Genomic DNA, 551,955 nt, shown 5'->3' on the forward strand with positions numbered 1-551,955 from the left:
TCCATTTAAAGTTAAAGCTAAAGTTAAATTTGATTATGATCAAGTAGCCAATTCTATATACTCTATATTTTCCATGTTGTTACATTTTAACCAACTTTAATATAAGTATTCTCTAATTAAAAGACTTTTTCACAGCTTTGCATAGATATACCAATTGTAAAACTTATAATAAGAAAAATGGTTGCCTACATTTCAGGGCTTTGGTTATATGCACCATTAAGATAGAGGTAGAAAAATATATTGCCTACATTTAAAGATTGCATGCTTTATGGTGGAAGAGATAAGGTATTTATCGAATTGAATTGAAAAATATTAAAAAAACTTATTTCTAATAAATTTAAAAATAGCAGAGAAACAGTTTAAAAAATTGTATTTGAAAGTGTCGAAAGAGTTAAGAAAACAAATGGATAAAGCTTACTACAGAAACCATTGCCTACATTTTGGGGCCCTGATCATATGTACCTTTAATTGTTTTAGTATTTTATGAAATACTCTATGAAGATTGAGAGGTATTTCTCTTGTTGATCATAGAAAACGATGCGCTTGTTGAACTCATCTCGAGCGAGTTGTCCGGTATAACTCATTAAGAACGCTTGTCGCAGGTGCTAATTCGTTAAAATGGAAATCAGAATTTTCCAATTAAACTGGGGATAATAAATTGGCCCAAAAGAACTCAAACCTCCCGCACACACACACACTTGCACACAAACATAATATACAGAGTTCAGGTTTTAGGGCGAACTTTTTCTTTTTTTGGGGTGGATGGTGTGGGGTGTAGAAGTAGAGAAGGTGGCGTTGCTCGATTGCTGGGCAGCTGGTTGAGGGCCAGAAAAGGAAATAAATTATAAATACGCCGGAAGTTCCAAGTCAGCATGAAAGGGCGCAAAATGTACCAAAAAAAACCCCTCACTCTAGCTCTTGCCCTTTTTCTTTCTCTCTCTGTTTATCTCATTCACGCCGCTGTCTCATTTCGTTTCATTTGCTGTCGATCTCTTTCTATGACTTGCTCGCTCCATCATTCCCCTCATCATCTTGTTGGGTGTGTGTGTGTGTGTGTGTGTGTGCATCCTCCCCATCCCTTCATTGCCCCCCTTTGCATTTTCCTTTAGCTAGCTAATTTGTAAAAAGCTGTTGACCAACACAGCTGAGACTCACAACAAGAAGATAAACTATTTCTATATAAGCAGATACTTTATCTAATGCCAGAGACGATGTGTGGAAATTTAGACAACATGTGTGTATGTACGACGACGACGACGACTTTGTGCGGGCGTCTCTGTGTGTGTTTGAACTTGTGAAGAAGAGGAAGCCAGCAGTCGAGGGTTAGCGGGAGGCGATAACTGAGAGAGCAATTAGATAAAACAAACGCAACGCTGACAAAGGCAATGCAATTTTGCTTGGCAGCATTGCCAACCACAGCAAAAGTTGCGCGTCAGTCCAAAAAATAGTACGAACTATACGTATCTATGGAGCACAAGAAGAAGAGCTAGCAGAAGAAGCGCAAGAAAAAAAAACACACACACACACAAAGTAGAAAATGGAGATGGAAGTTGCAGCCGTAGAGGTGGGATAGACAAATAAGAAGTTAAAATTTGATACTAGCGATGAGCGTGTCATTAAACGATCACGGAACCATTATCTATATTGAGGACAATAAACTGTCAATTAAGATATATATCCTGAAATTGCCCCTTGTATCAATTAATCGGTTTCAGATAAAGGCAGCTGAAGTTGAAGTTAGATAGAAGAATGCCAACTTGAAGAGTTGGGACTTAGATTTTAATATATAACAAATTGCCAAATCTTAAAGGGCGAGTAAGATCTCAAAGAAGTAATCTCCAAGTTTAGATAAGTTAATGCAAGAAAAAACATTTAAAAAGCTAAGGTAAAAGGCATATTTCTTTTGTTTTTTAAAAACTTTTAAGTACATAATTGAAGGTAACATTCTAAAGATTAATTTTTAGAGCAAACATCTATTGAATTACTCATGAAATGACAGCCCCAATTTGTAACTTTAACTTTCCTCCTTACATTTGCAGTTTTTGAGCAAATTACCATATTGAATCCGAAACTGTTTTCACATTAATAAGATCACAATTTGTGTCTAAAGCAACGCTCTCATCTCTAAAGCATCCTCGTTGCTGTCATCTACTTGGCCTTCGTCCTCATGCACTGGCGAAGAAATAGAAGTTGAAGCCTCAGCCGCAACTTCAAGTATGCGTGGTTAGGTTAGGGTTTTTGGGTATGGGTATGGGTATGGGTATGAGTATGAGTGAAAAGCAAAGGCGATAGCTATGAGATGTGAGAGAGAAGAAGGAGAAATAGGAGGGGGAGTATGGGGGTTTGTGTGTGGCAGCAGCTGCTTCTCGCAGCTCAACAATTCAATTTAAGATTCGTGCGCAATTTGCGCAATGCAATGCAAGGCAACGATGCGAAGCGTAGCGATGGGCGTGGCATGGCATGGCGTGTGTGCGTTTGACTGTGTGTTAATTCATATAACAGACAGCTTGCTCATGCCTTTAAAGCATTACGCAGCTAAAACCATCTCACTCTTCACTTATACGTCCCAAACTCCCCTCCTCACCCCACTCAACATTACCATTACCACTGTTGTTTCGCTCACATCGCATCGCCAGCAAGCCCGTCACTTCAACTTTCCCCGATTTTATGTAGCATATCTTTTTGGGGTGAAGCAAAACTAGAGAGATAGGGAGAGAGAGAGAGAGAGAGTGGGGAAAGGCGACAGCGATGCATTTGGGCATATGTGCCAAAGCTTGTTGCTCTCTATATCATTCCCCGCCACTTGAAACTGAAAAATGGAAAGCGAAACCAACCAAACAACCAACCAACCAACCAACCAACGAACCAGGCGGCGAAGTGTTGACTGTTTTCTCAACTGTGAAGTATTCATTCCTCCTTTCCTTTCCTAGCTTTGACTTTGCCTTCATTTTTTTCTCTTTTCTTTTTTTTTTTTGTATTGTTCAAACAGTTGGAATAATTTAAGACATATTCAATTTAATAGTAGCAAAGATACCGATCCAATGCTGCACTTCAAACTTACTTAAAAAGTATATTGAAAGGAATGAAGATCATCTATGAAATTTGTAAAGCATTTTAGTCAACCTTTGCCTTTTAATTTAAAACAAGCTCGAAGTTAAACAATGTGTACTTACCTGTGTTAGAGTTACTTCTATTCGCCAAACCTAAAAAAATAAACGCAAAATTTTAGTTAAATCAGTATCAAAATTCAATTCAAATTGGTTTAAGATCAAACAGTCAAAATAAATTATTTATTAACTAAACTAACTTCATTGTTATATGTATATATTAGAGAGCTGCATGAATGATAGAGAAATCAATTCGAGTTAACAACATTCAAAACCAAATGAATGAATTGAATGACTTTGAAAATCAACTTCAAGTAAATGATTTGCGGCGTAAAAATCAGTCGCACAACATTCAAACATTTGATCAAAAAAATGTCTCAACGATTGAGAATTTTTAGGGTGAATATAGTATAGCTTTAAAATATTATTGCAGCAGCCGGGCTCGATGTCATGTCAATTATCAACACTGGTCTGGTTTTCAACCTTTTTTTCACTTACGTAAGTTGTCCAACATTTATTTTGGAGCAGTAATAGTTAACATTTAGAAAGTAATCGTTTTCAACCTTAATTTATCGATAAATCAATGTGATTGACATCAAAGTAAGCCATGTCACATACATAATAGTCAACGCGCTAACAAATTGTGTGAGGCTGCTTCAGTTGTTTGTTAGCTCCCGAGATGAGAACAACAGCAGCTCAACTTTTTTTTCCTTACCCAAAGCATTGTTTCCCCGATATATCTGTTTAATAAGATGGCAAAAGCAATTAAAGCGAGTTTTATGCGTTTAAAGGTTTTTAATCCGTTTGGAAAACCACAAAACCATTTCTACATTTTCCTTATTCATATACATAACCTTTTTAGTAATTCTATAAAATTAAAAGACAGTCAGTATTTTGACTTCGTTGAAAATTCCTACTCCGAAAAACACCGGGTCAATTTTTTTGTTTTCATTGCACTCAATTATCACACTCGGATACTTTCGGCTAAGCCAGCGAAAAAATGCTGGTACTCCCATTGTCCTTTTGAGTTCAGTACTTCACGGCAATATTTTTTTTTCCTATCACCTCGTTTTTGTTATACTACAAACGCTTACTTATAGCGTTATGAATCAGCAGCGAACTTATCTACTACGATACACTCATTCACACAATTTCAAAACTCATTTCTTGAAGCTATCAACGACAGAAAACTGACAGAAAAACAGAAATGTAGAGATTCTTGACTCCTTTGCATCGAGTGCAGAAAGACAATTTTGAAGACCACAAAAGCACACACACACACACACACACACACGCACACATACAGTGAGATAGATATATAATGAAAGGAATGACGACCCTTGGGTGCAAGCTGACAGTATTTCTTTTGTGTTTTTGAAACTCTCATTCTCTTATCATTATCACAGTGGAGCAGCAAAAGTCATAAAACAACAACTAAAACAGTTTGGAAATTATACTTTATATACGATTATATGTTGCATTTGCTGTGTGTGTGTGTGTGTGTGCGTGTGTTAATCTCTGACCGCACACTCATTGAGTGTGTGTGTGTAGCGGTTGTGGTTCTGAATGAGAATGGCAATGGGGGTAGACCAAAGGCAAGGCAAAAAAAAAAACATCTATCTTAAGAACGCATTATCTTTGGCAACTTTTTAAGTAACTTTTCTTTCTTCATTGTTCTTATGTTTGTTGTTGTTATTGTTGTTGTTGTTGGTGTGTTTAACCCTCATGTATTTATTTCAAATAAACTCTCTTTAATGCTTTTGTTTTGGCTGTTTTTTTTTTTTTTTTTTTTTTTGTTTTTCTTCTCTAGCGGGGTTAGAGCCAAGCAATTAAAGGACTTGAAGTGGCCCACACATTGTATGGTATCGTACCTTGTCGTCTTTCCCGTCGCACCCTTAAATAGTTGTCGTAAAAATAATTGCCCACTACTTAGAAAGGAAGAAAGGAGCAGGGCCAACCAACCAAGCAACCCTTGGGTTATCTCACTTAGACTTGATTCGAGCAATGAGTTCACATCTGCAGCTTAAAGCTAGTGAAAATAACAACAAATAAGTGGAAATAAAATGGACATTAAGAAAACGGAAAGGAAAAACGAAGAGGTACAAAGGTGTTCGTTTGTGTGTGTGTGTCAATGTCTGTGTGCACGCAGAAAAACGCAATTTAATTCATTGTACGGAAAATTCAACGAAAGAAAAGCCAACGAACCATTGTAATACAATTTTCTTTCTCCTCACTTTTCTCTATGCATAAGTATATATATCTATTATTTAATATTAACCTGGAAGCAAACTTGTTTTATGCAATTCAGTGTTAGTCTGTATATATATTGTTATGTTTCAATTTTCATTTGAATTTGCTTCGTTTCCATAATTTTTGCCATTCTTAAACTAAAAATTTTTACATATTACATTACATATTTGCCTTTTCAAATATATATATTATATTTATATCTGTTTGTTTTTAATATTAAGTACAATAATTTATGAAAATATGTATTAACATTAGAATAAAAGCCTTGACTTTATTATAAACTTTCATAGTATAGAATAATGCTTCTCTAGGCTCTCAATATTTACTTAAAATCATTTAAACTCAGCTTACTGCTAAATTTTAACAATTTTATAACGTTCTTTAAAATAGAATACACATCTAAAGTCTGGTAGTCCTTTTAATATCAAATAAGGACGATAATGACATATAGAAACGCCTAAAAGTGAGTACGACAATTAACTTCATCACAGACGGAACAATATTCCATTAAAAGAAATGTCATAGAAAGGACATCAACATATGGGCAATAAAACTTGATACCTTCTTATTGTTAGACATATCGCAGGCAATAGATAATAATGCGAAGCAATTTTGATGATAGACAATGTAAGACTATCTCTATCAATGTCTCAAACAGTTTTGAGATTTGAGGCATCAATTGATCACATTGGATATATAAGCCACTTTACATTATCTATCTTTTGTATATAGAAAACTTGTCATTCCAGCGTAAAATGAGAAGCTGAGAACCTGGACAAAAAAATCTTCACTGGACCCATCTTACAGCTAAGATTTGTGCGGGGGCGATAAGCGTGGGCAGAGATGAGGGCCAGCCAGTCAGCCAGTTGGGTCGCCAGTTCATTTCGCTTTTCTCTCTGTCTTTGCCTTTCCGCTTAGCTAGTAAATTCAAACACTTTGTGCCCGAAGACAATGGTTCAACAAAATTGTTAGTAAAAGTCGTCGTCGTCGCATGTAATAAAAGTGCTGGCTGGATAGGACTGCAACCGAATTGTATCTGTAAGATACAAACACTTATACACACACACACACACACAGAGCCAGAGAGAAAGAGTGAGAAACAGAAATGGAAACAACCAGAGAAGAGCTACCAGCATTTATATTGTATTTACCTACTTGTTTTTTATTATCTACAAATGCTCTTCTATGCAGTCCCAATAGCAGAAGGAGCAGGTTCAGCAGCAGCAGCAGCAGCAGCAGGAGAAGGAGCTGGAAGCTGAAGGAACTGTTGCCCACCTCCAAAAAGCTTCATCTTCCTATTCTTCTTCCTATCTGGCTCTATACGCTCAACGAAGCTGAAAAAACAAGTCGAGCGTCGCTTGCACTGCGCTAAGGGTATAAATATTTATCTTTTTCCTTCGTTCATTTTTTTTTTTTTTCATTTTTCTATTTCTATATCATTTTTTTTTTTGTTTTTGTTGTGTGTATGTATTTGTTGTTGTTTCTTAAGTTCTTATTTTGTTGGTGCGCTTTGTTTTAGAGGCAAGAGAAGAACAAACGGCAATCGGAATCGAAATCGCAGAGGCGAATCGAAGAAGACAAAAAAAAAAAAAGGGCACGAAAAAATATTGTCTATTGATTGATTGTTTGTTCTATTGCACGGTGTGCGCATTATTAGATACAATTTATTGTGCAGCAATGTGGAATGGAGGATGGCGCTGGCAGGCAGAGGCAGAGGCAAGGCATAGCCAGGCATGGCTAAGGATTATTGTTTATTTTATGACACGTGGCAGGGGAGGTTGCAGGCCACGCGCTTCAGGGCGATCCTTTTGCTCTATAAGCCTTTGTTAATAATGCCAATAACATGGTCCACTCTTTGGTCAGAAATTGCTCATCAATATTGGAAAACAAACTAACAACAAATATTGAAAAGATGATGATGTCTTTCGAATTTTAAGCACTCTACAAATCAAAACCAAACACTTTCATAGGCATATGACAATTTTCATTTACAAAACTAAATAGAAATTCACTTTTTTAACTATTTAATATGAAGCAAGTAGCTGTAAAGTTAAGTTCTTTCTATAAGAACATAATATTGTAAAAAAAAATATTCAAAATGATTACACGATTACAATCTCTAAACTTCCCCTTTCAGAAACGGTCTGAGAAAAAACATCAAATTCAACATTGGGGTATAAATTTTTAATTTAAAAGCAAAATAAAAAGTATACACAAAAATAGACTTTTGCTTTTTGTAATAAAAATAAAATAAATCTAAAAATGTATTATTAAATAAAATATTTAATCAATTTTTAAAAATATCGAGAGGTGTAACATATTGTATATGCTCGTACCATATCAAACTGGCACCTTGAGGGTATAAAAAGAATATGTAGCCATCAAGAAAATTAACAATATTTTTCTTAGAACAAAATACTCAATGCAAGTGAATCAAAAAACCTAAAAAACAAAGAAAAGATAGATATGTATACCAGATGAAGATAGAAAAAGGGAGAAAAACAAAAAAAAAAAAAAAGAAATAAGAGGAAAAACTCAATAAAAACCCGAATCAACTTCTCTTTCTGCTATGCAAATAAAGCAAAAACGCAGTGGACAAGGCTATTGTAATTGTTGTTCTTGTTGTTGTTTTTAGCATGACAAAGACCAAAAGTTCCCTACAACGACAGTTGGCATATATGTATGTGTTGGTGTTTGTGTGTGTGTGTGTGTGTTGGTAAGTGAGTGTATGGCATGTGGGAAGCCAACACAAGAAGGACTCGACTCGACTCCACTCCTTTTTCACTCTTGCCAACGTCAGTTAGTTTAGTTACTTAATTGAATAGTTTGTTTTTGACATAATCTTTATGGGTCTTTTGTTTTTGGGATACCACGCACACACACACACACACACACATATATATAAAGATTTTCTCTCCTGAGAGAAATAGATGAACAAAGACGTCACACGGAACCCTAGACACATCGTTAGGCATAAAGGGCGGGGGCAGTTGATTAGAATCGCAAAGGATTCCTATACATGGGTGGCATAAAAAGTGTTGAAGTATTTGATAAATGACCAATGGAAAATACATATGTATAAAAAAATTAGTTTAGATTCATGGCAATGGGAAAAGAAATGATATCTTTAAAATTGTCAAAAAGAATAACGAAAAGAATCGTAGACGTAAAATACATTTGAGACTGTTTTTGAAAACTTTCTTCAACTAAATTTTTTGGCAAACTGCCTTTTTCTGAGATCTTTGTATCTAATAATATGCAAATATTGATTCGAAAAGTAAAATAAACTTAAATTTAGTAACTTTTAGTCTTATTCACTCTCTTCACTTCTGAAGCTAACTAAATCTTTTGAAGCTAACTTTATTTTTATATAGAATAAATTCTTTGTTTAAGTATAGGTCTTGAGTTAATCTATGATCTTAGGAGCTTAAGAAATCAATGAGGAACTTCTTAACTCAATATTTTGCTGTGTAATGTATTTTATCGTAATTTTTGAATGACATACACTTGCTTTTAGTAAATGATGAATTTTATCATATTTGATCTTATCGAAGAACTTATCAAGCCACCCATTTGCTAGACTCACCTTAGCCCACAAAAGTGATGCCTGGTCCCAGCAGCAGCAGCAGTAGGTAAGCATTCAGGATGATGATGATGATGACCAGCAGAAAAATCTTAACCACACGGACGAATGCTTCTATATAAAAGGCATTTTAGGGGACAGGCAGCAGGCAGCGGCTGGCACAAAACCCCGGGTGGATGGAGACGCCTTCACATTGTTAGCAATAAGGAGGTCACTGAGAGAGAACAAAAGAGAACCAACTACGAGCGACCCATTGCGTCTTTTAACTAAACTCTGTGCTGGACAACGCACAGTTTGAGCTTCATCAGCAGCAGCAGCAGCATCGTCATTATTATCATCATCATCATCATCGTCATTATCCTTATGCTTCTCCATCTTATGTGTGTGTATGTGTGGGTGTATGTGTTAGTGTGTGTGTGTGTGGGTGTATTTGGCACTTTAGGCGCCATCGGTGGCAGCTTATTGAGTGGCTTGTAATGTGTTGATGACGTCGACGTCGACATCAGAGAACGCAAGTCCATGTCCATGTCCTGTCCAGTTCAGTTCAGCTCAGCTCAGACCAGTGCAAGGCGGCTGATGGTCGGTGGTCTGTTATTGTTTTATTGTTCAGCTTGGCATCTGCTATTGAAACTATGCCCAGTGTGTTGTAGTGCTGGTTAATTAATTTCTGGGAGCAGGATCAACAATAGGACCTACATACATACATACACCATACACCATACACCCATACCGATGACTCCAAGTGGCGCTTTTAAGTGCTTACATCTGGCTAAGCTTTAGCTTCCCTTTTGTTTGTCTAACTGGTTACAAATTAGCTTGGGCTCTTACCAACTACTCGACTCTCGTCTCAAACCCAACTCAATTCAACTCAACTGTAGTCGGTTACGAACTTTGGGCTAATTTGTGGTTCCATTCACAATCCGATTGAAAAGCATCAATATACATACGTTACATATACAATACAAAATATACTCTTTACTATTTTCTATCACAAAAGTGTGGGTGGACTGACTCTTGTATGGTGCAATCGATTTGCTTCATATTTAATCAACTTGGTTTCTAGAAATTAGTATGACTTCTTTTCGTTTCGTTTCGTTTCGTTTCGTTTCATTCGTTCGTTCGTTTGCTCGTTTATTCCTTTTACGCTTATTGAGTTGCTTTGGCCAGCGGCTATGGTTTTTTATAGGACTCTATTGCGTTACCTTTAGCTCTTCCAAGCTATCCCTCCTTAGCCCTTTGTGTTGCTCCATCTATTGGTCTATCTCCCTGTTTGTATGTGTGCGTTTTACTTGCCTTGAACAAAGCAAACAGCAAGGACTACAAAAGCGCATAAAGTCCAATAAAAAGTGTATGCCGGCAAACAAAACTATCTTTCTATAGGAGTAAAGAGAAAGAGTAGAATCGAGCTGAGCTCTGAACTCGAACTCTCGTTATCTGTTTTGGGCCTTTTTTTTTACTCCCTCTTTCTTTCGTTCTGTCTTCTATTCGTTCGTTCGTTCGTTTGTTCGCTCTTTCTTTCTTTTTTTTCCCCCCCATGTTATTGTTGTTGTTGTTGTTTTCCTTTTTGCACTACTAATCCCCAGCATCATCCACTGACAGATACGAGGGGAAAAGGCAAAAAGAGAGAGGAAAGGGATTGCTATGCTTGTTTGCTTTTGGCTTGTTACATTTTGATTAAAAAACGCCCCCGCGCGTGTAAGAGAAGTTACAAGAGGAGGCAGCAACAACCAAATATGTAGCTCCGAACCAGAGTCAAATACATAGGGCCAAAAATGTCGCAAAAGGTTTACCATAAAGAAAAAAAAAAACAAAAATACAAACACTAACACACACATACACACGTATAGGTTGCATCAAAATTGCAACTCTACTCTAAACTGGGCGTTACCTAAATGCTCTACTCTCAGTGCTAGTTAAAAGTGTTCAAGGACACAATTGCTTAACATACAAAGTTGCCGAGCTAAATTAATCGTGTAATCTGTTGAAACAAGAGCTAACATTCCAAGAGAGAAGGATATGTGAAAGGCGGAAAAGAAGTAGATTCTTTAACTGAAATAGGATATGCATAGATGTCATAGATATGTAAATAATAAGAATATATAAGAAAAGCAGAAATGGAGAAACCTTAAGAACTAATAATTGATAACAAGACATATATTAGAAGATATAAAAAACAATATGGAACACAGAAGTTATTTCATATACATACGTATAAATATTATATAGATTTCTATAAAGATTTGTAGGGATAGGGATACAGAACAGGAAAATATATAGAAGAAGATTTAAAAGACAATTAGGAAAAAAAAGATGTGAAAGATGATACCAAAGAAGAAGATATCGTAGTAGGTAAAGTGTTGAGTACATAAGTAAAGTGGTGATAAGTAACATCCAATATCACCAATAAGCTAGTATTAAGAAGGATAGCAAAGAGGGCCACACTCTGGATAGAGTGAAGAGAATAGAGAGCAGTTTGAAAGTGACACTACTAAACTATGGAAGATAGAAGATATAAAGTAAGAAGATATAGATAGAAATATAAAAGATGACATATATTGAAGAAGATATTAAAGAAGGCGATTTAAAATAAGAGGATATAAAAGAAGACCTTAAAAAAGAAGACATAGGGGAAAATATAAAAGAAAAACGATAGTGAAAAATATGATATAAAAGAGGATTTTCGATTATAATTCGATTGATCATTTTGACAAATTCGCTAAAGAATAACATATCGGGCGGGATTTTATAGAAGAAAATTAATCAGAAGATATTAAAAGACTGAACAAAACTTAAAAATAAAAGCTACTTGGCTTAGAAAATATCTATAGTTTTAAGCTTTAACTAAATAAATAATAAATGAAATAAAATGCCTTGACTTAAATGAACTTTGATGAGTTATTAAATATTTTATAAAACCTTGACTAAATGAATTCGAATTATTAAATATAGTCCTTATTGACCAGGGCATTCAAATCAAATTTCCTATATTTAGAAACTACTTTTTCATTCATGCCACAGTGAGCCATTGAATCACCGTATCGATATAACCCTTATAAACTAGGATAAAAGGCACAAAAGAAACAAACAAGAGATTTGTTTTTGCAAACCAAAAAAGTCAAAAGATTCATTAAAGTTTTTCATTATAATTCGTTCGTTTCGTACAATTTTCTACTTGACTTTTTTTGCTGCTGTTGGTTGTTGGTGCTGGTTTTTTTTTTTTTCATTTCTTTTTAAGGCCGACTAACACAAATTTTTCATTGCTTATTTGTCCAGAAAGTCAGGCAGAGAGCCAGCGAGCACGAGTCACCCACAAAAAATGCTCCAATAACTGTGATTGTGTTAATTTAAATGTCAGTCAAGTAATATTTTTACACACACAGGGAGAGAGGGAGAGAGCGGGAGGATGTCAGAGAGGGGACATTGGGACCAGGGATCAGGAATCTCCTAGTAGAGAGACCCCCCTCTTATCACTCCCCACCCACCCACACACCAAGTTGCCATCTATTCTGGATTTTGTACGTGCTTTTTATGCATTGTGCGGCATTGAGGCATGTTGTATGTCTGTGGTAGGCGTGGCCAGTTGCCTGGCTGGCTGGCTGGCTGGCGGCTGACTAAAAGCGGGAATAATCTACACACAGAAACACCAAAAACGAAAAAAAAAAAAAAAAAAAAATGAGAAAAAAAAAACATTTTAAAATTCCTTACAGGTTCAAAGGAAGTGAAAATGTGTTACTTGTTTATGAAGCGGGCTAAGGGCAACGGACCAAAGTGGGAGATGGCAGGCAATTCTAGGTGGCAGGGCAAACGCATGTGCAAACGCATGAAATTTCATTGCTTGATTGTCCCACAAACATACAACTCCATGTTGTATATCTGTGTATATGTGTGAGTGTGAGTGTGAGTGTATATGTGTGGTTACATAATTTTGCGCTTGAATTCATCTGTGAGCCGTGCCACGCTTAGTAGCAGAGAGCAAAAGCAGGCAACCTCTCTCGGGACCCCAAAAAAGGAACCCAGAAGACCCCCAGAAGACCAACGAGCGTTGAGCCGCCTGCATTCGTTAGTGAAAGCAAATATAGGCCTAGGCTTGAGGTACCAGTCGTCATCACAGTCCCCCAACCGGCCCCTGGCTGCTTGCCCCTTATCCACTTAACCAAGAAAAACCTACCCTCCAGCCATTCAACATTCACCAGTCACCTTGGGGGCCCTCCATTTACCATATTATTATAGACTAACTAAAGATGCTAGGTAGCTCGATTAGTTCATTCAAATTGACATACGAAAAACCAATATACAATTTCTTCAGTTACTTTTCATCTAAAATATTTGAATTAAAGGTTAAAGGTTTTTACTTCGACTAATCTAACTACATACATATTTTGACATAAAGAAATACATATTTATGTAGATGACTTCTAAAAACCGCATAAATTTATATTATTTTTCAGAAGATGCAATGTCTAGAAATCCACTGTTGACTTTTCTAGAAATGTCCACTGTGAACTTCTTTTAAAAATGTCCAATGGACATCCTCTGGACTTTTTGGAAAATGTCCAATGGATCCTTTCTTAAAAACTCTCATTTTTTAACACACATTTTTTTCAGCTTGAGAACATTTTGCCGTATTATTTTACAACAAATTGAACTTTAACACAATAAAAAAGGTTTTTTTTTAACAGATTTTAATAGAAAAACTTTTCATTTCGTAAAAATAAACTGCAATGGCCTTCTTTTGATTGCCTTTACTGGGTCTAACTTTTTAGATTTTGTCATTTCTAAGGAGTTTATGGTCTCAAAAGAAGTGTATACAATTGCCGCCATTTGCCAATGCCAAGATGGAGGGGAAAAAGAATGAAAAATGTATGTTACTCCTCCCTTATCACACTTCATTATTGTTGAGGGCAATTGTAGGACAACAGACAGCACATTAAAGACTGTAAAATGGATCCTTACATAGCGTTAGCCTATGCCAAAACTCAGACTTTCTCTCTTTCTATCTCTGTGTGCCTCCCACACACACACACACACAGATCCCAGAGGATTTATGTCGGCTGTGTGTGTGTAGGAGTGTGGACTTCCCCAGGCGTGACGTATGCGTGATTTTTTCAGCGCTCGCCATGCTAATTCAATTGTGTTTGCCTTGTCTACACGCCATGTAATGAGTAGAGCAAACAATGCCGAGCAGCAGCAGCAGCAGATGAAGAGCCCAAGACCATAATGATGCTGACGATGACGATGAGAAGATGCGTTTCACAGTTTTTCACAGTCACACGACCTCCCCCACCCACATCCCCACCCCCAACGACCATCAATGTATCTAACCACCTCCCAATGGGCTAGGGCCACTACTGCCACGTGGCTTGCCCATCACGTGCGTTGTTCTCATTCTTTAGTGCTTTTTTGTTTTACGTTTGCCTGCTCACATCATCATTTTTCCTTTTTTTTTTTACACACAAATGCATATTTATTTTTAATTAAAAACTTATTAAAAACTAGTTAAGCATCAACTGCAGCATTTTTAATTACTTTCGACAAAACCTCTCGCTCATTTTTGTCCGCTTCTCTTCGTTATTCTTTTTTTTTATTCTTATTTTTTTTTTCGCAATTTCATCAATGCAAAAGACGTTTGCATAAAGCTTTTCAAAATGAAGCGCCCTCGGTGTAGTAGATAGATAGATAGAGAGAGACAGAGAGAGAGAGAGAGAGCGCCCAGAGCTCAATCTCTGATCAGTGGGAAAGTACAGTGGTTAAAAGATAGTTATAATCTAAGGATATACACAGATTAGTAAGCCAAAAATAGTGTAATCATTCAGAGAGGAATGCAAATATATTATTATTTATTGCATTCTAATCTTGTAATAAATAATATACCCTAATTGTACTTAAAAGCATTTCATAGCAAAACATTCGTTGAATTGAAATCCTTTTGAATTCTATGTATAATATTTTATCCTTATCGCATTCGATAAGATTTCCTAGAAACTTTTCTTTGAACTACAAAGACAAAATATTTTAAAGAAAGATAGAAAATAAATTTCAATTTAGAACAAAAACCTGATGATCTTAAGATAATGATCTAGTTTTAAAAGAAAATAAAGTCTTGTTTACATTTTTAACATAATTAAAAATATTTGATGAAAAGGAAAAACCTTTTTTTTTAGTAAACAATTTGTTAAAAATATTAAAATTATCGTAAACAATTTGTTAAAAATATTAAAATTATCGGGATTTAATAACCAAACATAAAAAATTCTGGAATTTTATATATTATAGAATAGATCGTTGAAAAAGTGTCCTACCAAATCTTAAGCAATTTACGTTTTGACTTGACTTGGGTTAAAATTTTGTTTAAATCGAAGACTGAAGAGTAGAATCTAAAAGAGATTCTCACTGTAATAATTTTCTCACTTGTCCACTTGATTCTTTCAAATTTTCGATATTGATGTCAATTTGTAATTGATTTTGTTGTTGTTGTAGTTGGGTATATATTGAAACGTGTAGTGTAATTTTGAGCGAATGATTGAAATGAAGTTTCATGGGTTCTTTCTTTTTTTTATTTCGTCTAATGAACTTTTATCCACTGTGACCCAAGACCCGAGGGCAAAACTGACCCTATTGACTCATCGTTGATGGCTCTCTGGATGCTGGTGCATAGATTTCAATGGTTTTCCATTCGCCTTCAGGGGGAGTTGCGTCATCAGGGCACCACCCTGGCCCCCCTGGTCCCCAATGTCCCCACAGTTTCACCATTCAGTTGGTTGTTCCTTGCGTTCCCCCCCCCCCCCGCCTCCTTGTTTGCTGTGCTAGTCGAAACGCTCTTGAAAATTTGCATTGCTGATATTGGAAGTTTTTTGTTGTGAGCTCTTTTTTTTTTGTCTATGATTTATGTTCGTTGGTTGGCTCGCTCGTTCGTGTGGGCGTGGCACGTCTGTGCATGTTTTGCGGTTGAGGCTCTGACGAGCGAGCGAAACGCTTTCGCCTCTCATCCACCTCCTCGTCCAACTCAGCCTCCTTTCGGTCCCAGCCCACCGCTTTGCAATTGGAATTCAAAGTCCTTTTTGGTTTGGCAATTTTGTAAGCGAAATTGCCGCTGTCTCGTTTTGTGCGTTTTTTTGCGCAGTTATTAGAAGAAATGCTTTCCCAATTTCGTGCTTTTTTTTGGCCGATGACGTGGGGTGGGGCGTGAGGGGGGACTGGGGTCACAGTTGGGCCAGGCGTTTTGTGTGATGAGGGTTTTTCTTCAGTTTTGGTTCCCTCCGTTCTCATTCTCGTCATCTAGTTTTTTGTACTTTCAATTTTATGGTTCGTTCTTTTTTTTTTTTTTTGTGCTGTTCGGTTACCAGGGTTGACATCTTGTGCTGGGAATTCCGGTTTCCGTTGCAGTTTTCTTTTGAGAAAGACTTGGGAAAATGGAATACACTTCATTCACGTTTTCCTTTTTGCTTCTGGCGACCCTTTGTTGGCCAAGCCAATAGATATTTTTAGCCTCACTTTTGTTGGCATATTGCATTTTGCGTATTTCACTCATCTACTCTCGCTCTCTCTCTCTCTCTAATAACCAAAAACTTAGAAGACATCTTTTTGTGCAAATTCTTGTTGAAAACTTTTTGAGAGGTGTCAAGAAGGAAGAAGCCCGCCGTGGGTATTGCCCATTTAAGCCCTTTTGATGTGGGTTATTCCAAATCAATGTCCAAGGAAGATAATTGATAGGAGGGAGAGACGGAAGAAGCAAGAGAGAGAGAGAGATAAAGAGAATTTGGCATTTCCTTTTGTTCTTACTATATGGGAGGGATTTTTAATTTACGGAAAATTGCTTCTATAAAAGTTTTTTAACTTATGATTTAGTCATATATTTGGAATCTATGAAATTTCCTTTACACTTTGCTCAAAAATTTAAAGTTAATTCAAATGAAAAATATTTTTTTTTAGTAGGTGGGTGGAAAAGGGCTCGCAAATTTATTATCAAATGTATTTCAAAGTTGATTTCAAAATTAATTTGGTTCTATTTCCAATTTCCTTTTAGTCTTGACTTAAAAACCACTAAAAAATAAATAAAATCTTAATGATTTTTCGTTGTAGTTTTGAAATGTAAGTTATAAAAATAAACAAAATTTAAATCGGTAGTGTATTTTTATATCCTAAACACTCCTAATGGCAAATGCTATGCAATCTCAGTGTTCTTTTTTGTTTGAACTTTAAAAGCAACCCAAATGCCTTTTTTTCTATTAAAAGCAATTCATCTTTCTGTTGGCTCTCAACGTAAAACCAAACAAGAACAGCGACACCAAAGAAAAAAAAAACGTGAAAATTTGAAATCCCCAAGAGCAGAAATTTCCCTAATTTCCCGCTAACAGCAGCAGCAGCAGTTGCCGTTGCCGTTGTCGTTTTACCATTTCCTTGACTGCGGACAGCCCCCGCAATCGAGTCCCACTTCTACACCATGCTAAACATCTTGTTGTAATAAGCCATCGGTCGCCCTCATAAAGCATCTTGACATCTCCGTTGCCCGCAAAGCACAAAATGCCTAATTCCATTTGTCAGCTCGGGCAATATTTATGTATAAAGCAATTCAAATATCCATAAATCAAGTACTTAAAGCAAAATGCCAACCGCAAACTAAATTGTGTCCACACACCAACACACACACACACACACACATACAGAGCAAGCCCCAAACTTCTCTGCTCTCGATTCAAACAAACTATTTTATTTCAACTGTATATATATAAATATTGTATGTATATCTATTCTATATGGTTGGCCCCAATTTTACAGAAATATTATTTCTATAATATTATAACTATGGTCCTTGGCATATTTTGTAAGCAATTTTCGGGTGCATAAACTTTTTGACCATTCATAAATGTTCGGAGAAATGGAAGTTTTTCTACTTTATTATTATATACATATACAATATGTATGTATGTATATGTATCCTGATTTGACAGTTGAAGTACTGCCGGGACTACTGGAAATTAAATGGCAGAAAGCTAACGTTTTCTTTCATTTGGTTTTTTTATCCCCATTTTGTTTTTTTTTTCTTTCGAAGTGTGGTAGGGGGGGGAAGGGTTTTTTGTACTTGGTTTTTTGGCTTGCCAAAAAATAACGCACATATTTTGCCAGCTACATCTGCTTTTGCCTCGTCTCTCGACTTTTGTGCCGCTTGTTCTTGTTCTCCTTTTTTTTCTACTCTCTCCTTTTTCTAGTTATTTGGGCCAAAAAGAGGCAGCAAAAAAAAAAAAAAAACAGCTGACTCTTACTCTTTACCATTTCCCCTCACATTTGCCATTCAAGTTTTTGGTCCAGTTTTTCGTAACGTTTGTTACGTTGTTATTTTTTATGTGAAAAAACGAAAAAGCGAAAGCTCACACATAACTCTTGTCCTTTTCACTCCTTCCGCTGCCTTTTCCTCCTGCTGTTCTAGTGTTATGTGTGTGTGTGTGTGTGTGCATAGTGTGTGTGTTTGTCAGTGTTATAAAAAGGTTTGTGCTACATTTACATTATGGCGAGCTGACGACAATAACAAAAACAAACGGCATAATCTAGGTGGAAATTATTAAATTTACACATACGAATTATAAATACGCTTACCTTCAACTCTGCTGAGCAGACATTTAAAAGGACTTTCTATAAATAAAAATGCATTCCGTTTTAGTGTGGTTTAACCAATTCAATTCTTCCCTTAACGAATTGGGAATTATAAGGCCAAAACAAGGGCAAACGAAAGGAAAGTTACAGAAAGTGTTAGAATAAGCTAAGCAAATATTATAAATTAGAAAATTAAATGCCTTGCAGATTAAAAAAAATGTTCTAAAATGTGTATATCAACTGAAATCTCAGAGAAAATATAAAACAGGAGTTCAAAATGAAAGTAAAGACTACTTAAGAGAAGGAAAAAGAAACATTTAGATAACATCAATCAAGGTATAATGAATATTTTACATATTTTTAATAGAAGATGCCTAAAATGAATAGAAAACCATAAGTTAAAACTATCAATTTAGTTAATCGAGATGTTAAAGCTGCTAAAGAAAAACCATGCTTACATATTTTGAATATAGTGAAGGGTGCATTTTATATACCCAAAGTGTAAGTTTCCATAAAACACCAACAAATAGTCGCCTTTTGCTTTGGCAGTCATATCTTTACTACCCTTCACACCTTTTAATGCCCTTCTCTATCTCTATTTCTATCTCGCTCTCTCTGTCACTGTCTTCATTTCTGTCTCGTTCTCGCTCTTTTTTCCCTACTTTTGGCGGGCATTACAAAACTTTTGCCATGTTTTTGTTAAGTGTGTGTGTGTGTGTGTGTGTGTGTTTGTGGCAGGCTTGCCCAGGGAACCCAAAAGCCCAGACATACATAATTGAATGCTTGAAAAAGGCAGGCCGACAACAGCAACAACAACAACTACAACAACAGGAGTCGCTTGCCATCTAACATCCTGGGCCATGCCATGTGCTTTTTTTTTTCTTTTTTGTTGTTGTTGCTTAGTCCTCACGTTGCTGTTGTTGTTGTTGTTGTTCTGCTTTCGCCTTGGTTGGTGCATTGCTTTAGGCCAAGCAAGGAATGTTACAATTATGTTCTCTTCACACTTTTCAGCAATTTATGGTTGGTATGTGAATGTGTCGTTTCTCTCTCTCTCTCTCTCTATGTCTCTGTTTCTCTACCCCTCACTCCAGTATCTTTCACTCTGTTGTTGCCATCTCTATTCAGCATTTTAGCCACAGCTTGACACTTGAAAATGGGCCCACAATAATAACAAGAAGTTTGAGAGTCGAGAGTCAAAGTAAAAGTGGAGTTTTGTTGTCCCTCGTCCTATGGCTATTTACAATTATATTTTTCTCTCTCGTTAGTTATTATATTTATGTTTCGCTAAAATAACACAACACACACTTACACACATACACACCTCCTCTCACACACACACACAATACAAAACAAAAATGAAGAAACTTTTATACAAATGATTTATGTTTTAGAATTGTTCACTTGTTTTACCTTTTCATTTTGCTTCATTTTTTTTTTCTTCTGCTCTTTCTTCTGCTTCTTATACCAAGCTAGCGTCAACAATAATTCAAAATGGAAAAAAGAGAAACGTCAAGGATATGGGGGTGAAAGGAGTGGGGGGGGGAGGGCAACCAACAAATGGCAACAGTTTGTCAGACTTTAAGACTCCACTGGATGGCGTTCCTTTAAGTGAAACGAATTGTTACCCACGCAAATCGCAGTTAAAAATGTCTAGCACAAAAATTGACATGGCATGAGTTGAGAATTTTCAGACTTTGGTTTCTTTTTTTTTTTTTTTTTGCTCTTCACTCTTCCTCCTCCACTCACATGGTGGTAGGGAAAATATGCAGTAAAAGGATTCGTTAAAGGATCACAAGGTTTTTACGAACGCCTCTGGCCCGCCGTTGGCCTGGTCACATGTGTGCAGGCATTTTTAGGGTGCTCTGTCGAGGAAGAAGAACGGGAAGAGCTGGAGCTGGAGCTGAAGCAACCAACCGGGCAAAAACGAAAACGAGCTGCATCTTTATCATGGCTCTGGCATCGTTACGTTACGTTACAGCAGCGCTTTTTGGCTTACGTTACGCATACGTATCGGTTGTCCTCGTTTTTTGATGATGGCGGCGGGTAGCTATGACCCTAGATCCTACCACTCACCCACCACACCACACCACTCATGCCTGATGCCCGCCTGACTGCGCCGAAACACACAATGGAGTTATTCCAACGGAAAAACACATGCACTTCCGTCGATGTTGACAACGGTAGCAGTGGCAGCAGCAGCAGCAGCAGCGACGGCAGCGGCAACGGCGACTGTGATGCCAACGGCATTTACCCCCTCAGAGAAATTGTAAGGGTAGTGCCACCACCACCACCCAGCGATGCAAAAAGGAGCTCGAGCACCTTACAGCTAAACAATAATTGAGGCATGCGGAATGAGATGAAAGGCTTGCAGATTTTCAATGCCTCATCGAATATCATAAAAAATTTTAAGTAAAATTTTAATCCATTTACAGGCCGAGAAAATTTATTAAATTTCTTTGCTTTAAATTTTCATCAACTAAAACAAGTCTATATAATGCAAATCATCTAACAAGAAGTAAGTAATAATTGCATTTTGGTAGTCCTTATTAATCAATCACCAAAAATTAAAACTGGTAGGAATCCTTAATGTTATAAAGCTCAGCCAATCATCTAAACCCTCTACGATTTTCTTTTATTACATGCTATATTTCCTTGGTTATTATAAAGCTAGCTGTATTTTCTATTCTTTATTTTCGTTTGTGTTGTGTCAGCCTAATTCTATATCTAGGTATATACATTTCAGAGTTTTGACTTATTATTTGTTTTTGGCAAAGGAAAATTGATTAGAAAATCCTTTATTAGCGACTTAATATGTACTAACTTAACACCAAAGGAGCAATCACTTAATCGAAAACTATAAGTATGATTATGGTATAGTACGAGAAGTACCCATCAGTTCGTATCTTGAGTTATAAGATGGAGATCATCTATCAGTTTTAAGGTTTGCTAATTTATGCATAAGATTTATTTTTGTGAAAGGATACCCAAACCAAATTTGTAATATCAACCTTACAAAAACACAAACGTTTTCAAAATGAAAATTAAATAAATTTTGCTGAAAAGTCGCCTAAAAAGGTAACGATTTACCAGTTAATTAAGAGGAGAAATTTAATCAAACGCGAATCGAAAACGTACTTGGCTTGAGGAATATAGAATAAGTTATTTTCAGAATAAATAGTTCCTTAAACTGGCAGCCTTTAACTAATGCAATTTTTACTTTAAATAGTCAATAATTTTATTCACAAAAATCGATTCGAAATTTTTAAAATAGTTTTAGTTTTTTTAAAAATGTGTGAAGGTACAAACGTCTTTTTTTACAAGAGCTGCCTTGTTAGGATGAAAAAATTGTGAGAAAAACCAGAATAGGATTAAATTTACAACAAAACAGATTTATATTGAAAAATTCAGTTCAATCTGCTTCAGTCTACATTCCAAATTAATTTGAAATAATTTATTAAATTTAATTTAAGAGCGAGTTGCAAGAATGATCCCTTTTAATTACACTCGTATCTTGTTGAACGATTAGATCAAGGAGAATTTGTGACCCAGTTAATACATATGTATGTATGTATGTGTTTGGCAGCAATTGGACACATACGTGAAAACATGCATATGTATGTATGTAGTAGTTAGCTCATTTAAGTGTCGCCTCGAACCAAAAATCACCACCTAACACACTTTCGTCACATTGATATACCCACATTTAGACCGCCCCAACTCTCCGTCAACTATCCTAGTAACCATCTATCCAAGCGTGGCAACCTTCCAACCTACCGAAAGGCAACGGCAACCTCGTAAAATGCAAATAATGCAACCAACCCAACGACAACTACGTCGACGTCGACGTCGACGTTTACGTCGTCGATGGAGACGACGATGTTGCCCAGACTATTCCAAACGATGCTAACTGGCGATGGCGATGGCAACTGGCACTGACTGCCAGTGCTTTTCTAGTTTACTATTCTTCTCCCTGTTTTTTCCTCCTCGTTCCCTTTTATTTTTTTTTTTTTTTGCTATTTTTTAGTATTTCTAGTATAACTAGAAGATTTTTCATATTTTCTGGCTGCTGGTGCTGCTGATGTTGATGCTACTAGCTTCCAAAAATGAAACCGAGCATGCAAAACGAGGCGACAAAGATGCAGTCACAGGAGTTGGAGTTGAAGTAGGAGATGGAGATGGAGATGGAGTTCGAGGCTTGGAGCTGAAGCTGGAGTGCTGCTGCTGGGAGTGCAGATTAATGGATGTTGATTTTACAAATTCAAATGGCAAAAATATGCAAGCAAGTGTAAGAGATGCTTCAACACTGAGCAAAATAAAAAATAATTATAAACACTTAGTAATGTGGCAAAGAAGAACTACTCGAAAGAATACAACAATTATTTGAAAATAAAGTCTCAATTAAAATTTGTAAGCTTGATTGTGAATAGTTTTAAGTCTTTGCAACAATAAGAACAGAAATTCTATGAAAATATTTACAACCAATTTCTGTTTTTGGATTGTTTTGTTTCTTTAAGTGTAAGTAGAGATGCCTGGGAAAATGAATGTGACTATATGTATGTATGTATATAGACCTCGAACTCCGATTCTGAATTCAACTGCATCGCCAGATCTCTTTTTCCTCGCTGGCATTGTTGTCGCAAATGCGATAACTTAGCTACCAATATGCGTTGACTGCCAACTGGTCTAAGGAGTGGGGAAAGAGCGGAAGGGTGGCGGTGTAGCTAAAAGAGGATATAACTCAATGTGGGTGGAGGATGGCATGATTTCTCTTCTTACTGCATATGTGTGTGTGTGTGTGTGTGTGGGCGTCCATGTAGAGGAACGGATGGAGGAAGGAGCAGCAACAGCAGCAGTAGCAGTAGTAGCATATGCACGGCTGCATTTGTCAGCGAAGCACAAAAATGAGACAAAGTGACGCAGAGGCTACAGCGGACCTTTCTTTCACCAACAAGCTATCTCTCCCCTCCACCCCTTCTTCGAACACTCCCGCACACACACACACACACACACTCAACACTTTTGCGTGTATGTAACTTGAGCATAGAAAATAAATGCGCATTTATGGCTGGCAATTCAAAAGTCTTTAAGATTTTCACATTCCATGCATTGTGATTGTGTGTGAGTGTGGGTGTGTGTCTCTGTATGTGTGTGTGTGTGTAGCGGTCTTTGTGTCTGTCTATCGCCAAAACGGACAGAGAACCAAAGTCATTTTTTTATTTGTGCTACCCCGTTTTTTCCATTTCTTTGGAAAAACAGGCTTAAAGAAAATTCATGCTAGACACTTACTCCAAGTTGACCCAATCATTTTAAACTGCTCAATTTTTACGAATTCTAAACAGGTTTTAATCAGCAATTATCAATAAATGAGATAGTAATTATAATCGATAGAAAAATCCCATCGATCTATTAAGATATCGCAATAATATGTATCGATAGGCACTCGATTAATGCCAATTTTTTAAAAATTAAGCTATAAAGATGGATCATCACACAAATTATTTCAGCACAATGGCGTAACCATGGAAAGACAAACGAGGGAAATTTAGCTCCTCAAGAAAAACAGCTCTTAAAACATACAAAATTTCGATTAGGTACACCGATTTCTCCCCTCAAAAATGAACGATTACACCATTCAAAATTTGTACACTGATTCAGAAAATTGATCATCCTTTGCCTTTTTCTACTTGAGACTAAATAAAGACGACTACTTGCTTATATTCGATGTCTTTTGTCGATAGGTCGCGATAAATTGAAAGTACTCGATAACCAAGGCTTTTCGTTTTTTACCTACAAATACGTATATTAAAAGGTCTAATCAGCCGTAACTATATTCAAATGGAAGTTACCTTGCATCGTGACAATGTCAAATGCATTTGAAATATCATTTCAACATTTTATCGACTGTAAGTAGTACTAATCTGAATGAAGTTCAGACAAATGACTTCAGTTTACATCGCCATAAACCTGAACTGAACACCTACTACTATTCCTGCTATGAAAACCATAAAAATTGACTAGAAAAATCAAAGGAAACGAATCAAAAGCGTCATTGCAAAGTGCAAGGTATGAAGGCAGTCGTTAACTCTTTTTCGAAACAGCATTCTTTTTACGCTTTTTTTTCTGCAGGAGCAGCAGCTACTGGCTGCGTGCAGTGCACATAAATCGAAATCCGCACCTTCTTTGGCATTGTCAGGATACGGAGAAGGATGCCTTGACTTGGCTTGCCTTTTGCTTTTGCCTTTCCCTACTTTGCCTTGGCTTTAGCTTTTGAGGTTGCCTTGGAGTTTGGTGGCTTGCCTCGGTTAGATAGCAAGTGCCATGACTATGACTATGAGCGACATTGTGCGATATGATAGCAGGACGCGCATTTTTATTGTCGTTGTAAATCGTTGCCGTACGTTTCGACATTAATAAAAGTTAGCAAATAACTTGACAGAGCGAAAGAGAGAGAAAAGAAGAGCTTCCCTGCCTGCCTGACTGAGTGAGTGGGTGAGAGGGTGAGTGTGGGGAGATAGCCTCAAGTGCGTCGAAGACGACGGTTTCGGTTTTCATTTTTATTGTGCTCGTCATCAAGTTGATTGTTGATGACTGCCTCCAGCAGCAGGCAGCACCAGGCAGCATCATCGGTCTGTACCGTCCATTGGGAATGGGTATGGAAGCGAACGGTACTACTATAGAATGAAATGGGATATGCAAGGCACAATGAAATTGAGTAATTTGTTGGGTCAGGCGGTCAGCGCTGTGGTTTGCATAGCCAAACAGGCGTATATCCCTTGCTCTCTCTTTCCCTTTACTGATTGATGTCTATGCGTGTGTAACCTGGCCGAGATGGAGGGGAAAATCCTTGCCGACAGAGATAAAACAGAAGAAAAACACAAAAACAGAAAACAGGCAAAACCGACAGGAAAAATAAATGCATTCGAATTGCAGTCAAAGAAATTTTTTTTATTGTGATGAAAGCGTGAGTTAAAGGTATTTAATTTTCTTGTATTAAACCCCATAAGCTAAGGGCCAACTAAGACTGAATCAGACTTGATTGTAGCTGGTGAAGGAAATGTATTACAAAATGTATTTTAGTTTTGCCAATTGCTGCATTCACGTTGCCATCACTAAATCGAATTGAAAGACTGTGAACTGGGACTTTAGATAAGCCAGCACGCACAGACGCGTTCGCTCTCTGGCTGTCAGCATCCTAAGGATTCTAAATTACACCCACCAACACACACACAGACACACACACACTCTAGAGGACAGAAGGGGAAAAAGTTGCTAAACCAAATAGAAAAAAGAAACAAGAGAAAAGTCTCCTGAGAGCGAATCAGGAGTCCAGGTGAATTCAACAGCAGCAGAAGCAGCAAATAGATTAGGCAATGAATTGATGCATACCTGCCACAAGGCAATGAGGCTCCGGCTGAGAGTTGAAACTTGCGATAACCAAAAACCACAAGAAGAACCAGCAAGAGCAAAAGAAGAAAATAGAAGACGGTTCGGTTCGAAAGGACGACGAAAGGATGCAGAAGAGGCAGGCAGCCGCAAAAGAAGTTGCCTCAAGGAGCAAAAGTCACAGGCAAGAGTTGCATATTGAGGCAGAGCTTGACTTGATAAAAGGCTTAAGCTCTTTGGTGGAGGATATTGAGGAGGAATGGAGATTTGGAGTTAGAGTTTCAGCAAATATGTAAGAGAAAACAAGTTTTCTTAGCAGAGTAACGATGTGACAAAACTATTAGATATGCAAATAAGTTGTTTGCATAAGGTAAAGATTAATGTTCAATGGGGGGGAGAGGAAGTGGAAGGAAGCTAAATCTACATCAACCAATGATGTCGTATGTAAATTTATCAAAGACAAAAAAAAAACCGCCCCCACACACACACACACACACACTTGTAAGGGATTTTCCAACAATGTCAACTTAAGTGAGCATTGAACCTTACAGAAATATCGGTTTATTTTAGAAAAATAAATAGAATTTCAATTGGCTAGAAAACTTTAAAATAATTTAGAAAACAACTGCTGCTAAAATAGACCAAGAAAAATGTTAAAAGACCAAGTAGAAAAAAAAAAAGAAAGAAAAAGTCAAAAGTTTTTATAAATGACATAAGTAAGAGGGATAAGAGAAATGGATTTGCCCTTTTCCCCCCAACTTCTTTGTCGTTTTTTGTTGTACAAGTGGACATACAAAACAACAATTCATTTCCATTCGCATTTATTATATGTATATATTATACATTTCTATGCACATAAATATATATATATATATATGTATATAGCATAATACATACATATATTTTCAATGGTTGTTCAAGTTGCCACTTTCAGAATACTATCACACAGTGCGTTTTTATTCGCAGCTTAGAACTGCGTTCGCTGAGCTATTCAAAATGGCATCTCGTTAGCGTTCAAGTGATTCAACAGAATGCTTAACATGCCTAATGTCATTTGACACAGCGTTCAAATTAATAGCCAGCCACTTTTCACCTGACCAGCCAACCAACCAACCAAGCCAAACCAAGCCAAACCAACCAACCAACCAACCACCCAACCACCCAACCACTTCATACCACTTCACTTTCACACCAAACACTTTAGCGATTTTTCTACGCATTTTCTACTACTCTATGGCAATGGAATTGTTACATTGGAATGATGTTCTGTTCTTCTGGCTAATCCCAGCCAGAAGCTGAACACAAAATCAGTACATTGAGCTAAATTTCATCATGTCCTCTGCCTGAATACCCTTACAAAATATTTCCCACTTTGGTGAATAATTACTGTGACGACTCCTGATTAATTTTTAAGCTAAAATGAAAAAAAACATATTTAGGCATTTTGTTAATGAGTTCTAATCAGCATTATTTTAGTTTTGTCACCAATTTTTTTAATTCTCAATGAAATTAAACAAATTAACACTTATGTATGAATTTGTCTTATCCAAGAAATGTAAGAATAAATTTTCCAAATTTCTAATTCAATTGAAAAATAAATATTTATGACAGAAAGTGTTGACAAAATTTAAATTTGAAAAATTATTAACAAAAAATTGAGAAAACTAAATACTTAAAGTTCGTTTAAAGTTCACATAATTGATAAAAATCAGCGATTCTCAAAAAGATTTAAGTGAATCCTTAGTTTTTTTGTAAGTGAGAACATCTAACACAGTTAAAATTTACACCTTTTCGGTTTATCTTACAAATCAACTTAAAGAAAATTTTAAAAACTTGCCATTAAATGATTTGGTTTTTCTTAAAAATGTGAATTTTTCGAAGGCTACAACTTAGAAAGTTACAAAAAATGAAGATATGACTATTTAACATTCTTAAAAATCTTTCGAATTAGCATGAATTAAATCAGCAACATAACAACATAAGCATTATAATAGCGTTTCACTAATACAACACTAGAACTAGTTGGGAATCACAATTAGATGAAGCGAAAAAGGAAATCATAGCTTTTAATTCTAAAGCTTTTGGTTTGATATATATACAGACATATGTACATTCAAGTTTCTCGAAAGTCATAACTGAATTAGGAGGATTTTGTGAATTTTTTTATTTCCATTGCATGTCATGAGAGTTAATCAACTGATACATATAAATATAAGATAAACAATTCTTGTAGATTAATGTATAAGCTGTTGATGCTTTACTTTTTTCATCATAAATGTAGATACCCTCCTTGGCAAGGGTATCAAAAGAAATGTACATTTAACTCAAGTGCTGTGAATAGCGTTTATAACACAAGCCTCACCAGAATTCACATCATAATAAATGGGGGCCAGTCAGGTTTTCTGCGACGTTTTGCGCTGGCTCGTTCGTTTTTTTGTTCTCATTCTCTTTCTCTCTCTGTGTCTCTGTCTCTTTCTTTGATTTTTATGCGTTTTTCTGGAGTTCTCTGAGCTACTATATATGGCATTGTGTGTATAAGTACTTGGCAATAAAAATGCGAAATGTAAGCAAGTTGTTTTTCGGATAGAAGCAGCAGCAGCAGAAGCAGAAGCAGAAGCAAAAGCAGCGGCAGGCAGCAACAAAAAGCTTTGGCCATTATGACTAATGGTTGACATTTAACTTAATCTGCTTAAGATGATTATTGAAAATGAGTGCCCACTTATGCCAAATGTTGCGTCATAAATATTCATGCACACTCACAGCAGCAGCAGCAGTAACAACAACAACAACAACAACAACAAAAAGGAGTCCAAGTAAGAAGAAAAAAAAAGGAACCTTCTTGCGATCTTTATATGAGCCGCCTCTGCTAATAGAAAGTCTTTTTCCCCAGCCAAAAAGAAAAAGGCATAAAAACTTGCCAACATGATTTATACATAAATGTACATACATACATATATATACATACATATATGTACATGTATATGGATTTTATGTTTCACACACATACACACACACGCACACATAATGCATATACTCATTTTGAGTGTTCGGATTTTGGTTGATATATGTATATATATATATAAATATATGTATGTGTTGTACGTGATTTGATTTATTGGAATTTGGCGTATATTTTACAATTTAGCGGCTATAATTCATTTTGTCGGTTTTGGCCGATGCGCTTCATTTTGAATTGGAGTATTAAGATATGCGTATGCAGTTTGTCATACGATGACATTCGGTAGGATTATGCGATATCTTTTACTTTAGAGAAGAACCAAAAAAACTTACATATGCCCCAGACATTTTGAGGGGAAACGCAAGAAGAGATCAAAATATCACAAAAGTCTTTTGACTTTTCGTTTTTGTTTTTTTTTTTTTGTAAAACTAAATTGAAACAAAATTGAAATGAAATTGTAATGAAATTAAATTTTAATTATATTTAACTCGAAACTTGAGATTAAAAGTGCAATTGAAATGAAATTAAAATTAAAAATGAATGAAAAGCAATTTCAAACTGATTTTGCAATTTCTGTAAAGAAATAATATCCATTTTAAATTAATTAAAATTTAATGTAAATTGAATATCAATTGAAGCCAAAAACAACACAACAACAATGCGTAATATGGTCAACAAATTAGATCGATTTGATTGCATGGTTTATATTAATTGAATCATAAATTGTAATATTCTCAAATTGATTCAAAATATTGAAATGAAATTAATATTAAAATTACCACGAAAACATAGCCGAAATTGGGAAAAACTGTTGCACATGGAAAAAAAACAAGGTGAAATAAAAAATACGAAAAATTAAAATAATATATATCGGCTACATTTTGGCAAAAACCGAACCTTGGCACCCTTCCATGTGATGTGCCTGTCTGTGTGTGTGTGTGTGTGTGCGCTCCGTGCTCCTGGCTGGCTATCCTGCCAGCAGCTGTTTTCTGGTTGCTGGCCATGCCCCGGGTCTTTTCCCTAGGTCACACACAAACCCACACACAGATATATGGGGGATATTACATATATTGTATATGTATGTATGTATGTGTATTGTGCAATTGCCCTGGGCCGCCAGAAGCGGGGCTATAGTTCTGGCTTGTGGGCGTAAATTCTGGGCATGGCCTGCGGTTATGTTAATGAGCTTGCACACAATTAGCAGCTGCTGCCGTCACTAGCAGGCGAAATGGAGATGGAACTCCAAAACCATACGAAACCAAACCATTTCCCTGGCATGTAGCGGCATTTGCGCTTGTCACTTCAATTATGGTAAATATATAATGCAAAATCGTAGAACGGCCTCAGTCCCATAAACACTAAAGAGTGTGTGTTAGAGAGAGAGAGAGAGAGAGAGAGAGAGCAAAACAGGAAGAATCTAAGGTGGGAAATGTACATATGACATGTTGGGCTTATACGGCTGTGTAGTATGTAGTATTTTGTAGTGGGCGTGACCATATTATAATAATCAACGCAAAATCAGTTGGCGCAATTCTAATAAATAAATAAATAATCCTGGGCCACTTGCTTTAATTACAGAAACACAAAATTAAATTCAAAATAAAATGCCACAGAATCAACGATGTGGATACATATATGCACATACATACATATACATACATCTATAATATAGATTCTATATCCAATACAAAAAGGGTATTGGCTTTTAGAAATAATTAGGAAAAGAGATCATTACTTTTCTATCTATTCTATCATTAATTATTTTAATTACTTTTATCCTTACTTTTAATAAAGCTAAAAGATCTGGCCTATTTAACTTTTCTATGTAATAGTCCTGTGATACAGTCAGTTAAATCTAAGTAGATTTTAAATCTTAAACTTAGTTTGCATATTGCAACATAAAAGTCATTTAACCCTAAGTGAGGGTAAAGGAAACCAACGATAAAAAAAAAGAAAATCATTTAAAATTTCATCAAGTTAGTGGTAATGAAGAATTTTACACCATGTTTCCACATTTTCTCTCTCTCTCTCTTCCAATCTTCCCCTCTTTTTATTTTTTATTCACTTCTCAATTTGTTTGCTGTTGTTGTTGTTTTTTTTTTTTATTTTGTTGCGTTGCTTTTACAAATTCGATAAATTGCATTTGCAATTTGCATTTGAAACACGAAATCTAAACCCGATTCAGTCATCCATGCTTTGGCATCATTTGAGTTATCGAACTGAAAAATTTCCTTTTAAATTACAAAAATTGCAAATTAAATGGCTGCCAATATGTATGTTTTGTTGGAGTAGAAGGAGTTGATAGAGTATTGGCTAGAATTGCAGTAGAGAGGAGTAAAATAAAAAAAAGGACTCTCAGAGAAGGAACCTCATCTGTGCCCTGTGTCCTCTTCTGTTTCATTCTTCTTACTTGGGCACATAATTCAATTCCACAAACGAAATGTATGCAATTTTCTCTTCAAAAGTAAGACAGAGAAGGCAAGCAGTGTGTGTGTGTGTATGTGTGTGTGTGAGGGAGCGGACAAATACATAAGTAAAACATAATTGAATTCAAATTTGTGCAATCGTAAGTAACTAAGATACAATTATGTACGTGGCTGGTCTCCTTCTAGCTCTAGCTCCATCTCTCTGTCTCTATTTCGATTTCCATCTCTTTTCGTCAAGTTACTTCAATTCTATACTCTCCTCGTGACTGTCAAGTCTCGTCACGACTACATTTTGACACACAATTGAAAGGCGCACACACACACACACACACACACAGACACACAAACAGTATTACATCCCTCTCCAAACTCCCCACCACCCCCGCAAACCAAACCAGAACTCAGACTGGGGCAGACAATGAAACGTAATCACACTAATGGCTTCGAGAGCAATGAAGCACACGTAATTGGTAAAGAGCTCGATAGTGTATAGAGTGTAGATGTGCTACATGTATGTATATACGTATGTATGTTTATGTGTATGTATGTGCAGTGTTGTATAGTGCGTTTTGTGGTTGCAGTGTTGCTAACAATAACTGTGAATATATCACGATGTTGTGATCACACAAGAACTAAACCCATTTCTATCCATCTTTATGTCCATCTAGTATTTCGAGTATTTTTCTTTTTTTGTAGTTTATTGAAATATAGTCAAATTGAACTATGAGTAGTTCGCTGATGCATTCGATGACCCATTCTCCAGCCCTCCATTTCATCACTAACACAATCACTCATTCACTCACAACACTCACTCACTGCCTTTGTATTGTGCTACTATATTGGTTGGCTTTGGTGGTTTGGAGCTTTGCCATGTCCTCTCCTAGGACCCCTAACCCCTTTTCTCACTCTCTTTCTATCTCTGTCTATCGTATTTTGAGTTGCTTTTTCTCCGTCGCTCTCTCTTTCTCTTTATGTTGCATTGCAATGCATTTTGGTATAGCATAGTTTTTTGGGGCGTAAGCAAAAGTCGTTGACGCTCGTTACCGTGTTACTACCACTACTACCTAACGTAGGTAGAGTCCTTGTTGTCCTCGCCCTCGCCCTTATCCTCGTCGTCGCTGTCGTTGCCGTTGGTATGATGACATGTGATGTGAAGAAAACCAGCGCTCCAAAGAAATGCAATTACATGTTACCGTTGTCGCTGCGTTTTCATATGAGTGTGTATGCCTGTGTGTTTATGTGTGTGTGTTAATGCTTATGGTTCTGTATTGGTATGTGTTTTATTAATGAGTTCCTCACTGAGAGTTCGAGGTTTGAGTTTCTGAATTCTCTGAAGTTGTGTGTGTGTGTGTTTCGAGTAACTTTTGCAACGGCATATTGAAAAATGACGTAAGTTTTTCTTTTTTTGTTTTCTTTTTTTTTTGCAAGTTTTAATGCGAAAATGAGCGACTGTCAGTTGGATAGAGATATATGTATGTATGTATATACAGCTCATATGAGGGAGAGAGAGAGAGAGGTAGCAACAGAGTAGGTTTGGAGAAAAAGTCTTGCATTTTGATATGGTTGCAAAACTGATGAGAGTAATGAAAAGTTGCCCCTTTTCATATTCAAGTATCTCGAGAAATGTCGTGTGTGGCAAATTAAAAATCAATAACTCATTTGGCAAAAGCTGTCAAGCACAAGTAATACAAAAGTTGTCATAACCAATCATCATAATCATCATTATCACAAGAAGGACGACTTCAACGACTACGAGGTGTCGCGTAGTTGCAAGAGTTGATGTCGATGATGATAATAATGACCATATAAGGATTAAGGTGGTTGTAGACTTTTGTAATTTACCCAAGTGAAGAGAACAAAAAAAGAAGCAAAACAACAAAAAGAATATATATGTATATATATATATGTAGGTATGTATGTAGGTAGGTATGAAGAAAAGAAAAAAGACAAGCAGAGAGTTTTATGGCCGAGTTATTAACAAGGGAAAGGTGCGTGAAAATATCGTGTAATGAGAATTAAGGAAAGTTTAAGAGGGGTTGAGCTGATATTTATTTCCACGTAAGTTTCTTAATGGATTCGCGGCTTAACGCCCCAATGTAAGCGAGTGACCAAGAAGAAGAGTGAACAAAAAAAAAAAAGGGGGGATAGAGTAAAAAGAGTTCATTTAAGGATTATATAGCAAAATGATGATGACGATGATGATGATGGGGAAAAGGAAAAGCCTCCACCGACAGCTTTATACAAACTGATATAAGGTATAATCAATTCACAAATCGCACAAGCCAGTTTAATGTAAAATTCCTTTAGAAAGATCTTCAATCTAAGGTCCTTAACTTAACAAAGACCTTTTTCAAACAGTCACGAACTTATTAGCCCAACCCCTGAATGAGAAGTTTATTACCAACTATAAGACAAAATAAATAAACTTTATTCAATTGGATTTATCAAATCATTTCAAATCGATTATAATTACTGCAGTTGGCACTTAACCTACTTATCCTAACCACAGGAACAAAAAAAAAAAAAAAAAAACTCCAAACGAAACGAAACGATAATAATAAAATGCCCCAATAGACACACACACACACATACATGCACACTCCAATTTCCTGAGCAAAGTTTCATTTTCAACTCTAACTAACCCATTTTATCTGGTCTCTTTCCTCTAACTGGGTTCACCATATCACCTCAACTCAAACACACTCCGCACACGGATCAAACAGAGATCCCATCGGCTCCACTCACTTAACTCAGTTTAGCTCCCAAAAAACCACAGAACTGACAAATAATGCTAATGAGCGTACAAAAACTGCCATTTGCTAACCAATGAACTTCCGTCAATTGCAGCCAAAGTGAGAGAGAGAGAGAGAGAGAGAGAGGGAGCAGCAGCAACAAATGGACGATGAAGGGGATATGCGGGTGTTGGCATAGCGTAGGGAGACGTAGACGGAATGATGGGGCCGAAATGGGAAAGGGGGTGGAGGGGAAAATGGTTGCAAAAATGGCGGCGTTTTGCCAAGTGCCCTGTAATACGTAAACGCGCAGGCAGTCACACAGAGAGAGAGAGACAGAGAGAAAAGGGGGGAGAGGATAAAAGGCAGGCAACCCGAAAAATTTTTCAACTACTATAATAATAGTTAGTAGGGCAACCGCAGGGCATAGACAAAACCCGTCGAGAAAGGAGCAAGTGAATCCATAGCTGCAAGTAGCTGGGCGTTGATTGGACTCTCTTTTCTCTATGCTCTTGTGTGCCACTGCCGCCAACGGGCATTTATGTCAGTTTGTCACGATAGGCGATGGAAGCACAGAGATTACCTTGGTTAAACTTAACAATGGCCTCATGCCATGACAGACACAGGCACACAAACACACACACACACAAACACACATATACATAGAGACAGTGTGTACCGAGGACCTCGCTGTCAGAGTAGGTGGTGGTAGCCCAAGTATCAAGCCCAACCACATCATCAAAATGCAGCGACGGGCCGTGCTTGTGTGCCATCTATTGGTTTGAGTTTTCGGGTGTAGCCTGTGACTGTGAGAACTGTGCCCAAAGGCTAAACCAGAAAATTGTTGGCAATCTGCACAGTGCTCTCAGTTTGTTGGAATCTAAGTCACACCTCATATTATTATATATCACAAGCATTACGAAAGTAAAATCTCATATTTAAAATTTCACAAAACGAACTGGAAGTTTTTGGAAAACTAAAGATAATGTTTCGAATATCTACTATAAACCCAAAACTTAACTTTCAATTTACAATTAACTACAATTGCAATTTAACTATTGATATAACATATATGCATATATTTTACCATATACTCAGTCCAATTATCGGTTTGTCAATTGTTTTCAAATATAAACTGACAAGAATTTAAAATGGAAAGTGAAATATCATCTGTGAACTAATTAAAAATTCGAAATCCAAAAAGAGAATAAACATCTATGGTCAGTTGCTTAGTTCTTTTTCTAAAGGAAACTGGAAGCGATTCTGAAACTAACAAGGATAATGTCCATTGTGTTAAGCTCCTAGCGCAAAATTAGACACGGGATATATGCAAGATGCACCCGATGGCGGTCTCCGGAGGATCCATTCACTCGAACTATTTGACAGGAGGTGTGATATACCCTTCAAGAGCTTGCGATTGCTCCAAGCTCTACACTTATATAGCACAAGCAAATGGATTTTGGCTTGCTGAATGAATTTGATTTGTTTTTTGACAAGATTTACAATGGTTTTGGAACCACTATGCAATAGAATGGACTTTTTAGCTAGCCCAAAAACTAGCAAAACGTTTTTCGGGGTCTCTTTTTCACTCTTCTGGCATCGCGTGCAGAGCTGTTGAATCGCATTAAAATCAGTTTGCTGCATCTTCACTGACTGCAATTTTCGGGCAAGGACAACACGGCGAGAGACCCACTCAATATCCCCCGTCTCTGCCTCTCTCTTTCTCTCTCTGTGTTTGTGTGTGTGTGTGTATATCCTGTGCGTCCGTCGTCCTGCTGCTCGCTCGATTGGCTGCTGTCAGCAGCATTTTATGTTAATTTTCATTAGCGCTGTGCCAACAACAAAACGCCAAAAACGAGAACGAGTAGAACTTGAACGGTCGAAGCTCTGCTTGGCTTTTTAGGCAATTTGTATGGAAAGTGAATTTGAACACCGACACCCAGAGCGACAGAGCGCCAGAAAGAACAAAAAAACCCCCCTCCGCACAAAAAAAAAAAGATCCAGAGGAGAAGAAAGGAAAACGAGCAAAACTGTGCCAATGACCAACTCAATTCTGTGGGTGCCAATTTTTAGTAGGCGGCAATAAAATTGGACAACAAAGTATTTTTCAATTAGCCATGGCAGTAGTACTACTATTACCGAGAGCAACGGGAAGCTCGTAAAAACAATAACTGTGAACGTGTCTCCTCTATATATCTTTCACCCCCTCCAAAATATCCCTCTCCCTTTCTATATTTATGTCGGTGGTTGTGTGTATGTGTGTGTATTGAGGGGGGAAATTGGTGGGTTCAGAGTATTGGCTAGTGAGTTTTGCGGCAATTGCGGCACAGCGAGAAAAGAACCAAAGAAAAAAAACAAAAAAAACATAAATTGTTTAATGGTTTTTGTGGGCTTTTTTTTTGTTTCGGTTTTGTTATTGTTGTTGTTGCTGCTGCTGCTGTTGTTGTGAGACAGTTGCAATTTTAATATTTGTTTTTATGACTGGCCATCGAAACGAGCGAAAATGGAAGACAGGTGTGCAAGGTGTAAGCTGTAATTAGATGCAAAGGGCATACATACACACATACATACATACATAGGCCATTGAGTTTAAGAGACTACTTAAAGTCATTCGAAAAAGTTCAGCAATTTCATAGACAAAGAAATAAGGACAAGATGTCCTTTAAACATAATAAAGTTAAGTTAAATTCTTCACTCTTAAAAATTTGAGTGCTTAAACTTTTAAGTTTATGTACTTGAATTTCTTTGCGACAAATATGAAGCGATTGGTATTCAATTTTGTTAAATAATTGACTAAATGATTTAATGAATAAATTAATAAATGAAGCTAAATCTTCTCGCCTTATTATGCTTATCGGGAATATATATATATATATATATGTAAATACATGTTAATTTATACTACAGCTTCTTTGGGAGGGAAAGCTCTCCCTCGCTTTCTTTTGTTTGTATGTCTCTCTCTCTTTCTCGATGGATATTCCTTTTAAAGTTACTTTTGTATTTTATAAAGTTATTTATTTCTTAAAATGATTAATAAATAATATTTTCGAATAAAAAAGACAGTAATAATAAAAATAGTTTTAGGTTCTTCTTCTAAATTTTGTTTAGGGATTCCTACTGAACATTTTGTAAAGTTCTTTGAGGAATCCCTAGCGGCTTTACAATTTTATGGAATTCTTAAGCAAATTCTTAAGAATTCTTAATTCTTTAAATCTATAAGTTCTACCCTTTATCAAAATAATATATTGTTATGGCATATGTTTGTAATGTTATGTATTTCTGATAAGTATGAATTTTCTCTTTTTGTTTTTTTGTTTTTTCTTTTAATTTTTATTATTGCATTGGTGCAGCCTTCACCCACATATTGTTATATTGAAATATGTCTCACTTGATTGAACATTTCATCGATATACATATATGTTTGTGTGTATGCTTGATATGCATATATTTTGTATTATTCCCCATCTGAAGCACTCATCATATTAATGAATTTCCATAAATTTGTGCGGTAATAATTAAACGATAACATTTCTTCCCCCAATCGGGCCCCCTTACACCATTCTGCCATCTACCACCTACCATTACCATGTCAACCTTCATTAAATATATATGTACGTATGTATGTATATGGATGTGTATGCATGTATGTGGCTCCGTCCAGTAGGCCACACCACCCCCACCACATTGTGCGCCCTCTTTTTATACTTATTTATGGTTTGCCTAATTATGGCAACTTTCAGCAATCAGAGAAACGAAATGAAATGGAAATGATTAAGGTTTTATTTTTTCCCACAGCTTCTCCGTCAATTCTCAACAATTGCACACACTAACACACACACACACACACACACAGACACACATCAATTGGGGTCTATAAAAAAAATTGTTGAAGAAATAATTTCCACTTAATACTAATTAGAGGCTCTCACTCCATGACGATGACGATGACGATGCCAATGTTGATGCCAACGATGGCGATGATGATGATTACGACGATAATGGACGCACATTGCCAATGCACTGCAGAATATGTAGAATCGGTAGCTGTAATGGGTTAATGGGCTGGGGGGGGTGGTGTTTGGTGGATTTGATGGGTGGTTCGGTGGGCAACTAAATCATATAAGTCAATGCAGTTAGTTAGTGGGTTTTATAGGCCTTTGCCGCCTCTTTGCTTGCTTCATTAAACTGCATTTCCAGGCCAGTCAGCAACAGCCCAGCCCAGCCCAGCCCAGCCCAGCAAAGAGTCAACGACAATATCAAGTGAAATGAGTGAATCAAGAACATTTACAATTTCTCGTCTCATTTCGTACAGTTGATATTCGACAATATGAGAATATTTATGGGAATATGAGAATATTTTTACAATAGGCTCCTAAGAACAATAATGAGAAAAATTTAATCCGTTTTATTTTCAAAACTAAATTGCAATCCAGTCTACTAGATATCTTAAGTTCTAATAAATGAAGTAAATTGAAATTTTAACCAAATTTCTTTTAGAATTGATTTTTTTGTCTGACGAAGCATTTATTATAAGCAATATTTAAATATAACAAATAGAATTTGATTTCAAAAATTAACAATTTTGAATATTTTTACTTGAAACATTCTACTTACAGATATATACTTAAATATTATCATTAAGAAATCAATTTAATTTTAACCAGTGTATATGTATTATTATTTTAAAAAAATAAAGAGAATTTAACCTGTTTATGCCCTTATCAATGTAGAGTTGAGAGATAATCAATTTATTGTATATATTTTGATAAACAAATTTATTCTCTCTCTCACACTGTTTAAGAAGTTCAAAAACAATTATCAAACATTTACTTTTAATTTTTCTAAATACTCATGAAATCTTGTTTCTATTTTGAACGTTGAACTATTTTCAAAACATTTTGAAAACAGTTAGACATCATTTAAATTATTTAAGCAAAAGAAAGTGTGAACTCAAAAACTAGTATTTTGTTGAAGTTTATCTTATACAAAAATATATTAACAAAATTCTCGCTATACTCCGCTTATCTTTTGACTTTTTTTGTTTATTTAAATACTTATTGAAATTCATTTCAAAATTGAAACAGAAAAACTCTCTTCAATCAATTGTTTAGAAACTACAAGGAAAAAATAATCATAAAATACAACGAGCACTTGAATTTTGCGATATACACGTACTTGATATACATTCATATATCATATGCATTTCAGATTGTTTATGACAGTTTCATTTCGATATGATGATATGATTTGTTGTTCGAGTGTTCACTGTATTATGTATGCCCATTGTATGCTAATATATCTGTGTGGAGTTGGCACTTGACTTGACCGACATAAACATGAAAATGATGATGTCACATTTGCACAATTGTGCGTACAACAGTAGTAGCAACAACAATAACAACAACAACAACAACAACAACAACAACAACAATAGCAAGTAATTGTTATTGCTGTTGGATGCTACGGAAAATGCATTTTCCCTTCATGTCCATCAACATCAACCCAAGCCTACCAACCACCTGCCACCCATTCAAGCCCTTTTCCCCTCAACCATTTGTTCTACTTAATGTGCGTAGTAGATCGTGCAAGCGTGAAACTGTTGATATGGCGATTAAAAATGGTCCTACCAAAAAAAAAAAAAAAAAGAGAGCAAAAAATAATATATATATACAAACATACACACATACATACACACATATAAACAAAAGCGAAATCAAAAAATCCAAAAACGCAGAGAGCAAAAATAAAATACTATATTACAATGGGAGGATTTTCGTACATATATTTGTATGTTTGAGTGTGTGTGTGTGTGTGTGTGTGTGTATGTGTGTGTGTGTGTGCATTGACGCATTTTTCTGTTTTTGGCATACGACAGGCAACAGCAGCATGTCCTGATAAAAACAAAAGCCGATTTTCAGTTGAAAAGTTTAATTGAACAATGATAATGTTGGCCAAGCGCTACAACAAAATACCAGAACATAAAAAGGAAATACATATACCTACATACATATTGATAAAAACGAGACTACAGGAATAAATAAAAATAAAAAAAAAAATCATCAGCCTACTCCATCATGGGTCATGCTGACAATTCTATGCTCTTTAGAATAGGTTTCACCCGTTTTTGAAAATGAATCAATAGATATTTTAAAATATCCTTAAAATCATGAGATTAGCAAAACAAGAAGATATATCATTTCTATGCTTTTTTGAGAATAAAATCTTTAAAAATTGCTGCAATTTTATCCTTTGTCGATTAAAAATAGAAAAATAAGCACAAAAATTGAAATCATTCAAATTGTTCAATTGCATTACTTTTAATTTATATAAGTTAAATTGTAGTTTTGTGATAATAATAAAACTTAAAAAAAACCTAAAATTTTGATGCTCTTTCTTATTCAGAAAATTGTTATTTAACATTTTTGATTAAACTTTGACACAATTCCATAAAAAAGAAACTTGAGCTCCTAAAAGTATGCAATCGCTATAAACAAACGCTTCAAAGGGCAACGTACTCTATATACCTTTATGAATAGAGTATATTAAAGATAAATGTATATGTAAAAGAAAAATCCATTTGTGAGCCATTTTGCTATCATAACAAAGCAACATTGCTGAAAAGTTGAGTAAATATTGGGGTTAAATGGTTTAAGCAGAAAATAGGCAAAAAAAATAAACGTATTAAGAAATCGGGATTGGGGGTTAAAAGTCTCTTTATAAAAGGTGTGTGAAGTTAATCAGAGATTCCTTTTCAAGTCAATTAATTGAGCGGTTTTAATATTAATTTCTTAAGCCTTTTATAATATAAATACACATTGAAAATATTATACAACTTAATTACAGTAATTACGTTTATATTGAGCATTCATTCATTCGTTATTGGCAAAAAAAAATAAATAATTGAATTTCATTTTGCATTTATTTTGCTTTTGCAGAATCTTTGAGAATATCAATTTGACCAAGCGGCAATTCATTTCCACCCCAAAACAAAATCAACTCCTTCCTCCCTATCAGTTAGCCTCAATAGTCTCAAAATGGCCTGGTCTCTTAACATTCTGTCACCATTTTGCATTGTTTAGCCTTCTGGGCATTAACTCCATTTAAACTAAAAGCTAAACTTTTGCCTTGAACAAAACAAACGAAAAAAAATGTTACAAAAAGGAAATATAAATCTCACCAATCAGTATTTCCAGTTGCATTTTCATTAAAAGATGTCAACCGAGAGGCTGAGAAGAGTGGCAATGCCTGTGCCAGAGTCAGGTCCCCTTATGGCATTATTTCCCAAACAATATTGAACCGAAATATTCAAAGTGCAATGCAACACTTTTGTTTTGTAGACCAACAACAACGACGACGACGACGACGACCCTTGCGGGCATTTCAGATTTCAACTGTCGAAAGTTTCTCTTTATTTTTTTTTTTGTTTTTTTGCAAAATCCCTTGATGGTTGCCTTGAGGCATTCCTGCTCGGAAAATGAGAGGCTGTAGCAGACTCCCCGCGGTTTGTCCAACAAAACTTCCACTTCATTTGTGTTTGCCTTTGTGTTGATTTTGCTGCTGTTGATGCTGCTGCTGCTGCTCGGCGACAGTTTCGTGTCAGAGAAAGTTTGTTCAGTCTCAAGACGCACTAATTAAATAAAATCTATTCTGTTTTCATATATATTTATACATTAATTAAGACTTTAGAGTGTAGATGACATACAACTATGCACAATGCTTAACAGAGATGATAACGTGAGTTGGTAGGTGTTTTTTAAGGACTTCTTAGTATTAGGTTAGCAAAGATCGCAATTTAAGAGTTGATAATTATAATTCGATATTAAAGAGTTCCAGATTGATCTAATGTAAGTAATTTAATTAATTTATTGATGTATTACCAATCTAATAACAGTTTAGCTTGATTCTATAACTGATCGACGTACAATATTCAGATCTAAAGGATCTTTTCGGATGTTATCTATGATAAATCTAGCCATACATCATCACCAAAATTTAAGTTGAAATCGCTACACATTGCGTTTGTAATGTTAATTCAATTTAAGCATCACTTTTAATCAATTGTCCTGACTTAACCAACAAACTTTGGGTCATTACTTCAATATGACAAAGAAACTCTTAAGCTTTTCAGGACGAATCTTAATGGGTCCAAAGGGAATCTTTACAAAATGTTGCCTATAAGCAGCTCTGGTCCTAATGTTTAATATCCTTAATCTTTGAAAGTATGGAAATTTTGGCATTAAGGGAGCCATTCGCACCTCAAGATCACACAACGGTAAAAATAGAAGAATGCGTTTGAAGAATAGTGCTCCTTCGGACTATTGAAAAAAGTTTTCAGTTTGTGGAAAACCATGGTTCCATTAGTTTTGTCACCCTGTGGTTACGGATTTTGTGTGCAGATCATGCTCTTGAACTGTAAACACTGTATGGCAGCTGTCTGCGACTAGGTCATTTACTATATTTATCTGACTCTGATGAGTGTTCATCAATTGGCAACGACCTGGCTTATTGTTCCTTACAGGACTTGGTTCATATTTCTCCCGGCTTAATGCATTTCAGGTGAAACACATAATCATTGAACTATCTAACAAATTGTAAACATATCACGATCACATCTCTAACAATCACACACCAAGAGAGCGAAAAGGAGCATACACACACACACACACACACAAACACACGCATGCAGAGGCATACACATATACACAAAGCAAATATGACAAAACAATAATGAAAGCTTTGACACGACTAATTGCCTGCGGCGTTTGCTGTCTGCTTGAATTCGCTTCTCGCTTCTACTTCAATGTCTTTCACTCTCTCTCTTTTTCCATACACACACATTCATACATGCCTACACAACTACATATTCTCTTCGGTCTTCGGTCTTGGTCTCTGTGTTTCTCTGTTTTCTTGGTTGTGTCTCAAGCCTAACGAATTTGTAATTGAAATAATGCAATTTCCGTTACTCGTTTAAAATACATTTTAGAGGAAATCGCAAAGGGCTCGCCGTGTTTTCTTCATACCCCCGTTTCCTGTGATTGCCACCCACTCCCCCCCCCGCAAAACCCCGTTGTCTTGCCATGACCCGCGCCCGTTGTGAAAACTTAAACCAAAATTCATTAAAACTTTGCATTGTTTCGCCATCCTGTTTTTGCTCTTCTGCCCTCCTCGTTTGCCTCGACTCCCTCCATTAGCGAAACCCCTTACCCCCCTCACCCAATCTCTGACGAATACTGACTGACTGACTCCACTTCCATTTTCTCTATCTATATCTATGTCTCTGCTCTACTCTACTCTTTTCTTCTCTGCTGTGCTGCCTCCTTATTTGAATAGGTATCCATTTTATTGTTTATTCTAGACTTTTGGTATAAGCATGTCGCGACTAATTCCAATTAATTCAGCAGACAAATATCCTCGAACGACGGAAGCGAACTGACGGATGGGGTGGACGGGGGTTGTGGCGAGGGGTGAGGGTGACGCCCGAAAAACTCTTTCCAAATGTGCTGAGCATGCACAAGAGCACAGATAGTCGAGTAGAGTGGAGTACTGGATAAATGTAGGAGAAGCAGTAGTAGTCACAGCGAATCCTGAGCTTTTGGCTTTGGCTAGTTGTTTGCCATTGATTGTTATTTTTGCTGTTGTTGTTCTTGTTTTTGTTTTTGTTTTTGTTGGCAAGGTCGTTTTCGGTTGCAAGAACGGAACAAACATGGTTTGCCTGTGCATAGTTCTACCCCTTCCACCCCACCGCCTTATTTGCCTCTCTCCTCACTCAAAGCAATAGCAAAAAAAAGCAAAAGAAAACCGTGGATCCACATCGCTTGCGAATAAGGGAATTCGACAATTCGTTCTACGAGTTTCAGTCACTGGCAACTTACACTCATTCAATGGATTTTGGTCAAGTTATCATTCTTATCATTGCTATACACTTCAACAAGTTTACTTTTCAAAGAGATCCCAAATATTATTTGCTGCTGACAGCTGTAATATGTAAAAAATTTTTAAAAAAGGCAAATGGTTATGTTACAGCTAAAGTGTTTTTACTGTGGTATCCATTTATAAAGTAACGTAAATGATTCTAAACCTTTTTCTATCTTTATAGTTCGTTTCATTTGTGACAATCTTTCCCTAAAAGACACTTTTCTTGTTCGAGCTACTCATTGTATTCATTGTAAATGCATCGTTAGGCTTCACGAGGAAAAACCACCTTTTTCCTAAGAAAAAGGCTAGCTTGAAAGTTTACCGAATTCTTACGCTCTGCGGCCAAAATAATAACGACAAGAACAGTGACAACTCTGGCTCGATCTGTGGTTAGCTTTGTATTCTGCATTAAAATGGCGGACCATGATAGAAGAACGTGCAATCGATTGTCACCAGTCCCGCACGGGGTGAATGAATAACAGCCACAAGGTTTTTCATTTGAATTTTGTCAATACTAATTCAATCCTCAGTGGTGATCTTTTGGTGGTGAATTTTTGTTTGAAACGATTTTTAACCAATCTAGTTTCAAATTCGTTTGAGTTTTGGTGATGAGATAAGTCAATCAACTAGCCATAAAAAATAAATGACTAGCTATTTCCTAAAAATCAAAGTTTGATCCTTTCAAATAAAGAAAACAAAGAAAAGGATTCATCAATTTTTGAGCTTTTGAGAAACAATTTTAGATTTCTTAAAGTTAAATGTAAAAACGAACACGTGAAGTTTTGTAAAGTTTCTTGTATGTTTAATTTATTTAAAAAGATTTCAAGAAAAAGATTGGGGAAAACTCGTTCGTTCTAGAGCTGCATGGTTTCTATTATTCATACTTTCGATTGCAGTCTTGCAAATTTTATAATGTTTTACAACACTATTTTATTGTTAATCCCCTGTCCCTTCTATCGCAAGAGCAATTGAAATTTCCGTTTTGTTTGTAACTTTTACGAATATTTGAGAAATCGAATGTCCTTACGAATAATAATCAAATTAAGGTTTCAATAGGATAAAGAGATATGGTAGTATGTAAATTCCATCAAATATGTGTCAATGAAAGGACATGGCTTTGTGAATTCAATTTCTAATCAATTTAGTGCCACTGTGCCTCCTATAATCAAATTGCCGAAAATGCGAGAGTGAACACACACAGACACACACAAAGTCGAAAGAGGGCAGGGAGCACAAATCGGAAACATTCTGGGAATCAGAATTAGAGTCAGAGTTTGAGAGTCTCTGGCCCCGGCATGTGTGTGCATGTGTAAAAGCAGCTTATAGCTGAAATCCCAGACTTGCATCTTGAAAATATATATATACATATACATATGTGTGTGTAACCGTATCTTTACATTTGTCCAAGTGTGTCTGTATGTATGTGTGTGTGGCGCATTCAGTTTATTTAAGCAAGTCGAAAGTTTTAGCTTGCAAAAGATTTACCTCTGGCAGAGAGCGCGTGAACCAACCATCCAACCAACCAGCCAAAAGACAGCTGAAAACTTCTTTTGCAGCGCCATTGACTTTTGTATTTGTTACAAGTTCTCTTCTCTGCTTTTCTCTACTCTTCGTTTCTATGCTTCCCTTTTCTTTTTTTTTCGTTTTTTGGGTGGGTGGGCATTGGATCTGAGTTTGGTGGGAGGGAGGTGGGAAGGTTAGTAATTCAGATTTTCTGCAACCTGCCAAAGAGATTTCCATTTTCAAATCCTCCAAAGACTTCGTCTTCCATTTATTCTTCTTGTTTTTGCTGAGCTTGTAATTTTGTGTGTGTGTTGGTGTGTATTGGTGTGTGTTGGAAAAGCGGAAAAAACTAAGAATTATGAAACTGAAACGCACACAGATTTCTTAATGGTTGAAAGTTTTGAGTAAATGAACAAACAACCCAAAATAGAAGAAGCCAATTTATAACTAACAGGAAAGAGAAAGAAATTAAAAAAAAAAACGAATGGAAGGTGTATAAACATAAATTTTTGCTAAACAGGAAAATTAATCTATTTGTAAGTAAATACACAAATTATCACCTAAACGCAGTAACCAAAAAAATACAATTTTTTGATATCTGCATTTAATTTCCTTTAGAATTCGATTACAACACAGAAAAGTGAAAAATTTCAATTGATTTTGTCAAAAAAAAGATCAATGATTAAGGCTTATTAAAAACTCACTTGGCTGAAACGTATTTTGTCCACTTGTTTGGCCAAAATAGATGCGAATTGTCACTAAAAATATTATTAACTATTGGTAAATAAAAAAAATAATATTGGTGTATTATAATACGATTGATAAAGATCAAAGATCTAGAAAAAAATCAAAAAATTTAAAAGTTGACTTACCTTAAAGTATACTATGATTTTTATATAACATTATTATTTAGTGTGAAGCTGATGTATGAATTTTTTCGAATTGATTTTAGATTAGACAAATATGTGAATAAATCGATTAAGATAAAGAGAAACTTTTTGGTAAATACTTTTCAACTAAAACAGAATGAGAAGCAAGTAAAACTTATGATATTTATATGTGTACATATGTACATATGTTCAAAAAGAGTTAATTGGTCTGAAATTAAGCCCCAAAAACTGTTTACAAAAAGATAGAGAGAGCGAGACACAGAGAGAGAGAAAGAGAGAGGGAGAGAGAGAAGGAAGGCAACAATTCTCCCTTATATGATGTTAATCATGTTATTACTTGGCAAAGGCAATTAATTAATTTGAGCTATTTATATATTATGCATGCGTTGTGGGATACAAATGTATCTAAAAGCTGGCTATCAGACAGAGATGAAACTGATTCAGGACACAGACACACAGACACACACACACAGAAAGACACTCAGACACATACAGAGACAAAATGTGCTGAGCAAAGCTGTCAGAGACTTTGGTCATATTTGTTTTTATTATTATATGCATATGTTGACATTTACAGGGAGCAAGGGGATGGGACTAGGTTGATGGAGGGGTGGAGGGGGTAAATCGGGGGTTCTCGGAGGTTGCTTTTAGTTGGTTTAGCTTGTGCAAATAACTTTTGTATCTATGAGCCATCAAACCAAATGCATAACTGCTAGGACAACTTTTCATTTAGGATGAAAACAAGATTTTTCCGACAAGTTAAGAACTCGACCCCAAACTTCAACACCCAACTCCAACTCCTACACACACACACACACACACACACAAAGACACAACCATAAACCAAACACAGTAAAGACATTTAAACAAATCAAGCAATGAAGCTAAAAGTCTCTCAACCGTATCACACATGAGACCCCTTTTTTTGGGGGCTGCTTTTTTGTGCTTCATTTAGTTCAGAGAATTTTTGGTAGAAATGCAAACGCATTCAAAGAGAGTGATGGGAGTAAAATAGAAAAGGGTGGTCTGGGTGGGTGGATTGGTAGGGGGCGGTGGTGGTTGATTCTGTCTAAAGTGATGAATATCAGCACAGGATATTCTTCTACATATGTATATATATATATATAAGTATCTGTTTGTCTCTCGTTTTCTATGTTTTTCCTTGTTACTTTATAACATTGATGAGCAAAAGGTTTTTGATGCGGTATAATCGATGGTTACGTTGATTTAATTGGTCCGTTGGGAATTAAAGGGGAGTGAATCATGTAGAAACAACAACATTTAGTAGTCTTTCCTCACTAACAAGAATCACTTATATTTATATTCTTTAATAGGACAAAAATAATGTGATTTTCCTAAGGCTTGGCATTATTAAAAATATTTTCTAACAAATATTTCCAGGATAAAGCTAATGAATCTCAAGGAAAAGTAAAACTAATCATTAACAATCAATAATTTGTTTTTCGATCGTGTCTTTATAGTCTATTGGAACTGTGGGGGAGTGTGAAATTGCTCCTTTTTAGGTGAGAAATCAATATCGTATATTAAAATTTAAATTTAAGACGAACATTTCTCCTATTGGTTCTCTCAGATTTAGATAGTCTATAGAATTCTATTAGCGATTATTTATTTAGTTTAATTTAAATTCCTTTTGACCAATTAATTTGTATTTTACCCTTCTTTTTCGTTTAGTTATAGTATAGGTGCTTCAAGTATGTCCTTGTGGCCTAATGTTACGCATTATTTGTAAACTTTGTGCCATTTGATAGTATGTATGTTAGTGGTTAGAGCAAGGATTATGGCTAAGATATACATTCCACCCCTCCATTCTTATTTCGTTTTCCCAGCCACGTTTGGTAAATTTTTGTCTGTTTGTCTTTGTCTTATTTGCAACAAGAAAATTAAATTTTACACATTAATTTGTGTAAGTGGAAACATTTTACATGACATTTAAACTTAGCAAACGCTCTTTTGACGCTCTGTGTGTCCCTGTATGAGGTTGGGTGGGGAATGGGTGGATGGAGTATGAGGTTAGTGTTTCTCAAGAGATGGGTGGGGGTAGCAACCACCAAAAAGACGCAACGCTTTTGCACTTTGAATGTCTGGTGAGGCGGAGCAGCGCGTGCAAATTTCACTTTGCTTTGCGGGAGTGTTTATGTATGTATGTGTATGTGTGTGTGTAGATGTGGGTGAGACAGAAACTTTAGCCAAAAACTGCAATGGTGTAAGCGGTCTCTAGGGGCGTGGTGAGGCGATGCGGTCGTGTAGTCAACTTCAACTTCACTTAAAATCCTTTTTGCCGTTACATTTCGATGCATATGAGGTTTGTTGTCATGCCTCCAGTACCTCCTATGCTCTTGCCGCTCCTCCTCCTCCTCCCCCTTCTCCTACTACTCCTGCTGCTGTTGCTGTTGCAAGCTTATTTATAATTTAAAATTTGGCAAAAAGTTTTCGCCCAGGTTTCGAGTGGATGAACTTTACTTTTATGCAAATGACAGTGCAAACATATCGCATAGCACACTTACGCCTTTCTCACTCTACCTTAGTTAGTCTCTCTCTTTCTCTCACTCTCTATTGGTCGCTCTCCATGTCTCTCTCTCGATGTCATTCATAAAGTTTATGAGCTATATGCTCTAAGGCCTTCTGCCTTTTGCCTTCTATTGGAGAGAGGAAGTGGAAAATAGGAGTCATTATGGCTTATGATTATGGGCTATTAGTTCAAGTTAAGTTAAGGCTTAGAGCTTAGAGAGTTTCGGTTTCCCAGAGATTCCTGTGTCTGTGGTCAACTTGAGCAGAAGCCAGTGAGTGAGCTCGGGTTGTTACCTTTAATTTCAACTATTTTGGATCAAGTTTAGTTTACTCACTTGCAATTAACACTTGTAATTCGCAAAGATACTCAATACCTCAAGTAGAGACTATTAACTAACTAAAGCTTACCCTAAAATTTCATTCAATGGGCCCATCATAAATTAGAAGTTACTAAAAAGAAAAAAAAAACAAAACGATTTCAATAAGCATTAAATACTTTGTAAATTATAAATTAATTAACTAAGCAATTATCTTTAGATTAAATTTGACTAATCTAAAGTAACTTTACCATTCTTATTCTTACCAATTAAATTCATTTTATTTTTGAGTTGAAATCTCTTTGCCTTATAGTCCTTTAAGTCCAGTAAAACGGATAGCCACCAAAGAAAGTCGTCCGCCTCCAACAGAGACTCAAGAAATGAGAAATTGTCTGAACAACAGGACTGTCCTCTTTATAGAGGCGCCACTGTGCCACGGCCTCACCATATGTCGATAAGTTTTCAATAACAAAAATAAATCACTTCTTAACTTAACTGTTTTTATTTTTTTTCTTACTAGTTTTGCAGCTGTTTTTTTATCTTTGCACATTCACTTAAAAAAACAACAACAATTAAAAAACACATTTTCAGACAACTTGGGAGTCTTAGGTTGAGACTTCTGTGGGCAATGTAACACATGCATTCACCCACACACACACACAAAAACGCACGCACCTTGGCAATTTTCTTTGATTTCTTGCACAACCAAAACAAACGCGACTAATTTACAAATATAATTAAACAACGCAGTTAATTGCACTAATCTTTTAACTTATGCAATATACATGTGCAAATATTACGCAAAAACATTACCGCACACAAAACAAATTAAGGACAAACGATCGCAGATGCTTTGACTAGTTAAAAATGGCAGTGCTGCCAGACAAATGATTCTAGCTAAGATTGCCATAAAATTCGGCTAGATTTAGCTAGCCGCTAACTTTTCGCATTTCTGATAGTGAAAGAGAATGGGAGTGAGCTTTTTCCTAACGGAAATTTGAAATTTTAATAAAACAAATGTTATGCATCTCAGCATTCTTTTTACTGTCAATAAACAAAGATATGTTTGCTAAAACATATTTTAAAATGGAATCAAAAACTTGGAAAAGTAAAAAAAATAATTTTGGCCCGATTTTTGTAAAAAAAATTCTTAATTTTTGGACAAAATATAAATATTTTAGATTTTAATGCAAACCTAAACCTTTCCTATAAGAAAAATGATATATGAAGTTTTAAAATCGGTCGAAAACTGTCAGAATAACAGACTTGCAATGTTGGGGTTATTTAAGAACATTTAAGAATTTGCTAACATAATTTTTGATGGTTTCTCATATTTTTCTCAGACTGTATTTCGACCAATTATTAATAACAAAATATCAATGAATCGTTAGGAAATCATTAATGAATTTTTAGCAAATCATACAGCAATAAAAATAGAAGGATCTTCAATTTAAGCTCATGTTTTTCTTCATTATTCGCTTTTAGATGTTATAAGATCTTTGAAGAACTTTTTTAATCTGATTGGTGAATGAATTTCTGTAAATTAATAAGAATATATGAGATTATGGGATATAGTTAATGTCTTGTTCTAAAATATCATATATTGAAAGAATTTATATAAGTATTAATCTAGAAATTAGTTTAAAGATTACTGACTTGAGTGTTTTCAATTGGAGTAAGGGATAACTTGAAGTGCATCCTGTTTGTCATTGTTATGATAATATGTCGTCTCATTGATCTCGTAAGACCATCTTACGAAATGTTTCCCGCAATCTAAGCACATGGCACATTGTTTGGTTTAGTAGGCACGTGATATACTTTATACAATATATTTTACAACAATTGCTTTTAGATTTTTACGACCGAAAATTGCCATGCCACAGGAAAAAGGGGTGTACATACGATGATGAGACGATGGGTGTGTAGAGTGTGTTTAGTGGGTGGGTGGTTGGTTGGTTGGTTGGTTGGTTGGTTGGATGGATGGATAGATGGGTGGTTTGAGTGGGTGGCTGGCTGTTGCGTGTGCCTGTGATTTATGTAGGGCCGGGTCTCTGCTGCTTCCTTGTTTCTGTTTTGGCAACTCAAAACATATGCATAGATAAATTATAAGCGGTAAGCCTTCCCGAAAAATGTTGACAAGAGCGCATGGCAAAACAACAACAACAACAAACAGAAAAAGACAAAACAAAAAAGAGATGGAGCAAACATTTTGATGTGACGAGACCAAATTGAGCATGTTGTGTGTTTGTGTGTGTGTGTGTGTCTGGGTGTGAGTTGAGGAAAGGTATCCTATCTATCGTCTCAATGTTTAACCATTTTGCAAAAATATATTGCACGTCAGACAGACAGTTTGAATAATCTATATAGATAGATTTTAAATTTACGTTTTCAAAACTAACGAAAATGTTTTTGCAAACAATTGCAGAAACAATTATTTTCTTATAGTACTTCAAGAGACTGAAAATGTTGGCCAAAATTAATTTTTAGCAAAGGAATTTTGTAAGCTGCTTTTAAAATATCTCGGCTAATGCCATTAAAATCGCAACGCTTTAATTAGAGAGAGAAAAAAAGCCAAAAAAAACAGGAAATTTTTTAAGGACCCTTTTTTTTTTTTGCTCTTTGGTTTTTTTCCTTTTTGGCGGGCAACGTGAGGGAATGATGGGTACCTAGATGGGTGATGGGTAAACGGCGAAAGGGAAAGGCGAAGAGCGGGGAACTTGGGGAGGGGCAAACAATAAACGACACAACAGTTACGAGGCTGCCGATGATTGCAAGGCAAACGAGCAATTAAAAAGTCGTGTGCCAGCAACACATGGGATGGGTGGAGGGGAAGGGGGGGTCGAGCAGGAGCAGGAGCAGGAGCAGCAGCTTGCCAAGGTTGTGCCAAGGTAACCCACACGTACATAACCTCACTCTCTCTATCTCTGTCTCTGTCCCTGTCGTGTTCTTCTATTTGCCCTATGCGACGGCAAACAAGTAGAGAGATCCTTCGAGGCATTTTTACGCTGAGCGAGAATTTTACGTTGGGGGTATTTGAAATATGCACGTAATATTGCAAAATTTTAAGCGTATATCTTTGCATAATTAACTGAGAAAATACTTAGCACACACACACCGAAAAAGAGTGCTATGGGGGGTGGGGAAGGGGGCGGCATGTTAGGTAGACAGAACGAATGGGTCTTGGTTGTCCTTGCCTTGCAGGCATTTTACCGCAGCTTTGCAAATCGTTGGCAAAGTAAGTGAGACAGAAGAGGGAATGAGGGGGACGAAAGGAAAACTGAAAGAGAATGAAAACTTTTTGCAGTGATACTTCTTCTCCTTCTGGTCTGACCTATACCCCACACCGCCCATTCAATGCCCCTCCTCATTCTTCGTCTCTTTTTCGAATTTTCACAGGTTGTGTGGAATTTTTAATCTGCTACAGCCAACCACCAAAACCTTTGCCACCAACCCACCAAACCAACCACCCAACACCCTTCCGTTCTGTGGAACCCATGTATCTTTCTTTACTGCAAGCGGTGGCTTTGCATCTTTACGCTTTTGCTTAAATATTTTAATTTTTATTGGTTCAAGTTTTCCAACCTTCTCTCTGACTGTCTCTCTGTCTCTCTGTCTTTTCTGTCGTTTGGTTTATTTCAGTCAGAGGCTTTGCAGCTTTTTTCTGCTGCTGCCCTCTCTGTCTCTCTCTCTCTCTTTCGCTCCTTTTTGGATAAAGCTGTTAAAAATGTATTTATTTATTTTTAGATGGTGCTTAGGAGTTTTCTGTAAGGATATTAAGCTTACAGTTGGCCAAAATCTGACGGCAAACTGATAAGCTCGCTTAATAGATGGCATAAAAAGTTACATTTTTATGGGTTATACATATATATTCTCTTATGGTTGTTTATATATATTATTGTTTTAGTTTTAAGGTAAAATAATTGACGGCAACAAAAAATTGATTCGAAAAGTCATTCTGAAGTGCTAAGCGATGGTTAAGTTGCAGTTCCCTGTCTCTATATAGAGAGAAATTATCATAGAAAAAAAAGAGAGTGAGAGTTTGCTCCTTCATCCTTTTTTAGAATTGATTTTGGGTGTCTCAATATTTGCAATATTTGCCCCCTTAAGTGTGCAACACTTTTGTATGTACTGTAGAAAAAATGTGAACTTCATTGCAAATGTTGGTCATCGATATTTAAGCCACAGGATATAGTCATAGATTATAGTCTGAAATATCAAACAATTGCAAACATTAAGGAGTAGATTTTTTGAATTTTACATTCCCAGATCAGCTTTTGTTGTATTAAGCTCATCTAAAAGACTGGCTGGTAGGATTTTTAATTTTTTTAAAGTTGTTATATGGAATTTGGATTAATGCACCCCTTAAAGGATCTACAGAAACCAATGAGACTTATGTTGGATCTACAAAATTTTGATCTATGCCTTATAAACTAGCTAAATCATTGTCAAATTGATTGAAAATCTAAAGACCTTTACCTAATTTCTTACTTTAATGTTGTAGCTTTAAAAGATTGACCTAAATTTCTGGACAAAAGCATCATAAAATAGATAGAAAGTGAAAGAGGTAAAACAGATTTGGCATCGAAGGGAAATTTGTGGCATTTGTGTTGCAACCCAATCATAGAATCATTTAAATCGTTAAGTCCATTGCCACTAGAAAAATAGAAACTAAACACCCCTTTTTACCAAAAAGAAAAAGCGAAACCAAACCCTGGCCCGAATCTTTTAGCCAAACAAATCACAGCTGAGCACAAATACACACACACACACACAGTTGGAGGCAAAACAGGGAAATGATAGAATGGTATAGGATAGCATAAAAGCCGAAAGAGACAGAGCAGGGAACAGAGAACACAGAACGGAGGACAGGGATCAGGGGATTGGAAACTGGACTGGCATATGCATAACAGGCAGCAGCAGCAGCATCATCGGTATCGTTATATCGATGGCATTCACATGTTTAGCACACAAAAACGGAAAATGCCAAAGCACAAAAATATGCATACAAATCTATTCTATTTCTATGCCAAAAATCGAGTTGAGTTTCCCAGTTCCCAGTTTCCGAGTTCAAGTCCAAAACTTTGAATCTGAATTTGCTCTAAATTTTGTTGTGCATGGCAAACAATGTGGTGTATCAGTGTGTGTGTGTGTGTGTATTTGGTATCATATATATATATATATGTATGTGTATATATACATATATACATATGTATAGAGAGTGTATGTCCTGTTATACTCTCTGTCTCTTCTGTCCCAATCAATTGTCCAAATGTCCAAAACTTCATTTGTTATGCGCATCACAAAAATTGAAGCAAATCATTTCGCCCAATCGCATTTTGATTTCAAATGTCAGTTGCTGATTGAGCTGGACGACTACAAGTGGAATGGGATCGAGCTACAGGGAGGATGACGAGGAGGAGGAAGAAGGAGAAGGAGGATGACTAGTTGGAGAGGTGGTAGGGCGGTGAGGGGGTGGTAAACACTCCCCACAGAAAACGGTTTGGTTTTTATTTGACTCTGTTCGAGTTTATGTTAATTTTCTTCTCCTTCCTTTTGGTTTATTTGTCTGCCAGCGGCGCCTGAAATTATGCAATGCCTTTATTAATTTATCAACCAAACCAAAACCAAACCAAAGCAAAGCAAATCAAAATGGGGTTCAAATCGAAGTTAGAGATGTTCAATGAAATTGATGGAATGGCAACTTAAACACGAAAAATAAAATCCTGTAGCCAAATGTAAGTTATAAGCCAAACTTGGCTTCAAGTGTGATCTCTGTGAATTCTCCAAAGTCCAGTTAGAGCAGCTCCAATTCAATTTGAGGTCCTTTTAAGAGAAACCTTTTCCCTCCTTTTAGTTATTTTTCTAAATTGTTTTTATATTCTTAATTAAATTATATACATAATTTGTAGAATTTTAACTTTTATCAGATTATTCATTAGTCTCTATCTTTTTTATAGATCTCATGTCTCTATTAGATAAATGGATTTCAATGCTTTTTGAAAACTTTAAATGGTCTTTTGTTATATTTGCTGATAAATTTAAAAAATAGTCTAAAATTTTCTGTTTTTTTTTTTGTTTTTTCAAGCAAACAAAAAATATTTTTTATATCTATAATAATTAAGGCTTAAAATAAAATTTAATTGTTAATTGATTTCAGTTACAAATAAAAACAAATATATAGAATTAAATTTTATTTAGTTGCAGGTTCAGGTAAAAGTCATAAATTTAAGAAAGAAATTCTTTATTGGCAATTTGAACTGTCTGTAACTATCGCTTCACGTGATAGAAAACGTTAAAATTGTTGGCCAATAGGTATGCAATATTGGCCGCTTAAGCCTAAACCAATTTTCCACATTTTTCCATTTTGGCGTTAGTATTTAACTTGGCCCAAGGCCTTGTTGGGTTTTGGTTGTCGTTGTTGTTGTTGATATTCTCTCTTCTTTTTTTTGGATGGGCAACAAACTGGAGGCGCATTTGACTTGTTGTTGGTTGGCTGACTGGCTGGCTGGCTGGCTGGTTTAGTGTTAAAGAGGCGTGGCATTTTCATTTTCACGCGCCACTCGCGTAACTCATTTTCACAGACGGCCAAGAAGAGTAGATGAAGATGAAGAAGCAGAGGGCAAGGCAAGAAATAAGGGAAATAAAGTTTCTTTTGGTGCCACTTGGCACATTCTTAATTTCTTGCGTATTTTGTCAAGACAAATTGAATTTTTATGAGCGTCGTCCTCGTCCTCTTCCTCGTCGTTGTCCTTGTTGCTTCTGCAAAGAAAAAGCAAAAGAAATCGCAAGACGTCGTCGTCGTCGTCGTCATCGTCATCGCCTTCTACAACAGGGCCAAAACTTTAAACTTTTCTCATCTTGTGAAAATTCATTTTATCACAAGTAATTACTTTGTAAATATATGGGGTGGCAGACAATGCAACAGACTTTAGTCGGTGGCATCCGCGGCAAGGGAAGAGGGGTGTGCTGTTGCCCAAAGGACTGACTGCATTCAGCCATACCACTTGCCATTTTGCTACTACTACAACTACCACTTCTGCCTTTTGGCCATTTGAAAAAGGGCAATAAAACGCCCGGCAAGGCAAGGCATTTAAACAAAATAAATAAAAAATTTAAAGAAAAAAAACCCAGACTCGAAAAGTAAAACCCTGCCACGTTCTATACCCTCTGGCATGTGTAGGCGTCATCAACTAAATTCTAAAGTTTCCATAACATAAAATTTTCTGTTTCCAGAGACTCTATACAGATCTTATTTTGAGTCATCAATAAGAGAAACTAACATGAGAGAAGAAAATATGATAAGATAATTAATATATCCGTCACTTTCTTTTTCACGTTGCTATCTCACAGTTAATTAATGCCAGCTGCATGGGATTTACGATATTATTCAAAGAAATTGTTTATAGATCCTATTAAAGTTACTTAATCCATTGGAAAAGTTCTCAGACATTAGGACTATCAGAATAGACATACGATTGCATAATTGTCTAATGAATCAAATGACAGACAACATTCTATCACAAGAGGATATGGTAAAATCGTTCAGGTTGGGTCGAAAACCCTAAGAACATATACAAAATTACGAAATATTACATGTTATCATTGATATTGTGAAGTCTATATAGAAATTGGATATTTACAAAAGCCAATACATAAATTGACTGGATCTTAACTTAAAAAAGAGACATACACGTTTGATATTTTTTTTTTTTACTTTTGTTCAGTTATTTTTATTGTTCGTTAATGCAACTTGCCATTGGGATTGTCAAACCGCGACAATAATTTGCATTCGAACCAAATGAACTTTCATGAAAACTGCTAGAAGCAGCTGTTTAATCAAAAAGACCAAAGCCCATGTCATCATCCTCCTCTTCGGATTCGGACTCGACCTTCTTGGCTTCCTCCTTCTTGTCGCCAGCACCGCCAGCAGCTGGGGCAGCGGTTGTCGATGCGGCAGCTGCAAACTTGCTGGGATCCTTGATGTACTCCTTGATGGTGGTTGCCTCCTTGAACTCCACCTCGGTGGTGGCAGCAATGGCCAACAGGTTCTTGAAACCGTTGGCAATGCTGTGTGGAGCCGATGCGATGGTTGGATAACCCACCGACAAACAAACGGCAGCCAAATTGGCAACACCTTGCTGGAACTTGGCACGCAAATCCTCGGGCTTGATGTCCAAAATCTCGGGTGAGAAAATGGAACCAGAATCGTAGACCTGGTTAACAATCAAACCGTACGAGAAGGGCGAGATGTTCAACATGTTCAGCAGAGTGGCCTCAGAGGCACCCACTTTGTCGCCAGGCTTCAGAATTGGCACGTCGTTGATGATTTCAATAGTACCCTTGGAAATCTTAGTGGGGATGGACAGAGCCTGGAAGAAACTGGTCTTCTCGGGTCCCAGACCGGTGTTCTGGGCCGGAATGATGACATTCAATGGAGCAATGGCACCGGGACGAGCTGGAGCACGAACTTTGGATTCCAACAGCTTGTCACGAACCTCGGCCAAATCGCCCTTGGTGAAAACGAAGCCAACATTGCCCTTAATATAGGGCAACAATTTCTCCAATTGTGGATTGTTCTCCAAATGACCACGAATAGCCTTCCTCATCATGGTGTTCTTTCCCATCAACACCACAGCCAATCCTCTCAAGCTGGTACGGATGTTCTGCATCTGCTTGGAGCCCACATTGTCGGCGCCCACAATGAAACACTTTGGAAACTCGTCAAAGAGTTCCTACGAATAGATGTAAAACACATTCCAGGTAAGATTCGTCATAAAGAAGCCTTTTTCATTCGCATACTTACCACAACCTTGATGAAGTATTGAGCCTTCCATGCTGCCTTGTTCTCCCTAACCATTTTGAAGTTGTATTAGGGACTCGTTTACGGAATTTAAGAACTGTAGAAATATCATAATAACTGATTAGTACTAAGAAAATGCGGTCACTTTATACTATAATTTAATAAAATTTCACAAGGATTGCATTTATTTTCACTGATTTTATTTTTATACATACCAAAACAAGAACTTTACACTGAGGTGACTTTGACCAAAATGGCCGAGTGTTGGGCAGAAGTTGAAAAAGTCGTATCGATATTCCTAAGTGTCATCGATATTCTGAACAACACTATATATCGGTTTTGCTCCGATAATGTCGACTAACCGATAGGCTTGCTCCGATAATAAATCGACGGGTCTTACTCACTTTTGCGTGAGCGATACCCAGAAACATTCGGAACGCATTATTGCAGCTCGCGAGTCACTCATTCTATTTGCTGAATATCTGGTCACTCCAATAACAATAACAACAACAAAGTCAACTAAACACGTACTTAACAAGTAAATAAAAATAAACACTCAACAAAATAACAAAATAAATTGTTCGAGCAATATATATATAAAAAAATATTTAAAATTCGTAGAAACATATAAAGAAGGAACAACATTATGGGCAGAGATTATTACCAATTACTTGGTATCAACAGAAATGCCACATCTGATGAAATTCGAAAAGGCTATAGGAAAATGGCACTCAAATATCATCCTGATAAAAACACACATCCAGAGGCGGAGGAGTATTTCAAGGAAATTGGGGCAGCCTTCGAAGTGCTATCTGACAAAGATAAACGTGCAATCTATGACCGATTTGGAGAGGAAGGACTAAAGGTTAATTCTGAAACATATGCACCCCCACCCCCATCCGATTTGTTGCCCCTCATATGTGCAATAGGTGGGACTGTGCTATTTGCTTTCGTTGGAATCAAAACATTCGAATATTTCACCAAGAAAAAGGACAAAAAAGACTGTACCGACAACTCGTCCTAGGAATGAAGGCGTCAATTGCTGCTGTTAACGAATGTTATTAGTGAATTGTTATATATGTACATACATTAAACTTCTTTAAATTGCTTATCTCAAATAAATACCGATATAAAATATCGATTATTATATTAGCTATCGATACTTTAATTTTAACCAGAGATGCTTTTTTTTTCATTCGTGTAAAATTCGAAAAAGTCTGTGGTTAGTTTACCATATATTACTATATATTAAGTATATGCATATTGTTTTTATTGAGTAATTGAGTACAATCTGTGCCAATTCCTGCAAACTGAATAAAATTTGTTTTGAGATAACATTACGATTAATTAACCATATCGTCGTAGCGGTCACTTTCCTTCACTGATACTTCTGAAAATTCGCCACTTGGAAGTGAAATTTGCGGGATTTACAACAAGTAAGACTTTGGCATTTTGTTTTATTTTTAATTTTAAGTCAAATATTATTACAGCAATATGCTAAGGACTACTATAAAATTCTGGGCGTGGATAAGAATGCTAGCCTCGCGGAAATTAAGAAAGCCTACTACAAACTTGCCCTAAGACATCATCCAGATAAGACTGGAAAATCTGCGGAAAAATTTCATTTAATTTGTGAAGCGTATAACGCATTGTACACGCTACATAAAGCGAATCTAGGAAATTGTGGAGCCAGGCAGTCGTACTCTGCAAAATCATCAGAATCCAATTCGTCAAAACCATCACATACGAAGACATCGGGATCACAATCCCCAAAAGCTTCAACAAATATCTTTCAATGCTTAAAGATTTCACCCGAAATTTTCATCGAAATTGTTGTTAAGGTGTTTGGAATATATATAATATTTGTCGTAATGCCTATATTTGAAGACTGTGCTAAGACAGCATTGCAAATAATTGTTTACATTTTGGTTAGTGCAGTTGAATTTGCAACATTGGCAATTTCAATATGTCTAAAAATTACTGAAATTATACTATGGATACTACGTATGAAATTAAACAATACGTAAATTATTCTAAAAATCAAACGAATCCAATAGCCAAAGGCTGATCTTGTTACTAAATAAAATAGTCTAGAAACCAAGTCCGTGTATAAAGCTTTAACTATTGCACTACAATGAGCTAGTGTCTATTATGTATTCATTATTTCAAGTCATCTAGGTGTAAGTTTATCTACATGATGACATTACCTCATTAAAAGCTTCATTTCAGAATTTTCATTCAGGAATCCTATATTCTATAAATCGCCTGGTTATAAGCCCCAGCCCCATTATTAATCGTTATTTTGACATTCATGGTTTAAAAGTAAGTTTGTAAAAGCCAAAATATTTTATGTTTTTGAGCTATTTATTGTTCTTTTTGTTTTAGCATTTTTCAAAATCTTTACATACTATATTACAAAAAAAAAAAAAGTTTACTAGTATTTTTTTTCTTTTTTTTTTGTTTGCAAAAATGTACACAATTATTATTTTATACTTAACAACTATGGCTATTTGTGTGCTCATTGCGGTTTGCATTCAAATATGTATTGAGTGAGTTTTCATTGTATTTTGTTTTCCATATCATGTTTGCATATTCTTCACATTTTCAATATGTACGTGGTTTGTTTGTTTCTTTTGTCAGTCCAGTTACTAAAAACGAAATACATATAATTTGTTGTTGTTGTTGTTGGTGTGTGGTTTTTTGTTTTTAAATGCAACAATTAAGTAACATTAATTTTAAATGCTTTTTGTCTACACATGAATTTTGCTTTATATGGAAAAGGCACATTATTTATCCCCCTAGGAAACACAAAAAACAGAAATAGAAAAGAAATAGAAAGGAACAAAATCAAAATAAACTAAAGAATGAAAGGAAAAGGAGTAGAAGATAGCAAGGATAGAAAGAAAAGAACCATTTCTTGTGAGTTGACTTAGAAGACTATACAAAAAAAAAAAAAAGGATGAAGAAACTAAAAGATTTAAACTAATGCGTTTTATTGGCAGCTGCTGCGGCCGCCAGACGTGCCCACTCGGGGAACGTGTTGATATTTGGATAGACAACCAGACCCCATGTCTGACAGAATATGAATAGGATGATAATTGTGATAATGGTGGGACCAATGCCAGCAATTGCCATATCCTTTGTTCTAATATTGGCATAGCCAGCAACCAAAGCATTGGGCGGTGTGCTCACAGGCAGATGGAAGGCCATACTGCAGGCCAGGCCAGCGGGTAATATCAAATACAACGGATGAATCTCGATGGCCAGTGACTGCAAGAAACACAAAATATATATTTAATTGAGATGTCTTCTTTCTTTTTTGGGTTTCTATTACCATTTCCGCCAGTACTGGTATAATAATATTGGCAATGGCCACATTTGAACTGAATGCAGTTAGAAATACAGCCACCAGAATAACCACCAGCAGGAGCACAGAATGTGGCAACACTTTGAGACCAATCAGAGCATTACCAATCAATTTGGCCATGCCACTAACTTTGCTGCCTTCGGCCAAAGCGAAACCACCGCCGAGTAGAAACACCAGACCCCATGGCACTTTGCTCTGAATGAATTTCCAGGTAATTAGAGAAGGTGTCGGTCCCGTTGGCACCGCTTGACCGCCACGACGAGAGCAATAACGCAAAAAGGCATAATTGGCTGGCAAAATGAAACACATAATCACCACAAATATGGTGGGCATTGAGTTACGAATATCCCTGAAAGTAAACGAAATGTGTTAATAAGAAAATGCCATAAAAATGTCATCGAAAATTCACTCACTTTGTGTTCAACCAATCGGCCCAACCCAGAAAGATGCCCGGTTTACGTGTAAAGTACATAATAACCATGAATATGAACAATATCATCACTTGAATCTCATGCACTGACATTGGTCCCAGTTCCTTGTAACGTTGATCGATCACTTTCTTTGCCACATCGGCACCATCTTTGCTGGCTTGCACCTCTTGGGCTTCTTTACTCTTGGGACGGAATAGGCCCATGAAATGCCATTGCAGGAAGAGGAATGTAAGGAATGTATAGATCAACATTGATGGCACCGAATAGAACATAAATGTTGGGAAATCCATTTGTTCCGTCGAATTGGGGAATCGTGACTCATAGATGCCCTTAAAGGTTAAATTCGTGGCAGTACCGATAATTGTGCCACAACCACCCAATGATGAGGCATAGGCAATACCCAAATAATAGCATGTCGTGATCTTTGTGGGATATGGTGGGTCATCCTCATTATTTTTCTTATTGCCACCAACAATTTGATATTGCGGCTCATGATTAATTTTACAGACACCCTGAGCCTGGAGCTCCTCCAATACCGCCTGAATAATGGGACACATCATAGCCGTGCATGCAGCATTCGATATCCACATGGACAGGAACATAGTTACAGCAATCATGCCAAAATGTAATCTTCTGGGACTGCAGCCCACCACTTGAATGACTCGCAAAGCGAGACGTTTGTGTAAATTACTATACTCGACAGCCAATGCAACCATAATGCCACCCATGAACATGACTAGCGTGTCCTTAAAGTACAAACGACACGTCTGATCGGAGCTCTACAAAAGAAAAGCAAGGATTATTAACTATTATTTTTAATTTATCTAGCTTTTACTTACCATTATGCCCATTATGGGAAACGCTACAATTGGCATCATTGAGGTAACATAGAGTGGCAATGCTTCTGTCACCCAGAATATGGCCATTACAACCAAAAGATACATGCAACGATATTCCTAGAGGAGAATATAGAAAAGTTAACATATAATTCTCCACTTTTGACATGGTCACTTGATTTAAACTTACAGGTGTATTATTTAACAGCATGATGGGCAGGCATAGCAAAGGCACAAGAAAGACCACGAGGCCCTTCCAATGGTTTGAAAAGAAGTTCGAGCATTTTACAGGCGGTTGGGCCGGTTCGCCGATTTCACTAGAAACACAAAATATTTCAACTTATTAATTAATTGAAAAAATTTTTGATTTTTTTTTTTAAACTTTAAAGTTTAAACTATTTTGTTTGAGAACAATAGATGAGTTCTTTAGAAACGGAACGATGCCTAGACGCGTAATTTAGGTTCATATGAAGCATTAGTTTTATTTGTAAATACTATTTTGCTTTTAGAAATGCATGTTAGATAAGTAAATTCTGAGAATTGAATCAATGACGGATTTTGGGCTGTTAAATTAACTTTGCCCTTTAAAGTAGGCAGTGACATATCAAGCAATTTTGGAATTTTTCATTTGAATACACCATAATTGAAGGATATTAAACATTTTGTTGCCTATTGCATACTTTAAGGGGAAAACTTACTCCCATTTTATACGCCTCTTACAATACACAGACTTTATGAAACATTAGAAAGTAAAATATGTTTTTTCCAATAAGAAGTTCCTCGAAAATTGAAATTTCTTATAAATATCATTAGTATTCCGAAAAATATTTCATATAGACCTAATCAATGTTCATTGCATGGTATCATTCATATTTTGAAAATCTATAGACATATATTTGACTTTTATTTTAACTATTGGTCTTGACCCTTTGTAATAAAATTGAATTAGATCTCATCATACATTAACATTATCTGTCCCGTCTCATACTTACACTTCCATTTTGATATCGGCTGGTTGATAAATCTAAAAGTAAACAAAAAGAAGGCAAATCAATAAATAAATATACAAAACCAAAAAGAACACACACACACAAAATTTTTTTAAACAAGAAACGAGCCCCCTCTATAAAGGAATGGAAACCGAACACTTGTTGCCATGTAATCCTCTCCCACCCCCGCTCTTTAATATGTATAACTTTTCCCACTCCCCTGACACCATCAGTCCAATCGATTGTCATCGTTCACGCTTCATTAAAATGCCATTCATCAATATAAAACAAAAAAGAAAAAAAAACAAAAAAATGTTGTTTAGGCAAAACCGCACACAAACGAAGCAAAACAAAATCCTCAATTGAAAATCATTAACATAGAAAGCTAGAGAATGTAGAACACAGAGGCGCGTGATATAATTTCCAACAAAATTTCAAATGACATAAGAATTGGCAAAAAATTTAAGTACAAAAATCGAGAGATAGATATAATAATTAGTACTAACAATAAGATTAATTGACCACAAATTACTTAATCTTTCAATTGCTTCTAAAGACTCGAAAAGATCATAATCTGATAACCATCTGATTCAAAGTCTTTTATTTAAAACAAGATCTAATGGTGGATAGCTAAATTATTCTAGACTAGATGGATGGACTTGTGTGTGTGTTGTGCTAGAAAACTGTCAACTGCCTCTTGGTGTCACATAGTGTCCAAGTGGAATATTCATGACGTTTCGCTTCCATAATATTCGCTTAGAGGCCCCCAGTGTGATGGTTAGGTAATCACTGCGTAAGTTTTCCAAATAGAAGCAACTATATATAGCAAACAAAAAATATCTATATAAAATATACTGCACTATTTTTTGTGTTTTTTTTTTTATTTTTTGCCTGCCTGTAATTCCATTTGTGTGTTTTGTTATTTTTATTTTTCATAGAGAGGCACGACCTAACATTGGTTGGCCTTATCGGCCAATCAATCAGACCATTAAACCCAGACAAAATAGAGCTTTTTGTTCTTCTACCTGGTATATATATAAGCACGTGTTGTTGACTTTTACATATATCTTTTAGATACCTATGTATATCCAAAAAGCCCTTCCTAATTATAGCTAGCGCCCTCCCCCGCGCGCCAATGTCAATGTCAATGATATAAGCATAAATATGTAAAAGAAAATAAGAAAACCCAACAAAATGGATCTATGGCGTGTCACATGCAATGGATGAGGATGGTTCATTGACTGACTCATAAATGAAAATAATTCTGTTTAAAAATTAAAACTGATAAACCCCGGGGGGTGGCGAGGGGTATAGCCTAACCTAGTAATGGTGATAGTGATAGTAAAGAGTAAACTCCTTCAATGGTATTTGCATATCAGTATTACACTTGTTCAAGATAATATATGTACATATATATATGTATTTTGTAATATATAATTCCTTCTTTTATTAAATCGAGTACATGGTGAAACATTTTTGATTGATTTTCAGGGCACATTTTGACGTAGATAGGCTCAATTGTCAATTGATAGCGCCACTGTCAGAGATTGGGGTCTATGTATAACGAGATATAGTATTCAATATATATGTTTACTTATGAATATATATAGCTAAATATTATACGCCATCCATGTTCCACTTTATCAATTGATGTCGGTCTCTCTCTCTCTGTCTCTCTCTACTGTTTCTTCTCTCTTTCTATTTTGTTGCTATCAGCAGGTTTTTTTTTGTTTTGTAACTAATCAAATAGAAAGGAGTATGAGGGGAGGGGGGAATACCAGAATATTATGACATTGTATATACATTTAGTTTGTGTTTTTTTTTTTTTGCTTTTAGGGGCGGGGTTTTTATAAATAGTTTTCGCTTTTTTTTAATAAGAAATTTGCAAGGAACTTTGCTTAATATTATTTTAGTTCCTCACAAAAAAAGGGGTAAAAGGATCATCCAACAGGTTTTGTTTTACATATTTTTTAAGGATTGTTTAAATTATCCAAGTAAATGGAAAATTTCTTAATATTTGCCTTAAAAGTATTTATTTATTTAGAATAAATTTGATACTCAATTGCAAATTCTGTTCAATTTGGAGATTCATATCAACTTTCAGCTGAATATCAAGCGACCATATAGAAATGATCGGTCCAAATGTTTATATATATATGTATATAGTATATATATGCTTAGAAACAACCGCACAACCGCAAGAGCGCGTGTTGAAAAAGAAAAAAAAAAATAAACACTTTATTTTTTTTTTAATTACCCGTGGAAATATTTTCAATTAATGACTGACTTTTGACTCTGTCTCTGTCTGAGTTCGAGTTTTAATTTTTAAAATAGAATTTACAACAAGCTTTGGGAATCTCAAATCGAATGGCTTAACATTTTTTTTTTTTGAATGGGGAAAGAAGGGAAGCGGCTTTCCCTCCCCCCCTCATCACTACCATAAACAATTGAGGGCGCTAGACTAAACAGACAATATGATCAGCAATTGATATAAGCGGGGCGGGTGGAGAATCTCGTGTGAAAACCACAACAACAACAACAACAAACACCTCAATTTACATTACAAAGAGAAAATTATATATACAAATGTAGTTAGGTTTATAATAATATAATTAAAACCAAAAAAAAAAAAAACAGATAAAGATAAGCACTTTGCTAAAAGGCGGCAAGTTGTTAAGAAATAAAAACAAATCATAATTAAACCGAAAAACAAACAAAAAAAACATTTGTTTACTGCAAATCTGTCTTGCCAATTTGAGACCAATTGGTTTTTGAGAAACATTTGAGATAAGTCTAATTGAAAATGTTTAAAATTGATGCAGGGATAAGAGAAATAAAAAAAAAAATGGTATATAGTAAATCTGGAAATTTTCAAAGTCAATACTAAAAACCCATGTAATTAAAAAAATTCAATTTCGTGATGATTGTATAAATACTTTATGGTTGACTTCCTCAGGCAAAAAAACTAGATATCACATGATCTCTATGATACATTAATAACAATATCTGATGATATTACAACACAAATTATCATTGAATTGACGATAATGTTCTTTCTTTCAAAAATATGGCGAGTACCCCTCTGCCCACACCCCCTTCACTAAGCCCCATTCACTACTGTTAATTGAAGTGCCACAACAAGATGAAGGGGGAGCGGGTACTAGTAGAGAGAGGAGAACCTACGAAAGTCATAGTCAATAAATTAATTGCCCGTTTACAAACAATTTTCGAAATGGCCTTTTGTCATTTGTTTTTTTGTTCTTCTGTTTGCCTAGTTAGTAAGAGAGAGCTACTTAGAAGCGACATCTCTCCTTCTCTATCGCTCGATAAGTAAAGTGTTTACAAGCTAATTGACATAATAGCTGGCTAGAAAAAAAAACAACAGAAAAGAAAAGAAAGGTCTCCTTCTACTCTAATCATGCGGACTGACAGAAATAATGTGTCAGCACACACAAAGCAACTGAATTCGTTTCGAAAACCTTCATTACTCACGTAAAATACTTGGAAACTGTTGTTGTTTTTTTTCTTTATATATATTACATGATCAAAATTAGCATTTCATACGGAAGTCAAAACTAAAAAAAAAAAAACCAACGAAACGTTGTTCGCAAACCTGGATCAATACAGGTGAAAACGGGTTGCAAACATTTATAATAACTGAAAGCCAATCAGAGTTACAAGTTTTCGCAGAAAACAGCTGAGAGCAAGGGAAAAGAAAGGCTGTCAAAAGAAAGCTTTTTCTTAAACAAACCTCGTTGTGTTAGTTAGTATGTTTTAATTACCTGGAAAACGCAATGGAAACCCTTTTTTATACATATTTTTGTAATTTCAAACAAAATCGACGATTTCTATTTATCGAGGGAAGAGAAATTCTTTATTGATAACGATAAGAATAAAAAATTTATTCGAAAAAAAAATTGAAATTCAAAAATTAAGTCTTTTTGAACCTAGTTTTGAGTTAAAGACAAGAAAACAAATCATTTTTTTTTAAATGTTTCAATGATTTTTACATCAATCTTTTTCCCACATTTAAGAAATGAAAAAAACTGAAACCAAAAGAAAATACAAGAGAAAAAAACAAATACAAGAGAAAAATTCCCAAAAATTGCAGACATTTATTTTAAATAAAAACTAAACTAAAACAGCAAAAAAATTTGAAAAACCACAAAGCTAAGAGAAGGCAGCTAAAGAGCTATTTAGCTAGTTGGTTGTTTTTACGTTTTTGTTCATTACAATCTCAAGTGTTTCGTTATGCACTTTAGACTCTGCCATATTAAACTTAATCTGGAAGCTGGTGTCTTGGTAGTAGGTGAACCGATTAAACAAATTCTAAAGTCTAACAATTTAACAAACTAAAATTAAACTTCTTGTCGCAAGACTGTTAACAACAACAACAACAACAACAAAACAAAAGCCAACTGTACATAAGTACATATGTGTTTTTTTTTTGTGGTTTTTGTTTTTTGCTTTTAACTCATTACGTATAGACAAGCCTCACCTTAGGCGACATTCGCATAAATTCTATATGATAATTAGGACTTATTTTGTTTTTCCTTTTGATTTAGTTCATTCACATGCAACGATATTGGCAAAAGGCGCTTGACAACAATTTGTGCATGTATGTATGTATATGGAACAGCATTAACTAAAACTTTAATTTTTCAATATATTATGTAAATAGTAAAATAACAAGAGCTATGAGTTATGAGCAAACAAAACACAAAAAAACAAACGCGCAAAAATGTATTTTATTTTGTTTCGCCTTTGAAAATAAACTACATATACATACATACATCATGCCTGAATCATCTATACATCGATCGTACCATAGCAACGGAAATTCACTGAGCGGAATACGAGATTAATACAATTTGAATTGAAAATAAATTGAGTACGTATATATATATATATATATTTATTTATTTTTTTTTTGTTTGGTGTGATTTATAGAGAAAAGTTATGCAAATTTTTTAGATTTTTATTGAGGTTATTGTACTACAATCGTATATTTCCCCAGTTTTCACCTTCATGGAACACTTCCTCGTCGCATTATGATCAATAATTACATCATAGCTTAACCCTGTAGTAAAGAATTTTTTTTTTTCTAGTGTGTGTATGTGTAATTCATTGTAATATCTAAATATGGAGAGCTATTGAATTAAAAATTATTAGCGGGGCAATTAATATGTCACTTATGTATCTCTGTAGCTAGCGGTCTATTTGAATGAACTTGACATTGGCATTGTGTATCTACATATGAATAAAAATGTGTATTAATTTGAAACCTAAGGCAAATAATTAGCTAAACACAAAAGTAGTGGGAAGTACATTTTAATGGGGGTTTCAATAACTATGTCAGGCATCGGGGTCACCACAATGTACATGTTTCCATTGAAACGTAAAATAATTAACAAAGAAGTCACCAAAAAAAAAAGGGAAAGGAAATTATACAAAGGATCTATTAAAATTAAAACGAAATGAAACTTGACAACTATAAAACGTCGGGGTCACCAACTTTAAATGACATTTTGCAAGCAATTATTTCAAAAAGAAATGACAATTTTTAAAGAAAGTGGTGGAATGTGGCATGGGTAAAGAAAAAATTCATAATTTTCATTTAAAACCTTGTCTATCCAATTGAAAAATTACCCTTCTAAAGCTAAGCTCATGCCTAAATAACCCCAAAAAAAAAACAGATGTGATATGCAAATATGTATAAAAGTGACAATTTTTGTTGATATTTTTCATTATTTGGTTGGATTAAACTCAACTCAAATTTTTGGGCAAAAAAACGTAATTCTAACATGGATAAATTATTGCTACATCATGGCAATAACCACTTAATGGGTATCATCATTGCTGTGGCCGTTCAATGACCACAAATCGAGTAACAAAATATCTGATATCGTTATATGATATGGTATATATGTATGTATGTTTGTATGCATAAAGTAACTACTTGTGCTTCGTTGAATGATTAAATTTGATTACGTTCTATGACGTTTAGTAGGTGTCAATTAAATCAAAATAAAAAAAAAAAAAAAGAGAGTGTGAATTATTTTGATAAATATTTGTAGCCTAACTAAATCAATATTGGACTCGATTTGATGAATATTTGTCATTTTGTCATTTGATATGCAAAATAGAAGTGGAAGACTAGTGGAAAGAGGTTTGGGTCTTAATTTGTTAATTCTTTTAGCGTCGTCTTCAATCAATTGCCAATTAAACCTCCAAATCAACTGATTTCAAGCAAATATTCAAACTGACAGTGATCATGCCATTGCATAATGATCATTAAATATTGCCACACACAAATGATTCTAATCAATGTGTGTCGTATAGCAAAAATCACGACAATATTTTTGTCTGCTTATAAAATTGAAATACCAATCAATATGCATACATATACATATGTACATATTTTAAGTGAAGTAACACTTATACATATATCATCATTTTGACCGCAACAATCGAACAAATTGCATGTCATTGAACTTTATCATATTTCTCATGTTTTTTGTTTTAAGAAATTCTTAAATCAGCTGGTCGGTCTGGCTGGTTGGCTGGAGGGGTATCAGGTTGATGAAACTTCAATGAACTTGCCACACATTTTTTGCTGTCATGAATAGCAGTAAATTTATATTCATTTTTTCAGCTGTTTTTTATTATGTAAGAGTATTTAATTAAAATTGTATTATAAGTGGGCATTATGTTTTTTCTTGACTATGTTTAGGTGTCTTCTTATCAGTTCTTGTTGATTTCAAGGTTTTTTTTTTTTAAATTGACTACTGATAAGACAAATACTTCATTTTTCTATTCGAAAAAATATTCTCAATTAATCAATCAGTCGACTAAACTATTTTAGTATGTGGTAACAATCATTTTAATTGGAAATTTGGTCAATGTTAGCTAACAATAACTGTTTTTCATATGTATGTATGTGTGTGTGTGTGCTAGACACATATTTAGTTAGTTTTTCACAGTAAGCCAAAGCAATTCCTAAGACCAAATCTGGAGCAACAAGTTCCATATATATTTTCCGCATTCTACACATTGAATGAGTTGTTTAGCCAGATGTAATGTTATTCTAACTGACATAGATTCTTTTTTCACCCCAATATCCTGCCCCCCTTTCCCTCTCCTGAGAACTCATGATATGTAGGTAAACGAGTTCTATTTGCAAATATAAACAACAACAACAAAAAAATGGGTAAACAATATTACGCGGAGGGAAAAAAACAACAAAATGTTAATTGCAATTCACATTTAGTATGAGCGAGAGAGACCGAAAGTAAGTGAATTGTGAATGCAGCTGCATCTACGAGAGAGGGAGAGAGACTTCCTTTTCATAGTAGTATTGGATCGGCATCCAAGGTGTCAGGTGCAAGCAAAGCAATAGGGGGAGGGAGAAAGAATCTTATAGTCGACCGGTTGAACAAAGAAAGCACCGTTGGCATAGCCAAGATGTATGTACATGCACACACACATACAGTGAATTAATATGTACTTATGTATGTACATATGTATGTACATATGTATGTACATTTGGACACGATAAGAAATGCAATCTTATGGGATAAAGAAAATATCCAGTCTGAGTTAAGTTGATCGCCTATTTCAAGGATACTTAAAAACGATCCTCACTTAAAAGTTAGTTAGAACTTAAGGCTGTTTAAGTAAACGGTAAAGTAAATATACATGTACATATGTAGATACATTGGTATGTACATATGTATGTATGTATGTATGTAGTTGTAGTTGTATAAATATTTTTGCGGCGTGGTTCTTTTACCTCCTTTGTCTGCGATCTAGGAGAGCACGGCAGAGAGAAACAAAGAAAGGGAGCAAGAGAGAGACCTTTACACTTACTTGGCTCGAAAGAAGAAAAAAAAAACAAAAAAGCAAACGTCACAAGTTCACTTCCCCTAACCCAAAAACAAAACAAAAATGCCCACAAACATTCACACACACATAGCATTCACACACACACACAGTCATATGCATATGCACATTAACAGAAAACGAATTTTAAGAATAAAACGCGGTATTTTTATCGCCTTTAAGAAGAAGAAGCAGCAGCAGCGGCAGCAGCAACGCACATGGAGGAGAATTTTTGTATTAGATTTGACAATTGTACATAAATATTTATTTTTATTGCTTTTCGATTATCTCTCACATTCTCTACTTATTTATACATTAATGTATTTCTGTCTATATATGGATATGTATATTGGTTAATGTATTTACTTCTTTCAGTTGGATTTCCACTTTTGTAATTTTTGGTAAACACTTGGAGACGTTAAAACAAAAACCCACAAACAAACCGAAGGAGTTTACACTACGTCCGTTTTCGTGACCGTTACAATTTGAAATCGAAAAGAGACTGAATCGGACTGAGTCTCGGACCTTAATGCGAGCCAAAACAGCGGGTGCTTATATACAGTCAATGGCGAAAGTATACTGACAGCAGATGCAACAACATAGCAACAGGCACGAAGTGCGATACTGTTTCATTCTTTACACTGAAACAAAGGAAGTGAGGTTGTTTATAGCCAATTGAGGTTTAATACCGAACCGACAGAGCTTAACTCTAGTAAATAATAATATTACGGTTGAATTATTTTAGCATTACCCTTCAGTACCAAAAGTCGCCGGGGACAAAATCGCCGCAAATTCCGAGCCACTGACGTCGGCAGAAAAAAATTCTGCTAGCGTATTTCATGCTGAGTTTAGCCGACGGCACCCGAACGATCAAATGTCGTCATCAAAACCCGATCGAAAAGCAACAAAGTTTGTTATTTGTCATTAAAAAAAAAAAATTGGACAAGAAGTAAAATAAGTAAAGTAGCAAAGAATACTTTATGTTCTTCACTTCGTACTTCTGTGCATTGTTGCTATTGTTTTCTCCCACTTCTACACGCGGCGCTTTGTATTCTTCGTTTCTTTGTGCATTCTCGATTGATTTTCGTAAGGGCAGCAGCTAGCTAAAATTTTTACATACAATTTTGAGTGATTTTTTTCTAATTCAGTGAATACAACAATTAAGGTAAGTGTTATTAAAATATTATGCACTTTTCATTCCCTAATAGATTTTGTTCTTTTCAGAATCCACCAAAAATTCGATTTCGGATGACCAGGCGGAGAATGTGACATAAGACATTGTTTGACTTGAGCTAAAAATAATAATACAACAAACAAAACAATAAAAAAAGTGAGAAAAATGTAAACATTGACATGTCGCCGCAAATTCGATTGTAAATCCGAGCTATTTTGCTGGGACATTCCGGCGAAATGTCGCCGCAAGTTCCGTTGAACATACGAGCAACTTGGTTCTTCGTCTTCAGCGGATCGAGAGAATGTCTGAGGCGCTAGGACACACAATGCTAAATGTCGCCGCAAATTTGTATGGCATGTCCCCTGAAATTCCGAGGCGACATCTGACAAATTGCCTGTTGCTATAGCAACAGGCACGAAGTGTGATACTGTTTCATTCTTTACCCTGAAACAAAGGAAGTGAGGTTGTTTATAGCCAACTAAGGTTTTATACTGAACCGACAGAGCTTAATAAATAACCTTAGTAAATAATGATATTATGGTTTAATTATTTTAGCATTAATATCCATCTATGTATGTATAAGGCCTATTCGTATCCAGAATTTTTTTTTCATTATAATTTTTTGGATTTTAAAAGCATGTTGTTTTCTTTTTTAATTCAGATGATCCTGTAATCTAAGATTAAGTTTTATAATATTATATATTATTATATCGACCCCCTCCTTTGATCTTTCCCTCTCCAACAACAATATTTAACAACAAACAATTTGTCTTTAATCTATAAAGATTTTCACATGGATTAGTCTAGGATCTTTGTATGCAAAGGATTATGTATCGTTTGGCCAAGTACTTTTATAGCTAACTGTGTGTATATGTGAGCAGGCGGCGCAGCCCGACAGAATGAGAAAGAGAGTCGCTAACACATGGTGAGATAATGTGAGATATGTATTTCAATTAGTGATGAGATCGTGAGTGATGAATTACATTACAAATGATAAACATCTGTTCCTGCATCCACCTTCAGGATACATTTATGTATATAAGTACTATGTATCTATGATTATATTTATTCACAGGAGTAACATAGCTTACGCTTTTAATCACAAGTAATTTCCTGATCAAACATTTCTTCTGATTTCCTTAACAGGCAACTCACGGCGTCATCTCTAACTCGATAACAACTCAAAACACAACTTCCAGAAGCAACAGGAGTATAAAACCAAAAAAAAAGCATGCCAAGAGAGCATTTTGGAAATGGAGAATTAAAAGGAAAAGGAGAGAAAGAGAAAGAGAGAGATCTGTAGCAACAACGTGAGAGCACTCACATCAACATTTCTACACAGACACACACAAACACGCATGCCTAAGAAAGGTTGCTAAGAAAAGTCGAGAGAAACAGGCAAAAGTAGCAAAAATGTTGACAAACTGCATTGCAACTATGTTGACTGGATTTAAAAATAGTGGACACTTGTTGCACCGGGCCAGGAAATGCAACGAAAATTCAAATTACAGATGAAAACTTCAAAATATATTTAGATTAAGGGTAAGACATAAGACTTATGTAAAAATGTTAGCATTGAGCAATACAGGGAAATTATCAATTGGCAACCAAGTGAAAGTATAAAAGGATTAATTCCGCCAAATTTCGAGGAAAAGAAATTTTAACCAATATTTTTGGTTTTTGTACCACACGCGAGCATTGAGTGAACCATTTCCTGGGGTGGACTTTCCCTATAATTAACTGATAATAAACTGGCTAACATGCCTCTAGTTAGTGCAAAACTTTAAATCACACCCATAAAGTGTGATATCTATTGATGTGTGTATCTCTCTATACCACAATAAGTTACTAAGCTCAAGTGTGATTACAATTTTCAAATAAAAATCTAAAAATCTGATTAAATTTTCATGAATATTTGAAGTAGGCACACTACACACATAAATCATACTCAAAACTTTAGTCATAAGATCCAATTGGAAATTGTATATTGTACTGTGGATACCTAGCAACAAGATAATGAAACTAACTTAACACATGCCAAAGATCAAGGATGATAATACATATATGTATGTATATGTAACTAACCTCCAGTTCGAATTGTATATGTAGAGTTTTTAAAAAACCATGCAAAATACATATAAATGTACAATATAATTGATTTTAGACGCTGATATGTATACTTAACTATACAGTCAATATTCCATGTTGTGAACTTCATAAATATTTATACATATGTACATATAATAAAGTTCTTCGTATAGTAAATTGGTTTTAAAGGAAAACTGTTTTTCAATTTATTCTGATCTTTCTATAACAAATTTTCTTATAGTCAATATTTCTTTAAAATGAATTAAGTATAAACATCATATTTTGTCTTACTACAATGTAACAACTAATAAAACTGGCTATGAATACGTATGACATTAAGAAATATCATACATATGAGATGAGAATTTCTACATCTTAATTGTATGTACATATGTGTGTGCGTTCATACATACATATGTATCTATTTAGGGGAATCCCCGATTAAGATGTACAAATTCTCATTACTTGCTTTCCAGACAAATTATACATAAAATTGTGGATCCCTTGTGGATCCAAAACCTTTATGAAATGTACCCATCATGAAGTTTCCACATGAAATCAGATTTTGATGCAAGTTTCACTGTATTTGATGTCCTTTTAAAAAACCTTGTAAGTGGAAATGCAAGTTTTCACTACTTAAAAATTAACCTCCATCCTCTCAAACCATTTATAAGAAAAAGAAAATCAATAGGCAGACACACGCACACACACACACATGTCTCGTGCATAGTTTTTCAAAGTCGTTCCCACTTTAACATACAAATATACGTTTTAGAAATTTTCATCAATATTTAAGTTGATCAATTAGGAACAAGGACAATTTTGTGTGCACGCAATCGGTAAAAAAAAATATATATACATATGTACATATGTATATTCACTGCATGCCCCGCCATTGCCGCCTCCTCCGTTTATCGTTCTGTTTGGGGGCAAAGCCCAATGTCTCTGTGTGTCGCTCTCTTCAAAAAAAAAAAAAAAGAAAACGAATTCTTCCATATACACCCGTAAAGTACTAATTGCATCAAAAGCCAGCGCAAATTGAAATTCCACTAAATACTCGAAATACAGCAAAATAACACCTAATTGAATCAAGAGCACAAGGGTGTCGTTAAATTGTGGGAAAGAGAGAGAGAGAGAAGATTCTCTCAATGCATCAACATGCATCCATTTTCCAAAAGGTTTTAAGTCAATTGACTAAAGTAATTTACAAGTAATTCTACAAGTAAATTAGTTTCAAATCAGTTCCTATTTACAGCTAACAGAGGAGAAAACTGATTACAAACTACTTTCTACACGGATGAACAGGTGCATTTTAGTATACAAATATGAAAGTAAATCATTTTAAAAGCATTTAACTAAAAATAAATTATAAACGCATTATCTTCTTCTTGATAATAAAAAGCATTTACAATTTTTATCATATATTTCACTAAGTTTTGAATTCTTTAAAATGCATTCTTTTTGCATATGTTGTTTACTTTTTTTATATTCCCTCACTAAAAGGGTATATTAGTTTTGGTTAAGAGCAAGTATTCAGCAAATTAAACCACTATATCATATAGCTCTGATAGAAACGATCGAATGAAAGTTTAAATGTTTCTTAGCTCAAGCAAGATCAAGAACCGACGACTAAATAGCTCACATAGACAAGATTCACTTTTGAACCAATAACATCCAATAACTGTTTTTTTAAATTTAATATTTATAAGTATAATAAAATATCTTATGACTGTGCCAAATTTCATAAAAATAGGCCAACAATTTCACATATCTTGTATAGGAAGAATAACCCAAAAAAATAGTTTTATTTAGAAAAACTTTGTTGTTTCTCATGGGCAGCTTATTCCTCTCTTATATACAAAAAATTCCTGTGTCTAGGTTTGTAGGAAATCCATTTGTGAAGCCTTTAGGTAGGAAAAGAGTAACAGAAAGGGTATAAAAACTTCGAAACAATTGAACTTATTCCGACCCTCTGCTTAGTTAATTGATATTGCGGCAGAGAAACTTTAGTTTGTGCCTCTTTTTTGAAAACTTCTCGTCTTTTGACTTGGTTTTTTTTTCTCATTTTGCACAAAAAGTCGAAAAGAAAACCAGTTCAACTTTCAGTTGCGACTTGCTTATCAGTTTTTTGTTTTTTATGTTTTTCTGTTGTTTTGTGTCTTATTTGCAACTTGTTTTCGCCTTAAATAACCAAATCAACCGTTTTGACCCACATTTTAGACACTTCTTCATTTTAAAATGATTATGACTGCGGTTTTTGGTCGATGACAGAATTGATGGCAATGTCTTCTTTTTTGTTTTTGCACACAGATTATTAGATAATATCACAAGAAGGTTTTAAAAAACAAGAAAAAAAAAAAAAACTGTTGCGTATTTTTATTATATTTTGGTTTTGCGTCTTTCCATCTTCAATTGTTTTGCTATGTGCGTCATTTCACGTGTCACGTGTGGAGGCGGGGACACAGTCAGCCAGCCAGTCAGCCACCCACCCAACTACCCACCACCCCCTTTTTCGAAAAGAAAAACAAGCAAATTTTTTCAAGGCAACTTGGAGATTATAAGACAGAATATAATGTTTAAACAAATGGATATGGGCAAAGTTCTTAGAGAAGATGTTCTAAAAATATTCACACAAGCAAATGAATATATCTACATATCTATATATACACATATATATATATTGATCAGGTGCAATTGAAAATACAAACACACATAAGTATATCATTTGCCTTTACGCCTCGATGGTATTTGTTATTTTTTATCAGTTTCAGTTAATATCAATTACCAAAGAATAATTCAATTCACTTTCCTGCATATCATATCATTATATGATGATAAGAGAGAAAGAAGGAGGGCGGCGACACACAACCTCATGGCATTGATAGATAAAACAAAAAATGGGAATGGTTTGGCATGACATGTGTGTGGCCATAAAATTTGTTTTAGTCAATTGTAATTAAGGTCTGATATATAGAACATTTTTTATTTATGATAGCTAAACTACCGCAAAATTAGTTAACTGATAATATAAGTTGCTAGACAATGCAAAATTTATTTTTTTTTGTCTTACATAACAACATTTAGTTCAGTCATATTGAAAAGTTGTTTAATGAACATTTGTTTGATTTATCATCTACTAGATTTTAAAAACCAATTTGTAGTCTCTAGAATAATAATAATTTACAAAAGATGCCCAAATCATTAAGTAGAGAATGTTTATTGAAAATGTTTAGGAATAATAAGCAAGTTGATAGAGATATAAATTCGACTGGAAATCATTTTCTATGAGAAATACTTGAAATTGCAATCTTAGTACTTAAGCACTTTCTGGAATAGGTTCTAAATATTTCGAAAGATATTTTCTATATCTTTTAGCGATACTTGGAATGCAATCTAAGTACTTCAATATTTTCTGGAATAGACCAACTTATTATATATTTCTAAAGAAATTAAAATCCCTAGCCATCATGATAAAGATTACTTTATCTAAGAGAGATCCCTAGAATTCAATCTCATTGTCAGTATTAAGATATTTTCTCATAACTATAATAACAAGAAAGATAAAGAATTCTCTTACTTGGAATTTCATAAACAAAGGACAAAGATTTTTCACAAGAATTTCAAATTAATTATCACCCCCTCGAAAAGACTTGATCCATTTTTAGACAAAGTTTATCTAGATCTTTTGGCACTTTTAAACAAATCCCAGACATAACGTTATTTGCACGTGCTTCAATTTGCATGCAAAAAAAATAAAATTTGCAAACAAAATAAAAATTAATAACAATTATAAGCCCTTTAAGCCCAACCAACCTCGCCCCAAAGAGCCTTGACTTGTTAATTATATAAATATGAATTTTCACTTGGTTATCTCTCGGTGTCGTCATGTTTCGACTTTGTATCATTATTCTTGATCAGGAGGTTTTTGTTTTTTTTTTTTTCTGGTAGACAGCAATGCCAACTCAGGCAAAGATTTGCTCTTCCAGATAAGAGATACTAAGAGATGGCGTCACTAAATAGATGAGGAATTTCACAAATTTTTTCGTTGCTCCTATTAAATAATTGACACACAGTCATGGGGTCTAAATATATATACTTGTAGATACATACATATATATTATGTGATATAAACATATATAGTCAAGGGGTTTTCTAAAGTGCGCGTAACTCGGGATTTTAAAGTGGGAGAAGATAAGGTTTGGTATAAGGTAAATAATGACGCTTGTTTACAAGTAGATGATAGGGTTTTTTGCAAAAAGATACACAAGTGTGACTATTTTCTAAAGATAAAGAATATTTTTGTGTAACTTTTTGTAAGGTAAATGTGTTTAAAATTTGGGTTATTGAACCATTATTTACAGCTGTGTTTCTGTGTGTGTGTGTGTGGAAGACTTTTCAAATAGATAGTTAAAAACAGGTTTTCTTTTTTGACTTTAACCCACTTTTCAAGACAGCCACATAAAATATTTTCAAATGCATTCCATATGTGTAAATGTGTGTTGGTTGAAACAATTTCAAGTAAAATTTATTAAGAAGATCTTTAAGTTTTTTGAACCTTCCTCAATTTCTTATCTAGTTATGTCACTCGTTTATATAATCGACAGTAAAAGCAAAATGCAATTAAATACGATTTTTATAGACAAAAAACACGACCCTAAAAATAATTGGAGGCTTGCCCCCTATATATTTTTTCAAGGTCGTGCTGTTACCCATCATCATCATCATGCCACGTTCCCGTCTATAGAAAGCAACAGGAAATGCTAATCACCTTTCTAATCGCACAACTTTTAACATTAATGCATAGACCAAGAAAACGAAGAAGAAGAAGACGAAGAAGAAGAAAAAATCACTTACCATTTTTGTGGTTTCCGTAGCCATAGTTAAAATTTCGTTTGGTTATTTTTTTTTTTGGGATTTCACTTGATATGATTTTCAATTTATTTCAATATTTTTTTTCGCACTCACAAAAATAATTTCATAATTTTCGTTTTTGTCTTTAAAGACAAGTTTTCTCTATGATGGGGTGGAAATATATTATATATACATATGTATTATACCTATACAGGTACATATATATGTATATAGATATTTGGTAGGTACGATATGAGGTTGAGTATATGAGAGACTCCTCAACGTTCGACGACTAATTGGCGAATGCTACCAAAAAGCGATTTTCTTTCATGTTTAGCTAGAGCTATAGCTCGTGTATAAAGCCCTCTGGACAAAAGAAAAATATCTGATAAATGTGTTTGCAGAGCACGAAATGCGATGAGAAAGAGGAGAAAGATAGAGCGACCCAGAGAGAAAGAGAGACAGACAGACGAAGAGGGACAGTTAGACAAGGTCTCTCATAGGAGAGTGACAGGGAGAGAGCTAGTTTAAGGCTGAGTGTTAAACGTGTGCGTTAGACGGAGAGTGAGAGAGAGCGAGTAATAGTATTTTTTTAAGAGCGAAGTGCAAGGGATTTGAGAGTTGTGTGTGTTTTTTTTTTTCCATTTCATATTTGATTCCAACATTTACACACGCTTACTCATCATTATAGTATCGTAGGGATGGGGGGAAGAAAGGTAGGAAAAACTCATTGCCACCATTTTCATTTCCATTTTCATCATTCTTTTTTTTAATAACCCAACTAACATTGACCTTTTGACAAGCTTCTCGGCTCCTTTCCAGTAAATAACTCGCCAATATGTTGTTAGAGAGTTTGGTTTTCTTTTTCGTGTCATGATGAAAACTCATTCATAAAAACGAAATGTGACGTCAGTCATGTGGTTGGTGGGTGGCAATTTTCAGCGTCATCTGGGGGGCTCGTGGGCTCGTAAAGATTAAAAGTGTATGGATAATAAAGCAGAGGAGAAAAACTGCAGACATTGTTGTTAGATGATGAAAGTTTATTTGTGCTTTAATCGTAATCGTTTTTAATGACTATACTCAACTGATTTAAGTCACCAAAATAGCTATGGTCATACAATTCATCAATTACTTTCGAGAACAATATAAGAAAATAATCAAAAAAGTCATGCGTTAGTTATTCAATAATAATCATTAAAAAAAGAAAAGCATAGTTTCAATTTACAATATTTTTTTAAATAAAAACATATAAATCAAATAACAAAGTTTTACATAAATAAAATCTCAAATTATGTTTCACAAAGAACTTGTTTATTCATTTAATTGTTATTGTTAATTTCATTTCATGTCTTCATTTTCAAATTCCAACAGGTTGCCATTTGTAACGTTTCCACTATAACGGCTTAATATTCAAACAATTTTAGTGTGCCTGTTTTATGCCCCTATTTTTTTGGCGCCACTATTCGACAGTCTGGTAGGCTTACACAGTTGCCGCAACTTAACAACAGATGGCGCTGGCGTTACCAACGGCTGTTTATATTTGAATTAGAGTTCAGTTAAATAAAATGCGCAAGTCTTATAAGAATGTAATGCAACTAGATTTCTGATTTTGATATATCATAAAAATTGATTTTGTTTTGCTTAAAAAGTGATTATAAAATATAATATAAAACAAAAAGAGTAATTAAATAAACTTTATGATGGACAATTTTATATATATTTGTTTACTTCTCATTAAAAATATTACAACATATTTTTATATTTTCTTAAAGGGACCTTTTTGAATAACACATAAATCAATAAGTCTTTTCACATTTATTTAGCTGCTTTTAAAAATTTATATAAAATATAGTTTTCAAACATCAATATGCTAGGCAAGAGTAAACCATCTTAAAAATAAAATGAGCCAATTATTAAACAGTTTAAGAACTTTAGAAACCTTTCAAGTTCATAGGAAAAATTAAAGACATTCTCAAAGGAAATTATTAGAACAACTGGGAATCGAATCGATTAAGTCAACTTCAAGTTTAGTTCCGTTTTCATTAGAATACTTCAAAGTAGATATACAAATTTTCATCAGGAATGAAAACTAAGCGGAAGCGCATTTCATTATTTTGATTCTCAACGAGATCAGCATTAACATTATGTACTTGCAAAGTCATCATTATCATCAACAATAAGCCGAGGGACAAACGGACTGACTGGCTGGCTGGTTGTCTGGAGGAGCAGAAGCAGCAGCCGTTAACACCCATTTTTTGTTGTCGAGAGCAACAGCAACAACAACAACAACAACAAAACAATGCACACACCAGAGGAAGAAGGAGAAGGAAGAAGGAAGTAAATCCCAACCCTATAACTAGTCTAGAGAGTGGCATAAAAAACCGCTGCAGTTGCGCTGTCAGATGAGAATGACGATAATGATGATGCCCATGATGATGATGAGGATGATGATGATGCAGACTGAACTAAGCTGAGCGCGCGTTTTGCCTCATTGTTCGGCAGCGCGACGACGACGATTTTGGGCAAGGATAACGAACTCAGGACCTTTGCCATTGCGCCATCCATCCATCCCATCCCATCCCATCCCATCACATCCCATCCATTCATGCAATCAGTCGAGGTCTCTTCTCGCTCAGTCTACCCTTTTCACGGCATTGAATTTCCCCCTTTTTTTTTTATATTTCTCTTTGTTTTCGAGATTCCCATTTTTTGCAGCGGGATGCATTTTCTGTATGTATAGCGTTTTTTCCTATTTTTTTTGCGCAGCTGCCAGAGGTTTTACGGTTGAAACTGATTTCGTTGTGTTTTGTAAATTGATCGCCCACTTGATGGGATTCTCAAAGACTTTTTGGCGTAGGTGTTTGATTAGTTTTTGCTTTTGCTCTTGCTCTCTGCGGGCCAAGTCAAGTTTTTTAGAGACTTTGCTGACAGAATTGCCTATCTAGAGTTTCAGGGAGGCAGCCAACTTGGTTGAGATCCTTTCTCGAAAAGGGGTGTCCCTCCCCTTTTACTTTTTTTAACCATCCATCCACAATTTTTGCGCCCTGTGTTTGTTAGGGAAGTGCTCACAAAACCGTAAGTAATTGCTGGGATATGCGTGCAAATATTTTCTATTTTTGCCCAAAAAAAGAAGGAAGAAAACAAAAAAAAACCCTATAAAAAATAAACTATAAACTAACCCTCCCTCTTCACCCCCCTCACTAACTCTCTCTCTCTCTCTCGCTCACTCTGTCTTGTTTTGCAATTAAAAATCCTAAATTTTTGGGTTCAATGTGCAGAAATTAAAGGCTAGATGAGGAGCGTGATAGACTTTTTTTTTTTGCTGTTGTTTTTTATAGATTGATTGAGTGAAGAAATGAACCGAAATGAACTATACCTATATTGGGCATACATATATAGAATCTTCTAGGATCTATTGCTAAGGGTTGCTTCTACCTCCCTTTTGTATTACCCTCCCCGTTCATTTATTCTCATGTCTTAAATTAGTTGCGCCTTTTTCAATCTTCTTCTTGTCTTTTTGGTTGACAAAGGACACAACAAACAGCAACAAGAAGAACAACAACAACGAAGAAAAAAGTAGAAAATCTTGCTATTCAGTCTTCGTTTTTTACCTGGGCCCCTAAATGTCTCTGGTGGCTGCATTTCCCATCTTTCTTATAGTTCATTCACCTCATCTGATGATGATCACCTTTTCGTTCGTAATAGGGATCAAAGTTGCAGCCTCACCGAGAACATTGCAAAATTAGATAATACAAAAAAATCTTCTTTATTTTCTTCAAAAATCTTCAATAGACCCTCAATGGGCTTATCCCATATATGGACATCGTCTTTAACTATGGATTTTGAAACTTAAAAAACCAAAAACTAGATTACAAAAATGATTCTAAAAAACTAAAATCCAGTAAATAAATAGTTTTTTTTTTTAAAGCCTGACAATCTGATAAATCTTAAGATTTAAGATTTTATCTTAATTTTCCTTTCAAACAAATCTACTAAACACATTTCAATATCATTAAAAAACTAATATACTTATCAGCTAAGTAACACTGACTAGTTTTGCAAATCCAACAAAACTGACTTAAACTAAAGCTCAACAAAGTCAAGATTGTTGATCCTCTCTTTTCCTTTAAAAAATCAATCTGCTTTCATTGAAATTCTTTCAAAATTGTTGTTTAGAAAAAGGATATATTCAAAAGGCTTAAACATTTGCTAAAAGGCTTTATATATATATATGACTTTCGTTTCTATTGTAAGACACGGTCAAAATTGGTAGTTAAATACATAAATCGACAGTGATAGACAGATTTGGCTTTATTTTGTGATTATCGAATTGATCTATAAAATAAAATTTATTGAATAGAAAAACTTTTCTATAAGAATGAATCAGATAAGTTCTATGTGAAAAGTTAAGGTTAACTGTTCGATCACATTATATATCAAAGAATTCCATTTTGCAATTTATAATAAACGTTTCCCAAAAACACCAAAAAAAAAAGCAATATTCACTGATCGTTTTCAAATAGCTTGCAAAAGGACCAAACAAAAATGTCTTGTCAAAAAAAATGAGGAAAAAACCGGAAAGCAAATGCCAAAAGCGCGCCAAACAAAGATTTCAGAGGATAAAAAAAGCAGCAGGCCAACAAAGGATGTGTCTTTCTCTTTCTCTGTCTCTCTCTCTCTCTCTTTCTATCTCTTGAATTCTCTGTCTCGCTTATTGTTTTTTGTTTGTTTGTCGAGTTCAACTGAAATGTAGAATATAGACTGAGCAAAGTACAAATCATTTCTATACCCTATGAATGATGGGTATATTAAAGTAACTGAAATTATTCGAAAAACTTTTAAGAAGGACCTATGTCCTATAACTTTCTATAATTTTCTTTTTAAATAAGAAAATATAAGAAAATCTGGACCTTTAAAAAGTTTAACCTAGTCCTTCTTGTAACTTGTTTTAAGAGCTTTAGAAACTTTGACATAGTTTTTTTGTAATTTGATTTAAAGTCTTTGGTGATCTTCTCTGTAACTACTTGTCCTTAGAGGCAATAACAAATAGCTTCTAATTAAAGCAGGACAATAGAAAAACATGGAAGGTAATCTTGAAGAAAGAGAAAGAAAGTATTATATATCATAATATTCGAAATTTCGAGTACAAAAAAAGGGGGTAAAAAGTCAACAATGGTGTTTAAAAGTCTGTAGAAAGGCATCTCTCTCTGTAGTTAGAGTATATAAAAATCGGTGATATGGTTTTAAATGTACAGAGTTTTTGATTTTAATGCCTTGAATAAATGGTGTGCGACAGAAATTCATCTAAGGACAACATGATGATGACGTAACCAAAGATCATGACGATCAGGATCAGGACGTTGAGGATGATGATGATGATGATGATGAGATTTGCCGGCACACACACACACACACACACACACACACATACAGAGAACGCACAATAGGGAGAAGAGAGAAAACCCTAAAAAACGGGTTGCCTACTCAAACTAAAAGGGGGATGATATTTTGCCTGCCCTTTTTCCGTTTATTTTATTTCAATTTTTTTTTGCCGCGCAAAACAAATTACGTTTCACCCCTTTGCAGGATGAACAACACACAACACAACAAAAAAACTAAGAAGTAAAAAAAAAAAGAGGCAAGAGCGATCGGTATAAAATTTTTGTGTTTGATTTCGCAGCAGCCGCTGTCAGTTTTTTAAAATGTGAATTTAGTTGTGAAAAGTGCGTGGCAGGGCAAGCAACACGGTCCGATAAAAAGCGAACCAAAAGAACTTTTAAAATTTATTTTTATTTTTTTTTTCCAAGTTTTTTTCCAAATGGACAAAATGTTAGTTAAATGTCTGGTAAAGTTGTTATTTTTTTTAATATTTTTTTTGAAAAGTGCGCGGTAAATATTTAAACAAAAAGCCATTTCAATGATGAATTCAAAAAGTCAGAAGGCTGCACGTGGTTTTTTAGAGCTGCCCTCACACTTTTTGGTTGGATTTTGCGCAATTGAAACTTTAAAATGTAAACTGGCCTTAAAAAAGAGCAAAGAGAGAGAAGCGAGAGACCGAGAAACTAGCCCAGAGAGAGCCAAGCCACAAAAAAGTGAAAAATACAAAAAAATTACAAAAAAACAACACAACGCCGACAAAACATTATAACAAAAAGCCAAAAAAGACCTACACGAGATAAAACAGTTATTCAAAAGCTAAAATTTGCATTTTTTTTCATATAAATTTTTGTCAAAAACTAAAAATTTCGATTGGAAAATATTAAAAAAAAAAAGTTGACCAAAAATGAAGAAAAAAAAAGCACAAACAAAACAACGAGAAAAAAAAGACAAAAAACCCAAACACACACACACACATACACACACACTTGAAATTCTCTTTTCATTTCGACAATTGGCGGACAGTTTTTGTTGTTGTTTTGGTAAGCTTTTGAGCCTTTTTTTGGCCTAAATTGTTATAAACAAAAGATTGGAAAAATTTATCAAGTGAAATTGGCAATGTTGTTGCTTCTTTGCTCTTTGTATCTGTGTGTGTGTGTCTGTGCGTGTATGTGTGTGTGTGTGCGCCCATGCGAGTCTCTCCTGTATGTGTGTGTATGTGTGTTTTTTCAAAGATGGCCGCTGTGTGCGAGTTTGCTTAGAGTTTAGCATACATTTAGGCGTAGGGCATGGCCAATTTTTTTTAACCAAAATGTAGTCTATTCCTTTTATTATAAACAACAAATAATAATTGTTTATAAATTTAAAGGAAATTGCTCAATTTGTTGATAAGCATAAATCATAAAAATTGCAAATTCTAAGCAAAATATTTGTTTAAAAACAAACAAAGAAAAAAAAGAAAAAATTTCATTGAATTAGTTGCTTGTTTTTGCGTTAGCTTAAGCAATATTTTATTTATCAACAGGCAAGGATGTGTTTGTATGGCCTTATGTACCATGTGTACGATTTATCGATAAGAATTTTCATTGCATACCCTTCCATAAGGGTTAGAAAATCTTTATGTGCATTATATATGTACATAGGTACATACTCTTTGAATATATTCTTAAGCATATGAATAAAGAAATGTATATGTTCTTAACTTCTTAAGAAAGTGTGTGCCTAAGAGTTCATCAAATATTTAGTATATATATTCTTGATCGTAATAATATTGACTTGTTTAAATTCTATATGTGTGGATATACAGTAGAATCCGGTTATAACGACTCCGTTCGATGTTCGATGAATGATTGGTTGGTCCCAATACAAATTTATATGAAAGGGCCTCCGGTTAGTATGTCTTCGGATTATACTGTATCTAACTTTGTCTATCGGAAAGTACAATATAAATGAAGATTTAGATTTAGTTGCAAAAAAACATAAAAATCTCCCATAAGCCATTTTAGGCTTATAGTGCCGTCTTTCAAAACTGAAACTAGTTACGAATTACAAACAAATGAATTTATTTAGAACATTTTGCAACTTTTATGCTTGATTTTGTCCTTTTATCGATATAAAATTCATACTTAATCCCAAGGGCGTAGCCAGAATTCATGTGGGAAGAGGGCATGGCCAATGTTGTCTATTCCTTTTAGCATTCATCTCTTAACTTTTCTAAATACATTTTCTTTTGAATTCCAAAATAAAAAAGTGAAACAGAACTTTAGCTTCAAATGAATTGAACTAAATGAATTGTTTAAAACAAAAATTTAATGGAATTTCTTGCAGCTAACATCCCCTGCCCGTACCGCGGCTACGCCCTTATTCAATCCAATTAAATATATATACATATTTATATATTTTAGCTCCTAAGGAGCACAAGCTTTTTAAGAGAAAATAAGAAATAACTATCATTTTTTGAGTAAAGGATTTTTAGAGGGGAAAGGTCTTATCCTTCTATATTTAATATGATTTCAAGTTTAATATAAAAAAACTTTACACTAAATATGGCAATATTTTATATAATATCTAAAATGGAATATACAATCCTAAACAATAATCCTTGTTTTTTTTCCAATAATTTGTTTTTTAATTATGATAAACCAAACCCGACCTCACATATTTTTCAACGCTTTAGAAACTCTTGAATCATCTTTTAACAATTTATAATTAGGAATTTCTGGTTGACTAAAAAATTACTACAAACATTTAATGAATACATACATATATACTCAATATCTGTATATAATTCTTTAGATTCTTTATGGTATGATTAGTCAAAATTGGCTTAATATGTTTAGGCTTTACGAACGCCATTTTTAGATGGACTAGCAAATGCCTAAACAACCCCTCGCAAAGGGCAAGTCGATCGCAGAGTCAGCCAGAGAGGCTAACATGCTGACTTGACCAACATCATCATCATCATCATCATCGTCATCGTCGTCGTCATTATCATTATCATCATGTAGCAACCCCTAACTAACACCACCATGACCACCACCATTGGCAACAACATCGCCAGTAGCAGCACCACCAACACCACCAACACCACCACCACCACACACACAAATGTCGAATATTCATCGTATGGAATGGTCAAGCGAAATGAGTTTTATGAAAATAACAATAACAAGTTTTTCCAGAGGGTAGTGTCGAGTTGGTGTGTGTGTGTGTGTGTGTGTGTGTGTGTGACATGCCTTGTGCTGGTCAGTAAAGTGACCAATGACCGCCGCTTAATATGCGGGGTAAAGGGCAAAAGAAAAGGAGAGAGAGGGAGAGCGATAGAGAGAGAGAGAGATAAATGCAAAATGGCAAAGTTAAGCAATGGACTCACAAAATATATATTTCTATCTCTAAGTGCAAAATAATGCTAGCTAGCATTCAAAACTATAAATGGAAATCAATTAAAAACACAAAAAAAACTATGTAAAACTTATGCCAACCAATACTTCCATAAAATGGCCTTTGACAAGTTGACTTTGCATTTAGTAGCCATTATTAACTCTTTGTCCCCCTCGCTCTATCTCTCATGGGAATAAGTCCTTTTCGCAAATTTATTTTTAACCTTTCATTTGCACAAAAAGTACAGAACAAACTAAATATTTGAAGCAAAAAATATATAGATAATCCTTTCTTGTTTATACTTTTCATATGGGCTTTAGTCCTTCTTTTTTATATTAATATATATCTCTTGATGATCCGATTCTAAACATCAGCTTTGAGGGGTATAATTAGGAGATATTGTTTAAGCCTTGTCAATTAATCTGAGCATTTTCTTCCTACGCTGTGATAAATCACTTCTTTAGATCTATTTCTATTGGTTTTAACTATAATCTTTATATTATCTGCTTAGATGACGACCTATTTGAAATTTAAATCAAACCTTGCAATTTGGCCGGCTCGAGGTCAATAATCTTTATGTGGAAATTAATATTTAACTTAATTTAATAGTATTCTAGCAGACTTCTGTTAAAATATTTTCCTTACTTACTTTGCTTCTATTTGTGGTGAATTACCTTTTGGGTTCTTGGATTTACATATATTTCAACACTTATTCTATAACTTTTCTATTCAACATACTTTCAGCTGATATATCTAACTAAAATTTCGTAACAAAGACCTTGTACTGAAGAACTCAAACTCTTTTGTTTAGGCCTAAATAGATTTGCCTATCTCTGGTTATTCACTTTGGTTTATCTATCTTTACTACGTGGACATTCAAGATTTCCCCTTAACCCAGAGATATCTTATTCTTTAAAGTTGAAACCCTATTCTTTTCCATTTAACTCATAGGTTTTTGAGGTTCAAGACTCTAGATTTGAAAATCTGTTTTATATATATGTTTGGTTAAAATTATTCCTGATGAATTCGACTTAAGGACTCAGTTTGAGCTTTGTGTTGGTGTCGTATGATAATTTGAATGTACTAAGCCTATTGCTAAGAATGTCTTCTAGGATCTTACGTATGGGTTTACATATTTATCCATTTTGGATATAAAAGTACTGGAAATCTTTGTGGAATTTTACTTTAGATGTCCATTAATGCTTAAAAAATTATACCCACTACAAATACATCTTAATTTAAGTTTAATAATTCCAGCTTGAGTTATTTGTAGTTTTTCTCGATTTCACAAAAGTTATGTTTGTAGAGATATGAGATTTTCTTCTCAGCTAGAAGAAAAGTTACCGAAGAAGACGCGAGATAAAGCGAATATACTCTTTATGAGGTAATAATTGATGATTTAATCTTTTAAGAACCTTTTTCTTGTAGTCGAACTGATCCCACATCACTTGCAGACAGAGTGAGTTAAATGATGTAGTACCTGCTGCTGCTGCTGCTGCTGCTGCTTTCAATCTCATTATATTAATGAATTATCAATATTCCATATAAATTTTACCACCATTTGGAAAAGGCATAAACTGGGCATAAGGGCAACGGTGAGCCACTTTCCAATGCCTGCCTGCTTCCTCCAGCCTTCAGGTTAATGGACACAAATGGAAATTCTATTAAGTCAATTCCTTGACTTCTTTCCACCACAATGGTTGACACATTCGTAGAAAGCACTCGTCAATTAAACAGCAAACAGAAAACAAGAAGCAGCAAAAATATCCATCCAAAAAATTTTTGTTTTTTTTTTGGGTAAAATGCCTACAGATACAGATACACTTGCCTCTTGTCAGTGACTTTCAACCTTTTTCGATAAAGGTTGCAGGGATGTGTAGAGTGTGTGTTGGTGTGTGTGTGTGTGTGTGGCAAATCAGGTGTCATTTTGCGAGAAGGTTGGCTTAAATGGCGGTAGGCGGGGCATTTATTTGGTTGGTTTTTTGGAGAGAACTGCCAGTAAAAACTGTCAAGCGATATAATGTCTCTGTTGATATATGTATACACACATACATACATATACATATCAACATATACTGGATATTCACACTTGCCACAGCAATTTGGTCAACGTTTTATGCTTTATACCTGGCCTAGGCCATGTTGTGGGGATATTTTTGCGTTCTTTTTGCCTACTTTTCTGCATATTTAATACGCAATTAAGCAATTTGAATAGCAGCTAACATGGAAAATGCATTTTCATGACTTTTCCACCCCTCTCTCTCTCTCTATCCCTCTCTCTCTCTCTCTTCAAGGGGAGAGTAAGGACAGAGAGAGGGGTGTGGGTTAATTCACTTCATCAACCCGAAAATAAGAATCTCAAGCATATGCTATCAAGTTGGAGAATTGTTTAATAAGTTGATTAACAAAACTTTGTTTTGACTTTAAAAGAAAGTTTTGACAACCCCTTGAAATGAACAATATAATACTAGAATATATCCGTATAAAAAATAATCAATAATTGAAAGGGAATTTAGGCTACAAAACGTGAGTAAGTCAGTGATTTTAGATTGGTACACTTTTTTTTTGTGAAATTAATTTAACATTTAAGTCTTAGAAATATAATAAAATAAACACAATTTAAAGCAAGATCGAAACTTACAAAAGTACTAATCAAAAATATTCAGATCAGAAGCTTAAAATAATATGCAACATTTCTAAGGATATCGAAATTTTGAAATTGAAACAAAAAACCTTTTAAAACTAACGCGAAGTTGCTTCAGAATTATTTAATTTTGAGCATTTGTTACAGATTTCAAAGTTCTACCACAGGTTGAGTCATAAATTCTATAATTAGATATTTTAAGTTAATCTTTCTATACTTTTGCATTCAATTTCTTTTTTATACCTTCATGAATCGTTTATTATTTACTATTAAATCACTTTATGGCCCATTTATACCTACCTTAAGTGATATATAGCTTATTTAGATAATGTTTTGAGTATTGAGTAGAAGTCAATATAAAATCACAATTTATCAGTTTAAGGGCCAAATCCAAGGAAAGGCAAGTGAGAGGGGTTCAAACCAAGTATTCAGAATGGAAAATGCTTCTAAACGTATTTAAAAAACGGGTTGGAATATTTTCGTAAGGTTTTTTGCACTCTGGCCTTTTATTCTTCTAATCAGATCTGCCTTTATTTTTGATATATTAGAATCAAAATGAATACCTGATCTCTGCAATTTCCACTTGATTTACTTTAAAGATCATCAACTTGAGAATACTTCACTTGTTAGTTTTAAAACAGTTTGAAAATAAAAATATTTATAGACTTCTTTATATTCTTCTTTATACCAACTTGACTCTCTCTATCTCCTGCTATTGGAGGTTATTTTTATATGATTTTTACATACTTGAAATGTCTTCTAATTGGTACATTTCTAAAACTACTTTTTAAGAAAAACTTTAAAGACACAAACTTAACTAAATCCTTAATACTCGATTAATTATTTATTATGTTCCAAAACAAACTCAGGTAAGCTTCCATCTAGGTCCATGACTCCGAATTTCGTTACTCATTTGATGTTCCTTTTGGTCACCTGTCCAACTATCGATACTCTACTCGCACTTAGTCCGTTGAGTTGAACTAACTTAAATCTTACTGACACAACCTAATTAACGTATACCATTCGCGGCAAGTCTACAAAAGTTTCAAGTCCAAAACAACAAACAAATAGAAAGGAAAATAAAAAAAAGTTTTATTTGTGTATTTTTGTTGGTTTTGTTTTGCTTCTTCCTAGTAGCAAATCAATTAGAAAATTTTATAGCAAAAAAAAAACAACGTTATTCAGCCATTAAATGTTGAAATCCAAAACATTGGCAACATCGTCCTTTACCTTTGCCTTTCCCTTGGTCTCTGCCCTTTCGTCGTCGTCGTCGTCGTCCGTTTGAAGTGCCTGCATTTCCTTCTGCACTGGCATTACTAATGGTTGAGTCTTGGCTGGCTGTCAGTTGTGTGATTCTGTTGCCTGCTTTGCTATTTCCTATTGCCATATTGCTCTGACTTTTTAACCTAATGAATAATAAATTGGGCCAATTGTCACGCAGAAAACAATGCCGCGAATCGAGATGGATAAGGGTTTTCCTCATTCTAGCTTCTCTTTTGGCCTACCCAGAGACGATGTCAGGGCACAAAACATTTCCAAATTGTAGACACATTTTAGGTAAGAAACTTTCTATTTTGTTTATACTGAGGGATAGGGATACAAAATGTATATACATATGTACATATGTATGTATGTTTCTTGATTTCTTTACTTCTTCTTCTTCTGCTTCCTCCTGTTATTTCTGGCAAAATGTCCTTTTCAATAGATTTTGGCATTTGTTAAACCGTGAGCCCAGAGAGTCAGAGAGTTGAGAGCGTATTATAATCACTAGGGAAATTGCAACGATGCTTAAAATACTTTACATCAAGGCTCAACTCAAGGTGGTAGGTAGATAGAAGCGGTAGGGTGCATATCCAAAAGTCAAAAAGTAATTAACATATTGAAATGTAGCGGATTCGCAACATGCACAAACATATCTCAACTATATTACCTGTTTTCTTGTTTTTCAATCTTATCAATAATTCACCAGGACAATGATGATGACGCTGATGTTGATGATGATGATGATGGTGATGATGATAATGATGATTAGCATTGTGGATGCACTTCTTTACAAATACAATGTACAATTGCATATTTAATTGAACTAAACTAAGCGTAAAAGTTTCTTTAAGCCGCGATGGGGTTAAACATGGTCGAACTTAAAAGCGTGTCAACATCTTGTCAATCACAATTTACCAAATAAAATGTAAATGTCATTCAAGTGAGATTGCCTTAGAGATTTAGTTTCCATACCAAACGAACATAGTATAAGTGTTTTTGTGGTTCACCATTCCAAAAATGTAAATAGGTAGAAGTTGTTGCTTATTTAAAATTCCAATAATTTCAATAGCTATTTTCAGATCATCCTTGTTGAGGTTAAAGACAGCAATCGGAATAAGATTTTGGATAGATCCTAGAGCAACAAACCTCTTTTGAAATACCAATATTTAGGCCCAAAATTAAAAGAGATAGAATTAAAAACATCTGTGAGTCTAATTTAAAGAGCAAATAACTGTTGAAATCGTTGGAATAACATTTCGGATAGCATTTCAGAGCAGAATTTGAAAGATAGTTTTATCGAAAATCATCTTCATGAGTCTTTATGTTGAAAAAAAGGACACGAAAATGCTTAAAATCTGATTTATGTAAAGTACCATAACAAAAAGTAAGACTATCGCCATGTGTGATTGAAAAAATGACTCTAAAACAAGTTAAAACTAAAGAGAAACCAACTCATCAAGGGGATTTGTGCTTAGAAGCCATTTTCTCCATCCAAAAAAGTTATTTTTGATCAGAAAATGAGCTCATTTATCACTGATTTAATTAAAAAGACATTTAAAAATGATTTGTAAATGATTGGAAATATTATGAAATTGGGGTGGTTATAGAAAAACGATTGTCAGGACCTTTTGAAGAGTTTTTAAAAACCAAACCATATTTTTAGTTCATATTTGAAGGCTATGAAAAATTATTTGTAGAAATTGTTGAAATAAGATTTCTGTTGACCATCAGAGCAATCAGAGCGATTTTTAGGGCACATTTTTTAAGCTGTTTAATGTCGTAAAAACTATACAAAATGTTTTATTTAATTGTGGCAACCGCAATATTTAAAACAGAGTTGTAAAAGAGCTGACTTATGCTGTTTTATTGACCATTTATGTATTCAAAATGCTATAAAGAAACAATTGATGATTCTGAGCATTACTTTTAATACTTTTTGAAATAAAGAGAAACTTATCTCATCCTTTTATAAAATTTTCTAAGAATGACCTCAAGCCAAGAATTCATAATACTCAAAAAATTTGAAATCTAAACAAAAGCAATAATTAACAAAAGTTTTTTCCTGAAGAAAATGTGCTCTAAGTTATAATCCTTTAATTTCACCAAGTAAACCTTGATAAAGAATAATTATTTCTTGTAAATTCTTATAAATTTCGTTATAAAATATATTATGAATATATATTTTGCACAATTATTGTGATATTTAACATTTTATTGGCTAATACTTACATACGAAATTTCCGGAAATAATTTCACAATCAGAAAACAACTTTATTCTTTAGAAATTCGAATGAAACATTCATGGAAGATTCGGTAAGGTTCATTATAAATCAGTTCATTCTAGGGAAGTTTGACTGTTCAAACTATATTTGCTATTGTTGAGCAAATATCATTGCTTCAGTCACAATCCTTTTTATTATCTCCGATGGACGCACCTCTCAGCATTGCTTCATTGGGGGGAAAATGTCACCTAAATCTAAAGGGGTTAATTTGTCACTTATGAAAAACTAAAAGTTCCATTTATACATATATCCCATATTCTGTTTCTGATCAGCCAATATCTTTTCAAGCATCTCACAAATACATCTTAGGACCTAATTATAAGGGGGTCTAAGAATTATCTCGGCAAAAAACTAGTCAGATTATTTGAATTGCTCGAAGACAAAGTGAAAAGCTTTTAAACATCCAGCTAGCAGCTGTATATTATTCAGTTTAGTATATACAAAACCTTCCAGATAGATAGATCGAGTATTATAAAACTATAATTAAAGGTCTTTAGTTAGGCTAATTCCACCCTCATTTTTGATGTGCACAGTGTATGAATAGTGTATTTAAAAATTGAAATATATCAACTATATCTCACTTTTAGGGGCGTTAACAGTTTGACTCTGCAATAAAAAAAACACAAAAACAAAAATATGAAAATAATTGTTAACAAATTTTACATAATTTACGCCTGCGCAATTGTTAAAACTATTAAGTGGCGGCAACAAATAAGCTGAACTTTCATCTGATTGGCTAACTGAAGTCGTGAGCCGGGCCAAAAACTCCACCGACACCACCGATGTCCTTTTGATGTCGTTTTTGCATAACAAGCATTCGCCGTGTAGGCCGAAGGACAGCAACCCTCCTCCTTACATGCGACTGAAAGCGGCCACGACTAAACGACACGAAACGAAACGTGAACTTCGTGTTACACAAGCCACTTGAATCGTTGGAAAAAGGATCACAAAAAGGATACATCGTCACAGGATTTACAACAGAAGTGCAGTTCCTGTCCGGCTCTCATACCGTTCAGACATGGCTATCTGAGCCAAATTAATAACCCAACAATCTAACAATTGTTTGGGTCTTTTGTTTGCTTATTTTTTTTATTTTTTTGGCAAGTGAAACTAAATGTTAAGTGTAAAGTGTTAATGGTCCTTTAGCATCATCATTTGGTAAACTGAATGTTTGTGAATTGGTTTGCTTATTTGCCCATCTGGACACTTATATAATTTTGATTGTTGCTCAGAAAGCCCTCATTACTTTATCAGTTGGCTTTCGAGCAATAATTGAAACCAAATAAGTGAGCCTGTCAACAGTTTTCAACCATAGAAATCCAACTATTTTGAAACGAAACTTAGATGCCAAAAAGTTCAAGTAAGTAATATTTACCTACATATAAATATATTTCTTAGAATATTGTACTAAACTTTTGAATATATTCATTTATAGATCTATTTATGAATTTAACTAATCATTACTAATTTATTTTTTATATTCCTAACATAACGATTCGATCCATTTAACAATCAACTCATGTGTTTTGTATCATTAAGTAAGAATATCAGTTATAATGATACGATAGAATGCTGGCCCCATAAGTATCATTATAATTGACATTAACTTTAGATCCTTTTTCTCATTTATAAGAAATCCAACATTTTTTATTTCTGTCATCTTTTATTTTGTAGTTCGTTCTATTTTCTCCTCTTTCGTAGGCTTAATTAAGCTTAATTTTTAATAATTACGTATATGATCGATCTAATTTTAGTTGTAATGTATATGATTAACAAGTTGTCTATTATTACCAATTAATTTTCTATTCACCCACAAAGAATTTAATTGAATTCCGCCAAATTTGTTTAAACAAAAAAATATAATATAACGTTGAGTTCTTTGGGAGAACATTATAACCTGTAAATATTTAGCAAAAATTTGTACAAAAACTAAACTTATGAACCTATATTCAAAAAGAAGTCAGTTTTCTTTCAATACTGTAGTCTTAGATTGAGTCGTTAAAGATATTAGAAACAAGTAAAAGTTCTGAAACTACAGATGAAAATTATTAAGGGCTTTGGCTAGTAGACTATTTAGATAGTTAGGAGAAAAGCCCCAAGAAAACTCAAGCAACTATAGAGGTTTAGATTTTGGCGAATCAGAAAGTAAGAGAGATTCGTAAGTGTTCTCCAACAGTAGTAGATACCTCCTATAACTTTAAGATATCCTCTAAAATTGGAGAATTTTCAAGAGACACTCAATTTCTACCTATTGATAGGATTTTTTTACTGTCTACTGTTTTCAAACGATAAAGTTATCTATTTTCCATTTTCTCGTCTTGAGAGTAGAAAATTTATTTTTGAGAATAGAAAAACACACCAGACCAGATATTTTGAATACTATCATGTTGAGATAGTACAAGTTTTTTAACCAAAAATAGACTACCAACATAAATGCTATATCAGGCCATAATTTGCTTTTTGAATTGAGATGCTATATCTCATGGCAACGCGACTGGTCATTTAGCCTCAATCTACCCTTTCGAACATAAAGGATTTTAGAGGAAAACTAATAGAGGTCATGCCCTTCTAGTATAAGCCATTTAAAAACCGTTAACTGCTTCAGCATATATATTTGGACTCGACTTCTCATGCTAGTCAGAAATATACATATATACTTTATGGGATTAGAATCGTCTGCTTCTCATAACGCTGACTAGTTTCAAAATATCCTCTTCAAGGATGTAAAAAATAAGGGAAGTCATATTCTAAGCCATGTTTTATAATAAATATTTTTACTTTACCACTAAACGAAAACTTTTTTAAAACAGTCACTAATAATATTTTTAAGCTTTTTGTCCAAAAGAATATTCATAGCTAAATATCAAATCATTTGACAGATTAGAACTTGAGCTTGACCAAAACTCTCGAGATTGTTTTCCAAGATTTCTACAATTGACTTGAAGTATTTTTCGCTTTGCTTGCAATGGGTTCAATCACTTTTAGCCAACTTAATAACGTACATGGTAGGTGTTCACCCGCATAACCAAAATTCAACGACTTCCCTCTTAACTGTAATTAGTCACCAACAAAATTTATAAACAAATACGTTGACAAACAAAACAAAACAAAAAAAAGTGAAAAATAGAACGTCGTTGAACTCAGGAAAGAAAAAAAATTGAAAAGGAAAAGCAAATATACCCCAAACTGTCCGACCTTCACATTGAATGCGTCTAAAGTTGTCTAAATCTAGTGTCAATGCACACTTGAAACTCGTTTTGTTTTTTGGCGTTGACGGAGGAACTATGTTTGTTATGTTGTATGTATATCTCACTCACTACTATTATTTCCTTTTTGTTGTTATTGTTTATTATTATTTATTTATTTTGGTCTCATAGCGCCAAGTTTAATGGCCAATTTGTGGTGTCGTATTAGCATTATTTTTCGAGTGTGTGTGAACTGCCGCGATCAATGAACTTTTAGGATGCGTGTGTTTTTGTTATTATATTCAATTTCTGGTTAAAAAATATACATATAATTCTCAATTAATATTCAATAGGTTTTTATTATTTATTTTTTTTTTTGTGTTTTGTATTTTCTACTCCACTGAACTGATTTCTGTTGATTGCAATTTTCAAAATTCATATGCTAGTTCAGAATGTTAATCAGAATGCATTTCCACGTGGAAAGATTTCTGATTTAACTGCGAGCTTTTTTTTTGTTTCCACTCTCTGCCCACTTCTCCGTTTTGTTAAGGGCAATGTTAATGTCAAATTACATTGATATCAACATTGAATTTCAATTAATATTACTACTCGTTTTGTTTGGCCCATCATCATTGTTATGCATTTGCATCTGAGTAATTCAATGTGATTTGCATATTGTGTGAATGATTAATTAGATTCTTCAAGTGCAACTTCATGATGGAAATATGACATTAAAGGCTGTTTACGAATTCGAGCAGGAAAATTATGCAAAATAAGTTAGTAAAAACTGAATTCAATGCCAATGCAATGCAATGTAGGTGAAGTTCTCAAAACCAAAAACAAATTATATATAGCAGAGGGCCAAACAAACATTGGTAGAATTGTTATGTGTCCATGAATATGTCCATCATTTCCGATCTAGAGAAATTAGAGAGTTGAGAGTTTCGAGGAACATAAAGAGAATGCTTTAATTGAGATGAGAATATGTCCATCATTTCCGATCTAGAGAATTGAGAGTTTCGAGGAGGATAAAAAGAATGCTTTAGATGAGATAGGAGAATTGTAAGGACTTGTAAATAGATTAGAGAATAGAGAAATTGTTGAAATAGAGCAATAGAGAATTTATAAATAAGAATGAGTTGACTCGAAAATATTTAAGCAGACACTCTTTCTCATTGTCATTCGTTGCTCATTTAACCATCAAGCTCAATCTGCTTTTCCTGTAAAAACATTAATGAGTGATTCTAACCATTATAGAGTATAAATTCTTTGATTAAATATTGTTAAGTGAAGGATTTTATATTCATATTTACAATATTTGTGTATTTATTATACTAATTTCAGACTTAATCACATGAATACAATCTATTACCAATTTTTCTCGATATTTAATCGATTTGAAATGTGGAAATTGATTCTTTGAATGAAAAACTCTTACGGATTTTAAACTTTAGCCAAATGATTAGGGCCTAATGCGTTTTTGTAGTCTATACTTACTTTAATGATATATTAGATTGGATATAGTTTGATATAAGATCTAAAGTTTATATAATTGTGAATAAGAAAAGAACAATAATGTGAATAAGAATAAAAACAAAAACTTTAGTGTTGAAAGTTGTGTCACTCTTTGTTCGCTTTAATTTATTTATAATTCTCAACCAGTTTTTAGCTTTAAGAATTTGGTAAGGCCAAAATATAAAAGTACTGAAGGTTAATAACAGGACTTGTTAACTTGACTTTGATTGATAAAAACCTTAGCAAAGTTGAAAAATACTTAACAAGATAAAAAACGTAGAGAGTGAGATATAAATAAAATAAAGAAAACATTGACATAAATAAACTGCAGGAAATGGTTCAACAAGACTAAAAACTAAATCAACAAATAAAAGAAGCTTTGATATTTTAAGGGATTCTTGATTTTTATGAAGAATTTTTTGAGTTTTCATAAGTTAAAAGATATTCTTAACTATATAAACAAAGTATTGGTTAAAAGATTAATGCATTCCATTTAAAAATTTGTAGTTGAGAAATTTTCAAAAATTTGGTTTAAGTTCAAGGGCAAGTTGTTGTAGTGACACATAAATTAAACAGAAATTATAAAATATTTATAGATTTTACACCAAAAGTAATAAACCATTACATGAATAATATATATTTATTTTATTATTAATGATTATGTGAGACAACTTCAATAACACAATTTGTTGTGTAAATAAGTACGTGTTATAATTACAATATTTAAATGTGCGCTTAAGGATAATGAGCCAATAAACTCCAAAAATATAGAGAGATATATGTATATCGATTCCAGCATATATATTGTCACACCTAAAGTGTGTATTGTTGGGTCTACACCCACATTCAATGTCATGAACTTCATTGGGTCATAAAACGCAAAACATGTCTGCTGTGTGTGTGCGTGTGTGTGTATTTCTTTTGTGCTCCTCCATTTAAAATGCCAAAACGTGATGGGTGCTAGCCGGCTGCAATCGAGTCCCCGTAACAAAAGCTTCACCTAGAGGCAACAGGTGTCTCTGTCTCTGTCTGTGTGTGTGTGTTGACTTCCGTTCGTTATCAGAAATTGAGCTTTTTCGACTTAATCCGCATAGAACACAGTAACCAGAAATTCGAAAATAAGTCAGTGGAACATACACAACAACGAGGCTTAGACACCTCTCTCACCTATACACACACACACACGCACAGATAGACTGAGAAACATTTGGTCTACCTATATATAAATTAATTGGCACACAGAATATTTGTGACAGTTTGTTGAGAAGTTTCCGTTTCAACAGTTCGCTTTCGTTTAGAATTTTTAATTATTTAAGTAAAATGTTTAATTATTTAATATTATTTGTTTGCATAATTGTTGTTACATTTGCAAATGGCCAAATTGCTTGTAAGTGTTAATTAAGTGAATCCCCAAAATTTGAAACAAAAAAAGGAAACGAGGAAGAAGAAAAGGAAAAATAGTTCAAAAAAACTAATTTTTCATATTTTTTTTGTAAAGTGATAAAGCAGGAGAAAATTGTGCAGTAGATAAAATTATTTTTGAAAGTTAAAATAATGAAAACGATAAATAAAATACTCATGTTTCCATAAACTTTTGTTAAAAGTAAAATATTAAACGTTCTTGATGACAATTCTTGGTAAAATTTAAAACGCGAAAAAATTGTATAAAACCATTCGAAACTTCAACTTTAAAAATATACAAAATCTTTAAAAGTCTATATTGAATGTAAATAGTTTGAAATATTTATGAAAGACTTTGTGAATATAGCAATTCCTATTTTGAATTCTTGAAAATAATTATCTAGTTTATTTAAATTTTTAAAATAATTTGTTTAAATGATTGAAACGATTTAAATGATTTGTTAATTACCAATTTGCGCTTTATTGCGCTTAAAACAAAGTCTTAAAGTAAATTCTAGATATATTTAAAATTGAAACAACATTTTGGACATTAATTATGATTATTCCCATATCCGATAGTTACCAGTTTGCCGTGTACAGTTAGAAATCCAAAAATCGTTGGTGGCAGTGAAGCGGAACGGAATGAAATGCCCTTTATGGTCAGCTTAATGCGACGTGGTGGACACTTTTGTGGTGGCACAATTATACATGAACGTTGGATCCTGACGGCAGGACATTGCATTTGCAATGGCCTGCAAAAGTTTATGAAACCAGCCCAGATACAGGGTGTAGTCGGACTGCATAGTATTAGGGAGTATCTAAATGGTATAGGCAATGGACCGGATGCTTTGAGAGTGGACTTTAAGCAAATAGTGCCACATCCGCAATATGATTGTAATAGTGTTAAACATGATATAGGTATGATGAAGCCTGACATTCGAGCATTTCAATTTCTCAAATGATCAAGTTTTGGTATTTTTTTAAAGCTCTGCTGGAGTTGATTCAACCAATTAGCTTCACATCACACATTCAGCCCAGTTGTGTGAGCTCTGATAAGGGTCCACGTAGTTTGGAACAGGAATATGGCACAGTTTCCGGTTGGGGCTGGACCCATGAGAATCAAGCCGAAGGCGATCGTGCTGATGTCCTGCGCAAGGCCACTGTCAAAATATGGAATAATGAAGCTTGTGAGCAATCCTATCGTGCTTTGGGCAAAAGCAATAGCATTGGTGAGACACAATTGTGTGCCGGCTATGAGAATGGACAAATTGATTCGTGTTGGGTAAGTATAACATTTGCTGAGGGAACTAGTTATAAAACAGACAAAACACATCCACATTAAAACAGGCTGATTCCGGTGGTCCATTGATGTCCAAAGAGCACCATTTGGTGGGTGTAGTATCCACTGGAATTGGCTGTGCCCGTCCTGGCTTACCTGGCATATATACCAGGGTTAGCAAATACGTTCCTTGGCTTCAGAATGTGATTTCAGGCAGAGGCTGAAAAGTATAAACAAGATCAAATTATTGTGATTTCACTGTGATATTAATTGTATATTTAGTACATAAAGCAAATAAAATATTTTCATTTAAAATAGTTTTCTACAAAATGAAGCTGCAAATTAATTGCAATTTTTTATTTCTGAAATAGTTTGTTTGACTCTATATAGTGTTCTTAATGGAAAAACATTTTAACTCTTTGGATTAAAATTTTACCCGCCAATGCCGCTGATTAAAATTTGATATGCCAAGTGTGACCAGTTACTGTCTAAAAAACTCAAAATGAGTCTAATGCCAGCAAAATGAAGTCGCCTTTTAAAATAAAGGTGGCAACGCTGCAAACAGCTGTGAGTGATAAACAACAATGGAGGATTCTTTGACGAGGTAAAAATAACATAAATAAATAAAAAAAAAAGCAAAGAAATAACTTGAATTCTTGTCGTATTTGACAGTCAGGCCATTGCCGAGCTTATGCGCGAAATCGAAAATCAGAATAACACATCTGTCGTGCAGCAAGAGAGAAAAGTGAATCCTCTAGGCGGTAAACCAAACAAAAACTTCCTAGGACGAACCATTAATTCTGCATTAATCCATAATAGGCGCGAAACCGAAAGAACTTATGCAAATTGTCAGCAAAAGCTCCAGGAAATGGATGACAGATATGAGCGACGAAAGTACAATTCATTTTACAATAGAAGCAGAAGCAAAAGTCGCAGCAGGCGGCGAAGACAGAGCAGTAGCTTCAGCTCGGACAGAAATCGGAGTCGCAGTCGAAGTCGAAGCCGACGCAGCAAAAAGAAACATAAGAAAAAGCATACCAAAAGCAGCAAAAAACATAAGAAATCCAAGCAAAGGCGCCGGAGCACCAGCAGAAGCAGCAGCTGTAGTTTCCGTAAAGATAAAGAGAGGGATAAAACCCCGATGTCCAATGATCATGGGGCAGATCAGCCAATACCGCCATCAGAGCTATTTCTGCAGCATTCCAAGAACATGGCCTTGGCTGTGGCTATGGCTTATGGACAGAGTATGTTTGCTCAATCGTCGGAAGAATTGACAAAAGAAACCGTCCCCGCCGATTCATCAATGAGTGATATATTTAAAGAGCTAATGTCTGATGATGAAGATGATGATAAGGATAAGAACAGGGAACATATTTCAAAGCAACCACTTGAATCCCTTTCCCTTTCCTCATCAAGTGACAGTAACCACGAAGTGTTGACCATCAATGTAGACACCGATGAGGATCATGATGATGAATCCTCTAAAGGAAGCTTTCACCATAGTAAGAGCCGTTCAGGTAGCTGCATAACTCTGGAAGATAGTACAGATGTTTCTGAAGGAGAATCTCTAAAGAAGGACAATACTAGTGACCTAGAAATAATTGAACCCAAGCCGGAGCAACAGGCGACCATAACACCTGTTGTGGAGCAAAAGTCAGATTTAGAGACTGACACAGTGGATTTGACTGATGATTAGTAGAATTGAAAGTTAGCCAAAGACATCTACATCACAGAAATTGATTGATTATTGAAATTATATATATGAAATGGTTAAGTCTGTTTACTAAGAAGTTTTTACAAATAAATATGAATTCATTTTTGTAAATATGTCACTCTTAAATACTCTTTCTTGCACGCACAAATGGTTGGGAGGAGATTACATAAAAATAGAATATATTTAAATTTTAAATACAAAATTTGAAGAGTTGCCAAATAAGATTTTTTTTTTTTAACTTCATTAAGTTAAACCGAATTTTGATTAGACCCTAACAAAGAAAGAGTACTTTAGCTGGCTCTCTCTGTCCCTCTATCTCTCTATCTCTCTCTCTCTCTCTTGCTCTCTTTCCTTCTGTGTGACTTTCTCAGCTGATTTTCTATGCCAATTAATAACATTAGTTCAATTCGTTTGTTCGTTCCGAAATTTCTGTGAATAATTGTGGAATAAGTGGTTATTATCCATGCTTGCATAATGTTTGGCAATCTCAAAAAGAAACTAAGCAATGTTATCCAAGAGGGAATTGTAATATCGGAGAGTTTGCAGCAACAATATCGGCAACGTGTCAGCAGCAGTTCCGGAGCAAGTGGCGCAGGAACACCAACATCCCCAACAACACCCACCACCACACCCTTGGGCTACAATGACAGTCTATCCGCGTCCAGTCGAAGGAGTAGTTCTTTATCCCTGAGTGGGCAATTTCAATTAGCTGATGGAGTGCCCACAAACCTGAATGTGGCTGCGGGATGCAATCTTCTGGCCAAATATGAAGACGATTGGCAGCAAATACATGTGGCCAATGAGGAGAATGCTGGGCGTGCTGCTCAAGTGGCCAAACAAATATCCGCTGTTCAAGATCGTGCCAGCGGGCAGAGGAAAGTAATCAATGAACTTAACCATTGCCTATCGGGAATACCCTCGCTGATAGTCAAACTTCAGGCCAGCGCAAAGACATTAGAATCACTGGAACAAATGGGCGAACTGCTGGAATTGGAACTTGAAAAGCTGGAGGATCTCTGCGAGGAGTGTGAACTGCAGGAGCTGATGCTGGAAAAACAGTTTGAGCTCTCTCGACATAAACAAAAGAAACTCAACGAATTGGAGCAATATAGACAACAGATAGCAGCTCAACATCAGGCCAAGATTCAGGATCATGAACAAAGATTAAGGCAATTGCAGAAAGAACGACAGGCTGTCTTTGATGATGCCTTTCGTTGTGATATGGAGGAGTTCAAGCAGAAGGGACAATTGACCAGTAAATATAATAAAACAAAAAAAACCTTACGCATTGTAACCCAACATTTTCAATTTTACAGAACTTCAACCTGCGCCAAAAGACATCAATAAATTGGCTTTGGAGGAAGTGATCCTTGAGCCCAACGAAGTGGAGGCTAAGGATGCATTGGAACAGTTTCTAAATGGCTGATATTTTTTATATTTATATATTTATTCGAAATGGAACCGTTATGTGCCTTTAAGTGCAATTATGTGAACAATTTATGTATATATGTAGATAATTTGTGCATAAATGAATTTATCCTTTTGCATATCAACTTTTTGAACAATTAACGACAATAATTATAATTTTTTATTTAAACAATGGTAAATATAAATTACTAACTGATCCCCCACGACATTCCTTCTATGAAATGTAATATAAACAATGCGAGTCAATTTTTTTTTTCTTTAGTATTAAAAGCTATGAGCGAATGTCAAAATTTGACAGCTTGAGAAAATTTGTTTAAAAAATATTGTTTTCTTGTATTTCCACAATAAAACTTAAGCAAATTGATTGAAACAAATTAAATAAATATGTTTGCACTAACATTGAAATATGGAGGGTACGTTAGCGGGTCAAAGTGTCATCGATCTGGCAACGCTATGCAAATTTCATCGCATTCATAACCTTTCTCCCCCATGCTCGTTCACAAGTGTTTGTTATCAGCGTATAAACAAATCGACATTGCCTACCATCTACGCCACATCCACAGCGTCGACGAAGTTTCCATTCCCTTTTTTGGATTTTGATCTTATGGGTGCAGTTGGTTCGCGTCCAGCCGTAAATATGTCCAGCGCACAAGCCAAATTCGTCAAAGACACCATCGCCAACAATAAGGTGGCTATATTCAGCAAAACCTATTGTCCCTATTGCACCATGGCCAAAGAGGTAAGAGTTGTAAAATGAAAAGCAAATAGGATTTCAATAATGTTTATCCAAACGGAATATTCGTCCAGCAATTTCGCAAAATAGATGTCGAACCCACGGTGGTAGAGTTAGATGGAAATCCCGAAGCAAATGCAATCCAAGCCATTTTGGGAGAGATTACGGGAGCCACAACGGTAAGTTCAACGATTTATGTCCGTGAATATGTATTAAATGCATTACTCATTTTTATTTTTGTTGTTTTTTTCCCTTAAAGGTGCCCCGAGTGTTTATCGATGGCAAATTTGTGGGCGGTGGTACGGACATTAAGCGAATGTATGACCAGGGAACATTGCAAAAACACTTTCAGTGATCTGTTTTTTGTTTAGAGAATTTATGAGAATTTCCTAATTATCTGAAAAGTTTGTGCAAAAATAAATAAAGAAAATAATAATTAATGGAAAATAGCCTGGTGACAAATGCCTATGTCATTGATCCGGCATCTCTTTTATTGTTAATGTTTGTTTGCTTGTTTATTAATATGGTATTTTCCCACAATACGGCCACACTACGCCGACAGTTTGTTTATTCCGAATTTAGCGGGAATTTAATTTCGCGAAATATTTAACAAATTAGCCCCAATGAAATGCACATTAGAAGGCAACAATGCCAAAGGTAGGCAATAAACAGTAAATATTCAATTTGAGAAACTTTTTTAATTCTTACCAACGTTTCTTCCATGAAGTCATTGCCAAGGCAATTCAGTCGCTGTCCAAGGTGGGCAAAGAACTGTATATTGAGGCGGATCAGCAGGGATTGCAACTGAGAGCCATCAATGCCACCCACTCTGCGGTTGGCAGTATATCCTTTCAACGCTGTATGTTTGAGACATATAATTTACCATCCAGTCAATATTGTTATTGTAAAATATCGATGAAAGTTTGCCTGGCCACATTTCGCAACATGAAGCAGGTGATGACGTTTATATTGAGAAGGATTGAATGTCTTAAAATGGAAACATTTATGATTATTTATTTCAGGTGGAGCACTGTGAAATGAGCATTGTGGAGAATCATACGAAGTTGCAGGTAAAGCTACGATGTAAATTAGAGACTATGAAACAGGCTCTTATAGCCATAATTGACGATCAGAATATTAATGCTGCGGTATCCAAGGAAGCGAGTCCAAATGTGTAAGTGAATATTACTTTAGTCTTAAGACCTTGGGATCTAGAGTTTCTTATAAAGGGTCCAATTGTATTTAGCATTCGCGGTGATTTCAAATTATTTATGGAAATCTCCAATAATTTCAATACAAACGAAGAGGAACTAACTCTCGAGGTCGATTCAAATAGTTTGGCAGCCAAAAACTATATAGAAGGCGCCCGGGTTAGTGATCGTTTTATGCGTTCGCAATTAAAACTAAAATCAAGTGAATTTGATCAGTATCTGGTAACCAAAAATACAGTAATCACCTTTTGTATACGAGAGTTTCGGGCATTTCTACTATTTGCCGAAACTCTGAATGCACCATTAAATCTAGAGTTCAATGAAGCTGGTGATCCTTTTCTCTTGAAAATTAACAAACACCAAGAAATTGAATGCATCTTAATAATGTCGACCCTCTCACCGGACGATGTGAGCTTCTCCGAAGATAATTGCCAACGGGAATTGACTGTGGATGAAACTCCCGACTCACAGCAGGTTGTGTCCAAAAAAAGAAAAAATAGTCAACCGATTGAGGCAAATGCGCCCGAAAAAAGACGTGTAGAGCCAGATGATTCATTAATGGAGTCCAATTCATCGCTGTCGAATTCGCTTTTTCAATTTCGTCCCTCGGAGCCGCCATCAGTAGAAGCAGTTCGTCAACTGGCTGATGTGGATACTCTCATGGTTATACCCGATGAGGCAGATGAAGAGGCTCTTATGCTAGCCGCCGCTGATGCAGCCATGGCCACACAGATGCCAAAGACTAATCCAAATCCAAGTGTTCCAAGTAGCACAGAGGTTTGCTTTTACAATACAGAAGATACGACTATAGTGGACCAACAGCAGCATCTGGAGGAAGAAGAGGATGATGAAGAGGAAAGCATACCCCAATCGCCTGAACGTGAACAAAGAAAAATTCGTACAATATTCTCGCGATGCTTTCAAAGCACTTATGTGCCGCGCGAGCCATCGCCAAATAGCCAAGTCTATGTCCCCAATTCCGACACAGAGGATTAGAATTAGAGTTCTAGATTTGTTATAATTGTAAAATAAAGCAAAAATTAATAACTAAAACTAAGATATCTTGATATTTATGTGGGGTAAAAAACTGCTTCCCGCCAGCACAGCCGATGTCTTGGTCTGCAGCTCATCCATGTGTTGCTGGGCATGCTGCAGGGCAGTGTGAGCCGACTGCAATGACACTTGCGATTTAATAAGCATTTGATCCGTGTTTAAAAGTTGCTTCGAAGCATTCACAACAAAACTACGTGTCAATCCAGTTAAGGAACGCCAAACGGCAATGTTGTTTTCAACTAAAAGGAATCAAAATGTATGAATTTACAAGAATATTGCACGTATTATCGTTTGCTCGTGTTTACTTAGTTTACGCTGGAGAAGATTATTCCGATAGATGGATGCTGTACTGGTAGCCATTGCCACCGCTTGGCTGGCCCCTCCACGCTGCTCATAAATGTCTTCGTCTTCATCGTCATCCTCCTCGGAAGCCTCGCCAGCGACTTCAGCCGCAAAGATCTGCAGAGATGTGATTTTAGGAATTTGAGTGAGAACACTCAGCTAAATTGGCTCACCTTTTGTATATCATGCACTTCTTCATCGGATTCGGAGGCTTCACCTCTTACCAAGTCTGCCATTGCCAGAGAAATTATGTATAAAAACAAAAACAGGAAACAAATAGAAATTGTTTACTATTTGTGTTTGTTCATAAAACTAACACAGAGGCGGCGCAACTTTGAGGGGTGTCAACAAAAACATGAGAATATTTGTTAAATCGTTTTTGCTATTCGAACTTTGTCTCTTTTTTCAATTACCTTTTAAATTGATGAAATTGTATGGCGACTTTTTTTTAAATCTTTTTGAAAACGAAACGGACATTCTTCTATCTCTTACGCCCATGCTTACCAATTTTAGATGGTAGCTTTGATTTTTTGCATTTTCTTTTTGGTATTCTACTTATAAGACGGTCACACTGGCGTTCTATGCAGGCCGGCTGAAACGCCACATCAGTGTTAAAATTAAATTAACGAATCAAAAGTTGGCTAGAAACTATTTAAAACCAATCCATTCGAAATCCTTTGTTTAATTTAACTTTGGCGCTTGGCCATTATGTGCATGAGGCCATTCACATTCAACTAGAAACCGTGAGATCAAAGCATTTAAAAATGTTACGTCTTGTGTGTGTGTTTGTGCTGCTGGCGGCTTTGTTAGCACCAGCTCCAGTTGCCCCTACGCAGCAGTCGCAATCGCAGTCTACCCAGAGTTATCCCATTACCACGCTGATAAATGCCAAATGGACACAGACGCCATTGTATTTGGAAATTGCTGAATATTTGGCCGACGAGCAGTCTGGCCTCTTCTGGGACTATGTTGATGGAGTGACCAAACTGGAGACGGCTCTAAAAGATTATGGTAGGATTCAATTGGTTCAATACAAGCAATAGTGAAACTATAATCCACGGTTAATTTCTAGATACGGAGTCGCAACAGTATAATGCCGCCCTGCAATTGGTGAAATCTCATGTGAGCCCGCCGCAATTGCCTCTGCTTAAGCTGGTGGTGTCCATGCACAGTTTAACGCCCAGAATACAGACACATTTTCAGCTAGCCGATGAGTTGCGCAGCTCTGGTGCCTGTGAGGGATCGACATTTGCTCAAGTGGGCACTGAATTGGCCTGCAGTTTTGCCGATCTGCAAAAGAAATTGGGTTTGCCCAAGGCCAAGGATAGCTTGGATAGTTTGGTGGATACCTATAGTTTTGATCACATCTATCCGGGTAGTGAGAATAATACAAGAACTGTTATTCTATACAGCGATTTGGGTAGCTCACAGTTCCGTTCATATCATAAACTGCTCGAAAAGGAGGCCAACCTTGGAGGAATACGTTATATTTTGCGTCATCAGTTGGCCAAGAAGGATAAGCGTCCGGTACGTCTATCCGGCTATGGCGTTGAATTGCATTTGAAAAATACAGAATACAAGAGTCAAGATGATGCACCCAAACCAGAAGCGGGTGGCAATTCGGATGAAAACGATGCCACCAATGAATCAGATGTACTTGGATTTGATTTCAAAGTATTGAAACAAAAGCATCCCAATCTAAAGCGTAATCTAGATCAATTGCGTCAACGATTGCTACAAGGCAACGATGAGATAGCCCAACTGAAGGCATGGGAATTTCAGGATTTGGGCTTACAAGCTGCAGCAGCCATAGCCGAGATACAAGGTGATGAAGCCTTGCAAATACTTCAATATACAGCACATAATTTCCCAATGCTGGCGAGAACTTTGCTTGCCCACAAGGTAACCGATTCCCTGCGAACGGAAGTCAAATATAATACCGAAGCATTTGGTCGTAGCCTAAATGTGGCGCCTCCAGATGGAGCACTGTTTATTAATGGCCTATTCTTTGATGCCGATACCATGGATTTGTATACGCTTATTGATACATTACGCTCTGAGATGCGAGTCCTTGAGAGTTTGCATAGCAATAATGTGAGAGGAAATCTGGCTAGTTCATTGTTGGCCTTAGATTTGACCACCTCAAGTAAAAAGGAGTTTGCCATTGACATCAGAGATACGGCCGTGCAATGGATCAATGATATTGAAACCGATGCCCAATACAGACGTTGGCCCGCCTCAGTAATGGACTTGCTGCGTCCAACTTTCCCGGGCATGTTACGGAATATTAGGAAAAATGTATTCAATTTAGTTTTAGTTATCGATGCCCTACAACCCACGGCACGTAGTCTGATCAAATTGTCGGAATCATTTGTCATCCATCAGGCACCCATACGTCTGGGCTTGGTCTTTGATGCACGCGATGCCAAAGAGGAGACCAAAGATGATTATATTGCCATAGCGTGTGCCTTCAATTATGTGAGTCAAAAGAAAGATGCACGAGCTGCCTTGAGTTTCCTAACTGATATCTATGCAGCTGTTGGTGAAACAAAAATTGTTACCAAATCGGACATTGTGAAACAATTGACCAAAGAGTTTACCACATTGAATGCAAATAAGGCTAAAGAATTCCTTGAAGAGGACTCCGACTATGATTATGGTCGGCAATTGTCCGAAGAGTTTGTCCAGCGTTTGGGTTTCGCCGATAAGGGACAACCCCAAGCTCTGCTCAATGGCGTACCCATGCCCAGTAGCATTGTCACGGCTGATAGCGATTTTGAAGAAGCCATATTTACGGAAGTTATGACTCAAACGGCCAATCTACAGAAGGCCGTCTATCGCGGAGAAATGACAGACAGCGATGTGGCCATCGATTATCTAATGAATCAGCCTCATGTTATGCCGCGCCTTAATCAACGTATACTCAGTCAAGAGGATGTCAAATATCTGGATATAAATGGCGTACCATCAAAGCAATTGAGCAATGTTGGTGCTCTCAATAAGCTCTCCAATCGTGATATGACTGCCACTCTAATGGACAATCTGCGTTATTTTGGTGGTAAAAAATCATCGGAAGAAATTGGTCGTGCCAATTTACAATTCTTAACCTTGTGGGTGTTTGCCGATTTGGATACAGAAGAGGGTCGCACCCTGCTCACACATGCTTTGGAATATGTGCAAAGTGGACAGAGTGTACGTCTTGCCTTCATACCGAATACAGAGAGTGCCAGTGTCAAGGATTCACGTAACCTGAATCGTTTAGCCTGGGCAGCAGTTCAAAGTCTCAGTCCCAAAGAGGCCACAGATCAAGTGTTGAAATGGCTAAAGAAACCTAAAGAAAAAATTGAAATACAGAAGAAACTCCAGGACATTCTAGGCTCCACGGAACTGCATTTGAAGATGCTGCGTGTGTATGCCCAACGGGTTTTGGGTTTAAACAAATCCCAGCGGTTAGTTATAGGCAATGGTCGACTCTATGGTCCGTTGACAATACAAGAGACCTTTGACAGTGCTGATTTTGCCCTTTTGGCACGGTACAGTTCTCTTCAATATGGTGATAAGGTGCGTCAAGTGTTGAGAGAATCGGCCCAAGATGTATCTAGTGATTTTACCAGCGATACGCTCTTGAAACTCTATGCCAGCCTTTTGCCACGACAGACCAAGACACGTTTTAAGCTCCCGGCGGATCTTAAGACCGATCATTCAGTTGTCAAATTGCCACCCAAAGAGGAGAATCTACCGCATTTTGATGTGGCTGCCATTTTGGATCCAGCATCGCGTGGTGCACAGAAGCTATCGCCCATCTTGATACTTATCCGTCAGATTTTAAATTGTCAATTGAATCTCTATTTGACGCCAGTGCCGCAGCATAGTGACATGCCGGTTAAGAATTTCTATCGTTATGTTGTCGAGCCAGAGGTGCAATTTGAGACCCACGGTGAACGCTCCGAAGGACCATTGGCCAAATTTAGCGGCTTGCCAGCGAATCCTCTATTGACGCAGCAATTACAAGTGCCCGAAAATTGGCTAGTGGAGGCTGTAAGAGCTGTCTATGATTTGGATAACATTAAGCTACGCGACATTGGTGGCCCAGTGCATAGTGAATTCGATTTGGAATATTTACTACTCGAAGGACATTGCTTTGATGCTGGCAGTGGAGCACCGCCGAGGGGTCTACAACTGGTGCTGGGCACAAAGACACAACCAACTCTAGTGGACACCATAGTGATGGCAAATTTGGGCTACTTCCAGTTGAAATCGAATCCAGGAGCCTGGAATTTGCGTTTACGCGATGGCAAATCCACAGATATTTATGCCATAAGTCATGCCGAGGGCACAAATACCAATCATCCGGTTGGGGCAACTGATGTCCAGGTGTTGATCACCACACTGCGATCGCAGGTTATTAAATTAAGAGTTTCCAAGAAGCCGGGAATGCAACAGGCCGAGCTTCTCTCCGATGATAATGAGCAGGCTGCCCAATCAGGCATATGGAATAGCATTGCCAGCAGTTTTGGTGGCAGTAATGGCAATCAGGCTGCCGCCGATGAGGATACCGAGACTATAAATATTTTCTCTGTTGCCTCAGGACATCTGTATGAACGTCTATTGAGAATTATGATGATATCCTTGCTAAAGAATACCAAATCACCGGTGAAATTTTGGTTCCTTAAGAATTATCTATCGCCACAATTCACCGATTTCCTGCCACATATGGCAAGAGAATATAATTTCCAATATGAATTGGTTCAATACAAATGGCCACGTTGGCTGCATCAGCAAACAGAGAAACAGCGAACCATTTGGGGTTATAAGATTCTCTTCTTGGATGTCCTCTTCCCCCTAAATGTGAGAAAGATAATTTTCGTGGATGCCGATGCCATTGTGAGGGCAAACATTAAGGAATTGTATGATCTGGATTTGGGCGGAGCACCATATGCCTATACACCGTTCTGTGATTCACGCAAGGAAATGGAGGGATTCCGTTTCTGGAAGCAGGGATATTGGCGTAGTCATCTAATGGGCCGACGCTATCATATTTCTGCCCTCTATGTTGTCGATTTGAGACGTTTCCGTAAAATAGCAGCCGGCGATCGTTTGCGTGGCCAATATCAGGCACTCAGTCAGGATCCAAATAGTTTATCCAATTTGGATCAGGACTTACCCAACAATATGATACATCAGGTGGCAATTAAATCACTGCCCGATGATTGGTTATGGTGTCAGACCTGGTGCAGTGATAGCTCATTCAAATCGGCCAAGGTGATTGATCTGTGCAATAACCCACAAACAAAGGAAGCCAAACTAACGGCTGCTCAACGTATTGTGCCCGAATGGAAAGATTATGATGCAGAACTGAAGACCCTAATGGCACGCATTGAAGATCATGAGAATGCCCATGGCTCCAGGGATGCCTATGATGATGATGATGATGAAGATGACTATGAGGGACAATTAACTGGCACCACATTGCCTCCTCCTCATGAACCCAAACACGGCGAACTGTGATCCTTTTTGTAGATGAATTTCCTCACATCAACGTCTTTAGTAAATATTAAATCCAATGTCTTAAAAAACTCAGAAAAACGAAAAACAAGAGAAACAAAACAATAATAATAATAGTAATGATAATTTTTTTTGTACACAAATAATAGAAATTATTAACTCTAAAAGAAGTCTGAAATGATCTTATTATTCTCTTTTTGTTTTCGTGCATTCCAAGAGCTAAAGCCACAAATTGTAGACACACACACACAGACAGAGAAAGAAAAAATGAAAAGCTTTTACAACTTTTTTTTCTTTTAGTTTTTTGTTTAAAATTTTTCCCTTATTTTTTTTTGCGAATTGTATTAAACGAATGTTGTAAGAGATAAAAACAAAACAAAAAAAAACTACCAAGTTTGACCATTGAAAATTACAGTTACAATTTACTTATTACCCCGAATAAATAAGTTTATGTCATAAAAATAAAACTAATTTTGTTTGTTTTTCTTTCGTTTAAGTTAATTATAATTTTTGTTATTTATTGTCAATCTTTGGATAAAAGAGAAAGTAAATTTGCATAAAGATTCGCTTGTCCTCTATGATCCTTCAGATCGTAAAACTCTTCTGTGGATCAAGTCCATTACTTAAATCAAAACCCAAGACTTTTAGTCATCCTATTGACAATTTTGTCATGATTAAAGTGTAAATAATTAGATCTTTGTTGTATTAGTTATTTTAAATTCTTTATTTATATAATATTATTATCATTGAAGGTTATTTTTAAAGAGAGTTTTCTTTTGGTTTGCTTCTATTTCATTTTGTTTTTTTGGTTTTAATAAGGCAGACAGTGCAGTCCAAAGAAGTCGATTAGATTATTTGATTATTTATTTATTTTTTTGTAATTTGCATTTTCTCCTCTCTTTTTTTTAAATTGCTGTCGCTTTTTTATTTTTATTTTCTTTCTATGCATCTCATTATTATTATAATTCTTTCAGCATTTTTAGCATAGTACGTATTACTTATAATATAGTTTAAAAATTTTGGTATACGATAGTTTAATTAAAGCTTTCAATTTGTTTTTCTCGTTTTTTTTTTTTTTGTTTTGTTTTGTTTATCAATTGTTTCTGTTGCTCTCAATATGTTAGTCGATTTTCTTTTCTACGCCATTCTAAGGTAAAAGTGAGTGAGTGAAAGAGGGATAGAGGTATAAAGGATAGATAGAGATAGAAAGTGTGGTATATAGTTAACATTTTTCATTTTTAATTAATTAATATGTATATGTATTTATATGTATGTATGTATATAAAAAAAAACAAAAAAAAAAATGCTGCTGCCAAAAAAACAAAAAAAAAGGTTTCTGGTTTTCTTTGTTTATTATTAATAAAATTATTATTATTATTTTTTTTTTTTGAATCTTTGTTCTTTTGAAACTTTGCTTCTGCTTAATTGCTAGGAATTGACGAAACTACAAAAATTCCTTCTCGGGAATCACAAATGTTGGTTTTTAGCCCCCTGCTTCTTATTCATCGTTATTTGTTTTTTTTTTTTTTTTTGATATTCAAAATATTGTATTTCTGTAGTCTTAGTTATCATCAGTTTATTTATATATACATATATGTATATGTATACATATATATATACATAGGTATATTTGTTTATCCGTTTTGTTTGAATGCTAATTAGTTTTGTTGTTCGTTGTGTGTATGTGTGTGTGTTATTTTTATATATATATTTCAATATATATATATTTTTCTTCATTTTTGGTTAGCTTCAATCCAAATGTTTATACATATCCTCCAATTGTGGCTTGAAATAGCTCTTCAATTGCGGTCTCTTGGCCTTGAATGTGGGCGTTAGCAATCCATTTTGTACCGAGAAAGGATCTGGATGCAGATAGACATCCTTGACCTATAAAAATAATATAACAAATTGAATTATTATTAATGGCAATTGTCTTATATATTCTTCGAGGATCTGTCTAAGTAAGTTTTTTCCTATCTAAAAATTTTTACTCTTCTCTTTTTTTTTCTACTTTTCAAGACAAATAACATGTCCTTCTTTAAAACATGTCCTAGAATTATCCTAGATTAAATAGTCTTCTATTGCTTTAAGAGAAGTTCTTTTTCTTGGTTGTTATTCTCACCTGTTCGAATGACTTCAGTCCACTTTGTTTGCCCCAATTGAGCATATCATTCATAATTAGTTCCTTGACATTCTTATTATTGCATAGGACGGACAGTGTGCCGCGTACATTGTTCTCTGTGGCCCATAATTTTAGTACATCGACATCAGGTACAACAACAGCAATAATGCAGCTCTAAAAACAAAAAAACAAAACATGAAACTAAATACATATATTTGGTAAATATATGTATCATAATTTGGACATACCTTTAAGCTTTCACCATAAACATAGACTTGATTCACATATTGACTCAATGTGTAGATATTCTCAATTTTCTCGGGTACAATGTATTCACCCTGACTGAGCTTAAAGATATGCTTGCGACGATCAATAATACGTAGAGTGCCATTTGGTAGCCACATTCCCACATCGCCTGTATGATGCCAACCCTCGGAATCAATAGCCTCGGCTGTCTTCTCAGGATCTTTGTAGTAACTGTGAGGGAAAAGCTCAATTTATAATTATCCAAGTGACATATAGTTCAAGTTGCGGACTTACCCATGGAACACATTTGAGCCTCGGACACAGACTTCTCCTGTATTTTGATTGGCGAAATATTCCATTTCGGGTACATCGACTAATTTGACAGCATTACAAGATACCGGAGGACCCACATGATTGGGCACATGATCACCCTGAACTGTTAGGGTGATGGCACCAGTGCATTCCGTTTGGCCATAGCCCTCCAGGACCAAACAGCCCAAGGCACAGCGCATAAAGGTCAGGACATTGCCAGCCAATGGTGCCGAGCCGACAACCATTAGACGTAAATTGCCACCAAATGCCTGATGGACCTTCTTGAAGACAAGCTTATCCCAACAGCCATTGCGTCGCATAATACCGCGGGCGATCTCCTTCTCCTTGGCCTTCATGGCCATATTGAAGAGACCACGTTTCAGGCCCGATGCGGCAATATCGTTTTGTATCTTATCATAGACACGATTGAGGAGACGCGGCACAGCGGGCATTACCGTCGGTTTCAGCATTTTCAGATCATTGGTCAGCTCCTTAATATCACCAGAATAGAAGCCCACACAGCCGCCTACATAGTACATGCCATTCTCACAGCATCGCTCGAACATGTGGGCCAATGGCAAGAAGGAAACCATGACATCACCGGCCCTAATGCGATGATCACCCATCTGCAGGATGACGGCACAGACACCGGCCACCACATTGCCGTGGGTGAGCATTACGCCCTTTGGATTGCCCGTTGTGCCCGATGTGTAGCACACTGTGCACAAATCTTCCGCTGTGGGTGGCACCTCCGGATGATTGCCCTTGGCGCCAAGTTTCTCCACATCGATGAACGAGAAGATCTGTATGCCCCGGCTACGGGCCCGTTCCAGTGTCGTCTGACGTATGGGTTTGATCGATACAATTATCTTTAGGCTACGCGGTGCCTTCTCCAGCAGCATGGATGCTTTGCCATCATCCTCCACTATCACAATGGACATTTCCGTTTGTCGTATGATAAAAGCACAGGCATCTGGACCCAAAGTATCGTATAATGGCACCACAACCAATGAAAATGAATAGCAACCCTGCTCATATAATATCCATTCGGGTCGATTTTGCGAATAGATGCCAATTAGCTGTTTGGGTCGAGCACCCAATGCCAACATGCCAGAGCCAAAGTTTTTGGCTCTAAGCAAGGCCTCATCGTAGTTGATCCACTAAAACGTACAAACAATTAATTAATTAATTAATGAGCTCACATGAGTGAATAGTCGAAGAACTCACCTGGTAGGGCGATGTTAGGGTCTCACGCCATCCCAAACATGGTCCATTATTTGAGGCATAGGCTCCTTCGCGAAATGTCTGATATAGGGTGCGTACATTCTCTGTGATGTAGGAGACAAATTTACCATTTTTCGATTCCTTGTAGAATTTTGAAACGTGTATTTGTTCTGGACCCTAGAAATAGTTTTGTTTTTTTTTTTCCCAGAGAGAGAGACGAAGAGGGAGAAACGGAAAAAAAAGAAAATTGTGTTCATGCAATGAGTGAAAGAGAAGACGTTTGTTTGATTTTTCGAGAAACTCTATATGTGTGCCAGGTTAAGACTATTATGATGATGATAATTATGTATCCTTATCAGCCTTAATATTGGTTTCTGACTATTTATGAAACGCTTTCCAAAACCCAAATTTTAGTAAAGTTTTTATAGAAGAATTCTTTAACCTAATTTCAATTCTCATCATAAAATCAATCAATTTGATCGAATAAAAACTAAAAAATATATATGTAGGTATATTTTTCTAGTTATGCATTCAAAGTGATTGCTATAAATCAATAACAATTTAAATTTATGTACGATTTCAATCGTTGTGATATATAGTTTATTTTGCTCTCCCCACAAAAAAGACATAAACCTATCACTCAACACTTTGGCCAAAAACCGAAAATACCAAAGAAACAACAACAACAAAAAATATCTCACAATCTATAAAATGCAAAGTGAAATCGATTCAAAATACTAAAACCCATTATAGCGCACTTCCTTTATGGTATACAGAAAACCCGAAAAGTGTTGATATATACATATGAAGGAAGGGGGGATCGTACATACAAATCGACTTCTATGGTGAGTGTGTAGAAGGGAGGGGGGATGGGGGAGGGGGAGGTATCGCAGAATGTTTTTAATGAGCAAAAACACAAACAGAAACTGAAATTATAATAATACAAAATGCTAACTAACAAAACAGCAAAACAAAAATAAATGTATTTCAAAAATTGAATTTCGAATTGCGATATTGTTTAGATTTTGTATTGATGACGCATTGAAAAATGATGCGATTGGTTGCTGCGGGGGTTTTGTCGGTAAGGGATTGCAGGAGTAATATGTTTTTCTTTCGTGTTCTTTTCAAAGCATACCCCAAGGGGCTTGGTTGGCCTACCCTGTGATGAATATCTTGCCGATGATCGTATTTGATCTAGCATAGCACACACAAAAAAAATAATAATAATATAAAACATCGAAAAAAAAAGAAAAGGAGAAAGCATAAAAGAAGAAAGCATAGAAAAAAAAATAATTAAAAGTAAATAAAAGTTTATTAGTTAGGCTTAAGCTGGATTAGATTACGGACCCGGTAACCTTAAGAGAGAAATACTTAGACGTGGCATTAGCAAGGGGCATTGGCGGGATGGGGGATGCCAAAAAAAGGATCAAAAGGGAGGCACACCCCGCCTTCTGCCGCTTTCCGCTTCCCTGCTCCCGCTGCCGCAATGCCATCACACGGTCCTCCATTCAAATTCAAATTTTGGTCAAGTTTACCTTGAGCACATCGCTCTGATTGCTCAGTTCGATGGGAACTCGTATGCTGGTGATTTGGCCGCAACAAGACATGGTGTTGGTCTCTTTTTTTTTTTGGTTTTTAATGGCTGGTTGATTTTGTTGTTGTTGTTAATTAACAAATATTTCACTTTCTTGTAATTGATTTGGTCTGATATTTATTATTATTTTAATTTCCTTCTCTTTACTATTTTTTTTATGTGTCCGCCGTTGCTGTTGTTGTTGTGCACATTTTCTGCAAATGTCTGCAAAAATCTATTGAAATTTCTTGTTTTTTTGGTTTTTTGTTTTTGCACTTTTCATTAACGACATTTTTGTTTGCCGCATCCACGTCCCGCGATTTGAGTTTTTACAATTCGATTCGATACGTTTCGTTTCTTATTTTCTAATTTGTATATATGTAAGTACATATATTGAAATATTTTGTAATTTTGTGCCAATTTAAATCTAATTAATTCAGGTGAAACAGTTTTCTCCTTTGCATTTTCATTTGATCTAAAATTGGCAGTTCTAAATGTGAAAAAAGGGCAATGTAGAAATATATATTTAAAGAGCCTATAGACTATATATGTATAATAAAAAAAAACATACATGTCTGGCACTTGGAATACCCTTATCTAAAAGTACTGAAAGTTTATCAATTCTGGATGGAATATGTAATATTCAAGACTTAATATTCATATTCAACTCAGGGAAAATGTGTATATACATAGATAAGTTTGTAAGAGATATGTATGTATGGTTCTATAAATTACATTTTAATGGATCTTGAAACTCATATTTATAGTTATATATAGAGTACTATGGTAAATAATGGCAAATATTGACTTTCAGGGCTAGCAATATTGTTTTATCTCTTTTTTTTTTAATTTCTAAATTAAATTTTTTCTAAAATAAAAAAAACGAATTCGGGGCTTCCCCGTTTCATACGGCAATCAATGAGAAACACGCGTGTATGTAGATATTACATATTTTTATGTCCAGTGTGCGTGATTTAAAGATATGTATGTGTGTACTTATAAAATTTCAAGTACGAAATACGTGGAAATTTTGCTCTCGATTTACCGGGTTTTTCGATTTCCCGTGATGGCTTTGGTCGCGACCGTCCCGGATAATCGGGGTCCATCTGTATATCGTTATTGCATGAATTGTGAAATTAAATATTTAAGCAACATTTTTGACTTTAAGTTACTTTCTCGTAACTAATGGAAGGATTGCTTGGCTTCAGGGTTAACACCACAACGATTTTAGATATATCTAAATATATGTCGCCATTAAACAAACATATTTTTGTCAATATTTATTGAATCATCGATTTATCGATTTGAAAGAACAGCCATTTATGGTTATTTAGAACATATTTTTATATACAAAAGGGAACGTGACTCATCGTTTCTTTGGAGATACATGAAATACGAGTATATAGGACTTATTAAAGCAACAAATAAAAGGGTAATTCAACTATTATTCCACAAAATTAGATATATCCGATTCACGTAGCAGACTTAGGAGACTTGACATTTTGGGCAGTGAAATTGGTTATTATAAAGAAGAAGAAGCCTTATATATTCAAATTTAAAAAGATACAGTTTCCGCCTAAAATAATTCGCTCTTCTAACAATATATTTTCTAATATGTATACGAATTATGTATAGACTCTTAGAACTCCACTTTAAGGTTGATAAATATCAACAGTCTAAAGTTAAATAATACAATTTCAAAGAAATGGGATATTTCAGAACTTGTTACAGTGTATTAACTAGTCACTATTTGATTTAATTTGTAGAGAACCGTTTAAAAAGAAAAATTTGTTAAAAGCCTACATTACCAAGACTCAAAAGATATATGTACATATATATGTATGTATATGAATTTTCTAAATTGTACGTTGAAATGTGTTTTTTAAAAACATTCAGTTGCAGTTTTTAACAACAAATGGGGTCATGGCAGTCTATGTGTGTGTGTGTGTGTGTGTACGTATGTCGATTTTAGTTTGCATTCAAGTTTTTTCGAACAACAAGCAAATTACATACACTCGTAGGATGTGTCGTCTTTGATTCATTAAAACATATTCACTAATTTGACCACCCGATACCCATCAAAGTGGCAGCATAATTATGACGCCTCCATCTCAGTTCGCTTACATTTTCTGGGGGTTTGGGCTCTTTTTGGCAAGTGTAGCTAGCCAATTCAATTTTGTTTATAATTTTTCAATATTGTCAGCTGCCGTTGCAGTTGAAAATTGAACAGGCAGACCGACAGATAGACGGACGGACAAATGGATGGACAGAAAGACCGCATCCCCAAACCCCGCCAACATATCGACAAGGCGTCGCCCCAAATGTTTATAAATAGTTTTTTGGGGGTAATACACAACAAAAAACCAAAAAAAAAAAAAAAACACAAAAAAAACTAGAAAAAAAATTAAAATAAAATGCTTGCTCCTCTGTTGTTATCTTCGCATGAGCGTGGTCGCCAAATACACTAACACACATCCATCTCTATACGTATATACACATATATATATATTTAGTCTAGGCATAGATATTTTGCAAATTTTAATATAGCTTGAGTCATGGGGAACGCGTTTTTTTTTTTTTTTTTTTGTTCTTGTTGTTATTCGTTCATCCCCAGCTCGATGGGATGCCTTTTGGGTAAATGGTAGAGTGAGAATTTTCAATGAGCAATTGATGTTTGAGTTATGGTAATTGTAGATACCATAAAAATGCTATAAACCCGCAAGAGAATAGAGAAGGAGAAGTGGTGGCCAATGGCCAATGGAGGGGGGACTGAACGATGGCTAGAGCCTATGCCAAAAGACATGAATGAAGTGAGAGAATTTTGTTTTAAACAATATCAATGGGTGGGCATGGCGAAAATAACGTATGTTTGTAGATGCAAATCAACAATACAAACAATACACTAAACAAAACAAGTTTCAGTTTGATTAAACACTTGAAATCTAGAATATTGCAGGTTGGAAAAATAATGCAGTGAACTAGAATAAGTAGGGAAATAAGTAAAAGTTCTTAAAAATGAGAAGAAATCTTTAAGACTAAAAACAAACAACAAAAAAGAAAACTATTTGAAGATTCCAATAGAATTATTTATAGAATATATTGAAACACTATAGACAGTAGAAATTGTTTATTAATTAAAAGGAAAATACTTGAAAGAACCTTCTCTAAAAAGGGATAATCGATTTGCTAAGAATTGCTGCAACCCCAAAAAACCGTATATATAGAAACAGCAAACTTTGGTGGTAAAAATTTGACATTTTGGAGAGAAAATTGTTTTCAGATATCAATATTTAACCAGTTTCAGAAGTGAAATTTCGTTTTTAAGACGAGAATTTCTTAATTTTCTGCCACTGCGAATAGAAAGTTTATAGCAATAGTTTTTCCATATCTAATCACATGATTTGGGACTTTTTCTCACTTTTTCTCATATCTCAATCATAAATCAATCAATATTCACACGTGAATGACTTTTTTTCCCTCAGTGTGCCAAATAATAAACACACGAATATAGGCAAAACAATCACAAACGATGAAAGGTTTATGGCGTTATTGATGAATAAATTCAAATGAAAGTATTTAACTTTTGTGTAAGAAGCAAAAGATTTTAATTGTCTTGCTTGTCGGAAGTAAAAACCTGGAGAACACAGAAAAATCCATCAAAATTTGAACAAGTCTAATATGAAATTGGTTTCTGATGTATCCCACTTGATACCAGTTCGAATTTTTTGGGGGCATTTAATGAAAGCTTCAAGAATATTAACATTTTCTTCCATTATCCTGGAGCTTAAGGTTTTATGTCATTTCTAATTGAACACAAAATACATTTAAATGCTTACTTTAATTGACTAATTTGTTAGGGAAAGTTTATTTTGAGAGATTTTTGTGAGAAATTGATGTTTATTTACGATTCACCATGACAAATTGTGATTGATTAAGATTGAGTGGAAGAAACAGATGCCACTGAAAGATGAAAACTATTTATTTAAAATTCATACACACCCATAATGTAAATTACAAAAAAAAAAATGTAATTAATTAGACTAACAAGAGTAATGGATTCTGAACACAAATACTAAACGCACATGGCTTTAAAATTAAATACATTTTATTGCCATGTCAGGCCCCCCTTTTAGAGAATTCATTTATATCCGAGCGTCAACAACTATAATAACTATATATGTATAAACATTTTTATTTTTTTTTTTTATGATGAAAATCATTTCATTTTCATTTTTGGATTGTTATTAAATTGTATCATAGGAGAACTTTTTTTTATTGGGTTCACTTGAGCAGAGGCGGGGCGGGTGAGGGGCGGTTGGAGGCCTTGAATGAACTTGAACTTGGGCAAAACGACGGGCAATGGCACTAACAACATTGACAAGGCAACCAAGGCACTTTGACACTTTGGCAAATCGACCATTATATATTATCCTATATATGTATGTATGTATATACATAAACTAAATATATAATTGTGTATATAAAAAAAAAAAATTTTAGTCCCATGTTTTACGTAATGATTAAACGCTTGTATTTTTTTGGTGACAATTTGTTGCAAATTGTGTGCGTATTTTTTTTTTTCTCTTTCGTTTTTTTTTTTGTTCATTTTCTTTGGTTTCTTTTTTGTTCTGTCTTATTATTTAGTATAGACGAGCTATTATTTATAAAAAAAAAAGAAGAAAAAAAAACAAAAAAAAAAAAATAATACTGAATACGTGTTTCATATATACACGATGTCTCGTTTCTTTTCGTATCGTATCGTTTTGGGTATTTGTTTCCTTCTGCTAAATCTTTTTGAAAATATGTAGTAATTTTTATCTTAGCCACGCACTGCCCACGAAGTGTGATCTTTACGACACGACGTTTAATTTCGAACTGTATGGCAAAAAACGAAATTCTTTTTGGTGGCTAAAAATGAATCTTCCCACAGAGAGTGATCTCTAATATATACCGTGTGTAGTCGAAAGGGGTGAAAGGGTATATACAAGCTAGCCAAATGTGTGCAACAGGTTGATGTGGGTAAAAATATTGAATGCAAATCATTGCAAGTTCACTCAATCAATCAATCGAATGATTAGTTGTTAAATTGTTCACGGTTCACTCAGTTGTTCAGTTCTTTACTCCGTTTAGATCGGTTTCACTCAGTTGTTCAGTTCTTTACTCAGTTTGGGTTGGTTTTACTCAGTTGTTCAGTTCATTACTCCGCTCAGATCAGTTTCTACATATTTTATATGGTGACAGATAAATAATATTCTGGGCAAACACTTTGCCATTATAGCGACAATATTCAGATCCATGATGTATTACTAGAAAATGCAGACTATAGTCTGAGATCACTTTGTAGAAGGTAATGCGGAAAACAATTCAACACGTGAGTCAGTGAACCTTTGAATAAACGAGTAAATGAGTGCAAATAGAACAGATATGGTAAACCTTTTCGCTCGTATTTACTCAAGATCAACTCAATACTAATAGAGTATAGAATTCTCAAGAATGCGTTGAACTAGTTCACTTCACTGACAACATATTTGCTGAGCTAACACCTGTATACTGAGTAACTAAACTGATCTAATTGATTGTTAAATTAAATTCATATTTCGAGATTGATTAAGGTTCGAAACCTGCTTACGAATCCTGAAAATCAACTCAAAAAGGCGTAAATGACTTGAATTTGAGTGATATTGACTTTCAGGACTTGTTAAAGGGTATAATCAAGTCGTTATATTGAACTCTACCTAAACGATTTGTTGTTATTCCTGCTACTTCTGCTGTTGCTGCTGCTGCTGCTGCTGTTGCTGTTTTGGCTAAAACGGGTGAGAGCAAGAGATTGTCTAAGAAGAATGCAACGTCTTTGCCTAGGAATTTAATTTCTTTCGTTTTGTATATACGTTCATTATTAAATAGTTTTCATTTTTCGTGTTTTCCTTAATTTTCTCTCTCACTCTCTGTCTCTTTCTCTTGATCAAGTTGTCTGTTTTCTGTTAATGTGCACGCGATCAAATTAGGGAATGTGACGTCGTTGTTCTATCTAGAGGCACTGAATTAACTGTATGATATAGATAGTGGTGGGCTTGAGGGGATTTGGGGGAAGGAGACTAGCTGTAAGATGGTGAGGTGGTAAGGTGTGAAGCGGCATAACAAGAATAGACCTTGGGTTTTCCTGGTTCTTTTGGTTATGATAGTGCAAAGCATGTCAGCACATTTTCGCTTTGATGTTGTTAACAATATGATTTATTGTTTATAACAAAAAACAAAACACAAAAAAAAATTCGAAAAACGAGCAAATATCCAATCGCTATATCTTTCTTTATCCATAAATGTTTGTTTACTTTTAATTTTTGGCCACAAAATGTTTATAATAGGTAATCAAAGAATTTGTTTTTTTTTTTTGTTTAGTTTTATTTCAATTCTATTTTATAGTTTTCGTTTTTTTGCATTAAGCTCTGAGTTTGTTTTCTAATTTAATTGAAATTACTTCAAAAGGCTTGCCCAATTTTATAGAAATTTGATTCCATTAATAAAATCAATTTTTTACTTTAATTATTTTTGATTATTTTTTGTTTAAATTTAAATATATGCTGTGTAAACTCTTAGAGAAATAAAGATAAGAAATTGTCCACTTAGTATAAACGGCTTTTGTTAAGAAACTTTTTCTAAATTATCCATTGGATTTTATGAAATATTTAATGTGTGGCTACTTAAACTATAGGTCTTAAATTTAGTATACTAATATCTGAAATTAATATCTATCGTTATGCCAAATTTCATAAAAATCAATTGCAAAATAGCCAAGTTATCATTACCTAAAAAGCGTAGTTGACCGCACAAGTGTGAGAATAAGAAGAAACATATATTTTTCAATCACAGATCTAAATTGATTTGGTTTTAAACTGGTTTGCCAGCAATATATTCAATTGTATATAAATCAAAATAATGGCAATATGACAATAAAAATATTATAATAACAGCAAAAACAACAAGACAAACGAACAAAACAACAACAACAACAATAAGGAAATGTCAAACAATTTGACAAGACAGGGACAACCTGTCTATGCGAATCGCTGCAACGTTGCAGCCGGGTAAATATTTAAAACATTTATTTGGCACACAGTCGAGCAAGAAAAAAAAAATAGACAAACCGAACCAGCAACAACTTTTGCTAATGAAAGCAAATTGAGGTGTAAATGAAATGCAACAACTATTTTACGAGTAATGAGTAAATGTTGTAAAGCTGTTTATTTATTTAAAACAAACTAAAAATCTATATAAACTAGAAAGCAATCTTTGGAAGTGCCAAACTTCATATAAGTGTATAGAATACACTGCAAGGAGATGGCAAAAGCTCAGCAAAGAAAAAACCCTTGTTGCAAGGATTCTTCGTGATATCCGAACATTGCCAATAAATACATATATTAAATAGCAGACTTTTTGTAGAAACGCCTAAACAAAAGAATGTTATCAACAGCTTTGCTTAAAAAAAAGGTGTTTCTTTGTTTTATTTTCTTAATGCATTTAAAACATTTCTGTTTTCTCAGCTGTAACAAGTTGAGGTAGCTCCATCTGTATTACTTATCAGTTAGTAGTTTGTTGGCCTAATACCCCACCTAAAGCAAATATTATTTTGAAAAACTTTTAATATACAAACTTTTAGTAAGCATTTTTATATATCAAAGAATTCGATTAAGTAATGTTTGTTTATATGATTCTTATTAACAATTGCTTTTTGAGAAATTGCATCTGCTTGAATTCTCATTCACAATATTATTCAAAAAATTAATACATTCGAATTGAATTAATGTCTAGAGTTAGTTTCTAGATTATTTACCCCTTTTTTTTTAAAGTGCATTACAAAATATCTAAAGCCAAATGGAATGCCTTTAGTGAGTGTATTAACATTGATTCGCTATGCAAATTATGAATAAATAAAATGGAATATTATAGTAACTAATCAAATGAGTTGAAATTAGAATTGAGTTTATTTCAATTAAATGATTTGAGAGTTACAAAATGTAGTTTTTCGTTACAGTTTTCATTGGTTTTTTTTGAGGGGGATGGGGGGCAAACAAAATGCATGTGTTTATTTACAATTGAATTTTGTAACAAATGTCGAAACGAAAAGAAAATGTCGGCCAAGAGTCAATAAATAAATATGCCAAAAACTTGTTTCTTTTGTTTACGACAATCGTAATACAATAATAATAATTTTATGCACAAAAATTGCTCCAAATGGCAAAATTTCCAACTGCAAATTGCATATTGGAAAATATCTAATTGAATTGGCTTATAAAGCCAATTGAGTTTTGATCCAATGCTAATTTAAAGCAAAGCCAAATGGAAAGACCCGAAATAAAACCCTGACCAACAGAGAGAGATCGACCAATTGAGCCATGAGAAGATTTATGGTCAAACCGCCCGGCGACATTTGATAAATTATCATCAAGTGAGTGAGAATGTTTTTAGTTGTTGCACATTTTTGGCACATATTCGCAATGGTTGGCGGCAATTAGAGCATAGGATTTTATTCTATTGCTTCTTATTTTGTGGAGAGTTTGAAACGTTTTGGCACCACTGTATCAATGCGGTCGGTCACGTCATTGAGAAATGAAACAGAAACACAAAGCAACAAAAATTAAGGTGAAAATCTCCCAAAAGTGTGAGAAGAAAATAAAAATCATGTGACGACAAAGAGAAACAAGTACCTACGCCTTTTTTCTATCACAATGTACGAATATACATCTATATATCTACATATTCAAATATCTACATATCTATAGTGAACGTGGACGTGGACATGTGCACATGCTGGCACATCAAAGGGGATTTCACGATGATGCCTGTGCCTGTGCCGCCTCCTGGTTTACCTCAACAAGCCAACCAGAACCAACCAACCAACCAATCGATGATGTAATGAATGGTTCCTCCTTGATAGACATAAGTAGTGGTGTGCTATATATATTTACCTATAAATGTATATGTACGATATGCCAGACACCGGTGGATAATATCAAAGCGTGTGTTTACTTTGATATATATAGATTTAGCTTACCTCCAATAATGGTGATTGATTTTCCAGAGGCACTAACGGTTTTTCAGGTTGTGGTCGCGTTGCAAAATAATAGGCAATACTTGCCGCCACACTGGTCAAGGTCAAGGTGCCCAAAGTGCCACCGAAATAATTAAGATAGCCATCAATTTCATCCCCTGCAACAATATGCAATTAAAATCACATCAAATTTAACATGAAATATGTGTTTAGAGGATTCAATCAAGCAGAAATTGTAAATTTGTTTGCTTTGTTTTGGATTTGCAATAGATTTAAAACCGAAATGCCAAAAATTCTAAGAGCTCAGTAGAAGTTTGTATACTCTTGCTTAGTTTTGGGGTTATTCTATCCTACCTCTCAAAGAACAGCCAGAACAAGGTTTCTATTGGAAGTATATAATATAACTTTAACACGCAACTAAGAAATGATAAATTTCATAACAATTGCTTGAAAAGTTATTATTTCAAAACTTTATTTTCCACCGATCGTTCCTAAGGAAGCTATCATATAGCAATATACAGAATCTGAAATGTACAGTGCTTGCTATATATGTACAATGATCTAGCAGCATAAATTCACCATCAAATGTTGAGGAGGAGTTTGCATTGATCTAAACGATCACGACTATATAAATCTACTTCATTTACTCGTTATTTTTTAAAGCGAGTCTTATAAAATTTTGTATATGTCAGTTCAATAAACTTATTAAAGTTTTGTGTCAGATTTCACAAAGATTGAATATGATATAAAAACTATATATGTACATAGCTCCCATAGGATCAATTGGACCGAAAAAGTTGTTTAGTTTGTTGTTGTTCTTTGACAACTGTCACCAAACTGAAGATCATGCGCTGTAATTTGATCAAAATCAAATGATATAAACAAACAATAAAATGAGATTTCATTTCAACGCATTCGTCTGGTTTAAGTTAGGTTGAAAATTGTTGTTTGTTTGTAGATAATAAAAGAGAAACACAAAAGCTTAAAAGGGTATACAAACTTCGATATGGCTAGAGTTTTCTGGCTTTTAAATTTTTGTATCCTTATTTTATCGCAAAAATTTAAGTTGCTGTGAGAGTCAATTTCATACAAAAAATTTTTGCAAATTTGACACCAATTAAAAATAAATGTTCATTAATAAATAAATATATATATAGGACTTGTGAGAAGAATATATATAATGAGTTCCCATATTTTGTTGCTTAGTGTTGACTGCATTAATGGAATTCATTTGATTCCTGTGTGTGTGTTTGTTTGTTTTTTATATACTTACAGAAATATGAAAAATTGCTGACTATCAAATGATTGACATAGGCTAAAACCGATTTCTCTGGCGTCATTATATGTTGTTTATTTCTTCTTCTTTTTTGTTATGTTGTTTTTGTAGTTGTAGTTGTTATTAGGGTTATTCTTTTGCTACCTGAGTGAATAAGAATTACGTGTTTAGCTTAATGATTGCCCACAAACAGTTTGCCTGCAATGGTACAAAAAAACAAAACAAAAACAAAACAGACACAGTTTAAAATCAATGAAATGTGCATACGTCAGTTAAATATCTATTATATGTATATATATATTTATAACTTAATAGGCATAATGATATATTCAATGAGAAACTTTACATTCAAGTCTTTGGTGGGGGCGGCGGGGTTAACCGCTGGCAATGAAGTGAAACCACAAACAAAAAATAGAAAAATCAACCACCAAAACCACACAACAATTTTACGGATAATTAAAGAGTTTATCAATAAATATAGATCGATAATTGCCACATTGGGTCAAGTGATAACAATTAAAATGCGCTCAGTTCGAGATGATTAGGCAAATTGAGTTTCTAATTTGAAATATCAAAGTTCACATTGTGTTTTTTTGTTTCAAATGGAAGAGATGAAAGCAAATCTCCTTCTCACATACGAAATGTTTATATTCAACCATAATCGACAACAAACTGAAGCAACTTTTGACTTTATCTCCGTATGCTTGTTTTTTTTTTTTTTAGCCCCGACTAAATGTGAAATATGTACCGTCTTATCAGGCAAAATGTAGACTGAAATGCAACTGATATAATCATATATATATATATATATATATATATATATAGACACTCATATGGCACTTAGTACTTTGCTTTATAAATGGGTCATGATGAAGGTTAGATGCTCTACATAAAAAAAAAACACTTGCAATTCCATTAACATAAACGAAAGTCATATTTTATTTCCTTTATACTAAATCTCACTGCTTGTCAAGTTTTAACTGCATTCTTTAGCGAAACGTGTTTACATTTTCTACATTAATTGCATTTGGCAAGTTTTAATGGGTTTTCCGGCAAACCAGGAATCGTAGAAACAAACTTGTTTCAATCAATTTATGCAAAGATTTTCCCAACAATTACACTATCCATTTATGGTACAGAGAAGCATTCTGATCAATCTGATTTATTGTAAATACGTTGTTTATATACAAGTGCTTAGTTGAGAACTTCTCAGACTGTGTACGACTTGTTTGAATAATGTGTTAAGCATACTAAAGACAGTTTACACAATTCTCAATACCCTGTAGTTATTCGGAGGTGGAAGTGCACATTAAAATTGACCTACTGTTTGTAAAAGACAAGAAGAATGAGAAACTTGAGAGACCTAATTAAAATAATTATAACATCACTTATATTTTGAGTCTAAAAAATATTTAATAATCGTTTTTAAGCCCCTTGAAATATGCAATGGGTATTCAAAGAACTCATTTTTAGTAAGTAGAATGAAGAATTTAAAGGCCCCAATTTGAATAATAATGAAATATCTATCTAAAATATCTTTTTCTCTATCTAGAAAGTATAAAACCAAATTTACCCATTGAAGTATGCAAAGGCAATCGAAGAATTAAATTTTAAGTAAATATCCTTTATCTAAATAATTATTTATGAACAATTTTTGCATTTTGTATATTTGTGAAAGTTTTTTATAGGTTCAATTGAGGGATTTCTTTGACTGCACATTGCATACTTTAGGGGGCAGTCCTGTATTTATCATTGAATTGGAATGAATCTATCTAAGCTTGTTTTTTTCTTTTCAGATTTCAAAGTTTGATTTGATCGATCTTCAGATCAAGATGAGATTTAATGTCAATCAGGTAAGTCTTATGCAAAAATTTTATCCATAATTATCCTATACATATGTATATCAGTGAAGCATTCACTCCACAAACTATACATACATATATCACCTTGCAAATTGGTCAATTTCAAAACTAACCGATTTCGAACTATATTTTAAATATAATCTACGATTATTACACCAAAATATATGAATACAAAATACACAACAGGCAAAAGCATCACGAAATTACAGGAAATCCTTCAAATTATTTTGTTATTTAGGGTAACATGGAATTCGATAATCGAAAATCAATCACAAACTGGTTCTTAACTCTCCTCTGTTGTAGGGGAAACGTTTTTTTCTTTCTTTATTCTTTCTTTGTCGTAATACCAGTTTTCACTTTCACAAATAAGAAAAAAAAAAAGAAAAAAAACAAAAGGGAATCAAAAAACTCTCTTGTACAGAATGTTGTAATTCTTAACGACTTTTGTAAGGGATGGGGATTCTTATTGCCAACTATCTGTTTGGCCCTCGCCAGCTTCATAACTTCTGTCCAAGAATCCGACCCACTTTTTTCTTATGCATAAGAAGTTTAGTAAAAGCGCATTTTGTTGCTTTTTATTCTGTTCACTGATAAGTAGGCGGCAAAAAAACCATAATAACAAAAAACAGAACAGAACAGCAAATCTTTTACTTTATCAGTGCGGGTAGGAATTAAGACTTTGCACCCCAGACGGACCGATGGAGAGACGGTCAAAGAGACAGATGGCCGGACGGGGTCTTCTTGCCAATCATAAGATGATTATAAGTACTTTCATACCATGCCGGGATCTGACCGCAAAAAAAAACACAAAAAACAAAAGACAAAAAAGAAACAAAATGTTTTTTTTTTAACTCAAACCCAATTTCGGCTTGACTGCATTATATAACTAAGATATATAGGTAACCATTGATTTTTTAAGTACCGGGTCAGAGAGGTGACTTTTTTTTTTGTTTTTTGTTCTTTTTATTATATTTTCTTGCATTTATGTTTTGTTAGTTTTTAAGTCTTTTGTTTGTAGTTCGGGTCAAGGCGCTTGTTAGCCAATTTATGGCAAATATTGTTTGCTTTATCATTGATTTTTTTTGTTTTTTGTCTTTACTCACGTGTATGTCAGTGGGAGGAAGAGAGAAAGAGAGACAGAGAGTTAAGTGAACTTACCCCAGACGTTGTTGTTTCAAGTATTTTTTGTATTTATTTTTTAATTTGGCTAGTTGTTGAAACGAATGAAACGCTTAGGATATCGTTTTGTTTTTTTTTTTTTAGTAGGTTTTGTCTGATTTTTTTTTTGTTTATTTTTTGTTTGTTTGTTGGAAAAAATAAACTTTCGTTATTGAAAGGGGGGAAAATCAATGAAATTATTTTCAACCATGCGGCATTTACAAAGATTCCTTGTTTGTGTAACCGCTTTGAAGGAAGGAAACAAAACCAAATAACCGAAAAAGGTTTGCTAAACGCATCGAGCGACAGAACAGAACTGAGACTTAAACTCAAACTGAAACAGAAACTGACTTTTCAGTTAAGGCCAGTTTTTAAGGTCTATCAAGCCGGGCATGCGTCGTGTACATTTATAACAGCCGATTCTTACTCTCCGATTGCATGAATGAATGCGACTGAAAGAGATGGAAATGCACAAACATTGAGCGAGTGAAAGAGGGAGTATGAACAAAAGAGAGAATGGGAGAAAGAGAGAATATTTACTGAGAGTTTATTCCAGTCAAAACAAAAAACGTGGTTCAAAGCGGCTAAAAATGGCAAACAATAACCACGTGCGTTGGCTAAAACCAGAAGAGAAAGAACAACCATAAAGAGGGACAGAACGAGAGACCGAAAGAGAGATAGAGAGAGCTAGAGTGACTGAGTGTGGGGGAAGCCTTGTAGGCGTCTGGTCGGTGGCCTGAGGATAGAGTGTATATAGGGCCTCTGACTAACCTGCAACTGTTCTCGTGTCTGGTACTTGGTTTCTTTACCTTTGTGTATCGCAATTGGGTGGGGATGGTGCAGTAGTGGTTAAAACCTCCTCGTTGTGACGCATTTGGGTCCTGGGTGGTTTAAAAAGTTTTGAAACGAAAGTGGAAATAAGAATACTTTTTAAATAAAAGCCCCCAAAAGTATGCTATAATCCAAAATTGTGCAATCTATTTTCGATTGATTTGAGTATCAACAACTACAAATAATATATAACTTTCTTCTGAATTTCGAATTTATATACATATCTTAAAAGATATAAATTTTCGATTAACATTTCTCTTTAGATTAACAGAAAATTTCCTCAAAAATGACGTGTAATACATATCTTTGTATCTTTTGAATGTGAAAACTTCTTGGGCAACCCTCTTATATATCAAACTCAATGCTGTCAAACAAACAAACAATTTTCAGATACATGTGTTGTGTCCTTTTTGACATCTGTTTGGTTGAGTTAAAAAAAAATATACCTACCAAAGGGGGAAAAAACCCCCCTCCAATAACATGACAAAGAATATTGAAACAGTTTGTGGGTGTGGAATACAACCACAAATTTTGCTGCGCTAAGGAATCAATATGTAAGGTCTTCCCAAAAGGTTGCCCCCATGATCTGCTCATTAATAATTTAAGATTGTGGCTATAATTATAGCCTAATTGAGGTTAAATTTAAAGCAAAAGAACTTAAAAATTGAAACTGCTGCATGTGCGTAACATGATGTAGTGCTTCTAAAATCTTATATGTATAAGAGGGGAGTTTTGTGTTATATATGCATAAGTATATTGTGTTTCGCAATTCCACCATGGAACAAAAAGTGTAAGATTTCGGCAAAATATCAAACTTTGGTTGTTTTTATTTGCAAATTTTGCTAAAGAAAGTAAGAAAAAATCAAACCTGATTATGTGTTTCATCAGTTAAAACCCTAACAAAAACAAGGTAAGTTTAATAAATAATTTTTAAATTCTGTAAAATAAACTAAAAATTATTCAATATTGTGTTCTGTGGATCGTTACTTTCGAGGAGTGTTAAAGTGATAGATCTTAACATTTGATATCGAATCCAGAACGGAATTTAGTTTATTCTAAAGTAAAAAATGTGTTGCTTACTTTTAGGCTTTGAATTTTTGGTTGCCTTTGCAAAGAAAACTCAAGCCATTAGTTTCCAGCAAAGATTTCAACCATTACTAAATAAAAGTGATTAATTGAGTGAAATTTTGAACAAGTGAGCATGTTATTCAACAAAATTGGAATGAAAGTGAACAAGTGAGCAAAATAAACCGTTTGACCCAACTGTAATGCAAACTCAAGGCACAAATTCAATTTTTCTTTATGTGAGTTTGCCCTTTTTTTTGTTTTTTTTTTTGAGGGATGGTGACCCAAATTTGTGTGTACAAATTTTATGAAGGGGTCAGTGTCATCTGACATGTATGTACGTACATAAAAATATATATTTAGTATATGAATACAATTTATACCTTATCAACTTACCGCAAAAAGTCCAAAACCGCACAAGTTTTGAATGTTTACAGAATGTATGTATGTAAAAGCTTTAATATTATTTTTGCATTGTCTAAGCACCAAGTGACAAGTGAAAAATAAACAGAATTCAAATATTATTTACAATGGCCAGCAACAAGGTGTTTGTATCCACCCAGGATGAGGAAATATTCGAAGATGTTTATATTACCGCCACACCAGGAGACCTTCGTTCTCTTGCTCCGATAGATAAAAGAAATGAAAAGGAGCCTGCCGAAAACAATGTCATGGTAATGGAAGAGAAAATGACTAACCAACTGAAATTCAACTCCAACAAAAACGATGACAAGGATGTGTTTGTATCCATTCAGGATGAGGAAGAACCCGAAGATATTTGCATAAAGGCTCTTTCAGTAAAATGTTGCAACGTTACAGCCATGGATAAACGAAATGATAAAAAGCCTACAATGGATGTGATTGTAGTCGAACATCAAATGACGAATCAATCGAAAGTCAATCAAACTGAGTCCATCAATCAAAGTGATAGCGATCTAACCGATGACCAAAATTATGCGGCAAATAAAAATACAGCCGAAGGTGAGAGTGTATATGATTGTGGAGTCCTGTTTGCTCTATAAATGGACAACTGGACAAACGATTAGTGACAAAATTCATATTATTGCAAGAAAGAATATAATGTGACATATTTATTCAATTATTTAGGCCTGATGGATATAGCTCTGCTCTCAGCTAATGCCAATCAATTGCGTTTTCTGATTACCTACACTCATGACGCAAGCACTTTCTATTTTAGTTTAACTCTGGTGGTAATGTCCTTGGTACTACAATTAATTGTTGGCACAATGCTCATCTTTAAGGTAAATGCAACATATTAAAGTCCCTAACTAACTAATCTAATTGATCTAACGATCTGAACAGAGACGCCAGCTGCGTAATCGAAGTCGACATTGTGCCAGGACCAATGAGTTTTTGGTAATGGGCATTTTTATGATAACCGTTATCAATGTTCTATTGGCTGCCTTCACTGCCGCTGCGAATCCTTGAATAAATGAATACAATTCAAGTTTTTGTTGTGGAATATAAAGTAAATTGTTTTTTCTCTTTGTATTTGATACAATATATATATTTATATAACAGAAAGAATTGCTTTATAGTAAAATGGCTATACAGATAACATTGGAAAGAATCGATTGATCGATGATCAAATTCGATTCCAACACTTAAATGCACTTGACGTATCTGATGTACGATATCTCAGCTTGCAGTAAAATTCTTAAACAAAAATCTTAAACTCTCCTTCAGTTGATAACGAATGCTGATCGTTTGATCAAATCGATTTCTAACCAGAGTATTCTTTCTTAATGCACTTGGCAATGGTGCTCAATTGCATGTTGGTTGTACCCTCATAGATGGCTCCAATTTTGGCATCACGATAGTACTTCTCCTGTGGGAAATCACGAGTGAAGCCGACACCGCCCATCCAATCGATGCATTTGATGGCCGCACGCTGGGCCACCTCACTGGCATAGAATTTGGCCATGGCCGCCTCCTTAAGGAATGGTGCGCCCTGCTCCTGCAGACGAGCCGCATTGTAGGTCAACAAACGGGCAGCCTCAATCTCTGTGGCAATGGTGGCAATTTGATGTTGCATCGATTGGAAATTGTAGATGGCTTCGCCGAACTGCTTGCGCTCCAACAAATAAGGGATAGTCGCATCGAAGGTACCCTGGGCCAGACCAACCATCTGAGCGCCAATGCCGATGCGTCCCTCATTGAGGAAACCAGCTGCATATTTGTAACCATGACCGAAGGTACCCAGAATATTCTCCTCGGGCACACGGACATTGTCAAAGGTAAGCATGCAGGTACCAGAGGCACGAATGCCCAACTTATCCTCTGGTTTGTTCACAATCAATCCAGGTGTCTCGCGATCCACAATGAATGTGGTAATACCGCGATAGCCCTAGATAGATAGAGAGAGAGAGAGAGAGACAACATTAATTAAAATAAATTATTCTTATCATCGAATCAAATCAAATCGAATCGTCCAATTATAATTGATAAGCTAACCAATTTGATTGTGTCGTCTTGATTGTACTTACATCCTCTGGCTTGGCATTGGCAAAGACCAAGAATACACCAGCCACATCTGAATTGGAAATCCACATTTTTGTACCATTAATCACATAATGAGAGCCATCTTTTTTGGCAACAGTCTTCAGGGAGAAGGCATCAGAGCCTGCTCCGGGTTCAGTGAGGGCAAAGCTACCGGCATACTCTTGGGCCAGTTTGGGCAAATATTTTGCCTTCTGTTCGGCATTACCGAATTTGATCATCAACGAATTGACCAGTGTATTATGGATATCGACAAAGGCAGCAACGGCGGGATCAATTTTCGATAGCTCTTCGACGACAATGATGTTGGTCATGAAATTGCAACCGCTGCCGCCAAGCTCTGTATCGATTTCGATGCCCATCAGGCCATTCTCGAAAACGGCCTTCACCACCGATGGATCGAATTTGTGCTCAAAGTCCATTTTCTTGACCAAAGGCTGGATTTGATCCTGAGCCAATTTGGCAACTGGAAAAATAAAATACAAGAATATAATACATAAAAGAGGATAGTTAAGCAGTAAATAGTGACAGCCGTTGCAAAAGATATATTTTAAAAATGAAGATGTCAAAATTACATGCCTAAAAAAAGCTTCATTTCATCTAAAAGGATCTATGAGCAAACGAAATAAACCTAAAGGATTTATGGGTGAACAAAAAATACCAAGTCAAGATACTTTAGAAAAACACTTCGGTTTAGGACAGATGGAAAGTTAAGGCATAAAAAGATCTTTAGAAACAGACCAAAAAGAAAAAACTTAATTTTGAAACTTAATTTTGAAAAAGATTCATTTAAAATGTGTTCCTTGTTAAGAAAAAAAACTTCTGATTAAGTAAAGAACCAAGAAAAGAAACTTTCTTAAGAAAAGGAGACCTAGGAGAAATATAAAATGATGCATGCATAAAGGATCCACACACACAAAGGATGCATACGAAAAGCATAGCATACGAAAAGGATGCATAAGAAAAAAAAAAAGCCTACGAAAAGGAAAATGACGCAGAAGATACAAATGAATAAGATACATTTGAAATGCAAATGAAGAAAAAAGTGATATGGATCATTAGACAAAGCTTTATAATGTGGAACGAAAGCTTTCTCCAGATACGATCGGACTTCATGGAGCTTTTGAGGGCATGGTTTCTTGAAAAACGTCGTTAATCAAACTGGTTCCCCTTCGGCAAGTTCTTGTAGGGGTTCTTTGGGGGGCCTGCTGTGTTTGCCGGGCATTTATTTCTATAAGTTGAGGTATATACCTATACATAAATTCGATATATATGTATATTTTTGTGTAAGTGTCTGTGTGTGTGTGTGTGTGTGTGTGTGTGTATTTGCGCGTGTGTGTCCACTTTATCAGCAGAAAAACGTTTGTTCTCGCGATCGCGTGTTGCTCTCCCTTCCAATCTCTCCACTCACTACTACCATGTGAAGCTCTCTGCCCCCTCTCAGATATACAATATACATATATATGTACATATATACATACATATATACAGGCATATATATAGTTATATATGTATTTATTATTGATCTTTTTTTAAGCATTTTTTTTTTTTATTTTCCTTCTTGTTGTGCTCGGAAAGCCAACAACTGGCACACACCCACAAAATTGCCCACCCTTTGGCCTTGCCTCACCTCGTCTCCAACTGTCTCTAGCCATCTCAACGTTTTGCGAATGTTTTGTTTTCTACTATTGTAGCATATTATGGGAAAAATTTGAATAATTGATAAAGTGTGTATATTTAATTAATAATTTACTTTTGCCATATGCCAAAGTTAGACCAGTTTAGTAGCAATTAAAACAGCTGTGCTGGAGGTCCTGGCAGGACCTTTTTTTTATTTACTATCCTGTCAAGCTAATAAATTTACTAGTTTGCCTTATTTAAATGAAATTTTGTTAATAGCCACTAAGAATTCTAGACGCAACTGTACTTTGTATTTGCTGTTAGTTTAGTTATTTCTTGAGCACATTTAATTTTTCTGTTTTCTGACTATTAATTCACAAGGCAACTGTACTTATTACTTGAGGTGTAAGTTTTAGGGCCTCATTGCCCCTAAAGGTATGCTGTCAGTTTTATGATGAACTTTGCATTCGAATGCCGATCAAGTAAGACAGAAAACCCGTTTTTAACTCATGCACTTAGCCACTTTGCATGCAGCTCAGATTACGTAACAGCAATCGGACCATAAACAATGTATATATACATTTTATGAATGTTTATATAAGCTTATGCATATATGATCAAGAATATTAAGATTGATAAGCCCCAATATGGAATTCAATTAAGCGGGGGCATAAAAAACAAATGAGAAAAATTAGGTGGAATAAAAGATAATGTCAACTTCCCAACTAAGAATCAGTTGTATATAATAAGTATATTATTCAACTAATTCAACTCTCTAGGGAAGTACACAACCAAGAACCACACACACCCATTGCCCGGTCGCACACACTAGAACAGTGTGCACATTTAGGCGGGGGCGTGGCACAGTTGCCTATTTTAAATTTGCTCTATCACAAGTGTAACGCTGTGGAATTCACAATATTAAATTTAAATTCACAGCTGACTTGACTTGTGAACACAATACAACACAACTCAAGAAGACACACCACACTCTCTTACACACACACACACACCACCACACTCTCCTCGTTTCCAAGAGTAATATTTCTTATATCAAGCATCTCCTCCATACACTCACCCGCGCTCTTGCCACCCCCACACCGACAGCGGGAAGGCAAAACACGGCAGAGGCAGACACCACGCTTCGAACTCGCTGTGTTTCACATTTGAAATGAAAATGGTCGGTCTCTTAGCGATCAAGACCAACGAAGATGAGGCAAAGGCGTAGGCAAAAGCTGAAGCTAAAGCTAAAAGCTACCACACGAGTGTGGTTCGAGGAACTTCCCCCCACCGCAAAAACCCAGCCCACCCCACCCCACCACCAACCACTATCGCTCTCTTGCCTAATTCTAACCAAGTGGCGAGCTTACCTGAATACTCTATAAAGGAAAATATTTTGTGATAAGCTCACAGACCTTGAACTTGAACCTACCCAAATAAGCAAACTGTTTTAGTCCAAAAAAGAAAGCATACAGAGATCCTTCTATCCTTTAGCCTTATATACGATTCAAATGAATATGGAAACTTTAGTTTTCAGCCTGTTTAGGCTTATGACGTGTTAATTTTTTTTTTTTTATCTACAACTTTCTATAATTTTATCATTTGTGTAAATTAATAGAAATATGTAACAAAGAACATTTGTATATAATATTGAATAAGCTTCTGTGCATATAGATTAGATATACAAATAGAAATGAAAAGGGATTAAAGGACTAAAAGCTACATATGTATATACTTTATATTATATATGTATAAATATCTAAGCGTGTTTAATGTAGGAATTTGGGGAATTTCCTTCATATATTTCAAGTCTAACATTTCTATAAATCTAGTAAAATTTTCTTTGTCTCCTTTACACACTTCTGTATTAAATGGATATTGTTATAGGAGAAAGTCTATATGTATGTACTTATGTACTATATAATCAGTATATATAATCTAGGCAATCTATTAATCTGCTGCTTGGAGTCAAAGGCTAACATCCTTATTTTAGAAATGAAAATAGATTAACTAAGTATGTAGTTATTAATATTACATAAACCTTAATCCTTTAGAAATATGCAAACGATAACATTTTGATGACTCCATTTAAGGATTCAATTTTTTTCCATTTTGATTTCCTTTTCATGATGAATTATATAATTTTTGTTCATTAACTAAATTGATTCAATTGCCGTTTCTCTAAGCAGCACAAATATGCAAAGCTGGCAAAAATACAGAGAGGAAAAATAAAAAGAAAGATGGAAAGAAAACATACACACACACATACATACATATATATACATGTATAGCATATAGTATATGTATTGGAAAATTTTAAGGAAATGCTTAATAGAATAATAAATCCTTTTTATTTGATTTGACCTGACAACTAGTCAGGCAGGTATATTACATATTTTGTGTTCACTATCTAAACACATAAAAAAAAAAAGAAAAAACAGAAAAGAAAAAAAAACTAGTGTGCTTATCTATATAAAAACAGCCGCTCCCCTTCCCCTTCCAACCGACCAACTTAGTCTTCACCACTTCAAGTTCCCACACAAAAAACTGATTTATCAGCAAAATAGCCAAGAAAATGTCAAAAGAAGTGAAAAATAATCATTAAAGGAAAAAGTTAATTGCATTTACGTACAAAAACAAAAATAAAAGAAGGCACAACACTGAAATAAAAACCTCAACTATTGAACTCGCAATTATTACCAATAATAAAATGCTAAAAAAGAAAAAAACAATCATTGCGTAACATCAACTAGAAGAAACTGAGAAATATCTGCGACAACAAAAATAATATTCAAAATCTAATAAGCCTTATCAAAAATTACAATTACAAATGCTAAGTCCAACTGTATTTAGAGCAACTGCAATAAACAGGAACAACAACAACAACTATGATTACAACTCACCCGTCTCCTTCATCATCTTCTCATCGTCGGTGAGATATGTCAACGGTGGTGGCAAACCTGTTGCCGAGGACATAGCCGCACTTTGCTGACGTGCAGCATTGGCCACCTAGCCAAAAAAAAAACACACAAAAAATTGTTAAACAAATTAATATAAATCAAACTATAACTTATAATGCACTTTCTAAGAGAAAGAGATTTTAAAAATCCCTCGACAGTTACTTACCATACGCATGGGCAATTTTTTCAGGCTGTTCATCATGTTGAATATGGCAAATTCAATTAAAGCAAATTAGAAAAACTGGACAAAACTAACGCAACAGTTGGCTGCAAAAACGCGACTGAAATTTCCAATTAGACTCCAGTCAGACATCTGGTAGAGATCAGTTTGGAAGAAGAGGAGTACGTAAATGATTTGAAAAGCTTTACACCACCCAAACCCGCAAACTCACCAGCATTTGGAAAGCTTTACACCAACTGGTCCGGCGAACTCAACAGACTTGAAATCTGAATTAACCGCGCAGTTTCAACAATTTAATCAGTGTGGAAAATTACAATTATAAAATATCGATTACCAGTACCATCAGTTCGATAATGGTGCGGCTAGAGATGAGACTCCATTGATCAACTCAATAAGAGCGATACAGAATGTTGATCTATCGATTGTGTCATCGGTGTATCAATGGTGTCATCGATGAGTTTCACAGCACTGTTTCTGGTTTGGAAGTTTTTGAAAACAAAACTGCCCAAAAAATCCATAGAAACAACTTTCTACATCAACTTTAATAGTCGTGCATCAAATGAATCTTTCCAGCCCTGAAATAGATAATCGAATTTTGACGTTTCTTTGCCTAGTGGTGGTAAAATATAAATCGGTAGCAACAGGCTCTAATTTTTCATATATCGTAAATTTTAAATTGTGTTTTTAGTAAATTTCGAGCTTTTAGGACATGCTGTCATTAAACTAGATAATTATAATTAATATTCGCGTCACGGGAAGCCATCATCCTTATGAGTTTAAGTTATTAAACATGTAATAAGTTCGAACCGTAATTTTGAATCGATGTCATCACTAAGAAATATCGATAGTTCTACTCAATTTCACATCCCTAGCCGACATTCGTTGCTGTCAAATTTCTTTCTTTTCGTTGTGTTTACGACGGTAGGTGCGTTTCCGAAATAAAATTCGTTATTTAGTTTGCCATCCGTTCATATTATTTAAGATAAACAATGGAAACTAAAAAAGAATTCTATATTCTACTTGATTGTGATATTATGCAGAGTTATTGTGAACAAATTACTAAAGATTTACGTATTTTTCCTATCTTTGTTTACAACCACATAGCAGCCAGCCCTCCAGCAAAATGAAATTGAATCAGTTTGTTTCATCGTCGCGCAGGAAGAACCGCAAGCGTCACTTCCAGGCTCCATCGCACATCCGCCGTCGCCTGATGTCCGCACCCCTCTCCAAGGAGCTGCGTCAAAAGTACAATGTGCGCTCGATGCCAATCCGTCGTGACGACGAGGTCCAGGTGATCCGTGGCCACTTCAAGGGCAACCAGGTGGGCAAAGTTGTCCAAGCCTACCGCAAGAAGTTTGTTGTCTACGTTGAAAAGATCCAGCGCGAAAACGCCAACGGCACCAATGTCTATGTGGGCATTCATCCCAGCAAAGTTTTGATTGTTAAACTGAAACTGGACAAGGATCGCAAGGCCATTCTGGAGCGTCGCGGCAAGGGACGTTTGGCAGCATTGGGCAAGGACAAGGGCAAGTACACCGAGGAGACGGCTGCTCAACCTATGGAGACGGCGTAAACACCAAACACTAGCCCCAAAACCGATATGACGTTTTTACCGTAACGTTTAAAGTGTGTAAAAAAACAACAACAAACTTAAATACAAGAAAATGTGCGAATGGAGTGAAAAAGAAACGCATTTCTTTACAAATAAAGAACAGTTGATTTTTCAATATGAACAATTGTTAATTATTTTTTTTATTTTTGTTTTAGTTTTGCATTGCAAAACAGAGTTCAAGTGTGTGCCCTCAGTTTGTCTTCCATTTGATCAGTGAAAAGCTAATGGTCTTTCTCATCTGATATCTATAAAATAGTACAAGTTTTCTACATAAATAATGGATATATATGGTCCATGTGATGGAATGTCTATCTCACGTGGTGCAAAAGTTGTTACGAATCACAATAGTGGGATCATATTCAATAAAAGCGAACACAGCTGCCTGCCTATACTTTGGATACAATTGTTGAATGTACATATAGATATATATACAGAAATTATTCTCATCTTGTTGTTACTAGAGCCTTCGCAAAATGTATATTATGAAAATTTATAATATTTATTCACTTCCTGTTTGATCCTACTATGACCAAATTGGGATAGAAATTGTATTCCCTTCCCTTATAGATTTATTATCTAATTTTGAAGCTGATTGATTATTGGTCACGTCAAGTAGACGTAAGGCCAACATGAAGCATTTCTTCGTCGATTAATCCGCGGAGTATGCTTATTTTATTCTTTTGGAAGCTTTTAATTATTACATTATAAAGAGTTAACTGTTTATATATGGACCAATTTCATAATAGAAGTGCAGGAGCGTTGCTATATCTTTACAGAAACAAAAACAGAATAACTTGTACCCGTAGGATTTATATTTATTATTTGCAAACTTCTGAAGACAACGGAATTTGGATCCCCCAAAAAAAATATCAAGATCAGTGTTGCCATACATTGTTTTTTAACGGTCTTTTGATTTGTGTGACCATTGTTCGTTCTCCTTTACTGCAAGATTTAGCTAACTGTGCTTTTTTGCTCTTGTTCCTCGAAATTTTCTCGATCATCAGCATTTTTCATTTGATCGCCGCCGCAATTGGACAAAAAATATGTCTTTCAATGATTTTGTTACTTGTCCTCTAAATAAAAGCCATCGACTCCTGCGTGGACGCCTGGACACACATCTAGTACGTTGTTGCCGAGCGCTTGACACTCAACAAAAGAAAAAGATTGTTATATGTCCATTTAATGAAACACATAGCGTGTCTGCTGCGAAATTACTGGTAAAAAAAAAGGACTATTACACATGTGCAATCTGCTGTTACTATTTATAGTCTTTTTCTCTAAAGGATCATATCAAGAACAAGTGTACAAGCAATGTTTCTAATTTCGTGAATGACATGAAAGAGTTGGAAGAACCAAAGCCATCCTTAAAAGGAGTGGATAATGTACCTCCAAAAACAGCTGAATGCGAGGATGACTGGGATCTGGAGCCCGATGTAGGAACCTATAAACCGTTACACAATTGTGATGACAAATTGGTTGTTCGTTCCATGAAGGGACAATCGCGTGCTGTACGCCAAGACTTCATTTATAACGAGCGTTGTCGATTTGCCGAATTGAAGGACAAATAGACGAGGGAAATATATGTATCGCTCAGCTGAGCGTTCATTCGAGCTAGAAATGATGTATAATGAATTCGTTATGGTTATTTTAATTGCCCGCGAGCGCAAAAGTATAGGCCATCTCGCTCTTTTTCACAATCTTTTTGTACTAAAGTAAAAAGACATTTTGATAAATTTTAATTAATAACTATATTTGAAATCCTACGGATAACTAAATCCCAAAACCCCGACCGATACAGTTATCGACCGTGGACCGAGCACTATTATTCTTCTCAAGGTAAGCAAATTAGAATATCCCTCTAACCTTAGCACACAACTCTTGTTCAGCCAGCGCTTTTGGAATACTTCTTCCAATAGCGTTTAACGTCATCATGTCCATTCTTCTGGACCACCATAGTACGTGTTTTCTCATTTTGCCAAACCAATACTTGAATGGATTGAGCATAATCCCGTAGAGTGACGAAATCAGTTGTCGATAGAAATTGATTATAGACTACACCCTCGGTATAGGTGAAACGATTACGTTCCATTTCCCACAACTTGATTTGATCTACAACTGTGGGTGGTAGGCAGGATTTTGAGTTGATGGCTGATTCTACAAGTTTCATATTCGGATGAGCATATTGCTCGAGATAGGAGATAATTTGTTCAGCCGTAATGCCTCCTCTTAAAGCCTGACGCACGGAATCTCGGGTGAGAACGCCAACAACCAAATTGGGAAACCGATATAACAGCTCGGTGAAGAGTCCAAGAACAGCCACTTGCAGTGGTGAGTCCGTATAGGCATAGACACGATAATTTGTCTCTACCACTATATAGCCACGATCCTGCATACGTTCCTCTTCCTCCGATGCTGACATAGTAACAATGGCTGTGGTAGCATCCGCTGACTCTTTGCTGGTAACATTCAAAGCCAAACGTGTGGGATAGAAGCGTCCTTCTTTGCGTTTTCTTTGAAAAACCAATCCGAATTCCCGTAAATGTTGTAGAAATGCCAACATTTGATGGCTCATTCCTTCCGAGCTGTAATCCCTGCCCAGTGTAGAGAAACTCAATTGGAATAACATCGAGAGGCATTCGGGTAGGGATATGCCACGTTCCTCACACGTATCCAGGTATTGCATCATGAAATGCCAAACTTGTGCCCTCGTGTCCAGTAATAGAAACTGGAATCCTTGCCGTGTTATCGTTATGCCATCGCGTTCATCTCGCTTCATCAGATTGGCATGCAGAAGAATTCGCACAGCATCTGGACTAATGGCTTCCGCATCTGTGCCATTGCGATTGCCCGTGCCTACCATGTAATGAAGTACACAACGCCATCGTGACATCGCATATGAGTCCAGGAAGGCGATGTCACGCGGTTTTGAGTCTTTTTCCAGTGTATTTGTCATTGGCCAGGGCTTGCCGCCGCCTAAAAGTATTTGCCTAACGCTCTTCTTGAACGTAGGTGACAATTCCCAAGCAGCCAATCCACCAGGTATGGCCGTTACTCGCCATACATTTAGAGATGTTAAACAACTGGTGGCTTCCTGCTGTTCTCTGCAATATAAATCATAAGTAGACTCTCGCTCTGTCTCTCTCTCTCTCTCACGGATGGAATTATGTCCACTTACTTGGCACATCTTTGCGCTCCCCAAGAGCTGACTACCGCCTGCGGTACAGGTTGATCTACAAACAGAATGCGTATAATGAACTGACGGGCTATTTCCGGTAAATCTCGATACACAGCCAGGCATATAGGCGGATAATTGTAGAGTTTCTCCAGCGTTTCCGGCGTCTGTCGTGTCCGCAGATATTCCTGAAAGTCCTTGCATTCCAAATTAGCCGGTCCCTGGACCAATTGTGAGATATTGGGGGGAGTACTGCTACTGCTGCCACTAGGGCCACTAGTTGCATTGGAATTGGCATAGCGACCGGATTTAGTATCGGCCATATTATTATGCCAATTCTTTTAATATTATTTAACAAAAATAAAAGAAAACAACGCCGGACATGAAACAAACAAAACGGCAGTAGTGGATAGTGTTATGAAATTTGGTGGGAGAGGATTATCAGTGTTCTGAAGAACGCGAAAATATTCGATTATTTCCATAAGAATCTATCGATTTTCTTCTTAAGCTGCACTTGTCAGCTGTTGGGTACACCGCGTGGTTTAACTGAGTAAAATTTGTTAAATTTTGAACTGCAATAACATGAGTGACGATGAAGAGCACTACAATCCGCAGTCACACAAGAAGCTACTGCAGGCTATCAGTAGTCGCGGCAACGTCCAGCATATACAGCGTTCCACACGTGATGAACGCCAACCAGTACAGGATGAGTTCCAGTTGGTCAAGTCATCGAATGCGTCGTCGTCGGCAAATGTTGATGAGCCACGAGCTGTGGGCCTTAACGACCTAGTCCAGATTCTTCGAACCTCATCCAAGCATTTGGATACAGGGAAAAAGCTAAAGAATGTCCAAAGCACTAAGAAAGTGCTGCAGAAACCATTGGAGAAGCCAGCAGCGGATCGCATAAAGCGAACAATTGGTTATGAAGGAGTCAGCAAGAAACTTGGTCGTTGGGATGCTGTCGTATCCAAACAGCGTTCAGCAGAAACACAGGTAAACACTTGTTTAATACTCCATCAATTTTTATTGACAACCAATTTCTTTCAGATATTTCCCATACCCTCGGAGACCATCTACGTAAACACCTCTGCCCATGCCAAGCCTCTTAAGACCAGCATTAAATCGGATCTGGCCAAGGAGCTCGAAGAAAGTAATCAGAGACTTCGTGAATTAAGAAAGAAACAAATTGGTGATATGACTGATGATAAGTTACTGGCCCAGCAGGAGAGGGCCTTGTTAGAGAAGAAGTTGACAAGAGATGAGTTATTTGCACGCCGCAAGGAGTTGGCCTATCTGAAGATGCGTGAATCCCAAAAATCTGCCAAGGCTAGAATGCAGAAAAAGATCAAATCCAAAAAGTATCATAAACTGCAAAAACGTCAGAAAATGCTGGAACAGATTAAAGAATTTGAATTGCTGCAAAAGACCAATCCAGAAGCGGCTCTCGAGAAACTCGAGGCTTTGGAAAAAAGCCGAGTGAAGGAAAGAGCTAGCCTGCGACATAAAAACACTGGAACTTGGGCCAAGAATTTGCAAGTGCGGGCCAAATATGACAGAGAGGTGCGTAAGGATTTAGCCGAACAGTTGGCAGTAAGTCGCCAATTAACGCAAAAACAACACGATTCCGAAAGTGAAGAGGATCAGGAATCAAACACATTGAAACTGGACGAGCAAGACAAGCTTTTGGATAATGATCCATTTAATCCCTGGACCAAAGTCAAGTCAAAAGGCAAAACCAACACAAATGAAGAAGAAACCGATGATCCAAATTGGCGTAAATACTGGACTGAACGAAATGAAACCAATAAATTACTAGCACAGCATCGTGAAGATATTCAGGAACTAAAAGAAACTAAGAAAGAAACCAAAACTGCCAAAACTACTCCCAAAGCAAAGAAAAGTTCTCTAAAGATCAAAAAAGCAAAAGTAACTGTACAAAATGGATGGAAGGTAGAGAAGTTAAGTAAAGATGCCACCTTGGAGGAAATTTTCGAACAGCATGGAGATATATTGAAAGAAAAAGTAGGCAAAAAATTAGAAAAACTAAGAAAGCAAGCAGACAAACTCAAGGAAACGCCAGCAAAGGGCAAGCAATTGAAGAAAAAGAAGGATGCATTAAAAAATCTTAAGGATTTGACATTCAAAAACACTAAACAACGCATCGAAATTGATGAACCTCTCAATAGTGAAGATATAGAAACAAAAACTGGTGAAATAAATCCAAAATCCAATGTATCAGAAGAGGCTGAAATAGTAGAGAAATCCTCCGCCGTCATTGAATCAATAGATCCCACGAAAGTGACAACTTTGAATTGGACACAAGCATCGCGAGGCCGACTAAATGATGCTCTGGGAGATGGAGAACTAGAAGCCGATTTCGACGAAGAAGATTATACTAATGCAGATCGTCAACTTACTCTAACTGAGGCCTTCGAAGACGATGATATTATAGCAGATTTTAATAAGGACAAGGAAAAAGATTCGGAACTGAAGAACACAGAGCTCCAATTGGCCATGCCGGGCTGGGGCTCATGGGCTGGCGCAGGCATATCCGCCGAGGTAATGGAGCGCCGCAATAAACGCCTCCTGCTGAAACTTGCTGTACCCGAGAAGCGACGTGACGAGAACAAGGATAATTTATACATCAATGAGACAAGTAGTAAAGATACCCGTTCACATTTGGTCTCTTCGGTGCCATTCCCGTTCAGATCCCTGGCTGATTATGAGGCTAGCATACGAGCTCCAATTGGTCGGAACTTTGTACCGGAAACGGCTTTCAGAATGTTAACGCGTCCCGCTGTAATTACACGCAAGGGCCAGGTCATTGAGCCGATGGATGAGAGTGAACTCATAAAACCGGATCGTCGTCTCAGACATATTGTGGATAGGAGAATAAAACATCTGCCCAAACATAAGCCGCTACCACCTAAAGCTAAAATAGCTTAAGAAAGTACTCAAATAATCAAACAATTAATAATGTAGGTACAAAGATCTACCGTAGTTTTTGTTTTGGTTATTTTGTATAATACTTTGACCCTATTATTAAGAATAAAATGAAAAATATTTAAAAAAAAAAATTTGCAAATTTTTTTTGTTTCGCTTTTCAAATTGCGATACCTTTAAAAAAAAAAAAAGCGGGACTATAACATAATATCGATAGTTATGTAAAATTATCGACAGTTATCTACGTGCCAGTTAAAATTTAATTTTATTAATTAACTATTAAAACCCTCTAGGAAACTCGCCTTGGATATGTTTCATATTTCATTTTTATTCATTTCGAAAACAAAACATAAAATGTAACAACAAAGAGTCCTTAAAATTCATCAACCACCCGGCAAAAAATTGGTTTCGATGGAATTCAGAACACAAACACATGTGCTTTGGTTGTTTATGGCCACACTATTTAGTTATTCCCACGGATATATATACATATATATTTTGTTAGCGAAATGTACGAGCTGAAAACTTTACTTCCTCAATTCGAAATAAAATTGCCAACCTGTATGTATGATCTGAAGAATGTGAGCCTGACGGGCAGCCCCAGCACCGGTGCCGGCATCAGCAGCAGCTCCAGTGTAAGAATCAATCAATTCAATTATATACATATGCGTATATATATATATATAGTATAATTAAGTTTGTATAGTTAATTAAGAAGATCCAGTCACTCCCACAGCAGCAGAACGCCAGCGGCAAGAGCTACAGCAGCAGCAGCGCCACATGTGCACTTGACTTGGACATTTTAGGCCGACAAATTCAACAATTGTTAAAGGTTAAATCAAGAAAAACAACAACAACAACAACTAAACCAAATTCTATTTATAAACAATTATACGACTAACAAAAAACAACAACAATAGAAAACATGAAATATGATGATGAAATATTGTGTGTGTTTGCTTGCTGTCCTCTTGTGTGTGTGTCCTTGGGGTCGCCGTCCAATGGGATATCCATTGCTGGACGCCGCCAAGTTGTCTTGAATAATCGTTTGCTTTTTCCTCTTGCTTTTCTTGCAGGCCAACAATGGCAAGGATACATCAGCAGTGGTGGCCCGTCAGGATAAGGTGTTGCTCCAACTGGAGGATCTCAAGGCCCAATTGGGCAAAATAAGAGCCGGTCTGGGTTTATGTGGCAAGACAATCCAGCATACGACAGGCTATCAGAATGGTGGCTTAAAGGAGGTAAGGCTATCAAATGAGTGAAATTAATGAAATTAAAGCTTGTACTTGTACTTGTACTTGTATTTCCAGGTGCCACTCGAGGATATTGTCATCAATGGTCATCCGAATTTCATACCCTACGCTCTGTTGGCTCTAAAGAATGCCTGGCGAGACCTCTATACAATCGACATAAAAACCTTTACACACTCCACAATGGCAGACATTGGACCAGCGGCACGAGAATTTGAACAAAATCTAGCCAAGGTTCCAATCAATGAATCATTGCCCAAGATCAATGTTACCTTAATATGGAAAAACTGTAAGTGAATTGATGATAAAAATCCATTTGATTGATATTAATCAATGTTATCGTAATCGTTGACAGGCGAGCACACTGAAATGATCAGCTCACCGACCATGTACGTTCCCATTTATGGAGAAGTTAACATAATTCGTTACTTGGGTCGTGTAGGTCCAGCAGAATATCGCTATGAAGGCTCACCTGTTTGCAATGAGATTGATCTAGTGCTGGACATATGCTATCAACTGTTGCGTTGCACTACCCACAAATCTCAGGTGGCCATGGTCAGGCTGCTCGAGAAGCGTCTGCAAAAGCAGCAATATTTCGGTGGCTCACAAATGTCCGTAGCTGATATTGGTGTCTATAGTTCGCTGATACGAATGCCTGCCATTACGGATAAGGATCTGACGCCGGCTTTGGTGGCATGGAGGAAACGTGCCAAGCTGGTGACAAAAATCTAAAAAAAATTGAACAAAATAATAAACAACTAAAGAAATCTACATGATCCACAATGGGATATAAGTCTATCAAATTCATCATAGTTCAGTTACCGAACGTTTGTGTTTTCTGTGAGATGATGATCTTATACGAAAACAGAAACTGAGCATGCCTTCTCACTCCTTTTCAGTTGAAATATCTTCTTTGCTTCCCTATACAGAATCAAAATGCATGTACATATATTGCCGCTTAATTGAAATTTTTGTCTTTGGATATGCCTCAAAAAGAAACAATGCTAAAGAAGAATATACATTTGAGGGACTTTTCCCTGCCTTTGCATTCCAACAGTCCAAATTTACAGGTTAGTGACCAATGTCAATATTTATCTTTACCTTTGGTCAATTGGCAGCATGAAGTGTCAAAGATAAGATCTCGTTGTGCCTGCCTTTATCTAATGCATTGCATTATTTGCAAAAGAAATTGGAATACATATGTACATATATGGTTTTTAAGATATAGGTACGCCTCAAAAGTCATAGCCCTCTGGTTTATGAGCGGCTTCTCATTGTTCAATTTATGGATGTGTTTAACCATTCTTTTCTATATCGAAAGTTGAATCAACTTTAAATGTTTTTTTTTTGGAAAACTATATGGAACTTTTACCTTTTTTTGTCATTTTATTTGGCTTATTTATCTTTGTTGCAATTTTATTTGTTGTTTATACAATACGGTTTCTCGTTTCTTATATTGCAATTGTTGCTTTCCATTCCAGTGATCATTTTAAAAATTTGCTTAACTCTAGATTCTCTTTTTGTTTTTAATATATATATATATTATTTGAAATCCGTTGATTGTTGTTGTTAGCTTTTAACTTTGTTTCTTTTCGGTTTTCTTAGGATGTTTTTGTTTGTTTTGTTGTTTTTATCTCGCTGGGAGAGATTTGTTGTTGCTTCGGTTGTATCGGGTTTTGAATGCTTTTAATCATTAAAATGTTGTTTGCCCAAAATTTCTTGCACATAAATAATAGTTTTTAAATCTAATACATATATTTTATATATATCATTTTATGTGTGTATATAATGATAATCAGTTGGTTTTTTGTTTCTTTTTGCTTGAGTTTGATTTCTCTGTTTTTTTTTCTTTAGTTGTTTGTTTTGTGTTATAATTAAGTTTGCCCCTTTCTGTTGCTCTTGTTGTTGTTGTTTGAAGGAATTGGAAAAGTCCCTGATTTCTATATAATTGCTTTTCTACTCAACTTAACTTAAAGGTTTTTACATGGCTGATTTTGTTTAATTACATAAAAAAAAGAAGAAAGATAAATGTAACGGTCAATTTTTTTTTTAAATCGAAAATGAGAAATAATTTTTAGATTTGAATTTTCTTTTTTAACTAAATATTAACAAAAAATAAAGTCAGCAACTCTCTTAAAATGATAAATTTTTTGCCTTTTAAATTTAGCTAAATTCAAGTAGATAAGTCAATTTGAATAATAAAAAAAAGTATATATATATATATTTGTTAAAAATGCTCGAAACTAAAGCTTGGGTAAACGAAAATGCAATCTATAAACAATTGCTAGAGACTAAACATAAAAAAAAATTTAACAAAATCTTCATGAGATGAAAATTTTGCACAAAAAATAATTTAATAATAAGCCTATTTTATTGGGAGTCTAGATGATTTTAAGTGATTAAAATTAAATTAAACCACAAGCATAAAGAAAAATTATTGGGCAAATGAAAACTTTAAATTTATGTGTTAATGGTAAAATGTTTTGCTCGTTATGTTACAAAAAAAATTAAAAATATATATGCTTGAATATTTATCTTCTGAAGATGATGTATAATTTCGATAATTTGACTTAATTTTGAAATTTACTCGCCAATTTGAATTTAGCTTGCACTTTTGTTGATGTTATAAAAGTCGAACTAATTAAACTAAAGTCTAATTGAGTTGCATCTGATCCTTTTTTCGTCTTAATCCTGCTTTATAATTAGGCATTAATCATATTAATAATAGCATTTTTTTTGTTGCTTTTTGTTTGTTTTTTTTTTTTTAAGAAGAAATGAAAAGTGTTGGCCTACGTGTGGCCTAGGAGAGCAAGAGAAGTTAGGTGAGTTGATGAAGATGAAAAAGGATCGGCTGGTTGGTTAGTTGGTTGGTGGTGGTTGTGGTGGTGCTGGTGTGGTTTGGGCCCTAATTATGTGGTTTCCCCTTTACCGCTATCATCGGCCGATTCGGCATCGCCATCGGCTTCGGCAGCCGCTGCTCTTGCCACTCCCAGTCCATTATTGTTGCACTTATTTTTGCAAATGTCGGCACTAAGCTCCTTTTGCTGTTCATCATCATCTTCATCATCATCGTCCTCATCCTCGTCATCGTCATCGAAATCATCGTCTGTCGGCAAATCATCTTCGGTCTCTAGATCAAAATCATCATCATAAAAATTGGGATCTAAGCCAGATTCTGTATTGACTTTTCGTGTGGGCTTAAGGCAGTAATCCTCCAGAGTCATGGGTACAACAATGCCCTCCCGCTTAGCCTCGGCATTCGCGGCTAGAGCCTGCTTTCTGATAATATTGGGATACTCTGTATCCTTACCCTAGGAAAGAGAGGGAGAGAGAGAAAATTAAGATAAAGATTAGTTGATGCAGATTGAAGAAAAAAGTAAACCATGCTTACCTGTGAATCTCGCCATCTTCGATACATCACTGATGCATCTACATTTGCCGGCGAATATGTATTCGGTTCATTGAGCAAGGATATAACTGACAATAGAATCGTTCGCACATTCTGTGTGGGATTCCAACGTTCGCATGGTAATTCACCGCTTTGGGGATCATCGACAGGTGGATGCAATATCGATATGCATAGATCACCGTTCTCATAGACATTCGGATGCCATACTTTGGTCAGGAAGCGTATGGATGGCGGTGAATAGGGATAATCATGGGGGAATTTCATATGGGCCTTGAAATAACCACCCTGATATAGTGTATCCGGTGGCCCAAATATGGCCACCTCCCATTCAAAGAGATTATCATCGTTAATCAATTTCACACGAAATCCCTCGACAGGTTCTTCCTGCAATGATTTATATTCCATGGCCAGGGCGCGAACAGCTGAGCTACTGGGTGTCGATGTGGTGGTATTGGAACCAGATCCTCCCGTGCCTGTTGCCGAACTCGAGCCAGCGCTGGCCGCCATCAGTGTGGACGAAGCATGTTGCGATGTGGAGGCGGTGGTCATTTGTTCACCTAGCAATTGTCGGCGTGTTCTATGAATTGAACAAAAGAAAATGTTTGTCATATAGGTAACCACGTATGTATATTCAAATACATATTTGTATATTATATATGTATAAATTGTGCAAATGTATATAAAAATGTATATACATATACATATGTATATGCTTTTGCAGGGTCAATATCTTGACGATGACGACGGATTTCAAGGTGAGCAAGTTAGTTGCTCGTGTTGTTGTTGTTGTTATAGCTTATCTTTCGTTTTGTTGAACTTGAAAGTTTTTGATTTCTTTTACCAAGCTAATTCTGTATTTTCATATTTATTTGTCCATTTAAATATCGTTAGCCGTTGTTGTTTTTGTAATCGGGCGATTTTTTTCCGTTTTTAGTGGTAGTGTTGTGCGGTGGCGGAGGGGATCAGTGGGGGTGGGGGTGGTTAAAATACTTGTAAAATTTTAGCTGGGTATGACCTCCGCCTTGTTACTCGGCCGTTGCGTGGCTTACCTATTTAGTTGTTCTTTTCTGCAAGTAGTGCTGGAGCGGGTGTGTGTGTGTGGGTGTATATTTAAAATGCAGTTGCAGTAATATGTAGAGCTGGGAAACCCATCGATGGCACCATCGATATTATCGATGGAACCGATGGAGTGCGATAAATCGATGGAAATTTTTCGATGTCGATATATCGAATTTCTTTTTGGGTCCAACATGGGTGTAAGTAAATTGCAATATATTGTTTTTTCTGCCTTTCTTTACATACAGGTCTACTTACTTTTATTCTATTAGAGTACCTTTTTAACCCTGGCAGTTCCTCTTGTAAAATGGACAAGTTTTTGTAAGGTTTTTTTTTTTTTTTTTTTTTTTTAAATAAGAACTTTTTATTAGCAGTAAGTTTGGAAATCGCCCATTGTTTTGTTGTGCTTAAAGAGTTTTTTGTTTTCGTTTTTTGGACTTAGGACGTCACTCTTTTGTTTTTATCTTGAAACTATACATTTTGTTTTTTTATTTAAGAACATTTCAGAAATTACAAGCTTAAGTCTTTTTAATATATTTTCGGTTGAATTAATTTATAAAGGGCTAACTTATAGTAGTTAAATTATACGCTAGATAATTCGTATCGATGATTTTAGACATATGAATATTTGAAACTGTGTAATATTGAAAAACGCAACCAAAATATATATGTTGAATAACTCGTTTAAATATTCGATGGTGCCATCGATAGTATCGATGGTTTTTTCCATCGATGGAAAAAATATCGAGTGCAGCTACCATCGATAGATTCCCAGCTCTAGTAATATGCTTTGTTTTTGTTGCAACAAATTTGTAATTAACTTAGATTTTCTAGGGCTGCCTAACGGGGCTGGAGAAACACTAATGGTTATATCGATGTTATCGATGTTTTTGTAAAAATGTAAGAAACGTAGAATGAATAACTCGATTCGCCGTCCCTGACAGAAAAGAGACAAAAACAAATGTGCATAAGTGCAAATTCGTCAAACTTTTCAATAAATTGTCTTCTGAAATGCGTATCTTTTTTAAAGCAAATAGACACAATGTTTAAAACAGTAAAAATGCAATTTGCTCAGTGGCGCCAAAACGGCTATAATAAAGGGGTCATACCAAAACTGGCGGGAAAATGGCCAAGTCATTAATAGTGCTGCCACATCGACATCGTTGCCAGACATCCAAAAATGCAAAATACCGATACAATTCGGTCACGATGTCATCTCTCATTTTTTGTTGTTGAGTCGCGTCGACGTAAATTAAAGCAGATTGAAAACAGATTGAAAATAAAAAATAAAAAAAAAAACAGAAATAATAGTTTATAGTTATTGTTCACTAAAATTAATGAAAAAAAACTATAAGTTTAGAAGTGCGAGTAATAAAGCGAAAAAGAAACGTAGACAAACGACAAATAAATAGGAAAAAGCAAGAGGCGTTGGCCTGAAAACGATAGAAAGAAGCAGCTGAAAAAAGTGCATACAGCAGGAGGCGAAAAGCAAGAGCAACACACTAAAAAGCGAACAAACGGATAAAAAGATAAAATGAAAATCGAAACGCAGAGTTGGGGAATTTAAAATTTGAATTAAAAAATTGGAATTTAACAACAATTCCTTTCGATATCCAACTGAAAGGAGGAAAGAAGCAACAACACAGCAAAAAAGGAAAAAAAAAAAACAACGAAGCCAAGTCCCGTTTGTTGATTGAGAGTGTGTGAGCGAAAGAGAGAAAGAGAGAAAAAAAAAGATAAAGATACCGATTGTACGAGAGAGTGGGAGAGAGAGAGATAGACGATAAACATGAATGTAAAAAACCATAAAAATCTCTCAGGCACATTTTTCGCGTGAAGGCAAGGCAAGCAAGCAGCAAAGCAGAAGGAAAAGCCCACACCCTCCAAACACATCGCATCACATCTCAGCAGCAGTAACAACAACAACATAAACCTTCCATCAATCTCACCAATCACCCACCCATCCTTCTCCTCCTCCTCCTCCTCCTCCTCGTCTCTCACTCCCACTCCCGCTTTCATCATATATATCTATAATCATGTCCAGCTGGGCTGAACGAGTTCATCGTCGTGCCGCCGATCTTGGCAATGTGGTTACTTCTTGCGGCCATCCAGCCACCTCCCCATCATATCCATATCGCTTGGAAAAGGTAAAATTCGGTGTTCCCTTGGAGGAGGTCTGCAAACACAACAACAACATTCCAGGACCTTTACTTGTCTTGATACTCAAACTAAATAAGGAATCACCAAATCGTCGCGATGTATTCCGTGCTCCTGGCCATCAGGGTGCCATGAAGAAGCTGATACATTTCCTTCAAGCCGGCCGTTTGGTCAACGTTGATAATTATTCTGTATTCACCATAGCCAGTGTTCTCAAAAAGTTCTTAAGGAAGATCCCCAATGGCATCTTTGGTCGTCAGGGTGAGATGGAGTTGTTTTCCATCAACGAGTTGCAGAATGAAGCGGAGCAAACGGAGCGTTTACACAGGTGAGTGTCAAATACACACAAATATACATACATACATACATACATACATACATATACTTAAACACACACACACACAAGCATATCATACTCGTACATACTCGAAACTAGCTTGCGGTAAACTTGCTGAACCGGATCTAGATTTTTGTTGTTGTTTTTTTCGTCTTGTTGTTGCTGTTGTTGTTTTTCGGTTGCAGCTCTCTGCTAAGAATCTTCAAGAAAAAGGAGTGGTGGGAGGGTGAGGTGGGCGGTGGGGGGAAGTGAAGAGCCCCCAGAGGAAGCGGGGGCGATGAAGTGGAAGTGGAAGTTAATTCAGTGGAAAGCTTCTTTTTTCACTCCGTATGCGTGAGTGTGTGTGCTTATGTGTGTGTGTGTGTGTGTGTGTGTGTGTTCGCCTGGCACTTGTTGACACATTTGTGTGTGCGCGCGGATTTTCACCAATTTTCACTTAAACATGCCAAAACGACGACCGCGACAACTAACTAAATAGTAAGCCCCAAAGAGTGATATTTTTCGACTCAATTAACCCTTGAGTGTGAATAGAGAAAGATGTGGCTAAGTCAAACATTAATCCTTTTTTTTCATATGCCGATCTTAACACAAATCGGAAAGGGACCTAGAGGTCATTATTATTGCAGTAATCAGTTTCAGTTTCATTTACAATACTTTATAACAAATGAATCATTGCGATTGAAATTTGCAGACCCATGGATATTTTATGACATATCAGGAAAACGGGGCTAATCTCTCAAACTTTGGCCTTTTGATTATTTAAATTCTCTATACAAATACATGACTAGGTTTTATTTAATTGTTACAAAAACTGACAACAATATCGTATTCATTTTTGTGGATCATCAAAGTAATCGATGGATTTTGTGCCCCATTCACCCCGCCCCCCCATAGCCATCTGCTGCTCCAAATTCGAATGCAACTGTTAAAAGCCAGTGAAGGGTTAAAGGCTCTTTAAGCTTAAATGTTGCTTTGCTTTTGCTTTTTTTCTTGTTGTTTTTGTTGTTGCTGCTGCTGCTGCAATCGATTTCTAACCAAAAACTGAACTAGAGCATGAAAGCGTGGGCAAACACAGACACACACAACACACACAGACGCATACTTAATTAACGAAAGAAATGTATTTTGTTGTTGTATGATTGCTGCAATTTGCAATTGTTGCAAGTGAGCGGGGTCGTCTCTGCCGCTTATAGCAATCGATATTATCTCATGCGTTTGACTGACAATCTTTAATTTTGTTTCCTCCTCCTACTCCTCTGACTTTTTCTTTTTTGCCTTATGTTTTTTTTTTTTTCATTCCACTTGTCTGTCCCCTCCCCTCCTCTCTGGCACCCTCGCAGTGTGTTAATTTGTTTAACATTTGTATGTGATCAATGGCTACTACGTCAGTGCCAGAGCCAGAGCCAGTGCCGCCGACAGTCAGTAGTCCATTGGTTACATTAAAAGAAAAGAAAAAAAGAGTGAATAAATAAAAAATGTGCTAAATGTGCGTGTGTAAACACCCACACTAAGGTGGCCCCAAAGAGATCCAACAATTTCTACGCTTCTCATTTCCTTACAATATTATTATTTACCTAAAATAAGTCTAAAATTATATTTTAAGAATGATTTTTAGCACTAACTAGTCAAAATCTCCTTACTTCATTAAATTAATTAATTACTAGAGATTCATGTTGATAAAAATTTAAAGTTGTAACTTTTATATTCTCATATTCTTTGCAAATTTGCAAGACAATGTCAATTTTTACTCCCAATAAATCTTAATTTTATAAATTTCATTCTTCAAATTAAATTCTTTGAATCCCCTTTCAATTGAAAATAATTATGGGATAAAAATCTTGAAAATTGAAAACATTTTATATAATTTTAAAAGATGTAGATTTGATTTCGTTAAAATTAAAAAATTGCTCTTTGAAATCGCTCAGAAATAGGGAAAAATATACTTGAAAGAATTGGCAAAAAATTTAATTGGAGAATTTTTAGAAAATTTGTTTTTTGTGTTGCCTTTGTAATTTATTTCCTTTTCGATTTTTTGATGAATAAGTTTTTGAACCACTTTAAAATCACACACACACACACACACACACTCGAATGTTTTAATAAAACATAAATTTTTCACAAAAATCAATGCGTAACATTCGACCGCCAAATTAAGAGAAAAGAGCGCGCGCAAACAAATTTTATTGTTGTAAATTTGTTTATTGTTTATTTACTTTTTAGGGCAGCCCAATAGCAGCAGCAACAACAACAAATTGCAATAACAACAACAACAACAAATACATTAAGCAATAGCGCAAAAATTGTGTGTGTGTGTGTGTATTCACCTTCTTGGTTAAAATGGGGTAAAAATAGACACGCGTTTGAAACATTGTATCAATTAGACAAACATAACAGCAACAACAGGTCCTCCTTTTGGCCTGGCCAACTGTCTGGCCGTCTGGCTGTCAGTCGTATCGTGTCGACGTCATTGTTGCACGTTTTTGCAATAGAAATAGAAAGAATAGAAACAAATTCAAGTATAGATAGACCAAAGATTGGCCAAAAATAAAATTTATAAATGTTTGGCTTGACTGTGTGTGTGTGTGTATATTTATTTATTTATTTTTGTTATTTTTGCGTGTGAAATTTACAACTAGCCATGGCTACAATAACAAATAATCACAACTGAACATGTTGCTGACGTTTGTGGCAAGTCTTTGTGTGTGTGTGTGTGTGAGAGACAGAGAAAGAGAGAGTGAAAGCTTGCTTCTGTTGAACAGGAGTGTGTCCTGTTGCTACTTCAACTTGTTGCCTCTGACCCTTGAAATATATGTAAAGCTTTTCATATTCGTCTTGTTGTAAAGCTTCTTTGCCTTTGCCAACCGCAGACAGCAGACGCCTGTTGCTCATTTCGGCCACGTTCTTTGGCCAATTGCTAGTCATTTTCGGGTTAGTAGTTCCTCCCGGAAATGTTTCTTGATGCGATTAAAAACGATTAAAACGGCCAGCTGCCATTTCTCCCTCCCTACACTCTTTCTTTTGACTTTAGTTTTATTTATTGTTGTTGTTGCTGCCTGTCATAGCTAATAGGTCTCTTGCTCTGGCTATTTATACAATTGCCCATGCCCATGCCCTGGACAATAGTTAAACGACCCAAAACTCTGCGCTGCGAATACCGATAAGTGCAAAATGAAAAGAGAGAATAACCATTTTGTGTTTTCGCTTTTGTGTTGGTCTAGACAAACAAATGGCAAAAAAGAAATGCAGCAACTGCAGCAGCAGCAGCAGAAGCAGAGGGCAACACGTCCGGAATGACGACAAAGCCGCATTGTCCATAATGGTTACCCCCTCCTCCTTCTTCTCATTTTCCCTCCAGACAACAGACACATCGATGTCGTCTTGTGTCTGAGCTTCTTTTGCTGCTTCCTGATTGATTATTATTATTATTATGAAAGAATTGTTTAAAAACAAGCGTACAATGTGTTCTCTGTGTGTTTGTGTGTGTGTGTGTTTGTGTGGGACCACTGTAAATCAATTTAGGTTCTTTTTCGTCTTAAACCAGATAAAATGTTTTTTAAATAATGTAAAGACAAGATCACAAAAATATATATACATACATATGTATATGTACATATATGCATCTATGTGTGTTTGTGTGCGTCAGTTGAGCCTCTCGCCGCCGCCTCATGGCTTGCTCTCTTATATGACTCTTCTTCTCTCTCCGTGAACTCGACGACGAGGCAACCTCCAGATATATATATATGTATATATATATGAAACCACCATATGGCTGGCAATGGATAGACACTAAACAGCAAAACCAACAAAAATGTTACTAAAAATTAAGCCAATATATTTTAAATTTGTCGCCCCATTCATGTATCAAATTCTGTAAAGTTTTTAAAAGAATATAAAAACTTTTATCCCAGAATTTCAATCGCTACTTTCAGAAGACTCTTCCTGAGATTAAATTAATTTAATGCTAACAGGCAGGGTAGTGAGTCCTGCCTGTACAGATCTTTGATGCATCAGTCCTTGTAGCAGTATTATGATGTCTTCTTGTTGATTTAGTCATAGACCCGCCTTGTTTTACACTTTAAAAAGGGATGAGCAGAAAAAACAGAACCTGATTCTTCTAAATAAAGAAACTCTTTTGGTTTTTTATGCTAATTTTTTTATTACTTAATTAAAAGTCCAACATAAAGAAGAAGGGGTTAAAGAAATGATATCCAACATTATTATTGACATTGTTGCAGAATGTTTTGCATACTATTTTGCTTTCGTTGACTAGTGTATAAATTGTCAGCAGTTTGCATTGGTCGTTGGCCTGACTGCTTGACTTGACTTGGACTTGGATGGGTTGGGTTGGCCTGGCATGGCATGGCTTGGCTTGGCTTGGGTTGGGTTTGGTGGGTCACATAGTCGTCGTTGTCAGAGTCATAAGTATGCATTATCCACACATATCATCATCGTTTGTGATGTTTGCACACTTAGTATGTTTATTTTTATATGTTGAAACTGCTTTTTATTATCGGTAGATACATATACATATGTAGATACAATTTGTGTATGCGTTTTCATTGCGATTTGCCTTTGGCTAGTAGTTGTTGTTCTTGTTGCTTTTATTTTTTGCTGGTGTTATTCATTATTATGACGTATTGTCTTTTGTTGTGGGCCGATAAAAAAAAAAACTTGCTTCTGCTGCGGTTATGTTTCGCATCTGCTAAAATACATATATCTTTCTGTATACAATCCGCACACCACACAAAGAACAACTGAGGGGGGAGAAGGGGAAGGGAACACGACAACGACAACAACTGATGCATATTGATGCTGATTTTGCAGTCTCCAAAAGATGTTAAAGCCGAGATATGGTCAGCTTCACGATTCGATTTGACCAAGCACAATCCCCACAATCTGATATGTGTTGTTGTTGTTGTGTGCGTAGCAAGCAAAATAAATATATATAATAGAAACACACATCTCATCCACACCCTTTTATTTATATATAGGATGTCCAATCATAGGCATAGTCATTGCCTGAGCCTTCAGTAGGATGCCTCATATCGGTTTTGTGCGTAACATGTACATGTCGATGAATCAATGCTCGATGATGATTGATCAGTTGTTTCTAATAATTATTATTATTATTAAAAAGTTAATTATTCTTAACCCTTTTTCATGAACTTAAAATTAAACCAATTTCTATTCATTTAATATATCTTTGAGTTGAATTCATTGGAAGATCAATTTTTAATGTTGTTTAGCTTGTTTGTTTTTATTTTTCGTTGCGGTTTCTTTCTTGTGAAATGCAGAGTTAACAAATTATTGATGAATTTTTGTTTTGTTTTTATTTTTGTTGGCTTTTTTGCTTATGTTTGTTATTGGTTGTGTTCATTCATTAAGTTTTTTGAACATACATTTTTGAATAACAAATTTCAAATTTCTTGTGAATTTTTGTTGAAATTTTTCATATGAAAATCCATTATATCAGTTATCAAACGCGCATAGTTCAGGGTTTTCTTATATAACGAGGTTATTTTTCCATTGCCTTTCCTATAGTCATTCAGTCAATGTCCGATTCGAGCCAAGCCTATTTTCTTTATATATGTATTTATTTAAAGAACTATCTCAAAGTGAAAATTTTGTTGATCGCTGTTCTTTAATCTTATCAGTTATCATTGGTATATTTTTTTGTTGTTCAAAGCATAATGAACTCTATAGAGGCCAAAACAAAAAAGACAATTTTTGGTAGCTTTTATTGATAGATGTTTACTTTAAAAACGATACCCTGCAGAAACAAGTAAATTAAAGCAATTTGGAATAAACATTTTGGGAATCTTTTTAATGAAATTGTAGATTATCAAAATCTAATGACAATTTTATTTTATTAAATATAACTGGCTAATGGGAAACTTCAGGGTATTTAACCGAATATGCCTTTCCTAGTGGGTATAGGGTATCAAATATCAAAGTCATTGAAAAACCTTCGGTAGACATTAACGCAAATGCCAAGATAAGGATTATCAATTTATATTTATTTGCATTTTTTTCTGTTGTTATTATTATGGTTGTTGCTTATTGTTTAATGGGAATGTGCGTACAAATTGTTTATTAATTGCATTTAATTACATGGAATGCCGTTAAGAAGGCACAAACAAAAAATAAATGTTTATGTCTACCCCGGATTGATATGACAAGCAAAAGAGAAAGAGATAAGAGGAGGGTAAAACAATCAAAATGGTTTTTTATTACTATTTTTTTTTCCTTTTTGTATATGGTTATCTAAAAAACCACAAAAAAAAAATATATATATATACAATTTGTTTAGAAATCAATGAGTAATTGTGATTGATGAGGTTACATTGAATGGCCATTAGTAGTAAGAGTAGAGTAGTAGACCGTCTTGAGATTTCATTTAACTGGGCGATGGGAGATGGCTTATACAATCTGATCAAGAGTTACGTAGACGCCTATATGTATGTATGTATATATATATAGATATATTGAATCTGATTGTCATTCCTATTAACATAAAAATAAAACCGGCTTTTCTTCTATGAATTAATGCTAAATAGTTTTTTTTTTGTTGTTTCGTTTGTTGTTTATTTAGTATTCTTCATGCGTAGCTTCTGCGTATTTGAATGAATCACATTTCATTTATTTCATTCATAAAAAAATAAAGAAACAAAAAATGTAACTAAAAATGTCGGATAAGGTTTTCTTTCAGTTCAGATCGTTTCGTTTCATTTGACTTCTTTTTTTAAAATATTTTTTTTGTTGCCTTTTCAAGTGCCGCCGACATTTGATTTGCTTTTTTGTGTAACTGTATTTAATATTTCACTATAACTTTTTGTTGTTGCTTTCTTCATACATATATGTACATACATATATTATTGTTGTTGTTGTTGTCTTTTTTTTTTTTATATGGCACATATATTGTGTTACGTATACGGAGATGCGGAGACGATGATGATGATGATGAGATGCTGCCCTACAGAGGAACCAGTTTGATTTTGTTTTGTTTTCTGCTTTGAATTATGTGTCAAGTGATAAAGTCAAGAGGAGACGCCGATTGGGTAGTAGGAGGAGGAGGAGGAGGAGGAGGACTGTGTTGGGGGTGGTAGTTGTTGGTAGTTGGGTAATGGAGAAGAGTAGGAAGTGATAAAATGAAACATCATCGTTCCCTTTTGACAGATAAAAACAATTGAAAAGTATTTACTTGACAAGTGGATTTACGAGATTTTTTTTTGTTCATTTTTCCTCTGTTTAAATGTTTTCACAGGAACTGTAAAGACACAATCATGAAATCAGTAAAGACATCATCATCCAAGTGTCTGACCTTTGTCTATAGAAAGTCTTGCATCACATCGATATCGATAATGATTATTATTCGTCTTTTGATAAATAGATGAAACAAAATGAATTGGTTGTGAGTTAAGTTAAATTAATGAATTAATGTTTAACTTAGGCAAATGACTTACTTAAACACAAGAGAACCTAGAACCTGGATGTAGGGTCATTTTAGGGCCAAAATTTACTTAAAACATTTTCCTTTATATAAAGTAACTAAATTACATTTACGATCTTATCTTTTTGTATAAAAAAAAGCAGTTCAAGAGAGTATAAACTGGTTTAGTCTACACATAAGAGATTTAGCTTCTGATTAAGAATATAAATATATGAATCTATATACTTTGTATAAGTAGATATTAAACCATATGACTAAAAGGGACAAAGAGACATACAAAGGTACAGAAAGAGATACACAGAGAGAGAAGGAAAGAATGCTTACCGATAAAAACAATAAAGGTAGTTCTTAAAATTAAATTTTTTTTTTGTTTTTCTTTGTCATAGGTTTATATATTTATTTGTTTCAAGTAAAAGATCTCTTATCTATATAGGGCTATAGCTCTGCTTGGTTGGTTGGTTGAGTTGGTCGTCAACAGTTGGCCTTACGTTTGGCTTACCATTAGTCATGTTATTTTTCATTACAAGTGCACTGACTCATATTCCTAGCCTACAACAACAACTACAACTACTGACTTACCCATCATCATAATAATAATAATAATCAAAGAAAGTCTGCTGCTTCCATCCTATGTATGTGCGATATATGTCTGGGTCTCTGTCTCTCTCCCTCTGCCTCTCTCTCTCTCTCTTTCTCTACACGTCGGTCTCCTCTCTAACATTGTTCACACTTTCATTTTGGCGTGCCTAATGATTTTTCGAAACAACAAAAAATGGTGGCTTTTTAGTGTGTGTTTAGAGAAGAAGAAAAACTGGTCGGTTGGTCGGTCGGTTGGTCTCCACCTAAGCGTCGTCCGTCCATCCCCACATTACACAACCCAACCAACCAACCAACCAACCATCCATCCATCCAGCTAGCAGCAGCAGCTAGCAACTTAGCCTAGGCGAAGCTAAAGCCCCCAACTCAACTCAATCAATTAATGCTTCAACTCTTCTGCTTCTTCTCGCCCAACTCGCTCTCAACTATCATGGAGCGAAACAAATGTTTCGTTTTTTTTTTTGTGGCGCTAAAAAGTGAAAACTTGAATATCCAACACAATAAATTGGTAAAGAGACGACAGAAACGGGCTGGAGGGGGCTTGAGGGGAAGGGGTTGACGGCAATCGCTTGACAATGCATTGAAAATGCCATGAACAAGGTGGTAGAAGAAAGGCGGCAAGAAAGATAGAAATAAAAGCAAAGAAAGAAAGAAAGAAAACAAATAAACTAAAAGAAAAGAAAAGAAAAAAGGCCACAAGACATGACGACGAGACGATTTAGTTGTTTGATAATGATAAGAGGGCGCAAAAAGGGAAAGATATTATTAACACAAAAGACCCCCAGACCAGACCAGACGGCAGAGACCCGAAACTCAGTCGTGGTCCCCCCTTCAACCCCCGACCCCCTCTTGTCGTGGCCACAACTTAAATCTCATAGAGTGTTAAATGCCTTTTGATAGGGCTTAACTCGTAGCGTAATTTGGACATCATTTCAAATGGGGCAAAATCGTGTTAAGCCATCTTCAACACAAAGTCACATAACGGTAAAAACGCGACCATATTTTCAATTCCAAAGAAATGACAACAAATTGTGTATGATAATTAGTTTGTTATACTAACTATTATATAATGCTTCTTTTATTTCCCATGACATTTGTTTTTAACTCTTTTTCCTCTTTTTTGTATTTACAGACTTTTTGGTTCTTTACCAAAATATACGCAACATCTTTTAGTTTTACTCTTTGGCACATTCCGTGTAATAGCCAGCAATGCCGCCCACGCCTCCACGGGTATGACCAGCGAGGCATTGGGTGTCTCTGTGGCCCCCAGTTTCTTTCAATCCTGCGTTAGCGATGGCAAAACCGCACGCATGGAGGATGTGCTCAAGTTTAAGGTAAGAAGTACACACCATTTAAAATTCGTTAACAACTCTAAATGAATGAATGCTTCATTTTAGGTGGCCACAAAGATAATGCAACATATAATCGATAAGTTTGCCACACATGATATTTTTGGACGTGAGAATTATGAATATTATGCACGTGTCACGGGACGTATTCTAAAGGTGCAAGATGAATGGATATGCAGTTTTCAATATCCACCACCGCCGCGTGGAAAACTGGCACAACAGAAATATGCATGTAAGTGGGCAAGAGAAGGAACTTTTTTCAATTGCTTTTAATCTAAGATTAAGGATACGTATCTCCTGATATATGTAGAAGATGTATTTGCCTTCCTAAGCTCTAGGTATAAAAACACAAGGCGTTTCTTTTGATATTTCCAAATTAAGTCGGTTTATTCTTATACATAAAAGGATTAACATTTTTTTTACACACATTTTGTATATTCCTTATTCCATTAAATTCCATATATAACCCTTAAATGCAAGATATTTTATATTTGTTTGACTTTCTTTGTTACCACAGAAAAACAAAATATCTCGAAATTGTCCTTTATTTTCTAAAATGAAACATCCTTCAAGATAATCCTTCCCCCATTCCTATAATCTATATCCAATAGCTCTTAATTTAGATTAGATTACCTATAAGACGAGTGATTAAATTAAGTAAAACATGCAATAGATAAGTTGCCAATTGGCAAGTCAATTGACTTAAACTTAAAATATTCACATATATACTCGTATGAATATCACAAAATCATTGTAAAAACTTTGAATAAATCTGCGAGTCAAGTAAAATCACAGGAAATGACTCGTCTGTTGGTTATATTTAATGAAGACTTTTTTTTTTCATACATATGTAAGTGATTAAGGTTATTTGTTTGTGATTGTTTTTTTTTTTGATTCATCAGAGAAAGATTTAAAATATTTGTCGAGGGTTGTTATTGCTATAATGACTATAACCCATTTAGATCTAACAATAAGTTATAATGTATGCATTTCCGTTTAGTAATTGTTTCTTATCTTTGTCTCACTCTATTAGTGCAACATTCTTTGGAAGCCGAGAAGACTTGGCTGCAATGCCAATGCGAACGTTGGGGCTTACGTGAGTACCATAAGTATATATATATATATATAAATAGAATCGTATATATAGAGATATAAAGACACTAGAATGTTTTTTTTTTTTGGTTTTGTTGTTATCCCTTAGAAGAGACATTTACATTATCCACATGAAAATATCTATTCTCTGTCTATCCATCTATCTATCCTATCCATCTATTTGGTCTATAAGCTAACTTTTGTGTATATAGTTTTGGTTTCTGAAAAGTATTATGTTTTTGGGTGGTTTCTTATCATCTGGTGTCCCTTTCCCACTGCCCACTTCATTTCTCTCTATAGCCCAACTACTCACATATTTGCTTCTGGCTTTGCCTCTATGTATTTTGTAGCTCTGCACGCTTTTGTTTCTTCTTACTCATCTCGAAAAACAAATCATAAAACGATATCCTTCCCACATTCCTATAATCTATATCCAAAACTATAGTGGCTCAAGAGGAATCCCGTTCGACGCCCGCCTTGTTGACCAGTTCCAGTTCGGCTTTGGAGAATAGTGTCCTCTCGCTGGGCGTCTCGCCCGAGCACTCGTTCATCGAGAGTTGTGCTCGCTTATCGGTGTCGCTGGAGGGTCCGGGCATCTTTGCCATGACCTCATCCCCGCTGCCAGCCAAGAGACAACAACATCAGCAGCAGCAGCAGCAACAACAACAGCAACATTATCAGCAGCAACAGCAACAACAACAGGGCAATGGCAATGGCACCGATTACGACTACGACTACGATGACTATGAGGATGAGGACAATGACGAACTGGATGGCAGTCTGGGACTTGGGCTTGGACATGGTCATGGTCAACATGCACATGGACACGATTTTGCAGCCGAATTGGAATTGAGTCACATTGCACCGCCGCCGCCGCTGCCAACGCGCGGAACAATCGGAGGAGGATTCCTACGTCACAAACAGCGTCACGACGATGACGACGACGACGATGACGATGAGGATGAGGAGGAGGTGGTGATGAAGCGTCGCTATCGTCAGAACAAGAAGAAGAATTTAACCACCACCTCGAGCAGCCATCATCAGAGACGTCTACGCGCCGGCACCAAGAGTCTTGATGGTCAAGCTGGCGGTGCAGGCGGCGGCGGCGGCGCCTCGGCAGCTGCGGCATCTGTTGGAGTCGGTGGTGCTGCGTCCACTGTGCCACAGGCAACGCCACCCAAACTGAAGCCGCGTACATGCAGCCGCTGCAATCGGGGCATACGTCATTCCAGTTCGTGCAGCTCGAATTCTGGTGGCGCCGCAACAGGATCATCTGGCGGCAATGGTGGCAACAACGGCGGCATGACCATGGAGGAGCTTCGAGCCGTCAATCGTTATGCGGAGAGCACCAAAAGTCTCTCGTATTTGCCACAGGTGAGGGATGACTTCTATCCAGGCTCTAGAATATCCGTTTAGAATCCCCCCCATAGCACCCGCCCCCGCTACACACCCCCTCAAGAATATTTCTGACGTGACTTGCAAAGACTAGCAAAAAAAAAAAACCCAACAAAAAAACAACTCTTAGAATTTAGTATGCTCGAATTTCACATTCTTTTGACATTTCTTTCAAGTTTTCAATTCTATTTTGCAGGAAGAAAACAAGAAAATGAAATATGCAAATCCTAATCATAGTTATTAAGTTGATTTTTGATTTTTTTCTTTCTTTATTTTTGATTTGATTTTACCCTCAACACACACACACTTTCTATCGCTCTCTCACTCTTTAAACATTTCTCTTTGTTTAATTTGTTTTGTAATATGATAAAAAACAACAACACGAATACACACACACACACACACACACAAACACACATTCTAAATAGATAATCTATATCATATTATAAAAATATTTCTTGATATATATATATTGAAAAACAAAACTTTTTTATTTTTTGATTTAATTTGAATTTATTTAATTATTATTTTTAATTTTTTTGTTGTTACTTATGCTATCTCACTCTAACTTTCTCTATCTCTCTCTCTTTTTGTCACAAAAAGTGTCTTATATATATTTTTTTTCTTATATATATATTAAACAAAAACAAATGCTAAGAGCCTGCCTTTTTACAACAAACAGCAACAACAACAATTACAACAACAACCAACACACTCTATATATAAGTGTTTAACCCTTAAGTATAAAAATCGAGAAGCATTTGCTTTCCCTTCCCCCAGTACCCCCTTAGAAAACCCTTCACTCTCTATCTCTCTTACACACATACACACACACACACACACACACACACAATCCCTTTAAAGAACAAGGTACAAAAAAAATGAAACTATATCTCCTTAAAACCTTCAACCGATCACTGAAAACTGTACAAAGAAAAAAAGCTAAGAACAAAACAAAAAACACACACAATTCACTTTTATACTATTATTAAAATTAATAATTTGTACACATTAATTAAACATAATGTTAATTCTCTCATTCCACACAACATTTTTTCAACAAAATTAAATCTATTTACACACACACACACACACCTAAAACAACTCACACACTCACAACACCCCAAAAAACAAAAAAAGATCTATAAAATATTTCTCTAAATAAAAAAAACTATTTGATATAAGTGAAGAAAAAAAAAACTAAAAAAAAAAAACATAAACAAAAATTGCGTATATATTTTTTAAAAAAACGAAAATAGTTTTAGTCCCATATATGAAATTTCTAACTAATTTAGCTTAAATTAGAAATAGATTAAAAGAGTTTAGAATGGAGCTAGAAAATGAAAATATATATTCTCTCTTTTTAATATTTGATTATTGAAAACTGTGATAAACAAAATTGAGGTTAAATCGATATATATTATCAAGCTATATAGTGCACACTTTAGAACGATACGACATTAAAGTTGTTAGTCTCCAAATTAGATGAGTTCCATGAAGTTTTTAGAGATACTCAAAATTCTGAGTAATTGAAATTCAATTGAGATTGCTGCGATCCTCTTGAATTTGATCAACTCTTTTTGTTTTTGATTAGTTCTGCCTTTAGTCTTTGAGTTTAGGTTAACAATGAGTTTAACACTTTCTAGCTGACTTCGTGGGATGATGCAGATTAAGAAAACGAAACAAAAACGATTAATTTTGAGATCTTTTAGATATTAAGACAACAAAAGTGAAGAAACTTTTAAAACGCTAAACCAACCACCAACACACACTGTGTAAAAACATATTTACATATATTTATATATATATTTATAGTTATATCTAAGTTTGTACAATTTTTTTTTGTTTTGTTTCATTTTGTCTTACCTTTTTGTTTCTTTTGTTTTTGTTGTCAATTTTGCTTTTGTATTAGTGTAAACATTACACCATGTATTATAAGTGCGCCTTTTGCAAATGTATTGTTTAGTGTGTTTATTTTTTTTTCTTTTGTCTTTTGTGTTGTTATCATTAATTAATGTATTTGTATTTGTTGTTAGCGATTTAAGTTTAATGATAAATATGTATTTGTATATTTTTCGCACTTGTATTTGTATTTGATTTCGATGTATGTACTTGCCTAGTAGTAGTTACTAGTTACTATTGTCTTGTCTTGCCTTGTTTTGCTGCTTGTTTTCTTATGTTAACCAATTATCTTTTGTTGTATGTGGTAACATTTTGTATTTCCTCCCTAATGCTTTTTGTTTCTCCTTCATTTCTGTATTGTTTTTTGTTTGATTGTTTGTTTTTATTGCACTTATAATCTGTTTGTATTTTGTTGTTGCTTGTCCCTTACACACACAGACACACACACACACACACACACATACGCACACCCACGCGGATTCATTGAATCATTAAATACAGAATTTGACAATTTCTACTATTACAAAACACAAACAGAAAAACAAAAACCAAAAAAATTGCATCATTTGTCGAATGAAATTGTTAACAAAAGAAAAAAAAACATTTGTATTAAGATGACGCTAAGCTTGTTTTCGCGGTGTCCTTGTTCTGCTGCAGCTGCTTCTTCTTATTGTTCATCAAGACCTACTATAAAAAAACAAAAAAAAAATAAACACTGAAATTAATAACAAACAAAAAACAAACCATTAGCCGATGTATTCAATTTCGGTAATCCGTAATTTCTATATCCTTGCATGTCCATGAAATCTAAATCAAGTCTGTCTGCTTTTGCAGTCGAAAATCGTTTGCTAATCTTAATTTAAAAATGTTTTTAAATCCATTAATCAATTTAGTTTCATCATTCTTCTGTTGAAATAAGTTCTTCTGAAACAAACTCAATCGATTTGCATTAAAAGAAAAAGTTTAATGTCCGATTAGAAGAGATGAGCAAGTCTCTCTATCTCTCCCTCTCTCTCTCTCTCTCTTTGCTTGCAAGGATATTCCTAAGTTATATCTCAAGAGAATGTTATATGCCTCCTACACGTTAATTAACTTTTTGTGTTTAACCAGTTTAACATTAAGGGTATTCTCGTTCTTCATAGCTCTTTGTACTCTATTTATTTTATTTATTTTTTTAATTTTTGTCAAACTCAAGTTACGTTTTGCACTTAAATGACAAATACCCTAAAAAAAAATTATATATATACATACATACATTTTTGCTTTAAAAATCAGATATGTGCACTTTATTTTCCTACTTTCCAACTAAAAAACAAAAAAAAAACAAATAATGAAATTTTATTTTTTTAATAGTTTTCCTTTTTTTCAAATGATTTTTGTTTTTCTTATTATTATTTAACTAATTTTTAATTTTCATAAAAAAAGCAATGAATCCAATTTATTTATTGATTTTTTTTAATGCTATTATTAAGAGAAAGAAAATTGAACATTGAAACAAAAACCAAAACAAATAAATCTCTAATGCGAAAATTTTGAATCCCCCCTCGTTCCACCCCCCCGAAATACAACAACAAAACAAAAACACCACCACCACCAACAACAACAACAACAACCACACAATCAACTTCAACTCCAACTCCAAACTGGCAACTGGAACCACATGAAATGAACAATAAAATGGGGTTAGGTCCATGAACGACAAACCGCACGCATGCGCACCCGTTCCGAATGGTTCTTGGGTCCGAGAGATGCTGCCGTCGTATCACTGCAATTGCCCCTGGATACGTGTAGCAATTGTTGCCTGGCTGCTGCTGCAGCGGCAGCTGGTTACTTGGGCGGCGGCAGTACACGGGATATGCGGCAGGGGGCAGTGACAGCAGCTGCTCGTGGAGGAATCGGAGGAGGAGGTGTAGGAGCTGGAGGAGCAGGCCTGGTGGGAATCGGAGGTGGCTCAGCTCAACTTTATCATTTCTATCGCAAGCAACAACACTTGGATGACATGATGGACACCGAGGATAGCTACAGTCAGCAACAGCAGCAGCAACTAATACAACAAGAACAATTACATTCCAAAAGTGGCGGCCTCTTGAGGCCACCGCCAACACTATTAACAGCGGGTGGTTCTGCTGGACAGCAAACAAATCGACGTCTACTCCTGGATGCCAATTCTGGTAAAAATCAAGGACTAACTAGTACTACTACTACTACTACTACTACTACTACTACCACTACAACGATCACCAACACTAACAACTACTACAACAACAAAAACACCAACAACAACAACAAGCAAAATAAAGCAACGGATACAATACCAATGCAGCAGTCAATCTTCCATTATCCACTCAATACATCATATTATTATTCCACACAATGCTTAAGCTCCAATCTGATGGCTCCAGCTGCTGCTGGTGCTGGACCAGGTGCTTCTGGTGGTGCTGCTTCTCGTTCCGGCTCTGTTGTTGTCATTACGAAAAAGCCAAATAATAATTACATGCATAATGCGATTAACGTTGAGACCAACGATGATAGCGATTGTGATTCCTTGGATGGCATAATGATGATGCAACCACATACATTGCAATCTCATGAATTTCAACAGCACTCGCATCCACATCAAACACATTCATCACACTCACATGTCCATCATTCACATGGCCGAGATGATGGCCTATACATAAGACATTCGACTCCTTTGTCCAATGCTCCTGGTGGGCTCGGAGGTGGAGGTGGAGGTTCATCGTCACTTCATTATCATCGGCAACGTTTGGCCAGCAATGCTTCGTCTTTGTATCAATCCTTTGAGGCATCTTCTGCCCATCAAAGGAGTCACATTCGCAGCAACAACAACAACAACAACAGTAGCCTTAGCAACACCAGCAGAAGCCAGAATAACAACAATTTCATCACTGTCATTTTTAATGTCTTAGATTTTTTGTTCTAAACTAAGAAAAATATCTCGAAAACCATATTCAAATGAGAATGTCTTGTGTTTTGTAGAAATCAAGAAATCAAAAAAGAAAAATCCATATCAAATCATTTCATTGCATCCATTTCTAATTAAATCATAATTACTATATATATATATATATGTTATATATGTATTCATATATTTTATATTCATGCTTTGCCAAAACTAAAACATATTTAAATTATTTTACATATAATATTATTATTATTTTTTTTTTGTAAACAAGATTTAATGTATTTGTTTATTAATCGTGTGTCTATATAATATATATATATATATATATATATATGTGTATATACATATTTTATATTTATTATGCATAATTGCCTTCAATTTTGATAATTCAGATAATCTGATCTTTAATCGGGTGCCTACATATATCTACATGTATCAGAATTCATATAATTGCTAAAAGGATTAAAAGTTAACAAAGAAAGCTATATACATTTGTATGTATGTACATATATATATATATACATATATATCCATTTGTAGGCATTAAAAAATATAAATGTTTAATAATATATATGTATATGTATATTTCATTTTATATTGTTTGTTTTTAAAGTATTAACTATTATTTAAATTAAATGTTTTTAATTAATTTATCAAATTAATATTATAAATTTCATTGTGTGTGTGTGTGTGTGTGTGTAAGTGTTTATGGTGTGTATGTGTGTGTATGATAGAATTATTAAGTATTATTTCATGACTATTATTATTTTCAATCATATGATGTATTAAAACCAACAAAAAAAGAGACAAAAAATATTATGTGTGTGTTTTTTCGTTTTGTTGTCCTTTGATTATATATTTATCTTTATGGATAATGTCCTACATGTTGTAATTGTTGTTGTTACATTTTTTTTTCGTTTTGTTTATTATCTGTTTTGTTTTTACTAATATTATTTATGTTCTTATCACAGTCACGCCCACCATATATAGCCCATACATATAAAAGAAAAGCCAAGATAAAAAAGCAACAAACATAATCAATAATTTGATACTGAAACTGAATGAAAATGTATATATTTTCTCTTTTCTCTTCCTTTCTTTATTTTGTTTTTGGTTTCATTTCTTCTCGTTCCTTTTGCCCGCCCCCCCTGCCGTATGTTGTGTCTGTCTCTCTCACTCTCTCTCTTGCTGTCTCACTCACTATTGCGATCATTTCGCGTGGCGAACAGTTGGCAACATCCGTTTGAGTAACAGCGCCGAGTCCATACAATATGCTGCACGGCGTCCACATGCCAACAACATTGCAATCGGAATCGGGGGAGGAATCGGAATCGGAGGAGCAGGAGGAGGAGGAGTAGGAGTAGGAGGAATGGGCGGCAATAATAACAACAACAATAACAACAACAACAACTCAACAAACCTGCAACACCAATTGAATACACAATTTGGCCAAAATCTATCAACAACAACAACAACAAGCAGCAGCTCACAACAACGACGTCTTCTTATCAATGTGCCACGTCAATATCGCTCCTCATTACGTCGCAACAAGGAGAAGCAAATCGGTGGCGGCAGTGGCGGTGCCAATACCCAAAGTAATAGCAGCAATAGCCTCGGCAGCGATCCAATTGGCACCAATCTGCCGCCGCCACTTAATAAGCCATTGCTAATGGTTGGCCTGCTGCCCGGGGCTGAGCAACCGCCCTCGGTGCGCAATTCCATTGCCGAGTGCGGTGGCGGTGGCCTGGGCATTGGTCTGGTAGATGGTGATCATCAAATGGACACATTGGACCCACATCCACACACACAATTGGCCACCAGCAGCAGTACGACCACGTTAAGCTTCAAACCGCCGCGTCTGTAACAGAAAGATTGAAAGCCAACCAGCAGAGACTTGGAGAGCATGAGCATCAATGATCATTCACAACCGGCGACAACAACAACAACAAAAACATTTCAACCAGCTTAGAATCTATATATTTAGAAATTTACAATTTAAACAACAACAACAAAAAAAAAACCAAAGTGGGGAAACATCTTTTAATTTCCCCCTCCCTCTCTCTCAACTGACAGACATAGCCGAGGATTGTTGTAAGCATAATGATTTATCAGTTATAAGAAAATTATATATAGTTTTACTTAAAAATTGTAAATGTTTTCAAAGCTTTCGATTAACTATAGTTTTGTCTATCGATTCGATCAATTGAAACACTTTTTGTATTCTGAAATTGATTTTCAAAAGAAAAACCAAACATCATGTGACATTCTCTTTAAAACTTTTTCAAATTCGAATTCAATGCTATTTCTAATGAATTTTATTTATTGTTTTATGCATTTTCAAAACGATTTAAACGATAAACTCGAATTCAATAAGCAACATTTGACTTGTACAAATTTTTTATGTTTTTTTTTGTTTTTAAATTGGATTATAAAAATATTCACAAATAATTGATAAATTGTTATTAGATCAACAATCCAACATAACAAGAAACATTCAACAAAACAACACAAAACAAAAAAACCATCTTATATGTATACATATATATATATAGAGATTTATAATGTATTTATGTGTATAGCAAGAAAAGGCTGATTTTCTTTAGTTAAACAAAACAAAACCAATATGGAAAATGTACTAAGAACTAACATTTAACGAGATATTGCAACAAATTGCCAAATTTTATTTAAAAAAAAAAAAGCAAAACAAAACAAACAAAAAGAAAAACAAAAACATGAAAATCTATATATCGAAATGAAGCGAGATTTCAATTTTTAAATTTTGTTTGCCTTAGCCAAGATGAATCTCTCTCTCAACTATCGTGCACTTGAATTTGAAACATTTTAAATATTACACAAGAACATAAAATACATTCGAAGAAACAAACCAACAAACAAAAAATGAACAACGACACAATAAAACAAATGAAAGATGAGTATTTTAAGCAACTCAACTCAATATTATATAAATATACAAATTTTTTTTTTTATATATGGAGCTGTGCCTCTCTCTTTCCAAAAAAAAAAAAGAAAAGAAAAAAACCAGACGAAGATGAAGAAGGCTTTCTGTCTCTTGTTTTGGTTTTTAATTGTAACTAAAGACTCACTCGCTTGCAATCAAAAATAATCAAGAGTTAGCAAACCATTCTCTTATACGTACAAGTACAAAACATAATAAAATACTAACAAAATCAAAGCGAAAAAACATAAAAACAATGAAACAAAAACACATTTCAAATCGAGAACATTTTCCTAGTATATAAGAAACTCAACAAGAAGCAAAAATCATGCAGGAATTGCAATACGAATTGTAATTTCACAAAAAGTTACCAACATTTGTATATAAGCATATAGTTTGTATATATATGTATGTATGTATCTTCTATATATATATATATGTATATATATATATATATATATATATTGCTGTGTACCAAGATATATGTATGTTATAAGGTAATCGGCCTAGCCAGGAAAGAACCACCTTATTCTCAATGTTATCTCATTATAGAGCAATATAAGCTAATCCATAGTTCGGCCGATGATTGTTTCGATCACAGTTTATATGCCAAAATCCAAGTTGTTGAAATGAACAGTCCGTTGACAAGTCTATAAATATTTGTCAGGTATTATCTAGTAATTGCGATCGAACTATAAAAGTTCTTTTGTTTTCGGTGCAAAATCAATGATTACTTCTTGTAAAATCGCCATGTGGTTCTTAGCTAGAATGATTACAATGATTCGGCCCAATCTCATACATATACATATAACTGTCTTTGTATATACATATGTATGTGTGTATATACCTAATAAACCGATTAATATGCTCTAGCCACAGATTGAGTAATAAATCACAAATTTTTATATGATTGAGACCCCAAGAGATGACTTCAGAAATTCCATTATTCTTTTTTTATTTATATATATGTATATATATTGTATTGTGTATATATATATATACATATACTTATTGCATACATTAATATAAAGTACAGTGAAACCTCGATATAACGAACTTCGTTATAACGAAAAACCCAATATAACGAATTTTTTGTTAAGTCCCTTGAAAGGACTAAGGTTTTACATTTCAGTACCTATAGCGAATCAATAGATATAACGAATAATTTTGCGATCCCCCTCAGATTCGTTATATCGAGGTTTCACTGTATAATAGTTATTAGATAGCCTTGGAAACCTCCCAAAAAAAATGTGAAGTAATATAAATCTTTCAAATGATTTTCTTATTATTTCTCATAGATATTCACATGCAAACACACACACTTATATATACACACATATATATATATATATATATATATATATATATATATATATATGAATCATAATCACTGCCCCGCCTACAAATCTACACAGTAGATTAAACGAACAAATTGTTCTGTTTTCTCCCCTACTAAAATAACTTTCCGATTTTTTTCACAAGCAACAAAAATCCTGCTAAAGTTATAAGCCCTATGTGTGCAACAACAACAAAAAAGGAGATATAGATGTATATATATATACATATATACACCTATATGTAAATGTGTGTTTATGCAATATCAAAACATAAAAAAAAATACAATCTTTGGTAAAACGCTCTAAGATGAATATATAAAACAGGAACACCAATTTGTTGACAAAGCAAAAAAATCATTTCATCGTGTATAACTTCTTTTTTTTCATTATTATTATCATATGTTAGGCTATAAGCTAAATAAAGTTTATGTATAAATCTTTGAGTGAAGTATATTCATTAGCCACTAAAATATGATATATACTTACATATATATATATATATATAGCATTAATAATAATTACTATTAATTACATTAGTGTGTACAGGGTATGTTCCATTTCAATTTTAGATCATAAATGCTTCACTGGCATTTCGAATATAATTATACACATATATATATGTATATATATATATACTTTTTTTTATTTTTTTTTTCTTTAGCTCTCATTTTTCCATTCTAAAATAAAAAAAAATCGTGTATACAAAAAAAAAGTAAAGAAATAAATCATACATATAATGTAAACTTAATTATTGAATGGGGAAAAAAAAAACAAAAATATATCAAACAAAACGAAAAAAACAGAAAACAACAAAAGAAACAAATAATAAATACTGCAAATTTCAAATTTGATTCATGGCTTGATTGATTCTTATAAAACTAATTGCTTCAAGGGCTTTGATGCTGAAAAATATCCCATGGAAATGGTTTCAAAACTGATTGTGTAAGTATTTTCAGCGATCGTGGAAACTCCTCTAACCATCAAGATATGTGCTGATCCTTGCCAGTTTTTAGCACGAAAATCGTCCTGACGACAATCCCCGATAATAGTTCTTAATTATCACGCGCTTCGAGCCCGGTAAGTTTTTTGGGAAAATAACTTTCCAATTAAATTAAATACCCGGCAAACAAAAATATATACATACTTGGCGGTTTGTTTTTGAATTTAGAAGAACGCATAGTATTTGGGGTGGGCGGTTTTTGAATTCAACAAACTGAGATTTTTTATTGGAGCTTATTGATATTTTCATCCAAATTTAAATTTTTAAATAAAAATTCTAGTTTTTTTTTTTTAACACCAAACTGTTGTTTGGTTTAAACTTGAAAAACTTAAACTTAAAAAAATGGTATGTATAAAACAAAACCGACGCGGCAATTTTCGGGTCCATTTGGATGTCCTTTTACGCTTTGGGAAAGGACACAGGCACCATTTGGTCCTGAAAAACCTTGCCTCATGTTGCAGGACTGAAGAACATGCCGTTAGCATATAAGAATGAATAATATGCAGTATGAATTTAATATGACTAGCACTTTTCAGTTTTTTTGACTTGTAATTGTTGGCAAGTCCCAAATTGAAGCAAGTGGCGAAAAATATGGAAAAAATCATATTCATATGTAGCACTGGAGAAAATATAAAAAATCAGGCCAACATAATTACTTAGTAGGTGGCTGGTTTAAAGTTTTTTTTTAATGTGTAGCATGCTTTTGGGCATTTGCATATATAAATTTCTCCAAAGCAAATGCCCAAGAGTATGCTACACAATAAAAAAATTTTAAACCAGCCGCCTACTAACAAATTCTGTTGGCCTGGTATTTCATATTTTCTCCAGTACGAATTTTGTCGTTAAAACTTCAAATTTCGTTGCCCGCGGAATTCAAAAAATCCAACTGGCAGTTGAATTCAAAAATTCAAATGTCCAAAAGTCCGTTACACATTTAAAAATAATTTTAAACCAGCCGCCTACTAACAAATTCTGTTGGCCTGGTATTTCATATTTTCTCCAGTACGAATTTTGTCGTTAAAACTTCAAATTTCGTTGCCCGCGGAATTCAAAAAAATCCAACTGGCAGTTGAATTCAAAAATTCAAATGTCCAAAAGTCCGTTACACATTTAAAAATAATTTTAAACCAGCCGCCTACTAACTAATTCTGTTGGCCTGGTATTTCATATTTTCTCCAGTAAGAATTTTGTCGTTAAAACTTCAAATTTCGTTGCCCGCGGAATTCAAAAAATCCAACTGGCAGTTGAATTCAAAAATTCAAATGTCCAAAAGTTCGTTACACATTAAAAAATAATTTTAAACCAGCCGCCTACTAACTAATTCTGTTGGCCTGGTATTTCATATTTTCTCCAGTACGAATTTTGTCGTTAAAACTTCAAATTTCGTTGCCCGCGGAATTCAAAAAATCCAACTGGCAGTTGAATTCAAAAATTCAAATGTCCAAAAGTCCGTTACACATTTAAAAATAATCTTAAACCAGCCGCCTACTAACTATTTCTGTTGGCCTGGTATTTCATATTTTCTCCAGTACGAATTTTGTCGTTAAAACTTCAAATTTCGTTGCCCGCGGAATTCAAAAAATCCAACTGGCAGTTGAATTCAAAAATTCAAATGTCCAAAAGTCCGTTACACATTTAAAAATAATCTTAAACCAGCCGCCTACTAACTATTTCTGTTGGCCTGGTATTTCATATTTTCTCCAGTACGAATTTTGTCGTTAAAACTTCAAATTTCGTTGCCCGCGGAATTCAAAAAATCCAACTGGCAGTTGAATTCAAAAATTCAAATGTCCAAAAGTCCGTTACACATTTAAAAATAATCTTAAACCAGCCGCCTACTAACTATTTCTGTTGGCCTGGTATTTCATATTTTCTCCAGTACGAATTTTGTCGTTAAAACTTCAAATTTCGTTGCCCGCTAAATTCAAATTATCCAACTGGCCGTTGAATTCAAAAATTCAAATGTCCAAAAGTCCGTTACACATTTAAAAATAATTTTAAACCAGCCGCCTACTAACTAATTCTGTTGGCCTGGTATTTCATATTTTCTCCAGTACGAATTTTGTCGTTAAAACTTCAAATTTCGTTGCCCGCGGAATTCAAAAAATCCAACTGGCAGTTGAATTCAAAAATTCAAATGTCCAAAAGTCCGTTACACATTTAAAAATAATTTTAAACCAGCCGCCTACTAACTAATTCTGTTGGCCTGGTATTTCATATTTTCTCCAGTACGAATTTTGTCGTTAAAACTTCAAATTTCGTTGCCCGCTAAATTCAAATTATCCAACTGGCCGTTGAATTCAAAAATTCAAATGCCGAAAAGTCCGTTACGCATTTAAAAATAATTTTAAACCAGCCACCTACTAAGTAATTCTGTTGGCCTGGTATTTCACATTTTCTCCTTTCTTGCCCAAATAAGTATGCAACACTTTTTCAACAAATTTATTTTATTCACCCTAAAAGAATGCTACATAAATTTTCTAAAATTTATTTTTTAAAAGTACAAAAACCAGAAATGTGCTAATAACTCAGTCATTTGAAGGCTGATTTGGTTATCTTGTGGCATGATGGGAGTCCTTGTCAAAGTGAATCTATTGACAACGCCATGTCCTGTAATGTCCTTCGGGTAGCTCAGGAAGAAGGACCTTCTCAGGAAATTTCATGTCCTGTATCCATAGATGACCCTTTTTTTTGATGCCAATCTGTGTAGAGCATCTTGATGATCCTAGGACATCCTAGGAAATCAAATGCGTTCGTCCTGCGGCAGGATTTTCGTATTTCACAGCTAAAAATCGAAAAAAGGATTTTATTCTTGAGACCATATCTCCGCAGGACATTGACCGATTTCGAATGGACGTACGTTTTTTGATCCTCCAGGATCAGAACTATTAATCTGCGTTCAAGGATTTTCAATATCCTTTCAAAAATATTGCTCGAATATTTCTAAGGGGATCAGTCAGAAAAATGGCCGAAAAGTCACAAAAAACTCATAAATGTCCTTTAAACTCGTCCATTTCAAGGACAATCGTGATGTCCGTATGTTAGGTTGTAGTCCTTGCTGACATCGACTGGCACCAACAGATCCTTGAAGGTCCTTCGGGTAGAAGTGATAAAAGAACATTTTAGTTTTAGAAAAAATTGGAAATATCTCGCGAGTCCTTTGAAGAATCAGGACGAAAGTGGTGTCATACAGCTTCAATTACCAAGTACTACCTTTGGTGCAAACGACATCCCGATAGTCCTGCGGAGAGGTGGGATATTAAGGATTTTGTAGTTTTCTCCAGATTATTTGAGATTTTGGTTCAAGTTGGAACTTGGAAAAAATTACAAGTCAAAAAATCAGAAAAGTGTTAAGAACTTGGTATTTTTAAGAATAAGTAAGTCCTTTGGCCATATGGAAGTCCTTGTTCAAGCGCGTCGACTGACATAATCACGTCCTGGAATGTCCTTCGAATAGCAGGAAAAAATGGGATTTTCAGAAAATTGCATGTCTATCAATCTGCATTCAACGATTTTCAATATCCTTCCAAAAAAAAAGTTGCAAACAACAACAAATGTCGTTATAAATCAGCCATTTCAAAAACGATTAGGATGACCTTTTGTCAGATTGTAGTCCTTACCACCGACATACATAATTTCATGCCCTGCTTCCTTAGATTACTAAAAAACGAACGAGGCTGTCTCCACTTTTATGATAAACTTTAGCTGATTAAGTCCACAGACATGTTAATCATTTTATAAAAAATCGCATCTTTAATTGGGACACAAAAAGTCCAAGTATTATCAAACCAAATTTTGTTTATCACTTTGTCGTGCCAGTCTCGACGGTGAACCATTAGCATCATTTAATAATACGAGAAGAAAACACAATTGCACTTGACATTTTTGTTGTTGGTTTCATTGATTGTTTTTGTTGTTTTTTTTTTTTTTTTTTTTTTCTCAAAAAGTATACAAATGTTTTCCATATTGCTTATAATTTCCTTTTTAGTTTGCTTGCTTGTGTAAAGTTAATTAGTTGATTCTCCTCGAATGTGTTTATAAATTACATTATATTGCTAATTATTGATATATGCATTGTAGTTGTTTGCGTACAATTAAATCTAATATTAGATTATGGCTATCATAAATTACTAAACCTAAGTAAAAAAAAAAAAAGAAATAGATGGGGAAAAGAGAACAACAAAGAAGAAAGAAAACGTGGCCAGCCAGCCAATACCCAACCCACCCGGTTTGTGGCCAAGCCACAAAAAACCTCTTACACACTTTGCTTGGTGATATCAGCGGGTATCAGATGGTGGTGGTGGTGGGCAGTGGTTGGGTATGAGTGGTGGAAAGACGCGAGTCTTTCGAGTGGCGCTGCTAAGCCCCAAAAAAAACTATAACTAAATCAAATAATTTACAATACTTCTTCATATGATTGCGATTAGATGATAAATCCTAATGGATGTGCGTCTAATTTATGATTAGAGATTTGATGAGTCTAAGTATTTGAATGATTGGATTGGATTGGTTTTGGTGTACCACTAATATAGGCTAAAATTTATATACATAGATATATATATGTACAATATATATATATAAATTATCACAAATTCAGTGAAATATGCAAATTCGCTGGAGTATTAGTTTCTCTTTTTTCTTCTTGCTTTCTTTCATCGCGTTTAGACTGATGATGATGATAATAAATGAAATATGAAAAATATTGGCAATGGTCGTCGATCCTAATTGGTTATAGATTAATTGATTGATTGATTGTGTTGTTGTCCTGTTCTCTGGTTCATGGTTCTTGGTCCCTGTTCCTATCCCTGTCCTTATTTACTATCCCTGTCCTCTGTGTTTAGCATCAAAGGATTTGTCATCTAAAACTTATGCCACATTTGCGACTTATTTTTGGTGTATGTATAAAGGCAATGGATAACAGCAGGGGCACATCATTTTCAGAGAGCTGCAGCGATTTGGTTATATCACTCAAGCGGCAATGATCGGTTTCCAATAGAAAGGCAGCCAAAGTTTCCGAGTGCAAATAAATCTCCTGTAACTTTGATTCCAAATAGGAGAGACACTATTTTAAAAAAGGAGAAAGAAGTTGAAGAAGATTAATAGGATTTAACATAATAAGTTACATTTTTTGGGGGGATTTATTTACCTCATAGGGCGGTATACCGCCGGCATGCATAGCCTGTACAGTTTCCAACATGCTGGATACCAGCTGTGACATGCCCACCGGTTCACTTTGGCCTCCAGCATAAGGGAATTGCTGTGCCTGAGAGGAGATCAAACGTACATCGCATTTGTCCATATCGGCCACAATGGCTATATTCTCAGCTGGCTGCGATATAAGCGATGCTGAACGCGCGGCCAGCGCAAGATCATCACGTAAATTGGTTTCCCATTTATTGGGTGGAGCGCATGTGCCCTGTAATAACAAAAGGAGATACATTATTAACTAATCCCAGAAAGAGTGATAATCCGAAAACTTACTTGCAAAACCATATCGGAGACATAGTGATCGCTAACGCTCAACATTAGCGAGGGAATGAAACCAGCTCTCACTTGATCTCCAGGTGGCTCGTCTTCTTGCGGCAACTCTTTGATCCCTGGCACTGGCAATTTAAGCAATTGTTGGGCTTCATTGACTGCCGCACATTTGGCAGCCACCGAAGACACAGAACTGCGTCCCGAAGGCACACGCTTTGGCTGCTGTTTCCTCAAATAGTTCGGTTGCACGTTACTATTCAAGATGTTTGTAGAAATAGTAGTAGTAGTAGTAGAAGTGTTTGCCCCCTGTGGCTCCGGTGCCGATTTTAAGGTGTCTATGGAGGCAGCCGAATTGACGGGCTGAAGCATTTTTGAGCCGCTGCTGTTGCTGCTGCTCTGCGGATTATGGCAATGCATGTCATCGGTTTCGAATTCCAATTCAGTGGCATTCGATGGTGTCTGATAAGTGCCACCGGAGCTTAGACCACCGCTCGAGCAGACTACACACCGCTCACTGGTCGTCACTGCCGCTGCTGGAGTTCCGGCCAAAGTTGGCATGGAACTGCTGCTACTGGTGGCCAATTCCGGTTGCTGAAGGGTAACGGCGCTATCGCTTGTTTTCAGAGCCGCTGCTTCGCTGGCCTCCAATTTGGTTGCCTTATCCATTAGCAGATCATAGTTAGACATGTGTAAATTCTTGCTCTTCATATAATTGGTGGCTATTTGAGGATATTGCTCGAAATTGAATTTCATGCCCGAATGTTTCTTCGCATTGTCATGGGTACGCTGGTGAAGGGCGCATAGCATGGGCATAGACGGGGGATGCTTCACTTCATGCTCGGAGAGATCCTCATTGCTCTTCTTAATGTTAATCAGTGGCTCATTCTCTCCGAGCACAAATACAACCCCGTTGCCATTGTCTGTCGATGATGTTTGCCGGCAAATGCCATGCTCTCGTTCGATAAGCTTATGGCAGAGATCAAAATGAATTTGCTCCTCCAGACTGACATTCTCCTTGATGGGTTCAATGCCCCAGGTCATGCGACCCGATTTACCCATACTATTCTGTGTAATAAGATCGGATAGAGACAAATGCGAGGCACGTCTTTCCGAGGTAAGAGCCTCAAATTCGCCAATCCCTACAATCCCGCCCTTGTTGTCGCCTAGTTTATGGGGCGATGGTGGATTCCCATCGACGGAGAAACTGCTGCATCGCCGATCCATTTTGCGATTGATTATCTTTACGCCCTGTTGCAATTTCATTAAATCGCTGAGACTCAATCCCTCCTTTACACCAGCTCCCATATTCCAAAAGAAGCTCTTTTTCCCTGTAGTCGGCGGCGGTTCGGCGACATCATCGAATTCCAATGCCTCGATGGCATTGTCATCGATGCTGCCACCAGTACCCACTGATCCAGTGCCATTCGATTCATCCTCCATGCACATCTCGACATTATCTGGCGACGTAACTGTCAACCGTATGCGGCCATCCTTCCCCGTGCGAAAGTATTGCTGAGCCTGACGTGCCAGCAGAGTTTTCTTTTCAATGCCCGTGTCCATGAGATAGTTGCCAATACGCAATTCCTGCTGCACAAAATGCGAATCACGAAAGGCCAGCACAGTGGGAATTTCGTTCTTCTTCAAGGTCTGCATGCCATCGCTGTCCACCGTGTCATCCAGACTGTTCTGCCTCTGCAAAAGCTCATCATCATCAACCTCGTCCTCAGGGCCACAACAGCTACGTAGCTCATCATCATCGCCATCATCCACAATGGCGTTAAGATTCTGTTTACAGGTGGCCGTGCGACTCAATCCGCCACCTGTCCGTCGTAGTTGCGCTGGGGAGGATTTGTGGTGTTGCCTTTCCTGATTTTGACTCTGATTGACCAACTCATTGATGATTTCCTTGTTGAAATCCTCTCTTTTGGCTGCTCGTCTCACTTCGCTGCAGCGTATGAAATAGGTCAGGACATTCAATAGCTTTTCCACCCACAATTTCTCAGTTCCATAGATAATAGTCCTAGCCAGCTTGGTGGGCATGCCAATGGCGCCATACAGATCCCCCAATTGGGCCCACAAGGCATTATACGGATGCTTCTGGGATACCTGCAGCAACTTGGCACGCCTCTCAATTGCCGCCGAACTGGCCGCTGATCTTCTTGAACTGGAACTATTGAAAGCAGACACTGTAGCCACCCAGCCGAGATGATATGTTAATATGCCTGTCAACATGGTGCTGATGAAACTGCAAATGAATTGAGACCATTAATTTCCATTGATTAAGAGCATTTTATTTCTTTTAACTTACAAATTAGAGTCCTTGGTGTCGGCAAAGGCTAGCAGATCGCATAGCTCCTTGATAAAACGCTCGGCCACTGTTTTTGAGTATTTGCTGCCACTGGTGGTGATGCTTAGCCAAACGGGTGTCTTGATCCGTGGAGCTGTGAAGAGATCGTTAAACCATTGTTGTGTATCCTGCCAAGCCTGAAACATTATCTGCAAGAAAGTGAAGAGATTACATAGAGTTCAATCTCCCTCGAGCCATTCATCGTTGTGGCTTACCTGTAAAAAGTTTTTATGATTGATATAGGCATGCTCTGTGCTAGCTCTCAGACGGCTCAACATGGATTCTAATAGAGCAATGTGTTCGCTACAAAAGAGTTCCATTTCCTCTTCAAAAGATTCGCTCATCGTAATGCAAACGGCCAGTCCCAATTTGGCGCGTCGCCTTAGATTGGCCTGACGACGACCAATTTCGGGATTGCTACGCGATTCATTCGCCGAATAGCTGGCACGTCTATATTGAGGTGGAGCCATGCCGCTTCCTTCACTGCCACCGCCAACGCCGCCGTTGCCACCGCCCCCGACACCACTCGGACCATAATTATCACTGAGAAAGCCGATGAAATCATTCTTGGAATGCTCATTTTCAAAGGAAGTGCGCAAATTGCGCGAGATTCGACGCTGCAGGCAACCATCACTGGCAAATTCATCCAAATGGGGTGAGCCTGTGGCATAGTAGATAGCCGAATCCATGCTAAGCTTCCGCATGGCATCCGCTGCCGACTGAGATTGATCCGAAGACGAGAGTACACTGCCCAGGCTGCTGCGTGTAGATGAATACTGATATGACCACTGATCCCCGCTAGCATTGGCCGAATAACCCGAATCGGTGGCATTGCTATAGGTCGATGAGTAACGTGGTCCACTGCTGCTATCCTGTGACGATGAGTTAATCGAAAGCGACTGCTGATCCAAAGACGGCACATCCAAGGGTGGTGTTAGACTCATCTGTCGCCCCACACTGACACTGAACGGCATGGAGAAGGAGTTCATTGATAGGCCATCCATGGAACCCAATTCACTGCAAATGGAACTGCGGGGCGTTGCCAAACTATTCATTGAAAGCGTAGAATATGGCGAGTGTCCAGCACTGGCTCCCCCCACCCCAGCTCCGCCTACTCCATTACTGGCGGTTGGTGTTAGAAACACCTGAGAGCAAAGGATTCTTGATGGTTTGGCCAGCCAATGAACCTTCAAAGCGGTTCCACAGAATGACATGGGCAATGATCCAAATACCATCTCACCCAAGGGTGTAATATCCGTACCATTGGGTCGATTGTGCTGCAGGAACAGAACAGATGATGATAAAGAGATTCCACACACCCCACGGGAGTTGTTGTGTCTTACCTTGTAGCCGTATTCGGGGCACACCTCAATGTAGTTGTTGCTATTGTTCTGATTGGAATGTGCTGCTGCTGCTGCTGCCGCTTTAGCCTGGATCTTGCCATTCTGCTGCGACGATGTTGTGGATGAATATTTATCATTCTTGAGGAACTTGCTTGATGATGTTGATGACGAAGATGAATCCTTGTGTATCACCTTTTGCAGGGCATGCGAATCGAATAACAATCGACGACTCTCACCATCCTTATAAAGCAATATTCGCACCTGGCTGCCCTCAAAGGGGAAGTGGCTGTAAAGGAAGGAAGAAAGAAAACACATTAAAACCATGAGACAATTTGATGATGATGGTGAAAAATTGTATTTTTTTTTTTTGTTTTTAAATGACGCAAAAACATTTTTGGCACACTTCCGCACCCACACACGTATTCTCTCTCTTTCACTCTCTCTCTCTCTCTCTCTCTCTCTCTATCCGTCTGTCTGTCTTTCTCTTGTGTCTTTTTACATACCATTTTGTATGTAAGCAAAGCAAAGTGTAGGTTCATCCACAAATAGCATGACAATCAACTGGTTAAATAAAGATCATTTATTTGGCAATATTACCAAAAGATTTAGATGCGTCACTCTATTCTATTCACATAGAAAAGTAATTTCAAATCACCTTGAATTACGTATGAAAAAACAACCAAATGCATAACAAAGAGATTGATGACATCAATAAAAGGTTAATACATATTTACATACATACATATACATATTCATTCATACTTCATTTACATAAATTGAATATTTGGAAAGTATGAATAATATTTTTATTATTCTCAAAAGAATATTCTTCTCGTTAAAATTCTTCCCTTTGAAATTGAGAGTAAATAAGGTTTTTAGAAATAAATTTTAAAAACTGAGCAAATTTTCACTTGGCTGATTTCTGGCCAATTTCAAGGAGATTTCTTTTTTGGCATTGCAATTTTCCAAAAATAAACCATTTCTATACTCAAGCGGCACGTGATTATTGCCACAAATATCATTGAATCTCTTTTGAGATATTTTCTCATTAAATTCATTGACCAAGTGACAATTGCTTATGATGAAGATGATGATGATCATCAACATCATCATAGACACATACCGACTAGGTCTACATAGAGGACTTGATCTCTTTTTATATCCATTGTTATCCGCCAATTGGCTGAGATAGTGCGAGAAACAGGGAGGGGGAGGCCAAGAGAATGCAAGCAACACTTGGCACGTGACAATTGATTAGTCACTCAATCAGTCACTCAGTTAGTCACTCAGTCAATTTACTTAGCCATGTCCCACAACAGCAATGAGTGAGTGAGCAAGAGACTTTGAAATGTTTTACAGCCCTCCAAAAAAAAATGTATATATAAAAAGAAAAAAGGGGCGATAAGGTCGATGGTCTTGGTGTTATAATTCAATCAATCGAAATTTGGAACAAATCAAACTAGGCCAGGTCAAGGAATATTTGACAAGTGTGTGACACTTCACAACCCGCATCTCCCCTTCCAACAGAGTTGCTTCTGCTCTTTTTTACTATTTTCTTGATTGATCTCTGCCCGTAGACTCCTTTTATCACCACCCCGCCACCCAGTCAAGCACAGTTAAATCCCCCCTTTTCCTTCACCTTTTCGTACTGTTCGCGTCTTATCAAACTTTTCTTTGATACTTCTTCCCACACTTGAGATTTTTAGCTGCTTTTAGCTCTCTAACAGAGATTTCGAGCTAATTGATTTTTAATAGGTTTATAAATTGATCGATGGTGAAAAAGGGATGGTGCGAGAGGCGGCTAAAGAGGGGGAGGGGGAGTGGATGGTTGATGTGCTTATCCACAAGTAGTGCTAAAATATTGAATGTTAGGCTATAATTAAACAGTTCTTGTGTTATTTTTGGGAGCTAATTGACTTTCAATTGAGTAGCTCCTCCACTCGGTAGTGCAGATGGTGGAGCTATTATTGGTGGGTGGTGGTGGTGGTGGTGGTGCTAGTGCTTCTGCTGCTGCTGCTGCTGATGATGAAGTTGTTTTTAGAGCTTTATAAATGTTTTATGGTCAATATGCCGATAAGGCCAGGTGGTAAAGGGGGAACTTTTTTTTTTTAGTCTATGGTGGTTTTGTAATGAAGAAAGAGAGAGAGAGAGACGACACAGACACAACGCCATACACACACGCACAAGAAACGGTAAAGATTAGACGACACAGAAGAGGAAGAAGAAGACGGAGTCGAGAGACGGGAGACGACGTTGATCACGAGTGTGTTGTCCGGTTGAATTTATTTGGCTTGTAATTCCTCCAAGACTTGGACTTGGCGTCGCGCGGTAATTCTGTTTGTAGTTGGCATTAAAAGAGTGCGACAGAGAGAGGGGTGGGGTGGGGAGGGGAGTAATTGGGCCAGGCAGGCTTGGCCAACATGAGCCTATGTGGCTTAGTGTCTAGCTATTGGCTTACTTGTATTTAAACGGCAACGTAGGCATGCGACAAACAACTAATTTTGGAATTTTTCAAGTTTGCAGTTAACTGTTACAGTTACAGTTACAGTTCTGCTGCTGGTTCTGCCTTTAATTTTTTGGTTTTGTTTTAATTTAACTTTGTGTAATTTCATTTACAGTTAGTTAGACGCGACGAAGACGACAACGACAACGAGTACAACGACAATGCGTCCGATATATCTTTATGGCTACGATGCTAGACGCCAAATGAAGTTCAAGGCAGGCACAAAATGACGAGCGGCGACTACTCTGCCTCTCCTCGGTTTCGGTATCGGTTTTGGTATCGGTTTCGCGCGCGCGGGTCCCCAAATAACCGATCCGGTCTGGTCCCGTGCCTAGCTGCTGCTAGTCGGCAAGTGGAACGGACTGGCTGGCTTGACTCTCGACTCGCCTCGCCTCGACTCGACTCGACTCTCTCGCCCCATATGCATTATAATAATAATAATAACTTGGCAATCGATATATACATACAACCAACAACAGAAACAACAACAACAACGACAACAAACGACGACGACGACACTCAGTTATGTAGAATGTATTTATGTAGATAATACAACCGACTGAGACTGACTGAATGACGATCCCCATTATGGGATATGGGAGACATGGGCACGGAACGTCGCACATATATCCAATATGTGGAGAACTCACATGATTGTCGTCGTCCAGCTGGCTAGCTAGCTGGCTGGCTGGCTGGCTGGTTGGCTCGCTCGCGAGCATCATGTGGCCTAAAAGACTTGTCAAAGACTGATGTGCTAATATTTTGTTTAACAGAAATGACAAAAAAAAAAAAAACGTATATATCACAAATTCCCCTCAACAATTAATGTTTTTTTGATGGATTAGTTAGTTGAATTGTTGACACAAAACCAAAAAACGAAAAAAGAAAGAAAAATACCATAACGGAATAGATACATAGATAAATTAAATGCAAAAAAAAAAAACCAAACAAATAAAGAGTTTGTTTATTAAACGAAAAAAGGAAAAGGGTCAGGGTCCAATTAGAGTTATAAAATGTGAACAATGACTTCGATTGATGAAAAAGCTTATCGATTAGGGAACAGATATATATATATACATAACTCTAGATGTAAGCAAAATTCTTTTAAAGTTACCCAAGTTTTTGAAATACTCAGAGATACTCACTGTAAATACTCAAAGTGCTCAAAGTTTATTCATTTCATTTCGTGCTTTTTTCTTTAATATTCTAAAAGTTTATTGAAATGTATTTGAAATTAAATGTATTCATATAGCATTCAAATACCTGAATTTGTACTTATGTATGTATTCATAACTTAAACTAAGTTTGAATGTATTTATACCTACAAATATATCTGTATATAGACTATGTGCATAAATAAATTGGTGTCACAGTTGTCAAAAAATCAATTGAATTCAGTTTGCACATCCCGAGGAGGAGCTCTTCATATGAAAGTCCATTAAAATAATTTGTTTAACAATGATTTTTGCAGCAATTGATTGAGAACTTAATGTACGAATGTATATAATTTATTTAGTTTACTTTATTCATATTTGTTTGTTTGCTCTTTCATGCTTAATTGTTGGATTCTTTATCATACTTATGGGTAAAGTGTTACTTGTTGCCCTTATCTCTAACTTTCCCTTTCTCACGTCCTCACCACAAAACAAAAACAAAAAAACCTGAAAGAGACTATAAAAATATGGCAATGGACTTTGATAGCAAAATATCTGCTGACTTGGTTGGTTGGTTGGTTGGATTTGGGGGAAACGTCGAGGAGGTTAGAGGAAAATCGGGGGGATCGGGCAAATGGTGGCGGCTATTAGCTGCTGACCTGGTCAAGAGATCAATACCGAGACTCGTTCGAGAGCAACAAATAATTATCGAACGAATGCTAAGTTGACGACTTATCGCGGCGGCAGCAGCAGCAGCAGGCGCTTATTTTCAGGCATTTTGTATATTTATTCTATTATTTTGTTGCTGTTGCTGTTATTATTCTTTTTTTTTTTTGTTTCTTTGGATCACATGCTTTTTTTCAGGCAGCTACGCAAGCAAAACAAAAACAGCAAACCACAAACATATATTAAGCAAATACACATAAATATATGCAGACGAGTACACACACACACACTCACACACACATACATCCATAGACATGTGAGTGTTATGCCTGGGGAGTAGACGAGGCGGGGTGGAGGTGGGTGGAGAGGGGATATGCTGTATGCTGTGTGTGGGCACTTGAAGATTGCGCATTGGCATTGGCTATCTTGCTTCCACTTTCTACACACATATGTGTATGTATGTATGTACATACAGTGGGCAACATCTCAATAAAAAGTACTCAAAAGAAAAATCAAGGCAAAGAGCCATAATATGCATAATAACTACATATATATATGTATACGGAAATACAAGTGAGCAAGCATCGGAGGCGCCAGAAAATAATGTAGAAAATAAAAGTTGTATCAAGGCTAATCAAGAAACCGGAAAAACGATTGTGAATTTAAAATGTACTATATATACACGAATTTTATGTTTCTAGAATTTTGTTTTTTTTCTTTTCCCTCTTTCTTTCCATTCCACTCTACCACCCACTAGCATTACCGTTACCATTATTCTTACTCTCACTCTATGAAGCGTTAAGCTGTCTCGCTTCCTCTTGTGGTGAAGTTAATTTTGATTGATTTGGTTGAGGTTGGTTTTTTTTTTGTTGTTGTTTTTTTTTTGTAGTTTTGTTTTTGTTCTTGTTACCTTTTAAGTGGCTAATCAAGTGGTTGGCTGGCAGTTAACAAAACTGTTATCATGGAGGGGGATTATGTTTTGATTAGCTTGCGGGATTTAAATTATTTGCCCTGATTGATATGTATGGGAGGTGAGAGAGGGAGAGATACAGAGAGAGGGAGAGGGAGATAGAGGTGGTCGATTGATTGTCATAAAATTAAATCAGAATAGCGAAATAAAAACGGAAACAGCTGTTAATGGTTTTACAGAAACAAAACAACAAAAATCCATCCATCTCATAGGCCCTGCCCTCCATATACACTATCCCCACAACCCCCACCCCCACCCCCACGTTTCGCCAAGTCACACAGAGTCCGTGTCTGTCCATGTGTGTGTGTGTATTTCTGCTTCTTTGTCTCTGTGTTTGTATATGAATGAAAGAAAGAGAGCGTGGCAAATAAAAACAGATTTCCAACAAAGCAAATTAACAGCAACAACAACAACCAGTTGCTCCATACAACAAGTCACATGACCCAAACCAACTGACGATGGCGACGCTACGCGACGTCTACGTCGACGTCGACGTTGACTTTGCCAGCGCAGCAACGACGCCAACGACGACAATGGAAAATGGCAGACGCATCAGCAGCAGCAGCAGCTGCCCCTTCAGCAAATTGACTATCATTATCAACAGTTATACACATATATATAGTATATATATATATATATAGGTACATATATTTGTTCAGATATATATATAAATCTGTTTGTATAATCAGATAATCGTTTTTGGGCCACCTTGACCTTCACCTTTTTTTTCGAGTGCGCAAAAATCAAATGTCAAGTTCAAAGCGAGTTCGCCAATCTCTTTTTGCTGGTTGGGGAAAGGGGGTAGGAAAGATAGATAGTGTGAGTGAGTGAGCGGTGAGTGGTGAGCCAGGTAATGGCCATAATAACATAAAAAACACCAACAAATTATCAGGCAAATATCACACACAAACGACTACAAAAAAAAAACTCTGAAGAGTCGTCGGCCCCCATAATAATGAGCAAAAAGCAATGTGAAGCGAAATAAAAGGGAAAAAAAGTGACGACAAACAAAACTAAAGCAACTACATCAAGTGATTGTCATTGTCACTTGAGACCCAATGCAAACAGTCGACGATTGATCCCCCCGTCCTACTCTCCAACACCCACCCATCACTGCTACCTTCTCTTTTTCCTTGCCCCGCACACCTTTACCATCATCAACATCAACGTCGTCGTTGTCGTCGTTTTCGTTTTTGTCGACGTCTTCTGCTGCTCATGAAGAGAAACACAATCGATCAATGAATATACACACACAACTCACACACACACACATATTTCAGGCAGGTGGCAAACCACACGACGGACACTTGCCACTCTTTTCATTGTGTGGCGCCACCAAAACAACCTTACAGAGCTTGAGGCTTAGATCGGATCAAATGACATCGATCGATTGGCAGTAGGTCATCACGGACGGACTCAGGAGGGAGGGAAAGGGAAAACCCGGCTGAAAATATCGTGATATTTCGATGAAGCACTCTCCTCGTCAATATATTCTGGCTATGTCATATTTTAAGTGAGATCATTTTTCTTCTTTGGGGTGACCGAATCAACATCATTTCCGCTTTAAAATTTGCATTTAACAAATGTCTGAGCAAACTTTGTATTGAAACTAATGAGCATTTTGCAATGTAAAGAGTATTTCTCTTTTAAGTAGACGTAAATGACACATAAATAATAAATTAATCTGTTGTAACGTGACGAAATGTTTAACATTCAAATATATACACAAATACATATTTATTTCCTTACCTCGCTGTGTGTGTCGCATTGTAAAATATTTAGCACAAGTCATTAGCTTTTTAGTTAAATACTATATTTGGTTAGCAGCAATCATCATTCATTGATAATCAAACATTAAGAGGAACGAACATGATTCAATTTTAAATTTCATTTTAAATGAAGTCTTAGTTTGGTAAGTTTATTAATCTTGTCGAATTGTGTCCTTTAACAAATTTGTTTCCTCTAATGAGAAGAAATTATCTGATTCTGATCTAACCCTTGAAAGGGAATTCTCCGTTTTTTTCTTTTGATTTGTTCATTAATTGATTTATGCGGAAAGAAAGGCCGATCTTAAACTAAGTATATATAAGCCTATATGTATATATTCAGCAAATTCAGTTATTGTATATGATTCTATTTTATTAATAACTTTAAGCAGTAAACACACACTTGTTCACATGTCAGGCAAATTGAGCTTTATGTATTCATAGAGCTTTACGAGACCTTAAATTATAAAACTCATGGGGGGTGGAGGGGAGGGTTTAAATCTAAGAATCACCATAAGTTTACTCAGGTCTTAAAGGGGGGGCGCATTATTCGTAATATTATTTGTTTTTCCATTAAAAACAAAAGCAAAAGTCAAAAACAAACAACAAAAATAAAGGCAATTTTGTTAACTGCTGACTGATAATGAGTGACAGACAAAATTACTGACTGACTGACTGACTATAACAACAACTACATACATCAAAACTAACTGCGACAACTCACTCATATGACTTGGTGGGGCCAGGCCAGGGCAGACCACGCGACTCTGACTCGGACTCGGTTTCAATGTGTGTGTATGTGTGTGTGTCTTCTTCACACATAGAAGATAAACGGCGTCGTCACCATGGGCCAACTAGACGACAAAATGTGATAACAAAATCTTTGACAAGTTACTAACGAAAGTATATTGAATTATATTGACAGATTCTCGACATCTCGAATTGTTCTACCCCACACCATCCCCCGCCCACCATGCCCCTCGAAAGTTAAGACCTAGATCAGGGACTGCTCAGGACAATAAAATTGTCCTGTAAGCCTGTATCCTGCATCAGCCGTACCCCAAAGCAAGGACTATGCGAAGAGTTTCGTCCTCTTCTTTGATATTTCGTTTCCAATTTTTTTTGGTGTTTTAGGCCCATTGTACGACGTCGATGACTTTTGGTGGGGTGCGGCGTCGTTATTGAAATTTGAAATGTGCTGATTTCTGTTGACTCGTTTGCACGAAAGTGAGTGTGACTTCAACTTAATATACTCCCCCTCCCCCACTCCCACCAACACCCCCACCCACTATACACATACTTTAAAGCCCTTTTGACATGTGCGTGTGTGTATGTTGTGTGTGGGCCGTAGACATGTTGGCGCGGCAATTGAACATTTTGTATCGTAATAATATTCCATGTAAAAAATCACACCTATTCACCTGGTGGTCAGCCAGTCGACGTCGTTCGGCTTCGCTGATTGCCCCTTTGATTGATGTCTGGGGACGACAAGTGTTTGCTTGAACAATTTACAGTTCCAGTTATCACAACATTTTATTAATGAATTTCTAATTTACAATAAAATTTTTGGAAATGAAATCATTCATTATATTATGCCAGGTGAAGATTGATTTGTGGTTGATGGCCTGGCTTGGGGGTTTATCGATTTGATTTGATTAGCAATCAAACAGATCTATCTATCCCCCCCCCCCCCAGTCCCCCACACTCCCATACTCCCTTGAACTATTCTTATTGTGTTTCACACGTGCCTAAAATTGACTAAAGAGAAGCTTTTCCACAATCGAGTGCTAATTCAAAATCACACACCGTCTGTCTCTCTGTGTGTGTGTGTGTGTGTTTACACTTTGTTGACGTATATTTGGCGATATTTTTCTTTTTCTGGTATTTTCATCATGTGAAAGTTGCCAGTTGAAATCATAGTAAAAAATTCGCTAGATAGATAGAAATTGGGAATGAGGAGCTAATGGGGCGGAGGAGCAGAGGGTTTAGTGTGTGTGTGTTGATATTACTGATATTGATATTGCATTGGTCTCAAAATCCCCGAACTTATCGGGAATTAATACCAGTGTGCTAATAACACGCAAATATATATTTGTGTGTATAGATATCAGTCGAATGCGAATGACTTGCCAATTTGGGTTAAGGAACGCCACATGATGCCGTTTACCATTTGCCATTTGCCGTTGCCACTCCTCCCCTTATTGTTGCCTTTTGGCGTCTTACGGGGTCTCATGGGGTCTGTGGTTTCATATTTTGGTTTTATATCGAAATTCCATAACTAATAAATAATAATATAACAAAAATTTGCTTGGTTTAAGGTGTTGTTTATGCCATCATGTGACCAACTGGCTAGCAAATGTCTAAATATGGTCACGACATGACCATGATTCATTGGAGCAGCAGCAGCAGCAGGTTTAGAATTAGACTGATTCACCCAATCAACATATACTTATCTACATATTAGTCAATAACTAAGTAAACTAAGCCACTGTACAAAGGTCAGCAGAGCAGAAGAAGCTAAAAGAAGGAATTTGAAGGCCTAAACCATCGATGGATTTATTATTGGCACTAAAAACGTTTTGATGAGCTGATATTACCTCGTTTGGGACTTTAAAAAATCAGTAAAACTTTTGACATATCAATCAAGGAGTTTTGTTCTACTGAATCAATGTTTATTTTTGCAAAATTAAATTCTACTTTTAGACCAAAAAAGAAAAAAAAAAAAACTAAAACAACTAAGAAAAGACAAATCAAACAGAATGAAATGAACGATAAGTGAGGTTCAGACAAAACACATAAACAAAGAATGGAACAACAATATATTCACATATATACATATGTACATATATGTATTTTTAGAAGTAGTATCTCATCGTTCAGTTTAAGCGAATTTCTTGTCGTGGAAATTTACCCACAGTTTGTGCGACTAAATTTAAGGTAAGGTACTACATATATACATACATACATATATATATATTGATATGTTTATCGTATAAATCAAAATTTATTGCAAATTTTTGAATCTACATAAAATAGAATTATATATGTATATATTCCTCATTTGTTTCACACACACACACACACACACACACACACACATTAAATGTTGTAGTTTTGTTTTTTATGATTGAGCGATTTTACAGCAAAAAAAAACCAGCCGAAAACCTGACCTAGTCTAAAGTTAAAACGATGAGAGGGCGGCAAAGTGGGCGTTTTGGGCTGGTAATGACAGGGATGGAGGGGGGCAGGCGCCCATAGTTAGACAATAAACACCTGTCAACGCCTTAATGGTTAATAGTTTCAGGTGAACAAAGTACAAATACCCCAAAAACAAAATAATATATGCTCTGCTTTGAATGCTGCTGCTGCTGAGTTCGCCTCTTACTTAATTTTCTCTATCACGTGATGGTGTTGGTAGGGGCAACGACAGGCAAAACCATAAAAATGTATACACCCTTCCGTTTATTTCGTATATATATTGGCCAATTGAACACTCGAAACTGACAATTTCACCATTATGCTATATTTATTATTACCTTTTCATTATTGTTGTCGTTGCTATTTGTTGGCTTTTTTCTTGTTTTTTTTTTTTTGTGGACTCTTTGCCCCTTATCGGTCAGGTCTTATTGACAGCTAACGAGGCGAGGCGCTAATCAAGTTAACACAGACCCAGCAACAAAAAGACGAAAACGTTAAATGAAAGATTACGGGGAGCAACAGCAACAAAGAAAATGTATTTATTACTCGAAAAATATGTATGCAAATTAAAAGAAAACAAAAATTAATTTTGTAAATGAATTTTTTTTTTTAGTTTCTAGAAAGGATTCAAATTCCAACTAACTGTAACTGAAATCTGACTTGCTACTAATATTTAGTTTATATTATATTACACATCAAAATTTGTATACCCTTTTCGAAGATTCTAGATAAATTTTTGTATGACTGTATCAAGCATATCATATAGACATAAAGACACATGTATGTATGTATGTGTGTATATAATGTATGTTTGTGGGTCCATGAAAACCTACTTAAACTATAATACTTTTGTTCTAGTCTTGTGTATAATGGAAAGGATATGGAAGGATATGTACGTATGTATGTACATAGTGATAACACTTAAAGATCTAACTATGTATATTACCCTGATTTTGATAGAGTATATAATTATTAGTTATTTGCTCAATTATTAAACACATTCAGTGCTTGAATCACAAGCAGGGAGCAGCCGAGCCGCATACGATATGTAATTTAAATAGTGTAATAAATAATAATTAAATGAATTAACAGAAACAATAACAAAAACAATGGTGCTACAGCAGCAGCAGAAGCAACAACAACAAGAGCAAGAGTAAGCAGGCAGCGGCACAGGCACAGGCAACAACAATTTGTATGACATAATAATCACGAGAGCAGGCCGCAAATGCCGATTAGCAAGTCATGTGATTCGCTTTTATTTACATTTGCGCCTGACGTGCCCGCGCATGCCCCACCACACACCTTCCCGCTTTGCTACCCCTTCCCCGTTTCACCCCTACACACACACTATCATAAACGCCCACAGACCACAGGCCGATTGAACCAAACGATGGCCCCACGAACCAAAAAAAAACGAAGGCAATCCGAAACAGTGCCAGTTATTTGCGCGCGCAGCTTGATTGTAGGTACAGAGGAAGAGAGAGACAGAGAGATCGACATAAAGGGTAAGGGGGCGTTATCGTTTGGTTGTTTGTTGTCTTATTCTGATTGTTGGTCTACCCAATGCACTATGGGGGGGTGGCATACGGGTGGAGGGAGGCATTGCAAAAAGAAAGAAGAAATTTCTCACCCTTCTCACTCTCACATGACAATATTGGTTCGAATATATTAATTTACATATATTTGCAAGCGAATTTCTTACAATCAGTAAATAATGTCTAAATAATTTTTGGGTCTAAAATACACTAACTACATACTGTATACTTAGTCTTTGTGTATATGTACTCTATTTAAATGACGGCGTACGTGACCTGGCTAATCCAAATATATAAATGTTTGCTGGGTTACGGCCAATTTGCGTATGGTGCAAAGAAGAGGAAGCAACAGCTCATATTAAGGTGTAAAACTCATCATACATTTACCTTCCTCTTTTTTTGACATTTACCTCAACTCCCCACTCCACACACACACACGCACACAGACACTGCTCGACAACAACAGAAATGCAGTTTGCAGCTGTTGCCTTTACCACACCTTTGCTTTTGTTTTGCTATATTGACACACACACTGACACTCACACACACACACATGTAACATGTATACATAAACACAAACAAAGGCACGCACGCATAGTCATATGTACGTATGTATGTACATACGTGAATGCAAATAAACAGTTTTCTTTTTTTAGGCACTTACCTTAGATAATTTCGCGAAGTTTGTTGTGTTGCTGCCGATGCTTTTACGCCGGCTGTTGTTGTAGTTGTTTGGCTACCAATTAGCGTAGCTGCTGTTGCTGTTTGTGTTGTTGCCGAGTTTACTGTTTGTTGCTGGTGGTGCTGGTTTGCAGAGGTCAGCGTCGCTCCCGCTGCTTGCGTAGATGCCGACGACAACGCCGACGCTACAACGGATGGTGGTGGTGCTGTTGATGTTGCTGCTGATGCCGACGGAAAGAACAGTTTATTCAATAGGGCCATAATAATAAACACGGGGAGCAATCATTTAACAAACGCATCTGGCCAAAATCCCAAACAAAATAAATTATATATATTGAGAAAGTTGTTGTTGGAATTAAACTTTCGCTTTACTTTGCACTTTTCTTCGCATTTCTTTTGCCTTCTGCACATATAAGAGTATATATGTATATTTCTGCTGATGCTGCTGCTTCTGCCATTTATTTTACTTATTTCTTTTGCTTTTTTCCTTCTGTCAAATGATCACAAACACACACACACCACACACATACAAAAAAAAGAATTGCTTGTATTATTTTTCCTGTTGTTTTGTTGCTCTTTTTTGGATTTCATTTGTTGTTGTTTGTTTCTGTGGCGGAAGTCGCTGATACACACACACTCACACACGGACATACACCTCGACAGGTGGATGTGGAGCAAGTTCTTTTTCACTAAATACCGCACACATACAATTAAGCTTTTCGCGTTGGCAAATACTTTTCAAAACTTTAACAATTTCTGGCCGAGATCGAATTTATAAATTGATAGATCGCCCGACCGCACTACCACGCACATCGCAAAAAAAAACAACACTGAAAACAAGAGGCCATTACCCAACAAACATTTTCCGTCGTCAACTAAGATGGCGCTTTTTTGACATAACCCAGTAAACATAAAACTTATCACATGAAAGAACCAAACAAGGCAAACCGATAACCCAGAGAACGTTCTTTATAAGCTAAGAATAATAATCCAACAAACATCATACAATGGTAATTTTCAAAAATTTGGCGCGCCTTCACGAAAAAATCGTAAGCAAAAATTCTCTTTTAAGGAAAAAAAATAACAAATTTTTTTATGTATTGTATTTAATTGTTGAACTTTATTTTTTGTTGTCTTACATTATATATACTTCAAAAAAAATGTGTTTTTTATGCCCACCGAAAAACGAAGCGAGGATAATGTGGGAAAAGTTGCTTTTTCACTGTTTTGATTTTTCATGAATAATATTCATAAATGTTTTTTTTTTTTTATATAAATTCATATGGTTTTGCGCTGAGGCAAAAGTAAATTATAAAAAAAAAAATGAAGGAAAAGAGGAAACGGTAAATTCTTAAACATTAGCACTTTGTTTTTTGTTGGTTTAAATATTCGTTCGCCTAGGATAGCTCCGATATACACACATATACATATATATACACATATGTATATAAAGAAATATGAATATAGATATTATATTGAAATTGGTTTTTGTTTTTAGAGATTTTCATCAAATATATATAGAACATGCATTATACACATTAACCATAATATATATATATATATATGTATGTATACGTATACATAAATACATATACATACCAATTTCTGAAGCGACTTTGAGTCGTCTGCCAGAAGAAGAAAAGGCTTATATTATGTTTGTTTTACTTTTTTTTAACTGGTTTCGCGTGTGTGTATGTGTATGAGTGGAAGTGTGTGTGTGTGGGTAAGAGTGTGTGTGTGTGGGTAAGAGTGTGTGTGTGTGTGTGGGTGTGAGTATGTGGGTGTGAAAAATCATGATATATATATATATATGCATATATTAAACTGACTGCTTCTCCACAATAAACTCCTAATCCTCATGTTGTTGTATTTATGCTTTTCCGCCTTTAAATTCTGAAGCGATTTTAATTCTAATCCTTGCAAGAGGATGTATCCATGGGACTGGCTGGCTGGATGAAAGCCGTAGCAGCTGCTGTGGGCTGATTGGTGGGCGTGAAGGCCGATAAGGAGGAATTGCTGCTGCTATTGACCAAATTGCCGCTGGACGTATTGTTCAAGCTAATGTTCATCAAATTGGACGATGACGATGAGGCACTCGATGTGCCGCCGGTAAGCTGGTTAAGATGATGCTGCTGCTGCTGTTGGTTGTTCATGGAGAGCATACCACCAGCCAAAAAAGTGGCACTGCCACCACTGCCGCCGGCTGTTGCTCCACCCATGCCAACTGAACCCAAGCTCAGACGTTCGCTATTCAAACTGGCTAAGAAACCTGCTGATGGTGTCGCTCCCGTATTAGAGCCATAGATGCTATTGGCTCCACTGGCCAGCAATGGATTGGTTGAGGTTAGCACATTTGGTGCGGAAGTGTTCAGACCCAACATTATTGGTGTTGGCAGTGCTGGCTTTATAAAGCGTTCGCTGGCACGACGATTCTGCAATGGCGATACGAATATGGAATTAATATACAATTTATATGCTCTTCTCTTCAATATAGCAACTACTCACCACAAATTGCCCGCAGGCATGGCAACGATTTTGACCAGCTGTGCCTGGACTCAAGGGTCGGCTGCTCGATGGACTATGCGAGACGGGACTGCTTATGGTGCGTTGCCGCTGGGCATTAACTGATCCACCAGGACCACTTAATAGATTCTCATTGTAGAAACGTTCTTCATCCATTTCGAGGGACGATTCCGATTCGGAGAGATGGCGGCACAAGGCCTCGCGACGCTCTACCTCCTGTTTGAGTTTGCGCTGTAAACGAGCATTTTCCTCGCGAATGGACTTCTCCTCTTGGGCAAATTGTTGCATTTTAATGGTGGTCTCCTTTTGGGCGGCAGCAAGATTGGAACGCAAGCGCAACACTTCAGAGCGCAGCGTTTGGATGTGCGAAGTCAAATGGGTGGCAGTATCGCCACCATTGGCATTGATGGTTATATCACGTGGTGTTGTCGGATCAGAAACAGGCTGGTCGAGTTTGATTTGAAGTGAACGCTTCTCGGTTTCCAATTTATCCATGCGCTTCCATAGCTTATTGACCAAAGCCTCCTGTTCCTGTTCTAGCGTATTCTCCAGCTCAACCATTTCGCGACGCAGCTGCTCTAAATTTGTTTGCTTGTTATCCGTTTCAGCCTGTAGTTTCTCTATCTTGCGCATTAGCTTGTTGACAAGACATTCCTGCTCCTGTTCCAGTGTCTGTTCCAGTTTACATTTCTCCTGGCGCAGTTGATCCAGCTTACGGGACAAATCATTGGTTAGACACTCCTCTTCGCGTTCATAATGATGGGCTAGTGTTTCTTTTTCCTTCTTCAAGGCTTGAATTTTCTTGAGCAATGTATTTGATATATATTCTTCCTCCTGCTCGGCCTTCGCTTGCTACAAAGAACAAACAGAACAGTCATAAACACAATTTCTTAAAGGTTTGCAAAAAATCTAAGTAGATCGATCTGGGAAGAAATCATCTGCTTTTAAAAAAATATGTTCAAATAATGATCCTCATAAGGACCACTTGTTAATATTTGAACTTATGAATAAATTGTACTAACAATTATAACAGAAGCCTGTTTTAGGCAACGATTCTCCTCCTGGACCACTTTGCATTTGGTTTTAAATGTGTCCAATTCAGCTTTGAGTACTCTGCAAAAGACCAAATTATGTGTGTTAATGGAAAGTAATTTCTATCTCCAAATCCAAAGGGACTTACTTGTTTTGTTGTGTCAGCGATTCGATGCGCTTTTGAAGCTGCTCCCGGGACACTGGGCTGGGTGGCAGCATTGAACCGCCATCCAATGAACTTTCCGACTCACAAGGGCTCTCCATAATAATGATGGCGATGAAGACGACGACGACGACAACAACAAACGACAGCGACGACGCTGTTTATGATGACGACGACTGAAATGGTATTAAAGACAGACCAGGTGGATTAATTGTTGTTGTCCCTCCGAGTTCTTTTTTTCTCTTTTTTTGTTTTGTTTCAGTTTTATATTCGTGCATATGCAATTACATGAAATTAATGTATGCGAATCTCAATCGGAACGTTCAGAAAGTCTTATATATATTTTTTTTTTGTTTTTTGTGTTCTTTATTGTCGTCGTAGTGTCGTTGTTGTTGTCATTAAAACAAAGAAAATCGGACAGTCCGTGGTTGGGTCTGGCTGGCTGCTGGCCGACTGAGGTGTCTGTTGTTGTCCCTGATAGAAAAGTTTAACCTTCAGCTGTGTGATTTGCATCCGTTTGAGATTTTCGTTGGCCTTAACATTTCACTTTACAACTTTTTTTGTTGTTGTTCTTCAGAAATCAATAGAAGGGCAAGGTCGGGCCCTAGAGTTTTGGCATTGAATTTGGTTGGTTTGATGAAGGGGGGCGGGCGCAGGCAGCAGGCTCGGCCCACCTCCCCCATAGCTCGCCATCACACACCCCACCATATTTGGCATTGGAATCCTGTCTTGTTGTTTATCCTTACCTTTACTCTCTTTTGTTAGACCTCTCTACTTCTTTTTCTCCTATTGCTGCTGCTGCTGCTGCCGCTTTGCCTCCCTTCTCGTCTTTTCTTCACCGTCACCCTTACCCGAGTTGGCTTTGGTTGTGTGTTTTTCCTTGACTGCACGTTTATTCTTGTTCCTGTCGCTCCACAAATGCTTGTAATTATGTCTGCAACCTTAACGCACAGAACTACACCATTTTGACATTTGAAACAAATATTTAAAAAAAAAATGTTGAAATGAATCAAATTCGCAAAAAAGTGACCGTTCGCCTTTAGGAATACCAAAACGCTATAACATTTCATTTGCCGGAGAGCTGTCAACTTTTCTTTTGGAGTAAACTGTTAAATTCAACAGAACTATCGCTGGGGTGGCCATCTCTAACAGACCACCGACCTGACCACTTGCCAAACATTAGAATCAACACGTGCAGCGCCAATTTGGTTTTTAATTTTTATTTTGATTTAATTTCTATATATCCACTGCACCATGGCCGATGATGCTGGCCAGGACAAGAGGAAACAACATCGTGCACGCCAATCTGGTGTTAAGGCTGTTAAGAAGAAGGATAAGGCCAAAAAAGACTCTAATCAAAAGGAGCCCGAGCTGACGGCGCGGCAAAGGAATCCCAAGGCATTTGCCATTAATTCCGCGCAGCGAGCAGAAAGAAATTTCCGCCGTAAAGAGGATTTGACGGCCAAGAAGCAGCATATACCTGTAGTAGATCAGACACCAGATGAACCGCCGCCGGTGCTGATTGCCATAGTGGGACCACCGAAAGTGGGTAAAACAACACTGATTAAGGATCTGATCAAAAGTTTTACACGAACCAATGTCACGGACATCAAGGGTCCCATTACCATAGTCACCTCTAAGAAGCGTCGCATCACATTGGTAGAGTGCAATAATGATGTTAACTCGATGATTGATATAGCGAAATGTGCGGATCTGGTTTTGCTGCTTTGCGATGCGAGTTATGGATTCGAAATGGAAATCTTTGAGTTCCTCAACATATGCCAAGTACATGGCATGCCAAAGATTATGGGCGTCCTCACGCATTTGGATATGATCAAGAATCCCAAACAATTGAGGAAGCGCAAAAAGGAACTGAAACATCGATTCTGGACGGAGGTATATGATGGAGCCAAGTTATTTTATCTTTCTGGATTACTGCATGGAGAATATTTGAGAAACGAAGTGAAGAACTTGGGCCGCTTTATCTCAGTGATGAAGTTTCGTCCTTTATCCTGGCGTGGAGCTCATAGTTATCTGCTGGTGGATCGTATGGAGGATGTGACAAACACGGATCAAGTCCGTCGTAATCCCAAATGTGACCGTGAAGTCATTCTTTATGGTTATGTGCGTGGTGTTCCTCTTAAGCAAGAGCATATGGTTCATATAGCTGGTCTGGGCGATGCTCGCATTGATGAGCTGAGTGTTATTCCCGATCCCTGCCCGTTACCCGGTACTGAAAAGAAGCGAAGTCTGCTAGAAAAGGAACGCTTGCTTTATGCTCCCATGTCGGGTGTGGGAGGCATAGTCTATGACAAGGATGCAGTTTACATTGAGCTGCAGGGCTCGCATTCCCACAAGGAAAAGACAGCTGAGGCCACCGAACAGGAGGAGCTTGTTACCAAGTTGATTGACAAAAAGGCCACCATTGATCAGCAAATGGAGCAACAAGAATTTCGTCTTTTCTCTGATGGTATGGCCATTAAGTCCAAAGATTTTCAAAGTGATAATGAGGCTGAAAATAGTGACGATGAAGACGCTGATGATTCTGGCTTAGAAGCAGCTGATTCCAGTGACGATGATGAGGAAAAAACTGAAGAATTCATTGCCGATGATTGGCGGGGTGAAAATAGTGAAGAAGACGAAGAGGAAAACAGCGATGGAAATGCCTCCTCCGATGATGAAGAGTATCAAAACCTAACGGGGAAAAGTAGTGGTGCTGCTCTTGATGACGATGATGAAGAAGATGAAGATGATGAGGAGGAAGCCCGAATCATAGCCAATAACATGAGCTGGAAATCCAATTTGGCAGAAAAGGCTAGAGATGCATTTCTGCAGCGGCACTCCGAGTCCAAGAATCTGATGCGTTTGGTATATGGTATCTATAACCAAAGCGATAAGAGGCGTCAGCAAGAAGCGGATGAGGATGCTGCGGATACGGATGAGGAAGAGGAACTGGGTGGTCTTTTTCGTCTGGCCTCCAAGAAACAAACCGATTTGCAACATGATAAGGACATACGGGACAAAGATGAGAGCTGCCTATTCCAATATCAAAGTGGTAAGCATTGAAATGCATAGCTTCCTTAAAATTTTTCTTATTACCCTCTTTTTCTTTTGGTTAGATGCCACACGCAATTGGCTAGCGGAAGAGAACAAGGATCTCATTAAAAACTGTTTTGTCACCGGCAAATGGAAAGCCTCTGAAGATGCTGAAACTTTGCTTCGCTTGGACGATATGAGCGATGCTGAGAGTGAGGTATATGGAGATTTCGAGGATTTGGAAACTGGTGAACAGCATAAAGGAAAGCCCAAAGACGACGGGGAGGAGGGGCAGACAGAGGAGCCAGCTACTGCTGCAGTCAAACGAAAATTGACTCGCGTTGAGGAAGAGAATCTAACCAAATCAGAATTAATGGCCAAAAAGTTAAAGCTGAAAGCCAAATTCGATGCGGAATATGATAAAGGTGGAGAGAAAGGCGACGAAGAAGATTTGGGTCGTATTACTGGCGATCATTCCTTTTACGAGGACCTGAAGGCTGAGGCCCAGCGCCAAAGTGAACTTAACAAATCAGAATTTGCCAACTTGGACAATGAGCTAAGAATACAAATCGAAGGCTATCGTGCTGGCCTATATGTTCGTTTGGGTTTCAGGCAATTGCCAGCTGAATTTGTTGAACATTTCGATCCCAGCTATCCCGTGCTGGTGGGAGCTCTCAATATGACCGAGGAGAACGTGGGTTATGTCAATTGTAAAGTTAAGAAACATCGTTGGTACAAGAAAATCCTTAAAACGGGAGATCCTTTGATTATATCCATGGGATGGCGACGCTTCCAAACCGTTTCGATCTTTGCCAAAGTGGAGGATAATTTCAGGCATCGTTATCTGAAGTACACGCCCAATCATGTAACCTGCAGCATGACCTTTTGGGGTCCTATTACACCGCAGAATACTGGTTTCTTGGCTCTGCAGACAGTGCGACAAGATCAGGAGGAAATGAAGCGTCTAGGCTTTCGTATAGCAGCCACTGGATGTGTCACCGAATTGGACAAATCCTCGCAGATAATGAAGAAGCTGAAGCTAGTAGGTCATCCATTTAAGATTTATAAGAAAACCGCATACATTAAGGACATGTTCAACTCCTCGCTAGAGGTGGCCAAATTCGAGGGTGCCAAAATTAAAACAGTCTCCGGCATACGTGGTCAGATTAAGAAATCCCATCACACGCCCGAGGGTTCCTACCGAGCCACCTTTGAGGATAAAATTCTTTTAAGTGACATTGTATTCTGTCGCACTTGGTTCAATGTGGAAGTGCCACGTTTCTATGCCCCGATCACAACGCTGCTGATGCCTGCCGAACAGAAGAGCCAATGGCAGGGCATGAAAACTTTGGGACAACTGAAACGCGAACGTGCCCTACAAAATCAGGCTCAACCCGATAGCTTGTACACAGAGATTGTACGCAAACCGAAAATCTTTCGTCCTCTGGTCATACCGAAAGCCCTGCAACGAGCCCTTCCATATAAGGATAAGCCCAAAATGGGTCCAGAAAATCCTAAAGAGGCTTTGGAACGTGTGGCTGTTGTTAACTCACCGTACGAGCAAAAGGTCAGCAAAATGATGAAAATGATCGAGACCAACTATAAGGATAAAAAGTCACGCGATCGCCTAGAAACAAAGAAACGTCTAAGCACCTTCCGTGCCAAAAAGCGGGCCGAAGAGGCTTCCAAAATGAAGCGCCAAAAGGAACTGCGGAAGAAGGTCTCTCGGGCCGTTAGTAAAATGAGAGGCAAGCAGACAAGTTAAGATGAGACGTCAGCCATCTTGATTTAGTTTATACTTTTAAATTCTAACTTAAATAAAGTCCGTTATTAATTTAAAAACAACTTATATCATGCTTGTGTCTCTCGGGGATCAAACAGGGAGGGGATAAACAAACACAGCTGAACTGCAGAAACGGTAAAATTTTAGCGCTCACACAGGTAAAACTCGTTCGAACCGGAGCAACAATAGCAGGAGAAACTTGGGCTCCAGAGATGCCTCTTGTAAACCATCAAGTTCTCCTTCTACTACTGCTCCTCGTTTTAACGAGAATCGCCCCCAGTGTAATGGCTTTACTTGCGTTCGACAAAATATACATGATCATAACTTAACACAGCTTAGGGCACTAGATTGAAATTGACAAAATCCAAGTTTTTTTTTTGTAGTGTAGTCAAAGTAAAACTTACGGAGTTGTTTGTGCATTACGTGTTGAATGTGTGTGCTCGTGTCTGTTTGTCACTGTGAGTGTGTGTGTCTGTATGTAAGGCTAATCCTGGCCCTTATTGTCATCGATAACCTTAAGGGCAGCTAGCAAAGAATGCTTACGACTGCCGGTCAAAGTGTTACCAACACCAACTCCAGGAGCCACCACGCCAGTACGTTTCTTGGCATCTTCACGAACATTGCTACTAGACGATTGACGGCAATAGGCATTAAGGAAGCTCTCACGCTCTTTGTGATCATTGGAAATCTGTTTGCGAATGCTGGACATGTTCTCTTTCATACGGGGACCACGAGGATTTGGCTTGGACACCTAAAAGATAAGAAAACAGTTCATGTAATGTGAAAGTTAAAATTTATATGGAATTGCCTTTTACCTCGTCCTCGTCACGCTGTGAATCTTGAGATTCGGTTTGCTCTTCCTCATCTTCGTCCTCGTCCTCTTCCAGCATGGCATCTATTTCACCATTGCTGCTGTTTTTGTTATCCATATAGTTGCCATAATTGACCAAGCTCATCTCATTGGCGTTTACTTCATCGGATCCATTGTCATGAGTTCCAGCAACATCATCACACCATTTGTCTATTAGACCAAAGCTGTCGTCAGCATCGTCATGATCCTCAAAGTCCTCATCATAATCCAATTCAAATGACTTCAGAGAGGGCTTAATGCTTTTCGATTCAGTCGAAGAAAGTCGGGCATCTGTATCTCGGCGTTTATTAGCCGAACCACCGATATTACCTTTAATGTTGGCACCTCCATTGCCAATACTTCCAGCGCCACTGCGCAGTCTTGAGTTGCCTGCTTTACCAGAGCCTGACATTTTGCTTTGGGCGCTCACTAAATGACTAAGACTAGAACGGGTAGTTCCCCCAGTTCCCATCTGTTTGGCCTGACCAGGAGTTGGCAACTTGGTGACACGTGATGGTATCTTGGAGTCTCCAAGCGTTGGTGACACTAAATCATTTTTATCATCCACATCGACGACCTTATCGAAATCAAACATTGAATCCGTTTCCAAAACATCTGCCAAAGCATTAAATTCACTTTGATTATTCTTCTCAATGGCCTTGTCGAGCAGTTCAAGGGATTTCTCTAGCTTATCAATTTTGTCTGGCTCATCCATAGAAACGCCACCCAATTTTGGACGTCGTCCCGATGCCAAGGGATTGCCCTTATCATTTACGCCTAGCTGTTAAGATAAACAGAATTCAATGAGCTTTCAATTAACCAACTTGAATCCATCCACTCAAACTCACCGTATACTCTTCCAGTTTGCGATAGCCACTTAATTCGAGACGGGCTTTTTCCAGTTTAAGCATTACCTCTTTACCCTTCTTCTGCTCGTTGAGCAACTGCTGACGGAAGTTCTTTGTCTCCAATTGTACCTTACGAGCCATTAGCTTCATGTCATTGTCCTTATCTTGTAGACGCTGCTCCAGTGAGCGCAACTTTTCCTGTAATTTTTGGCGTTCATCGAGATTCCTATAACAAGCAAATGCAATTTCATTTGATATAGAAATATTGGAACTAATAATTACTAGAACTAACAAAAGTCATTGAGGACTTTTAAAGAATCAAAAATTCTCGAAATCTATTTTAATTTCATAAAATCTCCTCAATAAAACTTACTTATCCTTATTTAGCTGACTATAGTGCTTATTCTGATCACTAAGTGACAATATTAGTGCCTCCTTTTGCTTCAGTTTCATTTCCAAATCCTTGTTGATGGCCTGTAAATTGCGATGTTTTGTCTGCCACACACGCAACTCCTCGGAATGGGAATGCAACAATTGCGGCAACTCAGCATTGGTGGACTCGTATTTGTTTAAAGCTGAGGACTGACGCTTGTGGAGAGTGCGCAGCATGCGATTCTCGTGGGCCAAATTGGCAATCTCTGCCTGGGCATCGGCCAATTGATTTTGAAACGTTTTCATACGTAAATTGCGAGCGGACATGACTCGCTGATGGATCTCACTGGTGTTTTGGGGTACCATTGATGGCTGACGAATTCCACTGCTGCCATGGCTGGAAGATTTCATGCCCACACGATGCGGCATTTGTTTGCGTTGATAGATCAGACTAGCCGACTCCCGGGAACTGGCCGAGAAGAGGCTCTCGCAACTCTTTGCCGTAGTTCTACATTACAGATAAAGGATAATAATCGGATTGGGGTAACCATTCGATGGCTGGTTAAATGTTTAATTTAGTTTTAATTACTTACGCCATCACTTTGTTCGAGGATGTTGTTGCCGACTTTCGCGGCGATACCATTTAAGAATTGGCGAACCGGCGCAATTGAATATCGATCAGTCACTGGTCTTACCCCAGAGGCTTTGGTTTGGTTGGTTTTTTCTTATTTTATTTTTTTGTAGTTTCCAAAAATCATTTAAATTTTCTGTGTAGAAAACGTATCCGGCGCGTGCTGATGTTGAAATGTAACTGAAAATTAACTATTGCCTGCTGCTGTGGTTACGAATCTGATGTTTGTTTTTTGTTGATACCGACTCACATTTTCACATGGCTTGCTATGTTTGTGTGTTGTTTGGACCAGGCTAGGACGGGGACATACATATTTTGGGCAGGTTCGTAGTTTAACATTTTTTTCGGGGGTGACTTTGCCCCGGCATAACAAAAATTATAATTTCTTCATTTAAAAAACACAAGCTAGAATTTTCAATTGGTAGGGTTGCCAGTGCTTTTTAAAATTTATAAGCTTAGAAATCATGGGCGTAGCCATATTTTTAGTTCGAATTCAAAACTTTTAAATTACTATGAATAAAATCAAAATCTTCCACAAATTCTAATGTTGCCAAATCCAATCATTTTTAGGACAAGTTTTATATACTGTTGCCAGTTTAGCCCATTCAAGGATTTTGAGTGAGATAGCGGTATTACCCATTTCAGCTTTATTTATGCCAGATCATGATAAATACACATACATATACATATGTGTAAATGCATATCGTATAAGCAATTTTAGTTGTGTTCATCGTGTGGCAACTCTGGCTACAAGAACGGCAACCATTGACTGGCGCGCAGCTTAGCAACGGTACTTTTGTAGCACAAACAACAAAAACAACGCGAAATGAATTTTAAGAATTGAAAACATTGCAATCTGTCTCTTTGCCTGCATGTGATAATTAAAGTCAAACGTCTTCGTATTATTGTGTCTTAAATCAATTAATTGTCTTTAACAATGACGCGTTCAGCTTATGAGGTGCAACGGGACTTTGCCTTGAGCAGCGGTCTGCGCTCAGAAATTATATGGGACTCGTAGGTGTTATGCAAGTGGAGAGAAAACCGAGAGAATAATCCATCCAAATTGTGTGAATTATCTAATTATAGGCTATCGCCGGATCAGGCAGATGTTTTGAGGCAAAAAATTGCAAATTTAATTTGCGAAAATGAAGCTAAAAATACAAAAATGGTCACCAAGCAGCGAAACGAATTGTTTCAAAACATTTGGCAGCAACGGAAATATACAAATCGGATTTTACTTTCGGCCATTGTCTATGTGCTGGTCACTGTCGAAACGGATCCCGAATTGGCTCTGCAGTCCACTCAATATAGTTGCCATCCTGTCTTCCGCACCCGCAAATGCATGAGAGGTGACACCAACAGCGATTCCACTAGTGAGGGCTGCTGCATGGTTTTCATTGATGAGCACGGACGCGTCTATCCCAATTGGCAGAGATATGTCTACGGCAATACGTTGCCCAAAGGTTGCATGATAGCACCCAATAATGGCATTTATACGTTCTCCAATGATGAGGATCTTGGTGTGGAATTAATGATTCAACCGACACCAGCATCCAATATTAAATATCGCATACTCAATGTCGGTGACAAATTGGCCACTGTTGGGGGCCTGGTGGCAACTGTTCCAGTAGCTGCTGCCTTAGCTATTCCTGTTGCAGGTCCTGTGGTGATTGCTGCAACGGCTGTGGGCGTGGCTACCACTGCATATAGTACTCTGCGTTCTCTAAAGCGTCTGGTAGATCGACGTTGCCACAGCCAGACCATCTCACTAACCGATCGAGAGGCACGCGGCAATTGGCTAGGCGTGGCTGGTGGCGTTGTGGGACTCGGAGCGACGGGAGCCACAAAAGCATTGACTACTATAGCATCATCGGGCAGAGAAGTGCACACCGCTGCTCAATTGGCCGTGAAGGGCATTAATGTGTCGTCTATTGTCATTTCTGGCACGGGTGTGGTCCATGGCGTATATGATTTGTATTTGGTAAGCAAATAGAAATTCATTTCTAATCAGAACCTAAAATTTTGTGTTGATTTTCTAGAAAATCAGCGACGAAGAGCTTCTGAGTGGCTTTGATGTGTTACAGATAGCCTCCAGCTTGGTGATTTTCACCCATTCCATTAACAATTTACGTATTGCTTCCAAGGCCACCAATGGCTCCTCATTGAGACGAGCACTACAAAATCAAACCAGGTAAATATCCATACATTTGTCTGTTTAACAGCTTCTGGTAATTCTTGTCTCATCTCAACTGCAGGAAAGTCATCAATAAAATTACCCAAGAGTCGGTCAAGCTGCATGGCGGTGACTCCTCGAGTTCAGCCAAGAAATTTGACATTATACGCACTCTGAATGATATACCCTACAAGGAGGCATTACTCAGTTTGCATGAAATTAATTCCCATCTAACACAAGGTGCTTCGATAGTTGGAGCTATTGGATCCACCATCCTACCCAGTTTGGTTACTGTGGGTGGCGGTGGCAAAACCATTTTGAATCTTGAATCTTTGGCCCTTCAATTTGGTGGCAAATTTGTGCAGCATATCAGCAATTTGGGTAGTTTTATGGATGTCTTTGATGCCCTGGCCAAGTATTTCAGTGACCAAGTGGTCCAGTTGATGATGCAAATGACTCGCAGCTTTGTGGAGCAGAATGTCGACACCATTGATCGCACATTGAATACCTTTGTGTCCACCGAAACTGTTCTCTATCGCATGCTAATGCATTGCGTGAATACATATGATGATTTTGGTTTTGAATTCCTTGAGAGACGCCGTGATGAAATTCTTCAAAAGATTGGCAAATATTTTAAATCCTTGGAAGCGGTCAATGTCCCAGATTGTCGTAAATATCAGTGTAAAGTGTGTAAAGGTGCCTATTATATAACAAAATTATAATCAGATTTGTGATCAAATATCAATATCTAAGTGATTCTGAGATTATCTTCCATTTTAAATGTGATTAAATGTAAACTTGTGACATTAATCGTTCTGTTTAGATTAGTTAATTGGAAATCGATGGGATGATTTTATCAAAATAACGCATCCAATATCTAGAAATTTTTATATCGCAACAAATAAAATTTGGCAATTAAATGTTTTTTGGTTTTTTTTTTTTTTTTTTCTTTAGCGATATGCAATAGCACGATTGCATTTCATGATTTTTGTTCACATACTTCGCATAGAATGTCGATAGTTCTTATCTGAATTCAAAGAGTAGTAAATTATTTCTTTCTTTTTTTTTTTTTTTGGTAATCTATAGTCTAATAATTGAGGGAAATTTCACATTTTTTGTGGAATTTATGATTTAGTTAATATATACATTGTATTTATGCTTAAAAATTCACACTTAAATATTTTCTATTAGAATTGTAATACTGTACTGAAATTTTCTGTTACCATATAAATGTTATATGGTTAATAATTATTGGCAACAGAATTAGGTACCCAAAGCTCTATAAGAGCCAAGCGCGCTTGGTTAGTGCTTAAAAACTAAGGACGGATTCAGTTATGTTGTTGTTGTGATGAGACTGGATGTGTGTAATGAGTGGGAATGTTGAGGAAGCGGGGAGGTGAGCTCGGGCTAGGTGTCACCTAGCAGAAGAACTCCTCGTCACATTGATTGAAGCAACAGTAGGGGATATTATTGTAAGAGCTGGCCGAATGATCTCGCTTGTAACGCTCACGCTCCTTCTTCTCATGATGGAACTTCCTTGGCTTGTAACGTGGAATAATGTCCAATTCGCTTAATATGTGATAATGCTCCCGATTCACTTTCAGATAGCCACCATTTGGAAAGTTGCCGCGACTGATGTAATGATGTTTGTCGTGCAGTTTGCCAACTGTGGAAAAGCACAAAAACAACAATTACAATTACAATTCGAACTTGAACTGGAGCCTTGAAAACGGTTAAGTTGAATGCGAAAAACGGAACTGTTTTATGTAAATGTGATTTTGTGATTTTTTTTTTTCTTTTCGTTTTTGTTTTGTTATTATCAATTTATTAATTATTTACTTAACGCAGTTCCGCACGAGTTGAGTGACTTGGTGACCTTATTACTATGAATTTATGTACTTACATCCCAAACGATTCAGATGATGCGGCTTGTAGTCAACGGATCTTTTGCCCCTGCTTGCCTCGTCCTGTTGAAAGAGATGCTCACAGGCTTCCATGGCAAATTTTTTCATCTTCTCCAATGAGCAATATGAATGAGCCTCCTGCAGCAGGCAAGCGGCAATGAGGGCCAGTAAAACGGAACGGCACATATTTAGCTGTAAGACAAAGGTGAGAGCAAAATTCAGTTAAATTTAAATTGTAAATTTATCTTTATAAAAAGAACATTTATTCCCAAAACAGCAATCAACATGGAACAACTCAGAGTAAACCTTTCAGAAATTGAGATGGAATTGGCATGGTTTAAGACTTGTAAAACAATCCTTTCATAGAAAAGGATATTAAGTTTAAATTTGAAACTAAAAAAGAGAGCAGCTTACAAGAAACTCCCTTCTACATTAATCATTCTGGATGATGCGCCTTTGTATGTCACATAAGTATTGAAAGTTCCTTGATCTTGTCTTGGCACTTTTGTCACACCTTTTCGCTCAAACCCTTTAAGTGGGTCAAAAAAAAATACAATTTTTTTTTAAAAATGTAAAAAAAAAAACACACACAGTTCATCAAAAACGCATCATAAACTGGAGCGCATTTCCAAGTCGTTGCAAACCCAATTGATAATAAATATTTTAATGATCGAAACTTCCCCGATTACAAAAACAAACAGAAATTAAATGGAAATTATGTAATGTGCCCTGTCTGCTCTCCGAGTTGAACAAGTGAGGGAACTGAGGAATGGCACTGACTGGCCGCCTGGCTGGCCTGGCCTGGCCCGGTCTCTTCCGCATTTTCGGTCACAAGTTTTGGTTTTAGCTTTAGGAGAACAAAAGCTTAATTTTTGTATTTTTCTTTTTTAATGATATTTTTAGCAGGAATCACACCCTTTTTTTTTAGCATGATGATATGTATTTTCAATCATCGTAATGTTTTTTGTAGCACGTAACAGGAATTTCCAATAATTTTCAACTGATAGTTGCTACCACCATACTATATCGATCATTACTATTATCAGAATACGCACTTGATCGGGCATTTTCACACCAACACACACACACACATACTCACACATTTAAAAAATAAAAGATAAAAACAAAAAAAAAAAATTAAACTTACCTTTATGTTCATATTGAGGTAAGTATTTGTTTTGATTTTGTGTTTTTTTTTATTTTAAATTAAAATATTTTTTATGTATTCTCCTAGATTTTGTCACTTTTCAAAGAGGGTCAACACTGCGTATGGTCTTTATATTAATATTGTAGTTGTAGTTGTAGTTGTAGTTGCTCTGGTGCCGTGAATATATTCGCATTGAACTCGTTTCGGTGATCGTAACCGAACGTCTGATGATATGAGTATGAGCGCTCTCCACAGGTTTCACGTATTTATATTTTATATGGCGGCATGTAAATCGGGACCCGAGCCTCTTCGGGTTCTCCTTTTAGTCTTGTGTTTTTTGTGCGGTTTTCTTTATCTGCGAAGGGTGGCGCAACCGATGCGAGAGCGATAGGGATGGGAGAGCGTGAGCAAAAGGGATGGCCAGATGTTGGGAGAGTTGTGGGTTGCGCAGGCGCCGCAAAACTTTTACATACGTCAGTCACAAAAAAGGCTTGTTCATTTACGCTTGAAATTTAATGAATGAAATTCATATACAAATGCCTCACAAGTATTTATACTTGACCAATAATTTTATAAATTATATAAATTTCTAAAAATATGCAAGAGAACAAATTAGAAAAAAACCACTCAAAGAGACTGTGAGAGTTCAGAAACTTGACTTTCATTATGTATTAACTTAACATCCTTGTGGAAGGACAACAAAATCTACCCATCAGCTAACAGGTATTTATATACTTATAGTATTTCACAAGCTTTGTTAATCATTTCTCAGCAAAGCCCAACGGGGGGTCTGCGTCTTTGTCGAGAGTCTTCGAGTGGCAATGAAAGAAGTGTGGACTACAATTTTTTTCTTTTCTTTTTTGTTTTGTATTTCAACATAATCATAGTCAACAAGTGAATCATTCATTATTTGGCAGTAGTGGAAAAAATTTCAAGCATTCATAATAATTTGCCATACCATCATCATCAACATCATCATCATTAACATCATCATCATCATCATCATCGTCATCATCTATGAGTTAGATTAGATTAATTACAACAGAAATGCTAATCTTGCACCTTGAGACGACTATTATTTCACAGTAGTAATAGGGAAGCGGCATTTTGAGGGACATCTGGCACCTAGCGCCGCCCACCTGTGTTTCGGAGAAAGTCCAAGCGTGTCGCTCACAACCATTCGAAGCACATGGCTCATTTTACCTTGTTGCTAGGGGAATTCCAGCGGCACGCTTCATGTTGTCTAGCAAGCGATCGTTTGGAATTTGCGATTTGGTTTGGTGCTGTTGTGGTTAAATGACTGATAAGTTGCCTAATAAATTCATTCATTGAGATTTAGCCCATCATCATAACGACGTGCGTGCCCATCGTCACGTGTCGCCATTTATCTTTGCTTAGATAGTGAATCTAATTAACCACACTGGGCTTTAGGCCAAGACGTAAAAATGATTTTGCGAAAATTTGTTTTCAAAAAGTTTAATCTTTATGACCGACCAAGAGATTACAGAATCATTGTAAAGTTCTTATAATTATTGAGAAAACTGCAAGTACATTAATTTTGAATGTATATGAATCTTACATCATTACAAAACTGTAATGATGATTCTCAATACTTCCAAGTCTGTTTTGAAAAACAACTAAAGTTCTTCTTTTTTTTTTAACACATTTAAACTGTTAATTACCCTAATATAACTAAGTCATAAATCGTCGAGTCAAAGGTCAAACAGTACTATGATTTTAAATATATACTAATCAATTGGAAAATTATACAAAATTCCTTTATTGTGGATGCTTTTCATATCTTTTATATAATATCTAACATATATCATATCTTTTTTCTAATAAGATTAGTAATAAAGACTTTTAAATTGCTCATTATTATAATTTCAGAATAAATCACGAAAAGAAGCAACAAGAAGTAGAAAAAAATCTACTTTAAGATTCAGAAAAGATTCTTTAAAATGTTCCACTTATTAGTGAATATTTATGTATTACCGGTTATGAATAGAATATTTAACTATTACTTAATACTTACAGTAAATTCTGACCCTCTTGTCATCTCGTCCTCTCAATCACTCTCTCTCTATCTGCCTCTCGGTGTAGCTGTCTCCCTCTCTCATACACAGGTGCAGCATTGCATTGACGTCGCTATACCGTTATACCGATTCCCAAAGCGAACGTCATCGTCCGCCGCAGCATCGGCTGTTCTTATTATAAGTTTGATTCTTTTTTTTTTGCATTCAAATTAAGTTTGGGGCGTTTGGTATATTTAGATTATATGGTGGTGGCCGCCTTCGTCGTCGTCGTTGTCGTCTCTCGGTCAGCAGAGTTTTTTTTTATTATTATTTTTTATATTTTTTTTCATTATTGATCGCCGTCGTCGTTGGCGCATTCTCTCATGCGGAAGAAGCGCATTTTGTGTGCTTGATGCGCCCCGTTTCAGTCGGAGTTAAGCCAAGTTCATATCAGTCGCTGCATATGGGGCGTATGTGCAATTCTTGAAACGCAATTGCAATTCTTGGCCGTTGCTCACGTAGGCGGGCTAGAAGCATGTGTCCTTTGGCATTTCGCGAATACCTGCTCGATTTGTTCATTCAAATTTTTGGTTTTTTTTTCATTCTTTTATTGAAATTTAAATGATAACGGCACGTTCCGGTAGTGGCATGGAATTTCGCACAAAAACAAAATAAAGAAAACAAATCCCATTTGGCATTTACTAAGTTATGTAGATCGCCGGATCCAAGAGACAGCGCCATTCATAAATTCATAAATATATATATATATATATATATATATATATATATATAAACAACCTGAATCGACACCCGCCACATGCTTCATGTCAACGATCTCTAGCGAGCGATGTCTACTTTAAAGGTAAATCTTTTACCTGAATAAAGTTGTTGTTGTTGTTGTTTTGGCCAAAATAACACACAACTGATGAAATAAGAAAGGAAAAAAACTCAAAAGAAACGAAAAAGAATAAACTGGTTCTAGATTAGAAAGAGAGAAGATAGCATCTCTGGAGGATTCGTTTTTTAAGTCTAGACGAGAGCATTTGATCCTGCAGCAGCAGCAGCATGGCAACAAGAAAGGGAAAGGGAAAGCAAAGCACAGCAAACCAAATCAAGGGAATGTCGTTGTCTGTTCTGGGAAGGTGGGAGATGGCAATGGAGTGGCGTGTTTTTATTATTTCTTTTCTTTTTTTCTTTTTTTTTTTGGTGGTGGTGGTGTTGTTGTTGTTGTTGATGATGGCTTGAGAGCGAAAGTTATGCCGGCCGGCGTCAGAGCCTTCGACTTCTTTAGTTGCACAAAGAATGTTCACCTTTGTTTTTTTTTAGTTTTTTATTTTTTTTTTTCAATCTATACGTATGTGTATAAATTTTGTGTAGTTTTGATTGTGCCGCAAAAAGGGTCTCCTCTTTCAAGAGTTCAAGAAACTTTTGCGATCCCCTGAGAATTTCAAATTAGAAAAAAATGTTGCTCGTTGATGATGAAAAACCAAAAACTCCGACTGAATTATGCTCTTATTCAACGTAAATTCGGAGAATTATATTTCAAAATTTACACATGCATGGACTGATTCATGGAAAAGCTATTTAGTTGTGACTAATAGCCATTAAATTGGCATTGGTAAGATAAATCACGGCATTTTTTGGTAAACAACAACATATTTTTCTGTCTGACCAGTAAGTCACATAACGGAAATACTTGAGCAAAGTGATTGTTTTTGAATTAAACTTTAAACTTTTAACTTGGCGTATGACTAGTTTTTTTTCTGCTTGGTTTCAAATGAATTTCTAAAATTTGAATTTCAATTCAAATCTGAAACCGTTACATTTGTCAGTGTAATAGTTTAAATGTTTTGCGTTAGAGGGCGCACATGAGCATTGTTAACAAAAATGACTGGCAGCTCCGTTTTGTGCGAGTGTGTGTGTGTTTTTATTTCAAACGTGATCAGCTGTGCCGCCATTGTCGCCGCCTCCGTAATGAACTTGCGCAATTTATTAAATTTAAGGAAGTCTCATTTCATTGGCAACTCAAGCTGGTCCCGATGGAGCAGCGATGCAGCCAAAACATCCACCACGGAACCCCCAGCAACAATAGATTCCCTAGATGCTGCCAAACGGAAGCAACTACTTAAGGATTTAGCCGAACCGGTAGAAACGACCCGCCAGAGACCAACTATTAATCCCAAAGAGACGAGCGTCATGCTCTTTCCTGGCCAAGGTACTCAGTATGTGGGTATGGCCAAGGACCTGCTTCAATTTCCAGGGGCACGTCGCATTTTTCAGCTGGCAAACGAAGTTCTCAAATACGATCTATTGAAAATCTGCCTGGAAGGACCACGTGATAAACTGAACAGAACGGAGTATGCGCAACTGGCTGTGATGGTATCCTCGTTGGCTGCACTGGAGAAACTACGCGAAGAGCGACCCAGGGCCATAGAAAACTGTGTGGCTGCTGCTGGCTTCAGCCTGGGCGAGATTACAGCTCTCGTGTATGCGGGAGCCATGGAATTCGACAAAGCCTTAAAATTGGTTCAAGTCCGGGCTCTTGCCATGCAAACAGCCTGCGATAAGGCGGCTGGAACCATGGCCATGACTATTTATGGGCCGGATACGAATCTTGGAGAGGCCTGCGCGAAGGCCAAGCAATGGTGCCTTGATCTCGGTGTCGAGTCTCCCTACTGTGGCATAGCAAACTATATGTATCCCCATTGTAAAGTCATAGCCGGCAATGTGGAGGCTTTGGAGTTCCTCGAAAAGAATTCAAAAGTCCTGAAAATACGACGAATGAAACGCTTGGCCGTAAGTGGAGCATTTCACACACCGCTTATGGACTCGGCGGTCGAGCCCTTTGTTAAAGCTCTAAAGACCATCAAACTACAGGACCCCATAATACGTGTGTACTCCAATGTAGATGGTAAACCGTATCGGAACGCTCGCCATGTGTTAACCCAGCTTCCCAAGCAAATTGTCCGACCAGTAAAATGGGAACAAACCCTCCATGAAATGTACGAGAGACAACAGGGTGTTGAATTTCCACGCACTTTCGAATGCGGACCCGGCAAGGGTCTTATCCAGGTTCTGGAAAAGGTTAATGCCAAGGCAGCTCAATCGGGCCAGAACATTTTAGCATAAGGAGAATCTTTGTAGTCGTGTTTTTTTGCTTTTTATAAAAATCTATTTTCTGGAAACAGGAAAAATAACTAATATTTTGTTGTTTGTTGTTGTGGTTTTTGGGAGATGGAGGTGGTGTTTAGTTGGGTTGGGTTAAGTTCCATTAACTTTTGTCATCTCTGGTGCGCATACGATGAGCAAAGGCAGCGCCCTTATTCTTGCGGAAGCTCTCAAACGGATCATTCAAATTGTTGCCCACGCCCTTAAAAGCAAAATATATGATAATTAGAGTTCAGATCGGTTTATGTAGATGTAGCTCCTTATGCTTCTTACCTTGTACATATCTCTACGATCTCTCACTTCACCGCCCGAGATGGGTGTATCGATACCTTGATTTTTGGAACCCAAACCCGTACCCGTACCAGCCCATCCCATTTTCATTAGCATTTGATGCCCCTTGTTTGTTGCCTCAATGAATTCCTGCGGTTTGGCAAAATTGCTGCCACTGTGGAATTGAATAGAATGAAATGGTTTAACAGTGTAAAGGGTGAATTAGCTTTTTAGGAACCTACAAAAAACTTGGCGGTGTGGGCGATCTGTCACGCTCTACGCGCCTTGAGTTGTTGCCATTGTTGCTATTATTGCTACGATTCTCTCGGCTGCTGCTGCTGCTGTTGTTGCTATTGTCCCGCTCATGACGTGGTGAACGTTGACTGCGACTTTTACGATTGCTGCTGCCACCGCCACCGCTGCCGCCGGCACCACCACTGCCACCAACTCCTGGACCAGCACCTCGACTACGTTGCATGGGCGGCGGAGTTACAACTCTTTCCACTGAACGAGATTTGGATCTTGAACGTGACCGATCCCTTTTCACGGGGGAATGCGAACGAGATCGGCTGCGACTCTTGGAGCTGCAAAAAACACAAAAGATAAAAATAAATTCATTTAAGTTTCCGTGTGTATAAATTGCGGTCATTTGCATTTCTCACCGATAACTCCTTTTATTGCCCTTCTTGGGCTTGGGCTTCTCCAGGATGATGGGGCTAGGTGAACGTGATTTTTCCCTCGTCCCGTTTTTAATCTCCTCCTCTTTTTGCTTGCGGGCAGCATTCTTCACTTTGTAGTACTCATAGAGACCCAGTTTCTCCCAGCCCTCACTGCAAATGATAATCAGATTATTAATACCCTTTGTAGGCTCGAGGGAAATGCTGCACTTCTTCATTCAATGAATGTGAGTGAGACAGCATAAACTTGAAACCTAATCCCCGCATTTTCTATATTGACTTAATTTAATCTTCACTCACTTATCACGAGGTCGATCATGCGATGGTGCCGCATAGAAGGCATTCAAGGCATTTGTTAGGCGTTCACTTTGTGGGGCCGGTGCTGGGACACGTATATCGGCCGAGTCCAGAGATTTGTAATTGTAATCCTCTAATCGTATAAGTGGTACCATTAGACCAGCTGGCAAATCATAGTAGGGTCCTGTGGGCAATTGTGGTTCGGCTTGTGGTTGCAAGGCATCACCAGATTCTCCCTCGACACCACCAGCACCGCCACCAAGCTGAAAGTCGTCATCGGTCTGATGCTCCGCCGGATGGCCATGTCCGTCTTCGGGTCGGGGGTGCTGTAATACGGCATTTATGGCGGCATTGAGAATGGCAAAATCTACAGCGGGTTCAAGGTTGCCGCCGCTACCCACCGGAAGTTGACCTGGCCGTAAATTATGGGCACCAGCTGCAAAGGCGGCTGCTTGTTGCTGTTGCTGCTGAAGTTGTTGCTGCTGCTGCTGGATTTTCTGCTGTAGTTGTTGCTGCTGTTGCTGCAATTGTTGTTGCTGCTGCTGCTGGAGTTGTTGTTGAGCTTGTGACTGTTTATCGTCGGGATGTCGTTGTTGCTGCTGTTGTTGTTGTTGGTTTTTCAATTGCATTACAGCTTGAATGGCTGCATTTAGTACACCAAGATCAACAGGTGCCTCTCCGCCTGGTCCTACAGGTCCTTGTTGTCCAGGAAGTTGTTGATACTGAGGTGGCGGCGGCGGTGGCTGTTGATGCATGGGCCCACCAGCGAAACCAGGCGGTGGTTTAGACATGTCCGGAATGAAAAAGTTCGTTTCACGCTGATCAACAAGATGGTTCGGTGGTGGCTGTTGTTGTTGCTGCTGTTGTTGTTGTTGCTGCTGATGAAAATTTGGCCCTGCATACAGATTGTTACCAGCCTGTGGATGTTGTGACGGTAGTTGAAGATGTTCATGCCCTTGTTGTTGTTGTTGCTGCTGCTGTTGTTGTTGTTGCTTTGCTTGATCCGTTCCCGGCATAGCAATGCGCTGTGACATCAAAGAGGGTATTGACTTCTGTTGACCACCTGGGGCAGACGACTGCGGCAGAGCAGCATGCAATTGCTTCTGGGCCAATAAAATTTGTTGCTCCAGCTGTTGTTTTTGTTGTTCCAGTTGTGTAATTTGTTGGGTGGCATGTTGCATAAATATTTGATGCTGCTTTTGATAACTACAACGAGAAATGTGAAGCAATTAAATATCACATTCAGTTGAATGTTTGTGTTTCCACACTTACTTATCCAAAGTGGCCTTCGTATTTTGCGAAAATTTCGCAACAATATCATGATGGGTATTCTGTAGATTGGTTTTATATTCCTGCATTGACGATTCCGGTGATTGCAATTTCGAAATGACGCAGGCATCGAAGAACTTTGCTTTCGATTCCCATAGTGATAGCAATTTGGCCAATTTCTGCCTCTGATCCGCACTGGCAACTGCGCAAAGGCGAAATATTACAATATGTTAACTATAAGTGGCGAGTTTCAATTATTTTTTATATGATACATACTCAAATCTGCGCTGCAGAACATCGGTATGACGACATTCTCTAGGCTATTCTTCAAATCGCTGATGTTTTTACGCATGCTGAAAATAGATTTGTTTTTGGTTTTTTGGTTGGGTCTTACAAGTAAACTAAATATCTTTACGCTCTCTTAATCCTTATAACTAACTAATTTAATTATAGATAAACTGAATAACTTTCCCCTATATACTTATTAGCTTAGTACAAATGAAAAATTGGTATATGCCTTTTGGAATTTGGCTTAGATTTGCCTATTGAACAGAGCATAACACCAATTTTCCATTTGAACGTCAAATTAAAAGCATAATTTTATATACTTTATGTTTCGTAGATACTTAAGACTAATGGTTAAATTAATGGGGCAGACTTACCAATGATGGAGTATATCATTAACTAAATATATAAGATGCAATTTTTGCTGAAACGTTGAACCCTGGAGCAAAGCCCTAAAAATAAATTAACAAACGGAAAAAACATATTTTTTTCGTCTAGTTTTTCTTCGGAAAATCTCAACACAACTAACAGACACGGCCAAAAAAATATGATGATGATTCCTGCTTTTGTTTTCGCTTTTTTTTTTGGTTTTTTTGATTCTTTGGACTTTGGATATGTATGCTTATGTGTATGTTAGTTGGATATTCTCTTTTCTTCAATTCGTTGTTGTTGTTGTATAAAATAAAATAACTATCTAATAAACTACATAAGTAAATAATTTTGGAAATATGATATATAGTATCTACAAATATATATATACATATATATATATAGATATATACATATATATATATATATATTGTATTGTATGCTTCTTTTTTTTGGTATTTATTTTTTAGTTTTGTTTTTTTGTTCTGTTCGAAAACGATCATCAGGCGGGCGGGCTTCACTCGCTTGCGTTTCTCTTAAGACTCGTTATTCGTTACATTGTTACACTCTCGTTACTCGTTACACTCTTTGGTTTTGTGTTTTTCTCATTCGTTGAAAGAAAGAATTTGATATATAAAGGTGATTAATAAATGTTTGAGATTCATTAATTATATATAGGAAACTGAGGCATACTTTTTTAAAAGATATTGTAAAACGACATTGATTTTTGCGCTGTCGGTTGAATGCTGTAAAATCCAGTTCTTGCCTAAAATTGCGAATATCAAACAGGTTACTCATATTGTCAAATGAATTTCGATGTAATTGAAAATTAAAAAAAAAATATAACACAAATAAACAAAAATTGTATATAACAAAAAAAAAAAAAAAATTATAAGATATAAAAGTTTTTTTTTTTTTTTTTGTAATTGATGATTTTTAGTATATGAGATAAAAAAGTGTAAAATTTGTATATTTATATATATATATATATATACATACATATATGTATATATTTTTCATATACATATATTTACATATATTTTTTTTTTTCTTTTTGTATTATTTAAGCTCTAAAGGATCAAGCAATAAACTAATGCAATTTGATTTTTTTTGTTTTTGTTTTTTTTTTTTTTTTGGAAAAGAATATATCTTAAGCGAGACGACTCGTTTGTTTTTCTCACCTGCCGAGATGCTGTCCTTGGTACATGACTCAATGATCGGTTGCAGCACATTATCAAATTCTCGAAGGACTATATTCTGTTCGTTGGCCAATTGTTCCAGTTGTATTGTCTGCGCCGTTGCCATCGCCTCGTCAATTTGTTTTGATTTTTGCGTCATCAGCGCCTAAAGTTGATGGGGTGCACACAGGTTTTTGGGGTTGTTCGAGCGTTTTTAGTTCAGGTTTTCATTTGTTGGCGCACAAAATTCGTTTTGTATTTGATTTTTCATTTTCATTTTTTGGTTTTTCAATTTTGTATGTTTTTTTTTTACGTTAAAAAACGAAATACAATTTTTTGTTTTGATTTTGTATGAAGAGTGGTTTCGATTTTTTAATTGGTTTGGTTTTTTTTTGTTTTTTTTTGGAAATATTTGTTCGGTATTTTTTGGTTTTATGTTTCAAAAAATATACAATAAAGCAAAAATTTAATGTAGCATTGTAAAATCGTCAAGTTCAATAGGTTTAGTAAAAACAAAATTATAATAATGAAACTATATATATATAATAGGATAGAATTTAATCTTCTTTTTTATGATAACTTTTGGATAAGAGCTGAAAAACATTTCTTTTTTTTTCGTCTTTTTTGGTATGTACATATACACATAGAAAGAAGAGAAAACACACGCACACAGCACACAAAAGGAGTACCCCGTAGAAACAAGTAGTAAAGGAGGAAGAAGTTGTGTTTGCAAGCCCAATTAATAGGAGACAGAAAAATATATAGACTATATATCAAACATATGTATCTAGTACAGACAATGAATTGTACCGAAGAGCCCAGACTAGATTTTTTGCATTGTTAAAAACAACGCCCACATTTTATATGGAAAGAACGCAAGAAAATGTTGAATTGGTCAAAGATAATCTGTGGGGGATCGTATTTGATACTTTAAAAGGGGAAGCTGCATTTTAAACAGCAAAATAGAGTATTGAAAATACAAATTGAGTTTCAATATAAAGTTCTTTCTGCAAAAGAGGAAAAATCTTGGCCCATTGATGATGAATAAAAATCTTTTAAGAAAATGCCTCTGGAAGAATGAAATATCGTTGACAGTTAAGCTGCTTTCTGCTCTTCCGACCACCCCAAAATCTCCTTCTAATCTTTCAAAAAAATTCTTGCAGGAAAATATTTATATATATATATATATATATAAAGAAACCTGTAAGGTGAATCTCTTATATATATTAACAATTTTCTATTTACCGTATGCTGTGCCGTTAGATTGGCATCCGATTGCTTGACTTGTTCCCTTAGTGTATACTGCTGAATGAGGATGGCATCTAATTGACTTGTTAAACTCAATGTCAGTGCTGTCGCCGCCGAGCCATTAGCTGGCTGAGCTGTTGGTGGTGGTCCTCCACCAGCTGCCGTTGGTCCTCCCGCCGCATTTGGTGGGAATAAATGTTGAGATTGTTGTGACATATTGTCTTGTGCGTCGTTAGCTGTTACCCCAAGCGGTTGCTGCTGCTGTTGCATTGCTTGATTTGGAGGTGGCTGCTGCATATAAAGAGCTGAAGCTGTTGTTGGTGGCAGTTGCGATGGAATGACTTGACCTTGTGCTGTTTGCTTTAACACTGAATAAAAATAGAAGATCAAATTATACATTTAAATTTTTGACTTTTAAGCATCGGCCTACTAAATACTTACTGGCCTGCTCAGCAGCCACCCGTAACTGATAATAGTTGGCAAACTCTCCGCCATAGAGAAACTCAAATTTTGGATTATTCTGTTGTTTTTGTTTGGTAATTGCTTCAAATTCGGGTCCATTTCGTGCCACAAATTCCGCTAGTTTATCTATTATATTGCGTAAACTGGCATCTGCAAAAGCAAAAAAAAAAAATAGTATATAAAAATGTGATCAAATATTGGCCAAGGGGAAAAGGAAGCGGGGTAAAGATACAAAAAAGAAACAGGAAATCCCTGTTTAGGCAACACTTAACGAAATAACTTACCCCGTGGCGGTTGTACATCCATTTTGTTAATAAATTTATAAACTAAATTACTATACAATTTGACTTAAAACATTACTTAAAAAATATAATTCAGTTTTTCTGCGGCACTTTTTCTGCTCTTCTTCTTATGTTCTTGGCTGTTATCGAAAGGACGCCATATTTATTGGAGATGAGCGAACGGCGACTGTGACAATTGCAAGATGAATTCAAATAGGTGACTCTCCTTTGAAAATAAAAAATTCAAATTCAAAAAAAAAATAAATTGTAAGATGGGATACAATGTGTTTTCTGATTAATTTTTACGTATTCAATAAAGCAATATAATTATTTCTGAATCCGGTCTCCTGGTTGTTCATATTCCTCAACACTGAAAGTCACAACTGTGACTTTGAATAATCGTGAACAAACGAAGGCCATCTCCGATTGCCAGTGTAGGGCAATGACCAATTCGGCAAAATACAAACACACAAATGCCGAAAAAAGAACAATTTGAATAACAATTGAACAAATTTCCAATTGGAAAAATAAATAAATTACTCGTAATCAACCATATAACTAAAAAACAATGAGATACCAACGATAAACTAAGAGGCATGCTGAAAGAATCTAGGAAATAAGAACATTCTGTATTGCGTGGCAGTGATTTTTTAAATCACAGGCACACCACTCATCCATTTGCACCGACACAGAGCTACACTAGAGCCCGGACAATGGGTATCGGCATGGGTGATAATCAGGCAGGAAACGGAAGCGGATCTGTTATCAACATTAATGGGTCTTCTGCAGCAGCAACAACCACAAAATCGCCTAATCTACAGCGACGATCCTCCAATGGTGATGTCTCCCCGCCAGAGTTGCGCATTTTGTGCTTTGACCTCACTTACTATAACCGAACTACACAATTCCTTCTAAGCTGTGCCGGAGTCTTTGTCCTTTACATACTCTATGGATATCTGCAGGAATTAATATTTACAGTAGAGGGTTTTAAGCCATACGGTTGGTTTCTCACTCTGGTCCAGTTTGGTTATTATATTGGGTTTGGACTAGTTGAACGGCGGTTGGAAAGTTATAGGGCTAGTGGTGTCCCATTTTGGCAAGTGAAACCTGCTCCCCGATGTATACCGATTCGCACATATTTAGTTCTGGCTGCTCTCACCCTGGGCACCATGGGCTTATCAAACTCGAGTTTGGGCTACTTAAATTATCCCACTCAGGTGATTTTCAAATGCTGCAAACTTATACCCGTGCTGGTGGGAAGCATTCTGATCCAGGGTAAGCGTTACGGTCCCTTGGATTTTGGTGCCGCTTTCTGCATGTGCATTGGATTGGCCTGGTTCACTTTGGCCGATTCCCAGATGATGCCAAACTTTAATCTTTGGGGTGTGGGCATGATATCGGGAGCCCTGCTGTGTGATGCTGCCATTGGCAATGTTCAGGAGAAGGCCATGCGAGATTATAAGGCTCCAAGTAGTGAAGTAGTTTTCTACTCCTATGGCTTGGGATTTGTCTATCTCCTTGTTGTTATGCTGATCACAGGAAACTTCTTTAGTGGATTGGCCTTTTGTCTGGAGGTAAAACTTGTAAATCTATTTTGCCAAGTCGCATCTAATTAGTTTTACTTTCAGCATCCTAGGGAAACGTTTGGCTATGGGTTCCTCTTCAGTTTGTCTGGCTATTTGGGCATACAATTTGTTCTGGCTTTGGTAAGGAGCAGTGGAGCTCCTATAGCCGCCACAGTGACCACAGCACGGAAGGCAGTGACTATAGCCTTTTCATTTGTGCTGTTCAGCAAACCTTTTACATTACAGTAAGTTTTTTCTAAGTTTTTCCTTTTTTTGTGATCCTATTTACAAGTTGTTTTCTTTTCAAGGTACCTTTGGTCTGGATTGATTGTTGTATTGGGCATCTATTTGAATGTGATCAGCAAGAGGCATAAGTTAACATTTGCCGATCTACGGCATCGATTAAAGCAATTCAGTTCTCGTATGGCTAAATCGCCAAATCGTAAATTTCTCATTGAAGTTTAAACCTATTTTTGATACCAAATTTAGTAAAAAATTTGTTTAGTTTCTTTTGTAAATAAGTGTACTCTTAATAATATGACAATTTATGTATATAGCAATATATCTATCTATCGATCCATATCAAAATCCATTACGCTTTTTAACAGATCTTGCCGCTCTTTAGCTGACTCCAATTGGCCCATCATTTTATCCAAAAATTCTTTCTGATGTTTTATTATAAATTTGTTGCACTGAATTATAGTGGCTCCCACATAGAGGGTACGGAATTTAGCACGCACGTCACCGATCTAAACAAACCAATCCAATGAATTATTAAACCACGAAAATGCAATAAATCCACTTACCAGCGTTATCAGTGGCAATATACTGGATACATACTGTTGTCCACGATGCAGACAACGTATAATTGCTATTTTGGTACGCTCATTGCAGTATTTCACACGGAACCCCTGCTCCAAGAGACCCAGTCCATAGACCCCGTAGTGTTTCCCCACATTTTCGAGGAGACATTTGGTCAGTGTGTTGTCATTAAGGCGCAGTGTTCGTGTGGCGGTTTGTGGCACTATTTGCACTGCTATATATCTAAGGTGTGGCAGGAATCATGTTTGGGTGGTTGTTTGTGTCTTTAAAACAGCAAAAACAATTGTTTGTTTATTACTTTACCTATTCTTAATGCGCACCATGCTGTTGCCGGTTTCAGCTGTTTGTCGAGAGAAAAGTTGCCACACTGTTGAAATATGGAAACACCTTAACCCTTATGTGTCTCATACAAGTCGCTAATAAGATATTTAAAAAAAAAACGTATATATTAGCCCTCTGAAGAATATATATTTTTAAAAAATATATTAAAAATTTGTTTTGTTTTAAAAACAACTACACCAGTCGATTAGATATACGAATTTCAGATCCTAAACCATTACAAATACTGTGTTCTCGCATAAGGGTTAAATTGCGTTTTTGTATGACAACAGAGAGGGAGAGCGCAACGTTCTGTTAAATTTGAATATTTGAAATCCAGAGATTGAAAAGTTACTTTGCGTACATTCCATTTGTTTGTCTTTTTCCAAATTAATCAGGTGTGCTTATACAAATAGAATTGTAGATTTATAAATATAGAAAATGTTTAAGAACAAATTAAGATGCTTGATGGTATTAATTCATAATAATTTATCCCAGAATCCAAATAATATTGTGGTAAAGCTCATTGAGTTGAATATTTAGGATTTGACATCCACACCCACACTTAAATACAGTTAGTTACCCTATATACTATTGAAATCAACCCGCTTCCGTGAGAGATCTTGACAAACCCGTCTCAACCTTAGCATACACACTCGCCAACGCACACGACAAATTTATAGACAAACATACATACATACTTACATATGTATCTTCATACATACATACATATATACAGATGTGTGTATGTAGAATTATTCAGAGGGCAGGCAGAGCTAATGCCGCCACCTATATCAGGTTGCTGCGGCTGAGCTTATCAGTCCGTGTTCGGAGCTCGTCGAGTTTGGTTTTGTGCAGCATTCCTCTTCTAACCATTCCCCGCCCCCTCCTACATATACATACCTCCTCCATTCGTTCCCATATATACTTTAAATAACATTTATTTGACCGCCAAGGCAATCAATAGGAGCAACAGTAGTAGCAGCGTCATGTCGTCTCCAACGGCAGCTTATTTTGTGGGCGTGGATGTGGGTACAGGTAGTGCCCGTGCAGCTTTGGTCTCGGCCGACGGTTGTGTGATAGAACAGTCTGTGCAGGAGATTAAAACCTGGACACCAGAACCGGATTACTACGAACAGTCTTCGGAAAATATATGGCAAGCGATCTGTCAGGTTGTTAAGGTCGGTCAAATGAGACATTTCTTTAGATTTAGATTAGATTAACCACCGACTGTCGATATGTTTTCTATATATGTATATGTGTTTACAGCATGTCATTGCCGGCGTCACAAATAAGTCACAAGTGAAGGGCATTGGCTTTGATGCCACTTGCTCCCTGGTGGTTTTGGGCCAAAAGGGTCAACCGCTGACTGTTAGCAAAACCGGGGAGCCTGAACGTAATATAATACTTTGGATGGATCATCGTGCCGAGGAGGAAACCGCTAAGATTAATGCCTCTAAACATGAACTCCTTAAATATGTTGGTGGTCAGGTCTCCCTCGAAATGGAAATACCAAAACTGCTTTGGCTAAAGCGTAATTTAAGCCAAACTTTTAATCAGATCTGGCGAGTTTTTGATCTTCCTGATTTTCTTACGTGGCGAGCTACGGAAGTGGATACCCGTTCCCTTTGCTCAGTTGTATGCAAATGGAATTATGATGCTGCCAATAACACTTGGAATAAAGATTTCCTTAAAGCTGCCGGTCTAGAGGAATTGTCCAGCAATAACTTTGAGAAATTAGGTAGCGATGTTCAACCTCCAGGTAGAAAAATCGCCAAGGGTTTATCCCAAAGAGCAGCCCAAGAACTTGGTCTGGTTGCGGGCACGGTAGTTAGCACTTCATTAATTGATGCCCATGCGGGAGCCTTGGGAATGTTTGGTTGCCGTTCCGGTGAGTCATCCGCCACTGATGATATTCAAGGTAAAATGGCTTTAATAGCCGGTACTTCTACCTGTCACATGAGCATCACGCGACAAGCTTGTTTTGCTCAGGGTGTTTGGGGTCCTTATCAAGATGCCATTATACCTGGATACTTTTTAAATGAGGGTGGACAGAGCATAGCTGGTCACTTGCTCGATCATGTCCTTAAAACTCATGAATCCTACAAAGAACTTAAAGAAAAATTGGGTGCCGATAAGTGAGTATGAAGTCAGATGGAATATATGCCTTGCCATTTCATAGATGTAATGTATAATTATTTCAGATTTATATACCAGTATCTCAATGGCTTGCTACCCCAATTGGCATTATCCCGTGGTCACAGCGAAATAAGTTACCTCACCCAAGATGTTCATGTCTGGCCCGATTTGCATGGCAATCGTTCGCCCATTGCCGATCCCACACTCCGTGGCATTGTATGAAACTCATAACAAATACTGATCATTTAATATAAATACCATTTTCTTTAAACAGATCACTGGTTTGGATATGACACGCGGCATTGAATCTCTAGCAATTAAATATTTAGCCTTTACTCAAGCGTTGGCCGTAAGTATTCCAAAGAATATTTTTTACTTTGTAGAATATGAACAGAATATATATGGCAATACATATGTACAGATGTATATGGTATGAGTGTATAAGTTTATGTTATACTCAAACTTAAGATAGTCGATATCTGATATTGGCATATCAAATTGATAGGACCATAATTCTGATAATTTATTATAGGCATTTTAAAAGTAGATAACACTAATTTTTTCACTTTAAGTATATTCTTTTCAAATCCAAATTGGATTGAAAGAATGAAATGAAATAGAAAAAACATAACAAATTTCCAACTACTAGATCATTATCTTATTAAAATTATTTAAATTTTTCTTCCTTTTGCAGTATGGAACACGACATATTATCGAAAATCTTTACCAGTACCAGCGAGCTCCCTTTCATACTCTTCTCTTTTGTGGTGGCTTAGCCAAAAATCCACTCTATGTACAATGTCACGCGGATATATGCAATTTACCCGCCCTAATACCCAATGAACAGGAAATGGTTCTAGTTGGAGCTGCTGCACTAGGAGCAGCTGCCTCTGGTCACTTTGATAGTCTGGAGGTAAGTTCCCTTCATCATAATCAATTTTGGAATTAGATACAGAAAATATTAAATACTTTCAGAGCGCATCTAAAGCCATGGGTGGTACAGGACAATTGCTTAAACCAAATGCCCGGACAATAGAGTTCCATAACTCCAAATACAAGGTGTACCTTAAGCTATTGGAAAATCAGCGCGAATATAGAAGAATTATGCAGCAAAAACTTTAATTTAGTACAACAAAGCCAATGCCAAAAAACAGTTAAAACATTTTTGTATAAAATAAATATGTACATATACAAAACACTCTTTACAAATTTTGAGTCATGAGTGCTTTAGAGGTCGGGTAAGGTAGGTGGCACCGCAACATGATAATGATATTATATATACATATTGAGTATACACAGAAGACAACCTGAAGCAATAATTTGCTCCTTTCCGGATTTAAACAATCAAATCAAAATAAACCAAAAGCTGAGATACAGGTACTTCATGGACAATCTCATTCGAAACATAGAATTATGCAATAAATGCAGCTGCCTTGGTGTCAATATTGCCACGACAAACTGGGCAGCTAATCGAGATTTTTTGTGAGCAATCCTCGCACATGCAGACATGGCCACAGGGCAGTAAGATTATCTGGGATAAATAAATATAACAGAGAGAGTGAATGTCAAAAGATATGGAACTGGGTTAGGTATAGGGTTAACATGTAAGGACCAACCTCCTTTGGATTTGTTGAGCAGACTACACACAGCTGATCCTGGCTAAGTGTATGTGGACGCGAGCGTGCACGTCTTTCCCGACGCTCCAGATCCAGACGATTGCGTATTTTAGCCTCTTCACGTTCCTGTTTCTTTTTGCGATACAATTTTCGGACAATAATTCCCACCAAGACGACGGATATGGAGCTGCACAATATAATTTTAAAGCTGCAAAAGAAAGTACGTTTTTGATTAATTTTCTCAAGGTGAAAGGTTCTGGCATAATGCACTCACAGCATTGAAGATTTGGCATCTTCGAAACGTTTTATTAAAGTCGATTTTGTGGCTGTGGTCAGAAATAGAGGTCCCTGTTTGGAGGGTTGCATGCGCAGTGTTTGTCCATCTAATTCCAATTCCCCAATGGCTGTGAGAAAACTTCCCTCGCGCAGCACTTCCTCGGTGGTCTGTAGGCCTCGTTGCCTTACTCCCGAAAAGAAACCAAATACATGATCGAATATCGTTATTTTTGATGGTTCATAATTGTCATAGACCATATCCACATCCAAGACGGCAGCACTCAATGCATCGACAATCTCTACGCCATACGACTGATTGCGCAATTCGAAGGGCATCTCATTGGTCGATTGATGCAACAGTTTGTGATGTTCCGTCCAGAAGCCGGCGAATCCCCTTGTCACTCTATGTTCATGAAGCTTCACAATTTGCAGTACACCACTAACACTGGGCACCAAAGTGCTGCGCAAGGGCACTCCAATTGGTGTCACAGTTCCACGGATTACCGCATAGGGCACCTTTTTATCATGCTGCTTCTCCACAATCCCTTTCAAATCGCCATCAATGTTATATTGTGATGCCGACTAGAAATGTATCAACCATAATCGTTAGTTGGAATTTCTAAATTGTGAAAGAAAATCCAAGCGGAACTAACCTTTAGCACCTTGGCGGTTCTTTTACAATGTACATATTCCCGCACACATAATCCCAAAATCAGTAAATCCACACCGAGTGCCAAGGATTCGTGTAAAAAGTCCATAATTTGCAATTTCTAACAACTATTTACAAATTTATTGCATATGTAGTGTGTAGTGTGACCAGTTTTCGTTTTGGCGTTTGACACTGACACTGACTCCAGGCCACCTGCACACTGGGCCAGATTGTATTTGTTTTGGCATAAATGACAACCAGATGAAAGGGTATACCAAAGGTTGTATACATATACCGATTGGAAGTTTAGTTCAATGTTCCAATCATTTTGATCCTATTTAGAGCATGACTATTTCAGTGACAGAAATATATATAAAGATAGAGACCGTTATTTATTTGAATTGTGACATATAGAATGTTTGTTTTGTATATGTAAATTGAGGCAGAGTCAGTTGAAAAGATTTTTGGGTTTGTTGTAAATGCATCTTGAGCTTCTATAGATGTATCAAAATGTCGTCGTACTGCTGAATTTTTAATAGAAATACTCGTATTTCTGGGCATGTTGCAGCATCACTTCCATGGATTTCTTACCCTGCAACACACCATTGCGTTCCATATAGTTCCAGATGGAAGCCATAAAAATGCAGAATAAAATTACACCAAATACTATGAATTTGAGGAGTAAAAATATGGTACGCATGCCAATGGGGGCGGTAAACTCCACCAGAAGGATGAGCAGGACAAAGAGGAAAGTAGCGGCACTATAGTAGAGTATGCGATCGGTATTCAATTGAAGCAGGGAAGCATCACACAGGGCCAAAGCCTCATGGAGGGCAGCGGTTCTCGCTGCCGGCTGAGACATTGCAGCCGAACAGCTGGCATTTTCATCAACGGCTGGTCCATTGATACTGCCATTAGAAGGATTGGCTTCTAAATTACATGGAGCATCGCCACTGCCTCCCTGCTGTTGAGTTATAGATGGTAACTCCTCATCAACAGTTGTACTAGCTTCGTCACTTGAAGCTCGGGTTAGCTTTATCTTGGCAAGTACTGCTTCATGATCGGAAAAGCTGAATTTTTGACCTGGGACACGTTCTGGGAACGGCAGCGAATACTCCAAAATCTCTGCATTGATATGATCTGCTCCTCGTACGAATATATGATCGATTCGTATGCCTCGTGGATTTTTAGATAAGGATTTAGCTGATGTATATGAATTTCTCTCACATTCATTTGTCCGGAAGACGTCCGAATCACAACTGTCTAGCATTTTGGATGTATATAATAGAACCTTATATGATATGTCCTGTGGTTGGGTATTCAAATCCCCTGCCAATATTTGAAGAACTGAATTTCCACGGGTCGCTTCAATAAATTGGGCCGTATCGAAGGCTTGAATGACCCGATGTGTTTTATACTCATCATTATCATTATCGTATTCTGCATGAAGATGAGCATTGTAGAGATGGACCATCTGATCGCCAATCAGAATGCGGCACAGTCCCACTCCTTTGCCGCCAAACCAATCGGCATGCTGAATTCTATGGAAGTAGCCATTGACCGACCAAGCGTGAAACAATGTACCCAATATGGGATATTTGGATAACACCAGGAGGCCTGCTCCCATCACCCCACTATGGAAATGATGGGCGTACGGCAGTGTACTCGCTGTTCCCTTTTGCAACTGCTCGCTGTCCAGCTGGGACCAGACTTCCTGCAACGAAACGATATCATATTTGCCTCTGCTTAACTCCTTGCAAATGGCCTCTATCCGGAGTCCACGATCACTTGACACATAAGGAATGCCCCTGAATTACAAAACAATAACAAATGAGTTATTGTACAAAAACTATCGACCTTGCTCCTTACCAAATGTTCAAGGTTAGTATGTTTAGCTCCAGTAGCAGCATTTTATCTGGTGTTCCCGCCGTGCAGCCTGCTGCCACATTTGCTTGTTCGTGTAATAACGATAAGATTAAATAAGTTGTTGCTAATTTATAAACAGCAACAACACAACAACAACAACTGAATTCGCCCTAAAGAAAAAATTTAAAACAATTCTGAATTCGCTTAGCCAAATATAACATTTTCGCTCAATTAGTCAGCTGACACAAGCTGGCCATTTTAAGGCTAGATAATTTTAGTGACGCTAACGCTATAGTTCACGTAAGAGGTCGCCAGTGGGTAAGATAATTAACATACATTAATCCTAGAGATAACATTAATACGATCCAGCAGACTTCGTGTCACGACAATCGTATATAAATTGGTAGAAATTACATCATGAATGACACGTCAAATACAATTAAATTTGAAAAGTACGTGTCACGAGAACATCACGTGTGATTTTGATTCAAAATTTTGTTTCTATTAACTGTATATCGACATACTCGAGATGTTGAGGCTTTAATTTTAATTTTTAATAAAGCAAAATAATTTATACAATGCTAATTTATAAAATTAGAAATATCGTTTAAACTTAATAGAAAAGACCAAATATCTGTTTATATAAATAATGTTCGTCAAACATCGTACGTGTTCTTACTCGGCTAAATGTACCGCCACTACCAACGACGGCCGCCATTTCCGTGTGAGCGAGATGCCTAGACTAACACATCTGTCATTTTCCAGGGCAGCAGACATGCTTGAGAGCGAGACGACTAGTGCGATTGTAACGTGCGGGCAGGCAAGCAGCAGGCGGACTGATTAACCCTAAAGAAAAAACTACAGCTAGCGAGACTTTAGTACAGTCGAAGTGACGCTGCCGCATCTAAGGAACGAGAATTAAATACAAAACACCACCGAAAGCAAAACAAACTAATAAAAATAATAATTTGTTGTTTACGAAAATCAAATTAATCTAAATACACACAACAAATTTCGTGGCAGAAGACTTAAGCTCAGGCATCGGCAACTGCTCACGACTTATCGAGAAAAAAAAAACCCAGAAAACGAAGAGAGAAAAAAAAAGCGGCTGCTTGCATTGCGCGTGTTGCGCTTGAAATAGTTAACAAAATTGAAATTTATATAAATTTAAAACAATATGAACAATCAACTCACACCGGCCACTTTTCGCAAATTCAATAATTTGCTAAATAGTGGAGCTGTAACTGTCACCGGTCCCAGCCAGCCCCGCATATTGAAGACGCGTCTTGTGGTCCAGAGTGGCGGTGGTGGTGGTGGTGGAGGGGGTTCGGTCAGTTCAGGAGCTGGCGGCGGCGTTAGTTCCAATGTGCAACAAAATGTCAGTGATTTGGATACAACTGGCGGACAGGGCACCCGGTGCTACATCTGCGATGAACGCTGCGAGCCCTCGACAGCCCTAACTGAAATGTGTACCACGCACACATCCACAAAATTCCCGAATAAATTGGCCCAACTGGTGGGTGAGGGCTTTCTGGTCATCGTTTGTGGCGAGGATTATGTTTGCTCGCGGTGCACCAACTTGGTGAACTACTATGACCGCTTGGAGAACGATGTGGAGCGTGTGAAAACGAATTTGATCAGTTTGTTGAATAAGAAATATGCCATCAATGAGGATGTTGGCCTAGAGGCCGGCCCACCCATGAAAATGCAAAAACTAACGGCAGGAGCTGGAAATCGTTCCATTGAGGATAGTCCTGGCGGGGATTTGTTACGCACACGCAAAGTAGCACAAACTACATCGGGTAAGCTTTCTGGCGATTGAATCCGAAAAGTGATTCTAATCAACATTTTAATTTGCAGGTCAGTTAAAAACTTCGAGTCAACCAGCAACTACCCAGGCTGGCTCCCAGCAAGTTCAACGTAAAGCCACCAAGATCTACAAGTGCACTTCGTGCGATTACAAGACCTCGGACATGCGTCTCTTCAATACCCATTACGAGTCGTGCAAACAGCAGACCTTCCAATGTAAAACTTGCCGCAGGATTTTCCCCCACTTCGGAGCAATGAAGCAGCACATGGTGCGTGACCATAACACGGCCATGGACAACACTTGCGCCATGTGCCACATCAATTTCGTAAACGACACCAGCTTGCGCAAGCATATGGAAACTAATCATGCTACCAATGTATTGGTCACCAGCACTACAACCATACCAGCTGCTGCGGCCCCAGTTCAGGCAGCTGCCAATGCTGCTGCCGCTGCAGCTGCATCCAATGAGTCGTCATCCTTGGGAGGCGGCTCGGCCTTGTACACTTGCAATCATTGCCAGTTCAAGTCAACGGATAAGGGCATATTCGATGAGCATATGCGTAAGCATATGACGGGTGCCAAACCGAAACCCTTCAAATGTCGCCTCTGCTCGCAACGTTTCGAGACACGCGATGCTGCCACCATTCACGCCAAGCAGCATCAGACGAATTACTTTAAATGTGGAACTTGCGCGATGACATTCCCCAAACGGGACCTGCTGGTTAAGCACTTTGAAGTGCATCAGAACTCGGGAAGCACTGCAGCTGTCTCACCAAAGCCAAATCTAAATACGCAAAAATTGCTCCAGGAGACCATTGATGAGGCCCTGAGTGACACAGTCCCAGCAAGTGGAGGAGGAGGTGCTGCCGCCGCTGCTGCCGCTGTTGTGGCCTCTGCAGAGGCAGAGAACAATATTCGATTCTTCTCCTGTAGCATTTGCTCGTTGACTTTCATACAGGAAACCTATTACAATCAGCATATGGAAACCCATAGGCGTGACAACAAGAAGGCGGGATCAACAGCCGGTGGAAATACAGCACTCAATTCAGCTGCCACTGCTCTGCTGAGCGATGAGCCGAGTGAGGCAACGGGCAAAGCAGCCGGCGAGGAGGCCGGTGTAGAGCACTCCGAGGCTGACATTGAGAGTCTCTTTGAGAAATTACATTCGGAAAAGGCGGACAGTGGTGAGGCGGCAGCCAGTAAGACCAGCAAGAGCGGTGAAATGGTCATCACATCCCAGGCAGGCAGCGGTGGCATTACATTCAATATAACCATACCACAACCCACAGATGGCGAACAAAATCAAAAGGATTCGCCAGATGCCCCTGTCTCGGTTAGCATTGACATGCCCGTTTTGGATCAGGCCGAGGAGGAATCATCCCAGCAGAGTGCCAAAATTGCTGAGGTTGAATCCGAGGTTGCCAATAATGAGGGTAAATCTCAAAATGCTGCAGCTGCTCCCGTATCTATGCCCAGTTTAGATGATGACAATGAGGCATCGGCGGCAGCAGTTACTGACTCCGAATCTGCCAAGGCTGGAGCCGGCGGCGGATCGAAGGCCTCAAATGAGAAATCCGCTGCACCCAAATCGGTCGATGTCAAGGTGGAATCAGAATCCACTGCTAAGGAGACGGTGACACAATCTGCCGCCGATGAAGGTATAAAAGTGGAGGCTACCGCAGATTCAGCTGTTGCTGGCGATGTTGCCGAATCGGCTGAGACAAGCCAAGGCGAGGAGGTGGGTGGAGCAGCCGTTGAGGGTGAAGCCGCCGCTGCTGGCGGGGAACAACAAGTGGCCATGGAACTGGATGAAGCTATGCAGGCTCAAGTGGATGGTGGCCAGATCAAGTTTATTGTGAACGAAAACGGGCATTTGCTGCAATTGGATAACCACATTCTGACCGATGCCGAAGGCAATCAGATTATTGTCCAGGATCCCGAGCAAATCCAACAGTTGCTGCAAAGTGTTGGTGTCCTGCAGTCCGGAGAGGGTCTAGAGGGTGAGACCCTCCAAATGATGACCGATGGCAGCGGACAAATGGTCCTGGTTCATGGCGATAACAATGAACAGCAACTGATTGACGCCTCTCTGCTCAATGCTGAGGGTCAGCTAATTATCCAACAGGGACAGGATGGCGAGGAGGGTCCCCATGTCATTAGTGAGGATGGCACACGTATTCCCGTCTCCGTGTCCTACACCGAGGATGGTCAGCCCATTGTACAAGTCCAGCAGCAGGTTCTGGAGGCGGCACAAGCGGCTCAGGCTGAGGAGAAAGAAGCTGCTGCCGCAGCCGCTGCGGGCGAACCAACCGGCCAAGAGGAAGCCCAAGTTTCGGAGGCATCGGGCGCTGGTACGGCGGCGACAACAACAACAGCTGCTGCCACATCAGCGGGTGGTGCAGTGACTACTACAACAGTGGCTGCCACCAGCAGCAGCAGTGGTCGCGCCTCTGGTGGCAGTTTCTTTGCCCTCGAGGAATTTACGGAGTCCAAAACCGACTAGGATTGGCTGTAGGGGCAGAGCCGTGAACACTTTACAATTATGGCATGCGATGAGGAATGGTAAGTAGATGATGACAGATGAACACCGATATACACTTGCTCTCTCGCTCACTTTCGTATACGGTCATTCAGTCTTTCTTATTTGCTATCTCGTTTATGTTTTATCAATTTGATTGTAATCTCGATTTTCTTTATGCTTCTCTTTGCAGGTTTTAGCAGATTCACAGGCGCTAGGCGCAAAGCTTCTAAAAATGTTTTATTACACAAGCGGCTCAAGGTCTTCGATGGACTTTTGCACATACACCGATACACACAATTACACTCACATAAAGACACACAGCCCCATATTCACACTCCCACACACACACACACACATGCAGACATGAATACATACAAATCGTACAGTTATTTGCATAATTTATACATTTTAGCTTATGTATTTCTTTTTCTACACTCCAGTAATGTAAACTAAAACAAACAAACAAAACAAAACAAAAAAACAAACAAAATCAAATCGAAAAGAAATAATTTTCAATTAAAACCTTTTGCTCCTTTCCCGTTTTCCTTATCACCATCTTCAACCTAAACCCGTTCGATATCCTACTCCTTAATATATGACATATATATATATATATATTTGAAACCAATTTTGCCGGGATCTCTCTTTTTTCACATATATATTCACTATGTCTCGGAATGACGTTTTTTTTTCTAGGCTTAGATTTTAGTATAGACAAAAACAAAAGTGAAAAAAACAACCGATAAAGAAACAAAAAAGGAAACCTACAAGAAACCTTCACACTAAAATAAAAAAACAAAAATCAATGTATAAACCTAGATGATAATATGAGAATTATTTGAATATTTTTTTATATGTATATCTATATATATATATATATATTCGTATATGCACATATGTGTACTTATATATATGTATATATATATCTATATACATATAGATAAATATATATATATATATATATATATATATATATAGACCTAACTACGATAACATTAAATAAAAATTGGAAAACACAACAAAACAAAAAAACTTTCTTTGCTGCTTCCTACTCTGCCATTGGACATATAATAAATGAAAATCGATGTAAAAGCCAAATTGACACACTCCAACAGGAAAAAAAAACAGCTAACAAGACATGTATATATATATATATGTCAAACAATTTGAAATATATTATTGTAAACGATGTGCAAAAACCAACAAAAAATTGAAAAAAAATCAATGTGAAAAGCAAACACAAACAAAATATATAATCTCGTTTGGTATTTTGGTTTTTTGGTATGCATGTAAATTTGCCTTAGATAAGACATCTCGAAACATGATTGTCGATGATGTTGTTAACTTAATGATGAGTTTGTTGCCAGGTTTATCATATGTATATAGTCCCCCAGGTCTGGAGAGAAATCAAAACAAAAAGAAACCGCAAATATGAACTTGAACTCAAACAGAAATTTTTTTTTTTTTTTTGATGGGGCCATTTAGATAGAGTTTTTTTTTGTTGGTGTCTCTAAGGGCGAATGCCCCCTTTATGTGGAGCAGGAACCTGATTTCCATGACAGGTTGAAGAAGAATTCTATGACAAGGTAACGAATTTCATTTCTTCTTCCGCCACAAAGTTTTAAAATAGATGAGCTGCATGCACTTTGAGGAGGCAGGGTATCAAAGGATTACAAAAAGGAAAACAACAAAAGTGACAAAAGACTTTAATTATCATGATTTAATTAACGGAATTGTGATATCCCATAAACAAGACAATTAACTAACCAAAATGATAGCTTTATAAATTCTATTACCTACACTTAACTATTTATGTTCATATTTGTCATCAACTTAATGTGTGTGCGTATGCATGTTTGTGTGTGTGTGTGTGTGTGAGTGTTTTGTTTAATAACATTTAACAGCTCCACAGACATCAAAAACGGCTGTTAGAACATCAATTAAAAGACAATGGTATGGCAATAACTCCAGTGTTTGACATTTAAATCGGGATGTGTGAGACGCAAAAGCTATAGACACCATCATCAGGCATCATCAGCCATCAACCATTGCCAGCTACTGGTTGGATATATATACATATATATGTATTTAATATCTTAACCTGTTTGGCACGTGGATGACTCAAAGAAGAAACCCGAAACTAATGTTTAACGCAATAGTTTAATGCGAAGGCACAATAAGTTGGCTAACAAATTGGCCACTCTATGCTCTTATACATTTAGCGAAATAGTTAGTAACTTAGTTAGTCCATGTCCTGTTAAATATGCAAATATCTTGAGTTAAGTGTCGTTTAAACCTTGATTTATTTTGTTGTTCTACAAATGACAGGTTTAGTTTAGTAAACAAATCGAGTTTGTCTAGATAAAATCAATGATATTTCGAAAAACCAAAAAACGTACTCAAATCTGTGTCTTATACTTAATTAGAAAAGTCTCGTTTCGAGAATTCCAAAAAAAAAGTTCTTGACTATTTCTCTCAGTACACAAGAAATCGTAACTAAAGGGGGACATGAGTTATGATCTAAAGCCGGTTCCAGCATGAATTGGTTGCTCAAATCGTTGGAATATGTAGAATAAAGAATATTTATCTAGAGAGTTAATTTAATGTTTTCGCTGAAAGAGGATCGCACGAGAATAGAAAACATCAATATTATGAATAATTCAAATCAAGAAGAAAAATATGTGAAGAAGAAACCAAGCAAAAAAAAAAAAATACATTTCATATTCATATTTGTTTTGTTTTTGTTCTTTGTCTTTTTATCAAAAAGTGATAATTGTCAAGCAATTCCATAGATTCTTATTTGCTTAGTGGTTTAACTTTTACCCTTACTCTTCAAGGACAGTTGAAGAGATATCTAAAATTGGAATTAGATTTTTTTTTTTTTTAAATTGAAATTTGGGGAATTCGTAACAGGTGCATCAATCAGCATAAAACAAAATACCAGCAACTTGTTTGATGGTCATGGTTTAAAAAAAAAAATAAATAAAGAAGAAATAAACAACAAACACAAATCGTGTCGATTCGAGTTGAGTCGGTGACATTAAAAGCATCAAGTTTTAATTAAATTTTTGTTTTATTAGTTTGCTCTAAACGGTTACATTTTAAATCACCAATCTTGGTCAAGATTATGCAACTGACCTTAATTAACACCAATAGCACTATATAGTGCTATATATTAAAGGCGCCTACATGGAAATCAAAAGTGCCATCAATTTACAGACAAAAAACGAAAGTCTTCAGCATTATCTATCCAGGTTGTTGTCGTTCTAAAAGGTCGTCGCATCGATTTTCGAAGGTTGGCCAACATTTGAAGATGTAAATTATATATACATATGTATTATATATGTACATATGTATGTTCCATAACTGCTTTTTGGGTGTTAAGTGATCGATTTTTGCACACGCATAACAAATAGATAGACAAAAAATGTATATCATTTCATTTTTTTTGAATTAGCATATGCCAAAAATGTATCTAGGAGTCAGAGCCAATGTTTTCCGCATTGCAAAATAAACAAAAATTGCAAAAATATATATATATATTATATAGGTGTAGATATTTTTGGCAAATATATTATACAAACTGTTGCTGACTTAAAACAGGAATCAAAATGAAAATGAAAGTAAACAAAAATTTGATTGACAAGTTAATATTATATAAGAATTCTTTTGAAATGATTATATATATATATAGAAAGACCTGATTTAAATTGGAGGTAATTAAGTTGATATTCTATAGATCTACATTATAGAGAGTAAGAAAGACATTTAACTAGATTTAGATCGTATGTTGATTAACAATATCTTCAAAATGTCTACTTTTGGATTTCCGAATAAAGATCTTTATTCCCAAGGACCAAATTCCTTAAGGAATGCTCATGAAATATGCAAGATGCAAGAGTTAAGGTTCTTTTGGATCTCTTAGCTACCTTCTGAGGCGACTCTAGGGTCAAAACTTTGCATACTCCCTCAAAGTATGCAACATGCTGGAAAAGTATGACTACTTTATACTCAACTCCTTGTAATTTGTAAAATTTGTCTATAAACAATATTTGCTTCAAGCATTCGTTGTTATCTTGTTTTTGGACTGATTGCTGCATACTTAAGGGGGCAATGCAATACAATTAAACACTACTGGGTATTAAACAAAGTAAGTAGATGATCTTATGATATAAAATATTTTCCTGAGTTAAAAGTTCTTAGCCTAAAATCTATGTCACTTTTATAAGAAAAGAATATTACAATTTGTTATTTAATTGTGCTTAATTGTTTATAATATTTATTTTTGCTATAATTTGGTACGTTTCATGTACTTTGGTTTTATTGTTTTTTTTACTCCGATTGCGTACTGTTAATAATATTATTTGTTTTCTGTTGTTTTTGTTGGTATTGTGTTTTGTCTTAGGGAGATTTGCATATGAAAACAATAAACATAAATACAAGTTTAAATATATAAAATTCCAAACACACACACACACAAGCACACGCACATGTAGTATGATAGATATGTATGTGTAACGGCGTATACAATTCATTATTCCAGACAGTCATTTAAAATGCAATTTATAATTTTATGCTAATAATGCACAGTTATCCATTGAACCAATTGGAAGACGAAGAGAGAGTGAGAGAGAGAGAGACAAATATCACATCACCAACGTCTCGATTTACGCTCATCGACTTGAGGATGCGTTCGTATGTATTCCAATTGCTTAAGGACATGTGGAGGAATCGCTGGCAAATGATCACCTGTCGGCTGATAACCATTCGCATCCGCCACATAGGAGAAGGTAATGGGTATACCCTCTCGGGAGACATATTGAACCACACCAACCGCACCGTGTTCATTGCCAGCTCCCTTTGTGGTTATGCCATTGGTGGTTTGAAACTCAAACGAATACAAACCGGCCGCATTTGGTGGCACATTGTTATAGTAAATTGTTCGTTCAACATCCGCCACGACACTCGTTAGAAGGACAATCAGCGATAGTAGTTGTAGTTGTAGCTAATCGGAAATACATATAGTTTTCTTGATCAATTCTTGTATTTTGTTTATAATAGAAAATCGCATCACAAACCTTGCCAAACGACATTATCGAGACGTTAAACAATAACAACAAAATAAAACAAAAACAAAAAAAACCAATCCCAGAACCGTTTAAATCCGCCAAGTGCAATTTTTTTTTTTTTGCTTATTTTTTTGAATCGCTGAACAGCTGAGCTTGACTGTTAATTTGACACTGATGCCCGATTTCAAAAATTAACAGTCAACATTTTTTTTGTTTCTTTTTTTTTTTTTGCAAACCAAAACAAGGAAGCTTTTCGGCTCTCTCCCACTCTCGTTTCGCTTGGTACATATGTATGTGTGTGTGCGTGTTTTTTTTTTTTTTTTTTTGGAAGGAAAGTTCTATTTTAAATTTTGGCGCTTTGCATTGTCTCTTCCTATCTCTCTCTTTGTGTCTCTTTGACTGTTAGTCCATATAATTATGTATGTATGTATGTATATCTCTTTGTGCCATATTCATTTCAAAGTCAATCTCAATCTCAATTTAATGCAGGTATGCAAGAGCACAGCAATAGAAATAACAGAGACTGAGATGGCAACTAGTTTCCATATGCTTGAGCTTGATTTATGTGAAATTTAGGCTAATAGCTGTGACTTGTCTCTATTAAGAGACAACAAGTCAGAGAAGATTAGATTTTTTTCATCAGTTTTTTTTTTGTTTGGCTATTAGACACAAACAATGAACATTTTTTCGATTAATTTTGGGTAGGTGTGTCCCTGCATTTTGGATCAAATCAGCAGTCATTATCAATCACAGTGAGGCAATTTTGATGAGAATTTAGAGCAAAAATTTTCAAGCATTACAATAAGTTAATCACTACTTTTTGAAGTCTTGTTTTTAGTTTGGCATATTTTAAGTATTGAATTTCTTATAGAGAAAGGTCATGGTAAAGGCAAATTAATTAAAAATATATAATATGTTAATTATATGCTATTTTTTTGGTTGTTTTTCTCTTCTTTTGGCATAATTGGCTTGAAATTTGATCAACGAATAACTTTTTTATTTTAAGCGTATATATAATTATCAAAGCCAAGAAGAAACTGGAAATGTTAAAGGTTTATTGATTTGTCACAAACAATTTATCATCGTTTCAAATCGTGTTTGTAGTCTCTGTATATAGTATAAAAATTAAAAAAAAAAAGCAGAAAAAAACAGTATCCACTGATTGAACATGTATTATTCGGTCAACGAGCGAGTAACTTCTGTGCGATAAGATTATTGCCAAAACAAACTGGTTCTAGTCATAAATCGCAAAGTAAAACCGAAAATAAACCAAAAAAATTGTATGCAACACTTGCACCACTGTGCGCCAATGCACAAGACAAAGACCTTGCACGACTCTCAGTTATCACATTAGCATAACTCAATCATATTTTGATTTGATCGGCTTACAAGTTGCCGACGCCGGTGCTCAAGGTGTCAAAAACTGTTAAATCAATCAGCCAATCAATCAATATTCTATATCCATATGCATGGACAATGCAATTTACATACAAACCACATAGCCAAATCAAGTTGTAGTAAATCTCTCAAGTCCAACAAGTCATCATCAACTTAATTAAATAATGCCAAATAGTTTAGCCTTTAAGAATATCAGTTGCAGAAAAAATTAACAATACTAATAATAAACTCGAAATACTAGATTATGAAAAATGTATGGTAAAAGCGGTTTTTTTTTTTTTTTGGAGTTCCAACAAACAAACCAAACCAAAATCAAAATCAAAACCAACTTGACCAGTTCTTGTGTGAGATGCGTGTGTGAACTATTAGTTGGATGACCCCCATATGTGTGTGTTTATCACTCCCGTAAACCGCCTACCCATCCCTCCTCCCCCTTCCCCCAACCTACCATTCAGCCATCACTCTTCACTTCACTTGAATACCCTCAATCTTGTGGTAATCACATTGATTATATTAAACCATGTTTGTATCGAAAATATAGATATGTAAATCGTTTTTTGAAATCCGAAAAAACGAAGAACGAGAAGATTAACATAAATGCTTCTGACAATCGACACACAAAAGACTTGATTTGCCCGATTGATGCTGAAAGATGCTTACTAGAATCTTTTCAGTCTTCTTTTGGCTTCCAGCTGCTTTAGAACTATTACGATTTGCCCTCCCCCTCTCTCGATACGATACGGAACTAACCGTTAATTATTTTGTCAAAAATTCATAAGAAAAAAATATAAATATAAAAAAAAAGAAGAAGAAGCAAAAACGGTCGTAAAGATCGTCCAAAATTCTTGGATCATCATCGTCAACAACAATCCAAGCCAATCTAATCCACTCAGGTTTCTTGTTTACGATTTGATGGCCTATTTTCTGTGATTTTTATAGTTTTTTGATTTTAATATTATTTTAATATTATCAAATTTATGTGAATTTTTTTTTTAGAGCATCAAGACAGGCAAAAGCTTCCGTATTAGAATATAATATTATATAATTTGTGATGAAATGTGGCCCATTTTTCGGACATCCCGTAACAAATTGAAACTTCCTTACTTACTGTTTTTTTTTTTTTCATTTTCATTCGTCTTTTGTCTTTATAAATTCTAAGATTAAATTTAATTTAAAGAACTTTTGTTGACGTAACGGTAACATTCAAAATAAGAGATAAATATTAATAAAGAAATATTAGCACAAAAAAACTTGTTAGACGGAAATGAATGAATTGTTGTTGTTGTTGCTTTTTTCCATTTCGATGAGTTAACAACAAAAGATGAAGCCCAAAACCAATTGGCATATCATATTATGGTTATGTTTTTTTTTTGTTTTTTCATCTTTGTTTCTTTCTTATGGTTTATTGATTTTCGTTTTGTTTTTTTTTTTTTTTTTTTGGTTTGAATTTTTCGTTTCTATGCTTTGCTTTGCACGTTTGTTTTTCCTCATATAAAGTTAATAAGCAAATCTCGCCAGCTGGCAGTTGGTTAACCAACTTTGAACCTAACAGACGTCCAGTGTGCCCGTCCAACGTGACCGTTAGTCAGTCCGTGTGTGTTGTGTGTGATAAGAAAGAGATTCAAATAAAATACACAAACAATTATTTGATATCGCAACTTAGAAGCTGTGCATAATGCGACAATTTGTAAGTCAAGTGCTCAAGTGCTCAATTAAATGAATATAAACAAACAATGGACTACAAAAACAACAAGGCAAAAATGGATTTAATCAAACATTCTTGGGTTCAATATCAAGTTTAATTAATAAAAAAAAAGAATCCTCGAAAAATGCTTTGGATTATATACTTCTAGAGAAATCTTTTAGCTAATACAAACAAAATTTCTTATATATTTTTTTTTGTTAAATTTTTTAAAAGTTTTTTGTAAACTTTTTGTGAAAGTTTTAATAAGTGAACTCTCAAATATGAGTCGTTACAGGACTATTATATTTGCATCCCTTTAAAGAACCCGTTATGCTTAGAGTTATTCTAAGGAAGAGAATAACGTTTTTTCAATTTTAGCCCCAAAGTATGCAATGCATTTTTGTATTCACTGGATTAACAGATCACTGTTAACTCCAAAGTTGGATTAAAAGACTCAAACAGAGATTAATTGTAACAAAGAAACTTCAACTAAATCTCATTGAGTAATTTTCGAAAAACTATTTTAAGCAATTAAATAATAAATTACAACCGTCTTTCCCGTATTTACAGTTGATATTGATACTAACGATGGCTCTACTTTGGAGCGTATTGGATGCGGCTAGATTAGTACGTATACGCCGCATACGCCGCTTGGTGGGTGCCAGCGATCGTGATGCCCAAATAACAGACTATCGCGTCTCACCGCTGGACGATGAGGGTGTCTTTAAGTTTGCCTTTAAAACAAGCAATGGCATCGATGTACAAGCAGCTGGCAATGCATTGGAAACAATTGGCATATTTAGTTATGAATCACCCGAAGGAATACCCATCGAGACACGCTACATAGCCGATGAATTGGGCTTCCATGTGGTGGGCAGACATTTGCCACAGCCGCCACCGACACCAGATTATATATTACGATCATTGGAATATATACGCACACATACCCAGGATGGCAAACTGAAGCCAAATGTGTTTTAATATTTCATTAAAGAATAACAAACAATAACATAACCAGAAGAAGGCTGATCTAAACATAAATTGTAGATTTATATTCGTAGTTTCCTATTCTCTAGCTAAGTTTTTTTGTTGCCAGTTGTTGTAAGTTGTCACTTCTATGCCCAAAAACCCAATCCATACCCAATCCAAACCCAAACCTAAATCCGATTACCAATCCAAACCCAACCTATCTACCTACCTACCTACCTACTTACACATTTACATACATAAGGCAAATGTTTTCATTCTTCACAATATACAACATAAATATCTATGTATATATATATATAAATCATTCATTGTATTCTTCCGCAATTAATTATACATAATTTATTAGACTTACACTATCTACACTATCTATATATAACCATAGCCATCTTCAATCTTCAATGATACCATCCTACGTATCATCAACATCAACATCGTTGTCGTCGTCATCATCATCATCATATTATTTCTGACTTCTTTTTGTTGCGTTCTCTTCTATTGTCTGTCTGATTAATTTATACATTTATAACTATATTTATATTCTAAGATATTGAAAACTCATAAAACTGGATGCGTACGTGTGTCTCTCTCGCTTTTCTTTCCGGGTAGCTGACCGCAAACACATTCTTCCAACTTGTTATCAAAAGAATGAAACCATTTGCCAAAATGCCTAGAAACAAGTTCGGCTATAGACGAACTTATTTATAAATCCAATCGTTTTATCGATCGATTAAATCATAAATTTACATGCATACATAAAAAAAAAATACATATATGCAAATTGTTCTCTTTATTTGATTTGAAAACCGTAAGTAAAATTCATATAGGCAAAGAATAGTTTGTTTAGAAGTGGGAGTAAAAAACTTTTCTGCAAGTGTCACAAACAGAGAGAAGGTCATTACTTTCTTTATTGCCATTGGAAAAAGTAATGCTAATTGTTAAATACAAATGCAAAATTAATGCTAATCAATAATAGGCTCTACCATTTTTAATGGCCATAATATGAATTCAATTAGTGAATTCTAAAAAAGACTATAAATGATATGCTTAGTTTATCCAATCCAGGGACGGATCAAGGGGTTTTGGAAATTAGGAATTAATTCTTATGCTTATTAATACAGAATGCTAAAAAAGAGACACTTCAAAGTTTTTTGATAAAATTTCTTTCCAATAAATGGAAAACAATTCACACGATTAAATGTCTTTAAAAAATATCAAAGACAAGAAAATTGAAAGTCAAAATTCCAATTTTCTTAGGCTAATATCAGAAGCAATATAGGAACCTTGTTCAACCTCTTAGAAAAAGAATTTTTGACCTTAAAAGACTTTTTATTGGAATTTCGAGAGACTAATTGAAATGGATCTAATTACATTCGTTCATATTCGATTTCATTGACGCATTGAAAACGCTTGCATCAGATTTTGGCCATTAAGTGCAGGCCAAGAAAGTTGATAGACTGGAATATTAACATACATACTTATTAAGTATTTAATTATAATTTGGACTACTTATCACATTATGCAACCACTATTCACTTCGTTAGCATAACAACTTTCTTCTCGATTCTAGCCAGATGTATATACTAGATGGCGAAACAAGTTCTTGGTTTTCATTTATTTTGTTTCGTACAAGATTCACTCCTACTCCATTTATCATATTTTATTCCAAAATATTTCTTTGTTTTTGGCGCTTTGCGCGTCATTATTTTTGAATTTGATTATAATCAAATTACCATGTTATGTGGGGCACTGCAAAGGGGCGAAATTTCATGGGAAATCGGGTTGAAGAGGAAGTCGTTTCGATTTTTTGTTTTCTGCAATTTATTAACGATAACTACGTATGACTACAACGATGTGAGTATGTCTCCTTCAATACAAACTAATTAAAAAAAAAGAAAAAAAAAACGAAGAAATATAATGACTTGGGGTGCTGAAGGGAGGGGAGGGGCGATTGGTGGCCAATTGGAGATGCACTTTTGATCCTATTACTGATCCTTCTGGGCCGGTGCTGATGGATGTGAACGAATGTATTCCAAAGCACGCAACACATAAGCGGGAACTGGTGGTGGTGTTGGCAAATGATCACCAACTGGATGATAGCCCTCCTCATCGGCCGTATAGCTCAATGAGATTTGCTCACCCTCCGGCGAGACATAGGCCAAGGCGCCGCGTACTCCATTGGGATTGCCAGCCTCCTGATACTGTATGCCATTGCTGGTCTCATAGGCAAACTGATAGTTACCCTCAGCATCGGATGCCTCATTCTGGAAGCTACGGATCTGGGCATCCTTGTTGATATTATCGGCACAGGCGAAGCCAATCAGAGCCAGACAAAATAGCTGCAATATAGCAAGTTCAAGTGGTCAAATCGAAGCAGAGTAGGACACTAGGAGGGATCGATTCTCTTATCCCTGGCACTTACATATTTGTACATGTTGGATATGTTGGATGGGAAGCTAATGAAACAAGATTTTGTAAGAAGTCAGTGAAGATCACTTGGCAACTGTTTACTCTGGTTAGCTGAAGAGTGGCTTTTATATGAAGTTCGATTGGAGTATGTAACCCAAGCGGCAAACAGGTTCCAATTGCTAAAGGGAGCAACACAAATAATTGCCAAAAAAAAAAAAGATACAGAAAAAAAAATGGAAACAACAACTAAAATTCATTTCGTATTATCATATTTTCATAATGAAACAATGATCAACTCTACTTATAAAAACAAAAAGAAAATACACAAAAAAAAACATGAGTCATTTGCCAACAATTTAAGTTTTGTGTCGGTAATTCGGTTTCGGTTTCATTTAACTAAATGTTATAAACAAATATAGAAAAAAAAACCCCCAAAAAATGTTTCGGTTTATTTTGATTTCTGTTACAACTTTCAATGGTGGCGCCCAAGGGGCCCACTTTTAATTTAGTTTTGATTCAAATTTGAGTGGCAGGTGCTCTGGGGAATCAACCTTTTGGAAAGCTTTTCGAAGATTCACAAGGTCAACCGCATCTGCATCTGCATCTATGTACCGCCTTCCCCTACCGCCCCCTTTCATTGGAGCTCTAATAAAGTTCATTTTCAAGTTGATAATCGTTCGAAAATGAGAGGTGAAGATCAGCTTCAATTTTGTTTCGGTTCTCAGTATTGATTGATGATTGAAAGATGCTTTTCGCAAGAAATTAGCAAAAATAGTAGAAATATGTATGTATGTGTGTATGTATTTCTAGTTCCCATTGCTAATATCATTTGTCAATACGGAAAACAAATCAATTAAGAAAGGTGCTCGAAAAGACAATAATAAGTCAAAACCTTTAAAATTACTTCCTCTTGAGGAGAGAGAGAGAGACAATGACAATGCCAATGGAAGTCACACATTTGTTTATTTTCCATTCAATTCAAAATCTGTTAACTATGGCCATTTACATAATTTGATATCGTATGATAAGACTATGAATTTTCATACATTTCAATATGCCTCCATCATATCTTATGGAAAGATGTACATTTGTTTGTTTTATTCAAAAATAGAACCATTGAATTATTTTCTTAATTAAGATCGTCTAATCTATATACTCTTGCTGAGATTATATAGATAAATAAGCTTGTTAATGGCAAGTTTAAGATAATATTAAGCCAAAGCGTTTGGAATATTTACTAAAGCAAACCAACTAGATTATTAAACATATAGAAATCGGATATAGAATTGATAGAAATGTGTTTACTATAAGAAAAAAGTGAAAGTTAGAAGAATATTTAATAATAATTTCGAAATTAGAAAACAAAAATTATAAAATTCCACAAAGTTACTTGAAAGCTTAAGAAGATTAAATATTAAAATCAAAAATTTTGTAGATTTTTTTGTTTTCTAAAAAACTTAAGAAAAGTAAACAAACTAAACACATAATCAAATCTTCAATGTCATTACAAGCAAAAAAAAAGAAATCATATTCTATGTAAAATCTTTCATTTCAAATTGGATTTGTAAAATTCTTTATTAAAGTATTATATTCTTTTTCAACATATGTATCATAAAATGGTATAAATATTGGTATATCATTTAAATACGCAAGATCTTTAATTAATATATATATATTGCATCTAATATAGATTAGCTGCATTCTAGTTATTATCATGATGGTTCAGATAATGGGTTTCCCTTTACCCATAACAAGGATTGAGAGCAAATGCATACGGAGTTCGCCACTCGAAATGGATGAATGTATAACAACAAGAGCAACAACAACAACAACAGTGCCGACGATAACAACAACAAAAAGTCCTCTTTACTTTATACATCTCCTACCAGATGGTAGAGAATTAAAAATTATCTATCATGTGAGCCAATTTGGATTCTATCCTGAAGCCGTTGATTGAATTCAAATGAAATTGAAAGTCATTTATTTTGCATAAAATTTAATATTAATGGAAAGCATTGGATACACATCATTTCGTTGGCCGCATCTTCCTATCGTACTCTCGTAATTTAAATACTTGTTGTATTTAGAATAAAAATGAGAGGGGAAAAAAAACCAACAAAATAATCGAATAGTTAAACTTGTTTGCGTTTTATTTTTGAATCTTGAAATTCCATTCCATTTCCATTTCATTTCGATGTATGATGTTCAAATTTTGTGAATGTCTCAAGAGATTCTGTATTAAGTTTTTGTGTTTTTGGTTTTTATTTTTTGGCACATGTTTAGAGGGCCGAAAGTGTTTTTTTTAGATTTGGAGGATTGATGGACACCATTTCATTAGCGTTGTCGCTTGGTTGGTCAGTTGGGTGTTAGGCCTCTTTTTTGTATTGCTATTTAGATGACTTTTAATTTATGTTTCAGCTACAAATTTGTATGCTAATAAGCCTCATGTGAACTTGTTGTTGCTTCTCTTAATTAAATAATTCAACTGGTTCTCCCCCTCAACTAAAATTGAAATCGAAAACTGATGATAAATCTACACAAAATTCAATTTGGAATTTTGTAGTTTTTTTGTTGTTCCATTTGGGCTTTCAGATTTATGAGGGGAGAGACACACTCACACACACACACAGTCAAAGCTTGGCTTGACAGGGGCGTCTTTTAATCTTGAAGAAGAAAAAACACACACACGCACACACACAAACTAATGGTGACATGCGTCATTAAATCGTAAAAAACTATTAACTATTAAGTGCAGATTTGTGGAACTTAACAGCAGCCACTTTTAATGGGTTCAAATGGTATTTTCGGTTTAGTTTTTTGGTTATTAGTTTCCATTAGCTGTTTTTGGAATACCCTTTACTTAAATATACAAAAACTATGTTTTTGTTGTTGCTTATGGCTTTAAATATGTTAAGTCCTTGACAATATTTTGTATAATTCAAATAGTTAAAGGACCATTTTTATTCTACAACTTTTCTATATTCATTCTTCCTATTCAGTTTTTGTTGAGTTCTTGAGAATTAAAAGTAATTATCTTTAACAATTATTTTTTTTCAACCTATGGACTTTAAAGATCATGGGTTTTATGAGATTCTAGACTTATATATGGAAAAAATAGTTTTTTGATAAATCTTAACCAACTTCGATTATATCATACATCAATAAATTAGACCACAAAAGTCTCAAATTTCAGTAAAAACCCATTAATTTTATAATACAAAAACATTTTACATTTTATAGCTATAAATAATATGAAATTATGCATTTTCAGTGAGTGTATCAGAACTTCGTTGTGTGACAATCATCTGCCATTATTATTTTGCTAGCGTTTTTGAGCTAAATATTTTTAATTTTTATTCACCATTCGCTTTTTTTATCCATGTATTTCTTTATTTTTTTTTTTTTTGGCTGCTCAAACTACATATTAAGTTTGATATTTAGTCTAAAACGGCGCTGCTCAGAGCCAGATTAGAGACGTCGACTTCGGAGATACCACAAAAAAAAAAAAAAACGTCTGCCTCTGCCTCTATATAAGAGCCTCAGACACCGAAGATCAGCTAAACAGTGTTCATTAGAGAATAGTACAAGCAACATGATGTTCAAACTGGTGAGGAGTGAACAGACACACACACACACACACAGAGGACAAATTCATTAACAATATATAATCTTAATCTCTACAGTCGCTCATTGCTCTGCTCGTTGGTGTCGTGGCTCTAGTCCATGCGGATAATATTAACCGCGATGCATCGATTCTTTCCTTGAAAAATACTGAGCCCGATGCCGAGGGTAACTATCAGTTTGCCTATGAGACCAGCAATGGCATACAGACCCAGGAGGCTGGCAACGCCAATGGAGTTACCGGTGCCTTTACTTTCATCTCCCCAGAGGGTGAGCCAATCTCCTTGAGCTATGTTGCCGATGAAAATGGATTCCAGCCATCTGGTGCTCATTTGCCAACACCTCCACCCATTCCTGAGGCTATCCTGAGGGCATTGGAATATATTGCTGCCCATCCACAACAGCTGGAGTAAGTCGAGTGCTATTGCCCTTTCATAATAGCGCCTAGTCAACACCAAGAAATCTTTTGGGCTAAATTTCCAGGATTTTAGCCAGCTCATAATAAACAAACAAAAAATATATTCAACTTGTAAATAAATGCACAAAAAATAAAAATATAACAAAACACCAAAAGCTTTGTATCCATTTAAACTCATTTAAAGAATACTTTTTGTTTCATAGACATCGTTATTTCGTTATTTTTTTGTTAACGTAAATAAAAATTCATTCATAATTCTCACCTGCTCATCTCATAAATTCTCTTATCAAAAGTTCAATCATAAAATTTAAAATTCAACTCGAGTTCATTCATAAATATCCACTTGTCCTCAATTTCAAACATATTGAAATTCTTTAAAACAATAGAAGATCATTTAAAGATGATTACTTTGATTTAGATCTAAATTTAAACAAGCCGCTTAACCTCATTTTACATTGATGAATGAACTCTAAGCCAATTTTCAATATTGAAAAAATTTTACGCTAAATTAAATGGCCATTTTACGTGATCATTTATCATACAGAAATTAGTCGCATTCGGAGCATTAAGAGAGGAGCATTATCTATATACATACAAATCATCAGAAATGCTAAATTTATGCATAACATACTTATGTGGAAGCTTGCAGGGCCAACAAGTCACTTTGGAATCTTTCTTTTGAAATTTTTCCTTTTTTTCTTGTTGGTTTTTTTTGCTTGTCTCATTTTTGGTATGAAAAATGTATTTAAAAAGTCATTTCCATGTAAATCGGACAGCTGACCGCCAAAGTCAAAGCCGAAACCGAAGCGAACTGAACACGAAATGATGTTGCCAAGAAAGAGTCTAGAAATATGATGCAACAATTTGCTGGAATTGGCTTAAAGCACAAGAAGGGGCAGACAAGGAGAAGAAGATGATGCTGCTGCCGCTGAAATTGAAACAGGTTTTCGGGTTATTAACACTTTCGCTGTCATTGAAGAGAGTAAAACTGAGAAGCTGGAAACTCGGGAGTTCATGTGGCTAAAATGAGCGGGGGAATTCTTCTTAATAACAAATGTAGGTCAACTGTTGGCTTTTTATGGGCTCCCTGCAGTCAAACCACGTAAGAGTCGGCGGCTATCGGTAGTCGGATGACCGCCGGGCCAAACGGGCATCTTCTTTTTATTGCTTGAAATACTTTTTAACCCATTCAAGGTTTATGTATTTTTAAAATGGTATAAAATAAACTCAAAAGAGGAATCATTTTTTTTTTTTTTTTACATTGATTCATAGAGAGATTTCATTTTAGATATGCATTCACTGCCACCTCACTCAAAAAATTTATAGTTCAAGCAAATTATAAAAATTCGGAAGCTCCACCATAAACTGTTTAGTAATATTATTAATTTAAATAAAACTAGGAGACTAAGACTAACAATAACTACTACGAAATCTATGTATTTGCCTGAATCTAAACCCTAATATAGCCTTTTAGGGCTAAGGCAAGCCTTGAAATACTTTATACTATAAATAGTATTTTAGTTTAAGATTTCACCCTAAAAATGGAATATAAATTGCTCAACATATATGTATATATAGTCGGTCAATAACCAGCTTGGAATCCCTATTAATAAATTATTGGCAAATTATTGAGTTCTCATTGAAAAAAGAAGACCTTCAAAGGGTTAAGCTTTATATTACCAACTGGCCTAACCAGTTCCCTCTCTCGTTGGTTCAGTATCCTTCACAATGTGAGTCTGATAACATTTTTGGTTGCGTCGCGGACATAAGTACATATATATACTTGGAAGGTATATTTATAGCATCTCTCACACAATCTACATACACTTGCATAAATATACATATATATAAAATCAACAATCATTAAGTAGATATATGTACATACATACAAGTAAGAAAAAAATGTATTTAAAAAAAAAAAACGACAAAAGCAATCCTGTGCACAGCTAGTAAATCAGGCTCGATTTGTTGACCTCAACCACTAGAGCTTGCTCTCCTTTGCGGCCTCCTTGGCCTTTTGTCGTGCCGCTGCCGCAGCTGCTGGACCAAATTTTTGTATAAAGTTGTTAACCGGTCCAATGATATCCTCCGGATTATTCATATGCATATGATGTGAGCCATTTGCCTCTAAATACTCAAAATTGGACTTTTTAATCAGTATCTCTAGGACCTCATCATAATATTTCTTATCCTCAAAATATGACGATTGAGTGCCCTTAATAAAGAGATACGGACAGGTGATACGATGTGCCATTTCAACGCATAGTTCCTGCGAGCCAATGGCATAATTGTAGAACTTCAATCGGCGATCACGACAGAAGAAATACTTATCTGGATATTTGCCCGATTTCTGTATATTACGAGCCATTATATGCTTGCAGTGCTCCTTATTGACCGAATGAAAGGTACCAATATACACACGTTCGATCAGTTCGTCATATGTGTAGCTTGGTGGCTCATTTTTGCTGCGATTCCGTTCATCTTCACGCAAAAACTCATCCAAACGGGTCTCCATAGTGCGTATGACCGATGGGTATGGTCGCTGATGTGGCTTTAAGGCATCAATGCCAATTATCATGTCCACTTTGTCGGGAAAGACAGCGGCAAAGACGAAACATATAATCGAGGACATGGAATGACCCACTAGGGAGACTTTTTCCCATTTGTACTGCTTCATAATGAGACGTATCACATAAAGATTATCCACAGAATTGTAATAGCAACCATCCGGCAGACGAGACGATAGACCATGACCAGGCAAATCTATGGCCAAAAAAGCCACATCGGGTGCTAGTAAAGGCACTAGAAGATCAAATGTTCCTGCATTATCCTGCCAGCCATGTAGACCCAAAATCGGTTGAACATTCTGTGGGCCATACCATTTTCCAGAGATATGACCCCAGGGCACTGTAATGCTAATCTCAGCAAACTGCAAACCGACAATTAAACGAAAAACCCGTTTTAGTTCGCGGCAATTACCTTGAGGGCTCAAAGTCTATTTATTTACCTGGCGGGTTGCTGATTCGCCGGTTAAGTCTCCAGCATGACGAAAACGGTGAATCAAATCGCCGGTTGAGCCACTGCTGCCGCCGCCGTTTGAGACCTCATCCAAATCCATTTTAAAACTGCCAGCCTCTGGAATAGCCAATCGAGGAATGCAAGCAAAAATATGAATATGAATTATTTCTCTTTTTAACCCAGTTCCAAAGTTTAGCTATGGGTCCAAATGGAAGCTCTCTAGCTTCTTATCATTATCAGGCTTTTGTGTGCGATTAGCGGGCGAGGGCGATTAGTTAACGTTGGCGCGAAAGGTAATGGAAAAGCAAAGTAAACAATCAAAAAAGAGAATCAATATCGCGACAGCGGCGTCGGCAGCGAACAATTTGTTATATTTCCATGCAAAATGCAAATTTCCCCTCGTTGCCCCATTGGCGTCTCAATCCCAACGAATCAAAAAGCTAAAGGTCAAGGTTTCCGCCTTCGCCTCCTTGTCAGTCAGTCTGTATGGATCGATCTATTACTTACTGTGGCTCAATCTGGACATAATTCTGCTGGATATGCTCTATGCAAATTATTTTGATTAATTATCGCGGAAAAATGATGCAAAATAATAGCCAAAAACAGAACCAAATAGAAACAAAGTAATCAGCTGTTGAGCTTGAACAAAAGTGTGCGGCAGGCAGACAGCGAGAGAGAGAATATTGTTTATGCGTGACACGAATTTGATAGTTTCTTATGATATCGACAATCTGTAATCTCAAATTGTAATTTAATAACTTAAACTAAACTCTTTATTATGATGGATTTATATATGTATATACCAACGATAAGTATTTGAATACTTGCACAAAACGTTTTTTGTATATTTTAAACAAATTTGTTTTGTTTTGATGTAAATTCACAATCTTTTACGCATAAACGAACAGTGTTGCAAAACATCATAAATAAGCTCTCAACATATTTAATACAACTCAAAACAACCTTATTAGAGAATCTTAAACAGCATAAAAAACATTTACTATTACGCCAAACGGAGATCAAAGTTCATTATCTAAATAGCCGCGTCACGGCAAGAGAGCTGCCGTCTTATCATCGTCATCAATGACTGATGAAATCACAGACATAACGATATCGTAAGGCAAAGTGAACGAATTAGTTTTGCCTGGTTATTTAACTCACCAACAGCAAGGCGACAAATCCAAATAACCACAAAAATGAAAGTCCAAAGAAGTCTCCTTAAACTGGGCCAACAGATGACGACGGTCGTGCGTCACTCCAGCACTAATGGTAATGGTCAATGTAATCCACTCAAAGTGCTAACCAAACATGTGAGTATTTTGCCCATATCCGTTTTCTAGAACTTGCCACTGACTTTTTCTTCGTTTTTAGTATGAAGAAATCTCGATTCCTGTACCCTGGGGTCACATATCGGGCAAATGGTATGGTCCCAAGCATGTGCGTCCCATAGTGGGCATGCATGGCTGGCAGGATAATGCAGGAACCTTTGATACTTTGGCTCCGCTGCTGCCATCCCATTTATCCTTTTTAAGTATAGATGCTCCGGGACATGGTCTGTCTTCGTGGTTGCCGCCAGGAATATCCTATCACTCAATTGATTACGTTCTACTCATACGACGACTTATGGATGAATATAACTGGGATAAAATCACAATGATGGGACATTCCATGAGCTCAATTAATGGTTTTGTCTTCAGCGCCCTGTTTCCCGACAAAGTGGATATGTTTATTGGCTTAGATGTCCTTAAGCCACCCATACGCAGTGCCAGGCATATTGTGGATGCTCTTAGTGAACGCTTGGAAGGCACTCTGAAGCTGGAGAAACGCTTGCAAAGTAACAAAGAGCCACCCGCCTATGATTGGGATCAATGTGTGACACGTTTGCATGAGGGATCCAACAAATCCGTGTCCCTGGATGCATGCAAATATCTGCTGCAACGAAACTTGAAGCCATCTACTCACGAGCCACATAAGTATTACTTTTCAAGGGACAACCGACTGAAGAATTCCCTCTTCTACACTCTGCACTTGGATGTACCCCTGGTGATGGCTGGACGCATCAAGTGTCCACATTTATTCATTAAGGCCCTGCAGGCTCCTTACTATGAGAAAAAGGAATACTACGATGCTACATTAGTCGAACTTAAAAAGAATCCTCTATTTGAATACTACGAAGTGGATGGCACACACCATGTCCATCTGAATGAACCAGAGAAAGTGGCACCGATAATAAATTCGTTTATCAATAAGTATCGACCCTTATGAGATAGGGTTCCATTGGACCTAGATATATAAAATTAGTTGAAATGCCATTAAATTGATATTTTGTAACTAAATACTTCTAAAATTGAAATGTACCAATCTGTTTGTCTAATGTAGAACATTACTTAACAAATCTAGACCCAATTTACAGACATTCGTTCGACTTATATTAGGTAAAAGTAAATTTTAACCAGTGTTTGATCGACATAAAAATGATCGTGTTTTATATAAGAATGCCCATGATATGCTAATTATCGTAATGCTTATATATTCCTAACGTAAAATCCAATAAAGTTATTTATTTTCTATCCTATCTCTATCATAATTGACTTTTCATTTGATGTTTTCAAATTTTTACTTTTCGTGATTTTGTTTTTAGTTTTGCTTCTCTATTTAATTTTATTTTATATGTACATTTCCGATACTGGCAATAACATTACAATTAATAATAGTTTAAATGACAAACTTCACACAAAAAGTTCACATATCATTGAGTATATGTATATAGCATTAGTTTAAGATGGAATTTGAGCAGTAAGCTTAATTAAAAACTAAACAGTGAAATACACAAGCAGAACACAGAAGAATTAATTACAAAATTTCATTCAATTTCATTATTTCTTGTCTTGTCCGAATATAAAAATCTAATTTTCTGTTCATTTTTGTTTGGTATGTATCCTATGCATTAAATAAAATATTAATATATAATATATATATATGTATATATAACTCAACATGCACTGCACGGACAGAAAAAATATTAAATATATAGAATAGAATCGATTTTCAAGCTAATGAGACAAACTTTTCCTTAAAATAATATTTATAAATAGAAACAATTACAAAAAAAAAAAATAAATATATATGTCTGTGTATGCGTATATTAATTTAAGTAGAGATTATAATTAGCTAAAATCTAAAATATATATTTCTTTTCTTTTTTTTTTTGGGAGGTTTATCAATTGTAAAATCAGTCGGCACCAGATTATATATGTATATATAGACAAAAAATAAAAGAAAAAAAAAGAATTATATTAAATAGAAAACAAAATTGAATTCAATTTTGAAACAGAAAACTATTACGAAACAGGAGAGCAAAATATGAGGATATACTGCTTATTGCAGTTCGATTCAATTTGTGTCTTTGTTTTAATTATCATGAATTAGTTATGTTTCGAATCTGTGGATATACAAGGTTCAACCAATCAAAAATCAAATCGTATAATTCCCAGCAAGGATTAATGTAAGGCTGCGTCGAGTTTTGATATTATTAGCATGAAAGGGATAACTTGTATAGAGTCAAACGCTAATATTAACAATTGCTTTAGTTACATATCATTTGAGGTTTTAGAAAAATATATATCTCTATATGTATATATATATATATATCTATTTTTGCTGAATCTATCTTAGATTGAGAAATCGCTACATAAAGCAGTATTTGCATTTGTCTGCTGCACAAGGCAATTAAAAAAAAAAAAAAAAAACAACAAAACACTAATTTCTATATTTAAAAAATAAATAAAATAAATAATTTTGATCTTAACTATTTATAAGTTGTAATTTTGTTTTGTCTCCTTTTTTTTTGTTTTTGTTGCGTTTCGTTTGCTTTTCATTTATTTACAGTTGAGTTTTGTGAGGTTTTCATATAATTTTAGAATTTTTTTGTTTTTGTTTTATGATCAAGCAACTGGTGATGAGTCGCCCTTCATTTCACGCTCCCGAAAGAAGCCTCTTTCCGTTTTACACTCCCGTATGGTAACCGTTTCAAGATTGACTGTCACATCGGTTATGACCACACGATTTGATATATTGCATTTGGCCGGCAACCAGAAACGTGGCGGCAATGCTCTTGGTGACAATGGTGTTAGTATTTGAGGTTGCTTTTGGCTTAGTTTTGATACATTATTGTTTTCCATCATTTGTGGAGTAGAAGGAGGATGAGAATGAATAGCTGATTGATTGTGTGATGAGGATTCGTCGTCATCTTCATCGTTTAATGGTGACTCATTTGATAATGATGATGCTGGCTCAGAGCTTATCAATGGAATTTGCTCTGCTTTGGTTAAATTAGAGGTGGCATCAGTTGCCTCCATATGCAATTGAGGTTGTTGTTGTTGCTGTTGCTGCTGCTGATGTTGTTGTTGTGCCAGAGTTTTGACCGTTGCTACAGCAGAGGCACTTGGCCCATCCGGTGATGTCTTAATAGTCACACCGATTTTGCCAGATTCCTTTAAGACCTCCGCTTTACGTTTAGTACCTATCAAGGGCTGATCTTCGGAGCTAGATGAATTGGTATCTGCTTCGGGCATAAATGTTGAGGAATTGCTGTGATCTAGACGTACTCTTTTCGCATCTGGTTGCTGCTGTTGCTGTTGTTGCTGATGGTGGTGATGATGATGATGCTGATGACTGGTCAGCGGCGATTCGGAACGACGATTACTCTGACGTTCGGACTTGATGTGCTGATGATGGTGATGATGATGATGATGGTGTAGTTTCTTTTCCTTTTTGTCCATATCATTATTTGTAGAGGATGTGGGTGTGGATACCGAGCCGCCATCGTTAACATCATCTCCCGTAAATGTATATTCATCTTCTTCAGATTCTGGCTCTGGATCGGGTTCCTTTTCCTTTTTCTTAAGACCCCGCTTCGAGGGTGTGCCCGAGGATTTGTTGCTCTGCTCATAGATATCAATCAGGCGACGATCCAGGATATTTACCTCTGGCTCCCAGGTGTTGTAGCGTTGATTCCAGCCTTTCCATTTCACACGATACTCCACAGTGCCCTTTAAAATGAAATATTTGGGAGAAATGGGGAGAGTAGCTTTTTTGTAATTTGGTATTTTCCTAATGGATTTTTCATTATCGACAGACCAACCATATTCTGACAACAACACCAACACACACACACACACTCACACACCTCTACCTACGCACACACATACACATGTGCATTTCATTAAGGCGAGCAAATGGTGGTTGCTGCTGCAGCTGCCAGCAGATATCCTCTGCTGCCTTACAACAAAAAAAAAATCTCCAAGGACATGTGACCTTGTTGTCAATATTATTTACTGCGCATTTTGCATATCGGCAATTTCATTCATTCGCTTCTTTCTATATCAACATATTCTTTATTTATTTACCTTTCTAACGCGTTTTTGTATAATTTTCTCGGCCGCGTAAACCAAAAAGTCGTCCATATCGTTATCCTGGTTATTATCGCGCACTACTTTTCCTTTGCCTGTTTTTCCGCGTCCCGTCATCTTTTGTGCTTCGTTAGTGCAATTGTTTAAGCTGAACTTGTTTATTGTAGTTTATTAAAATATTAAAGAAATGTTTTAATTTTTGCGTTTTTCGCTTTTTTTCACCAGTGTTAATAACATTGACATTACCATCGCTACTAGTGTTGTGAAGCGTTAAGCAGCTTCTAGAATGTTGTCAGTGCTGGCAATTCTTTAAATAGTGGGTTAATCGATAAATAGTGTTTAGACCGTGTTGGCGCCACAGTTCAAAAACTAGTATCGTTAGTCTGAAAACACTAGCGATTTGATTTATATTCGCTATAGTTTGCAATGCACAGTCAATTTTTAACAAAACTCATAGATTATATTAAGAATTACATATTTGCAATCGTCTCATACTGAAAGGACATTGAAAAATATGCAGTTGAGAATAACAATCGAACGACAAGTTGGCAGTCCTCGAAAATGTCAAACTGTCATTCTCTTCTTCTTCTCCTGCTTCTTCCTTCTACCTCCCGTTCTTATCCTTTAGTCGGGTTCTTAGTAATGAATTGAAAGGAATTGACAGAACTGATATAAATAAAACACATTTTATTTTATTTATTATAACTAATAGTGTGTGCGTGCGTGTGTGTGAGTGCGTGAGTGTAAGCGTGAACACGCGTGGCGGGGGCGGGCATGGGCTAATGACAATTCTATTTTTTATTTATGCTGTGATAGTGAAATACCAAAATAACAACAACAACAACTACAACTACAACATCAACAATATAACAACCAAAAAGGCCACAAAATCAAATTGCAATATTTTCACTAAAAGGACAAAAACCAACAACAACAACAAATAAAAGAGAAATCCAAGAACGAAAAAAGCTTTAACCCAAAAAGGAAAAAAAACACCAAGTAAAAATATAAACGTAAAATTAAAGTGAAAAAAAAGGAAACCAACAACAACAACAAGAAACAACAGCACCAATTAGATTCTAATTCTTATAAAATATTAGTAATTACGTTTAGCTAGTTACAATTTATACATACATATTTATATGTACATATATACATATATATAAATATAGCATATAGTATATAGTATTTAGTGGCTTTAAAACAAAACACCAACAACAACTAAAACAACAAAAAAGGATAACGAAAGAAAGAATGAAAGAATAACCCCATACAAAGTTCAATTTTGCGCTAACGAATATACATTTAGGGAATTTAAACCACACATATTGTTACAAAAAAAAAAAAAAAAGAAGTAGCTTATAGAATAAACTATTAGAGGAAAAAGTCAAAAAAGAGAGAAGAAAAAACCCCCCGCCCCAGGATATAGGAAAGCCCCAAAAAGGAAGAGGAAAAAAAATCAAATTCATTCAGAAAACGTGCCACAGAGACGTAAATGTCAACATCTAGGAAAGCTTGAAAAGCTCCAGCTTAGCTTTCACAGGAAGCGAACGGGCGAGACAGAGAGAGGGAGAGGGAAAGGGAGAGAGAAGTGAAAGAGAGCTTTGGTCCAGGACACCATCCCATACAGCAGGAGTCCAAAAAATTGCGGTTATGGCTACAACGGGAACAACAGCCCATCCCGATGATGCCAGCAGCATGAGCGACGATGTCTTCGAGGATGCCGAAACGACACAGGCCCGCATCGAGGAGTTACGTCGTCGCCCCTTTGGCGATGGCTGTTACAATCCCACCCCGCCACCCGCTGCCGCCGCCACCACCACCTATGCCTATGCCTCCTCCGCCACAATTACAGCCTCCAGCACTAGCACTAACACAAACACAACAACAACAACGATGTCGACGACGACGACGACGACGACGTCGACGACACCTTTCACACAAAAGCATCATCATCCTCATCATCAGCATCAGACTAGCCAATTGAGCCTGACCTCAAGTCATCACTATCATGATGATTCCCTTATGGCGCCTGTTCAAAAATCTGCAGTCTCCGGTTATCCTGGCTATCGACCCTCACGCGAGGCATTGCAAATGTATGCCTACGGCTCGGAGGAATATGACTATGAGGATGATTATGATGATGGTTGGCGTTCGTATCGTTACGATGAGGTCGATATGCATCAGCCGCCCCCATTCGATGATACTGTCAATCATAAGACAATATTGCTCGGCGATTCGGGTGTGGGCAAAACATCATTTCTGGTCAAATACAATACGGGCGAGTTTCGTTTGGGATCCTTTTCGGCGACTGTGGGCATTGCTCTAACGGTGAGTGACAACACATCTTGGCCATTTCTTTTTTGTTTTTGTTGCTTTTTGTTTCTCGTGCGGCACAATCTTTTATGATAATGAAAACGTTAGAGGAATGTTGATGATGAAGGAGATGATAGAGATGACGTTGATGATGATGAAGATGTTGATGATGATGATAACGATGATGAAGAAGATGTAGTAGTAAATTAGGTGGCAACTCTGTAGCTCAACGCTTGCTGCATGAAAATACGCCTATCCATAGAAAATACCACCCATCCAACCACCCACCCAACCAGCCACCCACCTATTGCCTTCCTTCAATATGACGCACAATTCCAATGGATTCCTCTTTGTTAGGCTGTGTTGGTGTGTCTGTTCGTTTGCTTGCTCTGTGTGTGTGTCTCTCACTCTGTGTGCGTGTGTGTGTGTGTGTGTGTGTGTCTCTGTGTGTGTTGTGTAATTGGGCAACAGCTGTCAAGTACCGTTACTCTCGCCCGGAGATAATAAAAAGAAAGCCCCCCATCTCCGCCCACATCCATCCAGATGATACCCCCCAGGGGCTTCAATGCAACAAAACAACTCAATTTTAAAGCTAACGAGCTGGTTTTTTTTTTTTGCTTAGGTTCATTTCCTTTTTTACTTCACGCTCTGATACAAAAACTTTTCCAATACATTGTCGTTTGACGATTTGTCGCCAACTCTGCTCTTTAAAAGTTTTCAAAAAAAAAAAACACAAATTATTGTCCATATGTAATTTTTTGTCTTAAAGCTTTAACAACCCACAAAGCGGAAAACATGTGAATTTTTATTAATGGCTTTAAGTAGCAGGTACTTCTCTTAAACAGAGAATAGCAGTAGTCAGGATTTAGATTTATTCTATTTCCCTTTGTCCCATTGAGCAACGCAATGAAGCAATGCATTTGGATTCCCCCGGGATCTGAAATGGGGGCGATTAGAACCTTCAGTTCTCTGTGGTATCGAATTGGCGTATAATATTAAGTTGACTGTATAAATTTATATTGTATTGACCCCCCCCCCCCCCCTTTTACCTCTGTTATCCACCTCACCTCCATCATGCTTACAATTGCTATACCTTGCCCTTGTTACCCTCAAACTTATTGCGTGCTGTGACCGTCTAAATGGGCAACATATTGTTTGGTAATCGCTAGAGGATTTTCTATTTTTGGCTGGCATACTTAAATCGCCGTCATACTCAACCTATGTATGTACATATGTGTGTATGTGTGTGTGTGTGTGTGTATTAAACGGCTATAAAAACAAATGTGCTGAGTGTATATTGTTATACCCTGTAAGGAAATACTTGAACCCTTTAAGAAGATATTCCGAAATTAATGTTAAACATTTACTAGTGTCCTGCTGTGACATCCTGCAGATCGTTTTAGCTAGCTGCTTGACCTGGCCCACTTCCTTTAATTCAAAATTCAAGAAATATCTCACATTCATGCTGAGATCTAACTTGTACTATATTTTCTTCAGCAAAAAACTATTTTTAGCAAATTATATTATAAACCCTCGTGCCATGACAAGTTTCCCCAATTTAAAGGGTAACCCAAGGCATTTAAATGGCTTTGTTGACAAGAAGAAGAATAGAAAAAAATCGCTGTATTGCCTTTTTTGTTTGTTTTAAGTATGCAATGAAAAGTTAAAAACGCGCATTTGACTCTTACACACAGACAGACAGACAGACAGATAGACAGACACACACACACAACCTGTTGCCTGTGCCTTTCACTTTCACTCAGCAGGCACACGCTCACACACACACTCACACTTACTATACATATACATATATAGCCGAACAGACATCTCGCAGCAGCAGCAAGCAGCAGCAATGGCCGCCAATGAAGTTCAAGTGCAGCAACAGTTTTATTTGCCTTTGGGGGGGAGCTTAAACAATTCTTCACCCTGCACCCCACCCCCCCGGCCAACGAGAATTGTTCTCTCCTGAATCGGCCACCCACAGTTATGCTGCCCCGCATTGTCCCGCTCTTTCCTTTGACAAGTCGGCGCGTGCTCGTTGTTATACACCTGCCTGCCTCTCGCATGCCGTCTCTATGCTTGCTCCCTCCCCTGGTACACCTTAGTCATTCCATCCCCCTTGTATCACGTTTCTAGGCCAGGGCTATGGCTGCTGTTGCTGCTGCTGCTCTGCTGCTATTTCAAAGCCAAAAAATAACCGAAGCCACACGAACTCAACTCGGCGAAGGACACTGAAAACTCTGTGCGGCTGCTGCCTGATGATGACTGCTTGCTGCTCTTGGCTGGCTCTTCCTTTTGGTAGCGCGATTCAGTTTAGTTTTGTGTTTTGCTGCTGCAGCTTCGACCAGGCAGCGCCAAGATAATATATATTTTCCAAAGTGAATTTTTTTGTGCGCCAAAAAAGCAGATCACTTTTTTTGCATATTTTTTTTGTTTTGGTCGTCGAAGGAATCAACAAAACTTGTTTTGAAACAATCGTAAAGTGCATTGAATTTTTTGAAAAATATTTCAATATTTTTTTGGACAAACTTGAAATATAATTTCTTTGATTTTCAGCTATTTTTAATACTCGCATACCTATGTGTGTGTGTTTGTGTGTGTGTGTGGGTTTGGTGTCTGGGTAAATTGACAAGGTCCTGCGCGAGTTTAAAAATAAATAAATACAATTTATGATGAGAGCAAATCACTCGCATCTTTGAACATAGAATGGAGTGGGAGGTGGTTAATAAATATCTTAAAATAACAAAAAATTGATTTTCATTATTTCAAAAACCATTTTCAAACACAAAAGCTCTTGAAAAATTCTCAAAAATTAAGTGCATTACGTAGGAAAACTTTCAACCCAAAGTGTTTTCAAACTGCATTAACTACGAAGTTGGCAGGAAAAGCTCTTTTCGAGAACTCTTCAAAGTTTCTAATTATTTCTAATAAGCTACACTCAAGAAGAATTTTTGAACGACACGAAAACCCTTTTAAGAAGTGAAGCTATTTAAAGTGTTTACAAATTTTTATCATTTGATCATAATTTAAATAATTGGCAATAATTTACAAAAAAAAAAACTCTTTATTAGTTAGAGAATTTTACAATGTCTCTGATACTTCTTTATTTAATAAAATTTGTATTTAGGTTTAGGTTAAAGATATTTCAAATCTACAAAATTAATTATGTATGTACATTTAAAATAAAATAAAATATAGAGTGTTTAAATTTTATTAATTTTTAGTTTTCAAATTATTTTTTTTTTTATTTGAATAATATTTAATTCAATTTTGTTACAATTAAAATAAAAATTTAACAAAAAAAAAACGAACTTTGTAAAATTTGCAAGTTCAAAATAAAAGAAAATTGAAGTTTTTGTCAGTTTGCCTTTTGGCAAATTGTTGAAAAAAGGATTAAAGGATTGTAAAGAAAAAGGCATTACGAAAAGATTTCTAAATCAAAGAACAATCTTCTAGAGTGTTTTTGTAATTCCTTCTTCTCCTACTCCTGCTCCACCTCCTTGAAGTTGGATGATGCTCTTGATCAAAACTCAAGTTCTTTGAACAGTTTAAATGCGCATTAGTGAATGTTTTGTCGAATGTCGTTGTGGTCGAATGTCGAATGAAGACGAACAATATGCGCATCAATTAAAGCCATTCAAATGATGAAGGTCAAAACAAGTAGCAGCTTCTCTTGCCCCCGGCCCCAACTTGTTCACTTTGTTGTGTCTATCATGTCTACCACGTTACTAAATATATATGTATATATATATGGGTATATATTGTCCATTATGCTACATTAAGCTGCAATTTCAAAAACTTTTTTTAAGCTGCTTGTCCGTTTCCCTATTCAAGGCCAAGAGCATACGAATGCCCGCATAGATAGAGATAGAGAGTGAGAGAGTGGGAGAATAAGAGACAGAGAGAGAGACTAACAAAAGACAGTCTTAGAGTTCAATCAGCGAAAGAATGCAACAGTTTTTTTTTTCCAATTAAAAACATTTCACCTCTCTTTCCTTTCTGCCAAAGATCAAAGTGTAGGGAAATGGCAAAAATGGAGTCTTTGCCTGCCACAGGTGTCCAATTGCATGAGGTTTACTTTTATGTTGAAAATTTAAGCCGATTAGTAGCACAAAATTTATCTAGTCGCCACTCCACTCCACTCCCAGTGGGGGCTCCTGCCCTTTGTTTCGTAGGGAGTTTTGGGTTGGTATTTGTTCCTAATTAGATAGTTGCTGTTCTGGATTTTTTTCTCCCCTCCCCCAGCCCGAGTATGGCACCTGTTTGTACATCAGGTAGATACATCATATATTGACTGAATGCCTTCAAAAAGTTTTGTGTTTATTTCCGCAGAAATATCATAGAATCTTTTACGCGATGTCTGTCGATTGGCTTTGTTATACAGCTGATAGATATTTCCGCGTTGAATTCATATCAAAAAGGCAGTCGATTATTGTGGGTGTGCGTGTGTGTGTGCGGGGTGTGTATGGGCGAACGGCGTTTCCTTAAAGCTGTCCATTGCAATCAGGAAACTATTGTCTGGCTCGGGTTTTGGTTTCTGTTTCTGGTTCAATTCTAGTTGCCTGATTGAATGCATGATTGAATGTTTGTATGTGTGTGGGTATGTGTGCGTGTGTGTATTGGTGTGTGGGCATGTAACATACATTTCATGTCCTGCGTGGGCGCTGCTGGGCAATGGGCTGTAATGTGGTCCCGGTCTCTGTGTCCTTCGCCCTCCCATAAAAAATACAACCAAATTCGTGCTTAACTTTTAACTTTGAACCAAAAAAATTCCCTTTTTTTCCTAACTCTCTCTCTCTCTCTCTCTCTCTCTGTCTCTGTTGGCCCTTTTTCCAGTCTTTTATTATTATTCGTTGGACCAAGGAGGATTGGGGGGGGGGGGGGGGGTATGCTGCAAAGGGGGCGTTTTGCTTTGTCGCCAACAGCAGCAGCGACAACCCAATTAAAAACTTTTTGTTATCATCATTCCGTTTTAAGTTGATTAAAGTAAATTGGTAGAGTGTTTTATATTTCCCCAAAAAAAAGAAGAAAAAAAAACCATCCAACAAAAAAAAAAAAAATGAAACTGGAATTGAAATTAAAATTAAAACCAAAGGGCCAAAACAAATTTTGACCATAACGAAATTTGAATACCCTAGAAAATTCTCTTTTATGATCAATCGATTAAGATTAAATTCCCATATAAGAAAGTAGAGATATGACTTTGTTAAAAAATTACCTGCAAAAATCTATCAAACAAGTCCATGACCAAGTTGACTGAGATTTATATACCCCTACTATATATATATATAGGTTGCATGTTGGCAAACTTTTAAAGAAAATTATATATTTCCTGCTCTTTGGCAAGGGTATAATTAAGTTACACCTCTCACTCCTCTGCCTCCCCCACGCAACTTTGTCATTTTAAAGAATTTCTGGTATATAAAGTTTCAGCATATCATTTGCTATTTATTTGCATAAGGAATAAAAGACTAAACAAATCGAAAATGAGACAGTCAGATAGACAGAGAAAGAGCGTTTGTGTGTGACAGAGAGAGAGAGAGAGATACTGTAAGATAATTCTTTAGAAATTTTTGGAAAATTCAAGTTCAAACAAAGGGCACAGCAGATATGTAATTAAAGTGACAAAATTAAAGGTCAACGCATACACGAATCGAAGACAAAATGTTTTTGCTGTCGATGTTAATGAAAAGTTTGTCCAATGACTGCAAACCAACAAATGATTAGGCCAGTGCCGGATTAAGTCAGCACCAAAAAAAAAAAACAAATATTAGCTTTCTGACTCATTATGCAAATTAGATGATCAATGTGAAAGTTAGAACATAAACATAAATCATCGGTCAATCAGTCAAAATCAATTTGCAAAGGAAATGCGTTTTGTTTTTTTTTTTATTTTATATTTGCCTATTTTTAATTTCTCACTGGTTTGAAAACTGGTCACTGGTTTCAATCAAATCGCAATTTATCATATTTTAAAACGGCACCAAACACTTGGATATTTGGAAAAATTCATTTCAATCCGATTTTTTGAAAAATTTGTTCACTTTTTTTGTTGCGAAAGTTGACCAAAGTTTTAATTTTGCAGATTACTTGTTAATAAGAAAATTGCTATATAAATTTTAAAAATCGTTTGAAAATTGACCGAATTACAGATTCTCAGAGTTTGCATTTTTTGAGAACCTTTTGCGAAAATTGGCAAACAATTTTGTTTTAGAGATTTTAATCCAGATTGCTCGACATTATAACAACTTAAAAATAAACACATGAATTTTTCAAGCACACAAAAAATTGACTAAATTAGAGCTTCATGAAATTAAGGTTTATTGTAATATTTTCCTCTTCATTGGCATTTTTTGTTTCGCTTGAAGAGATATCCCGATAAATAACGTAAATTACAAATTAAATTCAAAATGCATTAAATTGAGATGTCACTTTTGAAAATTGGTTGAAATTCGGCGAAATCACAGATTCGTATAGTTCAAAGTTTCTGTGAATTTTGAAGGTCCTTCAAGCCAAAGGAAACATAATCCGGCACTGCGTTGTGTTGTCGGCCATTTTGGCATTGAAAGAGATCAAATTTCCAATGTCAGTGTCGTACAGTCCAGTTCGACTGCAATGTTGGCGAAAATTGCCAAACCAAATTAAAGGCAAATTGCTTGCATTTTGCAGTTGCAAATGAATAAAATTGCATTGCATCGCATTCCATTTGGTTAAGCGAATGCAACAGATGAAATGCCATGAAATGGAATTTCCATTAAATTTTTTAATCAAATTCATTTATGTTCTTTTTATCGTCATGTATGTATATTCGCTAACAAATTGATGTCCAATCCAAGAAGTCTTTAAGGCAATCAGACAAAAATTCGGGATAGCAGACGACTGATTCTGTGACACAGAGCCAAAAAAATCACTCACACAGGTGAAAATGAAAATCTCTGCCCCTACAAGAGAAGAAAGAAACGGAAAAGGAGAAAGTTTCATTCGTTTTGCTAAAGGTAAATCGACAGGATGCAGACAGCCGTGTATAATGGTCCAGCAATTTTTTTTGCCATAAAATGTGTGCGGGTGGAACTTTTGAAGAAGGACAAGGAAGAGGGAGGGGGGCCAAAAGAAGTGGCAAGTTGTGTCTGCTGACAACTGAATCATCTCCTCTTCTATGCTTGCGTGTGTGTGTGTGTGTGTGTGTGTGTGTGTGTAGGCCATAAAAGGATTTTGGCCTTGCAAAATTGAAAATTTGTTTGTATACATGCTAGCATATTGATAGATACTGACGTTTTTTTTTTCCTTTTTTTTTTGCAATTTGTTTACAAAGCAAATTAAATTAATGTTCAAACAAGTTTCACTTTGCGTTACATCTCTTATCAAACGCCCCCTCCCCCTCCCGCTCCCCCTCTCTCTCTACTCCTTCAAACGCTCTAAATCTGATTTACACAAAAGTTAACGTTATTTGCTTTTAGGCAAACGAAAAGTATGAAAAAGTATTCTCTGCCACAATTTCAAAATCAAATACAAAATCAATGGAAAATTCTTCAATTTTAACTAGAACAAAAATTATCAAATTCATTTTCTATTTAATTGAAATTATTAACCAACTGAAAATAGAATCAAAGATTATCTTTTTCTCTTAGTATATGAAAATAGTTGTCTAAAGAGAGCTGGGAATCTGATCTAAACTAGTTTCTATATATAAAAGTTATTGGTTATTATCGAGACAAGTCTTCACAGAGAGTAAATTATTATAAATGTAAATCGAAAACCAACCATTTGCAATTCGTTTTTTCCATTGAGATTTGTAAACAAAATTTCCGTCTTTCAAAATCAATTTGTGTAACTGTTAAGCCCCTAAACTGGTTAGGCATTTGGCAGAACCGCAGAGCAAAACAGTTTCCTCTATGCTATTTTTGTCTCACCTTCGATTTAAAAATAGTTTCCAATCACTTATTACCGGAAATTATGTCAGCCTTGGCAATGACTTTCGTCATACGTTCGTTGCCTCTCAACACACATTTCGAGGACCAGAAATCGTTTCTATTTACAGTTTGCGGTTGCTCATTAGCTAGACAGTTTTGCGTTATCCTTCCTTCATGCCGCCTACCTGACTGGCCCCCTTGTCACCAAGTCTATCTGTGGCCTTTTCATTGGCTTCCTTCCTACTCTCTCTCTCTCTCTGTCTCTCTGTCAAGGTTCTGACTTGGTGGCATAATTGGGACTCGGTACATTTTGTTAGCTGTTTATATTTGCATGTGGTAAAAGGCAGCGGGGTAAGGGAAGGAAAGGGAAACGCGTGCTACGGTTTTAGGCCAACTGTTGATTTAGTGACCACCAGCCCCCGCTTTCATTGTGGTGGAAAGGGAGTGGGGCAAGTGGCTGCGACTGGTTGCCATTGTCAGCAACAGTTTTTGTGGCCCCCAAAGCATGTTCTTCTCGTTGTGGTTTTTCCGGACAATTTTCACTTTATTTTGTTTTTCTATACCCTACATTGGGGCGGATGCGGGGTATATACAGCAAGCAAAAGTAATTTGTATACATTTAATTGTGTAGAGTATTTGGCAGGTCGCCTTAAGTGTTGTTGTTTTTTGTGTGTGCCCCAAAGCAAATTACAAACAATTTGCACCTGGCCGAGAGTGAAATTTCAATTTAAATTTATATATTTTATTTTTTGTTGGATAATGATTCCCAATGAGTTTCAGTTAAACAAAGATGGATGAGTGTATGTGTGTGTGTGTGTGGGTGTGTGGGTGTGCAAGCGAGTGTTAAAAATAGCAGAAAATCAACTCAATTGATGGATGTCTTATTGCAGAAGAAGTAACTTAAGCGGTTTCAAAATAAAGTATCCTAAAAACAAAAACCAAAAATTTATAAAACCAAGAAGGGACAAATCAAAACTCTGAAGGATGCGTCGTCAACAAACTCGTTATCGCAGCGATTCCATTGCCAGTCCTTTGACTGGCGCCCGCAAGCCATCGTTAACAGCTTCCCCATCGCTGTCCGCCTCCGCTGCCATGGGCTCCGGTTCCCCATCCTCGCGCCGCGAGTCACTGGTTAAGCCCACCTGGCAGCATATTACACCCGGACAATTGCCACCAAAAACTTTGGATAAAATCAATGGCATCACTTCCGATGACTCCGATGATGATGACATGTATCCCAAGCGTCGTCCCAGTGTGATTGTTCATCAGCGTCAGCAATCGATATCACAGCAGCCGTTGCTCTTGGAATACATGACAACAGCATATTATCGCGGAGGAGTGGGAGGAGGAGTTGGAGGAGCTACAGGAGGTGTAGTTCCTGGCGGCGGAGATCACTACAATCAACAGCAGCCATCCTCATCGTCAGCACCGGCTTTTGGTAACAATAGTTTCCTAGCCCGTCTCAGTGGCGTTCGTTTGACTGGCAATGGTCATGCCACTTCAACGGCAATTGGCGGATCTGGTGGTGCTGAGCAACCGCTCTTGGATACTGCTAGCGGTTCTTATGGTGGTGGAGGCGGCGGCTGTGGCCAAGCTGGAGGCGGCGGCGGCGGTGCTGGCGCTGGAGCAAATGCAGTTCGCTCCGTGGTGGCTCCTGGTCCTGGATCGGAGGGCGCTGGCGCTACACTCTGCAAATCAGCTGGCAGAGCCCTTATACGCATGATATCATCGAATAATAATCAAGAGGACGATGAGGACTTTGATATTATGGGCAAGGTGAATTTTTGGTTTTGAATTTTTAGCATTTATTTACACAAATATAAACATTAAATTGGGTACAAATCAGATTTGGAGTTCCTTTTAGACAAGCTAAAAAATCTAGAAACAAAAGCTAAAGCACTAACTCATTACGCGATGCACATTTGTATTTTATTCATTTAATACAGATCACTCAATCAATCACATAAACATCTAACTAAAGTCTTTTTTATATCAATTGTTTCAAATCTACACCAAAAATCAGTTCAAAATCAAATCTCTTTAACTTATTAGCTAAGGACTTTTCTTTGGGGGTACTTATAAAGAAAAGAATTCCAAGCAAAGCTTATTATCTCAGACACTTTAGGGTTCCCTTTCCCCCTCTCATTAGCCCCAATACCTATAAAACAATGTGAATTACTTAAAAATTTCAAATGTTCTCTTTGGTATTATTGGTTGTATGGCAATTTCAACTGTCGGCCCTGGCTTAACTTATATTGTAAGGAAAATTTTAAGTTCTTTGTCACTTTAAATGTGGGCGGCTTCAAGTGCAAAACAAAAAATGGCAATTTGCATTTGCCAAAAAGAAGAAGAGAAAAAAAAAAAACGAAAACGAAAAGCCGACAACAAAAGCTAAGACAGCAGAGTTGTTCGAGCCAGTTCAAGCTGAACTGCCACAAAAAGCTGATGAACCTGAGAGCCGCAATTTGATTTATGTATTGTATTATATCTTCTTTTCTTTTTTATAACCTGCCGCCCTACTACCCCGTAATCGTAGGTCTAATCGTTGCTTCGGGTATATTGAAAGCGCTGAAATGTATGCTACGAAAAAATCAAAATTCACTTTAAATATTTCAAATAACTTATTTTCAACTGTTTCGAGTTGAAAAATTAACACCAAATGAGTGAAACCTATTAAAATATACTCTATATATATATATTTATTGCAAATTATGATCGAAATGATGATTCATTCAATTCGTAGGATATATGACAGTCGGTATTGAAATTTGACAGCTTTTGTGCTTTTCTTTTCGGAGAATTTATCTGACTGGAGTCCCTTTTTTTTACGATGCCAACTGCTGATTTACAATGTGATTTGCATAAGCAGCCGAAACGTAAATTTACAATACAAAATAAAGTCATAAAATTCAATAAATACGACAAAGTGACAAAGGAAATTAAATGCGACCGAAAGTAAGAATTGACTTTGATACGAGAGGAAAACAAAAGAAAACGACAAAATCTGAAAATGCGAAAAAGTAAAATGGAAAGAAAAGTCAATGGAAAAGTCGTTGTACTTATTAACAAGTTTCTTACGAAATGAAAGAAGAAATTCAGAGAAATATATGTAGATACATACATAACTGACTGACTAACTGACTAACTGACTTCCTGTTGTGTCAGCTGCATTATATGAAATTTTTAAGTTTATTGTTATTTTTGTCTTTCGTTATCATTTGCGCTCACTCGCTCTCTCTCTCTCCCTCTCTCTTTCTGTCTTTTTTTGTCCTTTTTTGGCTTAATGTAAATTTCTCTACGCTTCTTTATTTTCTACCTTTTTTTTCCTTTTCTTTTTACTGTTTTCTCTTTCATTTTTCGGTGAAAATTGTGCAAATTAGTTGGTTTATTTATTTAAGTATGAAAAAAATCCTGGTTGGTTTTCATTTGATTTAATTTCCTATATTTTACGTGTACGTGAGCGCAAAACGTATTTGCATATTTATAGTTGTGAGAGTGAACTACAGTGGAAACCCACTTAAGCGGATTAGGCAAAGTTTCTGTATATTCATTGCTTTATGTGCATTCTTTGGTCAATTAACCAGACCAGAAAGAGAGATGAAATTTTTCGTTTTAATACACATAAAACTTGTGTGTGTGTGTATGCGCGTGTGTGTGTGTGTGTGTGTGTATGTATGTGATTCTTCGCCAGACACGTGTGTCTGTAATTTTAGATGAAAGTACGTATTTCGTGGTAGTTTACGCCCCTGCAAGCTTTTGCAGATAACATTTCCACCAATTAAATTGAATTGAAATCATGCTTGTTGGCAGCTACTAGAACAACAACAGCAACAACAACTCTTATTCAGTTAACAGATGAGCAAAAAAAAAAAAAGGAAAGGAAAACGAGTCGACTATAGAGAGTTAACAGGAGTTGTTGGTTACCATAACCACTGCTTAGTCTGATGGGCTAAGCGAAAATTGCCAACTTTCACCACTCTAAATCAACATATGTAAAATTCATAAGGTTTGCATTAAATATTTAGCATTTAACATTATGCTTGAGCATAAATTATTCTGCTCGCTTTGCATATATCAAATATTCAAAACAGACAACCATTAAATTATACAGTAACCATTCGATAAGTGCGTATACCAAATAGATAAACATTCAAACTAATAACCTCAAAATATGTGAAAGAAAAAACTCCATTATAACCTCAAAATTAGCTGTGAGTTGAAAGCATAGACTTGAGAATTATAACCTCAAAATTAGCTGTGAGTTGAATGATGATTGAGAATTATAAACTCAAAACAAATTTAGATGAAGGTGTTAAACAAAGTGAAATTTTACTTATATTCATCTAAAGAGATTAAAGTATTAGACAATTTTTACGACAGGAAAACTTTTGTAACATTTTACCTATAACTCAATATCCAATTGGGAGTTGACAGATTGCTGTAATAAGAAGGCTTCTTGTGCATTAAAAATATATGAGTTTAAAGGCTTTTAGGAACTTTTAGTTAATATATACAATATAATGTTAAATGCTGTACTTTTGCTTTTGCCTTAAACAAACATATCCTTTTATCTGCTCTTTATATATGTATGTATGTATGTAGTATATATAAATATTTTCTTGGATTTATTAATTATGTATATGGTTTTGGTTTGGCTAGGTCATTATGCTGGGCGATTCGGGAGTGGGTAAGACCTCGTTGTTAATACGATTCCGCGATGGTCGTTATGTGCCAAGCTATTTTTTGAGCACTGTTGGCATTGATTTTAGGGTAAGAAATGAATGAAAAGTGCCGCCGGAGTGGGGCCGAAAAAGTATAAACTTAATTCGACTTTAATCCAACTACTTCTACGACTGTTGTTCAAATTACTTTTGGTGTTTTGGTGTTGTTCATCTCTAATCTAAATGTTGTCTCTTTCTCTGTCTCTGTGTCTGTCTCTCTCTCTTTCTATGTCTTCTTATCTGAACCACCTTACATGTACTCATATCGTATCAATTTGTATGTGTGTGTGTGTGTGTTTGTCTCCTGTCAACAGTTGTCAAGGTTATGAATGCGATTTTCACCTACTTACTTGCTTGTTGTTGTTTTTCTTTACCAACATTCTACCTTTATTTACCTTCTTTTTTTGTTGTCCTCCTCCTGCTCAATCTCTTTTCTTTCAGTCTACCTTAGTTTTCTTTACTTGTCACTGCGGTTGCCTGCGGTTGTCCCTCCTCTCTTTCACTTTCACTTGAAATGTCTTTTCAGTTTAGCTCTTGTACTTTGTCATCACAATCTCCTTCTGTTCCTCCTTCTCTGTAAGCAACTTCTTCTACTTCTTCTTCACTTTACTTTAGTCTCTTGCTCGCTCTTTCCTTCTCTGTCTCACACTCCCCAATCCCACTCTATCTTTCTCTCTCTCTCCCCCAGTCTCTGTCTTGTTCTCTTTCGCAAAAGCTCCTTGGGGGACTATTTATTAAAAAGCATGTGAACTTGAAAAGGACTTGTTGATGTTCTGTGTTTGTCCTCCTCCTACTAAATCTCTTTCTCGCTTTCTCTCTCTTTGTGTTTGTGTGTGTGTGTGTGTGCCGTTTCACTTATTCTTATTCACTTTGTTGTTGTTCTTGTATTTAACATTTGTTGTTATTGCTTTTATTATGCTTATTATTATGTGTTTTGTCGTTGTCGTTGTTCTTATTCTTATTCTTGTTGTTTTTGTTGTTGTTGCTGTTGGCCCTACATTTACAGGTTTCTCATAAATTCCAGCCAAAAGCAAACTACAACTGGGCATTATCCTGTTAGCCATACACCCAACCACCCATTCCTCATGCTGCTGCTCTGTTGCCTTGACTTTAACTCCATTAAATTTCATCCATTTCCCATTTCTCTCTCCCTTGACTCCCCGCCTTTCTTTATTATTTAAAAGCATATAAATTCTTTTTTTTTTCTTTTTTGCTTTACATTTTGTTTAAATAAATTTTCTGTCGAAAAGTAAAATTGTTGATTTTCATTTCATATTTTTAATTGAAAGTCCAATATTAAATGCAATTAGTCTAGCAATTTTGTTACTCTTTTTTTATTTAACATTAGAGAGAAAAGCTTACATTAAGGATCTATAAATTGCTTTACATTTCAAAGAGAACTTTAATCAATTGTCATATATATGTATAATATCGTTTCCCCATAACAAATCATTTTAGAAATACTTTTAGCTAAATTAAAGTTGGTCACGCTTGGTTTGTGTGGACAATTTCCTTCTACTCTAACTAACTTTAATAGATGTATATTTTTATGTATTTTGGGTTTCCTATTGCTCTAATTTTCTCTCAGTGTATGGGTGAAAAAGTCAAATTCAATTTCCAGTGTCATTGACTTTATCTTGTTTGTTGATGTTGACTAAAAAAAGCTGCGTTATTCATGTGATTTTTCGTTATACACTCTTCCTCCACCTCCTGGCCTTTTCTTTCTCTCTTTTACTCACACTCTCTTTTCTGTGGGTTTATTTGTCGTATATTTAATATATGAACTTGAAGTAAAATCAAGTGAAACACACCAAACACAAACATTAGACAGGGCCGGATTTTGTAGCCTACTTTATGGGGCCATCAAGTGCTACAACTTGCACTGAATATAAATCATGTTGAAAGTAATTTAAATTGTAGATCTTCCATTCTAATTGTAAGCGAAAACTATTAAGGCAATTACTTAAGTCATCCAAATCCGGCCCCGTATATCAAGAAATATATATTTTTTTGATGTTGATTTATTGTAATTTTCTTAGACATTTTATACAAGTAGATGGTACCTATATACATATATTGACTGACTGTCTGAGTGGCTGGACCAAAGGCATCTATCTGATTGCTATATGGACTTGACAAATTATATACATATACATATGTATGTATATATGTAGAAGATATCGGTCTCTAACTCGCTCACTCGCTCGCTCGCTCTCTTTTTCTCTACCTCTAACCCAGTGAATATTCTTTGAAACATTTATGTGTATTTATGTATGTATGTAGGAGAAGTAAAATTGCGTATTTTTGTATGAGTGTGTGTGTGTGCGTGTGAGTGTGAGTATGTGTGCATGTTTGATTAAACGTTTTGGCCTCAGGACTTTGTCCTCTTTGTACCCCTTTATGCTACCCATTTTCAGTGTGTCTCCCCTCAAACAGCCAAACTCCCCACTCCGCCACCATTCCCTCAACCAACTAAATCAAGTCCTTTTGCATGCATATTTCGTGGAAAATTAATTGCATTTTCATGGAAAAATACTCAACTTTTTAAACTCTATATAGAGATCTCTATGTGTATGTTTTAAATGTACCTACCTACATATGTATCTGTGTGTGTGTATTTATTTATACCTATAGTACCTATAATTAAATTCCCTTTCACAATGTGCAGAATAAAGTGGTCGTGGTGGATGGGACTCGGGTGAAGCTACAGATTTGGGATACAGCCGGACAAGAGCGTTTTCGTAGCGTAACCCATGCATACTATCGCGATGCCCATGGTAAATATGTTGGGATATTAGATTTACTTTTGTTTTTAACTCAATTATTTATCTTTGATATACACGCAGCACTGCTTTTGCTCTATGATGTGACCAATAAGACCACCTATGACAACATACGGGCATGGTTGGGCGAAATAAGGGAATATGCACAGGAGGATGTGGTCATCGTTTTAATTGGTGAGTGTATCAGAGAGCAACAGAGAGATTGAGTTACAAAACTCAATTTTTTTATTGAATTATGACTTGAAAATATATGCATTTGTGTCTCTTTCTGTCTCTCATATTCTGTGTGCGTGTGTGTTTGTGTTTGTGTGTGTGTCAGGCAACAAGGCCGATTGCAGCAGCAGTGAGCGACAGGTGAAACGGGAGGATGGCGAACGTCTGGGACGTGAGCATAATGTGCCATTTATGGAGACATCTGCCAAGACAGGACTAAATGTGGAATTGGCTTTTACTGCGGTCGCTAGGTGAGCTTTCCTTGATTGGCCTGACTCTGGCCAATCAAACTTTTACTTTACTTTAAATTGCATTTTTCTCCTTTGGGGTCATCACTTTTGATTTTTTAACCTCAGACCTTAACACGATCTAAACAGAAATAATATAATTTTTCCCTCAGAGTTTATTTAATTAACCAACCCTTTTGTTAAGCACTAGGGAAACGAGGAAACGTTGCTCCTTAAAGTATGCAATAGACTGGTTTTTCACAAATGTATAACTTTAGTGCGCCAATCTAACTATAAACAATGTTTACATCGATGTTTAGTTCTTATCCACAGGACATTGCAAAATTTCCTTAAATGTTAAAAAAACACATTTTTTTGACTTTTTGTTGCATATTTTAAGGAGTATGTAAATCAAATAGGGATTCCTTAAGGACGCAATAACTTTTGTTTGCTTTAAAAACCATTCCCGAAATAAGACAATTCTCATGAATCTTTTTTTCCTTATTCTTTTTTTTTGGTTTTATGTCAAAAAAAGTTCGTGCTCTTTGTTCTCGTCGCTCGTTTTCATCTTAATCTTAAGTAGTCTTGTTATTAAATTGATTTAGCTTACTAATCGGTTTCGTCTATATCCATCTGAATTCTATTCCACAGGCAACTGAAGAGTCGCGGCTACGAGCACGGCGATGATGGAAAATTCAATGTGCATGATTTTGTACGTGACAATACAAACACAAAGGCGCGTTGCTCACAATGCATGTAAAATGTAATAATAATAATTTTTTTGTTCTTGCTTTTTTATTTATTTTTTATTGTGACCCGCCCACCACCGCCACATCCACCGGCCCCCCCACAATCTCCATCTACTATCAATTTCCCAAATGGGAAACATCCATACGAAAAGAAAAAAAACTGCAAAATAAACAAAATGAGAAATTTGTGAAAAGGAAAAATACACTACGCATAGGTGAGAGATGAGGTAAATGAATTGGGGAGGGGAGTAGAGATGTGGTGGTTTTGGGGGTGGGAAAAAAAATAACTGGAGGAGCATTTAAAAATGAAAGAAACTTACACACATACACACAAACAAACAAAAAAATGTTGGCACCAATTTTTTTAAGGACCCTAGAGAGTAGTGACAAAAAAGGGGGACACATAACTAGAATAGGCGAGGGAGGTAAAGAGAAATACGCAAAAGCATTTTGTATGTAAATTGGTTTGGTTTTGTATGGGGGGAAATGTATAAAATGTATAATTTGTTGGAATGTACGTCCGTTTTTTGTTTCAGGGGCTTTTTTTTTTGGTTTGTGTTGATTTTTTTTTTTTTTCTTGGTGAACAAGTAAAGAGAAAAGAATACAGAATAATATATATACAAAATACATATATATCTATATACAAAGCATAAATGTACTTTATTTAGAGAAAAGACAAACAAACGTTGCTCCATTAAAACATGCAGCAAAATCATGCAACATTGAGATTTGTCCAGCACGTCGTTGACAGTGGCCCGACGGTGCTCCATATATATACTTACATATATATATATATATATACACCTATACTTGATGTATGAAACTAATATTATATACACTTATACTTATATTGAAGAAAAACAAAAAAACAAAAGAAAAAAATGAAAAAATGAACCCCCAATTAATGAAAATACAATCACTCAATTTACCTATTAAAACAAAAACAAAATGGGAAAGAAACCCCCCCATTACATTTTTCTGTTTTCCTATTGCTAAGTGTTATCAAGCCTAACCGTTAAGTTTTAACAACCATTAAATTACACCAAAAAAAAAATGAAATTGAGACAAATGAAATTATAATTATTTACACAAAGAAAAAAAAACAACTAAACGAAAAACCCTAAAAAAAAACAAATTTAGTTTAATTACAAAACTGATTTAGGACGCAAAAAGTTATGACATAATCAAAACGAAAGAAAAAGGCAGTTATAACTATTATTAAAAGAAACCTAAACTTACTACTACTACTACTACTAACTACTTACTAACTAAAAAAAAAAACAAAACAAAAAACCAAAAAAAAAAACACCTACTTACAGCAGCAAAAAAGATAAAAACAACAAAAAAAAATCCAAAATGAAAATCCAACGCATATATCATATGGAAACTAGTAAATAAAACTACGTTATATATTCTCAAGCAGGCAATATGTCTCTAACCATAAACAAAACCAAAACAAACACAAAGAAAAAACACACACACACAAGAACAACCAAAATACATATTTACATTGAATGTGGTTTAAAAGAAAAGAAACAAAATCAAACAAACTGTGTTTTATTTTCCATGTCAAGTTCAAATCTTTAAAGCTTATATAGTTAGGTGGATCAGATGGCAACGAGAGCTCTGGGGAGTTTGGATTCAGATGGCAACGCTAATCCCAAGTGGTAACAGTTCATTGATCTACGGAGCTATCAAAGCTTCCTAAGCATACCTAAAAGCCCTCTACCCATTTAGCCCAACCAGGATAACCCCGGATAAGTTTCGAATAATTTATGTCCTGTTGTCCTTTTAATTGGAAATGTCCCTAACGCATTATGAGAACGAACGATGCGATTGGTCACGAAAGTATCGAATATATGTACATATGTACATACATACATACATAGATGTAGATTTAATTAGTCAATAAATTTGTCTAAAATAATTCACAGTTTTTTCGTTTGCATGTTTGATTATTTCAGAATTCAGAATTCAAAACAATAATTTGTGTAATACCAATAAAAGTTGTATAGTAATAATTCTTTTTGGGTGACTTACCTGTGTCCTTCAAGATTTACGAATTGATATCTTTTATACATATGTATGTATATGTATGTACATATGTACATGTTTGTTATTTTTTCTCCACTAACTTCACTAGTCACTAATATCACTCACATTCTGTATATAATGTTTGATCACTTAATCTTTTCTTCATTTCTTGTTTTTTCTTATTTTCCAATATTTATGTTTTTTCGCGTCTATCGATATCTTTCCCGATACTGTTCGATAAGCTTGACTCAAAAATAGCGATAGCTAATTAGGATAGCTTGAGATAAGACTGAGGCGAACCCTGCTGATCTAAACTCATTAATGTACTTTAACTTTCCAACAAAAGATCTTGTTGATATCCGATACTGTAACAGGTTTCAAGAAGATTCCGTTTAAGTTAAATTCAATTCTTTGGTGAAAACTTTTTGTTCTTCTTTTAGCACGACTGACCATTTTTGGCGCTGGGGATAACAGAATGTTAAGAAAATGTTAAGTTAACATAAAACGTTAAGTTAACATTAATGTTATTGGAATTTGTAGATTAACAGGAATGTTAAGTTAACGTAAAATGTGAAGTTAACATTAATGTTATTAGAATTTATAGCTTAACAGGAATGTAAAATTAACATTAACTTAACATTAATGTTAATTAAACATTCCACTTAACCTTACATTCCTGGTAAAAATTAACAACATTGTTAACAAAAATGTAAATTGGAGGAAATGTAAGATTACAATTCTCTTGGCATTTATAACATTTCTATTAACATTAATGGCCCGTTTTAAACAAAAACCTAATTTTAGCATCGGTCTATTGATCTCTTTAACATTTCATTGCTAAAATAGTTAATTTCTAATTGCCTCCATTATTCAGTTTTTTCTGGTCCCCTTGTATAATTCTATTTTAGTTTAGTTTCCAAATCAAATGCAACAGAAACAAAGTCTTTGGATTTTACATATATATATAGATAGGAATAATTGGAATTATATTCACAAAAACAATTGTCTTATCTAATTACATAGACATATACAATAAAACATGGATACGATTTAATAAAAAAAAAGAAAAATTTTTATATGTATATATGAAATCGCATTGCCCAAGGAGAGGAGCTGGGTTAGTTTGGAGATTAGAACTAATACCGATAGTGGGAGATATTTGAGTGCTTAATAATTGGTGGAGAGGCATTTGCGTCGCTTCTTTTGCAGTTGCTCGATTTGCTCCACAATTTGTATGGGCACTTGGAAACCTTTTTGTATGGCATTCACAGTCAGAACAGTCTCAATAAACTGATTGATTGATATATGCCAAGATTCGTATATATTGGTGGTAGTAGAACTGTTACTTCTGGTGCTTGCACCGCCCGCTTGACGCAGTTCCTCCTCAAGGGCTACAAACAGGCGAGTTGTGTTTGAAGATTCGGCAGCCGGTGTAGTCGGATTACCATTGCTATCGGGTTGCTGTGTGATTGGGGAAACATACAAAATTAGTTGCTCTCATTTGACCATTATTCAAGTTCAAGTCCTTACCTCATCGCCACTACCGCCCATATTTAGTTGGGTGAAACTTTCCAAACTTGGTTCCTTTTTAATATTACTATTGCCCATTTCCAAAAGATTTTCATCTAAAAGCAGATGGAAGAGTTTTATACAATTTTCCATATGGACTTGTATCAGTTTCAGTAATCACTTACGTGCCCGTCGCATTTCCTCATCTTGTACACATCCCAATATCTCGATAATGCTACGCCATAACAAATGGAAATTCTCTTTACGCATATGGGGAATGTGCTGTTGCAGGCTACCGCCGGTGGCCTCATCGGGCTGATCCAGCAGATAACCCAAACTGCCCAAGCTACGTGAATCGGTGGCATTGGAATCGGCCCTCTCTAATCGGGTGGCAGCCACTAGATCACTGATCTGAGAGAAATTCGATATTGTCTCAACATTCAATAGTAAAGGATCTGCTCCAGCTGCAGCACCAGCACCACCAGAAGCAGCGGCAGCGGCAGTAGCTGCCACATTGTCCATTGTTGGTGGCGTTAAACGGTTAGCTCCCAAATCTGAAATATCCGAAAATGTGTCAATCGATTCGTAACGTCCTTGCTGGCCTAGCCCCAATAGATCTGTTGCTGATGTTCTATTTGCACCTGGCAGATCCACATAAAAGGTTGAGTTGCTACCGCCACCGCCACCGCCACCACCACCACCACCACCACCACAAATACCATTTGAATTCAGTGAGAGATTTGGTGTGTTGCGTGACAAATCCATAAACGTATTGCCCGAAATGCCAGCTAGATTATGTAAATGTTGTGTGGCACTTATCAAGGCATAATCATCGCCATCAAAATTGTGATCCGAGGGAGAAGGCAAAGCCTCTATTGATTCGGAGGCATCGTCCCTAAAGAAACGGGAGAAGATAAAAAAGGGTCTTAACATACATTTTTATTAAAGATAGATATTTGTAAATTTAAACTCACTCAAAGAAATCCTCAGCCTCAATGGCTTCTTCGGCATCATCTTTGGTTCTAGGACGTGGACGACGTAATCTTTCGATTTCCGCTTTGCTTAGCAATGGCGGCAAATGCAATATAAATAATAATTTTAATTTCTCCATGGATCTTTGAGAGCAAACTAAACCCAGGGCATTGATTAATTGTCCAAAATCCAAGCTACCAGTTCCTTTTTTGTCAGTCAACTAAATGTGGAGAAGGAGATGAGAATGGATTAGTTTTTTTCGGATGAAATACACATAATGCTTGCTTACCCGAAATAGTTTTTCGCCTATATCCACACTGACGCATTTACGCCAGGGTGTTAGCTCTGTGAAGAGCGTGTGGAATATTTCAAAATTAACCGCATAGGCCTCTTGTCTACTTATCGGCTCATTTGGCAATCTTGTGGGTGATTGATGTTGCAGTTGTGGCGTCTCGCCCAATTGGTTGCCACCCTGTTGCTTGTGTTGCTGTTGCAGCGACTTCAATACCATTTTCTCCTCCCTTATGATCGAGAGCAGCATATGTAGTTCCTTTCGATCGAAATATGGATTCTGTAGATGACCCTTCACAATGGTCTTCTCGTTATCCAAGTCAAATTGTCGCACGGTTAGACGGCGATGCTTGTTGCGCAACTCTTCGATACGCTGTTGGGTCAGTTCTTCACCAAATTTGGTGTACGCCTCATGGATTAGCGTTTGCACAGTCTGGGTTTGTGGACGCTCCATGCGTCGCTTGTCTGATGAGGGTGGCACTTGATATTCTGGATTGTAGATACCCTCCAAATAGGTTTGCAGCACTAACATAGCCTCACCATCGTCATGACATTTGAGAAGCTTCTCGCGATTCCATTCAATGATTTGCAGGGCAATCATAAATATGATTTTGGCTCCCTCATAGAAAAAGCAATCTAAAATATGCAGGGAACTCTCATAGCTAATGACACTGATGAATATGGTAAGGAACCAGGAGATGGATATCATTTTGATGACACCCAATTGCTCTAAATGTTCATGCAGATCGGGCAAATGTGTTTCGACCAACTCATTGAGCACACCCTGATCGATTTGGGCACCCACCACCTTATCCTTGTAGTAATCGGGCAATAGGTTCTCACACAAACTGGCCAACATCCAGAATGCATTCTCCTCATCACAGAACAATAGAAATACCGATGAAACAATATTCATGGCCTGACAGTAACCAACTTGTGGATTTCGCAATGCATACGCTTGAAGGACTCGCCGTAATGCTCCAATGCCATCGGGACTCTGAAATGCTGGATGTTCGGGCAATGAGCGTGGCAAATCTCGATCGATGTCATCGTGAGCGAAACAAGATTTAATACAGGCAGCCTTCTCAACCAAATCCTCATATAGGCCCGGATTCATCTCCTTGTCGTGAATGGCCCCAGAGAATATTAACCATATCTCTTGTCGCAGCTTATCGGGGATGCCCTCAACAATTAGGTTGATCACATCTGTTGTACGAAACATGCCAATGCCACGACCAAAATCACGAAAATGTGAATCCCAACGGGCTAATTTCTCTTCCTGCTTTTTTAGCATTTCCTCACTGAATTTCGTGCGGAAGGTGTTCATTAAAGCGGTTTGTTTGCTCCACGAAATGTCATATTTGGCACGTTCACGACTCACAGGGCTGCAAATAAATTAAACTAGACGTGAGTGAATGTCTCTGCTAGTTTTTCTAAATAACTTACACATGTATACGGGATAACAAATCGGTAATCTTTGATATCAATATCTCGCGATCAATGATCTGGGCAAATACAAAAGGCACATTCTCCGATGTGATAATTACAATTTGATTGTCAAAACGCTGTTGGCCATCATCCTTTTTCTCCACACTCTGCAAAAGAGACCATTTGAATCAGATAAATAATCTGGTTTGTCTCTCTCTCTTTCTGTCTCACCTTGATGGTTTTCATGGGTATAACTACACTAACCAAATCCTTGACATCACTGCGAAAGCATAAGAAATTTGGTGATAGATATATATACCCGGCATTGAAACGCTTTGAATATGGTGTCCATATATTGGCCTTGATTTTCCCATCAATAATCTCTGTCTGGGGCAAACGAAAGTGTACACGAAATTCCTCCGACTTTTGTCGGGCCGTCAAATCACGCAACAAAACTGGTTTCTTCGATGTGGACGCCGAATTTGCCTTGCCACCAAGCCGAGCAAAATTTGATGGATCATGATCAACGACAGGACTTTCAGGATCATGTATCAATTGTTGTATTGCCATTTTATTTAACTGCTCAATCAGCACATGTGCCTCACTGGCATTGAAGAGCAATGTAAAATTATAAGTCATATTATTGGTAGTCTTCAGATAAATGATATTTGCATTTCGACTAATATCCTCCAATTCGGCAAATCGTATAATACGCTTGATCTCCTGACCCAGCATATATGAGTAGAAACATACATGATTCATTGATATATAAAGTTGACCCTGTCGTGGTATTTTGTTCTTTACATAACTAATGGGAGGGAAAAAACAGAGCACATTTAATCAGCTATGAAAAGATATTAAATGAATTGTAGAGCACTTACGTGGCTGAATATGAGTTGACCAGACGCTCCTCTTCGGGCATTTTGAAGATTTGTCGAAATTGTGAGGTCATCACCTTAAAATCAGCCGATTCACCTGTATCATCTTGATTGTTTTGTGCATAAAGTGATTGAATTTTGCATATAGTAAAATTTGTGACATCATCTTCATTTTCCATTTCGTTGAGTGCATTAAAGAGATTGGCTTGCAGCCATTCCCAGTCCTTAACAATCTCATCCTGTGTAATGCCAATGGCAATTTCTAAAATCATTAAAAGAAAATCTTAATGAAACTTGGAAAGACTAAAATAAAATTTATCAAGAATCAGAAGAACTTTTGTTTTCATTCACAAAAAAATAAAGAAAAATAAAGAATGCAGAATCAAAACTAGATTTCAGCTCATTAATTCTTATCGTCAAATTGCGCAATTAATATATATATGTCTATATAATATATACTTATTTCTGTTATCGAATCACGCCTACGAGAAAGCCCAATTCAATTCTATGACTCAGACCAGACTGACACATGCCGGTTATTGGTCCGGTCAACATTGACTGTTTGTATATTGATATGAATAAAGGGATCAGGATATATACATATGATGTATGTTTACAGACAAATATGGATGTATGTATGTATGTGTAATGCACAATGAATGCACTTGAACCTACCGTAAGAAACTTCCGAGGACGGTGTCTGATGTAGAATACGATATGGAGCTGGCTTGGTATTCATAACACTATCGAATGTGCCCACAAGCATGGAGCCAAAACCTCGAGATTCACCATGACCGCGACGTTTTTGTAGGACAAAATATTTGGAGTACATTTCGGCAATCCTATGAAAATGAGAGAGACAACAAAAACATAGTCAGTGTGTGCGAGAGTAAATGAGTAAAGAAGAAAACAGAGAGACAAGTGCATAAATTGAGCTAGGCGCAATGCAATGTACATATGTGTGCATGTGTGTGTGTGTGTGTATGTTTGTTTGGGGGTGTGTGTTTTTGGGGGGTTTTTTCTTCTACGCAGCGAGAAACAGTTGGCAATCAATTTCATAAGCCTTTGTTGTTGTAGGTGTTTTTGTTGTTGTTGTTGTTGTGTTGTTGCTGTCACAGCTGTTTTTTCAGTGTTTTTTCAGGAAATTGCGCTGCAAAATGTGAGGCATATAGAGAAAGAGAGGAATGATGTAAAGCAAAACAGCAAAGCCTCCTTGGCGTTTTGAACTCTGCTCAATCTCAATTAGTTATCAACAATACACAACAATGAACCACTACATATATGTATATATGCATATACATATAGAAGTTAACACTGATTCTGGGTACACACATGTGTAATACAATTATAACACAAACACAAAAACATTCACACGTTTTAATTACCGCATTATCGTCGCATCATAATTCATAAGTTCTCGAATAAACATTTTTCAATTTGTTTACATTCCTTTTACCGTTATCCATACTAGATTATCATGATATTTGATCAGCATAAACGCATTCTTATATACGTATGCATGTACCTACCGACACATATACATACATATATATAGATGAAGTTGGTGTTTAAATTAGACACAACAACAACAACAACAACATGGTCCACCCTCCTTCACATATCCACCATCATCCACTCAACACACACTCCTACATTGCCTCCACCATCCGCCCCCCTTGACCAATTGAAATGGGGTATTTTTTTTTTTTTGTATAGAGCCACTTACCAAAATGCCGAAGGCAACAGCAACTCCTTGGGTTGGATCCACATTTTTGCAGATTCTTTCTCTATATAACCTGGTTGTGTTTGAGGCTGCTCCTTACCGGAAAATAAGAAAAACAAATTCTCTTTGTTTGATATTGCTCCTACATTTGTAGTTGTAGGTTGTAGTTATTCTCCGCAATAGAGATGAAAGTTTCGTCGATAGCCGGGTATCAATCGATAACAAAAAATAAAAGTCTGGCAGCACTGTTTTAGATTGGGAGCTGTGCTCCGCGCCTAGTCGATATAATTATCGATTGTCGACAATTTAAAAAAAACGCGCGAACATGTTTCCGCCATAAGCAAGTTTTCTCTTGAGAGACATTGACTATTTGGTCTCTTCCCGCATTTAATTTAGCATTTACCTTTAAATAAAAGAGTTTTCGATTTTTTGTTTGCTAAATTTCGTTGCTGCAAAGTAAACAGTGAGTTTTAAATAACAACTTTCATGATTTTGTTTGGAATAATTTCGAGTCATTCCTGTGATTAAAACTCAACGAATAGGAGTATCGTGCCGTTCTACAAAATTATTTGTGTATTTATTTTTCTTTCTATATTTACTTTTCACATATTCTAAAATGCTTAAAAAATTTGTTGAAGTAAATGCCGAAGAAAGTCCTTCGGCCAATCCTTACGAAGTGCGCACCTATTTGGGTGATGTTGCTCAAACACCCGAATGGAAAAATGAAACCTGTCCACCACGTGAAAGGGTGTGCAAGAAGCCTCCAAATTCAACGATTTCCCATGTGCTGACCATTGAGGATGAAATCCGCAAGCTGCATCAAAAGGCGGAAGAATCACGATTCATTCGTCCGTTCAAGAAACGCTGTGAACTTTATGATGAGTTTACCATGTGCGTGGTTCCTCAGCGTACGCCGGAGGAGTTAAAAGTGCACGCCGAGATGCGGGAGCGCTTGTTGCTGGCACGCAAGGATTTTGGTCTGGTTGAGCACGATGCGCGCCACAAGCGGACCTGTCCCAAAGATTTGGTTGTCCTTAATAGCCCGATGAATGTTCATGAGGAGGAGGAAGGAGAGCCTGAGGAAGAGGGTGGAGAAGAGGAGGAGACAGACGTCAAGCCCCAACTGGCTTCTCCCGAATGTAGTTCCGACATTATCATTATACCCGATAAACGAATGGTGAGTTTACATATTTATTATCTCAATTAAGGTGACTCTTGACTTAGGATTAAACTTAACATAAGGGTCTGATTCAAAAAATGTATAAATTAGTGTACATAAATATAGGAGTGTCAATACTCCTCTACTCGATCAATTCTATATCATCTATATCGGCGTATATACTACCAGGTGGCAGTTCAAAAGGCTGTTCCACAGCATCTCTGGCTTCACTTGTGTCGCCTGTGGCCAGGGATAAGGTGTGATACGCACCGGATGTGGCCTGCTGTTGCATATGCACACCCAATTGTGAGATCAACTCTAGAGCTTGTATGTCAGAGTTCATCAAGGCAAACTGATGGATAATCGCCAAATGGGGGAATACTCCATTTAGTAAAGTGCTGGTGCCGGCGTTCATTTGTAGGCTATTCATATCCTGATCCTGTGGATCTGTTACTTCTTGCACTGCATCTGGCGTTGTAGCTGGCGAGGGTAGAACACTAGGCTCACAGGTCACAACCTCCACTACTTCATCGTCATCATCGCGATCACGTCGGTCACCATCACCATCATCGTCATCATCGTCCTCATCAAAAAGTCCTCCGTCGGACATTAAACTATTCTCACTTGACAAGTTAACCAATTTTTGTTTTACATCCTGTAAGGATAAACTTCCCGTATCCATATCGGCCAATTCTTTTTGCATAAAATTTGGCAAAGCCTGCTTAAATTCTACTATAATCTCCTCAACGGGCAACTCCTTCGTTATGGCATTATCACCCAGATAACCCAAATCATCTTCTTCATACTTATATTTACCACGAAAGCGATTCAACCAACGATACGATGGTCGAAACGTAGGCAGATTTAGAACAGCTGCCATCCTTAGGGCCGTCTCTTTAAGTTTCTGATTGCGTATACTGCCTTCTAGGTGCAACTGGCGGCAACGCTCTACCCATTCATGTAGAAGGAAACTAATGGCGCTCATTTCAAATTTGCGACGTTTTCGTGTCATTTCCTCAATGATTATGGATGCATCTGCTTCACTCAATGTAGCCAATTGCTGAAGTAGTTCGCGTTTCTTTTCCAATATGCGGCGAATTTGTGTGGCACAGCAATGAAACATCTTGGCCAGGCTATTACGAGAGATATTCGTCTCATCGTAGTAGCGTATAACAGCGATTTTTTCATAGAATGTTAAAATATTACGTTCATTTCGACGTGATTTTGCCTGTTGGAGTTAAGAAACAAATTTATATAAAGCATGTCTTTGTTTCGCTTGATATTATTCTAATTGAATGCTAAGTTAACTCTCTACTTGGCTCACTGAAGTGTCCTTTTTGCAGTTTAAGTTAATTCTAATGTTCTCGGTGTTTGTTTCCCTACTTGATCCGTCCAAGCTGTTCATCATACTGATCCCAGATGCTGTAATCCTAGGAAAAGCTATGTTTTTCTATATCTCAGATTTATTAAAAACCCCTCGAAATTTGTATATCAGGACATTTTTTCATGTTTGGAATTGTGTTATAGTCAGATAGTCTTGAGAGTTAAAAATATATGTGAAATTACAGAAACTTTTTATTTTGCCCGAACAGCCTCTTCCAGGAACCTATCCTTTTGTTTTCAGGAAGTAACTTCTTTTTTTTTTTTTTTCTCTGAGTGCATACATATTTAAATGTCAGGGTGTCGTGTATATGTGTAAGCTACGTGGTCTTTGCTTGTGTGTTTGTATTTGTCTTGTGGCGTCGTTGACTGAAAAGGTGAGGAACGGCGGCGGGGGTATGGGGGAATGCGTGTGTCATAAGCAAACGCATAACAAATCAACCCTTCAGCCGGGACAACGACAACAGCTTAAAGGCCAAGTTAACAGACAAAAAGACACACTCATACATACATATGTACATACAACTACCTATGAGACTTACCCCTTTGTTGGTGTTATTGTTGCGTCGACTGCCGGTTTTTGTTGTTGCAGTTGCTGGCGGTGTTGTTGTTTGTATTGCTGCCATGGCTGCCATTTTCGTAAGGAATACCAATTGAAGGAAATTGCAACAATTTGTAAATTATTTAACTTTTGTTTGGTTTTTCTTTCGTTTTCCTTTTTTTTTTTCTCTGTTCTTAACAATTACATATAAATAATGCCTGCAGTCGTTTGCGCAGCAGCGTCCTCAAGGCCCAACGGACGAAAAGTCAATTGCGCTGGGTGCCTGCCTCACTCTCTCAGTACGGTGAGCAGAAGAGCGCGAGAGTGCGTAAAAGTTTGAGAGAATGTGGGGAACCTCTGTGTGTAAGTGTGCTGCGAGTGTTTGTGTGATTGACCGTTTGATTCAATGCAAGTGTTTCCGAAATCCTTTTTGTTTTAGGGCTGCAAGAAATTGGCAAGAAATTTGAAATTACAAACACAAATTGATTAATTAAACGCAATGAATTGTGCATACATAATGAACGTCTTTTTTGTATGCATTGCATTTTGGCATGTTTAGCGTTTACCGTTAACTTTTATTTGGAATTGCTATTGTTATTATTGTTGCTGCTGCTGCTGCTCTGACATTTTAACCGTAACTGAGCAATGACTCGCGTTTACTTGCTGTTGCTCTCGAGCTGTCGCTCTGGTTCTCTCTCTCTCGCTTTTCTCTTTCTCTCTGTCTTGTATGTTCCGTTCAGTTCAGCTCAGAGTTGTGTTGTTGGGTTGTTGTAGTTGCCAATGCTTTTGCCCCATATGAAATAAAAACGGTTCACTATGCACAACGGCAACAGCAGCAGCAACAGCAACAGCAGCACCAACAACAGCAATAGCAAAAGCAATAGCAGCAACAGCAGCCACAGGCTGTCCCTGTCGTTGTTATTATTGTTGTTGTTGTAGCAACAGAAATACGATAAAGGTAAAGGCGTTGGCAGCGGCGTCGACATCGCTTTACACCATACATAAACAGGGTTGGGGTGTCGGAGCGGTAGGAGGAGAGGTCGTCGTCGGGTTGGTACTAGACACTTGCAGCTGTTTTTGTTGCTGTTTAATTTTCAATTCATTTTGACTTTGGTTGGTTACAATTTTTGTTCTTATTTTTTACCCACCACGCCCACCAGTATGCAGAAAAAGAACAAAAATAAAAAACGAACCAAGAAATAACCACAAAAATTATTCACATAAAACCAATTTTAAAACTCATTGAACAACTTTTTGCCATTTGCCAAATTGGCATTTATTTGCTTGTGTTTGTCCGCCAGATAAGAAAACCCGGGCAATACTCTACTCCACCAAACACCACGTAGAGTTAAAAAGAGGGCCGGACTCCATATCGACAGTCGTATACTCTTGTTATCCCTCGTGTGTGTGTTCTCTCAAGTGGTAGGAGCAATTTTTAACAACATTTGGCCAACTTCTAATCAAAATGAATATGGCCTTCTTTGTTGGCAAGCGAGAGAGCGAGAGAGAGAGGGAGAAGGGGCGTCTATAAAGTATTTGATTCGATTAATATTGATAAACTTACTTTTAGTGTTTATGGGCCGTTTAATAATTGCCATTGACGTTTTATCAATGCAGCTGTTTACAAAAATATTACCAATGAGTCAGTGTTAATAATTTTGATACTGAAAATCTTTAAGGAATACAAAAAGGAATTCAATTTTCAATAACAATATTTAATACTATTTTTCTTCATGAAAAGATTATCTTGAGCAATTACATTTTTAGTATTATTCTAGTCTAAAAATGTACTAAAATATTTTAATTTAATGTTTACAATTTTGGCTTTGATATTGAATTCAGGATAAAGTCACGTTTACAAAGAAATTTGTTTTTGAGCATATCCTCTTGATTTAACTGAGTTTTATTTTGAAGCATGTTAGCGCTTAGTATATCCTTTTAATTTCAAACATGAACATTTATATGTTCATAAACAGAGAGATATGGAAAAATATAATAAAATGTTTGACTATAAATGGCGCAGCAGCAGCTAATCATAGGATAATATAATCATTTAAAAAGATCATCGACCATAAGATTTGGTTAGACCATTTCAAGTGCTCTAGCTAAGATTGCGCGTTTAGTTGGCGCGTTTAATTATTATGGTAATGTTGATGATTCTGGGAATGCAGTAAAGTTTTTAGTTGGATTGATTTTAGTCAGCTTAAGAATAAGCCAGCAGGTTAAATGGAATTTTTATCAAATTTTACAATTAGTTTCGCCACTTACATAAGAATGACTAAAAGTTATAGATTTGCTTTAAATGACCTTGATGTCAACCCTTTTTTGTTGTAATATCCTACGCCCCTGTAGCTGCCATTGCATTTTTTCATAGGTCATACTCTCTGTATCTCCCCCTGTCTGTCACCCTCGCGCGCTCTCTCTCTCTCTCTCTTTCTCTCTCTATCTTTGTCTGCCTTTAATGCGCTTTACTTAATATGCACTTGAGCACAGTGGCGCCGCCGCCATCGGCTTGCATATGAGAGTGCATATTGCATACAGGTCTCTCTGTCTGCCATGTGTGTGTGTGTCTGTGTGTGTGTGTGTGCTTGTGGTGTGTTGTGTTATTATGGCCACCTCTCATTCACTTCAAAAGCAAAAGTCAAGTCTAAAGTCTCACATAATGTCAATTTGTGTATTCACAAATTCTGCCAACTCAGCAGCATCTTGTTTTCCACATTTATTCCCTATCCTCTCTCGTCTTAAAACACCTTGAATTCTATTTCACCCCGCAAACCGCTGAACTCATCTCATAATCATCGGTCATGCATGTATTTTCCTTCCTTATGTTATAAGCACACATCTATTCCTTTCAAGTCTTTTTCCTCATTTTCTGCATGTGTGTGTGTGTGTCCATTTTTATTGATTGTTGAAAATCGAATTCATTGACTTCTATTAGGCGCAGTAAGAAATTAAAACACCTGCTTTTCAAGCAGCTCCTCCTACCTACCAACCATACTACCTAACAACCGAGCTGCCTTGCCTTGCCTTGCCTTACGTTGGCCTGCCTTTCTTACCTATGTAGGTATATATCATACGTACCTGGTTTGACATTTTGCCAACACGTTGTCGTTGCCGTTGTCTTATTTGTCGTTAGCTCTAGCTGCTTTTGGAGTGCTGTTTTGTTTTTTTTTTTTCTCTGTTTTTAGAGAGGGTTGCGTAGTATACTGCGCCGCTTGCTGATGGGTTAGGCTACTCTAGCTGGGCCGGCGGACTGACGAACGGACTGGCTGGGCTCTGGCTGTTTGTTGGTGTTGGTGCGTTTGTTGGCTGGCATTTGTATTGACGTAAGTCTGTCTAGTCTCTGTGTATGCTATAACTGCGCTGCGATACTATACTATTGCGTTCCGTTGCGTTGCGTTGTGGCCTCACTTGGCTTGGTATGATGATGTTGACTTGTTGTTTGTTCTGCAGCCGAAGCAAAATGAATGTATGTGGTGCTTCGTGAACTTCGGTCGGCTTTTTGGTCGTTTCGGTTAGAGAGGTTTGCTGTTTTCTGTATTTTTTTTTTGGTTTTGCGTTTCGTTTTGGTGGGTTTTAGGTGTGCGCCGCGCTCTACTGCGATAAGATTCCGTGATGTGGCACTAAGCGCTGTTCGTTGTTTACTGGTGCTGCTCTGGTGTGCTCCGAACATGCTGATGTTTTTTAGTGGCCGTCAGCAGCAAACGGTTGTGGCCAGCCAGCCATAGACACACACACACACACACACACACACGCACACACACACCCACACAAATACATTGACATACTAGCATTAGGTTCAGTCTCTAGTAGTTGGCATTTCGTGCTTACTTTATGCCGCTTACTAACTTCTGACTGACTCAAAAACAGAGGGAACAAATAACACAACACACACACCCACAGACACTTATACACACACACAAACACATATATATATATATCACTAAATATGTATAGTAGGGGGGTATATATAGAGCGCAATTATACTAGGCATTGTGTCGTGTTGGCATCGGTGGCGTATGCGTGCTATTTTCAGCGCTTTCTCCCCTTATTTGAAATGTCGCATTAAAAGCTTATGACCATGGGACAACGGCTAGAGACAGGGACAGGGAAAGCACAATTCGGCGGCAGCAGCAGCAGCAACATGGGGAATGGTATACTCAAGGCCCAACTATTAAGTGGACATGCAAATACATTTCAAGCCGTGTACTTGATTTCCAAGAAACGAAATTGTCCACATCCTTTTCTCAACAAACAAACTGACAACCGATCGAAAGACTTTAATTTAACCCCATCCCTTGTATAATCTTCTTCCTTCAGCTGGAATTAAAACGTCCCAAGAGTCGTATTTATTTGAATGAAACACAAGTTGGTCCTTTGGAGGAATTACCATTTCCCTCATATAATCCTCGTGTCATCCAAGAGGGCTTGGAGGGTGAAAATTTGAAATCTTTCGATATCATTGAGGGTTGTAATCAGCAAGATCTATGGACCTGGAATGTTGGCTATCAGAAGCGTGAAGAGCAATTGGATGAGGATTTCATAGCGGCATCTTTGCCCAAATATGGTGGGTACAACATGTTGGACAACATGATTCCACAAAATTTAGATTCCTCTTCTTCTACTATAAAATCCAAAAAAAATATTAATAGAAAACGACGGCGAGCTAACCGTATATAATATACCCAAAGAATTGGATAAGACATTTACGGCGGAAATTGTATTTGGTAGTCGAAATATCTATCCCGATGACAAGAAAGAGGACAATCGCGTAAGGTAGGCAGCAGGCAATAAAGTCCTTTTTAAACATAACGTCCATCTAAATCTAAATATACACCCCTCCCTTATATCTTATGTAGCTATTATTTCCGACCGAGTGAAGTGGCCTGCATTATTATAGCCTATGTGGAGAGTTTTCGTTTGAATCCAGATTTCTGGACAGCCGGCACCATGGATAGCATATTGAAGCGTGGAGTTAAGCTAACGAAAAAAAGTATTGCCTACAATTATAAATCGGAAACCAATGATTTCGATATAATACCACAAGTGGATGATCGTCAAGCTTCGGTGGACATAAAGATACATTTCTCGGGGCTATTGAAAAACGAACCGAATATGTTCAAGGCCCTCTCGCTGTTCTTTTCGAAATATAACTCTTGTATATTCGTATCAAGAGATCTCTTTCTGCTGATATGGAAACGTTGCCTAAACTCTTACTATATCTTTGATCCCAATGGTCGAAATGATTTGTGTCAACGCGATTTTGTAGATGGGAAATGTTCTCTAATGGCAACACGATTCACCGAACATTTGGTTCATTTGATTAACAAATTTAGTGACCTGACGCCCGATGATGAGTTTAGCATCTATGAAATATCATTAGCCCAATATGGCAAGCTGAAAGAGCCAAAAGTGAGGAAAGACACAAATATGGTATATCATAAGCTCTGGGCGGTGGTTAATGAGCATTTTGCTGTAAAACCAGCTGGTAATAATGGCCTGCAGCAACCGATATCGGGTAATGAGAAAAATGCCTCATTGGTTGTCTCACTAATAGCTCTAATATATTCCGAATTCGAGTTGGCCAAACTCTGGAGGCCCATGACCATAGATGATATCATACGCTATGGTGTGGCCTATTACAAGACATTGCGTAAGAAATTTCGCCTGGATGGCAAACGTTGGAAGAACAAGAAGCCCGAATTAAATGTGGTCGATTTACCTGAAATGTTTCTAATGGGTGCATTCAAGGCCACCGTGCGTAAGAATCCCTTCATGATCAATGGCCATGTGGCCGATTGTAAAAGCTATCTGGAATCACAATTGACAATGGCATTGCAACAATTGTTCAGTACACCACAATGGCCAGCGGCTTTGCTGCAAATTGATAATTCTGTTCTATCCATTTGGCGAGATCGTGAATTTTTCTATGTCTTTGATCCATTTCGTAGAAATCGAACCGGTTTGGTGATCGATCCGGATGATTATCGCATCAAAGGTTTGGCCGTATTGCAAATGCATTCGACATTCGATTCATTTTGTCGTGTTCTCTATCTGAATGCATTGAAAATGCGACGTGGTGGCAAATTCTTTATCCATGGCATACGTACAGGATGCATTAGACCGCTCCAAGTGATGACACAGAAAACGAATAAATTCCCAGCCTTACAGATGGGTTTGCCCACCTTTACGGATGAGCCAGAGCCAGCGGAATTGAAGCAAAAGAAGAGTATCGAAAGTATACCCGAAGCGGAACGTATGCCCATCACAGATGAGAAGGAAATGGCCGAAGATCTGATCAATCAGATAATCAATGAGATTATAAAAGAATTGCCAGAGCCACAATTGGAACGTCCGCGTGTGTATAGGCAGGCCCAGAAGGTTCTACTGCGTACGGATAAGGAAAATCTGAGAGCATTGCGCCTTAAGATTAAGCGAGGATATGAATTGGCCGGCGAAGAGGAGGAAGACGAAGACTTGCAGCGACTTCTTACCCTTGAAGAGGAATTGGCTCTCAAGAGCAATTTCCTTACACTGCCCGATGGTGCTTGGATTATTAAGGGCACCACTCAGTTGCCGCAATTGGATGAGGAAATGGCCAAATTGAGCGGCCTATTGGCTGGCCTTGTGGCCGTTGCCGTTTCAGCCAAATATAAGATATCCACATGGAATGCCGATCTCATTGAATTCTCGCTAGAGTCGCCCAATCAATTTGGCGATGATTATCAGAATTATGAATACATTTTGGCCTGCCTGTTGGCCAAAAAGTTACCCGACATTGCAATCGGTGAGAGTAACTTTAGCATGGAGGTGACCAAAGTGGTCAAGTCATCGATTATGGTGCCACTGCGTGAGGTTCTGCTCGAATTGCTAATAGCCAATACTCGCCTTCTGCTGGTCTGTCAGCGTTTCTCCTGCCTGATTGTAAAGCGTTATAATTTCCTCTACATGTTCATTGGCTTCCCTTGCAATCCTCTCGGTTTTCGTAAAGGTGGTTCGGGTCCGGCTTGTCTATTGCGCTTCGTCGAATTGGATGCCCTGCTGCGGCGCATTGAGTTTGGTTGCAATCCTCAAGGTTGTACGGTCATGAATTTCATTGTGGCTGCCATTAAGGTGGTGGATAATAACACCCAAGGACGTTTCCGTCACTGGGGTAAGGCCCTGGAGGATGCCGAATATGATCAGGAGGCTTCACGTAAGAAACGTTTGAAGGAACAGCGTCTGGAGAAGATGCGTTATATTGATGAGGAATTGAAAAAGGAGAATCGACGTATTCAAATGTTCTTGGAGGCCAAACAAGCACGCGAAGATCGCAAAAAGGGCAAAAAGGATAAATGTAAGTGCTCTCTCTATCATTCTCTCTATCTCTGAGTTTCTTGTCAATGTAATTTTGTTTTTCAGCCAAACCTGAATACAAGGACACCGGTTTAGATGAGGCACATGGCGAGGAGAACGAATATGACGAACTAGGCATGGAGGAGGAAGAGGAAGCTGAGGGCGAGGAAGAGATTGAGTTGAAACATCAACCAGGCAAACGTCTACCCAAAGAGATACGACGACCATATAAGCCACGGCCCATACTCTATGGCTATCGGATGCGCGAAAAGGATTGCAATTTCAAGATACAGGGCAGCATGGCTATGGAGGGACGTGATGAGGGCTCATTCTCATTGATTAAACCCTGCTATTTTGCCTCCGCTTTGGCCATCATCAGTTGTTCGTTGCGTCCATTGAATCATTGGAATTCTTATCGCATCGATCGAGTGATAACCAATGCCAAGGCCATTGCTTCGCGAGTTTGCGAAATGGAATCGGTCTTTGAGCGTGTCGTGCGTCATGTCACGGTCGATGATTACGAATTCGATATTTGGATACGCAGTTTCGAACCCGCTGGCATGTGGACACCAGCTGCTGGATCCAAGAAGAAAATCTCTGGCGCTGCTGCAATGGCTATGTTTAAAAAGAAACTGGACAAATCCTTGGCCACCAGAAGCTATTTGCTTCTATTCACCGCAAACGGCAGCTATGCCATGTACCATGATGAGTTCTATCATCTCTTTGATCCCTATGGCAGCATGGAGAAACCAGGTGGGGGTGAAGAGGAAGACGATGGCGCCGAAGGTGGTGGTGATGAGAAGAAAAAGAAGAAGTGCCCAAAGGGTCCCAAGCGATATCCTGAGAGGAATACAGCCTCATGGATTCTCTTTGCCGATGTCGATGGCCTCATTAACTATATCGATGAACGTAATGCCCAACCGGAATGGAAAGAGAAGTGTCAATATAAATTCTATGTGGTCGATATTCTATCGTACAAGAAGGCTGCACCCAATGCTCGTATCCTGCAGCTACTAACCGATCTTTCCATACCAATGACATGCTCGAATAAACACTACGGACGTCCGGAATACGAAATTTGCGCCACAAACGAATCACTGGGTTGGCTGGAGCTGGAGAATTGTCTGCCTGTATGGAGTCGATTGAATCGCCGCAATACTGCTGGCAAATATCGCAATTTGCCAGTCAGCAAATTGAAGAAATTCGATGTCGAGATCGAAGGACGCCTCTGGTCACTGTGGGGTAATCTCCATCCTGAGGCACCTGTCTTCGAAGACGAATTGCGTGGCCGTCAATATTTGGCCTGCTATGTGATGGCTTGCTGTGCGGCAAGTGTCTATCGTCTGATGGATTGGAGTGCCCATCTCCTGGACACGATTGTTGTATGCGGTGACAAGTACTTTAAGGAGAGCATCGATCAAATTTCCAAAGAGGATTATGAATTCTCGCTGGAGAATCTAAACATCGATTGCTCCCTGGAGGCCATCAATTTTGTGGTACACATCGAACATGTGTGCTATGGCAAATTGTATCGTGTACCCACATCGAATCGTATGAATCTATCCGAGGCATTGATCTATTTCTTCAGTCACTATCAATATGGCATTGTGATGGTGAGGAAGAGGGCCTTGGCCATTGGTTTCTCGCCGGGACACGATGGTGGCTATTTCATGTACGATTGCCAGGAAAAGGATCATCCTCTGTTCCCCAAGGCACAGGGTGCTTCATATTTGCTGCGTACACGACACTTACAAGTTCTTCTCTACTGCATTGTGGTGACCCTCAATGTGCCCTTCTATAATATCGATTTCAGTATACACAAGGTGGAAATGTTGCGCGAAGGTGCCACTGTCGAGAACGAGGGCGAAGAGGAAGAGGGTGGCGGAGCCGAAGGAGGCGAAGATGATGAACAGTAGTAGTAGTAGGTAGTAGTAGTAGATACTACTTGAATGTGTCTCAATGTGTAGTAGCAAATTATTTAATTCATTTTCCTTTTTATTTTACCCAAAAACGGCAGAATAAAAAACCTAATAAAAACCCACAAAGAAAATTCTGAGTTTAAATTCTTCTTTGTTACAGAAAAGTTTGGCAAGGGATTTGAAATACGTTTTCCTGATTGGGAATTTGTGTTTTTAAGTTCTCCCTTGAAAAATGTAGTTTAGTTATGTGCCTTTTTCTTTTTTTGTTAATTAGACTATGTATCTTTAAGAGTGACTAGTCGGATTGGGATAATTTTTCCTGTAGGAAACTCTATTCTTGTCAAAAGTGAATGCCAAAATAGAACGAAAATGCATTAGGATTGTTTTTCTAACTAAAGAGGGGATGGTAAGTGAAAATTTTTAAAGCGGACAACAGATATAAATTATAAAAAGAATTATATCTTGTAATTTCAGAAACCTCTTTGAATAATAAGAGTTTTTCTATAACAATAGCTTGAAAAGTTTTTAATAAGATCGGGAAATTTATGGATTGAATCATTTAAAAATCTATTGTCAACAGTTGCCGCATAACTTGTCACGTTTTACACCGGTGACAAATAAAATAGTCATCAACTTTTTGCTCTAACTCTGACATAAATGACAAATTAAATGTTTTTACAAACTTAAAGGTTGTAAAATAAACTATAAACAAATGACTCCGATTACACGACTACTTTTCTAGGATATTTCTTAACCAATTCATCAAGTAAAGTTTAGACAAAAAAAATATATATATATTTAATGAAACTTAAGAACTAAGTTTAACAAATAACCAACAAATTGATGACAAATCGTACACAGACATTGCGTCTCATTTTCATTTGTTTCATTCGTGCTGATTATGATGATGATGATGTCATCATCATCGAGCAGTGAGTCAGCTAATGATTGACTTGACTTAGTGCCTCAGACGCTGTTCCTCTTCAGCCGTCTGTGATTTGTAGTGATAGCCATCGTTACGCAATTCATGAGCTGGCTGTGGTTCCTCATAGGCCAAAGTCTCAGCATCGGAAGGAGCCATGGGCTGTTGGACTACATCGAGAATGTATGGCATTTGGTATTCTTGCGGTTGCTGTTCCTGCTGCTGCTGCTGCTGTTGCTGTTGGAGTTGCTCTTGATACTGCTGATAGGTCAATTGCTGTTGACCAGCTGACCCATCGACAGGAGCAGGAGGTAAATATTGCATATAATCCATTGGCATTTGCTGCTGTTCAGCTTCTGGCTGCATGAGAGGCTCCGGTTCAGTGGGTGTTGCTGCCTGAGAGAATGATTCTTCCTCTTGTCCTGGGGCTTGATTCATTTGCTGAGCTGGGGGCAAATAACGGGTGGGCAATGAGTGGCTATCAGCCTCCGACTCAACTGGTGCTGGTGGTGTCAGTAGGCTACTGGGCATAGGCATGGTCATGCCTCCCATCATATTTGTATCCATATCCATTTGGCTATTGTCCATCTCTCCATCTCTCATATATTCCACTTGTTCGGGTAGCTCACGTAATTCCTGCTGTTCAATGCTCATGGAGACGGCATGTTCGGGTTTTGGTGGTGGTAAATAGCTGCTTGGCAAATGGGATACATCCGCAGCAACCATACAGAAACCAATGGCTAAAGTCACAAAGAAGGCTTTCTGCAAAAAGGATAGTCACAAGAAAAAAAAAACAAAATAGCACCAAAAAAAAAAAACCAAAAAAAAAAAACACAATATCTTGCGCACTTTTCAGTGATCGCTTACCATGTTGTTTGTTTGTGTGTGTTAAACGTTGTCTGATAGTTGATTCAATAATTTCCTCTATATTTATATAAAATCAAAATCACATATTTCAGACCTTCAATTGGATAAACGTTTAAATATTTGGCGTACATATATACATATATGTACATACATACATATATGTATATTGTATGTTCCGTTATTTGTTTTGCACATCTTATCAAGCAACCGAAACAAAATATTTCGGCTGAATCATCGCAACTGACCACAAAAACCGAAGCTAAAAACCCGTAACCGATCACCAACTTCAATTGTAAGGCAGTGTTTAAGCCGCACTTGACGGGGCATTTGACAATTTGAATGGCTCTTGGATGGAGATCTTCAGCTGGCCCAACTGGTAAACTGGCAAACTGGCAAACTGGAGCATGGCTAGTTTTTTCTTCATCTTTCTTCAGTTTAGTTACTATGGCAGCTATGGCTGTGGGGTGTAGATTCCTCAAGGTTAACTTGGAGTTGGAGATGCTTTTTTTTTTTTTTTTTTTTGGTTTTTTGCCCAATTTGACTTTGCTTTCAGCTACAGAAGTGTGGGGATTTCACGGTCAGTTGGTCAGTTGGCCAGTTGGTGGCTGATCAAGTGTCTGCGAAGAAGGCTCAGACAGCATCATGTGATATCACTTACAGATGGTCAAAACCAAATCAAACTAACGGAAATCGTTGTGCCACGTTTTGAAAGAAGGTGTGTCGTAGTCATCCTCTTCCTCCTCTTTTTCACTCAGGTGACACCCTGATACTCAGTGTATTTTATAGATGAATTCAACGTAAACGTTTTTATACTCTATATACAAAGTTTCAGATTGGTTAACTCCTTTAAGCCTCTCACGCGAATAAGTCAGCTAAGGAGCTCCAATATCGTCTTGTTTCATCTGTCTCTTTTATAATGTAACCGACTTAAACAATAACATTGAATATCTTTTCCTTAACTTTGATACATTACTAATTAAGTAGGCGATGAGTTGTCTAAGTGGCCCAGTCATTTAGGCATGCTCAAGGACCAGGAAAACACCAGGAAAAGTAAGCGAAATTATGGAATATTTAAATTTAGCTTCGAATTAAATAAGCATATATTTATATATTTGCTTTTATATTTGGTTCAAGTTAATTTAAACATTAAATCGGCTTAAAAATTTAAGAGTTTTACATTAGAAAGCGCTTTGAAACTAAGAAGTCAGACTTAATTATAGATTAAAACTAACTAAATCCATATATATTATTCTAAATAAATCAAAATGTTAAAGACAAAAGGGTTCAGAATTTATAGCTGTCCCATTTGCTTTCGTTATTTGTATCTATAATAATAAAATTAATACTTAATAATGAGAATCTGATCGATAGAAATACATAAATGTATGTACCTAAATGTAAACAAACTAATTCAAGAATCAAGCCGCTTATTAATTATATTTAAAATTATTTCTTCTCTCATGGGATGTTTTTCATTAAAAATCTAATGATATATAATTTATTTATATCAGCGAGTTGATGATTTCAGGGATTCCTGAATCGTTGTTTCCCATATTGGCTTCCATTTTTGTCACTAGGTTTGTGCAGCGTGTCTTCAGACGTGCATTCAGGTTGAATTCCAGAAGGAAAAGAGACTGAATTCTCTCAACCGCACACGGAGCCACACTATACTGTTATCGCACATATCTAGTGTTAAACAGTTATACATCAGTCATGTTATTGATTACTCAACACTGATCAATTCGCCTTAAAAGTAGGCATACAATTCAAATTATTAGAAATGCCTAATTGAATCTCCGACATACATATATATGAAAATATTTTTGTAAAAAAATTATCAAGTAACCTTAGACTTTTTCCTGTCAATGAAAAAAGTTAAGGTACTGAATTTCCCAACCACATACTGTACAGTTTTCTAGTGAATTTCGTTCAGTAAACACACACTTTTAAATGTCTCTCAAAATTTAAACTAATTTTTATCATTTTTGAGAGTAAAGTTTTGTAAATTTCAAGGACTTTTTTTTTTGTTTTTGAGAAACGGTTTTTAGACATACCTACCCTAGATTGCAGCAGAGAGTGGCGGAGATCAAGAGGGCGATGGCGATGGCGAAAAAAGGATATGTCTGCACTACTTGCGGCAGTAAGAAACAAAAGCTGACGCCGGCATTGGAGTTTGGATTCTATAAACGACGACAACAATATGAGGAACATCGTTGCATTGAAGGTGTCTCGGACATATGCAAAAAATGTGATGCTTTTACATTTTTTCTCAATCTAGATGACAATTCAAGTGAGTCCCCGGATGTTGTACTAACGTCAGGATCACTTAAATACAAGAGGTTCGGCAGACAGGACAAGAGTGTGAGCAGCCAGGGTGAGAAATTTAGTCCATGGACACCAATTTCAATCGGATCTAAATATTCGAGTCGATCAAGAAGCTGTGCCCCAATGGTGTTATCCGATCGAAGCAGCCGACGTACTCAATCTACAGGTAGAAGGGACTTTAATTGGCCTGAAGTCCAGCAGAGGCCCATTTATGGAGAGATTTCACCATCGAGTGATAGTGATTGTGGACGTCATGACGAGCCGAACATAACGAATAGTCTTGAGGAATATAGTGTATATGAATATAGCGATTATGATTCAAGCTTTTATGATGAGAATGAAACTGCTGGTTTTCCCATTGATATTGCTATTGATGATGATGCTAAGGATTATGAGACTGACGATGAAGACATACAACAGTTTAGACGCACAGAGACGAGATCGTCACAAACGCTCGAGTCCAGGATAGATAGTCCGCCTTCAAACAGAAGGGAGAAACCGATGAGCAGCCATAATGATTATCCCAAATTGAAGACATCTTCCAAAAAAAAGGACAAGAAACCAAAAAACGACTTGCCAAAAAAAGTAAAACAGAAAAAAGAATTGCTTAGCAAATTGAATGGAATGAGGGAACGTCTAAATACTGAATATGAGAGAGCCCAATCTGAGCTGAAGCAACTCCAATATGACAATATAGTCAAGAAACAAGAATTGAAGCAAATCAAACGCGAACGTGGAGGAGCGCACTACATTTTGCCCGAAATATCCGATGGCTATACCAAAAGGGAGGAGCAAGTAAAGTCGGAAAACGTAACCCGTGAAAGTCAAATGAGGCGATCCATGAAGGAGGAGAAGCTGCCGAAATCAACTCCATATATGGAATCAGATCTAACACCCTTTTGTAGCTCTTTAAATGGTGGAGGGTCAACTGTCACTGAGGGTCCTACAAGTTCAAGGCAATGCCTAACGCCATTGACTACGCAATCTCTAGCAATGCCGAGGGCTTCAAGGGGAGGATTGAAAAGCTTAAACAAATTTCCACGAATTTGTTATGCCTTGTCGAGTGTTCAGAGAGCTATATACCAGGGATTTGTCACCGATCCAAGGTCAAAGATTGGTCGAACCAAACAATTGGCGCTCAGGAAGGGCAAAAAACCTGAGTATGTCGACGAACTGCCTTACTCTCAGTTTACCACACTTCCATGCAATCGAAAGGAGATTCTTTATTTACTGGATATCAAGCCAGAAGCCAGTAACAATGCAAATGTTGCCCAAGAACTATTTATATCACGAGCACCCGTCTTTTGTCCCGATGATGATTGCAAGCGTATCACTTTTATTGCGGATTTCAATCGTCATCTTTTGTATGATCATCGCGCCCTGACCATGGAGCGCATCAATGTGAGGCAGTCGAAAACCTTCTACCTGGATTCAAATGTTGTTCTGCTCAATAAGCCCAAATGCCATATACTGTATTTGATCCGAGAAAAGGTTATCGATACACATAGCAAGAAATTGCGCGAACTATTGCCTGTTCTTGTGATGACGTCACGTGTACGCCTTTCCGAGATGTTTGGCCCCTCAAGTGCTGTGGAACTACACGGCGTCTCGCACCAGGCTCTCAATGCTGAAATGTTTGTCATCTGGCTGACAAGCTTCATTCCCAGGGATCACAATGTCATAGGCACAATTTGTGTGTGGTCTACAGACAAAACCCAATTGGTCAATTCGTTGTATGTCCATACCAGCGATGTTTACGATATCAGGGACCCGCAGGATCTGTGCTCCATATGTTCCAGCACCAGCTCTTTGGTTATACCCGGTCACGTTGTTAATCGTATGACCAATCATGGCGGAAACTTTTTGGCCGTCCAGATTCAACTGTATTAGAAGACTGTATTAGACGTATTAGAGAGCGAGAGGATATTCTTATTACTAATACTTATACTTCTTATACTCGCTTTCGAAATCGAGATTTTGTTCGTTTAAATTTTTTGGTGTATTACAAATAGTATTAATTGTTAAAACATTGTTCAAAAAGTTACAAATACAAGAAAATTGTAAAATTATGTAAAGGATTGTTTTTGCTTGCTTTGCGGATCGGGAATTCTGTCAGTTTTTTTTTACAGATTTTTAAGATTCATGTTATTTAAAAAATGCTCTATTAAATTTGCATTTGCCAATTGTCGCAAAATTTCTAATTAAAGCGATGAATTTTATTTTAAAATCGAGTCGAAAGTAATTTTTTTACATATCCAAGTTTTTGATGCTGTTTTAAAATATGATAAATTCTGGTTTAATTTAATTTTTTAAAATCGGTTAGAAATATGCCAAAATATAGGCAGAAAAAATAGTCAGATAAAGCAAAAATTTATGTTAAAAAATTCGAAAAAAGACCTTTATCATTGTGAATCTTTTTCGAATGCCTTTTACACACGAAAGGACCTGCTTATTGATGTTAAAACCCCGTAAACTTCTGGTTTGGTCTTGATTGCTACGGCAGGGCACCTAGCTGGCTTGATCCGGCACTGATTCTTAATGCAAATTAATGTATTTAATTGTTTTGCTTTATTTGGCGTTTTGTGATTGAAGAACAAAAATTTTGCTGCATACTTTTAGGCATTCTTAATTTCTTAATTCCCTTGAAGAAGTTAACCATTCATTTATTTGTGTTACTTTCCCAATCATTTTCAATTCTTTGTCATAAGAGATTAAAGTATATATATATTTTGCAATCAAGTCAAGCACTTTGCCTTGAAGTAAGTTTGTTCTATAAATGGCAATATTAATTGTGCATTTTTTCGGCAAGTTATTTCTAGTTGGCCTTGTCAATTTTCTGTTTGAATTTTTATTCACAGCCAACTATGAGGATAAGAGTTTTGACGTTCAGCTCTCCATCATTATTTTTTTTTGAGCAATCGAGTTTGCTTTTGTTTTAGTATCATACTGCTTCTAGCCTAGCACAGCGGAGCTACTTCAGTCAGTTTTCATTCGTTTCAGTTTATTTGTTTTAATCACTACACTCGGATGCTGAACAACAACTGAAAATTTTGTTGATTATTTAAAAATTCTCCTTACGAACGATAGAAAAAAAAAAATATTTGGATAAATTTTATTTTTATTATACATTTTTTTTTTCTCGCGCTTTTGAAAAACATTATAAATTTGTTTCTCTCTTCGATCATGTCATCGCAAATGGATCAGAATTGCAAGAAGAGCGAGGATGCAAAGGCCATGGACTGCACTGAGAATGATTTTGCTTTGGAACTGAAGCCGGCACCCAAGCAATTGTGCATTCCATTGCATCAACGTAGACGCATGGTAGTCTCGGATACCAGGTGAGACCCAAGGCTACAATGAAGGTAGCTCACATACATTCATTTCGGTTATCCTTTTGTATAGTATGGGACATCGCCCAATGGAATTCGAAATTCCGGACAAGTCGTGGTCGGTGCTATATTTTGGCGCCGATAGGAATAAACACCTGAAGTAGACGGTATCAGCCTAATCATCAGACAGCAACATCAACCCGGACATGGACATTATCGCAATCTCTGTTTTGACCCTCCACATGACAAGGAAGAATATATTTTGTCTACCAGCTCGAAACCATCACTCTCCTCCCCACTCCCAGCCCTGGACAAGACACAAGCCACCACCCAATCACACAGTCTCTTCACCACGCCAACTAGCCAAATGATATGTTATTTGAATGCCAAAAAGATTTAAATTCTAGTGTGCGCCAATGCATAAGTTAACTATTCCATTCTTCAACAAGTTTGCGTTTTTTATGGGGTCTCTGACAGATGGGCAGACGAACGGGCGGACGGACGGACATACGCACGGACGAGAAAGCCAAAGAAAAAGTCGTCGTTGGTGATAGTGCAAGCGATCCGAGAAGATTGTGATTAATGGATGGCATCGTCATTGAACGCCATCATCATCATCATCATTATCATCATCATCATCATCATCATCATCATCATATAGACTATGAAATATGCATAACGAATGAACGTACAAACGTATACGAAATGATTCTGATCTTCATTTGATGATGTCATGAGCATGATGATGATGATGGCCACATTGAGTGACACTTGATAATAGACTAGCAAATTTCTCGTGAATTCTTTTTTGAACCTCTTTCAAGAGCCCTCCTCGCCATCCATCCACCCGACTCACAAGCTAACTGGAGCTGGAGAGGGAGCTGGCAATAACAATGCCAGGCCACAGGGGCCAGATGACAGATGACAGATCCGTAACTATCTGCAATAAGCGGAAATAATGGCTTAATGATATAAATGACATGAATGTTGTCTCTCACTTTGTCACATTTTGGACATGTTCCGCCAGATACGTGACAACCCAGATTATATATGGGTGAGATGGGGGGGTGTATTTAGAAAGTGATATCATCAAAGTCATCATCATCATCTTCTATACAACTAATTCGTCCAAATTATATTAGTCTGGTTAAATTGTCAGAAATAGTTTTGCAATTAAAAATAGCTTAAATAATTGCAAACGCTGCCGGTGCCAACGCATAACAAGTTGAAAAATAGAAAACATTTACTTTAAAATGCAAAAGAGAGGGAGAGATTTCATGAAAATTAATTAGCTAAAGGCATTGCCAGACGACAGAAAGTCTTGGCCCATAGACTAGGAAAACCATTTTCCCCCTCTCTCTCTCTCTTGCCAACATATTGAAAGCGGTTGAGGGCGGGTTTAAATGCTTAGACGATGATATATGTTGGCCAACACACAAAAGGGGGCTGTTTTAAAGGTTTTTCGTATTAGAAATAATACAAATTTAATTTTGGTTTTTCTTACTAGTTGAAATATTCATGACAATCTGTGCTTGGTTTACTTAGTTCAGCTTGTACTTAATCTCTAGCTAGCCATAAGAGGAGTTACTAACAAAAATGTTTGTATTTGAATCAAGCAGTTGAAATCGTTTAGCAAGTTTTTCCAAAAAAACTTCCTCGTTGTTGCTACTTCTGGGGTTTTTCCTTCACCTTAATGGTTGCGTCTAGCTCCTAAAAGTAGGCTGCAAAATTTGCGAAATGTACTAAAAACTGAATTGTAAGTACAAACTGTATGTGTGTGACTCGTTAGCCAAGTCATGTGAATTGGCCATTGTTGGCTTTAAATGGAATGCAGTTAGCTTAATCACTGTGAGGACAATCAACAAAGCTACAAACTAAACTAAAGCAAAGTATTATAGATATATAGGTATATATAGACTTATCTAGATAAACTTTGTTATTTGCCATAATTTGTGAAATAGTTTTCTGTTTTCGTTCTGTTTTTTAGTAGTTGATGATTCACTATTAAAAGTGTAATCAAATTGAAATGAACACGCTGTTTCTTTAGTGTTTATTATTCAGACTAGCTAAAAAAAAAAACGCAGAAAAAAAGCTGGCAATGAAAATTTTAAGTGCCAGATGGTATTGAACTTAAATTAAAGAAAACATAAAAAAAAAACTTAATCATTTTCAAATGCCCATCACACACTTTGCAATAAGAACTTTTGCATTAACCCATTTGGCTAGCAATTTTCATATCCGTTTTGTCTACTTCCTGATTAACACACAGACTAATAGATATATATATCTATATATATATGTGTGTTTATTGGTAGTGGCCAATGACATCAGTTGGCAAAGATAGAGATTCACAATTCAATTAAGTGAAATGCAGTCAGACACACACACGCACACATACACACACACACACATTTGACCGATTGCTGCACATCAAGTGAAATAAGAAATGAGAAAAATGTGCAAACATTTTTATTTTTGAATATCAGCAACTAGTATGAGATCATCATCAAGAACTAATTATGGCAAATAGTTTGTTTTAAGTATTTATTTAGTGAAATTCATGGGAAAAGAAAAGAAAAAAAAACAATGTTGGAACCCGATGAAAGTGTGTTCACACCAGGCTATTTGTTTTCATTTCCCCCCATCCTCCACCACCCACCCACCTAGCTTAACTCATTGGCTATAGATTCGCATATATGTTTGCATGTATGTATATACCATCCAATATATCATTGGCACAATTTCTAGATCGCTTCTTTGGATACTATTTGTTGTGTTTTTGTTCGGTTCGTTCATGGTTCTAATTGAAATTGACCATAAAATTTCTTTTGCTCTTTGTCATTTTTCAAAAAGCGGAGAACTCTCGAGAGCCGCAAAACTTCAAAAAGTTCTTCTCCTTATGGTCTGTCTGTTTTGTCTGTCTGTCTGTCCGACTGTCTGGTTTGTCTGTTTGATTGATGAGTTATGATTGATGGTTTTAATAGAGCACAAGCAAAGGAGGAATTGTAGGACCTTTTTGGATTTTTAATTTTTATGGATTTCAATATTCGCAGAGACCAAGTGGAGACATGGTCCACATAGTTTGCAACAATATTTTGTTTTGGTGGCGTCTCGCCTTTGTCGTTGTCGTCGTCGTCGTCATTTCAAATTGATACAATTGAACTTTGTTATTAATTCGACAGAATTTCATATTCCCCTCATCATCATTTTTGCTTCATTTGCATAAAAGCAATTCCAAAGTCCAAGAATGACTGTCCAAAAACATTTTGCCCAATCCCACACAGGAGCGGCAATATTTAAGCTGGAGTTACGAATATAATAGTAAATCGTAAAATGTTTCCAATTATTTCAAACCAAAACTATTCAAATTATTTGCATTTCTATCTTAAATATCCTTTTAAATCAAGTTTAGTATCTTTATTATTAGTTTTTTGTTGGATATAATATCAAGGATACATTTTCTATATTCAAGTGATAAACCTTTGGGATCCCGCTTTGATAAAGACATTTGCTTTAGGTACATCTACAACCGGTCCTGTTTTTCTCTTTCGATGAAAACGTTTAATATGAAAATTTTCAATTACATGTTTTCAGATTTTGTTCATTTCATTTTTCGTTTTTTATTCTTCATTTTTTTTTTTTTTCTTTTTTTGGCTGAGTATCTCACATTACCATAAAGCAAACATGAGAGCATAAGCATAAAATTAAATATGCATAAGAATCGAGGCAAAACTCTAGAATGCATTTTCTATGCAACATAACGCTTTCGCTTCTTTTTTTTTTGCCTTTTGGATGGGGGAAGGGATAAGAGTGAGGGAAATGGAAGCCAATTTGGTTGGAGTTAGAGTTTTGTTGTTAGTTGGTTTGGCTTTTCTCTGCAAAATTTCGCTTGTTCCACTTGTTTGAGGTTTTGCCGGTTGGCTATGGGAATGAGTTGGTCTCTCTCTCTCTTTGGCTCTCTCTTTTTGTGGCCACAATGTGTCATTGACATGGTTCGTTGTGGTCGAAGTCGGTCGTTTTGTCGCTTGGTTTGTTTGTTTCTGTTTTTATCTTTAAAATTTGTGTATGTGTCTGCAACTTTAATGCGTTTTGCATAATTCGCTAAACAACAAAATGCAATTATTTCATCCATCTCCTTGTCGTGTGTGTGAGAGAGCCTAACTCATTTTCACTAGATTTTCTTTTTTTCTTATTTGCATTTTTCTAGCATTTAATATTTTCTAGTGGTATGACGAATTGAATTTCACTCTTCAGTGCACACACACACATACACACAGCAATGTGAAAATGAAAATGTCGTTTGATGGGGCGTATGCGTGATATTTGCCCATTACTTAACTATTGAATTTGCATTGCATACAAAATGCTAATTAAGCTACAATAATTGATTAATTATCACAAAATAATAATTGTGCTAAGCGTAAGAGTGGAAAATCACTTTCTCTATCCATCCTGCCCTCCCTCTATTCATTCCTTGCCGCCCCCTTTTAGCAATTATGATGATGAGCAAAGAATGTTTATAAATTGGTTAATAACTATTTCCCTTGTGTATACAAATTTGCAAAATTTATGGTCTTATAGACAACACAAAAATATGAGAAAATTGTTTCAATTTTTTTTTCTTTTTTATGCAAATTTTTAAAGATCTGTCAAGTGAATCATCTCCTGATGTTTATTAAATTAATCCTTTTCAATTAAGTGAAACATTTGAAAGGTAATTTATTTCAAAAATCTCTCAACAACTTTGAAAAAAACTATCAAAAACTAAAATTGAAGGAGTAGATGTCTTAGGTTCTTAGGAAATTTCTAAATTTCTCGCTTAAAGTTTTTACAACAAATCTAATATTAAAATTTACTTAAATGTGTGGAAACTAAAAATTTTCAATAGTTTTGTTTGGCTTTATAATCTATTCTAATTAGCTGAAAACATAAGTAAGACGTACTTAATTGCTTTGTACTTGATTCAAGTATTTTGACTTACATATCCTCATGTGGATGAGCTCTTCATTTGGGTGCCGTCTAACCTTGACATTTTCTAATCTTTTTTTTCTTTTTGCCTTGAAAGACACAACGCTGGCTAATTGAACTTGAACTGAAAGTTAAGTGACAGCAATTGGGCAGCAAAAACAAAAAAAAAAAAAAAAAAAAAAACAAATGTCTTCATTTCAATATAATAGTGGAAACAGAGTCCAAGTACATTCAAGTATTTAGGTCAATTTAACAATTAGTAAAATTAAATGAAATATATTTCAATTCTATTGTATGTGAAATCTTTGAACTAACATTTTGACCACCCAAAACATTTAACCATTAATCATGCCAGCCAAATTGCGTAATTTCGACCAAAAGAAACAAAAGTTTTATATGTAAATGATATTGAAAATCAATTAATGTAAACTGCCCAAGAAAACTGAACTGAACAAAATGCTAGTGACATTGCCTACAAGTAAACGCATAATTCTTGACAAAGTTGGTTAATTTGGAATGAAATAATGCCATTGACGGTGGCAGTTTGCCGGTTGCCAGTTGCCAGTTGCCGGTTGTCGGTTGCAATGTTGCTCCTCAGTGACCACCATGAGACAGCAACCACTCAGCATTCAACACTCTACGCAAGTTTGTCTTCAATTAGCGCCAATCCGAGCAGCAGACAACAACGAAAAGCAATTAAGTGACGTTTTTTTTTTGGTTTTTTTTTTGTGCTATACCCTAACTAAATGATGGGTATAAACAAATCATATATAACGCCTTATAAATTACAACAAGTGATGGCAACGAGGCTAAAATGTAAACTAGTCCCACAAACTTAAGAAGGAGCCAGAAAAGAGTCCAAGAGGATGAAAAAAAAAAAATGTTTAAAAACTTGTTATGTTTCTATGGGGCCTAAAAAGAGGTCAAGAGAATGAAGCAGAACCATTTATTCGAATCTCAGACTGATGTCCTAGCCCTAACGAAAGCGTAACAGAATGTCGACTTTATGAAATGCATTTTAGTTTTCTTGTTTTGCCGATTTCCTTTTTTTTTGTGTGTGTAAAGACAACTTGGGGGGCCATTTTTAGATAAACAATCTATTTCTTATCAAATACTATTGATTTGTTTTTCTTATTATTTTTAATTAAAATTTATGTAAAAAAAAAATAACACAAACTATGCCAAAAATGGATGAAATACTACTAAAGAGAAGAAGTTGGAAGAGGTGGTGAGGTGGGGAGTGGAATGGGGGGTTTGCTGTGGTATTAAATCAGTTGCTACTTGCCATATGCAAAAATAATGGAAAATGTTATTGAGAATTTTTGCATAATTGGCAAACACGTTAGAGAGCAAGTTGGCCAAGTTAGTCAGTCGGCACACACGGCACAAACACAGAGAGAAACTGCTGCACTATAATGGCTATGATTTTACCTGGCCTGAGTATCTATCCATCTATCTATCTATCTATCTATGTGTATGCATCCATTCACTGGGTGTATTAATCATGAAGCATTCGCTCAATTTGCATAGCCAATGAATTGGTATTACTCACCCATCATCATCTGAGGCGATGACAATATTTTCCGAGCCAATGAATCAGCCGTGGCTAAACCACACACAATGCAAACAGAAAAATTGGCAAACTGACGAAAAGATATAACCAAACAAATTGGATAAATAAATAAATTTTGAGTGACCTTCATTTTGGTACGTTTTTGTTAGAGTATATTCAATTTTAGTTTTAGTTTTTATGCATTGTTTTTTGTTTCTTTTGTTGGTTAATATTCGCACGCAATTTTAATTTGAATTTGGCATGTCCAGACATGGACAATTTGAGAGAGGAGACGACAGGGATGGCAGGACAGATGGGGGGAGAGGAGGAAGGTGTGGGGGCTTGGGCACGACATCATCAACAATTTGTTCATTCATTTGGTCGGACATGGTCCGCATAAGTTTCGCATTTGTGGGTGCAATTTTTTTGCTTTTTTTGTGTTTTTTTTTTGGTGTTTTTGGGGGTTTTTGGGAACAAGTGCAAGTTCCCATTTCGATTTCATAATATATGTGTTTCGCATATACACAACTTGTTTATTTATAAGGCGAGGCATTAAATTTTATGATGGTTTCGTTTCTTAATTCACACACACTACCCACTACTCCCCTCTTCATCCTCCTATCTCTCTCTCTCTCTCTCTCTCTTTCTATTACTTTCCTTATTCTTTTTGCGCTCATTTTGACCCAATTTGTGTCTGTGTGTGTTTTTTTTGGAGGGGCATTTGGTGTGTGTATATATACATATATGTATTTCCTTAGTAGAGCATAGCCAGACGCAACGCATCCACACATATTTAACTGACCTCCTCCTCCTCCCGCACCGAGCAACTTCATCCCATAGTATGTATGTGGCATGTGGCGCTGCTCTGGGTGCTGCTCTATGGTGTGTGCCTGGAATGTGCGAAAAATTGAAAACGTTTGCCACTCAAGTTCTACCCCTCCTCCCCATCCACCAGTCCCATTTATTTATTTTTTTTTTTGGATCAGTGTAGCAAAGGTCTTGAGGCATATAAATTTTGCTGGTAATTCGATATATGGCTAATTAAATGCACGATCGATTCAAAGTAATGTTAAGCACCCTATATCAATGTCATGCCATGTACTAACAACGTTTTGTCGGGCATATTGCAGCTGTCAAGTGTCAACAAGACTCTTTGAGTGCATATTTTGATTTCCTAGAGTCTTCAACACAAGACAATTGAAAAATAAAATAAAAGGAACGTTGCCCCCTAAAGTATGCAATAAGGTAGTCCGAAGATTTGCCCACAATATCAACAAGTTTTCGAACGTCCTGTAGATAAAAAATGATTGCTTATCGACAATTTTTCAAATTTACAAGGCATATCAAAAACAATTTACTTTTTCAGCCTTTTGCATACTTTAATGGGTAAAGTTCACCCATTTTGCCTGTAACTGAACACAAACACAGAATGTGTTTGAAATACTTTAGGTTAAAATTTTTCTAGAATATTTTCTAAAGTTCAAAGGTCATGAATGTCACTTTAATTACACTATAAAATTTATGCAGAAAGATTATATATGTAACTATATATTATGTATGTATGTATGTATGTATACTACTCCCAAAAGTCAAGTGCAAAAGACTGGGGCAACTTTTTTGTTTTTGGGTTTTTTGATTCAAGAAAAACTGCGTATCTAAATCATTTTTGATGCGTGGAAAATTAATTAGCTTGCCCACGCCCTACGATTTGATGGTCTGTCCCCATACTCTTTTCCCCTCCCACATCTCCAGCTATTTCCTATTCTTTATACAATTCTGTAATATACATTTTTTGTTTAGTCGACTTGGAAATGCCCTATTTATGACTAATCTCTCTATCTTTGAGGTATTCGTTATGGTCAGCCCATCAAGAAGCCAATGGAGAGGGTATCAAATTAAAGAATTGCCACACCAATTACTGAACGCTATGTAAATGCTTCTCTACTTGACCTTGAGAGGCCCGACCCAGCCAACTTGATGGCAACTTTGTATCAAAATCATGTAAATTATACAAAACTAAAACTGATGCTGGCTACTGACTGCTGGCTGGCTGGCTTTTGTTGTTTTATGGTGATCTTTCCGCTATTTCTGGAATAGGAGGATAGCCAAGGCGTTGGGGACGGGGTGTTAATGGCGGGTTAAACATTTGTGTCTGAGTTTTCTTCTTTGCATTGTATGTAATATCAAATGTTTATGCAAAATTTGGCGCCACATGTTTGGTTTAATGTGCGTGTGTGTGTGTGTGTGTTTGAGGCGGTCGGTTATGGGCGCCATCCACTCCCACTCAATGCCAACGCCCCTTTTGGAACCCCAGATGGACGACCACTCGGTCAAATCATTTCTTTTCACTTGTATACATACATTTTCATTTTGTTGTCATCTTTATTTTTAGTCTCACTATAAAAAAGAAATCTATTTTCATTTCGGATTATTTTGCATTACTTGTTCGCATACTGATTCTGATTCTGATCTGTTTCAATCTAATTTCATAGCATTTATCTTTCCTGATCATAGTAATAACGATAATTCTTATACCCTTTCCATAAAAGAGTCCATCTCCTAATGTTTGTCTCTAAAAAGACAAAAGTCAAAGGTAAAAACAACATTGGCTAAAATAAACAAAGAACATGTTTCATTTCATTGAAATTTTAAGTCAAGGAAATGTCACAAGGGGAGAGATGAAAGAGTATAAAAAACTACTAAACAATTGGAGCTCTTATGTTATTTTTGCTTTTAGTTTGTTTTTTGTATTATTTTGACTTTTGTTTACTTTAAATGTGTTTTGTGGTTTCTGGTTGTAGTTTTTTTTTTACTTTTTTTCTTCTTCTTCTTTTTCTGTGGTTGTGGAATGTTTCATAAATTGCTAAGCAACTTTGTTGAATTCATAAAGTAAACATTTCGTTTCAGTTATTGCTTATCATTGTTTCATCGTTCCTTCTTACTCTCACCCTCTCTGTGTCTCTGTCTCCCTCTCTCTCTGCATATTTCGTCTCTTATGATTTTCGATATATACTCTACAATAAGTGCAACAGATTAAATAATAAATTGTCCTCCATAACCATTCAAGCACTTCAATGTCTCTGTCAATAAACAGTAAATGGGTCAGGCAACTTGTTTTTGTTGTTGTTGCTGTTGCTGTTGCTGTTGTGGTTACTTTTTCCTTTTTGCTTCTTGCTGCGACTATGCAACAAGTTGCCAAAGTTCTGAAAGCTTTTTTTTTTGTTGTCGTTTCGTTTTCTTGTTTGTTTACTATATCGAAAGTTTGTTTGAGTGGCATAAGCGAGACACAGAAAATCAGATATCGGTCTCTGGTAATTTACCTTTTAAGTTACAGACTATAATTTAAACTCAATTAAACGTATTAAAAACCAACTGATAGTATTTAAAATTATGATCTTTAGTTGTTATTTTAAAAGCTATGGAATCGTTTGGTTATTGTTTTAAAGAACAGATCTAATCTTATAGATATAGGTTATTAAAATACATATAAAATACGTTTTCAACTCGAAACAGCTGTCGTAACAATTATTTGATATAATTTTTATACGAGCAATTTGAAATTTAAATACTTTTTTTTACAAACTGTACAGTCAGACCCACATACAGAGAGTGTGAGAGAGAGAGGGAGAGTCAACGAGCTAGATCATGAGAGGAGAAAGGAATAATTGTTGATATTTTCTGTTAATATAAATCATGCGACTTAGCCCAACAAAAGTTTTATTGAACTTGTCTACGTCAATGTTTATAAATAAAACACACGCCCACAATAATTGCATCATTTGTTTAGATTGCAACAATTTTCATTTTGGCCCCGCTGACTAAGATATTTTACCTCTGCCAACCGGCGGCACCTGCCCACCTGCCACCTGCCATTTCTTGGCAACATTTTTGGTGTATCAGCAACATTTGTATACATATGAATGTACATATATGAATTCATAAAAAAACAAAAAAAAAACACATATTTGTTATTTAAAACATAAATTTAACTTTTCCCCTTTGAGCTCATAAATTACTAGGCCATGCAAAAACTATATAAAAAATAAAGGCAAACCAAAAGAAATTAAAAAACCAGAGGTCTCAGTTAAATTTGCCAGTGCCGAATTCAAAAGACTCTACCTAACTGAAGGACATTTATAATGTCTCCAGTTGAAAAAGAAAAGAAAACCCTTTTTGAATTCTTTTTGAAAGTTCCCAAAACAGAAGTTCATTAAATATTAACAAACTAAAGTAGATAAAATAATTAAAAATTGTATAAAAACAACATCAATTGAAGTTCCATATTCTTTTTGCTGATCAAGAATTTATGTATTTAAGTTAGAGTTGCTTAAACTCTTGATGTTTTTGTAATTTAATTAGAAATGTTATGCAAAGTTTTGAATAAAATGATTATGCCATTTATTGTAAGGGTATAAGGAAACAACAACGCGAGTCCATAAATTTTAATGTGTTTATAAATAAGCAACAGCAGGCGAATATATTTATATATATGTATGTATGTATGTATATATATAAATCACGCAATCAAAAAGCGAAGAAAAAATATAACGATTTTTTTTTCTTCTTTAATTAGCTAAAACTTTAATTTAAAAATCGAGCACCAAAATGCAAAGAATTTGACTTACTTCATCTGGCATAAGCCGACCTGAAGTTACCCTCCATATGTCTTGCAGATTGACATATGGAGACTATATATAGTTTGGACTATATACATATGTAGGCAAGATTTATGACTAAAACAATCAAACTTTTGCATTAATTATTTAAAAATGACACAATTTAATACAAAAATGGTTGACATTGCCCCAAAAAGGAATGTGAAGTGAGGGCATACTTTTTAGATTCTCGACTTTATGTTGGAGAAACTTGGGTGATCATTTTTGAAATTAAAAAACATAAATTAAAGTCATTATGGGCTAGATTGAGTATGAAAGAATATATATTATATATCAGAATATATACTTTCTATAGTCGCAAATGCTTCTTAACTAAACGTAAACATTAAATGTATTTTGCCCTACTATAAAATCAAGCGAAATCGTAAAGCTTAACACTCCAGCAACATGTTAAACAAGCGAGATAGAAGGCTAGCTAAAAATGTTGCTGAAACATGGCTTATCTCTTTACTTTAGTTAGCAACAGCATAAATGTTGCTGAAACATGGCTTAATTTGATGCGCAACATTGAGAGAGAAGGGACCATGTTGCTTGCCAATTGATATCAACCAAAATGAATGTTGACAAACATATGTATGTAAGGCCGGCTTCGGTCTCCCACGCTGTTGCTGTTGTTGCTGCTGGGTCTCTCTGTGTGTGTGTGTGTGTGTGTGTGTTTGCCATGTTGCTAGCCGTGCTCATGCAGCATCATCATTATCATTCGTTTGCCGGCTGCCGACATTCGGCTTTTTTCGCTACTTTCAAGTTTTGCCGTCGTTCAGTTCAGTCGCAATTTTACACTCCCGCGGTGAGGCCGGTCGCGCGCCATTAAACGAAACTTCAACTCATAGCCAAAAAGAAATAAATATATTCAATCCAATTCAAATCAAATCAAAAATTAAAATCGACAAAAATTTTAAATTTATTTAATTAACATTCTAACGAAATCGACCAGCAACCTAGTAAATACTATTTGTTTATTCATGTTTTATTTTTTTTCTGTTGTTTGTTTGTTTTTACTGTAATTGTTGATTGCTGCTGTTGCTGCTGCTGTGGCTGACCAATTTCTGTTAACAAAAGTGTTATTTGTTATAGCCGGTGTGACCCGGTAGTATATCGCCCATAATCGTCACTCTATCTATCACCTGCCCAACTATTTATTCTAGCGGCCATCAGTTGTCTCCGTTTCGGAGTGACGGCATCTTCTGCGCCCGAATGCTAATTGGCTTGATTTGGCCAAAATAAATATCAAATTTCCCATATTTGCCAACCGAGACCGAGAATTGTGTGCCGTTTGCCGGCCAACAGAGTCAGTCAGTCAGTCAAACAGTCAGTCTAACTTAGCCAACCATTTGGTTCTAGCCGGGCCCAATACTGATATAAAAATAAAGTAACATACTAAAAACAAAAAAGAAAAAAAACGGAAAAAAAACCTCAAAAAGAAAAAATAAATATCAACAACGTATTTTTGGCAACAATTTTGTTTCTGTGCGTATGTGTGTGTTGGCGAGTTTTGATTCTTCTAAGGAACCATCAGCCATCTTCTCCTTTCTTCTCATCTGTCTTCCCGCCCCTGGTGGAAGTGCTAAAAACTATCCATAAACTAGAAGAAAGTGCCAGACAGAATAAAATCTTTGCACATTTTGCATTTGCATTGAAAACGAAAAAAATAAATAAATCTTGAACAAAAAAACAACAACAATCAAATAAACCATACAAAACAAAAAAAAAAAACAAAAAAAGGTTAGTACTCAAATAATAATAAAAATAGTAACAAAAATAGAAATCAAATAAAAACCGGGGACATTAAAAAGGGGAATATTTCGAAAAACAAATCAAATCACATAAAAAATTGTATTTTGATTCTTTGGCTCTGGACAATTACATCATGCAATTGAATGAAACAAATTGAATTCTGAGAATTCGTGAAAAAAAACTCTTAAAATAATGAATAACTTCTATTTGTTTTTAGTGTGTGATAAGATAACTAGATAACCGAGTTCACTTGTTAGCCAAGATTTGTGTTTTCTTTCTTTTATTTTTAGCACAATTTTTTACTGTATAATGCACTTTGTTTTAATCTCTAAAATCCCATTTGCCATGCAGTTAGAGATTTAAAATTGTACATCAAGTTTTGTATAAATTTATTTATATTTATTTTATTGTATTTTATTATGTTAATCTTGCCAAATCTCTCCATTAAATATTTAATTGTTTACAGGTACGACAAAGTCTGATCTCTATAAATAAATTGTAATAAATATATACTAGCGCATTAAAATTTCATTTTGTTTTTTAGTACAATAAATCAATAAAAATTTAAATTGTCAAAAATGCAAACTTTCGCTATGCCGAAATTTATATACCCTTGCTTATAGATCGTATGGTCTTCTCTTTCTATTCAGATCAGCTGAAAAAACTAGACGTTAACCAGACGTTAGTTGTCTCTTCTCTCTCTCTCTCTCGCTCTCTCTTTCTCTCTCTCTTATGTTATACATATTTATCCAATCTGTGTGGTTTATTTTTAAATTTTTCAAAAAATCTTTGTCTAGACTTCGATCTTTTTGAAATTAATCAACAATTTTTAAGCTACAATTATTTTGGCACAAATTTCAAATTTACTTAGAGATAACTTTAATGTTGTTACAACTTTTTCGAACATATTTTTTAACCCTTTTGGGATATACTAATCTTAAAAAAAGTCATTATGTAATCTTGAATTCTTTATGATGAAGATCTAGTCTTACGACTAAAGTTATTAATGTTTATACCAGAATGTCTTTTGGAATGTCATTAGGTTTTTATTGTTGCTGCAAGTGTTGGTATTTTTTTTTTTTTGCATAATATATGCAGAAAAAGTGGCCAGTAAAATTTTTAATTAAGTGCCCTGTGACCTGCCCCAATGATGTTTTTCTCTGTTGGCCAGAGCCGGAATGAACCACACCCACTTGGCCTTTTTGCAGATTGCTGCCAGTTTTTGTGTGCTTGCCCAGTCAGTGAATGTTTTTATTGGCCATTGTTAACACAAAACTGAAGATTTATATACTAGATTAGCTCGTCAACTTGGCAACTGGAACAGGAACAGGAATAATCTAGAGGGCAAGGCATAGGAGAGCATAGGGCAGAAATCCGTTTATTAATGAGCTGTCGCTGAGTCGTTGGTGTCTGGGTGGGGGGGAAGGGGGAAAAAAATATGACACAAGAACTCTGGAACGGGAGCTTTAACTTCACTCAACTCCTCGTCCATCTCTGGGTCATCAATTAACCTTAATCTAGGCAATGTCAACTTGAAGTGAGAGTCGACAGGCCGGAAGGTATGAGATGAATGGAAGGTGTAGAGAGGAATGTATGGTTGGATATGATGAAATCTCATGATGTTGTCCTTGCCTTAGTTTTGTCAATCAAAAGCAATTGCCCGCCTGCCCGATCGACTGCCTGCTGGTTTTGGGTTGACCATGCAAATGCATTTCATATTCATAATCCGACAGAGCATGAATAAAGCTGAGAGACGTCACAGGCGCCTTTAACTTAGGTAGAAAAATCGTTAAAATCGATTTAGAGCAAGTGCCGACGGTGTATCAGAGACACACACACACACACACGCACAGAGCGATGGAGAGAGAGAGGGGGGCAAAAGCAGGAGACGCTGGAGGGTTTCTCCAAACAAAAAACACAACCGAAACACAAAATGACCTTCAGCAGAGAGCAAAGATTCAAGACAAATGCACGAAGCGACGTTATTTCATTTTTTTTCTTTCTTTTTTTTTTTTTTTTTGGAGGCTCATAAATAAAAAAGGGAGACGGCTACTCCTCGCTCCTTCCACCGTTGGTCTCAGGTGCGCATATTTTTAGACATTTAGCAAAACACTAAAAATACATTTCTGCTTTATTCAGCAAAAGCCGAAAAAAAAACAAACGTAAAGAATGCTACGAAAACTGAGTAATACTGCCACGGACACTAGGGGAATATCATAAAAACGAAAAGAAAGAAAAGAAAACCAAAACCAAAACCAAAACTGAAACAAAAATGCCAAAATGCAAAACCAAAGACGACCCACAGATTGCCCAGAGACCCTAACAAAATAGACATTAGCAGATATGTAAGGGAGCGCCTAAAGAAGGAGGCGTAAATCGGGATTCATTTGCAGCCCATAAAAGAGTCGATGGTGGAATGCTCTTTGCTATATAGCTTCACATAGAAATCATCTCTCGGATATTTATGATATTAAAATTAGGCTTCAACCAGCTAAGACTTACTTACTTCATAAAGTATTTTTTGAAAAAGATTTATGTATCTCTTAAAGTCCAAGAAATTACGAGGCGTGTGAAAAAGGTCTCTGAATGTTAGTGACAATATTCTGCAAAATGTTTTTACGATTCCATTTCTTGGTATGCAGAATCATTTGGAAATGTTTTTAGTTGTTTTGTAACCTTCAAACTTTAATTTACTCACAAATAAAGTAACTTTTCTTAGATACCCTGGAATAACTTACAAAGTCGGAAAATTGGAAAATTAAAACCCCAAAAAATGTTACACTTGGCTTTCCCAAAGGGCTGGAAGTCTCTAATTTATCATAGTCAATATTTAAACAGAAGCTCAATGCATTTTCTTGCAGAAAAAAAAAACTAGGGTATTAAAAAAAGCAGAATAAGCTAAAAAAGAAAAAAAAATAATAATAAAACATATAAGATACAAAAGAGAACAAATGTATGTAGAAAGAAATAAAGTCACCGTCTTGACCTCAGAGACAACAATATGATAAACTTCTTTCTGTCGGGAAGAAGATGGCGCGAAGGAAGATTTTGTTGTTGTTGTTGTTTTGTTGTTTTGGTATTTTTGTATGAGAAACATTTGGTGGAGTCGAGCATGAAAATAAAAACTGAAATAAAATGGCATAAAAAATGCAACAGTTTCGCCATCAAGACGAACAAACAACACATGAAGAAGAAAAAGAAGAAGATGATGATGATGATAAAGAAGAAGAAGTACAAGAGGAAGCGGCATCATCGTCATGTTGATGAGGTTGACGACGAAGAAGCAGACGAAGGTAAAAGAAGGTAACGATGAGAGAAGAACCACCATGTGAATGGCGAGAAAATGGCAAGAGCCTGGAATTTCAGTGCAGTGCAGGAGGATGGCAATTTGCACGAATTCGAAATGAGTCAAGGCCCAACTACCTAACGACTCTCTTGCCTCCTTAGTCCTTCCTCTGTGTGTGTGTGTGTTTTGGGTGGGTGTGTATTAGGCCTTCGTCCAGTATTATTCTTCATCTTTTTTTTTTTTTTTCGTCCTTTACTAACAAAACACTTGGCATGGTTTTAATGCTCTTTGGCCCAAGGTTAACACGAAATGGCTGAGATAATGATAAGAGGAGGTAGATTGTATGGAGAAGGCAGGGGGCAGAAGGTAGGGGCTAGCGGTCAGAATGGAGAATAGAAATGGAGCAAAACAAATTGTATAGAGGGGTCCGCCTAAGAAACGGTTCACCGAACGACCGAGCTGGCCAAACAGACCGCTCTCTGTGTGTGTGATAAAAGCGTAAATAGAAGTGAGGCACGAAACATTTCTTTACCTCTGTTGCCACCTCAACCTTTACCCTCTGCTCTTGATCCCCTACCGACTTTCCCTACCACACCCGCTCTCTGTTGCTCGCCCACGCCGTTCTCTTCTTCATTTACCCTCATCTATTGAAAGTGCGAATGGGCACGCTAAGTCACGCCCCGAACAACGCCCACATCCTGTACAGGCAAGCAAACCGCAGTTTAAACAAACTGAACTGACGACCTGCCCTTATGTCATACACCAGCACACAGACACACACATCCGTACACACATGGTCGTGTTCATGTCCTTTTGGCAAATGTTGTCACCAGGTTCCCCCCTCATCTTTCCCCCGCAAATGTCCTCCTGACTTTGTGTGTGTGTGTGCAAATGAATTTAAAGTTTGCTTCGCATACATTTTTCATATGCCCGGGCAAAAATTGTTATGGTTTTTTTTTTTTTTTTTTTTGCTTCTTCCTCGTACATAACCTTCTCGTGATAGCCCCAACCCCCTCCCAGACCCCGTCTCTTGCTCCACCATGCATATGTGTTGCCTGTGTAGCAAGTGCAACTCATTTTCTATTAAGTGGGTGAGTGGGTTGGCTTCTAGTTAGCCACACGAGACATGATTATTAATTTGCAATTTCTGCTAATTGCTTCAAGAGGGTTATGTACCACCTACCTCCATGGACGAAACCCCTACTGCCCCTACCATCCCTACCCTCTGGTCTCTGGTCTCATATGTTCATGTTCATGTTATGGCTGGCTAAAAACAATGCTGAAACTGTGAAATATTTTCCTAGTACTTGTTAGTTACTGAGCTAATTGTACGCTACATTCTGCTGCTGCTGTTAAATAGATAAGCTTAGATTAGATTAGTCGGTCAACAAATGTGGAACGAGATGTTGCTGCTGCTTTTGCTGAGGAGGTGCCAAGGCAAGGGGGGGCGGCGGCAGGTGGTAACAACATAATCTTAAACAACATGGATAATTGTTAGAAGCAAAACACAAAAAACAAAACATCTTGAAATTGGTTTTTATCTTTAAAATTTAAAATAATTTCCTCTACTTTTTTTTGCCTTAAGTAGAATGTTTTTTTGGAAGTTATTAATGGAATAATCTTGTTTAAGTATCAATTGATTGACTTAAAATTTGTTTGATGAGATTTTCCTAAAATCAATGATAATATATAATATAAAATTCATAAATAAAATGTATATAGATTTCTTTAAGGCATAGAAATCAATAAAAATCTTAATAGTTGATTGAGTCTTAATTGGTTTCATTTCACGTTCTGACATCTAATGATGCATTTGTTAATTGATATGAATTGAAATTATATTTTTCGTTTAATATTGACTTTTCATTATGGCCACGTTTGCATGTATTAATCATCATCATTTGAATAACAATTTGAACGACTATTTTTGCAATGATTCGCAATTCAAATAATTTATAATGAATTTTAATAAAAAAAAAAACACACACACACATTTCGCTCAAAATAATCAATAAGACAAAATGACGAAATATTGTGCCCATCAGAATCAATTGAGTACACACACACACACACACACACACACACACACACAGTCATAGAAAATATTCTGTCATTAAGATCGGCAATGAGCTGATTCAGGCGCCAATTCATTGGGGCGATGCATTACAAATTGTTGACATTAGCTGAGAAATTATACCCAGACGTCGTCGACAGACCTCCGATTCAGAATCTGATTTAGATGGTGAATGGCAGACAAGGGGCGCCAGAGACACCAAGAGGAGAGAGAGAGAGAGAGAGAGAGAGAGAGAGTGGGATGCTAACGATATATATTTGTTTGATTTGGATTATTTGTTGTTTTATTTTTATTTGCCCCGTCAAATGCGTTTTAATCTAATCGATTTGCTAGTCATTTAATGCCGATGATGCCCATGAGATTAGGTTAAGTTTAAGTTGTTTTAGATGCGACCCGACAACCTACTCAATTTACTTATTTCTCTAAACGTCCTTGACCTTTTTCTATTTCCCCACACCCTACACATCTCTCCCCCTTTCTATTTGTTTCTCTTGTTTTACTCATAAACATGTAAAACAACAAGAAACAGGAGATGAAGGCTTGGGCAAAAAGTGAACTCTTTACTCTTCTTCTTTGTATATCAAGCATACGCCCCCTCTGCCCTAACCCTTGGTTGCAAAAACTTTCATCTTTGTCGTATATATAAATTTCCTTTTGATGCTAATTAAGTTAAACTTTTGATCGATTTCCTAATTAAATATTTAGTTTTACTAAAAAATGCTAAAGATGGGAAAATCGAAATACATCAATTGACACAAAAAACAAAGTCAGTCAGTCAGTCAGTGTCAAGCTGACAATTTACTAACCAATTTTGAAATGAGCAACAAAAAAAAAAGAAACTTTTCTAATTAATCAACCGCAAAACAAGCGACTGTGGCAGAAAGATCCTGGTTTTAGGGATTTTTCTTTTGCCATTTTCAATCGAAACCCAGTGAAAATGCGAAAATGTGAAAATGCTTTTTTTTTTTGCGGTTTTTTGGTCTTAATTATATCGCAGTTTCAGAAGAGTTTTTCACCACATGCCAGGGGAATTAGCCAGACAGCCAGACCATAAAGTGAGAAGTTTCATGTGGGTTTTGGGCTCATTTTTTTCTCGTGGTTTTTGTGTAACCAATAAAAGGCAAAAATGAGAATATAGCCCTCTAATAAAAACGAAAACTTTCAAAAATTCTTTAGCTTGACGTTAAGTTTCTTCACTTTAACTATACAACAATTATAGAGTGGTAAATTGGTTACGAGTTAGTTGGAAATTTGGGTTAGCATAACATCATTTCAAAGGGTATTTGCAAATCGTTGTAGCAACTTCTTTTTTAAGAATCTTTAAAGCAGACATTTGACATTTTTTTCCTCCTTTTTTTTTTTGGTTTTTTTGTACGCAAGTTCATTAAACTGAAGTGTCACTCGGGGAATTTTCGATTGATGGTGTTGTTTGTTGTTGCTTTTGCTATATTTTATAACGGAGCAGAGTTTAAAAACCGAAAAAACAGGCACAGAATATGTTGTAATAATAACAAATAGGTAAAGCATGAATTGTCCAAAAAAAAAGGGGGGAAAAACAAGAACAAATCATAAAAGAAAACACAAAAATGTGCTTAAGCTGGGCTTAGCTAAATTGACAAACCAATACAAACACTGAAAGAAAAAAAGGGGCAAGTTTAATTGCTTCAAAGTGGGAAGAAGCAACTCATATAAATCACAGATTTATGCCATTCACATACAAAATCGAACAATTGGAAAGAACTTTCGAAAGGGGGAAATATCTTTGTTTATGACTTTAGAATACATAAGTCACGACAGATATGCTTGTATATCCCGCATTATAATTGCACAAGCATGCAAAAATTTCGAGAAAAAACAATAAACTGAAACCATATAAAATATGTTTTTTTTTTTTGTTTTTTTCATTTTGCCTTTTTTGGGTGCGTGTTAAGAACATACAACAAAAAAAATAAATAATGGAGTAAAGAAAGGGAGAGAGAAAAAGAGAGAGAGAGAGAGACAGCGGGAGGAAGAGAAAGACGTTAAAGAGTTGAATGCCAAATAAGTTGAACCAAAAACTTGAATCTAATCAAGTCACAACAACCCCAAAAAAAAAAAAAAAACAAAAAAAATATAAATAAAACTTTAAAGTTTATGCGCCTGGAATGCGAAATTCAAGATCATGTTGACAAAGACAACACCATTCAAATAAGAAAAGAACCGAAAATGAACTATAATAAAGTGAACGAATTGGTAAGAGGCAAGCAAACCAGTATCCAAAGCAGAAATTTTTGCTTTATAGGCTTTCATGTTTATGGTTTCACTTCATCACTCTAACCACTGATGCCCTAACCCAAAACGAGGGTACATACATTCGTTTTGAAGGCTTCTTTCGTTCTTCCATGTCAATGCAACCAGCATCCATCATACATATCAAATATTTCCGTAACAATTTAATTTCCTTAGCAGAAAAACCATATTCAAACAATAAAAACAATTAGAATATAAATACAAAAATGCTTTAAACTATATACTTATGTATATATTCATTCTTATTAGTAAAATATGATCTTTAAGCTTTAATAGACCAAAGTGCAACAGATACAAGCAAATGCAAAAATAAGATAAAAATGCATTTGTGCCAAATGCAATGAAATCATTTTGTCATCTTTTTATATTTCCTACTATTGTGAAATTAACTAATAGTTAGACCATGAATACATGACATACATACATACATGAGATGTCCTTTAAATACCATTAAAATTGAATTGTATTCCAATGTGTAACAATTTGTGGAGGGCTAGGAAGGGTTACCAAGGACCTGAAGAACAATTTGGTTTAATTAATTATAATAATGAACCAATTATTAATATGTTAACTGAGCATTTTGGTCGTTGAAAGTTTTTATATGTTAGTTAATAGCCCTGAAAAGATTAGACATTTGCTTTAAAAATGTGTGGGAAACTTTTTGTAGTAAGAAATGGTCGTTAAACTAAACTAATTCAAGCATTAATCATCACTTAATTTAATTCATTCAAACTATTCATTCAGCCATTCTTGTATGTGTGTATATGGGTGTGTCTAAAAAAGGCAATTAGCTAGAGTATCGAATCTTCTTCAGGGTCTAAAAGTTTAGTTAGTTGACCCTTTTTGATTATGTAGTTAATTTATCAACTCAGACATAAATTCCCTTTGAGTTTTGGGCAATTGCTCATGTGAATTAGATCACATTGAGAGATTTAAAAACAAGAATTATAAAAAAAAAGAATGCCAAACATGTTCAATTTTATGAGGTGACAAACTGTTTCTCATCGTTTGTGTTTTTTTTTTTTTATTTGATTTTTTTTTTATTTCTGCGTGTGTTTTTGTTTTTTTTTGTTTTTTTTTTAATTAGCCATAAAACAAAAAGCGGCGACAATGATAAAGACGACAACGGCCCGAAAAGACACAATAAACCAAATTTAAGCGAAATTAATCAAACTCAAAGTTGAAGCTGGTGATGAAATGAGTTCAGTTCAGAGTTCTTTTTCGCACTTTGCTTGAATTAATGATGTAATACATTACAAAAGCTGGCGAGGAATCTAAACGGAAAGTAGTAGCGACAAGATAAATGGAGGGTAGGGAGGGGGATGGCGTGATATGCAAGTGATGTCTTTATATAATGTCAGGCCATGCCAAATCAAATGATGACTAAAAATACAATTCAGCCATGTTCTCTAGATCCGTTATCTTATCTTATCTTATCTTCAATTTTTAAATATACATATGTACATATATATTAAGCTTTGGTCAATACGAGTTTAGAATTTCTCGTATAAATAGCTGTTCAATTCCCATAAACTGCATCAAATTCGTTTCAATAGTCATTAAGGTGCCAACGTTTTTAGTGGTGAGCTATAATAAAATGTGAAAAATTGTGTTATCCTTATTGTGAAATTAAATACCTACTTAGTGCAATTGTTTTCAAATATATATATATTTATTATTCAACAAAATCAAAATAATAAATTGTGCATAAACGAAAACTCAGAGTGTGAAAACTATTACCATTTTACAACTATCGAGATTTTTTTTCTAAATTTTCTTTTCGTTTTCTTAGAAACAAAGAAAGTAAAAATTAGCAAATATTTTGAAAGTTTATTCACTTTTACGAATGTCAAAACACAATAAAATTTGTTTAGAATTTTTCCGGGGATTCATCAGTCAGTCAAACAAACAGTCAACCAAATTTTCCCCTACGACAGATTTTTCTCTCTCTTTCTCCCTTTCTCTCTGGCATATGAAATTAATGTGCATTTAATATGTTTTCAATTTCAATGAGAATACCAAAAAAGTATGCGACCAAAATTTCCGGCCTAAATTTGCGCCGTACACACATAAATCTTCTTCCAGTTGGCTGAAATCTTTCGTTTTGTCAATACCCTGCCAATTGAAGCTTTGCAATTGAACATTTGAATTGTTAGAAAATCATTACGAATTGAATCTTGTGATGGAATTTTAAGAAAATCTTTGCCAACAGAACTTGCATAAACTAATTGATTAAACTTAATTAATATTACAAAGTCCAGAGTTTAACTTAGGCTTTCACCTATCTCATTAAATTATTTGAATTTTTGCAAAACCAAGTTTTAAGTCAAGAGTATATAAATTGCGGTGTGTGGCTAATGGGATATTTGTACATAAAATTTATGCAAATTTCATACGCATTTTGACATTTCTCATTTCCTATGGTTTTTCTGTATTTTTTTCTTCCTTTTTGTTGTTCTGCTTTGGTCCTGTGTGTTTGATAATACAGACAGAAATTGGTATTTATTTTTGCGGTTGAAATTCATAAATATATTTTCAATTAGCTTTATGGTCAAATGATTTGCTGTGTAATTTTTTTTTGGGCCCAGTTAATTGAATGGAAAATGAAAATGGCACAGGGAGAAGGGACAGCAGAGAGAGGAAAAGAAATGTAAGAGAATGGAAGCAAAAGAGAGCAATAGAAGTGAATGTATGTATGTAAGAGAAAAAGAAGGTCAAATCAAATGCCAGTGGCAACATTGGCATTTTTAATGCAATTTTCCAAGTTCTTATCCACATTGTTGCCCCGCAACTCTCTAGTCTAACCATCAGAAGAACACACGAAAGAAAGAAAAAGATTCTCTCAAGAAAAACAGCAGCAGGAAAAATGTGCAAAATCTTGCAACGAACACACAAAACAAGTGAAATATGTGCAACAAAAAAGAAAAGGAAATTCCTGTCAAACCCCTCATCCCATTTCACTATCGCCAAACTCGCTCTCTCTCTCTCTCTCTCTGTCTCTTGCATTCTCCATCTCTTTTTCCCACCACTTTCATCTTGAGTGTGTGTGTGCACTTTTATTTGGTTGTTCTTCTCTTTTTTTGTTTTTTGTTAGTTTTCATTTTGCTTTGTAGTGCAGCTGCTTTCAGTTTGTTGTTGTTGCGTTTTCAATTTTTTTTTGGTTGGTTGTGTTCATCTTCCTAGTTTTCTAGAGTTTTCCTTTCCTTTTCCGCTCCCTGCTATTTGTTTAGCTGCTGTTCAGCTAATCCAGTACGAGAATTTGCAACACTCGAAACCCGAAAAATAATATATAGAAATATAAAAAACGACAAGCAGCAGCAACAGCAACACAGAGACAAAAACGAAACTCATTTGTTGCAGTTGTCAACTGAGAGAACTAGAGGGAAAAAATTGAGCTACATATACATATATATGTATGTGAAAAGAATGATAGAGAAAGATAAACGGAGAACGGGTGGGGGGTAGAGAACACAAAAGCTTTCTTATGATTAGCTTCATTTGCATTTTTGTGTTACTCTAAAAGCAAAGTGCTAAAGAAGCCCATTCAGTATCATTGTTTAATCGCAATGTAGACTATAAGATACCCTAGACATAAAGAGGACACAACTCAATTGATTTATAAGTTAATTTCAAACTTAATTCTTTCATAGGGTACAAGCACATAACATATGCCAAGTTAGTATTTTTTTTTAGCACTATCAATCAATTGAGCAATTTGTATATAGACACAGAACACAGATCAGACCAAACGATGACCTCAATAACACAGAGTACCCAAAAAAAAAAAGTTGTGAACATTAAAGGTTATCAAATTTTGAACTCGTAGAATTGATGATGATTATGTTTTTTTCTTTTCGTTAGGAACGTGTCATACAGAAATTTACGCTTATTCCGGAACTTACCAAGCCAAAATATTGCTTACATTAAGATTTTAGTCTAACAACTACCTCGAAATGGGAATTTGTAAAGAAATTTGTGCATTTGTTTGGTTTCTTTCATATGACTCTAAAAATTGAAAACAATTGTTTTGTTTTCTTCTGTTATAAATAACTTAACCTTAAGGTCCTCATATATGCTTATGGCATCTTCTTATCTAATAAGTGTGTAAGTGTTTGTGTGTGTTTGTGCGTAGATGTTTAAGTTGTGCTACCTAATTAGAAAGTAAACAATGAAAATCAATTAAATGAATCACCTAAACCGTATTAATCAGTTTAAAAGGCAAAACTAACAAAATAGTTTAATCGCACATTGAAGGATACCAACAAAAACAAAAAAGAAAAGAAAACTAATCCATTTTCTAGTATTTATTGTAAGCAATTCTAAAGCAAATCTAATCAATTTTTCTTTTCATTTTCTAGGTAAACTTTGATAAGCATTTGGCTATATACTAATCCTCTTACGAGCTAGTAGAAAAAAATTATCGAGGTAAGAAATGCTAAACACCCCCCGGAGAGAGAAAAAATATTACCAACATTTGTTGTTTGCTGATTTTTATAAATCTCTTCCTCTCTTTATGTGTGTGTGTTTGTGTATATTTAAGTATGTTTGAGTGTGTGTTTTTCTTGTTTCCTCTTGCTACTGCATTTTTATTTTTTGTTTGCTGCATTCAACTTGAATTTTATATCGTCCAACAGTGCGTATGTGCAATGCATGTAATATACAAGTGTGTGTGCATACACAAACATATTTATATATGTGGATATGTACATATATATATACATATAACGCATACGCCTCATGCAACACGCTTAGTTAAGCAAAACAAAATGTTAGAGACATACAAATCCCAACCAACATTCACTACATAAAAACCAAAAAAAAAATAAATAAAAATACACAAAAAAATTAGGAGAAATAAGAAAAACAAATAACCACAAAATGCAAACACTTAACATAAAAATTTTTGCCAATTTAACGATGGCATGTGCATAATAAATACAATTTGAAACGGATAAGCCAATGAGAAGGCGGGTGGTAGATGGAGACGAGAGAACGAGGTGTTACCGATGGTTTTGATCATAATGATGATGGTTGGTGGGTTGAGTGGGTTGAGTGGGGAGGTGGTGTTAGCCGGCGGTTGCATTGCATTGCCACACTCCAACACTTGACCATAATCAGTCAATCAGCCGGCAAAATGGGCACATGTTGGCTTCAGTTAATGAAGTTGTTTGCCGTTTTGTTTTTCTATTTGATTTTCTTTTTCGTTGTTGTTGCTGTTATTTTTGTTGATTTTTGTCGGCATCGTTTGCCAGCCCACGCATATTAATTTGTTGGTGCTGTTGTTGTAGTTGTTGTAAATGTTGCCACTTGTACAAGTTGCAAATGCAATTGACGCACGCACGCATTCACGCACGCATCGACTCGCTCACTCATTCACTTGGGGGATACTCATGATGTACTCAATAGTTCCCCAATAGTTCCTCCCCCAACCCCACAACCGAAATGCACATTGGTCAAAGCCAATTAGGCTTATCGCGTCAGTGAAATATATATTGACAGGGGGCTAGAGAGGTAGAGAGGGAAAGTGGAAGAGCAGCAGCAGGAGGAGAAGGAGGAGGAAACACTAGCCACATGTCTTGTTTATCTTTGCATAGCTAAGCGTAGACACTTTGGGGGCATTTCGCCAAAATATGTTGGCGAAAACATTCAGAGACACACTTCCATGTGATTAAAACGACTTGTCTATACTCTTGTTGAGACAATCAAGTGAAATTTTTTTTAGATATTATATTATTTAAATGAGTTACACTTTAAATTCTTCAGTTGAGTTGCTTTTTAATACAAAGTCAAAGTCTTATCACTTTCTGATATAGGTTAAATATAATAATCTATTCTATAAATTTTATCTATCCTATTTAATCTTAAGTCTTTATAATTTAAAACCCAATAGATTTCCATATTCACATATATTTGATTGACCCAATTATGCCAGCAAGTTTGGAGAGTTTGAAAAGATTAAAACCAAAAATTTTGGGTGACTAAAATTTCAGTATTCAGTTGGCTTGAATTGTCAGAAATTTTCATTTTATTGTTACTCAATATTTTGCAATATCCAGAATAGATATTCCCATTTCATATAGTCAGTTTAATTTCACTTCAGCTTGATAATGACATCATATCAATCATTTAAATGCTATAAGTATTGTGGGAAAGTGCACACAAAGTCAATTAAAAGACGTTTGGGCTCAGAAATGGCGCTAAGTGCGCTTAATTAAACAATCTGCTCTCACTTTATATAGTCGGAACGGAGGTGTCAGTCAGTGGTCAGTTAGTGAAATCCATTTTGGATTATGGTTTAAGTTTAAGTGTGTGTTACTAACCAAAATTTTTAGTGACTTTTATTGGTCATTTCGTTAAAGTTTTTTTACGGCAAAAAGAAAGAAAAGAAAAAATACATCAAGTAGTTTGTACGAGAGAAGGGGCATCTACTATATGTTATCTAGAGCATCTATCAAGATGTTAACTAAAGCAAACAACCATTTATATTCATATTCGTATATTCACAGTCATAGCCATCATATTCATAGTTATAGACATTTATAGAGGTCTGCCAGTTGACCCAGTTATAAAATGCCAAGTGCGTAGACATAACGTGCATATGCATCATGTATGTAGGTGCTGCCGTCAGGCAAGTAAGGGGTCACCCTTACTCACTTCATAGATAGAGGGCCGACAACGACTCGAATGAGGATGAGGATGAGGAGGTCAACAATGGGGGAAAAGCCACTCAATTTGTAAAACAACTACAACAACAAAAACAACAACAAAATACTGCAAGCCGCCAATGAACAAAAACAACATCAACAACAACAACAAAAAACGAGGGGTAAAAAATTGTTGAAATGTTTGCCAACTTAAGAGGTGCCAAAGCTACTGGCCAAAAGAGCCAAAGGACAACCAAACAACAACAGGATGGTGAATGAATTCAGTGTTTGGAATGGAAAGGATATGCTTGTTAGCACTGGAAGTGGCACCACTTTAGCTTGGGCATTAAAACAACAAAAAGCGAAATACAATAGAGATGATGGAGCCAAAGCGAACAAGGAAGATAATAAAAGATAGAAAGAAAGCAAAAAAAAACAGACGTCCACGAACAGAAAAAAAATGGGATTAAAAAGAGGATATAGCAGAGAGGACACAGAGGTACAGAAAGGGACTCTAAAACAGTGAAAAGGGAGCAATTGTTGCCATTCTAATTAAACGTTTTAAATATGTTGCTCTTGTATTTCTTTCTCGCCTCAATTTCTCTCTCTCTATTGTTGGTGTTTCTTTTGCTCTGTTTTCTGCTTGGCTGAATTAGGTCATGCTTATTCAAATCGCAGTTTATAATGAAGTCAAAGAGGCAGCTAGCCTAGGTAGGTATAAGCTATATAGAAGGTAAAATCCCCAAGTAGAGAGACCTTTAGCCCTTTGGCCACTTAATTGACTTGGCTTTTGTTATTGCTGCTGCTGCTGCTGCTGTTGCTGTTGTTGTTGTTTCTCTTGTGCATTTTCACCTGCCGCATTGCAATTAGTTGGACTTACTAAAAACCAAGTAGAATGTGAAATCTCTGCAATAAGTTGCTTTACTTTTGTATAATTTGTAGGTCAAGGCATTTTGCCTTAACTTAAATATAATTAGGCACTTGAAATTGAATTGAAGTTAGAAAAAATGAAGCAAAGATTAAGAGAAGAATCCTTTAAATTTGATAAAGATATTCAGGATTTTTCATTTAAATCTCATAAATTCAGTCTTAACTCACAAAGAACTATCTAAATCGGTATTATATATTTTTGTTTGCTTGTAAGTATATTCAATGTAACTCTCATTCCTTCAAAAGATTTCAATATGCTGATGGAGCACAGATCAAGATGGTTTTTGTTGTTGTTTTTTCTTTCATGTGTAACATAGATGACATATCAATTTTTCATGCTCACTTGCCTGGCTGCTTCTCAGTTCCGTTCCAATCTCCTCCTACTTCTGCTGCTGCTGCTGTCCAACCAACTTCTCCAACTTTCCCAGCAGCAAAAAAAGAGGAAGAAGAAAAAGTTGAAGCGTGCAAAATGTCTCTTCTTTGCCTGTCGTTTTGTTGTCGACATTTTGGCAATTTGATTAAGTCCAATTTAGGTGACGCCCCACAGCCTCAAACGTCATGAGGTCGGTGAGGAGGAGGATGAAGGCAAAGACAGAGGGAATCGCTTTATTTGCTCTGAACTTTGCAGTTAAATAACTTTTCTCATACATATATGTATGCGTGTGTCTGTGTATGAGTAAGGTGGGTGGGTTTAGATTCCGGAAAATTGTGATTCCATTAGGAAAAATGTCATAAACAATTCGACTTTCGAGATGCCCATTGGACTCCAAAATTAAAATAACAGATCATTATCTAAGATATTAAGCACACATACAATTGGTGGGTGTGGCAAATCGAAAAATATAGTATACATATTTTAGCTTAATGACATTGTCATGCCCAAATACCCGACAAAAAAGAATTTAGGGTATCAAAAAAGTTAGCACAACTCAATTGTCATTTAGGTTCCGGTCTAGTCTTCCAACTACAACCAACTTTCAATTCTACAGAATGTGTGTGTATGTGTGTGTGAAAAACAAAAAAGATAGATAGAGAGAGAGAGAGAGAGGGAGAGGAAGGAAAAGCATAAAAGGGACACTGAATTTGCATAGCAAATATAATTATTTTAATACATTTCTATGACCCTCAGCCCCCGTCTTACATACGCCTTACATATGTACATATGTCAATATTCTCTATCTAACCGTCTGTCTATAGACTATAGCCATATCATCATTCATATATAATAGGAATGCATTTTCCTTATAGATTTTCATATCAATTTTCTTTGGTTTTCCACTTGTCTCAATTAAAATGTCATGAATATTTGAATATTTGCAACTGTTTTATATTTATGTTCGTAGATCAATATTGTCCATGTGATTATGGCAAATTCCAACTATTGTTTCAATTGAGGATTAGCCGGAGGACTAACAGGACTCAACAGGCCACATACACGCATGCACACAACTACAATACACACACACACACACACACACATTTGATTCACTTCAAACTAATCAGTTGTTTCAATATTTGCCCCCCAGGATGGGTGGAAATGAATGTGTTGAAATGAAACAGGGCCACAATGGAAAGGGGTTTAAAGTGGGGAAGTGGGGGGAGGCGTGGCATGGCGAGTGCAGAAGGAAATGCAAGGACAAAAGTCATCACAAATGATTGGACTTGACTGTCGACAGCAGGAAACGGAAGCTGCTGGACCAGAGTCAGGCGAAAAGTGTGTTCATATCTCTCACTGCGCTTCTATCTCTCCATCTGTCTCTCCCTCTTTCTCACTCTCTCTCTCTTTGGTTTTCTCGATTAGAGACTGAAGCCACTAGGCTAATTGATTTTCTTTCTTTTCCTAGGCCCGAAACCCGCAGTACCCTGCCTCTCTGCTATCTTCTACCCTTAGAGAAGCTAAAAACCCCGTTGAAAAGTTGAAGCTTTTCTTTTTTATTTCGGTTTTTTTCCTCTTTTTTTTCTCTCTCTCTAGGCACTTATTTTTCTTCCTTCTTTTGTTTTGTTTGTTGATTTAAATGCGTTTGCATAAAGTGCGGCTAATTAAAACTTATGATGAGTCTACACACTTCCCACCCAGCGACCAGCGCCCACGCCCTACTCTACCCTCACCCTCATCCCCTCATTCGTCACGGATAAAATTAACACCAAAAAAAAAAGGAAAAATGAGAGAGAAAAAAACCAAATCATTTACCAAAGCGTGGAGCCGGAAAAAATGTTGTGAAAAGCATATAAAACCAAGAGAGACATTGACTTATTTTAACCATGACGAGGCTTAAATACCCTAACCATGGAAACTAAACCTAGTGTGGGCAAGGAATTCATTTTCAAACTTAATTTAGTATTAACCCCAAAAGGAGACTTTTTCCAACATCTTGTCCTCATTTTACACTAATCAAGAGTATATTTACCTCAATTTTTTGGCCGTTTCACCATAGTAAAGATACCTTTATTAGCTAAAGTATAAAAAGAAGACCAACTTCATTTTGGGAAGCACAAAACTTATTGAATTTTCATGAACTTTTCCAAGAGGCAGAGAGGCGGTGCGAGAGAGAGAGAGAGACAGAGAGGCGGGAAGGAATACGAACTGCCGGTGGGTTGAAAGCCAAGGCAAATACATAAGAATTTCCTGTGAATTGTAGAAGTGAGGATAATGCAAAATTTAAGCACCAGGCAAATGGCTAATGAAAGGACTCGATTTGAAATTAAAAAAACAACAGCAACAGACAAAAAAATTTCCACTTTTCCAGGACATTTTGCAAATGGAAGACCACTCGAGAAAAGAAAAAGTAATGAGCTAAAGAGCCAATCAAAAGATAGAAAGAAATGTAATTAACTTAAGAATATGCTTTACTTTCTGTACATAGCATTTTATCAGATAATCAGTCAAGAAAAACGAAATAAAGGATTTCCATATAAATCTTTAGTTGAATGAGCAATATGTTAAACAATTTCATCATCGTCTTCTTTCCCCTAATAGCATTTAAATATACATAATTATAATTGCATTACATTTGTCATTTGTTCATAATCCCAAACGATTACCTTTTGCCTAATCCAAGAAACATCAAAACACAAAAGAAAACGAATTGAAAAACAAAATAAATTAAATCTATGTGTAGAAGAATGTATATACACATACATACATACATACAAACATACATATGTATATAATGTTAATGTCCTCTTCACGGAACACAGGACATGGGACACAAAAACGAGCAGCAAATAAAGAAAAAGCCAAGCCAAAAACTCTCTGGGCTGTTAATGTTTAAGCATTAAAAAGAAACCCAAAAGGCAAATTCATAAATTGGTAGACTGAGCAAAATGAAAGAAAAGAAAAAAAAAAATTGTGAAGCATAAGTAAAGCCAATTCGATCCCTTAATACCCTTTATAATGAAACTTATTAAAAATGGAACTTAAAAAGAAAAACTCTCCATTGCTTTCTCTCTCACTTTCTTTCTTTTAAGATCATTTGACTTCTTTATTATTTTCTGATTAAGCATTTATATATTAATACATTTCTACTTACTATTGTTTCTTCTAGCCATTTGCTTTAAGAACTTGTTTCTCTTGATTGAAGTTGCCTTTAACAGGGTATAGAAACTTGTAGGCAGACGTGACTGGGTCGCCCCTTTTTTTTTTTTTACTTTTTCTTGCCTTTTTTTTTTTGCTGTCGGTTTTTGGAGAGGTCCATGGTCCATGGTTCAGTAGCCAATTCGCCATAAAGCATAATCAACTCAACTGGGCTAAGAGCGAGAACGAGACAAAGCGAGAGGGCTTAAAGTAAACAGCTCACTGGATCTGAATCTGGAGCAATGTGTACGAGAAGAAGCCATTGCTACTGGGGCGAGTCTGCCTTTTAGTAAAATATTTAAATCTGTTTGGTCTCTGTTCTGTTCTGTTCTGTTTAAGAGCAAACATTTGCCATAAATAAATCGGCTAGTGAATTTTCCGGCCTGCCACCAACTGATTTTCCTGCCAAATACCAGCCCCCCACCACCCCCTCACTCTCGCTCGCTATCCTCTGTGTATTTGTACTTAGTGTTCTTTCATGCAATGCGTAAGACCAAAAATAAACGGCAAACGGCATAAATATCCAAAACTTACGACTCTGAACATAAAAATCAATTCTAATTGTGCGGCGCCTCGCAGCAGTAGCAGTCTCGCTCATATCCCCTCTCCGCCCCCTTCTTCTATATGCCCAGCATTCATTATGGCATCTCTCTGACGTCGACATTGTCGGCTTTTTTTGTTTATTTGCATTTCCTGCCCAAGACCAACTAGAAAAACGGAAGTCTCCATGTCCGTCCATCACTAGACAGCCTACAGAGGGGGATGGGCAGTGGAAGTGGGAATGATCCACCATAAAATCAGATGCCATAGGCCATAAGAGTTCTTTTATTTTATGATGGTTAACATTAACCTATCCCCAACCAAACAACTAACCTATTGACCCTGGCCATGGACATAAAGACAAGAAGCCTAAAGCCTTTCACTCAGTCAAATCAAGCTAGACTTTCATTTTTGGCTTGATTGAAATTGCTTATTAATAAATACAAATACAATGTTGGCAAATTGTTTATAGAACTTTTGCATAATAAATGACAAAGAAGCAAAAATACAATATTATAAAAATGGCTTTTAATTAATGCTCGTGGCGACAATAAACCCACATTTGCCATCTCCTTCCTCACCCTCTCTACACCATCTACCACCCCCACCCCCAGCCCATCAATGGTTTTTCTGTTTTTTTGATTATTTGAAATGAAATAAAAATGGTTTTTGTGGCATGGACCCTGAAATAACAGGGAGGGTTCAGCCAATCATTGCGCCAATTTCAATTATTTGAAAAACCGAAAAAGAATTAAAAAAAAACATTTCATCTCATATGAATTCAATTTTTACACAATTTCAGAAAATATTGAATTTAAGAAAATTTCACTGCAATTTTTGGCTGATTCATAACGTCTCGTATTTCCTTAACAGTTGATTTCCCCTCGGCCCTGATGCCAATGTTTTTTGGTCTATTATTTCGACAATTTCGTCATCATCTATTTTCATCATTATTGTGAATTTTGCAACATTTCTTTATTTTGTTGTTTGGTTATAAATGTTTTCGAAACACACAAAAACAAACCAAAACACTTTTGTGCAACAATTTTTCAATTTCTTGGCAAGCCTCTAAGAAAAATGACTGAACACATGAAACAAACCGCACAATAACTAAAAAACAAAAAATTAACTAGAACTATATATCTACATATATATGTATGTAGGTACTATACGTATATATTAACTATATATAGAGCACCTAATATCCGATAAGCTTTCAAGAATTTTCATCAGATCAACTCGGATGAGTTAATTGGTTCACACTCAAAAGTCTTTGCCTAGTTTATTTTGTTTTTTTTTTTTTTTTCTTCTTTGTTCATTTCGTTTAGAGTCAAAACAGATTTGCCTTACGAAATAAAAAGCGTGCCAATTTTCTTGGCAATTTTCCTGTCTTTATTTTTAACACACACACACGAAAATTAGTCATCTTCAGTCGCACATTGTGGGACGAAAAAGAAACGATTTTCCATTTTCATTTAATTGATGTTATCATGCATACCCTTTAAAATATGAATTTTTACATACTAGATGGAACAATTGTCTATCTACATAGTAAGTAAAATATGTTTAAATTGAAAAACTAAAATTAAATTCATTTGGATTTATCCCCATAATCCATTTCAATCGAGTCCTTAAACTTTATCTGAAGGTATGTATAAAAGCAACAAATCAAACTATCAAGTGTATAGAAATTTCGGTTTGAATTCTATTAAAGTGGCGCTCTAATTGTTTAAGTTTCATTTGCCTAATGAAAAGCCAAAGAGGAAAATAGAAAAAGCAAAGGGCAAACACTTGTTGAATCGAAATTCCTTTAGTTTTGTTGTACTCTTTTTCATTTACATTGATTATTAATTGTTGCTGTTTTTCTCATTTTTTTTCTTCTTTCGCTGAAATAGTTTCGAAAAATGTTTAAACCTCTTGACTGTTTATACACTTTTCAATTTAATTTTTAGTGTTTTTCTTTTTTACTGAAATATATTGTAGATATACATTTATATGTATGTACATATACATATATATTTAAATGAATGTTTTGCAGATTCATTAGGGATTTGAAATGTGTTTTGTGTCCACATGATGATTTATTATACATAAATTTTGCAGTTGAACAATTTTCATTATCAACAAAAGCCAAATGTAGGTTAAACATTTCACTCACTCTGTACATCTGTCTCCCTCACTCTTACTCTCACTCTCTCTTTATATATATATATGTACATATGTCTGTATATATAGTCGTGTGAAATTTATGTTATCTGGCCATATGCGTTGACACTTTGAATGAGCTAATTGAAAGACTGGCAGACGACAGCGATGATTGCCATTGAAATTGTTAAATTTGATTTTTGATATGTACGTTTGTATTTTGGTAAATTGTTGCTATTATCCATTGAAATCCATATCGATTGTTCAATAAAATCCATTCAATTTAACCATTAAAATTCATAATTGGCAATTTTTTGTACTTGTACACATTGGATATGGAAATTTGATTCCGCTCTTTTTTTTTTATATTCTGCCCTGAATGCCAGCCTGTTTATTACGTTTCGTTACGCTTTTTGCATTTTTAAACATTTTAAACCAAACAAAAGAAATAAAAACTTTACCAGCAGTGTGTTTATGACAAATGAAATATTTTCCCACATTGGTAACAATTTATGAAAAATGCGCCACATGCATTGAAATTGGAGAAGAAGACTTCAAGTGGAGGGAAAATTGTGGAATTTTGGCATCACATTTTGGGACAAGGCAAATAAATTTTTATTTAATTGTTGTTTACTTTTTTTTCAACAGAGTGCAAAAATGCTCTGACATTTTTAATTCGCTATAAACAAAGTTTTCTTTTTTTGAATGTGCAACATTTGTTTTGGCTAAAAACTACTTTGAATTTTCCAAAGTCAACATTCAACATTCTTTTTTATTCAATAAAGCAAAGCTAATGAATTTTACCCCACATTTTGCTAAAATTTATGAAAATAAAGAAATAATGTGTGTGCTTTTTTAAGAACTATATACAATAATGATATATATATATATGAAACAGTTTCTTAATGGCAAAAGTAAATATAGACATCAAAGTGAAAATCGTTCATGACCTATTGTTAAAAAAAATGTTTTACTAATGTTAATTGTTCATATTTATTATACTTAAATGAAATTGCAAACGCAAAACTTATTAAGAAGGTTGAATGTTGTTTTCTACGCAAATAAATAGCCCCATAAAAGTGTTAAATTTGAACAAATTTACAGATTTTGTAAAAGTATTTAAGCATTAGCTTATTTCAGTGGGAATATTTATTTGAATTGAATCCAATTATCGTTTAATGTTGCAAGTTGACTGTCAAGTGGTGGGGCATTCTGATACACAATGCCTAGAATCAAAGTGCGTTTTCGATTTCATACTCATTTCATTCAGGCGTGTTTCAAATTTCACACAAGAAAAAAAGACCACAATGTTAGATTGATGCATATATTTTGGTCATACAAATTTATTGACAATTTGATTTTGGCCTTCTTTCATGTTGATATGCATTTCACGTACATAGTTTTTCAACAATTGTTTTTTTTTTTTTTTGTTTATTGTATTTTCTCTTATTAAATATTTGATTTAAAAATCAAATCAAGCATAAAAAAAGTAAAGTCGTATAAAAATTTATGCTATATTTTTCAAACGGTTTGATTTCATTGGAATTTCATTTCAATTTCTTTAGTTTTATTTGTTTTTTGTGTTGATTGCTTTGTCTTTTGCAATCAACAGGCTGTAGTAGGTGATGGCGACAACAATGGGGGGCGGTGGGCATGGCATAGCAGGTGGTCATGCATTTTTCATAAATCACAAAAAAAAAAGGCAATAGTGAAAGAGAGAGAGAAAAAAAATGCAAAAACCATTGTCCATTGTCCTTGTGCAATCTGTTCCACAAAGGACATTTAGCAGAAGAACATGATGTACGTGCCATTAACAGAGTTATATAGAAATAAACAATAATAATTAGGTACACATATTTCAGATATTCCTCAAACTCAGATCTCCTGTTCAGACCATTTGGACTCAATATACTGATATTAAAGCATAGTTTTTCCAAGCTTCTTCAAGCGGAAGTGGGTAGCTGCTGGGAAGTCCTTTGTTAGCCTCTAAATGCCAGGTATAATAGTACGACCTTTGAACGGCGGAGTTTGCCTTGGCCTATGCAGGCAACGCTCCTTACGTTTTTGGTAGACCTGAAGCAGCTCCTTCAGCTTACGCTGCTGTTCTATTCAGCTGTAATTTTTGATTTCTTTGACTCGAACTGTATAGATATGATACGTTGGTTGACTGGAATGTTCAAAACGTGGCCAGACCATCTCTTCCAGCCATGTATGTAAATATGCTCCCAACATTCTTGGCGATATTCGAGTTTTAGGGATTTGATGTCGTCTACATAGAGGTCAAATAAATCAATGCTGAACTCATTAAATTGATTCCAATAACAAAGCAAAAAAAAAAACATCAAGAGCAAACATAATGCGTAAAGTGAAACAAACAAAAGCAAAAAATAATATAAAAAAAACCTGCATACAAAAACAGAATTGGATAAAATTTCTATAAACGATATATAAATAGCGAAATTTCACATATTTTTCAAGGCCAAAGACCAGAATAGAGTCAACTCCGACGACTTTCTAGGAATTCACAGCATTAAAATGTCTAATTTCAAGTTGAAACGTTTCGAAATAGAAATACAAGAGCCAAAAAGGTCAAGGGGCACAACGGAACAACGAGCTGAGCTGCGAGAGCTGCCAACTCAAGTACCATTCGAGGGTGAAAGAAGACCCCAGAGCGGGGGGTCGAAGGCTGGCTAGGTCGGTCGCGAGCTACAAAATGTGTCTCCTTTGGGCAACAGCAGCAGCAAAACAAATTGAATTCAAATACGTGGCCAGTTCATATGAACAGTGGGGGATAAGAAAGAAAGAGGGGTAGAGAAGAGGAGCGGGGAGTGCGCTAGAGTTAGAACAAATATAGTCAACTGGCTAGGGGGATTCTGGGTGGAATGCAACAAAAAACACATTTCACATTGGTTGCACTGCGGCGAAAGTTGAAACAAAACGATTGGACCAAGGGAATTATCAACTATGCCAAACATTTAATACACTGCAATATTCTTCTCTAAAAATCTTTTCATTTTGTTAAACTCTGTTGAGTTTGACATACAATTTTACAAAATATGCATTCAAATTCAATTCCAATGTTAGGTATAAAATGGTAAACAATGATTCCTAGAAAAGAGTATAAACAAAGGAAACAAGAAATCAAAAATCAGACCCAAACATCAACTTATTTCATGGCACAATGCAGACAGACAAACCAGATAGAGAGATGGATGAGTGTACATACATACGAGTTCAGTCATAATGATCAAAATAATGATGATGAAGAAGATTCCCGATCGATGCATTTGCCAACGGTCGTGGGTTTGGGTTGGGCATGGTCTGGTCTGGCCTAGCCTGTCCCCCAACAGCACATTAAACAAAATGCAAATAAATATTTTTGGGCAAAAAAGCTTTTTCCACTTGTTAGCCATATATAAGTTTTTCTATATAGGAAGTAGATTTCATGTACAGATATACATACATACATATATAATCATTTTCAAATTTTTAGTTTTATGACCTGCAGCAATAGAAATTGATGTATGTGTGTATGTAGCCAAACGAATTGATGCAGAAAGGCTATCAACTTAGCTATCAGCAACATGTTGCAGATACAAATGTTGCCAACAGTTTTGTTAGATTTTGTGTAAGTGAAAATTCCTGAAATTTCACTTTAATCACCTGTAATTCATTTAAAGGTAATTTCATGTAATAAATATCGTAGCAACATGTTGCTTAGGCATTAAAAGTAGATATAATTCTGTATTGTGTGTTGCATGACTTTTTGGTTAGCAACATTTGTGTGCCTTTTTATGTTGGCTGGCGCTGACAGGCATTGTTTTTGTTGTTTTTGCTGCTGCTGCTGCTGCTGCTGTCGGTGTCTAATCTCTAAACAAGATGATGCTGAAGCATCAGCAACAGCTACAACAACAGCAACCACAGCGACGGTAGCGGCAAGCCATATGGAAAAAATATTTCAAAAAGATTGCCAAATACCGATAACTGAAAACTCAACTGAAATGCTGCGGCATGCGGCACGACAACCATTTGAAATTGATTAGACAGAGTAAGTGGGAGAGAGAGAGAGAGAGAGAGCAGACTCAAGTCAGAGATAAAGCATTGCAAAGATAACATCTCTCTGGGCGCATTAAGTGCACAGGCTAACTGCCTATGGATCTGTTTTCTTCTTCTCTCTCTTTCTCATGATTTGTGGCAGCTACAAAAAATGAACAATAAAATGAGTAAAAGGAAAGGCCTTTTATACCTACATACATGAAGTTTACTATTATTTTTATTATAGACACTCTTTAAAACATTAAGGAAATCGTTGTAAAGGAGACCTTCAAGCATCGCTAAACTTGATCTTAAATGACTTCCTCAAAACTTTACAACATAGTTGCGCCCAATAATAGAGCCGGAGAGAACACAGCTAAAGCGACTTTGTTTCATTTTCATATAGTTGCATTTTGTTTTGTTTTCCTAACCAAATAGAAAATTTGCATTCAACATAAAACCTTTTGTAAAAGTTTAATCAGGGCCGCTCTAAGGTAAGCATAACTTAAACTTTAAAAGAGATGACTAACAATAGGTAAGGGCGGAGCAACTAAGTGAATCAAATAATTCACATGAATATTTGAATTTCCTGGAAATTAGTTTCTAGTCATTATTTTTTTTAAGTTGAAATTTGATTTTATCGAATATTTGAACAGCATAAAATTTAGATAGAATGATTAAAGACGATAAAAACACTTGACATAATTGCCCAACAAATACTTTCAAATGCTTTTGACTTTAAGAATGTTATTTTTAAACCAATTGATTGAATATTTGCTTATTAGAGCGAATTTTATGCCTTAGAAAGTTCTAGATTCTAAGAACTTTAATTAAAGTTTCATTTAACAAATATTTTGCTAATCTTTGTACTTATCTAATCCTTTTGTGTAACTACAAGGAATGCAAATTGAAATATAATCAGTTTGTTTTACTCATTTTATCTCTCTCTCTCTCTATCTCGTGTTCTGTCTCTCTTCTATGTCGCTTAGAAATTCCTAATGAATAGAATAGAATAAGGCATTGTATACAATGGATACAAATTTTATTATAATATATAACCCAGGGCAAGATACGGCCCTGAGTTAAGAGCAGAAGCAGCAGCTATTGTTCCTTTTTTTTTTTTTGTGAGACAAGTCTGTGTGACGCAAATGGCAAATAACTGCCTTGAGGTAGTCTCAAGACTTGCATCATCTGGCCATGATTATGATTATGAAATGCAAAACTTTGTCATCATTATCATTAACATTATTAGCTTTGGCTTAAATGCTGTTTAGAATGCAGCTAATGAGACAACCTACTGACGGAAGTAATGCCAAAGCAAAGCAAAAACTTGAGATGCCTGGAGAAAAGTTGCAACTATCTATCTCTGTATGTGTGTCTGGGTGTGTGTGTGTGTGTGTGTCAGTGTCTGTGTATGTTGTTATTGTGTTGCTTTGACATGTCTAAAATATCTGCACGTTGCACGTTTCTGGCATTATAAACACATTAGGTATTCAAAAACATTTTCATTTGCTTTCATGTAGTTTGAAGAAAATGAACATACTTCTCTCTTCTCTTTAGAGCATCCATCTATCCATCCATTGCCTTTCAATTAATTCAATTCCTTTTGCATTTTGCATGGAAATGTGCAACATGCATAATTGAGTCGACTTGGTGAAGCTATAGCAAAGGGAACACGCTCTAATTGCTTTTCCTACTAGACAGACAGAGAAAGAACGAGTGATATTGAGTGCAAGATAGCGAAATATATGTATGTGTATGGAAACAGAAACAAGAAGCACAAAACTTAGAAACAGAACACAAGAGAGGTGGAAGAGGGTTGTGTGTGTGTGTGTGAAGGACAAACTTTTCCATCAAATTCAATCAATTTAATTAAGGCAGGACCCAGGACACACGACGTATACGTAATATTATCATAGCCTGATGCTTGTATGTTATTTTTAACACGTTACCCACATAAATTCAGCAAAGCGATGCTAAAAATATAATGTTATAGACTGGCTCTCCTGCTTTTCCTCCACCCTTTTTCGCTCTCTCTCTCTCTCTCATGTCTCATTTTATATAGCTGCCATAATATCGAGTAACAAACGAGCCGAGTCTCACGCACACAAACACACATACACACGCTTAATTCTACTTACTATGACTAGAAGAGAAAGTCCTGCTTCCAAATGATGAGGGACACATACTTCTTCAGAGGCTAAAAGGGGGGAACCGGAACAGGAGGACAGAAGATTCTGACTACATACATAATAAAGAAGCAGCCATAAAGCAGTATAAACAGCAGCAACAACAACAACAACAACAAGAAAAACGTGCAAAACAACACGTACAATTGATTCAAGTTGGCTTAGTTAGTTGTCTTTCTTGAGAAAACTATTTAAGTTAAGCAAGTGAATTTTCTATGCCACCTAACAGGAAATTTCGGCCAAATGAATTCCACACGCTTTTCCTTACTAAGTATTTAGTTTTAATAACACTTTCTCTTTGTGTCTCTCTCTCCCTCTACTCTCTCATTATTTTCTATATCAAAATTAGCCATATAATCGATGTTAATATACTGTTTACCTAGCATGATGTTAATTTAATTAAAATTCAAGGTGACAAGATTTAATCAAGCATTTCAAACAAATTGTCAAGCTATCTTCCAATCTAGACAAAAGAAAAAACAAAAAGTTATTACATTAAGAAAATAAGTATAGTTCACCTTACTACTAAGTATATTGGGGTTGTGAATTCGGGCAACTCATCTCGTGTTCTATGTAATTATATTGGCTTTTGTGTCTATTCCAAGTTCCAAGGAATAACAATGCAAATTTTTTGCTGGAAAACTGTTTTCATTTGTTAACAAAATGTTTGTCGTCTTTCAGAGAGTTAAGCAGAAAAAAGGTTTACTGAGATGACGCCTCCTATTATTCTCCTACAACAACAACAACAACTACTACTACAACTACTACTAGTAGTGTCTACTGTTAGTGCTAATGCTACTTTCTTATCCCATTTGCTCTTACTACCCCGACTCCTATACCTACTCCATCCTTTTGTTGCCTTTGGTTAAGCTTACAATGTAGCTGAGGCTGTGCAAATTTGTAATTCCCATATGAGGCAAGAAGGAAGGAAAAAAATTCTCATGCTAAACACGCACCATACACGGTCGAACACCGAGCGATTTACTGAAACGATGCTCCTCCTTTTTCTCCTCAAACCCACCCTCCTTTTGCCACTGCCCCTTCTCGTCTGTATTCTTTCTCTGAATGTGCGTTAAAAAAGCATACAAAATAAAATACACATAAATAACACGAGCCGCAAAACGAAACGAAAAAAAAGAGGCAAAAAATAAAAAAAAGGAAAAAGTAAAAGAAAATTGTTGCTTGATAATAAAAATCAAATAAACCAAGGGCAGTTGGGCTAAAGCAACTGCCACAGGGCGAAGAAGAGACGAAACGCGATGCTTGTAGAAAGTGAAAGAAAAGCAACAAATGCAAATGGAAATGGAAAATGGCAAGAAAGTAAAATTCAAACACGCGCCGCGTCTCTTAAGGCGTGAACTTGAATTGATTCCAAAAGAAGCTGTAGAAAACCGAGGAACCAAAGACAGACAGAGAGAAAGAGAGAGAGAGAGAGAGAGAGGGGGGGAGGGTGGCAAGACTGCGAAATGACGCCCTTGTTAACCAGTCCAAGAACAACATCATAATTATAACGAGGTAGCAATTTGGTTTTAAGAGCAGACAACTTGGCGTATGAGTAACATGAGAAAACCAAAAAGCAGTAAAATTTAAAGTGTATGTCAAGAGACAACACGAGTGTGTGTGTGTGTGTGTGAAAACATCAGAAACACATGTAGAAGTTTATTAGGTATGCAGAGTAACGACATTGTGATACCCTGTAAGCACATTGCAATTTCATCCATTGGTTTTCTTGAACTTTCGCATAAATGGAACCTTTCAAAGCATTATTAATCTTTTTATGCTTATTAAATGTAAATCAATTAACCATATAATGAAAATTTATAATCTTCAAGGGTATTTTCAGTCCTCTCCCCGTAAATTGTTGACTAACTGTTAATGCTGATCAAGAACATGCACTATATACTTTATAGGGTCATATTTGACTCTTAACCCTGTGGGTAAAGGATATATATAAAAAAAGGTTAAATGCACCAGCAGCAGCAGTAGTAGTAAAATGGAGAAAAGATCAGGGCCAACAGAAGGTGGAGCTGCCACTGGGGGACAGCAAAAGATTTATGAAAAAATTGGCTTTTGTGTTATTGCCGCTAAAGGGAGACCAGGACCAGGAGATGGAGATGTGAAGAAAAAACGTTGGGAAAAGGGGAGGATGGTTTCTCTTTCTGTTGTTGTTGTTGTTGTTGTTGTTGTTGTTGTCGGGCGGGTAAACAAGATAGCGCCGACCCATGCATGCGAAACGGAAATGAAAATGTAAACTTTATGACAGGCCTCGACATTTTTGTTTTTTTTTTTTAACCATATATAGTATATATATATATATATATGCCCATGACGATGACGACTCCTACTCCTGCCGCCACATCATGTATCCGTTTCTGTAGGCATATTTTATCAACCAACTAAAAAAAAATATATATAACAAAATAAAAGAATAACAGTCACTAAAGGTATAGATGGAAATATAGATTTTGTTGCTTTAATAATATAAAAGACTGGCATAATTTTCTACTATCACTAATGTGTGTGTGTGTGTGTGTGTGTCTATGGTGTGTGTGTCACTTTCCGTAACCAATTTTTATCTAAATTTTTGTGGCCAAGCAACAACATGTCATAAATATATATGTTTGTATGCGGATTCGAAATATATATATATATACCTACATATGTATGTATGTATGTATGTATATGCATGGCCAATATGGGTTAAACTGGGTTAAAATGACAAACGAATCGGGCACACAGCGTACCACACACTGCAGATGCATCGAGTCTAAACAAATTGAAAAGAATTTCCGACTCTCAGTCAGCAGTTTACATTGCTTTTGTTTTTTCACTTGATATACCCTCTAAATGGTTATAGTGAGATTGGGAGTGAATTTGGTAAAACACCAGAATACTTTTCGAAATGTTTTTCTTGAAGAAGTTTCATTTTATTCATTTAAGAAACAATTTTCGTATATTAAAAATATCAACTCAATTTTCTACTATTAAGGGTATTTTATAGTCTTATAGAAGACTCACTTTTTGGCATTAGAAATTCGTCTTCACATTTTTCCTAACTCATCAATCTGTGTGTGTATTTTCGTTGTTTTGGCCTTTCTTTATGACTTGGCTACAAATTTTAATGTAATTTTGTTGTTGTTGTTGTTGTTGCTGTTCATGTTTATGTTTATGCAACAACAATAGTAATAGCAAAAGCAACAAATGTTTTTTTTTTGGGACTTTGGCAAGTTAAATGCTGCCTGCCAACAGCTGGCATAAAATCAAAGTCAAATTGTGTGTAAAAAAAAAATGAAATTGTTGAACAAATAAAAATCATCCCCATCATCGTCATCATCATCATCATCGTTGGAGCAATTTAAATAAAAATGATGACTAAATGGCAAATCAAACAAATCATGGCAATCCAAAATATGAAAATTCTTCAATATGTTTCAGTTTACACAATTTACATCCGTCGCTTACCCAACCCATAAGTGTTTAATAAATCATTGCCCAGGTTAATGCTAAAGGATATCTTTTTAATCAAAGAATTTGCAATGAAATTAAAATTAATAAAAATTTTGTTGGATAAGGATATAAACTTAGTAACCCATTTTTAAGGGCCTGTACTTTTTGGAACCCATATCTTTTCATCTAACTGTTGTTGTAAACTTTAGTTGATTTAATTGTTAGCCAAATGGCTATTGCTCATTGCGCGTTGGCAGACAAACAAACAAAATGTACACAAAACAAATATGAATATTATTATAATATATAGTTAAATAGAATCTTTCGATTAGATATAAGCCTATAAATGAAACACCAATCATTCTTTGCCTTGAATCATTCATTTCTTGTTAAAATAAACAGGCTAAAGCGGACATGTCTTGAAATATGAATAATGTGCTAAAAATAAGTACAACAAATATAAAAAAAACGTGGAAATTTTTGATTTGCTAGGTAACCGGAACTAATTGTCATCCCCGCCCCCGCGATTATTTCGCTTTTTTCTTTCCTTTCTGTGCGTTTGGCCACTCTACAATTTCAAATCGCACAAGTTGTGCGCAAAGACCAAAAGTCCCTTGTAATCTGAACACTCTTAAGGAAATCATAGTCGCAATCCTTTAGCCTCTCTTCATTGGCATCTGCTACTTCTACCCTTCATTCCGGCTGCTCCTCCTCCTCTTGGGCTTGCTCCTGGATGCTACGTGAGCGAAAGTTGAGAGTAAAACTTGTTGAAAAATTGCAAAACGTTAATCAAAGTTAAGCGGCGCGGACGTAGCAGCAGACGTCGTCGTCGTCGACGTCAAAGTTAATTAAATTACAAAGTTATTTAATACTTTTTGAAGCCAGAGCCAGCCAGCAGGAACCAGCACCAGGAGGAGCATCAACAATCAACTGCACAGAGTACAGAGCACTGTGATGATGCTTTGAACTCTGGATGATTCTTTCCATTGGGAGAGAGAGAAGGAAAAAACACAAAAAATTAAACAAATCAGGGGACAAGAGGGAGAGGGAGAGGGAGATCGGTAGGCGACTGTGTGTGTGTGTGTGTTTGTCAGTGACGTGTGGCAGTTTTAAATGAATTGTAATTGAAAGAAATTTATTTTCCGTACACCTTTCATTCGTTTTGCTTTTGTTGCCGCCTTATGCTGGTGTCAGCTCCTATTTTTCTTCATTTCAAATTCATTCTACTGTCTTCTCTATTCCGAGCTTGACCAATATTCTACATCACTCCGCACTTCGACATTGTCATCTTCATCATAATCATTATCCGTTGAATCAGACTCACTGGCCTGAGGTGAAGGCGAATAATTATAATGCCAAGTTGTCTCTACAATCGGTTCAGTCATAACATATTCAAAATCTTCATCTGGTATAGGTTTCCTGGGACATTTACTCTCCAATTGTGGCACAGCAACAAAAGGGGAAATGGCAACATCTGCAGTAGAATGAAATTAATAACTATGAATAAATACTTGTCTTTAAACCTGCCTTCGTCAGTATCATCATCATCATCTGATGATGATGATGATTCATCTTCATCATCATAATCATCGTCTTCTACTATAGAATGTAAATTACATGAATCTCGAGGTGGTAGAAGAGCATTAAAAAATGCTGGTCTTTGTTTGTCAGATGGCTCAACAAGCACCAGATCATACTGTTTAGTACTCTGAGGTGTCAAAAATAGAGACGTTGTAGGCCGCGAATTAACTAGATAATTATTCATTGCCTTTTGTATATACAAACTATTCTCGGCCAGACGATGTCGAACATCCTCATCATCCCGTTCGAGTTCATCATAAATCCAAGTTTGCTGATATGTATGAATACATGGAAATTCTGGCATATAATCGGGTATATGGCGATCATCTTTTTCCATTACCGTTCCCATCATTGGCACTGGCCCCACATGACAATCTTGGTCGAATGTTTTCGGTGAAGATATTCGTATAGCCGGCTCTTTACGAGTTTTTTCCTCTTCCCATAACTCCATAAGATCATCAAATTCAATATCCATATGAGTCAAAGCAAATTCTACATCGAAGAAACACATGCTACCACGACTAGCATGATCGGATGCTTCAGAACCGTTTACACCCACTTCATAGATAACTAACAGAAGATGGTATATTTTTATTGGAATTCATATAGATAATTTATTTGTAACTTACATTGCTTAAGGACATTTTGAACAGCAAGACCCACTAAATCATCTTCTAGGCAGCCATCCCTTTCCTCTAGCAAATAATCGATAACCTCAAGCAAACCTTTTTCATAGACATTCATTTTCATTGAATTTTGTTTGCCTTTTGTTTGTTTTTTTTTTTTGTTTTTGGGCTATTGAAATTGATATTAAAACTAACTAGATTAAGCAGGCATCAACTAATATTGCCATAATGTCATAAAAATAGTTTCATCCGGCTATTCGATTAATTAAAAATTCAATTCTGTAATCTAATCTGACATAGAGTTGTCACCTTGTTGTTTTTTTTTTTTTTTTGCATTTAAAATTTGCATAATTAACTTCAATTTCCTTTGACAATTAATGCTCCGCTCTCTATTTCTCCCCCCTCGCTCTCTCTCTCTCTCCTTCTCCTTCATTATCTACTGCTCCTCCTTTTCCACACCCACAAAATGCCGCAATCTCTGCTTACTGCATTGTTTATCAACTATCATGGACGTCGCTGATAGGTTTATGACAGAAAATAAGGGGGGATATTGAGAGCTTATGCTTTTTTTGCTTTTGATCACAAAGAATTTATGAGTTTTAGAGTCATCTATGGACATTTTCCTAGATTCAAAATCAGTTGAATAGGTTGATCCCTTTGAAGAATTTACTAACTAGAACTTAAAATGATAATTTCTGAATGACATTTCGATAGGGGTTAGAGATATATTGGTTTCATTTCTATTTTTTGTTTTTTGCCATGGCGCCCATGGGTTAAATGCTTCGCCTTAACTTGTTTACACAATCTTTCCATAATGCTGAACACAAAAGATGTTCGCTAGGCTTGTTGACAACAACAAATTAGCAAAGTCAAAAATATGTATGTACAAGTATGTTGTTGTTGTTCGCTCTTCTTCGGACACACCTCCAAGAAAGCTAATTAAAATATTTTGCGCTAAAAAAAAAAAAAAAAAAAAAAAACTACTTCTTCAATGGCACATGGTAAAAGAGAGTGGCCTGGGAAGGGGGCAAACAACTGAGTGACTTAATGAGTTATGCAAATATTTAAGTAGCTAACTTGAATCACTTTCCAAGAAAACCAAATATACCCAATGCCTATGCATAGATAAATGTAAACTATTGTTGTTGTCTCGATCTCTCTCTGTGTGTGTGTGTGTGTGTGTGTGTGTAGGCCCGAAGAACAGCATTAGTAATGACAAATTTTTGTATTTTTCTTATGCCTTACAAACATTTATGCAAAATAAGATTTATGGCTATCATTTGCCATGAGGTTAGTGTGTCAAATCTTTTTAGATGCAGACAGCTAAATGCCCGATTCGACGCCCAACAGGCTGCTGTTGCCTATTGCAGCAATTGAACAAATTGCCGACAAACCCCTCGCCAGCAACAACTCCTTCAACATTATCATTATCAGCAACATCTAAGCATCAGCATCATCATGATAACTATGAGCATGATGACGATGATGATGATGATGGTTGTCGTGCATTGTGGGCGTATATAATACTTATGACTGACATTTGTACAAAAGAACCCACTCACTCACTTGCCATATCTAATTGTATGATCAGTTGTCTGCCTTTAGGCAGCTACCGTTTAACTTACATACCCAGACCCCCCAGTACACTGGGACAAAAGCCTTCACTTACTCACCCATTGATCATAGATTTCTATTGAGAAATGAAAGTTTTCATTCATATCATGCGAATGAGAGAGAGAGATGTGTGAAAAATCAAGCATTTCAAGACTTTAAATGAATTCCCATTGAAAAAAGTCTGACAGAATATTTTATTAACATACACTTTAACTAAAGAACTGAACTTGTGCGTTTTTTATTCATTCCATTCGTCAAGTTTTTTTTAAAGGTTTAGTAAAAGTTTAGTTAATTGTAAATTGAAATTATATTCTACCAACGAGAAGTGTTTCTTGAGGCCGCTGAAATTTCCAAGGGGAAAATGAAGAACAGGCAAAGAAAGGAAATTGTTGGAAAAAAGGTTTTATGGCATCTTAACCACACTTGACTTTATCCTAATTCAATCTTCATAACAAATATGATTTCAAGAGACAACCAAGATGCAAATATTATGGTCTTTGGTAAAGCCTTTCAGTTGGAACTAAAGACTCGATAGGCTTCTCTTCACAGACTTGATTTTTTTTATTAGTTAATGAGTCATGTTAACATTGTGAAATAGCAAGAGATCTGATAGAACTAGTATAATTCAAAAGATATTCATTTTTTCATAAAGCTATTACGTTTGTCAGTCAGATCATTTCACATGTGAATGTAGTTTTAGTTGTTGTTTCAGTTTTTGTGGTTTTTTTTTCCATATCTTTATTGCTGAGTTTAATTTTCATTCATAATTAACAAGATGCAAGGCAAACAAACAATTTGTGAAAGCATTTTGCTTTGAGATGTCTCTGACAAACAAAATAATTGCCTGCAATTTAGCTAGACCCGCCACACATTTGCCACACACTTGCCTCAGCCTGCGGCTCGTGGCAGCCCCTTTCCCGTTTGGCAGTTGCTTCCACCTTCTTCTTGACAACTAGAAACGAGGCTTCAATTGAGGAGAGTTAAGTTGAGGCCGAAACGAGAGAAGGCTAGCTAATTCCAAACGATTAATTCGATAAACTTGCAGCTTAAATCAGTTGGACAAACTTGCTGCAAATTGATTGAACAGACGATTACACGGGAAGCAGCCAGTTCATAGAGAAACGCGACACGACGCGCAATGCGACGTAGTGCAAATTGCCACATCAACAGCAGCAACAACAACAACAACAACAGCAACAACAACAACAAATTGTTCCCGTTTAAGTGTGTTGCATCTCAAGTCGTCGATTGAGATATCTCACTCACCGTGTCCGGCGGGCAATTGGCTTAGTTAGTTGTTGTCTTGTCTTGTCTTACTTGTCGTTTTCTTTATTCTTTTTCCGTTTTTCCTGCTGGCTATGAGAACCGTTAAATCCTAAGCAATCTTTCTTGCGGCCTTCCTCCCCCCACGCAATTTGTGGCACGATCATTATTGCATCGTGCCACGAATCGAACATTGAACAAAATCGCATCATTGAGACCTGCCAGATAATTTTTATGACAGACAGCCTAATGCAGGCAATAAGCGCCTTTTGTGAACTCTTACTCTATGGACAGGTTGAGCCTGCATGGCATCAAGAAACTGTTAGATGCCACCTTAAGACCTTTTCATTGAGGTCAATAGCCCAATAGTCTAGTCTAGTTTTTGTATTACTACTAGCCACATTGATCAATCTAAATGAGCTAATGACAATTGCATAATCACAGACACCAGATGGTCACTAAACATTCGAACAGTAGTAGCCAATTTTGTCTGTCTGTCTGTCAATTGGCAGCAATAATAACAATTATTTGAAACAAATATTATTACAGTCATGTTTAACCCGGTTGACAACCAACTGCCATTAAGCTGAGTAATGCAACAACTAACTAACGAAAAACGTCAACTAAACCATACTTTAAATGTATGTACAACAACAAGAAAAAAAAAAAAAAAGTTGCCACTTGCAGAGCATAAGAAAAGCAAGGGTAAAACTAAAGAAATCCTTTTCAAAGTTGGTTGAAAAAAAAAAATAGTTATAGAAGCACTTACAAAAAGTTCTAACGGGTATTGGAAATTCAACAGAAATGTCAAACGAAAAAATCTTTAAAAGTTTTTCGTCTTCTCCAGTAACAACAAAGGTTTAGTCGACATTTTCATCCCATTAAATTCGTATGCAATTTTCATGTGATAACTGTAATTATTTAAACACTAGAGTGAGATACATTTGTAATTTAAGATATTAAATACAAACTTTGAAATTTCTCTATATCTATCTCTCTCGCTCATTGTCATTCGATTTGGATATCCATTTAATTTGCAACTCAGTGGTTTGGCCTTGTCAACCGAAAAACCACAAGAGCTGAAACAAATTAATTAAACAATAGCAAGAAATGACATTTAAAACTTGTGAAATATTTAATGAATTTAACTTTAACTTAATTCTACAGTAGTAGTCGTAGTTAGCTAAACGACTTGAAAAGTTTGGAATTGGGAAATGGTTTTAACTAAAAAGTTAAAAATAGTTTCTTAGTTTTTGAGCACATTTAGGAATTTTGATTACATTTAAATTGGCGAAAATGAAATTTTGTCTTAGCCTATGTATTATCTCTTGGCAATAAAAATTTCATAGGTTTGTTTACTTTTTTTTTTGGTTGTTGTTTTATGTTTCTATTATTCGAGCATTTGCACTTTACCAGTTATATGCCATTATTTGGTCTGCAATTGCAAAAAGTTTGCTGTTTTTTTTTTTTTTTGTGCAAAAATGTTTTTCCTCCTTTTTATGCAAATCAAATTGAGTTGCTGTTGTTGTTGGTATTCCCTTTTTTGGGCGGAAATAAGAAAATGTTGCCAAGTTGCCAAATTTGGGCAAGAGTTATAAGGAGAGAAGGAGAGAGAGAGCGATACCTTTTACTTTCTAATTCTATTTTTTTTTTTTTTTATGGAAACATGCTCTGCCACGCCCCATAAATGATATGTTGCAGGTGGCCAACACCCCAAAATATATATATATACAATAAAATAAACTACAACTTGTGACAAAATGATAGAAATCTTAATATCTAGTTTGATTAGTTTCAATTGACTCAAATTATGCAGATGTAGACACCAAAAAAAAAAAAAAAAAAAAAATTTGTTTCTAAATTTCGTTGTGGTTTTTTACATTTTATTTTTTTGTATTTTAATTGAAATTTATAACCTAAAATAAGAAAAGAAAAAATGAAAATAGAAAGAAGCAAATTGAATCGAATTCTCGTATGCAAAATGGCAATTAAAAGCTGAATAAAAGAAGAACTCGAAACAAATTAAGTCACCAAAAAGAGTAGAAGATAGACAGGGAGAGAGAGAGAGAAGGAATGGGGAATGAAGAGGATATGAGTAAAATCTATTGAAAATAGACTAGACATTTGTGAATACCCTTTGCTTTAACCCGTAGCTTTCTATTAACAGACTAATCTTTAGATATATACATAATAACTGACTTTAAACCATTTCAAATAAAGGCAACATTTTGTGCGTTTATAGTAACTTATATGCCTATAAAGGTTTCAAATCTAAATATATAAATTTATATCTTATATAAAACCTAAATTGAATAATCATTTTAGAAGTTTGCTCTGACACTTGAAACTAATTGTGTGGCAAATCGAAAAATGTAAGGGTATATGAACTTGCAAATGGGTCGTTGTGTCTAGCTTCGATTCCACGAGTTTTATTAATACAATTTTGTTTGGCTTCTGGTTCTGGTTTTATTTTTTTCGTTTGTCGAATCGAAGCAGCAAAAAAAAAAAAATAAAAAGAAGCGCGCGATTTCCATTTGAATTTGAATTCAAATCAACTTTTCTCCATTTCTCCTCGGTCTTACTGTTTGCCACTCTCTGTGTTTCTCTCACTCTCTCTCTCTCTCTCTCTCTCTGTCTTTATTCTCTTGTAGCTCAAAGGCGCGGACAAGGAATAATTTATGCAACAATTTGTTGTTCTTGTTGTTGGGCATCATAAAAACGTCGTCAATTTGAAGGGAAATATGCAAAATTTGTGCTACAAAAAGAACCTTTTTATTTTTTTACTCTCCCAAAGCATAATTATGAATTTTACTTGCATAAGCAAAGTTCTCAGTTTTTTTGTTACCCCCTGCTTTTCCTGTTTATTTCTCTGTTTTCAATCTCTCTCTCTCTCTCTCTGTCGCTTCTCTCCTCTCTTATACATATTTCACAAATAAACAAAAGTTTCTAGTAGTCAAAACAAACAAAAGTAAACAGCAAACAAGTCAACAAGAACACCAACAACAATTGCAAATCAAAATATTGCAGTTATTGCAAATTATGAATAAAGGAAAGAAAAAAACGGATTCACCTCCAACTGAAAAGGGGGGGAGTTGCGGGGGCAGGCAAAGTTACAGACAAGGCGACAGGGTGACAGGATAAAAAAAAAGAGAGAAAATGCAAATGCTATATGCCCCCCCATTGAGAGCGCTGTCCATGTCAAGCAATCAGAGTGACATTTTCAAGTGCCTCACCTCCTGCCTCTCCTCCTCCACCCCTTCGCATTTGCCATTCATCCTCATTTTCATCTCCTTCTCTCTGACTCTGACTTTGGACTCCTCCTCTGGGTCTTCTCTGGTCTATTCTGACATATATATATATATTTATTATTTTTGGGCCAGATTTCGCTGATGCAGCAGCTGTTGTAGCCGTTGTTGTTGTTGCCACAGTTGCAACAGTGGCAGTTGCAAAAACTGAAACATTTCATTTTGCATTTTCGTTTTCTTTCCGACATTTTTGTCTGTCGAAAATTTTTTTACATTTGATGCTATGCATTTGTTGAATTTGTCTTTATTTACGATACCAAAACAAAAACATCTTTATTAATGGCAAATTTTAATTTCATTTCAATATTCATTTCGTTTTCTTTTTCTTTTTGCAGTTCTTCAACTTGGCATAAACTTTGGCCTTCAGCAAATAGAGCGCTTGTCCAACTGGTAAGAATGATTACCTATAAACTCAATTAACATTCTTAGGTCAATATTAAATTACCAACTCTGACATTTATTCATTTGCTAAAAGAAAATGTTAAATTATTTGAATTGAATCATTTTTCTACCTCTTTTTTTGGCAATGTTTTTATATTTAAATTAAGGTAATTTCATATGCAACTCAATTAGAAGATTGACATTTTGACATTGCATTTTTATTATTTTGTTAATAAATGATTTAATGTCAGTTGTAACATATAATTGAATTACATATGAAATGAAATTTATGCATTTACCAAATTGACTTTTTGATCAAATAATACTAATCATATAAATTTGCTGCTTATGCATAGAGGATGGAGTCTACTGATTTTCTCATTTTTTTGCTGTGTGTGTAATTCTAAACCAAAATAAATATACATAAATCGAAATGCAAAACAAATGGCCAATGCACTGGCATATTTCAAATGGAATGGTTTTTCTTCAGTGTTGGTTTTTTTTTTCCATACTCTATATACTCTATCTTTTTTGTGTGGGGTTTTGGGAGTCCACTTAAAACTTGGTTAATCTATATGATATAGTTACAAGATATCGTGTAATATATAATGTATGCTTTAGTTGAGAATTGAACCAGGGACTTACATATATGTTTAAGTAAATATATAGAATGTGTTTTTATTGAGAAGTACGCGAAGAATTCTATCTATTTGGGAACGGAAATGTTTCGCATAACTTTAAGCCAACTAATTATATATCGTTTCCTTGCAAAATGACAGAGATTATAGGGTATATATTGGTATTGAATTCACTTTGGCCATATCAAAGTGTGCAATTCATTTTGCTAATGCAATTTGACCAACAAGAGCCGAATCGAAACCGCCAAACCTCCTAACACAAACCACCCACACAGAGAGTTGGCTTTTGCCTTCCCCTCTCTCTCACTCTCTCTCTTCCACTATGAGGCCGAGTTTCTCATTTTCCCACTACTCTACGCCGTTTGCCAATTGTCAATATTTACCGCACATTTTGCGCAATGGCAAGCGGCGATTTTCATTTTCATCTTTTGGTCGACGGTTTTCATTTACACTTATTTATATTCATTTCCACACATGACGATGACGACGACGACGACGACGATGGTAACCTCTTTACACTATGCTAAACCAGCATACATTTTACTCCATTCCACTTCGCCCTGCTGCCTTTAGTTCTCACACTCTCTCTCCCTCTCTCTCTGCCTCTCTCTGCTTTTGGTTAGTTATTTGCGCTTTCGACAAACTTGATGCTAGTATTTATGTTTATTTTTGTTGAATTTTTTTTAACACTAACGCCACGTGCATTTTTTATGGTTTAACGATAAGGTCGAAGGTTTTCCTTTTACATTTCCACACTTCCACAACTTTAATTTCTCTCCAACCATTATACCACTTGGCGTATGCGTAATAATTTTCAATGTTAGGTACATTGTGTGTGTGTGAGTGTGTGTGTGCGGTGTGGGGGTTATACATGTATGACAAATTGACAAATATTAAACAATTTGTTCAAGTTTTTTTTTTCTGTTAGTTCATCTTCTCGTTTCAAAGTCATTTGAAGTTGAGAGATAAACGATGATTCAGTTTTAACAATATAGAAAGAACAAAAAGCTATTGATTCAAAATGGTGTATTTTTAATTTTTTTTTTTTTTTGATTTTATTGATTCTTCTTTTCTATTTTTTGGCTTTTTTTATGACAGCTTTCGAAAATTTGCATGCAATTCGTTTTGAGTATCTTTTTCTCTCTCACTTAAAACTGAAATTCGGTTTCAGATTCGGACATACACGATTTTGTTGTGTGATCTGTGTGATTTGTGATTTGCGCTTGCCTTGGCATTTTTATGGCACACCAAATAATTTAACATATAGATTAAAAAATACCAAATGTGGCATCAGCTAATGCCACGCCCACACACAAACACACACACACACACATATGTATATCCACATCTGTGCACATATTGATGCAGACTTTGCATAGCCGTAAAGTCAATACAAATGAGTAGAGATGGAATGGTTGGTGGTGTCGGAAAGGGATAAAATCGAATGGGAATGGGAATGGGAAATGGCCATTGGATGATGCATTGCAGCCAATTTTTTTCTTTTTTGGTTAAAAATGTGTGTCCTGATATAAAATGTGTGTTGTGGGTGAAAGTAGTCACATTTCTATGTCAATTGTTACGACTTGAATTATACCCATTACTTTTAGAGGATTCTGATTAAATAACTTACTTAAGTTAATAACTTAAGTAAAAACTAGTTGTAGTTTTGTTTAATTCAAAAGACATATATTGAGAGATGTTTGCATTTTACATAAATCGCAACTATCCCAAAATTGTGAACAACATGGTATTGGGACCAACAAATTGAAATGAAAACTGTTTTTTTGTTTTTTTTGTCGTTTGTTTGTGTTTGTGTCTGCTTAAATGTGTAGAGGGAATTTTCCACATGCCAAACGGGCGAAACATTCGAAATTTTAGTTTAAGCTTTTGTCAACTTTACGTATACTTGATATGCTTAAATTTTGTAATTTTTTGCCCAAAAGAAAAACAACAAAAACAATTCTGCAGCACATGCATAAAAAAGAAAAAGCGCAGAGACAGAGACACAACAAACCAACACGCAGCAAGAGAGAGAATTTACGTCAGTCTGTAAATGATGTGAAATTGTGAATTCTACACTGAAAGAAATTCTGAAATTTTATTATAATTTCCAAGAACTATAAAACTAGAACTGAAATGATATGCAAATATTTGCCATGAAAAATGATTCACTGATGATCAAAGCAGAAGGGTACAGGGGGAGGGAGAGATAGACTGAATGAATCATTGTCAGGTAACACGATAACAATTTGTATTTAAATAGTAAATATTTCGTCAAGTGTAATTGTAAGAATGGGAATGAGAGGGCGGTGTATCTCGGGTCACAAACAAGATAAAACTTTTTGATTTATCGTTGACACGAACAACAGCACCAACAACAAAAACAACAACACCAACAATCCCAAGACCATGGAACCAGGCGGCCTCTGCCAGACCAGGCTAATGCCAAGTGAATGAGTGGACAAGAGGAGGCGGGATAGTGGGAGAGATTTGTTAGTAGAGAATGGTAACCAGTCCAAGTCCAGCCAAAAAACTAAGCATACAAAATGCGTACGTCGATAATGGAAACGAAAAATTTCCCAAAACCTCAAACTAACACACACACACACACACTGCGAGAGGGAGAAAGAGACAGAGCTATTAACCAAGGCCAAAGTAGAGAATGGAACTGCATTTGTAGGCAAATTGCCTTTACTCGACGCATGAAACATGGCAACAGGAACAAGAGATAAGCGAAGAAATGTTAGGCCCAGAGAATAAGAGACAGAGAAGGGAAAAGCAGCAGAACCGAGAGCAAGTGTCAAAAGGCGACAAATTTGTGGGCAAAACTGAAAAGTGGCAAACAAAACTTCTTGATATTCGGGGAGAGCAAAAAGCCAAACAGCAGCCACAAAAATCTTTCCTTTTATTTTCTTTCTCTCTCTCTCTCTGACTTTGCTACTATTATTTCATTGTCTTTTTTTTTTTTTTGTTTTGTTTGTCTAGCTTAATTTTCAGACAAATATTTGTTTGCTTTCATTTGCTGTGCCCGCTGAACTTGAAATAATTAATAGAAAATATTTTTACAGTCGAACAGAGAGGACAAACAAAACCAAAAAAAAACGGCAACACAAAAAACAGCTACTCAAGTGACATTTTTATGTCAATGCGAGAAATATGAAAACGGCTCATAAACGTCATGCCAATGGGCAAAAAAAAAAAAAAAAAATTAAATAAAATATATATAAATCTACATAAAAAAAATATGTATATGTATATTACGTGTGTAGGCATAATAAGAATGACATACGAATGCAAGATTACCCTGTAATAACAGAAGAATTAAATTACTTCAATCTAAATCATTTCTGAAAATCTTGACCAGAAGAAAAAAAAACTAGTAATACTTCTTTTTAGCCACTATAGCTTCAGCTTCTTTATCTTATGCATATATTATGAATTTTTTTATTTAATATTTACATATCAATTTGAAATACTTTTTTATTCTTTTTTGAACTTCATAATTGTTTGATTTTGGTTTACACAGAACTTTAAAAGATTTGAAATAGTTTTCATAAAGTTTAATATCTAATATTTCAACTTGTGTTCCCTTTTAAGACCCTTTTTATGTACTTCACATTTTCTTTTATATGTATTATGATTTTGTTTATGTCTTTAAATATTTGAAATACTTTTATTATTATAAAGAATATATATCGATGGATTTTGACTAATTTTTTTAGTTTCACAATTGTTTGATTTTGGGTTATAAAAAACAGAAACAAAATATAAATATGAAAAGTTCGAAATTTTGATATTTAAACTAGTGTTACCTCTATATAATTATATCTTATCTACATATAATATAAGATACAAACATTCTCACTTATAAATATATTACTATAAAAGATAGAATAGATAAAATACAAAAGTATCTCATTTTTTCACTCTTATTTAAGTTTACAGGGTATCCGTGATAAAAAAAAAAAAAAAAGAAAAACGAAGATCAGGCATTTGGCAGAATTTACATCATCGTCCAGAGACAAATAGACAGACACATCGAAAACAGAGACACCCAAAGCAAAACAGAGAGACAGACAGAGAGAGAGAGACCGAGAGTGAGAGAGAATAAATTATGATGGGAAGGAAGGAAGTGGTGGTGAAGGAGGTTGAGGGTGGTAGATAGACTGGGTCATAAATTTAAGATGCATGACATCACTTGAGTTCAGTTCAGTTTTTGCTTCAAGTGCTTGACTTGCCTGCCCGACTGACTGCCTGCCTGCCTATGGTATGACTCTTTTGGGTACGTGCTACGAGATGCTGACGTAGCCGCTGGCGCCTGCGCCCATTCACTTTGCTAGATGCGATGAGGTGAGGTGAGGTGAGGTGATGTGAGGTCTGTGAGACAGAGTCAGACTTAAGGCGATTAGTGCAGCTGATAGTCTGAATCTTTTTCAGAAATTATGTCATAGTCTTCATATATGTATATGTATGTATACATGTACATACTTATAAACCTATAGAGAAATACGTATATTATTGTGTTTGAAACAAGCCGAAAGCAGGTAGATTTTTTGGTTTTGTTTTTTTTTTTTTGCAACGGAAATGATGGTGATAAATATCTTTTGAGGCCTGCAGCTCTCTGCTCTGATTGAGTTCTGATGAATCGCATTGGATACACCTAACCCAAAGCCAACCAAATTGATGGCAGGCTCATAAAAAAAAAATTGACTTTAATGTGTTCAACTCAAGGCCAAAAAAAAATGGTTGAAACAATATAACTAAAAGTAAAAGAGAAAAAACTTTCAATTAAAACTAAAAAACTTAAGTTGAAACTTTGAAATGCACACAAATTCAATTTAAAAATAAAAATAAAACGAAAAGAAAAACTCAACAACAAAATGCAGTCTCATTGCTTACTGCAGCCGCCATGGCGTATACTTGATATACAAACACATTAAGTATACGTCAACAGGGGAACATGTGGAAGAAAAAAGGCGGCAACGACAACGCCAAGACTATAACTAAAAGAAAAACTAAAGTAAAATAGAATGAACGTGTCAAAGGAGTTGAGAACAAAACGAAAAACGATGAAAACAATAATAAAAAAGAAAAAACTATGGGCGGCACAATGACACGATGACAATGACTTGTCAGCAAAATGGCAACAAAATGACTTTCACTTCTTACCATTTCTATTATAAGAAATGGCTAAGAAACGAATCTATGTATATAAACTGCAAACGCTAAGAAGAACTACATTTATTGCAAGGTTGGTAGCGCAAAGAAAATGGTTAGCAAACAGAATGATAGATGTGAGCCAAAACAGATTGCAACTGACAGACAGTAGTAGAATGAGGCAAAAACTTCGTCATGGGTGGCGCTTAAGGGCTCATAAAACTGATGAAATCCAAAGAGACAATATTAGCTTAAATATATGTATAAAACAGATTGCAGCGACAGAAGCTAAGAAGTTAAGTATAAATAAATAAAGTATAAATAAATGCCTAGATAAAATTTATCTCATAGAATTATTAAGGGGATTTCCCTTAAATTTTAGGCTCAGTTTTGAAATTAAAACTTTTTATGTCAACAATTTTTAAACATGGCAAATAATTGAAATGGCTTAAATATTGATGAACTGTTTTCTGTAACTTGCTAAAAGAAGAAACTAAAGCACTCGTCCCTCCCTCTAGAAAGTATTTTCCAAACCAAGCCTCTGATAAAGTGTGTGCCTGTGTTTGAAATGAAAATGCTGCATCGATCCAATGTTATGGATTCAAAATGCTGAGCTAATGCCATTCCCTGCTGCTTTTCACTTTTCAACTTTTAAACATGCAGACGGCAGTTGGTTCAGGTTGAGGGTACAGATTCATGATTTTTCATTTCGAATCGAACATGGATTGGCCAAAGCAATTTAAAACGGTTTGATTTAACAAACAGTTTTCGCTTTTTTTTCATTTTTGCAATGAATTTTTGCCGTTTGCCGTTTGTTGTGCACTTTTTATTTCAACTCAACTATTTCATTACGTTTCGTTTCATTTGCGGTTTTCGATTGCATGAAAATCAATAAAATGCGCATAAATTAATTAAGCCACAGATAAAAACATACACGGCGAAAATAAAGCAGAAGAAGAGAGAGACAACAACAACAACAACAACAGCAAAAAAAAAACAATCTGTTTCATTTCAGGTATACAAGAAGATATACACAAAATATATGCTCCTCACACATTTCCGTTTAATTAAACCGCAAAAACTGGTATTTAGTCTACAATTTATTTTCGATTTCGAATTTTTTTTTTTTTTTTAAACTCTTTATTTTTAACCGCCTCTCCTCACCCCACCGGATTTTGCGTAGTTTCCTTCCTATATGTTGTTGTGGTTCTTTTTTTTCTCGCTCTCTTGTTTAGTTATTTATGTAAATTTTGCTTTATTTTGGGAATGGCAACTTAATTATGCCTAGAACGGGTTAATTTAGTTAGTTTGGATTAACAGAATTGAAAACACAATTAGAACGAGTGGCGGAAAAAGACAACAAAGAGGACGAAAGAGGAAGAGAGAGAACTATAAATGACGCCCCCAACTAAGTGATTTATGGCATATAATTTATAGATTTCAATTTGTTGTTCACATTGAACCTGGCTCAAGAGGTTAACACCAAACTAATTTCATACATTCAAATAAACTAATAATTTCGTGCAACGACTAAGCGAATATCCTAAGTACAAATTGTATTTGATTTGAAATGAAAGTCCAACAATAAAAAAATGATTTTTAAAAGAATACTATTACATTTTAATATGTTAAGAGGAGAAAGAACACGACTCAGATGAATAAACCTATGAAGATTTTTATATATAAATCCAAAGTTTAAGACAAGTTCTTCTTACAAGTTGATCTTTTGCCTTATAAAATAAAAATAAGTTGGAAATCTTTTGAATTTTGAATGTGAAATTTGTAGAATTCGCACTTACTTTTCATTCACCTGTCAAAAAAACCTTTTTATAAGCGAGAAAATTGGCCCAAAGTCAAAAAAATAACTTATGACCTGACGAATTTGATTGAAATTAAAAAGACATATAGACATATAAAGTTTTTTTTTAAATTAAATCACTAAATAAATAGCAAAAAGGCTAGAAAATAAATAAATGGTTTGCTTTACTAATAAACAGATTAAAATTTGCAAAGATGGTTTAATAAAATAAAATTATTAGCACAATAAATTGCTCTCCTAAAAGATAAAACCTTACTTCAAAATATATATAGAATCTTTGACTTTAAGCTAACTTTCGAAAGATATAAAGGCTAGAAAATATATATTTTATACTTAAAATGGAACATATCATATAATAAAACGCCACACATGGAAAACTTATGTAGTTATTAATATGCAATTGTACTTACCTTATAGCCTTATCTACCCAATTTAACTGATTGGTATGGGGATTTATTGGGTATAAAATGTATTGAAGATATAGACAACTTTTGCTTTTAAATAGCATTTGATTGATTGATCAGTTGTTGAGTGATGTTTTGATGCGATCAAATGCGATGTGAACCAATCGAAAGATGTATGTTTGTGTGTGTCTATAGATGTGCTGATGTGTTGATTGTGTGGGTGGATTATTTGTTAAATTATTTGTTTGATCTGTTGAAGAGATCTCAATTAGATAAAGTCAATTTCCTCAAAATGCACAAAAAAAAGGTTCTTGATCTAACAAATTACATATCAAATTTCATGTTACCTTAACAAATTTCCAAAGAACTTAATTTATGCTAATTCGTTTTTTTGGTTACCCCTACAACCCCCCTCCTTCACCACTTTGCGACTGCTGCTGTTGCTCTACCTAATTCATCAACAAGAGAATTATTATTATTTTTTTGCTTTTTTGTAGGCTCTGAGAGGAACACACGTGCTTAAAAAATAAAAAAAATATATATATTGTACAAAGTATTATTCGATTCCCCTAACCAAAATGATGAGCTTATGTTTTTTTAGCCTTCAACGTGTTGCTTAGGTCTTTGGCTAGGCTAAGGTTATAACAGAGAGAGGCAGAGAGAGAGAGAGAGACATAGAGCAGGCAAATGCCAAATGGAGGGAGGGAGATTTCAGGGAGATGTAGGTAGGTAGGTAGGTAGATAGGCCGATAGGCAGGGAGGATTTCAAGTTTTATTTATAACTCTTTTGGGTTAGCCAAAAAAGCCTTAGCCTTTTTATTTTTTTTTTTGCTCTCGACATTTTTACTTTTTACTGCTTGCGGTTGATTGATTTGTGTTTCGTGTGAAAATCAAATTAAAAATACATTTTTAGAGCAGAGTCAAGACACACCCAAAGCCCTGGACCAAGTTCAAGATCAAGGTCACACAGACACAGATAACTCATGTATACATACACAAATGACATTTGAATGTCATCTATCTATCTCTATATATCGTCTGCCCACAACAACAGCTGCTGTAACTGCATTTAAAGTCAAACCATAAATCAGTCAAAATGCGAGTGGCCCACTCACAGACATTTATTATATAGACATTTTCATGATCCAACATGTGGGTGAGTGGTGGTGGTGGTGCTGCTGCTGGCTACTGCCTCTGGCGGTGCTGGTGGCGTCTCTCTTTACATTTTTATTAGCCACTCAAAAACGCAACGCAACGTCAACAGCAAGTACAAACGATGGCGCTTTGAAGGTCCACCACACCCACCCAAGTACCAAGCAAGAGTGTGTAAGTGAACGACCATTGCCAAGATCAGTTAAATGTGTCTGGCCAACATCATCGTTGAGGAATTTCTTCTTGGGGCCAATACGGTCGGTGGTGGCGGCAGCGGCAACGGCGGGTTGAAAGATTTCATGGGGATTGGTGGCTTGTGGCACTGTCGTCATAGCCGCTGTGTCTGGCAAAGTTGTCAAGCCAGTTGGCTCTGAGCCCCTCTTTTTAACCAGAAGCCGTGTTGTGTCTTTTTTTTTTCTTGTCTGTGTGTGTCTGTCTGCTTGTCCTCACCCAACTTCTCTACTTCCCCCCCTACCCATCTCATCTGTGTGTGTGTGTTGTTTTTTCTTCTGTTGTCTTGTTGCCGTTTTAATTTGTTTGTGTTCGTGGGCATGAATTATTTTACAACAAAAATTATATATGATTAGCAGTTTAAATGACGTTCGGTGTGTGCCTTGTATATCTTGTCTCACCGCATGTTTGTTTATTTTATTTTTTTTTTTTTCCTCTTGGGGAATGCGGAGGAATGACTATTCAGCTAACTCTCACACACACACACACACACACATATCCTCCCTAATAGCTCAATTAAAATGACACAATCATCGCAAAAGCCAAGAGAGTGGCTTGAAAACTTTTGCAAAGGGCAAACTACGTAAGGAAAACTTTTGCACATTTTCCCCATAGGAATATACACGCCTTTAAAAGTTATACAGTAAAACCTCGATATAACGAATCTGAGGGGGATCGCAAAATTATTCGTTATATCTATTGATTCGCTATAGGTACTGAAATGTAAAACCTTAGTCCTTTCAAGGGACTTAACAAAAAATTCGTTATATTGGGTTTTTCGTTATAACGAAGTTCGTTATATCGAGGTTTCACTGTACTTCACTTTTCATTTTCTTTTTTAACTGCAATTACTATGCAGGTTATCATGGCCAATAATAACTTGTGTTTACAAATTTAAAACAAAATTCAAAACCTAAACACTTATTTCTCTAACCATAAAGTTATTATATTGCTTACCAAATTTATATAGCCATCGAATGGAACAAATATTTATCATCATTAACAGTGAGAGAGAGAGAGAGAAAATATCTTAATGAATATAAACTTTTATAATATTAAAATTCTTATCTTAGAGATGACTAAGCTAATTATCAACTTTCACCAAATGAACATGTAATTCTACTTTATTTTGAATCATGTTCAATAAATTTTCTTTAATTTCTGAAAACATAACATTGAATTCTTGAAAATTTAATCATAATTCTTTAATCATTTTCCAAAAATTTTAAGCAAATAGGAAGAAAAATTACAAAAATTCTTTCAATTGAGAAAATTCTCCAGTAAGTTAATAGAGAAAAAGATAATATACTTGATTAAAATGTGTAGAGGGAGTAAAATTTGTAGACCTGACAGAGTTTATTTTTGACCATTTGAAAACAAGATGTCAATTAAAAGAAGCAACAACGTGACAAGGTTAATTCAAACAAAAGGAAAGAAAAAAGTTTGTTTCCACACGCATGATTGAATGGGCCAGGTTAACCTATTTATATTTGAGAGCAACGGATATGTGTTATAAATAACTTAAATGTCAGTCATTTATAGCTAACAAGTAACTAAGAATAGCAACAGTGACTAAACGAGCCCACTAAAAACAGCTTTGCGGATTAACCCAAGCAGCGTTTTTATTTTTTAAGTAATTTATAATGGATGGCAAAAAGTGGGTCACTGCAATGGACAACACACACACACACTTTAGACACGAGGCACACTCACACACACACACAGAAATCATTGGCATTCGGTAAGTCAACAAATTGAAAATAGAATGCAATGACAAGCATCACCCAACAGCCACAGCCAACAGTTAACAGTTGCTAACCCAAGGTGGCAAGTTGGTTAAAAGTTATGAAAGTGTTAATTGAAATTCTATACAAAAAGCCAAACCAAAGGCAAATGGGCCATATAATTACAACAATGTCAGTGAGTGAGTGAATGGTAAAAGGTTTCACCTTTTTCTCTATTTTTAAATCCGTTACAGTGAATCAATCAGAGTATACAAATTCTTTGGGGTCACAAATTGATATTATTTAGAGTTCAGTGCAAATCCGGATAGATATCTTTAAAACTCCTTCAATCTTCTAGGGTATGCAAAACCAGAACTTTAATCTAAGCTTTTTGACCAGTTTGTTGGAAAAAAAAAATTTGTTTATGAATGAATACTAATAAATAATACCGAAAAAAAATCAACTGGCGAAACACTAATTTATCTCTTCACTCTCTGAATGCCGGAGATCAATTTGTCTTGACCGTGCGTGGGGAGGTGACGGCGGCAACGGCTCGTTTTGGGCTCATCTATCAACGGAAACACTTGTTCAACTTTGTTTCTTTTGCATAAAATCAACATTTGGCAAAATGGAAAAAAATAAAAAATAATAATAATGTTATAAATGATAAGCAGACGAAAGATTAACAAATATTTCTTATACTCTTTTTTTTTTTTGTTTATTGGTTTCATTTTTAGCGCTTGGGGAGTGCCCGAAACACACTCACACACACAAGCAAAGCTGACTATGTTTTGAAAAGTGATCAACAGATACACACAAACAGGATCTATTAAGAAAGAACATCTTGACAACACAAGGAAACAGGAACTACAACAACAATGCTTTACTACTACAGTCTACTATTTATCTTAGGTTTATGTAAGTCAAAATCGAAGTCCCCTTCAGCTTATTAGTTTAGATAGATTGAGAAATTACCTTTCTTTTATTTTTTAGTTGCCCACACAATCTCGGCCCAGTCACTGCATGCAAGTGCAGCCAGGGCTGGAGCCAGTTTCGATGGAGCTTCTCAGGCTAGCTCGGCCAAACCAAGGAATCGACGCATGTATGCCATGTGTCCACCACAATTCCATCGCGTGGGCACCGATTGTTATTCCCTGGTGGAGCAGCGTAGCAGTTGGCTGGAAGCGCATTTCTTTTGCAAGGATAAGAATGCCAATTTAACTGAGCCAGCCAAATATGCCGATCGCAAGTTAAGAAAATTCCTGCAGCAGGAGGACAAGCGGTCGGGAGGTACTTAAAAAAAACTAAAACTTTATATTTATTTCAAAAATATCGCAAAAACGATAATCAGAATCTTAAACATCGATCTTACCGATGTCACAAAATAATGTAAATTATAAAAAATTGTTTTATTTATCGGATTTATTTATTAATTGTTACTGCAAGTAGTAGCTGTAATTTAAGCTGATTTTAATTCTATACAATTCTGGTTTTTATTATTATTATTTATAGACATCACACCAATTTGGATTGGAGCTACCTATAATCATCATAACAATGCCTGGGAATGGTCAACAACGGGCAACAATTTGACCTACAATTCGTTTAGCAAAATAGATCCCACGTAAGGCTCTCTCTCTCTCTCACTCTCTATTCACACCGCATGACACAAGATTAGTTTATAATTTTCTTTTTGGTTTTTTATAATTTACACATAATATATATGTATATATATAGTTATATATATATATATATATATTTTCTGCTTTTCTTTATTAAATTTAAAAATTGATGAGTAGACTTGATTTAACGCTTAAGCAACTATTTTAGCTATTTGCAACTTATCTCCAACAGCAAGCCGCAGGATAATTTCTGTGCTGTCTATGATCCAAATTTGAAATATCGTTGGTCGGCCCGTTCGTGTCCAGATAAATTGCGTTTCATATGCCAACATAAGATGCCAAAGGTTAGTGAGGCGAATCGCTATAAAATCTATAATCGTTGGAATACCACCTATCCGCATGAATTGGCCAATGAGGTAATATTGAATGTCTTAGATCATGGCGATAAGGATCGAAGGTAAGTTGACACAAAACACAATCAATCAATCAATTAACTAGAATAAAAAAACAACAAAAACAAAGACTAAGAACAAGAACTACGACAAAAACACACACACAAATACACATGGGAAAAGATATTGTTGTACTTGAGAGAGATATATTTACCTTAAGGCGTGGCATCTTCAGCTGATAAGGTTTTTTGCTCTTCAGCCTCTTCTTCATTGGCCAAAAATTCATCCCAATTGCTAAGTCTCTTCTCCGCCTCCACAGCTGATTCTTCAATTCTGAAAAGAAAACAAGAAAAAGGGTTAATTTCCGTTGCTATGGGTTAAGGCCATTTGCTAACTAACTTGTATTTAGTTTTGCCATCCCAATGCTCGGCGGTTAATTGGCGTTGGCCAAAGAAACGTCCCTGCATCATTTGTATGACCACATCGGCTTCTTCAGGTGATGACATATTCACTTGGGCTATGCCTTCAGGATGGCGCTGTAATAATATTAAATTTATTTATAAATTTAATTTTGTTTGTTTATTTCATATTAATAATAGCTTACATCATAGATGACAACTTTGCGGACCATTCCGCATTTGCCGCATTCGTCTCTTAAATTATTTTGATATTCCAAAATCAATTCCACTTCACGTTCAAAGAGTTCAGGAACAAATAGATTTTTAATAATGACTGTTTTTTCATTTTTCGAGCGTTCGCCACGCATTTTATCGGGTCGCCAGTCAAAGAGTCTGTTAAATAGAAGCGAATGCAATCAATCAATCAGTTGGAGGTATTTTAAAAGGACTCACTTCTCTTTAATTTTCTGCATTTTTTCCTTATCCTTCTTCTTGCGTTTGGGCTTGAGAGCAGGATTGTATTCACCACGCATTTGAAATTGAGCTCTTTGTACACGTATCTTGTGTCCCCGTAGATTATATTCATCGAGTATATTTAAAGCCAAATTAACCGATTCCACCTAGAAGAGAGAATGAGAGCGAATTATAATTGATTATTCCTTTTATCGTTCTTATGCCATATTTTCAGTTATAATCGTCGTGTCAAGGCCGAGGGCAGTGATGAGGTAATGATTATTCCTCATAGTCGCCGCAATAAGGGAAGAACTCAGCAGCGTCAGCAACGCCCGCGCCCAATTCCATCGCATCCTAATGATGTCAATGCCCAGCCCAATCTCAACAGGCGCCCCAACAAGCGTCCACGTCCCACAAAATCTTCGGCTGTGACAACATCTCAGGCGCCAGCATCTCTGTCGAAGCACAACAATAATGATGTTCTGCCCTCGACTATCACACCCACTGGCAGGAGTCCTCATGAGATAACTCAATATGATCGCAAATTGCAACGGCAACGGGAGAAGGAGCGACGTCGCCAGCAACGTAAGCGTGAACGTCAAGAATTGATGCGCCAACAGCGTCGTGATCGTCAACGGAAACAGCGTCAGGAGCAGCAACGTTTGCAACGTGAAAAGGAGCAACGCGAACGCGAACAATTAGAGCGGGAGCAGCCTCAACAACACGAACCCATTGCCGAGATACCCGATGATCTGCGTCTTCAGGGTACCATCACACAACACCAGCAGGAGCGTGAGGAGGAGGAATACAAAGAGAGGCAACTAAAGGAGCAGGAACGTCAGAGGAAGGACCACGAACAACGCGAGCAGGAATATAAGCAAAAGCAGCGTGAACGTGAATTGGAGCAACTGAAGCAACGACATGACCAGGAGGCACGTCAACGTGCGGCCGACGATGAGGCCGAACGCATTCGTCAGGAACGCCTTGAGAAGCAACGACAACGCGAGGCCGAAGAGCGTCGTCAGCATGAGGAACAGTTGCGCAAACAGCGTGAGGAACAGGAGGAGGCAGATCGTCAAGCTGCCGCCCACCGAGCAGCCGAAGAGAAGCGTCTGCGCGAGGAACACGAAGAGCGACTGCGTAAGGCTAAATCTGAACAGGAAAAACAATTGGCTGAAGCCCATGAGGCCAAGCGTCGCGAGGAACAGGCCATAAAGGAACAACTGGAACAGCAGGAACGCCAACGCCAAGAGCAAATCCGTCGGGAGCAAGAGGAGGAGGAGAAACGCCAACAGCTGATAGAATTGGAACAGGCTCGTCTCTTTGAGCAACGTGAATTGGAGCGCCTGGCCGAGGAGAATCGTCGACGTGAACAATTACAGCATCAACGCGATGCAGAAATTGCTCAACGTGAGGCCACTGAGAAGAAATTGCAAGAGGAAGAGGAGCGACTGCGTCAAGAGCTAGCCGAAGAAGAGAAGGCACGCAAACGGCAGCTGGAAGAGGATATGCAACGCGAAGAGGAGACACGTAAGGCCAAGGAGGCCGCCGAAAAGGCCGCAGCGGAAGCCAAGGCAGCGGAACAGAAACGCAAACTGGATGCAGCCAAAGAGGAAGCCGATGCCCAAGTGAAAGAAAAACTTGAGGCCAAGCGACGCGAATATGCTGAACGTTTGTCCCATCTCAGTCCCGAGGATCAGCAAAGATTCATTGAGATGCGCAAGAGGCGCAAACAGCTGCAGGAACTCAAATCTAAGGCCGAAGAGAAAAAGAAGCTCAAGAGAATACAGGAAGCCATGCGACTCAACGATGCCGAGTAAATCCAGTCGAGATATTTTTTCTCTCCTCCTTCCACGATTGAATCTTTTGACTAACCAATACTAATATAATACCAGAGACATATCGGCCAAGGAAACGAAATAATAGTGTAAAACAAGTATTAGCTTGATCTCTGCTAGATCAGATCTCTGCTGCAGAGCAGAAAAGAGCAGAGCAAGGCAAGTTTTCCCCCCCACACACACACCCAGAAACACCCAATCAATCAATCAATCAATGAATCAACCAAACAGTAATCAAATAACCAGAGAAATTTCTACAGTGAATACAGCTTAAAAGCATTTAAGTGGTATCTACTGTAACTATAAATCCATCACATATACAGATCATAGATATATATATCCAAGAGTTCACCAGCCATTGCGTAGCACAAACGAAAAAACGATGCATACAAACGAATACACAAAAGGGTAAAAAAAACACTTTCGAAATCTTCGATTGATAACGTTCGATATCGGTTGTTGTTGTTGTGCTATAGCTACTACTTATAGAAGATGCCAAGCCTTAGCCTTATTAATGCCAACTTTTCAACCTTTTTCGATATGAAGAACGCAATGAATTCCGGGCAGGACTCACAATACACACACATATATATCGTGACGTATATGTATGCGTATATATATTTATAGGATATGATATATATACGTATATTCATCCTCTTAGCGCCCTACCCCCCCGATAATACTAATAGTGCACGAAACTATATTTTTTTTGTTTTTTTTTTTTAAATAATATTTCCTAATGAAAAATAAAAAGAAATTAAGTAAATAAAAGTTTAGCAGCGCGCACACAGAAGCAACTTTTAAAAAATAGTAATGTACAGATAATATATATATATATCTATACCAATTTATATATATATATATATATATATTGACTATACACTATATAATTTATAGGCCTAGCATATAGTCACACACACACACACACACACACACACACTCAAACACACATACAATTGGAATATTTCCTTAAATCAACACAAAAAATTTTTGTCAACTTTCAAGCACTCGGAAATGAAAAAATTTTAATATGAATATATCGAAATACTATAAGAGCAAAAAATATCGGAATATCTTATTGAATAAGATCCAAAAACCTCGTTCTGTTTTTTTTTTCTTCCATCTAAAATTGTTTATATATATATATAAATAAATATATATATGAATATTTTTTTTTTTTACATTTTGTTTTTTGTGCCTAAATCGAAAGCAATAATTTATTAAAAAAAAAAAAAGTGAAACTATTTGTACTAACTAACTAGGTTATATACTTATATTTTAAAAAATAAATATATATATATTCAATAATTATATACTGTACGTTTAAATGTAAATTTATATTGTATTTTTAATACCTCAACAACAACAACAAAAGCTATAACAACAACAACAACAGCAGAGAAATATTTAAATTAAAAAAAAACCTCGTCAACTTTTATTTCTATGTTTTTTTTCCTTTTTAATTTTTTTTTTGCCCAAAATACAGAAAAACTAGCAAAGAAAACGCAGTTTTCAAAAATATAGCCAAGTAAATAAGTGAGACGAGCAAAAAGAAAATGAAGCATTTTAAACCAAGAAAATAGTAAAAACTAACCAATTTTAAATATTACTATAATAATAAAAAAAGAAAAAAAAAATCAAAAAAAAAATAAGATTCGAGAAACGTTAAGAGAAACAATATAGTCAACCCATGTCAAATCCCAATATGAATCCCAAACTCAATCACGCACCCTGACCCCCGCCCGCCCGCCTCTACCATAAATATGGCATATTATTACTATAATATTAATATTAATACCTTAAAACTTATACTTATAAAGCCAGATTACATTTAGTTAAACGAAAATAAAGCAAAGAAACATAAAAAAATAAAGTTTTAAATAAAAACACTGAAGAAAAGAACAAAACTATTTTTGTTTAATTTGTATTTATTTATTTTTGCAACTCACCTTAATATAATCGCAGAGGCCATCACCTTTGATTTGGCCATCTTTTTCGGCATAGAGTTTCAGCTTGAACTTTTGGGTCTGCGGATCACGCATAACCATGCCACATTTACCCATTAACTCGGCAAACTCATCCATTGTGATATCCAGAGGTAGATTCGATACGTAAACTTTAGTATTCTGTGAGGGATCCATTTCAAACCATTCTGGGAATATTAAAATTAATAGCAATATGAGAAATTTTAACACAGAGTTGTCAAAAAAAAGGCATGAGCAATACATTTGGGATCCTATGAATCAAATTTTGTAAAGAGTTATCATCAAAGTCCTAGTTTTTTCGAAGAAAGAAACACAACATTCTTTCTCTTTTAATTTCCAATATATTGACTTTTTTTGTAAACTTTCTTTCACAAAGCTTCTAAGAATCAAAATAATAATAATAATAATTAGAGAAAACCTTAATCCTCTATTTCTCAAGCTCACGCTTTTAGCCTAAGCAGCAGAAACAATAGAACTATCAAATTTATGATTGAAAATTTAAACATTTAATGGCATTAGAACAATAGAACTATCAAATTTATGATTGAAAATTTAAACATTTAATGGCATTCTTAAACTATCTTGGTTTGGTGTGTTATCTAAATCACAGTGTTAATATATAGGCACATATTTCATAATACTCACTTGGTGGCTCTGGTGCCTTGCGCTTTGAGGTTGTTGCTGCTGTTCCAGCTGCTGTGGCTGCTGCATCCTTGGCCATGGCTTCCTCTGCCTCAGCGGTCATGCGTTGGAGTTCTTCCTGCTTGCGTTTCAATTCGGCTGCCTCTTTGTCAGCTTTCTCCTTCTCTCCCGCCGAGGTGTTATCTATGAAGCCATAGCTCATTTGATAACGTGCCATAAAATCATCATCGATTTTGGGAAACCATGCGGATTTCTTTGAATCCCAAAAATAGACGGCACCATCTTTATCCGTATAGGTACGTTCACCATCCTCATCTATGCCATAGGTGACATCCTTGTCGGGTTGCGTTTGATTTTTGGGTAACCATTTCTGTTGCTCTTCACTCCATTTGTAGTGCTCAGTTTCGGTTTGCGGCTGCTTGGGTAGCCATTGTTTGGTCTCCTGACACCATTTATAGTGCTCATTTTCATAGAGATCTCCGACACTGGCTGCTTCTGTGTCACTCAAGGGCTGCCAATTGTTAAGTGTTTGTGACCATTTGTATTTTTGCTTTGTTGATGGATCCGTGTAGATGGCTTCACCATCGGCTGCATAGGTAATATGCTCCTCATAGCCAGCAAATTCTTGTTGACCATTTTCTGATTTAGTTGTTGGGGCGGGGTCAATGGAGGCTTTCTCTGGCTTCTCTTTCTCCGTGTGCTCCACCTTTGTCGTCTCCTTCTCTTCGTTTTTCACCAGTGGTTCTGATTGGGGTTGCTGCTCCTGTTTCTTTCCCTCCTTGTCGTCCTCCTTTGGCTTTGACTTCGTTGGTAACTGTTCCTCATTCTCGTTCTCATTCACTTTTTCCTTATTCACTATTTCCACAGTCTTTTCTGTTCTTTCCTTCTGTTCCTTATCCACGTCTTTGTCGCCGTCGTCGTCGTCGTCGCCTTTCTTCGTCTCGTCTTCCATGGCTTTGCTTTCACTTTCCTCACTCATTTTTGTGGCTTGGTTGGACGACGACTGCCAGTTGAGAGGGCTGTAATTAAAGTAAACCGAAAAGTAGACTACATTTTAGTTTCTTGCCTTTTCTTGATTATTTCCCACCCGCCCCCGCACTCCTTCGCCCGCCTTCTTCTGTCATTTTTGTCGTGTAGGCGTGACAATTCGTCTAATTCTGTGCTAATTTCATATTTTTTGTTTGAATTTCCTGTAAGTGTAAAAAGGACACACTAAACCAAAAAAAAAAAAAAAGTATATAACAACAAATTGCAAGAACGTGCCCAGGCTTGACATTGAAATGGGGGGGCAGGCAGGCAGGCCAGGGCGGGCGGAGTAGATTGTAGGTGAAACGCGTAAAGAACGAGCATTCCAAGAAGCCCAAGAAGAAAAATAGCAAGTTTCCTCCTCTCTTTGCTTTATTTTTCTTCTTTTTTGGGTGGGTAAACAATTTACACAATGATTGCCATTTCTATGCTATGTGGAGAGCACTTCTTTGTGTGTGTGAGTGTGTGGGTGTAGGTGTGTGTATATACGTTTTGGGCCAGGCTAATAAAATGAAATGAAAAGAAAAGCGCACGCCATTCGCAAGTAAAGAAACTATACAAAAAAGCGGCGACGAGCCACACACATACACGAAAAAATCCTGCAGGTTCCTGAAGGTCAGTTCGGTCTAAATATTTGAAGTAAATAAAATAGTGGAACGAGCTGTCCATTTTGGCTTCCTTCAATCGATTGAAGTTCAATCAACCTACTCCCACTACGCGGACTCGACTTGACTTGACTTCAGTTGACATGACTTAGTAGCCAAATAGATTTGTCCACCCATTGACACTTTATACTGTGGAGAGGGCCACAGGAAGGTCTTGTAACATGCGCTGGGAGTTGTCACAGCTGTGTGTGGTTAAATGGTTTTCCCTACGGATCCTTTACGTCATCGGAAGACACTTGACAGAGAGAGAGTTCAATAAACTTGGCGTTAATTGTTAGCATTTTAGCCCCCACTAAAAATAGTCGACAAGAAAAGCAAAGCAAACCAAACTAAACTAAACCAACCTCAACTCAAACTCCTCTTCTCCTTTCGCTGTGGTCCGGTTGGGTCCGGTCCACATTTATGGCCAAGAGTTCAACGTTCAACATTGTTGTGCCGACGTACTACAAATTTGCATGTATCGACAAAAACAAAAAATAAAAAAAAAAAACGCACAAGATATGCCTAGTCAGCCAAGTTGCAAGAACTGAAACTCGACTCTCAACTGAAACTCGACTGCAACTGAAGAGAACTAGAGAACTAGCACATTGGCCGGCACATTCATGCAATATATACTTCTTTTAATACACATACATACATACATATGTACTTGAAAGGATAACAGCAAATGGCATGCAACAAGACCCAAGCAATTGCTGCCTGACGAGCCAAACAACTTTGTTAGCAGAATTCATAAATTACATAGACAGTCAAGGAGTCGAGTCCAGTCCCAGTTCCAGTCCTCATAGACCCTCTTCTAAGCCTTGTGTCTCTTCCTTTCAACACACACAAGCACTCACACACACATAATCTAACTAGTGCAAAAGAAGTTCATGTTAGGTAAAATGGCCCAGAAGACTGGTTTGTGGCATAACAAAAGTCAGCAATTTGAAGAAAGAGTAGGATAAAGTGTGTACGAGTGTGCGAGTGTGTGTTTAGTCTATTCTTCTCTCAATTGAAACAAGCAAATCCTAAACAAACAGTAAATCTGATTTCATCGCACAAAAACAGTGGATTACTTGCCCAAATTTGTAGACAAAGCAATTCTAAGGCAAAGAAATATATAACTCTCTAGCTTTTATTTCTTTTATGGCAATCATTATAAATTTTTAATGAAAACCAAAAAGCAAAGACGGTTTTCACAAATTTAAGCCATGAAAATAAAGAAAACTTTGTTGATAATTATTTTATAAGTTAATTCATATCAGCAAATGAAAATATGACTGGCAGATCAATAGTTTTGATCCTGAATTTCTGAATCTTGATATCATATTTTTTTAATTTTCAGCTCTAAAATCAAGAATTCTTCCAGAGAATTTAATTTGCTAGAATGTCCTTGGCATATTGGTCATAAATTTTCTCGAAAAGGTCTTTATTTTCAGCTCTTTAAAAAGAACATTCTGCCCTGGTGATATCAATCGACATACTTATAAATCCTAATGGACATAAGCAAGCAATAAAAGGAAAACAATATTATTCAGACGCTACAGATTTTGAATAAGAGTTCTTTTAGGTATAGATAAGAAACAAACATACACACATACATATGTAGTAGTCCACGTGCGTGTGTATTTCTCCTTGACTTTCAGTTAACTTTCAATTTCTTAATCTGATTGATCTAGGCCAAACGACCGACCGTCTGACCGACCGACTGACTGACCGACTAACCCATCGGACTGAGGATAACCGTTTTCAGTGAATAGCACAATTATCTTGCACCTGTAGTAGCTCATGTTATTTCCCATTTCGGATTGCCATTGCGACGTGGTGTCTACTTATTGCATAAAATTGTATCAAATGGAATTTCAATTTCAATTCTTGACATGCCAATCTAAAGAAATCAATTAATTGACGCAAATTGTCTGCGAAACTTGCCAAATGTAAGTTAAACGAGTCCTGAGACGCCGCACGTCCCCTCATAAATCGCTTTTCCTGACAGACTTGGGCGAAAAGGTCATAAAAGAACACCAAATGAATAGAAATACCAGTTAACTGGCAAAATTTTGGGTTTACAGCAAAAGAAGCTAAAGCGAAAACGAATTAATTAACATTTTCTTCTCTTTTTTTTCAGACGAAAAACTTATATTATGCAAATGTCAACAGGTCGGTAGAGTGAGTGAGTGAGAGTAAAAGAGAAATGAATGGTGACGGTTTCGCCCCAGTCACATATTTTTAATGTTATTTTTAACGTAATTTATTTATTTCTTTTTCTGTTGTGTGCTACACACACAGACACACACACATACACACAGCACTCGAATGAAACAACACATTAGTCAGAGAAATGCCATAAATAGTTAAGGGGAAAAGGTGAGCCAATTCGCACTCTTCTGTTTTTTTTTTTGCCTCACTATTCCCAATCTGCCACAAAAATACTCATACTTCTTTTATTTTTGGCTTTTGGAATAACTTAACTTGGCACCAATTGCCAGTCGAGTTGATTGTATATAGTAGTTGCTAGTTGTATTGTTGGTAGGGTGACTCAGGCACAAGACTCGTTTTTCATAGCATACTTATGTGGGCACACACAAAATGGGTAGGTGGGCCCGAGTCGGCGGAGTTTTTATTGGTTTCCACTCACTAACTCACTCTCTCCTTCTCTCTTTCTCTCTCTCCCGCGTATTTTGTGTGTGTGTGAGTGTGCTTGATGGCTAGAACTATGGCTAACACTTTTTAGACCTTATGGCTTGACCACAGTCCGCTTTTAACTGTTCAACTGACCACAAGTGTGCCCCTCGATTGCAGTTTTCGTTTCGTTTTTTTTTTACCGCCGTTAAAACCAAGTTATTGTTATTGTTGTTGTTTCTGTATATAGTTTATATCATTATTATTACTGGCTTAGTTTTTTAGTTTTTTATCCTCATTCTCTCTCACGCAATTTGTGAAATGGGTTTTCAGTGTTGGCCTATAAAATAATGATTCTAGCACACATTAAATATGCAAAAGCCAGGATAATAATTAAAATCAATACGCCGCACAAATAAAATTCGCAATTGAATAAGTTTCAAAGCAAAAAAAAAAGAACAGAAACGGAAACTGAAACACATAATCATTGAAAAGCATGGATATACCCAGCAGCGGCGCCATTTTCACCTTGGGCAAATCCCATTTGGCTGAAAATACTCAAAGTTATTTCTATATCAAAAATGATCCGGTTAAACGCTTGATATCCGGTCCACATCAAAGTGCTGTTATATGCGGTAAAGTTCATCCAATTGACCCAAATTTGTCACCCGCTAACAATCAAAAGAAAAAAAGAAACACACACACACACATACTAGAAAGTGTCAAACCGAATACCGGCATACACTTAGAAATATTTGCAATAAATTTTTCTACATAATCAATTTACTTTTCTAACTTTTAAATAATTTTTGTTTTTCAATTGATTGTAACCTGAGACTTCTTTTGTTTAAAACATCAAAGTTCTAATCGTAAATTTACATCCAAAAAGAGGACTATAGAAGACTCCTTTGCCAAAAATTCCCTTAAGTGAAATTAGAAAAGGCTTAAGGCTTTTGTTTAATTCATCATTTTGTAAAAAGATATAAAGATATAAAAGACATGGCTATAGAGCCTTCAAAATTCTCTAGAGTATTATAATGATCTATTCAATTACATGATTCTCTATTCAAAAAATCTCTTCTATTTCAAGTATATACTGGGCTCAAAGCTAAACAAAAGACCAAAGACAGATCTCAAAACTATTTTTGTTTTGGAATCGGTTAAATAATAAAGATCTTCAGCTTAAAAAATGTAGTAATTTTCGCTACATACATTTTGCCTCTGTGATGATTTGTCAAAATTAAAGAAACACGATCTGAAAGCTGCTAAATCTGAGCCCAAAAGCCAAAAGAGCGGATTTCATTTTGTTTAAGCATGTTTTGTATTGGCGCCGCGCACCTGTTCAACATCTGTTTGAAAAACGAATAGACTAGACTTTTGGGCAAGGGTATTGCAATGGGTCTTAGGCCCTTTCTCCTCCCTCTTCATTTTCTACATGCATATTTCAAAGTGGTCAAGTTGTAGTCAATTGGCCGGGTCTATTTTGTAGTCGATTGCATGTCGGGCTAAATTTCTTTCCACCCACTTTTTGGAATTCGTAACGAACGATGGAATGTAGAAATGAACCTTTCGCTTTCAAATTCAATTACATGCAAGTCAGTGGGTTCATAGGATTAGACTGAATTATTTGATTAGCTGCTTGTCCTGCTAGTGCAGGGTTTAAGCATTTAGTTTATACCATCGTTATATAAGCTTAAAAAAAAAACAAACTGAAAAGCAATCCCAGTAAACCCAAACTAACTGACCCCCGAACAAACACCATGACCGAAACCACTGCTAAGCCAAACTTAATGAGGTCACAGAAATAAAAAAAGGGAAAATATGGAACAAACTCACGAATGAATCGAAAGAAAAGCAAAGTTCGTACTAGTAATTGAAACGTAGAAAGAGTAGTGAGAAATAAAAAATAAAAACAGAGAGAAAGAGAAATTTCGAAGCAGGCGACAGGTTAAACAGAGAAGTTGAGGGATTGGCAGTCACAAACACACACACACATCAGGACACACACCCACCCACCCACATCCAGAGAGTTAGCTCAATCAATAAAAGTCAGAAAAATTTAACGTGCGGGGGAACGGGGCGAGAAGTCCAAATAAACACAATATAAAAAAAAAAAAAAACAAAACAAAAACTAAACTAACAACAACAATACAAACGACAGCAGCAACAGCTAAAAGCCAAAAAGTTAATGTCCCAAAAACCGTTCTTATCAATTACAGAATCTGGCCGTCTATTTGTTTGGGGCGAGAATCACTATGGCCAGTTGGGCATTGGTGGACATGGCAGCAGCAGTAGCAGCAGCAGCGTCAAGAACAATAACAACAACAGCAATACCGGCGACATAGTCACTAAACCAACATGCGTTAAGGCCTTGAAAACATTGGGCTTAAAGATTTGCGATGCCGCCTTTGGTAACAATTGGGCCGTAATGCTAACACGTAAGTCTAGACAATCATCAAAATGATCACAGATAAAAACCTAAAGCTAAATATAAATCAAAGAGACAAATTAATAAGTGAATGAAATTCATAATAAATTTTCATAAATTTAAAAATAACTAAAACAACACAGAAAGAATGAATATGAAGAATAACTAACCTCTTATTAGGACTCTCAAAGCTAAGTAGTTTTTATCCAATCGACGTGGAATTCAATTCCCTTTTTTTTTGTAGTTTAAGAAATAAACTTTTTAAGTATTAATTAGAATTGTAAAACTTTGTAAGAGAGAATAGAACATTTTCATAAAAAAAACTAATTTTATATCCAAGAAAAATGTTTAAAAATTTCTAAAATTGTTCTAAACTTGTACAATTCCTTAACTAATTTGGTGGATCTAGATATTTTGGGGGACAAAGTTGTTCTTGGTTACCGACACGTTAAAAATAAGTTATTTGACTTATTTTGGGAAAGGAAATTTTCTTTATTTTCCCTGAGGATCCGAAAATGATCAAACTATACCAAATAGAATATTAATATAATAATTGTAAAAGGGTTTTTTTAATCTTCTTAAACTGAATAATTAACACATTTTCAATGACTTTCAATTTCTAATTAGATTCAAATGAGATTTTCTTTACGGGACGCAACATTTTTCCCATGGACACGCATGTGGCACAGCATTTTATAGCGGCCCAAGTGGAACAAGTGGAATGTTTTCTAATACGAAAACCCTTTCGTTTGGAGGAATTTGATGATTATCTATCGAAGAACGAGGAGACGGATAACTTTATAACCGTGCAGGCGGGCAATGAACATTTTGTAGTCATGACTAGTTAGTACAAACTCTAATCCTGGATTCATTTACTTAAAACTAAACTTTCTTGTATTTGATTTAGCAACTGGTCGTCTAATTGGTTGCGGTTCAAATGATCATCAGCAGCTGGGTGATCTGGAGTCGGACTATGATGGTCATCCGGTGGAGATTAAGTTGGATGCCACAATTCAGCAGTTTGCTTGTGGCCCGGAATCAACTTTGGTATTGACAGCTAGTGGAAATCTCTTTCTCACGGGACGTTTGAATGAATTTGTTTTTCCCAAATTCACGGAGCTACAGAAAAATCTTTCCCAGACGGAACAAATCATCTTTATGCATATATCAAAGACAAGTGAGATTTATATAGTAACCAATGTGGGCAATATCTATCGCAGTTTCGAGTCGGTGAGAAACAAGAGTTTGGTCTTTCAACGTTTCTATGACTATGACAGCGAAGAGAATGGTCCCATTTGGAAGCTGCTAAAGGGTTTCTCCTTCTATGCGGTGCTAAGTAAGGCAAATAAATTTTTCACTACCTTCTCGGAGAGTGGACATCATTTGAAAACGTTTCGGGAAATATCGAAATTTAAGAATCTTCGACTCTTGGACATTGCTGTGGGGGATCAGCATGTTCTGGTGCAGGGTATACCCAGATCAGCATTGGGAACGGCGGAGGCACATCGTCATACGAGTCGTAATTTTGTTCTACAGCCGCAGGATGCAAATGGCAATGCCGCAGAGCCAGCTAGAAAGACCAGTGCAAGGAATCTAATCAAGCAACAAGTGGTGGAGGAGCCGGATGAGAGGCAGTCAATAGCAGTCGCAGAGGCTATTGGTACTGGAGCAGCCGCAGGAGTGGCAACTGGAGCCGCTTTAGAGGCTGTAAAACATATCACAAATGAAAGTGAGCAAAGCAATGATAAGATGACGGAGAAGGAGGAGGAAGTTAATGGAAATCAAGAAGAGAACTCGCAGAAAAATGGAACAGAACCTCCAGTACAAGATCATGCGGAGGATCATCAGGAAGAAGTAAAAGAAGTAAACCATCCTGTGGCAGTGACGCCCAAGAGAGAACCATCTCCACCTATGGAGCCAACTGCTCCACCTGATGACTCACCCGCTAAAACTATGGCATCCCTGGCAAAGCTACCTACACCACCAACTAAATCTCCCTCTGTATCTCCATCGCCGCCCCGTAAATCTCCAGCAAATTCCATGAAATCTCAAAAATCGGCAAAATCTACAATACATTTCGATGAAGCGAATCCTCACCCCGAAAAGAACCAAAGTGACGACAGTCAAGAGGGAAAACACTTACGTCCACATACTCCCTATCCGGAGAGTAGTAGCTCCAGTACACCGACAACGATTAAGAAGACACCAATACGCAATTTCTCCTATGAGGCAGCCATGGATCATGATCATTTGGAGCGAACTTCACCGGAACTGGCAGATAGCTTGGAGACAGTGGAAGAGCATCCAAGAACCATATCTTCCTCCAATGCTGCCACTGCAGCCGCCACTATACAAGTTTCCACGCCCACGCCGCCCACAGAAGAAGATGAACACTTGGCCGTAGAGATTACCACCACCATGGATTCGCAGGATAGTGAGAAAGAAGTGAATGAGATACGTTTCATCAACAATGGCATTGATGTAACCGCAAAGGTAGAGGAACAAATGCCCGATACACCCCTTAAAAGCTCCATGGAGGAAGAGGAGGAAGAAGAGCAAGAGCAACATGAGGTGATGGAATCAGTGAAAGATTCTCATGAAGAGCAGTTGATGCTACAAATGGAAGAGCATGTGGATAAGGTAGTAAACGAATACCAAAAAGAAGCCACTCAAGAAGCATCATCGATTCAAACAGCCATGCGAAGGGCGGCAAATGGAGCCAAAGATGCTGTCGAGGCAGCTGGTGAGCGTATGGCCACAGGAGCACGCGGTGCTGTGGATGCAATGGGCGATGCCATGGGAGCAGCTGGCCGTGGTGCCCAACGTATGGCCAGCGATGCCATTCATGCTGTGGAGCAGGCTGGAAGTAATGCAGCGAAAGCTGCCACAGATACCAAAGATTCGATGGGCCGTGCCATGGATTCAGTAACCCATAAGATTTCCAGCGAAATGTTGGGTGCCAAGGAGAACATATCATCACTGTTTCAGATAAAAGCAGCACGTGAAGCAGATCCACACACCACACCAGTGTCCACACCACGTGACGACGTTGAAGATGGAGCCCCAAAAACTAATACCACAACTGGATCTAACGAGGAGGATGAACGGACGACAGCATCAGTGAATTCTAATCATAATTCAGCTGGCGTCAATGGCAATGGTAGTAGCAATCCCTTTGAACCGGACACAGTGTACGATGATCCACTGGATGCTGTAGTAGAGCGTAGCAAAAAAGCGATGCAGGCAGATTTGAGGGCCATGGAAGAGCGTGCCCAGTCCCATGTCCAGGCAGTTGCAGAGAAGAAGGAAGCAGAAGCTAAAGGATTTGTCCAGCAGATGCTCGATGGGATGGGTCTATCGTGCCGCAACGAAAAGGCCGTGCAAATTGCAAGTAAGTAGTAATGTCTAAAACCAATGATGAATGACGAACTTACCTGGTAATTTTTATCCTATTTGTTGTTGTTTTTTGGCGTTGTTTTCCAGATGCTGATGACACTCCACACTACAACAAAAACAAAGTGAATAGCGAGTTGAGTCTGCACAATGGCAACAATCAGCACGGCAATCAGCAATCGTCACGAGTATGCACAATTTTATAAGAACCGCACAAATATAAAGCAACGAATTTGCATTTGTTTTTAATAATAAAAAAAAAACCAAATAAGAAAATATGAAAACAAGTCGTTTACTTTCCGGCACAATTCCGGAATTCACAAAACAATCGATAAGTCACACTTCGATAAATCGATATGACTAGATTTTTTTCAAAGATGCGATACTTATCGAAAATTTAACATCGATCATTTTACACATGACAAAGGTATCGATAAGCTGTGACTAGTGAATGCTACTTTGATAAACAGCAGTAGCAGTGACTGTGAATAAGTATGTATAAACGAATAAACGTTAAAAACACACACACAACAACAAAATAATGCATTAAAAAGCCTAGTTTTTTCAATTAATTTGTTAACAAGCGGAGTCAAAGGTGTGGATTTTGTGCGGCTCCCACATATCAAACGAATGCGGGAAAAATGATGTAAAACGGGGGGAAAATTGACACAAAAAAATATATCCAAGAGTTGCCTCCTAACCTCAAAAGAGCTTTTACATAGAGCTAATTGTATGTGTGTGTGCGTGTACGAGCGTGTAAGTGTGAGTGCGCGCGTGCATATGTGTGCGTGTGTGTGTGACGAGACATAACTGAAAGTGGTTGTAGCTTATTGGTTGGAGAGGGGTTGAGTGGGGGGTAAGGCAACGTGTTACGGGGGCAGGGCGACAAGGTGAGAAGCGCGAACAAATATCGAAAAAGGGAACGGGAAAGAGAAAAAATAAAACGAACAAAAAAAAAACACATCTTTAACCAAAAGAAACAACATAAAGATTTGCGCCCAAACTGGAAAAAGCCAAGGAAGTTCTGGCCAGGATTCCTGCATATTGTGCATTGCGTGTGTGTGTGTGTGTGCGTACATATATTTGTGTGTAAGTTTGTGTGTGTGTGTGTATGATAGAAGAAACTTTCACTAATTGGAGTTAGAGTTTTCTCGATATTTTGAAAACACATGTAATTCGCGAGAAAGTAACACGCTGTCAAAAAATAACCACATGTACATATGTATGTGTGTGTGAGAGTGTGTAAGTGAGAGAGCCAATGCATGAATTTTAAGAGGTGGTGGCGATAGGGACGGACAGGTGGGTGGCGTGGCGAGCGGGTTAAGAGGTGACCAGGTGGGGCAAGTGAGTAGATGAGGACAGGTTCCACTCCAAATCAAAAAATAAGAAAAAAAAAAGCCTGCAAATTATATGCATTGAATTTTTGGGCGCGCGTTTTAGTGTTTCCCATTTTTAACGCTCTTTTAGTTACATACATACATATATTTTTTATCTTTTCTATTTTGTTAACCAACTAAATTAAATGAGTGTTTTATAATTTATGCAGAACAATTTCGAGAGGGAATGATGGTGCGATGGTTGGTCGGTTGGTTAAGTCGTTTGGGTGCGCTGTCAACGGGATGGGGAGGGGAAGAGTGTGGAAACTATGTCAACTATTGAATAATTTAGATTTATAATTTTTTTTGGCTGCTCTTTATTTTTTGTTGGTTTTTTGGTTTTGTTGTTGGGGAATTCCTCACATATTTTTGCATAACAACACAATCATCTGATGAAGCCGCCAAACTTATTTACCTTATTCCTCTCTTTCTTCCCCCTTTATTTCTTCTATTAGGTACAACGAGATGTTGCCGACCATCATCATCATCTTCAAGTCGTGGCAGTTGTGAGCAGCAGCAGCAGCATCTCCGTATTTGATCTTCATTTTTCTTCATTGCCAACCCGTTTCGAGTGTAGCAACTACCCAGTAGAAGCATCAGCAGCAGCAACACCATCACCACCACCACATTGACCCCATACAAAAACCATAGAAAGAGAGAGAGAGGGAGAGGCAGAGTGAGAGAGGAGGAGGAGGAGAAACCCCATCATCACCATCATCACTCCCTCCATCCCAGCCTTCCACTGGCAAGATCGGATTGGAGTTTCTTAACCCCATAATCCATAATCCTTCCCTATGATGCATATCAAAAGTTTGCCTCATGCCCATGCTGCTGCCACGGCCATGAGTAGCAATTGTGACATTGTTATTGTGACCTCACAGCCACAGACAACAATTGCCAGCAACAATAATAATGATAATACAACTGTCGTATCCCAGGCCCATGTACAACAACAACAACAACAACAGCAACAACATCCTCAGCATCCTCATCATCAGCAGGCGCCTGGACCCCCCTCGGGAGCTACGGCACCACCAACAGAAATTACGTTACCCTTCAATATGCATCTAGCTGGTATTTCACCAGGTGCCCATAGTGCCGCCCAAGCGGCAGCCATGGCCGCTGCCCAAGCAGCCGCCGCTCAGGCTGCTGCAGCTGAACAGCAACCGCCTCCCTCATCACATCTTGTGCATCTGGCAACGCATAGTCCGACTATTCCGGGTGAACATTATTTGGCTACCAATGGACATGGCGAACATGCGGCTGAGGCTGGCAGTAATGGTTCCTCATCGGCTGCCAATGGTGGCGGCGGAGGAGGCGGCAGCGGACGTGAACCGGATAAACCCTTCCATTGCAATGTGTGCGATCGACGATTTCGCCAGCTGAGCACACTGACCAATCATGTGAAAATTCACACAGGCGAAAAACCATATAAATGCAGCGTTTGTGATAAGACCTTCCGTCAATCGTCAACGCTAACGAATCACCTGAAGATCCATACGGGCGAAAAGCCCTACAATTGCAACTATTGTCCCAAGCATTTCCGTCAGTTAAGCACATTGGCGAATCACGTCAAAATCCATACGGGTGAGAGAAAAAGACTAGAAGAGATTTAAGCTTTTGTTGTGGAATGATAATGAGAATGACTAGAGATAAATTTAATATTTAGGACTTCTCAATATCATCTGTAATTGATTTTTATGTTCATTTAACTAATCGCAGCCTCATTTGCAGGTGAAAAGCCGTTCGAGTGCGTAATATGCAAAAAACAATTCCGGCAATCGAGTACACTCAACAATCACATAAAGATTCATGTCATGGACAAGGTCTACGTTCCTGTCAAGATCAAAACGGAGGAGGAGGAGGGGTGACTAGGACGGATGGCTTTGGCGGCTCATCACCAGCAACAGCAGCAGCAGCAACAACAACAGCCGCAACAGCATCATCAACATCCGCAGCATCATCATCACCAGCAGCAGCAGCAACATCATTATCAGCAGCAGCAGCAACCTCCTCCGCCTCCATCTTCGCAGCACATCAGCAGCAGCGAGCATCAGCGAGGAGTGACTATAACTACTCTGCCTTCCACCACAACAGTGGCCCAACATCAGCAGCAACAGCAGCAGCAGCAGCATCATCATTTGCATCTTGGCAATGTAGCCGCTTTGAGTGATCTCTCCAATGCCATGCAATTGGGCGCCGTAACAGCTGATGGCAATTTTGTGACCATGGGCGGAGTTGTTGTCGGACGTATTCAGCATTCGCGCGAAGAGCTGCAACATCTCGGTGTGATTAAAGTCGAATCACCAACGAATGGTGTGGCAGCTGGTGGAGTGACAACACCCACATCACGCGAAGGATGAGTCGATGAGCTGCTCCTTAAGTATATGCTGAAAGCGGAGGAGGAGGTGGACCATCAGGATGACAGCAACGATAATAAATGTCGTCAATCCAAACAGGAATGATAGTAGGACACTTAAACTATCATCATCAGCAGCAGCAAAAGCAGCAGCAGCAGTAGCTAATGCAGGAATCAAGAAGGAGGAGGAGCAGCAGCCATCGCTTCATCAAGTGAATACCCGTTGTGTGTTTTAATTAATTTTTGGGTGTGTGGTGTACGCTTACCGTTGTTGTTAGTTGTTTAATTGTAGCGAACATTTGTTGTTGTTGTTAAAAAAGAAAAACAAAAAAAAGAGTTAAATGTGTGACTATACATATACCCTCCGGGATATCCAACCAAAAGAAGATATACCATAACGTGTATAGCATCCAAAAAAAAAATAAACAAATATAAAATTAAACAAAAATTGTAAAAGAAGAAAAACAGCTTCAGCAACAGCCAGCCAAGCCAAGCCAAGCCAAGCCAAGCCAGCCAGCCAGCCAGCCAGTAAAACATAAACTAATTGAGGAACTATAAACCCCATAAATCCTGATCAGGATTGGAATATCATAGCTCGATTTATCACCACATAAAGAGAATTCAGCTTCTAACTTAACCTGGAAGGCATCTATAGTAGAAACTACTCATTCTCCTCCACCTCATACAATCCCCCCTTCCTTCTTCTATACACTACGCACACGAGGCAATAGATTTTAATCACAACATCTCCATCCCCTCCACCCTCACCCAAACCCCCCCTTGCTACTACTTACATGTGTTTAAACCTAACTGTAAAGCTATAGTATAACAAAAAACCACAAATAATAGAATCAACAACAACAAAAACAAAAAAAAAACATAATAATCGAAGGAGTAAAAGAAAAAAGTCATTTACATTTAAGTTGGTTAAAACTAAAACAACAAAAATAAACCCCTAAGAAAACACAAAACTTATTTTCAAAAAAGGGCAAATTTTTTAGATCCTTTTTTAAAAGCCAGCGCACCTCCAACTTTACCCTCGGCAACAACCTAAATCATAATGAATATAATTTTTATATATATAAATATATATAATTTCAAATTGTTTTTAGCATTTAACATTTAAGTGGAATTGTTGTAAAGACTTGACTTAGTCAAAGTTGCTCGTTTGTTTTACAAAAAAAAAAAAAAAAAGAAAAAAAGGGGAATTAAATAATAGAAGAAAACAACAAAAAATTGTACAACATTTTTTCTAAATAACTCTATTTTTTTTTTTTTGTTTTTTAAATCTTTGTAAATGCCGCCATTTTGTAAAACGGGCGTTCTTCTTCTTCATTAAGTAGGTCGTTTGGGTTTAATGCAAATTTAATTTGTTTTTTTTTTTTTTTTTTTTTTTTTTTTGATTTTATTAATAAAAACAAAAGCGAAAGAGATGAAAAATCAGAACAAGGCAATCTTCCATCTTTCTTGTTTAGTGTAATTATTTAAAAACAAAAATAAGCAGTTCTAAAAGTAATTAAGCTATACAAAAAAACAGCTAATAATTATAATAAAAACAAACAAAAAACATAAAATGCAAACAAAAACGTAAGAAAAAAAAAACACAGAAATCAATTTATAATTTGATAGTCCCTAGAGAGCCATAGTAGTAGGAAAAGAACGAAAGAAGCAGCAAATGTTTTGTTTAATTTTATTTTATATACTTATATATATATAAATAAATATATTTCATTTTTAGTTTGTAATAGTTTAAACATTGGCATTCAAAAAACCGAACAGCAACAGCAGAAAGAGAAAATGTCAAACGTGTTAGCCTTTGTCTAAATGTTAGTTAATGAAGTAATAATACACAAAACTAATAATAATAATAATTAATTAATTAAATATATGCTATAGAAAATCAAAAGAGAAGAAAACCAACACACACACACACACATACAAACAAACAAACAAGTTTCTGTACAAAGCCCAACTCCAATTTTTGTATGTATAAAAGAAAAAATAAGAGAAAAAAACGAAAAACATAAACGAAGTTAAGAAAAGGCGTGTGAGGAAAGAAGAAAATAAGGAGTGGAGAAGAGTTAAACTAATTTGTAAAAAGAAATGAGAGAGAAAAGAACGAAAACAAAACAAAAACATTTAAAAAACAAACAAAACAAAATGCAAAAAAAAGTAAAAAGAAAGAAAATTATATATACAATATATTTTCGAAAAATCTTTATGTGATTAGTTTTATTTGCTGATTCTTTTGTTACAAAAACCACAACCCGCATCCCCCTCCTACTCCCTCCCCCCACAACTCACACACACACACACACACAGACAAAACAGCCTGCCAGACTGAATTTTTTAAATTAATTAATTAATATATATCTATATATGATGTGTATGTATATATATATATATATATTCTCCATTTTTTTTATTTTGTTTTTCTTAATTTTTTATTTTATTTCGCATAAAGTTCCTATATATAGATTTGAAAAAAGCGCAACAAACAAAAAACGAAGAAGAATAACTGAAGAGAGACGAACAGGAAGAGGGGAAAACCAACAACAAGCATCATATGTATACGATATAATTTTGCAAAAATCAGGTAGGGTCGGGTGGGTGTGGTTAGGATTAAAGTTAATGAACGAAAAAAAACAATATCTTATATATGTAATAATGTATATATATGAGAAATAAATGTTGATAAATGTGTAGTGTTAAACATTAAACAAACAAAAGGCATCTATAATTGTAGAAAAAGAAAAGAAAAAAACTAAATGTAATCCAAGCTAACAGCTAAATATTCTAAATAATGGCTTAAACATCCGGGTTTTTTTTACATACATATACATATATATATATATAGAGAGAGATCAGAAACAAAAAAAACGTTTTTAAACATTTTGCTAGACTAGAGAATCAAGCAAATTCAATAATTGAAACATTTTTGGCCAAGCCAAACTTTCTATAACCTTGCAGTTAAAAATAAAAACATTTTATTTCAAATTTTTTATATATACATATATTTGGCAATTATAGGTATTAAGAAATTGAATTGAAATTGTAAATGTGACATTAACCAAATGTTAAAATTAACACATGAGATTTACTTAGCTAGTATCTAAAATATAATAGTCCGATCTGACTTCTAACTCATCTAAGATTTATTTTAGATGTTCCATTTGATTTCTAGTAAAAATATCTTTCAACGAAGACTTAATTTAAATGTTAAATGGTTTTAGCTTTTCAAAAGTTTTTTATTTCTCTCAAAGATTGAAATCCGATCCAAATGATTTTAAAATAAAACATTTTTTATATACATATAGATATTTTAAAGAAAACTCTTTTAGGATAAGTTATGATTTACTTAAAGATATTGGAGTCCTCTGCAAGGTTATACAAGACAAAAAAAAAAAACAAACAATAGCTTTTTCTTTTTGTTTATTTTATCGTTTTCAACACGAATCTTCGTTCTTCGCATAAAATAGAGAGCAAAGCTTTTCCATAAATCTTCCCATCAAATCCTTCTCAAAAACAAAACAAATCTCTTCTTTACTTTTAACTATTTTTCGCCCTACTTTTTATAAAACAACAAAAAAAAAAAAAACGAAACAAACAGAAAATAATACAAAATTTATGTATATTTTTAGACAAAAATAAAATATATATATATATGTAGATATATATAAAAGATTTGTAGTGAGATTAGCATTTAAGTGGCCTAATTTAAAAATGGAAAAAACAAAAAACCAACAACAACTAGCTGGATGTGAAAACAAAAACTGAATAAACAAGAATTTAGACATAAAATGAACAAAGTCAAAATAAAAAAAAAAAGAAACTTAGTAGAAAGGACAAAAACACAAATAAAAAGAAACCAAGAGAAGCGCAAAGCTTTTAAAAATATAAAAAAAAATAAATAAAACGTAAAAAAATTGAAACGCGATAATATTGTATAATTTATATACATCTATATATATATATATATTTCTGAATGTATGTATGTATGTACATGCCGTGTAGTAGCTGTATTTATATGTAAATGTGTATGTAATTGTGTATTTAGTTACAACCAAACCAACAACAACCAAGCATAAAACAAAAACAAAAGAAAAAAAAATATATAAATATATATTTGCAAAAAGAGAACAAATGAAAAAAAAAGAAAAGAAAAACAGAAAAGAACGAAAAGAAATGGGAAATTAAATATGGACTTTATACTTATTCAATGGGAGAAAAAAGGTTTTAAAACTTAGAATAATATAAATTATTTTTTTCTTATATTACATAAATATAGGTATATATAGAGAATATATCATTGCAGATGATAGAATGATAATGACAGAAGATAATTATTATATAAACCACATTTTCGAGGGTTTTCTTTTTACATAAATCGATTCGGTTAGCCCGATATTAAAGTTTTTTTTTGTTTTTCAATAAATTAAGTTTGGAGTTTTATACAAGTTAGTAATGTAAAGCTAATCCGTCTCCGATGTATCAGCTTCCCAAGAAGACCTTGTCAACTTGGTCTGCTTAGCATCCTTTGCCTCTGGCACTGTATCCTCGCCAAGGATATCATCCAGATATATTAGCCAATCGGTGACATCTATTTGGCCCTCCACCTCGCTCTCGAGCAAGCGTCTTAGATAACGCAATTGACGCACATCATCACCATAGCGTACACACATGATGCTCACATTAATTCTGGCCACTGGCAAATTGACTTTGGGTTTGCCAATCAAAGTTTTGGTATTCATGCGCCGTTTCCAGGTATGAACCTCCTTTTCCATTTCATCGAGCATGAACATTTTGCCCACATCACCAGTTACTATGCCCACGGGAGTAGACAATACACTTGCGGATTTAGCCTGGAGTTGTGGCACTTGCTCTTTCGTTTTTAGATATTTCCAAAACAATGCCAAATTCAACCATTCGCAATAATCTTTCAAGGCATTTAACAAAATCTCAAGATAATCTTCACGTGAAAGCTGCTCATCGTCGTCGTCGTCATCATCATCATCATCATTCGCTTTGCCAATTTCTCTCCTGGTTTTGTATCTAAGCCATTTCCTAGATTTGAACTCTTCGCACACCTTCTCCGGACCAAAGGGTAGACCTTTGGTGTAGTAAAACAAACTTAGAAAATTGTCGGTGAACTGAAAGCGTACATATGGTTGATCCAATTGTGTTATAGTCTCCAAATATTTACTTATATGGCTGGGATTCTTTGTTTTAAATATCTTAAAGAAATCACCAATAAGCCGTTTGGTCAATGGACCCAAATTGGGATAGATGGCCGCATTATCCTCATACTTAATCTCTGAGGTATTACTGATCTCCATGATGAGGGATATCAAACGCTATACAAAATAGACAAAAGTCAAATCAATTCAACTATAAAGAAGATGTAAATAGAGAAAGATTACCTCAAGTATATTTAAACGTTCCTTATATAAAGATTTGTTTACACATTGGGCATATAAACGCATCACCTGACGCATCAGATCACTTAAACGCAATGTGCTGTCCATATCAAAGACTAGAGCAGCGAATGGTTTGGTATCCTCTTCAAATATCTCCGGACTTGATTGACGTAAACGATTGTGATCTAGCCACGATAGGAATTCCATTTCCAGTACCCAAGTTAACATGTTCAGGACATCAAAAACCCTTGCCAGACGCACTGGGGCATCCAATGTCTTGAAATCATCCAAACACAATTTACCACTTAGCCAATCATATTCCTGTACATGACGCAAAAAGGCTGTCTCCTGCGACATATTGGCATTCTCTTCCTCTGAGAAATCGTAGACATGTTTCTGATAGAATTTAGTTAAATTCCTTAATTCTTGATCACTGCATTCAGGTATTATCTCTTCTAGTAAATTTAAATAGAATTCTAGTTTTTGTGGTGATGAATCGGAAGATTTGTCATGAATTGTTGGATTTGGTACACCCAAAAAGTTCAGATAATATGGTCGCAGGGCCGTCCAACATGGTGGAAAAGCATCCACATAGAGATAAAATGTCCGTATAAGTTTTTTATAAACACCTCCAAGCTCATCAATGGTCATGCCTTTGGTAGTGAGAATCTGAAAGTAGATCCGTACATCTTTTAAAAAAGGACTTCGATCCGATTGGCTTGGTATCTTACCATGGCCATGTCAATGAGCCGATCGGGAACACCTTCACCCGGATATACGCCCTGCAGAATCATTCGCTCCACAATATCTAAGAAGGTGTCGTAGTGCTGACCGTGCAGGGTGTTCCTCAAGGCTTGGGCACTCATGAAATTGGGTGCATCGGGCAGCATGGCACAGCGATGTTGGCTAACACATTGACTGGTATTATGCAGGCATCTGGGCACCGAGGCACCCGGCAACCGCCTCTCGCTCTGCATATACAAATTGGATATAAGGACTCGCAAATTCCATTTCCAATGCAGCTTATTGGTTCCAAAAGTGACGGGTTCTTTTTCCTTTTTGTCCTCTATTTCACTCTTTGTTTTCATGGATTCATCAGAGGATTCCGAATATGGAGCAATGTCTTCTTCCAAGTCCAGTGGAATTGTTGCATTCTCAGTTTCTTCACTATCAATTATCGTTTCTGCTATGACATCCACATTGGCAGACACATTGTCTATTTCCATTTCATCATCATCCCAAGAAATATCCTTGTGTTTTTTTGCCTGCGGCGAATGATCATCGTTCATTGTATCATCCATTTTGAACCTGCACTATGAATGAATATGTGTGTACATATAGTAAGTGATAAGTCGAGGCACTCTGTTAATATTTTTCTATTTGATAAACAAAACCAAAACAAAACAAAACGCGCCTAAACACAAAACTCCCCACAGTCTTATAAGAAAACATGCTTCCGAATGTTTATTGGGTAATTCGCTGGCGCCAAAAACATTCCTAAGGGTGCGAGTAATAGTCCTAAGGGTGCAACTACTAGGCCTAAGGGTGCGAGTAGTGGCGCCACCTATAAAAGCGTTGTCCTCTGGGGAAAAAACGACTCACTGGTCACACTTACATTTTCGCACACCCTCGTTTATCTGGGCACACTTGCTAAGTTCTCTCCGCCACGGGCACGCGAAAAAGTTGCTGTTGCTGACAAATTTTTTTGTAAGTTGCATAATTATTTCGATTTGATTTATATGATACGTAAACTACAAATCATTAAATTAACTAATTCATAACAATTAGTTAGACATTGTAAGTCTCAGATGGCATTAACAAGGGAGTTTTAAATCGAAACGAATTTGCCGCTTCGAACTCGATAAAAAAAAAAATACTCAATTCAAAATCGAACGCAGTCACGTGAAAAGTACAAAATTTTGGATAATGTGAAAGATTTTTTCTTTTACAATATTTGATAATTTGTGATTGTTTCGTCATTGTGCGTAAATTTTGTAGGTGTAAGTAAAAAATTGGCAAGGTGATTTCCCCTTTGCCGTGTGCGATTGTGTGTGTGTTTGGCACGTCATTATGTAACCTAGAAAAATGGCCAGCAAGAGCGAGAGAGAGCCAGCTCGCCGACGACGGCAACGACAACGGAACCCAGGCCAAGGCGAATGAGATAGAATGAGAGACCATGCACGGGGCAATGGCAACGGCAACTAGGAAAACTCAGCTGATTAAATTAGATAGACTAGGGCACATGGCTAACACATATACTTAGTCTCCACCCCTCCAACCCCTGCACCTCTCACCTCTCTCCACACTCATTAATCATTTAATTTTGTTGTTCTTCTTTTCTATTTGCAGTTGATCCTCTCCCTCTTGTGAAAGACAACAACAACAAAACTTCTCCGAGATGTTCTCGTACTTTTATGAATCCGCCAAGAACTCACCATTCCGTGGTCCATTCAGCCGTGTGGAATGCGCTGGTAGCGATAATACGACATTGTCTCTGAATCGCAGTCCAGTGGAAGGACGAGAGATCGCCGCTGCTGCCGCTGTGGCACCCACGGATTCATGTGAATTTGGTAGCAATAAATATTTCGCCCTGTGCGGTATTGGTGGCATCTTGAGCTGCGGTACCACACACACTTTTGTTGTGCCATTGGATTTGGTCAAGTGCCGCTTGCAAGTCGATCAGGCTAAATATAAGAATTTGTTCCATGGCTTTAAGGTCACCGTCGCCGAGGAGGGTGCTCGTGGCCTGGCCAAGGGCTGGTTCCCCACACTCTTGGGTTATTCTGCTCAGGTAAGTGTGTTTATATTATTATTATTGCATAATAATATTTGACGTGATGTGTCTACTGATAACCCTAATTACATTTTTCTAATCCTCAACCGTCTCTTTCTATCCCTGTATGCTTGTAGGGTCTGTGCAAGTTCGGTCTGTATGAAGTGTTCAAGGTAAAGTATGCCAACCTTTTGGGCGAAGAGAATGCCTATCTCTACCGCACCTCATTGTATCTGGCTGCCTCAGCTTCGGCTGAATTCTTTGCTGATATTGCATTGGCTCCATTCGAAGCCGCCAAGGTGAAAATTCAAACTGTTCCCGGCTTTGCCAATACCTTCCGTGAGGCTGTGCCCAAGATGTTGAAGGATGAGGGTATCAATGCCTTCTACAAGGGTCTGGTGCCATTGTGGATGCGTCAAATTCCCTACACCATGATGAAGTTCGCCTGCTTCGAGCGTACCGTGGAGCTGTTGTACAAGTAAGTTGGATAAAACTTATATAATAGTTTACAACTAGAAATCTCGTCTAGTATATAGCACGTGCATATTTTTGTTTTTCTTTTTATCTATATAATTGATTTTCTTGTGTTATCTATTTAGATATGTTGTGCCCAAGCCCCGTCCCGAGTGCACCAAGGGTGAACAGCTGATTGTTACATTTGCCGCTGGTTATATTGCTGGTGTCTTCTGCGCCATTGTCTCGCATCCTGCTGATGTGGTTGTATCCAAATTGAACCAGACCAAGGGTGCCAGCGCTTTGGGTGTTGCAAAGTCATTGGGCTTCATGGGCATGTGGAATGGCTTGACTCCACGTATCATTATGATCGGTACACTCACTGCCCTGCAATGGTTCATCTATGATGGTGTTAAGGTCGCTTTGGGTATTCCCCGCCCACCCCCACCAGAGGCCCCAGCCAGCCTGAAGGCCAAATTGGAGAAGGAGGGAAAGCAACAGTAATCGAAAAGAGAGAAAACTATTAAATCCAATGCCACGGAAAACTCAATTCTGTTTAGTAGTTTAAGAGGCCAGAGAGCTGTAGTTAGCCTGCTGATTCAAATCCCAATCGGCAGCAGCATCATTATATCGTGGGGTGGGACAACATCAACAGGGCTTTAAAAAACAATTGTCAATTCTAAATTTATGTTTATAATTTTCTCTCTGTTAAAAATCTTTCTTTTTTTTTTTATTCATATATATATATATATATATACATATATGTGTGTGTGTTTATAGATATATATATATATATATGTATACATATATGGCTATAGTGTAAATCTTGTTACATGTTTTAACTAACTACAATTTTTTCGTTGCTTAAATGTCAGGTGGACATTCCAGGATATAACAAATCTATATACATCTTCAATTGCATTTGATTTCACTCAGCTTAGCTCAAAACTCTGTTGAATGGAAAATAATGATACAACATTCTTGAAAACTTTATTTTCTATATGTTAACTAAACTACACTCAAGTTCAAAGTATTCCAACTTTTAAGCTTTATTCTACACACACACACACATATATATTCTATTCTATATACATTTACATATATTTAAATCAATTGTTTAGCAAAGTTCAATTGTATGTTGTTTCCTCCCGAAAATCCTTCGTCCCTAATTGCCTTTCCTCCCCCAGCCCCCGCCCCAGCCCCCAATACATGTTAGACATGCGAATATGATATTATGTTATTTCAAGTGTCGCTAGGCAAATCAAAAAAAAAACAAAAAACAAATTCACCCAAAGCACTCTGAATAAATTAAATTATAAACAAAAATACTTTGTTCAATTGTGTTTTAACTTGCATTAAATTTTTGGATTTATTTCTTTGTGTTACTTTATCTGCGTTGCAAACTTAATCTATGTATATACCTAGTAAAGGGAAAAAGTCGTCATATGCGATAACCTTTTGATTGAGTAAATGTTCAAAGTTCAATTTGAAAACAAATTGCCTATAAGATTTGAATGGCTAATAATTCTTTTTTTATACATTTTGATAAGCATAGTTTGGTTTTGTTTTGTATATCGACATGGAAATATGAACTTAAGGTGCCATACTATATGTTTTATAGGAAATCGAAGTGTATATAGCTAATTAAAACTGAGAGAACTTTGAACTTAAGAAAGAAAGACTTTAAGAAGAAATTTATGAGTTAAACAAATGTTCAATGTCTAGAGACAACCATTAAGTCAAATATTAAGACGATGATCTAATCGTATATCGCTAAGAAATCAAAAAGATGAATCAATCAATGTCCTAAGTTTGTACCAAGCTTGTAGGGGCATTTATATTTTCTATAGCATACTTTTGAGATGATATTTAAAGCAATGTTGGGATTAACTACGACTGTACCTAAGATTAGGCAAATAATATACATACTAACGGATTTAGACGACAGATTAATCCATTTAAAGTCCTTACATAACGCACTGGTCATATGTCACCCACTTAACTTTCTAATTTACTTTCACTCACTCTTTCTTTCTCACTCACATTGAAGAGCATGAAGAGAACTTAAGAAGATGCTGATCAACTAGTTAATAGGCAGCCCTGGATTTACAGTAGCGGCTAAAATAGTATGCTATTTTTTTAGTTTCTATATAATTTATTAATAAGAGTTAATATTTAAGAGTTGTTTAAATTCTGCACACGATTTTTGGATAAAGCGTCTCATTTTCCACTTTCTTTCAGTCATAATTAAACGCTCGCCGTGTTTCTTTGTCATTGATTTTTTATTTTATTTTTTTGTTTAAAGTCCTCAAAAGTGTTAAATAATAATTTAAAATCTGTAGAGCTTTGTATTATTTAGAATTTTATATTTGCATTTAAATGCGTTTAATATTTATTGTGTTTTCCCTGGTAATAATTACAAAATGAGTTAGAAAAAAGATAAATTTTAGAGCAAATGGTAAGGTAAGTGGTCTTTTTTGTTTTATTAACTTCAAAATTTATAACTGTTTGATTTATCAATTGATTTGTTTAAAAAGTTTCGTGTAAGAGAGATGGATATAGAGTGTGTGTGTGAGAGAGAAACAAAATACATCACCCAAAGGCAAACTAACTTGTAGATTTAGGTTTCTCCTAGATCTATAGTGAAGTTCTACCATAGACTAGAATAAGATTGTGAATTAGAAGTTTGTCGATTTGCTAGTAGACAATAAAGACATAGAAATATTTTCTCCTCAAAGTATACAAAAAGAATGGCATACCTTACCATTGTGAGCCATTGCCCATAGAAACTATGGCTAAAAATCATGGTCGGAACCCGAAGGAAAGTCCCCGAAATTTCAGAAATTTGAATAATTTTTCACTTCGTTCAGCTCCTAAGATCCCCAACTAGTGAGTCCTTAAAGTGGTCCTGTGATTTCTATTAATTCTCATAGTAATAAAATGTCTTCATTGATAAATTGATTGAAATTTGCATTCCAAAATCTTGATTTTTTGATTAGACCCTTACCGAAAATATTTTCTAGATCCATTTATGCTAACAATATAATCTTTTTGGTAAACTCTAGAGAGAAAAAGCGGTTTTTTGTTCAAATTAAGGTGGCTAAAGGGGGCGTAGCGAAAATTGAACTTGTTTTGCATGCACACTTCAAGAGTCTATGTAAGAAATCCACTGAGATCTAGATGTTTATACAGACGGAAAGAATTCTGAAAAATTTGTTCAATAAATTCCAATAAATCAACACAAAATTTTTGTTTTCAAAAAATATTTATTTAATTATGAGCGAGATGAGCACACTATAATAATATAATAATAAATGGCTCCTTGTGTCATAATTTTGTTTTGCTTTCCTCTTTTTGACTAAAAACTAAATAATCATAATAAAAAAAGGGGATTGATTTCCCTTTTTGTATATATGTATATATATATATATATGTATGTGTATGTATATATAAAGAGTTTTTGCTGTTTTACGTAGAATTGAAGGGAAAGAGGGTTGAGGGTTTGGGTCTGAGGGTAGGAGGGTAGGGAAAATTGGAGACTTACTAACTAAATAACCTCTAAGGACTAATGGCTAAGTGTTTATTAGGTATATAAATGTATTTAACAGGCAATTTTCTGGTATATGTGCGGTATTTGTTTTTTTTTTTATTATGTACAAATTTCACTTAAAATCTACTAGTCTGGGAGGATATATGGACTACAATATATAGTAATTCCATGTGATGATAGTTTGTTTTAGTTTTTTTTTTTATTTTATTTATTGGGGGGCGTGTTTGATTCTTTTCCATAACAAGTCCATTTCAGTCTTAGCGTTTCAAATAAACCAAATGATAAAAAAAAAAATAATAGATTATAGTTACAATATTTTTGTTTTTGTTTCATACTTAAAAACTAACAAAATCAAAATTAAAAATTGTTTTTTCAATTGTTAATTCATGTGTTTGTGTGTGTGTGTGTTTGTGTTTGTGTTTAGATGAATTGAAAATTTCGAAACAATGGTTTGCTAGGATTAGATCTCACGCCTTAGAAAGTGTTTTCTGTTTGTTTTTTTTTATAATTTTTCTGTTTCAATTTATGCTTCGTTTTTTGTTTGTTATTTTAAACCTAATATCAGTTATTATACATATAGAGATATAGTATATATTTTTAAAGACAATCACACAAGTATACAGGATTTTGTTTTTTTCATTTACACACTCACATCAGACAGACATTTATCATTCAAATGGTCAAAAAACAAAAATTGACAAAATAAAAAACCAAAAAAAAAAAAAAGAAGAAATTGATAAAATGTTAAAAGTTGAGGGTAAAGGGGGGTAAAGGGGGAAAAAAATAACTTGGGGTTGTTCGAAAAGTAGTTAACCCACAAGTCAAATGGCACATACATACAATCAGGGCTATATGCAAAGGATCACTATGATTTTGGCTCTATATGTATGTAAATTTTGGGTTTTTTTTAGTCCTCTAGAATTTGAACCATAATCAAGCCATCAGCCCTATTTACAATATATATATATATGTATATAGATATATAGTAAAACAAATCTTTACACTCTCTCTGTTCATTGGGTTATCTATCTAACAAAATGAGAAAATTTTGTCTCTCTCTTGATTGGATGGGGGGGGATTGATTGGATTAATCTACCAATATGGTGTATTTGTATCACCGGCACTCCAACCATTCGATTCTTGAGCCTTGGACAAAGCATCGGTTAAGGTTGAACGCATTTGTTGACTGGAGTTACGATTTTGTCCCTTATCATAGGGCGACAAGGCGTTATAATAGAATGGCGAACGCTTGCTGATTGTATAATTTTTACCCTATAGACAAGAGAAAAAAACCAAATTAGTAAATGTACCCAAGAACAAAAATGAAATCAATATAAACTCACATCATTATTATCCCAATATTCCGTATCATTGGTACGATAGCATATGCAGAATTCCAAACGTTTTGACGATGGGGGCAGAGTTATCTTAAAGGAGAATGTATCGAAGACAACATGGGCACATGTGGTCGGTCCATAGGCCCGGGCAAATGTACAAAATATATCCTGTTGACTCTTCCAATCATCCCAGGTGACACGCACAATGATCTCCTTTTGGAAATCAATATTTTTTACTTTAATTGTGCCCACCACAATCGATTCCTCATCCTTGACAATGACATTTTCCAGCGAAACGAAATCCTTTTCGATCTTTTGTCTATAAAAAAAGTAATTACATTGATTTCACACTGATTTTCTATATATGTATATGTATGTATCTTACCTAAAGCTAAGATAATCGGATGCTGGCTGTTTAAAGTCAACAGTCCATTGATCTGGCGGATGTGGACTAACCAGACCTTGGGTAATTTGTTCCAAAAATTTCATGCTCCAATATGGTGGAACATTTGATGGTTCTGACATAACGCGAACCTCGGTTAATGATAGGCCCTCATCATCGGCAAAGATCACATGTTTCTTGGGGCCACGGCTATAAGAAATAAATTAAAGAAATTAAATTTATAAACTCTCATATATGTATATGTATATATAGAAATAACCTTGAACCTGGCTTTATCAATATTTTGAGTACATATTTTTTTATTACCACAAATTGACCTCCTCCACCCCCCGCCAGACAAAAAAAAATTTCATGTTCTTTTTTCTATGCTTTCTTTATATTTTTGGTCAATGACTTTAGCAGGATTTCTATTTTTATGCTGATCAGTATTTTATGGTTTTGTTTTGGTATTTAGTTTAGAAACTGCGTCGTTCTCAATGCATTTTTTGCAAAAAAAAAACGGAAGCTAATTAACACTCTGAATGTCAACTTTAGGGAAATGAATATGCAAGTATTTTCCACACACACAAATTCTTTGGCTTTTCTCTTTTTCTGGACTACTCGTTTTTTTTTTCTTTCGTTTGCGTCATTATCATAATACCCCCTCCCCCCGCCACGGAAAAGTCGAAAAAGATAATGTGTATTGGTCTATTTTTGTAGCCACACGTATCCAAAAAAGCAAGCAAAAATTCTGGCAAAAATCGCCTTTATTTTCTTTTCAATTTTTATTATTTTTGTTTTGGGGGAAAAATTCACACCTACTTTTTTTTTTTCTGTCTTACCAATCTTCACCCACGAAAATTGGTTCATTTTTTGATTTTCATAGCAATGTAAATAAAACACACCCATATTTTGATCTGTTGAGATAACATGTGATGTGATGGTCTATATCTTATATAGGGATCATCTCTTATATAGCCATTAAAGATATGTATGTACCAAGAATGTCTTATAAAAATAAAGTAGCAAAAAGAAAGAAAATGTGCTAATAAAACAAATCATATTGATGATGATGATGATGATGATGATGATGATGAGGATGAAGATGACTCGAAATGAATGTGGAAATCCCTATGAGGAACATAAAATACAGAGGAAATTCATTTTAATGGACCGAATTTTCGGCTTATCCAAAGCAAATGACTACATAGTCGGATAAATCCGGATAATTGACTTTGAAGAAATTAATTTTTGCATTATCCGAAATATACAATTGTACTTTTGGATAAAAATTTATCCCTTTTTATAAGGATAATTTAAATTTATAAAATTTATCCAATTTATAGAGGTTTTGGCTCATTCAAATTAACTTTGAAAACTTTCTGAAATTTCTTGTTATTTAATTTTATAAAAAATTTAAAATATTACAATTGGATATTCTATTGCCATTTCATCATATACTTCAAAATTGAATACGAATTTATGCTCACATATTGCATTATTTTATACAAATCATTCATAATTTATGAGTTCATAATAAATAACCTCATAAAATTATTGATATTTGTGACTAGACCCCATTATAGAAACGATAAGATATAGCGACTAAATTTAACAATGCGATTTTTATACGAACGTGCAGTGAAAATGGTTAAAGAGGGGGCTCGATCGGATGGAAAGAATGGAACTCTTTAGTTAAGTTCAGTTAAGAAGTTTCCGCCAAAAAGCAAAGAGCATTTAATGGATTTGCAAATAAAACTAAGATGGGAACTAAGAGGATGGATGGGAGGAGGAGAAAAATCTACACACAGACACACAGACACACACACATACATACATACATCAATCTATGTACAAATAGCCAACAATTTGTATTGCCAGGCCATGTCGATTGGGTCTGTTTATCAAACAATATACACACAGCGCCGGATCCGCCGATCTGGCGATCGCACCACCACCCGGCTAACGACAATCGCAATGTAGACGACGTCGACGATCACGCATTGAAGGCATGCTCTCTCCTACCTACCTACCTACCTACCTAGCTAGCTGGCTGGCTACCTACACCCATCTTACCTACCTAGCCACCTCTATCTACCGACTAGATGCATTTTCTTTAACAGGTTTTTCGGTTTGTCCGCATGTGAGTGCATGTATGTGTGGGCCTTAAAAGAGACCACAGACTGACTGGTCTGAAGTCTGGTCTGGTCTGGTCTTTTGGCTGTTCCTGCAACGTGTCAACTATTGGAAAGAGTTCACACACTCTCAGATATTTACATTTAGGCCACAAAAATAAAACATGGAAAAAATCAAAACGAGTTTTCAACTTACCAAGTTGTCATTTCATTTCATTTCTTTAACGTTTTTTTTTTTGTATATTTTAATTTTTTTTTTGTTTTTTGTGTGAATTGCATTTAAAATGTATTTTCATTTTACACTTTTTGTTGTTGTTTTTTTTTTTGGGGTCCGGTTTGAAGGCTATAAATATTAAGTGTTTAATATGCAATGCACTTTTATGGTTAACGAAACAAACAAACGGGAAGCGAAACAAGTTTTAAGTTTTTTTTTTCGTAAGGTATCCCCCCTCCCCACCCCCCAATAACGAATACCTTTTCGAGATACAGATACATATATAGAAAGCTTTACAGCATCGAACAATTTTTTTTGTTGTTAAACAATTTTGCTAAAAGTTTTTCAACCCAATTACTCAAGGCTACTAAATTGTAAGATTTTTTTTTTGTTTTTATCGAGGGAGAGGAACTAATTTCCTCAAGTCAATAAACTTGCTATAGATAAAACTTATAAAGAGGTGGTGATGGAGGGGGAGGGGAGGGAGAAAAAGACCTTGTTTTAATTAAACATCTGATGGTCAACCGGTTGACCTTTACAACAAACTGACAACCTTCTGACAGCTTTCTTTAATGACAAGGTGCTTTCCGTTTCTTATCTTTCTCTCTTTCTCTGTCTCTCTCTCTCTCTCTCTCTGTTACTTTCAGTTGTATCCTAAATATATAATTTACCTATTTCTTAAAAGTAAAATCTATCTATATACGAAATATTTGAAAACATTTTTTCGGTAATGATGATGTGCGCCAACATTTTTACATCTCGCGCCACAAATTCAATTGCCGGGCGTCTTACACGTGATGAGTGCATGAACAGACAGAGGCAGCAGCACCCCAGACTCTTTCTCTTTCTATATATATAATCTGTATAGTGTGTGTGTGTCTATATAAATGGCATGTAATGTTGAAATATATATATATATGTATACGTATTTACACCCGAAAAAAAAGAAATGATTGAAGAACACATTAATATTGTCTCTCCTCTATCTCGTTTTGAGATCACGTCTCTAGGCTAATGTTTAGTCATATATTTCATTGGCCTTGACGTGACCGGGCCGTAACGTACCACCGATCTTGACGTATTCTTCTTTATATGAATGAGTAGGAACATATATATTCGTATATAGGATAATTAGGAAAGTTGTTTTGAAATGCTTTTTCTTTCTTTTTCTTGTTGTGGCATGTGGAAAAAGTGTTGACATTTCAAAATAAATGATTGATGTTTAGTCAATTGAAAAGTACTGAAAATTGTATTATCTAATCCTGAATCCTGGCTTGGCAGAAGACAGAATCCTGAATCCTGGCTTGGCTAGACAGAAACTTAATTTCAAGCTCTGCTTAATTCCTAAAAAACAACTGAAAAGTTTTTCTAAAGTAAAGCAGATCTTGGTTGTCTCATTTCTCTTTCTCTTTTTCTTGCAGTGTATTTTAAAGGGAGGGAGTGTTAACCGCAGACCAACTGACTGACGAGTTACATTGATAATGTAATATTACGTGAGATTTGTTGGTATTTGTTTTACTCTGAGGCAATATACTCCATTCAAGCCCAAGTCTAGACAAAAATAGTTTTCTCTGCCTTTCGAACATCTCTATCTATCTCTATCTCTCTCTCTCTCTATATATATATATAGTTGCAGAATCACATATGCATATAGAGATATATATTCCATAAGATATAAGTATATACACATTAAAATGCAATCATTTGGCAAGTGCAAAAGCTTTTTCAGGCTTAAAACACATATTTCAATAATAATTCCAGTAAAAGAAATGTTAACACTTTCGATATACAGATACAGATACAGATACTATATGGCTATAGTATACATATGTGTCTGTATATCTGTCTATATAGAAAGCGAAATCAGAAATGGGAGAATGGCGCCTTACTTTTTTTTTTGGTCTTAATATTTTTGTGTTATTTTGTTTTATCTGATTAATACTATATATGATTATTTATTTTGTTTTTTTTTCTAGGCAGGGTGGCGTGTTTTTATTTTGTGGCTTTTCGTTTAGATAAAAACTGCATTGAGCTCTTTAAATATTTAAAATTAGATGACTACAGCACAACACAATCTAGTATATTATTTTATGATTTTGTGTGGATTATATGCAATTTTCATTTTGTATTTAAACCCAAAAAAAGCAAACGACCGACATATGTGATCTGAAGCTATTATATAGACATATATCTGTATATATATATGTATGTACATTCTAGGCCCTAATGACGTCTTTTGGTCTTGTTTGTATTTAAGATTTTCTTTCTCTTTTTTGGTTTTGTATGACTGCCAAGAGAAATGTTTAGAGATTTGTGATCGTAAATGATCTATAAAAGGATTATACTAGATTGTTAATTGCTAATAGAAAATCTGCATCCGTTTTTGTTTTTGGTTTTGTGACCTGCGGGGGAAGTGGAGGGTATACATTTTCACTTTCTCAATCCGTGTCTTGGGTTTCTTTTTAAGCTAACCACGAAATCCTAAATGTAGTTCAATTTGCGGTCTTATATAGTAGATTCAAATTACTCAATCGATGAAATTTGATTAGACTTACCACTGTTCGCCATGATGATGTTGCTGATGATGATGTTGATGATGATGATTCTGTAGTCCATTGGCATCGTTGCTGATGCTGTTGTTGTTATTGTTGTTGTTGGTGGTGGTGTCAATGGGGCAGCTACTGTGATCAGTGACATCGCAATCCGTGGATATGGTATCATTTATGGAATCAGAAGCATCTGTTGTTGATATTGTTGGCTTATGTAGGCAGGATTTACGTATGAGACATGATTTTGGTTGTTGATTGAATAATGGAGCCGAGGCCATACGCTCCAGATAACTACGTCCCGAACGACTGCCAACACCAAGGGGTGTGGCACCCGTTTTAGCCGAGGCAGAGACACAGGCATTGGCGTTGGCGTTGGCGGAGGACATTTGGGCATTATTGACCATGGCTTTGGAGGCCAATGTTATCACTTGGGGACGGCAATAGCGTGATGCTCGATTTGTTTCGTCATTGTAACTGTGCGAATGAAACAACAACAAAAAAGAAGTATATAGTAAATTGAACTGAGAGAGGGGTTGTCTGGAGAGGGAGAGGTAGGAAGAGGAGATGACATGTGAAACATGAAGCTGACATTTCAGTTGATTGCTCTAGATTTCCTTTTGATTTTTCGGTCTTTTATCAGTTAACGCAAATGCATCAAATGATAAGAACCTTTTGCCATCAATTTATTTTTATTATGAGATAATCTTGCCATTGTTCTCACAGTCAAGAAGACCAATACGTCTCTATATACATATTTATATTATTGATAAGCCTTCAAAAATGTTGCGCACAGCGAGAAGAAGACACAATTATTTACCATATTGATTTGTTTAATACTTGTGATTCATCCATCATCACTAGAGCAATGAGCTATATATATATATGTACATACATATATAGATTTTTGGAAACTGTCCATTAATGCTGATTCATATTATTATTATTATTTTTTTTTTCGGCTAGACTTGCGGGATTATAAATCAAGCAACTACAACCACTATAAAGTCAATGTTTGATAAGGTATTCACTTGCCAAACATATGTTCAACTCATGATATCGTCGCATCGGCTGACTACAACTAAACTGGACCTAATGATACTTCCCCCTCTCTCTCTCTCTCTCTCTCTCTATCTCTCACTTGAGTTAAATAGTTGACTTTATGTTATCATTTGTCTGCTGCGTTAAAAATTCAAGTGCCGCCTCTTTTAGTATTTCTTTTCAGGTGCATATAAAAACTAAAGGTTTTTTTTCAGCAGACACCTGAATTTTCTATTGAGGGGTTTAACATTCTTTATATATATATCATGTGCAAGTGCTTAATGATCACGCTATGAAAAATTTCAAGTGAATTGACGCATTATTGACCAAGTTACTTGAGGTAGGTTGAGTAGGTGGTTTTAGTAAAAACTTTGAGGAATTCACGTTTTGTTTTCGTTCCTTTCTTCACAATGATAAAGTCCAACATTTATAAATAGTTTTCCAAACGATTTGAAGATAGATTATATTTGGGAATTTGTATATCTCTCTTTTTTTTTCTCTATACCAAAACAAAAATATACTTATTATATATGGTTTATTTTTAAACTTGAATATCATCATTGAATAACAAAATAAATACCTACAAATACCCAATGGATGACTGCTTACAAATATGGTAAAAAAAAAAGAATTGAATTGAATACAAGTTAAAGATCTAAATTCTCTCAAAAAGATCTTTTGAACCCTAACAATTTGTTATAATTTTTTGTGAAAAGCGACACGCGCAACGAAATTTTCGTTGATTTTGAACAATCAGCGTCACTTCTATAACTCGTGAGATTCTGTTCTTCTATATACCCTCGAAATTTACATATGTATGTAGGAAAAGTACTTCATATTAGAAAGAAAGTTGATAAAATTTTTGTTTTTCATTGTTTCATTAATACGATTTGGGTTTGCCACTTGCCCACTTTCTAGATTTCTAGCCTCTCCCCGTACTTGTTATCTTTCACTCTCCCTCTCTCTCTCTTTCTAATAGGTTACAGGGTGCGTAGAAGTCGTCCACCTATTTTAAGGTAAGTCATTTATTTTTTGTTTTGATTTTTGTATGCCTTGATCTTGAGAATATGTTTTTGCTTGTTGTCAACCAGCAATTATTGCGAAGAGCCAAAACATATATTTTTAGTGTATGAAAAATTTTGCTTAGTTTCATGATTAAAGATTTTCGTTTGTATTGAGAGATGGCAGTGGGTTTGGATGGATGCATGGGTGGGTGGTTGGTTGGTGTGAGAGGATTAATTGTTTGTCCTTGTGGCACGATCAAGTCGATGACGTGTGCACAGGTGTTTCACCTCTTTGTGTTTTGTGTCTTTTCGTGTTTCTCTTCTTTATTATACATGCATCATTATTATTATTATTATTAATATTGTGTTCTGTTGATATTCAATATTCGATTGATATTCATGTTTTCATTGTTTATCTAACCTACATTTTCCTCAATTGTATACAAAAAAAAAAACACCTAAAATGTTTTGTAATATTGACGTTTTTATTGATTGAGTTAAATGTGGTGGTTAATACCATCTGGAGATATTGTAAGCAAAAGAAAAAACATTCAAGTTCCTATATATTTCAGTTTTCCATATTTCAAGTCAATTATAAATTAAAGTTCATTTTTGTAACTTAATTTGTCTAGTAGATATTTAAAATTTAAAATTAAGACGAGCAAAGAACTTCTAAAACGTAAAATAGTTTGCGTAATATTTTAAATACATAATTTAAAATATATGATTTAGTTAAAATTTAACAAAGAAAACAAATATTTAAGAAATCAGTCAAAGGAAGTCCTTGTTAAAGTCCTGTTAAAAAGTTTAACATCCCGACTTAGTATAAATTAAAATAGTTTGTAACATAAAACATAACTCTAAATAAGAAACTGCCAAAATTGAACAAATTTTCTTTAACAATTTCTCATAATAGTTTTTAAATTTAAAAAATGTTAGTTTATCAATTAATGGTTCGAAAAAAAAGGATATTTTAAGAAAACCTTCATGTCCTTTTTCCTTTTCACTGTTTTTTAAAGGAAATCATAATATTTAAAACACGAATTAGAGACAACTAAACTAAAGTATTACGAAATATACCTAAAAAGGACTTTAAAATACTCTGACAAATAAAAAAAAAAATAGAAAAACAAATCATAAACAATTTCTTCTCGGAAAATTTGTTAAAATTTCACAGTTTCAGCTTTTAATTATCGATTATGTAAAATTATTTAATGTCTGGAACCGAGCGGAAGCAACAAAAACCTTTTCAACAATTTATCGAATACTTATGTATGTATTTTTTTTTGTTAATCAGCAATAAATTTTTCTGCATTTTTTTTTGCTTTTTGTGCTTTTTGTTATTTTCTTTTATTCAACACGTAGTCTGGTTTGTGGTCTAAAGAGAAACTAAAACGTCGGTATGAGTATGAGAAAAAATATTTTCCACTTATCAAATGATAAGAGGGACCGAAAAAGAAAGTAAGGGAACGTGACACGGATACAATGAAACAAGATATAGGTAAATGTATAGGTAGGTAACTACATATAGTGTATATACCTAGACGATTTTTTTGTTTTTGGCTTGATTGCAATCGTTTAACTCAATTTCAACTCATAAATGTTAAATTAAAGAAATTTGATTTGCATTTTTTTGGAAATGTAGGATGATTTAGTTGGTTTGGTGTTGATTGGTTTAATGGGTTGGTTGGGTGGTTGGGTGGTTGAGTGGTTGGGTGGTTACAGGTTATAGAGGAAACTTACTTCAATGCTTGACGCTGATGTCCGCTCATGAAGTCCGCCAGAAAACTAACGGGTGGACTGTGACTGAATATGGGCGGACTGTGTGAAATCATTTTTGTATTGATTTTGTTGATTGATTTGAATAGAGATTTTGTTATTTGATAATTAATAACAAGAAAACTTTTGTTGGCCTGAGAAAGAGAATCACAAATAAAAAAACAAATTATATATAGAGGTATATACATATATACATACATATATAGATTATATAGTATTTAAGGAACAAAAAAAAAAAAAGGCGATTGCAATAGTCCAATTATAGGGTAGAAAATAATAAACAAATTAATGTTTCTATTACGTTATTATTACATACGTCAAGAAAGATTTGTTATTAAAATTATTATTATATACCATATAAATATCTTATCTAACTAACCGTTAGTTGTTAGGGCGCTCCTTAGGCTCTCTTTCCTTTCTTTCTCTCTCGCTTTATTTCTTGTTTCACTCGGCTTTCCGTTTGTTTAGTATGGATTTTTTTTTAAGGAACTTGGATTTTCTTTCTTTTTTTTTTTTGGTTTAACACTTTTGTTATATTAATTTCTTATGATTTTTTTTGTTTCATATGTACATCACGCACGCCAATTTTTTTTGTAATTATTTTGAATTTACTTTGAGCGGCGTCAGACAATGAAATAGATTTTAAAACTTTTTTTTTGAATTGAATTCTACTTTCTTCTTTTGTGGTTTTTCATTTACACAGAGACACACAGAGAAAAGACAGCAGACGGCAAAAAAAAGAACGACGACGACGAACGATTGGGAAATTTTTTTCCAAAAAAAAAAACAAAATATATAAACTTTCAACTTTACGCGTTTTGTTTGACTTGTAGCACAAAAAAAATATAAATATTAATATTACTTTTTTTTGTTAGGAAAACGAAAAACGCTCCGCGCCGCGTTTTGGTTTTGGGTTTTAATATTATTTTTTTTTCTGTTTCCCCCTGATTAGTTTTCGCCTCGACACTGCGAAGACGAATGAACCGCTGGTTTTGAGGTAACTTGCCGTCAAGACTAACGCACCACACAGTGGCCGCTCGTTCGTTGGCTCCGACTGCGGGTCCGGCTCTCTCTTTCTCTCACATTCTCTTTTCTAGAATGCACTGGCTCTCTCTGTCTCCCTTTCTCTCTGTCTGTCTGCCTGTAGCTATCTATTGGTTTCTCGCTCACACTGCCCGTCCCTCTCCCTCTCTCTCTCTCTCAGCTTGTCTCTCACGCTGCGATCGTATGCAGTTTATTGCATTTAAAAGCATTTAAAATTTTTTTTTCGATTTTTTTTTTTGATATTGAATTTTTTTTTTTGGTTTTGTTTTAGTTAGTTGTAGTTGCTATTTTTGTTTTTTTGAGATTAGTTTTTAGGCGCCGCATCTATGTAGATGACAAAAGTCATCTGAATTCGATGTGTCAGGCCCCAGAGACATGATCAGGTTCGATCAGATTGCAATCTCCTTCTCCCCTCTTCGCCTGCTCGCTGCCCTCAGCTGTTTTTCGTCTGGCTGTTCCTTAGTGATTTTGTTCTCACCAAAGAAGCCTTTGCAGTTGCTCCTGCACACCCTCCCCACCCTCATTTCCCCTCTCTTGCTAGCCAGCATTCAAAATATCATCTGGTTTTTCTTTTTTCCTCCTCTTTGAGATTTTTTTTTTAGTGATTTCCTAGGGTACTTATGGGGTCCATGGACAAGCATACTTAAGAGAGAATATACAAATATATATTGCCAAATTTAATCAGTTTCTAAATGTTCTTAGAGTCCTTAACATACCATAAAAGAGAGAGATCTTATATGAGATCAAAATGGATTTCTGAGTTAAGGAATCCTTCCACTTGTGTTAGAGTATGGCATAGTCGTCTTCTTTTTCACTCATTTAAGACAGTTTATTGTTGTTGTTGTTCGTATGCATGTACCTGAGCCTACGCATTTCTTTTATGCAATTTATGTTTTTCTTTTTGGGGCCTGTCAACTCTAAATCAATTAGACTTTCGGCCAGAGTCGTTGGTTTTGCTGTATAAGTTGTCCAGCTGAGAGTTTTTATTATTATTATTATTTTTCTTTGTATTTAATATGTATAGACATATACATACAAACATGTATCTACTTTCACCTACATTGGAGATGGAGAAGCATATTGGTTTTCAGTTGAAAATGGATTTACAGACTGACATTGAATAGCTTTGCTTAGGTTTTTAATTTACATTGAAAATGTAAACTTTGGATTATCCGAATTAAGCACATAAATAGCATAAAAGACGATTTGTATAACCTTATAAATATTTACAAGCTAATATGATTTCTTAGCTATTCAATTTAAATAAAAAAAAATTGTAATTTTTTTACAACTTTTTCTCTAGCTTTTCATAAAATGAAACTACTTAGGGTTTTTTGTGATTCAAATAATTAAATTTATATAGTATATTTTAAATTTATTTAAAATTAAAAACATAATTTTTCTCTATATTTCCCTAAATCTCTACTTCAAAATCATGTATACCCTTTATAAAATTTGCTTATTGTCCACTTGGGATAGATTGAAAATCGAAAAATGTCCTTAAATGATATTTAGTAACATATTTTGCTAAATTTTTTTATACTAATAATTTTAGCATTTACAGTTTAACTAAATTTAAATAAGTGCAGCATTTTGAATAGATTTTTCACATAATATTACAATTCCTTCTCCTGGGAGACTTTCCCAAGAACTTCCTCTAATAAAATTAGAAATGTTTCTCATTTTCTGTTGGAATTTGATGAGATTTTTTAATTTTCTGTGATATTTCTTTATATATGTAGATATATTTATTTGACAAAAGTGTGAGACCCCTCAAAATGGAAAGTCGCCCGCATATGGAAGGCAAGTTAAAAATTGTAAATTGCCCACAACATCCGCTCGCTGGCTCACTCACTGAGTGCAATTATAATTTCCATACATTAAATCCTAAACAAAAAAAAAAAACGAAAAGAAATCAAAGCAGAAAATAGACTCAAGACATTGTTGTTGCCTGTTACCGGCTGTGGCAGTGGCAAGTGCAATATAAAAAACAAAAAAGCAAAATTTACAAGTGCATCCCAAAGTAGAGTCTTTTCCCCTAAGCGACCATTCCGATGGTCATCTCTTGGCAAAGAGAGATAGAGAGAGAGACTCTCCAGTTTATAGTGGCTCTTGTCACAGTGCAACAACAATGCAAATGCAACAAGCCAACCCAGCCAAGCCACTCAAGTAACCGCCTTTCAAGATTGAGAAACCGAAACCGGCTTGGCCACGACGACAATCTTGATGATCACCAACAAACTAGAAGCCGGCCGGTCTTATGTACATATGTATGTACCCCAATACATAAAGATGCTGAAAGAAAGTCTCTTACACAAGTTGCAAGTTGAATGGCTATCGAAACACTTGAATGAATGACTGAATGAAGCAAGTAAGTATTGTCAAGAAAATCGTGAACCCCTTCACATAGACTTGCATTATCATTTTAAAGATAAAAAGAAGAAAAAAAATTAAAACAGTCACGCATAACTATGAAAGAGAAAAAGAGGGAGAAAGAGAGATAGAGCTGAGAATTCCCTCTACCCTCTATGAGGAAGAGGACCGCCATGAGTGAATGTCAGTTAGGCACGCACGCACACACACTTTCTATGCAACGTGGGCCACAAATTAGATATTCCGACGACAGTTTTTTTTTTTTTTTGTTTTTATCTCAGGGCGGTAGAGCCAAAGATTCGGGAAACTGTAAATAAGTCTCAAATCCCTTCTGATGCCACGCCACTGTTTCCATTTCAGTTGATGCATTTGGTTATCATGTGGGCAGTGGGTAAGGAAAATCAATTTTCAACGACAATATGCATTGAAAAAGGTCTTTTGGGAAAAAAGATTTTCAACATTTCCATAAATGTCGATCACTAGAAAAGTTGTTAAACAACTTCAATACATAGTTTTCATCTGCAGTTAACAGTTTTCAGTTGTTTCTTGCTTAAATTGATTCTAGGTCAATTAATTTCAATTTTGATTGAACAAAAAAAGATGGCCTTACCCATACATCTCAGCAACATCTCAGTCCAAAATATGAACAAAAAAAAAAATGTATAAATAAATATACACAAAAAACTAGGCCAGGCATTGTATGTACATACATGAAGACTGATAAGAGGCAGAGAACCAAAAGCTGATTAAATATAGTCCAAAAGTATTTAAGAAGCTGCTGCCCAACAACAAGAAATCACGTTTAAATTTAGTCATTGAACTTAACACACTATGGAGGGAGGGTGTGAAGGAGATGGTCAGGGGTACAAGTATTCTTAGATAGAGTCGCGCGACTAATACACAAATCAAATAAATTTAATGTTAAACACTTGGAAACAACTCTCAGGGGGGATAAAAATGTTTATTAATCATTTTGCTTTTTTTCATTCTTTTTTTGGTTTTTGTTTGTGTAAGAAAAGTTTACCCATTTGTTTAATTGCTTTGTTTTTTAGAAGAATAATTGCAGCTGATTAGTTTTTTTAGTGGGTGTTTTGCAAAAAATCAGATAAGTTATATTTACACAAAAAAAAACAAAAAACATCTGCCAAGCACCTGCATATATAGAAGTATGGGTCTACGACCCCAAATTAAAGCTAGAAATAGCCATTAAAACGGAAAATTCTTATCAATAAAATGTTTACATTCTCAAGGACTTTGGTGCACGTGGTTTTGTATGCAGTTTTTGTTGAAAGGGTTTTGTGGCAACATTTATAAATCTGTCCTGTCAATCAAAAGGTTTACAAATTTACAACATTTTTTTTTCCATTGACGTCATGGTTTACTATTACTAAACTAAACTACTAAATAATAATATTAATTTGCTAGCCAATGAAGCAGGGCGGTGTGGGGTGATAAATCTCTCGATCTCTTGATCTTTTTTTGTCTATAGGTATTGCATATACTACGTTGCATATACTACGCAGGTTAGGGTGGAAAATTTTTTCAATGCATTTTCAGAAGAGATAATCAGTTTCATGTAGTTATATTTTTATAAATGGGTACGTATATATTATATACAAACATATTGAAGGTAATAATCACTGTTTGTTTGTGTGTGTGGATGGTTTTTTTTTTTTTTTTTTAATTTTATATATGCATTGATAAGCCAAAAGGTGACCCAGTTGAGGCTTACGAGATTTGCGAACATTTCATAATTAAATGGGGGATTACTTGGCGAATTTATAGGAAAAACACAATATCTCATTGGGCTTGGAGTTTAGGTAAGAGAGTTTGGAATGCATTTGAATGTCATGCTATACAAATTAAATAATAATTATATATTATGTAGTTATAGCACCCCATTATAGTGTATACAGACTAACTGTTTTTGGTCTATTAGGCGAAGCAGAAGAAAAATTCAAAATATGCAGCCATACTTTTTTCACATTATATAAATCCTTCATAAGAAGTGAGCCCTAAAGTAGATCGTTGAGCACAGTTGACCGAAGAGTTAAAAATATGCAGCCACACTTTTTTCACATTTTTTAGATCCATCATAAAAAGTGAGTCTTAAAGTAGATCGTTTCCAAGTGTGGCAGTTGGCGTTTGTTTTTTAAGCAAAGTTGACCGAAGACTTAAAAATATGCAGCCACACTTTTTTCACATTTTGTAGATCCAAGTGTGGCAGTTGGCGTTTGTTTTTTAAGCAAAGTTGACAGAAGACTTAAAAATATGCAGCCACACTTTTTTCTCTGTTATGGAGTTAATGTAGAAAGTAGTCTCATTTGTTAGCTTCTTTAATGAAATTATCTTTAGGAGTTGCAATGGCAAATCTAAACTCACTTATTGTCTGCTGTCTGACTTTATAGCTTTAAAATATGCAGCCACACTGTTTTTGTTGTTGTTGCAATTGCTCTTAGAATTCCTTACGTAAATAAAAGGCATAATGTGATTTGCTACTTTCAGCTTGGCAACTTTGCAGAAATGAAAATAAACAAAAACTTTGCCGACTGTAAGGGATATCTTGCACAAATTGTGTATATGTATGTGTGTATGTAGTTCATTGAACTAGTCCACTATTTGTATTCCTTAGTAGAAATTTGAGCATCAGAATCATGAGACTGACTGACTGACTGAATGACCTTGCCATGGCAATGTTAATTCAATTAGGTTTCCATGTCTAGAAATCAAAATCACATGACAAATTAATCGAAAATTCAAATACATACACAAAAAGGTACAGTCTGACAATTTAAAGAGTTTTGCGACTTGTACAAGGTACATCTTAAATTATGCGATTGCATCTCACAGATACATTTTGTATCTTTGGCAGTGCAATGCACGCATTTAACATTGAATGGCAAATGCAATTAAAAACATTTATGTATGTATCGAGTTTTTTTTTTGTTGCTTTTGCATAAACCGGAACTTGAACTACCCGTTCGAAAGAAAGGCGGAATCGTTTAGCTGGGTCTCCTCCGTTGTGATTTCTTTCATTTCGTTTTTATCTTTTTTTGTTTTTAGTTTATTTTTAGTGTCTTTTTCAAATGGTGCCAATATGTTGTTTAGTTTGACGTGATTTGCGGTGCGGGGGCAAAACTGTTGATTAATCAAAATTTTACCCAAAAGAGCAGCAAGAGAAAAAAATGTTGGCATAGGATTTTGCACACCACAAAAAAAGAAAAAAAAACCTTTAACATTTTACAGATAAAAGTGGAAGACAAGTAGCAAAAAGGTTAATAAAAAGTCTCAACAAATTAAGCACTGACATGATCATTTTATTTCCCCCTCCCCCCAACACATTAAGATCACCTGATGATATTATGCACCAAACGAAAATAATCAAAACCCGATCTTTTTTCTATAATCACAAACTCGCTCGCTAATTAAGAGATTGTAAATTGCATTAGTGTTAGCCGATAAAATATCATTTGCATAATTCATAAATAAAAGAAATCGGAACGCATCCAAAAATATATAGATACATATATACAAGACAATTCCATTAACATAATTCTTCAATTTAAAGAAGATATCAATAAGTTCACTTCTTTTTTCTTTTACCTAAATATTGAATGTAAACGTTTCGCATCAACTAAATTTTCAAAGCAAACACTTATGCGAGCCTCTCACAGAGGGCAGGCATCACACTCACTAATTACCTCATACAAAAAAGCAGTGGGCCGGACCCATTTTTAATTTATATGACACATTTTCTATACTCTACAAGTTGAGTGTAACTAGCAATATGCTTGATAAAATGTTTTAAATGGATTTCGATTCAGTTTGGTATGAATATATGTATATAAGTAGATATTTTTTCAAATAGTTTCAATACTTTCCTTGACAAAGGAATCTTTATAATATAATAAACCAATTTTCAGAAAGTTTTTTAACTTTAATTTGTAAAAATCCTTGTCTAAATTTAAAAATTATACCAATATTATTAACTACTTTGAATAAATATTCAAATATTATAAAACCCAAAAATTCTATTTAGAAAGTCTATTTCAACTGATTTTTTCTAAAAAAATGTTTAGTTTGAATTTCAATTTAATTCATTACATGCTTATTATATTTGGTTTAAAAAAAGCTATATACATTTTAGAAATCTCAATTTTCGTAGGTTTTATTAGTTGAAAAATGATTTTTAACAAAAAGTCTTAAAGTCTAAAAAGTTTTAACTTATATTCTAAGTGGCCATGATTTTTGAAAGTATTTTAAAATGATATTCCATTTGTAAGAACTTCAAACTGATATTCCTTGTAAATTTTTTAATAAGTTCATTTAAGACTAAACTAAATATTGAAAAATACTTCAAATTTTTGTAGAAAGTATAGAAGTTACATATATAGTATAGAAGTTGTGTGTCAATATCTAAAATTTATCCGTCTAAACCCATTTTTATCTGAACTTTTTCGAAGAAACTCTTAGGATATCTATCTATCTAAAGAATAAATAAGTTGGGAGGAAATTTGAAAGAATCACTTATCAAAAAAATAAAACCTCTATGATCGAAAATGTTTTAAGCTTAAACATAGCTAACTTAGATTCATTGAGCTGAAGGTCTTTGAACTTTTGAAAAGACGTTCTTGGGACTTTCCCGGAAAACTAAAGTTTTCTGAAATCTGAGTTTTTTCTTCCAGCTAAAGTTCTCCAATTCTAAAGAACTTTGGACTCCTCTAGGACTGAACACAGCCATGATATGCCTCACCAAATGGGAAAGGGTATTGGGGAAAAAGTCTCTTTGGGGGAAAAAAAAGTATTACAAAATGTGTAAACTCAAATATGCATTAGGCCACAGTAAACACTCGACACTGGCGTCTGGTTTTGCTACACGCGCCTGGAGTTTATTTTTAGGTAAGTCCAAACTACAACAAAAAAATAAAGGAAGGCTCAAATATTTGTTTGGTGATTAACATGGGAATAATTAAGAGATTTATGGAAGTTCTCTAGTTTTTTTTTTTTTTGTATTGTTGGTTATCAGTAGACAGATATCAGACGACCGTCTGGCCCGATGTCAATGAAACAGTTATTCAAACTATAGTGTAGCCTATCACACACACACACTCTCTCTCTTTCTTTCTCTGTGATGTGGTGTGGTGTGGCAGGCAGCAAGGCACAAGTTGAAAACGTGATCAGTGATCGGTGAGTGATCGTAGTCGGAGACCTCGGACTGCTTCTCTCTCTCTGGCTTTTAGCTTCTGTTTTAAGTCTGTAAATAGACACATCGATTGAGATTTGCATAATAAATCGCATAATTAATGCTTGCAATGGAAAATTACTCGCGCGATTGTTGATCAATTGCCTTTACATTGACCCTTAAGTTATTAGCCTATACTAGTTTCGGTAAGATATAGGTCTATAGTTCTTTCAATTAACTTTTAGTTTGTTTTGATTGTTTGCCTTTACGATCGTTTCCGTTTTACCAATACGTTCGTTTTGTTTGCCAAAAAAAAATAAAAGTAGAAAGAAAGAAATAAAGTGTCAACTAAATATTTGTTTTAGTTTAGTTGATCACGCTTCGATCAGGTGCTCTAGGTCAGTTATGGCATCACACAAAATCGAAAAGAGCGAGAGAGAGAGAGAGAGAGTGGGAGAGAGAGGGAGAGAAGAACCCCAAAAATAAAACCCCCAAACTAGTTCTATATTTGTGATATTTTGTTTTTTTTTTTTTTTGTAGTTTATGCTGCGCAGTTTATCAGCTCTCAGTTGTCTCTCGTTTGTCTGGCCCCAAGGGGGAGTCTCTACATAGAGTGGGAGGGGGGAATGATGGGTGGGGACGGGGAGTAGTAGGAGGTCGACGGCGCACGGATTGCATTGATAAGACATCATGTCGCACGCCGTGCTGCTAAAATTAAACACTTTTTTTTTTGTTTTTCTTTCTATACAATCACTAGATGAAAAAAAAGGTGATCTATGTTTTTTTTTTTTTTTTGGCGCCCGTCGATTTAATGCTACGATCTGACATGGTTCCCTCTGCTGATTTCATCAGTTTTTTTTCTGTTTTTTCTGTTGTTGTATTTTTTGCGTAGCCCCCGGTTTCCAGTCCCAGACCCAGACGAGACGCGTGTGTGTATGTTTTTTTTTTTTGAATTATTTATTTTACTTTATGGCCCGCAATGCCGACGGAGAACGATGGTAGTTTTCCGCTTTCCAAGAATGAAATTTCACTACACGCCAACTGCGAATGATATATTAATCGGCAAGGCATATGCAAAATTCAACAATTCATTCAAATTTTCATTGTAATTTAAATATTTATACTCAAGAGGAATAATATTGTTACTTAATAGTTAGATGGTTCTTCAAAAAAACGAATTGGATAAAATATATTTTATATTTAGTTTTACGTTTTTGAAATTTTTTGACATTGATTAGTTTGTTTTATTTGCCATTTTGGCCATGGCGCCCTGTTGGTGGTTAAAATTTTCCATGGCCATGACTAAAGTCTTTGCACATGATTCTAATTAGGTGAAAATAGCAACTCAAAAGCCAACAAAGGTCACAAGGTCATAATGGCTACACACTTGTTATATTGAAGAGCAGTTTTTGGCTTCACAAGTTGAGAATTATAATTTGTGGAAAAACTTGTAACACACTTAAGAAAATTAAGGGATAAATTTTGTATTTAAGAATATCCTGTTTAAGAAAAATAGCTCTTGCTTGCAAACATTTGTAATAAACAATTTGTTAGATGCATAAGATTCCAATAATTCTTTAAAATTAAAAAGATTCTAATTTCTCGATTTCTTATAGCATACTTTTTGGTTCAAATTCTACTCATTTAGGAACCATATCCAAAGTGTATGATATTATGCATTAAAAAAAAGGAACGCAACTTGCTTTTAAGTCATACCTAATATATTAAGAGGTTAAAATAATAATGTTTTTACTAGATTAATTTGTTTATATTAAACTATAAAATAGTGCAAATGAAGTGATTTTGAATAATTTCAACGCGGTTTTTTTTTTCAAAATCCTGATGTGATAACAAAAACTAGGTACAGGGCCGTGATTAGCACCCCCAAATTACTATAAGAGACCTATTAAACTCAAAACACTTTTTGATGACCTCGAAAATGTTTAGGGAGGATTTAGGGAAGGGCGCAGTTAAGAGTCTTTAGGAGAGAGGGGAGAGAAATGCCGATTAAAGCCAAATAAAAACAAGAATAAATTTTAAGAAGACTTTATTTAGATTTTGTATATATTCGTATATCTTAGCTCTCTTGGTCCCTGGTCGCCACAAGTATCCAAATATCTAGGGGGGGCCCGTACTACACTCTAAATCCGCCCCTGATTATTGATGTTACCAGGAAAAGGCATTATATGAAATTTTATTTAAATTCGACAATATATCTAGATTAATAACAAATTCAAAGAATGATTTTACTAAATAAAGGCTAATTAAGAGAAAATTTTGAACTAAAGGAAATTTAAATCTCAAAAAGAAGGCCATAAATTTGGCTAAAGATTCCGACTTTATTTTTCAGTAAAATAAATATTTCTAAAAATGTGCATAAATCAAAACGTTTTAACTAACGTTTCGATGAGTTTTCCCAAAAATAATACAATCATTGTTTTCTTTTTTAGTTATTTAAATTAGAATACAAGCTACTTAAGGAAAATCTAAAATGCCTAACTAATCTCATAGAAAATATATGGAAAACTCAAGAAACATTTTCAATTCCATTTAAAAGGAGGCCTTTTTTTTTGTTTAAATTTCTATTCATTTGGCTTTATCATCATTGTTCTTTTTGCTTATACATATTATAGACAAGCCTCCCTGCCAGTCAGTCAGCCTACCTATCTACCTATGTTTATATATATGTATCTCTATATATATGTATGTATGTACCTACCTACATTATATACATAGATAGTCTCTTTCATTATCTGTAACAAACACAATGCTTAGTATAAAATATCATTAATGGGCATATTTCTTTTATTCGGGTTTCTTTTTTCTTTTTGGTTCTTTGAATGAATTGATGATAGGAGAGTTTCTTTGTTGACTCAGATGTTTCTTGCCAATCTTCAATCTGTTGTTGTATGTAGAGAGGTAATTTAACGATAAACTTTGACATATCTTGGTGAACTCCTCACACTTGAAATGTACATATTACCAAGTGTTTTGTTTAAAGCGCATTTAAAATTGTTTAATATTTATTCATTTATTTATAAATTCCAAATTCAAATTTGTTTCGATTGCTTTTTTGTTAATCTGTTGTTGTTTCTTTTCAGTTACGATAAGGTGTATATATATATACATATATTTTATTACATATGTAGGTAGGTAGGGTATACATATATTATATTTGTCAGCTAATGAGTTTAGAACGAGTCTTCTCTGAGCCTTCAAAGACCTTGACTTTGCTTATTTAAATGCAACATTATTTTGATTAACAGCTGATAGAATTGATCGATAGGGTTCAGTTATCAGTTCAGTTTATAGCTATTTTTAATAATTTTTTACCAAATCCGCAATTATTTTTAGAAACATTCATGCAAGACGGCAAAGGTTCCCATCTCTCGGGGTCTTAACTAATCCCTTATCAAGGCTGATAATCAGCAACCTAAGGTCTAACTTAGGGGGTTTAGAAAATCCCCCGAAGTTTCCCCAAAGCAAAATGAGATTGGCGCCGAGCATCTTGACAATTGCACACGTTGCTAAAAACTAAAATCCGCCATGTATGTATGTACATGCATATATAGACTATATAGTAAGTTGTATTAGTCTACCGATTATATTATTATCAATTAGTTTAATGTGATAGATTAGTCGAAACATTTGTTTTCAGCGTGTCCAGGCAGGCAGACGGGCCCAAAGGCTGCTAGGAATGAGGCTGCAATGAAAGATTATCTCCTCCCCCCAAGCGCATGCCAGCCGAGTGACAGACAGACCCAAAAGACTTCGTATTTGGACTTGTTGTTGTTGTTGTTCGTATTATTAGACAAGATTTTAAATGGCCCCACCTTCAAGTTGGACTCTAGAGACTTGTTTCCGTTTTACGCTAATCGACGCTAATCTAAGCAGAAAATAAATTGATAAAGGGTTTCGTTAGAGGTGTTTGTCTATTTGGGAATGGGTGTGTCCTATGGGGAGAGAGGGGGCGTTGTTTTGACTGCCTAAACTGATGAAAATTATTGATTAGATTACCTGTTGCAAAATAGAAAATATTAAACAATGTAGGTACTACAAACACGAATGTAATCAAGACAATTACATGTAGAAATCTCTTGAAAATGATTCTTTGTTTTTCTTTCTTATTTGTCTTATGCTTTTTTACTTAGTTTTTCAACTATTAGATACTTTCAACTATTAGATATTGTAATACATATTTCAATCTACCTCCTTTTCTTTATGTAATATTCTGAATTAGTTAATAGTTAATACTTTTGTTAAATGATATGGAATTCTCCTTTTTCTTTTATTCGCTTGTTATCTTCATTTTCTGTCTGTATTGTTCTTACAAACTCGTAGCCTTATCTTATATCTCTCTGCATTATCTTTACCCTAATCATATGTGGTTCTTGGTCAAATCTTTGTCTTCATCTTTATAACTAATTAATTATCTTTATATAATTTAGTCATCTCTTTTTTTCACATATTCTAATTTATTTAATAGGCTTAAATTATATTTATTTGCCTTCTTTGTTCTTTCCGTTGTCGCCTTTTTTATTGTGGTCATTATCATCCTTTTCTTCATTTGTTCAGCTTAAGGTCGTAGCAGGTAGTTTTTGTTTTCTTGTTTTTCTTTGTTCGGCTCAATACTTTGATCTTTTCCACGTTACATTTTTGTATTCAAATTCAAATCGAATTTTGTTCGCGCGCCACCATGATCTAAAAGCTTATCGATAACACTGACAAAACTATCGACAACTGTACTAAAAAGTTCTATCGATTATTTCCAAACGGCCAACTGTCTAGTTGCTGTCATCTCAAAAACAAAAAAGAAAAAACAAAAATTAGAAAATTAGATTATTAAAATCGTGGAAATTCCATACAAAATGGCAAAAGAAGGTGGCACAATCAACGAATTAGAATCTCAGCTGGCTGAGGTTAGCCTGGAGGATGTGGCCTGTCGTCATCGCCGGGAGCGCAAGGAGCTGCAGGCCAAACTTCAGGCAATGAAAAAAAATGCACCCAAAAACAATAAGAATAAACGAAAGGAATTTCTCGAGGAGATGGCCCGTCTGGAGGGAGAATTAGAAGAGCGTCAGAAAGCCGAACTCAAAGCGGCAGAGGAGCAGCACGTAGCCATTAAAGAAGAACCAGCAGCTCCAGAGCAGCCAGTGACAGCAGCAGCAAACGGCAAAGAACAGCTGGTCGATGAGGAAGAGGAAGAGGCCGGCGAGGAACAACCGGCACCTGGTCAACGTTTATCTAAGGCTCAAAAGCGTCGCAACAAGAAGGCCAACGAGGCACGTAAACGTGAGGAAGAGATTCGAGTGGAGCTGCAACAAGCCGCCAATAAGCCATCACCCAAACTCATAGAACTGCAACAGATCAAAGACAAATTGACATCGCGTCGCTTGACCATTCACAATATAGCTTCTGATGGCGATTGCCTGTATCATGCAGTGCGTCATCAACTTCTTGTGAATGCCCTGCCCGGCCACAGTGTACAGGAGCTGCGCCAGGAGACAGCCAACTATGTGAGGGCCCATAAGGAGAGCCTACTGCCATATATGACTCATCCGGAGACCGGGGATCTACTGACCGATGAGCAGTTCGAACAATATTGTGTGGACATTGCCAAAACCCATGCCTGGGGCGGACATATTGAACTGAAGGCCATATCATCGCTGTTGCAAGTCCCCATCGAAGTCATTCAAGCGGAGGGTTCACCAACTCTACTCGGCCAAGAGTTTGGTGGTGCACCCTTGGTCATATGCTATCATCGCTATATCTATCAACTGGGCGCCCATTACAATTCCACAGTGCCAGAGGATTAACTGCTATCTTCACTTGGCGTCATGTGTTCGTAGAAACCAAAAAAAGAAATTAAAACGGAATCGGGAAAATCCACGACACCAATAAAAATGCAATTTTTATTGTAACATTTATAACTAGAAATATATATATATATATATCTTTTTTTTATTATTTATATTTGCGATTATTACTGGAAGATTTGAATTATTGTCAAAAATTGCAAATAGTGTTTGTTGCTTTTGTTTTGAAATTAATAACAAGTTAGCCAAAACGGGGTTAGTCCCCTCCTCACTCATGCAAGACTTAGCTCTTAAAAAAAAAAAAAAAATTATAAGGAAAAAGTATTGTCCTATATAGAAAAATAATTTGTTAGTTCTTGTAGTTGTTGCTGTTGTTGTTTAAGCTTGAAATCCTAACTAAGTTGACTTTTTGTTATTATTTTTAGTTATCTTTTTTGGCTTCCTTTTTGGTGTCCGACTTCTTCGTAGCCGGTGTGCTGGGATAAAGGACAAACATGAATAATTGAATGCCGCCCAAGACCACCATTAGCAGATTTTGCAACTAAAATAAGAAAAATAATATATAGATTAGTAAACTGTAAACTGTGCCAAGGACAAATAAGTCAATAAGTAACATTTACGTATACGTAACAAATCAAATGACTCCTTAAACTATGCTACAAAAATGTCAAGTAACGTTTTACTTATTGAATTATATGTGCACTTTTGCCAATTTGGTTTACTTACCACCATTGCTGTATTTTTAATAGAAATCGCATATAGCATCCAGGAACAAGCCACTATATTACCAGACAGAATGATGGGGAAAGGCATGCCTTCAGTGCTCTTTTTCTCAATTATCTTTGGCAGATGCAATAGCGGTGATCCGACTAACCATACCAAGATACCTGTAATTAGCATACCCAAACGGAATTCAATCTCTTTGGGATCCTCGAAATTGGCATAGGCAATCACAAGTAGAATAAATATGCTGGAATAGGCAATTTGTTTCCAAATCTTTGTACGGCTACCACTTGAAGCGTAATAATAGAAACCGCCAAGGAATACAAAATTAATAGCCAAACCAATTAAATTGGTATTGATCATGGCAGCATCGTTCATAATATAGGCCAGTTTTAAACTGAGAACAGTTCTGAAATATCAATAAAAAAAAAAAAGAGAAAATGTTAGAAACTTTATAAGAACTATTCAGATTATAATGACTATTTGGTGATATATATTTAAATTTATGAAATTCTTTAAAGTCTTTTGAAATATAAAATCAAATTGGTATAAATATAGCTTGTATATCTTAAGATTCTTTTGGTAATATTAGATTTAATAAGTGATTAAAAAGAAAAGGCATCGGATATGCTATTGAACATTCAGAGCTAAACAAATATATTTAATGCAATTTAGATCACTTTTCAAGAATATTTCCAAGCTAAAAGAGTTAACATGCATATTTTCTATGGAAATCATACATTCATTCTGACTCAAACGGGTTTTGGGGTAGACCAGCTGTGTTTTTGTTCTACCAATTATAATTATTATTAATTGGTAAAGTGTATATGTAGTTTTGCATTTCATTACGCTTGCCTAGTCATGATACACATAGCATTTTGATAAACAATTTTAAGTATGTCCACGTAATAAACAGATAATGAATGTTAATATGAACATGCATATATATACGATTAAGTCCCATCTATCAGTGTATAGAAAATCCACAAGAGATAAGATTTCGATAGCATAACTTTGTGATTGGAGAAAGTGATGAAATTGCTATAGAATTTAAATGAAATTGTTTTATCTGTACTCCTTTTTTTTAGACGGAAACTAATTAATATACATGGCATTTGCCAACAACTCTGAGACACGTGGATAATGTGGGGGGATTGTCTATAATTTAGATTGACAGTAGACTCTCCCCATCTGGTATTTGTTATAGCCGAGACAAGCATAGTTAATATAATTTGTATATAATATATACTTTAAAAAAGAATACACTTCTCTCTCTCATCGTAGTCCGATAAGAACTACGTGTTAGCAGGGACTTAATGTCGATAAGACAACGTGAAAATTACTACAATCAAAAATTAACTAGAAACTTGGTTTTTTGGACCAAGGTTAACACTGTCATGAGAATTAATTTGATATTATAACCATTGTAGATAATCTAGTCCATATAAAAAAGAAAATTCGTTTTTTTTTTGTTTTATATAATTCTCAATTGAGATGGAGAGAATGATTTGAGAGAAGTCGTCGATGGCAATTACCATCGACCTTGAATGCGCCAGTGTCATGGCTACAAAAATTCAAAAAGAAAAAAACGAAATTTAATCAATTTTCACACAGATTCAAATGTAATGCTATTCTCTCTTTCTATGGGTTTGAGTGTGTGTGTGTTTTTGTGGGATTAGTGAACCGTAAAAATAGACAAAAATTTACTTACAAAACAATACCACCAAGAAATGGACCAACGGGATAGACATCGCTGCTTCCCTTCTTGCGTATATCATTGAGCAGGGCCACTCCAGATAGAAATTGTAGGGTAGTTATTGTGCCGGCTATTTTAGCTATTAGCGGACTGTAAGGTGCCAATATATCACCCAGTGCATCCATTTTGTTTATATATTATAATGTTCGAACTTGTTTTCCTGGTAGGGAATGTCTGTGTGTGTGTGTGTGCGTTTGTGTGTGCCTTCGAGCCCAAATGAGAAGAGGTTGCTTAATTCACTCTGGTTCAATGGCGGTGCGCTGCTTATCTGACTGGTGGTTGGTGGTGGAGTTAACGGTTTATGCTTGCTTTGGATTGATCGCGGCAACGGCTTCTTTTATTCTAAATAACAAAAGTTCAACTCAACAACGAACAAACATACAAAAAAAATCCAAAAAATATAATGGAAAAAAAATAAACTTAACGACCAAACAAATGTAAAGCTAAGGCAAACTATGTTAACAGAATGTTTCACAAAGTGCTGTCCATCTTTTATAAAAAAAAAATTCTCAGGTTTTTGATAGAGGGTCTTATCGTGTGTTATCGATAACACTTGCCCCCAAACCACAATTATCGAAAGCTTTAGCTTTCAAATTTCACAATTATGTGGGGATACTACACATACTTAGCACATATCTTTTCAACTAACTCAGCTTTATTTAAATCTCCACCAAAAAAAAAAAAAAAATATATATATATATCTTATCAGTGGGTTATCAATATATTAAGTATTTCAATAAATACGTGTTTTCAAATGTCATTACATTTAAAACTAAAAAGGACGTAATTCTTTTTTGCAACTTAATCTATTAGTATCAATATCTAATCAATGCATACAAAAAAATTTAGATAGCAAACAATCTTTATAATGGGAAAATTTTGAAATATATTCCAAGCTCTATGTTAAAGTGATGTTCAGTAGAATCTTGATGTAGGTTGCGAAGGAAAAAACAATTTAAGACTAATAACATATAGAATCTATTTCAAAGACATCAATATAAAATATTTGCTACACAGTTTTGGATCGAAGATTGACTTTAAAGTGCAAACTCTATTTAAAGCTGATTTTCAGAACCTTGTAGGTTTACAAAGACTGAACCTTTACGATTTATTTATAGCTGATAAAACATATTTTAAACAAAAGTTATAACTTTGACTGCGCCGACTAACTTTGACTGCGCCCAGGCATTTAAAGCCTTCCAGGATCCGTATTTCCTATAGGCAACATTTTGTGACCTTTCTGGGTGAACCCATTAAAATTCGGTCCTGAAAGGGTTAAAACCTTTATTGCCTTCTAAAGGCTTCCCTCAAGAAATAGTTTTGAAAATCATATAAATTTTGTAATATTTCTCTTTTCATAAAATATTTCTAAATTTTTGAATTCTGAAATGTTCATCAATTCATTTTCACAAGAATTTATGTGCATATCCTTTATGGGCTCAGAAAAGTCCCTTACTCTGCTTTAAAAATGTTTGATTAATTTACTTTTTATAATTTATTTAATTTTTCTTTTATTCTATTACTCTTATTTCTGTTTATATCTATAGCTATGTAAAAAAAAAAACATTATTTGCATATCAATTTAAACTTCCTCCTTAATAATGTGTTTCTTCTTCTCACTGACATGCGGGACTGTGCCCTTTTTGGAGTGCTTACGCACATTGGCCTCCTTGATTTGATCCTTCTCCTTGACCACACGCATTTTGCGTTGAGCATTAAGGACATGACGCGGCACTTGACGATGCCGGGCAATACGTTTAATTTGGGGATGTGCTGCATATTTGGCTTTTAATGCTTCTTGATAATTGAAATTTGCCCTCTCACGTGGACGTATGACACCCAATTTCTCGGATGCATTCGCCTTCCACATGCGTACATTCATTTCATCGGATCCAGAGAAGATGTAACGATTATCCAAAGACCATGATACGCATACAACATGTTGCATCCGTTTCGTATGATAAATATCACGCGAATGACTCTGATGCGCCTGATAGATGCGTATAGTCTTGTCATAGCTGGCTGTAACGAATTCCTTGCCAGTCGGTGAGTAGTCCACATCTGTGACAGCGGATACATGATCGAAATGCACCTTAAGAGGTGTGTGTAATTTCCTAGTGTCAAAGGTGTAGAGACTGCAAAGGCAAGTAATGAGAATTTACAGAAAGGAACAGAAAAGGCATCCAACCGTCACTTACTTGCAATCCTCATTGGCCACTGTAAAGTTGAATGCCTCCATGGGATTCCAGGCTAGTTTATTACTCTTCATGGTCAGGACAACCTTGCGCAGGGGTTGTGCTTCACGCTGATCGTATAGTATGATACTACGATCGCTGGCACAACATGCCAGTACATTAGTCTCTACGGGATTATATGAAATCGTATGCAATGTGTCGACACCCCATTTCAATGTCTTCAGCGGATCATTATGCTTCTCATCCCAAATGGCACAGACTTCGCCGCATGTCGCGAAATGATTATCCTTTCGATTGTGGGCAATGCCATGCAGAATATAGCGACTCAATATGGTATTCACTGGCTCCTCATCTTCGCCAACTTCTGGACTCTCGGATTTCCAAACCTTGATGGTCTTGTCATCGCCGACGGTGAGGAAACGTTCACCATTTCTGGCATAGGCTATGCCACGGACAAATCCATCGTGGGCAACAAAATTACGTGAACTGCAACGATTGGCCAAATCCCAGATGCGCACCTCACCATCATAGGCACCAGTCGCAAGCGTGGAGAGCATTTTTGGATGCTTGCCAAAGCAGGAGACACCATCACGATGGCCACTGAGATTACAAACAAAGGGTTTTGCAAATACCCGATCCAATTTGGTGGCATTCAAGGCGCGAACATATTCCCGAGCACCTTCCAGTGGATGCAATTCCGGATCGTAATTGCGCGGCACTGCAAATTGAATGGAAATTCATGTCTTTTGTTTGTGTCTGGATGGAGCTATCTATATAGTTACCTTTGTGTTGTTGCAGTTTCGTCTCACGGACATAATTGTCCGGATTGCGACTTAACATTTTCACCTTCATTTTGCCTAGCGTTCAATTAAATCAAAATACAAATATAATTTACAGTGCAGCGTAGAAAAACAGCATGTGCGTACGGAGGGGCTGCCAACTTGTCTTTCGATAGTTATCAGCTGTCTTAGAGATGGACCAACATTTTTGATAAAAGATTGCGGTTGGCGGCAAATTTGAAAGCAAAAATATCGTACAATTATGGAAACAAATATAAATAATAATTTTTTATCAAATTTAATGCTTTATATTTAGTATATTCTTGATCAGCACGACCAGACGAGTTCGTGCGTCTGCCCGCTCATCTGAATCAGGGCAAACTCTGCCTAGACTGTTACAGCAACAGATGGCAAATTAATATTTGTTAGCTTAAATAGCAAAGATCGGTCGAAAACAGTAATTTTCACAAGATTTAACATTTTTTTAAAATATTTTTTTAATAAGCTTTTAATTCTTTTTCTTAAACTGCAATAGAATTAAGATTAAAACACGATCTCTTCGGGTTGCGACATCGTGTTGGACCAGTTCCGTTCCATTGGAAGTTGTGCGGCCAAGTTGGTCTCAGTTGGTTTTGAAAGTGCGCCGAACTCAGCTCAAGCATTGAGCCCTCCTTTGGAAGCAGCATCAAGCAGTGGGTTTTCTTGGAATCAAAGTTCAGACAGGACCTTGAATCCAGTAACTGGAGCTTGCAGACCATCTCGTCTGTGGTGGAGGCATGCGGTATGCGAGGCTACGCCCCGTCAGAGTATGAAATGGAATGGACAGCCGCTCCCTTACATGAACTCCCAGAGAACAGGCCCTTTGTTGTGGTAGTTTCTTCCTCGGAGTGTACCAAAAACTTGCAATCTGCTAGACTTCTTTGGGATTTTTCGGGGATTCAGAAACGTTCGCTGTCCAGAGTTTAATGAGGTCACCCCGGTCACTGAGTACAATGGGCGGCTCTTCATGGCAGCAGCCAATGAGAGTACGATGGATTGGGTGGCGCGAAACATATGTTCCAGGGGGCCGTATGACGTCTTACCGGAGCGACTTCATTGAACGCGAATTACGGTGACGTTCTCATCCGCGAAAGGGATTAAACGTTTCCACGAAAAATTCATTCCCAATGGCCGACAAGAACGTCACAGAAATAGGCATTCAATGAAGTCGTTCAAATAAGTCGTCATATGGCCCCAAGATCTCGCCAACCAGTCCACAGTATCTTCATTAGATGCAGCCGTAAAATGCCGTCCATTGTAGGCAGTCACAGAGGTGACCTCATTAATATCGAGCAATGTCCTAGAAGAAAAAAAAAAAAAGTTCGAAAAAGGATTACAGTAACATCCGTCCTGTTGCAAGTTGTGAGACGGTGTGTGTGTGTCGCCTTCCCATTTTGATTATCCTAAGGCAAACCCTTTCTTTTCTTTGATTCTCACTATCATTCAATACATACCAGGATATTTTTAATTTTGGTTTTTTTTTGGGTTTATTTTTACTTACCTTAATTTTGTTTAGAGACTTATTAATGTTGTTACTTGCTCTGGTGATTTGCTACTGAAATGAATCCGAATCGGATCTGGGGTATTGACAATGAAAATGACAGAAGAAATACAAGGCCTACTTTTATTTTCAATTAAAAATAAGAGTTCATTTTTTTTGTTATCGATTTTTATGCCCTTGCAAAAAGTATATATTAGTTTTAGTGAGAAGTGTGCAACGCATAAAAGGATCATCTCTGATATAAAGTATATATATATTCTTGATCAGCACGACGAGACGAATTCAAATAGCCATGTCCGCGCGTCTGTCCGTCCGTCTGGATCAGGGCCAACTCCGCCGAGACCGTAAGAGCTACAGAGCATAGCATCTCGAATTTGAAAATAAAGAAAAGTTTAAAATTTCCATAATATTTGCTGAAAAATTATTCCAACTTATTTAAAATTTATTTGATTGTAGTAGGCGTCAATACCGACAAAAAAGTCTTAATAATATAGTCAAATCTTTCAGACACAACAAAAGAATTTTATTTGTGTTAAGAATAAAAATTTCTTTGAAATATGAAGGCGAAACGTAAGGATAGTGCTACCTCTTTGGGGGCCAAACGCGGCTCTAGGCCTGCATCCCGTCGTCCTTCGCAGTTAAATGTGGATACAGCAGCAACACCGACACCACCAGCCCAACAAGAAACAAATCCACAAGAACCAACTCCTTCAGCAACACAAGAACCTGTACCGGATGCTACAGCTTCACCAGATGCTTCCCAGACGCCACAAGAGGAAGCACCACCAGCGCCAAGTGAAGTACAGGTGAAAAATGGTGCAAATGTTCCACAAGTCGACGGACTGAGCCTTGTGGGAGCCAGTACAGTGGTCTCTACAGCAGCGCCCACGCCCATCGACTCGGACTTTCTTGATGCAGAATTGTCGCACGGTGAACTCCTGCCGAATGCAAATGTTAGTATATACAATGCCTATAATGTGGGACCGGCATTCGGTTGTAAATTTCCCATTCCCATGATACGTTTAATGGTCGAGCGTTTGCTAAAAGAAAAGTTGGATGGTAAAAACTATACAGCCGGCGAAGCTGTCAAATGGACTCGGGATGTGGCCGATGATGTCAATTTGAGAATGAAAGGAGCCTGCCATCAGACACGCTATAAACATGTGGTCAATGTAATAATCTATCAGCAAACTGGAGCTGGTTGCTTCTATGGAGCTCGAGCTATATGGGATGTTAATTCCGATGACTATTTCTCCATGAGCTATGATGGCGGCAGTTTTGTCTGCATAGTCACTCTCTTTGGATGCTATCAGTATTGATTAAGTATAAATTAAATAAAATACAAGTTTAAATCATTTAAAACAAACTCTTTTCTTTTAAGTTTCTCTATTTTCTTTTGATTCTTTTTTTTGTACCATTTTTTAAGAAGAGTTGGCCATAATTTGTATTAGAAGATAGATTTAAAATGGTAAGATATTGCCTTTTATTAGCTCTGGATTTTGTTCAAGAATCAACAATCTAAGACTAATTCAAAGAAATAATTCAAAAGTCTTACAATGAAGCCATTTTTAATTATGGAGTGAGTTTAATATAGATAAAATTTAAGCACCGATCTACAAAATAGTATGTCGATTTCTATACTCTTTTCTTCACTTTAACACGTACATATATCCTTTTTATACCCTTGAAAAGGGTGTATCAATTTTGTTCAGAAGGTCGCAACGCAGAGATTAATGCATCCCAGAGTATATTCTTGATCAGCATGACCAGACAAGTTCGTGCGTCTGCCCGCTCATCTGGATCAGAGCAAACTCTGCCTAGACTGTTAGAGCTACAGATGGCAAATTAATATTTGTTAGCTTAAATAGGAAAGATCGGTCGAAAACAATAATTTTCACAAGATTTAACATTTTTTTTTAAATATTTTTTAATTGATCTTTTAATTCTTTCTCTTAAACTGCAATAGAATTAAGATTTAAACAGCATCTCTTCGGGCTGGTCGTGTTGGACCAGTTCCGTTCCATTGGAAGTTGTGGGGCCAAGTTGGCCTCAGTTGGTTTTGAAGGTGCGCCGAACTCATCTCAAGCATTGAGCCCTCCTTTGGATCAAGCAGTGGGTTTTCTTGGAATCAAAGTTCAGACAGGACCTTGAATCCAGTAACAGGAGCTTGCAGACCACCTCGTCTGTGGTGGAGGCATGCGGTATGCGAGGCTGCGCCCCGTGAGAGTATGAAATGGAACCGAAAGAGGTAAATCGACAGCGGCTCCCTTACATGAACTCCCAGGGAACAGGCCCTTTGTTGTGGTAGTTTCTTCCTCGGAGTGTACCAAAAACTTGCAATCTGCTAGACTTCTTTGGGATTTTTCGGGGATTCAGAAACGTTCGCTGTCCAGAGTTTAATGAGGTCACCCCGGTCACTGAGTACAATGGGCGGCTCTTCATGGCAGCAGCCAATGAGAGTACGATGGATTGGGTGGCGCGAAACATATGTTCCAGGGGGCCGTATGACGTCTTACCGGAGCGACTTCATTGAACGCGAATTACGGTGACGTTCTCATCCGCGAAAGGGATTAAACGTTTCCACGAAAAATTCATTCCCAATGGCCGACAAGAACGTCACAGAAATAGGCATTAAATGAAGTCGTTCAAATAAGTCGTCATATGGCCCCAAGATCTCGCCAACCAGTCCACAGTATCTTCATTAGATGCAGCCGTAAAATGCCGTCCATTGTAGGCAGTCACAGAGGTGACCTCATTAATATCGAGCAATGTCCTAGAAGAAAAAAAGAAAAAAGTTCGAAAAAGGATTACAGTAACATCCGTCCTGTTGCAAGTTGTGAGAGGGTGTGTGTGTCGCCTTCCCATTTTGAATATCCTAAGGCAAAACTTCTAGGATTCTAACATTAATTTAATACTCACCAGGATATTTTTATTTTTGTTTTTTTTGGGTTTATTTTTACTTACCTTAATTTTGTTTAGAGACTTATTAATGTTGTTACTTGCTCTGGTGATTTGCTACTGAAATGAATCCGAATCGGATCTGGGGTATTGACAATGAAAATGACAGAAGAAACACAAGGCCTACTTTTATTCTCAATTGAAAATAACAATTCATATCGATTTTTATACCCTTGCATAAAGGGTATATTAGTTTAAGTGAGAAGTGTGCAACGCATAGAAGGAATCATACCTGCCTATATAAAATATATATATTCTTGATCAGCACGACGAGACGACGAGTTCAAATAGCCGTGTCCGCGCATCTGTCCGTCCGTCTGGATCAGGGCCAACTCCGCCGAGACCGTAAGAGCTACAGAGCATAGGTTGTATATCTCGAATTCAGCCGTACCGAACAACTACAGCATATAGCTTCCCATACAAATAGAAAACTCACGAACAGTGGCTTTTCTCAATAACTTCGTTGTTTTCTAAGCCATTGTCTTAAAAATTAATATTTGTTAGTTTTGTATACCTGTAAATCACTGTACCATATACCTGTACCTGTACCTGTATATAGCTGTCTTATAATTTTATGATGAAATGCATTGCTACAGGCTGAGCTTGTAGGCGAACTTTAGACTTTTTAGACCCTTGCAAGGGTATACAAAATTTGTCGCGGACAAAGTTAACCCCGGTTTCCTTCTCCTCCCAAACGAACAAAGATTCATATTTTACATGAATTTTGGCAACTTTATTCACATCATTTCACACACACTTTTTTTAAAAAAATTAAATTACTTATTGTTTGTTGTTGTTGTTAATGGTATATTTTATTTTAATTAGATTAAACCAGGAATTTTTTTTCTACAATTTTTGCAAAATTTTCTTAATTAAAATTAACGCGATAAATGAATTATTTTTTCTTATTCTTTTCCATTACTTTTCGGGCGAAACATAAACCTCATACTAAATTAGAGTAGAGAATTCTTAAAAAATAAATAAATTGAAGAAAATAAATGGGAAATTATTGGGTTTTTTTGGTTAGAGGTTTGTTTGGAACTTTCGTTTTCGAACGATGCGACTTTGGCCTCGGATTTGCGCAAACCAATGTGGCATCGCTGCTCGCTATGGAGGATGCCGATTTCTGTGGATTTAGCTTTTGTTGTTGCTTCTCTAGCTGCATGGCTCGCAATTTTCGTTCGGAACAACAATGTCGCAATGCGATCAAGAAGCACTCGAAATTTTGACTATATTTCTGCAAATGTTCGGCATAATGTTTGCTGGTTACTTGTTTTTGATGTCGTACATAGATATCGATTATCTCTTGGGCATGAAATAGACATTGACAGGCACAGGTGAGTGTATTCTTTAAAGTCATTATCTGTTGCTTTTTCCTTATTGTCATTTGCAGATAGCGGGCGCAGACCATTTCAAAACGACGCTGACCCTTACGAAATTCATCAAATAGTTCATTATATTTTGCTTTAAGTTCTTCATTCTCACATTGAAGATTCTTTAACGCACTTTCCTTCTTGGCCAATTGTCGGCGACTTTGACGATGCGAAGCGGCCAACTCATCATAACTGAAATTATGGGAAAATGCAATATGAATATGAAATCGAATATATTCATCGATATTTGTTACTCTTACCGCTGTTGCATCAGCAATGGACTTATGGACTCGTAGAGATCACCACATAATTTAACAGGTGAACCAACACCAAATAGACCAGCTTCAGCCATTTCATGCTCATCCGATAAGGAGCAATTATCGTTGCCGTTGCGTAGCAATTGAACTAAACGATTATTTCGTTGTTTTTCGGTATCCAATGAGAAATTCAATTCATTTATGCGTTCCGTTTGACGTTCGAGCGTTAGACGCAATTTGAATTCCTCTTGCTGATCCTCATAAAGGGTATGCTCTAGTTCACTAACCTGATGGAGAATTTGTTCAACAATCTGTTGATATGGTTGTCGTCGATGGACCAATTTTTCTGCTGCAGTTGCCAAATTAGCCGATTGGACTTCCTCCTCGTCGTTATCGTCGGAGCAAGATTGATCCACGGATGAGCAATTTGATGATTTGTCATAGGATGACTTTTCACTACTCTTTGAGGGTTTCTTTTTGCTAGTAGACTTAAAACGTTCACTAACACTTCGAGCTAAAGCGCTAAAGTTCATCCTTCTTCTTCTTCTTCTGCTTTTTGTTGGTGGTGTTGATGATGTTGTTTTGTTGTTATTGGTGCCCTCGTCGTGTTTATCTCCTTAGTGTAAGGCTGCCTTCTTCTGTTCTTCTTCTGTAACTGCTGCTACTGCTACTGCTGCTGCTACTGCTCCTGCTCCTGCCGACTGTCGTCTGATTTCTCTTACTTTGTTTCTTGTTTTATTTGATTCGTGTGTGTTTGTGTGTTTGTCAGGTTTGACTTACCCTGCCTACTAACGGAATACTTTTCCATATGGTTTTGCGTAACTTTTTAAATTGGTTTTCAGTTTTAACACCTTCTGCCTTCTTGGGCACTCAATCAAAGTTGTCTCTTACGCTTCTACGTCTTAGTCGTGCGTAAATTGCCATTAGCCAAAAAGGGTTTGTTTGCCACACTTGAGGGTACACTTATTGCATTTTTATGGGCAAAACTTTGACAAGGTTTTTTTTTTTTTGTGTTTCAGCCATCTTTCTCTCTCTCTCTGTCTCCCTTTCTTCTCTCGTTTTTTTTCAGGTACGTTGTACTGTGTTGCATATGTCCTTGATTAAGGTAGGACATGGAGCATGGATTTTACTTGATTGAGGTAATTTTTGGGCAGGGGATTGACAAATTTTAAAATGAGAATGAACAAACGTAAAAGTTAGGTTTCTTTTGCATGTAAGTGAAACATAGAAGGTTTAAGTGTATAACACCAAAAACATTTGGGGAATAAGTTATGTGAATCTATCTTAATTAAGTAGCAAGATTATTGTCTAAAGTTAAACCATTAAAGATTTCTTTTAAAATCAGCTTTTTTAAAGCGAAGTTCTGTAATTTTTAGTTTCAATAAGTTTATAGGGCAAGTCATCGGGGCGTATATGTTATATTTTTCATAATATTAGAGCTTTTCTTACAGAATTTTCACTTGCAACGTCACGAATTTCACATTCGTTAGGCCAAATGGCTTATTGTTATTTTTTCAATCTCAATCATTTAGAAAACCTCTGCGAGATATTGTTAGCTTTCATTCAAAGAGATCGACAGTAATATAGGCCACTGTTCTATTTCGTTTAGACGAAATCATAGTAACAAAAGCTTCATATTTATTCTATTGGCAAAGTAGTTCATTCAATTATACTTAGTATATGTTAGTTACTAGGCCCATGCTTATTTATTTGCACTATATATTTCTAGCTAAAGAAATCTTATCTCTATTATGTTGATAAAGTTTCCCCACACTCCTAAAAACGAATGGGAGAAAGATAATACTAATAATTAACTGCATTTCCTGGGTTATTTTTTTCAATCTAAACAAATCGTAAATCTAATGAGAATCAACAAATAAATCTTCTTCTTCTATATTTTTTTTCTATACTATATCCTCTATACTATATCTTCTATACTCTTATGCTTTGACCACAAAACTAGTTAAGCTATTATCCTATAAAGGGACATCTGATCCTTAAACTTTTTAGACTTTAAATTGTTTTCCGTTTTAGTTGAAAATGTTCTCAGCTTTTGGGGTTTTTCTTGTAAGTTATGAATCGTTTCCATTTCTAAAAAATTAAGAAGACTTAAAGCACTTTCAATACCAGCTCTAATAGACCAACAAAATATATATTTCTTATATATAAATTGTTGATATATAAAATCCTGACAACGCATTCAAATTTTCAACAATTTTTAACTTTAACTTAGTAGGAAGTCAGAGGAAAACATGTTACAAACATCTCAATAAATTTTAACTATCCTCTGAGTAGAGTATGATAAGCCACTTTGTTTTCGCTCTCTCTCTCTCTCTCTCTTTCTCTTTGGTCTGTTGCTCTCTTTCTATCTGTTTTAAACAAAAGTATTCTCTTTCCTCTTAAACTTAACAGGCTTTTTTTCTGTGTTTTCTTCTTTTTTTTTTTTTTTTTGCCTTGGTGTGTTTTTGTTTTGTTTTGTTGAGACCAGCTGAGCTCGTTTCAGTTACCGCGACAGTAAAGCTTTGACACTGCTGGCAGTTGGGCGCGTTTTACAAAGAAGATTGTAACTGGAGAGAAATCGAGAGAGAGAGATATCCTCTTTTATACAAATAATAATCGTTATAATAATAATAAAAAAAAAGTTCATAAAAAACCAACAAATCAAATTCAATGTCACGGCTAATTGCTGGAGCCCGCGGCCTTTTCCGTCGCCATCCATTCGTTAGCAATAGCATCATCTATGGAAGTCTTTATGTGGGTGCAGAATATTCACAGCAATTCGTAACCAAGCAATGGTTAGCGGTGAGTTCTCTAGAGACACTGTCAAAGAGAGAGAGGCTGTGAGGGGGACGTGTTGTGTTGTGTGGAAGAGAATGAGATTTCCTAATGAGATTTATGTGTTATGTCTATGTATGTCTTTCTATCTCTTTCTCCTTTGTATTCTGTGTTTTCCAGTTGCCACAAGAGCGTGAGGATATTGATTATGCCACCATTGGAAGATATGCTGTAATGGGTACCGCTGCCTATGCCCCATCATTATACATTTGGTTTGTTCTCTCTGCATATATTCACTTTTACTCTGCCCTCTGCCCACCCTTCTGCTACTACTACTACTGCTACTACTAGTATGCTATATTCCCCATTAAAAAAAAGGGCCATTCAATTAACTCATTTCATTTTGTCGCATCGAGTGTCTGTCTGCCTGCCTGCATTCATTCATTCATTCATTCATTCATTCATTCAATTGTCTCCATGTCTGTGGCATGTTTCGGTTTCTTGATTATTTTGTTTACCCATAGTAAAAGCTTTCTCCATTTAGCACGTGTCCACCACACTCTCTCTCTCTCTCTCTCTTTTTCTTTTTTCTCTCTCTTTCTCCCTTTCTCTTTCTGTTTCCATTTTAACCGTTTCTCTTTAGAGAAGATATTTACTTATATAGAGCACCCAAAATGAACATCAAAGAGCACGATAAAAAGCTTTTAAAGCAAAAGCTTAAAGCACACTACGCACCAGCTATAAGAATTTTAAGTGGGGTATATATGTGCACGACCATGTAAGCTAAATAAACCCAAATACAAAACTGCAACAAAAAAAAAAATATGTGAATGTAAGTGAATAAGAGCACCAAAGGATCAAAAGGATCCAGAAAGATCAGAACACACAGAACAGAACAGAACAGAACAACACAACAAATATGGATACAACTAACCAAAGATATACCTAAATATATACATACTCACACCTTTACAAACATATCCACACACCCTGCAAACATACACACACACACCCACACACACACATACACTTTATGCTTGTTTCGCACACTAAATTTAAAAACAGATTTTCTTTTACCTTTAATTTCGTTTTAATAAAAAACATTATACATACTTAGGTATAAATGGTTGGATCGCACATTTCCGGGAACTACGAAAACAATTATTGTTAAAAAATTGGTTCTCGATCAATTTCTATTAACGCCATATCTATTGACTGTTTTCTATGCAGGTGAGTTAAAAATTTTCTTCTTATTGGGTATTTGTTTTATGAAAATAATGAAACACTCCATTTGATAGATTTATTTGACTTTGCTTAATCATTATCAAAATGTTTTGCTATAAACTGTTCATACCTTTACAGAGGGTATCATAAAATTTATCAATGTCTTACTTCTTGTCTGTCTGTTTCTAAGCGAACAAATTTCTCAGTTATTGAGAGCGTCATAAGAAATTTTTGTCTTTGAAATTGTTGTCGAATGAAACTCTATAACATTTAGAAATTCTTTAGCCATACCTGCCTTACGTATTAGAGAGAGATATAGCTATATGTCTGAAAGAGATAGCACTTTTATGTTTAGCTAATAAAAGTAGTAGGCAGTCTAATAATAGTTTATTATATTTTGTCACTTGCAATCGCCTTGATTTGAGTCTCAAGCTTAATGACTTGAGTTAGCGGTTAAAGGTCATGTCCAACTAACAAAGAGACGTGAGTTTTAAAGGGTATTAATTTACCTATGATTTCTTCTTCTTTACACACTTCTAGTTTCATTAGGTCTTTTAGTTGGGTGGCTTGTTCTGAAACTGCAACTTACAGCTTAGTTGTAGTTTTAACTAACATAAAAATTAATATAATTAAAGGTCAATCAGGTGAAAATTTAATAGAAATTATGTATTTGATGCTGATGACTGAGACTCTGACTGAAATGAATGATTTTTATAAATTATAAATAAGGTAAAAAATTAGGTTATTAACTAATTAGAAATTGTCTGATGCTGCATATAAAGACTTAATTATTGTGAAATTGTAAGGCTTAAAGAAAATGCACCTAAATCGAAAGTGATTGAAGAGCATTTAAAGTAAGATAGTGAACTTATGTTAATCTACATACTTTTGGGTATTAACTATAAGCCAACGATTGGTTATTTTGGTTTTACTTTCTTTTGTTTTTTTGCAGGCATGTCCATCATGGAAGGCTCTGATGATATATTTTTGGAATTGCGTGAAAAGTTTATGCCAACTTTTGTGAGGTCATGCATTTTTTGGCTACCAGCTCAGGCATTGAATTTTTCTCTAGTTGCACCAAGATTTCGTGTTATCTATATGGGTGTCTGTGGCTTAATTTGGGTTAATATTATGTGCTGGATTAAACGACAACGTCTGACAACGTCATCAACGACGGCGACGACGTCGATGACAACGAAAACCGCAAATAATGAGACAATAGAGGAGACCAAAATCCAAACTGCATGAGATGATAATGATAATGTTGTTGATGATAATGATGATGTTCCAATATAGACTTAGTCATATATATTTGATAGAGTTGAGAATAAATACTGTGAATACATATAAAGCTATATACATATATAGATATATATATATATCTATGTGTCTGTGTGTAGATAGATAGTTGATTTATTTAACCTGTACATCAGTGCGTATGATTGATGTTGTTCTAAAAGGAAACTCATCAATTACTACTTATGTTTGTATGTGTGTGTGTGTGCAGTATTTGAGTTATTTGTCTGCCTGTGTAAACGTGTTTAATTGTGTGCGTGTGTGCGTAAATGTTTTCATCAATATTTGGTACACAAACAACAACAACAACATTTGCCGAAAAACCCTGAACTGAACTCAACTGAAGATGGTAACTATTGTTGTTTGAATATAAAGAAAAGCAGAGGCCGGAAAAATGCCTTAATGTATTTAGCTTCATAGCAAACTGTAAATGGTAGGAGAAACCAGTAGAATGCCATACAAATAGAGTGAGAGAGAGATAGAGAAAGCGTCTAGAGATGGTACACACACACACACACATACACACACATATGATTTACTCGAAACTATGCATCAAATTAACGATTCATTGAATTTCACCAATTAAAATCATCATTCACAATTACAAAGATCCCTAATGAAATTCTATAGTTACTTTGAATTCATTAGGTTACCCAAGGCAAAGGTATCAAATGTGTGTAATAGTGATAGATGGAATTTTCACTTTGTTCAAATATTATCTTCAGAATATTATGTTTCCATTGGGCTTAAAATTTGTAGTCATTTGTTGATTATGTCACCGAGATCAGGCAACTAATTAGTTGGCTAAAATGTATAACAAAACTTTGAACTATTCTAGTTTTGATGCTAGACTTAGTTTTAAAAATTATTTCCAAACATAAATCATTAACAATTTTGCTGTATACCTGACATTTTTTTTAATTTCAATCGGTTTAGGTTTAGACCTTCAAATTTTAATCCATTTCTAATCTGTCTGCAAGTCCTAACTAAAATCAAACAAACAAATATTTGTTAATGATTCTTTGGTTACGAGTATATTAATCAAACAAGTTGGAGGTCAATCTTGTGAAGAACATTATTTCAAAGGCAATAAGATCGAAATCTAGATATATTAAACAGAAATCTACCTAAATTAAATTAAGAACTAACTAACTAATCTAAATTAAGAGACATTGCAATGTTTTTTTTTTGTTTGTTAAATTTTAATTATTTTCAATTCATAAGAATTATGTTTTTGTAAATTAATATCAATAGTATTTTAAAAGGTTTATGCTTAGAATTGATGTCTAAATAACCATAGATTAAGAATTAAGAATAGTACAAAAAAAGGTCAGTTATTACCATATTTTTGGTCTATGTAAGGGATAGATTATAATTGTATATCTTTACACCATAAAGTAGTTCATTTATTTCATTTAATTCTTATCAGACCTTAAAATGTATAAGATGATATAACTGACTGCTAAGGGTTTTTGACCTTATAAACTTCTATGGTTCACATTATATATACTTTTAGATATTTTTGGTAATTTTCTCATCTCTAGCTGATGCTGTATTGCCCATCCTTAACTAATCTCTATTCCCCCTCTTGGCTCGTGCTAAACTAATTAGACATTGCGTGTTCCACAGCCTGTCCTCTTCTCTAATTCCCTTATAGCCACTGCCTCCCTTTCTCTCACTTTTACTCTCTCTTTCTCTCTCTCTCTATCTATCTTTAGGTCTAGGTCTTACTTGTATGCTATCTCACTCTCATACGCATTAGTCGTCTTGTTGTGTCTGTTTAACTTATTGCTGTCTATTTAAATTGCAATTTGTCAATATGCCGTGTGTGTAGCATTTACCGCACATACGCCCAAAAACGAGAAACGCCTTTCTCCCCACAATTTGTCCCCCTTCTCTCTCCCTCTCTCTCTCTCTCATTATCCCCTCTTGGTCCACCCACAATTAAACTTCTTGTACAGTCATTAACAGCACATAACATTTTTGGGGGGGAGCAGGGAAGAGAGGAGGCCACACAAGGCTAGGGCAATGAGCCAGCCTCTTCTTCTCTTGACCAGACTAAAAATGCTAAAACTTGGCAGACTTTTTCCCCGTTTCGCTTCATATCGCATCTCATCTACTCCCACTCCTGGACGTGGTCCCTGGTCCTAGTCCTACTCCCACTTCTACTTCTATTTCTATGTACTTCCACTTTGACTTTGACAGTCCAGCGTTGAGGAAAAAAAAACCTTGGTTCGTTCGCTTATTTTACTTCTCTGTGTTTTTTTTTTCTTCTTCTTATTTTCATTTTTTTTTTTTTTTTATTTACATCCGCTTGTTTGTTCAAAGCGGAAAATTAATTCCATCTTGGCTTGTTTCCGTTTATCTTGGAAAAAGTATTTCGTCGTCTTTTCGCTTTGTGCTGGCGCGCCGTGAGGTACTTGCTTTACTTTTTATTTAATTTTTTTTTTCTCATTTTTTTTTTTTGTATTTTTATTATTTTTGTTAGGGTGCTGACCAGCTGAAAACTGCCTTCATCGTTTGTTACCCTCTAGGGGAATATGCAGTGGAAGGGTATATTAGGCACTTGTAGATTTTGACCCTTGGAAAGGTTTTTTTTTTTGAATCTCACTTAATAGGAAAGGAAATTTTCTCTTTTTTATGGGGTATTTGAAAGTCGTTGCTCTGACTTAATATGTATTTTTTTTTTTATTATTTTTATTAGGTTCCTGACCAACTCAGAGGCTGCCTATTTGCCATGGAGGAGATGCTCGAACAGCGCCTAGTTCCAGGAGTCAAATGCTGCCCCCATTTTTATACTCTCTTGCCACTTTAGTTGAAATTCTATTCTATAAATATTTCATATGGTTAACCAACATGTGGGTACAGAATAATGCTGAATATCAGTTATTTTTAGAGTTTTTATTTTGATTTTTGCTTCAGAAAATAACTTTTTATTTGAAAATCAAAATTAATAATTTCATTGTGGTTGGCTTATCAGTTAATTAGAATTTAATACTAGTTAATTGCTTGGACAATCTTTTTGGTTTATCACAGAAAATGTCACTATTTTATGATGGTATTTTTAAAAGTATTTGTGTTGAGTTTTGCTTTAATTTTGCTGACAATTGAAAAATAGGAAAAAAAAAAAAATGAAACAAATTAAAAACACAACTTTGCAGTATATATTTCCAATTTAGTGTTGTTTTTATGTGTATTTTTGTTTTATTTTGCTTTAGAGAATTCACGTAGACAGAGCATTTAATTTTCAACTTGAAGTTTTCCCGTGTCACTTTGCTGTGTTAACTTTTCTTTTCCCTCGCTTATGTATTTTGTTTTGGTTTGTTTTGCTTTCCCGTTTGTGTTTGCCTTTGCTACTCCAGGATACAGGGGGCGGGGGCGCTTGCGGGGCGTAGCGGCGTCATTGAAGAAGGACGCAAGAGGACTCGGGATACTCCGCCGACTTCCTGTCTCTATTCTGGCGTGAAACTAGCGCGTCGCCCACACGTACATTAAATTAAAAATTAATTTACAAAAATAAACAGAGTTATGGTTAGGATGAGATAGAGACCAAGAGAGAGAGGGAGAGCGGGAGAGAGGGGCGGGGAAATAGAGAGAGAGTGGCGAAAGCGACGATCCACAAGACCACGCCGCGCCATCGACCATCAGGACCGACAGTGGCCATAAGAAGCTAATACTAATGCTGCTTCATTTGATTCAATTACCGGAAGCTCGCACAGCATTCTCGCCGACTTTCGTTTCAATGTTTATCTTTGGACATGGCCACGGCTAGGGACATGGATATGGGCCATGTTGTAATTAAGTATCGCCCCCGTTCTGTCCCACCCTACTCCCACACAAATCGTTCTCAGAGTCACCCCCCGCCACAGCAGAGTAGAACAAATAGAAAATGGCGAATAAACGAGAAATTAATCAACGTTGAGTTTGGTCTTCGACTTTTCGTTGATTTCGATTTGGTTCGAATGTCATGATAGCTGGGCCAACTGACTGACTAGCTGGCTGGCTGACTGACTGTATGCGGCAAAAAGTGTTTGGTAAATATGCTGCAATGTGTCGGTTTTAGCTTAGAGATGGCGACGATATAAAGAACCTAACTCCCTTACTGTGCGTGTAAAAGTATCCAAGTAACTTGTTATCCATTGATTGATAGCATTTGAATTCACATAATCGCAGAAAAAACGAAGACTTTTTAGCTTATTCAAATATTGGCTGAGAGTGAAGGGCGTCAGCTAGAGAGAGAGAGAGAGGCGACTTTTTATGATGTTTTTGATGTGTCCCTATTTTTGTGTCCCTCATTTTTTTGGTTCGTAATGGTCTAAATCTAGGAACTTTGATGAGATCTTATTTCAACTTTATTTCTGCAATTTAGAATCTTTCACATAATCTAGAAAATATATTGTTTTCCTTTTGATGTGCTTCAGAATCAATCGACTTTGTAGTCCACAAAAATATAGACGATCATTGCACTAGCAATTATTTGACTTATAAGTAAATCTAATCGTAATTATAAAATAGTAAGACGTTTCAGGACTAGCAAAAACAAAATCGACGTATAGAAAATATCTATTAGCATATCTCAAGTTCACTTTTCTGATCTTGACTTTGATCTTTTAACTGACTTTTACTGAGTAACGAATTCAAAATGAAATAGAGATTGCTAGCTAGGAACCTTTTTGCCTGCTTTATTGGAAATAGACCTTTTTATGTTTATTATTTCACATATTATCTCAGTTTGTCACCATAATGAAAATGTTTGCTCAGTTTTTTTTTTGATGAGTCCAGCTTACTCATACGGACCTGCATTATATTTTTAAAATACCCAGGACATTTCTACTTTTCATTCTCTCTCCCGCTCTCTCTCTCTTCTCTCCCTCTCTCTTTCTCTTCGCTGTGTGGCGTTTCCATGCTCAACCAAGATTCCATCTCATTCTCACTTGATTCTCGGAAAGGGACGTCCTGGCGCGGCACATTTGTTCGGCGGCATGTGAAAATTGATTGCTGTTGTTCCATAGCTGCGGGATATGGCCAAAGTTTTTAAGTTCCCAATGTACCCGTCAGCCGCTTCTACTATACACCATCACCCCGCCGCCCCGACCAATGCTTTCTCACTCTGTTGTTGTTGTTGTTCTTGTTTGGGCGCTGAAAAGCTGAAAACAATGCGCATTTTGCTCGCGGGTCTCCGTCGCCTTGGACTGAGTTTTTACTTCTTCCTTCCACCAAAAAATACAAAATATATGTATACATACATACATATATACATATATATGTATGTATATGTATGTATATTTTCTTTTTCGATTTTTTTTTTCATTTTTCGTTGTATTATTAAGAAAGTTTTATATTTTTTTGTCGGTTTGTGAAGCTACTGAGTTTGTTCGTTCGTTGGGTGTTGTTTTTTTTTTTTTGGTTTTTTTTTTATTTTTTATTTTGAGTATATTTACATTTGGCAGTTGGCTGCGTTAAGCGGCTTGTGTTGCCATGGACCAAGTGGGTGAGGAAAGGCGACTCGACTTTGGAGGCGTGGGGCCTCTTGGTCAGCAAAAACTTGATGCTGCTGCTGCTGTTGCTGCTGGTGCTGAAATTTTTAATACTCTGTTACCTTGTCCGTGCAGACAATTTGATGCCAATGGGAATATGAGAGATTTTTTTTTTTTTCTTCCTGGTTTTCGTTTTTGTTTTTTTTTTTTGTATTTTTTATACAATTTTTGTTTTTCATTTTTCTTGTTGTTTTTTTTTTTTGGTTCGGTGTTTGGGTTCTTCTCTCATGTAGCTTTATAATTAAAGAAAGACGAGGCGAACCGAAAACGAAAAACAAAAGAATAATAACAAAATAAGAGCCTGACAACGGTTGGTATGAGATTGAGACCTGAGTGTATGAGTATGTGTGCCTGTGTGTGTGTGTGTGTGCCTGTGTGTGTGTGTGTGTGTGTGTGTGTGTGTGCAGATATGTGCTGGTCTTAAAGGTAGGTACTATAGAAGTTCTTTCACATGATGTAAAATACAGCATACACAAAAAACATACCTACATACATATATATGTATGAAATATATGCTAGTGCATTTAATTAGTGAAATTAATTATCCGGCTTGACAGTAAATTAAATTAACAGAAAGTCGAGGCAGAGCAAATGGAATGGAATTTGTTGGCGGCTCGAGGTCAAGATTAGGAAGCAGGAAAACGACAAGCAGGTCAAAAACCAATAATTTCATTTTTAAACTTAAACAAGTTGAGAATTACAATTAGATGAAGCATTCTGATATATTATTCAATGGGGCACCGGAGGGAATCCACTTTTTCCTTCTCTCTTGATTTTTAAGCTAAACTAAGTAATAATAAATCAAGTTTTATCCAAGTCGACTTCAAGCAAAAAAGTGGACAACTTTGATTTTAGAGGAAGATTGAAATACATTTTAAAAGAATTATAAAACATACTTTATAATGACCTCAAAATGATAAAAGAAAGGGACCAAAAAATTTAATGAAATCATAATTTTTTGTAAGATATTTTACCTAATGAATCAGTTGAGTAAGACGCATCAATAAATCATTAAAGAATTAACAATAAGTCAAAGCGGGACTTTTCTTGTTTTTCTTTTTCTTCTTGTTGTGCAATAATTGAATCTAATTATTTACCTATAGATCTTTTATTTTCCATGTTAAAGGTTTTGCTTGATATAGTTTAAGAATTATAAAGAATTTTTGTATCAAAGCAGAAAACTTTCAATGGTTTTCATCTTTACTTTAATTGAAATATTTGTAGTAATGTCCACTCCCTCTGGCACTTCCATTTGTTTTACACCACCTTTTCCTATTCTGATGAAGGTGGCCAAAAGCTGTCGCATCAAAATGAGCCACATAAATAATTCTCATTTTCATTTCAAATTTTCCCAAGAACCCTTTCCAATTTTACGATTAGCAACTGTTACACTTGGACTCACACACAGACACACACATATACACACACACACAAGTAAAATAACTTTGCACACGCATAGAGTTAAAGGAAATTTGTGCATTAAACAATAGTTACAATTGTGAGGAAAATCACATAAATCATACGCCCAGTTGTACACGAAAGCCCCTCAGTTTGGGGCGTTAATTGTAAATAAATAACATATTAAAATTTCCAGTCAATAAGTTTAAGCCGTAATTAAAAGTAATAATGTGAAGGAGAATGTTTGGAAATTGTTGGACCAGCAGCAGCCAGCAGCAAGTAGCAAGCAGCGAGAGATAGAGATGAAGCCGAGATGGAGAGAAGCAGAAGCTAAAGCACAGTACCTGCTGGCAGGATGCTTTGCCTCGTCGTCCTTCGACTTCTTGTCGTTGCCAATGGCAGGCAGACGGCGTAAACTTTTGCCAGAAAAGGTCAATTAAACTGCATTAAGTTTAATAACTTTTTGTGCTGGAAACTGTTTACGAAATGTCTGCAGCATCGAAGGGCAGTCTATGGCTTACGGAAGCAGTTGAAGGAGCAGCAGGCGAACGACTACAGGGAGTAAGAGAAATTGGCAGAAGGATCAGCCTTGGCGAGCGGATTATGTAGAAAACATACACACATACAAGCAAAATACCTATATAAAATTTATATATATGTAAATTGACTAGTGATGACAGCATTATAATAATCTTGGCAATAGATTGGGGAAAAATAATAACTAATAATCCAAATTATTAAATCAAATCATTAATTTGAAATGAAACTTTGAAAGCAGTTGCCATTTATCTGTGTAAACTACAGAAACTGAGTGGTTAATGTAGTTTAGTTGCAGCGTGTCACGCGTGTCATGCGTCTCATCACTAAGGCTCAGACACATTACTTATATGTACATATTATACTTATAAGAAGCGAAACAAGGTGGAACAACATATTGTGCGGCAGGCCACACGCAGCGTCAACAACAACACCTGTTTATGGTTTTTTTGGTACAACAAAAATTTACAACTGCCAGGACGAAGGATGTGCACACACACACACACACGCGCCCGAACACATATGAGCGAGAAAGAGAGAGAAAGATAGAGAGAAAGCGTGAGAGTAAGCAAGGTAGGGGGAGGCCAAAAGTTTTCGTAGCCAACTAATTTTTCCTGTCAAATGCACAGACGACAACACAAGGAGACGCCACAGGACGACGCGACGACTACGACGGCGACGTCGTCTTGGCTGCCCAAAAAAGAAACACAAAAAAAAAAACCAAAGGACAAAAATGGCTAACAAAAAAATGTGTTTTTTTTTTTTTTTTTTGGAAGCTGAAGGTGAAATTAAATGTAAGCAGCATAAAAGGATATATACAGGATATGCGTGTGTTTACGCTTGATTATGCGTTTGCATGCAGCACAGCCAAGCCAAAAGTCAAACACCAGACAAACTTCTACCCCCAACCCTCCGCGGCAGACAGCCACCACCGCTTACCCCTAAAAAAAAAAAGGACCTTCATTCTGCTAGCCCACCTCACCACCGATGGCAGATCTCCACCTTTTGGCTACCTTTTTATTATTTTTGATGCGTAATATTTACATGGATGGGTTTTTGTGTATATACCCTTTAGTCTCAAAACACATATGGCAGATGGGTATGTTGGGCAAGAAACTAACGTGACAAACTTGTCTTAGTCCTAAGTCAGCTCTGAAAAATGTGTAGTTCCCTGAACTCTAATAAGCAAAAAGCAAATTTGAAAGAGATTAACTCACTTCTAGTCACCACTTTTTATTGCCAATCGCTTCTATTCATCTTTGTTTACCTTAATTCAACACTTTTCACCTGTATTCTGATCTATTGTCTTATTTTAATCTCTATTAAATTAGTTTGGATTACTTTTTGTCATCTTTCAGCAGCTTGAATTCTTATTATTCACCTCTATTAACCATCATCTCTCTAGTCTCTAGTCACCACTTTTATTGCTAATCACTTCTATTCACCTTTATTTACCCTAATTCAACAGATTTCGTTTTTATTTATCTTTACTAACCTTTATAATTCTATATATCCCCATTTTTAACTCCATTTAATCACTTTTGTTTACCTCCTTTCACCTTCAATCGGCTTGAGTCTTTCTTATTCACCTCTATTCACCTTTATCTTTATTTTGCTTCTATTTACCTCTGCTCACGTTTTGTTCCACCTTTTTACCATAACTAGCTCAATTCATCTTCATTACCCATAATGTACCATAATTCACCACGATTTCCCTCTATTCTCGCCTCAATTTACCTTCCTCGATCTCAATTTACCCTTCTTTGTTATCTTAACCTACTTCTTAGCATGTCTGAATAGACAAAAATCGCTAAAAAAGCAAAAGAACTAAATAATCAAACTAGTTTCGTAGTAAGATAGGGTATCAAAAGACTCGGCATAACTCTTACTTTAGTTGGACTCTGATTTTTTTGTGTGTTGGGATTTTCCTTGGGTTTGACAGCAGCAGGTGTGTGCTGTTTGTTTGCCTCGGCAAGTTGAAACATTTGATGGCATTTTATGCTGCCTGCAGATCAGCGAAAAAATACAAAAAAAAAAAAAAAGAAACGCTGAATACAGGTGTGCGTGCCATAAAAGTTATATTAAGACTAGGGTAAGACGACAACAACCACGGGATGGGTAGGGGGAAAGCAAAGGCACAGAAGGCATTTTCAGGCATTGAAAACCACAATGCGTGTTGTAATTTGATTGCTTTCATGCCGAGTCAGTTGTTTGAATTGTTTAGATAACCCAGCACATTAAGTTTGGGCCCATAACACGGCATCCGTTATCCGTTAATTAATCGCTCATATTCTCATATGTTTATATCTGTATATATTTGCTTTTTTGTTTTTACATATTATTTATGTAATCAACTAAAAGTTGTATGTAAATACCAAAAAAAAAAAAAAAAAAGGAAAAGAAGAAAACTTCAAAGATTTTTATCGGCACCTAATCATCAAGGATACCAAACAATTCCAGAATGCACAGAAATATTTGTATAATATCACAATAGATCGAAATTGAAGCGATCACATAATCATCCTCATCATATTGATTCGAATGCTTGCCGCCGATTATCATTTGTATATCAATTACGAGGACGAAGGAAAATATCATTATGGCTGCACACGTGATAATCAAAAGGAGTACGCGATTAGAAAAGAAAATAAAAAGTATTCCAGTGACCACTAGACCAAAAAGAGCCACTAAAACCAATGGCCAGCACGTTGTAAAGTCACATGGGGCGAACGCTGCAAACAGGGCCAGTAGGATGCAAAGAAGTGCCGTAACACCGACTGCATAAAGTATCTATAAAAATAAAGATGATAAATTAAATTATGCAAATGCATTTCTTGAATTAAGTTTTCAAATTTTACCAATCGCGGTGCATAATGTATACAAATATAGCTTATAATGATGGATTCGGCACTGGTGAATATAATTAGAAGTATATAGTTGCATGGCGGTTTACGAAATAGAAAAACGCAATAGCACATCATGACTAGGATGACGAAGGTAATGGAAAAGGCCACTATGGGAAGCCACCAGTTTTCTTTTAACCAATTGCCCCAGTTTTCAATAAATACAAACAAGCTGGTCACAGCGGCAGTAAAGCACATTTGAAACTACATAGAAGAGAAGAGAAGAGAGGTATGTATGTATGTATGTATGTATGTATGTATGTGTGATGAACCAATCCGTTTAATACTTACTGTCACCAGCATGCATACTTTAGAAACAAAATGACGTCTTGTTTTCGGATCATCGAAACCATTTTGATAGGTTATATCATTACCAGGATTCCGCGAACAGGGACAACGCATTTTAACGGCCTTTTTATGATGTACCAAAAATTTATTATATTTAAGAATTATTTCTGTGTGTATGTGTGTGTGTGCAGCTATATAATTTGGTTTGAATTTTTCAGTGCACAGTTTCGAATTGATATTAAAAGCAAATGAATGAAAATGTGATATGAGTTTTGCCTCTCCACCCTATACAGCAATTTCGAAATACTCTATGATATGATGATTCAGAATATTAGACATAATATTTTTAGTTCAGTGTGGGGGGGTGCGGTTATCGCTTTAAGCATAACTTTGCTTCATACATTTTGCCTCCATCTCCTTTTGCATCTCATCCACACACACATTTTAATTTGTTAATTACTTAAGCTTTCAGACGCTAAAGCTAGATAACTGTGTATATAAAACAGTAAATTTATATACCAAATTCATGCATATAGCTACAAAGACCAAGCAGCAGAGTAATCAGCATATACAGCTACCCCTCCACCCAAACCACCCTCTGTCTCCTACACTTTTCGATGTCAGTTTGTGTGTGTGTGTGTGTGCATAAAAAAGTAATGCAGGCCTGAATGAGAGAGGGGGAGCGCCTTGCCATGTGTGATGGCATAGCGATGGGCTAAGAGTGAGGGACGAGAGGTGGTGGGACATCAGAAACATATTAGCAGGCAGTCAAGTTAAGAAACAAGCGAAGGAAATAACGCAGACTTACGCATAGTTTGTGTAAATAACAGGAGCGTTTCAACTGCAAAGAGGTTAGATGTATTTTATTTTCAAAACTAAATCATAGAAACTCAATTCAATGCTAAAAGTGTGGGGTAAAAATATTTATTAGATATTTCTCTTATTTATTAAAGCCGCTGAAAACTATTCTGCAAGAGAAAAGTGAAAAAATCTTCAACAATTTTATACTTACTATAAAAACCTTAAAGTCAATTCTCATACTTTATATAATTTGCTTCTTAGTTTATACATAGCCCAAGAGCTTTTAACAAACCTTTAAGAAACTACAAATTAGATAATAATTTTGAATTTTTTAGATAAATATTTTCCATAATTTTTAAGCGTTATTTGCTTAATCTTTTATAGATTTTTTGTCTTTGTAAAACTAGCATTGAATTTTTGGCGCTTTTTATTTATATATTTAAAATGTGATTGGGCAGTGATTGGAAATTACAGCCAATCATCTTACTAGCTATAGCTACTAGGCTTTAAACTAGGAACTTTCTATTTAAGTTGAACTAAAATGCTAAAAAGGTTTTAGAAAAATAAGGTCTTATCAGTAATATCAATATCAAAAATAAGGTCCTATCAGTAATATCAAAAATTATATTATTATATTAGAGATAAAGCAATGTCATAAGGGTAGGGTAGAATAAGTCCTTTAGTTTAAATTCTATAATTTGTACAGGGGATAAAATTGCTCAGACAAGTAGACGTGTTCAACCCCATGAAATATTTTATGTCCTTGATCAGCGTGAAATGCCGAGTCGATATAAGCTACTGGAATGGAACTTGGGTTTTCAGCTTTTTATTACTTACATTAATGAGATCAAGTTTGATAATTTGGCGGATCGCGCCCATTTGTCGACTGAAAAGCCTTCTTTAGTGAGAAATAATATCTTACAATTAGTAGAAATATTGAAAAGTCTTACAAAGTAGGCTATGTCAGGCATTTCTTATAATGTGAAAAAATCTTATGAAATACAAAAATTTTTATAAAAATTAAACTTATTCGGGAAAATTTATTAAAGGATATAAAGGATTTTTAAAAAAAGAAGAGTATATGAACTTTGATGCAGACAAAGATGGCTTCTTCTCTTCATAGTAGATATTTAAACTTAGTCCCACTTAGCATTATATGAAAATTTCTTATGATATGAATTTCTTTTCTGATTGAATTCTAAAATTCTTATTCTGGTTGTTAATTGTTAAGAAATATATAGATCCTCTGTTATTCTCTTGATGAGTGGATTTTTGTCAGTATTAACTTCTTTTTGAGTGTTTTTTTTAGAAATCGTGTAGTTTTATGATTTAATCGCGCGTAAGTCTTTTTGGAGTCGTATTTTGATTATATTCGATTCTATTTCGAGTCGTATATTAATCAAGATTAATAATAATTGGTCTTAATCAACAGTGAAATTAAAATAGAATCATTCAAATAATATTCTAAATGCTGAGTGGACGTAAAGATATGGTAATATTGGCCAAAATTTGGGTACTTTATGTCGTTTTATTATAATATTTATGTGATATCTGATGATCCTCTTGAACTTGCATTGAATAATTTTCAAAAACTTATCGATTGTGATGGGGGGGAAAATGGCAAGTGTAGTGCGCTACTGTATCAATGGATACACTCGTTTCTTAGTCTCATGCTTCTTCAGTGAAATGCACCATAAGCGCTTAATGAGTATAAATGAGCTTGATTGCATATTCCAAGGCGACCGCCTCGTATGTTTCGCTTTTGTATGCATGTGTAAATGTGTATGGGGTGTCTATGTGTGTGTGTGTGTGTGTGCATGTGCATGTGTGTGCTTTTTTAATAGCCTGCATATGGCGTTGTAAAAGTTTTCATTACACAAACAGCTACATCAGCAGCAGCAACATCAGCTACCAACTTATTGGCCTGACTTTTAAGCGCAGTTAACACATGCAGGCAGCCAAATTGAATACAGTTGCTCGTAAAATGCTTAAGCACCTGCAAAAAGTTAAAAAAAACCAAAAAAAACACATACACACTCAGATATTCACATAGAGGCGGAAGGACGACAAGGACCTTACACGAACGACTACACTTAACGCTAATTTGGCGTTTCATCGTCGAATGATTTTTGTCGAGAGAGAGAGAGGAAAAAAAAGTGAAAAAGTTTCCTTCAATTTGTTTTTTTTTTTTGTTATTTTGTTGGGTTTTGGTTAGGCGCATAGTTATAAGCCCCCGATATATATTCTTAGCCGTTCTCTCTTTCTCTCTCTCTCTCTCTCTCTCTCACTGTCGCGCTTTCTCTTTTTTGCTTGTTACGTCTCAGCTCTGTTAAAATTTCATCTGCGGTTGATTTTGATTGTGAAAGGATTTGCCAAATTGCTGTTTGCAACGGTGCGGCAAAAAATCAAAGGGATTTTCCAATACCAAATACATTCATGTGGCAGAGTCGATCTCTTCAGTATGTGTTTGTATGAGTATGAGTATGTGTGTGCGTGTGTGTGTGTGTGGTTGAGTTTTGTGGTTCCATGCCGCACAACGGCACCACCCACTGCCACCCCCCCTCGTACCCCTTTTTTCTTGCCACCCATTTCAATGCGTTTAAACAACAGTTTAACAGCAGTTTGCCAGCCTTTTGTTATTGGTGAGGCTTTTGCTTTTGCCTTTTCTGCATTTTGCCAACTCTCTTCCTCTTCCTCTTGCTCTCTTCCCCTGGCTGACTTCCTTGCTTGCTGGCTGGCGTCCCTATCGTCCCTCACCCACTTTGTTAGTGCTTTCTCTCGATTTATGGAAATTGTGCAATATTTTTCGGGTAGGCAAAACGATTTTTCTTTTTGCTTTTTTTTCCTTTTGTGGGGATTTTTTTCTTGTCTCTTGCTTTTTTTTTTCTGTCCTTGTCTTTTCTTTATTTTTGTGCTTGCTTGAATGGGCTTTTGTTTTGTTTGATTCTTTTTTTTTTTTGTAACTCTTTCTTTCTTTTTTCATATTGTTGCTGCCTAAATTTTAGGCTTAGCAATTTTCATATGTGTGTGTGTATATGTGTGTGGAATTTATTTTATAATTTTCCAAGTGTGAAAAACTCTTGTGTTTCATTTTGTTGGTTTTTTCTTCTTTTTTTTTTTAGGAAAATATGGTAATCGAATTGAGGTTTTATGAAAAATAATCGAATATTGTTATAAAAGAATTGGCTCAGATTGTATGCAGCAGCTTAGATTGCCAGTTTTAACCAAGAACAATCAGCAATCAGACAGAATCAACGGGACACTCCCAGTTACTTGGCGTTTCATGGACATAAAAAGTTAATGAGAATTCGAGACAGATTCCAATGATGTAGAAAACTTTGGGATTAACATTTCAAGAAGAAATTCATGACTCACAAATGAAAGATTCGGCAAACAATGAGCCTATTGAATAAAACTGTGTGGATGGGTGTATGCACTTCTTCTTCCATTCCAGAATGTGAAATAGTAGCCTAGACACTCACTTTGCATAACGGACAGATAATTACCAGAATGAGTTGCATGCAACGTTTTGTGGTGCAACTGACCAAACTTCAGCATGTACTTTTCATTGTAGTCCTCCCGATTGCTTTCGATGCTGCGCACTCGAACTTACAACATTTTCAAGGGTCATTAGGATACTAAAACCTCTAATTAGAGTTTAAATGATTGCCAATTTTCAATTAACGAAAAGAATAGTGAAATCTTTAAAATCATGAGCTTGATTTTTACCAATATCAAAAAACTTTTAAGTAATCTTCAACTAAATTAAATTATTCTTATTGTAATGTGTTGAATCATGTGGAAATGTATTTTACTTTTTGCCTTTTTGGTTGTCGTTTGCATTTAAGTAAAATATATAAGATATATATATACCTATGAGCGACATTCGATTATTGCCTTTTTCACATGTATGTATGTATGTATATCTAATATTCAATATAATTTGGAATTTGTTGCCACAAAATTGCTTGTTATATTGGCTAATTTAATTGTTTTGCTTTTGGCGCATGGACATGGAAATTCCTTTGCTTTGGCATTTTAAAAAATTTATTTTATGCAATCTCTATTTAATTTCTCATTATTTTAATGTAGATTCTACAAGCAGCAGCAGCAGCAGAAGAGAGAGAGAGAGAGAGGGAGAGAATAGTGTGGTTTTTTTTTATCATCTTCTATTATTTGGCCAGCATGGCGTATACTTAATAAGCTGCATTTCTCTCTGTCACCCTTCCTGCCTGTTTGCCTCTCTCTCTCTCTCTTTCTATCCCTATCTTTAGTGCTCCTGCTCTCCTCTTTCTCTCAACGTTCTCTCCCTCTTTGTTGTTTTGCACTTTATTAAATATGCTTTTAGTTTGGCTCTAGTAAGAGCCATAGAGACAAAAAGAGAGAGAGAAGTGGAAGAGCCAGAGAAATTTCCTTCCCCCTTTCCTCAGTACACGCCCATTTTGTGCTGCCAAAGGCAGTTTTTAGTTATTAATTTTTAATGCGCCCGCATTTCATATAATTATTATGCCAGGGCTTGAACCAAAAGCACGAGAGAAAGTCAGCTCTAGAAATATTTGCCAGTCTAAGTTATTTATTTGGCCTTTGGCAAAAATAAAACTACAACAACAAAAACATTAAAAAAAAAAAAAGAAATGTTTTGCAAAAATTAAACAGCAAGTTATTGGCTGATATCACATTATACCATTATTCACAAAACCGGGCGTATTCAGGCTGGAAAAAAAGGAATACTAATCTTCACAAGATGCCTGTTCCTTTGTATAATAGAAAAAAATTTCATTTAGGATATCCCGAAGTCGTTCAATATCAACTACTTTATTTATTTTGTGGCACAAAGTCAAAGGAGTTATTGATAAACAACTGCAGAGAAAGAATAAGAAAGATGGGCCCGCGCTTTTCGTCTTTATATCCGGAAGACGCACTAACCGGAGACCGTTTCATATAAGTTCGTATTGGGACCAACCACTCACTCATCGAACTTAAGTCGCTAATGTATGTAAGTGTAAAAGATAATTGCTTAAATGTTGATTAAATAATTTTTCAAAAAATTCAACTATTTTTTATCGATTATGGTTAACGGATCACTCAGTTTCACAGCATTAAATTATTTCTCTACACAGTTTTCTATCTTTTTGCTTTATGCTTATTTTTCTTCTATATATACATACATATACTTTTCCTCTCTCATCGTTTTCGTATGCCCAGCGGCCTCGAAAAGTCAAAGACGTTATTAATTTAAGCAGTCAGGAAGGGGTGAGGCGGAGAAGAGCTGGAGAAGAGCAGCTGCTTTCATTTAACTTTGTCCATTTTTTTTTTGCTATATTTTCCTTTTTTTTCCTCTTTTTTTTTTTTTTTTTTTGTATTCTTTCGTTCATTTCTGTTGCTACTTTACACACAGAGTTGCACCATTAGTTGGACCATTGAGCGCTTTGTGTTGGCTTTCAATAAAAATTTCCATTAAAATGGCCTTCACTTTGCCTCCTCGCATAAAATGCGTATGCATATTGGCCAACTTGCAACTTGCAACTTGCGGCTGCCGTTTGCCGTTTGCCTCCTGCCATTGGCGCTGCCTCGGCATTTTAGGTTTTTGGTAACTCTGGGCAGTAAATTTTAACTACTGGCAAGCATTTGGCCCTCCTTCTCCTTCTCCATTACCATCACCATCACCATCGCCATCGCCATCGACATCTCTCTGACTCCACGTACTCTAACCCGCAGTTAGACAGATAAATGGCGGCTAGTTTTGCGTTTGCATGGCTAATGGAAATTTGCATTCAGTTGGCGGCATTGGGCACCAAATGCCCTAAGAAACAAAAAAAAAAATAATAAAAAGCCCAGCACAGGCTCAACGATCGGTGAGTGGCCTGTAAGGCAACTACTTTTATGGCCATTCCTCTCTATCGATTGTAGAACTATAGATATCATATTCTCATATTTTATAAATATTTTTAAAGATTTTTAACAAAGTTTTTGTAAATATATCTTTATGAAGCAATTTAGAAAAACGTTAAGATTACTGATCTTGGACTTCCAAGTCTTAAGCCCTATTTATGTATATATATTTCAAAGTTTTTATAAATAAGATTATTGTCAGAAAAAGTTAAGATTACTAATCTTGGATTTCGATGGTTTATTCCAAATCTTAAGCTCTACTTTTTTATGTACATATATTTCAAATTTTTATTGTCCCTAAATTGAGAAGATTATTATGTAGTTGACTTTCTATTTGTTCTTTCAATTTGCTTTCTGAACTCTTAAGATTCTGTATTATTGACTTTCTGAATTGTAGAATTCCATTCTAATATCTATTATGAACAATATCTTGCTTTGTTTTCAAAATATGCTCAGATTTATATTCAAATGCCTTTGCAAGAGAAAAGGACTTAGGATAAGATAGCAAAATTTATATTCACAGTAAATTAGAAACCAAAAATGTGCCAACAGCTTTTAATTTGTTTATAATTTCGAGTCATTTCAATACTTAAGAAGTCTTCTAGGAGCTTAATTCTTAAAAAGAAATCTTTAAACGATCATTAGAAAAATTTAATTTATATTAATTTACGTTGACAAAATATAAAATTTTCAGTTTCGAAAAGTAGTAAAGTATTCAAGTATTTTAGGTCTTGGCAAGCCTTGCATTCGAAAATAAGGTTCCTTTCCAGGTGGAATATGAAATTTTAATTGATTGTAGGGTTCTATATTGTTCGTCTAAGCTGAATGTGTGAAATTTTGTTCATATTTTTCATTTCGAGTGGCTACATTTTGGCAGTTGCCAGGCGAAAACGATGCGATATTGACTGTTGTGTGTATCTGGCCATGTTTCTATGTGTGTGTGTGTGTGTGTGTGTGTGTGTGTGTGTGTATATAAATCTTAATTATGTACAATGCACATTTTCTAATTGACTGCATACACACACAAACATACTCAAATACAGACACGTACACACACACACACACACACACACACACACACACACATAGACAGACGCACCTAGCCTAGTGTCAATTATGTAAGAAAAGTAAACGAATTGAAAATTGTTTCTCTTCTGTGCTGTCTGCTGGTCGCGTAATTTGTTTACCCCCTACTGAAGGAGTATTGAAAGTATTCACTATATCTCTCTCTCTCTATCTTTTTCTCATTCTTACTCATTCACTTTACTATTGCTGTCTCTCTTGCGTGTGTGTAAAATGTCCAACCGACTGTTAAATTTACTATTATACGGGCTATTATCCTGGCCGGGCATCCATTAAGGGTACAACTTGGCTTGGCCATAGGCAAATTTCATATTGGTAGTGGAGGGGGCGTGGCTGGCGTAAAGTTTATGCGCACATATGAGCTTTTAATTGCAATTTAATGGCCGGTCATTTATTATCTAGCGGCGACGACGACAACAACTACAGTAGCACAAACAGCAACAACAACAACAATAACATCACCAAACAGCAACGGCAACACTAACAAGGACAAAGAGCCCAAAAAGGATTGCTTCCTCTCTTTTTGCACCCAAAAAGGCTTGCAATTTTTTTTTGTTTTCCTCTTTTTTTTGTGCAAGTGCAACTTTTGCCTATACTTTATTTTTGGTCAACTGTGAAAGTTGTTTAATTTTTTTTCCAAGTGTTTTTTTTCAATTTTTTGGTTTCCGTTTGGCTGGCAAATGGAATGCATTTAGTTGCCCTCAAATGTATGCTACACTTTTTATGCAATGGGCAATAGAACAAAATTGTCTAGTGAAAAATTTGAAATTCAAAAAGAGCAAATACAGGGTGTTTATTACACGTCAAATCAACATCATTTTTAATAGATTAAAGTAAATTTTTTTGGAGCTTTCTTTTCAATATTTTGGATTCCATCAATCCAATTACTTAGAAATTCTAAAGGGAGTGATCCATTTAGTTTATGTATTATCTGTAAATAATAGTTAATCTGGGATTTCTTGCGAATTTCAATTGTCAAAATACATCAAAGTACATAAATATGAATACTTTCTATTCAAAATGTTGCTTGTAAATTTTCCATTTTCAGCATTTACTTATTTGTAATGTCTTGCAGTTGTTGTTGTTGTTGTTGTTGTTGTTTTTACTGCTTTATGGCAATATAAAGGCATAAATTGACACATTTCAAAATACTAGCACAAATTGAAAACTAACACAAAATGGACCAAAAATGGTTTAATGTGAGAGCCAATTTAAAATGTCATGGCCAGGCAACAACAATAGCAACCATAACAATTTACAGTCACATGCCAATACGAACACATACACACACACACACACACACTCACATACATAAATACGAAGCGAAACTATTCCAATGAGAGACAAACTTGAACTGACCGCAGTAGAAAACCCAAAAAAAATCAACATACAATACACACATACATACGTACAAGCAAATGTTTAAATATTGAATTTTCGCGTTTAGTAGCCAACTTGCTATCTTACTCACTCACTCTCTATCTATCTATCTCTGTCTCATGTTGCTTGCTGTCTCTACTCTTTCTACTCCAAATATGAACTTTGTCAATTAATAGCTGGGCAATTTTTGAATGTCGAATGCAAAAATTTTTCGCCAACACTCGCTCTATTCTGTCTATGTATATATATATCTGTGTGTGTGTGTGTGTGTGTGTGTGTGTCTATATGTGTATGTGTGTAAATTAGCAATGTAAATATACCAATTTAAAATGCCGTACAATAAATATGGCATACAAAAACGCAGAGAAAAACAAACGACCATGACGATATCAGCGGCAAATAATTGAATTTACCCACAGTGAAAGGGGCCAGAAAGACAGAGAGAGAGAGAGAGAGAGAGAGCGAACAACCCGCATTGACAGTCAGACACATAGACAAATAGACAGACAAACTCGAACAGACAGAGCAACAGAGGAACAAGCAGGCAGGCTGGCAGCCAAACGAGAGACACACAGACATATTGTGTATGCCTTTGTACGAATCTAATAAACCGAATCATGTATACATATATGCAAAAATAACTTCAACTCGCTAGCAATATGTATTTGCATCAACATACACTATACGGCAAAATAAAAGTTTCACTCATTTCAAGAAATCTACAAAAAACTCAACTGTTGGGAAAAGAAAAAACAATTTTTACTGATTGTTTTTCTTTAGCTACTGAAACTGAAAGATTTTGAATCGGACTATGATAATTTTTTAACTTAAATCATATAGCGAAGATCTGCTTGATCTAGGCTAAGGCTAAGTTCCTTTTCTTTTGCTGCTGAAACTTACTTCCTTTATCTATCAGGCTTCTATCTTATAATCATTTTGATCTAAATTTAAAGAAAAAGTGATCAAGATATTTTCTCAGAAACGAATCGAAAGCCTGAAAAATGAAGTTAGATGCGTAGAATTATGATTTGTATTGGGTAGTTGAGTTTAATATGTGAACAAGCCATACTAAAAGCAAAAGCAACACTCTCTCTCTTCACCCCTTGCCATCAATCCACTATACGCGCGACGTCCGCCAACCAACACCCAAAGTCATCCTTATACATTTTGCTTGATTATGCCAGAATGACGGGATGGGGAAGAAGGTGGTAAGGGGATGAGAAGGGAAGGGGAGGGGTGTGGAGGCCAATACTCATGAAATATTGAAAAGCCGGCATGGCATGGTTTCAGGATGGTTTTCTTGATGTGTTGCATACCAGAAGCAAAGCCTCGTGACATGCGTGACACGGGCATATACACACACACGCTCTCACACACACACACACTCTCTCACACGTTGAGTCTAATGAAATATGCATGAAATTGGCTTTTTTTTTTGTATAAAGCTAAAATCACAGCATAGACAAAGTAACAAACCAAAACGACATACCACCCAACATGATCCCCCCCCACGCCTTTAAATCACAATAATACTTTACCTTGCTCCGCCCTTTACCATGGATCTCTCTTTTTCATTGTATTGTAATGTTGCTGTTGTTGTTGTTTTGCTGGTTCATTTTGAGGTTATGTAACTTTAATTGAAATGTAAACTGAAAGCCGCACGCGACTTAAATGACTAAAACTGGCATTGTGTTGCTGTTGCTGATGTTGTTGTTGCTGTTCCTCTACCACTTTTGCAATGTGACAAACAATGACATTTTCATACCTCTTACCTCTTTACCTCATAGCCAACCAATTTATTTTCATTTTTAATTGCGTGCAAAAAGTCATTGGGCGGGGGCGGAGGAAGGGGAAGAGGCACAGGCACAAGGTTTGTTTGTTGTTCTGTTGTTATGGTTTTTGTGTGTTTGTCGAATCATGCATATAAAATGACCACCGATGTATTTGGTTTCATCTAAATGCATTTGATTGAGTGGCTAAAAAAGTTAAGTATTCAAAAAAATAAACACAAGTTAAGTGCATTTTTGACATTAATTTGCTTAACAAAGTGCTTATTACTTAATTTTAACTTGTATGGAGTGAAAAATTTTTGCAATTAATTGGAAAAAGCTTGAATTAAATAGAAATTGCTGCAGGTAAGCAATGATGTTTCATTGAATCAAAGGACTAGCAGGTTTTGGCAAAACATCGAATTATCTGGAATGTGGCTAAAAAAGGTAATCGACTTTGAATTCTACTCATGGCCAGATTCATAATTTTTTTGTGGTCATGTTTGAGAAAGAAGTAGACAGTTACAACACACTACGTTATAGAATAGTCGGATCTAGTGGGCTAAGAGGATATGTAGGAAATTTTCTCCCAAAAGTATGCAATAAGCAGGCATAGACGTTTCCGTTTATTCTGTGGACAACTTGTAGCTTGTGGACATGTTATTTGTTGAAACTTGCAAGGCATACGAAATGTTAAAAATTAGTTGCATATAATAAATATGTAATTTTCCAGCTTCTAGCATACTTTTGGGAGCAAATTCCTCTCATTGCTAATCTTAGAAATCAATCACCTCATACTCTTCACCCATATACCCAAAAAATATTCCCAACAAAACTGTTCTCTTATTTTAAAAACATTTTTAAAATTATTAAATTTTGAATTTTGGAAATATTATTTCATATTCCGCATTTTATAAAGCAAGTTTATAGCTCAATCTATTAACCCAAAAAATATTTGGTTATACATTAAGATCCTTATAATTACTTTGTTACCAATAGGCACAAAACCTCTTAAAGCTTAAAGTCTAAAACGTTTTTCTTAAAATCTTTTTTAATAATTATGTCAACTAAAGTGTTTGTTGATTCTGTGAGCGATGATTTAACTCCAAGTACACCAAAATGTAGTAATATTAGTTAAGTTTTTGTTTTCAATGCAAACTTTAAGATTTCATTGGATTTACTACTAACTTTTGTTGGCGTTTTTTGTCTAATTTTCATTTGGTTGTGTTTTTTTTCTTAATTTTCGTCGAGATTTTCAATCAATTTCGCTTTACACACTTTCCATCTTCTTTTATTTATACTTGTGTACATATATGGATAGAAAGAGAAAATACTGGAAAACAAGCTGAGACTTTTCAATTTATTTTGGCTGTCCTCTATATATCCTCATTCATCAACGTCCTCTCCCCCATCCACTCCATTGCGTCCCCTGTCCATGGTTTTTCCCAATTCCATGACATCACCAGTCGACCAATCTAGAAATATAAAAGTTAAACGATTAACGATTTAAGAATCTTTCCTTTTATTCTGTCGTTGAAGCGGAGCGGGTAGAGGGGGGGCTGGCAAGCGACAAATTAAATTTACCTAAACTTGACACCTCAATTGAATTTTGGTTAGCTCTGTTGTTGTCTGGATCTTGAAGACATATTTTGGATTTGGGATTTAGGATTTTGATTTTGATTTTGTTATGCGTTGATTGACAACAATTTGGGGCTAAGGTAATTTTCAATCAGATGTCAATCAAAGGTGCTTAAGTTGTTCTGTTAACTAACGAAATGCCTAAAGGTAATTTGTTAAAGCATTTCATCTTCTTTTAACTTTTACATTGATACCCCTTAAGCTAAATAATTGTATGTATTGTAAATGATTACCATTTGACAGGTTTCAATGTAGGTGAATTTAGTTGTTGGCATAAATTTCTTGTTTTATGCTAACTTACTTCAAAAGTGAACCAACAACCAATGATAATTACACTAAAACGTTGAGTATCTCCTTAAATAGAATCAAGCTAAATATGTATTACAGGGTATTAACAAGTCATTGCCATTTTAGTTGAGACGTATTTCCGTATTCTTTTTTTTTTTCTGCTTGTTCTATTATTATTATTATTTTCAGCGGATATCACGTGCGGTGGCACGTAACCCCAAGTCAATGTTCGTTTCAAGACGATTTGACACGTTGATTGATCCGCTAGCTCATTGGTGCAAAAAAAAAAAACCCAAAAAAGGAAAAAAAAAAGTGAAAAAGCCAAAGACCTTTTTTGCATGTGTGCTCCAGCAAGTGGATGTGTTTGTGTGTGTGTGTTTGTGAGTGTGTGACAGAAAGGAAGGAAGATGGCTTCGACATTAAACAAAGTAACAACTTCATGGGGCGCAAAACGAAAAAGAAACGCTGTCATTAGTAAGCTGCTTCGTGTGAAGGCAACGCCTTTGCCATTATACATATATATGTATATACTTTTTTTTTTGCCTCTTCTTCTTCTTATATGTCGACTCCAGGCTGCGCCCCAAAAAAAAAAAAACAAAATGTCTGGGGTGGAGCGGCTGTTGCCGCCGTTTGCCAGTTGCCAGTTGCCTTTCACCATGATTATGAAAATTCGCTGTAAAAAAGTCGCGCGTCATGTGCAAAAATTATTGGGGTAATTAACGTTGACTAGAATAGATAAAGACAATAATGACTATAAAGAAGAATAAAGGTAATCATCATCGCTGAGAGAGGGTGTGGATTATAATGATGATGATGATGATGACGATAAAGATAATGACGATGAATCAGAGTGCATGGCAAATGACACTCAATGTCCGAAAGTCATAAATTTTTTCATAGCCCACTTTTTAGGGCCATTAATGTTTAGTTCATTTTTTACCAAACAAAAAAAAAAACAGAAAATACATATACTACATATATAGATAATGGTGAGCCTGTTTATGCATAATTTTTTTTTTAATTTTTGGCGAATTTTCTTTAACATACAATATAAAAAATCGTATTTTTTGATGAAATTAAACATTATAAACATAATTGTTTTTATAAATACATTTTTTAGTAAATTATTTTTCAACAGAGAATTTTCTTTTTAAGAATTTTTTAATTCTATTCATAAGTTTTAATTTTAATTATTGAAATGGTTTAGCTTTTAAATTTAAGCTAAAGTTTATATAGATTCATTTCAAAAATCATTTAATAAATGTGAAAATACAGCAGCGCTCACGAATTTAAGACTTTTTTTCACTTTAGTTCTGAAAACTCAAACAACTTTTTGAAATAATTTTGTGAAATTAAAAATGTGTCATTTGACAGGAAATTCAATTCACTTTTTTGTGTAGTTCAACGAAAAAAGTACTTAAGTACACATAAGTGTCGTAAAATATCCTCGCCCAAAGGTCCAAACATTTCCATACAAAATTTATATTTTCAATTGGCTCCAAATCGAAAGTTGTGGCTAAATTTAAAATTTGTGTATGCAGTTCTTAGTTTTGCTAGATTTACAACTTCTTAAAAGATTTCATACTTCTATCTGTAATATATGAGATTTTAGAAAAACGTCTTAAATACATGCCCTTCAAAAAACGGACTTTTCTTTGTGCAAATGCCCATGTGAAAAAACCGACTAAACTATGAAGACTATTTTTATGGTTCATCATCTGAATACAATAACCAACAAATTACAGGATACATTATTCCATTAAGTTATTTAGGAACCGAGAAAATTACAGCAAAAAGCGTCTTCAATTCATGGCCGCCACTGTAAATGGGTTACAGCATCTTTAAGAGAGTCTCCAACATCAATAGCTATAGAAATGATTAGTTTTCAATTTACCACCTATAGACTACTTCAGTTTTGTCCAAACTTCCTTTGGGAATAGCAACCACTATTTGGCACTTGGTTTTGTCTTCTAGACAGACCATCGCCGCCTCAAAGATACAAATAGGTATTGGTTTCTGCTTCTGTTTAGACATGGAACCACAACGATTACCACATTGTATGACGTGGCTTGCATTTGACGCGCTTACAGCGCCTTAAATGGCATTATCCTCTCATGTAACCAAGAAGCATGCAACTGAAATTTGTTTTTAAATAACTGTCTACAAGATTGAAAAAATGTATATACATACATATATACATATATTTGGTTTTTTTACAGGCAAAAGTAATGCATTTAAAATGCTTTTGTATAGAATTTCTATCTATTTTTTTATATTTTTATTTGAATTTATTATATTTACCTTTTTTTTTTAATTTGGTTGGTCTATTATACAATTGCTGAATAGTTAATAAGTGAAAGCTTTCAGTTTTTTAATCAATTATTTCAACAGAACAAAAAAATCAAAAAAAAAAAACTCTCTTTTATATACATAATTTGCAATCTATGGCAGATGTTGCCGGACAAAGAAGAAGAAAAGCGAGTGAGAGAGACAGAGAGAGAGAGAGAGAGAGAGAGAGAGAGAAGAAAAAAAGGATGATGAGGAGGAGGAGGAGGGGCAACCCGATTTAACCCTTTAACCCATGCTCTCAATAACTAAAGCATAAATAATTACCACAGCTGTCCAAACAATTTTCCCACATCGCCTCCTCCCCCCTTGCCCCACCACTTTTTGCTTCTTGTGCGCGCTGAAAAATCAAGAAGAGAAATCAAACCAATCAACGTCAAATCGATGGCGAAAAATGGAAAAGTTTTGCTTCGGTTTATTTTTATTTTTTAACAAAAAAAAAAAACTTTACTGAATTGTTGAAAGAGGCAACTTGAAGGGGAATTGGTCGGTGTGGTTGGGGGTGGGGCAGGGTGGCGACTGGGTAAAGCTTAACCCATTAGAGGCTTTATTGGTTTATTTCGATTCCTCTTGCCATTGCTAGTGCTGCTGCTGCTGCTGCTGCTGCTCATCAAAAATTAATGCAAAAATAAATAATAAAATAATACACCGTTAAATAATCCGAAAACCAACACCATTAATAAAGTGACAAGGACGTGGATGAGGACGATGGGACAAGGACTCGCCAACACAATGAAATATGGGCAAATAAAACGATTTTGACGCTGAATTTTAAAACAAGTGGCACGTAGCAGCAGCTACGGCAATAGCAACGGCAACCCCCCACCTTACCATCTCCTCCCCCTCTACCAGGCCAACGACGGCCCATTCCCTTGGCTACTCGCCCCTTCGTCTTTTTCACTCTTCAAGTTCGTACACACCATTGGCAAATCGCATTTATTATACTTACATTCCAAGTTTTTGGCTACAGCCCTGCGCTGCTGCGTACGTTTGTCAAATATTTATTCTTTGGATTGGATAGCAGGATTTACTTATTAGCATGCGCTGCTCGGCTGAATGAAATTGAACGACGACGACGACGACGACGGCGATGCTAATGGAGGACTTGCAAGGTAAGGTCGCCGGATGGGTAGGCTAAAGAGCGCATGAAAAAAAGTCAACACACCTGAAGTGCTGTCCTTCCAACCAACAATCCGGCCATCCGACCATCCGCCATTTGCCATCAGCCATCCACTTGTCAATCGCCAGACCAAAATCAATTGTAAAAGGACCGACAGGCATGAAGGACAGACAAACAGGACACGAAAAATTACCAATTAGGTAAATGGCAAAATGAGTGAGTGTCAGCAGCAGCAGCAGCATCGGCGGTCGCGACAGGAGCTGATGATGGCCGAAAGGACTTCAGAATTGGTGTCGCTATTGCCGCCATGTTTGCCAACAGCAGGCACAGACTTCGACTTTGACTTTCACTCCTTGTCCCCCTCCCTCCACCTTCTCTCTTTCGCTCTCTTTCCTTCTCTTTCTCTTTGTGTGCGTCTTTGTCTCTCACACTCTGTCGATGCTTATTTAATTATGGCAGCATCTGTGCGCGTTGCGTTGCAGGGCGCTTTGATTTTACGCTTTTTTGAGCATTTTTCTCGTTTTTTTTTTCATTTTCATTTTTTATTTTTCTGCTTATCCTCATCCTCTCAACCTGATGGGTTTGCCCTGCTATCGCGATTTTCTTATTCGTGTTTGGTTCGTTAATTTCATTGTTTTCGCATAATGTTCGCTGTGAAAATTTTATGCCACCCTTCAAAACGGAGGGAGGGGAAAAAACGGGGAGAAAAAAAAACAACGATCAACGAAAATTTTCTAATAAAATGTAAGATTGGGCGGCATAAAATTGAGACTAAGTCCCCTAAGTAGAGTAATAAAAATATCAAGTAAATTTTCAAGAATATGTTTTTAAACGTTTTTCAAATTGAACCGCAACAATGTGGTTTTAAACCAAAAGGCATTCGGTATTGTTTATTTAGAACCAAAAAAAACAAACAACAAAAATAATTGTACAAAGTCCTTATCTAAATAACCCTTTTTGCAATGCTTAATTTGAATATATATTTAGGCACAAAAATAATGAAAGATGTTGGTCAAATTTGTTTATTTAAAGCGATTAACTTATGATTCCTTAAGGTTTTATTTTTTTAAATTAAGTTTCTTTAGAGGTTTCTCTTGAGATGTTACGGACATTTACTTTCGTTTTCTTCCTGAAGCATATAAGGTTCTAGATTTTTTAAAAGCATAAATTTACCATAAATAGTTTTGCTTAATATAATTTTATCCACTTTTCGTGTGTGCTTTGTTTGTTTTTTTGTATAAATTCTATATTTTTTGAAATTATATTTAAATCAAAAGAAAGTATTCAGTTAGTTTGTTTGATTTGTTGACTTTTAAGATAAAATATTTTCTTCCTTCCCTTTTTATTTTTTTGGGGTCTATGTAGAGCTTTAAAAATGTCTTAGTTTCAGAACACATTTTGCAATATTCTTTCAATTCAAAAGTAAGTTTTATTTATTTCAAGTGTAATAGTAAAAAAAAATATAACTAAAATCTTAAAAACAAAAATTGCATCAAATGAACCTTGGAAATGACTTTTTAAAACAGTTGGACGACATATTTGGATTTCTTGTATCCTAATTACCATAAAAATGCAGACCGACCTAAACTCTTTTCCTTACTAATATTAACTACTGCCAGCTGGAAGTATTATTCATAAATTAGCTTTTAAGTAATAAGTCTGAATGAAATTTGATTTTATAGTTTTCTAATGTTTGCCAAGATTAACTAATGTAGACATATAATTTCCCTTGTCTACTTATAAAATAACCCTTTTTGGATAAGCGATAATCGGTATTACATAGTGATTAAGTGATATCGATATCAACACTGTGATATCGATGACTTTAAAAAAGATACAACTCTGATAAGTTTGTCCTTATGAAAAGCTAGCAGCGAACGGACGTGTATTCAAAAAGCGGAAAGTAATTAAGCTATCTATTGTAATCTGAGAGTAAAACTAACAAAATAATAAACTAATGTACCTCTTACACTTATTAACTGAAAAACTTTTTGAAATATCAATCTTTAGTATGTTAAACTCTTATTACCAGTTTAGATACATTTTTGTTTTGAATTGAAATCTTTTGTAATAATAAACTTCAGAAGGCAAATCTATTTCAAATTGTTTTCAAATCGAATAATAAAGAGATTGCAAATACAAATATAATATTTACCACCAAAACAATTTCATGACATCGTGTGTCAAATGTGATAAGACTAACAGAGAATTGCTTTCTATACCAACAATAAGATTAGGATTTAAGCGAACGACCAATCACATTGATGGCAGTTCTTAACTACTATATATATATATATTTTCTTCATTAAGCTTTTTCTAGTATTGATAACATTGGCCACAATTTGAGATCAAACCGGAGAGAGTGACACAAAATGGTGTTAAAAACTTTATCAAGTGACAATTTAAAAAAATTGGCAAGATTTTATAGCACATGCTCATATTTTTCATCACCTTTTATTAACTAACTAACTATATTACTCGTTTTTTGTTATTGAGTTTTTTCATTTTATTTTATTTATTTTTTTCTTGTGTTTGGCGAAATTCTTTTCACATAATTACTAATTAACCATATTACTCCTAATTGAAATGAATTTTCTTATAAGTTCACTCAGAGAGGAGTGCTTCTCCTACAACTCATACTTTTTTTTTGTCGTGTTCATAACACACACTCACACACACACACACACACACACACACACTCAAATTCAGTGCCAAAGTGCGCTCACTTGCTCATTAGCGAGGCCAATGTCAAAGGCTACGTGTTGCAGACACACATCCATAACTTACTCCTCCTGCTGCTGCTGCTGCTTCTCGTCCTTGTGCCATCATCTTTTTGGTTCACAGACCATCCGAAAAATTTATTTAGTCCTTTCCAGGTGGCATCCTTCCTTTCTCACTTACCACCTGCTTTGGCTTCTTTTTTCTGTCTGTTTGCCGACTGTCTGACGAAAATATTAAAAAATGAGCTGGCACTTTTTCCTTCGTTTTTTCTCTTGGTTTATTTTTTCTTCATCGCCTTTTTCTCGGCTTTTCTTCATGGGACGCTGTCATCTTATCATTTTTCTCACAGACATTTGGCATGAATCCTCACACTTTTCCCTTCAATTCGCCTCAATCTACAAAAAATAAAAAATAAAAAAAAATATGAAATGTAAAACAGAAAAAAGGAAAAATTTGAGTCTAGCATAAAAAAAAGATGAAAATAAAAAATGGAGGGGTTAAAAAATGTTGTTGTAGAAAAGTTCAAAGGCAAAAGCAAATTGGCTTGTGCAAATTACGACATATGTGTGTGTGTGTGTGTAAGTGTGTGTGTGAGTGTGTGTGCGAGTTGGCTATGTGTTGAAGGAGGGGTGTCAGCCTCAGGGGGGTTAGCTGTATACATATGTCTGCCAATTTAGACACACTTTGCCAAATTTGATTAAAATCTAACGACTTTCTTGCTTTCTTTCTTTTTTTTTTTGGCTCTTTGGCATAAGAATATTTTTACTTCTAATTTGTGCAAACTTTTGCAGAAAATTTTGCTACAACCAAGAAAGAAAAAGTTAAAAAATATATATGAAAAAAGAAAACCAAGCACTTTGTTTACTTTCTTTGAAACAAAACGGGCAAGTCAAAACGTTTCTGTCCGTTAAAGCTTAACATATTTTCAAAAAAATAACTGAATTCCATTTCAACTTTCTCAAAAAAAAGAAGCGAAATGAATTTCTGGTTAGATCATGGCTTAAGTTTGCCTATCGAGTGTAGCCAAATAGCAATCTGCAATTGCCAAACTTCCTAATGTAATGCACGTAGTCGACTATATACAAATATATATGTATGTATGTATATATGAATGAAACTATCTTATTTGCTGCCAACTTAATTTGTCACAAAACGCAAAGTCGCAGCTAGAGAAAGAAAAACAATTCATGCTAAATAAATTGCACACAAAGAGCCCGAAAGCCAAAAGAGAGCCTGGGCAACAATATAAAATGAAAATATTTTTTGCAATACGTATGCAAATTTATAGCGAGACATTTTCAAGGAGCCGCCGCACAGAGCAGCGGCTCCTTCGTTGCCATTTCTCCAGGAGTTTGCCACTTAAACTCCGTTTCGCGACTTGGACAAAAAGAAAGAAAGAAAAAAAAAACAGTAACCAAGGAAGAAAAGAAATAAAGGAAGAACACAAAGAGTAGAAAGATATGGGTGGGTGGGCGAGCTGCGGCGAGAGGGGCAGAGGGGGTTAGAGAAGTTGGCATTTTTTACTTTTCTACTTTGTGGCTTTACTTGCCTTTTAGCTTTGGCCATTTGGTTGCCGTTTCAGCTACCGTTGGATTGCATTTGTTGTTGTGTTTTTTTTTTTTTCTTAATAAAAAATAAGCGTAGGTATAGTTATAAATTTTTTTTTTCTGTTTTTTTGTTCCCCCACAACATTGAAGTTACGAGAGTAATGGGAGATCTCTTTTTTCGCCCCTCTGTTCTCCGGCTTTCCGTCGTTGGCCCATCTTCTAGTGACTTGGCACGCAACAAAGGTAAAACCATAAACAAGCGTCGAGTCTAGACTGTGGAAATGTTGAATGCTCTTTTAGTGTACACTAAGAAGAGAAGCAAAAGAAGCAAAGTTTGAACGAAATATCACAAAACATAATTCATAATTATTTACTATGCGGCGAATGGCGGGGGGGATGGGAAGGCGTTGAATGAAGTTTATAATGGCTTCCTGGAATTGATATTAAAGGATTAGCCCAAGCATATTTTGAACTTCATGGAAATAAGAAGGAATTGCTATAAATTTTACCACCAAAATTAAGTAGGGGCAGTTTTGTTACAATTTTAATATATCATGGGGAGATTCTCTCACAAGTTTTTACTCCTTTGTTCCTAAGATTAGTGACTTACAGAGAGATCATGTTAAAATCTTACCCAATGACTTAATCGATACACCCAGACAGTTACTATTCCATGTGAAAGGTACAAAAATTCACAATTGTATTGTCATGACAATCATAAGTGTGTTTGGTCCATGTCACAGCGCTCGAAAGGATGCCATAAAATATGTGCGATGCATTTTTGTCAACTTCTAAGTTGGTCTACAAAAGTTTTTTAAAGAGTTACTTTAAGAGACAATTGAAGAGATTGAAAGATCAAGTCAACAAAACCAATTTGCTATAAACCAAAACAAAACAAAACTGGAATCCACACACACACAGGAGAGAGAGAAAGGGATAGACACGATCCAACTTTAAATTCGCTGATTAACTAAGTAGTAAAACAAACCATAAGCCAGCGAGAAAGAGGCAAGGATGCTACTACTACAACTGAGCTCATGTCCAATGTCCATGTAGGATTTGTGTCTGGCAAACAGCAACAGGAACATGAAACACGAAACACAGCAAACGGAGGCAATCACAATATCCCGAAAATAATATATATACCTATATATACTACATTTATACCTATATATATATATTTGTATGCTTTTTTGTTTTGTTTTTCGTTTTTGCCGCTTGGCTGCATAAAACAAAACAAGAAGATGAGAAACATTGGCCGGCTAAAAAATCAACAAAACAAAAATAGGGGGGTTGGGGGAGGGGAAAAAAAACGAAGAAAAATAAAGATGGAAAATGTAGCGCCAAAATCAAGCGAACGAGTACAAGGAACCCAGCCAAAAACTGGGCGGCCAAATGAAAAACGTATTTTATCTTTCCACTGGCGAGTCGTGGCACAACGAGCAATGCCGCGGCGCATGGCAGAGCAACGAATGCCGCGTAGCAAAGCAAAATGCTCAGCTCAGGAGGAGCAAGATGATAAAAGAGTAGAACCATTTATCAAAAAATAGCAAACCGACGACCAAAATATATGGTCTACAGTGGGATCATAAAAAAGGAAATCCACAAAAAACACCCAAACAAAAAAAAAAAACAAATAGCAAAGGACACACTACAAAGCAAAAATTGTGTTGCCTACTTTTGTGCACAAATGTTGACTGTACTCAAAACGTAAAGTTGTGTGACTAAGCTAATTTTCCATATGCGTTTTTTGAGCTAGTCCAGCTAATTGACAAAGGGATTCTTCTTTTTTTAGTTTCTACTTTGTTCTACTTGTTTTTTTTTTACTATTTACTTCTTCTTTTTGTCCACTGTGCGACAAGTTTTAGAGCAACAAAACGGCTGTTCGCTGTCTGTGTGCCCTTTAACTCTGACTTTTATGTTTTCACCGCGTATATGCATGCATATAGATATATATACAAGATATATTTATATATATATACACATACATCTATGCAGTGACTGTTAGTCGAAAGAATGTTTTGGCTGCTTCCCCTTTTTAGAAAAACAAAATGTTATATTTCTTGTATTGGATTCAATATTTCAAGTATATTAAAAAAACAACAAGTGTTGATGCATTTGTTTAAAAAGAGGAAAATCAACTAATATAAGTATAAAAAGATTTTAAAATAAAAATTGGCAAATTCATAAGCTTTAAGTGACTATGTATTTCGATTTATTTATTTTGCAAGAACAATTTGAAAATCATCTCAGCAATAATTGCAATTTAAAGTCCTTGCAAAATTGATTTAAAATGGATATAGATGGATGGCCATTTTAGCCAAAACTAATTTTGAAAACCTGTTAGCTCTTAAAAAGTTTTGTGCCTTAAGTAAATGTGGTTTGAAGTTAAAATTAAAAATAAAGATAAAAATGATACAACAAATTATCGGAAAAATGTGTACTTAGCTCAAGCTGGCTTAGTGTATTTAGTTGGACTTTCAAAATATTTTAGCCTTACGATTTTATATGTTCTTTTCAGCCCAAGATGAGGTAAGTTACGAAGGCTCTTTAAATTGGACACAATTTGCAATTTTTTAAATAATAAAACCAATATTTGTTACAATATCTGACAAACTCTTATATTTTCTTCTTTTTTCTCCTTCTTTTTTCATTTTTGTTTGGTTATAAATCTCTGATGGTTCATAGAAAGTTAGTTGATGGCTAAATAAACAGAATATCAAGATTTTAAAAAATGATCTCTTATATTTTTCAGATTATTTAGTGCAAGTGTAATTTCATTTAAGCTAAAATATTTACTAGTTTCGATTAAAGGTTTTTTCTAAGAATAAAAAGGCAAAGGCAAGGCACAAAATATAAGATATTGAGTTCAAATTTCAAGGGTATTCTATCTTCACCATTTTTGGCCCAAAACTTGACTTCTCTTTCTTGTAACCAACATACATATATTTTTTCATTTTCTCATGAAACTGGACAAAAAAAAAATATATATATATTTTGCGCTAACAAAAATAACAGTAAATGTGGCTTGCTAACATTTTTGCTGGCGAGCAAGGAAAAAAAAAAAAAAGAAAAAGAAGAAAACCAGCAGAGAAAAAAAGAGAAATATGAAATGAATGAATTTTTGTTACCCACTGACACGATTTATTTACGAGTGTGTAAACCTCCTACCCCTTGAACTTACAGCCATACACATGTGTGTATGTGTGTGTGTGTGTGGCAAGGATAAAAATAATAACAATTTTTTATTATCCCCTACAATGGCGCACTGTGTACATCATTATACAACAATTGGAAATGTTATTTGGCGTCTCATCGTCGTCGCCGCGTCGGTGGGAGATTGAGTAGCAAGTGGAGCAACAAACGAACCAAACCAAACCACACCGAACCAGAAACCAAGAGGAGAAAATTGGACTTTGGCGACGTCAAGAGTTCAGACTACAAAATCACTGCCAACTTTTTTTTTTTCCTTCTTTAGATTGGTTAGAGAGGAGTAATATAACGGGGTGAACCAGGAAGCGAACAGAGAGCCAGAAGGAGGCTTTTTTTTTCAATTACCCGCAAAAAAAAAAAAAATAAATAAATAAAAGATATATACATATGTGTATCAGAACTTTTGTTATGACCTTTGGACAAATTTCACATATGTATGTAGGTATGTGTGTACACACACACAGACACAGTTAGTTGGTAAGAAATGAGAACAAGGTGATACATATCAGAAATTTATGTGTACCATTTGGTAAGAGGGTAATGGAAGTAGCTGGCCTCATTTTAGTTTAACTTATCCATAATACATAATGTCATAAATTTTGAGAGAGTTTATTAGAGGCAATTGTGTACTTCATTCAAGCCTAATCAACATTGAGTAATCTTTACAATAGTAGACAATTACATACATATGTATCTATGTAAGAAGCAAACACAAAAAAATATCCATTACAATTACACTACTCATTCAATACTCTTTATATGTATGTATACTTTATGACACTGACAAATTTGTTTAGCAAATATCTAGATAGATTTGTATGTATGTATATTAAAGGCTAGAGGAATGAAGGGGGCTTTATTTTTTGTTGTTGTTGTGTAGAAGCTTCTCCTGAACCCTTTTATATTTTCCATTTAAATTCATACAGAGAATGCGAAATATGAAAAGTTAATTTAAGTTTCACTTACAAATGGAAATGAAACAAAATGAAATGAAATGAAATCCATCCAATGGTTCTGCTGCTGATGGTGATGCCTGCCCACCACCCATAACCCAAGCCAAGGCAACCCAAAAAAGGCTAACATCATCCATGGCCTGTCTGCGTATCCTGTGGACAGCTCGCTGAAAAGGGTTCTATGTGCTCTTTGGCTTTGGCTCTTTTGCTAATAGATTTCGCATAAATTTATGCGCCCCTTTTGCTGAAATATGAGCATTGCGAGTTCATGACATTTGTTTAGACAAACCCCCTTCCCCGCGACCCACCATTCCCCCTCCTCCTTCTCCTCCTCAAACACAAAAAATATTCCAAAAATTTTACTGCTGAATGGCGGCGATGTTCGTCGGTTGGTCGACAAGGCGGCGAGGCGAAGGGATCCAGAGAGGAATGGGCAATAAGGGAAAGCATGTTTTTCTCTCTATTTGCACAAAATTAAACGCCGGTTGGAGCAAAGTTCGCTGAGCCAAACAATTATCCCTTGTACAAATTCATTTGCCGCACTATTGTCTGTCTCCCATGCAATTAACGCGACGCGAATGAAATGCGATTTTTGATAAATGCTCTGAGATAAGAAACCGGCAACTTCTTTAACTTTTCGTACATACATATACATATAGCTGGTAGCGATTTGCCATTTCGCTTTTCATGGCTTTGGCATAATTGCTCTGTCATTGTCGCAAGAGTCGAAAATGCGAATTTAGTTATAAAAATAAAAATGACAAAAAGAAAAACAACAAAAAAATTATGCACAGAAGAGCAAATTGCGTTGGCAAATTAGTTGCCATTTAAGGGCAAAGTCAGCGAGAAAGAGAGACCGACCATAAACAGTTGAAAAGAAGGAAATTATTTTCAAGTACCTAATCGGTTAACCGAAAAGTGTATGCTCTTCACATTGAAATAAATCAATTGAACAGCAAAGAAAATAATATTTAATGGTTTTAAGTCATTAAGAATGAAATATTAAGAATGTAACGAGAAAAAAAGATAATTTAAATACTCTTTTCATGATTTTTCTATATGTGGGATATAAATACTTTCTAACGATTTGCCAAGTAACTAATTTTTGCATTTATTTCTCAAATGATGATACAATTAAATTTGCGCAGAAAATACGAAGAAAAAAATACATAGCATACTTTTTAGGATAAAATTGACTGAGGAATGAAATGAAGACCTCAATGAAATGCAATCACCAATATATATTAAATGTTAATATTATTATATTATTGTATATTATTAACATTGTTTATCTATGCTTAATGGTCTAATGATGTCGAAAAATTTGTTTCAGTTCATTAAAAAATAGATCAACGCATTTAAACTGCCATGAAAGAATAGGCTGAAAAGGTCTGATCAAATTGTAAACTTTTCTTCAAATGCAAGACAATTACAATTGGTGATGTACCCCAATATTTTGGTAGAACAACTCATTCATGGCATCACATAAAAACTGCACTCGAGACGGTAAAAATTTTTGTCATTCGCTCCCTCGTTCATTCATTTCTTTCGTTCATTCCGGTTGCGTTTGTTCATTCTGTCATCGTCATCGTCTTGGCAACAATGTGCTAAAACCATAAAATTTTGATTTGACAAATGCAGGTTTGAGGGCGTACGAATTGTCCGCCTGACGTATCATCTCTCATCCAAAGAGAACCAATTCTACCTGTGCCTTTTGAGTGCTTCTCTCATAGATGTTTCCGCATTTTCTTTACTCTTTCTCTCCCTGTCTCTCACTTTGTCTGTCTCACCCTATCTCTGTTTCTCATGGTCTTCAGTTCTTGCTCTTCTTCAGTTTTTTGAGTTGTAAACAAAGTTTGTAGCATTCGCGTTCGCGTTCACACACACACACAGAGCAAAAAGAAAGGGAAAAGTTAGTCAGTTAATGCGACAAAGGGGATTTACGTAGCAAACTTTGGTTCGGCGGCGTTGCGCATTGCAGTCTTGGTCCTTAGGTATATTAGCTCAGGCACAGGTAAAAAATAAAAAAACAAAAAAAACCGTAAGAATACAAAAAAAAATGGGAAAACTCAGGGCCTGTCAAGAGAGCGAGCGAACGCAAGCTGCACATGAAGTTGAAGCCGAAGTTGACAAGTAAGGCAAAAGGGGAAATGGTTGGTTGGTTGCTTGCTTCCCTCCTTTCTCCTTCATTCCAGTTCCCCCCCAGTGAACATAATAAAGAAAAACGCACGCACGTCACGCCGCCAGCATTGGCGCACTTCAAAAGCCTCAAGGCTGTGGCACAGATGAGTGAGAAGGCATCCAGTCAGCCAGGTGAGATGGGGCCACGGACGAGCCTCTTTCCCCATTTCTCATTTGTGGTTTGCGGCCACGTTTTACAAAAGGCGCTTCGCATCCATTGTTCTGCTTTAATGAAATGAATTGCTTAAGGGGAAATGTAGGGATTGAGTTTGGGCTTTTCTTTTTTTTTTGTTGGCAACCGCTTGCACATGCACATAAAAATTAAAGCCTGTTAAAAGATGCAGGAAAAGCCTTGATAGTATAAACCACCGCAGCAATATACACATGACCCACAATCAATCAGTTAAAAGAACTCAATGAAAGGCATTCTACCACCTAGAGTAGAGGGCCATCAAATATAGATGAGTTCGTTGGCAAAAGTTGTGCCTTTCTAATGGTTTGAATATTCTACGAGTGAGTGGGAATGAAAGTTTTAACACTTACAGAATGACATTGTCAGCGTCCGTAACAAGGACATGCTTAGAATTTGAAAAATGCCATTCATTAGGAATATATTTTTAGCTACGAAAAGTGAAACTAAACTATTTTTCACAAGAAAATGAAATTACAAAATTACGCTTGAGGAATAAATTCTTCTATGGGAGAAAATACGTCTAAGACTTGAAGAAACTAAACTAAACCATATTCTATATGATCAATTAAATTAATTAAAATCTGTCTGATTGTAGGGGAAGTATGTAAACTATTATAGAATGTAAAAGGATATATCTTTATGTCACTATTCGAAGGCATATTATAAGTATTTATAGTCGAAAGAGAGTAAGTTCGTAATAAAATATATGTATTTAAATCTTGATATTGCTTAAGCCGTTAAAAAGGTTGTAAATAAGGAAAATATACTACCCCAAAAACCAAACAGCTGAAATGTATATAACCAAGACCATAACTTATTTTATCCCCCCCAACATCTACCCCTCGCTACGGCACCATTCGATCTGCCTTATATCGAAAACTCTCCTTATCTCTTTATACCTGGCAGTTTTCTCTCTCTTTCTGCATTATCACATTGTCTTTATAAATTTATTTTGTTTTTATTAAGGATGGTTAAGAATTGTAACGGCATTTACATTTTTCTTTTAAGACGCCGCAGTGGCTCCCTCTGGCAGAATTAGAAGTCAGGCTCTTCCTCGCTCTCTTTCTCTCCTTGTTCACCACATTCTTTAAGTTTTGCTTGTCGCGTTCGGTTGTGTAAAATAAAGTGTGAAAATTTAATCAAAAACAGCCCCCTAAAAACATGATCGGCATTAAGTTAAAAGTGTTTAGTGATCAAATAAACAAAGTGCGCTTTAAAATTCGTTCAATTAAACATAAAAATGTGTTTTTATTTCCTGAAGAATTGACGCCAAAAAAAGAAATTAACCACACTTTTGTCGGCAGCGCAGCAGACGTCGCAGCAGTGCCAAAAAAAAGCCAAATGTGGTGAATTGTAAAAAGTCTTTAAAATTTTCCATTAATCTAAAAAATTTGTTTATTAATATGTTAATTGTGTTTATCAAATGCATAAGAATCTTTCGCTCTCTTCCTCTCTCTCTCTCTCTCTCTTGATCGTGTTCCCGCTCTCAACGTTTGTTAATTTTTCATAAGTTTTCTTTTGTTTGTTTTGTTTTGCTTCTGCTGCTTGCAGCTTTCTTTAGTATTTTTTTTTCGTGTGCAATTTTTTTTGTTTGTATGTTAATAAATTGTTTAATTATGTTAAAAAATCATGATCTAAATAATCTAAATGTAATGTAATAATATAAATATATATATTTTGCTTTTAAAAATAGCTTTTAATGCATTTTGCTTGATGCCATTCTAGCTCAGGCTGCCGCTGCTGCTACCTCTGCTGCAGTCAACGTAGACAGCGCATGTTTGCCCATGCTGCTGCTTGATCAAAGTGAAAAAAGTGTTGGTAAATTGATTTTTGTTTTCTTCGTATGCGAGCTTGAAATCACGTGTTTACATATTTACATACATACATACATATGTACATATGTATGTACAAACTATTTTTATATTAAAAAGCGATAGGAATGTTTGTGTTTTTTAATATTTTTTTATTTTTGCCGATGTATCGCGAGGGGCTTTGAGTTTTTCTTTGTGTAAGTAAAAGTGAAATGACGTGCAATAAACTATTTGGATTATAAGTTATTACTTATGTATGTATGTATGTATGTGGCCAGCAATTACAACAACAAAGAAAGTTCAAATTAGAGGTAAGAAGATATCGGTAAATTGAATTATTAATATATATTGATATGCTAAAATGGCGCAAAATGTAATTTGTAATGTAACAAAAACGATAAATTATTTGAAAGAAATAGTTAAACAAAATGGAAAAAAAAATTTAAAATTTCCTTTTGCCATTGCCATTTTAAGTTGTTGTTCCCTTTGTGAATTAAGACTTATATTATAAATTATTCTTCCCAAGTAGATCTCCTGTTGATTAAGTTTTATATTATCTATTTATATTGCTATTATCATGTATTATCTTAAGTATTTGTCAATTGTCGCAATGGAAAATCCTCTCCAAGTTCTCTTTGAAAGCACTCAGAGAAAAGTAAAAAATTATTCTCCTTATAAAGTAAGTTTTTGCAGCTGATTTCAAGTGGGGGAAATCAACACTAATTCGGTCTGTTTATTAGTTTTGACTCTATTGCCAAATCTCTATATTCAAAATTCTTAAATAAGAGAATTGTGCTCCTCGCTTTTATTAAGATTAGCATTCTTTTATTTTTTTTTAGAAAAGACAAAAACCTAAACTTATAATTTGAAATTGCTTATAAAGTTTGAAGAAGAACTTTTGAACACTTATTTCTTGAACATCTTTTCGAATTAATTTTTGTGGCCATTTTGCTCTGCTTAGAAATGCTCCTTCGCATATTACGCATAAATAATCATTAAAAGTAAAGCCAAGTTTATTATTAAACAACACAAACCAGGCTGGCACGTGCTTGCCAGCAGCCCAGACAAGCTATATTCCGGTATATATATATATACATATACATATATATTGTAGTAGCAAACATTCGCCCATTCACACATTCATTCACTCGTATGCGCTTCCTGAACTCAACTCAACTCGACTCAACTCCAACTCCGACTCCGGGAGAAGTCTCGAAACAAAAGCCACAAAATAATGTGCCATGAAATAGAAATTGCTTGCTAAAGGAAAAGTCTGAGCAACTGCAGCAGCAACTTCTTCTTCGTTTTCTTGTTCTCCCAGTCGTTTTTTTTTTTCTCGACTTATTCTCTAAGCATTTGTAAATTTTCTGCAACGTAACTTTGGCGACGCCTCCGCCTCCCAAAGAAAGAAGGAACGAACGAACGAAACGAAACGAAACGAACGAAAAAAAAAGCTGCCTGTCACTCTCACTTTGGACTTGACTTTGGTAGAATTTTTCAATTACACTACTTGAAGTGGTTGGAGGAAAGCGGAAAACTAACTGGTAAAGTAACACCAATGTGCCACAAAGTGGGAGACATTTTTAAATCTGAAGTGGAGTATGGGGCATGAAGCATGCTGGGCGGCAGGGTCATGGGTGTGGGTGTGTGTGTGTGGGTATGGGCGTGGGCATTTGAGGGCGGTTACGTGTCAGGATGCGGCATTGCGTGTTTTGTGCCACGCTGCCTCGACTGGAATTTGGTTTCGCATTCGTTTTGGGCAAAATGGCAAGCAGAGAAGAAAAAAAAAAATAAAGCACCTCTGTCTATGTGTGTGTGTGAGTGCTGTGAAATTTGTTGCGCAGGCTATAAAGTCAGGTGAGCCAGAGTCAGAGCCAGAAAGGGAAACGAAGCAGCACCAAGAGACGTAGTGCAGATCCTGGGCTCCATTCTGGGCACGTGATGTTGCCGTTTGTCGTCCGTCTCCGCCCCCTCTCAATCTGCCCCGTTGCCGTGGTGATTTTCATGTTACAAAGTCTCGCCATGTCGCTAGAGAAAGAGTTTTTCAACTGGTTGCCCAGTTTGTGAACGCGGTATGAGGATGAAATGGGAAACGGCGCGACGTAAGTTAAGGTAAGGCATGCAAGGTGAGTCATGTGTCTGGTGCTGGTGCTGGTGCTGCTGCTTCTTCTGGTGCTGTGTTTGGAAATGGTCTACAAAATGCGTAATTAGCGTTATGGCGTTGTATTTTTATAAATGGAGGCGTGCCTAATGGCCATGGCATAGAAAGCGAGAGAGAGAGAGAGAAAGAGAGACAGCTGGGGCCAGTTGATTGGTGGGGAGTGCAGAAAGGAAAACCTATGGCAGAGTGTGACTAAGTTTTCTCTTTTTCTATTATGTCACAAGCTGACCATATGAAATATAAGCAAACCAATTCCTTTACTTCTCTTTTATCAAAAATAAACTTCTTCAATTCATGATTTACGAATAGATCTGATAGTTGTATGAATACATATTCATAATGAATAAATGATTCAAATAAACGAGGCTAAGTTGCTTCAATGAAACTGCTGACGTAGTATTCAAACTCATTTTTCATTCTTTGACATAAAAAAACTCAATTGTAGATACTCAATGATTCGATCATTGATTCATTATTGAAGTAGTCAAACTAATTCATTCGTTGACGTCTGAGTTTTCTATGTTTTTGAGTGATTTTAAGTTTAATAGAGTCAAAAAGTAATCGAATATTAAGTACTCATTGATGAATACTCAGATTAACCGCAGTTTTGAGTGTATACGAGCAGCGCTTTGGTAAAGATACAAATAAATCTTGAGTTGAAGAAGTATTCAATATCTGATGACTTCTAAATTAATTTTGAATCTTGGCTATATTTGAATAACTGTTTTTAGCATAGCTTTTGTGCTTACTTTCTAGAGTTGGTTGTTTGTTTTATCGTCAAACCTTTCCAGTGGACATTTATGTATATATATCAAGGTATAAATAAACATAGTCGACTTTGTCATCAAGCTACTTTTAGCTCAAGAGTTCACGACTTAAACCAAATATTGGTTTATTTGATATGTTCGAGATATACTCAAATGCTGCTGTTAAGTTTGTTTCAGAGACTTAAATCAACTCTTTGGAATAAAAGTAATGGCCATTGAATTACTGTTCTGTGTGTAGTGAAGTCATGACATAAAAAAAATGAAAAGTTTTGCATAGATATAACAATATAAAAAATAAAAAAAACCACTTAAATGTCTTAAGTTTTGCTTTTTTTTTGGGTGGCTATAATTTGAATTAATTTTCTGATGGGAAAACTTTAATGGACCTCTAACCCGTTTTCTCTTTCTTACTCTTTTTACCAAAGAGAAGAACCATAAAAAATACAAAAAATGACCAAACACGAGGGGCACTAAAAGTATATCCATTTTACGCATTTTTTTTTTGCAGTTTTTCCTCTTGTCTGTCTCTCTCTTTCTCTCTCTCTCTCTCTGGCTGTGTGTGTGTGTGTGAGTTGATGTGTGTGGGTGTATTGCTTTCTCCTTCTCTGTTTTTACTATTTCGGTTTTAATTCGTTTTTTAGCTATGGGGTTAGCCTTGGCAATTTCCGTTTTTTGCCTTATCGAAAACGTATAAACAATAAAAAACGATAGAAAACTTGTATGCCAGACAGTGTCAACTTCTCTTAACCCTCTCTTTTTCACACACACACACACACGCACACACACACACATGCAAAGTGAAGTTTGAGTTGCCGAAAAAAAGGAAGAGAAATGTGTTTTATTGCTTTACGTGCGTCTTAAAGTGCAAAGTTGGTAAAAGGCTTTGGTCGACTGTCCCCCCCCCCCCAACCCTTCCCTTCCGACCTCCTTCCCATCTTCTGTCTTTCTCCTCACATTCACTACCAAAACCTTTGTCAACTCAAACTCGGGGAGCGGGGCGCTGCCATCATCAAATGACAACAAGGTTACGAAAAAAAAGAAGGAAAAAAATGTTGTCTCCTATTTTTCTATGTGTTTTTGTTTTTGGTTCTCGTTTCTATGTCTGTTTATGTGCAAACTGGCGCCGGATTTAGTGGCAGTTTTGTCTGGCAAGTCGGGCAATAAAAAAATACGCAAAATGGAAATTTCGCAGAAAACTCCCCCTCCATCCATCCATCCATCTACCCAATCCACCCACCTTTCATCTTCCACCCATTATCCTTTTACCATCATCTCTAACCTCCTACTTCATTTTTTTTTTGGCTCGTTTGCTTCACATCAGAATGCAATAAACGTTTGTAGTTATCAAAAACAAAACAAAATGAAAGCCAAAGAAAAAGAAAGTGATTTGTAAATGTTTGTTGGTTCTCAAAAAAAAAAAAAAAACTGGCTGCGTTTTTCTAACACCAAAAATACCTTAAACTAAATGCAAATACGTAATACTTTTGCAGGTAAAAGGTATTTTTTTGAACCTAATACACATGTATGTGTTTGTCTTTGATTCGCCTTAGCTATCCAATGGATGAAATTGACTTTTATGACTACTCTGACTTGGCTAGAGATGTCAATAATAGGGCGGAATATGTATGCATTGCATTTGGTGGTCCTTGAAACTAATTTCACGGCAGTCCACTTAGTGATTTCTCTCCTTGATGATAAAACTTACTTTAGTTTCATCCCCAAAAAAATAAATATATAAAAAATGTTATTGACCACTACCACCCTCTTTTATGCTGTGATGTCTCGAATACATTTAATACCAATTCACACCCACCACCCCACTCAAGAGCATCGTAATTCGATACATTTTTTTATGCATGGCTGGCTGGATGGATGGATGGCTGATATCTGAAACACTTTGCAAATTAATCGGCACACGCTTCGTCACTAATCGCTTTATGAATGCGCAACGAACGAGTCTGCAATGCTGATGAGATCTCTCAACGCTGTTTGCTTGCTTTCTGGCTTGCTTGGGGCCTAGCCACGTTTCCACCTAACATGTCATCAACATCGCGTCACACATTGCTCCATCGCCATGGCCATCATCATCATCAACATCATTGCAGTCATGAGGCATCGACTGCTGCTGCTGCTGATGCTGATGCATCGCACTTCCAATCGCTTGCTGTATGTGTGCTGTGCACTCAATCACATGCCGGAAATCAAACGAAACGGATGTCCGTTCAAATGGTCACCGGCAAGGGCGTTAAGAGGGCGTTACCAAGTGAATGGAGGGCAATCGGATGGCAAGGGCAGAGTTGTGATGGCGGGGGGGCTAAGAAGGATGTTCGTTCTGCGGTTTTGGGTTTGTGGGTTGCGGAGTAACCGCAACGTGAAATCGAAAGTCCCGCTGATTAAAACTCAACTCAACATTGTCGCATTGTTGCAGCAGTGAACAGGCACAATTGAAGGAACAGGAAATTTATGCACGTCAATCAGTAAAACGTTATAACTGGGCGTGGTCAAACCCATTTCCTTTTCCTTTTATGTTTTTTTTTGCTCAAGCGAATCTATGACCAGAGCAAAATTGAAGAAAAAGCAACAAATAAAAGTTGCAAAAACTATAGATATTCAAAGTTATTCAAAGTAGATTTTATATTTTCCTTCGCCTCAGAGTCAGATGGAAAAACAAACATAGGATCTAGCGAATGACTACTTTCCATTTTTAAGAATATTAACTTAATAGTATCAAGAATAGCCTTATTACTTAACAAATTCTTTTTGAGACCAATTAAAAAATGCCAAAAATACAGTCTAAGGAAAATAGTTGGAATTGCCTAAGATTATTTAAGACATTTCTCAAAAATTCTCAAATAACCCTAACTGTTCAGATCTATAATTCTGTTCATTTTTGAACGTTTTTTAAAATTCATGTACCAATTTACTTATATGAAAATTATCTTTTAGTTTGCATTTAAATCTCGAACTCTAAAATTTGGTCAATTTTCGCAAAATTTTCGGATGAAATTGAAAAAATCGTGTCTAAATTATTTTTTTTTCCATTTCCAAGTTTTTTATTCCTTTTTAAAATATGTTTAATTGCGTTTTGATTGAAATATAACATTTTGAAATCGGTTAGAAAATGGCTAAAATACACTATGTGGAAAATGTCTTAAAAATTCTCAAACAAACTGTAATGGGCATAGGTTTTACTCACATTTTTTGTTGTTGTTGTTTTAGTGAATGTCAATTTTGTTAATGTTTCTTGTTCATTTTGAGGTTTTATTCTCTTTCTATGCTTTCAATTTGCATCCATTATATGTTCGTTCTCTTTATCTTAATTCTACCATTCAGACATTTTGCTCATCATTATCATTTTGCCTTATTTACAATTCATTTCTTCTGTCGGTCCCCTCTTTCTCTCTCTCTGTTTTCCCCCCCTCTTTCTCTCTTCATCTTTCGTCTTGTTCTTTATCACTTTTGTACACTTTTATGGTCTTTCGCGGGCCTATGAAAGAGAATGAGATTACCCAAAGGCAGGATAAGGGGAATGAGGGGAGCTTATGCTATTGTAGAACTCCGCCATTTTTAATTGCCAAGGCAATGATATTCTACTTGCAACTCCGACTCTATTTCTTTCTCTCTTAGATGAGATATCCTTGAAAAACTTAGCCACATCATAAAAACTGACAAGCAGGCAGGCAAGCTAGGCTACAGCTAACAGCAGGCAACGTCGCAAGGACTTCCGTTATGGGGGCAAAAACTAGCTGGCAATTGGCACATAAGGGCTTTCATTACCCAAAACCCCCTGCCCCACCACCCCCGGCACCGACACGGACCGCTCTAGCGCACTTCATTTGAGACTTTGAACTGCAAATAGACAACGCGTTCTCGTGGTTGTGGAGCTTGGTTACTATAGTGGATGTGAAATCCTGTAGAAAAAGACTGCGAGTGGGAGAGAGGGCCAGAGGGAGAGAGAGGACAGCTGCTTTTCACTTTTCACATTTCCATCATCAACCTTTTGCCGAGGACTTTGCTTTCATTTTTGCGCCCTGTTGTATTTGCATATCAAATTAAAAGCGCCTGAGTAATTTTAGCGCTTTTTCACCAAAACATGCGATAGTATGCTCGAAAGGGGGAAACGGAAGTATGGATGGGATGACTGCCGACAGCCAAAAAAAGGGCGTTGTAGAAGAGGGACGAACGGCTAACCCACAACATGGAGCACATTGTCCCGGATGAGGGCTGTGAAATAAATAAAATACACGTTCGAGATGGTTGAACATTTAAAAGCTATAATTAAAAAGCGACAAACGAAATGGTAGAAAATCAAGCTAGACGAGAGATTTGGTTAACTCTTGCTGGTGCTGGTGCTGAAGCTGTTGCCGCTTATTTTGATGCTGGTGATGCCGCTGCCGCCTGGTTCCGGGTTGCCCTTGTAAAATATTCAAATGGCGCCTCGTCAACATACAAAATGGCGTTACAAACGTGTAAAATGGGTCCAGCCCAGGGATTGGCCCCATTGGATAAGTATATGTGTGTGTGTTTGTCCCATGTCTATCTATTACTGTATGTACATATGTGTTTTTGTGTCTCTGTGTGTGTGTGTGTGTGTGTCATAATGTATTTGCTGGAGTTTCTATTGCTTCACACACCTCGCTGAATCTTCATGTCTACACGTCTATCGTGTCTGCATTTGAAAGCTAAAGGTGAGGGCCAAATCAGTTTTGTACCACCGACAAATAGTTCATAACGTTTATCATTTACCATCAAAGAGTTTGTCTTAACTTAAACTTTAAATGATTTAGGTAGGTAAAGAGATTTATTTGAAGAAATATGTCTGCAAATAACATTGAAAGATATTTACCAAGACTGTAACCTTCTTCTCTTAAAAGGACTGGCAAGTTTAAGCAGCCTATTTGGAATTAGACAATCAAATCCAATCAAAAAAGTTGAATATTTAGCACTTCTGATAACCAAATAAACCTTTTGAAGATATGAGAATTAAAAAGGAACAGAAAATTTCTCAATAGAATCCCCTCAAAGACTTGTGTTTGTTTGCCTATGAATTTTGACTTCAAAAAACTGCAAGTTATTAACAAAGTAATGCTAATCTCGAAGCATTCAAAATAGTTTAATATCAATTCAATTCGGAAATAAAATTGACCTTTTTTTATTTCGCTATTTGTCATCTAAAATTGTATTTGAACGCTTTAAAATGGTTGTTGTACATTAGGCAATTGAAATCGCTGGGGCTTGTGTCCTTTTGAAGACATTGCCAATGTTGAGTTTTGTCGCCTGGCATTTGTTTCATGCTCTGATTTTGGGCAATGTTGGGTGAGGGTCTTTATTATTCAAGATTATGCTGCGGGTATTGAAGTGCCATGCGTTCTTCCATCACATCACATACTCAGTCACTATCGCCAATCCCCCCACCTCCTAGAAACTTCATCTCCAACTCCAAAAACTCTGTTTAATCCTCAACGCACCGCCCCAACCGCCCCCCTTCAAATACTGCCGCCAAATCACTTCGATGACATGTTTGCGTCGCCAGCATGTCTGTGCGAAGGGCAAAATCAGGCGCGGCGCAAGCACTATAATGGTTAAAACCCGCGCACGAAGTCTTACTTTTCATGTCTGCTTTGAGGTTTTAGTTACATAATTTGATTAGCTTCAAAGAATTAGCTGGCTGGCAGACAGACGGGACGGACTGACATTTTCTTCTTCTCATCATTGGTTTGGGCATCATCATAAATTTTGTATTTGAAACATGATTTATGAACTGAGTTCCTATTCTTTTTATCATTTTCTTTTTTTTTTTTTTTGTTTGTCACTCATTCAAGTGTGTGATTAGCCTTGACATGTTATGTCAATTTTCTCTCTCAAAATGAAGAGAAAAATCAAACAAAGTAAAAGCGAAACAGAAAGATGAGTGAGTAGAAATATAAAAAAAATAGAAAAAAAAACACCGAATCCTTTAAAAACTTGCCCAAACAGCATTCTTTCATTAGGCAAACAATGAAGCTCGAGAAGAGTGGATTGTGTTGGAGGAGATGGAGGCGATGATGGTGCTCCTAGCTGGATGACTGGATGGCTGGCAGGATGGTTGATGGAATTAGTTTTATTTTTTGGACCAGGATTCGCAACTCACTCGTTCTGCAGCAGGACTCGCACACAAACCATTTAAAACGCAGATTGTCATCCATTAAGAGATTAGAAATTTTCAAGGGTGTTTTTTTCCTCTTCTACACAGACGTGTGTGTGTATGTTTTTTCTTTTTTGTGTCCTTTGTCTCTCGTTTTTTGGCAAGCAGGACAAGCACACGCACACACACTCACATTCATACACTTGGCATCAATACACTGTGAGGAAAATCAATTGGCAAACATATTTTTGGATACATTTTTTGCAAATAAATCAAAGGTCAGTCATTTTTGAATGGTCCTAAACAAGCTAAAAAATTAATTAGAAGGAAGCAAAGCTATTATCATACTGCCATAATATTCCTACAAAATCGAAAATTTTAATACTTTATTTTATGAAATATATTTTTATAAATTATCAATTGGATTAACTAATAAAAATATACAATAAAAACTCGCTTGACGCTTAATTATAATTATACATTTCCTGTCATATTTTGCTTTGAATTTCCTAATCGATTTCTTTGTTTCAATTTTTCATTTCAATTAAACTGCATATTTTGCTTTTATTTTTTTTCTTCTTTTTTTTTTTGGCCAAGTGTATCAGATATGTTGTAAGAGGAGGGGGGAAAAATCAGCTCAAACGCTGAATTGTTTGGAAACATCAGCAAGTTTCCCATAAAAATCACTTCAAATGTCATATTAGATATCCAGTTGGCGCTAGGGTTTGACCTGACCGTAAGGACAATTCGTTTGCTTGCTTGCTCGCTCGCTCGTTTCGGTTTGGGTATCGGAAAATTGAAATCTCTGGGCCGGAGATGGAAGAAAAGTTCAACCATCCATACCAATACATATGCTTGACGTAATCCTTTTTGCTGTCTTTGCTTGTTCACAACTTCGCATTTGGCCGTACAAATTTTGCCTCTATTTTGACTTTGTCTTCTCAAACTCACTGCTCCTGCATGGGACGCGAAGGAGGGGCGAAATGGTTAGTTTGGGGGCTTTTGTCCAAAAAATCATTTTCAATTGCTTGACCATAGGAAATTTGGGAATTGTTTGGGAGTGAGACGGAATAGGATAGGATTTGAGGGGGGCCGCCAACGACTATGACGGCGACAGAGGACGAGTGCTCATATTTTAAGTAGAAAACTTGCTTGCTTGCTTACTGTTACGCTTCAGCAAAGACATTGAGTACAGTTTGACTAGCATATATAGAGGAGATAGATGCTATAGTCCATATACATACATATGAGTGTGTGGATGTGTGTGTGTACGTATAATAGTTAGAAGTAGTTTACCTACAACAAAAGAGCTTAAGTGCAAAATGCCATGCGATGCAACTCCATGCTCCCAGGCAGCCAACTGCTGCTCAAGCTGAAGCTAAAGCTGAAACTGAAGTGTAATTGCATTAGCAAAAGCAACCAAGTACTACCATTTAAATCATTTTGCTTGAGCACTGGCTTTAAATTTCCTAATTTCAAATGCAATTATATGAAATGCCGTCTCCTACCCCCCCATACACCCTATTTACAATTGTTTCAATGGTTGGTCATTGCACATGGAAATTCCAAATATTACAATAGAATTTAAATAATTTTTCTAAGAGCCAGAAATAAAATATATTTGAACAATTTCAAGAAATTGTAAGTAAAATAAATATAAGAAGAAATTTATCCAATGGCCTCAAAAAAAAAATTGTATTTGCAGGAAGGAAACTCCTTTTTTTTGGGTTTGTGTAAATATTAGTTCTTAGAATAGCTTTGATTGATGTTTAATTGGTATGAGAATGGAAATTAATCGGCCAAATGGACGAATGAAACACAAAAAAGAAAATAAAAATTCATTTTATATGTATTTGTGATTATTGTATTTCATTTATGTAATTTTTCAACACTTTTCTATATTTGAAAACTATTTTCCCAGTAGAAAAAAAGTAAATAAATACTGCTCTTTCATCTGGGCTCGAATCCCAGGCTAGTGTATGGATGTAGTTTTCGTCTAAGCCGAAGCCCTTAGTTGCCAGTGATTGTAAAATATAGTTAGGTGGATAGTTTACAACAATATCCTATTCTTTAATAATAATAATAAAATAATAAAACTATTGCTCTTCCGTTGAAATATATTTCTATAAATTTCGAATGAAATTATAGGAGCATTTTCACAATTTATTTAATGCTGGACATAATTTATTCGTGTTTTTGAGAAATTGAAATAGAGTTAATATTTCGTGTGAATGTTAGTTTAGTGTAAGGAAAAGCATATTGAATGCACATTTCTTGGTCAATACGTGCCAATTGATAGATCAACTGTAAAAATATGTCGTTTTTTAAGCAATTTACTTTAGAGATTTGTTAACATATTGTTGTCCATCAATTTCTGGCTGACCAGTATTGGTAAACGTTATTTAAATGCATATTTCATGTATTCACTCAGTGTGACCAAAGTGCCAATTGATGCACTAAATAACATAAAATCTGCTTTTACATACATACACATACATATGTGCATAAAGGAGAGCTAACAACACCAACAACAACAATATCTACTAGCAAAAAGCTCGTCTCATTGCATCAACATTGCCGCAGGACAAGCTCACACAACAAAATTTTTACTATACTGGAAAATATTCCCGGTTAAAGCAAAAGTTGTAGCGTTTGTTTCACTCATTTTTGTTTTTATTTTTTTTTTGGTTTTTATTTTTGGTTTTTTGTTTTTGCTTGCGCAAAATACGAACAAACAAAAAAATACACACACATGCATATAAAAAAGTTGAAAGTTGTTAAACAATAAATAAAAACGTTCCTACACATGCTACGGGCTAGCTTTTCGGGAAATACATTTTTCTGCCAAAACTGTGTGCAATTTGTGGAAATTGCTTTGTGACATGCCTTTTGGGGCATGGCGAAAATTTTGCTCAAGTGGCCATCAGAATACACTAATTAGGTTATCGTTGCTTATTGAGAGCAACTAGAAAAGTTACTTTCTACTACAATTGCATCCATCAACATAAAGTTTTGTTTAAAAAAATAAAAAAAAATGTCTTGGGTTATCAGTATATTAATATAACCAAAAGGAAAGCAATAATCGGATTTTGGGCATTATTTACAATTAAATTCCGTATTAACTTTGATCCTTTTCATGTAACAATATGTAATCCGCTTATTACATAAAGCAATCGATTGGATTTTAAGCAGTTCTCTTGCTATTGGCGTCAATCACCCTAAAAACCTTTAATATGCAATTACATAGTAAAGGTATTATTGGAGAATGTTTTAGGTCATTTAGAAGAACAATCATGAAAAGCATTAGCTTATTGCTCCCGATTGAAAATTAATATTAATATCCTTACAACAAAAAGTATTTATAATTTCTGTAACATCAGAAATATGACATTTGCCCATTTGAAATCCTTGCGTTAATGCAACTTTTTACATTTGGAAATGATCTTATGTATTTATATCCTAAAGGAATAAATTGTTGTATCGGATTCCTCCATTGTGCAGTGTCAAAGTCAAGTCACTTTAATTTCAATTGCATCGAGAACATTTTATGAACATTCGTCTCTATCTTAGCGATTCATTTTTCTTTCTTTCTATTTTTTGTTGTGGTAACACACCACAAAGTCGTCTTTTACATTTATCAAGCGCATGGATGGATGGATGGATGGATATATGGGGGAGAAAGTGCAAAATACATTGATATTGATATGGAGGGCCACGCCCCCAAACAAGCTTCAGCCATCACCTTGGGTAAAAACAATCCGAACAGTATTTGGCGCTTGGCACCTTGACAATTTGTATTCCCAGCTCAAGCTTAACTTGTAAACAACACCAAAAGCATACACGAAATAGAAGAGGAAACCAAACGGGTAAAGTAAAACGGAAGGTAGAGAATCGCTAACATTGGATGCACATTTTTCAAATAGTCACACAACTCGAGCGATAGAGAAAGAGAAAGAGCGAGAGAGAGACAGAGAGGCTAAAGAGATAGATACGTTGCGATACAGATACAGATAGAGATTCTTTGGGAATATAAACTTGTAATTTGAGAGCATTGGCTTCGTACACAAATTGCCATTTGGCGTTACTGAGAAATGCACTTTTAAGCTGTGTCCTTGGCTTGTCGGCAATCTGTCAGGATAGTTTTTTCTCTTCCCCCCTCTCCCCAATTTTTTTTGTCTAGTGGATGTGAATCAATTTGAGTACAAAAGGGAGAGAGTGAGATGAGGGACCACAGGATTAATACTTGTATGCATAACTGAAGTTGGCATACACTTTTTGCCATTCAGAAAATATTATTTAATCGGTTTTACGATGGAAAGCAAATTTTAATGGGTTTTTCATTTGACTTTACTGACAATGCTAAGTAAATGTCGATTCTAATCATAAGTATATCAAAGACATTCTCTAGCTTCTTTAATTAATTTATTGAATTGAACCATTTTTTTTAAATATTGGCAAAAGTTTTGATGAGATTTATAGAGTATAATGTTTTTGGCGGTGATCTCTTCAAATATTTCTTGGTGTTTTAAATTCGATGTTTTTCTTTTCGCTATATCTATATAGTTTATACTCTTACACACATTTTTCTGTGCATTTTTTAAGTTGCAACTTGACAACTTTTGAGTGAAATGTACCTTTTGAATGGAAAAGCTTAGTTTTATGGTGCTTTTACTTGGTTTTTTTTGGTTTTTTTTTTGTTTTGGTGTTCTCTCTCTCTTTCTCTTTCTATAAACAACAGTTACTTAGCATTAGCGTGTGCGGCAACTAAAAGCAAACTACAGGGCACGTAGTAAGATGGCAAATCCCAAAAAGTGTGAGAGAAAATCAAGCTTGAACTCTGAGCTTGAGCCTGATGTATGCGTCGTCGTCGTCATCCTTATTCTCATCCTCATCCTCGTTTTCGTCCTTGTCGTCGTCGTTGTCGTAGTCATCTCTGCATGTCTAAGTACACAAACCAATAGCAACAACTGGCTGCTGCCGCATCTCACCTGGCACCTGGTTGACCTCCGCCGCTCCGCATCGACAGCTGGAGCAACAAGCAGCACTTAACAAATGGTAAAAGCATCAACAAGCTTCCGCATCCGCAACGGAACGCGCCATGCCCAAGCCCTAGCCATGGCAAAAGGCAGATAAAATGTCTTAGCTCTCTGTCTCTCTCTCTCCTTTTCTGTCTCCCTCTTTATTTTTCTCTTTTTCTCCTCTCTGTCTCTCTCTCTATCACTGTTTTTCTCCATCACTCCTTTTCTCTCTTTACGTTGTTGTTGAGCGATTATGCCAAGGAGCCCGTTGCTGCCACTTGAATGGCATTGGAGCACGTGTAAGGCGTCCTGAAGTGTGTGTCGGCATTGGGATTGTGAAAGGAGAGAAAGAGAGAGAGACGAAATAAGTGTAAGAAGGCTAAGGATTTCACAATGCCTGCAGTGGAATGTGGCATTTACAAAGGCGTCAGGCGACAAAAACCGGCAACAGGAAGTGCAAGTGTTAAAAAGAGTGTGCTGAAGTAGGCTCAAAAAAAAGGACTATCGAAATTAGAAGAGTCACCTCAATGCAAAATCAAATTGGTCTTATGGAAACTGCTTTTCCCCCCATCAAATTTGTTAATTCTCAATCCTTTGTTATTTTTTAACTGAACTAAGGAACTAAGGAATTCAATAAGTTGCTACACAGTTTTTAAAATAAATTTTTATATACAAAATCTTTAATCAATATGTGTCCGATTAAATGATCTTGGCTTCACATATGCATACATAATTAAACCAAACATTTCAACTATGTTAAAGTTAAAAATGATTTTTGTAACTCTTTCATAAAACTCTTGCTTGACAGGACATTTTACACCAAAAGATCTACACTAAATTAGTTTATCTAAATTAAAAACGTAATTTGATCAGGCCAATGAAAAAGGTTTATGACATTTTTGTCACCTGCTGCTGCTGCTGATGCTCGAACTAATATTACTTCTACTTTTTGCCTTCCACTCATAATCATCTTCAGCTAATGCAAAATGAACTTTTCATTTAGCATAACAAAAGACAAAAGTGCTGCCGCATTACCATGTTTCCCTTTATCCTTCAACAATATCACTCCCGGAATATTGTATGTGGGTGTGTGGGTATGTGGGTGTGTGTGTGTGTGTGTGCGTGTGTGCCTGTGTATATGGCTAGAAATTTTTCGCCAATTTGAAAACCATTTTCCGTGGTTTGTTTTGGTAATGTAATGTTTGTTGTGTGTGAAGCCGAATGGAGCAGAGCGGGTTTTTCATCATTAATTTGTCGATGAAACTTATGGCAATATTCCCAGGCAATGTTTGTCTAAGGACTCAACTCAGAGATTGTGTGTATATGTGTGTAAGTGTACGAGTGTGTGTGTGGGTAACTTTTTAGTAGCATTTGATGATTTTGCTGGGGTTCCTCTGTGTTATTATTGTTTGCCAAAGTTTTTGCATATTATCAACGACGGCAAACGACGCGAACGAGAGGCGTTCCCATAAAATAATGTAATCTGTTTAAAAACAAACACGTCTTGAGCAATTTCGCGTGGCTAGGGACATATTAAAATGAGTGAGTGTGAGAGAAAGAGGTGCATCAGTCCACCAACCCACCCTACCCCACCCCATTGCCATAACAAGGAAAAAGGCACCTAAGAAAACAGCGCGCACACACCAAAGAGCCGTTAACAAGTAGAAAGTTGAGGCAAAAAAAAAAAAAAGGAACACACACACACACACACCACGAGGGAAGGGAAAACCCCCAGCAACAACAAACAAGCTACGTCCGATGTCTCCTCCACCTCACTGTTCCCCCCTACATCCCCACTGCCCCTAGTGGAAACAAATTTTATGCCAAGATAAGTAAGACGGCGATGTGCGACGGCAAACGGCGATAACAACTTTCCCGTTTCGTCCTCCATTGCAGCGAAGTTTTTCGTAAATTCATGATGAAAACTAAAAGTAGACAGAAGCCACTGAGATACATAGAGAAAGAGAGCAACTAGGGGACAGGGAGGGACATAGAGAGAGAGAAATATTTTAGCCGAAAGTCCAACATTTTATACTATATCTATGTACGTACTCCGTATGTATATTGACAAGTTATTAAAGTGAGAACTCAAAAGCTACACAGCTAACTATTCAAGCCCTCAAAGAGTTCCCATTAAGTTAAGCCCATTCAAGTCATTGATTGAGAGAAAAAAGACTCCAAGAGATATATTGGCAGCGAATTGGCAAACAATTGCTAATTCATCTGTTTGAAATGTATATACCGTACATCGAACAGCTTTCAAACTAAATGTAGAATATCAGTATCAGCAAACTATAGGTGTTAAAGTAAATCTCGTGTTTTAAAATATTTCTAACAATTGAAATATGTTCAACTTTATAATACAAACTCTTTATTCCAAAGAATCTAAGCTCTAAGAACTTAAACTTAACTTCTTAAGCTTGAAATCTCCCAAGTGTGAAATCAAAAAGTTTTAAACTATTAAAAAATTATCCTTTACTGAACTTGTGTTCGATCAAATTTTCTCTCTTAATCGTATTGACAATATGTAACACCACTTCTTTAAAAGCACTTGATATAATATCGTTATAACAGAAACTAACTTCAGTGGCTGATCGAACAATTTCACTTAAATTTTACTCAGTGGCTTACTGACTTACTGGCTCACGTGTTCAATTCAATTGTTGGCATTCATTTCATTAGCTCTCATGTTGAGTTTTCCTCGTTATGCCTCTTTTCCTTAATATAAGGTCCTTAATCGGTTTGCAGTAAGAGCATAATTGAACAAATTGGTTAGTAAATAACTGAGTCGATTAATCATGTTGAGTCGTTTGTCCTAATACTAGTTCATACTTCAAAAATTAGTTTACTTTAAAGCTTAATGTGCTCTATAAAATTGCAAGAAATCGAATACTTATATATGTATATTAATGGCATTTAAATAATTTAAACTACTTATTATTACATTGGTGTAACGATTATGCATGTTACAATTAATAATAATGGTTAAACTTTCAATGCCTGAAAGTTAAATTTTTGCCCTTGCCATCCATTGCCGTCTGTTGTTACTGTAACTAACTACTTTCAGATTATAGATTTTCCCATTTGTATCTGTGTGGTAATTCTTTATCCTTTCTCTTTCTTACATTAACCCATGCTGCTGCATCCTTTTGTTTGTCTCTGTTTCGGTTTCGTTTGCTTTTATTTATAAAAACCAATTAAAATCAACTCCTTTTACTGTGTACACTACTATTAAAAACGTAAGAAGAGAGATGAAGAGAGAGAGAAAAAGACAGAGAGAGAGAAAGAGAGAGAGAGAAAGAGAGAGAGAGAAAAGAAAATGGGGAAAGCGACAATATAACAAGAAGAAAATCTGATGAATTTACTCATCCTAGATATATACATTTTGCCAGGTTTTTGTTTGCATAACCCAAAGGGGGAGATTTGCTTTCTCTTCTACACCTTTGGATTTTCCCGTTAGCTAATTACAATTTGTATTTACATCTACTATAAAGTATATATACATACATACATATACATATATATTTATTTATTTACAAATCAAATTTTGATGTGGCGTAGACTTTTCAATTAATTTATAAATATTTATTTATTTTAATTCAAGTTTAGTCAGCCCTTTGAATTGATACAAAAGTGAAAACTTTGCGCGACATGTTTGGCTTTCGTGCAAGGTCAAAGATTTAATTAATTTTCCCGATTTTTTGGCTTTTGCTTTGGCATTTTTCGGGTGAAAAATCGCAAAAAAAAAAAAAAACACGAAAACGAAAGAAATCGAAAACGAAATGAAGATATGGGGGTGTTGGGCAAAGGTTGACCTTTGATGGGGCGTGGTTTGAACACCTCCTTCTTCTATCGCCTCATCTGCTCACTCACTGGCCGCCGTTTCACTCTAATAAATTACAAACCAAAGTCAATAAAAATCACCGACATCGCCTTGAGAGAGTGAGAAGGTAATTTAAGGGCTACGCCGACTACGACGACATTGTCGAAATAAATTCAAGGAAAATTTACGTAATTTTGCTTGCCCATTCATTTGCATTGAGCCACGCCCATCATCCATCGAAGCGTAGGCGGTAGAGGTGGAGATGGAGGTGGAGCAGGCGTATGGGGGCCAAGAATCTTCAACTAACTAATGCGCGTAATTTGATGTCAAAGTGTGAAAATTTCTACTTCATTTAAACATTTTGCCAAATGCCTTTGGGATCAACTCAAACAAAATCTGGCCTAGATAATAACTTGTCCCGGCCATTTTCTAATAAATTAACTTTCAATGGCAAATAAATCAATTGGACAGCATATGTATATGCAAAACTACTACAAAAGGTCCTTAAGAGAAGAAGTAGGAGATGAAGGGGAAATGGCAAATTGGTTGGGCAAAGAGGTTGGGGGGGACATGACGAATTATATGAAATTGTTTTTGTAAAATTTAAGTTTAAGTCATAAGGGAAAATGTGTGTAAATTGTTGAAATTTCACTTCATCTTAATATGAATTGAATTTTGTTTTTAATATTTATATACACAAGAACTTACAGTTATATCGGTTTTGGAGCTATTCATTCGTGAAAGCACTTCCTTTGATGAGAAACAAAAGAAAAAAATTAAACGAAAACTCTTTAAAATTGATTAGAAATTTGCAGTTGAACAGCAAAATTAATAAAACGGCATCTCATTCGGTTGGGTAAGTTCGTTGGTTCGCCTTTTACTTTATTTCTGTTGAGACAGTTTCCAGCTGAAGCTGTGAAGGCGGCTTGTCATACCCTCTTTTCATGGCTTGGCATGGCAACTTCTTTTCAGACGACATCGACTTCCGTTCCATGTCATACCTTCAGGGCATTGAAAACTGTAAAGTTTCGCTTTTGGATTTAACACGAGTGAGAAGACCAGAAAAAGTTGCCGGAAATTGCTAGGGATTGTTCTTAATTTGCCAGACAACAACAAGTGGGGAGACAGACGGACGGACGGACGGATGGACGAACGGACGAACGTACTGCCTTTTGGAGTTTGGATGATGACCATCACCACCACCAGCGTCACTTCTCCCCACTTTCACGCTTCGATCCCTTGGCAAGGAGACAGACAGATGGCCAGACATTTTTGAGTGATGCACACGCAGGGATAATTTGTTATGGTGCATTGTCCTGTGTTTTAGCCCAACCATCTCCAGCCCCGCAAACTCTTTATCCCCATTTTAGTTTCATATCTCTTGTAGCTTAACTTGTCTCTTATGCAGTGATAAAAAACATGGAAAACTAACAAAAAAAAAAAAAAAAACAACTGGTAGCTGAGTTTCCAGCTTGATGAGCTAAAAAAAAAAAACGAAATGTTACACAACATTGGCCTCGTAAGCTTTTTTGTGTTTGTCAGGCTTCTGGGGCTATTACAAAAGAGGCTAGCTGGCCGAATAAGTAAGCTTAAAAACGAATTTTGAATACCCTAGCAAATGCCAATGAGGATTTTATCAGATTGGTGCTTGATTTAAGCGACACGCGTAACGTTTTAGGCTTCTCTCTGATCCCCTAATCGATTTCCAACGAATTGCATGGTAGATTAATTCAAACCATAATTATTTTAGGTGGGAAAAAGGCAATTTTTCTTATGTGTTTGAGGCGAAAAGATTATAACAATTTAACGGTGGCTTGCAATGCTCATTAAGATGCCAACTCATCCTCTTCACACATTCCCACCCACACACACACGCAGTGAAACAAAGAGGAGTATAGGGGAACCGTGAGAGAGAGAGAGGAAGGGAGGGGCACATGGTGGAGGCACGTTTCTCTACTTTTGTCACATTTGCACCTATATAACCGAGACCCACTCCTTATCTATCTAACCTACTACAAGTAAATCCGCTTTGATCCCTTTTTGGCATCATTGTTGAGGAGTTGTTGTTGTTGTTGTTGTCGTCAATGTTGCGTTACATTTAACGCCTCCTCGCTTATTGATGTTCTAATTCGCACTTAATCCAATCTAAGATACGAATGAGCAATTTCAAATTATGATTATACCTGGGCCAGTCACCCAGTCAGTCAGCCAGCCAGCCATTCAGGCAGTCAGCCGCAACAGGCAAACACAGGCTGGACTCCGACTCGTACTCCCCCTTAAGGACGACTTAGTCGACTAAGGACTTCTAGGAAGAAAAAAAAAACCAAAATGGGAAGCAGCCGAAGCAGCTAAAGAAGCATAAGAAGAAGCAAAATTATTTGAAAATATGACGCTAATGAAATTTTATGGGCCATGCGAAGGTTGATTTTTATTTTTATTTTATTTTGTTTTCGTGTTTTCCTTTTTCCTTTGTATTTTGCGTTCGTCCCCTCTATCCCCCCTCCGCCACGCCACTCATTCATTCCCTATGCCACTTTACTCTACTCTACTCTACTCTACTTTCGAAAAGCTGATGCCCAAATAACGGTAAATTAAGCGAGATAAATCAGTGTGTGGGAGGGCGTTGAAGTAGAGAGGGTCTTGGCATCGAAGGGGGAAAGGGGGGTGGGAAAGCAAAGGCAAGCGAGAGGAGCCAAGCGAGTCAAGTGCTGCTGGCTGGGATTAAAATTTTTTCCTGTTGTTTTTCTGTTGTTGTTCTTTGTTTTTTGCATACCCTGCACCTGAATGGCCACATAAAGGTTGATTTATCCGAGTGATTTACATTTAAATTTTTGTGAAAAAATTTATTTAACGTTTATCTACTTCTTGGAATCTTGGAAAAATTGAGTTTCGGCTTAAATCATAATCTTCAAATTATCATGAGATGAATATTCTTTTAGCTTCAGTGTTTACATAGTTGGTTTAGTTTTATTTACTTTATTTGTATTAACTTATTTTCAAGTTTTGGACCATATATTAAACACTAAATTGTTTATCATTGTCTGCTTAATTAGTTCAAGAAGCATTAAATTCTATTGTTACTGGACTAAACTGAAGTCTCCAGTTGGTCAGTATAGTCCTAGGATATTTTAAATGCAAAAACTAGTTGAGAATTGCAACTAAATAAAAGGAAACAGTCAGAAAAAAAATGTTTTAAATAGGCTCTAAAGCTGTTTGGTTTCAATATCAAATCCTGCAACTTAAATAAATGCATTAAAGAACAAGAATTAAATTAATTTTATTGTAATTAATATGTTAATTATATCGTGGTTTACTTACCATGTCTTTTGTTTTGCAGTAACCTGAAACAATAGCTTTTAAATCAAGAAACATTCACATTCAATATTAAGACTAGATGATAATGATATAAAGTCGGTCTAAAATAACTAGCCTTTAGGAAAGTCTTTGCTTCATTAAATACTAATTAATATAGGGTAACTTAATAGTCGATTCCATGACTTAACCTATTTAGGATTTTGTTTTTCTTTTCCTTTTGTATTTTTTTTTTATTCCGTTGCTTTGCGCAAAAATTCCAGCGATTTATTTGTAAACAAGTTGGCAATTTTTTTGTTATAAATTTTTGTTCCTTTTGCTTCAACGTTTTTGTTTTTCGGTGTTTTGGTTGTTGTTTTCTTCCTTTTTTTTTGTTTTTGCTGGTTTTTTCTTTTGTTTTTTAAAATTTATCATCCCCATAAAAATTGGTTATAAAATTGTTTGGCCGTAAATGAAGTTTGTGCTTATTTTTTGATAAATTTGTTTTGTTCGGCGCCAGCTGAGTGTTGATTTTTATGCATAACGGTAATAATAATGCGCTCCATCTCTTTTGGCTTTTTACTCAAGTTGTGTTTCATCATTTTTCGTTTTATCTTCCACTTGCTTCCTCTCTCTGTCTCTCTCTCTCGCTCTCTTTCGGTTACTTACTGTATGTTGTTGTCTCTCAGTTTCAGTTGAAATATTCATCAATGTCAGTTCAGGTTACAAATACTTAATCAAAACCAAATTTCTCAAAAATTTCCATCATTTTTGCCACAGTTTTTCTATACATCAAAATTGAATAAAATTTTTTTTTTCTTTGCATGGTTTTTGAAGTTTTTTGTTTAAAATAACATATGTTTTTCTGCGTGAAATGTTTTAGAATTAATCAAAAAGAAACAGTTTAATTTGCATTAGACAAAAGGAATTTAGAGAAATTTCCTATGCATAATTTATATATTTAAAGCCAGTTAAAAAATATTTATCAACTTTGTTAAATATCAGCCATAGATATATATTCAGTTTATAGTTAAAAAAGGATTCTTCATAGAGAATATATATGTATATTTAAATTCATTTTGCAGGGGCTTAAAATCACTTTGTAATGGCCATTGGAGAGCAATTATGATATTGCATTTTTTTTCTCTTTTTTTTTTTTTGCTAAATTATAATCTCCACTTTTAACTCATTACCCCAATTGAAGCCCTTCTATTAGCCTAATTGATAGTTCTTTCAGCTCAGTTGCGCTGCTAGACATGATTGATTTTTTTTTTCTTTTTTTGTTTCGTTTTTGCTGGGAGATTTATATGCCATTAAATCTCAATAAAACGATTAATCTAAATTTTTAATCGAATTTATATTGAATCACTCGCTCGAGTCCATTGACCGTCTGCTAGTTGGAGAGTTCCCTTTTGTTCCAAAGGTTTATTTTTTTTTTCTGTTTTCGTTTTGTTTTTTAACTGGTTTTTGTTATTTTAAATTAAAATGTAATAGAAAATTCATTGGAGTTCACATTAAAAATGCACTTATCGGCTTAACGCTGGTAAATTACAGAGGCCAGCACAAATGCATCTCCTTCTGCTCCTCTTGCCGGCCATGTCCCTCGAACAAATACGTTTTATGTTGAATGAAGCGGGGTGAGAGAGAGGGGTACAACTTTATACAAATTGCATGAAATTAATTAAAAATGCGAGAAAAATGGGCGGCTCTAAAGTGACCCACCGGCTGTTGCAATCATGTTGGAGTCAGTGTAGTGGAGGAGTAGGAGCAGGAAGAGGAGGAGGCAAAAGAGGAGTTGGTGGTGGCGACTCTGGGGTCGCGATGTCAGAATTGAGGTGTTCTGGGAGGGGGTGGTTGTAGAGGATTGAAAAATTTCATTCATTCGATTTATTAATATGTCACAGCAATGTAATGCCACGCCTCTATGCAACACACACACACACACACACACAAACTTTTTGACTGCGCCGCCTTTGCCCCGGAAATTTTTATTATTTTTATACGCAAAATGTCGCATTGCGTGACACCAGCGCAACAAAAGGGCGTGCTGGTGGGGGGTGGTGGGGAAGTGGAGAGTGGGGTTGGGTTAGTGGGTGGCGTGGGGCGGCAGGCAGTAGCAGCATTTTTTGACGGCATCCATCAGTTATTTCCAATTTTGCATGTGCAATATTTATGCATGCATGGCAACGAGAGCGACAAAGACAACGAATGTAGCAAGTGGAAAAGAGAAAGAGAGATCAAACTGCAACGAGACTGCTGCGCGCTTGTTTTTAATTTTTTTTTTTCCATCTCTTTGTTTTATTTTTTTTTTGGTAGCTGGTAGTGGAAAGACAGGGACAAGGGGGGGTTTGAGGTGTACAGTATAAGCCAACCAACAGACGCAGAAGTGAGTGATAGAGCTGCCAAAAACTAGGGCCAACTGTTACGAGGGTATGCCAAAAAGTTTGATTTGGCCAACAATAGTGAAAAGCATATCGTAAGCTAACAGAAAGAGCAAATTATAAAGTAATTTTCGAGTTTGATTCCGATATCTTCCTTATAAATAAGGTAGGTATATATGTATTTCTCAACTTGTTGATATCCTTTTGCTTATGTCTTTTCTAACTTTAAGATATGTCCCTAATTAGGGTTTTTACGTTGATTTCAGAGCTTCTAGGTCAAAGACAAGTTGGATGTGGCTTAATTTTCTAAAATATCTTGACTTTATCTGAATTGTTTTTGCAAAGGCAAACTTTTGGATGCACTCTCGTAATCCGCTACGTTTCTCTCTATTGCACTTACACTCTTTATTTGCTGTTCTTGTAGACTGACTGCTGTTATTTTAAACGTATTGCTGTGTTCGCTTCTACCGCTTCTGCTTCTGTTGCCTGGCTTGCCCCGTGGAGTCACTCTCGATGTACTTACACCAGCTTCTTTTTTTTTTGTTTCTGTTGCCTCTACTCGCTACACGAAACGCGATACGAACAGGCGAACAAACGCCACGCCGTGCCACGTAACGCCAACGCATTTTTGCATAACGCATTAAGTATTCCAGTTTTTTGTTTTGGTTTTTTTCCTTCCCCTTTTGAGTTTCAATTTAAACTGCAACCGAGATAAAGCTTCAAAACTCCGAATGGCAAAAGGGACAAGGGATAAAGATAGGCCATGGCAAAGAAAGAAAGAGAGAGAGAGAGAGAGAGAGAGAGAGAGAGTGAACGATAACTTCAACTCTATTACTTTTCGAGCTGTTGTTGGAATTTGGTCGGAATGCTCTACATTTTAAGCAATTGTCTGTGTTTGGCTAGCTTCAAGGCAAATAAGGTTATAATTTTTTGCATATACATACATACATATCTATCTATCTGTATATGTGTATATTATACATACATATATTTATAAAGGTTTTTATCTGTTGAAATCAGTTGACAGAGTTTGTGTCACATTTGTGTGTGTTTGTTCATTATCTCTGATCTGACTTGGTTTCATTTTCCGAGTTTGCCTTTTTTCTCATTGTGGCATTAAAATTAAGCGCTAATTTGATGATGCGTGGCCAAGGATAACTGAGAGAGACAGGACACTCATAAAAACGAGAGAAGACAAAAACAACAACGACAACGACAAGGACAACGACAATAACAAAACACAGTAACTGTTTCGTTGTGGTTGTAACAACTTGGTCATTGTTAGTCCTGTTGTTGTTGTTGTTGGTTGTGACACCATGTGCGCCAAGTGTTGAAATGTTTTTTGAACGCGCGCACAACTTTGCCGACTTGCTTTTAAACATTAAAAAAAAAAACAAAAAAAAATATACCAAGAACAGAAAAAAGTAACCAACATTGTTCTTGTTGTCTTTTTTTGTTTTTTTTTGTTTTTTGCTTTTCGATGAGAAAATTACTCTGTCAAGCATTGAGAATGTTCATTTTGTAATAAAAAATGCTTAACTTTCTTTATGATGAAATCAGTTCTTGACGTTATCCTTGAGTGTCATCCTTGACGCTATCAGTTCTTGACGTTTTTCTTTAACGTTATTCTTGACGTAATCAGTTCTTTAGGTTATCCTTTCAAAAACTTGTGCTTCATTTTGAAAAGTATAGATATATTTTAACAGCATTTATATGGATTCGTGTGTAAAACTATTTCATATTTTTTTTAGTAATTTAATTTTGATCAAGAACTTATTAAAAGATGAAGAAATGCTTTTTTTGGTTGCCCCTGCATTTGTCCTTGTAGGTGAATGCTTCACAATTAAGATTGTCCGGTCTACCACAATTTTGAGATCTCAATTGTGGTGATTGTTAGGGCCAGTATTTTGGAATTTCTTGTAGCAATGATTACGCTAACAAAAGTGACCATTAAGCAATAGTTTCGACAGGAGGGCAGATACCTTAAACGGTTTATATAAGTATATATTACTCAGGTTCCTGTAAAACCCTTTCAAGAGCATTTTCGATTCGTTGTGTTTTGCAGTTTACTTAAGAATCTTAATTTTTTTTTGTTTTTTTATTTTATTTTTATTATTATTCTGCGCTGCTTTTGCCGTTCGGTTCATTTAGCTAACACCGCCGTCGCCACCGACACATCGTCATCGTAGTGCTCGATGCACAGTGGGTCGTTTGGCAAAAACTCGTTGCACAAATCAATTTTCAACTTTTAGAATTTAACAAAACTATGATTGAGTTTTTATATGGCAGAAATATTCATTAAGTAAAATGTTTAAAATTTTGGAGTAAATTTGTAAGGTCGGACAATTTTTAAACATTATTTTCTTTTTGCTTTAAGTCAACAACACTATTCAGTGGGCTAGAACTATGAAAAGGACAAATTAAAAAATAAAAGAAAAAATCAGATCGACAATGGGCAAAGGAGCCACTGTGCGTTGTCCTCGTCGTCGACGCCATGCAAAACTGTGTCCGAAAAGTGTCTGGCTCCCCAACCAGAACGAAAAAAAAAGAAATGAGTGAAATGAACGCCAGCGAATGGCCAAAATGGTAAGAGGGAGGGGAGGGGGTGAAAAAAACTTGATATTTGTTCTACAACATTGCGTGTTGGGGTCGCTGGCGGGAATCCCGATTTCACTTGGCGCTAGTGCGAGAGGTTGGATCTCATTTTTTTCGGGTTTGTTTCTCCCTGTGTTGGTTTTTTTTTTGTGTACTTTTTATTTTTTGATAATAATTTTATGCTTACCCAACGAACGTTTCAAGCGCGCAAAGTTTTGCTTAAACGCTCATAACAGTAAAAATAAAAAAAAAGGCAGAAGAGAAGAAAAAAAACAAAACAGCAACGCAACAACAAACATTATGCAGAGAAGCACAAGAAGAGTGAGAAGGAGAGGGAGGAATAGGGGGTACGGGGAAAGGCAGCACAACATGTACAAATATTTATGTAAAAAAAAAACACAGTTTGTAGAGTGAAGAGAGGTTGGCAGTGGGCAAGGGATAGGCCGGGGGATTCACCATGGTGCTGTATACGCGAAGTGTAAGGGGTTAGGTCGTTGCGCAAGAAAGTATGCTATGAAAATTGCATTGTACTTTTTAATGGCCAGAAGAGAGTTGCGTAAGTGAAAACTTGCCACACATATTCACATATCGCTATGGCACAATTTTTACACATAAATATGCCAGGACACATTTCAACACACACTCTCACACATATAGACACTCCGAGCCACCACACACACAGATACAAGGCAAGCGTAAGCCGCATGCAGAAATGTAACTAAGTCGAATATGGTTTTTCTTACATTTCACTTGCAAAAAAAATTTGTATATTTTTCGTTTCTCTCTCTTTGCTCTTATTTACCAACAAACAAAAAAAATAACAGAAAAGAACTTTTACTTTGCTAAAAACCATTATGTCTGTCGAGACGACCAAAGGAAGCAATTATTATCTATGAAAATTAAATGAAAATAGTGATCTTTACCACAGATAATTTAATAACAATTAAGAGCAGAAATCTTGGCATAAATTGAAGATGGAATTACCATCTGCTAAAGACTTATTTATCCTCAATTGTTTTAAAATTCTTTGTCTCATTTTAATTGTATGAAACTTGTTGTTTGTGTTTAAACTATTTCTTTGTGTATTGAATTCCTGTTTTGAATTTCTCTAGTTTGTGAAATTTTCATCATCAAGCAACAATTGAGAAAGAGAATACGAAACCAAACTTGTTTATTTGCTCACTTCTTAGACTAAATTCAACATTTATAAGTCCGTTGAATATTCTTACATGGCTGTAATAAAAATATTACGTATACGCCCCGAATCTCAACTTAATGCTACTCAAAAAAAGTTTTTTTTATATATTTTTTTTTACTGTTATTATTCCGACCACCCCAATATACTTTGGCCTCCTTTACCGACTCCCACTCTTACTCCTACTCCTCTGTTCACGTGATAATCTTTAACCCAAACTCTTGCACCTCTTCCTCCGCGCCATCGATGCGGTTGCGCTTTTTGAAGTTTTGCACGCTGCGTGCAATTCGCGTTCAAAGCTTACAAAAGCCCATCCTAACAAAGAGAAATCCCTTCCAAAGTTATGCGTATGCCATAAAATGTAGCCATTTGTGTGTGCGTGTGTGTGTGGGTGGGGTGTCGGGGTGTTTTAATAAAACATTTTTAGTCCAATTAAAGCTTAATGCAAGGCAATTCGATTTGCTGGCATTTTGCAACTGGCGGCGGCTTTTCTAATTTGCATAAATTAAACGCCAGGATTTTTTTGTATTCTTTTTTCTTTTTTTTTTTTTGTTGCAATTAAATTAAACTAATTTGAGCCCTTTGCCAATTTCCAGCAGCACATATTGATCATTAGTGGAATCTGTTTCCTCGGTCTTTCTTTCTCTCTCTCTCTCTCACACTTGGTTTTGTGTGTGTATTTTTTTTTTGTTTTGTTGTTTGTGCTTTTTTGGTTTTGCCTGCACCTGCTGCAAATCTATTGGCAATGTGTTGCCAATGCCAAACTAATGGCTCCATCTCCAGCCGGGTGGATAGCTCGATGGCTGTGATGGCTCGACTGGCTCGATGGTTGGTTGGTTGGCTAGATGGCTGGCTGGCTGGTTGGCTGGCAAAACTTTTTCTGCTGCACACAAAAACTGTGCCAAACACGGCATAAAATGACAGGCAAATGTCTTTTAAATGACACAAGTGAGACACAAAAGGGAACGCCCGCGGGATTTGCGCAGCCAATGCGGGAGATGATGATGGGAACACTACGGGAATGATGGGAGAGGGCTTGGTAGAATATACTTGAAGGGCAGAGAGGGTGGGGTGGGGCATATGAGGCCGTAAGGGAGATGTGATAGTCAAACGTGGCTGACGATGCGCAACTAAGCCTGTAAAAATCTATTTTTCAAACCAGTTGACAAGGCTGGCACATTCCTCTTACCCTACTACCCCTTAAATTCCCCCCTTCCCTACCACACACACACACACACACACACATTTTGCGCTCTTTTCCTTCATCTTCATGTCCTCGACGCGTAGTTTGTGTGAGAATTCTTTTATATATATATATATATCTATCTATGTAAGTATTATGTATTGTATATGAATAACGAAAAATGAATAATGATTCCACATGGGTGTGTGTGTGTGTGTATGTGTGTGCTTGGGTGTAGGTAATTTTGCTAAGCTTAAGCGAAAAAAAGAGAGGGCATGCCTATAATAAGATAAACTTTGTTAGATGTGCAAAAAATTTCTGCCAAATACTATAACATTGAAAATCATGAAATTTTTAAAGGGGCAGAAGAAATTGCTTTGAAATATTTTTATATGTGAATACCAAAAAAAACAACTTTATAATAAATTAGTCTAATGGTTTAGAAAATATGTTTTTTCAACTAGATTTCGAGATATTTAAGAAAACAAGAAAATGGATGCCTGAACTAAACTCATAGAAAAAATATTCTATTGATGTTTGTTGCTTTAAAATAAAAAACGTTTCTATTTACCTTCAATCAAAAAGTAATTCTTTTATTTGTCTTTAACTAAAATCATTGGAAACATTTAAATATTACATAAATTCTTCACAAAACAGATGACCAAGAAAAGGCCTTGATGATGTTTCCTGTTTGGGTTTTCATTCGTTTCTGTCTAATGTGGCCATGGGGAGACATTTCAATTATCAGGCCACAGACCTAAAGCCCCTAAAGAAAAAATAGGCAAAAAAACCCACAAGCAATTCTCAACCCAAACATATGCTCAAATATGGAGCATTTTGTCCCGAAGGACGACTGTGTTGTACCTAAAACCTAAACAAATGAAATGAACGACGTCCAGACGTTTTCTGATGAAGGGCCAACACATACATACATACATAGCCAAACCAAGCCAAGTCGTTGTCCTCGTCCTGTGGCCCCAGACAAACAAACACGGCAATCATGACACTTTTTATGCATTTGCATAAAGAAACGAACAAAAAAATAAAAAAAAAACTGAATTGAAAGAAAGAAATACTACAAACAGACCCGAAAGTAGTTCCTTTTCTTTATTTTTTTTTTTTTTGTTGCTCTTATTTGTGAAAATTTATGTGCCAAAGTAAAATCAATAAACTGATGAACCGACAGGACTAGTCTAAAGGGGACACATGAATATTTGTGTAATGTGTGTATGTGTTTGTGTGTGAGTTAGGTGCTTTAGTAGGCCAAATTCAAGCTTGATTAGTAATTTAAATGGGATCCGTTTTGACGAAATTTCATTGAGAAATATTCACAATTTTATGAAATAAAAATGCTCAATCTACAATCTATTTAAATACTATAAACAAAAATGTTTATCCATTTTGAGTTAATTGTCAGCAATTGATTGAGAATAAGAGTGAATTTTGTGCTTAGTACTTGACTGATGTTTACCCAAGTATAAACTATGCTAGAGAATCAATAAAAAAGGAAAACTTAATAGAAAGGACTCCCATTTGATTGATCAATTTTAAGCAATACCTGAAAAAAGCTGTAAATAAAGTAAATTTAGATAAACTGCAATGTTTATGTTTTTGTTTTTTTTTTTTATTTCAATCACAAGTACTGAACTGAAAAAAAATTCTTTAGATTTAATTCGACTTAATCTCTAGTTTCTTTTCAATATCAAAAAGTTGTACAAAAAAATAGAATGCACCATTGATTCGATAAATGAAAACTGAATATGAATAGCCATGACTGAATGTGAATAAACACATGTAAGTTGAATAGGAACCGATGGCATTATCGAGAGGGCTGTGTTTTCCTTTTGTGTGTGTGTGTGTGTTGCTTGGGTAAATCACATTTAAATTGAAATATTTATTCACCCAAATTGATCCCCGCAGAGTATCGAAAGTTTTTATGGTTTTTTTCTCTTTCTATTCTTTTTCTTTTGGCCCTCTCAATATAAACAAGAAAAAAAGGAGGAGCGAAAAATCACATCAGTTTCTTGTTTTTTTTTGTTCTATTCTGTGGCCCAAATTCGACTCACTCAGCGCCTTCACTCACATCAGCCATCAAGCATCAGAGGGCAGCGATTTCATTTCAAGTGTCCTGTTTCTTTTGACGCCTGTGGGCTACTTTTGCTTTTCGCCCCTGCTTATCAGTTGACAATAAATTTTTGTTGCCTACAGCACATAAATTGAGGGCGCACACTGCCCTTTATGCTCCTTGATGTATTTTGTATTTATAGCGAACCATAAAAGCAAAAAAAAAAAAAAAAACGGGAAAGAAAAAAAAAAAACCAACAACAAAATGTAAGCGAGATGGCAACAAGAAAGCGTTGCATACTTCAAGGCATTCAATGTGAATTTTATATGCACATTGCAGTTAAAAAAAAAAAACGAAGAGGAGCAGCAGCAACAGCAACAGCAGCTGCTTTACATTTATTCTTTCTTTTCATTCTTCTTCCTGGTTTTTAGCTGGCATGTTTTTTTTTGTTTGCTTTAAAGTTTAATTAAGTTGAAAATATTTGTGCTTTTGCTTTAAATAATAACAACAGTAGCAGTAGCAACAACAAGAACAACAAATCTATAAAAGAAACAACAAGAAGAAGAAGCTGAAGAAAATAAAATAAAATGCTCAGCTGTAACTGTAAATACAGAACGCTGCTGCTGCTGCGTATGCGTAATGTGAGAATTTTATGCAAAAGACCTTAGAAAACGAAGCTGGCGGCGAATGGCAAATGGCGACGCTTGGGTGCGACTATAAAACGGCGGCCCACAATCAGAGAACGGAGTCAGAGAGGAGTCAAAAGTGGATAGGGAGTAGAGGAGGAGGTGGACCATTTTAGCCAGTTACTGTTACGGCCTTGTTTGTTGTTGTTGTTGTTGTTGCCCATTGCCCTGGCCCAACCCTGGCACGGCCCGACCCAGCCTGGCCCTCTAAGCATTAAAATTTGAAGTACCAAATTAACTGCAGCTTTTGCACAAGAGAAGAAAAGCTTTTTTGGAAATATACACTATATAATCCGATGAAAAAAAAGGGGGAAAATGAAAACCATAAGAGAATGAGATGAAAATGATTTGTATGCACATTACAGAGAGAACCTTTCCTCCCCTTTGTAATAGATTGAAGAGATTTTCATGGGAATTATGTATTTACATTAATTTGCAAAAGAATCTCAAACAGAGTCTAAATCAGAATTACGTTTTGTTGTTGTAACTAAATCCCAAAGAAGTTTCTAGAACGAAAGCGTCATTAACTATTTTGAAAACATTATAAAACAAGATAATCAACGTTTAATTGATATCATTTTCTCCTAGTAGGTTAAAAATCTAAAGTTTACAATGAAAAGGAGAAAAATACTCGAATACAATGTCAAGATACGTTCGAAATTCTTTAAGAAGTTTCGGGGTAATCCATATTAGGCTTCAAAATGTGAAAAATTCTTATTGATAACCATTAATTGACTTTAAATTCTTGATAACATTTAATTATTTATTGCTAATTTTAATATTTATTGAACAAAAAGAAATTTATATTTTTGATATTTTTATTTGAAATTAAACTTTTTGTAAGACGATCTTTGGCGGCGATCGATATATATTGGGAAGATCAGATTTAATAAAAAGAAATTGTTTAAATATAATGCTTGTTTTGCTTATTCAACAGATCGATCCAAAAAGTCTTATCAATTATTTGTTAGATTTCTATTTTAGCAAGACCATTTCAAAGTTGCCATTCAGTGAAATTTTAAAAAGGGAAAAATTTTCTTACGTTGTTATTTTTATCGTTTTGGATTTTAAATGTGCGAATTTTTCGTTTCTCCGTGCTAGCTGGCTCCGTGCTAGTTTCGCGCAATGATGATGAAAATTAAAATAAAATGAAATACATTTTGCCTACACACACACACACACACACACACACACACACATAGAGCGGCAATGGAAACGGCAGTGGCAGTCGAAGGGAAACCCAAAAGCTACAGAAGACAGTTTTGTGCCATTTCCTGTGTTGTTTTTGTTGTTGTTGCTTTTGGGTGTATATTTGTGTGTGTGTTTGTGTGTGTTTTTGGTGATTGCAGAGAGTGTGGAGAGGCCACGACGCAGCAGAGGCAGCAGCTGGCAGCCATTTTTGGTCCCGCGCGCTATGCTAATCGGAAACGGAAATGGCGCATATTAATACGCAAGCTGCTCGCTCGCCTAGTCACACAGCACAGAAGCAAAAGAAGCGCATGAAATTTTTAAAACCTAATTAAAATGTTGAAATGGAATTTGTTAATTTAAAATTGGGTAATTTAGCTCGTAACGGCCAAGGCTAAGACTAGCAAAGCAAAGACTAGAAGGCGGCGATGTCGATGACGATGTGGATGTGGATGTGGCTGTGGATGCCGATGTCGATGTCTGTCCTCTCTTAGTGCGAGCAGTTAACAACTTTGTTTGTAAATTAACTACTCATAATACGAAAAGGGAGTTGCTAATGCAATATGTATGTAAAGATGCTGGCTGGCAGCAGAAGCAGCTTTGGTTGTAAAACATTCTATAGCAATTAAATGTTATTTACATAAAATAAAACACTCGTATATTAACGCCAAATAGTCATTCCGATTAACTGGGGCCAATGACTTGGCTGTTATTGCATTTTGCACCTACTTGTTTGTTTTTGTTTTTTTTTTTTTTTGCACTCTACTTTCTTTTCCCTTCTTCTTTTGTTGGTTACCAACTTTGGCGTCAATTGTCAAGTTTTGTTGTTGTTACCGCAAACCTCGTCGTTTGCTCGTTTACTTTGCCCCATTGCTATCTGATTGAGACGCTAAACCAAAAAAAATAAAAAAAAAAACTGGTAACAAAGGAATTTAAAAACAAAATACAAAACTTACAAAATGAACTTTTTGAATACCCTATGCCCAAAAATTTCCATTCTCTAACAGAGAGTATACAGAATTCCAAATTCATTAGTGAGTTATACATGCTTTAAGCCATTACATACATACTTTTTATACCATAAACCTTGATCATTGGCCATTGAATGCTATAAATCATTTAATTGATCAATTTACTAGCTAAGAGGAATGAAGGTTTTAATTAACAAAAATGTATCACATTACCAAACAAATAATATTTATGATTAATATTAATGTTTTCATTTGTATAAGTATACGGAATTAAATAGTAATCAAAATTCTGTTTAAAACTAAAATAGTTTGATTTTTTTTTCTTTTCTTTCTGTTTAGGAACTTTACTGATAAATAAATAAGTTTGTCGGCATTGAAATGGATTATTCACTCACTTTTCTTGTTTATTTCTTGTTTTGTTTTTCAATGTTATACCTAAAAAATATTTTAATATCATATTCAACTCTAAGATGACAACGAGAACAAGCCTGGTGATTAAATTAGTTTCAATTTTAATTAGATTTCTCAATGTAAACATAAAATCTAAAGATCTGGATCTAAAGAACGGGCTTAAAGAAGCGGGTTGGGTAATATTTTATGAAATTTCGTTAGGATAATTAAAAACTTAAATAAATTTAGATTTCTCGCAGAGTCCTGCTAAAGACAAGTCATTTTGAGGTACTTTTAAAGACTAAAACTTGTGGCTATTGTTTTTTCAGTAGCTAAAATGAGTTTTAAACATTTTAAGAAACAATTTATAACCCCTGACATTTTAAAACGCTCCACTTGAAAAATATCACAGGGTATTCATTATAACAAGGCAAAAAGTCAGACGGCTAAAGGCGAGACAGGAACATGACAGCATAGTGAACCAAGAAATTGAGATTGCCACATGCAGATATAGACAAGAACACCCTGACACAACCGAACAAAGAGCTTGCACAACAGCAAACGAGATGAGGACAAAAAAGGAAGAAAATAAAAGGCAGAGAATAACGTTTAGGTTAGATTATTAGAGATCAAGTCCAGAGTGAAATACGAGTACTTGTTCAATTTCAGCATTGCATTGTTCAAAAGCTTTCTAATTAGCTAATTGTAAGTACATTCTATCCATGTAAATATACACAGTAGAAATGAACAAATGTATAAATATGTGTACAGGAGTTTTTCGGTTCTGTATTATTATTCATCTTGGAGTAGTTATTTCTTCTTTAGGCTTCTGCCTGACTTCACATAATTATTTGCCGCGACTTTGGCTGTCTGGCTTCAGCTGGGTACCAACTTAAGTTGCATTAAGAAGAACAGGAAAAAAATAATAACGAATTGCTTAAGAGGGACAAGAAGGGAAGCAAAGAAAAAGAAAAGAAATGCAAAAAAAAAATAGCAACTCTTTTGTGGATTTTTGTTGTTATTATACATTCTTTCTTTTTCATGCTTTCTTTCTTCTTGGTTTTTATTTTATTTTTTATTTTGTATTTTTATTATTTTTTATCCAGATGTATTTAGTTTTTTATCGTTCATATTTTACTTTTCCAACGAAACGGAACTCATTAAAATAATTCACATGCAAGCATTTTATCGATCGTTGTTGTTTGACGTTGACGGAACGTCGCTCCTCGTAGTCGTCGTCTGGAATTCAAGTTTTTGCGCCCAACGTAGGGGCGCGCAAAAAAAAAAAAAAAAAAAATTTCCCGTTTTCCGTTTTGGCAGCTTTTCTTCTTTTTCTATCACGTGAGACAGACTGACTGACTGCCACGGGTTGAGACGACCGTAAAGGGGGAGTGGGGGCATAGAGGGCATTAAGGCAAAGAGGTCCTGTGTGTCGTCTGTGCAGGAAATTCATTTGGCTTGTTGTATGTGTGCCATAAATTTTATATAAATATGCACATGCGAACCATTAAGTATTAATAATATTTTAAAACGCTGACGCTAATGAGGCGAATGCATAAGAAAACGCCAGCCAAAAAGAAGCGACGAGTAGACAAATGGCCTCAGGATTGATGGCTGCAAACGGCAATTAACAAGTCAGACAATGAATACCAAAACAGAACAAAATAAAAACAAAAGAAAAAAAATTAAAACAAAAACAAGAACAAAAAATACCAATGATGACGCATTTCACTTTGATCCAATCAATGCAATTGATATCAAGAAAATCCTTCATGTTTGCCTGCTTAAAATTCAGTCGACTAGTTAAGACTCTTTGTGCAAGACGAACTTTTGGCATTTGAATTAAAGAATTTCGTGTTTCGAAATCGTTTACGAATCTATTTTCCAAATATATATGAAATAATACCATGTAAATACAAATTATTAATAAACAATGAAATAAGGCATGTTATGTAATGAAATGAAATGAAAATATTCAAAATAACTTCAACATTTGTTAAAATGTTGTTAGGAAGAGTTGGTATAATGCTCGTTGATCCTTTGATTGTCAGAATTCTAAAGTGTTTTGCTTTAAGTGCTGATTTAGATATCAGAAGAAAACTTTTTCAAAATTTACTCTCAGTTAATTAGTAGTAAAGAGAATATCTTTTACATCAATGACAACTCTATTTGAATTAATAAGTTTCTTAATTTTGCAAATCTATCAGCTTGGAAAAAAATTGGAAATATTGTATGCCCACTTTTACTTCTCTCTTGCCTCTCTCTCTCTCTATCTCTATCTTTCTTTGAGAACAAACTTGACAAGAAACTCAAACAAGCCCGTTTGCATTGGTTGTCCAAGAAAAAAAAAAGAAAAAGAGAGCAAAGCAAAAGCCTACCCCCCTCGAATGTTAATGGTAAAAAGTTATAACTTTTTGTTTGAGACCATTTGGACAGGATGAAGAGACACACGCTGGAGGCAGGCAGGAGACAAAAGGATGAAGAGAAGCTTTTTACTCTCTTGCATACTGATGAATGTCCGTGCGTGTGTGCGTACAAGTGTGTGTGTATGTGTGTTTGGATAGATTGCCTGTCTCGCATGCCTGAATGGAATTGCATTACCGTTACGTTGAATTGGAGGCTGAGCGACGACTGAGCTCAAACCAAAAGAAGCCATCTTATTTGTTCATCATCAATTATTGGGCATGCATCAGCAGCATCACCAGCAGCTGGAGCTGAAGCAGGAGCAGGAGCGTTGATGGAAACAATGGAAAACGCCATGTATCGCATGCGAAATGCTGATATAAATATATATATATAGAGATATACGTATATGTACATATATATCGGCAAAGTGCAGAAAAAAAAAAATATAAAAATAACAAAGAACAAAAAAAAAAAAAGGGACAGATATTCACACATTGCAATAAATATTAACCGACTCCTCTAATACCCATTGGAGAAGCCTAAAAAACAAATAGAATCGTAAGACCTTTAAATTCTTTTGTCTAAAATGTATTTTACTAGCCATGGCTAAATTAATTTTGATCTGTATAATCCTACAATATTCATAAACTGCATATGCCTGCTCTTATAAACGACTCTCTGTAAGGGGTGTAAAAAACACTGAAATGGCATGAATGCATAATGAATAAATCAGCTGTTGTTGGACAAGCAGCGCTGCAAAAGGCTCTAGGACGACCACGACAACGACGACGACGATGAGGATAGGAGATATTAAACGTAACGCAATGGCTGCAAAAATTTGAGTTTAAAAAGGTAAAATCTTTACTCAACACAAAAAAAAAAAAAACCACAAAAAACCTTTAACTTTTAAGGACCACTAACCAATTCAATTGTTGCTCCATATTTTGCGATTGATTTATGGGTATTATGTTTTTTATACAATATTATATGTACATATATCATGTATGTATGTATGTATGTATGTAAGTAGTCTCGATTCGATCTTTCGCTCAATTTGTTAGCACATTATTTGGAAGTTTGTATCAACCACCGAAAGCAAACTTGGCCAGCAGCGCTCTGCCTGTCCCCCCTTCTTCTTATGAAACGTTGTTGCTGACGCATTCGATTTATGTTGACAAATGCAACATAGTGGAAGGTTTTTTGTTGTTGTTGTTGTTTTGGTGGTTATTTCGCACACTGTTTTTTTTTTTGTTGCCGTTTCCTTTGCCTTTTAAATGAAGTAATGGACTTCCTTTCAGTCCCCACAGAAAGAACCAAGCCCAACCAAGAAACTCTCCTGGTCTCTGGTTTCTGATTTCCAATCTTGTTAAGCTGATTTTATAACAGGCAGTCCCAAGCAGGCAGGCAGGCAAAAATGTCCTTCCTCTTTTCATCGTCATCCTCATCATCATCATCAACATCTTCATCATTATCATCATCATTGTCGTCTTCTGTGTGTTGCTTCTGATGCTTTAAATCAAACGTTGCCCGCATTTCACACTTGAGGTCCAGAGAAACTTCCTTCCTCCCCTTATAAAGACCGATTCTCTGCAACGGTGCGGTCAGTCAGTTGTGGTTGTTGTTGTTGTTGCTGTTGTGTCGGTGCGATATGATTGCCAACCGGAAAATGTCGAGGAAAATTACATTTCCACTCCGCGACTTGTTCGATAGAAAGGGAGAAAGACAGTAATAGTCAGGAGCAGGGGGAGAGAGGTTTGTGGAGTAACTTCAAAAATTATTTACTACCCAACAAGAAGTTGACTTCATTTCTGCTTTCTTTTCTTTGCCGTATTTTTCCTCTTCTCTCTTCTTTGGGTTTGTTATCAGAAAAAGGGAGCTGTTATTTATAGGTTATATATATATGTATAGTAAATATATATAAATTAGTTGTTGTTGTTGTCAGGTTTCTAATTTGTTGTTGTTTATCAGTAAAGTGCACGCACTTGTCAGGAGGGGGAAATGTGTTTAACCAGTGTTTTCAAAGAGCGATAAAAAAATCTAAGCAATTGATGAGGGTTTTTTTTTTTGAATTGAATTTCATTCACTTTTCCTACACCTTTCCGCTTGCAGCATTAGTTTAAACAAAACTAATCACATTTTGATTTCTAAAAGAGTCAATTTGAATTTATTTAAACCAATTTCGCCTTTCGCCCTTTTTTTTCCACCTTTCACTCAAAGTTTGCTAGCCAACATTTCTCCATTACGGAAAAGTTTTTGCCCCGTTTTCTTTGTAGTTGGATTTTATTGAGTCACATGTGTAACCTGTCATAACGACTTCCTAGTTAACTTTCCCTTGCTTTTTATTTCTTCTATTGCTGCAGTTGCTGTTGACTCTCCATTCCTCTCTTCTCCTCGCCACTTATTTCCTCTTTGCCCTCTCCTTTTTTCAAGCAATGCAAATTGGCAATTCCACTTTCTGGCACTTTTGATGCCTTTTTGATGAACCACCTGGATGGATGGATGGATGGAAACCCTCACTCAAATTCCTTTGAACTTTTTTCCAAGAGGAAAGGAGAGAGTAAGAAACACACGCGAAGAAAAAATATTTTGTGGTGTTATTTGTTGCCAGATTAGAGAAGTCGCATGAGGGTGAGAGCACTTAAAGTTACACACGTTTGTGTTTGTGTGGATATTAAATCTGTTCAAATAACCGCACATATAGCATCAGTGAATGGCGGATTCAGGCGGGAGAGGAGCTGGAAAAGGGCAAACCGACGACAGCCGATGTCGAAGTCATTCCTGATAAATCTTTGAACTCAGCCACAAACACGTAGAAGCATTCGGTGGTTACGGAACGAAAAGCGAACAAAAAAAAAAAAAAAAAAGAGAAACGAATTCAAGGAAAACGTTGTCATAAAATGAAAATGTCCTTCACGTCGTCACATTTGCGGTTGGTGGATTGAGACGGTCTGATGGGGTTTTCGGGGGGAGTGCTTTAGGTTGTTGTTGTTGTTGAGTAGGTGTTCAGTTCAGTTCAGTTCGACGCAGGGTCTTGGCATTTTTCGGTTATGTGCGTGTAGCCGATAACACTTAAAGCGCACTGCAGATTTCTTCTTACTTATAACGAGGCGAAACGTCGGGCTACAGTTGATGTTGTTGTTGTTTTTATGGAAGGGAACTGCCATCAGACCCAAAAACCCTAAGATCTCATCCCCCTCATTGTTGCTTAGTTGCACTGAGCGAAAAAATGTTTGAAAAGCCTGCAAATGAGAACTTTGTATGGGGTTTATGGGTATAGGTTTAGGTGGAAAAAATCGAAGTCTATCGAAGTGGCTATCGATTGTTATGACGATGATTATTTCAGATTTATTCGATGTTGCTGGAACACACATATATATCTCAATGGGAGTTGACCAATAAAGAAATTAACTGATAAAAAGTAAAGCTAACACGTTTGATGAATGTGAAAAGTATCGATATAATTGACAGTCATATCGATTGTTTTTCACCTCTAAATCAAGCTCCACATCTTCCATCAGTACGTTATGGGCTTGGTTTTAAAATTCGAGAGAAAATCTCATCTGACTTTTTAAAACATCATCTTTATCTTTTCAAGTTTTATATATGTACTTAAGTAGTTTTTCTCTCAGTGCATTTTGACTGCCATGTGCAGCATTTATGAGTAATGAACTTCTTGCTCAAAATGGCAGACGACCGCAAGGTGCGCGACGTCGTCGGCATCCCTCGACTCTTTAATACCGCCCCATGTTGCCGTCACCCCCTCACACACATGAAGCAAAAAAAAAAAGGAAACTTTTCCTTTGCATGGAAAGGGAATTCCTGCGGTAACCGTTTTTCTTCCTTCTTTTTCTATTTTTCGTCTTGTGCTTTTCTTCTTGTGGACCCTAACGTCGGCTGCAGGCGCACTCACTCGCTTGCTTACTTCCTTGTCCGCCGCTCGAAGCTCTGAGCTCCTCGCTTACCGCTCACCTCTCGCCACTCACAGTGCTCACAGTGGAAAGTAACAAACTGTGTCAGCTCCTCGACTGGCATGCCAAGACGTGACTCCTTCTAGCCACGTGTGTGACATCAAAACGACAATCGCGTGTGAAGCAAAAATTTAATTTATATTTTGACATAAAAATTATAGCAATAAGCGAGCAGCGGCAACCAAAACCAAGGATGAAGATCCACCAAAAAAGATAAGACGACAACATTGCTGTTTACTTAAAGGATGCCCAAGGCGACATTGGTCTGATTAACGCGAAATTGATTAAGTGAAATAGCCATAAAGGACTTGGCAATAAAACCTTATAGCCGGCAAGAGTAAAAATAAAAACAAAAAACCTCCTAAAAAAAAGATGATAGATATGAAAAATGTTTATTTTACACTTGACTTAAGTAAATGATAAATTGCCGGTTCTATAAAATTTAAAGTCGTTTAGAAAATACAGAAATTATGTTAAGGACATATTTATAGATTTGTGTTGACTTGTTGAAATAGATCGAATAACTATTTAAAACGACATAATAGATTTAATAAAGAATGGAATAATAGTATATCAGATTATATATTAAAAATGAGACGTACAATTTTCAATGATTTTGAGAATGAAAACTATAGATATATTATCAACTTTGTATTAAAACTTGATTGTTTGAACATTTGGACTGCAACAAGAAGGTCTTGCATTGAATGGCCCCTGCAAACTTGTTAATAAACACAGCAGAAATAATTTTTCCAGGCCTTATTTCATGGCCGGTTGGCCGCAACGAAATCAAAATCAAACCAAACACACTTAATCCTCCCCATCGTTAGTTGAGTTGAGTTGAGTTTTTGTAGGCAGCAATTACTTTTATATGCGATGATTCCTGTTTGCTCCCATTTTTTCCTCTTTCTTTCCTTTTTATTTTTTTAGTTTTTTTTTATTTTTATTTTCCTCTCCTGTTTTCTTCTTACTCAATAGCATCGATAGCCTCTCGAATGTTTGCCCGACTGTCGGCGAAGGATGCTGTGGCGGCGGCCATTGTGCCAATTGCCTTGGAGTCTCGAGTACGGACCATATAGCAATTGGCAATTCGCAATCATTTCATTTCCCTTTTTAATATACGCTGCACAAGCACATTAGAGAGCGAGAAACCAAACGTAACCACGTGCCAGGGACGAGGTAGAGGGGGGATAAGAGAACGAGCCAGACATCGACGACGACGATGAACAAACTACAACTTCAACCTATCATTCCCCATTTCCAAATGCTCTCCCATAACTACCTACCTACCTACCACAAATACATACTTGCCATTCCCGTACTACTCAATACTCAATGCTCGATATCCCCGTGCAGTTTTTGGGGAACGTTTTGTATAAGTAGCCATTGGAGGCGTTGCTTCTCTTGTACGAACCATGTATGTATATGGTATGTATGCTGTATGCTTTTGGCTGCTTCCGTTTCCGTTTACACTGTTTGCAGTTTTTTTTTTCTGTTTTCTGTTTTATCCTGTCGAGCCTGCAAATTGTATTGACTAGAGGCGATAGCAATTGCTGCGTTTACTATCAGTCCCACTCACGTGGCCATCACTAGGATGTGCCTGCGATTTCTCCGACCACTTTGTTGTCCTTTCTCTTTTTTTTTCGCTTTTTGGGTTTTGGTTTGTATTTTTTTTTGTCGGTAGGTCTACAAAAATTTTCACGCCGCACACGCGTTTGGTTGCTCCTAGGCTAATTTTGCATGCAGCTCAGCAGCATGTCCGTTAGTCAGCCCCTGTACTCCACCGTGCCACCAAAGTAGACCAAACGACAGAGCGACCGCTACCATTTTTAGCTGTCCATCTGTCCGCTTTTTATTGAGCCCGTCGAACAGAATGTTTTTTTTTTCTTTTTCGGAAAGACACACCCCGCGGGTGGTAAACGATTTTGCACTCACATTGATTGCCTCGCGTAGTTTTATTTATGCTTTTTCGCTGTGTTTCTTTTTTTATATACATATATAAATATGTATATATTTTGAAATCTATGCATATATAACTATATACATGTATATTTGTAGGCCAAAAAGTTTATATATTAAAAACCAAAAACCAAAAAAAAGGAAAGCAAAGCCGAAAGTCTACTTTGGGTGTGAGCAATGGGTTAATAACCCAAAAATATATGCAACAAATTTATCGTTGGCCAATTGGGAAATTGAGAATTTAATCGACTGACTTTTATGTAATTTTGTAAACTAATTCGACAAAATAAAAAATTGGATACCGATAGCTATCGATATTTATTTTGTATAACTAACAATAACATTTTTCTTTTTTTTGCAAATTATATTCAATTGGTTTATCACACAAATTTAGAGCATTAGAGTAACAATCGAAATAAATACCATTTTAATTTACCCAATTATAATTGTAAATGCTGCATACACACATGTAATAAAATATTCAAAACTTTTACCCTCAAGTTTTCCCGCTTATTTATACCAATTTCAATGAAATGTGGAACAACTTGCATAGATGTGACATAGCTGAAAAGGTCCAAAAACCTGAAGATTAAGGATATTATATATTACACTCATTATAACAAAAAGAATGCACTATAATTAATAAATTGATTATATAGTTAAAAATAAGCAGGAACTACCAAGTTCTCTCATCAGCAGACCACTCTAAAATTTGCAAGACCATACTACTAATTTAACACTTAAACCAGTTTTAAATTTTGAAAAAAGATATTATTATTAAAATCTAATAGACTGATTAACTCCTAATATTTTGTTTACTATAATCTAATCAAAAATTATTCTAACTGTATATAAAAAGATGTCCATGGCGATTTCTACGAATTTTTTTTTACCATGCGGAAGTCCCTGTTTAATATTTGACGCTTGTTCCACTTGGCTTACTTGTCGCTCGGCTCGGTTTTGTGAGTCATTCATTGTATTTTAGCGCTTGAGTTTTTTGGCTGTTTTATTTTTTTTTTGTTGCTGTGTTTTGTTGGTGTCGGCGTCGTCGACGTCGTCGTCTTGACACTAAATACGCTCGGGAAATTATACAATACACATTCTCAATCAAACGCTTGCTCAATGCTTTGAAAATGCTTCAAAATGTATCCGCTGGCAGCTGCAGTCGTTCTCCTTGTTGTCCCCCCACACCCCACGTCCCTTTCTGTCATCCTCTGCTGGTGATGGTGATGGTGCTGGTGCTTCTTCTGCTGCCTTTGGCCGTCTGGGGAAATTTGCCATTTTCTGCACAATAAGATTTACTTGTCTAGCAGCTTCTCATGCTCCATTCTTTTTTTTTTTTTTTGTGTGTGGTTCACGCCGGCGCTGCATTAAAAACTTTGACAGCTCATTTACTCGTTGTTCGAAGTCCTTTCGCTGCAGCAGCAGGAGCAGCAACAGCAGTGGCAGCCGGAGCAACCGTTATGTTTAGGTTTAAAGTCTATAACTGCTGTCGTTCGAGTAGTCCTTTCCCTGTTTCCTTCTCCCAGGAGGATTTAGCAATGTTTTGTCGGTCCTGCCCCGTCGTTCAAATTGCTTAGTGGCCATTCGCTGTGTGGTAAGTGCCGAAATAATGAAATCCGTTGCATTATCCGCAACATAAGTTGCTATCGTTCCACTTCACCTTCTCTACCCCTTTTCGCCTTTCGCCTTTTGCCTTGTTTGTTGCAGCACACTCTTTTCTTTTCTACGCTTGCTCCTTTGGTTGTGTTTCTTTCTAAATGTTCTATTTTGCTGCAACATTTCTTTAGGCGATAAGTCGCAGACGTGGCAAATGATGCTGCTCTTGCTTCAGCTACTGCTACTGTTGTTGTTGTTGCTATTGCTATTGCTCTTGCTGCTACTGATATCCCAAGGAATGCGAATGCCAATTGATATTTGTTTGGGCTCCATTGGTTATGGTTTAAAATTGAAAAAGGGTATGTCGGATTAGTTGGAAATTGTAGTAGTAGTAGTAGTAGAAAAAAAACTGCACAAAGGTCTTTGATATGAAGTGAAACTTGTTTGATTGAATAATCTTATTTAAAAGTTTGACTCTGATGTTGAATCTGTTATATTGTAAGACTTATAAGATTTGATCTTATAAAATTATTATAATAAATTTAATTATGATTAGCAGAAATGTCTTATTAGTCAAGATACTAAATCTTTCTCTGTTTTTCTATATGTCAGTTGGAGTAGGTTTATATTATCTAAGAAAAATATTCTATGTTTTTCAAACAATTTACCTTAAACTATATTTTTAAGATTGTCTTCTTTTCATAGTATGCTCTTATTTATTTTATAGCTATTTAGATTTCTTTTTTTGCCCCTTGTCTTCTCTCACATTTTATGCTTGCCTAGCTAACTCTCTTTGTATACTTGAGTTTATTTATAGTTAAGCTCTTTGATTATATGTTTCAAAAACTTTTAAGATTGATGTTAAGATTATATCTATTGTTAAATTTTGTTGTATCTTTTCAGCTGAAATGGCCACAAATGTATCAAATATTCTTAACTGGACCATTGTTATGATGTTTTTGGTAAGAATATGGGGATCAATTGCACATTGTATTATGTCTTTTATTATCTTTCAATTTTGCTGCTATTGAATGGAACTACATATATGTACATATATATGAAATATTTATTTTCATTTACCAACTATATAAGTATGTATGTTTGTGTATATATATATATAAGTAGTAGGTAAAGTCTTGCATATTTTTCATGCCACCACACACAAATCTGCCCATTCAATCAACTCGATATGCGGTAATATTGAAAAATTACCATTTACTTGCTACACACACATACAAAGAGAGGGTGAGTGAGAGGGACAAAAGAGTAGAATGGTGGGTGGTTGGTAGAAGAAAGAAAGTAAAGGAAGAATAACATATTACGCATACGCAGCGTGTGCACATCCATCTCCATTAGCGCATACAAACTTCGCCACAATCTGGAAGTCGATACGGTCCATTCTACCACAATTCCCTCACCTTACCTCGGCCCCTCTCCCCACCGGCATTGCTCGACCTCTTGCTACACTCTTTGCTTCCTCATATGAGCTTCTTAAAACTGTTTGCTGTTAAATTCAATTTCAATGCCTTAGCATTCTGTTCTGCTTGGTTTTACTGCCTGTATGCCTTGCGGTGGTGCTGGTGGTCGTAGCGGTGGTGTTGGCGGTGGCTCTTGGGTGCTTCTGATGCTCCGGGTTGTGGTGGGCGGGGCAAAAAAGTTTTCTTCGTCGTGCATGAGAATGCAGCAAACGGCTTTTTTATTGTTGGCCATTTTTGCCATAGAACCAATTTTGCAGCAATGACGACGACGACGACGACGACAAGAACGAGAACGATGACTACGACCCTGGCAACTGTTGCAAGTGCGGGTAAGCTTGTGTGTATAGGAATGTGTGGGTGTGTATATACTTTTTTTTAGTATCCCTAAAAATGATTCTCTGCTGCACTTCAAAATTGCCCAGCTTAAATGTGCGATTACCAACAGCAGCAGCAGCAGCGGCAACAGCGGCAGCCAAAGCAAATTCTATTTTGCGGCTGCATTAATGTGGAAATTTTCTTCTTTTGTAAATTTATACGAGCATTATACGATCCACTTCTGTACCTCCCCCAACCCTGGACTAACCTTCTTAGCTTTGTGGCTGTCACATTTGGCAATTTCCATTATTTTATGTCCTCCTCCTTTTCCTTCTTCTCCTACACCATTCTCTCTTTCTCATTCTCTTTCTATCTCCGCTCTGTCGTTTTCTCTTTAGCTGCTTCTCAAAGTAAATTTTATACGCCACTTTTCGCGGCTAAACAAAAAATTAAATAAAATTTAGCGGTCTGCTTTTGCCCAAAAACCAACCAAGCCACGCCCCGTTCTGCCTCCTCATCCCTATTACCCACCATTTCGCTCTGTTTATGGTCTGTCTAACGATTGCCGTCCAAGTTGGCTGGCGCGTTGATTAGCCTGCAGACTGAAGACTTGAAGCCTTGAATTAGGGGCCCAAAGACAAAAACGTGCCCAGCAGCAGCAACAGCAAAACTTCAAAGCAGACAGTGGACGCTACAGTGGAATTGTATTAGTATATGAAAAAGGAAAGCAACCACAAGCCACAAAATTAGAAAATAGAAACAAAAATAATAAATTTCTAACAACTTAAGAAAACAAAAATAGACAATTTTCATGAAAAGTTATTTAAGTTTATTTTTTCCTGATTTTTATGTAGTTTTTAAAGTAGTTTTTTCGTTTTCGCTCCATCTCATCCATTTTGTGTTGTCTTTGTCTTACCTTTAACAATTTTTGAAATTGAGTCATTTCTTGTGAGGTGTTCGTTCCACTGTGCCCTCGCCACTGACATTTCCGCTGTCAGAGAGACGTAACCACATGGTGACTGTGACATTCTGACGCACGGACACTGACGGCTGGTACCAAAACCATAGCCGGCATGGGTCGTCGTCGTAGTAGTAGTAGGATAGATGGTTGGGGGACAAGGCACTGAACATGCAAATGAGCCTGTCCCTTAGTTGGTTTTCTGCTTGGACGCTTCGCTGGCTTCCTTTCCACTTCCATTTCTACTCCGACCCCGACCCTGGACTCGACACTGCCAAATGCCATCAACCTCTTACCCTCACTGGTCATTTCCCCTCGTCCCTGTCCATTGCCGTGTACCCCATTGCGTCATCTGTCCTTTTTATGGACGCAGTTGTTAATAGAAAATGAGCTACACGCGGCCAGAGCCCATCTTGGCCAAATCATAACGGTTTTTGGCTCAACCAAACAAAAAGACGAAGACGAAATGTTTTTATTGATGTAATTTGCATAAATTTACACTTGCCGGCGCAATCTGTCAAAATATTTTGCACCAACCAAAAACCGAACGAAACCACCAACCAAACCGAATCAACCACCCACCCACCTAACACAAAGGTAGAGTGAAAGAAAGAGAGAGTGAGACAGAGAAAAATGAAAACACAAATGAAAGAGCTGTATGAACCCGAAGGGGAAAGGGAAAAGTTTTTGCTCTCTATGTGCCGCAATCATTAAAATGGACTTAATTAAAAGCATAGAACAAAACACATTGCGTATACGCAACGTTTGCCAAATGCGCTTAATTACGTCATTAGTAAAGTCAATAGAATTAGTTGCTGTTGTTGCTGCCACATCGAAACACTCGTACTACACACCCACACATACACACACACTCACACAGAATGATAGAAACAGGTTGCAACAACACACAAAAAAAGGATGAGAAACAAAGAGAAAGATAGAAAGAGAGAGAACTAACTGACATTTAATTTCGCACTTAAATCAAAATTAAATTGCATAAGCGTACATTGCAACAGCAACGAAATGTAAAGTCGTTGCCTACTCATAGTACAGCACCGTACCGCACTACACCACCCGCTTACCCATCCATCCACCTACACACAAACACACACACACACAGAGCCCTACAGACTTTTAGCATTTCCCTTTAGCCAACCATCGGCTGACAATAACAATAGAAACTGAAGTGGCAAAACAATAACTGGCGCGTCGCTTCGCCTCGCGGGTTTTCCGGGCATCAACCAAACACACACAGAGAAAGAGAGATGCAGATATAAGCATATAAATTCACACTCACCCACATCCAAAAAGGCCCACCAACAGATATAATGCCAACTTATGGTAAAAGCCAGGGAGATACCAAGAGGGCGGCTCGTACAAATTAGGCAAACTTCATCAAAATATATTTGTCCTAGCTCAAACCAAGACAAGATCGCAAAAAATGATCTGGGGCCAATAAAAAAATGTTTTCCTACATCAAATCTTATTAGTTTCGCTTCCATAAAATGGAGTTTTTCTAGGAAGAGTTGGAAAAGTTAACCTTAAACGCAAGAGCCTTAGGTCTGCAATTTTTAAATATTTTATTTTTTTAGATCTTTCGAAGATCAAAATGAGTTCCTGAAATGTTTACCATCAATTGCTATGATTAAGAGACGAATTTGCTTTTAATTGTTGTTTGTAATATATCAAAATGCAATTTCCAAACTCTTCAATCGTCCCTTGAGTGAGGCTGACTTTTCTCCCTCTGTCTCCCTCTCTTCTCCCTATACATACATAGGCACACTGACTGAAAGACAGATAGACGGTCAGGCATAATACATAGCATTCCTCCATTTGCCTATTTTTGCAATTTTCCCCCCAACTTCTCTTTTTTTTGGGTTCTTTCACTTGGTTTTTTTTGTTTTTTTGTTTTGGTTTCTTTTTGGGTTTTCCTGCAGACCTCTTGACAAACTGCAGACATGGCCAATGTGCAATGTGTTGTTGGTGGCTCAACTCTGTTTCTCATTTCTGCACTGTGGAAACTGTTTAGCTAATACTTTGGGCAATTTTAAATTGTCGTTGTCGGTGGTATCGCCGTTGCCGTTGCCATTATTGCCACCTCTGCTGGATGGCCAAGACCAATTGCATTTAAATTGGTCGCTAATCAAAGCGTGAGCCAACCTGTCTTGTGCCTCTGTCATTTGCATTTTTTGTTGTTTTTTGCCCACAGTGGGACTCTCCAGTGCCAGTTGGCGGTGTCGTTGGCCATTGCTGATGATGCTGCTGCCTGGCTGATGGTGTGGCTGAGGCTGGTGGTGGACACTAGCCTCGTCCATTGTTGTTGCTGCTGCTGATGCCGCCTGCCATTGTCCCTCGTTGGGACAAGAGCATGGACCCCAGACCATGAGCAAAAGCTGATAGTGAAGGAGCCGGAGCAGCTATAGTTGGGAACCTTTCCTTGTCATCGTTGTCTGGCCGCAAATCGATGCGCAAATTTTTACAACGCGATGCGGTTAGCAGACGCTCTCTGGTTGTGCCTTTTTATACATTCCTCATTTTTTTTTTTTCGTATTGTTTGCTCTTTTTGCTAGCTGCCAATATACATACATCAAATCATCGGCATCTTGACTAAGTCATACGTTAAGTTCATTTCAACCCAAAAATTTGTATTTAATAATAAGTGTTAATAATTTAAATTTGTAATGAAATCTTCTATCTCTTTCCTATGTTTTTTCTGTTCACATTATTTGTTGTTTGAAAGGGTATAGCAACATTTACTTGCTGGCCTCAAATATTTTATTTGTTCCTTCTTATTTTTTAATAAAAAATGTAAACCTCAGTGGTCGCTGCCGTCTGCTTGGCCATTCATTTTTAATTTCTCTTCGTTTTTTTTTTCTCTGTTTTTTAAATATTTATGCAAATATTGAACATATGTCCGGAACTGGCTTTAATATATATATTGTATATATGTATTTGTGTTTTACCTTTTTTTTTTTTTGTTTTTGTGTTTACCAAGGGAAAGCAAAAAAGAAAGAAAAAATTAAAAATCAAAGGCGATTTAATTAGTTGAAAGTGTGATACCCCCCGTGGTAGCTGATGGTCTGTTGCTGCTTTTGCTTCTGCTTTGCACTTTCCGAGGAGATCATGACTCGTGGTTGCTCGTCGTTGTTGGTGTTATTATTGTTGCTGTTGTTGTTGTGATGCCGCCGCTGATGTCGCCCACCGACCGCGCACCCCCTTTTGACACTTGACTGTTAATTAATGCATGAGTTTTCCAATGGTCATCAGACAGACCTCAGTCGATCCCTGGTGGTTTGATTGCCAGGCACATCCCAGGCAGCATGCGCAATTAATTTCATATAAGTTTATTGTCGCCTCTCAAACTCCTCCAGTTCCTACTCCTCATCCTTCCTTCGTTCCAACTCCCCTTGGTCCATTTGCTTCTCTGCAAAATGGACTTAATTACGTGCGCGGAAATCAAGCATTTTCTATAAATTTACACTCTGCCACGCCTATGGTCGTGCCAACGCCTACATGACGCTACTCTTTCACTTCTCTTCCCCCTCCTCCTCAGACGTCCACCAAATACGCATTCGGTTGCGGTTATGTTTCGTGCTTTACGCGTTTTTTTTTTCTCACTCTCTCCCCCTTTTCAATCCCCTCAGTCAACCCATTTTGTGTTTGTATTTCAAATTAATCATACGAATCCCACCAAGAGAATGAGCATAGCAGAGACATCAGAGATAGCCGTGTTCTCGAATTCATTTTCATCATTTTGATGAATTTCATTTAAAAAAAGAATATGATGGGCATGATTTACGACAAATATTGAAATCGAGAATTCTTGTGGTTTTAAGTAAAATAGGGAAATAAAATGATTAACTTGCGACCTAAAAATCATTTATACTTAAGATAGAATAACAGAATAACTATTCACATTAAGTTCACACAATTGAACATAACTGAAGATAACAAACATTATGAATCATTGAACAAATTTTTGAAATATATTCTAGTTTAAGATGCTTTTTAATCAAGTGTAAACTGCGACCTAAAATATGCATTTCAATATATAGAAGAGATTTTTTGTTTTTGGAATGATTTATTGTTTTTGATAGTGATTGAATTTCAATTGCAATATTGTTGATGGTGAAATCTGTCCGAAAATTGCTTGAAAATTTGAATTTCAGCTGCAAAATGGTAAATCAATGAAGAATGCTAAAAAGATTTGCCATCGCGAATAAAAAAAAAGTAAATGTATATATGTATGTACATATATAACTCAATTTTCTTGGCCAAAATGATTTTAAGAACAACATTTCCATATATTGATTCACACTCGACACAGAGACATGGCCAGGTCACAGGAGTTCTCTCTTTTCTGGTCCTGGTTCTTGTTATTATTGTTGTTGCCCACGTCTGTCAGTGTCAGTGTGTGTGTGTGTGTGTGTGTGTATGTGTGTGTGCCGAGTTGTAAATGATCCAGACAACTGCCAATTTGCGCATCAATTGTTGAATAAAACATGATAATCATAATAAAGTAGAAAAAAAGTGGAAAAAAAAAAACGCATTGAAAATGAAATAGTAGATGCGAGCCCCCTCATACCCTTTATAACTCAAACTACCTATACTCCATTCCCTGTCACGCCTTATGTATATATATATGTAGGTATATATAAATTGCGAATCAAAGCGAAAAGCCCAATTGAAATGGCCAATGGCCAATGGAACCAAAGCCAATCTAGGTACAATCAGGCAACAGTTAGAGGAAGAGAATAAGAGGTCTGAGAACAGGCAGTTTATTTCGAACTCAACTCATCATCATCATCAGGATGTACAGGCAAAACGGCGCGTGCAAATAAATAAATGTAATTGAAGGCAATTATTGACGTTCAACTCAAATTGCAGTTGGGTTTTTGGCCGAATGTGGGGGCAGATGAACTAGGGAATGAGAGATGCCATACGTGTTGGTTGGTAGCTTTTGGCATATTTAGCAAATAAATGTTAAAGGCTTTTCAAACGCATTAAATTCAAATGTTGATTGCCACACATACACACTCACACACACAAAACTAGCATAAAATTTAATGTTGGCCACAAATAATGCTCCGAAAATCTAATCAAATACGACAAAATTAAGTTTGATATCAGAATGATATAGAAGAATTCCGCTCAAGGTAGCTCAAAGATAAAGATAACCAAGACTTAAGTCTTATCTAGTTGAAAGATTCATTCTTTTTATTTTTATAAATTTGTATTCAATTGGCTTATCAAATTGTCTCTCTCATCCTCATGTAAAAAAATATTTCTGTTAATGTATAATCAAATCATTTCTTATTTCGCTTACACAAATTCCATGGCATCCATCATCCGAGCATCTCTAAATAAGGCTATTCTCTTTATAGAATGCATTTGTGTATATCGTTTTCGTTTGAGTAATCACGAATTATTTCATAAATTTGCACACAGCTCAATGCGGAACTCATTCTGATAAATAGCCCCACCCAGTTAGAGATGGAGAATGGAGAATCCTCCATTTGCTCTACCCACGCACATACATACATATACACAATTTCAGCAAGTGGCCATATGCCTTAAGTCCTTAGCCCCAACCCGAACCCGAATTCGACCCATTGAATGTTATGTTGTGCCCACTCTGCATCTATAATTTTAAAAGCAAACTCATAAATATTCAAAAAAGACGAAAAATGGGGGGCGGCACATTATTGTGAGTTTTATATGAATCGCCCACTACACAACTGCCACGCCCATCCAAAAATCCTATTTTCTTTTTAATAAAAGCTCTTCACACACACACATACCACTAGAGAGATGGAAGGGAGTGGGATGTATAGAATGAAAATCTTTGTCTGCGTGTGTGTGTGTGTGTGTGTGTTGGCTTTTTTGAAAAGTCGAACCATAAAATTGAATAAACCGCATTGAAGCACATTATTTTTTATTAACTGCTAGAACAGGGTAAGGGCCGCGGGTGCGGAAAGCGGATTGTGGATTGAAGAGGAGTCACAGCAGGTGGAGGGAGGAGGAGGGACCCCATAGAGGCCAGAAGATGCCATCAGAGTGCTAAACAAAAATCCAGAGCAGGTTGTCCTTACGGTCATGTGCTCATGTCCTGGGCTTTTGACCGACGTTTGTCAAATAGTCTTTGCAATTTACACACTCAAAAGTTCGGGTTCGGGTTTCGGTCTCTTCTGTCTCTTCTTTTTTTTGCCGACTTTTTTTCTGTGTTTTTTTGGGTGCAACGTTTGTTGGTTATGGCCAGAAGCAAGGTCCATTGTCCTTTGTGTGTGTATGTGTGCGAGTGTGTGCACTTGCCTTTCAAGCACCTTATTTATAAGCACTTTTAATGGAGTTTGGCTTACGGGGCGGATGAGTGTGACGACGATATGAGACCGTGACACGGGGAGATCACCAAAGCATGTGAAACAAGGAATTCAAGTTAATAGCAAATCATTTGGAATTGAACTCTTTGATGCTGAAATTGTTGAATAAAGTAAATTTCATAAATTATGGATTAGTATTAGCCTAATTCTATAGTTAATCTCTATTAAAGTTTAACAGAGATTACCTGTCATACGAATGTGCTCAATCACGACAACTGATTCAATTCAAAAATTCACGTAAGTATAGAGAAAGTTGTCATCTCTGGTCTTGGAGTCTACAGCATATTTCTCCGCATCCTTTGAATGCTTTGTGAGTGAGTGTGTGAGTATGGGAATGTGCGAGTGTGTGTGTGTGTGTGCTTCAAAATCTGATTACGATTTTTATATGACACTTTGATATGATTTATTTGGTCATTCAGCTTTTCAAAGGCAGGCAAGCAGGCCGGCTGGCCGGCCGACCCACCGACCGACCGACTAACTGAGGCCTCGAGGCGGTTGCCTCTTCTCAGACTCAGACTCACAATTCACAACTGTGAGTCGCTGCCTCGTTTCGTCTCGCCTGCCGGCCACGCTACGCCACGCCACGCCACGCCACGAAAGGGTGTCAATGGCTTTTGAAATATCTGCAGAAAATGAAAATAAAAAGGTCCTCCTCCAGTGTCTGGGCCCAAAAACCAGAGTTTCCTACTTGGTGCTTATGGCCCGGATAATGTGAGGCTTCAGCCCAAAAGTTATTTGCAACTGCTTGCTGCCTGCCTGCCTGCTTGGTTGGTTGGTTGCTGTTGGCCATGCAGACGACGTGCCCCAAAACTCTCGCTCACCCACTCCTACCGCCCGCATCTTGGCATCCCATCTAGACTCTCCCCACGCCCATGTAATTGATGACCTTCGCGATACGTTGTCGTCAGCCGGACGAGAGCAAGAGATCCTTTTATGGCTGGGCACTAAAAATTTTCTTTTTTAAATTGAATTTAATGAAAGGCGTGTGCCGACGCCATCATCTCCACCTCGGTCCAACAGCCGCTTGAAGGCTTCTTGTTTTCTTTTTTTTTTCCTCTTCGTTGTCACGGTCGCCATATTCAAATGGCATTTCAAATAAATTCTATGGCAAGAGCGATAAAAAAAAAAACCGAGAAAAGTCGAAATGATCTCCTCAAACTGTAAACTGGTTCTGCAAAAGGGTTTCACTCTTTCTCTCTCTGCGTGTGAGTGTGTGTGTGTGTGTGTGTGCCATGTGCTGGAGGCACATCAAAAGCCCAAAATAATTGAAACCTTTTGCCCATATTGAATATTAACTATTTCTAAAACAAATCAGCAAAAAATTCTTTTCTATCGATTATATTACACCCTCAGGGCGTTAAGTTTACAGAATTTGGGTGAATTCCAATTCAGGAACTGACCCAAACTCATAAATTCTATTGTGTGTAAGGAAAGAAGATGAAAAAAAAAAAAAAAAAAAAACACATATATATAAATAAAAATAAATCGCTCAATGCAAAGTCCAAGTGCTTATCCTGCCCATTTTATTGCCCGCTTAAACTTTTTTTTTGTTGCTCCTGTTGTTATTGTTGTGCTTTATACACGTTTTTTCTTCTTTTTTTTTGTACTGTTTTTGTGTGTGTGTGTGTGTGTGTGCGCGCGTGTTTTTTTTTATTGCATAAAAAGATTTTGCTCTGCATCGTTATAATAATTATTGCAGGTATTAAGTCAAGTAGCCGCAAAAGAGCTGCCGTTACCAACAGCTACTAGCAGCAGCAGCAGCACCACCACCAGTCTGTTTGGCCACCTACCGAACCACCTCTTCCCTCTTTCTTCTCATGCCCATCGACCTTTTTTTTTTTGTGGTGGGCATTTTTTGTTCCCATTTTTTTTTTGCTGTTGTTGTGCTGCCCTTTTGGCTGCTGCCTGGATGCCTCTTTCTCTCTCACTCCCTCTTTGGCTTTGCATAACAATAATTTCTATATATATATATATATATATATGTAGGTATACAGATTGTAAAGTGGCGAAAAGAGAGTGAGATAGAATATACTGAGAGGCAACCGCAGCGATTTTCGCGCAACGCGGTTTTTCCACAACACAAAACTAAATTGTGTTTAATTAATTTTTTGTTGCATAATTCTGGGGGATTAGACCGTGCTGCAACAAACAATAACAACAACAGCAACAAGAATTACAACAAAATGGCAACCAAATATCAAGCGGTTCGTTTTTTGTTTTTGTTATTTTTGCTTTTTGGGGTTCTTACCACACACGTGTCCCATTAACAGTTAGTTTGGCATTTCGACAGAGGGCATTTAAAGTTGGGGAATGAGAGACAGAGAGAGAGAGAGCGAGGTAAACATATTAGAGATCGCTGTAGCAAGAAAAAGAGAGTTGTTTAAGTATTTCTTATAGTCAAAAAAATTCTTTTTAAAATCAAGTTAACCTGGCTAAATAGTCTTTTAAAAAGGTTAAGACAAAAACCATATAAGGATTTTAACTATTTCTTCAAGCTGCACTCTGCCCCTTGAAGTATGCAATAGGCTGAAGAAATGTTTATTGTTTTTAACACATTTAAAACTTTTCCTAAGCATTGTAATTTAAAAATTGTCTATGAATATTGTTGAAAAATTATTTTCTAACCACAGGACACTGCAAACATTCTTTATACATTTCCAATGGCATACTTTAGAGGGCAAAGTGTTTTCCGTTACAAAATATATCATCCTATCTAACCAATGTATGATTGTTCCTAAAACTAAGTAAATGGCGGATGGAAGAATTTCTGAACAACCTGTCAACTGTTCTCTTAGTCATTTAAATGAAATTGTAATTAGCTTGCAAACATAGAAAACTGCCCTCGTTGTAAAGCATTTTATGTATTTCATTTTGCTGGGGAATTTTTGCGTCAAGTTGCAACTTTTATGTCGTAGGCCAACTATTTGTGTGTGTACCGCAACTTTTCTTTAATAAAATTTTAGCCTGTCTTCTCTTGACTATTTCTTGTTATTCCGTTTTTTTTTTTGCTTTCTGGTTTTCTGGCTTCTTCTTCTCCTTCTTGTTTCTTTTACTTCTTCTCCATTCCACTTGTGCTTGTGCATTCGTTTTGCGGCCATGTGACACACAGAGATACAAACACCGAATGCAATGTTGTTGGTTGGTGAGACTGTCGCTTGGTTGCAGACTGTCATTTGTTTACTTGTGTAAACTTTAATTAAATTCCAAAAAGACAAAGATAGCACTAACAGCAGCAACAGCATCAGCAGCAGCAACACTAACAACAACAACGACTGATGATGCAGCCACAGCTGCTGCAGCTGCATACTTTTAGGCGCACATTGCATTGCAATTGCGATTCTGTCTGCCAATTGCCATAATTATGGGCAAAGCATTCTCTCACTGAAACAGAAACAGAGACAGCGAGCATAGAATTGGACAAAGAAGAATAGAGTTGAAAGAGGAGATGGTAAAGGGTAAAAGGAAGGAAGGGAGACAACACATCTGCCATACCGACCAAACATTGTTGAAAGTATTAGAACAATTGTCGATGGCAATGCATGCAAATCGACATGGCAGCTGCTGTCTCTGGATCGTCCTCATCCTAGTCCTTATTTCTGGACAGTGGAAAGGTTGGTGTGCATACATATACTGTACAATACAATGTTGTTGCCTGCTACAAGAGCACCCAAAATACGGACGCGAAACGGACGAGTGTCAAATTTGAAGCCATGGTGACTTTGACTTCCTGATGATGACCAATTTGAAGGACTCATCGAATAAACGAACTAAGCAGAATGTGGCAACAAAAGATTTAACCAATTGAAATTTAACAAAACGGTGCAATAGTGAAAGACTTCGTGAATTGTTCAATGTTTCTATAAAATAGTTTATCTTTATTTATCTATATTTATTGGCCCATTGTTGATATACAACTTACTTTACTTTTTTTTTCTTTGTACATACCATTTTTTATTTAAAATACTTTTATAATTGGTTTAATTTAATTGCAACAAATGCTGCATAGTTTTGGGCGCTTATAGTTTAATGCAATTTTTCACATATGCCTGGACTTTAAAGAAAAACTAGTAAGGGGTTCCAAAAAAAAAAAGGAAAAAGATTAAGCGAACCATAGCTCCTTTTCCTATCTCTCTCTCTCCCTTTCTCTCACTTTTTAGTAGCGTGCTCTAAAACAAATGACAAAGGCAAAAGTTTGCTTCCTGGCTAGACATAATTTTTGGTAACCCTCTGCACTTTTGTGGGCAAGAAATCCGCAGGCGTTGGCAACCCTAAAACACAGAACAAAAACAAAAAAAAAAAATGTAATTTGCTAAGCGAGCACACACAGAGAAATACAGAAAGACTGGCTGATAGGGTGATGGGTAAGAAGAAAGAACTGAGTGCGGGAGGGTGGGGGAGAAAGAGAAAAAAACTTGTTAGCTGCGTTGTTGTCCACCAATGGCAATGCGCCTGGAGGTCATTTTTGTGCATAGTTCATTACGATTGAACTGCCACAAAGGTCCTTTTGCTCTTCCACACATAGGGATAGAAGAGGAGTAGAAAAGCTGGAAATGTGGAGAGTAACTAAGGGCAGATCGGTGTAATCCGGCAACCAGACAATGCGATTGCGACCCTGCAATGGGAAAAACTTTCTGTTTTAGCACAGTTTTAACTTGCTCTTATTTCTATTTTTTGTTTTTTTTTTTCTATTTTTATGTATGTATACACTTTTGCTTTGGCAATGTGTTTGGAAATTTTCAAAGAGCCTGCCAGAGGAAATGTAGATGTAAATTACAAATACCCGATTAAAGAAAGAAATATTTGAAAAATAGTGTGGCTGCATATTTTGAAAAAAAAAAATATTGAATTCAAAAATAATAGTAAGAAATTCTTGCCATACCATAGGCTGGTATTTAGTGTATTTAAAGACCCTGTTATATCTTTTTATAGACCAGTTGTATGCACTTTGTTGCAAGTTTTGTGTCATAAACTTACCTTCTCTCTCTCCTTCTTTCTATCTTCGCTCTTGCTCTGAATTCTATTTGAGACCAACCTGAATAGTTATTGTTGCTCCTGTTGCTTCTATTGCTTGGCCATGCTGACTTCTTCTTTTGGCCCATAAACTTTCAACTTCTTCTTCTTATTTTGATGCTGCCGCTTCTTCTTCTTCTTCTACATCTTCTGTTGCTGATGTTACTTCCTGGCCAGAGCCAACAACAGACAATGCCTCGTCGTCGACATCGTTGTCGTTGTCGTTGTCGTCTATCTGTCCCCGACCATTTTGACCGTTAAATGTTGACATTTGTGCATTTCATTGTGTATGACCTTTCGGCGCGCCACCAACAACAGCAGCATCTGAATCTAGAGCAGGAGATGCAGAAGAAAGAACAAGAGCAGGAGTTGGAGAAACTGAAGCTGAAGCCAAGGCTTGCTTCACTATTGTCGACGCTTGTCTACTCATAAACTAAATGTAAATTCTCTGCCCCATACGCCCTGGTTTTGCACCACTTTTATTGCAGTGTTTCGTCTGTTTTTCGTCTCTCCCACCAATCCACTTCCATCGCCATGCCACACAATCTTCCACACGTTCTCTTCATCTCTTTCGTTTCCCTGTCTTTGTTTGTGTATGTGTGTGTGTGTGTGTGTGTGTGTTGCTCTGTCTCATTCACTGTCTCTTCCTCTGTGGCCTGACTGCTGACCCTTTAGCAGAGTTCTCGACGTGTGGTTGTCCTTATTGTTATTGTCCTTGTTGTTGTTGTCGTTGTTTTTGTTGCTGTTGTTGTCAACAGGCTGCAGT

General features: G+C 36.1%; 63 protein-coding genes and 4 long non-coding RNA genes across 91 annotated transcripts; 35 read left to right on the forward strand and 32 right to left on the reverse strand.

Moving 5' to 3' along the window:
• Positions 1-56,882: 56,882 nt before the first annotated feature.
• Positions 56,883-58,277, reverse strand: LOC6645830 (60S acidic ribosomal protein P0). Its single transcript, XM_023177633.2, has 3 exons — positions 58,198-58,277; positions 57,986-58,079; positions 56,883-57,914 (listed from the first exon to the last, which is right to left on the reverse strand). Exons 2-3 carry the CDS (start codon positions 58,037-58,039, stop codon positions 57,015-57,017), a joined length of 954 nt encoding a protein of 317 aa, XP_023033401.1. The 5' UTR covers positions 58,040-58,079; positions 58,198-58,277; the 3' UTR covers positions 56,883-57,014.
• A 153-nt stretch (positions 58,278-58,430) lies between these two features.
• Positions 58,431-59,134, forward strand: LOC6645926 (dnaJ protein homolog 1). The gene is made up of 2 exons (XM_002068359.4): positions 58,431-58,520; positions 58,604-59,134. The coding sequence occupies exon 2, from the start codon at positions 58,629-58,631 to the stop codon at positions 59,004-59,006; it is 378 nt and encodes a 125-aa protein (XP_002068395.1). The 5' UTR covers positions 58,431-58,520; positions 58,604-58,628; the 3' UTR covers positions 59,007-59,134.
• Positions 59,135-60,722: 1,588 nt separating this feature from the next.
• Positions 60,723-79,641, reverse strand: LOC6645904 (protein I'm not dead yet). The gene is made up of 7 exons (XM_023177624.2): positions 79,603-79,641; positions 63,609-63,640; positions 62,807-62,933; positions 62,620-62,736; positions 61,763-62,559; positions 61,317-61,698; positions 60,723-61,252 (listed from the first exon to the last, which is right to left on the reverse strand). Exons 1-7 carry the CDS (start codon positions 79,624-79,626, stop codon positions 60,965-60,967), a joined length of 1,767 nt encoding a protein of 588 aa, XP_023033392.1. The 5' UTR covers positions 79,627-79,641; the 3' UTR covers positions 60,723-60,964.
• On the forward strand, positions 71,871-73,237 carry LOC124460756. The gene is made up of 3 exons (XR_006954761.1): positions 71,871-72,146; positions 72,232-72,651; positions 72,711-73,237. It is a non-coding gene; the product is annotated as an uncharacterized LOC124460756 (long non-coding RNA).
• Positions 79,642-88,004: 8,363 nt separating the features above from the next.
• LOC6645737 (trypsin 3A1) lies at positions 88,005-102,202 on the forward strand. Its single transcript, XM_047012353.1, has 4 exons — positions 88,005-88,170; positions 101,226-101,564; positions 101,633-101,928; positions 101,994-102,202. Exons 1-4 carry the CDS (start codon positions 88,005-88,007, stop codon positions 102,147-102,149), a joined length of 957 nt encoding a protein of 318 aa, XP_046868309.1. The 3' UTR covers positions 102,150-102,202.
• Positions 102,203-102,475: 273 nt separating this feature from the next.
• On the forward strand, positions 102,476-103,750 carry LOC6645738 (peptidyl-prolyl cis-trans isomerase G). Of its 2 annotated transcripts, XM_047012311.1 has the most exons (3): positions 102,476-102,529; positions 102,598-102,686; positions 102,745-103,750. In XM_047012311.1, exon 3 carries the CDS (start codon positions 102,794-102,796, stop codon positions 103,619-103,621), a length of 828 nt encoding a protein of 275 aa, XP_046868267.1. In that variant the 5' UTR covers positions 102,476-102,529; positions 102,598-102,686; positions 102,745-102,793; the 3' UTR covers positions 103,622-103,750. The 2 variants fall into 2 exon arrangements, with proteins under 2 accessions (XP_046868267.1, XP_002068398.2); XM_002068362.4 differs by having other exon boundaries at positions 102,598-103,750.
• A 254-nt stretch (positions 103,751-104,004) lies between these two features.
• On the forward strand, positions 104,005-105,303 carry LOC6645887 (dysbindin protein homolog). Its single transcript, XM_002068363.3, has 2 exons — positions 104,005-104,894; positions 104,956-105,303. The coding sequence occupies exons 1-2, from the start codon at positions 104,114-104,116 to the stop codon at positions 105,063-105,065; spliced, it is 891 nt and encodes a 296-aa protein (XP_002068399.1). The 5' UTR covers positions 104,005-104,113; the 3' UTR covers positions 105,066-105,303.
• A 228-nt stretch (positions 105,304-105,531) lies between these two features.
• Positions 105,532-106,247, forward strand: LOC6645888 (glutaredoxin-C4). Its single transcript, XM_002068364.4, has 3 exons — positions 105,532-105,806; positions 105,875-105,979; positions 106,060-106,247. Exons 1-3 carry the CDS (start codon positions 105,672-105,674, stop codon positions 106,153-106,155), a joined length of 336 nt encoding a protein of 111 aa, XP_002068400.1. The 5' UTR covers positions 105,532-105,671; the 3' UTR covers positions 106,156-106,247.
• An 82-nt stretch (positions 106,248-106,329) lies between these two features.
• Positions 106,330-108,068, forward strand: LOC6645933 (cell cycle checkpoint control protein RAD9A). Its single transcript, XM_002068365.3, has 4 exons — positions 106,330-106,457; positions 106,528-106,754; positions 106,823-106,974; positions 107,047-108,068. The coding sequence occupies exons 1-4, from the start codon at positions 106,424-106,426 to the stop codon at positions 108,005-108,007; spliced, it is 1,374 nt and encodes a 457-aa protein (XP_002068401.1). The 5' UTR covers positions 106,330-106,423; the 3' UTR covers positions 108,008-108,068.
• Positions 108,050-108,738, reverse strand: LOC6645934 (biogenesis of lysosome-related organelles complex 1 subunit 3). Its single transcript, XM_002068366.3, has 3 exons — positions 108,580-108,738; positions 108,370-108,523; positions 108,050-108,303 (listed from the first exon to the last, which is right to left on the reverse strand). The coding sequence occupies exons 1-3, from the start codon at positions 108,640-108,642 to the stop codon at positions 108,065-108,067; spliced, it is 456 nt and encodes a 151-aa protein (XP_002068402.1). The 5' UTR covers positions 108,643-108,738; the 3' UTR covers positions 108,050-108,064.
• A 218-nt stretch (positions 108,739-108,956) lies between these two features.
• LOC6645935 (UDP-glucose:glycoprotein glucosyltransferase) lies at positions 108,957-113,982 on the forward strand. Its single transcript, XM_002068367.4, has 2 exons — positions 108,957-109,417; positions 109,479-113,982. The coding sequence occupies exons 1-2, from the start codon at positions 109,171-109,173 to the stop codon at positions 113,912-113,914; spliced, it is 4,683 nt and encodes a 1,560-aa protein (XP_002068403.1). The 5' UTR covers positions 108,957-109,170; the 3' UTR covers positions 113,915-113,982.
• A 1,283-nt stretch (positions 113,983-115,265) lies between these two features.
• On the reverse strand, positions 115,266-132,815 carry LOC6645936 (long-chain-fatty-acid--CoA ligase 5). 3 transcript variants are annotated; one of them, XM_023177618.2, is made up of 8 exons: positions 132,731-132,815; positions 129,708-129,908; positions 128,438-128,592; positions 117,819-117,992; positions 116,574-117,751; positions 116,282-116,510; positions 116,034-116,207; positions 115,266-115,798 (listed from the first exon to the last, which is right to left on the reverse strand). In XM_023177618.2, exons 2-8 carry the CDS (start codon positions 129,772-129,774, stop codon positions 115,661-115,663), a joined length of 2,115 nt encoding a protein of 704 aa, XP_023033386.1. In that variant the 5' UTR covers positions 129,775-129,908; positions 132,731-132,815; the 3' UTR covers positions 115,266-115,660. The 3 variants fall into 3 exon arrangements, with proteins under 3 accessions (XP_023033386.1, XP_015033229.1, XP_023033387.1); XM_015177743.3 differs by lacking the exons at positions 128,438-128,592; positions 129,708-129,908; positions 132,731-132,815 and adding exons at positions 118,974-119,009; positions 119,351-119,445; XM_023177619.2 differs by lacking the exons at positions 128,438-128,592; positions 129,708-129,908; positions 132,731-132,815 and adding an exon at positions 119,351-119,444 and having other exon boundaries at positions 115,267-115,798.
• A 2,316-nt stretch (positions 132,816-135,131) lies between these two features.
• Positions 135,132-136,075, forward strand: LOC6645937 (ninjurin-B). The gene is made up of 3 exons (XM_002068369.2): positions 135,132-135,607; positions 135,734-135,888; positions 135,950-136,075. The coding sequence occupies exons 1-3, from the start codon at positions 135,157-135,159 to the stop codon at positions 136,073-136,075; spliced, it is 732 nt and encodes a 243-aa protein (XP_002068405.1). The 5' UTR covers positions 135,132-135,156.
• A 45-nt stretch (positions 136,076-136,120) lies between these two features.
• LOC6645938 (short/branched chain specific acyl-CoA dehydrogenase, mitochondrial) lies at positions 136,121-142,023 on the reverse strand. The gene is made up of 4 exons (XM_002068370.4): positions 141,893-142,023; positions 141,670-141,775; positions 137,134-137,612; positions 136,121-136,994 (listed from the first exon to the last, which is right to left on the reverse strand). The coding sequence occupies exons 1-4, from the start codon at positions 141,926-141,928 to the stop codon at positions 136,371-136,373; spliced, it is 1,245 nt and encodes a 414-aa protein (XP_002068406.2). The 5' UTR covers positions 141,929-142,023; the 3' UTR covers positions 136,121-136,370.
• A 787-nt stretch (positions 142,024-142,810) lies between these two features.
• LOC6645813 (60S ribosomal protein L26) lies at positions 142,811-143,640 on the forward strand. The gene is made up of 2 exons (XM_002068371.4): positions 142,811-142,832; positions 143,015-143,640. The coding sequence occupies exon 2, from the start codon at positions 143,031-143,033 to the stop codon at positions 143,478-143,480; it is 450 nt and encodes a 149-aa protein (XP_002068407.1). The 5' UTR covers positions 142,811-142,832; positions 143,015-143,030; the 3' UTR covers positions 143,481-143,640.
• An 848-nt stretch (positions 143,641-144,488) lies between these two features.
• On the forward strand, positions 144,489-145,258 carry LOC111519026 (gametocyte-specific factor 1 homolog). Its single transcript, XM_047012324.1, has 2 exons — positions 144,489-144,736; positions 144,803-145,258. Exons 1-2 carry the CDS (start codon positions 144,563-144,565, stop codon positions 145,085-145,087), a joined length of 459 nt encoding a protein of 152 aa, XP_046868280.1. The 5' UTR covers positions 144,489-144,562; the 3' UTR covers positions 145,088-145,258.
• Positions 145,249-147,080, reverse strand: LOC6645815 (general transcription factor IIH subunit 4). Its single transcript, XM_002068373.4, has 2 exons — positions 146,695-147,080; positions 145,249-146,620 (listed from the first exon to the last, which is right to left on the reverse strand). The coding sequence occupies exons 1-2, from the start codon at positions 147,012-147,014 to the stop codon at positions 145,402-145,404; spliced, it is 1,539 nt and encodes a 512-aa protein (XP_002068409.1). The 5' UTR covers positions 147,015-147,080; the 3' UTR covers positions 145,249-145,401.
• Positions 147,081-147,190: 110 nt separating this feature from the next.
• LOC6645816 (U3 small nucleolar RNA-associated protein 14 homolog A) lies at positions 147,191-149,732 on the forward strand. The gene is made up of 2 exons (XM_002068374.4): positions 147,191-147,684; positions 147,739-149,732. Exons 1-2 carry the CDS (start codon positions 147,274-147,276, stop codon positions 149,635-149,637), a joined length of 2,310 nt encoding a protein of 769 aa, XP_002068410.1. The 5' UTR covers positions 147,191-147,273; the 3' UTR covers positions 149,638-149,732.
• A 350-nt stretch (positions 149,733-150,082) lies between these two features.
• LOC6645817 (probable aminoacyl tRNA synthase complex-interacting multifunctional protein 2) lies at positions 150,083-151,655 on the forward strand. 3 transcript variants are annotated; one of them, XM_023177621.2, is made up of 5 exons: positions 150,083-150,269; positions 150,359-150,466; positions 150,711-150,875; positions 150,945-151,173; positions 151,240-151,655. In XM_023177621.2, exons 1-5 carry the CDS (start codon positions 150,144-150,146, stop codon positions 151,614-151,616), a joined length of 1,005 nt encoding a protein of 334 aa, XP_023033389.1. In that variant the 5' UTR covers positions 150,083-150,143; the 3' UTR covers positions 151,617-151,655. The 3 variants fall into 3 exon arrangements, with proteins under 3 accessions (XP_023033389.1, XP_023033390.1, XP_023033391.1); XM_023177622.2 differs by having other exon boundaries at positions 150,371-150,466; XM_023177623.1 differs by lacking the exon at positions 150,359-150,466 and having other exon boundaries at positions 150,085-150,269.
• A 1,581-nt stretch (positions 151,656-153,236) lies between these two features.
• Positions 153,237-155,560, reverse strand: LOC6645818 (ubiquitin-conjugating enzyme E2 R2). The gene is made up of 3 exons (XM_002068376.4): positions 155,343-155,560; positions 154,276-154,870; positions 153,237-154,195 (listed from the first exon to the last, which is right to left on the reverse strand). Exons 1-3 carry the CDS (start codon positions 155,543-155,545, stop codon positions 153,794-153,796), a joined length of 1,200 nt encoding a protein of 399 aa, XP_002068412.2. The 5' UTR covers positions 155,546-155,560; the 3' UTR covers positions 153,237-153,793.
• Positions 155,561-157,113: 1,553 nt separating this feature from the next.
• Positions 157,114-176,820, forward strand: LOC6645819. 3 transcript variants are annotated; one of them, XM_047012349.1, is made up of 7 exons: positions 157,114-157,834; positions 167,023-167,224; positions 167,288-167,471; positions 168,273-168,335; positions 168,777-169,705; positions 173,316-173,799; positions 175,784-176,820. In XM_047012349.1, exons 1-7 carry the CDS (start codon positions 157,386-157,388, stop codon positions 176,416-176,418), a joined length of 2,946 nt encoding a protein of 981 aa, XP_046868305.1. In that variant the 5' UTR covers positions 157,114-157,385; the 3' UTR covers positions 176,419-176,820. The 3 variants fall into 3 exon arrangements, with proteins under 3 accessions (XP_046868305.1, XP_023033337.1, XP_046868306.1); XM_023177569.2 differs by lacking the exon at positions 173,316-173,799 and having other exon boundaries at positions 175,784-175,877; XM_047012350.1 differs by lacking the exons at positions 168,777-169,705; positions 173,316-173,799 and having other exon boundaries at positions 175,784-176,819.
• Positions 176,821-183,763: 6,943 nt separating this feature from the next.
• Positions 183,764-201,948, reverse strand: LOC6645821. Of its 3 annotated transcripts, XM_047012364.1 has the most exons (8): positions 201,861-201,948; positions 201,472-201,787; positions 189,016-189,301; positions 187,888-188,949; positions 187,634-187,821; positions 185,329-187,570; positions 184,994-185,263; positions 183,764-184,909 (listed from the first exon to the last, which is right to left on the reverse strand). In XM_047012364.1, the coding sequence occupies exons 2-8, from the start codon at positions 201,747-201,749 to the stop codon at positions 184,703-184,705; spliced, it is 4,533 nt and encodes a 1,510-aa protein (XP_046868320.1). In that variant the 5' UTR covers positions 201,750-201,787; positions 201,861-201,948; the 3' UTR covers positions 183,764-184,702. The 3 variants fall into 3 exon arrangements, with proteins under 3 accessions (XP_046868320.1, XP_002068415.2, XP_023033354.1); XM_002068379.4 differs by having other exon boundaries at positions 201,472-201,948; XM_023177586.2 differs by lacking the exons at positions 201,472-201,787; positions 201,861-201,948 and adding an exon at positions 191,474-191,563 and having other exon boundaries at positions 183,765-184,909.
• A 1,305-nt stretch (positions 201,949-203,253) lies between these two features.
• On the reverse strand, positions 203,254-206,254 carry LOC6645912 (coiled-coil domain-containing protein 6). Its single transcript, XM_002068380.4, has 5 exons — positions 205,953-206,254; positions 205,192-205,382; positions 205,034-205,124; positions 203,994-204,863; positions 203,254-203,920 (listed from the first exon to the last, which is right to left on the reverse strand). The coding sequence occupies exons 2-5, from the start codon at positions 205,305-205,307 to the stop codon at positions 203,399-203,401; spliced, it is 1,599 nt and encodes a 532-aa protein (XP_002068416.1). The 5' UTR covers positions 205,308-205,382; positions 205,953-206,254; the 3' UTR covers positions 203,254-203,398.
• Positions 206,255-206,362: 108 nt separating this feature from the next.
• Positions 206,363-210,087, forward strand: LOC6645913 (ribosome biogenesis protein BMS1 homolog). Its single transcript, XM_002068381.4, has 2 exons — positions 206,363-208,261; positions 208,326-210,087. The coding sequence occupies exons 1-2, from the start codon at positions 206,461-206,463 to the stop codon at positions 210,005-210,007; spliced, it is 3,483 nt and encodes a 1,160-aa protein (XP_002068417.1). The 5' UTR covers positions 206,363-206,460; the 3' UTR covers positions 210,008-210,087.
• Positions 210,088-210,161: 74 nt separating this feature from the next.
• LOC6645914 lies at positions 210,162-213,101 on the reverse strand. Its single transcript, XM_002068382.4, has 5 exons — positions 212,689-213,101; positions 212,097-212,603; positions 211,724-211,949; positions 210,841-211,656; positions 210,162-210,776 (listed from the first exon to the last, which is right to left on the reverse strand). The coding sequence occupies exons 1-5, from the start codon at positions 212,736-212,738 to the stop codon at positions 210,510-210,512; spliced, it is 1,866 nt and encodes a 621-aa protein (XP_002068418.1). The 5' UTR covers positions 212,739-213,101; the 3' UTR covers positions 210,162-210,509.
• Positions 213,102-213,468: 367 nt separating this feature from the next.
• On the forward strand, positions 213,469-215,819 carry LOC6645915. Its single transcript, XM_002068383.4, has 4 exons — positions 213,469-213,740; positions 213,813-214,707; positions 214,766-214,917; positions 214,982-215,819. The coding sequence occupies exons 1-4, from the start codon at positions 213,664-213,666 to the stop codon at positions 215,619-215,621; spliced, it is 1,764 nt and encodes a 587-aa protein (XP_002068419.1). The 5' UTR covers positions 213,469-213,663; the 3' UTR covers positions 215,622-215,819.
• A 148-nt stretch (positions 215,820-215,967) lies between these two features.
• Positions 215,968-220,024, reverse strand: LOC6645916. 2 transcript variants are annotated; one of them, XM_023177671.2, is made up of 3 exons: positions 219,986-220,024; positions 216,803-216,995; positions 215,968-216,565 (listed from the first exon to the last, which is right to left on the reverse strand). In XM_023177671.2, the coding sequence occupies exons 1-3, from the start codon at positions 220,007-220,009 to the stop codon at positions 216,318-216,320; spliced, it is 465 nt and encodes a 154-aa protein (XP_023033439.1). In that variant the 5' UTR covers positions 220,010-220,024; the 3' UTR covers positions 215,968-216,317. The 2 variants fall into 2 exon arrangements, with proteins under 2 accessions (XP_023033439.1, XP_002068420.1); XM_002068384.4 differs by lacking the exon at positions 219,986-220,024 and adding an exon at positions 217,951-218,190 and having other exon boundaries at positions 215,970-216,565.
• A 1,860-nt stretch (positions 220,025-221,884) lies between these two features.
• LOC6645917 (probable malonyl-CoA-acyl carrier protein transacylase, mitochondrial) lies at positions 221,885-223,166 on the forward strand. Its single transcript, XM_002068385.4, has one exon. It carries the CDS (start codon positions 221,940-221,942, stop codon positions 223,092-223,094), a length of 1,155 nt encoding a protein of 384 aa, XP_002068421.1. The 5' UTR covers positions 221,885-221,939; the 3' UTR covers positions 223,095-223,166.
• LOC6645918 (calcium homeostasis endoplasmic reticulum protein) lies at positions 223,115-229,641 on the reverse strand. 2 transcript variants are annotated; one of them, XM_047012309.1, is made up of 14 exons: positions 229,473-229,632; positions 229,168-229,338; positions 228,724-229,094; positions 227,482-227,644; positions 226,994-227,066; positions 226,309-226,383; positions 225,923-225,999; positions 225,650-225,848; positions 224,886-225,583; positions 224,381-224,828; positions 224,066-224,233; positions 223,646-223,987; positions 223,407-223,578; positions 223,115-223,335 (listed from the first exon to the last, which is right to left on the reverse strand). In XM_047012309.1, exons 1-14 carry the CDS (start codon positions 229,492-229,494, stop codon positions 223,237-223,239), a joined length of 3,078 nt encoding a protein of 1,025 aa, XP_046868265.1. In that variant the 5' UTR covers positions 229,495-229,632; the 3' UTR covers positions 223,115-223,236. The 2 variants fall into 2 exon arrangements, with proteins under 2 accessions (XP_046868265.1, XP_023033347.1); XM_023177579.2 differs by lacking the exons at positions 223,115-223,335; positions 223,407-223,578; positions 223,646-223,987; ... (3 more) ...; positions 225,650-225,848; positions 226,994-227,066 and having other exon boundaries at positions 225,932-225,999; positions 229,473-229,641.
• Positions 229,642-229,880: 239 nt separating this feature from the next.
• Positions 229,881-231,588, forward strand: LOC6645919 (adenosine 3'-phospho 5'-phosphosulfate transporter 2). The gene is made up of 3 exons (XM_002068387.4): positions 229,881-231,043; positions 231,098-231,279; positions 231,343-231,588. Exons 1-3 carry the CDS (start codon positions 230,183-230,185, stop codon positions 231,497-231,499), a joined length of 1,200 nt encoding a protein of 399 aa, XP_002068423.2. The 5' UTR covers positions 229,881-230,182; the 3' UTR covers positions 231,500-231,588.
• LOC6645927 lies at positions 231,540-232,244 on the reverse strand. The gene is made up of 3 exons (XM_002068388.4): positions 232,160-232,244; positions 231,841-232,078; positions 231,540-231,783 (listed from the first exon to the last, which is right to left on the reverse strand). The coding sequence occupies exons 1-3, from the start codon at positions 232,177-232,179 to the stop codon at positions 231,604-231,606; spliced, it is 438 nt and encodes a 145-aa protein (XP_002068424.1). The 5' UTR covers positions 232,180-232,244; the 3' UTR covers positions 231,540-231,603.
• Positions 232,245-232,989: 745 nt separating this feature from the next.
• On the forward strand, positions 232,990-235,435 carry LOC6645928 (FGGY carbohydrate kinase domain-containing protein). Its single transcript, XM_002068389.4, has 6 exons — positions 232,990-233,355; positions 233,444-234,312; positions 234,379-234,529; positions 234,588-234,662; positions 235,008-235,226; positions 235,289-235,435. The coding sequence occupies exons 1-6, from the start codon at positions 233,164-233,166 to the stop codon at positions 235,433-235,435; spliced, it is 1,653 nt and encodes a 550-aa protein (XP_002068425.1). The 5' UTR covers positions 232,990-233,163.
• On the reverse strand, positions 235,416-237,121 carry LOC6645929 (mitochondrial E3 ubiquitin protein ligase 1). Its single transcript, XM_002068390.4, has 4 exons — positions 236,859-237,121; positions 236,204-236,787; positions 235,930-236,137; positions 235,416-235,844 (listed from the first exon to the last, which is right to left on the reverse strand). Exons 1-4 carry the CDS (start codon positions 236,961-236,963, stop codon positions 235,725-235,727), a joined length of 1,017 nt encoding a protein of 338 aa, XP_002068426.1. The 5' UTR covers positions 236,964-237,121; the 3' UTR covers positions 235,416-235,724.
• A 106-nt stretch (positions 237,122-237,227) lies between these two features.
• LOC26528916 (putative neutral sphingomyelinase) lies at positions 237,228-238,946 on the reverse strand. The gene is made up of 2 exons (XM_015177755.3): positions 238,724-238,946; positions 237,228-238,662 (listed from the first exon to the last, which is right to left on the reverse strand). Exons 1-2 carry the CDS (start codon positions 238,762-238,764, stop codon positions 237,387-237,389), a joined length of 1,317 nt encoding a protein of 438 aa, XP_015033241.1. The 5' UTR covers positions 238,765-238,946; the 3' UTR covers positions 237,228-237,386.
• A 574-nt stretch (positions 238,947-239,520) lies between these two features.
• Positions 239,521-243,487, forward strand: LOC6645930. The gene is made up of 3 exons (XM_002068391.4): positions 239,521-240,522; positions 240,581-243,092; positions 243,242-243,487. The coding sequence occupies exons 1-2, from the start codon at positions 239,898-239,900 to the stop codon at positions 243,031-243,033; spliced, it is 3,078 nt and encodes a 1,025-aa protein (XP_002068427.2). The 5' UTR covers positions 239,521-239,897; the 3' UTR covers positions 243,034-243,092; positions 243,242-243,487.
• Positions 243,488-247,702: 4,215 nt separating this feature from the next.
• On the reverse strand, positions 247,703-248,144 carry LOC6645931 (pupal cuticle protein Edg-78E). Its single transcript, XM_002068392.1, has 2 exons — positions 248,130-248,144; positions 247,703-248,056 (listed from the first exon to the last, which is right to left on the reverse strand). Exons 1-2 carry the CDS (start codon positions 248,142-248,144, stop codon positions 247,703-247,705), a joined length of 369 nt encoding a protein of 122 aa, XP_002068428.1.
• Positions 248,145-249,288: 1,144 nt separating this feature from the next.
• LOC6645932 (pupal cuticle protein Edg-78E) lies at positions 249,289-252,183 on the forward strand. Its single transcript, XM_002068393.2, has 2 exons — positions 249,289-249,312; positions 251,773-252,183. The coding sequence occupies exons 1-2, from the start codon at positions 249,289-249,291 to the stop codon at positions 252,181-252,183; spliced, it is 435 nt and encodes a 144-aa protein (XP_002068429.2).
• A 1,815-nt stretch (positions 252,184-253,998) lies between these two features.
• On the reverse strand, positions 253,999-254,623 carry LOC6645739 (pupal cuticle protein Edg-78E). Its single transcript, XM_047012354.1, has 2 exons — positions 254,612-254,623; positions 253,999-254,540 (listed from the first exon to the last, which is right to left on the reverse strand). The coding sequence occupies exons 1-2, from the start codon at positions 254,621-254,623 to the stop codon at positions 254,175-254,177; spliced, it is 378 nt and encodes a 125-aa protein (XP_046868310.1). The 3' UTR covers positions 253,999-254,174.
• A 1,450-nt stretch (positions 254,624-256,073) lies between these two features.
• On the forward strand, positions 256,074-256,735 carry LOC124460768. The gene is made up of 2 exons (XR_006954775.1): positions 256,074-256,217; positions 256,289-256,735. It is a non-coding gene; the product is annotated as an uncharacterized LOC124460768 (long non-coding RNA).
• Positions 256,736-258,190: 1,455 nt separating this feature from the next.
• On the forward strand, positions 258,191-258,681 carry LOC6645740 (pupal cuticle protein Edg-78E). The gene is made up of 2 exons (XM_047012355.1): positions 258,191-258,205; positions 258,282-258,681. Exons 1-2 carry the CDS (start codon positions 258,191-258,193, stop codon positions 258,630-258,632), a joined length of 366 nt encoding a protein of 121 aa, XP_046868311.1. The 3' UTR covers positions 258,633-258,681.
• A 1,732-nt stretch (positions 258,682-260,413) lies between these two features.
• Positions 260,414-262,310, reverse strand: LOC6645741 (probable serine hydrolase). 2 transcript variants are annotated; one of them, XM_002068396.4, is made up of 3 exons: positions 262,163-262,310; positions 261,645-261,772; positions 260,414-261,566 (listed from the first exon to the last, which is right to left on the reverse strand). In XM_002068396.4, exons 1-3 carry the CDS (start codon positions 262,179-262,181, stop codon positions 260,619-260,621), a joined length of 1,095 nt encoding a protein of 364 aa, XP_002068432.2. In that variant the 5' UTR covers positions 262,182-262,310; the 3' UTR covers positions 260,414-260,618. The 2 variants fall into 2 exon arrangements, with proteins under 2 accessions (XP_002068432.2, XP_023033376.1); XM_023177608.2 differs by having other exon boundaries at positions 261,645-261,896.
• Positions 262,311-262,567: 257 nt separating this feature from the next.
• Positions 262,568-264,230, forward strand: LOC6645742 (probable serine hydrolase). Its single transcript, XM_002068397.4, has 2 exons — positions 262,568-262,965; positions 263,027-264,230. The coding sequence occupies exons 1-2, from the start codon at positions 262,852-262,854 to the stop codon at positions 263,918-263,920; spliced, it is 1,008 nt and encodes a 335-aa protein (XP_002068433.1). The 5' UTR covers positions 262,568-262,851; the 3' UTR covers positions 263,921-264,230.
• Positions 264,231-265,434: 1,204 nt separating this feature from the next.
• Positions 265,435-267,326, reverse strand: LOC6645743 (polycomb group protein Pc). The gene is made up of 2 exons (XM_002068398.4): positions 267,064-267,326; positions 265,435-266,706 (listed from the first exon to the last, which is right to left on the reverse strand). The coding sequence occupies exons 1-2, from the start codon at positions 267,181-267,183 to the stop codon at positions 265,600-265,602; spliced, it is 1,227 nt and encodes a 408-aa protein (XP_002068434.1). The 5' UTR covers positions 267,184-267,326; the 3' UTR covers positions 265,435-265,599.
• Positions 267,327-268,286: 960 nt separating this feature from the next.
• On the forward strand, positions 268,287-286,559 carry LOC6645746 (ras-related protein Rab-26). 4 transcript variants are annotated; one of them, XM_047012329.1, is made up of 6 exons: positions 268,287-269,397; positions 281,952-282,062; positions 284,682-284,790; positions 284,860-284,970; positions 285,116-285,260; positions 285,888-286,559. In XM_047012329.1, the coding sequence occupies exons 1-6, from the start codon at positions 268,720-268,722 to the stop codon at positions 285,994-285,996; spliced, it is 1,263 nt and encodes a 420-aa protein (XP_046868285.1). In that variant the 5' UTR covers positions 268,287-268,719; the 3' UTR covers positions 285,997-286,559. The 4 variants fall into 4 exon arrangements, with proteins under 4 accessions (XP_046868285.1, XP_023033395.1, XP_023033393.1 ...); XM_023177625.2 differs by lacking the exon at positions 268,287-269,397 and adding an exon at positions 277,993-279,068; XM_023177627.2 differs by lacking the exon at positions 281,952-282,062 and having other exon boundaries at positions 268,297-269,397.
• A 2,411-nt stretch (positions 286,560-288,970) lies between these two features.
• LOC6645747 (TBC1 domain family member 9) lies at positions 288,971-295,005 on the reverse strand. Of its 3 annotated transcripts, XM_047012362.1 has the most exons (11): positions 294,825-295,005; positions 293,774-293,940; positions 293,102-293,360; positions 292,452-293,028; positions 292,239-292,387; positions 290,791-292,177; positions 290,504-290,721; positions 290,171-290,454; positions 289,715-290,083; positions 289,551-289,645; positions 288,971-289,481 (listed from the first exon to the last, which is right to left on the reverse strand). In XM_047012362.1, the coding sequence occupies exons 1-11, from the start codon at positions 294,866-294,868 to the stop codon at positions 289,188-289,190; spliced, it is 3,843 nt and encodes a 1,280-aa protein (XP_046868318.1). In that variant the 5' UTR covers positions 294,869-295,005; the 3' UTR covers positions 288,971-289,187. The 3 variants fall into 3 exon arrangements, with proteins under 3 accessions (XP_046868318.1, XP_002068438.2, XP_046868317.1); XM_002068402.4 differs by having other exon boundaries at positions 289,715-290,424; XM_047012361.1 differs by having other exon boundaries at positions 289,715-290,454.
• A 338-nt stretch (positions 295,006-295,343) lies between these two features.
• On the forward strand, positions 295,344-307,274 carry LOC6645784. The gene is made up of 5 exons (XM_002068403.4): positions 295,344-295,998; positions 302,222-302,468; positions 302,554-302,677; positions 302,761-305,237; positions 305,303-307,274. The coding sequence occupies exons 1-5, from the start codon at positions 295,438-295,440 to the stop codon at positions 307,150-307,152; spliced, it is 5,259 nt and encodes a 1,752-aa protein (XP_002068439.1). The 5' UTR covers positions 295,344-295,437; the 3' UTR covers positions 307,153-307,274.
• On the reverse strand, positions 295,997-301,531 carry LOC6645785. Of its 3 annotated transcripts, none has more exons than XM_023177603.2 (3): positions 300,983-301,531; positions 297,903-298,342; positions 295,997-297,208 (listed from the first exon to the last, which is right to left on the reverse strand). In XM_023177603.2, exons 2-3 carry the CDS (start codon positions 297,993-297,995, stop codon positions 296,123-296,125), a joined length of 1,179 nt encoding a protein of 392 aa, XP_023033371.1. In that variant the 5' UTR covers positions 297,996-298,342; positions 300,983-301,531; the 3' UTR covers positions 295,997-296,122. The 3 variants fall into 3 exon arrangements, with proteins under 3 accessions (XP_023033371.1, XP_046868263.1, XP_046868264.1); XM_047012307.1 differs by lacking the exon at positions 300,983-301,531 and adding an exon at positions 298,468-298,542; XM_047012308.1 differs by lacking the exon at positions 300,983-301,531 and adding an exon at positions 298,416-298,436.
• A 739-nt stretch (positions 307,275-308,013) lies between the features above and the next one.
• On the reverse strand, positions 308,014-309,674 carry LOC6645786 (putative uncharacterized protein DDB_G0294196). The gene is made up of 2 exons (XM_023177708.2): positions 309,630-309,674; positions 308,014-308,839 (listed from the first exon to the last, which is right to left on the reverse strand). The coding sequence occupies exons 1-2, from the start codon at positions 309,672-309,674 to the stop codon at positions 308,114-308,116; spliced, it is 771 nt and encodes a 256-aa protein (XP_023033476.1). The 3' UTR covers positions 308,014-308,113.
• Positions 309,675-310,851: 1,177 nt separating this feature from the next.
• Positions 310,852-313,315, forward strand: LOC6645787. The gene has a single exon (XM_002068406.4). It carries the CDS (start codon positions 311,042-311,044, stop codon positions 313,157-313,159), a length of 2,118 nt encoding a protein of 705 aa, XP_002068442.2. The 5' UTR covers positions 310,852-311,041; the 3' UTR covers positions 313,160-313,315.
• A 1,078-nt stretch (positions 313,316-314,393) lies between these two features.
• LOC6645788 lies at positions 314,394-315,043 on the forward strand. Its single transcript, XM_002068407.4, has 2 exons — positions 314,394-314,607; positions 314,672-315,043. The coding sequence occupies exons 1-2, from the start codon at positions 314,453-314,455 to the stop codon at positions 314,760-314,762; spliced, it is 246 nt and encodes an 81-aa protein (XP_002068443.1). The 5' UTR covers positions 314,394-314,452; the 3' UTR covers positions 314,763-315,043.
• Positions 315,044-359,939: 44,896 nt separating this feature from the next.
• On the reverse strand, positions 359,940-361,114 carry LOC124460770 (transcription initiation factor TFIID subunit 8). Its single transcript, XM_047012356.1, has 3 exons — positions 360,892-361,114; positions 360,193-360,832; positions 359,940-360,009 (listed from the first exon to the last, which is right to left on the reverse strand). Exons 1-3 carry the CDS (start codon positions 361,010-361,012, stop codon positions 359,940-359,942), a joined length of 831 nt encoding a protein of 276 aa, XP_046868312.1. The 5' UTR covers positions 361,013-361,114.
• Positions 361,115-367,403: 6,289 nt separating this feature from the next.
• On the forward strand, positions 367,404-384,106 carry LOC6645790 (trichohyalin). Of its 2 annotated transcripts, none has more exons than XM_023177672.2 (6): positions 367,404-367,460; positions 379,314-379,494; positions 379,570-379,866; positions 380,089-380,200; positions 380,407-380,655; positions 381,677-384,106. In XM_023177672.2, the coding sequence occupies exons 2-6, from the start codon at positions 379,455-379,457 to the stop codon at positions 383,259-383,261; spliced, it is 2,283 nt and encodes a 760-aa protein (XP_023033440.1). In that variant the 5' UTR covers positions 367,404-367,460; positions 379,314-379,454; the 3' UTR covers positions 383,262-384,106. The 2 variants fall into 2 exon arrangements, with proteins under 2 accessions (XP_023033440.1, XP_002068445.1); XM_002068409.4 differs by having other exon boundaries at positions 380,431-380,655.
• Positions 380,461-396,122, reverse strand: LOC6645749 (HIV Tat-specific factor 1). 2 transcript variants are annotated; one of them, XM_047012316.1, is made up of 8 exons: positions 396,064-396,122; positions 385,910-386,925; positions 385,229-385,431; positions 381,442-381,608; positions 381,195-381,381; positions 380,990-381,126; positions 380,805-380,923; positions 380,461-380,589 (listed from the first exon to the last, which is right to left on the reverse strand). In XM_047012316.1, the coding sequence occupies exons 2-7, from the start codon at positions 386,883-386,885 to the stop codon at positions 380,806-380,808; spliced, it is 1,788 nt and encodes a 595-aa protein (XP_046868272.1). In that variant the 5' UTR covers positions 386,886-386,925; positions 396,064-396,122; the 3' UTR covers positions 380,461-380,589; position 380,805. The 2 variants fall into 2 exon arrangements, with proteins under 2 accessions (XP_046868272.1, XP_023033441.1); XM_023177673.2 differs by having other exon boundaries at positions 380,461-380,692.
• On the forward strand, positions 390,689-396,228 carry LOC6645750. Its single transcript, XM_002068412.4, has 5 exons — positions 390,689-390,836; positions 392,421-392,639; positions 393,257-393,472; positions 393,537-396,020; positions 396,113-396,228. Exons 1-5 carry the CDS (start codon positions 390,698-390,700, stop codon positions 396,226-396,228), a joined length of 3,174 nt encoding a protein of 1,057 aa, XP_002068448.2. The 5' UTR covers positions 390,689-390,697.
• A 323-nt stretch (positions 396,229-396,551) lies between these two features.
• Positions 396,552-400,389, forward strand: LOC6645751 (adult enhancer factor 1). Its single transcript, XM_023177574.2, is given in 3 exon segments — positions 396,552-396,617; positions 397,854-398,985; positions 399,133-400,389. Coding segments are annotated over 2 exon segments (1,422 nt in total). The 5' UTR covers positions 396,552-396,617; positions 397,854-398,192; the 3' UTR covers positions 399,762-400,389.
• Positions 400,390-403,923: 3,534 nt separating this feature from the next.
• Positions 403,924-406,581, reverse strand: LOC6645752. The gene is made up of 3 exons (XM_002068414.4): positions 405,906-406,581; positions 405,178-405,843; positions 403,924-405,111 (listed from the first exon to the last, which is right to left on the reverse strand). Exons 1-3 carry the CDS (start codon positions 406,473-406,475, stop codon positions 404,230-404,232), a joined length of 2,118 nt encoding a protein of 705 aa, XP_002068450.3. The 5' UTR covers positions 406,476-406,581; the 3' UTR covers positions 403,924-404,229.
• A 223-nt stretch (positions 406,582-406,804) lies between these two features.
• LOC6645753 (phosphate carrier protein, mitochondrial) lies at positions 406,805-408,950 on the forward strand. Its single transcript, XM_002068415.4, has 4 exons — positions 406,805-406,881; positions 407,524-407,965; positions 408,085-408,425; positions 408,547-408,950. Exons 2-4 carry the CDS (start codon positions 407,573-407,575, stop codon positions 408,902-408,904), a joined length of 1,092 nt encoding a protein of 363 aa, XP_002068451.1. The 5' UTR covers positions 406,805-406,881; positions 407,524-407,572; the 3' UTR covers positions 408,905-408,950.
• A 3,375-nt stretch (positions 408,951-412,325) lies between these two features.
• LOC6645754 (protein phosphatase 1 regulatory subunit 3C-B) lies at positions 412,326-423,055 on the reverse strand. Of its 2 annotated transcripts, XM_002068416.4 has the most exons (6): positions 422,768-423,055; positions 422,353-422,522; positions 418,574-419,041; positions 413,673-413,879; positions 413,294-413,606; positions 412,326-413,222 (listed from the first exon to the last, which is right to left on the reverse strand). In XM_002068416.4, exons 2-6 carry the CDS (start codon positions 422,442-422,444, stop codon positions 413,043-413,045), a joined length of 1,260 nt encoding a protein of 419 aa, XP_002068452.1. In that variant the 5' UTR covers positions 422,445-422,522; positions 422,768-423,055; the 3' UTR covers positions 412,326-413,042. The 2 variants fall into 2 exon arrangements, with proteins under 2 accessions (XP_002068452.1, XP_023033410.1); XM_023177642.2 differs by lacking the exon at positions 422,353-422,522.
• A 12,712-nt stretch (positions 423,056-435,767) lies between these two features.
• Positions 435,768-436,924, forward strand: LOC6645729 (deubiquitinase OTUD6B). The gene has a single exon (XM_002068417.3). It carries the CDS (start codon positions 435,856-435,858, stop codon positions 436,801-436,803), a length of 948 nt encoding a protein of 315 aa, XP_002068453.1. The 5' UTR covers positions 435,768-435,855; the 3' UTR covers positions 436,804-436,924.
• A 2-nt stretch (positions 436,925-436,926) lies between these two features.
• Positions 436,927-439,745, reverse strand: LOC6645730 (sugar transporter SWEET1). Its single transcript, XM_002068418.4, has 3 exons — positions 439,238-439,745; positions 437,530-437,935; positions 436,927-437,344 (listed from the first exon to the last, which is right to left on the reverse strand). Exons 1-3 carry the CDS (start codon positions 439,405-439,407, stop codon positions 437,225-437,227), a joined length of 696 nt encoding a protein of 231 aa, XP_002068454.1. The 5' UTR covers positions 439,408-439,745; the 3' UTR covers positions 436,927-437,224.
• Positions 439,746-440,758: 1,013 nt separating this feature from the next.
• Positions 440,759-442,425, reverse strand: LOC6645731 (DDB1- and CUL4-associated factor 13). The gene is made up of 3 exons (XM_002068419.4): positions 442,260-442,425; positions 441,481-442,195; positions 440,759-441,417 (listed from the first exon to the last, which is right to left on the reverse strand). Exons 1-3 carry the CDS (start codon positions 442,327-442,329, stop codon positions 440,865-440,867), a joined length of 1,338 nt encoding a protein of 445 aa, XP_002068455.1. The 5' UTR covers positions 442,330-442,425; the 3' UTR covers positions 440,759-440,864.
• A 310-nt stretch (positions 442,426-442,735) lies between these two features.
• On the reverse strand, positions 442,736-443,848 carry LOC124460762. Its single transcript, XR_006954769.1, has 2 exons — positions 443,797-443,848; positions 442,736-443,595 (listed from the first exon to the last, which is right to left on the reverse strand). It is a non-coding gene; the product is annotated as an uncharacterized LOC124460762 (long non-coding RNA).
• Positions 443,849-444,263: 415 nt separating this feature from the next.
• Positions 444,264-445,162, forward strand: LOC6645732 (dynein light chain Tctex-type protein 2B). Its single transcript, XM_002068420.4, has one exon. The coding sequence runs from the start codon at positions 444,354-444,356 to the stop codon at positions 445,113-445,115; it is 762 nt and encodes a 253-aa protein (XP_002068456.3). The 5' UTR covers positions 444,264-444,353; the 3' UTR covers positions 445,116-445,162.
• Positions 445,163-446,453: 1,291 nt separating this feature from the next.
• Positions 446,454-446,812, reverse strand: LOC124460761. Its single transcript, XR_006954768.1, has 2 exons — positions 446,761-446,812; positions 446,454-446,569 (listed from the first exon to the last, which is right to left on the reverse strand). It is a non-coding gene; the product is annotated as an uncharacterized LOC124460761 (long non-coding RNA).
• Positions 446,813-447,641: 829 nt separating this feature from the next.
• On the reverse strand, positions 447,642-449,150 carry LOC6645733. Its single transcript, XM_023177659.2, has 2 exons — positions 448,388-449,150; positions 447,642-448,319 (listed from the first exon to the last, which is right to left on the reverse strand). Exons 1-2 carry the CDS (start codon positions 448,915-448,917, stop codon positions 447,761-447,763), a joined length of 1,089 nt encoding a protein of 362 aa, XP_023033427.1. The 5' UTR covers positions 448,918-449,150; the 3' UTR covers positions 447,642-447,760.
• A 1,755-nt stretch (positions 449,151-450,905) lies between these two features.
• On the forward strand, positions 450,906-453,738 carry LOC6645734 (mpv17-like protein). Of its 3 annotated transcripts, none has more exons than XM_002068422.4 (4): positions 450,906-451,186; positions 451,340-451,431; positions 452,277-452,389; positions 453,336-453,738. In XM_002068422.4, the coding sequence occupies exons 1-4, from the start codon at positions 451,055-451,057 to the stop codon at positions 453,629-453,631; spliced, it is 633 nt and encodes a 210-aa protein (XP_002068458.2). In that variant the 5' UTR covers positions 450,906-451,054; the 3' UTR covers positions 453,632-453,738. The 3 variants fall into 3 exon arrangements, with proteins under 3 accessions (XP_002068458.2, XP_023033422.1, XP_023033421.1); XM_023177653.2 differs by lacking the exon at positions 450,906-451,186 and adding an exon at positions 451,803-451,991 and having other exon boundaries at positions 451,391-451,431; XM_023177654.2 differs by lacking the exons at positions 452,277-452,389; positions 453,336-453,738 and adding an exon at positions 451,803-451,983.
• A 9,817-nt stretch (positions 453,739-463,555) lies between these two features.
• LOC6645735 (protein lifeguard 1) lies at positions 463,556-464,611 on the reverse strand. Its single transcript, XM_002068423.4, has 3 exons — positions 464,346-464,611; positions 464,010-464,258; positions 463,556-463,941 (listed from the first exon to the last, which is right to left on the reverse strand). Exons 1-3 carry the CDS (start codon positions 464,454-464,456, stop codon positions 463,582-463,584), a joined length of 720 nt encoding a protein of 239 aa, XP_002068459.3. The 5' UTR covers positions 464,457-464,611; the 3' UTR covers positions 463,556-463,581.
• Between the last annotated feature and the right edge of the window lie 87,344 nt (positions 464,612-551,955).

Source organism: Drosophila willistoni (genome assembly GCF_018902025.1).
Source record: "Drosophila willistoni isolate 14030-0811.24 chromosome XR unlocalized genomic scaffold, UCI_dwil_1.1 Seg8, whole genome shotgun sequence".
Classification (NCBI taxonomy): Eukaryota; Metazoa; Arthropoda; class Insecta; order Diptera; family Drosophilidae; genus Drosophila; species Drosophila willistoni.

What these genes read in the sequence shown, in the direction of transcription:
- LOC6645747 (XM_047012361.1), bottom strand. Translation starts at nt 294,868, where the DNA reads ATGTGGATCCAACCCAAGGAGTTGCTGTTGCCTTCGGCATTTTG. An exon ending in TACCCATGAAAACCATCAAG is followed by an intron (nt 292,388 to 292,451) that starts GTGAGACAGAAA and finishes TCTCTTTTGCAG; the next exon opens with AGTGTGGAGAAAAAGGATGA. An exon ending in TGAGGAAATGCGACGGGCAC is followed by an intron (nt 289,646 to 289,714) that starts GTAAGTGATTAC and finishes ATCTGCTTTTAG; the next exon opens with ATGAAAATCTTTTGGAAATG.
- LOC6645752 (XM_002068414.4), bottom strand. Translation starts at nt 406,475, where the DNA reads ATGGATGATACAATGAACGATGATCATTCGCCGCAGGCAAAAAAACAC. An exon ending in GGCTCATTGACATGGCCATG is followed by an intron (nt 405,844 to 405,905) that starts GTAAGATACCAA and finishes ATCTACTTTCAG; the next exon opens with ATTCTCACTACCAAAGGCAT. An exon ending in AACGTTTAAATATACTTGAG is followed by an intron (nt 405,112 to 405,177) that starts GTAATCTTTCTC and finishes TATTTTGTATAG; the next exon opens with CGTTTGATATCCCTCATCAT.
- LOC6645784 (XM_002068403.4), top strand. Translation starts at nt 295,438, where the DNA reads ATGCTTAAAAAATTTGTTGAAGTAAATGCCGAAGAAAGTCCTTCGGCC. An exon ending in TTATACCCGATAAACGAATG is followed by an intron (nt 295,999 to 302,221) that starts GTGAGTTTACAT and finishes TTCTTCCTTCAG; the next exon opens with CTGGAATTAAAACGTCCCAA. An exon ending in AAAGGGCAAAAAGGATAAAT is followed by an intron (nt 305,238 to 305,302) that starts GTAAGTGCTCTC and finishes TTTGTTTTTCAG; the next exon opens with CCAAACCTGAATACAAGGAC.
- LOC6645737 (XM_047012353.1), top strand. Translation starts at nt 88,005, where the DNA reads ATGACCACCACCATTGGCAACAACATCGCCAGTAGCAGCACCACCAAC. An exon ending in TTTCCAGAGGGTAGTGTCGA is followed by an intron (nt 88,171 to 101,225) that starts GTTGGTGTGTGT and finishes CATATCCGATAG; the next exon opens with TTACCAGTTTGCCGTGTACA. An exon ending in TAGTGTTAAACATGATATAG is followed by an intron (nt 101,565 to 101,632) that starts GTATGATGAAGC and finishes ATTTTTTTAAAG; the next exon opens with CTCTGCTGGAGTTGATTCAA.
- LOC6645919 (XM_002068387.4), top strand. Translation starts at nt 230,183, where the DNA reads ATGGGTATCGGCATGGGTGATAATCAGGCAGGAAACGGAAGCGGATCT. An exon ending in GATTGGCCTTTTGTCTGGAG is followed by an intron (nt 231,044 to 231,097) that starts GTAAAACTTGTA and finishes TTTTACTTTCAG; the next exon opens with CATCCTAGGGAAACGTTTGG. An exon ending in AGCAAACCTTTTACATTACA is followed by an intron (nt 231,280 to 231,342) that starts GTAAGTTTTTTC and finishes TTTCTTTTCAAG; the next exon opens with GTACCTTTGGTCTGGATTGA.
- LOC6645913 (XM_002068381.4), top strand. Translation starts at nt 206,461, where the DNA reads ATGGCCGATGATGCTGGCCAGGACAAGAGGAAACAACATCGTGCACGC. An exon ending in CCTATTCCAATATCAAAGTG is followed by an intron (nt 208,262 to 208,325) that starts GTAAGCATTGAA and finishes TCTTTTGGTTAG; the next exon opens with ATGCCACACGCAATTGGCTA.
- LOC6645937 (XM_002068369.2), top strand. Translation starts at nt 135,157, where the DNA reads ATGGCCAGCAACAAGGTGTTTGTATCCACCCAGGATGAGGAAATATTC. An exon ending in AAATAAAAATACAGCCGAAG is followed by an intron (nt 135,608 to 135,733) that starts GTGAGAGTGTAT and finishes TCAATTATTTAG; the next exon opens with GCCTGATGGATATAGCTCTG. An exon ending in GCACAATGCTCATCTTTAAG is followed by an intron (nt 135,889 to 135,949) that starts GTAAATGCAACA and finishes CGATCTGAACAG; the next exon opens with AGACGCCAGCTGCGTAATCG.
- LOC6645786 (XM_023177708.2), bottom strand. Translation starts at nt 309,674, where the DNA reads ATGACTACGACACACCTTCTTTCAAAACGTGGCACAACGATTTCC. An exon ending in AACGTGGCACAACGATTTCC is followed by an intron (nt 308,840 to 309,629) that starts GTTAGTTTGATT and finishes TCCTTTTTGCAG; the next exon opens with AAAGCCTTCTTTGTGACTTT.
- LOC6645929 (XM_002068390.4), bottom strand. Translation starts at nt 236,963, where the DNA reads ATGGACTTTTTACACGAATCCTTGGCACTCGGTGTGGATTTACTGATT. An exon ending in GAACCGCCAAGGTGCTAAAG is followed by an intron (nt 236,788 to 236,858) that starts GTTAGTTCCGCT and finishes ATACATTTCTAG; the next exon opens with TCGGCATCACAATATAACAT. An exon ending in GATGCCAAATCTTCAATGCT is followed by an intron (nt 236,138 to 236,203) that starts GTGAGTGCATTA and finishes TTTCTTTTGCAG; the next exon opens with CTTTAAAATTATATTGTGCA.
- LOC6645790 (XM_023177672.2), top strand. Translation starts at nt 379,455, where the DNA reads ATGCTTTACTACTACAGTCTACTATTTATCTTAGGTTTAT. An exon ending in GGAGGACAAGCGGTCGGGAG is followed by an intron (nt 379,867 to 380,088) that starts GTACTTAAAAAA and finishes TATTATTTATAG; the next exon opens with ACATCACACCAATTTGGATT. An exon ending in CATGGCGATAAGGATCGAAG is followed by an intron (nt 380,656 to 381,676) that starts GTAAGTTGACAC and finishes CCATATTTTCAG; the next exon opens with TTATAATCGTCGTGTCAAGG.
- LOC6645817 (XM_023177621.2), top strand. Translation starts at nt 150,144, where the DNA reads ATGTACGAGCTGAAAACTTTACTTCCTCAATTCGAAATAAAATTGCCA. An exon ending in AAATTCAACAATTGTTAAAG is followed by an intron (nt 150,467 to 150,710) that starts GTTAAATCAAGA and finishes CTTTTCTTGCAG; the next exon opens with GCCAACAATGGCAAGGATAC. An exon ending in AGAATGGTGGCTTAAAGGAG is followed by an intron (nt 150,876 to 150,944) that starts GTAAGGCTATCA and finishes TTGTATTTCCAG; the next exon opens with GTGCCACTCGAGGATATTGT.
- LOC6645746 (XM_023177625.2), top strand. Translation starts at nt 278,277, where the DNA reads ATGCGTCGTCAACAAACTCGTTATCGCAGCGATTCCATTGCCAGTCCT. An exon ending in CTGTTGGCATTGATTTTAGG is followed by an intron (nt 282,063 to 284,681) that starts GTAAGAAATGAA and finishes CACAATGTGCAG; the next exon opens with AATAAAGTGGTCGTGGTGGA. An exon ending in TGTGGTCATCGTTTTAATTG is followed by an intron (nt 284,971 to 285,115) that starts GTGAGTGTATCA and finishes TGTGTGTGTCAG; the next exon opens with GCAACAAGGCCGATTGCAGC.
- LOC6645742 (XM_002068397.4), top strand. Translation starts at nt 262,852, where the DNA reads ATGAAAGTCCAAAGAAGTCTCCTTAAACTGGGCCAACAGATGACGACG. An exon ending in TCAAAGTGCTAACCAAACAT is followed by an intron (nt 262,966 to 263,026) that starts GTGAGTATTTTG and finishes CTTCGTTTTTAG; the next exon opens with TATGAAGAAATCTCGATTCC.
- LOC6645928 (XM_002068389.4), top strand. Translation starts at nt 233,164, where the DNA reads ATGTCGTCTCCAACGGCAGCTTATTTTGTGGGCGTGGATGTGGGTACA. An exon ending in CGATCTGTCAGGTTGTTAAG is followed by an intron (nt 233,356 to 233,443) that starts GTCGGTCAAATG and finishes ATGTGTTTACAG; the next exon opens with CATGTCATTGCCGGCGTCAC. An exon ending in ATCCCACACTCCGTGGCATT is followed by an intron (nt 234,530 to 234,587) that starts GTATGAAACTCA and finishes TTCTTTAAACAG; the next exon opens with ATCACTGGTTTGGATATGAC.
- LOC6645750 (XM_002068412.4), top strand. Translation starts at nt 390,698, where the DNA reads ATGGATATACCCAGCAGCGGCGCCATTTTCACCTTGGGCAAATCCCAT. An exon ending in TCAAAGTGCTGTTATATGCG is followed by an intron (nt 390,837 to 392,420) that starts GTAAAGTTCATC and finishes TATCAATTACAG; the next exon opens with AATCTGGCCGTCTATTTGTT. An exon ending in TTGGGCCGTAATGCTAACAC is followed by an intron (nt 392,640 to 393,256) that starts GTAAGTCTAGAC and finishes ATTTCTAATTAG; the next exon opens with ATTCAAATGAGATTTTCTTT.
- LOC6645904 (XM_023177624.2), bottom strand. Translation starts at nt 79,626, where the DNA reads ATGGCTACGGAAACCACAAAAATG. An exon ending in TTCCCATAATGGGCATAATG is followed by an intron (nt 62,560 to 62,619) that starts GTAAGTAAAAGC and finishes TTTCTTTTGTAG; the next exon opens with AGCTCCGATCAGACGTGTCG. An exon ending in GCCGATTGGTTGAACACAAA is followed by an intron (nt 61,699 to 61,762) that starts GTGAGTGAATTT and finishes GTTTACTTTCAG; the next exon opens with GGATATTCGTAACTCAATGC.
- LOC6645816 (XM_002068374.4), top strand. Translation starts at nt 147,274, where the DNA reads ATGAGTGACGATGAAGAGCACTACAATCCGCAGTCACACAAGAAGCTA. An exon ending in AGCGTTCAGCAGAAACACAG is followed by an intron (nt 147,685 to 147,738) that starts GTAAACACTTGT and finishes AATTTCTTTCAG; the next exon opens with ATATTTCCCATACCCTCGGA.
- LOC6645731 (XM_002068419.4), bottom strand. Translation starts at nt 442,329, where the DNA reads ATGAAGGTGAAAATGTTAAGTCGCAATCCGGACAATTATGTCCGTGAG. An exon ending in GAAACTGCAACAACACAAAG is followed by an intron (nt 442,196 to 442,259) that starts GTAACTATATAG and finishes TTCAATTTGCAG; the next exon opens with TGCCGCGCAATTACGATCCG. An exon ending in GTGGCCAATGAGGATTGCAA is followed by an intron (nt 441,418 to 441,480) that starts GTAAGTGACGGT and finishes TTGCCTTTGCAG; the next exon opens with TCTCTACACCTTTGACACTA.
- LOC6645830 (XM_023177633.2), bottom strand. Translation starts at nt 58,039, where the DNA reads ATGGTTAGGGAGAACAAGGCAGCATGGAAGGCTCAATACTTCATCAAG. An exon ending in AATACTTCATCAAGGTTGTG is followed by an intron (nt 57,915 to 57,985) that starts GTAAGTATGCGA and finishes ATCTATTCGTAG; the next exon opens with GAACTCTTTGACGAGTTTCC.
- LOC6645733 (XM_023177659.2), bottom strand. Translation starts at nt 448,917, where the DNA reads ATGAACTTTAGCGCTTTAGCTCGAAGTGTTAGTGAACGTTTTAAGTCT. An exon ending in CCATTGCTGATGCAACAGCG is followed by an intron (nt 448,320 to 448,387) that starts GTAAGAGTAACA and finishes CCATAATTTCAG; the next exon opens with TTATGATGAGTTGGCCGCTT.
- LOC6645934 (XM_002068366.3), bottom strand. Translation starts at nt 108,642, where the DNA reads ATGGCAGACTTGGTAAGAGGTGAAGCCTCCGAATCCGATGAAGAAGTG. An exon ending in AAGTGCATGATATACAAAAG is followed by an intron (nt 108,524 to 108,579) that starts GTGAGCCAATTT and finishes ACATCTCTGCAG; the next exon opens with ATCTTTGCGGCTGAAGTCGC. An exon ending in TCTTCTCCAGCGTAAACTAA is followed by an intron (nt 108,304 to 108,369) that starts GTAAACACGAGC and finishes GATTCCTTTTAG; the next exon opens with TTGAAAACAACATTGCCGTT.
- LOC6645918 (XM_047012309.1), bottom strand. Translation starts at nt 229,494, where the DNA reads ATGGATGTACAACCGCCACGGG. An exon ending in GGTGGCTGCTGAGCAGGCCA is followed by an intron (nt 229,095 to 229,167) that starts GTAAGTATTTAG and finishes ATTTTTATTCAG; the next exon opens with TGTTAAAGCAAACAGCACAA. An exon ending in GTTCTGCAGCGCAGATTTGA is followed by an intron (nt 225,849 to 225,922) that starts GTATGTATCATA and finishes GCCTTTGCGCAG; the next exon opens with TTGCCAGTGCGGATCAGAGG.
- LOC6645914 (XM_002068382.4), bottom strand. Translation starts at nt 212,738, where the DNA reads ATGGTATCGCCGCGAAAGTCGGCAACAACATCCTCGAACAAAGTGATG. An exon ending in TCCTCGAACAAAGTGATGGC is followed by an intron (nt 212,604 to 212,688) that starts GTAAGTAATTAA and finishes TCTGTAATGTAG; the next exon opens with AACTACGGCAAAGAGTTGCG. An exon ending in CACAGCGTGACGAGGACGAG is followed by an intron (nt 210,777 to 210,840) that starts GTAAAAGGCAAT and finishes CTTATCTTTTAG; the next exon opens with GTGTCCAAGCCAAATCCTCG.
- LOC6645753 (XM_002068415.4), top strand. Translation starts at nt 407,573, where the DNA reads ATGTTCTCGTACTTTTATGAATCCGCCAAGAACTCACCATTCCGTGGT. An exon ending in TCTTGGGTTATTCTGCTCAG is followed by an intron (nt 407,966 to 408,084) that starts GTAAGTGTGTTT and finishes GTATGCTTGTAG; the next exon opens with GGTCTGTGCAAGTTCGGTCT. An exon ending in ACCGTGGAGCTGTTGTACAA is followed by an intron (nt 408,426 to 408,546) that starts GTAAGTTGGATA and finishes TTATCTATTTAG; the next exon opens with ATATGTTGTGCCCAAGCCCC.
- LOC6645930 (XM_002068391.4), top strand. Translation starts at nt 239,898, where the DNA reads ATGAACAATCAACTCACACCGGCCACTTTTCGCAAATTCAATAATTTG. An exon ending in AGTAGCACAAACTACATCGG is followed by an intron (nt 240,523 to 240,580) that starts GTAAGCTTTCTG and finishes TTTAATTTGCAG; the next exon opens with GTCAGTTAAAAACTTCGAGT.
- LOC6645785 (XM_023177603.2), bottom strand. Translation starts at nt 297,995, where the DNA reads ATGGCAGCCATGGCAGCAATACAAACAACAACACCGCCAGCAACTGCA. An exon ending in ACAATAACACCAACAAAGGG is followed by an intron (nt 297,209 to 297,902) that starts GTAAGTCTCATA and finishes TAACTCCAACAG; the next exon opens with GCAAAATCACGTCGAAATGA.
- LOC6645935 (XM_002068367.4), top strand. Translation starts at nt 109,171, where the DNA reads ATGTTACGTCTTGTGTGTGTGTTTGTGCTGCTGGCGGCTTTGTTAGCA. An exon ending in GACGGCTCTAAAAGATTATG is followed by an intron (nt 109,418 to 109,478) that starts GTAGGATTCAAT and finishes GTTAATTTCTAG; the next exon opens with ATACGGAGTCGCAACAGTAT.
- LOC6645732 (XM_002068420.4), top strand. Translation starts at nt 444,354, where the DNA reads ATGAAGGCGAAACGTAAGGATAGTGCTACCTCTTTGGGGGCCAAACGC.
- LOC6645821 (XM_047012364.1), bottom strand. Translation starts at nt 201,749, where the DNA reads ATGGCCCTATTGAATAAACTGTTCTTTCCGTCGGCATCAGCAGCAACA. An exon ending in GCCCCGAATACGGCTACAAG is followed by an intron (nt 188,950 to 189,015) that starts GTAAGACACAAC and finishes CTGTTCCTGCAG; the next exon opens with CACAATCGACCCAATGGTAC. An exon ending in GCGGTATACCGCCCTATGAG is followed by an intron (nt 184,910 to 184,993) that starts GTAAATAAATCC and finishes TTTTTAAAATAG; the next exon opens with TGTCTCTCCTATTTGGAATC.
- LOC6645818 (XM_002068376.4), bottom strand. Translation starts at nt 155,545, where the DNA reads ATGTTGGACCCAAAAAGAAATTCGATATATCGACATCGAAAAATTTCC. An exon ending in AGAAAAGAACAACTAAATAG is followed by an intron (nt 154,871 to 155,342) that starts GTAAGCCACGCA and finishes TTCAATTCATAG; the next exon opens with AACACGCCGACAATTGCTAG. An exon ending in GAAGATGGCGAGATTCACAG is followed by an intron (nt 154,196 to 154,275) that starts GTAAGCATGGTT and finishes TCTCTTTCCTAG; the next exon opens with GGTAAGGATACAGAGTATCC.
- LOC6645927 (XM_002068388.4), bottom strand. Translation starts at nt 232,179, where the DNA reads ATGGTGCGCATTAAGAATAG. An exon ending in ATGGTGCGCATTAAGAATAG is followed by an intron (nt 232,079 to 232,159) that starts GTAAAGTAATAA and finishes GCCACACCTTAG; the next exon opens with ATATATAGCAGTGCAAATAG. An exon ending in TATTGCCACTGATAACGCTG is followed by an intron (nt 231,784 to 231,840) that starts GTAAGTGGATTT and finishes TGGTTTGTTTAG; the next exon opens with ATCGGTGACGTGCGTGCTAA.
- LOC6645729 (XM_002068417.3), top strand. Translation starts at nt 435,856, where the DNA reads ATGGCAAAAGAAGGTGGCACAATCAACGAATTAGAATCTCAGCTGGCT.
- LOC6645936 (XM_023177618.2), bottom strand. Translation starts at nt 129,774, where the DNA reads ATGACGCCAGAGAAATCGGTTTTAGCCTATGTCAATCATTTGATAGTC. An exon ending in CAGCAATTTTTCATATTTCT is followed by an intron (nt 128,593 to 129,707) that starts GTAAGTATATAA and finishes ATATTGTTGCAG; the next exon opens with GGGATGAAATTGATGGCTAT. An exon ending in TTTATGGTGAAAGCTTAAAG is followed by an intron (nt 116,208 to 116,281) that starts GTATGTCCAAAT and finishes TTTTGTTTTTAG; the next exon opens with AGCTGCATTATTGCTGTTGT.
- LOC111519026 (XM_047012324.1), top strand. Translation starts at nt 144,563, where the DNA reads ATGTCTTTCAATGATTTTGTTACTTGTCCTCTAAATAAAAGCCATCGA. An exon ending in TGTCTGCTGCGAAATTACTG is followed by an intron (nt 144,737 to 144,802) that starts GTAAAAAAAAAG and finishes TTTTCTCTAAAG; the next exon opens with GATCATATCAAGAACAAGTG.
- LOC6645926 (XM_002068359.4), top strand. Translation starts at nt 58,629, where the DNA reads ATGGGCAGAGATTATTACCAATTACTTGGTATCAACAGAAATGCCACA.
- LOC6645912 (XM_002068380.4), bottom strand. Translation starts at nt 205,307, where the DNA reads ATGGAGAGCCCTTGTGAGTCGGAAAGTTCATTGGATGGCGGTTCAATG. An exon ending in TCGCTGACACAACAAAACAA is followed by an intron (nt 205,125 to 205,191) that starts GTAAGTCCCTTT and finishes GGTCTTTTGCAG; the next exon opens with AGTACTCAAAGCTGAATTGG. An exon ending in ATGCCTGCGGGCAATTTGTG is followed by an intron (nt 203,921 to 203,993) that starts GTGAGTAGTTGC and finishes TCGCCATTGCAG; the next exon opens with AATCGTCGTGCCAGCGAACG.
- LOC6645749 (XM_047012316.1), bottom strand. Translation starts at nt 386,885, where the DNA reads ATGAGTGAGGAAAGTGAAAGCAAAGCCATGGAAGACGAGACGAAGAAA. An exon ending in GCCTCTGCGATTATATTAAG is followed by an intron (nt 381,609 to 385,228) that starts GTGAGTTGCAAA and finishes TCTCTCTTCTAG; the next exon opens with GTGGAATCGGTTAATTTGGC. An exon ending in ATGCAGAAAATTAAAGAGAA is followed by an intron (nt 381,382 to 381,441) that starts GTGAGTCCTTTT and finishes TCTATTTAACAG; the next exon opens with ACTCTTTGACTGGCGACCCG.
- LOC26528916 (XM_015177755.3), bottom strand. Translation starts at nt 238,764, where the DNA reads ATGCTGCTACTGGAGCTAAACATACTAACCTTGAACATTTG. An exon ending in ATACTAACCTTGAACATTTG is followed by an intron (nt 238,663 to 238,723) that starts GTAAGGAGCAAG and finishes TTTGTAATTCAG; the next exon opens with GGGCATTCCTTATGTGTCAA.
- LOC6645738 (XM_002068362.4), top strand. Translation starts at nt 102,510, where the DNA reads ATGGAGGATTCTTTGACGAG. An exon ending in ATGGAGGATTCTTTGACGAG is followed by an intron (nt 102,530 to 102,597) that starts GTAAAAATAACA and finishes CGTATTTGACAG; the next exon opens with TCAGGCCATTGCCGAGCTTA.
- LOC6645730 (XM_002068418.4), bottom strand. Translation starts at nt 439,407, where the DNA reads ATGGATGCACTGGGTGATATATTGGCACCTTACAGTCCGCTAATAGCT. An exon ending in TTTCTTGGTGGTATTGTTTT is followed by an intron (nt 437,936 to 439,237) that starts GTAAGTAAATTT and finishes TTGATATTTCAG; the next exon opens with AACTGTTCTCAGTTTAAAAC. An exon ending in TTAAAAATACAGCAATGGTG is followed by an intron (nt 437,345 to 437,529) that starts GTAAGTAAACCA and finishes TTCTTATTTTAG; the next exon opens with TTGCAAAATCTGCTAATGGT.
- LOC6645734 (XM_002068422.4), top strand. Translation starts at nt 451,055, where the DNA reads ATGTCACGGCTAATTGCTGGAGCCCGCGGCCTTTTCCGTCGCCATCCA. An exon ending in TAACCAAGCAATGGTTAGCG is followed by an intron (nt 451,187 to 451,339) that starts GTGAGTTCTCTA and finishes TGTGTTTTCCAG; the next exon opens with TTGCCACAAGAGCGTGAGGA. An exon ending in GCCCCATCATTATACATTTG is followed by an intron (nt 451,432 to 452,276) that starts GTTTGTTCTCTC and finishes ATACATACTTAG; the next exon opens with GTATAAATGGTTGGATCGCA.
- LOC6645888 (XM_002068364.4), top strand. Translation starts at nt 105,672, where the DNA reads ATGGGTGCAGTTGGTTCGCGTCCAGCCGTAAATATGTCCAGCGCACAA. An exon ending in ATTGCACCATGGCCAAAGAG is followed by an intron (nt 105,807 to 105,874) that starts GTAAGAGTTGTA and finishes ATATTCGTCCAG; the next exon opens with CAATTTCGCAAAATAGATGT. An exon ending in AGATTACGGGAGCCACAACG is followed by an intron (nt 105,980 to 106,059) that starts GTAAGTTCAACG and finishes TTTCCCTTAAAG; the next exon opens with GTGCCCCGAGTGTTTATCGA.
- LOC6645788 (XM_002068407.4), top strand. Translation starts at nt 314,453, where the DNA reads ATGTCATCGCAAATGGATCAGAATTGCAAGAAGAGCGAGGATGCAAAG. An exon ending in ATGGTAGTCTCGGATACCAG is followed by an intron (nt 314,608 to 314,671) that starts GTGAGACCCAAG and finishes CCTTTTGTATAG; the next exon opens with TATGGGACATCGCCCAATGG.
- LOC6645819 (XM_047012349.1), top strand. Translation starts at nt 157,386, where the DNA reads ATGTCCAGCTGGGCTGAACGAGTTCATCGTCGTGCCGCCGATCTTGGC. An exon ending in GGCACAACAGAAATATGCAT is followed by an intron (nt 167,472 to 168,272) that starts GTAAGTGGGCAA and finishes TCACTCTATTAG; the next exon opens with TGCAACATTCTTTGGAAGCC. An exon ending in ACTCCTGGATGCCAATTCTG is followed by an intron (nt 173,800 to 175,783) that starts GTAAAAATCAAG and finishes CGTGGCGAACAG; the next exon opens with TTGGCAACATCCGTTTGAGT.
- LOC6645813 (XM_002068371.4), top strand. Translation starts at nt 143,031, where the DNA reads ATGAAATTGAATCAGTTTGTTTCATCGTCGCGCAGGAAGAACCGCAAG.
- LOC6645787 (XM_002068406.4), top strand. Translation starts at nt 311,042, where the DNA reads ATGGCGATGGCGAAAAAAGGATATGTCTGCACTACTTGCGGCAGTAAG.
- LOC6645887 (XM_002068363.3), top strand. Translation starts at nt 104,114, where the DNA reads ATGTTTGGCAATCTCAAAAAGAAACTAAGCAATGTTATCCAAGAGGGA. An exon ending in GCAGAAGGGACAATTGACCA is followed by an intron (nt 104,895 to 104,955) that starts GTAAATATAATA and finishes TCAATTTTACAG; the next exon opens with AACTTCAACCTGCGCCAAAA.
- LOC124460770 (XM_047012356.1), bottom strand. Translation starts at nt 361,012, where the DNA reads ATGAAAATGAATGTCTATGAAAAAGGTTTGCTTGAGGTTATCGATTAT. An exon ending in TCAAAATGTCCTTAAGCAAT is followed by an intron (nt 360,833 to 360,891) that starts GTAAGTTACAAA and finishes ATCTTCTGTTAG; the next exon opens with TTATCTATGAAGTGGGTGTA. An exon ending in GAAGGCAGGTTTAAAGACAA is followed by an intron (nt 360,010 to 360,192) that starts GTATTTATTCAT and finishes CCTTCACCTCAG; the next exon opens with GCCAGTGAGTCTGATTCAAC.
- LOC6645917 (XM_002068385.4), top strand. Translation starts at nt 221,940, where the DNA reads ATGAACTTGCGCAATTTATTAAATTTAAGGAAGTCTCATTTCATTGGC.
- LOC6645938 (XM_002068370.4), bottom strand. Translation starts at nt 141,928, where the DNA reads ATGATGAACAGCCTGAAAAAATTGCCCATGCGTATG. An exon ending in GAAGATGATGAAGGAGACGG is followed by an intron (nt 137,613 to 141,669) that starts GTGAGTTGTAAT and finishes TTATTTTTCCAG; the next exon opens with TTGCCAAATTGGCTCAGGAT. An exon ending in CCAATGCCAAGCCAGAGGAT is followed by an intron (nt 136,995 to 137,133) that starts GTAAGTACAATC and finishes CTATCTATCTAG; the next exon opens with GGCTATCGCGGTATTACCAC.
- LOC6645916 (XM_023177671.2), bottom strand. Translation starts at nt 220,009, where the DNA reads ATGACAAGAGGGTCAGAATTTACT. An exon ending in CAAGAGGGTCAGAATTTACT is followed by an intron (nt 216,996 to 219,985) that starts GTAAGTATTAAG and finishes TTTGTCTTACAG; the next exon opens with CTAAATATGTGCCGTTCCGT. An exon ending in TCATCTGAATCGTTTGGGAT is followed by an intron (nt 216,566 to 216,802) that starts GTAAGTACATAA and finishes GCTTTTCCACAG; the next exon opens with TTGGCAAACTGCACGACAAA.
- LOC6645933 (XM_002068365.3), top strand. Translation starts at nt 106,424, where the DNA reads ATGAAATGCACATTAGAAGGCAACAATGCCAAAG. An exon ending in AGAAGGCAACAATGCCAAAG is followed by an intron (nt 106,458 to 106,527) that starts GTAGGCAATAAA and finishes TCTTCCATGAAG; the next exon opens with TCATTGCCAAGGCAATTCAG. An exon ending in CATTTCGCAACATGAAGCAG is followed by an intron (nt 106,755 to 106,822) that starts GTGATGACGTTT and finishes TATTTATTTCAG; the next exon opens with GTGGAGCACTGTGAAATGAG.
- LOC6645741 (XM_002068396.4), bottom strand. An exon ending in GCGAATCAGCAACCCGCCAG is followed by an intron (nt 261,567 to 261,644) that starts GTAAATAAATAG and finishes GTCGGTTTGCAG; the next exon opens with TTTGCTGAGATTAGCATTAC.
- LOC6645743 (XM_002068398.4), bottom strand. Translation starts at nt 267,183, where the DNA reads ATGACGGGACGCGGAAAAACAGGCAAAGGAAAAGTAGTGCGCGATAAT. An exon ending in TACAAAAACGCGTTAGAAAG is followed by an intron (nt 266,707 to 267,063) that starts GTAAATAAATAA and finishes TTCATTTTAAAG; the next exon opens with GGCACTGTGGAGTATCGTGT.
- LOC6645932 (XM_002068393.2), top strand. Translation starts at nt 249,289, where the DNA reads ATGTATTATTCGGTCAACGAGCGA. An exon ending in ATTATTCGGTCAACGAGCGA is followed by an intron (nt 249,313 to 251,772) that starts GTAACTTCTGTG and finishes CCGTATTTACAG; the next exon opens with TTGATATTGATACTAACGAT.
- LOC6645815 (XM_002068373.4), bottom strand. Translation starts at nt 147,014, where the DNA reads ATGGCCGATACTAAATCCGGTCGCTATGCCAATTCCAATGCAACTAGT. An exon ending in GGAGCGCAAAGATGTGCCAA is followed by an intron (nt 146,621 to 146,694) that starts GTAAGTGGACAT and finishes TTTATATTGCAG; the next exon opens with AGAACAGCAGGAAGCCACCA.
- LOC6645735 (XM_002068423.4), bottom strand. Translation starts at nt 464,456, where the DNA reads ATGCGTTGTCCCTGTTCGCGGAATCCTGGTAATGATATAACCTATCAA. An exon ending in AAGTATGCATGCTGGTGACA is followed by an intron (nt 464,259 to 464,345) that starts GTAAGTATTAAA and finishes TCTTCTATGTAG; the next exon opens with TTTCAAATGTGCTTTACTGC. An exon ending in TACATTATGCACCGCGATTG is followed by an intron (nt 463,942 to 464,009) that starts GTAAAATTTGAA and finishes TTATTTTTATAG; the next exon opens with ATACTTTATGCAGTCGGTGT.
- LOC6645915 (XM_002068383.4), top strand. Translation starts at nt 213,664, where the DNA reads ATGACGCGTTCAGCTTATGAGGTGCAACGGGACTTTGCCTTGAGCAGC. An exon ending in TCAGAAATTATATGGGACTC is followed by an intron (nt 213,741 to 213,812) that starts GTAGGTGTTATG and finishes ATCTAATTATAG; the next exon opens with GCTATCGCCGGATCAGGCAG. An exon ending in GCACTACAAAATCAAACCAG is followed by an intron (nt 214,918 to 214,981) that starts GTAAATATCCAT and finishes TCTCAACTGCAG; the next exon opens with GAAAGTCATCAATAAAATTA.
- LOC6645754 (XM_002068416.4), bottom strand. Translation starts at nt 422,444, where the DNA reads ATGATTTCACACAGTCCGCCCATATTCAGTCACAGTCCACCCGTTAGT. An exon ending in CATCAGCGTCAAGCATTGAA is followed by an intron (nt 419,042 to 422,352) that starts GTAAGTTTCCTC and finishes TCATTCGCACAG; the next exon opens with TTACAATGACGAAACAAATC. An exon ending in TCCGATTATCTTAGCTTTAG is followed by an intron (nt 413,607 to 413,672) that starts GTAAGATACATA and finishes CTTTTTTTATAG; the next exon opens with ACAAAAGATCGAAAAGGATT.